The sequence below is a fragment of the Sorex fumeus genome, unplaced genomic scaffold (assembly GCF_029834395.1).
Source record: "Sorex fumeus unplaced genomic scaffold, SorFum_2.1 ptg000063l, whole genome shotgun sequence".
NCBI lineage: Eukaryota > Metazoa > Chordata > Mammalia > Eulipotyphla > Soricidae > Sorex > Sorex fumeus.
Window position 1 is genome coordinate 12,972,841 of NW_026606120.1, and position 576,716 is coordinate 13,549,556.

Below are 576,716 nucleotides of genomic sequence, written 5' to 3' on the forward strand. Positions count from 1 at the left end.
ACATGCTAGGGCAAAAGGCAGCTCAGATAGAGAAGGGAGCTCCAAGTAAAGGGTGCTGGGAGGATCCTCCCAGGATGAGAGATGCATGCTGAAAGTAGACTATAGACCGAACATGATTGCCACTCAATGCCTCTTTTGCAAACCACAACACCCAAAAAGAGAGAGAGAGATCAAAAGAGAATGCCCTGCCATAGAGGCAGGGTAGGATGGGGGATGGGGGGTGGAAGGGATACTGGGAGCATTGGAGGGGGAGAATGGGCACTGGTGGAGGGATGGGTACTCAATCATTGTATAACTGAAACCCAAACACAAAAATTTGTACATCTACAATTGTACCTCATGGTGTTTCACTAATAAAAATTTTTAAAAAATGTGATTACACAAAAATAGTTAAACCTATGGTTGGGATTTTTCTGGACTTGAAGGAGGATTTTATTAATTTTTTTCTACAATTTAAAGAATATTTTTATTGAAATAATATTACATTGCATTGTGTATTATATATGCGTAGGTCAGCATCTATACATAAAACAACATCTGTATGTACTCATAAAAATGAGTACTTTTAAAAATTGATTGAGGTTATCTGATTTACAATATTGTTATTGATGGTTTTCTGTGCACATAATTCCAACACCACACCCATCACCAGTATTCTGACCTCCCTCCCCTGAGTACCCTAACACCCCTTTCTTTCACCCCCTTCTCCCTGACCCAAACTCAACTGTGCGGGTCAGTTCTCCTGTTGTGTTGCTTATGGCCTTTTGCTGCTCCCTTGTTGTGCATATTTAAGACCCACTTACAAGAAAGATCATCCTGTATCTGTTTCTTTCCTTCTGACTGACTTCACTCTGCCATGCTACCATCTAATCCATCCATGTTGTGGCCAGTTGCATGATTTTTCCTTTCTTAGAATTGCATAGTATTCCACTTAGTATATGTCCCACCATCAAAGGAGGATTTTATTTTGTTTATTTAATTTTTGGTTTTGGGGTCATGCCTGGTGATGCTCAGGGCTTACTCCTGGCTCTGCACCCACACCAGATGGGGCTCAGGAGACCATATGGGGTGCCCAGGATTAAACCTGGGTCAGCCACCTGCAAGGCATGTGCTATACCTGCTGTACTATTGTTCCAGCTTCCGAAAGAGGATTTTAAACGCTTCTCCCCGGAGGCTAGGGCCTCTCAGAGACTGTGCTAGGATGCAGGCTGCCCACACAGCCTCGTTGGGTTGGTGCCTCTGATCCTCCAGGCTGTCATCTTAGGAGAGACGCCCAGGTTCTCAGCATCTGTGGTCAGGTCCCTTTAGCTCTTGACTCCTCCAATCCTCATTCAGATCCTCCCACTTCCCCTCCCTTTCCTCTTTGGCCTCCCTCCAGACTTGGCCTCTTCGGTCCTGTTCTCTAGCTCTCCACCCCGCCCCTACCCCCACCCCACTCAGGCTCCAGCCAGAGCCCCAAGGGAGCTCAGGGCTGGGCTTCCTCTCAGGCCTTCCCTCTCATTCTCCAACATAAAGGTTCAGCTTGACTGTGAGAAAAATGGAACTTTACTTAGCCTGGGGTTTTGGACTGGCTGCTTTGTGGCTGTCTGACAGGATGAATCAGAAAATCCCCATGATGAGAAGGCCCCCTTTTAGGGGCTGGGAAGAAACATGTTAACATCTCATGTCTCTGTCTGTCTCTTGGGACCCTGGAATTGTCCCCTCGGTTGGAGTCTGCCCTTCGATAATGATCAGATCGTGCTGTGTTATTATTGAGGAGGTGTTAAGAGTTGTAGGTAGGAGACAGCCCTCCCCACCTTTTCCGCATCCCTTTAGACTCCCAGCACGAGCGAGCAGCTTCAGCAGCGCAGGCCTAGCACTGTCGTCGCATCAAACTGCTAAAAAGCTAGCACATTTTTCCACCTCAAATTTTTGTGGGGGTGGTAAGAGTGGGGGGCGTGGGGATGAGTATAAAAATAACGTTTTCAGAGATTCTGGGTTGCTGGGTGGCGTGTGTATTTTTCCATGGTGCGGGAGGTTGGAAATAGCATTTGCTTTTTATGGGATTCTCAGCAGCAGCTCGAAAAGTTGGCTCCGTGGGCTCCGTCTCTGTGTGTGGGTGAGGCAGGTTGTGCAGGGCTGCGGGGTGCGGAGCGCTGCCTGGCAGCGGGTTTCTGGCACTGTCCCTGTCTGTATTCCTGACGCCCCGCCCCCTGCGCCCTGTCACCCACCGGAACCGCATTCAAGTGTAAAATGTGCTTACCAAGGTCAGGTTCTTGAGATGATTTGCCGATGGCAACGGATGCCAGTTGTAACAGACTGAATCTCAGCGGTTCTCACAAAGTCACATTGGTTCCTGCAGGGGCCGCTTGCAGGGAGAAAGGATGGTCATCTGGGAGAGGGTTTCCTACAGGGCTGTGGGGTGTCAGGCTGGGGGAACCTTGGGAGCCCATGTGAGACAAGCTTCCTCCACCCCACTGTTACTCTTGGTGTGTGTGTGTGTGTGTGTGTGTGTGTGTGTGTGTGTGTGTGTGTGTCTGTGTGTGTGTGTGTGTGGTAATGGACTTTTCCCCCCACCCCACCCACCCCACCCTTTACCCCTGCCAAAAGGATCTTTACAGATGCTTGGCATTTATTTGTTTTAGGTACCTAATTTTCACAAATGGTGGTAGCTTGCTGAGTGCTTCTCAGATTCAATGCAGAAGGAAACTGCAAGGCCACAAACCCTGGGACAAAGGCTTCCACCCCTCTACCCCCCAAATCAGAATCTCTGGGAGTGGGGTGCCTGATCCCGCAGAGAAAGCCAGTGCTTTGAGGGAATTACTGGTAAGATTCTGACCTCCAGAAGAGGTTAAAGAGTCTTTGCAGGAGAGCAGGAAACATGAAGCTCATTTCACTCAGGGAACTGCTTTGGAAACATGATGAGTGTGAGAAGGAGATGTGGACGGATTGAGGTGGGGGGTATGGAGAAAAGGGGATCCAGTTATAAATCAGGTTATGGCCCCCCACAGGTAGGGGGCCCAGAACTTTCTGTGGAGTTTGTGGTTCTTTTTTTTTGGTAGGCTTTCTTCTTGAACTTCAGATTCTATTTGTTTTTGTGCTGGATTTGATTCCTGCTGATGGCTGCTTTGCCGACCCAGAGCTTGGGAGAGCAGGGAGGCTGGCATTTATGTAGATTCAACCTGACATGGAGCAGTATCCTTGGCTTCCCTTTGGACCCTGCTTGACCATGCTTCTCCATGGTTTTCTCTGCAGCCAGGAATTATTATCCTAAGGAAGTCACTGGGAACCATTCTTGCTCCAAAGAAGGAGGAAACCTCAACCAAGAATCATTTCCTTTCTGCTTTCACACCATGCCCTGCTCCTTTTTATGGCCTTCCTTCCTTCTTTTTTCTTTTTAGCTTTTTTTTAAAGCTTTTTTTGGGGTCACACCCAGCTATGCACAGGTGTTACTACTGGCTCTTCACTCAGGAATTACTCCTGGAGTTGCTCAGGGGACCATATGGGATGGTGGGAATCAAACCCGGGTTGGCCACATGCAAGGCAAAGGCCCTACCCACTATGCTATCTCCATCCCCTGTGGCCTTCCTTCTAATGAGCCAGCCATAGTTGGCAGGTAGGAGGGCTGAATAAGTGAGGAATAACTTACAAACACCTGGCACAACCAAATAATTGTGGACGACAGAGTTCTAATTCTGTTCTAGGTGGGTGCAGGCACTGTTTTCCACTTGGAACAGATGATTTTCTAGCAGGCTCATGGCTGTACCGGAGGTAACTGGAAAACATGGTGTTGGGTTGGGGTTGCCAGTTACCACTGTCCCTGCTTTCTCTGCTGAAGATGAGGCTCTGAGGGAGGCAGGACACAAGGGCGGGAAGGACAAGTCCTAAAACTCTCTGCAGCCTGAGCCTGCTCTGACTTCATGGAAGTTTCAAAAATGCTACCTGTTCTGCAGGTTCTGTCCTGTTGTGCTAACATTTTACCTGCACTGCTGTATTCCAAGAATAATGATGCTATTGGCTGGCTTCAGTTTTTGACTTGAGCTGAACTGCCCACGCGCACAGTTAGTTTACCTGGAGGATGTGGGGAGGCAGTGGGGGTGGGGTGGGGCATGGAGTGGAGGTGGGGCTCCTCTTCCGGTGGGCTTAGCTTGGCAGTTGTTGCAGGTGCCCATCTTCATATATTTGTGTCCCCATTGTGTGGTATTGAGTGGTATTGAGATGCCTGAGTCATTTGAGCAAAGTTGTTTCACAGTCCAGGTGGGTGTTTGAAGTGCTTGTTAGTTGCTTTTAAGTGAAAAATAACTCCTTGCTACTGACTTTTGTGACAATGGTCAGTTACCTAGTTTTTGATCTGTATCAGGTTTCATTCCTTTTATAAAAAATGTGGTAAGAATAGACATAGCATGGAGAAGGTGGGATCCTTGTGGCCTATGGGAGGAAGTGGAAAGTGGCACGGCTGCTGTGGAGAAGAGTATTGTTTAATCCTTTGCATGGGTACAGGTCAGAGACTAAATATACCACTTATATGGGTGTGCAGACATTGCTGGGTCATTTCCCAGAGCTACTTTTTTTTCCTCTTGGTTTTTAGGCCACACCTGTCAGTGCTCAGAGTTTGCTCCTGGCTCTGCACTCAGGAATCATTCCTAGTAGGCTGGGAAACGATTTGGATGCTGGGGATCGAGCCCAGATCAGCCACTTACGAAGTAAGCCACCCTACCCGCTGTACTAGCACAGCATGCCCCCCCCCCCGCCCCCACCCTGCAACCTCATAGCTATTTTAATCTTGAAAAGAAAAACTAGAACTCTACTCCTTAAATACTAACTCCCCTGCCTAGCACAATTCTGCTCTTTTGGGGTCTTATTGAACTTGATTTTTCTAGGACCTTTATCCTAGCGTCATTGCATGATTTGTGTTTCTGGCTTAGCATGGTGGCTTTGAGGTTTATCTGTATTGTAGCACATGTCAGGCCTGGCTGGGTAAGGCTGGATAATAAGAGGTCATGTTGTGAATGTGTTGTTATTTGTCTGTTTATGCACACGTGGCTTGCTTCTCCCCTTGTTACTATTGTGAGTAAAGTTATTCTGAAGCTAATGCAAATATCGATTCAAGTTCCTGGTTACAGTTCTTTTGGGTACCCTTATTAGAAATGTAAACACTCCAAATGTATTTTTTGTTTGTTTTGGTGCCACACCTGCTGGTGCTCAGAGCTTACTCTTGACTCTGTGCTCAGGGATCACTCCTGTCAGTGTTCAGGGGAATCATATGGGGTTCCAGGGATAGAAACCTGGTTTGCCTCGTGCAAGATGAGAGCCTTACCCACTGTACTATCTCTCCAGCCCCACAGACACATTTTATAAAAGCTAATGGTGTCTTTAATTAGACACTATTAGGAATCTTAAAGAAGGGGAAGCTGACTCATAAAGATTATCTACTGGAAGCACAAGACTTCCAAATATGAAGTAGTTAAAAAGGAAGTGAAAGAACAGAATTAGAATGATGCTTTATTGTAGGATTGCTAAATATGATTAGAGACCAGCCATTGACTAATACTTGTTTCTTTTGTATGTTTGTTTGGCTTTTTTGGTCACATCTAGCGATTCTCAGGGGTTACTCCTGGCTACCGAGAGTATTTGATATGCCAGACACAGTAACAACAAAGTCTCCAATGGAGACGTTACTGGGCCCGCTCGAGCAAATCGACGATCAACGGGAGGGCCTTTACCTTTACCTTTACTCCTGGTTCTGAACTCTGGAATCACTCCTAGCTGTGTTGGGGGAACATATGGGATGCTGGGGATCAAACCCAGATCAGCCGAGTGCAGGGCAAACACCTTCCCCTTTGTACTATGACTCCAGTCCCTACTACCTGTTTTTGAGCACAGCATCATTCTGTAGAATTCGTGCTTGGCTTGCAAGTGGCTGTTGGGTTGTCAGAGCTGATGATAGGACAAGAATGTGAGGGAAAGGTCACTGTCACTGTCCCTGTCCTCCCGTTGTTCATCGATTTGCTGGAGCAGGCCCAGTAATGGTCTCCATTGTGAGACTTGTTGTTACTGTGTTTGGCATATCCACTACGTCTTGGGTAGCTTGCCAGGTTTTGCCGTGTGGGGGAAAAGGTAAAGGAATTAAAAAAAAAAAAGAAATTTTAGGGGGATAAGTCTTATTTTTCCTGAAAACTGGGGAAAGCACATGAACTGGGACCTTTTCAGAACGCTAATGTGTTCCTTCTCCACAAGGGTTTCACTGGAATGGTTTTGCCACCTGCAGGAAGCAGGGTATTTGTTAGTGGTTTAGTGTCAGGTGTGGTCCAACTCTCCAAAGGGTAGGCTTGCAGACCTGCATTTTTCTTTAGTGCCTGAAACACCGCATCAGATCAAGAAATAAAACAAAGATATGGAGACCTAGCTGACACGGGTTTGATTTCTGGCATCACATTTGGTCCCCCATGCGCTACCAGGCACGATCCCTAAGCGCAGAGTCAGGTGTGCCCCCCCCCCCCCCCAAAAAAATACAAAATATAACATTAGCAACCACATTCAGTGCTCCAGCCCTGTGCCAGGAAGTTTGCAGAGGATTAGGGATGGTGAAGGATGGCGGGACCTGACTTGTGGAGGGCCTCATAGTCTGATGGAGGAGACCTGCAAACAGGTTCTTGATCCCAATCCAGACTCATGTGTGTTCAGCGTGCAGTGACGAGGTTGGGGGACCATATGGGATGCTGGGAATTAAACCTGGGTTAGCCACGTGCAAGGCAAATGCCCCACTGCCTGTACTATTGCTCCAGCCCCAAATTTTGAAAATATTTTAATCCCAATGCTTTACTTTAGTCACATGATACTTATTTATCTCATTGTATAGATGAAGAAATTAAGGACACATCAGAGTTCATGAGGTATATAATAGCACTTACATAGTGCTTACAACATTAGAGGGCTTAGTAGAGAATTGTATGTTGTAACAAATCGAACTATTTAAGGATTCATAAATGTGTAAATTAAAGCAAGTTTGAGTACTATTAGTTGCCTTAACTTCAAGCCTTCTTCAGCAATGTCGTCTCTCTTTAATCTGACTCTATCTTTTGAAAAACTTCAATGGAGAAAACATAATATGACTAAGAATTGTTACTACTCTCCTGTACTATTTTACCAAGTAAAAGTTAAAGTATGTAGTTAGGGTGATAGTATAGCAGATAGGGCACTTTCCTTGTACATGACCAACTTGTGTTCAACCACATGAGAGTTATTGCAGTCTTTTAGGGAACTGTTGGAAAATTCTTTGGACCCATAAGACTAATTCCTTCTCTAGTGCCTTCCCCTACAAACAGCTGTGGAGTTCTTAAGCAGGGAACTGGGTGCTCTGTAATGAGTGTGTCTGGAGACTGGCTTCAGTTCCAACTCAGCATGTCTGGAAGAGCAAGCAGGGACCAAACATTGAGCTGCCGCTTTGTTGTTGGGTGTCCTGCTTCCTTCCCCTGATTATCATCAGACCAGATCACTGCATTCCCATCATACTCAGGGACATGTCCCATAATCCTTGAAGAGAAAGAGCAACTTCTTGTCCATGACTCTTCGCATCAAAGTATTTATACTAAGGGCGACAAAAATGTTTAGCTTCTAATTTGTGTGGTGGTTGTGCTCATTTGACTGGGTCTAAAGCTTCCCCAATGAAACCTAATTTCTGGCTTTGTCTATGATGATATTTCCAGATAAGATTAGCAATTGAGTTTGATAGACTAAGCGGTGAACATTATTCAATCTTTCTAGTGCCAGAAGAGAATAGAAGACTGGAGAGGGAGGAAGGGGCCTGTTTTGCTTTATAACTGAGCTAGCTTGAACTGGGACATGGGTCTTCTGCATTTGGTCTGGGATTTACCCCATCTATATGCTTGGCCTTTGAATATGGGCTAGGATTCTAGCACCAGCTTTTCTGGGTCTAGGACTTCTTCAGTGCAGTTTGTAGAACCTCCCAGATTCCATAATCATGTGAACCAATTCTTCACAACTAATTTCTCTCTCATCTCTTCCTTCTCTCCTCTCCGCTGCCTTTTCTTCTTCTTTCCCCTCTCTTTTCTTTCTTCTCTCTCTCCTCTCCTGTCTTCCCTGCCCTCAACTGAGTTTGTTTCTCTGGAGTACCTAATTAATACAGTTTAAGAATTTATGGGATTTATGGTATTTGGAGGCCAGAATGATAATACAGAAGTTAGGGTTTTTGCCTGTACACAGTGGACCGAGGTTTGATCCCCAGCATCCCATATGGTCCCTGAGCACCACCAGGAGTGATTCCTGAGTACAGGAGCCATGAGTAACCCCTGAGCAGCACCAGGTGTGTCTCCAAAAGAATTGATGGTATTGGCTGATTCATTAATATGATTTTATTTGTGATTTAATAACTTTCTACCATTAAAACAGATAAGTCTTTGTGTATCTAACTTATTTGGCATGAAAGGAATCCTGAAGCCATTAAAATATACTCCAATTTTTGCTTGGGCAGAAGAACTGGTAGCTGTTAAGATTTTCATTTGCTTTCTTTGGTTTTATTGTTTATCAAATCTTCAAGTAGGTATTTTGTACCTCCCCCCCTTCAAAAAAAAAAGGATTTTGTGTCTTATTCCAGATTACATAGATATTTTTTACATAATGTGCATATTAATCCTTACTCTTGATAGTTTACATGTTATCTTTTTTTCCTAAGAAAGTCAGAGAATATTGAAAGTTTTATTGTCTATTGTCAGATGTATGACTTACTTGTAAGCAATAGAAAACATTGAGACATGTGAGACCAGAGAGATATTCCAGTGGCTGGTGTGTTTGCCTTGCACGTGGCCAACCCACATTTGATTCCTGGATCCCCAGATGATTCCAGGACCCCTTCTGGACTTGTCTCTGAGTGAAGAACCAGGGGTAAGCTTTTGAACACTGCTAGGTATGAAGCAAAACAAAACAAAACACAAACCAAAAAACCATATATATATATATATATATATATATATATATATATATATATATAACTAAACCAGAAGTCAAAGTTATATACATATTCTAAGAAGGTAGAGTATATAAAAAAGAAAAAAGAAAAGTCTTTTATTCTTACATCTAAACTGTAGCTGAACCAAACTGCTGCTTCACAGTGTAGGCCTACCTATAAAAATATAAGGACGCCTGAGAGATAGTATAAGCAGGTAAGGCGCTTGCCTTGCATGCAGCTGATAATGGTTTGATCCCTGGCACCACATATGGTCTTCTGAGCACCGCCAGGGGTTACTCCTGAGCACAGATCCAGAAATAGCTCTAGTATACTGCAGGGTATAACCTTCAAACCAAATTCCCGCCCTCCACCCTATATATATATATATATATATATATATATATATATATATATATACGCACACTCTCTCTCATACACACATATATGAATGAGAGGAGTCTGCACTGCACAACGGCCATCATTGTTGGCACCAGTGAGTAAATCTGGAAGGTCTGTCTGGCTCTACGGCTTCCTGAGTGAAAGCCAGCCCTCACAGGGCAGAGCTGGATCTGTGTGACACATGGGGCTTTCATTTCCTGAGAATGAGTAAATGCTGAGGTATTTTCTCAGTTCACAGGCAATAAAACCTTAAATGAAACTAACATGAGTGTCTATTTAGACTAGATGGAGTTTGGATTTCTGAGTCATGGCAAAGTAGCCCCTAAAGAGAGTGTCTGAATGGCATGTCCATCGCCACAGGACTCTGCCTCGCCGCTCACCCAGCCCTGGGTTGCTGACGTCTCTCTGCCTCTCCGACTGAGGTTCAATCTGTTGTGCTTCAGAAACAAAATGATGAATGAGATCATCAACATTAGAGCCTTTACTGCCACTGAGAAGGGAATTGGAAGGCAACATCATTCATTTTTATACATTCATTCATTCATTCATTCATTCATTCAATAATTACTGAGTACTGGTTGATTGAAACAGGCAGTATTCATCCTATAAAAGCCTTTTGCACATTGAATTGTGTATTTGGAGAAGCTGAGTTCAAGACAGTGGCTAGAATTTGCTGGTGGTTTTGGAGTGTGTAAATGGAGTTGCCTGGACCTGACTCAGGACTCTGGGTGCCTGGTGTACCTGTCAACTCATCATGGGTTCAGCCTTCATCTTCTCTCAGCACTCTCTAGATTGTCCTGTCTCAACCACATCTGCTTTATTCTGAGCCTTAGTAATCCGTTTATAGATTTGTTTGTTTTTTTATATAAATGTGGTTTATCTTTAAGAACTTAATTGTAACAAAGAGGCATTTCTGAGGAATAAAAATATGCCATTTTATGAACATATAACTTTGGGGAAAATTGTACTTTTTCTGCCTGAGATTAACTGATGTTCCAAGCAGAGGCCACAGCACAGAGAATTTCCTGTTTACCAGGGAAATTGTGCCCTGAAATCTGTTGGGTTAGCTGATTAGGTTACTTTTTGAGCCAATTAGATGGAATTTTGGAAAATGTCCTAGTAAAACAAAATTTTCCCTTTTTGGCTACCAAAAATAGATGCTGGGTAAGGGGTGTGTTTTAGTTTAGCCCATCCCTGTGTGTTTCGTGCCATCCCAGGGCTAAGCAGGTGACTGGAAGCCTGTAGGAATCAGGAGTTTCCTGATTACACTGAGCTTTCTGCTTGCTGTGTGAAGAGTGGAGTGTGTGGAAATAATCATAAAGTATTTTTTTTTCTTTTCGGATCACACCCGGCGATGAAAAGGGGTTACTCCTGGCTCTGCACTCAGGAATTACCCCTGGCGGTGCTCAGGGGACCATATGGGATGCTGGGAATTGAACCCGGATTGGATGCGTGCAAGGCCAACGCCCTACCCGCTGTGCTATTGCTCCAGCCCATAAAGTATTTTTAAAGACACTGTTTTTATTGGCTCATTAACGCTTTCAAAGTGTTGATACACAACACAAATACAATAACCACAACAATGTTAAGGGCACCGTGATGTGGTAATCTGAGGGTAGGCTGCTGACATTTTTCCCATGTGTATTTATGTGCATATTTGTGATTCTGTGGCCCATATGCTTTCATCCACTAATTCAGGTGATCATGTGGTTTGTGATAACTATAAGTCACAGAAAATTGAGTTCTCTCAAATCTGTATAGCATCAATATTAGCTATACTCTAGTTTATAGACTTTGAGAAACATTTCACAATATCAAGTGAATTATTGCCCATACAGTTTTTTTTGTTGTTGTATTTTTGTGGCGGGGGAGGCGAACCACACCTGCTAGAGGTCAGTGCAGGGTTCTCTGCTTAAGCATTCCTAGCAGTGCTAGAGGGACCATATGTGGTGCTGGGATCCAACCCAGGGTGATGAGGCAACTGCCTTAACCCTGTACTATCTCTCTGCCCCCTCATACATTTTTAAAAAGGAGAGAGGACATTTGGCATAAGTTTTCTTATGCTCAGTTCTGTTACAAAATGTGTAACGGAAATGTTAAACACCTTTAAAAATCATTACTTAAGGTGAAGAAACTGGGACATAAAAGAACCGCACGATTGATTGGCTCTCATGAAGTGTGGAAGGTGGAAATGTTTTGGTTTTGCTTTCTCCACTTGATTTAACAGCACATTGTTTTCAGATTATTACACGGAGGATTTATTTCACAATAAATGAGGCAGTAATAATCTGCCTTCTACTTTGTTGGGAAATCAATAGTCCTGATATAAGTTTTTTTTTATCTGATACTTCTTTATTAGTTCTTTGATAATTTGGGGGTACAGAAGACACGAGAGAGAAACATGGGCCCCTCCAATTGGGGTGTCACTTGGCAGTGGGATGATGACTTTGGCTGTGTAGACTCCTATTGGTCAATTTTAAGTACTGGTGAGAAAATTTTTGAGGGCAGTATGCTTGATTTTGGGGCTTGGGGTCCCATTATAAAAATACTATGACTTAAATTGAAAGCGGACAAATCAGGAACACATAAACTTAAAATTCCTGGTTTAGATTTTGGCAGCAGTTCTGAATTGTTGACAATTGATGAAGTATTGGAGCACAAATTGTCATTACTTGCAAGCCACTGAGAGTATCCTGCCTACATGGCAGAGCCTGGCAAGCTCCCCATGGCGTATTCCATATGCCAAAAACAGTAACAAGTCTCACAATGGAGATGCTACTGGTGCCCGCTTGAGCAAATCGATGAACAACGGGAGGATAATGCTACAGTGCTATTTTTTCAGTAGCCTCTGTAATATTACCTTGATTTCTGCTTTTTGGAAAATCTTTCTGTGAACATATTAATATAGTGGAGGACGAGGTAAAGGGAAAGGAGATATTATATCTGAATTGTTGCTGAGACATTTTTGCCATCTTGACAAATTATAAACCAGTCTCATGTTTGTAAGTGTATTTATGTATTTTTTTAAAGTAGCCATAGTTTGATGATAGTTATTTAATGACTTCTGTTTCCCATTGGCCATCTCTCAACAGATACTAAAATTACTGAAAAAAAATTTATGACTAAAGAGAACTCCTACTCATGTAGAAGCAATACATTCCAAGCAGTTTATATCCAAATGAGTTGGCTTGGCTGGACTAGAATATTATATTAAACTAGCCCTTCATTGCCATGGTAGAGAAAGAAATATGGGAGTACAGTTGTCTGTGGATTCACTTTTAGAGAATTTGTAACTTCAGTATACATTTACTTTCCACTAAGTCAGTCTTGGGTGGGCATTATCTTTGCTCTTGTTTTTTTCATATTGTTTGTGAATCTCCATGTGTCAGTATTGCTTCTTTTATCATTATCATCTTCCTGCTCATCTTCCTTTGAAAGAGCTTTAAATTTTTTTTGTTTGTTTCTTTATTTTTGGTCTACAGCCAGATTGTGTTCAGGGCTTACTCCTGGCTTACAACGGGAGGATAGTGCTACAGTGCTATTTTTTCAGTATCCTCTGTAATATTACCTTGATTTCTGTTTTTTGGAAAATCTTTCTGTGAACATATTAATATAGTGGAGGACGAGGTAAAGGGAAAGGAGATATTATATCTGAATTGTTGCTGAGACATTTTGATACTCAGGGATCACTTCTGGTGGTGCTTGGTGGATCGTATGGGGTGCCCAGTATCAAATCCAGGTTGGCCACATTCAAAGAAAGCACGCTACATGCTGTACTATCTCTACAGTCTCTAAACCTATTTTTTTGGTTTAAATTATATTTTATCTTGTTTTAAGTTTGAGGAAATCATGGTGTATGTGTGTATGTGTGTGTGTGTGTGTGTGTTAATTAAAATTTACCTTGTTTTAAGTTCCAGGAAATCATGTTAATGGTACCATCTGGAGCTCAGTCTGTCCTCTCAGAGATCTCATAGGAGTCAGACTCAGAGGCTTGTGTGGGCTAGAGGCGCCTTTTGGAGCAAGTGCAGTGCTTGCTCGCTCTCCATTGATGCTGAATTATTTTTGAGGTTGGAATGACAGATTTGTCTCCTTTTAACCTTTGGCTATTTAAGTTAAATTCTGCAAAGCAAGTTGAGAAATATACATGGTAAAGGCTAGTTTCTGCCCTTGATGATGGCCAAGGTGACTGTCACTTATCAGACTGGAAGTCACTCAGAAGGACCTATGAGTAATGGCTAAAATAAGAGATAATTGTGACAAATAGTTTCTTCTTAGAAAGTCATAATCACTCAACTGGATTTTATGGTTATCAAAAAGATGAAGTCTGTGATAGCTAAAGCTTTTATTTATCTACTTATTTTTTATTGAATCACCATGAGATAGTTACAAAGCTTTCATGTTTGAGTTCATTCATACAATGATTGAACACCTATCCCTCCACTCGTGCACATTTTCCACCACTTGTGTCCCCAGTAGCCCCACCCTTCCAAGCCCTCCCCTTGACTCTGTGGCAGACAATTTCCCACATACTCTCTCTCTCCTTTTGGGCATTATGGTTTGCAATATAGATACTGAGAGGCTATCATGTTTGGTCCTTTATCTACTTTCAGCACACATCTCCAACCCTGAATGATCTCTCCAACCATCGTTGATTTAGTGATTCCTGCTCAATTACAGCTGCCTTCCCCCCAGCTTAGGAGGCAGGCTTCCAATTATGGAGCAGTATTCTTGACCCTTGTGTCTACTGTCCTTGGGTGTCAGTCTCATTTTTATATTATTTTATATTTCACAAATGAGTGCAGTTATTCTATGTCTGTTCCTCTCTTTCTGACTCATTTCACTTAGCATGGTACTCTCCATGTCCATCCACATATAAGCAAATTTCATGACTTCATCTTTCCTAACAGCTGCATAGTATTCCATTGTGTAGATGTACCAAAGTTTCTTTAACCAGTTGTCTGTTCTCTGGCACTCTGATTGTTTCCAGATTCTAGCTATTGTGAACAGTGCTTCAATGAACAGACAGGTGCAGATGTCATTTCTACTATGGTTTATTTTGCACGCTGGGGATATATTTCTAGAAGTGGGATTGTAGGGTCATATGGAAGCTCAATTTCTAGTGTTTGAAGGAATGCCTGTATTGTTTTCCAAAAAGGCTGGGCCAGTCAGCATTCTGACCAACAGTGAGGGAGCGTCTTTTTCTCCCCGCATCTGTGCCAGCACTGGTTGTTCTTGTTCTTTTTGATGTTTTCTAGTCTCTGTGGTGTGAGATGATATCTCACCCGAGTTCGATTCCTCCTCCCCTCTCAGAGAGCCCTGCAAGTTACCAAGAGTATCTCGCTTGCACGGCAGAGCCTGGCAAGCTTCCCGTGACATATTTGATATGCCAAACACAGTAACAAGTCTCACAATGTCACTGGGCCTGCTCGATAAAATTGATGAATAGGAGAACAGTGCTGCTGCAGCTTTGATTTGCATCTCCCTGATGATTAGCAATGTAGAACATTTTTTCATGTGCTTTTTGGTCTTTTTTTTTTTTAAAGGACACTTTTGTTCATTTCTTGTCCCCATTTTTTGTTGGGGTTGGAGGTTTTTTCTTGTACAATTCTACAGGTGTCTTGTATATCCTGGACATTAATCCCTTATCAGATGGGTATTGGGTAAAGATTCTTTTCCATTCTGTGGGCTCTCTCTGCATTTTATCACTGTTTCTTTTGAGGTGCGGAAGCTTCTTAGTTTAATGTAGTCCCATTTGTTTGTGTTTGTTTCCACTTGCTTGGTCAGTGGTTAAAGCACTTATTAAGAGGAGAGCAAATTTTATCTTTTCTTTAGAACTGAAAAGAACCATAACCATCACCTATAGGTATATATATATGTATATATGTACATATATATTATAAAACCTCAATTACAAGTGAGAAATTAAGGAATTTTCCTCATATATTAGTTAGTGGTGGCATGATTTTGAAGTAAGTACTCCATTCTAAAGTCTGCGCCCTTCTGGACCTCATCTGTACCAGTGGATGAAGGATTATAAGGTTGCTTGGAAATGGTTATTTCATGATTTCCAAGGAAACTCGGATCGCATTTGCTTTACATCATAATTCGATATTAGAATGATTCCCCTCACTGAGTGCAATTCCATTGCATAGAATAATAATAAATGTTTATCTTCTTAGTGAGATTCTAAAAAATAAATGATGTTGTTGATAGAAGAGCCAAGAAACTATCATCATTCTCAATGGATAGAAAAATAAGTTTCATTAAATCTGTTCATCAGTCACTGGAGTCTGCTCAGGAACTAAGACCACTGTAGTAGTTAAATTTTAGTATATTACAAAAATGTCTTTCAGTAGTCAAGCATAATGAAAGGCAGATTGGTTTCGTATGCCCTGGAAGAAATATTATGAGATCTTTGTTTGAACCCAAGGAATTAGATCAATAATTTTTCCAAGAGTAGTTGCTTAAACATCCATACTAGTGAGGTCTCCTTTTGGCATCTGGAGTTTGTAGAAGCTTGAGATGTTTTCTTATGTTCATGCCTGAAATTTTCCCTCACACAAGGGCTTGCCCAGACACACAAATATATGTCAGCTCAGATCAAGTGCCCAACATCCCTGAAAGCTGTGATGAACCTTGAGGTGCTGAAACCTGGAAGTTGATTCCTCTATAGGATTCATCACATATAGTCATTCCTCTACCAAGCACACTCATGAACCTCAGACTGTACTCAAGCCCAAGGCTTCTGCAATTAAATGCATGAGTATGGGCACAGATTCCCTTGTATTGCCCTCTTCCCAAGCCTTTATTTGTGGTATCCCCCAGGGCTGCTTCTAACATTGAGGATACCTTCACATATCCAAACGGCTTATACACTTAAAAATAGAATGGGTTTTATAGCATCAACTGGCTCCTTGACATACTTACCATCATATACTTAGATATGATTCTGGTGGTTTTCTAACTTTCAAGATACTAAATGGCTAGGGATCATTCAGACCCTCTAAGTTCAGCTCTTGAAGCCACTGGGAGGGAGTTAGCCTTGCACGTGGTCAACCCAGGTTCCATCTGCAGCACCACATATGGTTCCCTGAGTCCTGCCATGAGCACAGAGACAGGAGTAAGTCCTGAGCACCACAGGATGTCCCTCCACCCACTTCCCTCCACAGAAAGGCGGGGGGAGGGAGAAGAGTGGAGATACCTGGCATTTATCAACAGGATGTTGACAGACTATAGAACCTGGTAGAACCTGGTAGCTAGGGAATTTGGATTCAAATGAGACATTGATTAGAACGGCTCTAGGTGGGCTTCTGGGCTCTGGTTGCTGTGTTAGTGCTTGTTGCCTTGGTCTGGTTTAAAATTGTCTGCCTCAACTTGAGATTGTTCTGAGGCCTGATCAGGTGGATATCCAAAAAAAAGTGACCCAAGGTCACTTTTTTCCTATAGCTCCACTAGCCTGGGGGAATCTTGAGCTGAAACCATTGACCTTGAAGGAGATCTCCTGCCAGGATATTCTACAATTTTTTGTTTTCTTGTTTTGGAGCCACACCCAGTGGTGCATAGGGGCTACTCCTGGCTTGTTTGGTACTCAAGGATCAGTCTTGGCTGTGCTTGGGGGAACATGCAGGGCTGGGGATTGGACCTTGGCCTCCTGCATGCAAAGGATATGTTCTTGATGTTCTCTTTCTCTTTGTCTCTCTCTGTCTCTGTCTCTCTTTCTCCCCACGCCCCTCCCCACCAAGCCCCAAAACATTCTAGAATTTGTGAGTGGGGAGGGGAGGATGGAGCATATTTGAGAATTTATTAGATAACTAAAGATTGGGGTTTGGAGTAGAGGGGTTTAGGTCTCTAACAGGACACAGATGCTCTGTTCTGTTCTGACACCGTTCCAGAGGATCAGGTGAGGTTATTTCTACTGGATTTGAATATACACTTGCAGAGAGATTCTCATCCTGCCTGTAGGGAATCGAGGCATTCCCTAATGGATTCCCTATGGATTCCACATCCATTCATAATGGCTCGTGTTTCTGTAGTGTTCATGAGCTATTTTCCGTTTTTCTCTTTAGACTGTAAGTTTCTTGCAGACAGGATTCTAAACGTTATCCACCACTCTGGCTTCTGTGTCTGGGTATGCACCTACTGTGGAGTAGGTGATGAAGGTGCTGAGGGCCTTTTGGAGGGACTTGTTTCTTTGTCCCTTTCTTTGGAGGGTCTGAGTTGGGCGCTTTTGAGAGGGAAGGGAGGAGAGGCTTCTTGCATGAGTCACATCTGCCTTGATTTGGTGAGCCAGTGGACATGCGCAGTCACAGATAGTCCACTCTCCGAGACCACCCACGACCCGTGCCCCAGTCCCCTGTTTTTCTGTCCACCCGCTGCTTGTTCCTCTTCCCAGATAAGTACATATAAAATGTGATTATGTTCAGAAGCTGAAGCATTTGAATAAATCAGATGCTTTTGCCCAGCCCTAGAATAAAGACTGTAGTTATTTTAACAACAACAACCACAAAAATCCTGCCTTCTTCAGCTATTTCTGGATGGAGACTGGTAATTAGCATGCCATTTGTAATTCATTGCTGTCTCAGGCTGTTTGTTTCCTTGTTCCAAGCAGAGTCGGTGGGCGAGACGGGGGTTTATTTCCTTTGGAAATGTAATTTTTGGGGGAGACCTCTGAAATGGCATTGTGAGATTAATGGTTTTCCATATATGAAGTTTGCCCAACCTGGTATTTGCGGCTCAATTTATTAGTTTTCCGTGGCTCGGTGGAGAGGAGTCACAGCTTGCCGGGATGGAATTCGGTTTCCAGAAAACTGTTCAGAACAATTTCTTCTAGAAGGATTGAGGGGACCCGAGGAAAGCCTTCTTCAGGACAAGAACAGGTAATCTGGGGGTAGGGTCAAGGAGTTTTACCTATTTGTGAGTTACTCATGGGAAAGGTTTTGCGTTTTCAGTTTATATATTGACGGAGGTGCACAGAGGCCAAGTGCAGATCCTGAACACCTTTCAGGAATTTGTACTTTGGAATGGAAGGTGAGTTTTGTGCAGGGGTTCCCAGGAGAAGGCAATGGGGCAGGGGCCTTCCTGGAGGCTCCTGGAGGGCCCCGCCTCAGCCTTCATGTTCACTCTCCAGCTGCAGAGGGAAAAAGGAAAATATGCAGTGACTGTTTCTGTTTTGGAGTGCTGAGACTTGCTGCTGACTGGAAAACGAGAGCTTGGCTGTGGTCCAAAAGGAAAGCTTTTGGTTCCTTCTTTTTCGAAAGATTTATTGGGGTGCTAGGGGTGGGACAGTCTTTAGTGAAAAGACTAATTCTCTAGATTCCTCCAGCAAAGAGGGGCTTTTGCACCCTGGCTGCTGAGTTCACCACCCTGGAGTTGCCAACAGCGAAGCCTCAGAAGCACAGGCGTGTGGCCTGAGGAGAGGTCCTGCCAGACACCGGCCTTGGACTGACTGGCTGGGGTTTTTACCCTTGTGTCTTCGCGTATCCACTGAGGGGGGAGAGGATTAACTTTGCCCTCTGAGGGCTGGGCTCATGATGAATGAAATAGGGACTTTTTTATGTCTGAACTAAATCTTTCTCAACTAATCCTGCAGCCCTTCACTTCCTGAGAGGCTCTAGAAGAGGAAGGAAAGTAAACACACACACACACACACACACACACACACACACACACGCACGCACTCACACACACAGACACACACACGCACTCACACACACAGACACACACTCACACACCAAACAAACCTCTAAGTGGGAGGCATATGTAGTCATATGTATTGTTGTTGACAAAAGCATATAGATGGATAAATGCAAGGTCCTGAGAGTCCAACAGTGCATGTGGTCTTAATTCCTCCCTAAGATATGGTGAGTAAAGGACAGGCTTAGTTGGTACAGAGCGTGGTGCCAACATTTGGATTCGAGTGTTGTTCCACATGCGAGTTTGTCATCCGAGAAAGTCATTTCTGGAAAGTGTTTAGGCGAAAGGAAACAGCTGGAAGGATTGAGTAAAGTCTGGTTCTGTTCAGGGGTGGATTCAGGGCCTCTCTCCTGGTGGATCATTGGCACAGAGGCTCATTCCAACACCTGTAGGTGGCTTGGAGGCTTCCATGCTCAGCTGTGATCTTGGTTGATGTTGTTCAAGGCACTGGGTAATGGTTATACCAGAGAGGCTGGCATAGAGCAGGTTGTGGGAGGATGCTAGTGGGTGAATGAGCTGGAGAGGGAGAGTGTCTTTCAGATTCCCCCTGAGCAAGGAGACCAACTAGATGTCACTCTTTCTTTATTATCTCAAGGGAGTTTGGACTTTCAGATTTACCTATTTACCAGTTTTAGGCAAATGGATATCCTCTGTCTTAGTTTTAGATGATGGTAGTCAAGGGTAATTTCCTTTTTTTGTGCAATTCTTGGTCATCAAAATGGACTTGGGTGATAGAACCAGGAGAAGGTAAGCTGAGTACTGTGAAGAATGTGATGGCAGTGATACAATGATATAGTGATTTTTATGTTAGGGAAGTAGATTTAGTGATCAGACCTGCCAATGTGACGTCCAAGATTTTGTCATTTGTCTTTTCACTTTGTTTTTTCATCAGACTGAAAAAAAAATCTGATGTTTATATTTACCAGTATTTTCTTTTGTGGCTTCTGGGTTTTGAGTCATAGGAATAAAATTCCTACATGGCAATAGTTTCACATGGCTGTTTGGAAGACCTGGTTTTAGAGGTTCCTATTGGTTTCTGTTTCCTAGATATGGGATACAACTCAAGTAAGAAAGCTCTGAATAACACAGATCGTTTGAACTCTACTTGTTTCTTGTTTCATAATACTTTGCTTTTGTTCTCTCTTCTTGAGTTTATGAATAAGATGCACTTAGTAAGTACATTTTTCCATTTCCCATCATTGGAGAGAGAGTGTAATTGCCACCCAAAGTGGAAAAACTCAGCTGTCTCTCAGTGGGGCCGCTAAGGCTTGTTAGAAGGCTGTGTTTTGCCCTGGGGCCTATGACTCAGCCCTGCAGCACACCCTGGCCTAGTCTGTGGATCATCCTTACAGAGTTAGTTGGCAGTTTTAGGAGGTCAGGGTATGGCTCTTAGTGTTGCTCCTGAAGACCTCAGCTGTATACTAATAAAAGAGCCCATCAAGTGATCTTGGGAACTCATCAGATGGGAGAGAAAAACAAAGCCAATAAGCATCAAATTTCACTCAGGTGTTTCCTAAGTATTCTTTTTCCAATTTTTAAAAATTTTTTTGTGCAGATCAATTATTAGATGTGCCTAACCTTTTCAGAGTATTGCTTTCAGTTTTATTTTTTTCTATGTAAGTTACCCAGGGACTGAAAGAGTGCCAGAGGACACAGTATCCTGTCTCCTATGAACTTGATAGTACCCTTAATAATAATGGTTAAAGCATGTGAAAGACCTTGAAAGAAATAATCTTTGGGGACAGAGCTATAGTGCAGCGGGTGCGGTGTTTGCCTTGCATGAAGCCAAGGGTTCAAACCTGGGTTTGATCCCTGGCATCCCATGTAGTCCCCAGAAGTAAGTCCTGAGTGTAGAGCCAGAAGTAAGCCCTGAGCACTGCGTTATGTGGCCCAAAAACCAAAAAGGTAAAAAGAAAGAACCTTTCAGGACCTGAGTGATAGTACAGCAGGTAGAATACTTGCCTTGCAGATGGTTGGCCAGGTTTGATCTCTGCCACCCCACATAGCCTCCCAAGCCCCACCAGGAGTGAGCCCTGAGTGCAGAGCCAGAAGCTAATGTGTGTAGCCCCAAGACAAGTAAAAACAAAAAAAAGAAATAACCTTTTAAAAATAAATAACAAGGGGGCTGGAGTGATAGCACAGTAGGTAGGGCATTTGCCTTGCACGTGGCCGACCCGGGTTCGATTCCCAGCATCCCATATGGTCCCTTGAGCACAGCCAAGAGTGATTCCTGAGTGCAGAGCCAGGAGTAACCCCTGTGCATTGCCAGGTGTGATCCAAAAAGTAATAAATAAATAAATAACAAATTAGGATGAGTCAGAAAACTGTTTGCTTAGCCCTTGATCACTTAAAATAAGGTATTACCTATGGTGCATTTTTGTGGAGTTAGTGTTTTCTAAGGAAGAGGAATTTTGGGATGACTATGTTTAAGACCAAGAAACACTGGTGGTTCCATGTCCGCTTTTCTGAAAAAAATGATTTGTTTAAGGACTCAGCCTGTTCTTGCAGGAGCTATTATTTGTTTATGGCTGGACATTGTGTTTGTCATCTGCAGTAAAGCTCCCTTTACTACAGTGTGCTTGTCTGCTAGGAGGCAGCTATTTTAATGGTATGCAATTGAAGCAAATATATTCACAAAGCAAAAGAATGTGATTTTTTTAGCGTTTGGCCTAGAATTTCTGCCTTAAGATGGCTGAAGTAAAGTTTGGTGCAAAGTTGAGACATGACTGTTGCATTGTCACTCACACAGGTGTAGATGAGCTAGCCAAAATGTATCTTCTCCTCCTTTTCCTCTTCCATCCTTCCTGTTTTCAACCATGGGTGCCACCGTTCCACAGGAACCACTTTCCTAGCCATTTTCATCACTAAACTTGAAACTGTTGATCGAGTGAGCATTTGATCACTTTTAAGCTGGATATATAATATATATAATTAATATAATAGATCATATTTAATTGTAATATATACAATTAATATAATATATACTATATACTATATAATGGGCTTGAGTGATAGCACAGCAGGTAGGGCGTTTACCTTGCATGTGACCGACCCGGGTTCAATTTCTCCATCCCTCTCAGAGAGCCCGGCAAGCTACCAAGAGTATCCTGCCCGCATAGCAGAGCCTGGCAAGCCCCCTGTGGCGTACTCGATATTCCAAAAACAGTAACAACAAGTCTCACAGTGGAGACATTACTGGTGCCTGCTCCAGCAAATCAATGAACAATGGGAGGATAGTGCTACAGTGGAGCGATAGCACAGCAGGTAGGGTGTCTGCCTTGCACGCAGCCAACATGGCCGACCCGAGTTCGATTCCTCCACCCCTCTCGGAGAGCCCGGCAAGCTACCGAGAGTATTCGATATGCCAGACACAGTAACAACAAAGTCTCCAATGGAGACGTTACTGGGCCCGCTCAAGCAAATCGATGATCAACGGGAGGGCCTTTACATAATATAATATGTAATATAAATCACTGTATCATTGTATCACTATCATCCCATTGTTCATTGATTTTCTAGAGAGGGTGCCAGTAACATCTCCATTCATTCTAGCCCTGAGATTTTAGCAGCCTCCCCTTACTTGTCTTTTCCAACGTATTGGAGGCTCTTTCGGGGTCAAGGGAACGAGACCTGTTATTGTTACTGTTGTTGGCATACGAATATGCCATGGGTAGCCTTCCAGGTTCTGTCGTGATAATATATATAATATAATCACTGTCACTGTCACTGTCCTCCCATTGTTCATCAATTTGCTCGAGCGGGCCCAGTAACGTCTCCATTGGAGACTTTGTTGTTTACTGTGTTTGGCATATCGAATACATCACGGGTAGCTTGCCAGGCTCTGCCGTGCAGGCGAGATACTCTTGGTAGCTTGCCGAGCTCTCAGAGAGGGGCGGAGGAATCGAACTCGGGTCAGCCATGTTGGCTGCGTGCAAGGCAAACACCCAACCTGCTGTGCTATCGCTCTAGCCCTATATAATATAATAATATAATATAATATAATAATAGAGGAAGATAATGGCCACAATGACGATATCTGTAATCCACAGATCTGTGCTGCCCACGTTTGTTGATAGTAGAGCCAAGACGGGACATGTTGGTAGGATGGCGTGGCCAGGTCGAAGGAAAGAGCAGGGTCTTGCTTACTCTAATAACACCCCACCGAAGTCTAAGCCTTTTCATTGCTAGGAAACATTTTACTTTGTTTTTATTACTTTATTTGATTTGCTTACTCAGTTCACCATTTATTTGTTCCTTCATTATTAAAATTAATGTTATCTGCAGTGTAGCGACAGATGTTATTGTAGAAAAGAAAAAAAAATTCTAGGTAGAAAGCACAACCCTTGCCTTAAAAGCTTTTAAAGCTTGGTCTGATCAGGGAGGCCCCCAGAACTGGTGTGGATGACGGGTCAACTCCCCCAGTGGGGCTGGGTGGAGGACAATCTTAGCTGGCTTCCACTCCTTTTCTGTCAGACCTGACCTGAGTTACTCTCCATCGGGCCTGAGGTTTCTGGTCTTTATGTGATGTTTCCATTTGAGTAACATCTTCCAGATGGGTTTTGATCTGAGTTTTGTGTTCTGGTATGTTTGGTTTCTATTATCTAACAGCAGACAGCCTGAGAAATATTGTTGAATACTCAAACTGAAATTTTTTTGCTATTGCGTCTTGAAAAAAAAAGTCCCTGGGAAACAGTGCAGAGACAAACTCTTATTAAGATGATTCAGTGTGTTGGAAAGATGCAGGTTTTAGAAGAGAAATATAAATTCAGGTTCCTGTTTCATCCCCTTGGAATGACTGTGGGCTTTGGCAAGTCATGGAAGACGCTTACACTCAGTCATGTCTGCTCCCTGGTGTGGGAATGGGGTGGCGGGGATAGAATCTACCTGCAGGACTCTTAGAGGGAGGAACAAATGAAAAGCCACTGTTGATATTGATGAAGGCAGAATGACTGACTCACATGACTTTTCCTTTTTGTTTGTTTGTTTCTTTGGGGAGCTGCACTTTACTCAGAGCTTACTCTTGGCTCTGTGCTCAGAGGTCAGTCCTAATGGTGCTCGAGATTAACACAGGATTGGTTGTAGGCCAGGTAAGCACCATAACCCCTGGACTGTCTGTTCAGCCCCATACTTTTACTATTTTATATTTCAAATTCTTGTATCCATGTAGCATTCATCTATCCATTTATTATCATCAGTTAAAGTTTATTAGATGTTTCCTCCATGTCAGGACATGTGATTGGTGGTCACACTACAAACAGGATTCTAAGATATCACACTGCAGGAACCACTCATGGAAGGAATTTCATGTTAGAATGGAGCAACAGCCCCCAGCTCCCGGCTCCTGACACTCTGCCTCCAGTCCCACTTTTCTTGTGAAAGTTCTCACGTGTGCTGGTGGTAGGGCCAGGGGTGGGGTGGCAGAAAGCTCTGATGACCACCAAGCCCCAGCTTTCACTGGACCATCAGGGATGGTCACTGCTGGCACTGCCCAATGGAGGTTACTTTTCCTGTGTACCTTCAGGGATGCAAATCTCACCGAGTGACATTTTTAGTAAGTTCTTAGGGAGATCTCAATGTAACCTTATGAAGGTCTTCAAAAGCTGAACACTTTGGATCCGTGGTGCCTAGGGATGACTTCATGTTTTTCTAGTCATTGTCTTTGGGGAAGGTGGGTAGAGGAGCCTGAATGGACAGGAAGTATTCATGGGTTTTTCAGAAGGAATCCTACATTTTCAGGTGGCTTTGGGCAAATCCTCTGAAGTGAATAGGAAAGCACCATTAAAAGAAAAAGAGTCAGAGATAATATAATTTCCTCTTTCAGTTATATGAATTAGCACAGAATTTCTTTCAGAGTTGTTTTTCATTAAATACAGGTCCTGTCCTGTCCTGTCCTCCCAAACCTGGCTCGGCCAGGCTGACTAGCACAGCGGGTAGGGCGTCTGCCTTGTGTGCGGCCAACCCGGCCAACCCATGTTCAATTCCTTCGCCCCTTTCGAAGTGCCCGGCAAGCTACAGAGAGTATCTCACCTGCACAGAAAAGCCTGGCAAGCTCCCCATGACATATTCGATATGCCAAACACAGTAACAACAAGTCTCATAATGGAGACATTACTGGGCCCGCTCAAGCAAATCAACGAACAATGGGAGGTACTACAATGCTACAGTTATATGAATGAAATGCCTTCAAGAATCATAATTGATGACTGGGAGATAGTTCAGAGGGTTGGAGCACATTTCTCAAATGCAGGGGGTCTCGGTTTAATCTCAGCCACCACATGGTCCCCAAAGCACTGCTGAAAGCACCCCCTGAGCATAGAGCTAGAAGGAGACCCTGGCCCCACTAGGTCTAGTCCCATATCCACTCCCAATATAAGAAATAAAAAATAATCATAACTGAAGTTCCTTTTAAGTCTCATTCTATTATATGTCTTAGCAGATATATTCTGGCTATTTTAGCCAGGAGCTTTAGAAAGATGAATAAAATAATATCAAATTAACACGAGGTCCTACTTGAATGCATTTTTTAAATGAATATTTTATAAATGTCATTTATCCATTTTTCTCTCTTCCCTTGAGTCATTGTACTGACTTCATCAGCAACAGGAGAATTTGGGTCTGCTTTGGATTTAGCTGTGGGACATGATGCATGAAAGGATTTCTGGTGATCAAGTGCCAAAGAGGGCCACGTGCTTCCTAGAATTAGGGACTCCAGAACCATCTGACATGACTTACATATCCCACTATCTGTTCTTGGGCTTCCGAGATTAGATGAGATTGGGTATGTTCAGGATGGTATAGCCATAGATTGCTCTTTGGAAGGAAGAACGTCCTTGGAAGACTTGTGTCCTTGGTTACCCAGAGAGCTGTGTGAGCTGACACCTTGCCAGCTTTTTTGGGTCAGGACACTCTTCTCGCTCTTCCTGTCTGCCCTCCATCCAGGGTCTGGAACCAGTTATCTCTTAGCTGAGACTTTGCCACAGACAGGTTCCATCCCACAGCAAGCCAGCAGCTAGGTGACGGTGGGGGAGCTTATATGCACTGCAAGAGCTGTTCAGCTGGTCTCTAAAACAAGTTTTCTTCCAGCAATAAAAGTGTGCGAATTCAGGTTGTTTCCATTTCCTTAGTGAACCCTATTTCCCCATGCTAAATAGTTGTTTCAAAGGCCCCTTCCCTGAAGGCAGCTCAGATAGAGAAGGGACCACCAAGTAAAGGGTGTTTGGAGGACCCGCTCGGGATGGGAGATGTGTGCCCAAAGTAGACTATAGACCGAACATGATGGCCATTCAATACTTGATTGCAGACCACACCTTAAAGGAGAGAGAGAGTAAAAGTGTATGCACCTTCCGCAGAGGCGTGGTGGCGGGGGGTATGGGGGCTGTGGGAGGGATACTGGGAACATTGGTGGTGGAGAATGGGCATTGGTGGAGGGATGGGTACTCGATCATTGTATGACTAAAACGTAAGCATGAAAGTTTATAAGTCTGTCATAGAAATACTGCACTCATCTGGGGAATATAAAGTAACAGAATGGGAGTCTAACACCCCAGAATAGTTGAGATAAGTACCAGGAGGTTTGTTCCATTGCTTGGAAGCCATCAGCAAATGCTGGGGTAAAAGGCAGCTTAGATAGAGAAGGGAACACCAAGTAAGGAATTTTTGGAGGACTTGCTCAGGATGCGAAATGCGTGCTGAAAGTAGACTAAACACGATGGCCACTCAATACCTCTGTTGCAAACTACAACACCCTAAAGGAGTGAGCAAAAGGGAATGCCCTGCCACAGAGGCAGGATGGGGTAGGGGGGAATGGGGTGGGTGGTGGGAGGGCTATTGGGATCATTGGTGGTGAAGAGTGGGCACTGGTGGAGGGATGGGTACTCAATCATTGTGTAACTGAAATCCAACCACGAAAGTTTGTAAGTCTACAACTGTACTTCATGGTGTTTCACTAATAAAAAAAATTAAAATAAAAAATAAGTCATTGAAGAGAAAAAAAATCAAATAAGAGTTATGGTAGGAGCAAAGATAGTCTTTCATATTATATACAAATTCATAAAAAAAAGAAAGTTTGTAAGTCTGTACCTCACGGTAATTCATTAAAAATAAAAAAAAATAAAAACAAAAACAAAAAAATAAAGGCTCCTTCCTTGACAGCTTTCTCCACAACGAGAACATGAAGTTGGTCTCCTTGGCACTGGTGTGTGTCGCATTTGAGTGAGAACATTCTACATCTGTTGATGTACCGCTTTTTAACTGTTCACAGTTGTTTTATGTATTTATTTGTTTATTTCTACTGTAAATCTTAAGGACTTTTTTTTGGGGGGGAGGGGGTGCACATTTTTGATGCCTTTGTTCCCTTTGCTCCATCAGGCTCACCCAAGTCTGTGTTTCCAACTCAGCCATGTGCCGAGGGCAGGGGGGTGGGGCCTCACAATTCTTCTGCCTTGTGTTTTAATGCTGGAGTTAAGGAGATATCTTCTATTTTGAAGTTTTTCTGTTTTGAAGTCAAAGAGGGAGGGGAGCAAGAGAAAACATTATTCTTTTTCTTTCGTGAAGCTGATGCAACCAGAAATTACCTTTCCACTGATCTCACCTCATCAGCAACAGGAGAATTTGGGTCTGCTTTGGATTTAGTATTTAGTATTTTAGTATTTGTTGCCTGAAAAGTTTCAGTACAAAGTTAGTGCTTGATGCCAGTTTTTACATAGTTTTAGTGTCAGATGAGAAGATATCTTCAAGTCATCCTCATTGGGAATCAAAGGAATCTGAAGGAAAATATCTTTGTGAAATTTATGGTAGCTTGGATGTATTTTCTAGTGGCTTGGGATTTCTTAGTCACTAAATGGTAAACCAGAAGGGAGAATTTAGGAGATAGTTTTCACCAGACTTAAGGGGAATTTTTTTTCTCCTCCCACATCTGACAGTGCTCAGTGCTTTCTCCTGGCTCTGCATTCAGGGATCACTCCTTGTGGGCTTAAACGACCATCAGTGCTGCTAGGGATCAAACCCCATCAGTCATGGGCAAGACAGGTGCCCAACTATAAGTATGACCCGTCAGTGGAATATTTTTTGAATTAGAGACAGCTAAGTGATATGAGTTCTGTTCTGGAAAAATTGTAAAAAATGTCAGGTAACTTATTTTTCATTTATTTCTTGGTGTAGGGGGTTTGGGTCACAGCCAGTGGTGCAAGAGGACTTGCTCTGTGCTCAGGAGTGACCCTGGCGGTGCTCAGAGGACCATATGTGGTGCTAGGGATCGAATCAGGGTTAGCTACATTCAAGGCAAGAGCTTTACCTTTTGTGCTATCTTTCTGGAATTTTCTATTTAATTTCTTTATTATTTGGTTTTCTGGTTCATACTAGAGGTGCTCAGGACTACTCTCAGGGATGAAATGGGATTGGCTTTAGGCAAGACTAGCATTTTAGCCCATGTACTATTCTTTAAACCCTCAAGTAAGTGGTCTCTGAATTAACACTTTTTGTGACTTTTTTTTGATTTTTGAGTCACACCTGGCATTGCACAGGGGTTACTCCTGACTCTGCACTCAGGAATTACTCCTGGCGGTGCTCAGGGGACTGTATGGGATGCTGGGAATCGAATCCGGGTTGGCCGCATGCAAGGCAAATGCCCTACCCGCTGTGTTATTGCTCCAGCCCTGACTTTTTTTTTTTTTTTGGCATGCAGGTTTCAGGGCTCACTCCTGGCTCTGTAGTCAGGGATGCGTTAAGGACCATATAGAATGCTGAAGATTGAACTAGAATCTGTTGCTTGCTACGCAAGCATCTAAATCCCTGTCTCATCTCCCTCTCTCTACAGCCCATGACTTTCACTCTTAAGAGTGAATAAAGAACTTAACTGTCGATAATTGTGATTAAAAAAAAAGACTACAGGGGGCTGGAGCAATAGCACAGCGGGTAGGGCATCTGCCTTGCATGTGGTGTCCCGGGTTCGATTCCCAGCATCCCATATGGTCCCCCGGGCACTGCCAGGAGGAATTCCTGAGTGCATGTGCAACGCCAGGTGTGACCCAAAAAGCAAAAAAAAAAAAAAAATAAAACAAAAAACAAAATTACATTTGTTGACAAGATGTTATCAACTAGAGTTAGTAGTCTAAGCCACATAAGGAATGTAAGAACTGCCTTAGTGATAGCTCAGCATGCAGGTGAGTTCTCCGTGTTGTGGAGGTGAATATAAAATCAGTTGTTGAACTACCTGTTGGTGGATTTTGGCCTCTGTATCGGTACACTTCAGAGATAATGTCGGTTTGATTCTAACTCCTCACAATTAGCAAGTATCATAAGAAAATGATGTTCCGTGCACTTTGATGTTCTAGTGCATGCTCATTATGTTGACCTTCAGTTGTAGTCTGCTGCCTTTACGGGAACATTATTTTGGGCCAGGAAGGTAAGCTCAAAGGGCTGGAGTACATGCTTTACATGTGGAGGCTCAGAGCTCAATGTCCAGTACTCTAGAGTCCCCTGGGAATGAGCACTTAGATGGGAATATTCTCTAAGCACTGGGTTGGGGTGTTCCAAAAAAAAAAGAACTTTGACAAATCTGTCCCCATGTCACTTCATTCAAAAACAGTTTATCAGTTTATTGCTAAAAAAATTCTAACTACCATTGGAGCTTTCAGTGAATCAAATTTCTTTCTTGTGGAGGGTTTGCACTCCATATCGATGATTGCTGATATGGGTGGAGATTGCTGAAGGTTGGGGTTGCTGTAGCAACTTTTACATATAATATATCTAAATATAAGATAATGAAAAAGATGGTAGGGATCAAAGATATAGGACATGGGTTAAGGAGCTTGCATTACACGAGGCTGATCCTGGTTTGATCCCTGTCACTGCACATGGTCTTACCCACTGTAGCACTTCTTCATGGTGGTTCTTACAGTGGCACCTACAAAGCATCTTCATCAGCTGCAGATCGAATCTCAGGAAATCGCTTTCTCTGGGTTGGGGGATGTGATTTGAGTGGTAGAGTACTGGCATGTGCCTGGCATATGTGAAGCCCTGGGCTCAATCTTAGGCAACTGGAGCACCACTAGAAGTGGTCTCTACAACTATAAGGTAAGGGGAAATGAAAAAGGGAACTCCTTTCTCTTTTATCTGTTAGAACCAATTCCTCATCAGTTTAAGTGTGAGCTTGAAATTGGTGGCAGTTCAGTCACAGCTTCATTTTCCACTTCTAATTCTAGTTATTCTGTTCTTTTCATCACTATAATATATATTTTTGGTGGGCAGGGGGTACTTCAACTGGCAATGCTCAGGGGTTACTCCTGGCTCTGCACTCAGAAATAACTCTTGGCAGAGCTCAGGGGACTCTATGGGGTGCCAGGAATCAAACCTGGGTTAGCCCGTGAAAGGCAAGCGCCCCATCTACTCTACTATCTCCTGAGCCCTTCTTTCCATCACTTTAACAGTTCCTTCTTCCATGAAGAGGGTTTGAATAAACTTCTTACAAACTCCTGTTGTCATTGCTGTTATGACCTCTTTCCATGAATCACAGATGTTCCTAAAGGTATCTCAGAGGGAGAATCAGGCGAAAGAGATAGTACTGAAAGTAAGGCACTTGTCTGGCTTGTGTCTGTAATGGCTGTAACCTTGGTTCAAATCCTCCCCAACAACAGATATGGCCCCCTGAGTACAGAGAGAGAGAGTAGTCTTTGAGCTTTGAAGGGTATGTGTCGCTGTTTTCAAGACAAGTGTCTTAACCCCTGTACTGTCTTGCTGGTCCTTCGCATAACTCTTAAGGGCCCTAGGATTCACAAAATGGTAAATGAGCATTGGTTTTAACTTAAAATCTTCAGTTACCTTTGCCACTTATAAGAAAACAAGTTTGTTCTTTGAAGTTTTGAAGCCAGGTATTGACTTTTCTCTGGCTATGAAAGTACTAGACAGCAGTTTATTCCAATAGCAAGCTGTTTTGTCTGCATTAAAGCTATGTTGTTTTGTGTACCACCTACCCCGATGAACTTGGCTGTGTCATCTGCATAATTTGCTGCGATTTCTACCTCAGCACCTGCTGCTTCACCTTGCATTCTGATACTGTGGAGACACTGTCTACCCTTGAATCTTATGGATTGATATCTGTTAGCTTTGAACGTTTCTTTTGTTGCTTCTTCTCTTCTCCAAAACTTCACAGAGCAGAAGAGAGTTTGAAGCTTGTTCTGGTTTAGACTTTGGCTTCAGGGAATGTTGTTGCTGGGTTGATATATTCTTTATAATCTATATAATATGATATGAATGGTATCTTCTGGGATATGAGTTATTCTACAGTGGGTAGGGTGCTGGTCTTGCATACAATTGACCTTGGCTGGATTCCTGAAACCACATATGGTCCTCTGAGCCTGTCAGGTGTGAGATCACTGAGCACAGAGCCAGGAGTAAGTCCTGAGCACTGTTAGGTTGTGACCCCCCAAAAAAAAACAAAGAGAGAGTGTGTGTGTAAGAGAAAGGGAAGGAAGGAAGGAAGGAAGGAAGGAAGGAAGAAAGAAAGAAAGAAAGAAAGAAAGAAAGAAAGAAAGAAAGAAATTAGGAAAGGAATATTCTGGAACTTTCTGAATTTAGATGAGTTTCTTCCCATTTCATTGACTAAATATTTTCAGTCTATGTTTGACCATCAGTTACCATTGTGTTGGGAAGGTGAAATAGGACATATCACAGTGTATTGTCATGGTCTTTCTTATAACTCCAGAGACTATAGTCTTTGGAGAAAGATAATCACATTTTCTCTTATTTTATCTAAACTTCAACTTAGAGAGGTAGACTAAATAAGCTTGGGAGTGGCTGGGGAAGGGTAGATTCTAGGAATCTGTACCTCAGATGGACCACAGAGAGCTTATTTCACCCTATTTCCTTTGACGTCTACTGGAACGTCTAGTAATCCTATAAGGACTTTTGCTTGATGGTCTTCTTGGCTTACAGGGTCTCAGGTCCTGGGCATCCAGTCTGTTAGCCCAAGACAGTCTTGCTGGAGCTGCGCTAGGGACAAAGTGCCCTGTGGACCTGCAGTCAGTAGTGTCGTGTTCCTAGTGTTTAGGGAGAAAGAGACAGACTTTGAGAACTCAATAGCAACTTGAACTCCTGGACCTTAAGGGATGAAAAGCACCCTTTCATATTCCTGGGTCTGTGTGGGTGTTTCTGTCAGAGCTGAAGAAGAATAGGATTCAAAGGACCATCATTAATAAGACCTCCTCTGTCTCAACTCCCTGAATTGTTTATGAGAAGAGCCCTGGGTGGAATGTATTAGAAAAGCCTAGTCTTGGAAAACCAAAGAAAATAAGAGTTAACTGCATTTGTTAGCTCATGGCACAATGCCTGCTAGATATAAATGGAGAAAATTTGGCAAATCTTAGGACCCAGTTGCTATGTAATATATGGATTAAATATTGTTGTGTTAAATGAAAATGGTGTTAAAATATTATTTAATAAGCATCAACTGTATAGCATGAAATCACATTTTCTGGGCTTTTTAAAGATGAAAATAAGTATATTTGTTTTTATATTACATATATTGAAGGGACATATAAGATAATTTTATCTGATTTTGGAAAGCATTATGATTTTTTTGAAGGGTAAGATTTAATGACTTTTACATCTTAAAATTAGTATAAAATTATTATTTTTAATACCCCAGTTATTTGAATTTTTCCCCTTGGGGAGTGACAGGTGAGAAGCAAGATAACCCCAAACTGAAAGGGGTCCAGAGAAGTCATTTATAAAATAAAATCTTAATTTGGAAATTCTGGAAAATCTTAATTTGGAAAAAACCCCATATCATTTTTTGCAGAAAATAGTTTATTTTGTTATATCTTCCAGAAGGCTTAACCACTTAGCTCCTGAGAGACACTGGTTTATTTTGTGAGCTTGTAAAGTGCTTAGCACCTTTTGTTTGCTGAGGCATCCTTTTCACATTGCCCAGCATCGAATATGCCACCCTTCCCTTTTGCTTTTGTTTTGTGTCACACCTGGCAGTTCTCAGGGCTCACCCCCCCTCCCCATGCTCAGAGATCACTACTGGTGGACTCAGGGGACCACATGGGTTTCCAGGGATTGAACGCAGGTCACCTGTGTGCAAGGCAAGCAGCTACCTATTGTACTGCTACTCCCTCCAAATGTATGTGCCCCTTTGATCACACACATGCCTGGCATAGGCAAGAACAGGCCCAGAGATGCATTCCTGGAATTGCTTGCTTCCCACTCCCAGCACCTCTGGTGACCCCAGCACCCTGGCTCTATTGGGCAGACCACCAACTGGACAGTCAGGTCCACTTGTGGCTGGCAGGGTGCCCTTTCTGCCCCCTCTCCACACTAGCTCCCTTGTTTTTTTTTTTTTTTCTTTTTGGGTCACACTCAACGATCACACAGGGGTTACTCCTGGCTCTGCACTCAAGAATTACTACTGGCGGTGCTTGGGGGACCATATGGGATGCTGGGAATCAAACCCAGGTCAGCCGCATGCAAGGCAAACGCCCTACCAGCTGTGCTATCACTCCAGCCCTTTCCTTGTTAACTGAAGTAACTGATCCTTGAATTATGTGCTTTTCCTTTTTCATGCATTCATTCTCATTCTATAATTTTAGTTCACTGCTCATAAACCCACAAAATTGTAGACACCCCGAGTCTTGACCCCAGAAAATGTGAAACCCCAAGTTTTTTTTTATTTGCATTTAAACTAGTTTTTTTTTAATGGTTACTGGAATTTATTTATTTTTATTTTTTTATTATTTTTTTATTAGTGAAACACCATGAGGTACAGTTGTAGATTTACAATTTTTTGTGCTTGGGTTTTGATTATACAATGATCAAATACCCATCCCTCCACCAGTGCCCATTTTTTACCACCATGGATAATATCCCTTCCACCCCCATCGCCCCATCCCACCCTGCCTCTGTGGCAGGGCAATCCCTTTTGTTCTCTCTCTCCTTTTGGGTGTTGTGGTCTGCAAAAGAGGCATTGAGTGGCAAACATGTTCAGTTCATAGTCTACTTTCAACATGCATCTCCCCTCCTGGGAGGATCCTCCAAACACCCTTTATTTGGTGCTCCCTTCTCTATCTGAGCTGCCCTATCCCCTAGAATGCCCGGCTGGCCTCTAAGCTATGGAGTAATCCTCTTGGTGCTGATCTCAGTTATTCTAGGGTATTAATCTCATATTTTGTTACTTTATATCCCCCAGATGAATGCAATCTTTCTATGTCTATCCCTCTCTTTCTGACTCAGTTCGCTTAGCATGATACTTTCTATGTTGTACCACTTGTATGTAAATTTCATGACTTTATCTTTTCTAAGAGCTACATAGTACTCCATTGTGTAGATGTACCAAAGTTTCTTTAACCAGTCATCTGTTCTTGGGCATTCAAGAACTAGTTTTTAATTAATAATTTTTAATTATTTTATGAGTTACTTCACAATATTTGATTACATTTAATATTCAAACACCAATCCCATCACATCACACCTTCCCACCACCAAATTCGGGATGTTCCCATCCCAAGCCCCAATCCCTGTCCCAAAACACAACTGAAAGAATATATTTTGTATTGTCTATTATGAAGAACTGCAGAAACATGCTTACAAAAAAGTGTTCATATAGGAAACAGTGTGAAGATTGTCCTATTTTGGCAGGAGCCATTAAGACATTCTATAGGATATCTAACATGTTGGTAAAGTTTGGGTGATGTGAGCTTTGGTATATATATCTGAAAATGTGTATATATGCATATATATATTTCCCTCTATGATTTGTTGCCTACTGTCTGAATCCCATCAAATATAGTGTGGTAATTATGGAGAATGGGTAGGGAGTGTCTTATGATGTGTTGCAGATGCTTTTGTGGCCACGTGGTCCAGGAATATGTTCACTGATATGTGAGGCTCAGCCCGAGGGTGTAGGGAGCAGCCTTGAATATGGTGGCGGTTGAAACCCCAAATTCTTGTTTTCTCCCTCTCTCTACCTGTAACCTCCCTGCGTGGGTCTAGGTATGTTAGCTACTCCCTTGTAATCTTTTCTTCTGTGGTATTTATTGTTAAGGTGCCTCTTATAATCATAATAACCGCCGTGCAAGGTTGACCCATAACCTTCACTGATGTTAGGGAAAAGTCTGTGGGACTAGCCACAGGAAGTACGAATTCTGGAAAGTGCCTCAGGCGTTCCTGGTGAGTAGAGTCTCTGTGAGTAGGCTGAGAACACCACTCCTGAGCCCTGAGGCTAAAGACTTGCTTACTCTGAGAGGTCACAGATGAGACTGGATAAGCAGAGGAGGGTCTTGACTCAGAATACAAACACTGAATGCAGCTTGGCTTGGCTGGAGAGACAGGCAGATTTGTAGAAGCAGTGAAATGGAGTTTGGGTCTGATACCTTGGTATAGTGGGTGGGAATATGGAACAGATGGTCTCAGAAGAAAGAAATCTCCTGTAAGACAAACGAGGTTGGACCAGGTGTTGGTATCATGCATAGATATGAATCCAGTGCTGGGAGTTGGCAAATACAAGTTGGTCAAAGCCCAGGAAATGTTCAGAATTTTAATAGGACTTGGGGAATGTGTATAATGGACTCCAGGCGTCTGATGGATATTTGGGATAATTGGATATTGCTTATCTGGGCTTATAAATCAGCTGCTTTTTAACTAAGTACCTTTAGGGGCTTTTAGAGCAGCTTCTCAAAGAGGAGAGAATTTATCTGGGCAGGGCCGAAGCTCCAGTGATGAACACAGTAGTTCAATTTACCATAGAAACATTTCTTCTTTTAGTGGAAATACAGTAGCTTGTTGATCGACTTTCCTGAAGAAAAACTAAACCAAGTACAAAGAAGATGACCAGGACTTGAGTAACTGGGTACTGAAAAGAGGTACTTTTGCCCCTTTCTTTTTGAGATATTTACTGGTTGACAAGATGTCAGGTAGATGAAGAAACCAAATAGATCTTTTACCACTATAAATAAGAAAATTGGATTAAGAGACCAGGATCTTGGGGAGAAAGGAAGGATATTGAAATGAGCCTAACAATTTGTACTGTTATTTTCTTCCAAGTATTTGCTGATGTGTTAACAGCTGTGAGGCAAAGCAATGAAGGGAAAGCTATTCTGAAAGGCTGGGAGGCTAAGATTATAGTGTCTGAGTTCTGGGGGAAAATTGATGCTGAAGATTTGCCAAGAAGGAAGATGAGCTCTGGTCAGCACCCAGCACTTTCTGTTTGGGCTGTCCCACCAATAAGAATAAGCTTGGAGTAAAACAGCCTTCACAGAATCCTGGAACTCAGCTTTGAACTACTCCAATAGTGGATTACAGTGATTTACCCTTACTCTGCCTGAAAACACAAATAAACACTTTTTGAAGGATGATGATACCAGCCAGAACCTCAGATTATCTTGTTAGATTTTTTATATGCAGCATTTAGAATTCAATGAAAAATGGATATATGCTTGGAATTAGGGCCAACAGATTAAAGGAAAACAAAGTGTAAAATAAAAAGGTGATGTTAAAATAGCAATAGGGTATTGGAATTTTTAGAGGTTTTAAGAGAACTGTCATTAATATTTTCAAGAAAGTATAAAAGAACTTCCCAAGTAAAATGGAATATATATGTATGTATATAAATATTTCATCAGCATTTCAAATGGAAATACAAATAATGAGACCTATTCTTAATGAAATGAGGAATTAAATAGACACATTTTATTGGAGACTAGACACAGAAGATTAGCGAACTTTGCTATATAGTTGAATGAAAAATATCAAGACTAAAATGTAAATAGAAGAATGTTAAGAAGAGAACCTAAGAATCATATGAGACATTGTTGAAGGGAAATATGAGAGGAGAGAGAGTGAAGCAATATTTGCTACTTCCAGTGATGTGGATTAAGAATTATCCCAAACTGAAAATATTAAATCAGAGATTCAAGATCTACAAAAAAGATAAATACGAAGGGGATGAAAAAAAAACCCCATCTGGTGTATCACTATATCACTGTCATCACAGTCATCCTGTTGTTCATCGATTTGCTCGAGCGGGCACCAGTAACATCTCCATTTGTCCCTGTCACATGCTAGTGTAGCCCAATGGCATATTGGGGGCACTTTCAGGGTCAGGGAAATGAGGACCATCATTGTTATTGTTTTTGGCATATCGAGTACGCCACAGGTAGCTTGGCAGGCCCTGCCATGTGGGTGGGATACTCTCAGTAGCTTGCCGGGCTCTCCAAAAGGGATGGAGGCTTTTGGGGCAGCCTCTAATCATCTTTACAGGTGTTCCCAGTCAGGCATATCTAATGTATAGTAAAATGAAAATACAAAGGGGGTTACAAAATAGAAACAGAGGGAAGGCCAGGATGTGGTTTAGTGGTAGAACATTTACCTCACTTGGGTGTAGCCGCAAGTTCGATCTCTAACATTGAAAAACACTCACACAACTATAGAGGGAAAAACATGTTCTTTAAAACTATCAGTTCTTTGAGAATGATAGCTGACTTTCAAAAAAATAATAGAAATCAGAAGATAATGAAATGACTGATTTTTAAAGTGATGAAAGAAATTGTAAACTTAGAACTTACTCTGTGGTGAAAAATATGCCAAAATTAAGTTAAAGGACATTTTCAGATAATAAAGCAGAAAGAATTTGTCACAAGAAGATCTATGGTCAAAGTAACACCAAAAATTATTTCAGGGAAAATGAAAAACTATTCTAGTTGGAAGCAAGGACCTGCAGGAAGAGTGGAAGAGAATCCAAGTATGTGGATAATTCTACATGAATGTTTTCTATAGAATAACAATAGCAACAATATATTGTGAGTGTATAACATATTTTATTTTGAAATAAAAATATTTGATAGCAGAGCATGAGAGGTGTAAGCAGATTGAATTTACTTTCATGGTAGCTGAACACTGAAGTACTAGTTTTTGTTACTCTCTAATAAGAGTATGTTATGTTTCAGGGATGTGGCTCAGTGATAGAGCAGATGCTGTGCAGAAAACAAAATAAGACAAAAGCAAGAGTGAATGTCATAAAGTCTTAATATCTATTAAAATAATAATAATAATGTATAATAAAAGATGACTGGAGTGATAGCACAGTGGTAGGGCATTTGCCTTGAATGCGGCCGACCCAGCAGAGCCGGGTTCGATTCCTCTGCCCCTTTTGGAGAGCCTGGCAAGCTACCAAGAGTATCTTGCCTGCACGGCAAAGCCTGGCAAGCTACCCGTGAGGTATTTGATATCCCAAACACAGTAACAAGTCTCACAATGGAGATGTTACTGGGTCCGCTCAAGCAAATCAATGAACAATGGGAGGACAATGCTACAGTGCTACAATAAAAGATGAATAACAAAGTATTCGATGAATCCAAAGAAAGCAAGAAGAGAAATACAGAACAGGTGGACAGAACAGAAAACAGAATATGGTAAAATTTCACGCAAAAATATCAAGTAAAATGAAACTGAGCCAGGTATTAATTTGTAAAGATTGTTCATCTAGATATTAAAACAATCATTACTTGATGTTCCTCCAGGGGCTAAAGGAGAGTTGAAAGTAAAATGTTGGAGGAGAATATACTAGTGTAATATACAAACCAAAGTAAAGCTGATGAAACTATACACAAACATCAGATGAAGTGGAATTTAAGACTTGAGGTATTGTTCAGGATAAAGACATAATGATAAATGTTCCATTCTCAAGGATGATACCATACCGTTAATCTAAAATTATTATTGGCTTTTTGGGTTACACCCGGTAATGCTCAGGTCTCCGTACTCAGGAATCACTCCTGGCAGTGCTTGGGGGACCATCTGGGATGCTGGAGATTGAATCTGGGTTGGTCACGTGCAAGGCAAACACCCTACTCACTGCACTATCACTGTGGCCTGAAACTGTTAATCTAGAGAGTGGTTGTGCAACCAAAATGGATAGTCCTTCTATTATCCCCAGATGCACCCTAAGCTTGCAGGGACAGTCAGTAAAGACTTGCACCTCCTTCAGCCTGAAAAGATAATGCACACATTTCTCTTCAGGAAAAGGATTCTGCTGCCTTCTGATGTTGTCATTTCTGTGATACTGGAAGAGTTCAAGCTACAGGTCCACTTGTCGAGAGCATGAATGTATCCTCAGGAAACGAACTGACTCTAGCAGGGCCCTGGATGCAGGGGCTGCTGTCTGCTTTGCTGGTGGACTGCCCATGCAGTTGCCACTGGGCCAGGGAAGTCCTCTTACTTCATACAACCCGGTGTTTCCTCCCCATCACTCACAGACACATCCCCACTGCTCTTTCTACCTAGCCGCCCTGCACTTTGCACGGGGTAGGGCAAGCTGACTCTTCTAGGCTCTGGCTGGCTTTGGGTTCAGCTCTGGAATTACATCTCCTGGGATAGCCTTCTTTTCCCCTTTAGAGCTCTGCTTAGTATGCAGAGAGCAGAGGTATCCTCTGAGCCCAGGACAGGAATAAGTCCTGAGCACTGCTGGGTGTGCTCCCTCTCCCCCAACCCCCAAATGAAAAAATAAATATTCACCACCATCCCTTGCTTTATTACTTTCCCAGTGTGATCAGGTCCGGTCTCACCTGGCTTGGAGATGGAGAATTTGTCTATTGCACAAAAAGATTCAGGCTTTAAAATGATGAAAGTCCAAGAATTCAGAGGGAAAAAATCAATACTTGCAGTAGCGGTTGGTGAAGTCTGGGCCTGCTGAATCTGTAGCCTGTTAGACTATTTCGTGAGTGAGACTATTCTCTGATGAGGCTACTGCTGTCCTTATTCTTCCTAAAGCACTTCATATTGGTTAAATACATGTATTGATTAATTTCCTCTCTGTGATGCCATCTTTTATTTGCATGGACTTTACCGTTTATAGAAGCACAGACTGATCCTTGTCCTGGTCAGCGGTCCTGTGAAATAAGTCCCAGTGTACTGACTGGAAATAGTAGCTGAGATATGCAATGGCTCACCTACTGTCCCACCCTACAGCTGTCCCTTAATCCACATCTGCCCTTATTGCCACCACTTTACAGACCCCATGCAAAGGGCAGGAGTAACCCTGGAGTGTTCTCCTAGTTCTACTGGTTCTAATGATATTTGTTTCCTGGTATCAGTCTAACTTCGGGTAGAACAAGAAAGCTATTACTTTTGAAGCTGGGAAAGCAGGATTTGAACTCTCCCTGTGGATAAGTGAATTTGTAATTCATTTGAGACACATGTAACATTCGTTTTCTATGTTTCTTCCTCATACTATTACTGATTATTATTCTCATTGGTGTTTGGTTTTAGTTTTGCTTTTCATTTATGATCAGCGATACTGTTTTTTTTAAAATTTATGACAGTGATTAAAAAGTCTCCTTTTGAATAAACCTAATTTTCAGCACCACTACTACTTGAATAACAGAAGAATAATAAATATAGAGTTGGTCTGGAGATGGCAAAAGCAGAGCAGACACTAGAGTGACTGAAATTTTAGGAACCTTGAATGATACCTCGAAATGTGTGTGTCAGGTCAGAGACAAAAAACTAGACTGACTTCCAGCTCTAAAACTGGAGAAATTATTCAAGATAATTAACCCACTTAGAAATTATTCTAAGTGGGTTAGTGTTTCAGGTGAAGTTGTTTTACTCAGAATCAGTGTGTTGACATTTTATTATTCCCAACAATAATTTCATAAAATTTCATAAATAAAAATATTTTAAAAATTAACAATACTTTTCATTAATGGAAGAAAGGATTAAAAAAGAAAAAAGAGAACTGAAAAACTATGTTAGGCTGATTCATAAGCCATAATAACATTTTCTTTTTGTCTTGGGAATAATGGTGTCCAGATATTATAGAATCATAGTTTCCTCTTACTCAGCCTGAAATTTCAACTTTCTGATGAGATAATGAATTCTACTGCCTATTCATTAGAAACCAGTCAGTAATTTTTCATTTTCAAGTCTCTTAGCTACATTTCCCATTCTTTCTAACTGCCTGTTCTTTCACATTTGTGTTAATCTATTTGGGTAGAAAATTTTATTTGGCATAATCTGTTATCTTTTTATTTTTCTCACCTCTAGCCTACGAGGGATGATTTCAAATGAAAAGTGTTAAACAGCTTCCTCTAATCTGGGCAAGTGACAGTGGTTTTAAGGTCAGAAAAGGAAAACCATCTAGGGGATGAGTAAAGATGAGATAAATCCAAACTGCCGGTCAACAACACTGAAAACATAAGATTCAAACTACAACCACCAAACTTTAAAATGTGCCTGTCAAAGTGCCAGGTTTGGGTTTGGGGGAGGGAGGGCAGTGGGTGGGTGAGAGGACCTCTGGAAGCTCTGGTGGAGGGAAGTTGACACTGATCGTGGGATTTGTGCTAGAACATTATATGTCAGTAACTTAAAAAACAAATCACAGTTCTTTAATAAACATAAAACCAAAACCAACAAACAGAAATATCATCTGGCTCTGCTGCCTTTTTCCTGGGACCTTAATGGAGTCTCTAGAATGCAGATAGTTTCCTGGGAACAAATGAATTCCTTCCCACACGTGGATCCTACCCTGCTGAACTCTTCCAATACCAGGGAAATTTCCACTTAAGAAAGTGATCTTAGGTGAACGAGATCTGTTTTCTGTGCAGATTTCCTTTCAGAAATCCCTTTTTTTAAGGGAGGTGAAAAATTTGTCCTTAGAAATTGTTCTCACCAGTTAAGTTTGGTAAGGGTTTGAGGAAGAGCACTGCCATTTGGCAAGGTAGCATGGAGGGGTTGCAGGTTGGCCCTGGTGACCTAGGGTGAGAAGTACAGTCATTTTGTGTATTTTATTTTATTATATATATATATATATATTTTGAGGAATCACCATGAAGTACAGTTACAGAGCTACAAACTTTGTGCTTACCTTTCAGTCATACAATGATAAAGTACCCATCTCTTCACCAGTGCCCATTCTCCACCACCAATGTTCCCAGTATCCCTCTTACCACCCCCCCATCCTCAACACCCCCCCCCCCCAAAAAAACCTCCCTGCCCCCCGCCTCTGTGGCAGGCACATTTCCTTTTGCTCTCTCTCCTTTGGGGTGTTGTGGTTTGTTTCTTGACCTCAGGATTTCCTTTTCTGTGTAGTGAAAGCCCTTAGCCGGAAGTGGATGAAACTCAAGTAACTCAGGAATACAATGGCAAACCCTATGGGAAAGGTTCTGGGTTCCTACTTTTACAGGATTCTCCGGGAAAGGAACGATCTCTGTTGGGTTTTATTTATTTTTTTTTTGGTTTTGGGGTCACATCAAGTGTTTTGGGGTTATTCCTGGCTCTGTGTTGTGGGTTGCTTGGAGTGATACTTGGGGTACCATGCAGTGTAGGGATTGAACCCCAGCCTCCTGAGTGCAAAGCATTTGCTATTCAGAACATTTCCAGCCCAAGCCCTCTCTGTTAGTGGACAAGTCATGTCTGTCAGTAGGTGAAATGATTTCTAACAAATTAGCAGGAATGAGTAAATTGGAGGTCGTGAGCACAGAGTATTTTAATGAGTCAAAAGGAACATCATAAAGAAAGCATCATTGGAGCTATTTGATTTTTTAGCCCTTTTCCCTAGCATATTTTTCCTAGCAATCTTTTGTCCCCGGCTCTCCTTTATGTTTATCAAGTCAGTGGTAAAGGGTAGTAGTTAATGTTCTTCCAGAGCATCCTTAGGGTTGAAAGAGATTTAGCTCCTTCTTTCTTATCTGGCACAGCAGACAGGCTGTTCATTCAAGAACAGGTTTATTTTCTACCACATGCACCTCTGAGCCTGTGTACTTAGGAACTGCTTCTCACCGCAGAGATCTGCTCATTATTTTCTCCATTTCTTGCTTCCTCTGGAAAATTATTACTCTGTGATTTCAGATATAGAAGCAGACATTTCCAAAACATGTTTCTAGGCTTATGACCGGGGGATTTTTAGAAACCATAGTTTGTTTGGCTTTTAGTAGCTGCTTAATTATTCTCTTTTGTATTCTATTAATCTCTCTCAAATTCTAAGCAGTTGTTAACAGCTCTAAGTTAGTTTCTTTATTTCTTCTGTTTTCTAGTCTTTTCCATACAATTTTTACAGCTGTCAGATTTGGATAATTTCAATGGTGGCTCTTCTTCCAAAAATAATGTATTAAGAATAAACAGAAAAACTTAAAATCTTCATATGTGAAGAAGGCAGTGAAAGCCAGTATAATTATATTTAGAAATCAAAAAAAAATCTCGCTGTGCTTGTTCTTTTTAGTGAAACACAGACGATATTAATTTACATAGAAAATTGTATCCTAATACAACTCAGCCTTGAGAAAAGATGAAATCATGTAGTTTACTGCAGCTTGGATGGGATGGGGATTATCATACAGAGTGAAGTGAGCCACAAAGTAAAAGACAAACACCAGATGATCTTACTCACTTGTGGAGTATAAAGAAATGAAGCAAGGGATTAGATAGTCCCTACTGGAAACAAACCCCGAGACATGATCAATAAAACTGGGAACTAAGACTAATAAATGGAAAAGTGGAGAAAGGACTAGGGGTTAGGGTAGGGTTAGTGTTTCCTATTATGATGTCTTGTTATCTCATTCCTACTTTGGACAAGCTGGCAGGCTACCGAATGTAGCCTGCCCACACGGCAGAGTCTGGCAAACTCCCTGTGTCGTACCCAATATGCCAAATACCAGTGACAATGATGGGTCTCATTCTCCTAAAGAGCCTTGAATATAATCTCAGGGGTAGGATGAAGGAGACATTGCTGGGGCCTGCTCGAGGCAATCGACGATTAACAGGATGATTTGTGATTTGTGATTTGAGTGTTAGAGAAAAGGGTTTACGCCCTATCTTGGGATTAAAAGGTAAAGGTAAAGGCCCTCCCGTTGATCATCGATTTGCTCAAGCGGGCCCAGTAATGTCTCCATTGGAGACTTTGTTGTTACTGTGTCTGGCATATCGAATACTCTCGGTAGCTTGCCAGGCTCTCAGAGAGGGGCGGAGGAATCGAACTCTGGTCAGCCATGTTGGCCGCTTGTAACGCTTGTAAGGCAAATGCCATACCGCTGTGCTATCGCTCTGACACTGGTGGTCAGCATGGTGTAATAGCACTGCAAATATAAAATAATAATATAATATTGTAAATAAAACTGATGAAATAAAAACCAGTTAAAAAGAAAAAAAAGAAAACATTATCCTATGAAGAAAACTGAGGCTCTGGTGAGATTCTGTCTTGTATTGTTACACATTACCATAATCTGACAATTTCTCTCCATGAAAAAAATGATTCTTCTTGATCTTTTTTCCATAAAGGTCATTTTACTTTCACCTATTTTCGAAGATGACTTTCATTATCTTTTTAAAAAATTTTTTTGAATCTTAATTTAATTTCTTTTTTAAAAAATTTATTTATTTTTTATTAGTGAAACACCAGGAGGTACAGTTATAGACTTACAAATTTTTGTGCTTGGGTTTCAGTTATACAATGATCAAGTACCCATCCCTCCACCAGTGCCCATTTTCCACCACCACGGGTCTCATTATCTTTTAACCTGTTCTCTCTTTTAGTACTTTATACTTTTCAAATTGGTTTATGGAGAATGTCAGTTTGTAAAGATTTCAACTCAGAGTTTTTTTTCTTCACGAACAGTAAAGAAATCAACACTGATTGTTCTGGGTTAGTTTTTCTTGGAAGCTTGGCCAAGGGGAAGGAGTTGGAAATTTTAGGGAAGAGTAGAAAGAAAACTGCTTTTCTTCAGACTTCTCAGAAAAAGCTCCGCTTTTGTTCTTTAGGAAGTGTTCTTCTCAAAACATATCTTAGTACATTTAATTCTTCTGCCTACAAGTTCTTTTTGTGTTTGCTTTCACCAGTGATGTTTCCTTTTTTATCATAAGCTCCTGAAAGTGAGAACTTGTGCTATGTAAATGGTAGGATTAGCATTAGGAGAGGAGTGGTTTTAAAGGAATGATCATTTAATGTGAGGGCTGTATAAGATAGATGATTTGTACATCTTAAGAAGAAGATGGCAAATAAATATGTTTGCACTCTTCCTCCTGTGCCGCCTCCTCAAATCAGGTCATCACTTCTCATGGCTAGAAACAAGAGGGAGCTGCCAAATTTAAGTAGACACGCCCAAGTCTCTCAATCATCAAACTACAGCATCTTTTGCAGATCAAGATTATGACTAAAGTCTATGATGAATAAAAGGTTATATTTAAAAATAAAGACAGAATCAGCATTGCTGATTTCCTTTTACTTTAGGCTTTAATATGACTTACTAATCAAATACCTTGTTTGTTGTAGTGCCTTTGATAAGTTGGCTTCATCACAGTCTTCTTTCCCTCATCGGTGTTGCATGATTTGTGGATGCATTCTAAAGGGTCTGAATTGTATGTCTTTTTTTTTGCGTTGGAGAAATAAAATGGTGAGGTGATTTTACCATTCACTTAAGCTTTCTTGGGATGTTATAATAAAACTTCATAAAATGATCATAATATGTCACATCAACATAAGCTTCTGGTAATGAACATTCTATTATATAATTGTGGCATATTTATACATTGATGGGTATATTAAAATGAATATGTGATTTTTATTTTAGTTGTATGAATGGAGTTCATTCGTGACTGTATAGAAACGAAAAAGGAGGATCTCGTTTCTGAGGAAATGTGAATATTCAGTATTTGGGATCATGTTTCTTGGGAATAATGTCAAACACATAGGGCATAAGCGTTTTCAGTGATTATTTTGAAATACTTTATCAGCTTCTTTATTCCTTGAAGAATAATCATATTGGTATGATTCCTTAGTGAATTGTCAAATAAAGAAGAAAAATTGAATCAAGGTCCTTTAATGAAATAATCTTTTTATTTTATTTTATTTTTGCATTTTGGCTTTTTGGGTCACACCCAGCAATGCTCAGGGGTTACTCCTGGCTCTGCACTCAGGAATTACTCCTGGCACTGCTGGGGGGCCATATGGGATGCCGGGGATTGAACCTGGGTCTGCTGTATGCAACAAATACCCTACCATCTGTACTATCGCTCAGGCCCCTCTTGAGGAAGTTTTGTAAACATCATCAACATTAGTATACCAGATCTATATCTTTTCTGGAGTGTGAGGGGTATTTGTGTCACAGTTGAGTGTGCTTGGGGTTACTGCAAGCTCTGTGTTCTGGGTTCTTTCAGTGGTCCGAGGTTTACAACACGCAATACCTTGACTCAATACTCTCTGACCCAGTACTCCAGATCTTCTAATGGAATCATATGCACAGAGCTCTGTTAACCACATTGAATACAAATGTATGCATTTATAAATAAGGTTCTGGGAGGGTGGTAAATAATTGTTGAGTATCTACAATATGTAAATGACAGTCACAGAAGTGGGGAAGAAGGAGAAAGAGCAGACTTTAGGTTTCAGAGTTGATGTTTGGATTTTGAGGTTATACTGGAACGTTCAATTGGAATACTCTTTCTAGGCCAGGGATGGGAGAGCTTTTTCCTGACAGGGCTATTTGGATATTTTTAACATTATTCACAGGCCATACAATACAGGCAGACAGACTGCAAGCAGCTGATGAAAGGCATTAATCATGTGACCCGTCATGTACAGGGCCAGACCACATGTTTTGTGGACCAATCATTCCCTACCTGTTCTTTGCATGAAAGGATTGTCCTGGAACATATCCAAGGGTCTGAAATGTTTTCTGTGAAGTGAGATTTGAAGTCATGGATCGGGATGTTAGTGGGAGTTAATAGCAGAGCTTTAAGCCAGCAAAGAATGGACCTCAATTTCCTCATCTGTAGAGTGGGCTTCTATAATTTCAGGAGAGTAGATGAGTTACAAGAGAAAATGTGTCAATATGCTTGTTCAACTGAAAAATAGCAAGTTAATTAAGTAACAGAGAAAGTCCCACTATGACAGTTACTTCTTGAACTACTACCATTAAAAAAGAACTCCTTTCCTGTTTCTTCCATTAATATCCTCTCTTAAGTATTTATTTGTTAAAGTTTTATTTGCTAAATAGAAAGTATTTATTTGTAAAAATAAATTCCCAGAGTTGAATTGCTGGATTAAGTGTATATGTGTTTGGAATTTTTAGTAGTTTTTATTAGTATTTTCTCTGAGATTTGTACCAATTTGCATTATTATCAGCAATATAATAGAGTCCTGTTTTTTCTTCACATCTTGCCAGTAGAATATTTATAAAATTTTTTTTTTTTTTTGCTTTTTGGGTCACACCCAGTGATGCTCAGGGATTATTTCTATCTCTGCACTCAGGAACTACTCCTGGCAGTGCTTGGGGAACCATATGAGATGCAGGGGATTGAACTTGGGTCGGCCACATGCAAGGCAAATGCCTTTCCCGCTGTACTATCAGCCTGTTACCAAGTTTTAAAGAAGTTTTTTCACTTCTTAAAATTTAAGTGAAATAGATCATTTGTATTTTTTATTTTGAGTGCATGTCTTTTCATGTGCTTAGAGATATTTGTGTTTTACTTTCATGGACTGTTTAGTCTTTTTCTTGTTGGGTCATCTTTCTCATTAACCTCTAGAAATTATTTAATAGGAGGATTACCTTTTTCTTTTTCTTTTTCAGTTTTTTATTAGTGAATCACCGTGAGGTACAGTTACAGACTTACAAACTTTCATGCTTTCATTTTAGTCACACAATGGCCGAGTACCCATCCTTCCACCAGTCCCCATTTTTCACCACCAGTGGTCCCAGCACCCCCACCCTGTCCCCTCCACCCCACCGCGCCTCTGTGGCAGGGCATTCCCTTTTGCTCTCTTTCTCCTTTTGGGTGTTGTGGTTTGCAGTAGCGGCATTAAGAGGCCATCATGTTCGTTCTATAGTCTACTTTCAGCCCACATCTCCCATCCTGAGTGGGTCCTCCCTTTACTTGGTGGTCCCTTCTCTATCTGAGCTGCCCTTTCCCCAGCATGTGAGGCCGGCTTCTAAGCCGTAGAGTAATAGGAGGATTACCTTTTTCTATCTTGCCCACACAGCAGAGCCTGGCAAGCTCCCCGTGACGTATTCGATATGCCAAACACAGTAACAACAAGGTCTCCAATGGAGACGTTACTGGGCCCACTCAAGCAAATCGATGATCAACGGGAAGGCCTTTACTTTACTTACTTACTTTACCTTTTTCTATGTTTTGATTTTTTTTTTTGTGTTGGACCTTGAGAGCTTGTTTGGAGGTTCTAGCAGCGGAGCACAGCTACTTGTACACCCTCGACCGAAGACCTGTCCGTCTCTATTCGGGGAAGGCCGTCTTCTTCCACCGAGCGCACAGCTTCAGGAGGGACGCACATGGAGCGGTGAGGGAGGAAGGGGACACCCGCCTAGCCAGCCAGATCAGCCGAATCAACCCTGGCGATCAATGGGGTGACAGATGTCGCAGCCAGATCGTGCTCACATCCAATTTTTGTTTGTGTTGGGGCCACACCCAAGAATGCTCAGTGGTTACTTCTGGCTTGTCACTCCAGAATTACTCCAGGCAGTGTACAGGACACCAAATGGGAGGCCGGGATCAAACCTAGGTCAGCTGTGCTCAGAACAAGTGCCCTATCTGCTGAAATATTGCTCTGTCCCCTACTTTTTCTGTGTTTTTTTAAATTTTATTTTTACTGGATTCTGTTTTTCCATACTTTAAGTTTTGTATTTTGTATGTTCATATCTTACCAAATCTTTCCTTTTGTGATTTTTGCATTTAGATTCAGTTAGAATTCTAAAGTCATAATTTTTTCCCCTGTGTGTTCTATTACTTCTACCATTACTTTTAGGGCTTTTTGTTTTTGACATCTAAATCTTTTATCCATTTTGACTTTACACTTTTGTAGTAGCAAGTAGGGTGTTTGCCTTGCACGCAGCTGACATGGCTGACCCGAGTTCAATTCCTCCGTCCCTCTTGGAGAGCCCGGCAAGCTACCGAGAGTATCTCGCCCGCCTGGCAAAGCTTGGCAAGCTACCTGTGACGTATTTGGTATGCAAAACACAGTAACAAGTGTCACAATGGAGACGTTACTGGGCCCACTCGAGCAAATCGATGAATAACAGGAGGACAGTGACAGTGACAGTATGTTATTGACTCAGGGTTCTTTGTCTAGATATTTATGCAATTCTAATATAATTTATTGCCTTTTTTATTTTTACTCACTCATTTCAAGCGCCACCTTTATCATTTGCTCTACAATCATTAGTATTTGTGTCCAGTTTTGAATGCTCTGTTATATTTTCATTGGTCCATTTCTATTGTTTAAGTCATTATTCATTTAATTAACGGGCTAGAGCGATAGCACAGTGGTAGGGCATTTGCCTTGCACGCAGCTGACATGGCTGACCCGAGTTCAATTCCTCCGCCCCTCTCGGAGAGCCTGGCAAGCTACTGAAAGTATTTCGCCCGCACGGCAGAGCCTGGCAAGCTACCCGTGATGTATTCGATATGCCAGACACAGTAACAACAAAGTCTCCAATGGAGACGTTACTGGGCCCGTTCAAGCAAATCGATGAACAACGGGAGGACAGTGACAGTGACATTTAATTAATATATTAATAAAGTCTTAAAATAACATTAATATTTGTATTGATCCCTGGGTCTAATTCTAATGTTAGTAAATGTGGAGGCTTTCCCGCACTAACAAGCAATTCTTAGACACCAGCAGGGAAACTTACAGTAAAAGTGCAGGTATGTCCTCTTCAGATGTACCATTCTCCCAAACCTTATGTTTACTAAGGCAGAAGTTCTCAGAACCTAACCTTTGGGGTTTTCTTAAGGATATTTATTCACTCCACCATTGGCCATTGAACTCAATGTACTTTCTTCTTCTTTCTCTGATGTCTAGTTGTGGCTCTGGAAATTCCAGCTGTCTTATACCATGGTTGATTCTTCTAGTAACTAACCTCCATGTTTTGGTACTTGTAAAAATTATCTTGTAGATAAAACAAAAGACACTTCCACCTTCCATTACCTTAGTGGATTCTATGGGTATTAGGAACCATGAATAAGGTACTATGGACACATTGAATATATGTGGGTTATATATTTTGATTATATGAGTGAGTAAATATATATAGATAGTTTATAAGTGACAATATTACCATATCTCGACTTCAGTTTCTTCCGTTATGTGTTTCTGTTAGTTTTTATTATGTGAGTTTTGTAGTTCTAGTTTGTCTAATTTTAAAAAGGTACACTTTGGGGTTCTGACTAAAGTGCATATTAAAATATTTATGGCATTGAATCTTCTATCCTAAATGATGGTATATTTTTTAACATTTGTTAGGTCTTCTTTTGTGTCTATTTGTTGGAGCGATAGCACAGTGGTAGGGCATTTGCCTTGCGCGCAGCCAGCCCGGCCAAGCTGAGTTCAATTCCTCCGCCCCTCTCAGAGAGCCCGGCAAACTACTGAGAGTATCTTACCTGCACGGCAAAGCCTGGCAAGCTACCCATAACGTATTCAATATGCCAAACACAGTAACAACAGGTCTCACAACGGAGACGTTACTGGGCCCACTCGAGCAAATCAATGAACAATAGGAGTACAGTGCTACAGTGCAGTTGTATTTTAGAGTTTTCTTTATAAAATTTTATTGATGTTTAGTCTTCTAAATGCAATCTTTTCCTATTATTACTGTAATTGGTCTTTGATATTTTTCATCAGATTTTCAAATGATATATTTGGAAGTTATAGTTATACTGGTATTATTGTAAAAGTCATCATTTTATCTCCTTGTTTCCTTTAAAAAATATTCAACTCCTGTATAGAGAATATTTTTTATTGTTGTTTTTTGGGTCACACCCAGTTGTGCTTAGTGCTTACTCTTGTCTCTGCATTCAGGAATCATTCCTGGTAGGGCTTGGAGGGCCATATGCGGTTCTGGGGATTGAACCAAGGTCATCCATGTGCAAGGCAAATGCCCTACCTGCTGTACTATTGCTCTGTCTTCTCTAGAGAATTATCATGAGATCACATTAACTAGTATCTCTAATACAGTGTTAAGTTGCGTTGGTAGGAAATATTCTTGTTTCATTCCTAGCCTCAATCTGGTATTTCTCTGTTAAGCATGACCATTATAATAAACTATAATAATATATCTGTGATACTGAACTATATTTTTGTTTCCTAAATAAACTACCCTGGGTCATATTATACTCTTCCTGATGCTGGAAATACTTTATGATTTTTTCATTAAGTGGTCAAGAAAATAGCTTTTTACTTGGTTGTCAAGCTTTGGTATCACAGGCTATCTTTGCTTCTTTTATGGGTATGGGCGGGGGGTGGGGGTTCTCTCACAATGCTCAGGGGTGCCTGGGACAACTTCTAACAATACTCAGGCCACCAGGTTGGATGGTTCTGCACTTGTGTTCTGTAATGTGATACTGATTGGGCCTAGTAGTTCTAAGGTATTTTGCTTCTTAAAAAAGAAAATTTTTTTTCATTTTTTCCCCCTCTTCTTAAACAGCATAAATAGTATTGGAATTATATGGTGTAATTTACTACTCTAGTGAAACTAATCTAGTACCTTTGGGGTAGCTTTTTGACAATCTCTATTTTTTAATGTGAAAACCAGTCAATGTATATAGATTTGGTATGATGAATTTTGGTCAGTTATATTCGCCTAGAAACTTTTCATTTAATCCATCTGTTTCTATCAAGTTGAATAAAAGTCATGAATTTTTAAGTTGAATTTTTTCTTCTTTTAAATATATTTTCATCTTTTTTGGCTTGCTCTTCAAGTCCGTGTTCTCCCTTGAACATGCATCCTGCTTGCATGTCTCTTTGCTTTCCTTTTTCTACTCTGGAGACACTTGTGTTCTCTTTTGAACACATGCTTTCTCTCTCCTTACATTTTTTTCTAAGGAAGTTTTAATGAAAGCTATCTTGCTTCATAAAAAAGTAAATAAGTATATTTTATCTTTTTTTTTAAAAAAAGAATTGTCTTAGATTCACAGCTAAATTGAATGGACGGTACAGAGATTTCATATCTGCCTTTTGCCCTCATATAGCACAACTTCTTGGTTAACATCCCACACTGGAGTGATGTGTTTGTTAACAACTGTGAGTTTACATTGATACATGATTCTCAAAGCCCATGGTCTGCATTATAAGCTTGCTTTAATTTTTCATATTCTTTGGGCTTTAACAAATGTCTAAGGACTTGTATCCACTTCTACAGGATCATATAGAACTGTTTCACTGTCCTAACGGTTCTTTGTGCTCTGCCTAGTCATCCCTTCTCCCATTCCCCAACACTTTGCCAACTCTGATCTTTTACCATCTCTGTAGCTTCATCTTTTCCTAAAAGTCATAGCATTAGAATCATAGAAAGCAGGTAAGACATTTGCCTTGTATGCGGCCCACACGGCCTATCCGAGTTCAATTCCTCTGCCCCTCTCAGAGAGCCTGGCAAGCTACCGAGAGTATCTCACCTGAACTGCAAATCCCGGCAAGCTACCCGTGAAGTATTCGATATGCCAAACACAGTAACAACAAGTCTCATGATAGAGGCATTACTGGGTCCACTTGAGCAAATTGATGAACAAAGGGAGGTCAGTGCTACAGTGCTAGTCTAATACCATTCATTTAAGTTCCTTCACGCATGTTAGCTCATTTCTTCTTAGCGCTGAAATATCTGCATGTACCGCAATTTTGTTTTTCCTCTTCTAGTCACCCTTTGATAGTCATCTTGGCTGTTTGCATATTAGTAGTGTTGGAAGCTGCTAAAAATCCCCATGTGCAGGTTTTTGTGTGGACACAGTGCCACATCCTCAAGTCCTAGCATTGAATGTGGTGCTACTCAGGGCCTATGGTACCAGGGATCACTGGGCCATTTGGATGACACTTGGTGCTTCTTGCACTATATCTGATGATGCTCTGGCAACCAAGTGGTACTGGGGATTCAGCCAGAATGGATCAGCCACATGCAAGGGATGTACCTTAACTCTAATACTTTTTCTCTCTGACCCCTTCCATTATATCTTTTAATTAGGAAATTTTGATCACTTGATCATTTACTTCTTGTTAATCGTCGATTTGCTTGAGCGGGCACCAGTAACGTCTCCATTTGTCCCTGCCGTGTGCTACTGTAGCCCAATGGCGTCTGTTCACTCTAGGAACATGAAGAGCCTCAAACCGATCGTTCATGATCTTGATGAAGAAGTCTGACCATCTGGTAGGTGGGTAGCCATGCGGTCTTTTGACATCCCGTAGAATCCAGTCGATAACAGCTCTTGTCCAGCGGTCGTCTCTAAATCTCATTACGTGACCAGCCCATCTGATTTTTGATACCTTGGCAAACGAGACAGCGTCCCTGATTCTTGATCGTCGACGGAGGTCAGAACTCCGGATTCTTTTTCTCATTTGAGTGAAGCGTGATATTTCAAGCATAGCTCTTTCAATTCCTCTTTGGGAGTAGGAAATTTTAAAAAATATAAACCAATAAGAAAGATTATTTATATATTGCTTAGGAAATCAGGGACTTCTTGATCAACTGGGCCAGTGGTTCAATGTGAGTAGCCAAATTTGTGGTGCTGCTTGGGCCCTGAATGCTGGAGATGATCCGGGTCACCATACCAGTTCTCAGGGGCTCCAAAATTGTAGCACCAGGGATGCTCAGGGGATCATATGGTCCAGGAAATTGATCTGGGCTTGACTACATGCAAGTTATGTGCCTTTAGCCCTGGACTTGCTCTCTGCATCTCTCTCTCCCATCTTGTACTTGAGGATCATTTGTTATTATCTTGTTAGTGTTTATCTGCGTACAGTTATATATACTTTATATGTTTAGGACTTTTCCTCACATTTGAATGATCTGATTCTTAGTCACTAGGCAACCAGCAGCTTCTCTGCCATCTTTTCCTGCCAAAAGTGTTGCATGTCATATCGTTTTACATGTCCTCATTATATAATTTACACTGGATTTATCATAATTATTTTATTTTTCAAAATCTTAGTTCTATAGTTATAGGAACTAAATTGTGATTTCTTTTGTTTCCCTACTTATTGCTTGGATTCATGGGGTTGAAGGCCCTATATTCCAGTAAATTTAAAATCATTATTCTGTGTTCATTCTACTTGGAAAAGTGCCTGACAGTATGAAGCCCTTAGTTCCTTTTTTGGATACTTTTTGTCTAAATAGTTTCAGGATCTGGAAGGTGTTCACAGCTTATTTGTGGCATTGGTTATTTGCTGTGATGAAATATAAGGCTAGTTTAATGTGTTTACCTCTGATAGGTGACTTGATTTTTTTTTTTCTGTTTGTCCAACTACTTCGAGGAGTTGCTCTCCACTTTACTAGTTCAAATTTATTAAACTCAAATTTGGTTGGATAGTCATGGTTATTGGCTGTTCAGAATTGGTTTCCTTCCTTTGTATATCCTTCCATTATATAGATGTAAACAGCAAAAAAAGTTTGTATTATCTTTAAATATATTTCACTGTATTGTTTTTAATTTTAGGGATTCTGATTATTCATATGTTGAGGCTCATTTATTACTCTTCAAAATTTTTCTTCCTAACCCCCCCGCTCCTAAATCCTTTGTTGTCCTTATTTTCTTTCATGTTCTTGCCTTTATACCCCTTCCTTTGTTTTCTGAGTATTTTATTTCATACTCATATTTTTCTGCAACTTTTCTATCCTCTAGGATTATATATATTTTAATTTTGGAAGCATATACCTTATTTATGGCTTCTAGTTTCCTTTTACTTATACCTTGGGTTCTTAATTTTTGAAGTTGTGTTCCGCTTTCCCCTCCATCTTTTCCTTAGAGGTGATGGTCTCTTTAAGTTTCAAAAATTTGTGGCAGAGTATTTGGTCAAACTCTCATCTGTCTAAAAACAACATTCTAGAATACTGTTTTTAACTCTTTTCCAACCGTGATCTTCCTCTGACCTTGATTCCTTCCTGTGTCCCCGTGTCTTACTGGTTGGCTCCTGCCATGACCCCCTGTTTATGTGATTTTCACTTATCACCTCTTTTATAATATCCTGAGGACCAATCAGGGTGCACATTGTAGTTGAGAAATGCTATTCTAGGGAGCATTCTGTCTCTTGGTGATTTTTGGCTTTTTTCTTCCATTTCTCTATAAATTGACATTTCACTACTTTTTTCAGCAGTGTGCAAGGCAAGTGCCCTACCTGCTGTACCATCTTTCCCTTCTCAGTTCTTATTTTACTACTCATTGTTGAATGAATTTTTCAAGAGCAGCTTTTTGCAAAAGGTATTGAGGTACAGGAAAACTTCCAGGATAATTGTCCAGACTTCACAACCCAGAGCTTCCCTCCATCATAGCTATGATATTTTGGAAGGAATCATTATTTATCTCTTTGGTTCTATCTATATAGGTCTTTGGAGTGTTTGGTCTTGGACTTAGGCCACACTTTGCCTAAATCCCATTGTGAAGCCATTGTTGCAAGTGTAGACAGCGGATGTGTCCTTAAAGATGTGATCTTCAATGATGCTTTAGCTTATGATATTTGAGCTCTTCCAACACTCAGTCCTTTCAGTCTCTTTATTTCTCTTCTTTCTGCCTAGGGACTTTCTGCCCAATCTCAGCTATCTTTGGCAGAACTTAAAGGAATTTTAAAGTCTGTAGATTGTGTTAGACTCCTTGTTTTATAGAAAATGTAGTTTGGCTATTCCATTCATTTTTTTCATTGTATTTTGTGTTTGTGGGATATCCAAGGAGAAGAGGAAAATTATACTGTTTCCATTATGCAGATAAAGATAATCGGTCCTCCCATTGTTCATCGATTTGCTCGAGCGGGCCCAGTAACGTGTCCATCATGAGACTTGTTGTTACTGTGTTTGGCATATCGAATACGTCACGGGTAGCTTGCCAGGCTCTGCCGTGCAGGCGAGATACTCTCGGTAGCTTGCTGGGCTCTCCGAGAGGGGCGGAGGAATCGAAATCGGGTCAGCCATGTTGGCTGCTTGTAAGGCAAACGCCTTACCGCTGTGCTATCGCTCCAGCCCAGATAATGATAATAGTTTCACAAAAGTTTAAATATCTTGATCATTGTTCTCTGCAATTGGCAAGGTGAAGATTCAAACAAGAATTTAAAAGTTTAAGCTCTATCACTATATTGTATTATTTTTCAGCAGTAGAAATACAGTCTTAGCAGAGAATCAAAGAAATCTTAGATTTGTTGGATATTTGTCACCAGTAGATATACCTAAGCATCAAATGATGGGCTAAGAAATTTGTTAGTTTGGATTGTTTTTTCAGCCTCTTCTGGTGGTGCTTGGGATTCACTTCTGGTTCTGCACTCAAGGATCACTCCTGGCAGTGCTCAGAGACCAAATGAGGTACTGGGGATCAAACCTGGGTTAGCCACATGCAAGGCAAGCATCTTACCTGCTATACTATCTCTCTGGTCCCCCAATCTGGATATTTTTTTAAAAATTTGTTCATTTTTATAAAGCAGTTCACAAAATTTGATTACATTCAATGTTCAAACACCAAGCCCACCACCATATTTCAGATGTTTCCATCCTGACTCCCAACCCCTGCCCCAAAGCAGAACCAAAATAATTCATTTTGTATTGTTTGTTATGAATAAATCGCTGAACATGATCCAAAAAAGTTTCCTTAGAGGAAAGTGTGTGAAGATCGTTGTATTTCACCCAGGGGCCATTAAGCCCTTCTGTAAGAGATGACCTTTACTTGTAAGAGATGACTAACATGCCTTTGTGTGTGTGTGTGTGTGTGTCTGTAAAAAATATTTCCTTCTAATTGGTGCAAAAACAAACAAAAAAAACAAAAAAATTTCCTTCTAACATTGGTTGCCTTCTACTTTAAACCCCATCAAATGTTTGTATTAGTGGTATAAGGTATGAGATGATTCGCGGCCAGCAACTGGTCCAGGAACAGGTTCACTCATGGGTGAGGCTTGGCTTGAGCATGTGGAGAGCAACCATGAGGATGGTGGCAGTTGAGTTCTGGAGGTTTTCGGCTGCTGGGGCTGGCTCTATTGGGAGCCGGGTGGGGGGGGTGAGGAGTGGGGGAAAGGTCTTCACCCACACCCTCTCTGGGGTGCCTCAAATGAAGTAGCCTGGCGTGGGGTCTGGTGGCATGGCCATGGCAAGTCATTTTATGCTCTTTTCTGAGAGATTCATAATGAATCTCTGGATCAGGGCCATTGATGAGATTATCTGGTACCAGCCAGAGGAGGCTTGTGGCTATGACTGCCAAGTTGCCGGAAACAGGGGGAGATGAGGAAATGTCACCCATTCCCAGTTCCATTGAACCTGGAATTTTCAGCCTGGACATTTTTTAACCTAACTCACCGATAGACCAAGAACTTCATAATCTGCATTAGCTTCCAGTTTTCTCTCACAATTTCTTCTTCAATTCTTCCCTTTCTTCTGTGACCCAGACAAATGGGTATGGGTAGATTAGTCTCTGGAATCATATCTGTTGTGTTTCCTGCATTTCTCTGAGTGCAGTGGTGTTTCTTCTGCCCCTTCTCCCCCTTCCCCCCTTTTTTGGTTATCCTCCCTCACTTTTCATTTTGAGAGTTAAACTTACTGATAGAACATGTGTCCTTCCTTTGTTTAAGGAGACCTGCAGGCAGACTTCTGGGGAGGTCTTGGATGAGTAAGTGAAATCAGCTTTCTTTTGCTTTTTAAAAAAAAATCCATGTCTCGTTTCATATGTATATAGTGTGGCTTTGCTTCCTGAAACAGATCTAAAAACAGTAACTGCTGCTATTGACTCTGACAGGCTCCCCAGCCCTGAACATTGCGATGCCCTTCTCAAACTCAGCGTTGGTGGATTTGTTTGTGGATGTTGCTGAGAGTGTAAAGGTTGCTCTCACACATATGTTTACTCTTTAAAGATAAGGTTCTGGTGAAAATAGAATTGAACTGTGCCATGTTCTCCTTCTTTGCATTTTTCTGCACAACACAGTCTAGTTACCAGCAATTTTTGGTGTTCTGCAAGAAAAAAGTAATAAGGCTCAATTGCTGATACTTAAGGTCATGTGAGGACCAAATAAAATTGAACATAGGTGTTTAAATACACGTGATGGTCTGTGTGTGTGTGCATGCGTGCACGCACGCACACACGTGTGCTGAACAGATTGGTAAGAGACTTAAGGTAGAGACAAAACAGGGAGATGATGGTGTTTATAAAATGATGCTTTCAGTTGCTAGAGAGTTACAACAGCAGGTAGGGCATATAGCCAACTTGAGTTCGATCCCCAGCACGATATATGAGCCCCCCAAGCCTGGCCAGGAGTGCTCCCTGAGTGTAGAGCCAGGAGTAAGCAGTGAGCACAATCATAATTCCTGTGAACATTAGTGTACACATATCTATTCAAGTTCTTGCTTTCAGTTCTTTAACATTTATGTCTAGAAGTCAAATTGCTGATCTATATGTTAATTCCCTTTTTTTATGTTTTTTTTATAGGAGCCACCATTTTTTTTTTTTTTGCAATAGCATCTGTACTTTAATCATTTCCACCAGCAATGCACAGGGCTTCTGGTTTTCCATGACCTTGCCACTGTCACTGTCACTGTCCTCCCATTGTTCATCGATTTGCTTGAGTGGGCCCAGTAACGTCTCCATTGTGACAATTGTTACTGTGTTTGTCATATCGAAACGCTGTTTCTCTCGGATTGAGAGACAGAAATGCCATTTCTTTTTTTTTTTTTGGGTCACACCCGGCGATGCTCAGGGGTTACTCCTGGCTCATGTACTCAGGAATTGCTCCTGGCGGTGCTCAGGGGACCATATGGGATGCCGGGAATCGAACCTGTGTCGGCCATGTTGGCTGCGTGCAAGGCAAACGCTCTACCCGCTGTGCTATCGGGCGTTCGCCTTACAAGCGGCCAACATGGCCGACCCGAGTTCGATTCCTCCGCCCCTCTCGGAGAGCCCGGCAAGCTACCGAGAGTATTCGATATGCCAGACACAGTAACAACAAAGTCTCCAGTGGAGACGTTACTGGGCCCGCTCGAGCAAATCGACGATCAACGGGAGGGCCTTTACCTTTACCTTTACCTTGTCATATCGAATACGTCACAGGTAGCTTGCCAGGCTTTGCCGTGCAGGCGAGATACTTTCAGTATCTTGCCAGGCTCTCCAAGAGGGGCAGAAGAATCGAACTCGGGTCGGCCATGTTGGCTGCGTGCAAGGCAAATGCCTTACCCGCTGTGCTATCGCTCCAGACCCATGACCTTGCCAACACTTGTTATTTCTATTTTCTTTTCCTTTTTTTCCCTCCTTTTAAAAAAAATGACCTAGTATTTGTAAATTGATATCTTTTTTTGATAAGCAAAATGTGTAACATTTTAATGAAATGGAAAAAATATGTTAAGGTCAAATATATTTGTTAGTACTCAATCTAGGTTCTGTGTTTATCTCTTTTTTTTTTTTTTGAAGACATCAGGCAGTGTTCAAAACTTACTCCTGGATCTATGCTCAGCTGTCATTCTCGGTGGAGCTTGGGGACAATATAGGGTGCAGGGATTGAACCTAGGTCAGCTGTGTACCCTACTTGCTATGCTATCTCTCTGGCCTGGTGAAGTGATATTTTACTTATTCTTTTGTTACTTTATTTTGGGGTCCTACTTAAGAAATTATTTCCAATTACAGTGTTACAAGGTTTTTCCTCTAAGAGTTTCATAGTTTTAGCTCATATGTTTAGGCTTCATCCATTTTGAGCTGCTTTTTGTGTATCGAATAAAGAGTTTAACTTTATTCTTTTTTATGTGGCTGTTTAATTTTCCTTAACCATTTTTTATTGAATAGATCTGGGATAACTGTTCCATCAGTCTGTTTATTTGTTTTTATACCATACCAAAGCCACTATTGTGGCTTTTCAGAAAATTTGGAATTAGGATGTATGAGACTTCTAACTGATTGTTATATTTTTTCAGAGTATATTCATAGATTTTCCTGTCTTTGTAGAAAACATTAAGATTTAAAACAAAATTTATTTTGTTTATGTTCATGCTTTGGGGGTGCAAATTTACTGCATCTTCACCATCTCTGAAGTGCTGAAAATTCTCCACCACTACCCTTGTGTCTAGCCATTCCGTCCTCTCTAGTCCTTCTCACTGGATGACCTCAGTTCTGTTGTGAGAATTTAAAAGATGCTTTTCATAGGCCATTGTACATTCTCTTTTTGTTTCTTGCCTTACATATAAGTAAGATGATCCAGCACTTGTCCTCCTTCTGACTTATTTTACTTAGCATGACAGTCTTCTAGTTCCATCGAAGTTGAAACAAAGGGCAAGATTTCATCTTTTCTTATACCCTAATAGTTTATATATGTATATTTTTATATTTATAAACAGTTTTTATCCACTCACCTATTGTCAGTTGTTTCTAGATCCTCAGTATTGTAAATAGTGCTGAAGTAAACATAGGCACACATATATCTTTTCAAAGTAATGTTATTGTGTTATTTGGGACAGATGCTAAGGAGTGAAATCACTGGGTCATAATGGTGGTTATTGTTTAGAGTCTTTACACTGTTTTCAATAGAGGTTGAACCAGACAACATCCCACAAAGAGTGAGGGTTCCTTTTTCAATGTATCCTTACCAAAACTGGTTGTTTTGGGAATTTTAAACATTAGAAAAACATTTCTATTATAGTTTAGGTGATGGGGTTACAATAGTGTGCAAATTTCTGTTATTGATGTACAAATATATATATATATATATGCCATTCTCACTAGTGTGAGACAATAGCTCAACATCGTTTTGTTTTGCATTTTCATGATAAGCAGTGATGATGAACCCTTTCTCATATAAGTCTGTTGACTAACTCTGTATCTTTTTTGAACAAGTATCTGTTCAGCATTTCTCACTGATTTCTGATGAGACTATTTTTACATTGTTGGGTTCTGTGAGCACTTTATCTATCTTGGATATTAGCCGTGTGTGCATGGTGTACGTATATTTTCATCCCATTTAGTAGAGTTGAAATTTTTATTTTAGCCATTGTTTCTTTCATAGTTTTGAATTTTTAAAATATAGTCCCATTTATTTTTGTTTTCTTTACCAATGAAGTTGAATCATTAAAGACACATCTGAAGTCAGTATTGTGGATGATTTTATGTTTTCATTAATTTTTCTGTGTGTGTGAATTTGAGTTTAACTTAAATATCTTTAAACCATCTTGAATAGATTTTCATATATGTTGTGACATATGGATCTAATTTTATTTTCATCTCTTTTATTTTGCATGTGGTCTTTCCATTTTCCAGCACTATTTGTTGAAAAGATACAGAAGTGATAGTACAATGGTTTAGGGTATTTGCCTTACACATGACCAGCCCAGATTTGATCCTGGTCATTCCATATGGTCCCCCAAGCATTGCCAGCAGTAATTCCTGAGTACAGAACAAAGAGCATTTTTGGGTGTGATCCAAAAAAGGAAAAATTAAAAAAAGGCGTTTCTTCTTTCTCCCTTTAATGTGCTTAGTTTACTTTTCATAAATTAACTGTCCATACATCTAAGGTTATACTTTTGGTCTCTCCATCTATTCCATTGACTGTCTACTTTTATTCCAGTATTATCATACTGTTTTGTATAATAGACCTTTTAACATAATTTAAAGTTGGCAAATACAATGCCTACCTCCTCCCACTCCCTTATTTTTACCCTCAAAATTGCTTTGACTATTTGGGGGATTGGGTGGGTCTGGTGGTCATATACACACATATGCTGCTGCAGCAGTGTTGTTGGGTATTTGTGGCCTAAGTTTGCTATGGAAAGTTATATCTTTAATCACGGTCACGGTCCTCCCATTGTTCACTGATTTGCTGGAGCGGGCCCAGTAACGTCTCCATCATGAGACTTGTTACTGTGTTTGGCATATCGAATAGGTCACGGGTATCTTGCCAGGCTCTGTTGTGGGGGCGAGATACTCTCGGTAGCTTGCCGGGCTCTCGGAGAGGGGCGAAGGAATCAAACTTGGGTCGGCCATGTTGGCCGCTTGTAAGGCAAACGCCCTACCGCTGTGCTATCGCTCCAGCCCCATCTTTAATTAGACAGACCAATGCTATGTCCCACAGTTCACAGTTGCTGCTGACAGTTTCATATGGTTTTAATGTCCACCAACTTGGCAGCCACTGGGGGCTCATGGTCAGGAGCACCAATAGCATTGGTAACACAAAGCCCCATGATATTGATTAGTTAGGGTATTCGTATTTTCTGGCACCTGGCAGTTTGCATTCTCTACCTCCATAGTTCCTGGGAATATACTATAGTTCCACTCTATGTTTGACCAGATCTGGGATTCAGCAAGATGCTCAGTTGTTCAGACTATAAATAAACCTTAGCACTGTGGGCAAAAGTGGTTTAGTCTCCAGTTTTCAAAATTTATGCAGAAAGTTTTCTTTTTTGACTTCAAACAAGCATTTCTCAAAGTGGGCGATGCCACCGCCTGAGGGAAGCTCAAGGAATCCACGGGAGTGGTAGCAACCTTGGATGCAGGGTAGGGAGAGGGAATACTTGGTTGGATTGAAGAAGGTAGGTTTCTTGGGAGGAACTAAGGAATTTTAGAATTTGGAAAGAGGTCAGTTTGCCAAATAAATTTGGGAACTTCAGCTTTAGGCTTTTGATTCTACTGTTTACAACCAGAGTGATGGATCAGGGCAGGCTGGTTTTGCTGGTCTGATGTAGGCAGGTGTCACTCGGCTCATGGCTGCTGTGCCCGAAGCCTGGGATGGTGGGATTTCCTCTTTGTGTTTCCCTGTTGGCAGGCAGTCCTTGCGTGAAAGGTGAGTAGTTTGTACTTCTTGAAATCTTGCCTCTCCAGCTGGAATAGAGAAGGGATTGCTAAAAAAAAGGATTGTTGGAGGAATCGGTCGGGATGGGAGATGTGTGCAGAAAGTGGATAAAGGACCAAACATGATAACCTCTCAGTGTCTATATTGCAAACCATAATGCCCAAAAGTAGAGAGAGAGTATGGGGAATCATGTCTTCCGTGGAGGCAGGGGGAGGGTGGGATGGGGAGGGTATACTGGGGATATTGGTGGTGGGGAATGTGCAGTGGTGGAGGGATGGGTGTTTTATCATTGTGTGATTGTAACCTAAACATGAAAGCTTGTAACTATCTCATGGTGATTCAATAAAATTAAAAATAAAATATATAAGAAATTTAAAAAAAAAAGAAATCTTGCCTCTCACTCAGGTTTTGTAAAGGTGGAATTTCAAGACTGGGGTGCTGCTGTTTGTATCATCTGTCATTTTTTGGGGGGAGGGGTCAGAGTTCCCAGCCTTAACTATCTCTACTGTCCCTGAACCCCCCACCCCCACCCCACTTTGTGCTCAGACCACTTCTCAGTGCTTCTCAGTGGTGATTCCTGTTGTCCGTGGTCTGGTTCTCCAATGAATTTTCTCAGTTGGTGGCACACACAGATTTTGTGTTTGTGGACAGAACTGATGCCTTCTCTGTTTTTGTGTCGTGGGAGTGCTCAGATAGTTCCCATTTTGGTCACCTTGGCTCTCTTCTCCCAACAGTAAGATTTTGATAAGGGATTATAGTGAATTAGTAGGCCACTAGGGTAGTATTGGCATTTTAACAGTATCAAGTCTTCCTAACCATATTAAATTCTCTATGGACATATAATACTATTTTACTCATTGGTTTTTATTTTATTCCTCTCTGCATTTTGGTTGGGGCTCTCAAAAGATGCTCAGGAGGTCTGGGGGCCCCACTGACAAGTCTTGCCCAACTGAGCTTGCAGTTCAATGCAAGGACCCAAGGATGTGATGCTGGGGATATCTGGGCCACCTTGGTGGTTCTGGAGACCTCCAGGGCACACCCAAGTATGCTCAGGAATTTTAGGGGTACATGCAGTAATGCTGGTCTGGGGGGTTTCATGTGGTGCCAGGAATTGAATCTGGACTGGCCATGTGTTATATATGTGCTATAATCATTGTGCTATCTCTGACCCAGTTGTCTGTTTATAATAATAATAATAATAACTATTATTATTATTATTATTTTGGTCTTTGGGCCATACCTGGCAGTTCTCAAAGCTCTACACTCCTGGTGGTCTCAGGGTGCCAGGAATTGAACCCAGGTCAACCACATGCAAGGCAAGTGCCCTACCTACTATACTCTCTCTGGTCCCTTGGATGTTTACATTTTAGTGTGAACAGTTTTCATCTGCTTGGTAAATTTTATTTCTAATTATTTTTATCATTTCACATGCTATTGTAAATGGAGTTTACTACTTCCCACTTCATATCTTCCATTGTTATGCATAGCAACTGATTTTTGCATGCTGATTTTGCATCCTGCAACTTTCCTACATTTATTTTAACTGTTTTGCCCCCTGTTTTTTTGGTGTGTGCAACGTTTAGAATTTTCTATGTATAGGATTATATCATTTGTGAAGAGAGATAATTTTGCTTCTTCCTTTCCAATTTGAATGTCTTTCATTTCTCTTTGTTGATGAACTGCTCTACAAGAACCTCTGATACTATGGGGAAATACAAATGGTGAAAGCAGGCATCCTTGTCTGGTCGGCAATATTAGAGAAAAATCATTCTGTCTGTCAGTGTTGATTATGATGTTAGCAGAGAGTTTGTTTTAATTGGCCTTTATAACATTGCAGTAATTTCCTTCTTTTTCTCCTCTAAGTGTTGTTTGCTGTTTATTTTAAATCATGAACAGGTGTTGAATTTTGTCACATGCTTTTTTTTCTGCATCAATTGAGATGACCTTGTGGTTTTAAAAATTAATTTTGTTAATGAGATGCATTACATTATTTCTATGTGTTAAATTATCCTTGTGTTTAGGAAATGAACCCTGCTTCATTCTTAATGAATGTTCATTCAAATATAATCCTTCTAATATGCTGTTGAATTCATTGAGGATTTTTGTATTAGTGTTTATGCTCTAATTTAATATATATTTGATATATTGATATATTATAAATATTTATATTGATATATATTGAACTCTATTTTTATATTTTAATATTTATTTTATATTTATTTTTAACATGTTGAGCTCTAATATTATTTTGTTATAGTTTCTCTGTCAGGTTTTTGAGTTAGGAAGCATTCCCACCTCTTGGAAAGTACTTGGAAAGTGTTTAAGAAAGTTTGGTGTTCTTTAAACACTTGGTAGGTTTTACCAGTGAAGAGATCTGTTTCTGAAATTTTCTTTCACATTCAAAAATATTTCTAATTCATTGCCATGGGACAGTTCCATTCAGATTTTATATATTTTTAATGATTTGTCTTGGGTAAGTTGTATGTTTATAGAAATTTGTCACTCATTCTAGGTATCAAGTTTGTTGAATAGAATAGTTCACATAACTTTTGTAATATTTTTCATTTCTATAAATTTGGTGGTACTGTTCCTTCTTGCCTTTACTTCAAATTTTGTTTATTTGATTTTTTTGGCTAGTGTAGGTAAATAAATATTTAACAATATTTCAAAGAACAGTTATTTGCTCATTGATTTTGTTTTCCAGGGGAGGGGGGCAGCATACCAGCGATGCTCAGGGTTTACTCCTGGCTCTGCACTCAGGAATTACTCTTGGAGGTCCTGGGGGGACTGTATGGAATATTGGGGATTGAACCCGGATTGGCTTTGTGCAAGGCAAACACCCTACCTGCTGTAATATTGCTCTGAACCCTCTCATTGATTTTTAAATTTTTAAAAAATTATATATTTTATTCTTCTCTAATCTTTAACTATTTCCTTTCTTTTTTCTGCTTTTGGGTTTGTTTTTGTTTACAGTTCCTTAGGGTATAAATTTAGGTTGTTGGTTTGAGATCTTTTTATGTGTTTACAGTTATAAATTTCTGTTAGCACTGCTTTAGTAGATTTTAAGAGTTTTGATATGTCTTAATTTTTTTATTGTGTTAGGTATAAATTTTCTTATGATTTATTCTTTGGCCCTTGATTTTCAAATAATATACTATTTCGGTTCCTCAAGTATGTGAATTTTTTTCACTTTTCATACTGGTATTGAGTTTCTTTTTTAAATTATAATTGGAATAATATTTGTGTGATTTTAGTATTTTAAAATCAATTGACTATTTTCATGGCCTCAAAAGTTTTCTCTTATAAAGAATATTTAATGTGCATAATGAAAAATGCATATTATTTTGTTGAGTGATGGGTTTTGTTTGTCTTCTAGAATATAACTGGTATATAATTAAAAGAAGTCCTTATTTTTCTTAGTATCTTCTTCATAGTCATCATTTAAAGTAAGGATTTTCTCTTCAATCTTGTCAGTTTAGCTTCATATAGTTTTGAGTTTTTAAGTTTATTTTATAAATTTTTATAGTTTTTAAAATTTATTATCTCTTTAATAGTGTTTTTGTTTTGTAATAGGTTTTTTTTTCTTTTTGAGTCACACTTGGCAATGCTCAGGGGCTATTCCTGGCTCTGCACTCAGAAATTACTCATGGCGGTGCTTGGGGGACCATATTGAATGCCAGGGATCGAACCAGGGTTGGTCACATGCAAGGAAAACACCCTTTCCACTGTACTATCGCTCCAGCCTCCTTGTAATAGTTTTTGATAACATTTTATCTGCTATTAGTAGAGTTCATGCCTTCTCTTTTCATTAGTGTTGCCTTGGAATATCTTGTTCCATCCTTTCCTTTTTAACCTATGTATATATCTTTAGATTAAAATTGAGTCTCCTGTAGAAAGAATATAGTTGCATCTCATGGAGAAAAGATTCAAACCCTTCCAATCCATGTCCTTGCACTGGGAAGTTTATTTTTATTTATTTATTTATTTATTTAGTGGATCACACCCAGCGATGCTCAGGGGTTGCTCCTGGCTCTGCGCTCAGGAATTACTCCTGGCAGTGCTTGGGGGACCATATGAGTTGCCGGGGATTGAACCCGGGTTGGCTGCGTGCAAGGCAAACACCCGACCCGCTGTGCTATTGCCCCAGCCCCACACTGGGGAGTTTAATCCATTTAAAACAGGAAAGGATTAGAGCAGGCGGGTAGGGCATTTGCCTTGCATGCAGCTGACCTGGGTTTGATTCCTCCATCCCTCTTGGAGAGCCCGACAGGCTACCGAGAGTATCCCGCCCGCACGGCAGAGCCTGGCAAGCTCCCTGTGGTATATTTGATATGCCAAAAACAGTAACAACAAGTCTCACAGTGGAGAGACATTACTGGTGTCTGCTCAAGCATGAACAACGGGAAGACAGTGCTGCAGTATTATTATAACTTTGGGATATTATATATAATATATTATATATAATTTTGGTTTCAACAAAAACAAACTCAAACCTAAGGGTCAGAGAGATAGCATAGCATGTAGGCTCTTGCCCAGTTCCATTCCAAGCACCACAGATGGTCCTGAGCACTGCCAGGAATGATCCCTAAGCACAGAGCCAGGTGTAAGCCCTAAGAATCAGGTGTAGCCAAACACCCTGCCCTAAAAGAAATCTACAGAATATACATAAAGTAAATGACTAGGGAGGGAATAAAATGCACTGCAAAAACCCCCAACAACATAACAATAACAATTGAGAAAACGAGACACCAAATTGCTATAAGAAAAAGTAAAACAGTAAAGTCAAATAAAGCACTGTCCTAGCATTGTCCTCCCGTTGTTCATTGATTTGCTCGAGTGGGCACCAGTAACATCTCCATTGTGAGACTTGTTACTGTTTTTTGGTATATAGAATACATCACGAGTAGCTTGCCAGGCTCTGCCGTGCAGGCGGGATACTCTCGGTAGCTTGCTGGGCTCTCCGAGAGGGACTGAGGAATCGAACCCGGGTCGGCTGCATGCAAGGCAAATGCCCTACCCGCTGTGCTGTCACTCCAGTTATAATAATGTATTTTAATTCATATCAATTTCACATCAATTACATTGAGTATTCTTTTCTTTTATATCTCCACTCCCCAATTTGTTACATACAAATTACATCCATGTATACCATATACCTATTTTTCTTTTAAGCTTTATAGAAAAGTAAACATGGAGCTACAAAAACAAAATTTCAGTCTTCTTGTGTTTTTATACTTGTGCATGTGTTTGCCTTTATCAGAGACATTCATAATTTTTCGTGTATGGCTTTGAGATAGCAAGTATCTTTTCATTTAACTTCAGTGTTTTCTCTTAGCGTTTATTGTAGAGTGTGTCTACTAATAAATGCCTTAGCTTTAATTTATCTGGAAATGTCTTAAATCTCACCTGATTTTAATAGGCCAGTTTTGCCAAAACCAAGATTCTTAGTTACTAGCCCACTCCCCTCCCCTTCATTCTTATTGTTGCACTCTCTCATGGAGTGCCAGGTTTCTGCTGAGGAATCCAAGATAATCTCATTGAATGCTTGTTGTTTTATATACATTGCTCTTTTCTTTGTGCTTATACAGCTTTCTTTTTGTACTTTAATAAAGTAAAGTAAAGGCCCTCCCGTTGATCATCGATTTGCTCGAGCGGGCCCAGTAACGTCTCCATTGGAGACTTTGTTGTTACTGTGTCTGGCATATCGAATACTCTCTGTAGCTTGCCGGGCTCTCCGAGAGGAGCGGAGGAATCGAACTCGGGTCGGCCATGTTGGCTGCGTGCAAGGCAGACGCCCTACCCACTGTGCTATAATTTTGATTATAATATATCTTGTTGAAGATCTCTTTGTGCCTATCATAATTTAAACTTGATTTCATAAATCAAATTTTCCTCTAATTTGGAAGCATTTGGAGTTACTTGAACTCAAATAATAATTATCCTTTCTTAACTCCTGGGGCTTCCTTCTATAATATATAGATTGATGTACTTATTTGTGTCACTTAGTCTATAAACTCTATTCACTGTCTTTCTTCTCTTTCTCTTTTTTCTTCTTTCCCTCCCTAAATCTCCTGCTCTCTCAGATCCAGTAATTTTAGATGATCTGTCTTTGAGCTTCGATTTGTTGGAGTTGGCTATTAAATCCTTCTAGTAAATTTTTCTATCTTGTATTTACAGCTCCAATTTTCTTTTTCAGTTTCCATTTTATAAAAGGTAAAGGCAAAGGCCCTCCCGTTGTTCATCGATTTGCTCGAGCGGGCCCAGTAACGTCTCCATTGGAGATTTTGTTGTTACTGTGTTTGGCATATCGAATACATCAGGGTGGCTTGCCAGGCTCTGCCGTGCGGGCAAGATCCTCTCGGTAGCTTGCCGGGCTCTCCGAGAGGGGCGGAGGAATCGAACTCGGGTCGGCCATGTTGGCTGCGTGCAGGGCAAACGCCCTACCACTGTGCTATCGCTTCAGCCATTTTATAATTTTTGCATTTTTTGTTGATACATTTTATTGGTGTATTATTTTCCTGATTTCCTTGGTAAATTATTTTCTTGATTTCTTTTAGATCTTTGGTCATATGTAATATATTATGTAAAATTCTTTGTCTAGTATGTCTACTTGTTTCTTCAATAATAATTCTTATTAATTTAGCTTTTTGTTTTGAATGAACCATGATTTCCATTTTTAGTGTGTGTGCCTTGTTTATATGTGTCTGTATGTGTGTTTAATTAAGCATTTGAAAGAAAACACAACTGCTTCTTCCTGTCTTTTCAGAGGTAATGCTTGCTAGGAAGACTGTCATTGAGGTAGGGACATGTGAATGTTTAGTAGAAAAATAGAAAATGTTTAATATGTTGTTGAGTTTCATGAGTCTTCTGGTGAACCTTGTACCCTGAAACCATTTCCAATGTTACTAGTATCCATCTTCATGGAGGCTTTTCTTTGGAAACAACTGTTAACACGCACAAGTTTTCTATTTAACCAGACACCTGAAAGGAAATGAATAGGCGGACATCTTTGTTTCCACCTCACGTTCACATCTTTCTGACATGTTGATAATAAATATAATCGATGAGTAGATTAGAGTTGTCAGATTGTCACATGGTGGCAAAGAGCATTTGGCACAAAATCACAAGGGACCTTCCAGAGGCTGTGGATGCTCCTTCTTTTTGATTTACATTGTAAGGATATTCAAAATTTTTATTTAATGAGACCTTATCTATTCTTTTACTCTAAAGTTGTATAGAAAATTATACACTCAACTTTGCTTAAAACTTAGGAAGATTTGATAATCGCGGAGATTTATTGAGATGCCAGGTTGATCTTTCCATCTGCAGAAGCTGGGTGATTGAGATGCTGTTGAACAGAAGCTTTGATAATCTACTTGCCAGAGAGATTAGAATCCCCTGCTCTTCGTCCTTCCTTAGGAGTTGTTATTAAAAGTAAATTAGAGATTTAAATCTTAAGAGGGAGTTTCTGGCTCTATATATGGAGTAATAAAATTTGTTGGACCTGAATGATGATGGCATTTGTGTTTCCATAATGGTAAAATACTTTCCTATTATAACTTTCTGATACCTCTGGTTTTTATCAATATTTTGCTTCTCTTTTGCAGATGTCATTTTGGTCACTAACAAAGAAACTTTAATAATTCTTTGTTGGTTTTCTAGAAGCAGAGCCTGACACAACAATGTGATGGCAAATGATTTAGAGTACAAAATTTTGAAGAGCAGGGTGACTGATTAGTTTTATAAATATTTTCAAATTAGGTACTTAAAATGGTTTTAATCTATTAAATTTTTAATTGTTATTATAGTCCCAGTAATCTTTTTTGTGACTAATAAAAACTCTCAGTTTTTTTTTGGATTTCTTTGATATGCCTCTTGTAGTTGTTGATGGTTTCCTCTTTTTGTTGTTGTTGTTGTTGTTGTTGATGGTTTCCTTGCCATCCGATATGACAGGATATTTTGAGTTCATCCTGTTCATTTTCTGAATGACTTGTGGAACCAACCATTTCTCACCAACGTCCTGATTTCTTATAATGGAGAATTATATTTTCAGACCATAGTGTGAGTCCTAGGGTTGTTTACTGATACTAGGTTATTTTTTTAAGGACTTTGCATTGGGCAGAACTGGGCATATTAGAAGCAGTGGCTCATGTGAGCTTATCAATATATTCCATTTTAAAATTAGGATTCAGGATTAATGGATTTTTATCTAAAGTTTTCTGTATTATATTTATTTCTTCCTGTCTAGACTAAGAATACTGCTTCTCAAAGGGTGAAATTAGAATAGCTCATGATTGCTCATTTGACTTATCTTCTTTTGCATATGCAACAGAATTAGAAAAATATTGGTGCTTTCGGCATCAATTATGAGCATTGAAAACAGTTTGTTGTAGAGAAAGGAGGATTCTAACCCTGTTGTGTCTGGAGCTTACTGTAATTTAAGTTTAAAATGATGATCTAGGACTCAAGATAGTACATCCGATAAGGACTTGTACTGGGTTCAACCACCAGCACCACATACAGCCCCCCCCTCCCCCACCAGCACTGCCGGGAGTGAGCCCTGATCAGAGAGCTAGAAATAAGCCTTGAGCATCACCGGATGTGGCCTCTAACACAAAATAAAACAAAGAGATGATCTGAACTTTGCAAACTCATTTACTGAAGTCCAACCCCCCAAGGTTATGGTAATAGGAAGCAGGATTTGGGGAATTGATTAGATTTTTGAGAGCAGAGTAACCATCAAGTACCGTCATAAAAGTATTCACTAGAGAATTGACTTGCTCTTTCCACTATGTAAAGCTTGTATTGGTTACATGGTTGTTAGTAAGGAAGCAAGACTCTCAACAAATCCCAAACACTTTATCTGCTAGCACCATGATCTTCAACTTTTTAGTCTTCAGAACTGTGAGGCATATAATCTATGTCTTTTATAGGATAACCAGTTTATGTTTTTTTTTCCTTTGTTTATGGTAACGTGGATGAATAAAGACATGAGAATTATCATGTTTCCAGTCAGAAAAAATACATATTAAAGAGTAATACATTATTAAAGAATCATAGTTCAGGAAGATATTGATAGGCTAGAATTGATATTGATATTGATAGACTGATACACTAAAGGTAATTCAAGACCAAGACTCTGGTGACCAAGAATTTGGACATCATGTTATACAAAAAGCAATTGAAGAGTCCAAGCGTGAGGAAGACCATATAGTTGTATGACAAAGGACTTTAGATCAGTGAAGTAGCATTTCAGTAGAGAAAGGAGTGGAGCATGGGCACTGTTTGAGATAATCAGCCTAGTGGTACTGAGTGTACCAGTGGTACTGAGTGTGGGAGTTCTTCATTTTTGAAAATCATTTCTCACAGTTGGAAATGTTTAGCACTGGAATGGATTTGTTTCTTTGGAAGGGGGTGTCTCCTTTGCTCCAGGGACAGCACTCACAGCACTCACAGCAATACTCAACCCTGTTCATGAAGCCCAGCAATGTTAGGGGCCACTAGGGTCACTCTGGGTGATACTAGGGTGACTATGAAATGGGAATTCTTTTTTTTAATTTTTAAAATTTTTATTGAATCACTGTGAGACAAAGCTTTCATGTTTCAGTCATACAATGACCGATCATCCATCCCTCCATCAGTGTGCATTTTCCACCACCAATGTTTCCAGTATCCCTTCCACCATTCCCACCCCTCACCCTGCCTCTATGGTAGACAGTTTCCCCCATACTATCTCTCTACTTTTGGACATTATGGTTTACAATACAGATACTGAGAGGCTATCACATATGGTCCTTTATCTACGTTCAGCAATATCTCCCATCCTGAATGATCCCTCCAACCATCATTGACTTAGCAATCCCTTCTCTATTCCAGCTGCCTTCTCCCCCACCTCATGAGGCAGGCTTCCAACCATGAAGCAATATTCCTGGACCTTGTCTCTACTGTCTTTGGGTGTCAGTCTCATATTATGTTATTTTATTTTTTAAATTTGGCTGGAGCACAGTGGTAGGGTGTTTGCCTTGCATGCAGCTGGCCTGGCCAAGTCAGGTTCGATTCCTCCGCCCCTTTCGGAGAGCCCAGCAAACTACCGAGAGTATCTTGCCCACATGGCAAAGCCTGGCAAGCTACCCATGGTGTATTCAATATGCCAAACACAGTAACAAGAAGTCTCATGATGGAGACGTTACTGGGCCCACTCGAGCAAATTGATGAACAACGGGAGGACCATGACTGTGACCATGACTGTGATTTTTAAAAATTATTATTATTTATTATTATTATTTTTAATTGAATCACCGTGAGAGGAGTTACAAAGTTTTTGGTTTAAGTCTCAGTCATACAATGATGAAACACCCGTTCCTTCACCAGTGCACATTTTCCACCACCAAAAAGGCCAGAATAACCCCCATTCCACACCCTCCCCCCACCTGTGTGGCAGGCGATTTCCACATCTTTCTCTCTCTACTTTGATTATATTCAATATTTCAGCACCAGTCCCAGCATTGTTATTTGGGACTTTACCCCAACACTCAAATCTGTTGAAAAGGCAACATTAGACAACTTGTTTTGCTGATTATGAATTGCATATGATAACACGTGGCTGCGATAGTGTCTAGGCAATTTTGGAATTCTGAATTTTTAATAATTAAATCTGGACACATTTCTGCCAAAAGCCACTGGGTTCCAAGATTTGTTTCTGAGTCTCTGGGATCATGGCCAGATGATCGATCAGCAGCCAGAGGGCTTGTTCGTGGGCAGCAACTCAGGGTCTCATGGGAGGGGGATGGAGAGAAGGCAGGCTCCGCCCCCGTCTGGAATGGGACTTTTTGTCCCATTACTGTCTATGGGGTGACTATGGAATGGGACTTCTTGTTCACTACTATCTTTACAATTTTTAAGTTAGTGGAAATCATTCATATTTTAAGAGCCAACTCTGTTAAAGCAGAATACTCTACTGTTCCATTGACTATGTAAAAATAGCAAGGGAGTGATTGAATATTTTTGGCAATAAACATAATTATCAACTAACTGGAGGGAATTTCATTACCTGGAAATAACTTCTTATGGGCACCTAGTCAGGAGACATTGCCAGTTGAATTCCATTTTATAATCACATAGATGATGAGTGTTTGTACTGTCTCAGACATATAGCCTCTAAGAGTTTTAATGTATCATGACAACTGTATTAAACTTAACTTGGTGCAACAACTGCAAAAGGATTGGAGTCCTCCGGCCTCTTTTTCTCTCAGACCATACTGTTCTTGACATAGCTTTATATGTTTTAAAGATTTCCTTCCAGCTTATGGGTATTTAGAAATGAATTCTTTTTATTGCTAATTGGTTTTGACCTTTGATGTCAATGCGACCAAGATGTTGTTTTTACTTCTGATGGAGTGAGAGTATGTGTGCTGTAGGTAGGTTGTGGTGTGTCTTGAAGTATTTTTGTTTTTTTAATTAAAAAAATTTTGGGAGGGTGAGAGTTGGGTAACCAGGATCTCAGCCAAACTTGTCTTTCTCATGAGCCAGGCGTTTGTTTTCCACTTAATCATTTTTCTTTTTGGTGAAGAAAAGAATTGCATCTTTGAGCTAGTTTGGAAACAGGTTCATTTTAGGGTTAGAGTAAGGTAAAATATTTTGTAGAGTTTAGAAAAGTGTGATTTCTGATCACAGTAAGGTTGTGATTGTAATGGATATGTTGTAATATAAATACATGTAAAGTGTGTTTATGTGTGTGTGTGTGTGTAAGGGTATATATAACGTTACATTATGCACAGTGAGTTCAGTTCCTAATATTTATCAATGATAACATTGCTCCCAATTTATCATGGGTTTTATCTGCTTAGACTTTGGGTTTCTAAGTATGAAAAATGTCAGTATGATAAAAGATCTCTGCACTTTAAGTCATGAAATTCATTCATACAAAATAACAAAAAAAATTGTGAAAAGAGCATCAGTAAATATAGTGTGAATTTTCTCATTTTCATTCTCAAATGTACAGACCATTTAAATTTATTTGATTTAAAAGGAAATCTCTAGTATCATTCAAAAGTCTGTAAGACTACTGAGAGGCTGGGAATTAGACACCTTCTCATATAAAACCTCTCAGGAGTACAAACTCCATAAAGGTAAATAAAGAATAGATTGGTGTGTACTTTTTTTTTCTTTTTGGGTTACACCTGGCGATGCATAGAGGTTTCTCCTGGCTCATGCACTCAGGAATTACTCCTGGTGGTGCTCAGGGAGCTATATGAGATGCTGGGAATTGAACTCGGGTCAGCTGCATACAAGGCAAATGCCCTTCCCACTATGATTCCAGCCCCTGGTGTGTACTTTTTTTCACTATGCAAGTTAAAGGGGATATGAAACTGTTTATTCCTGGCTGCAGTCAAAGTTTCTGCCATCTTTCTGTTCCACCTGTTTCTCTCCTTTCTCCCCAGTGAATTTAATCTTTTTCTCTGGAGGTGGAGGCAGATGGGTAGGAGATGAATACTATGACCCCATAAAGTTTTTAGCATGGGTTTACCTTTGGTTGCCAAATATTTGGTTATAGAATGAGCTTTGCAGACATTGGTTCGTAGAGGAATGACATGGATATAGCAGCACAGGCTTGAAATTCTGACCACCAGAGCATCTACCTCCAAAGAAACGTATAGCTAGTTAAGATCTTCAGTGGCAACAAGACTTTCTTACCAAGTTCACTCAAAACATGGTTGTGAATGGGAATCCCCCCTTTTAAAGTCAAGTAAGTGTGCCTAGTCAGAAGACATTGCCAGTTGAATTAGTGTTTGTACTGTCTCAAACATATAGCCTCTAAGAGTTTTAGTGTATCATGACAACTGTATTAAAATATCTCAATGCAACAACTGCAAAGGGGTTGGGGTCCTCCAGCCTCTTTACCTCTCAGACCACACTGTTCTTGACATAGTTTTATATGTTTTAAAGATTTCCTTCCAGCTTACAGGTATTTGGAAATGAATTCTTTTTATTGCTGATTGGTTTTGACCTTTGACATCAATGTGACTAAGATGTTGTTTTCACTTCCGATGGAGTGAGAGTATGTACCAACATACCAACTTTCCTGATGATGATGTGTGGGAGTGGGATGAGACTGAACTTTCAAGACCAGGCTTATGCTTCTTATGTTCTTTGTGCTATTGCACTGTACTTCAGGAGAGTAGTTATATGGCTAACTATAGCACACAGATGAGGTTGTCAGCTTTGTCATGGCCTCAAGTCAGATTTATATTGTTTCATCTGCTAGAAAATGAGGCCCTCACCTTACTGGGTTTCTCCGTGTGGGTTCTTTTCATTGGCACCTGTGTGTGTAGTCTCATCGGTTGTCTGCCTGACATCATCAATGCCTTCATCCATGTCAGGTTTTATCACTAGTAAAAACCAGGCTGACAGCTGAGAAGGGCCTGTTACGACAGTGTGATGGGCGAGAAATAATGAGCTGTGCATTTCCCAGTCAGGACCTTTCTTCTAGCATGATGTCAGCTACTCACTGTGTTGCCTGTTGTAGGGCTTTGGCTCCTGGCTGGTGGAAGAAGAGTCATGGCAGCGCTGGGCATGCCTTCTCTGATTTTTGTCAGCAAGGCTTTGGCCTACTCAGCGTAGCTTGACTCTCCTTGAATGGGAAGGAAAGCGTACATTTTCTGGGAATGTTACCCACAGAGGAAGGTGGATGGGCGAGCATGTGTGGGGGGGTACATTGTGAGCAGACATGTAAGAGAGGAGAGACATGTTGTTTCACCATGGACTTTGACATTTCTTTTTTTTGTTGTTTTGTTGTTGGGGCCGCACCTGGTGGTGCTCAGGGCTTACTCCTGACTCTGTGCTCAAGGATCACTCCTGATGGGCTTGGGAGACCATATGGAGTTCTGGAGCTCGAACCTGGGTCAGCTATGTGTAAGGCAAATGCCCTACCCACTGTACTATCACTAAGCCCCAAGGACACTTTCTGTTCAAGTTTTTTGTGTATTGCCCCTCTGTAGGACGGGCAGGCAGAATTTCTAGCCTGATTATCGCCCAGTTTGAACAGGGATTTTTCTTGTGTTTTTTTTTTCCAGCCTGTGAGTTACAGTTGCTCTTTCATACAAACATTTTCATATATTTGTGTTCATTTAGTGTTATAGTGACTTTTTCACTTGAATATCTTCATAGTCTAAATCTACCTGATGTGTAGGGCTCGGGATTCTGCCTCTGTGTGGTGAGAGAGAACAGACACTTAGGAGATCAAAACAGAAATTGAAGTGGCTCTTTAGGAATCTGGACTCTCCAGGTAACTATGAAACTTGTGCTCATATCTAAAATTTGTACCCAGCATACAGCCCAAGTGACCTCCAGAGAGTAATTGGCTTCCTTCAGGTGTACATCCAGATGTTTCCAGCTGGACTTCAGGAGAAAGAGAAACACAGCTTAAAAAAGAAATTGAGTTGAAAATGAAAATGATAGAAATAAAAATCAAAAGCTGCAAGTGGAAGAAATATCTTGGAAGAGCTAACAGTATAAAAACCAATTTACTAGAAATGAAAGAGGGGATGCAACGATGATAAACATCATAAATTATTCTTGAGTGAGAGTATTTATTTGTGTTAAGGGCAGGATGGTTTTTCTAGCTCCCATTATGAAAATTACATGAGCAGTAGGTGAATCACTGGTCTGAACCTGTTGGTTACTTTTATGTCTTCAGAGAAGAGGGTAATTGGAAAACTACTATTTTTTTCCCCTCTTCTTGAGATTTGAGAGTCTGACTCATCTTTGGGGGGAAAAACTAATCATGTTTCCAACCAGTTCTCTATGCTGTAGTTATCAGGTTCATCATAAAAATGCCAACTGGCAGAAAGGCTTGTGAATAGTAACAATAGAGAATGGGGGCGGGGTGAAGACAGACTGCAGGTTGCTTCTTTTAATGAAAGTCTTTAGCACTGCACCAGAGGAAAATGATACAGAAATTAAAATGCAGACTTCTCAAGTGCGCCCATGTGGTTTAATTATTCCAGCACCAAAAAGAGCTTTGTCTAAACAGAACAAAACCTGTTATGCATCATGTCAGAGGAGTCTAGGAGTCAGCTGTGAGGACAGTTTTGCATTTTTAACGATCATGTTGTCTTTGAATTAGTGTTGGCTTATGACCTGGGCTTTAAGGAAGTGTTTTGACAGCTGACAATGATAATTGTAGTTCTCATTTCCATGATAAAATATGTAGTGTCAGGAGAGGTACTATAATAAAAATAAAATAAATATTGGTTGTGGTCTCATATATGCCTTAAGTCTTTATAATTATAATTAGGTCCCATTTTTTTCAATGTGAAACATTTTAATTGCTAAATTAACAACACTAGAGCACTCTTTTAAGGTGGAATCATGATATGCCTTGACACTTTCTTTTTTGCAATGCCAGTTAGTATTAAAATTCTCTAAATAATTTTATGTACTGTGCATGTTCTTTGCTGCCTTGTTGTACCAGACTTTAATCAGTAAGGAGTGAAGATGAGCTTTACTTTGAATTTTAAAAGATCAGCTTCAAATGTACTGAGATCATACAAACATCCTGTTAAAAAGATGTTTTGTATATATTAAACGGAAACATTATACAGTAGTCTCAGAATATTATACTATTTTTGTTTACACACACATTATCTTTTTTTGAGGGTAGGGTGGAAAGTTGTGGCACACGTGGTGATGCTTAGGGGTTATTTCTGGCTCTGTACTCAGGAGTTATTCTTGGTAGTACTCAGGGGATGACATGGAATCCCGAGGATCGAACAGGAGTCAGCTGCATGCAAAGCAAGAACCTTAGTATCTGAACTCTCTCTGGGCCCCACACACAATTATCTGAAGTTTACATGCGAATTTTTAAAACTTGTTTGATCTGGCGATGTAATTATAAGTAGTTAAAAGTTTACTCATATCTGTTTTTTCCCATTCTTTAATATGGTGAATATTATTGCTTTTTTTTTTAGAACTTGAATGAATGATAGCTATTTTTTTTTTTGGTGCAAGGGCTATGCAAATAACAATCTAAAATTCTCAGGGAAGTCAGTTTTCTTTTTCTTGCATATCTGACGATAAGGATGCTTTGGAGAGTCTTACATGCTCAGGTGTCCCTTACTAATCCCTTGTTGAAGAAAGTAAGCAAGCAAGCAGCTTCGCAGGCAGCTAGTATTAAGTGGGTGTTTGCTATTGTGCCGGCCGGATGTCTGAAACATGCCCCGAGCTCTGTGGGAGTGAGTGTGTGTTGCTTATGACAGGGTCTTTGTCCATAAGCAGCTTACACCCCTTGACGTGAACAAGGCACTCACGTGAAGCCTGAGTGAATGGTACAGGGTGTCATGTGCTGCTGTGAGGCTGGCTTGAGTTGTGCATAGAAGGAGAAGCACTGCTCTTGGGTGACGCAGAAAGTGGATAAAGAGGAGCCTAGAAAGGAAAAATGATGGAGAGAGGAAATGGTGGGAACTATCTCAATGTTGTTTTATTTGTTCTTCCTTCTGGAAGAGCAGTCTCATGCGGAGCTGCACATTTTTTTCTTTTTGGGCCACACCCAGCAATGCTCAGGGGTTACTCCTGGCTCTGCACTCAGGAATTACTCCTGGCGATGCTTGGGGGACCATATGAGATGCTGGGAATTGAACCTGGGTCAGCTGCGTGCAAGGCAAATGCCCTACCCGCTGTACTATCGCTCCAGAGCTGCACTCTTGACTACAGTGTCAGTCATTTGATCTTTCCCTCATGGGTTGCTTCTACAAGAGTCACTAATACAGAAAATTCTAAATCTAGGTGCCTTCTTTTTGTAGGTAGACTTTGTATCCCTCACATATCTTTATTAATTCCACCTGGGAATGCAAGGTGACCAGTAAGACTCCAATTTGAACCCAGACTGCTTTTAATTTTGTAATCATGGTTCTGAAAAATGATATTTCTCAGTATTCATATGCTCTATGGAGAGCGGAGAAATTCATTTTGAAGAATCTTCTACACCTTTTGCTCACAAGAAAAAAATTGGCTGCATGTACTTATGAATCCGCTCCCCTGACAGTGTTCCTTTCAGACGAGACCCATCCTGTCAGATAGATGTGGGGAAATGCGAGTGAGTAACTTGATTTAATACTGAGATGGACTTCCGGTAAAATCCCATTAGATTGAAATGTTTTCATTCAGAGAAGTACCTGGTTCGTAGTCACAGAGATTTCCTTACTGAACTTTATTATCATTTTGACTAGAAGGACAAATGGATTATTTGAAATCCAAAGTGAATATGTATTTCTGTAAGTCCTGAACTCACTGAAATTAAGTGCTTATCTCAAAGCCAATGAACATTCTGTAAAAAGACCCTTGAACAGAAAGAAACCTTGAAATGGTTACTTGTCAAGAGAAGAAACTAATTCAGAGAATAGTTTTTTTTTCTCACATTGTCTCTCAAAAGACAATTTGAAGTTACTTATAAATTTCCACATGGAAATCTCAGGCTTGTTGGATATTAAGCTAAAGTTAAACCACTATCACTATCACTACACCCCATTGTTCACTGATTTGCTTGACCAGACACCAGTAATGTCTCCATTTGTCCCTGTCATGTGCTAGTGTAGCCTGATGGTATATAGGGGGCTCTTTCAGTGTCAGGGGAATGAGGACCATCATTGTATCTCTTTTTGGCATATTAAGTACACTACGGGTAGCTTTCCAGGCTCTGCCGTGCAGGCGGGTTACTCTCGGTAGATTGCTGGGCTCTCCGAGAGGGATAAAGGGATGGGTTGAATTTCCCTCTCCACTCCAAGCAGAACCCCGGCAGCTGAAGACCTCCGCAACCCAGCCACAACCATGCTAAGACCACTCTCCACACACTAAGATGGGCCTCATGCATAAAGGAACCGGCAGAGGAACCCTGGGTGTGTGGGACCCGGGGCTAAGATCTCCAAACCTGCTTGGTTCGTGACTGGGCCTCCTCCACCCAGATCCCCCATCTTCCAGTAGCTAGACAGTTACACCCACCAACTGCCATGTAACCCCATCAATAGCCAGGATCCAGAGACTATAAAACCAAGCTCCATTGTGTAGATGTACCAAAGTTTCTTTAACCAGTCATCTGTTCTTGGGCACTCAGGTTTTTTCCAGATTCTGGCTATTGTAAAGAGTGCTGCAATGAACAAACAAGTGCAGATGTCACTTCGACTATACATTTTTGCCTCTCTGGGATATATTTCCAGGAGTGGTATTGCTGGGTCAAATGGAAGCTCAATTTCTAATTTCTTGAGAATGGTCCATACTGTTTTCCAAAAGGGCTGAACCAGTCGGCATTCCCACCAACAGTGAAGGAGTGTCCCTTTCTCGCCACATCCGCACCAGCATCGATTGCTTTTGTTCTTTTGGATGTGGGCCAGTCTCTGAGGGGTGAGATGGTATCTCATTGTGGTTTTGATCTGCATCTCCCTGATGATTAACGATGTAGAGCATTTTCTCATGTGCTTTTTTGCCATTCGAATTTCTTCTTTGAGAAAGTTTCTGTTCATTTCATTGCCCCATTTTTTTTATGGGGTTGGATGTTTTCTTCTTGTGGAGTTCAACCAGTACTTTATATATCCTTGATATCAACCCCTTGTCACATCTACACAATGGAGTACTATGTAGCTGTTAGAAAAGATGAAGTCATGAATTTTACATACAAGTGGTACCACATGGAAAGTATCATGCTAAGCGAAATGAGTCAGAAAGAGAGGGATAGACATAAAAAGATTGCATTCATCTGGGGGACATAAAGTAACAAAATAGGAGATTCATACCCAAGAATAGCCGAGATCAGTACCAGGAGGATTACTTCATGGCTTAGAGGCCAGCCGGGCATTCTAGGGGAAAGGGCAGCTCAGATAGAGAAGGGAGCACCAAATAAAGGGTGTTTGGAGGATCCTCCCAGGAGGGGAGATACATGCTGAAAGTAGACTATGGACTGAACATGATTGCCACTCAATGCCTCTCTTGCAGACCACAACACCCAAAAGGAGAGAGAGAACAAAAGGGAATGCCCTGCCACAGAGGCAGGGTGGGATGGGGGGGATGGGTGTAGGAAGGATACTGGGATCCATGGTGGTGGAAAATGGGCACTGGTGGAGGGATGGGTACTTGATCATTGTGTAATCGAAACCCAAGGACAAAAATTTGTAAATCTACAACTGTACCTCATGGTATTTCACTAATAAAAATTTTTTTAAAAATGAGAAAAAAAAACAAGCTCCCAGAAGCATGTGGCTGCATTTGCAGCCATGCGACCTGTTATTCTCTAGTTCTCACTCTCAGAAAACCCGGCAGGCTACTGAGGGTATCCTGCCTGCATATAAGCCTGACTGGGCTGGAGGGATAGCACAGCAGTAGGGTGTTTGCCTTACAAGCGGCCAACATGGCCGACCCGAGTTCGATTCCTCAACCCCTCTCGGAGAGCCCAGCAAGCTACCCGTATTTCACCTGCATGGCAGAGCCTGGCAAGCTACCCATGAATCAAATCATATTTGATATGCCAAACACAGTAACAACAAGTCTCATGATGGAGACATTACTGGGCAAATCGATGAACAACGGGAGGACCGTGACTGTGGGAACACCTGTAAAGGTGATTAGAGGCTGCCCCTAAAAATCATTAAATACATTTTTTTTTTGCTTTTTTGGGTCACAACCGGAGATGCTCAGGGGTTACTCCTGGCTCTGCACTCAGAAATTACTCCTGGTGGTGCTTGAGGGACCTAATTGGATGCTGGGAATTGAACCCGGGTTGGCCACGTGCAAGGCAAACACCCCACCCACTGTGCTATCACTCCAGTCACTAAATACATGATTTTTGAAGATGAATTTTTTTTTACCTTTTTATTGTATTTTTTCCAAGTACTAACCAGGCCCGACCCTGCTTAGCTTCCGAGATCAGACGAGATCGGGCGCGTTCAGGGTGGTATGGCCGTAGACTGGAGCGATAGCACAGCGGGTAGGGCGTTCGCCTTACAAGCGGCCAACATGGCCGACCCGAGTTCGATTCCTCCGCCCCTCTCGGAGAGCCCGGCAAGCTACCGAGAGTATTTGATATGCCAGACACAGTAACAACAAAGTCTCCAATGGAGACGTTACTGGGCCCGCTCGAGCAAATCGACTATCAACGGGAGGGCCTTACTATTGTATTTTAGAATAGACTCCCTTAGAAGTCTGTAATATAGTTGTTTGCAGTTGAAAATTACCGAGAGTATCTCGCCCGCATGGCAAAGCCTGGCAAGCTACCCGTGACGTATTCGATATGCTAAACACAGTAACAAGTCTCACAATGTTTCTGGGCCCGCTCAAGCAAATCGATGAACAACAGGAGGACAGTGACAGTGACAGTATATTTATGAATTATCAGGCAGAGAAGAATTGAATGGCATCAGACTCAGGCCTTAGAGGAGAAAGGAGGTTGGTGTGTTTAGTGTAGACAGAAAGTCTGGTGTGTCTGATTATAGGGACCCAGGTCAAGGGCAGCTCAAATAGTTTGGAAAGTTCAGGCTCCCTTGGTCACGCTCAGCAATTATAGGTTACACCACAGACATTGAAGAACCACTGTAAGTTTCCATCCCAAAGAGCCCAGCATAGGCTTGCTCTGAAGCCTGTGTTCACCCTTGAACACACATTTCACGTGCTTACTTATTTCCACTCTGGAGAAGCCTGTGATCTCTCTTGAACATGTTCTCCCTCTCTTTCCCCTCTCATCTTTATAAATAAGTTTCAATTAAAAGCTACTTTGTTCCAAAGAGTCTAGTACAGAGTGATGTTCCTCAAATATAGCTGAGGCAGTGCAGGGTGGAGGAAAGAGTGTTGGTTATGTAGGTGACTGGGAGTCCTTAAGGAGCAGAGAGGGTCCAGAAATGACAGTGCCTATTGAATCATTGAGCATAGAAAGGGTAGAAATAGGTTTGGGAGGAATCTTTTGTTTTGACGAGTTAGAATTGGGTTGATGTAGGGGGAGAGGCAGCTCAGGAAATGCTTTCTGTTCCAAAGCTGCAGATTTGAGGTTTACGTAAATGATTTATTGCACAGAGATGGTTGTGAAAATGATTCTCCAGGCTTTTTTTGCACTTGTGGACTAGTGTATCTCTGCAGGCCTGTTCATGACCTGGCTGTCATAATAAAGGTAGCCAGGCAGTGGCTTTCCAGTGGTAATCGAAGAACACTGCTCCTTAAGGTAGCGATTTCAAAAAAATATCAGTCATCACATTCCAGAAATTATTTCTTCTTCTCCTTTTTCTTTCTTCCTTCTTTCTCATTTTCCTCTTCCTCTTCCTTCTCCTCCTTCTCCTCCTCCTCTACCTCCCCTCCTTATTTGAAAAGTGCTGCTAATTGAGGGATTTGGGGGATAGAAACTCATAATAAGTGGTTTCTTTGCACTATCGATGCGTTTCTTTCAGAAATTTTGGGGTGGGAAAAGGACTCGACTGGACATTTAGTTTCATCTCTCCCTTTAACTTTAATGGAAGTTGAGACCAGAAAAGTTGCATTTGTCATTCAAGACCAGGAGGAGAAGGCCAAGGGTGGAAGCTTTGACTTCATGAGTGGAGTCATCTGTGCTAATAATATTTCAGGACTCTCATGGCCCCTTTTGGGAAGGCTTGGTGTAGGGGCTGCATCCAGCAATGCTCAAGGGGCTATTCCTGACTCTGTGAGCAAGAGTGTTTGGGAACATATGTGGTGCCAAAGATCAAACTAGGGTCAGTAGTATGCAAGGCCAGTGCCTTAGCTCCTGTTTTTTTATTTTTATTTTTATTAGTGAGACACCATGAGGTACAGTTGTACAGTTACAAATTTTTGTGCTTGGGTTTCAATTATACAATGATCAAATACCCATCCCTCAAACTCACACATGTTTCCTACTGAAGAGTTTGGATATAGTGGTATGTGTGCATGTATGTGTATGTTTGTGTGTGTGTGTGTATGTGTGTGTAGTGTGTTCCTACCTATGCTTCCAATCTTTCTGAACCTCTTTCTTTGGTAAGGGGAGAGAACTCTCTAGCTTTTCTTGGTTTTTTTTTTTTTCTGGAGGGTGGGAAGGTTGGAGGATACCCAGCAGTGTTCAGAGTTCATGTCTGGCTCTGTCATCAGGACTCACTCCTGGTGGGGACAGGTGGGTCCATCTGGAATGCCAGAATCAAACTAATGTCAGTAGAGGGCAAGGCAAGTACAATCTCTCCAGCCCTGTTTTCCCTCTTTTCACTTGTTATCCGAGTTTGGGCCCTGCTGCACAATTTCTGGGTAGGCATGATCAAGTGGAGCATCTCGAAATAGAATTCTGCCAAGTAGGGGAAGGATACCTTTTCTTGTTTTGGGGGGTGGGGTCTTCAGTCTGATTCTTGTGCCTGGGGGAACCCAAGTGGGCACAGTTCACGAGGCTGATTTTCTAATGGGGAAATTATGTTTAATCATAAGAGAGGTTCTGTTATAGCATTACATGGAAGCCTTCAGCAGAACTCTTAGCCTTTGTGACTCTGATGTTCCCTGTCGGCAAATGAACCATGTACACAGTCATCTAACTCAGGGAAATTCCAGCTTGAGAGTCCATGTAAGGCAACAGTGTGGCATAGGGGAAAGGAAGAACATGTCAGTGATCATCTTGAAATGTTGTCTGAAAAGCCCATCAGAATGACCATGTACCATGTCTTTTGTAAGACAGGATTTTCACTACTTGAAGTTCTGATTATTGGAACCCAAGGTGGAAATACCTGAAGGTTGATGGCAGGAGGTGCAACTGGAAGATAGGGCTGGAGTGGAGTGGAGCATCTCCTGGGCAGTTGTGTGCTGTGGGGTCGTCTTGTACCACCTCAGGAGGCAGAGATATACTTTTTTCTTTTTTCACTTTTGGGTCACACCTGGCAATTACTCCTGGTTCTGCACTCAGGAATTACTCCAGGCAGTGCTCGGGGGACAATATGGGATGCTGGGAATCAAATCTAGGTCGGCTGCCCTACCTGCTATGCTATCGCTCCAGCCCCCAGAAATGTACTTAGAGAGCAAGTGTGGCAGGATGCCAGATATGCCAGGGGACAGACATGGGGCTCAGTTGGGTGGATGGAGACTTCGAGAAGCCACTGATCTTGCTGACGATGTGTCACTTGGTGGTGTGTGAAATGAAACAGATTTTCCTTGGGGGATATTGCATGTTTGGTTCCAGACCATGGCAATAAAGCAGATATGACAATAAAAGTGAGCCTCGTGATTTTTAAAATTTTTCAGTGCATTTAAAAATTATTTTTATGGCCCAGAGAGAAGTACAGATTTTAAGGCACTTGCCTGGCATGCAGCCAACTCTGATTAAGTCCCCTGTACTACATATGGTTCTTGGGCCCCATCAGGAGTGATCCCTGAGCACAGAGCCAGGAGTAAAGCCTGAATACCTCTGAGTATGTCCCCCAAACAAACAAACAAATAAACAACTTAGTAATAGATATAGTCTATTAAGTATCAATAGCACTATGTACAAAAAATAATGTATATTGGGCTGGAGAGATAGTACAGCAGATAAGGCACTTGCCTTACACATGACTGACCAGGTTTTTGATGTGTGTATGTATATATATATGTATGTATGTATGTATATATGTAAATACATACATATACATTAAAATGCTGCATTGCTTTAAAAATGCTATTATTTGAGATTTCAGTGAATTGCAGTCTTTTTTTACAGGTGTTGGTGGGTGATAATGAGGTGGGGGGGGAAACCTTAGTCCATGTTGATGACTGCTGACAGATCAGGGTGCATTTGCTGAATGCTGGAATGACTCCGGTTACCTTCATTCCCTCCCTCCTTCCCTCCTTTCCCTACCTCCTTTCCTTTCCTCCCTTCCTCCTTCCCTCCCTCCCTCCCTCTCTCTCTCTTTTCCTTCCTTCCTTCCTTCCTTCCTTCCTTCCTTCCTTCCTTCCTCTCGCACTCATTGGTGCTCAGGGGTCATTTCTGACTCTGGTCTCAGGAATCATTACCAACAGTGTTGGGGGTGAGCCACATGGAAATCAGAGGTGCTCTCTGTCTCTGGACTAGAAATTTGTAGAATAAGAAAACAATGTGGGGGTATGGTGCCGCCAGCAGGTCAATCTGTACCTGTGAGGCGAGAGTATCAGCAGCCTGATTGCACCTTCAGACTTCCAGATACCCAAAAATTGCTGCTGTGCCTTTGGCCAGACCCCAAAAACTTGGGGGCAAGTTTACCAAGAAAGTAAACAACCAAAAGTTAGGTATGTGGGAGACACATCCACAAACCACCTCTGGCTCAGCTATATAATTGGAGGCAAGGCTTCTCTGGTTCCCAATTGAACTGCTTAATGGCCATGATCCCAGAGACTTAGAGACAAATCTCAGAACCCAGTGGATTTTGACAGAAATGCATCTGGTCTCCTCAGTAGGTTACTGGTGCCAGACCACCCCAGGGGTAAAAGGGTGTTGTCCCTTCGTCTGCTCCCCCTTGGCGATTTGGTGCCACCTGCTCCCCCTTGGAGGCTCGGTGGCTGCCATCCTCCAGAGGTCATTGGACAATCAGGATTAGGTCGGCAGTGATGAGACATGCGGGGTCTCGTGGGATGGGGGTGGAGCTGACACTTTCCTCCCCGCCCCAAGTCGCTGAGATCCCGAGTCGCTGCCCACGAATGGCCTCTCTGACTCCTGATTGAGCTGCTAAACGGTCATGATCCCAGAGACTCAGGAACAAATCTCAGAACCCAGCAGGTTTTGGCAGAAATTCCTCCAGATGTAAGTGTTAAAATTTTGGAATTCCAAAATCGTGTGGCCACTACTGTGGCTGTGTGACATCATATGTTATTTATAACCAGCAATAGAAAACAAATTGTCTACTGTTACCTTTTCAACAGACCTGAGTGTTGGGGTAAAATCCCGAATAATACTGGTGGGTCTGGTGTTGAAATATTGAATGTAATTAAAGTAGAGAGAGAGTAATGTGGAAATCATTTGCCCCACAGGTAGGGGGAGGGTGTGGGATGGGGCATATATTGGGGTTTTTGGTGGTGGAAAATGGGCATTGGTGAAGGTATGGGTGTTTCATTGTGTGACTGAGACTTAAACCCGAAAGCTTTGTAACTACTCTCACGGTGATTCAATAAATAAAATTATAAAAAAGGGGGAAAAAAAGTAAGGTGGAGTTCATGCCGAATTCAGTCAGCCTAATCAATGGCTGAATAAACAGCAATACTCCTACATTAAAAAAAGAAAAGAAAAGAAAAGAAAAGAATGAAGTTTGCACTTCCTTAGACACTTGTAGCTTCATGGACTCTTGCATAAAGGCCCTCCCGTTGATCGTCGATTTGCTCGAGCGGGCCCAGTAACGTCTCCATTGGAGACTTTGTTGTTACTGTGTCTGGCATATCGAATACTCTCGGTAGCTTGCCGGGCTCTCCGAGAGGGGCGGAGGAATCGAACTCGGGTCGGCCATGTTGGCCGCTTGTAAGGCGAACGCCCTACCCGCTGTGCTCTTGCATAGTACAAGGAAATTGGAAAATCAATTTTCCAATTGGAAAACCAATTGGAAAACCAAGCTGGCTATAGTAGCATATTATCCATTGTAGAAAATCTTACAAAACTGAGGCAAAATCTCTCATACCCTGCTTCTACCTTTTTAGTTAAGTTTATGTATTTTGTCAGTTTTTAGGTCCATTTTGTCAGTTCACAATGGGTCCACAGACTCTTTGTTGGGAGTAGATTGCATCTCAAGAGGTTACTTGTGGCCCTTGCCCATTCCAACGAAATCATAAGATGTCCAATAATGCCTTCACAACTTAAGGCTCCACTTTTTGTTTTGTTTCCATTGTTATTTCCTCCATTTTTAGCCTTGGAAACTTTGTAATCTCCAAGTCATCCATGGGGGTTTGAATTTGCTTCTTCCAAGCTCCTGTTCATGCCAATCTGTGATCTCCTTTTATGAACCACTGATGTTCTTACAGGAATGGAGAATGAAGAATCCACTCCTCAAGGGTTGCAAGATCTACAGAGGAATCACTGTGTGACAGCAATAGCATTAGAAAATTTTTGAGGGGTGCTCAGAGGGCCTAAGGGGTCCCTCCTGGTGATTCTTGGCCAATCAGGATGATAGTTCAGTGTAAGGACTTGAGAATGTGGTGCTGTTTAGGACCCCTGCAATGTCAGGATTTACACGGGTCACCCTGGTTGTATTCAGGGGTGATGCTTGGGGAACTGTGTGATAGGGGGAATCAGTCAGGGTCAGCTGCATGCAAGGCATGTGCCTAATCCCTGTACTATTTCTCAGGCCTCCTAAATGTGTTTCTTACATAATAAGACTTGGCAGCTGAAATGACTTTTTGATCCATGAATGAATGTGGAATGGGTGTTGTGTTAATAGGCATAAAAACATTTATCCTGCAGATCTTCTTGAGCTCTTGAGTAACCAGGTACATTGTCAATGAACTGCAATATTTTTGGAAGAAAAAAAATGAAAAACTAGTAGGTGTCAACAATGGGCTCAAAATAGTCACCAGCCCATGTTTTCAAGGCTATTACATAGGCTTTATTGTTCCAGTTACAAAGCACAGGCAGAATGTATTTAGCATAATTGAAATGGCCTGTGAATTTTCCATATGGTAAATGAGCACTGACTTCAACTTTAAGTCATCAACTGTCTTAGCTCCTTTTAAGGGAATCAGCCTGTGCTTTGAAGGTTTGATCCTGGACATTACTTCAGTTATGAAAGTCCTTGATGACATCTTCCAAAATAGAAGATGGTTTCATTTTCATTGAAAATCCACAGCCATCTTCATCCATGATTTCAGCTAGATCCTCAGGATCTTTTGTTGCAGTACCTACTTTAGCACTTGTGGCTTCACTTTGCAATTTGCTCGAGCGGGCCCAGTAACGTCTCCATTGGAGACTTTGTTGTTACTGTGTCTGGCATATTGAATACTCTCGGTAGCTTGCCGGGCTCTCCAAGAGGGACGGAGGAATCGAACTTGGGTCGGCCATGTTGGCTGCGTGCAAGGCAAACGCCCTACCCGCTGTGCTATCGCTCCAGCCATTATGAAAACAGTTTCCATCCTTAAACCTGATAAATTCTTCTTGCTTTGAGCTTTTCTTCTGTAGAGAGTTCGCACCTTGCTCTGGATTAGACTTTGGCTTCAGGGAATGTTGTGGCTGGCTTGATATGTTCCAATCATAAAAACTTTCTCCCTATCAGCCTGAGACAGTTTCACTTTCTTATCATTTGTGTATTCACCGGAGAAGCACTTTTCATTTCCTTTACATTTGTAGCTTGGTTAACTATCTAGAAGACCCAGATGTTAGCTTGTCTTGGCGTTTGACATATCTTCTCTAACTTAACCATCTCTTGCTTCTGATTTAAAGTTAGACCCATGCTACTCCTTTCTCTTGAACACTCGGAGTCCATGGTAGGGTTTTTAGTTGGTCTCATCTCAATATTTTGTGTCTCACAGGGGAGGCCTGAGGAGTGGGTGAGAGATAGGTATAGAGTAGCAAGAGCACATTCAACCTTCATTGATCAAGTTTGCTGTTTTCTAAGAGTTTGTTGTTTTCTATGGCACCCTACAATAATGACACTAGCAACAGAGATTACTGTGCACAGATGACTATAACAGATCTAATAGGAATGACAGAGCTTGAAGTATCATGAAGAATATTATACAGAGGCATGAAGTGATCACATGTGAGTAGATACAATGGCACTAATAGACTTATCTGAAGCAGAGTTGCCACAAACCTTGAATTTGTAGAAAAGAAATCATGCCTGTGAAGTAAAATGAAGTGAAGCACAATAATAAAGTGAGCCATGCCTGTCTGTGACCTATGCTATCTTTGCTTATCCCCTCTTTCTTCTCGCCCGAAGTACTGTGACTCATGGAAGCTGGCTAATGTTCATCCATTTTCCTAAGTGCTGTGTATCTCAGTGGGTAAATCTGTTAACACTTGACACTGATTCCAGGAGAACTTACACATGCAGTTAGAAACTTTGGAGTTTTTCACCTCTGCTAAAAGAGTGTGAGTATCAACTACTCAGGCAGTACCCATTTCATCTTACCTACTTAGGTGGAAGAGAGTATCCCCTTGGTCCTTAGAAATTAAGAAGTGGGATTTCCTCTGTGGGGAAACTGGAGTGGTAGGACAGGCTAGTCTTATCATGGGCTGAGATGAGATTTATTCTCTTGCTCAAAAGTTCTTCAGGGTCAGAGGCAAGGGCCAGGGGTCAGGATTTTCTCTCTTTTATCTCCATTGAATCACTTCAAAAACAACATCCCCTTCACCCTCTTGTCAAGGATTCATGCAGGTGTGTGAAAACTGTTGTCAAACAGGTGATGAGTGTCTGTTACTCCACAGATATGGGCATAGTACAGACATAAGCAGGCTCAGCCTGGGAAGAAATACTGCAGGTGTGATGGCCGGGCAGTCACTGCATTGTTATGAGTTGCGTTTGCATGTTATTAGTTGCTTATCTTATCAAAACAGGACTTTTTTTTAAAATAATGTTTTGTTTGGTTTTAGTTTTGGTCTTTGGGCCATACCCAGTGGTGTTCAACTTAATCTTGGCTCGATGCTCAGAGATCATTCCTTGTGGTACTTGGAGGACAATATACAGTGCCAGGAGTACAACCAGCGTTGGCTGCATGCAAGGCAATCACCTAACCTGCTGTACTATCGCTCTGGTTTTGTGATTTGAAATAGTTGCTATTCCCAGCATTTATTATCATTCATATGCAGAGTGATATGTCTGTAGGATTTGGGGGCATTATCTGTCATCTTACTGAAATGAACCCAACCTGGCGTGTGACTGGACATCATCCCAATGCCACGTATCAAATTATCTTTCCTTGTAGTTATAATCTATTTACTCACATATTTTATAAGTAACACATACATGACATATACAATTGATATCATTTGTATATAAATGTTCCATTTTTTTGTATCACAATGATATCTGCTCTTTGTAACAATTCTTACCAGCTCAGACTCATCATCTCTTAGTAGTTCTCTTTTTCCCACCCTACTGGATATTGTTACTTTCTATTCATATGACATGGGGGTCAATGGAAAAGGAGGAAAATATGATAAACTAAAGTTATTTTTGCTCCAGGAATCTCAGTCAGTGGTTATTGAAAGTTGACTCTTGAGATGAAAAATGGCAAGCCAAGGCTAACTGTGGTGGACAGTGTGGTTTAAGCAGATAGAGCTGAGACCAATCTCTCATAGGCAGGGAACATGCTGGCCAAAGAACAGTGACCACTCATCCTTATTAAGGGCTAGGGTTGTTTTCCTTTGACAGATTATCTCTTTTTTTCTGAGACCGTTTGCTTGGTGGTGAAAGTTTAGGAATGAGTTGCCTTTTAGATCCTAGGGAGCTGATCGAACAGGTGGAAATAGAAAGCGAAAACTGTGTTGGTAGACCTGGTTGCCTGGAGATGGGGTGTTTGGGATGGAACTGCTAAGGAACCTGAGGCTGTCTGATTGTTCAGTAGTGGCGAACATTCTGGTGAGGGCATTGCTGGAGGGATCACTGCAGGCATATGTCTGACTGAGATGCTGTGTGGGCATCCTTGGAAGGCTGGAGCAGGAGGTTTTCGTAGGGAGTTGAAAGATAGGAAGGGATGCAGTGATAGGACCACCAAATGGCACAGATGCTTCTGCTTAGCAGGAAAGTGCTTTATATTTTGGAGAGCTGCTACCATGCTTCCAAGCCTTAGATAATGTGCTCTGGTGACCCCTTAGTAAAGATTGAAAATGCAGGACACATTCTGTGTGTCCTTTCTTTGAGTGTGTTTTCCTCTGATGACAAGTGTCTTATCACACTGAATGGGCTTATGCAGTCAGACAATCTCCTTCTGTGTTTTTGGCCTCTGTTTTTAATAAGGCAACCTTTCAACCTGGCTTTGGGGGTCTGACCACCTGAGAGCAGAGCTCAGACTCAGAATTCTGGGCGTTTCTGGAATGTTTCTGAGCTCTTGACACAAGACTATGTTTCCATTACTTGGAAATAGTGCTTGGACATATTTAATAGTCAGCTAACACGCCAATTGAATTTCTGATTACAAGTGGCCCTCCACAGAGGAAGCTATGCTGATAATCTGTGTTAATAGTGTAGTTTTTCTAAGTTAAATGAGATTTTTTTTTAATCCTGACCATGATCCACTATAGGAGATAAATGTTACCTTGTGACACAGCACACATTTACATACCAGTGTCTGTAGACATACATCCACATATAGAATTTTGTTGAGGCAAAGTACTCTTCTTTGTTTTCCCCTATGAAGATAAAATATGTTCTCTTTTCCTCTCTACTAAAATAAATGCTGGTTATGACCTACTATACGTTAATTCCACACGCAACTAGTGCGTCACAGCCCAGAGTTTGAAAATATGACCTGTAGAAACTTAGAGTCCATTGGTGTGGTGTATGAACTTTACTTAGCTGCTGGTGGGCCCAGGGGAAAGGACAAAGAGTGTACAGGTGCAACTATGTTCTGTGTCACAGACACACTTGGGAGGTATTAAATGCAGTCATTATTGAGCTCCTGTGGACTTGTTTTGGAAAATTGTTTTGCACATAGTCTTTATTTACTCAAGTTGGCTATACTGATGTTTTCTTAGTGATTCCTCTTTTGACAGTGCTTACATCTAATACAAAATACAGTGGACCAGGCCACTTTCCTTAGTCTCTATGTAGGTTAGTACTCAAATGATCACTTTAAGGTAAATTTCATTATTTGAAAAATAAAGATCCAAAAGATTATGCTCTTCCCATTTCATGTTCTGCTAGAGTGACTGAAAGGGACAACTTGTAATGGTTCTTTTCTATGACCTCGGGCTGGTTTGTAGATTGGGGCAGTATTTCCTTCACAGTTTGGGGTCAGCTACATTTTCTCTGAAGGTAGAAAATGCTGCTAAAAGTTTTAAATGTAGCTCACGATTCAGGAAAATCTTATTCACTCTGAGAGAGCTAGTGGTAGAAGTGGAAGTTTCTTCAGAGTGGGCTCTTGTCCACTGGTTTGAGACAGATCTCAAAAATGCTGCTGTGCTCAGCTGATGCTTCATGGGCAGAGGTGTGTACAGAGAAACTGGCACAGGAGGCTGGACCTATGAACCCTGCAGAAACTTAGGACAGTAGTATGTTATAAGACTGGAGCTGCCCCAGAGGCATGAGTTTTCACATCCTACTATTGGATACCAGATGCCACAACTTTGTACCATCTCTGCTGCTTTTGCGGCGGACTCTCATAATCTTCAGTAAGATCACTGGGAGAAGTTATTGGAGCACTTTCCACCAGGGTTAATGAATCCATCCAAATACAGAACCCAAAAAACTGCTCAGTTAGAGAACAAACTTCCCTCCACTCATGCATAGGATTTAAGATTTTGTGAGTTTTTTTGTTTTAATTCATTGTAAGAGTCCTAAAAATAGCAATTTCTATTTCCTCTTTTAAGAGCATCAATTTAGCTCAATTTTATACTCTGTTTTAAGTCTAGCTCCTCTTAGCTTGTGATGTCCAGGCTATAATTCCTCTCTGTGTGGGACAGTGAGCAAAACTAGATGATGTCTGAAAAGTACTTATTTCCAAATTTCACAGTCTTGTTGCAGTGTGAAAAATTAGTATAGTTTACCACACTTCCACATATTCTTGAGTTCACTATTGCCATGTACAGTCAGTCTCTAGGCACACCGTTGGGTGATGTCAAACCCTAACCCATAGAACTTCCAGAACATTTAAAAATATATTCATGACATACTAGGTCTTAGTGGGGTTGACTGGTAGATTGTCATCTGCTAGTGTGTATTGGGGGAAATAAGAAAAAGATGGCAAGAGACGTAAGTGAGACTGAAGCGAGTAGGTAGAGAAGAGATATCCTGAAAAGAGATCAGAAGCAAAGGTGATAGCCATTGTCCTCTGTCCAAGCCAGTGAGCCGGAAAACTAGAGCTGGGAGTGCAGCTCCCCCTCCTGTTCCTCAAACTCCTTCTCTCCTCAGTGTTTATCCCCAGGGTCCTTGCCTATGCCATCGCCCCTGGCACACTTAGCTCTTTCCCCAAAGAGTACATAGAAAATGTCCTCTGGCGGATGATTCAAAGAAGAAAGAAAGAAAGAAAGAAAGAAAGAAAGAAAGAAAGAAAGAAAGAGGAAAAAAGAAGGAAAAGAAAAAAGATGGCAATATTTACCCCTCATCCCCATTAACACACACACACACACACACACACACACACACACAGAGTTATTGAGTCACACCTGAAAAGGCTCAGGGGTAGCCTGAGTTGGGTGCTCTAGGGTAACCTGTGAGTTGGGTGCTCTAGGGTTGCTCTTGGATATGACCAGGGGAAGATGTGGTGCCAAGTATTGAACCCAGGGCTTCCTCATGCAAAGTATGGATTTTAGCACTTCAAGTTATCAACCCCGCAGCTCTCAGCCATATATTTAAATTTTTTATAATTTATTTTTAATATTGAAAAAAGCCATGACTCTTGATACAACCCTTGAATTAAAATTGATTGGAAGACAAAGCTCCAATATTAAAATCAATAGCACTGTAGCACTATCCTCCCGTTGTTCATTAATTTGCTGGAGCGCTGGAGCGTGCCCCAGTAACGTCTCCATTGTGAGACTTGTTACTGTTTTTGGCATATCAAATATGCCATGGGGAGCTTGCCAGGCTCTGCCATGCAGGCGGGATACTCTCGGTAGCTTGCAAGTCTCTCTGAGAGGGATGGAGGAATCAAACCCAGGTTGGCCGTGTGCAAGTCAAATACCTTACCTGCTGTGCTATCGCTTTGGCCCAATACTTAATATTTTAATACTTAAAATTGTAAAATAATATTGTAATATCTTACAATACATGAGATTTTAATACTTAAAATCAATAAGTATTAAAAATCAGTTATTAATCTTTCAATATCAATATGGCAAACCACAATGCCCAAAAGGGGAGAGAGAGAGAGAGAGAGAGAGAGAGAGAGAGAGAGAAAGAAAGAGAAGAAAAGCCCCTGCCATGGAGAGGGTGGGGGACAGGGGGTGATGGTGGGAGGGAACCTGGGACACTGGTGCTGGGAAATGTACACTGGTGGAGGAATGGGAGTATGACTGAAATTCGATCATGAACGGCTTTGTAATCCTCTAAGAAATAAAAAATTTTAAAAATCAATTGTTGTGAAAATTTTTATAACTGATTGTAGAGTTGTTAAATCCTTGTCTAAAAATTTATTAACCTGTTTGTTGCTTGTTGAGCCTTATGTGTTATTGTTTTTGTTTGTTGATTTTAGTTGGCTTCATAGTTACTTTCCCATCTAATTTGGTGTCCTTCTACTGGGATGTCAGCATAGAGGAATTAGAAGGTATTGCTCAGTCCACAGACTTCAGAATCAGTGGTCTGGATGTCATTGAGTTGACATGGTGGTGGCTTTGGGAAATGGACTTACCTTGTGAAAAGAAGCAAGTTAGTTAGTAGCATCCTTTGCAGAACTATAGAAAAATACAAATAAAGTATTTTTGTTTATTTGGTTGCTTGATTTTGGGGCCAATCCCATAATGCTCTGGGTTTACTCCTGCCTCTGCACTCAGGGATCACTCCTGGCAGGGTTAGGGGACCATATGTGATACCAGGGATCAAATCTAGGTTGGCTGCCTACAAGAAAAGTGCCCCACCCACTGTACTATCACTCCACAAATACAAACATTTTGCCCTTAAGACTATTAGAATATAATGGAGGCAAAATAAATGCAAGAAAAATACATAAAACATGAAAAGCATATGACAAATAATTGCTTTATGTTAATTGGAGCAACTGTACAGAATAGTGTATTAGTGTTGGGAAATGGAGGAACTTTGGAAACCTGGAGAGTTCCTGGATTCCTTAGATGAGGCTAAACAATATAAGGCAGATCCTGCTGTTTCTCTTTCATAACCCACCCCCCCCCCGCAACACCTTGCCCTAAAGATAGAGAGGAAGTTGAGTAAAGAGGAGAATTTATAGTCTAGTCCGGTCATTGTTAAATCATGGCTCAGAGGCCACATCCTGGGCAGTGTTTGTCTGTATAAATATAGTTGTTATTGGAACGTATCAAATTCATTCATTCATTCATGTTGTTTGTGGTGGCTGTTTCATCCTACAATGACAGTTGAGGAGTAGACTTGTAAAGCTTTTGCCATCTGGCTTATTGTGGAAGTTTTCTGACCCTATTCAGCTTGCTTCTTCATGTAAATACAGAATAAATACATGTAGATAATAAATATTCACAATTGCATCTCTGACTTGGGTCTCCCAGACTAACACATTTTAGTGGAGCTGGCTGTAAGCATATCTCTGTATTTATTCCCAATTATTTTTATCCCATTAAAGGCACACTTAACAGTTCACACCCCTTTGGCATCTCCTACCACAGCTGTTTAATTGTGTTTGTTGGACCTGTGTGTATGTATGTGTGTGTGTATGTAATTGGTGTCTTGAGCAAAGACAAACATCCTTCGTTTTGACATTAGTTTCTTGTTATAGCACTCTGGATTTTTGTGCCTTGGGAACCTAAAAAGGGACCAAGTCTCAAAATGAACTCGTGACAGTTTTTTTTGTAGGTCTGTGTTTGACATTACCCACATGTATAAATAAATACATGTATATTTTTTTGCTTCACTGCAATGAAAATATCTGTTGCAGACTCTATGTGCAAAGTTTTCTTTGGATTCCTGCACTTACAGGTCTGTGTAAGTTCAGAGCTTTCTTTGTTCATGTGCTGACTAATCAAAGAATTGATTTCCCCCCCCCCCTTCACGTTTTTGAAATCAGAGGGGTTTTTTTATTTGCAAGTATGCTTGTTACACAATTCAGTAGTTTGTAGTTGAGGTTTTTGCTTATTTTTAAATTTTCAAGATATGTTACACTTTTTGAAGGAGATCTGAAATGTACTGAATAAAACAAACTGAAATAGTTTGCGTTTTCTATATAAGCAAAATAGAGATTTCTTAAAAAAGGAAAACCAGTGACTGGCTCTTGAATAACACACTGGCATTTCATGGGGTTTGCAACTAGTTTGTGGTTCAGTATAGCAATAAACATTGCTTTCATTTACTCTGTATAGTTGCAGCCGAAATATGCAGCTATTTTAACTTTTCAGGTTACTCTTAGACTAGGGATGCAAGGTTAGCTAACATGCCTGTTTATAAGAATTGTGGAGCTTTGCAGAATTCTCTAATTGGGCCAGGGAGATGATACAGGGGCCAGCACATACACCCAATCCAGTTTCTAGCCGTGGTACCACATGACTTCCAGGACCCCTCCAGATGTAGTTCAAGTGGTTCCCAGCATCAGAGTCCAAGCAGAACCACATCCTCAGGCCTAGCACTGACCCACTGTCCTGGCTGGCTGAGTATAACTGGGAAAGTGGTCCCCAAGCCTCCTGAACGTTTTTGGGGAGAACCCCTTCCAACAAAAAACTTAATTCCAATTTCTTTTAAAATGACATGCAGGCTGTTTCACTCTTCTTTGATAATAAACCTATATATTTTCTAAATATTTCATGTATTTTACGAGTAGAAACTAGATTTATCCTCATTTAGGCTGGAGTTACTCTTATCTTTCCTAGATAGATCAGTGAGAATCAGTCAATGTTTGGGTGATAATTATATAAAATTTGACTGTTGTTTTGGCAGTATTTGTGTGGGGTGGTACTGGAATTGGCTATACCATTGGTGCTCAGGCTTACTCCTGGTTCTGTGCTCAGGGGTAACTCTGGTAGTAATTAGAGAATCAGAGTCAGCCATATACTAAGCAAGTTCCTTAACCCCTGTACTTTCTCCTGCCCGTCTATTACCTTCTTATCTACATGGACTTGTCTCTGGAGGCAGAGAAAATTAGTAGAGCTAAGAGAGAGAGAGGCTAACAGGAAGGACTTGATTCCTTCAGCCCCACACCCTGTGACTTCCCAAATCTGGCCCTTGTGTCAACTAATGACTGAAAATAGGTTTAAGCTAATGCAGCAGGAATGGCTTCATCTCTCTTTGTGAAGCCAAATGCACTAGCCTTTAGATCCCTGCAATTCATAAATGGTCCAAGTCCAGCAATATTAGCAACTCCTAGGAGTTAGTTCAAAGTGCATACTTTGAGGGCTCCATTCCAGCCTTGCTAAGTATGGACCCATATTTCACCAGACTCTCACTGATTAACTTAAACTTTAGAAAGCAACAGAGTCCTTTTTTTTTCTTTTTGGGTCACACCCGGCGATGCTCAGGAGTTACTCCTGGCTCTTGCACTCAGAAATTACTCCTGGCAGTGCTCAGAGGAACATATGGAATGCTGGGAATTGAACCTGGGTCAGCCCCGTGCAAGGCAAATGCCCTCCCCGCTGTGCTATCTCCCTTGCTATCCCCTATGAAGCAAAAGATTCTTTGTTCAAGATCAGGGCTTCTGAAACTTTTCTACTCAAGACTTCTTTCATCCCAGAAATTTTTACATAACCCCAGGAATATACAATAGGCATTAAATCAAACATTCACTGATAATAAGTCATAAATCTATTTTAAAACTATTTTTTAAGAACCACAACTCCTCACATGCACTCACTTACATGAGACTCCATACAAAGTCATCACCCAGAGTTTGAGGAAATGGAATCTAGAGCAGTGGCCTTCAACCACTGTCTCTCTAGACCCATGCTGGTCCAGAGGTGTAGAAAGGTTGAAAACAACTGCCTACACCTCAGTTGTAACTGCTGGTCCACGGACCAATTCAGGTCCATGGTTGGTGTGTAGGTATGTAAGAGTTGGAGAATGCTGGTATAGATTATTGGCTTCCCCAAATGGCTAGTTGTCAGAAGAATCAATCAATCACCTTTGGAATGGATTAATATGTAGAGTCTGGTCCAGTCTCCTAGTAGGTCTAGGGTGAAGCTGCTGTCCATATAGGTATGGAAAACATCGAGCTTCCGTAGATCACCTTTGGTTGATAAAGGAACCTTTGGGAAGGTAAACCTCCATGGGCTTGGAGGTGACCGTGGGCTGGGAGGTCCACAGCTGCCTTTGTTCCAGCAGACTGGCCTGCTGTGAGCTTCCTTTGCTGAGATTTCTTCTCTGAGTACACATGCCATTTCTTAAGAGCCCATGGAGATTTGAAGGCTATTGGACCAGTATGCCAGCACCGGCTGCATCTTCAGCTGACAAGAACAGAGATTTGCAGGCAGTCTAGCTCCCCAACCTCCATTTCCTCCTCTTCCAGTTCCCATGGAAACAGATTGCAGGAATACTGGGCATGGTGCTATCTTTACCCTGTTTTTGGCGATCTGAGGTCTGTTTCCATGGGAACTAGAAAGGAAAGGGATGGTAGTAGAGTAGCTAGACTGCTTTTAATGTTCAATGGCAGCCTCCGTCTTCATTATAAAATCCTCTTTGCCCAAGTTTACCTCTAGACCAGGGGCCTGTGTTCTGAATAAGGCCGTGACTCATCTATTGGGGGGTGGGGGTGGGGGAGTGGGGGGAGCAGGAGAAAAGGAGAATCTTAAAATATTCTTCAAAATGCCAATCATCTCCTTTTCCTTCAGGAAGCCATTTTTAGGCGTTGGTATAAGTTATTTAAATGTCATCTTTAGCTATTATTTCTTGTATGGTTTTATTGAACATAATAACATGTTTTTATTCAAAGGAAGTGAAGAGATGAATCATTTCAATAGGAGTGATTTCTCTAATGTGGAGAATCCCTATGGTTAGTGGGTGTGCGATAAATATTGACTGGCTTTGTGCGTTTGGGTGGGAATGAGGGCCTAGTGGGAGTGACGGGGGTGGAGGGGCAAATGAATAAGGGCAGGGTGGATGAGTTAGATGGGGAACTTTTGGCTTGTGGTAAGGAAAAAGTGAAACTAACCTGATATTGACCTATTTAAGTAATTATTTGCAGATGAGAACATAAAAATCTAATTTTAACAGGTCCTAGATTTTAACTCTTTGAGTGTCAACCAGAGTGAAGTCTAGTGTGTCACATTGCAGCGCACTGTTTTCCCTCCCTTCTTTTTGCCAACTTGCCTACAGCTTTGGTGTCTGGGCAGATGCCTGCCACCTCCCCCTCTGTTCTCATCACCACACACAGTCTCATTCCTGCACCTCCTCCATGCTCCCCCTTGTTGCTTCAATGGCCTTATTTCAATTTTTGTTGAAATATATTTGGTGTATGCCATCGCATTATTTCAGGTATACAACATAATGATTCAGTATTTATGTATATGGCAAAATAGTCACCACTGGAAGTCTACTTATCACTATGATTTTTTTTAAAAAACACAAGAAAATTTTTCTTTGTAATGATAAGTATGAAAATTTAATCTTACAGTTTTGTTGGCAACCGTAGAAGACGCAATAGAGGACTCTTAGCTTTTGCCAGTATACTGTACATGACATACCTGGGACATTTTGTCCACACCCCCTCCCCCTTCCACACAGGGGGGAGGAAAATACCTCTGGAAAATACCAATCTGTTCTCTCTGTCCATGAATTTGAGTTTTTTGTTTTGCTTTTGTTTTTGTTTTAGATCCCATCTTTAAAGAGGGTCATATGGTATTTGGTTTTCCCTCTCTGTCTTATTTCATTCCACATAATGCCCTCAAGTTCCATCAATGGAGCATATGACAAAATTGCCTTTTTTTTATTTGGCCAAGTAATATTCCATTGTATGCAAATATTTTATCACATATATTATCATTCTCAGTCCAGTCTGTTGGACTGTGAATCCACACTTGTTCCTCTGAACATGGGCTTCCAAGGAGTGAGGGGCTATGTGAGGGTCACAGGGGATATCAGAGCTTTGACTACAAGATTTTGTCACCTGTTTACAATTACTCTTAGTACCGCCCTGATCCTGTTTGTTATTTCCTCCAGCCAACTCACTCAAGTAGGTTACTTCTTGCTCTTTGGCATGAGTGTTGTAAATTTACAGATAGGAATACTATTTTGGTGTCTTTATATATATTAAAAAATCCAACATGAACAAAGTTTCACTGGGATGATTGCATTCTTCCTCCTGGAATATTTGGGGAATGATGTGCTATATTTGGTTGAAAAGCAGCAAGAACTTGTTTTCTGATGAGGAGCCAAATAAAATCCTCATTCTTGCTATTTGATGCACCCAGTTGACTTTGGGAATGTTGGGAAGTGGGGTAATGTTATATGCTGTCGTAAGGTCTCCTCCTGTCTTTCCTTTCTTCCTGCCTGGACCTCCAGCCTGTCCCAGTTTCCTATAGACAGAGGAAGAAGCTTTTCCTGTGAAGAATTGCTCAGGGGCTTCTGCAGGGCAGGGGTTAGAATGAGTCAGTCCCAAGGCTGGAGAGATAAGTACAGCTGGTAGGGCACTTGCCTTGCATGCAGCTGTCTTGGGTTTGATTCCTGGCATCCCATATATTTCCCCAAGCACTACTAGGAATAATTCCTGAGTACAAAGCCAGGAGTAAACCCTGAGCATTGCTGGGTATGGCTCACAAAACCCAGCAAGCAAAAAAAATGTCAATCCCTCTTGTATGTGGGACTTGAAGATACACAGTGATATAGCAACAAAGATCCAAAGCTACATAATGGGGCAGCAGTAGCACTGTATTGTCCCATTGTTCATCGATTTGCTCAGGTGGGCACCAGTAATGTCTCCATTGTGAGACTTATTGTTACTGTTTTTGGTGTATCAAATATGCCACAGGGAGCTTGCCAGGCTCTGCCATGTAGGCGGGATACTCTCAGTAGCTTGCCGGGCTCTCCAAGAGGGACGGAGGAATCGAACCTGGGTCAGCTGTATGCAAGGCAAACACCCTGCCTGCTGTGATATCGCTCCAGTCCACTGGGGTAACTGGTCCACACAATTGAGTTGGTGGGGTGGTGAGAGGAAGGGGGATTGGGTTCTTGGGAGGCAGAGATCAGTACACTGGTGACGGGTGTAGTGTTGGAATTCTATCCATTAGAAACCATTATTAATGGTACTGTAAACCAAAAGATAAAAAGTAAAAAGATGAGTCTGTCTCTACTTGTCAATTCTAGAGGGAAGGGGATAAATGAGGCCTCAATTCTGAGAGGCAGAACAAGAGAAGAACTGAAAGAAGATGCTATTTGAAATGCAGAGAAAGTCTCCTGTCAGGCTGGCAAGGTCTGTGGCATACTGAAATCATGGAAGGCTCCCTTGCAGACACCATAGCTAGCTCTGGCAAGTGATGGGGACGTGAATAGTAATGCAGGTTCTGAATTTGATGCTTAGTTTCCTCAGCTGCCAGAAGCCTGAAGTTTTCTTTGGTGGCATCCCAGGAATTTTCTCATCCACGTCTGCTGATGGACATTGGAGACAGACAACTTCGCTCAGCATCATATGCACGAATGCTGGGTTGAGCACATTATTCTGAATGAGATTGTTTCTATAGCTGCTGATTAGTGCTTCAGAAGCTCAGCAAACCCAGCAAACTTGTAATCACATGTCCTCAGGTGCTGTACAAGATGACTTCAATCACAGTGAGTTCCTGGAGGGGCCGGTTCTAGGACAAAAGGCATATATGCACTGTCCCCTTCTCTCCAGGCTGCTTGACTGGGTCCACAGTACCTGTCTGAGTGCTTTCTGCCATGAATAACACTCGTTTACTTACTGTGTAAGTGCACACGCATAGGCCTTTGTTACCACGGCAGCGGAAATTGGTCTAATGAACTCTTTCTGCTTGGCTGGCAGCCTCCAGAACACAGAGGAATATAGTTGTGTAGTCCCATTAGTTAAATACCAGGCAGCCTTTCCCCTGAATTCTCTGCCCCTCCAACAGCTGCTCCTTAGGACAGATGTACTTTCATGGCCCTGCCTCATGCAGGCTTTCAGGAAGACGTGAAATTCTATCAGTGTTTCCTTAATATATGTAGAGTCAGGCACTGCTCGTCAAATAGCTTGGTGTGCTGCAACCTCTTGCAGATGTAGCATTCATTATTATGTGTAACTGTACCACCGAGAGCTTGTTTGTCACACTGACCCTTCGCTGCTGGTGACATCAGCTCCAGGGGCCAACCTCAGACAGTGCTATTTTGTGTTATATCCTTCAGACATCTGCTGAAATATTCATCTCCTTGGATTTCGGCATTCAGACTTAGTTGTTGCACCAACACTCAAATACTGGACTAAATGATTAGCCCAGTTTCAGTTTTCAGAATTTGGGATGCCTCAAATGACAGCTTTCCCGGTTGAATTCTAAGTCTTTCTGGGGAGGCCGATCTAGCGACCTTTTAGCTCTTCCATGAGACGTTTTCCTAAGGTCATTGTAAAGAATGAGATATTCCAGGATGGTATGGGAAACCATGCACAGTTTGATGATTGCTTGTTGTATTTCTCTAGGCTCCCTTAAATGAGAGAAACAGCACAGTAGTTGAGTGGATGGGATGTTTAAGTTCTTAGAGGATATGGGTTGCATCTGTGTCTGTATGGGCAGACAGTCTGAACCTTCTTTTATCACTGGGGGTCAGCAATTTGTTGTAAGGAGTCTTTCTGCAAGGGCACCGACATCTGAAACAAGTTCCAGAGTTGTGTATATGTGACAATGGCTGCACCTACATAAAATTGAGTGCCTGGCCACTGGCCAGAACCACACAGACCCCTGATTTTGGAAGGTGCCATGGTGAGGTCCTCACTGTACCTCCTCTGTCTGTGCCAGACCACGCGGACTTTTCTTTGGGCGTAGCTAAGGAAAATGTTATCTGAGTGTTTATGACCCCCACTTTTGGCCTGCTATAGAATTCTGAAAATTATAAAGTGCAAGTTGTTGTTTTTCCTAGAGGAATGCATTTTTTGAGAACATTGAGTTGAACAAACAAGACAAAAACAACGTAATGAGAGTTTAGGCATTCCTTGTGTGTTTTGATTAAAGAATTACTGTGGAGCCAGTCTGGAGTTTTGTAATCAGGCAACATTTTAGAAACCTTTGCTCATGCACATGACTGAAATTATGCAAATCCTTTATTTCTGTAGGAAACATCGGCTGTGTTATTATTGATAAATTTTTATTAGCTTTGAGAGTGTTGGTTGTTCTGTTTTAACATCTGTTGTGGAGAGGAGTGCTAGATTTATTGAACTGCTGGGAGAAGATGGTTGTAGTCCTTTCTGTATAGAATTTTGTTCTTGTGGTCTTGTGAAAGTGTGAGAAGTTACGTATAGATACTTGAACAAGCCAGCACTCTTCCAGAGGAATAAAGTAAACATAGAAGAAGGGTCGATGCTTTTTGGGGGGTTTATTTTTGGGAAACCTGGCAGTACTCAGGGGTACTCCTGGCTCTGCATTCAGGAATCATTCCTGGCAAGCTTAGCGGACCATATGGGATTCTGGGGATAGAACCCAGGTCAACTCTGTGCAAGGCAAACAACTTACGCACTGTACTGTCGCTTTGGGCCCAAGGGTGGATACATTTTGGCATCTTGATTTTCTGACAGTGAGGTGTAAAACTTTCATTCAATTTATTTATTAAACTCTTGCTGTTTTTAAAATTTGACATTTCAATACAAAGCATAAAAAGGAATATCTAGAGGCTCTTTTTCCTTTTAAAGGCAAATGTCTTTTTTATCATTTTCTTCTTCTACTGTTCTGCCACATTTTATACCAAATATCTCACCCACACATTTTCTCTAATTTTGTATCCTTTCCTCTGTTTCTGTTATTAATTTTAGTTGACAGAGAATGATTATGAACTTAGATTTGTTTCTATCGAGAATTGTAAAATAAGACAAATCAAGGCACTATGACATAAAATCCCATTTGGTGTCCAATTAGTCGGATAAGAGCTGGAAGTATGTGGGTTAGGGCATTTTCTCGTTGACATCATTGAGTTGTTATCATTGTGTCAGCTGTTATATATTTGACATTTATCAGGGACCAATGTTTTGTAGATGTTTTCTCATTTATGTATGACGCTGAGGTAGGTGCCATCATTACTTCCATGTGACAAATATAGACTCAAGAGGTTATGTAATTACCAAAATCACACAGAGCCTAGAAAAATGTGGCCTCTAGGGAGTCTGACTCAGAGTTTGGCCATTTGTGCTCTGGCCTGTTTGTGTGTAAAGCTCTCCTTTGAGTTTCTTTTATTTTTTTTTCTTAAATGTAGGAGTACTTCTATTTATTCAACCATTGATTAAGTTGATTGAATTGGGGATGAACTCCATATTATTTAAAAAAAATTAAAATTTAATGTCCATAAGCTAGACCGTTACAAAGCTGTTTATAATTGGGTTTCAGTCATACAATGATCTAGCACCTATCCCTCCACCATTGTACATTCCCCACCACCAATGTCCCCTGTTTCCCTACCACTATCCCCCCAAACACCCCAAACCCCCAGCCCCCCTCTGTGGGAGGCACTTTCCTTCTTGTTCTCTCTCTCTCCTTTTTCTTTTGTGCATTATGGTCTGCAAGACAGGCACTAAGAAGTCATGGTATTGTTCAGTATTTTTTTTTCAAAGAAATACATGCACCTCAATGTTTGTTGTGGTATTATTTACAGTAGTAAAGCATTGGGAACAACCAGGTGCCTTTTTTTTTTTTGGTTGGTTGGTTGTTTGGTATTTTTATTGGGACAGTAAGGCTGGAGTAGCTTTTCAATTGGGTGACTGCTTTTGAGGTGTGGATGTGCCTGCCAAGGCTTCCGGAAGTACAGGGAGGTGGGGGAGAGGTAGCCCATCCCGACACCAAGAAAGCCTGGAGATTTCAGTCACAAAACCCACATACCCGATTTTTCAGCAGATGATGACTCAGTGAGATGTGTCCTGCAATGGTGAAATCTGACCAGGGGCATAGTGGCAATTTTAGGACTGTGGGAGCGAGCAGCTGCTGAGGGCTCTGCTTGGGCAGGTCAACCAGGCTGACCTGCCCTCCTCCAATTTACTCTAGTTTGTTCATCCTTGTTCAGGTCCGAGATTAATTGAGGCTTTTGATCTCTTTCAAGATTTATTTATGTGTTTCTGAAACAAGGCTGATAGTAGAGCTTACATAGTGGCACAGGAGTTGGTTCGTGTGGGATGACTGCTAGTGCTTCCAGGAGTATTGGGAAGTGGGGGGACATTTAGATGGTGACAGGACTGATAGCATCTGTGCTTCAGACCCCTAGTAGCAATTCCAGGTGTTGAGTACCTCTTGATCAGCTGCTTCCTTGACATTTTGTACAGCTGAATGGGATGGAGGTAGGAGGTAGGAGAGTGAAAAGAGACATTCTAGCTGAGCTTTATTCATGATTCTGTGCAATTTAACTGGCCTTAATTGGGCATGTATTGTAATTCCTTTGGGCAAACTAAGGATACAAAGATCAGTAAGAAAGTAACTTCCTTTGGTCAGGAAACATCTTCCTAGACTGACCTCTAGGAATATATACCTAAGACTTGACCTTATAAATATAAAGCAAGAGATGTAGTCCAGGGATTCAGGTATATGCCCTGCCTGTGGCTGATCCCAGTCCAATCCCTGGTCACCTGATTATGGCCAGATGAAACCCTAGAGGTCTCCAAGTACTAGTCATGTGATCTCAGAGGCTCTGGAACTCTCCTGGAATGGCCCAGGTAGCCCCTAGAATGATACCATACCCTCAAGTGCTCACATTGAGTCACTAGCCTGGTTGTCCAAACCAAGTGGTTGCTTCTCCTGAAACACATTTGGCCGAGCAGCACTAAGAGTTAAAGTGATCGGGGTTTGTTCAGATTATATGAGAGTACCTTGAATGGCTGTGCACCCAAGGACTTCTCTGACCCGCTGGCAGTTCCTACCCCCTCCTTGCCCTTTGGACATGTGGCATTATGGACATGGCCCAGTTTGAACTTGGGAAAATGAAAATGCTCTCAGTATTCTCTGATACCCACTGGCAACTGTTACAGCTGTGTAGTTGTCCAGTTTTCAGGTATGGGAGACCTTAAGGCTTGGGACTGTCCTTTATGCTACAGTCTTATCTGAAATCATCCCACAATCACCTTCAATGCACTCCCTCTTTTCGCTGAGCTGTACTCTCCTCTACAACCCGAAGAAATGAGAGAAATGGATCCTCATTGCTTCCTCCGCTCCTAACTAGAATGAGGAGAGGTTATAGACCCTCTGCTTCACTGAGGACAGTTACTCAACTTCATCACTGGGGGAGGAATGTCATCCAACTGGGTTGAGTAGAGCCTCAACTACAGAACGAACTGCCAGTCTTTACCAAGTATCGTGGTTGTCAAGGTGGCATTTAAAAATATGTTCTAATATAATTGCCACTTTGCCTGTTGGAACCATGTGTGGGTGTTAGAATGAAGTGTCAATTTCATCCTTGCTTTCTGAAATGGTGACCCGCAGAATCAGAGCCCTTGGAGCAGCTCATGACTCATGATGGCTTTGGGGTTGAAGGTGCCTAGACATGAAGGTTCTGCAGTGCTCAGCTCCACCTCCCCTCGCTGCAGGCAGCCTGTTTTCATGAGCTGGTCTCGAATCTTTGAATTTATGTGCAGTTTTTCTCTTCTTGTTCCCTGATGCACACTCATCCTTTCTGTCAGAGACTGGGGCATGTTCATATGTGAAGAAACCTCCAGGAAATGTTCCTCCCTTTACAGATGAGGGAGGTCTGATGTGCTGAGGAACTGAAGAAATTCCTTGAAGTGAGCCCAGAATTTGGGGTGCCCCGACCAGTGCTCTCTGCACCATTATTACCTGAGGACAAAGGAGTCAGGCTTTCTCCAAAGATCTCAGTTATTTTCTTCTTTTTTGTTTTGTTTTGAGGGCATTGTTGTTGTAAAATTTTGAGAACCATATCATCCTTGCCAAGGTCTAAACTGTCTGTTCCTGAGTTAGCTAATGTGGAGAAGTGTGACCTTCTCTCCCAAGCGACACCTGATTCAAGGTTGGGTCAGAAATAGATCCTCGGGTTTCTTTTCTCCACTTTTTCCTTGTCTCTCTGTATTGCCAGTCTCCACTGCCACCATCACTAAGAACTTAGATGAGCCAGTCAGTAGTGGAGATTCGTTAGTAAGTGTACAGTTCAATGCTTTTATTTTATTATTAAAAACTTTTTGTTTAAACAACAGTGCTTTCGGTTGTAAGGTTAGAGTGAGAGACTCAACAGTGCCTTCGATTGTAAGGTTAGAGTGAGAGAGTGTTCTCCTTGCCAGGGATTTCTCTGGTGGATAGAGCTGTGACAGGCCGCCAGACGTAGACTCCAGCCTCTGCTCCTGGAGTCATGGTGGCTGGAGCTTGTGGCTGCCCAGTCTAGTCATCACCTAGGTAACCGCCGCTCAGCTGGGCAGCAGCGGAAGCTCAAAGGAAAAGTACAGTGTTTCTTGATGCACCATCATGGTGAATGTTCCTGAGTTGTGAAAAACAGTTGTTCCAGGTCTCGGGTGTCTTTCGACCTCTGTGTCCCATGGGTGTTCCTGCTCCTTGTCTCTTTGTCAGGTACAACAGCATTTTCCTGAATGCTGTGAGCTGCTGGAGGCAGTTACATGTTCATTTCCTTGTGAGTCCTAAAAGGACAGTTCATAAGAACAAGTGGTAAAACACACACACACACACACACACACACACACACACACACACACACACACACTTTATTCCACAACTGATTTGGTTAGTTTGGTGGAAGATCGTGTTTTTTTAAAAAATGTCCCTTCTTTTTTTTTTTTTTTCTTTTTGGGTCACACTCAATGATGCACAGGGGTTAACTCCTGGCTTTGCACTCAGGAATTACTCCTGGTGGTGCTCAGGGGACCATATGGGATGCTGGGAATCGAACCCGGGTCAGCCGCGTGCAAGGCAAACACCCTACCCGCTGTGCTATCACTCCATCCCCCAAGAAATGTCCCTTCTTGAGGGGGTGTTTTTCCGTTTGGTGTGTTATTCTATTTCCTTAGTAACTGTTACTCTGTTATGGGAGGGACTTTGTGACATTTTTTCAAGTGCATTATTGAATTAATTTATTTCCTGGTTAGTCCTGCCCATCTTCCCAGTATAAAGAGCACATCTGTGAGTGTGTGTGTGTGTGTGTGTGTGTGTGTGTGTGTGTGTGTGTGTGAGGGTAGTGGTCATGTGTATGCTGTGGAAAGGGCTCTGAGCTCTGTGATACTCTGTGACCTTACCTCCTGGGTAAGTGGCTTCTCTTTTTCTTGCCTCTCTCAGCTTTTTCAGAGTTGAGTCATACTGGTCTCCAGGCCTGCTTTCTACCACTCAGAAGCAGCACATTAAGAGCAAGGACTGGAGTGGTGAGAGACCCAGAAGCTGGTCCTGCCTCTTCTATCCACAGAACTTGGGGAACTCAGTTATTTTACCTCTTCGGGGTGAGAGTTTTCTATGTGATTTGAGGGAATTTAAGGTAGGAACCACTGAAGCCTTGACTGGCCAGGACATTGTGTGATGTGAGTGCTGGAGGAATCATCCTGTCTTGACAAGGTAGGAAGAGGCCTGGGCTTTGGAGCCTTAGAGTGGGACTGTGGGGACTGTCCCTCAGCCAGGAAATGCCTGTTGGGTGTGCTTAGCTGGAGTTTGCAGAGCTCTGCCTTCTGCTTCCTTTCAGAACATGCCTCCATTCACTCAATGAACAAGATTTACCTTGGACCTGCGGGCTGTTGGGCTTTGGTGCTGAGGGAAGGGAGAGGGAGCCAGTGCCTCTGACTGTCCAGTAGGAGACTGCACTGACCCGTCTTGCTCCTCCCCCCAGCCTTCCTCACCACACACACACACACACACACACACACACACACACACACACGTGACCATGACAGGTGCCAGGAAGCGGGGTGTCTGGGCTCTGAATTTAGTTTGGGACACTCAAGGAGGCAACTCTGAGGAGGGTTGTGGGAGCTGAGGCGAGAAGGTCAAGGGCTCAGCACCAGCAGGAACCTGTCACGTGAGAGTGGAAGAAGCCAGCAGTGGCCCAGCTCTGTGCATTCAGCTTTTCTGACTTGTGACTGATTCTTGGTTGGTTGTTAAGCTGAGGAGCCAGCTGTGCTGGGCCTCAACTGATCAGGTTCTGATGCACCTCCACCTCTGTTCCCCAGCCCTTCCGTGAGTCTGACACTTCCTAGCTGAACCCTACTGTCCCCAGCCCTGTTTGAAATGGTTGGGATCTCTCATTGAGCAGAACAGACTCCCAGCTTCTGAGAACCTTTCTCTTGCTTGGATGTTTCTAGAAAGGGGAATGTAGCAGGGTAGTTAGTGATTAGGGGGAGAAAAAGTTTAAGGCAGTTTCAGCTTAATTTTCACATGAAAATGGCACTGAAGGGGACTTTGGGTGTGTGTAGGAATGTGCAAGTCATTGAGACAGCACAATTGGGAAATGCTCAAACATTCAGATACAACATTCTGGAAAAGTCCTCGCTGAGCCCACACCCGAGACCTCCCGCGGAGCTATGGTGCACCCATAGCCATAGCTTCACCTCTCTTTTAGAGGAATAAAATAAGGAACTGGTAAGAGAGATAAAGATAATAAAAAAATTATAAGTTGAATTTTCTTCTATAATCTCCCACCTCTGCCTCAGTCTCTACCATATTTACTTGCAGTGTGAGAAATGGAGTAACTGGCTTTTGCAAAAAAGTAAGGTAACATCCTTCTGTAATGACTTGAAATAACAGACTTCAGTAAAACAACAAAAACCCCACTATACTGTAGTCTGTCTAAGTTCAGAGACAGAAGAGAAATAAAATCTAGCATTTCTGTGTAGTAAACCATCATTGAACAGGGCAAACAAAATCAGAGTTTTAGGGGTAAAAGTGGCCTTTTGAGGGTATTATTCATAACAATTTTTTATTGACAACATATTGTGTTGGAACTCTTTTTTGAGTGTACCATTGAAAATCAACACGTTTATATATGACATTTATAGTGGACTTTCATTTTTTTTTAAATCAGACTGTTTCCAAAAATGTATCGTCATAGTGCATGTGCTTAATTTATCAGTTGGTATGCTTCTTTGAGATGCTGATATTGTATATACAGGTCATTTTAAATAGAATATTTAAATTCAGAGAAAAATGGTTTCTCATGTTTTTAAGAATTTCAAAACCTCCATTTACATAAAGGACTTCAAAAATACATTTAAATATTTATTTATTATTTTGGTCTCAGACTCTGTGGTGCTCAGGGAACCATTTGTGGTATCCAGGAATCAAATTTGGATCAGCCACATGCAAGACAAGTGTCCTACCTGCTGTACTATTTCTCCAGCCCCTAAAATACATTTTATCCTATGCGTAAACTAAGGATTCTGGTCCATTTATGGCTTGATTAAGATAGTTATCTCAGGAATGTGGAGACAATGCAGTTTAATTTCTTGATATAACTAAAGTGCTTCATTACTGCATAAAGTCTGCCATGCAGTTTGTATTTGTACTGTTTCATTATATTTTTACTTACGGTAACAAGAGGGCATCTTCTCTTTTGTTGTTCTCTTAAGTCTCCATTTTGGTGGTTAGAAAGAGGAGTAAAGTTATCATTTTTAAAGCTGTCAACCAATTAAGATGAAGTGATAACAATGGAGAATAACAGTTTCTTTTCTCCAGTAGTGGATTTTTTTTGAGGGGGGACACACCTGGAGATGCTCAGGGCTTACTCTTGGCTCCGTGCTCAGGTATCACACCCCACTGATGCTCTGTAGACCATATGGTTGCTGGGGATTGAACCTAGGTTGGCTATGTGCAAGGCAAGTGCTTCTGTATTATTTCTTCAGCCCCAAGATTCTTGTTCTGTTCTTAAAATTGCATCCTTTGAGCTTCTGTTACTTTTATTATTGCTTCTTTATGATATAATATGAAATGGTATGATATAGTATGAAATACCTGGGGTTTTGTTTTTGTTTTTGTTTTTGTTTTCTTGCTTTTGGGGTCACACCCAGCGATACACAGAGGCTACTCCTAGCTTTGCACTCAGAAATTACTCCTGGCGGTGCTCAGGGGACATATGGGATGCTGGGAATCGAACCTGAGTTGGCTGCATGCAAGGCAAATGCCCTACCCTCTGTACTATCACTCCAGCCCCTGAAATACCTGTTTTAAAATGCTTTTATTATTATGTGATATATGAAGAATTTATAGATTACATTGTGGGTTGGGAGGGCATTCCTAGCTGTGCTTAGGGCTTACTCCTGGCTCTGCTCAGGGATCTGAAAGGGCTCGGGGGACCATATGGGGTGCTGGGGATCAAACTGGGTTAGCTACATGAAAAATACTGCCCTACTTTCCAGTCTCCACAGGTTAAATTTTTTAAATTCACAGGAGCCTTTGTTTACTCTCCAGAAACATTGCTCTGTAAAACTTCTCAATTCAGGTCCTCGGGAATCAATTTGGGAATGTATTTCTTTCTCTTTTTTGTTTGTTTTTGTTTGGGGGGCACACTCAGTGGTGCTCAGGGGTTACTCATGGCTCTGCACTCAGGGATTACTTGTAGTGGTGATCAGGAACACCACATGGGGACCATAGAGGGTGCCAGAGATCCAAAACCTGATTTGGGTCACAAGCAAGGAAAAGCCCTACCCACTGAACACTGCTTTGACCCCGTGGGAATGCATTTCTCCTGGGGCGTCTGTGAGTGACTTGGGGAAGGAAAGACATCTGGACTTTGTGTGACCTTTGTGGCTGGTCATCGAGAGGCTTAGCGCAATAAATTGTCTTCTTCTGGGGTGCAGATTCTCCCCACTGCCCCCTCTCAAAGTCACCCAGAAGAAGTTTCATGGCCCCTTCTCCAGAGCGCCCCCACTGTCCACAGAGGGGTCCCACTTGGAGCACAGCTTTGAGTGACTTCTTTTCCTTTTGGAGGCCTCTCTGGGTTTGCTAGCTGGAATGTTCCTGCAAGTCATCAGGAAACTGATCTCTTTCTTTTTAATTTCAGCAAGGGCTGAGAGGAAGCACAGCGCACCACAAATCAAAGCTCGCTGACACCCCTGGAGTGTCAGAGCCCGGAGGATGTCGGCTGCCAGGAGGCTGAGGAGGCTCTAAGGGTGCAGCGGTCTCAGCGGGACAGGTTCCTCAGATCCGGGATCACCATGGCCTCCTCTCTCTGGCTGGACGGCTGACGTGCCTTCGTGCTCCCAGTGTGCACGCTCCTGGACTGGGCGCTATCCCGGCTACCACCTGCTCGCAGGGACTGGGAGCAGGGCAGGTGGGCATCAGATGCTACCCCAAGCCGGACGGGGCAGTGCAATGGACTCCGAGCAGCTAAGATGGAAGTGACCTGAGGCCTCGCCCAGGCGGTTTCCTCTTGGCAGGACAGCTTAAGCATTGGAGCACAGACTAGTCTGGGGAGCAGTATGCCGGAAGCTGGTTTCCAGGCCACAAATGCTTTCACAGGTGAGAATCTGATGACTTAAATGGAAATTTCGTTTCCGCTCTGCATTGGGAGGTGCTAAAAAGCCAAACACTGCATCAAATAAATGAACATTGGCATTTACAGCACTGTAGAGCCAAGGGACTCCGGTCCCATGATGACTGGGCCTGAGAAAATGCTACTCTCTTTCCCAGCTCTCTCAAGTGGGAGCTTGAGAAAACATGTGACGTATTATCAAGCTGTTTCTGTTGCACGGTGGGTTGTGCCTTAGTATCCTGCAGGCCCCTTTTCTCTAGAGGAAAGGCGTCACGGCAAAGTAAGGTCTGGCAACATGGGTTGTTGTGATTTTCTTTGCAGAACTGGGAAGACTCCGGGGAATCAAGTTATTGGTTAGGAGTGCCCTCCCTCTCTGTCTTGGCTTTTCTCCCCCAGATTTATTTGTTTGAATGTGGTGGCAGGCCACCTAACAGCACTGCTCCTAGGAGTCTTCTCTTAGAAATGTGCCTGTGGAGAAGTTGGGTGTCCCTGAGGTGATGTTGATCTGTCCCCTGGAGGACAGTTTGCACATTTTGAAGGGAACCATTCCAGTCTGGCTGGGGCCCAGAGCTGCAGCCTGAGACACAGGGGCCATTAAATTTGATTCCTGCCTCTATGTCTGATTCCCTTAACAGCATGGGGAGCCTCTTCATCCTTCTGAGCCTTTCTGAATGTTTCTGAGGGAAACATTCTCACTTCAAAAGACATTTAACCCATCAGGTCTACACTCCTGGTCAGAGTCTCTCCAGGAATGACCCCTATCTCTTCCCCCCACACAACTGGGTGTTTCCTTATAAAGAAAAGAAATTAAGGGGGACAGAGAGACAGTACAGCAGGAAATACACTTGCTTTGCACAAAGTTGACTAGGGTTCGACCCCTGGATTTGATCCTTGGATTCAGTCCCCTAAATCCCACCGGGAGTAATTCCTGAGTCAGGAAGAAGCCCTGAGCACTGCCAGGTGTGGCCCAAAAATCAACACGCACACACACACACACACACATACACACACACACACACACACAAGAAAAGAAATTTAAGAAAGAAAAAAAGAAATGTGGTAAAGCAATCTCTAATTTCTAGTGATGATTATATTGTCTGTTCTGGTGAGTCTGATGAACTTGAAGCATTTTGAATAGTGTGGATAGTGGGAAGTGAGCAGGGCAGGTAGGCAGAGGTCTGGAATGTTGTATGTGAGTGACACTGGCTGGGGCGTCCCACAGATGTGGATGGGACCCCATCTTCTCACTGGCTAGAGCTGTCACCACATGGTCCCAGGGCTCCTTTTGAGTCTCTAGGCAATTGTGGGCACGAAGGTGCCTGGGTCAGCTCTCCCGCTGCAGGAAGCTGTTCTGAGGGAACAGGAGACCCTGTGTGGGGAGACACTGGTGCAGAGCCCACTGCTCCATCAGCCTTGGCTGAGTTCCTGTCGAGGCGTTTCAGCAAGGGGCCCAGTGTGGGCAGTCTTGTTGCTCTGTGCTCTGGGACCTCTGAGCAAACTCTGTAGATCTCTTAGCCTCTGCATTAACTGTAGTGGGAAGGGGATATTTTGTGGGTGCTGTACTGGGTAAGTTCTTCCTAGACTGTTCAAATTCTTCCTAGACAGAGTCAGGAATAAGCCCTGAGCACTGCCAGATGTGGCCCCCAAATCACAACATTCATGGACCTTAAAATTGATTCTTCTGGCATTTTTTGAAGTGGGTTCAGAAGAGAACACATGAGGTTGAGCTCTCCAGAATCTTCTTCAGGCGTTCCTCCTGACTGGCCAGATACCCTGCCTTCTGCCCTGACCTCCCTCTCTGGTCATTAAGTACCTCCCTGCAGTGGTGTGGGGTAGTGCCCTTCAAACTCTCATTCCACAGCTGGCCGGGAGAGGCATCAAGGAGGTGCTTGGATAGAGGCTCTTAAGAACAGCTGCGAGAAAAAAATGGGGACCAGAAAAGAGAAGGATGAGAGGAGGGCATAAAGAGAGCGGGGAAGCCTGGTCCTGGTTCCCAATGTAGGGTGGCCAAACCCCAGCTCCCTGGCACCGTTGTCTCGCCACCCCATAGGGTACAAAGCCCCTGCCCGGTCCCCTTCCCTGTCTGAATCCTGCTCTCCTGTCTCATTCATGCTGACCTCTCGAGACGTCACCTTTTTTGAAGCTTTTGACCTTACAGTGTCCAGGGAGACATGGGGACCCCACCTGAATGCGGGTTTGCCATCTCTGACCCCTCTCAAGCCTGGCACCTGGTGTGGCTGACGCTTGGACAGTCTGTTGAGGCTCTGATGCTCTTCTACTCTGAGTAATACAAGTTCTTAGCTTCTGGCTGGAGCATCCTTGAGCAGGAGGAGAGTGCCTGGAGCATCACTGAGGGCCCCAGGGAAGGGCAGCTGTTAGACTGCTAACACCTGCATGTCACAGACTGTACAGGCCCATGCCACCTCTTCACACTGCTCTCATCCACCCTCTTGGTAGCCCCCCTCAGTACAGCTTCTTTTATCTTCATTTAACATAGAGGTTTATCCAGGACTCCATTTTCTTACAAATTTGGTTTCCTTCCAGCTGCATGCACCCACCTGAAGAAGAATCCACAGTTGTATGATTCACTGTCTCAGAGACCTTAGTAGATACTTTACCTAGGTAACTTCAATTTTTGTTTTGTTTTTAAAATTCTCCTTTATTTCAGATTCGGGGCCTTACCCTCTTGTGCTCAGGGGATACTCCTGGCTCTGTGCTCAGGGAACTATATATGGTGGCAGGGATTTGAACCAAGATTGCAGCTACGGGGTCTGTATGCAAGGCAAGAGTCTTACCTCCTGTACCATCTCTCTGACCCCAGCAAAAATGATTTATCCTAGTGTGTCTAGCCTTTGCTCACCCAGGGCTGCCTTCTTATTATCTTGTTTCCCATGGCTAAGCTAAGTGAGGAGTGAGGGATGTAGACTCAAGGAAAGAGCGCTCCCACCTCTCTGTTTGACCCACCTTGGTCACCAGTTCTTGGAGAAATACCGGGCTTGCGTCAGGGCTGGTAAAGTCTGCTGTGAGCACCTAACGGTCCTGGATGTTCACGCCCTGTCTGCTTATCAAGGCAGTCAGTCTGAGCCTGGAATCCACTTATTCTGCATGACATGGGAGATGATCCCAACACCCACTTTTTCAGGGAGCTATGGACTTAGGCTGGAGCAAGGAATCACACTTCACAGGGAAGGAACATCAGTCCTCACCTCTGCACAGCTGTTCTGGTTCCTCACCTTTCCCTTACAGAAGAAAAGAATTGCAGGAGGAAGCAAAATGGTGAAGCAGGATTGTTTTTATTGAACAAAATTTGCTTAGAAAGATGTAAGGGAAGGGAAAGAGAGAAGTGCGTGTTCAAAAGAGAACACAGGCTTGTCCGGAGAGAATGGAGCAAAGACAGCAAAGGTAGGCAAGTGAGGTAGTGTTCTTGGGAACAGAGCAAGGACCTCGGTAGCCTCTGGGGGTCTTCACAGCTCTGAAGTCAGTGTGTGTGCACGTGTAGTGTGTGTGTGTATATGTGTGCAGTGTATGCATGTGTGTGCATTCAAGTGTGTGTGTGTGTGTGTGTGTGTGTGTGTATTTCCTGCTGATGCAGTGGGCAGAATGAAGCTGCCGTGAGTGCCAGCAGTTAGGTCAATCCTGGGGCCTTTCTGCATTTTGCATCTTCTAGCTGTAGGTGTGACCTTAGCTCTAGAAGGAGGTCCTTGGGGGAGCTCTACAGCTGCTGCTTGGACCTCCCCATCAGAGCGTGGGTTTCAGTTGGTCTTTGCATGGTCCCGCCTTGCTCCATCAGGATGTGCATCCTCACAAGATCCCTGTTTTTTTTTGTGGGAGTCCGGGAGGTCTTGAAAGCCATGTTAGGACAGAAAAGTTTGGAAAGCTGATATTGAGGGATATAGAGGTAATACAGGGGGGAAAGGTACTTGGCTTGCATGCAATTGACTCTGGTTCAATCTTGGCATACATATAGTCCCCCGGGCCTGTGAGAGTGAGCCCTGAGTATAGAGCCAGGATTAAACCCTGAGCACCAGGACTGGAGTGATGATAGTACGTTTGCTATTGCTAACGTAGGTAGGGCATTTGCCTTGCACCCAGCCGACCCAGGTTCGATTCCTAGCATTCCATATGGTCCCCCAAGCACTGCCAGGAGTGATTCCTGAGTGAAGAGCCAGGAGTAACCCCTGAGCAACGGTGGGTGTGACCCAAAAAACAAAAAACCAAAAAACAACCAAACAAACTAAAAAACCCAACAAACAAAACTCAAAAAATAAATAAATAAATCCTGCTCGAGCAGGCCCAGTAACGTCTCCATTGGAGATTTTGTTGTTACTGTGTTTGGCATATCGAATACATCACGGGTGGCTTGCCAGGCTCTGCTGTGTGGGCGAGATACTCTCGGTAGCTTGCCAGGCTCTCCGAGAGGGGCGGAGGAATCGAACTCGGGTCGGCCATGTTGGCTGCATGCAAGGCAAACGTCCTACTGCTGTGCTATCGCTCCAGCACCCCCAAACAAGAAAGTTGTGATTAGAGGTAACTGGTGATCTGGAAGAATCCACTCTTGAATCAGAACACTGATGTCGTCCATTTCTGGAGCAGACATAATTGAAGGAACTAGTTTGTATTCTCTTTACATCTTGGGGGGTTCAGAGTAGAGCCTTTCAGCAGTGCTCAGAGGTCCCTGGGGATGTGCCTGGTGACAGGGGACCAGTTGGGCTAGATATTCAATGCTAAGGACCGATAAGGCAGACTTCTTGTAGGCCACTAGGGCTATACCTAGAATTGGAAAGGAACTGTGTGGTGCTAGGAATGGAAACTTAGGCATGTGTCTCTGCTCCCCTGAACTCTCTTCTGGGCCCTTAATTTGCCATTCTTCTGCAGTCTAGTGTTGAATAGTATTTGTCACCATTGGGCTTTTGATTACTTGCAGGACAATGATTCAAGATCCCTAATATATCTAGAAAATTGTGTTTTGGATTTTTGTTTGTTTGTTTTGTAAAGTAAAGGAGATTTAAATATCTGGTGGTCTTATCTTGAGTTGGCTGCCTAGAGATTCCGCTCTTGGAACCCAGGACAGCTACTTGCTAGTGAAGTGCCTTACCTGCTGTACTATCACTCTGCCACATCAGCTCAGCATTTTCATCCTTTCCCTGCTCCTCTGCTCTTTCTTTGTCCACATACTTGGTCAATTACTTAGGCTGAGAGATTAAACAGCTGATCCTTTGCCTCTGCCCAAGCTGGGTAAAAGCCTCAGTATTCGAAGGAAGCACCAGTGCTTGTGTTTGTGTTGTTTGGCTTTAATCTTTTCTTATCCTCAGGCAACTAAAGAAGCTAAGGTTGATTTTCTGGAACTGGACATGCACTGACTTTTGCTGCATTTTTAGGCTCATGGAAAGGAGTCTTGTCTCAGGTGGAGAAGGGATTTAGGCATCCTGGACTTTAAATCTTAGGACACAGCCAAAGTCGTCTCTTCTTAAGAAAGTATATGGGTTGACAGTTTATGTTTCAGTTGTCCTGGTGGTGATGGGGCTGTGGCAGACTCAAGTTTCCTAGTTAAGGAAGGCTCAGGGCTGTAGCCTGGCAGGGAAGCTGTGTTCGCAGTGGGGAAATGACCATGACAAGTGGCGGACCCCTCCCTGAGTCACTGCTGGCCCCTCTGTGGGGTTAAAAACTCTCCCTTATCTTGGCTTCCTGCTTGTATGAAGATATTCCTACGTGGATTTACATTACAAGTTAAATATTCTAATTGTGGTTTTTAAATAATTATATGGGGGGGAGGGCTGGGGCATATACCCAATGGTGCTCAGGAAGTACTCGTGGCTCTGTTGTAAGGGTTACTCCTGTTGTGACTGGGGGTCGAACCTGGGTTGACTCCAAGGGGTTGACCCAACCCCTCTGCTGTCTCTCAGGTCCACTAAATGATGTTTCTTAGAACAATTCTTGTATTATATAGCAATTGGTGTGGTGCTTTTCATTTTCTCAGCATATGTAACTTAGAAGTGATTTTAACCATTTAGGTACTCGTTTATAACCCCAAGTTTTTGGTTTTTTTTTTTAACTAATGCCTACTCATTTTAAGAAAATTTGAAAAGTACAGAACAGTCAAAAGAAGGATGGTAGTTCCTCCTTCACTGTCTCGCCACATTCCCCTGCTTGTATTCCTCTTGGATTCTTTCCATATTTCTCCTTTGCAAATTTATTCTGGCAGAACTGTGTTCCTAATAGAAATTCAATTTTTATAACCTTATCATCCCCTTTTAACATTGCATTATGAGTGTTTTCTGTATAAATATGATGTCAAATGGCTGTGTAATATTCTTTGGTGTGTGTTCTTAAGTTTTAAAGTGTACTCTTACTGTTTGGGATTTCTTTTTCTTATGTGTGTCGGGGGCGGGGGGGGTGCAGTTCTCAGGAAGTGTTCAGGAGCTTGGGGGCCATTCTGGGTGACACTTGGGTTCAGTGTGAGGTTCATTCCAGTCCCTGCAGTGCTGGTGGTGCTTGGGGCTTATAGAGCTACCCTTGGCAATGTTGTTTAATAAGTGTGGTGCCAGCGTAGAACTGGAGTTCCTGAGGCAGGTCCTATGATACCCAGTGCTATCTCCCCAGCCCTCAGTATTCCATCTGTGACAGTTTTTTATCCTTACATATAATGCTAAGATGGGTATCTTCATGTACAAAGTTCTATCTAGTGAGTTACTTCCTCAGGGAAAGATTCTTGGGCCTAAAGGTGTGATTAAGGTTAAACTAACTTTCCAGAGGGGTTCATGGAGCTAATTTACAATTGCCTTCCCATTTGCTGTGGATTGAGCTGCGGTTCAGCTGAGAGAGCAGCCCTGCCGGGCCTGCAGGCTGGTGAGATATTCACGCATGCTTGTGGAGCTCTTGGCAGTCTCTAGGGTCTCCCAGAGTCCCACATGTTTGATGGCAGTTCTACTGTTGCACTCAGATGAATGAAAACTCAGGACTCCGACGTTTCCGAGTTTGTTCTTTCAAGCTGTCATGCAGCCTGGCTTTAGTTCACTGAGGCAGTAAAGATAGATTCCAGCCAGGTAAGAGTCTGGTGAAAACAAACTCCCAATACCTTTGTGCAGAGACCCTGGGCATCCCTCCAGGCTGATCCCTTGAATCTCTACCGACCTGTGCTCGTGATGATAGAACATCCATCAGATGCTGGAAAGCATCCTACCTGGGCTCTCATGTCATCAAGATGCTCCTTTGAGATTCTGCCTCTGCCCCTCACCCTCCTCACCCCCCCCCCTTCAAGGCTCTAAAGATGTTGTACCATGTTCCATATCATTTCAGTCCATGTTAGCAAAAACATTTAAGCTTGAATAAAAAGGTAAGTGAACCAAGTGCCTATGGAACTTACAAGACATTTTCAGGAAAAGTAGAATATTCAGATAGAATTCTTAAATTAAAATGGTTTGGCTTGTAAGGAAGAGGAGTTAGAGGTGATGTTCAATAGTCTTCAGGTAGCTGAAAGAAAGCTGTTTTATGGATGTGGAGAACCTGTTTTTCTTAGCCACTGCTGACCAAGCAGGAAGATCTGTCTTTGTAGGCTTGAGATGCCTATTTTTGCCTCCCTGGCATTCTTCTTTTTGTTCATTTGGGGGCCACACCTGGAGGTACTCAGGGCTTACTCCTGACTGTGCGCTCGGGGTTCAATCCTGGCAAGGCTTAGGGGACCAGATCCAGGTCAAATCTGGGTTGGCTGCATGTAGGGCAAGCACCTTACCTGTGGTACTATCTCCCTGGCCCTTCTCTGGATCCCCCCCCTGAACCCCCCGCCATTGGCAGGAGCACTGGGCGCTGTATGATATGGAAGCAGCTTTAGCTGAGGCTTGAATAGAGCTTCATGCTCACCAGAGCTTCAGGCTGGAGAGATCCCCAGTTACCCTCTTCCTGCCACCCAGACCTTCGGTTTCTCACTCCTGTCTAGAGGTGCCTGTCTTCTGAGCCTGGGTGAGCTTGGCCCCACTTCTGCAAGCTACCTGGAGTCCACTTATTTCAGCTGTTTCCCACTCCAACAGAGAGAAGTGGATTCACAGTCAGATTCTGGGAGAAGATATTTATTTTATTATTTTATTATTTTATTTTGTGCCCACGCCTGGCCAACATGGCCGACCCGAGTTCGATTCCTCTGCCCCTCTCGGAGAGCCTGGCAAGCTACCGAGAGTATTGGATATGCCAGACACAGTAACAACAAAGTCTCCAATGGAGACGTTACTGGGCTCGCTCGAGCAAATCGAGCCCACGCCTGGCAGGGCCCAGGGCTTACTTGTGGCTCTGTGCTCAGGGGTGGTCCCTGACAGAGTTGGGGGACCCCCATTGGATGCCAGAGGTTGACCTGGTCAGCTGCATACAAGACAAGTGCCCTATCTGCTATACTGTTGCTCCAGTTCCTTAAAGAAGACATTTAAATTGGTTTTCTCATAACAGAGCTTTTTAAAGCCTTAGCGTGGACTAGGCAAGTCTAAGGTTTCCAGGGACAGACAGTGGGCAGCATTTCCCCAGTGACAACAATTGGAAGCTTTTTAGAAAGGAAAAGATGAAGGGGTAGTCCACCCACATAGATGCTACGCCCTTTACTCCGCAGCTCTGGGACTCCCATGCCCATGGCTTGTTGGAGGTACATGTAATGAGCTCCCATCACAGGGAAATTGCAGAAGAAGGAAATAAATGGTGTGAGCATTCTGTCTTCTCCCTCTATTTCCCCCCCATCACTAGTTCTGCCACTATTTTTAAAGTACAGTTTAAATCAGACCTTCTCCTGCCCTAAATCTTCCTGGCTTCTTGTTTCCTGAAAAGAGTTTAGACTCCTGAGTCTAATATTCAAGGACCCTGATCTTGTATTCCTTTGTTTTCTTTCTGCACTGAAGTTCTTCCCAAACAGCCACTTCCTCAACATTTTATGCATCTAAAAATGTATTTTGAGGTGATGCTCTTGGGGTGTAGGTCTCACAGAACAGTGCTTGGGCCTGATGGTGCAGTTTTGCTTGAACTCCTTGGTTCAGAGGGCACCAGAGCTACAGCTAGTGGCGTCTGGGAGCTTTGTAGTGGCACAGTAGAACACAGAGCCTTGCGTGTGCTCTATAAACATGAGGCTAGCTCTCTGACCCTTAGACTATCTTGATACTTTTTGCCTTCTCCCACCATCCTCTTCATCTCCAGTGTCTGTCGCAGATCTCTGAAATCTGTTGTGAGGTTCACAAGAGATGTTTAGAAGGTCTTCCTAGTTGCAATGTACTAGATACAGAAATGAGTTATCTTATCTTTGGGTAAAATCTTATATATGCTGGCTTGAGAGATGTTAGGTTACTAGGAAAGCCATCAGAACAAACTGGTGGTGTGCTTGGTTTTTGCATGGTCCTATTTAGCCTAGCAATTGGTTCTCAATTGCAAACCTGACCTTTATTTAATAACATTGTTTCTATGTGTAAATAATGTATAATTTATGCTGTTTTCTAATAAACCCCAGACAGTCGCTCTCCATTTTCTTCTCTGTAAATCAGTCCAGGTCCCTAAGATTTGCCTACAGTGGCAAATTTTATTATCTTCTAGTTCATGAGCAATATGGTAGCCTCATGTCCGAAGGCTGTACTTGTTTATTTTAAATGAGAACAAGAAACAGTTTCAGTGTTACCTGAAATCACGTGTTTGTTTCCAGGTTCCTTATATACCTAAAGCATTAAGCTGGTTATCTGTTCGCCTATTATATATCTCTAAAATACCATTAACATAGAAACAGATGCAATAGTATAGGGATGCAATAGTATGGGGATAAATATTTAAATACTCTGCAACCTGAAAGTTGATTTTGTGTGAGAGAAACTTTCGTTTTCGAGGTCAGCACTACAGGAGCTGAGACACTGGCTTTGCATGTGACACCACATGTAGCCGAACAGCACATATGGTCCCCTAGCACCTCCAGGAGTCACTCCTGAGCACCGAGCCAGAAATAGCCCCAACCACAAATAAAGAAAAAGAAAAGGAAAAGAAACCTTCCTTATCCCAACTCCTCATGTATAAGCAGAGTGCCCCCAAATGCAGCTTGGCACAATGATGGCTATTCAGAGCTGGATCTGACATCATAGACACAAAAGTCAAACTGGCTTGAACGATGGTTCAAGTTAAGAAATTAGCATTGGTTTCAGATGCAATTTGAACCAACCACACTGAACATGGTGTCGTGGACATTTTTCCCTTCCTGCAGACTTTGGGGTTTGTGGATGGCTTCCAGAGCTTTGTAAGGAAGACACGCCTTAGTTCCAGGTGTAGGTTGCTGGGAACGATTGCCACATGCTCTTAGGTGGTACCTAGACTCATTACTCCTTCATATTTGGAGTAAGATGGGAAACCATGCTAAATTCAGGTTTTTACATGTGATAGAAGTCTCAGAAAGTCAGTGTTTTCTTTACCCGATTAGAAGTGTGCTACCATTGATTTCACATACAATATTTTGCAGAATTGACATAAGAAATGATGGTTTCCTCTGTCAGATCCTTTCACCTGTGTGGTTTAGTCAGTTTTTTGCCACCATCTTGAAGGTGTGTAGGTTGCCATAGGTATATCCACAAGGGAACAGTGCCAGCCCAGGGAGGACCTGCTTAAGGTCATGTTGAACAGCAGAATTTGATGTGAAGCCTGAAACATGGACATGTTTACAGAGAACCCAGAACCTTGGAGTCTCTTACTGTGCCCCTGCAGAGTCCTCTGAGCACTTTGGAGACCGAGAAAAATATTTTGAAGACCCCAATTTAGAGAGACGGAGAGAGAGAGGGAGGGAAGGAGGGAGCAAGAAGGGGAGAGACGGAGGGGAGAGAGAAAGAAAGAGAGAAAGAGAGACTTTTAAACTAAACTGGAATATTAAGCTATTAAGCATTTGCCAGGTAGAGTTGAGTGTGTTGGAAAATATAAACTTTTATAAGTCTACCTCCTAAACAGCCAGTTTTCAGGTCACTCTGCTTTTGGAGTGTTCAGAAGTAAGAGCAAAATGAATTGTAAGGACAGTTACACAGCCCTATAGATATATTTAATTCCACAGGTATAATTGCATAGCTGACATGGTGCAGATGGTACATTTTATATTCATTCTATTTACTGCAGTGAAAGCAGCCTGCTTTCTGAAATACTCAAAGGAAATAAAAACAAATTCCCAGTGGCTGTTAAACTTACCCAGAGAGCTCAGATCTGAGCGTGGAACTTGATAGAAGGTGGAGAAGACACAAAGATGTGTGGGGAGGAGAACGTGGTCATTTGTATTAGAACAGAGACCATGTTCTTGCTTGGCCTGGGTGAACCTGGATTGGGCTGCACCCTCAGCCTGAATATGGCCAAATGCTCCTTTCCCACAGGCTGGCTGATACATGAGGAGAAGAGATGGGACTGGTGCACACTGCAGGCTTGTCCACACACCCCAGTGTGGACCCCAATCCACAAAGTAGAGGCCCCAGGACACTGCTTGCAGCCCTGTCTTCTTACCTGGAAGGCAGTGTTAGCTGTTGCTGCTACTTGGGACTCACTTCCTGTGCAGGTTGCTGTGTGGAATATTGCTTCCAGCCTCAGGCTCATGCAGACATAGACTAAATGCATTTCCACCACACTCTGAATACTGGCAAAGGTGTTTGAAGGTCCCAGGGCTGAGCTGATGCTCCAAATAGATTTATACACATGGCTTCTCCACTGACTTGCTCTGAAATCGGCTGTCCTTGGGTGGGGTAGTGGTGAGATCGGACGTCTGGAAGCAGTAAGCTATGTCATTCTGAAAATGGACATACTAGAAGTGGGAGGTAGAACTCTGTGATTTCCTGCACCTTCTTTTGTCTCTGTAAGGTCTGAGTCACATGGGCTCAGGCCCAGGTGTGTGATCTGGTAAGAAGACAAGGAACTGAGAGAAGAGAAAGTGCAGGTGTGAGCAATCAGATCCTGCTGCAACCAGCTCCAGAGCACCAGCCTGACCAGTCATGTAACCAGCATTCTACAGATGTCCCAGCCAGAAAAGGGTTGGCATAGAGGCCCCCTTCTGAGTTCTTGGTTCCCATACCCCATTATTCTACCAGATTCGTCTTTCTAATACTGAGTTCTTTCCTCTCCTCTTCTTCCTCACACCCCCTTCTGACAGCAGCCGCAAATCTGAGGTTCCTGAGCTGTCTTTGGTCTGAGACTCTGAGTCCAATTTTCTGGCTGGTGAGTTGAATAGATCCTGGCTCCAGCTATGACCTGCAGCTTTCCTCTGAGTTCATCTTTGCAGAGATGATCAGGTTTAGGGAACTGAGGAGATAATAGGAGTCTAGTATTAGAAAAGGTCTAAAGCTGTGTTCACAGCACTTTATGTGTAGAAGCAATTGACATATAATAATTTTATACAGGGCTGGAGCGATAGCACAGTGGTAGGGCATTTGCTTTGCATGCGGCTGGCCGGCCAACCCAGGTTTGATTACTCCGCCCCTCTCAGAGATACCGAGAGTATTTCGCTTGCATGGCAAAGCCTGGCAAGCTCCTTGTGGTGTATTTGATATGCCAAACACAGTAACAACAGGTCTCATAATGGAGATGTTACTGGGCCCGCTCAAGCAAATTGTTGAACAACGGGAGGACAGCGCTACAGTGCTGATCTTATACAAGCCTCAAAGTAATGTGGGTTGAGCACGTGCTTTGCATGTTGCTGACCCAGGTTTGATCCCTGGCACCCCATATAGTCCCCCAAGGGATTGCTCCACTAGGAGTAATCCCTGAGTGCAGTGCCAGGAGTAAGCCCTGAACACAGCCTCATATGTCCCTCGAAAACAAAACCAAAAACAATTCTGCCAAGTAAGTGCTAATATTGAAGCCTTCTAGGATAGCAGTGGATGCCAAGGCAAGAAATTCAGTCAAGTTCTCCCCCAGGTAAGATGAGCAGCTGCGGTCTCTGGCGTGTGGACTCAGTGCACATGACTGAGGTTGGTCAAGGCCAAGCTTTGACATCAGCACTTCCCTTCTGCCTGGTCAAGGCCCCTGAGCCAAGCAATACTCTTAGAGAAGTGGCTTCATCCTTGAGAAAGTGCACACTGCAGTTTTACAGAAAGGAAAGCTGTCTCTTGCCAGCACATTTTGGGGGTCATTCAAGAGAAAATCATAGCCTGGATACAAATGCAGATTTCTGCTATGTGAACTTACTGCCTGCCCTCTTTCCCTCCTTCTAGGCTACTAAGGCTGCACAGAGCATGTCTGGCCACTGTGCTGACCTTTCAGACACTTGCAAGTAAGCAAGGGCAGAAGCACTGGAACACTTGTGTTTTCCCATGTGGGTATGATGCTGTGGGCATGAGCCAGTCCACTCGCTCGCTAGCATATTTTTCCATACAAACATTTTTTCTTAGAAAGTCTTTCTTTCTTTCTTTCTTTCTCTCCTTCCTTCTTTCCTTCCTTCTGTCTTCCTTCCTCCTTCCTTCCTTCCTTCCTTCCTTCCTTCCTTCCTTCCTTTCTCTTTCTTTCTCTCTCTCTCTTTCTCCCTTTTTCTCTTTCTCTCTTTCTCTCCCTCCCTCCCTCCTTCCCTCCCTCCCTCCCTCTCTTCCTCTTTCCCTCCCTCCTTCCTTCCTTCCTTCCTTCCTTTCTTTCTTTCTTTCTTTCTTTCTTTCTTTCTTTCTTTCTTTCTTTCTAACCAGAAAAGGAATAATGAGCAAAATCCCTCATGGCAACATAGGCACATCTCTGGAGTAAAGGATGAGCTGTCTTGCTCATGGCCTTGTGGTGCTCCATTCACTACATGAGCAGGTGGCAGTAATTTGCACCTGAAGCTCCATTTCTATGTCAAGGAATCCCTCTCGTGCTCAGCAAGCATCATCCCCGTGTTCTGGGGAGGCAGCAAGGTTGGGTGGGAGAGGGCAGGCTGGGGCTCCTAACATCTGGATTTTGACGGAAATCCTGCTATGGCTTTGTCCCCTGTTCCTGACCAGGCATGACGTGCTTGCCAGGTTGAGAAGACCTGGGGGCAGGAACTTCCCAGTCTGACAAGCCTTAATGTGGAGGCAACTTTCAACATCAGTTTATCCTGATGAGAGGCTCCCGCTGCCCCTCTTCCCCCCACCTGCCTTGAGCCCTCAGTTCACACATCTGGTGCACATGTCTAGAGTGTGGTTTGAGCATGGGGGTAAATGACACTCTAAAACTCACCATGTGACCATCTGTGTGTGGTGCTGGCCCTGTTTTGGGGTCCAGGTGCTGGGACCTATAGGGAAAGTGGTGGGGGGTGGGGGAGAGAATGCCTGGATTTAGGGTTAATTCTGGCTCTGCCCCAGGCTGCTGTGGATTGTGGCAGTGAAGCCCCAAAGCGGGGCTGTGTGCAGTCTCCATCTCTCCTGTTTCTTGGCCCAGTTTACACTCAGTTCTGAGTGACTTTAACCTTTGTTGTTGCTATTGTTGCGGGGGAGAAAGGGAGGGGCAGTTGTTATTTGGTCAAAGCTTTGACCTAGTGGGACGATATTAGGGACAATATTAGGCTGATATTAACATGTTGCCCTAAAATATTAGGCTAACGTAAGGAAAACCAATTGTGGAAATATTGCATGTTTTGTTTGTTTATTTTAACCCCTGAGCAATGCTCAGGGGGCTTGAGGCAGCCCAATGGCCTTTCTCAGCCAAATGGGCCATTGTTTCACCAAAAGAGCTGGAGAACACGCTGCTGCATGGGCTCTGTGGTGCTGGGGTACCCCGAGCCCCTCCCTGGTGCCAAAGACTGCCAGAGTTCCATCCTCTGGGCTGCCACTGCTCTTAGGCCCCCTCTTGTCTCTTTGTGTCTCCTCCCTGGGACCCTTCTGTCTTGGGCTCCCCCTTGGGTCTCCCAGAGCTGCTTCCCTGGAGCTCTGTGTGTGCCCAGGACAGCAGAACCACCCTTCTGTTCCTGTCACTGGCTAGTGCTGTTGTCTTGCTCATTTAAGAAGCTGGTCAGGGGACTAGAGCAGTAGCACAGCAGGTAGGGTGGTTGCCTTGCACGCGGCCAACCCGGGTTCGATTCCCAACATCCCATTAGGTCCCCCGAGCACTGCCAGGAGTAATTCCTGAGTGCAGAGCCAGGAGTAACCCCTGTGCATCGCCGGGTGTGACCCTCCCCCTAAAAAAAGAAGCTGGTCAGTGGGAAAGTGACCTGGGAGATGAGTTCTCAGGGACCTATGCAGTGGTGGGCACAGAGGCACAGATCCAGCCATTCTTCTATGTGGGATCCTGCTCCTTTCCGAGTGTTCCAGTGCCCTGCCGCCAGACTCCCAGGGAAGGGAGACTGCATGTCTGCCTCCCTGGTGCTGATGCAGAGCCAAGAAAAACAAAATTCATGTGGAAACTGCTGTGTGCTTTTTAATGGGTACCCTAAGAGTTGACACTTCTAGGATTTGATTGTTGTTGTTGTTGTTGTTGTTGTGTGTGTGTTTGGGCTCAGGGCTTACTCTTGGCTCTGTGCTCAGGGATCACTCCTAGTGGGGCTCAGGGGACTATATATATTAGGTGCCAGGGATCAAACTTGGGTCACACATGTGCAAGGCAAGAGCCCTACCTGCTGTACTATCTCTCCAGCCAAGAGTTGGCAATTCTAGTCATGAGGTTTAGATAACGAAGAGCCCCTTTTTCCTCTCTTTGTTTTGCAGGGGTGGGGTTCTCAGACATTGCTCAGGAGGTCTGGTGGCCCCACCAGCCAACTAAGCTAGCAGTTCAGTGCAAGGGCTGGAGGAGGTGAAACTGCTTGGGCCCTTGAGTGCTGGGGATATTCTGGGCCACACCCAGCAGCGCTCAGGTGACCATGTGGTATCAGGTTAGGCAAATTCGTGGCCTGTACCCTAACTGCTGTCCCATCTTCCAAGCCCCACCTTCTTGTTAAAGTATTTGCTTCTCCACCAGGCAGCTGCATCCTCACATGCCTGTTTGGTGCATTACTCGTGGTGTCACTTTTCCCATTCAGCAAAGTCCCCATGTGGAAGATCACTTGTGTAGATGGTCAAAGACCTAACTGAAGGAGTCACTTTCCTGGCTCTTGGGGGTGACTGGAAACCTTCTGTGGGCTGTCTTTGCTCTGCACCATCTCTGCAGCTGCTGTGTATAAAAGGTACCTTTTGTGACAGGGAGATAGGGCAACGGTTAGGATGGGTACTTAGTATGCCCCTGACCCAGCTTTAGTCCCTGGCACTGCACAATCTTCCAGGCCTGAGTGGGGCAGGCCCAGGGCCTTCAGTACTGCCAGGGTGGTCCTATTACTCGGGAGTACTGCAGCCTTTGACCCTGTATTGACACAATGGCCTAACTGGTCATTTCTTTTCAGCTAATGCCCCCCAGAACCTATGAACACTGCCTAAGTCTCCCTTTCCCCAAATAAATAAATAAATAAATATCAAAATAATATTATATAAAAAAGGGTGCCTTTCACAGTGCAAGGGGTTTTCTGTGCAGTAAGGACTTTGTGTTTAGGAAGTTAAACCAGAGCCACAATGAATTGGAGCAGGGGCCAAAATTCCCAGATTGGATCAGCACTGGCTCCCCATAGCCTGAATATGTGGCCATGAGGGGACATCCACCTCTGTCTTCAGTTCACTGTCCTTCCCTCACTGGTGGTGGTGTGAGCGTTTACTGAAGGCCTGTCCAAATTTCCGGCAATGGACCTGGCACCAACTCATGGGCATGCCAGTAAATCCTAATGGAAATGCAGCTTATTGGGATTTGAATTTTAGATCTAGCCACAAAGTGATCCCCTCAAGAAGTCTAATGTTCCTGCTGTGCGCTGCCCTGCTTATGGGGTGGCTAAGCACAAGCCCTCTGGGAGACACTTTGGGGGAGGCTTCAAACGTGTTGATGAATGGTAGAAAATTGTCAGTTTGGTTTTTATTCTTAATTCCATGGTGGTCTGGATCTTCAGTTGCACCTCAGTAAATCCCTGGGTGTCAGTGAAGCACCCTTGGCTGCAGTGTCCTTTCATTCACTGTCCAGCTCTTACCTTTCTATCTATGGATTCCTAGGGATTCCCTCACTGTCCAGCTGTCTTACCGAGAGATGGAGGACCCCTCCACGCTGATCTGGCATCTCCCCCAACTTCAGTGTGCTGTGTTACCTGGAGAGATCACACCTGTGCATGTCATAGCTGCAACCTGAAAGAGGAGGGGCACTGCAATGGAGCTCGGCCTGCCAATGAATGGCCAAGGAATGGGGAGGAGAATGGGAATTTCTAGATAGAGAACTGGGGAATGAAAGTGTCAGCGAGTGGGCAGAAAAACCTGGTGAGCAGAGGGAGCTGGAGGTGTTCAGGTAGCATGAGAGTCTGGAGTATGGGGAAATGCCAGGAGTCCTCAAAGTGTTCAAGCCTCTGTTGTGAGAAGAGTTCCTGGGGCATTCCGGAGATAACAGAGCCTGGAGGCCCGGCAGAAGGAAGCCAGCGCCCCAGTGGGAGACTCTGCCTTGCTCTGGGGCATTGTTTTTCATTTCCTTTCCCCTTCCCCATTGAGGGACCCGGGCCAGGCTCTCACTGACTGGTTTTTGTTGGTCTATTTCAAAGGCACACACTCTTCTTTGGAGTATAAAGAACCTGTTCCCTATTGCTCAAAGCCAGAGTAGGACTGAGAGATTTATGAACTCCTGTCAACACTCAAAGAGTCGAGAAAGCGCTGTGTTGGGTAGAACAAGAACAAAAAGAAGTAAAATATGTGCATGGGAAATGAAGCTTTTCCTGGAAAGTGGAATAACCTGTAAATAATAAGCTGCATAAGTTGAACTGATGTGATATTATTTTCTTGCCTTGTTTTCACAGTCTTTGTGTGTTTTCTGTCTGGTGGAGAGTTCAGGCCGTTATGGTGAGAGATGTAGTCTGTGAGATTTTCTGAGCAATTTGATGTTTTGGAAGAAGGAATAGTGTTGAGCGGCAGAGATGGAATAGGGGTTAAGGTGCTTGCTCTGCATATGACTGGGACAAATTTAATCCCCACATATGGTCCCCTAAGGACAGCCAAGAGTGATTTCTGAACATAGAGCAAGCAGTAAGTCCTGAGCACCACCAGGTGTGCCCCCAAATCAAAAGAGAAAAGAAAGAATAAGGATGATCAGGTTCTCATGGATATTCATGTCTTTTTGTGTGTGTGTGACTGAACTATATTTCTTAAACATAAGTCAATTGCCTTATCAAGTTGCCAAAAATATTAGAATCTCAGCCCAGGGAAGAATAATATTTTTTAAAAAAAAATTTGGGGGCCATACTTGGTGGTGCTCAGGGCTTACTCCTGGCTTTGCACTGTTTTCCCGTTGTTCATCGATTTGCTCAAGCGGGTCCAGTAACGTCTCTGTTGTGAGACTTGTTGTTACTGTGTTTGGCATATCGAATATGCCATGGGGAGCTTGCCAGGCTTTGCTGTGTGGGCAAGATACCGTAGCTTGCTGGGCTCTCCGAGAGAGGCTGAGGAATTGAACCGGCTCAGCTGGGCTGGCTGTGCACAAGGCAAACGCCCTACCACTGTGCTATTGTTCCAGCCCTAGCTTTGCACTCAGGGATTATTCTTGACTAGCCTGGGGAACCACACAGGGTGCTAGGGATCAAACTTGGATCGTTTGCGGCAAGGCAAGCACTCTATCCACTGTATTGTTGCTCCAGTTCCCCCAGCAAAGAATCATATATTGAAGAATTAAGTTGTATTATTTTGTATCATTTTATGTTAAACGTTGCAGCTAAAAATGACTGCTATGTAAAACTTTGGTTACGAGGTGGTACTGATGAGTCAAGTGGCCATATTCATCCCAGCCATGTGATTTGTCAAGCTTGAAGATGTGCAGGTACTTTTTGAGATGAACCTGCAGGGAACATAAAATACAAGAGAGGCTCCAAACGAGAGAACCAACTGCCACAGTCAGTGTGACCATTTCCAGGGTGCCACTGGCTTATATTATAGATTCCCCATACTAGTTTGGGGGCATGAGGAAAGCACTTCTTCTAAGCACATCCTAAGCAATGACTTATAAATGAATCACAAATAAGAATTGGCCACATGAAGGGATAAAAGAGAGTCCCAGGAGGAGCAGTTGCCTAGCCAGTGGGAGAGTTTGCCTGGAGGAGGTTGATATAGGGGTTCAGGTTTCGGGGGAGGGGGCAGGTGAGTAGGGCTGACACACAGAGGGAGCCACGGGGAGACGGATGTGAGTGAAGAGGTGACTTAGTGTGGTGGGAGGTTCTCTTGAACTGAAGAGTGGCTGAAAAGGGGGCTTGGGAAGAGGGAATGTCAGGGTCCATGGAGCTAAGCTACCCAGCGGGACTGGTTGTGTGAGCTCCTAAGCCAGGTAATGCAGGATAAAGAGGGATTCTGTGTGGAAGATCTTAGGTTTAGTCTCAGATATATTGGATTTGAGGTGTTTGGGGGAAAATTGTGGTAGCAATGTTGCTTAAATAGAGTGCTGAATATCCAGGGTTAATTGGGCTGGGTGTGGGGTTAAATTAGGGAATAGGCTTCCCCACATGTATCACTGCAGGCGATACAGATACCCATCTACTCTCTCTGCAGCAAACTTTGGGGGCGAGGAGCCCATTTCATAGCCTTGCTGTGTCTGTGAACACACTAACACTACCCTCTGCTGTTTTTCATCTGTCCCATTCCCCTTGACCTTCCCACCTGTGTCTGACACTGGGAGATGCCACCTAAACTGTTCTTGTTGGGGGTGAAGGCAGGTGCTCATTGCGTTCCACAGCCTAACATAAGACTCATAGTGGTGGCTTCATTGGAGGCTGCAGGTATCTGGGAAGAAGGAAGATTCTGAAAGTGGACACTTAAAGCATCCACAAATTTGAGAGGACGGTCAGGGTGACATTCCTCACAGGATGGGGGCAGCGAGGGAGCGCACGTGCTCTCGGCCTTCTTTTCTGGGTCACAGGTTCTCTGTCGCTGCTTCTTCAGAGAGAGAACCAATTCCTCTTTTCCAGAGTACTTTTGTCTAAACGTCTGCCTTCTTCTGTTTAGGGAACTTCTACTTCTGATTCACATGTCCTTAGGGGGTTCATCTCCTTCCCCCATGGAATGGGATGCAGGACACAGAAGCCTTACATCCCATGACGTGTTGCTATGGTTTGCAGAGACACCAATGGAAGCCAAAGTTGTGCCCTGTGTATCATGACTCTTCGGTTCTCTGTGTGACTCGTATATGCACAAGCACACATGTGAGCATGTGCACACACACACACACACACACACACACACAGACACACTCGCCTCCTGAGGAACCCATATTTAAAAAAAAATATTTCATTTTATTGAATCACCGTGAGATCCAGTTACAAGCTTTCATGTTTGAGTTCCAATCATACAATGTTCAACACCCATTCCTCCACCTGTGCATATTCCCTACCACCAGTCTCCCCAGTATACCCACCCCCTTTCCCACCCTCCCCCTGCCTCCATGGCAGATAATTTCCCCCATACTCTCTCTCTCTCTTTTGGTCATTACGGTTTGCAACACAGATACCGAGAGGCCATCACTTTTGGTCCTTTATCTATTTTCAGCACACATCACCTATTCTGACCAATCCTTCCAACCATAATTTTCTTAGTGATCCCTTCTTCATTCCAGCAGCCTTCTCCCCCCTGCTCATGAGGCAGGTTCCAATTATGGAGCAGTCTTCCTGGCCCTTGTGTTTACTGTCCTTGGGTGTCAGTCTCATGGAACCCACATTTTCTTTCCTGCACACAGAGATCTCAGCCCACAAGTTTCTGTTGCTACACATTATCACCTGCTTCTCCCTGTCCCCTCATGCTGCTTCCATCCCATGGCCAGATCCCACTGGCATAGAAGAGATGGTGCCGGCCATTGACCTTGTCTCTGGCAGCTTACAAGACCTGTGCGGGCTTCAGGATTAAAGCCTATTGTTCTCTTCTCTTGCAGTGCTAACTCAGCTTTTTATTTCCCAGTGTTGCTATATAGAAACACCTCAGGTAGGAAATGCAGTGATCAATTGTCTGGAGCCCAAGAAGATGGAGACTTCAGATGCACCTCTGTGGAACCCCGCCATTTAAAGTCTGTGCAGGGGCTGGAGTGAGAGTACAGCAGATATGGTGCTTGCCTTGTAGGTAACTGACCTGGGTTTGATCTCCAGCTTTCCATATGGTTCCCCTGAGCACCACCAGGAGTAATTCCTGAGTCAGGGCCAGGAGTCATGCCAAACAGCAACAACAACAAGCCAGGGTGATTGGGGCCAGAGTGATAGTATAACAGTTGGCCATTTGCCTTGCACTTGACTGGCTTGACTGACCCAGGTTCAATCCCTGGTACCCCTATGGTCCCCTGAGCCTGCCAGAAGTGATCCCTTGAGCACTACTGGGTGTGACCATCCCGCCCCCCGCAAAAAAAAAAAGCACAAAGAGACAAACAAAAAAGACTGCAAATGAAGGTCAGCACAGAGGACTGTCTAGGAGACAGTGTCAGGATGTGGGCTGAGAAGTCATGTATGAACATACTCACGGGGGGCAGCAAGGGGACAGAGAGGGAGGATGAGAAGCTCTGCAGCTGTGCTGAATGAGAGAAGGAGCTAAAGGTGCCTGGAAGGTTAAAGAGGGAACAGGAGCTGGAGAATATATGTTTGATTCAAATAAAGAGCTGGGGGAAATGGGCCTCAGTTCATGGGACGGCCAAGGGCAGAGCCATTGTCGTCATGGAGAGGTGAGGCGACAGTCATGGTGCCAGTTCAAGGGCCCTAGTACCTAGGGAAAGTCCTGCTTCCTTCCTCCTCAGCCCAGAGGAGGAGCTTCAGGGAGGAAGAGTGACCATGGAATGGGAATGAATCCCATATGTAGGCCAGAGAGAGGAAGGATGAGATCTTGACAGAAAGTAGATTCTGGAAAGAACTAAAGACTCTGGAAGTAGAAGTGATATTCCCCAACATCCACAGGAAGTCTGGGCTCTTGCTTTTTTTTTTTTCTCTTTTTGTTCCGGGGGTAGGGGTTAGGCCAAACCTGGCAATGCTCAGGGTTCATTTCTGACTCTATGCTCAGGGATAACTGTTGGCAGTATGCAGGTGACCAAGTGCAGTGCTAGGGATTGATCTGGGGTCAGCTACATGTGAGGCAAGTGCCTTACCTGCTGTGCTCTCTCTCCAGCCTAGGACTCTGGATTATTTTGTTTTGTTTTACAGCTAGGCAGTGGAACTGGAACAGCTGGAATTCAATGTTGAAATCCTGGTCTTATGTATCTTTGGCCAGTCTTGAAAGTGAGCAGCCCAATGCCACCTTTGCAAATTCATTCACATGCTCACATGCTTCCCTTATTTCTAGATCTTTCCTTCCACCACTTCCCCCTGACTCTCCACCTCCATCTCTGTCTCATTGCAAATGACTAAAACACTCAGTGAAAATCTGATGACTAAGCATGCAAAGTCTGGGGCTTCTACGGTCTCTTGCACGCCTGCATGACTTAGGGCAGATAAGAAGTTTCACTGTGCTGACAACACCGCAAGCCGTGTATGGATGTGAAGGGAGAGCTGTGGTTGGGCCAGCCATGCCATTTGGGGCTGCTCTCCTCCCCCATCTCAACTCACAGTTAGGAGGGCAACTCCAGGGTGATTGTATTGTTTACCACATGGGGTTGAGGCCTCTTTTGCAGGCTTGATGCCTGCAGGCCTCTCCAAACCGCACTGGACACTCTTATATGGTCCAGGCCTTACTGTTAGTGCTCAGGCCTAAGAGTGCTGCCACTTGTCCCCAGAGTCAGCCCCAAGTGGTGGTGAGTCCTGAGGGCCAGAGATGAAACCTGGGGCCTCTGGGCATGCAGAGTATGGTGCCACCCCTCTGAGTTATCTCCCTGGTCCTTGGGGTAGATTCTGTTTTAAATAGGTTTTGTGCCAGTTGTCATCACTGGAAATTTAGTGATGTGACACCACAGAATGGAGTTCAGGCAGTGTGTGACCGGGGTGGGGGTAGGGGGTGGAATAATTTGTTTGTTTACTATCTTTTTACCCACTTAAAATGCAGATTCTAGAAATTCACATATGACCTGGATGTAAATCTCACTAAAGTGATGGGAGCTAGATTGTTCAGAGGGATCAATCTTAATTATTTACCTTAACCCTTGGAAGAAAATTCTTTTTACCCACTCCTCAACCCTAATACGCACACATACATGTACACATATGTGAACATGCACACATATACACATATTCTATTGACTTTTTTCGAAGAGACATCTAAAACGTTAATGTACAAGTCAGGGGAAATCTGTTTTAGTTCTTTTTAGAGGATATATAATGTTTTGTTGTAGTTTTGGGGCCACATTCGGTGATGCTCAGGGCTTACTCCTGGCACTGCACTCAGGTTTCACTCCTGGCAGGGCTTGGGGGACTATATGGGGTGAGAGGGATTGAATCCGGGCCAGCCACTTGCAAGGCAAGTGCTTTACCCACTGTCTCTCTGGACCCAACATGGTATGTCATTTTTCCTATGAACAGATAGGGCAGTGGTGTGCTTACACATATGTGGCCCCTGACCCAAGCCCTCCTGGACTCAAATCCTATTTCTTCCACTGTGTTATGTGGGTAGTTTGGGTTATATTGAAGTTCGGTTTGGAATTTTTTGAGAAGTCTCCAGACTGCTTTCTAAAGTGATTGGACCATGTGGCAGTCCCACCATCAGCAATGGAGAGCTTCTCTTCACAACATCTCTGTCAACACTGTTTCTGGTCTTCTGTTTGATTTTTGTTTGGGGGCCACACCCTGAGGTGCTCAGGGCTTGCTCCTGACTCTGCATTCAGGTGTTACTCCTGCTCAGGGGATCATATGGGATGCTGAGAATTGAACCCAGGTCTGCTGCGTGCAAGGCAAACATCCTACCCACTGAGCTATCACTCCAGCCCCCATCTTTGTCTTTTTAAAGAAAGTGTCTATTCAATTCTTTTCATTTTTTTCATGGGGTTGTTTGTTCTTTGGTTGTTGGGCTTTGAGAGGACTTGGTATGTTTTGGTTGTTAGCTTTTTGATGCATTGTATGCAGGTATTTCTCCCCCATTGTAGGGTGCATTTCATTTTAGACCTCATTTCATTTGCAATGCATAAGCTTTTGAATTTGGTATAGTCCCATTTGTTTATTTTTGCTTTTGTTTTGTGTCTCATCATTGAAGACTCCTGTGAGGTCAAGATCTTAGAGAGTCCTATGTGTTAAACTCATTGTATTTTACAGAAACAGGTTTGATAACAAGAATTTAAATCCATCTTGAATTAACCTTTGAGTATTGTTTGAGAAAGAGCTCTAACTAATTTTCTGCCTGGGACTATTCGGTTATCCCAGCACCATTTACTGGAGGATCTCGTTGCTCCACTTCATGCACCTAACCCCGTTCTCTTAAGTGAACTGTCCCTGCATGTGAGGGTTTACCTAGGTGATCTCAATTATTTCCCATTGATATGAGAGTCTGTCTCAGTTCCAGTAGCATGCTATTTTGTTTACTATATCTCTATACAATGCTTTCCGTCTATTTTTCCTCAAAATTGCTTTAAGTCCTCAGGGCATGTTAAGGTTCCATCACGATCATGATCATCCTGTTGTTCGTGGATTGCCTCGAGCAGGCACCAGTACCGTCTCCTTCTTCCTAGCTCTGAGATTTTAAAAGAGCCATATTCAATGCTCTTTCAGGGTTAGGAGAATGAGATCTATCATTGTTACTGGTATTTGGCATATTGAGTATGACACGGGAAGTTTGCCAGACTCTGCCATGTGGGCAGGATGCTTTTGGTAGCCTGCCAGGTTCTCCAAAGGAAAAATAAGATAATAAGATGTCGCACGGCCACAAATGTGATCGCACGCTTCCGAGAGCTGGGTTTTATAGTCTCTGCATCTTGGCCGTTGATGGGACCAACCTGGCGCTGGCGGCAGCTGGTGGGTGTGATGCCTACCTACTGGAAGATGGGGATCTGGGTGGAGAAGGCCCAGTTCCAATCCGAGCAGGCTTGGAGATCTCAGCCCCAGGACCCGCATGCCTGGGTTCCTCTGCCAGTTCTTTCATGCATGAGGCTTGTCCGGACGTATGGACAGTGGTCTCAGCATGGCTGTGGCTGGTTCTGGAGGTCTTCGGCTGCTGGGGCTCTGCTCGGTGGGGGTGGGGGGGGAGGGAAACTCAACGCTCCTCCCTCCAAGGGACCTCGATGAGGACAGCCAGGTGCGGGGACAGGAGACTCTGAAGGTTCCATATGAATACTATTTTATTTTTTGTTATTGTCTATTTTTAGTTTTTGTGCCACACGTGGTGGTGCTCAGGGATTTCTCCTGCCTCTGTGCTTCAGGGATCACTCCTGACAATGTTCAGGAGACCAGATGTGGTGCTGGGGAGAGAACCTGATTTGGCTACACACAGAGCAAGTGCCTTACCTGCTGCTCTATCTCTCCATATGAAGTTTAAAAGTATTTTTTCTGTGTCCTTAAAGACTACCATGGGAATTTTGATGGGGATTGCATCACATCCTTTAATTACTTAGGTAAGATGATCATTTTAATCACGTTGATTCTTCCAATCCATGAAATAGGAATGTGTTTCCAATTCTGTGTGTTCTATTGTATTTCTTTCAGTAGTGAATTATGATTTTCACTAGATAAATCTTTCACCTGCTTTGTTAGATTGTTACTTTGTACTCGAGTAAGGATATGATCATAAATGCTTTTTAAAGTTGTTCATAATTCTTCTACATCACTCTTTTTTATTGAATTACTGTGAGATACAGTTACAAAGCTTTCATGTTTGAGTTTCAGTCATACAATGATCGAACACCCATCCCTCCACCAGTGCACATTTTCCACCACCAATGTCCCCAGTATCCCTATCTCCCCTCCCCCTGCCTCTATGGCAATTTCCACCATACTCTCTACTTTGGGGCATTATCTACATCACTCTTGAATATAATCTAAGAATGCAGCTAGATTTTTGTGAAATGATTTTTGGAGCCTGCTACTTCACTGCCTAGGTATGTAGTTTTCAGGGGTTTGGGGATGGAGTATTTAGGGTTTTCTGTGAACAGTATCATTTTACCTGCAATCATATATGCTTTTTCTTTTTTTTTTTGCTTTTTGGGTCACACTCGGTGATACACAGGGGTTACTCCTGGCTCATGCACTCAGGAATTACTCTTGGCGGTGCTCAGGGGACCAAATGGAATGCTAGGAATCTAACCTGGGTTGGCCGTGTGCAAGGCAAATGCCCTACCCGCTGTGCTATTGCTCCAGCCCCTAATCATATGTGCTTTTATAAGTTTATCAGAACTGAAAGCATGTCTGTAGGAACAAATCTTTCTTCTCTACTGTAGTCTCTAAAAATACTTTGAGCAGAGGGAAGATGGCTCTAAAATGATGGAGGGATGGATATGGTTTATTTATAGGTGTACAATGTGTTATGACTGATTTATTCATTTCTTACATTTATTGAGTGCTTGCTGTGTACCAGGCATTATAGATAATGGAGAAACAAAAAGAGACAGGCCCTCTGCAGTAAAGGAATTTACTCACAGGCCTAGAAGTCAAATTAGAAAGAAGCAAATAAACATGTCACATCATTTTATATAGTAATCAAGTATTCTACAAAATTATGTGGGAGCCAGGTTTGGGAGTGCATGCTTTGCCTGCACAAAGACCCAAGATCTATCTCTGGCCCTGAGTGGTCTCTAAGCATCACTGGGCTGGGCTATTCTATTGAACTGTCTAGTCCAATTGGTTGAGTATAGTTTGAAGGTGCCCCCTAAATACTGCTTAGGACCAGCTCACTCTTTCCACTCTGAAGTTGGAAATAAAGTGGGGAAAGGATATGAAGAGAGTGACAGCGAATGACTCTTACTGTGAGGATGTTCAGGGCAGTTTTTCTAAGATAAAGGGAGAAAGAGAACATGTGAAGATGTAGGAAAAGCATTCTGGGCTGAGGGCCCAGCAAACACAGAGGCCTTGGGATGAGAATAGTGTTATTTAAGAAACAGCAAGATGGTTGCCCCCAGGGGTGCAATGGGCAGATGGCTGGTCACTGTGCGTTTGTTTGACATTGTTTTGATTTTTCACCATTCTCTCCAAAAGGAGGGAGAAACTGTGGAAGTATCAGTAAACTTTAGCTAGCACTGTTTGCTATATATTTAGTACATTTAAATTATGTCTTCTTTTGAGTCACTGCTTTAAAAAATATTGTTCCTCTCACAAATACCGAGTCCACTCAGTTATACATTCAAGGTCAGTTCTTGGACTTCAGTTGCTGTATTTTCTGACGCCGTTGAAACACATTGATCCCGAGAAAAACAGCTTCAGGTGGTGGCTAAGCAAGTGCTCAGGGTTAGTCACTGACAAATAGGAAACTGTCGGGCAGATCTAGGGCTGCATGATGAATTCCCCAGGTGCGGGGAGAGCCTTTGCTGCTTTCCAGCAGAGCTTACCAGCTTTGCTCCTCAGAAGCAGGCTACGGTCAGGTGGGGACCAGACATGTGGAGAATGGGAGTTGCTGTCAGCCCTTTCTGCCTTTTCCCAAACCAGCTCAGGTCCATGAACACTGAAGCCATTTCTCATTCTGCAGTTTTTCAGGATACCATCCTTTTGACAGGTGACAGCAACATGCTGGAATTTCTCTTAGGCTTACAGACTTCACAAACGTTGTTTCCAGGGGTAGTTCTTCTTTATCCGGGACAACTGCATAATGCAATAGCAGTGGGAACCAGCCCCAGTGGCACGGGGCCAAATCAGTTTTTAATCTTGCCATATTTTGTCTCTTCTCACTTAAAATGAGAACATCTGATGCACTTTTCATGATATTTTCAGCATTAAATACCGCCTTTTAAAAAGATAGGAACCAAAAATATCTATTATGCTTCTCTTCCAGCTCTTCCCTTGTGGCTTTTGATTCTTGATTCCTCTTACTTATAACCACACGAGTTTCCTTGTTTGTGCCCAGAATTCAGTTACAGCCCGTGGCTCTTTCTTCAGAATGAAAGCTGCTTCTCTGGTTGCAGAACCCTGCTACCACGACCTGAATTTACACTTTCAATGTAAATATCCCATTTTCAGAAATTCGTTGCTTGGCAATTGTAGACATCCAATAGCTAAATATTTAGTTATGAGAATTTAATCTCTGATAAGTCAAGCAATTTTTATAATTTAGAAACATTTCCAAAGTACATTTTTATTGCAAGATTTTTTTTAATCAAAAGTATATGTGTGAATAATATGAAGGTTCTTAGATTTTCTTTTAGTGAAAACCATTATAGATTTTGAGACTTCAAATCAAGGTGTACTTTTGTGAGCAAGTTATTTCTTTTTTTTAAATTGAATTACTGCGAGATACAGTTACAAAACTTTCATGTTTGAGTTTCAGTCCTACAATGATCAAACACCCATCCTCCACCAGTGCACATTTTCCACCGCCAATGTCCACAGTATCCCCCCTCCTCATCCCAACCCTCACCCTGCCTCTATGGCAGACAATTTCCCTCATACCTTCTCTATACTTTTGGGCATTATGGTGATCAAGGTATTTCTAAAATAAATATTTTGAACACTTTGCAGATATTTTTATAGCTTCTTGGTCAATGCTAATTATTGACAGTAATTAAACATTTCTTGAATGAATGATTGAAGCAGCACCAAATATTTGTGATGTCGGGATACCTTGACAATAATTTGAATTCCTAAAAAAAATTGATGCATGAATAACCATGTAAGAATTGCATTTTACTGCATAATTGTTCCAGACTTTCTGCTTTTTAATTTTTTTTCAAAAGTACAGTGTACCCTATATTCCTTGCTTGCAGCACTATTCACAATAACAAAAATCTGATAACAGCCCAGTGTCCAGAATAGATGACTGGTTAAAGAAACTATGGTCCACATACACTATGGAATATTACTTGGCCACAAAAAAGAGAAAGCCATGACATTTTCTGCTACATTGAGGGACTTGGAGAATATCATGCTGAGTGAAATTAGAGGGAGAGAACCACACAGAATAATCTCTCATGTTTCTCAAAGGAAAATAGTGGTGGAATAATGAATACACAAAAACAGTGGAAACAGAGACAATGAGAACTTGTATTTGGTAGGAAACATGCCACTTGAGGGGCCTACAGGATAAGATGGGGGTGTGTATATGCGGGGGCGTTGGGGAGTTGGGGAGCAACATCTGTGGTAGAGGGAAGTGTTCAACTGGGAGGAGAAGGTAGTGCTAAAAGGTGTTAAAGTTTTATTTACAAACCTCTATAATCCACAGTACTGTAAACCACAGTGCAAAAGCTTATTAAAGAATTTAAAAAGTCCCTCTCGAGGAAGCAGACTCTTGTGGGTGGGAGGCAAATGGGGTAGGGGTGGCACTGAGGGAGGGAATTGGTCTCTCGTGAAGGGATTGGGGTTGAGACATTCTATGCCTGAAACCCAGTCATGAACAACTTGTAATTTCTCAGTGACTAAAAAAGAAGTGGTATGCAGCCACTTTTGAAAAATTGCAATGATATTGCTTCAAAACCAGGATTTGCTAATTATATGCTGGCTGTGATTATTCAGAATAATGTGGAACTTTTTAATTGTTGTGTTTTAAGTCTGTGTTATGAACTTAGGAGGTGTCAGAAAACATCTGTATCAAATTTTAGAGACTAGAGACTAGAAAGAAATGCTTGGCCATTGAAAGCTGGGATCAAAATTTAGAAAGATTGGGGTTGGGGAGATAGCACAGGTATACGCTTCTTGCCTTGCATGCGGATGACCTTGGTTTGATCCCTGGCACTGTATATGGTCCCCCAACGCACCACCAGGACTGACCCCAGAACACAGAGCCAGAAGTAAACCCTGAGCACAGTCAGATGTGGCTCATCACCCCCTCCCCCAATTTTGAAAGTTGTCAGTATTAAAATATGAATAAATCCTAAAATAAAACACATGGTTAAATAATAATATTAATGCCTCATCCTCAATGCAATGCCATGCAGCTATTATAAAGGATATTTGAGAAGAATGTTTCATGTTCTACAGAAATGCTTGTAATTTATTTCAAGTAAAAAAAATTATAAAACATTGAAGGTGATTATTCTTTTTGGTACTTGAAGAACAAAGACAATCAGGCAGAAATGCAGCAAGACACTACTGGTGACTGCCTCAGAAAAGTAGCACTAGATGGTGATTTTTACTTCCTTGTACTTATTTATATCTTCACAATGTTCTTGGGGAGGGGGTCCATGTCTGGTGGTGCTTGGGGTGCTATTCCTGCCTCTGTGTCTAGTAATGACCCTTGGAGGTACTTCTAGGGACTCTATATGGGCCTGGGAATTCAAACCAGTTGAGCAGAATGTAAGGCAAGAGTCAATTCCTTACTATCTCTCTCTGTTTCCCAAATGTTCTTTTGTAGAATAAAAATGTTTTAAGTAGATAGTAGGCCAGTAATAATTTACTACTTTTGTGGAGCCTCCCCCCAAATCAATTGTTGATATACAAAAATGACTAGAACTCATTTTTGTTCAGTAATGGTATTGAAAGAGAACACCACCCATGGTCTGTGGATGGAGGCTGAAAGTTGGGCCTTTGACTCAGAGACCTGATAGTGAGGTGAGTTACGCCATGATGTAATATATAGCGTTTGGAGAGTGATTTAACACTCTGGCCTCTTGATGAAATTGGAATTAAAATGATCTTTACGATCTTCCTTCCGATAGGGGGAGTTCAAACTATTTGCTGACTCTATACACCTGCCGAGCTGGAAGGATAGAATAGCGGTGGGATGTTTGCCTTGCATGTGGCCAGCCTGGCCGAGCCAGGTTCTATTCCTCTGCCCCTCTTGAAGAGCCCGCCAAGCCCGCATGGCAAAGCCTGGCAAGCTATCCGTGACGTATTTGATATGCCAAACACAGTAACAATGAGTCTCACAATGGAGACATTACTGGGCCCGCTCGAGCAAATCGAAGAACAACGGGAGGACAGTGACAGTGATACTAGCCCTAGTACAGTTAGGGTGTTGTTTGCTTAAAGAGGTAGAGCTCCTGGTAAGCTGGGGTGCTGAGTGATTTATTTTTTCTGAAAAGGGAGCAGTGTGTCAACTAAGTTTGGAAACCTCTGATGTGAAAGAACACAATTCAGATTAGTAATGATTTATATTTTTTTAATTAGCGCTGTAGCACTGTCATCCTGTGTTCATCAATTTGCTCAAGCGGGCACCAATAACATCTCCATTTGTTCCTGTCGCATGCTAGTGTAGCCCAATGGCATCTGCTCGCTCTAGGAATATGAAGTGAGACTTGTTATTACTGTTTTTGGCATATCGAATACGCCACAGGGAGTTTGCCAGGCTTTGCTGTGCAGGTGAGATATTCTCAGTATCTCTGCCATGTGGGTGGGATACTCGTGGTAGCTTGCCAGGCTCTCCAAGAGGGACAGAGGAGTCAAACCTGGGTTGGCCTCGTGCAAGGCAAACGCTCTACCTGCTGTGCTATTGCTCCAGCCCATTTTAATTTTAATTTTTTTTTTTTTGCTTTTTGGGTCACACCCAGCGATGCACAGGGGTTACTCCTGGCTCTACGCTCAGGAATTACCCCTGGCGGTGCTCAGGGGACCATATGGGATGCTGGGAATCGAACCTGGGTTGGCCGCATGTAAGGCAAACGCCCTACCTGCTGTGCTATTGCTCCAGCCCCTCATTTTAATTTTTTAATTAAAAAAATTTAATTAAAGAACTGTGATTTACAACTTCATTGATAGTTGAGTTTTAGGCTTATAATATTTCAACACCAATCGCACCGCCAGTGTCAACTTTCCTCCACCAGTGTTTGGTCTTGATATATTTTACTTCTAAAGAAAGGTGTGGGAATTCAAGGTGTTCTAGGAGTGGAAGGACAATGATTGGGTGCAAGAAAGTGAGAGAGTCTGAGGGCTCCCAGCAAACCACTCAGGTGTGGAGGGAGGAGTCTCTGTGGACATGAGCAAGCAGGGGAGCTGAGTGGAGACTGCAGAGAGAGATAGTTGATCTTGGTTATTTTGTTTATCCCTGTAAAGGAGAAATTTCTGCTATTCTCCTTTTCATACACTGCATTGGTGCTCCAGGCTACCAAGAGTTTGGGTTTCCACACACCAAGCAGATCTGCCAGGTCAGCTGGATTGCCTGCAGCATAATCCAGTTTGGACATGGTGTACCGGGAGTAAATGGGAGATCCCATAGATCTCAGGGCTCATAACCACAAGTCCATCTTCCCTCTCAAGGTCAACCCCAAGTCTAAGTTGTCCCTTATGCTTTTGACTAATTGGCCCTAACTTGGAGATTTCCATGACCCCTCTTCTAGTTTCATTAAGTAGCTAATTCTAGAAATCAATGTGCTTAACTAGTTTACCAGTTGGTTTTACAGGCATAACTCAGGAATAGTCAGATGGAAGGTCCCCACAGAGCAGAATTTTTAGCAAGGGGTGCAAAGCTTCATTCTCTTTTGGGTGTCTTCCAGCACCCCCACATGTTTGCCAATCAGGAAGCTCTCAGAATTATGCCCTTTGGGGGTTTTATGGAGGCTTCATTGTAGATGCGTGAGTGATAAAATTATCGGCCTTTGATATCATCTCCAGCTCTTTTCCTCTCCTCAGAGGTGGGGTTGGAGTGGGGGTGCTGGGTGTAAACTGAATGTTCCCTTTGCAAGCAGCCGCTGTCCTTAGGGACTTTCTGGAAATTGCCTTGTAAATATATGGTCAAAAGGGGCTTGTTATGAATAATGAAAGATACCTTTATGCCTCTTATCACCCAGGGAATTCCAAGTGTTTTAGAACTCTGGAAAGGAGATGAAGACCAAATACTCATTCCTTATGATAAATGACACAATCACATCCCCAGCATTAAATGTTGGCCTCGGAAATAGCTTTTACTTATCCAAGTGTAGTTTACTAAAATGCAAATGACATAAAATGCTGCTGTTTCCAAGTGTCTTGGACATGTCTGATGAGTAGTTTTCCACCATGAAGTCGACTCTACTCTACTGTTTATTGTGTTCTTACTGCTGCATCCACACTGTTGCTGGTACCTCCTCAAGCGGGTATACAGATGTGCACAGGATTGGCCTGAGTGAGTTCCTGGGTCTAGGTGTATGGAGCACAGTGTTTCATGGTCCAGCCCAGGCTCTGTGCTTTATAACACAGCATGAAATTGTGTTCATATTCTTACCACCTTCCACCAGGCAGGGTCTCCTAACTCTGCGCTCCCTCTGGAACAGCCATTGATTTGTCACAAATGGGACCAATGGAGACATAATTCTCAGAATACAAAGACCCCTCATTCTTTGCATGGGGACTTCTACAAAGCCAGATTTTTCTTCCCCAATAGCACTTTTTAAATTTTAAATGTAGATTTTTAATAGAATAATTATACAAATTCAGGATCTATTTTCATATTCAGTCCAGTTGTCCCTGATGTTTCAGACATGCATGCAAAGAATACAAAACACAACTATAATGCTGATGATCCCCAAATGAGAGTGGTTCCATTTAATGATTTTTTTCTATCTTATGGGTACACGTACTCTGTCCTGAGGTGGGATGGCTATACCCTTTTAGCCCCATGAGTAGAAATGGCCACTCTGTATTCCACGTGCAACGCAGGATTCAATAAACGACATGCACTGGGCTACACATTATTACTTAGGTTTTGTGTAAGATGATTTTACTTACCTGAAGGTCAGTGGAAGTATTAAATCGACTCCATGATGTTAAATGGGTTCGGTGGTTTTAATGCACTTTAGATTTAAAATGGATTTATTGGGGGAATAACCCCACTGTAAATTGAGGAAGGTCTTATAGGTAGTGAAAAAGAATGTATTGAGAGAAACCTAATAGTGACAGCTGCTTGGGAAGCAGAGCTGACTTTGCTGCCGCTTCTCTTCTGAGGCTGGTCCTGCCATTTCCTGATGGAGTTATTACCCTTAGGGAAATGGTACTGACAGCTTAGCCATAGTTTCAGGTTTGTGTTTTGATAAGCATGATGAGACCACTGATGATACTCATAACAAGTATATTATTGTTAGCAGTCAGCTCATTATGCATGTACCATGGATCAGACACTATTCTAAGTATATAACATCTCTGTATCTGTAATATCCTATGTATTATTTTGTGTGGTCTTCACAACAATGCAAAGAAGTAGCTGTTGAACGTATTTTATATGTGGAAAAAAACCTGAGGCTTAAGGAGACCGTCTCTCCACTGTGAGAGATGGTTTCTCCTTAAGCCCTTTTCTTTAGTATGAGTAAAGGTTCGTGAAACAGATCTTATTGATAACAGAGTTAGAATTTTTCCCAAACCTATTTCCGTAAGAAGTCTGTACATTTTTAAAGTACCATGTTCATGCTAGACAAGAGGCTCTAAACTAAGTCCACCATCACCTTTTTAAGGACAACAGTTTTATCTCAGCCACAAATCACATGCACACCCCCCATACATACACATACAAACACACATACATACACACACCATAATGGCAATTCTGTGGGCACAAAAGTTATTTTGAATGAGAAAATTTTAAATATATGGGCACACACGTGAGACTTTTTTGCCTTTTGCCAGTGTGAGCTTCATAACTGTTGAGAATTTCTGGAACACAGATGCACTGATCCTCAATGGTTTGGAAGCTGTGGAATGATTATGGGAACTTGCACAAGCCTTTGGACCCTTTGCTGTGGGTCCTTTACTTTCCTCTTCAGCAGGTGGTTCATTCCACTGTGAGAGACAGTTTCTCCTTAAGCCCTTTTCTTTAGTATGAGTAAAGGTTCATGATTTTTCTTACTATTCAACATTTAGAACATTGATTTCTTCTCTCTTTATGGCAGATAAAGTCACCTCTAGTGTTACCGTGAATTTCACCCTGTGCTCTAATAGAGCACCTGGCCATCTGCCTTTCATCAGACTGGTGTGCCAGGAGCTTCCAGACAGATCCACCCTGGAGTTTTACTAACTAGTCCTCCTGACTGATGACACCTGGCAAATTTCCAACCCTCAGCTGACCTCTGTGATTTCCTACTGACAAGGATCATGCATCTCAATCAGAAGAGTTCCACTGAATCCTTGGGTCTAGTTTTTGCAAGTCCCATGGCTTCCTGAAGTGACAGTGACCCTTGAACAAGAGACTGCGGCCCTATATTTATGAAAAAGTGCCCTGAGAAATGTCATCCAAGCATTTCCTTTGTTTATAGAGAAGTTGGAGAGACTGGCATGGTGCAGGATGGAGACAGGATGTTACCGTGAGGAGGGCACCTTGTTCTTTACGTCCAGTCCATTCCATGTTGTACCTGAGGGTTTTGCCTCCTGAGAAACTTGCCTCCTCGTTATGCTGCACTGCTCCAGCATTTCCAGACATGCTTAGTCACTCTTCTTTGCCAAGGGAAACTGGAGTGAGCGAGCCTGAAGGTCCCAGAGCAATGGCAATGGAGCTTGATGGCGTGGAGGTTAGAGCCAGCTCCTGGCACAGTTTCCCATGGTGTTAGACCTGCTCACTCCTGGTAGCATCTGGTTCTAGATTTCTCCAAAGTCTCCAGCATAGTGTCCACACTGGCCCCAGACAAGAGGACACTGAGGGGGATGGTGAGGGGCTTCCACAGGCTTCCAGGTGAGGCCTGTGTCATCAAAAGACAGACTGACCATGAGGTGAATTGTAATTGTCAGAGTGTTAAGGATTAGGTGATGTGGCAATTGGAGGTAGATTTGAGTTCTTAACCTTTGGAGCCCAGACACTGATTCAGCAATAAAGTGAAATGACTGTTTATTAATGGCAATTTAAAGCCAAACTGTTGGCCTCTGTTCTTTCAGATGTCTCATAAATTTCATATGGTCTGACATACCGTGCAACAGTATAATAAAGAAGGCACATGCTGGTATGAATTTTAAGATTTTCTTCTGATTGTTTTTTTCTTTGAAGAATGTTTCAAATAATCTGAGATAAATAAGAGAAAGAAAGGAGAATTTGGACTTTTCTTACATTTGTTCTACATACACTTATTATTCCGTGTCACTGCTTGAAGTCACCAGCTTAATTTAGGGTGTTTTATTTGTAAGCCAATAAGGATGTCATCCCATAAATGTCATCTAATTTCATTCTCATAAGAGACACACAAAATATAGAAAAGCACATTTCCTCTGTGCTTCATCACAATGGATTTATTGAGGGTCTTTTGAGTATCTTGAGTGATTGTTATACAGTATTTATAGAATACCTACACACAATGCATAAATACTGGGATTGAATGAGAAGATGAGAGATAATCTGTGTCTTTCTAGCCAAATTATTACAGTTGAGAGGATAGTTGATGCGATTTCTATATTTTTAATTTTATGGAGATATATTTAATGACTTAGCATGCAGTCTATCTTGGAGAATGTCCCATTTGCATGGTAAAAGAATGTGTACACAACTTTTTGTAGATAAAGGGCCCTGCATATATGTACTAGACCTATCTCCTTTCAGAGAAATATTTCCTTTTTAAGATTTTGCCTAATTGATCTGTCCAGCAATTACAGAGGAGTTTAAACTTCCTACTATTACTGTGTTGCTGCCACTATCTTCCTACACGTCTATGAGCAGTTGTTTTACATATTTTGGTGGTCAAATGATAGGTGCATGTATTTTAGGAGTGTGAATTCTTCCTGATTGTATTGATCATTATGAAATGACCATCCCTGTCCTGTGTAGATTTTTTAAACTTGAAGTTTATGTTCCCTGATATAATTATGGCCCTCCCAGCATTGTAAAGGGAATTTGGGGTGTGTAGGATTGTTTTCCATCCTTGTCTATCAGCTTATGTTTGTCATGTCTGTTCACATGTGTCTCTTATAGGAGCATAAAGCTGGGCACAGTTTTCTGATCTACCACTTTGTGTCTATTTTTAAAACTTCTCCAATGGAGACGTTACTGGGCCTGCTCGAGCAAATCGACGAACAACGGGAGGGCCTTTACCTTTACCTTTACCTTTTTTATTCTATAAAGTAGTTCACAATACAGGGTGTTTGCCCTGCATGCAACTGACCCGGGTTCGATTCCTCTGCTGCGCTCGGAGAGCCCGGCAAGCTACCGAGAGTATCTTGTCCACACGGAAAAGCCTGGCAAGCAACCTGTGACGTATTCGATATGCCAAAAACAGTAACAGCAAGTCTCACAATTTGTTGTGAGACATTACTGGTGCCCACTCGAGCAAATTGATGAACAACGGGAGAACAGTGCTACAGTTCACAATATTTGATTACATTTAATATTCAAACACCAATCGCACCACCATTACACCTTCCCACCACCATATTTCAGATTTTCCATCCCGAACCCCAATCCCTGCCCCAAAGTAGAACTGAAATAATATATTTTGTATTGTTTGTTATGGAAAACCGCTGAAAATGCTACAAAAAAAGTATCCTTAGAGGAAAGAGTGTGAAGATTGTTGTATTTCACTAGGGGCCCTTAAGTCCTTCTATAAAAGATTACTAACATGTTGTTAAAGATTGAGCCTGTGTGCTTTTTTATGTGTGTGTGTATATATATATATATATATAAAATATCTATATATTATACATATATATGTATATAAGGCGGAGTCTCCTGCCCCCGTGCCTGGCTGTCCTCCCCAGGGCCTCTTGGAGGGGAGTGGGTTGAGTTTCCCTCCCCGCCCCGACCAGGGCTCTGGCAGCTGAAGACCTCCAGAACCAGCCACCACCATGCTGAGACCACTCTCCACTTGCATGAAGGTACTGGCAGAGGAACAAAGGCATGCAGGTCCCTGGGCTGAGATCTCTAAGCCTGCTTGGATCGGGGCTGAGCATCCCACCCAGATCCTCCAAATTCCAGTAGGCAGCGGTCACACCCACCAACTGGCCCCCTGGTGCCGTGTAATCCCATCAATGGCCAAGACCCAGAGACTATAAAACCCAGCTCCCAGAAGCAAATGTGGCCGCACGACACCTTATTATCTCATTCTTACTTTGGACAAAATGGCAGGCTACTGAATGTAACCTGCCCACACGGCAGAGTCTGGCAAACTCCCCGTGGTGTACCCAATATGCCAAATACCAGTAACAATGATGGGTCTCATTCTCCTAACCCTGGAAGAGCTTTTAATATGGCACTTTTTAAAAAAATCTCAGGGTTAGGACGAAGGAGACGTTACTGTGGCCTGCTCGAGGCAATCGATGAACAACAGGATGGTCGTGATCGTCGTGATATATGTATACATATATATGTATATATTGAAAAGATAGTCACAAGGATTAGAAAGGATCTGGCACAGTGGGTAGGGTCTTTGCCTTGCACGCAGCCGACCCGGGTTCGATTCCTCTCTCCCTCTTGAAGAGCCTGGCAAGCTACCAAGAGTATACTGCCTGCACAGCAGAGCCTGGCAAGCTCCCCGTGGTGTATTTGATATGTCAAAAACAGTAACAACAAGTCTCACAATGGAGACGTTACTGGTACCCACTCGACCAAATCGATGAACAACAGAAGGACAGTGCTACAGTGCAGTGTTACCCATATACCTGTTAAAAAATATTTTCCTCTAAGATTGGTTGCCTCCTACTTTGAACCCCATCAAATGTGGTGTGGTACTCTTGGAGTATGGGTAAGGTGTGTTATATGAAGTATTGCACCCCGAATATGGCCATGCGGTCCAGGAACAGGTTCACTTGTGGGTGAAGCTTGGCCCGAGCATGTAGAGAGCTGCCCACTTTGAATCTCTGGATTGGTGCATTCAGGTCATTGGTGTTAAGGAAGTTATTGAAATTAAGGAATTTATTGCCATAATGATGGCAACGAACTTTTTGTGGAAGTTATATGTGTTTGTAAACTTTTCTTGTCTTTTAAAGAAATTTCTTTAATGCTTCTTATAAAGTTGCATGTCTATGAAACTTTGTATTATTCTTCAAATTTGAATGACAATCTAACATAGAGTATTCTTGGTGAGGTATCCATTTCATTGAGATTTGTGTTTTTCTTTTTACCCTACTCTTCTTCTGGTCCATTGATTCTCATTGGTAGAGCTGCTGTGAATCTTAAGGGAGTTACTTTGTATGGAACGCTTTTCTTTGATCTTGGTGCTCTCAATAGTCTTTCTTTACTTTTGGCTTTTGTCACTCTGATTACATATGTCCTGAAGTAGTTCTATTTGGATCTATTTTCTCGGGGGCCTTTTGGGCCTCTTGAATCTGGGTGCATGTACTTTTCAATTCTGGGAAATTCTTGTCTATGGTTTCTTTGATTAGTGGTTCTTCACTGAATTCACCTTCCTGTTCTTCAGGGACTCTGGTGATTGTTTTATTATTCCTCAAGCTCATCCCATAGTTCTCTGGCATGCTTTGTTCCCCCCAGATTTTCCCCCATCTTCTGTTGTTTTTTATAGGTTTCATACATCTTATCTTATAGCTTAGCATCCTCCCTGCCACCTCAGTTGTTGTTACTCTGGGGCTTAGGCCTTCTATTGAGTTTCATATTTCACCTTCCAGTTCTGTAGGTGAAATATCATTATCACAGTCATCACTGTCATCCCATTGTTCTTCGATTAACTCAAGCGGGTGCCAGTAATGCCTCCATTCATCCCAGCCCTGAGGTTTTAGCCTCCTCTCCTTACTCGTCTTTCCCTATGTATTGGAGGCTCTTTGAGGGTGAGGGGAATGAGACTCCTTATTATTACTGTGTTTGGCATATCGAATACATCACGGGTAGCTTGCCAAGCTCTGCCGTGCGGGCGAGATACTCTCGGTAGCTTGCCGGGCTCTCCGAGAGGGGCGGAGGAATCGAACTCGGGTCGGCCATGTTGGCTGCGTGCAAGGCAAACGCCCTACCGCTGTGCTATCGCTCCAGCCCGGATATTATATATATAAATATTATAATATATATTTATCAAATATGGTGTGGTAATTATGGAAAATGGGTAAGGAGTGTCTTATGATGTATTGCGTGACTGCAAAAGCAGCCGCGCTGTCCAGGAATATGTTCACTTATATGTGAGGCTCAGCCCTAGCATATGGAAAGTGGCCTGGAGCGTGATGGCAGTTGGGTAGTGGAGGTTGGCTGCCAGGGCTGGGTCCCTTGGGGAGGGGAGGGCTCTCACCTGCCCCACTCTGGGGCGTCCCAAGTGAAGACAGTCTGGCATGGAGTCAAGTGACATGATTATGGGGGCCTCATTTTATATTCCCATCTGGGAGGAGCAGCCGTTTTGTTCTGGAGGATGGCCGATGAGGACATTATCTGGTGCCGGGTGTGGCTTATGGGTGTGGCCCCTGAGTCACTGTAGACTGGGGGAAGCAGACAATCTCTGCTGGGTCCCCTTGAGTCCTGATCCAAGGTCACAAAATTCCACATTACCTGGGTTCTGTGAGAACCCAGGAACACAGGTCCCACGGAACCCAGGTGAAATATATTGAGTTTTATGTTTCTCTCTTCAGTTCTGTCACTTTTGATTGTGGTCTTCTCATTTCTACTTTCATACTTTCTTGTACTTTAATGACTGCAGGCACCATCATTTCTTAGTACTCATTAAGCACCCTCCTCATGGTGCCTCTCTAGCCATTATCTGAGAGGTTACAGAGTGGGTTGGTGCTGATAGAGCCTTCTATGCGATTATCTTCACTCGTTGAGATTGGTGGGTTTATCCAGACTTCTCCATTGTGTCTGCTGTGCTCTGAGGTTGAGTTCTTGTAGTTCGTTCCTGGGGGAGCTGAGGGATTGTGTCCAGTGTTGCTCCTTTCCTTCCATCATGGTCCTCACTCAGTGGCAGGAGCTATAAGTGAGTGAAGTGTGAGATATGATGAGTATAACTTTTGCCTGATTACAAGGACTATATAAGCGACACTGAGGCTCGGAGTAGAAGCAGCAACAAGTGAGGGAAACTAATCCTCTTCCAGTTTCAAAAAGGCTCCAGGGATATCTGCCAGAAGGTTAGCCTCACCTGGGAATGGACAAGCAGGTCTGAGCTTTGAATGTGGGCCTTGACAGATGGCAGGGGTTGAGCATGGAGACTAAAAAATACTAAGAAATACTTAGTATTTTAGAAAAATACTAAGCTAGATAGCACAGTGGTAGGGTGTTTGCCTTGTGCGCAGATGGTCCACCTGAGCTGGGTTCGATTCCTCCGCCCCTCTCAGAGAGCCGGCAAGCTACTGAGAGTATCTCGCCCGCACAGCAAAGCCTGGCAAGCTCCCCGTGACGTATTCGATATGCCAAACACAGTAACAACAAATCTCACGATGGAAACGTTACAGGGCCCGCTAAAGCAACTCAATGAACACCGGGAGGACAGTGGACAGTGGATGTGCATAGCAAACAAGTGGTCATGGGACCAGAGAGGAAGTAGAGTAGATATGGTTCTTGCCTTCACGCAACTGACCGGGGTTTAATCCCAGGTACCACAGACATTCTAGGGGTCATCCCTGAGAACAGAGCCAGGAGTAAGCCCTGAGCACTTCAGGTTGTCCCCCCACCTCCCAAAAAAAATAAAAAGTGGTCAGTAAAACATATATAGTGCTGATAGTGAGTTTCTACTTCTTCTGTTTTGAGTTTGTCTAGATTTTCTAAATTCTACATTGTGAATATGAACTGCTATTCTGAAGCAATAAAAATAACCTTTAAAATTGTACAATGGGCCAAGGAGATAAAACTCAGCATGCACTGTTACCCAAGTACAAGCTCCAGCAACACCTGGCACCCCTCCTACCCCCAATACCACCTAGTATAGCTCTGGAGACTCCTGAGCATGCCTGGTATCACCCTGGTTGTACCAGGCACAGCAGGATCTTGAGTATCTCTGTGCTCTCGGGCCCAAGCATTGGCCTGGTTCGCTGGCTATAGCAGGAGTGAGTCCCTGGGACCTTGAGCACTGCTTGAGAGCCCTCCGCCTCCAACCCCATCTCGCACCACCAAATCATTTACAGTTAGAAAAGGATTATTACATTTGTGTGTGTGTGTGAATGCATTGAGAGTAATAGGATATTCTACCTCTGTACCTCATCCTTTCCTAACTCCTCACACCTATTTGCCTGTGATGAGCCCTAGCATGCCAGCTTCAGGCATCTCTTTAGTGCATGGAATAAGTATATACTTCCTTCCACTAGGGAGGTAACAGGCCGCTTTCATAATGCAGAGCAGAAGTGCCCCTTGGGTAGGGTGTGATTGGCTACAGCCCAGACAGGGAAGGCCATCACCTCTGCTCCCGCCATGAAGGGGGAGGCACGTGGGAACCCCCTGGGATTCTGTGTAAAATGTTTAATTGCCCATTAGGGGATCCGTCTTTGACTATAGATGATTCTACACCATACCATTTGTGGTTACACTGCCTATTGGATTATTAAATAACCTTTCCTCTTATTTATTGCTAATATACATAGGAAGACTTTAAGTTACTGCTAGATCAGACGTTGATCTGATAAATCTTGTGTAGTACTTATGTTCTCAAAACTCTCTACAATCTGTATTTCATCAATGCTAGAACACGTGCAAGTTTTGCATTACATATTGCACCATGGGCATTCCCTAGATTAATTCTAATGATCCATTTCATTCATGTGTTAGCAACCATATACAAGAATAGGAAGCATTAATGGCCAGAAGAAAAGGGACAATTTTCTTTTACAGAAGAATTCCCATTAGTATATGCAGAAGAAACAAGGAAAATTACCATAATTGCTATAGGTAAGATCTGTGAACTGGTGCTAAAATTAGCTAGTCAAAGTTAAGGAGTAACAGGATACTTGCTTAATCTCAAAGTGTCTCCCCCAAGATAAATATTAGTTAGCTACTATATTATTAGTTAAATGTTAACTTATTAAGGTTGAAAATATCTGCAAAGATAAAAATAGTGACTATACTGAAGAAAATAGAGGTGCTTCCCAGCTTTGTGCTTCTGTGTGAGTGTGGGGGGATATTCTTATGGTGCTCAGGGAACTGAACACATTGCCAGGGATCAAGCATGCTGGCCTCCATCATGTAGGGCATGCCTTCTAGTCCACTGAGATCTCTCTCTCTCTCTCTCTCTCTCTCTCTCTCTCTCTCTCTCTCTCTCTCTCTCCCCCCACCCATATTGAATTTGGGGGTGGGGGCACACCTAGCAGAGCTCATGGCTTACTTGTGCCTCTTTGCCTTATGGATTGCTCCTGGTGGGTTTAGGGGGACCATTTGGGGTGTGGGGTTTAAATACAGGTCACCTTATGCAAGGCAGTTTCCTTACCTGCTGTACTATCTCTCCAGGCCAAATTCTTTAAAAACTTTTTTCTTATTGAATCACTGTGAGATAGTGATTTACACCTTACAAAGCTGTTCATGATTAGGTTTCAGTCATACAGTGTTCCAATACTCATCCTTCCACCAGTGTACATTTCCCAATACCTGTGTCCCCAGTTTCCCTCCCATCACCCCCACCCCACCTCCGGTCGGCCAAGATGGATGGTGCTTTTCTTTTTTTTTCTTTTTTTCTTTTTTTGGGGGTCACACCCAGTGATACACAGGGGTTACTCCTGACTCTGCACTCAGGAATTACTCCTGGCAGTGCTCAGGGAACCACATGGGATGCTGGGGATTGAACCCAGGTTGGCCGTGTGCAGGGCAAATGCCCTACCTGCTGTATCACCCCAGCCCTGGAAGGTGCTTTTCTTCTCTCCTTCCCTCTCTCCCTCCCTCCCTCTCCCCTCACTCTTCGTTCGGGCATTATGCTTGTAATACCGATACTGAAACGCCATCAGGAACATTCCTCTACTACTTTCAACACTCAGCTCTTGTCCAGCATGATCATTCCCAACTATCATTGTCATACTAGTCTCTTCTCTATCCTACCTACCATCTGCTCCTCATTCAAGCCAAATTCTTTTTTTTTTTTTTCCTCTCTCTCTCTCTCTTTGGTTCATACCTGACGATGCACTCAGGAATTACTCCTGGTGGTGCTCGGGGGGCCATACAGGATGCTGGGAATCGAACCTGGGTCAGCCGTGTGCAAGGCAAACGCCCTACCCGCTGTGCTATCGCTCGAGCCCCTCATCCAAGCCAAATTCTTACGTAAGCAATTGATTAGTGTAGCTCCCTAACTGTCAGCTTTGCAACATCACCTTTGTTCCTTCACTGTCACTTTTCCATGCACATCTGCCATGCTGGCCCCAGTGCCCTGCTTTCTCTTCTGTGGGCTTGCTGTGTCCTGTTGGCTCAGCCTCTGCTCACTTATTTCTTACCCTTCAAATATCTCACCATTCTTCTCTCTTTGAGAAAATCCTATTCACCTTCGGATTTAAGCAAATAAGAATTCCTAAGTAAACTTTTTCTGACTGTAACGATTCTTTGTTCCTCTAATATAGCACTTGCCATATTGTTTCTGTTTGATTTGAATTCATTGATTCATTAATCAATTTATTCATCTGTTCATCTCAATATTGATAGTCTATTATGAGCTGTAAACTTGAGCAACTAGAGAGGCAAAGAATATGCAGAGTTCCTAATTTTATGTTCTTCCATATTATAAAAGTAATTAACCAAATATGGACGTGAGACCATTTATTTACATGTTTCTATCTCTAGGTTAAGAGTTCTTTGAGGAATAGGATTCTGTTATTCCTCATTTTTACAGCCATGTAGATGCTCAGATACATAGATGAGCTGAGCACTTCATAAACTGATTTTCAGATGATCATACAGTTGGTCTCAACAATGCCTTGTAAAAAATATTATCTATGAAGTGAGTTCATCAAACAAATACCATTACTGTTTGCTTGCCTATCTTGATGTCTTGTAAGTGCTGCTTCCTTCTTCTGACACAAGGTAATGTATGTTATGGGACTGGATGCAGGAACTCAGAACTACTTGGAGGAAAGGCTCCTCTTCGTCTTTTTATTACATCACTAGCCTAGGTCCAGCTTAGTTCACAAGACCCAATTCCCCCCTCCTCTGCCCCCCACCACCACCGCTGCAAGTGAGGCTGGAGTTAACTTGTATGTGCATTTGTATTTTCTGCTGCAAAGGAAGCTCCACTTCCTAAAGGACCTAGAAATAAAGTCCGGAATTTCCTACCAGACGTTTCAGATCTGAGCAGAAAATGAGAATTGTTCACCACTCATTGAAAGGCAATGGATTGACTCTTGGTAAATTCCAACTATTTATAATAGTTAGATCAACATAAATGAATCCTTCTGTGGGAGTTTAAATCACCTTTTATTTTTTTTTGAATCATCATGAGATACATAGTTACAAAACTGTTCATGGTTGGGTTTCAGTTCATCCAACACCCATCCCTCCACCCGTGTACATTTCCTGCCATCAATATCTCCAGTTTCCCTCCTGCCAACCTCCTGCCCCTCCAGCCTACCTCTGTGGCAGGTACCCCTCTTCTTCCTCCTCCTCCTCTCCCTCCTCCTCCTCTCTCCTCCTCTCCCTCCTCCTCCTCCTCCTTTTCTTCTTCCTCTCTCTCTCTCTCTCTCTCCCTCTCTTTCCCCTCCCCTTTTGGGCATTATGGTTTGCAATACAGGTACTGAGAGATTATCATGTTTGTTCCTTTACCTACTTTCAGCCCACAGTTTTTATCCAGAGTGATAATTTCCAACTATCATTTTCATCATGGTATCTTCTCCTCAACTGCTTGAGTTCTCCCCTAGCACTTGGGGCAGGCTTCCAACCATGGACCAGTCCTTTTGTCCCTTGTTTCTACTATCCTTGGGAATTAGTCTCACACTATGCTTTTTTATATCCCACAAATGAGTGAAGTCATTCTGTCTGTCCTTCTTTTTACTCAGCATGATACTCTCCATATTCATCATTTATAAATGAATTCATGACTTCATTTTTCCTGATAGCTGTGTACTATTCCATTGTGTAGGCATACCATAATTTCTTTAACCAGTTGTCTATTGTCAGGCACTTGGGTAGTTTCCAGATTCTGGCTATGGTGAATAGTGCTGCAATGAACATAGAAGTGCAGATGGTGTTTCTGCTGTGTGTCATTGGATCCCCAGGGTATATTCCCAGAGTAGGGCTTTTGCCTTGCACGCAGCCAACATGGCCAACCCGAGTTCGATTCCTCCGCCCCTCTCGGAGAGCCCGACAAGCTACTGAGAGTATCTCGCCCACATGGCAGAGCCTGGCAAGCTCACCGTGACGTATTAGATATGCCAAACACAGTAACAACAAAGTCTCTAGTGGAGACGTTACTGGGCCCGCACAAGCAAATCGATGATCAACGGGAGGGCCTTTAAGGGCTGGAGCGATAGCACAGCGGTAGGGTGTTTGCCTTGCACATAGCCAACATGGCCGACCCGAGTTCTATTCCTCCGCCCACATGGCAGAGCCTGGCAAGCTCCCCGTGATGTATTCGATATGCCAAACAGAGTAACAACAAAAGTCTCCAATGGAGACGTTACTGGGCCCGCTCAAGCAAATCGATGATCAATGGGAGGGCCTTTACCTACCTTTACCTTTACCATGGTATTGCTGGATCAAATGGGAGCTCAATTTCTAAGGTGTTTTTTTTTTTTTTTGAGGAATGCCCATATTTTCCAAAAAGGCTGGACCAGTCAGCATTTCCACCAATATTGAATAAGAGTCCCTTTCTCCCCACATCTGTACCAGCACTGGTTGTTCTGGGTTGGTTTATTTTTTTTTGGGGGGGGGGGTGCGGGGAATGCCAGTCTCTGCATCAGTTTCTGAATTCTTTGTAAACAGAGTAGTTTCTCTTTAGCAGTCATTATAGTGGTCATGGTGTCAGGGGTCTCATTTCCTGCAGTACTGGGATCATGTGTCACATGTAGCAGTGCTGGGTTGTGCTTTGATATGGGGCAGTGCTGGAGATTGAACTCACAGTCTCCTGCAGGCAAAGTAGATTTTCTGTCAGCAGGCAAAGTAGATTTTCTGTCACCAGGCCACTTCCTTGGTCCTTTTAGCATGGTATTTCATAGGATCATCTGAGGTCTTTGGTCTATGATTAGGGACCTGTGGAAATTTCCTAAGAACAATATATTTTACAGAAAAAAAATCATGGTGGGATGTAATTTGGTAAAAGGGAGAGTGCCTCTAATTGAGTGCAGAAATTACATCCTTAGAAAGCATGGAATTATATTCAATCATTCTTTTAGTCAACAAAATTTACCAGATGGCCAGTGTTCACAGAGGTTTCTATGTAATAATCTGCATGACTTAGAAAGTTTTCCCAAGAAATTTCATATCTTCTTTCTATGAAAGGCGCATGAAGTGATTGGGGAGTGCACTAGTTATCTTTTTTAAGTCTTAGCATTTCTATCCAAGTCCATGGTCTCCTTGTTTGTGGTTATTAAAAAGATGATATTTATTCTGGTGCTACTCTGGATGTCCTTTCTCAAACCATAGATTAGTTTTATAATCAGCTGCTTGGTTCAACAGATCCTTATTGGAGGTCTGTATTGTGCCTACTTTTGTGCCAAGCGTGAAAGTACAAAAATGAATTGAAGTGAAGTGCCTGCCCTTAGAAAGAGGCTGGTAGGCTTTGGCGCTAAGAAGACTTGAAAAATTGTTGTCTATCATTATTCAGATACTGGTTCATCTTCGTAGGATGCTGTTATTCATGAGTATTTCATTGGATTGAATTGGGGCAGTGAATATACAGTACCTAAGTTTAGTTCCTTCTTTTTTGTTGTTGTTTTTTGTTTTTGGGAAACACCTGGTGATGCTCAGAGTTTGCTTCTAACTCTGCACGACTCGACCTGGTGGTGCTTTGGGATCATATGGGATGTGGGAGATCAAACCTGATTGGCTACATGCAAGACAAGCACCCTACCTGTTGTATTATCACTCCAGTCCCCTAGTTCAGTTCCTTTTTTAGTTAATATCACTATTGCTATTGCCATTTAAAGGCCAGTGGGATAGACTCAGGTCCTGGAGATATTTCAGTGCTGAGCAGTGAAATTTAGATTTTAGAGACAAATATTATTTAAGGTTTATAATTAAATGATTATCTGATAAATTATTTAAAACTTCACCATCAACACAGTTTGCCACTTTTGTCTGTTTATTTGGCGGGGGGGGGGGGGGGGGCACACCCGGCAGTGCTCAGGAATTGCTGCTGACTTTGTGCTCAGGATCGCGCCTAGCAGGGCTAGGGAGCACTATGCAGTCCCAAGGATTGAGCCTGGGTTGAGCATGTGCCCCACAGTCTGCATTACTTACTTTTTTGCATTTCTGTGTTTGCTGTAGTTCTGCAAGAAATACATTCAACTCAAACATCTCATTTTCTTCTCAGGCCAAGGACTATGAACCTGAAAATTTGCTTTCAGGTGCCCACCTGCACTGTCTTCCACTTTAGGTGTTGGAGTGCTCAGGGCAGTAAGGAGACCAGGTGACCTTTAGCCTTTTAGCCACTTAACTAAGGGTGTCTTCATTATTCACCATAAAAAAAAACTCCCTGATACTTTATATTCCACAAATGAATGCAGCCATTCTATGTCTGCCCCTCTCTCGCTGACTCATTTCACTTAGCCTGATACTCTCCGTGTTGATCCACCGCAAAACCCAAAAGGAGAAAGAGAGTAAAAGGGAATGTGCATGCCACTAAGGCAGGGTGGGGAATGGGGTAGGGATGTTGGGAGGGATGCTGGGAACATTGGTGGTAGAGAATGGGCACTGGTGGAGGAGGAATGGGTACTTGATTATTGTATGAAATGTAATCATGAAAGTTTGTAAGTCTGTAACTGTATCTCACGGTGAATCATTAAAAACTATTAACAACAACAACAACAACAACAAAACAGCTCCCTGAATACCAGGCTCATCTTACAACTAAGAGAAGTACAGAGGTTCTTTGGGGGGGATCCACCTTGGTTTCTATATCCCCCATGACCCTGGATAATTGGAAGATGACTTTTGACTCAAGCCAGAAATGAGATGCTTGCATTGAAGTCTCTTTATGTGCAACAACTTAGGGTCCTTGTGCCCGGATGAGTGGATTTGCTCCTCAACTAAGAGTTATTCACATTTCCGAAATACACATGATCTCTTATGAACTGAAAAACCATTGTATTTGCATTTGTTCAGTTGGGGAATCACTGTCCTCCCGTTGTTCATCCATTTGCTCGAGCGTGCCCAATAACGTCTCCATTGTGACAATTGTTACTGTGTTTGGCACATTGAATTTGTCATGGGTAGCTTGCCAGGCTTTCCCGCACTGGCGAGATACTCTCGGTAGCTTGCTGGGCTCTTTGAGAGGGGCGGAGGAATTGAACTCAGGTCGGCCATGTTGGCCGCTTACAAGGCAAATGCCCATTCCACTGTGGGGAGAGGCTTTGGTATTGAGTCCTTCCATTGTTTGCTTAGCAACTTCCAGCTCAGTGTCTGACCAGGGCTTCTTCAAAGCCATGGGGACTGGATGGGGCTGGGATGAAGGCTTTGCTTCTCCATGACAGTGGATGCTGGTGAGTAGAAGGAGAAGGATTAGGAGCAGGAAGGCCTGCAGAAGACAGTCACCACCTAAGTCAAGCATACCAGTCCAGTAAGACCTGACAAGGAGTTTGTTACAGAGGTTGTAGGGGTAGGGGTCATGTTTGGTTTGTTTGGGAGCCACACTCAGTGGTGCTCAGGGCTTACTCCTACTTCAGCACAGAGGTGGTGCTCTGTGCAGAGGGTGGTGCTCAGGAGATCCTCTGGAATGCCAAGGATGGTACCTGTTTGGCTTGTACAAAGGAAAGCATACTTTCCACTGTACAACTTGTCTGACCCTGCCGAAGTGATTTAATATTCACTTGATCACTTGACATCCGGTTACTCATCAATTTGCTCGAGCAGGAGCCAGTAAGGTCTTCATTTGTCCCTGTCACGTGCTAGCGTAGCTCAATGGCATCTGCTCGCTCCAGGAACACGAAAAGCCTCAAACTGTTTGTTCAGGGTATTGACGAAGAAGTCTGACCAGCTCATAGGTGGGCGGTCATGTGATCTTTTGATATCCAGTGGAATCTAGTCGATAACGGCTCTAGTCCAGCAGTCATCTCCAAATCACATTATGTGTCCAGCCCATCTGATTTTCGATGCTATGCTCCAGGCCACTTTCCCGACCACTCAGGCCGAGCCTCATGCATGAGTGAAGCCTCACAGAACCAGGTAATGGGGAACCTTGTGACCTTGGACTCCAGACTCAATGGGACCCGGAAACAAAGATCCTCTGCCTGCTTCCACTAATCCAGTGACCCAGGGATCACACCCAGAAGACTCACCCTGCCAGAGCCAGATAAATACCTCATCGGCCGACCTCCACTACCTCTACTACCCGGCTGCTGCCACACTCCAGGCTGCTTTCTGGACTGCGCAGCAGCAAAGCAGCCATGCGACACATCATAAGACATTTAATACCCATTTTTCATTATTTCTGCACCATATTTGATGGGGTTCAAATATGGTTTGAACCATGGGAACACCTGCAAGGGTGATTATAGGCCACTCTAAAAGCCTATATTCCTCTTGGAGAGTCCGGCAAGCTACCGAGAGTATCCTGCCCGCACGGCAGAGCCTGGCAAGCTATCCATGGCATATTCGATATGCCAAAAACAGCAAGTGCAAGTTTTAATATTAAGTAAGCTTAATATTAATAAGTCTTCAATCATTTTTCATATTGAATTTCCATATTTATGTGTTCAGGTATGAAAACTAAAGCCTAGAATGTTTAAAGTCACCCAGTTGGTTACCTTTTAACAAAGCTTATTTGGGAGAGTCCTGTGCTCTGGGTATGAGTCCGGGCTTCCCCAATGAAACCTGGATCATCCTCCTCCTCAGTTTACCCGTGGGAAAGTGGAGCCAGTTGTACCAGTAACCTTCTGGCGGGGGGGGGGGGGGCGCGATTGTGGTGAAACTTCAGCAGGAGAATGCACACAAAACTCTTTGCCCCTTGTAAATGTGAGCGATCATGATGACCATGTTCACCAGCCCGAATGTGGGCAGCTTTGGCCTCTTTGATACACCTTTTTTCTCAAGTGGTGCCAATGAGGTCATCCCAGCACCATTGTAGTTTGAGATTTTGGTTTTGTTTCCAGTTTTCTTTCCAGCAACAACAGTAACTTTCTCTTTGGTGGTTTGTGGTTCCTCTTCACTCCCAAGTCCATTATCTTATTTGATTCATGAGGTCAGCGGGCTCATTATCACACCCAGCTGCAGCGATAAATAATGAAAACAGACCTCATCAAAGAACTGTGGTGTTAATTATAGAGCAGCTTAGGGGAAGTCTGTGCCTACTTCACATGTCTCTATTCCTGAGTATAATGCTGGCACCTTGAAACATTTGTGTGTTGATCTAATGAAATAGGAATTCATTAACTCAACTTTCACTCTAGATTCAACAAAATCTTATTTTCTATTTCCAAACTATGTTTTAACCACAGTAAAAAACAAAACAAAACTTTGCTGATGCTATTGGTGAGAATATATGAGTGATACAGGATCTCTTACTAATACTATGTAATAATAATAAAGTGAAGAAAACAAATTTGTTCTATTAGAATGTATCATGATAATCATAGCACACATTTAACCTGGTGTTCTATATGCTACTCATTATTCTTTGTGCTATTTTGGTTACTTGAGTTAATTCTCATAGCAACCTTATAAGACTGATACTATTTCTGTCTCCTTTTTATCACTGAAGAACCTGAAGCACAGATAGGTTAAGAAAACTGTCCAAAGTTGAACAGGTAGTATGAACCACAGTCCAGGTGCTTCAGACACTATATCCATTATGCTATACTGCCTCTGAAATCAATTGCTGTGATAGGAAAATGAGAGCAGATCAATCTAAGTCAGGAGAAATTTGTCATTTCAAATCCATAGATCACAACTCAGTGTGGTAGGTATAGGTCAGGGAAAGATCTGAGAATTAGAAAGAAGCATTTTAAGAAACATAAACTTTACAAAAGTAAGGTGTTAAGGAAATTCATTTTTTCCATATTTTGATGTGATAATTTTTTTTATTCAAAAGCTGTTTTTTTCTTTGCTTTTTGGGTCACACCTGGAGACACACAGGGGTTACTCCTGGCTCATGCACTCAGGAATTACTCCTGGCGGTACTCAGGGGACCATATGAGATGCTGGGAATCAAACCTGGATCGGCTACATGCAAGGCAAACACCCTATCCGCTGTGCTATCGTTCCAGTCCCTCTAAAACTTTTAATGATATGGTGGCTTAATATATTTCAAACTACCTGAATCTTGTGCCCCCATTACAGTGATCTGGAGATATCAGGACTCCTTTTTGCTCAATTGTATTGTGGGTGAGTTTCCATTCATCTCCTATCTTTACTATAGATACAGCATGCCGAATCATGACATGGTCTATGATAACGTTTAATGCTCATCCACTGAAGAATTCTGTGGTTTCCCAGTTCTTTGGTTCACTCTCTGTTTCTAAGTATTGATAGTTCTGAAGGATTGACCTCTCCAGGTTCAAGAGTCCTTTATCTGTCCTGAGTCCAGTTGGTTACTAGAGAGCCTCATAGGTAATTCTCTCTACAAAGTTTCTTCCCCAGTAATCTGTTTCCCACCTCTCAGCCCAGCCCTCCGGTGAGATTGGTGTGTGTTTGGGGATGGGGGGTGGGGAGCGGGTGGCAGGGGAGATCACTTATGGTGCTGGGAGCAGGGTTCTTTGTGTTCCCGCTCATCTGTGCACTGGGTCTGCGCCAGACAGCCATTCTTGCCTGAACACTGGTTGTCGGGGGCCCTTCCACTGCAGTCTTTGTTGGAAGCTTCTCTTGGTTCTAGGGACTTACAAGTCTCTGCTCCTGCTTGACTTCCCATCAGATGCACAGGTTCATGCCATGGGACCTGATCTCTCAGCCTTCTTCCAGGCTTTCTTACCCGAAGGTTCCTGACACCTCTCATTGGCGATGCCAAAGATTTATCTCGTGGGTTCTGAGTCTTTATTATTTTTATATATTCCACTATAAACATTTGTTGCTATATACAGTTATATACAAACTATATATATATATACACATATACAATTTTATATACAAACTGTATATATACAGTTTTATATACATATCAAATCTAATATGGTCAGCTTTTCAATTATCTGTATTTTTGTACATTGCATATTGAAATACTGAGACAAATATCAGTTAGTGAACAAACATGTTGAGCTGTGGTTTGTTGGCACTGCCTGGTAACTGATAGTTTTGTTTCAAAACCATTTATTCATGGGGGAGACATTGTGCCTGTGTGTGTGTGAGAGAGAGAGAGAGAGAGAGAGAGAGAGAGAGAGAGAGACAGAGACAGAGACAGAGACAGAGAGACCGAGGAGGAGAGAGAGATGGAGCTACCAATTTGCCTATTCAGGAAGCAAACCTTTTTATCCTTAGTCTTTTTACAGTTTGGATTTTAAAACTATAAAATAGAAAATTTGTTCAGTAACAGCATGGATTACTGAATAGAGTGGTGGCTTGATTGTGACATAAAAAAAATGTCTTTGTATACTTTTGTCACCATCAAAAGAAAACTTGCAGTAATGCTTTACTTGAAATGCATTTTATTAGTTTTATAAAAGTCATTATATAAATAAAGCCACGATTTTTTATTTAGGGCTATAGTTATAGAATCATTAGGCATCTAAAGGAGTACTTTAAAAAATTTTTTATTGTACTTGGCTACATTTTATTGAGAGGAATCCTATGTTATACTGATTTCCCCAGAAGCTTTGAGATGAAAATGTCTCCAGCCACACATAATTCAGATTAGAAGATGTAAGATTGATGTTCAATCTTAGTAGCATCTTACAACATATTCTACAGTATAACTAATGATCCAAATAGAAAAGCACTTGCATCAGGTTTAAAATTTCGGTTAGTCCCAAATTGAGTTTCATGTCTAACGCTATATTTCTGGAAGCTCTTTAAGTTTATATACATTATATCATCTTATTATTTGAAACACCCCTTAAGGTATATTCTGGTATCTGTATTATATAAGAATGCAAAACTGTGATCTAGATTTTAGCAACTAGTTTAAGATAGCACAAAATAAGACTTAGATGTTGCACTAGGGTTTGATCCCAGGCATTCTGATTCCAATCCCACCATATTTAAGCTTCTTCCTTCTTGTGCACAAAATTTTTCTGCTTTGAAGTGAGGATTGGATTACATGATGGGTCTCTTCCAGCCTCGCATTCTGTGTTCTCGGCTGGTAGAAGACTGGACATGTAGTTCTGAGTACATGTTCACACAAGCCCCCTGTTCACATGCGTCAGCTGGATAGTCCTGTTGAAAGGCTGGCAAAATCATGAATCCTAGTGCTGTGAACGAGGACAAAATCCCTGTTCACTGTGCATTGGAGGATCCATCAGAGGAGAGACAACTATTTGTCCCTTGTTAATTGTCTGCCACACTTGGTGATTGATAATGGGAAAAATGACACCTACGATATTGAGAAAAAATTTCAAGACAGAGAAGGAGGTGGTGCTCTTGTGACTCAGCCTAACAAGGCATAGAATGTTTTTTTTTATGCAGTAAAGAACACAGACCCTCATTGAAAATAATGTTCATGAAAGCTCTTGGAGCTCTGATTCCTTTTCTTTTTGGGAGCTCAAATCTATTGTCAAAATTTGGAGTCAGTGAGAAGTTTTCTTGCTTATCTCATGGACCCAGGTCAGCCCTGATTCATTCCCAAGCTTAACAAAGGGTAATGGAAAGGTGGAACCTAGACACCACAGGAAATATGAGTGAGGCTCTTAGGCCCTGCTGGGTAGACAGCAGTCATAGTGCTGCCTGGCAGACATGTCAGTCAGCTGAATGTGCCCCTTCTGAGCAGTCTGTGCAGGTGCAGACGTTACATGGAGATGCTCCTCTTAGTCTTCCTCCACATTATACAAAGAAAATCATAACAGGGTCACTGAGAACCAGAGGGTTCAGGAAATATCTTTCTGCATTTAGTACCAGGACCTACTTTTAATTAATTAATTTATTTATTTTTAAAATGTATTATATGGATGGAATCAAAGAGTGATTCCTGATGATATGTTGCCAACTGGGACAGTAGTTCAATGCTAGGAACTGCGGATGCACTTTTCCTTGAACCCTGTTATACTGGTGTACCCCTAGAGCTACCCTGTTGATGTTTGGGGACCCCATGGCTACAGCCAGCCATGCTTGATATAGGCCATGGGGTACCAGGCCTGGGTTGCTAGGCATGCACTCTTATGAATGAACTATCTCCCTGACCTCAAACTTACTTTTTAAAGTCTCATAGCTATACAGGATAGAAAATTCATGTCGTCTTCAAGGCCTCTTGTACCCCAGTACAAGAAAGGGAATATTTGTAGGGCTGTTTTTAGACTTTTTCATCTCATGACACTCATTTTCAGATCATTCCTGTTGTGGCTTCAGGCATGGAAGTGGTGTTTAATTTAGGAAGCCAGTCTATGCTTTATCTTATTTCACCTTCCCCTGCTGCAGCTCTGTCACCAGGGGGGTCACTTGATGAGCCCTTTCTTCTGCTCTTCCAACTCCCTCCTAGACATCGTTATCCAAGGGGCCCAATGCCCAGAACAGGGGAGAGTTGGGTGGGAAGATTCATCTCCTGATTCTTCCTCAGCTGACCATGTGCTCTGTGAAGACTTCTGATCCACAGGCTTTTCAGCTAAGCTGCTATGCAAATAGATCCCACTAAAGGAATTGGTGTAGGGGCTAGAAAGATAGTCCAGTGGAAAGGGTATTTGCCTTGCATGTGACCAACCTGGGTTCCATCCCTGGCACTCCATATAATTCCCAAGTACCAGAAGGGGTGATCCCTGAGCTCAGAGCCAGGATTCAGACCTGAGTACTGCTGGGTATTACCTAAAAGAAAACTAAAAGGCGGGGGTGGGGGGGGTAGTAAATTGGCTCATCTGTTATAGTTGTTCACTGAATGCTAGATCATTGAATAGATAAAAGCCTGCAGAAAAAAGTGTAAAAGTTAAAAGACATCTGCTTTTTAGTGAGAAAAAAGGTTGGAAGGGTGATTGCTTTAACTCAGAGTACTCTGAGAAGAAGTCCAAGACTAGGAAAGCTATGGTATGTCCATGACTGTCCAGAACCAGTCCACTCATGCCCCGTGGTGAGTGATGTCCATTTGGGAAAGTCAAACGTCCCACTCAATCCAGGCCTTCATCTAACACAGTTGTTCTTGAAAGTCTTTTTCTGGGTGTCAATCACTTGGGAGAAAGCTCTGGCCTCTGGGAAAGGAGACACAGCATCTGGCATTGGCTCCTCTCATCTCTGCCTCTGCATGTTCACCGGCTTTCTTCTGAAAGCCTATACCCACCATTCTTGTTTGTGTTGGTGCTGTCAGAGTAGTGGTTCTGCCAGGAACCATGGTTGCTGGGAGAGCTGAAGGAGAATCACCGAGTGGTGCTCAGAGCAGACCTGGACTGGGGATAGTGGGAACAGGGAGCCAGACTACGCCAGACCTGCAACCTAAGGTGTGTGGTGTGACACCTGCCCCAGACTCCCCCAAACACATTAACATCTTGAGACATCTGTGACCTAGGGTTTAGGCATTAAAGAAAGCATTCTATTCCCAATAAGTGCCTGCCCCGAGTATGCCAGAGTATACTTCTGGTGCTCTTTGTAGACCAAATTCATACCTGCCTATCTTTGGAGCAACTGTTTCTTATATATTTTAATTCCTTTTTGATTCCTATTTGTGCTCAAGTATTACTGAACTATGAAAACTTTTTCCAAGATGCATATTTTTCATCTACTCATCTATCATTCCTTTATTATTATCAAAGGCCACTTCAGTGGTCCATCCCCTGGGGTTCTGCTCATGAAAAGTGAGCAGAGAAGAACCACAGTTAGAAAAAGGGTCCAGGAAGACCTTGCTAATAGTCCACTTGCAAACAAGACAATGAATGCCACTGAAAATGTTTATTAAAAGCATTTACAAAATCTTTTAATAAAGACAAAAAAGGGAAAATGATGCTTGCTGGTTTGTCTCTGGAAAAACATCTGTTTTTCTCGTCTCCTATCCTCACAGGTCACAAAACAGAAGAGTATGTTGTTAGGTACAATGCCTAGAGGTAACAGATCCAAATGCTCTGTTAATTGGCTTGTGCAGGTCTATGGGCTGTAGGGCTGGCAGCTCAATCTTGGCAACATCATCTATACTCACCAGAAGCTTGAAGATGTATTTAGGCTCCGGAGTTAACAATGGCCATCTGGGCAGTTAAGCAACCCCCCAGTGTTAATCCTACCAGTTTTAACTAGGGAGGCATAATGTAACCTACTATTGAGCATTGACAAGCATCTAATGTTGGGAAGTCTTTATCTCATTAATATTGGTGTGATCATGGTGATTCACCACATGTATAGAACTCTGAAAAGGCTTGGCCTTCAGGGGAAGAGGGCTACGATTTTATAAATAGGCAAGGTCCTATTTATTACCTTTCCCACTGAGCTGCGACTTCACAGACTCCCTGAGATCAGGAGGGCTGAATTGATAAAAACTCATTCTCATTTGTCTGCATTCTCATGGCTTGATTTTCATGTCTCTGCAGAAATCCTGAGGAGTTGTAGAAAGTCCTTCCCAAGTGTCCTTTGTTCCACGGGAAACATGTGACCTTAGAAGTTTATCACTTGTGTTTAATTTTCTCTCATAAAAAATAGAGATATTTAAATCACGGTTAATTGACTCCTTACATGAACAGGCAGAGGAGGTGAATAGATTAGCTTGTATGATTTACACAGCTTGAATGAACAAAGTCAAATGGACTCTTTGGATTCAGTGGGAAACTAGTGGAGTGGAGCATGTGCTTCTTTTTTGTCTTTTAATATGACTGGTTTTCTCTTTAGCTTGCATGTCTGTTTAGATAGATAGTCAGTGGTGAATGCATAGATCTCTGGTGCAAGTGAAAGAAACAGAACTGAATTCCAAAAAGTGCAAGATGTAATTCCCTCCCCATCCAGAATTTTATACTTCATTTAAAGTTGATGCAATTACTAATCATCTACAGTGCTAAACACTGGAGATGCAAAGATGCTGATCTGTCCAGGACTTGAAAGGTCTTGCCAGTAGGTGAGACAGCCAGACATATATTGGCAGCAACTTCACAGGCACTGTACTTGGGGATGCTCAGGTTGCCATGGGAATGTAGAGCAGCAATATTAATTTGGGATGGAAAAGGAGAGGTTGAGGAAGGCTTTGCAGTCGTTGCATTTAAAAACAATTGCTGAAGTCAGTAGGCATTTGTCAGATAAGATCAGCACAGGTCATTCTAGGTAGAAGAAACTGAGCATCAAAACACAGTGAGGGGACACCAGGATGTGCTGGAGGATATTAGTATGTTGTGGTGTGTCGACTTCCAGGGTGCTGTATTGCACAGTTGGAAAATGAGATTGGAAATATGGCCAGGACTGTGGTAGAAGAAAGGGACTTAGATGTAGCTATATTAGCTCATTAGCTATAAGAGCTATATTTTTAGAGAAATGGGAATTTAAGTACAAGAATGAGATGATTTTATGACTTCGAAATAATTACTTGCTAAAAAAACCTTCAGTGAAAAATTATTTGAATAAAAAGAATTTTTTTTATGCCAAGACATTATTCTTAATGTTGACCACAGAATTAATGTTGTCAAGGATATGGAGCCAGGGAGGAGGTTAAGGGAAAGAAGTGGCCTAGAACTCTGATAAATGACAGAAGGCCAATGACAGAGGATCTTTGGTGTGGTGGAGGTTTGCTAATGTTGTACACCAAAATCATCAACATTGATACTATTATAGAATGTTATCACAATAAATTTTTTTATTTTTATAAAATTGTTCACAATAGTTCATTACAAATAATGTTCAGACACCAATTCCACCACCATGCACCTTCCCACCACCATAAGAAGAAAGTGTGTTAAGATTGTTGTATTTCATCCTGGAGCCATCTAAGCCCTTATATAAGAGATTAAAAGCATGTATATTAAAACCAAACAAATGTGTGCTACTTTTGATATACATCAGTGGGCTAGAGTGTATGAGGATGTGCATTTTGTGGCCACACGCTCCAGGATGTTCTGTGTTGTTCTCTTCTGGGAGTTTTATTTCATAGTCTCTGGGTCTTGGCCATTGATGAGATTATATGGCGCAGAGGGGGGGAGGCAATTTGTGGGTGTGACTACCAAGCTACTGGAAAACTAGGGAGCTGGGGGAAGGAGGAGGTGTAGTCCCATTCTGAGTGGGCTTGGAGATCTCAGTCATGAGTCCCGCATACCTGGGTTTTTCTGCAGGTTCACAGCGGTAGGGCATTCGCCTTACAAGCGGCCAACATGGCCGACCCGAGTTCGATTCCTCCGCCCCTCTCGGAGAGCCCGGCAAGCTACCGAGAGTATACGATATGCCAGACACAGTAACAACAAAGTCTCCAATGGAGACGTTACTGGGCCCGCTCGAGCAAATCGACGATCAACGGGAGGGCCCCTTAGCTGAAGCTTATCCAAGCTGGTGGAGAGCAGACTTGAGCATGACTGAGGTTGGGTTCTGAGGGTTTTCGGCTGCTGGGAACAATAAAAATAGTTTAAGTGAGATATTTCAGCCAATGATGGAACACATAGCAATGGGGTTGCCGTAGGCTATACCATAGAGTTTTTATTTTAATGTGTTATATCATCTAGGTTTGTGTAATTGTACTCTTTGAGGGTTGCAGAACAGAATTACCCAATGGCCTAATGACTTATTTGTCTGAATGTACCCCCATGGTTAAGTGATACATGGCTATTTGTATGAACTATAAAAAAAATTTCAGGCAAACTATTAGTTTGAGACTAATAAGTTAATTGTAATGACTTTTTGAGGACCATAAACAAAAAAAAACAATTAACTATATGATTTTCTCAAAGGTGCTAAGGATGATAGAAAATAAAATAAAGGTAGGAATGTAGATTTGGATGGTTAAAGTGGGTGGGGAGAGCTACATTTAAAAATTCATAGGTGGACAACCCTTCCATATCTGTATTGCAAACCACAATGGGCTTGTTTCTTTCCTTGGTGCCAGAACAGGGCACTTTGTGAATGATGTATGGAACAGATGAATGGCTTTAGAGGAAAAGATCCCTGAGGCCAGTGTTTGCAATACTATAGGAAATACTACTCCTTTGGTCCCTTTATGAGCTCCAGGTTATTCTGTGAAATACCTGAATATCCCTCACGTGGACCCATAGTGCATATGTCTCAGATACACAGGCGAAGGACATGTGTGAGTGGATAACTTGGAGTCTTATTGAGTTTTATGACTTACACTATTTCTTATTCAGTGAAGCAAAGTGGAGAGAGGGTTATGCAAGATTTCTCTTGATGAATGAAGTAGTATTAAAGTCTCCATACTATTTAGTTACAATTACTTTCAACAGCTCCTCAGTCTTACTTTCCCCCTCATAGGTATGGATCGTGTTTATGAAAAAAGAACCCCAGGAACCCTTCCTGTGTGCCTTCTGTATTTTGATCAGTGTGCTGGTTACATGAGTGTTTTCTTTCCTTTGTGTAAATCCATTGACCTTTATATTCTCTCTCCCTCCCTCCCTGCTTGTCTCCCTTCCTTCCTCCTTCCCTCCCTCCCTCCCCCACTCTCTCACATACACATTCACACACAGAGTTCTAAAACAAAACATTTTTTTCAACGTCATCATTCCTTAGTCTTTTAATGCTGTAGGTCTCAGTGCAAGCAAATACCACTTCCTATCCAGTGACCTACAAAGGCCTCACACAACTCGCGTGACCTCTGTCAGGCTTCTTCTCCCTACACTCACCCTTGAGGCAAGTACTTGTTCATGCAGCTCCTGCTGCACCTGCTTCAGCCCCACACACTCTTCCTCCATGCTTTGTACCTCACAGAGTGAAATGAAATGTAACTGAAATGGTGTTTATCCTTCTGGGGTTGGAACTATTTGGATGATGGAAATTAGGTATTTTACTAGTGCTTTTAGAATTACAATTGGGTTGGATTTAGAACTGTACAAACTTAGGGTTATCACAGAATTTTCACAGCTATTTTTTCCCTTAAAATAGATGGTGGGAAACTTCCTCATGCCTCTGACTTCTTCTCAGGCTAGCTGAGTAATGAGAACAGCATCAACTGGGTTAGCAGGGAAAAAAAAATCAAGTTCACAAGAACTTTACTACAATGATTTTCCAAGTTCCACTTTCAGATAGGGAGAAAGGGGTCTTATTATTAAACCAAGGTGTAAGGTAATGGGGGTCCAGGGATGCCTAGAAGAGAGGGGGAGGAGGACTTCACATGACAAAGGAGGATTCCCTCTTGATTCTTAAAGGAAACTTGTTTCTCATGTAGTAAGGACAAGCTTGCTGATAAGACTTACACCCACTTGATCCTCAGCTATATTCTACTAGGTCATTAGAGGGAGTAGTGGCCACTTCTTCCTGGAGGGGTAGGGAAACCGTCTAGGAAAAATATTGGCATTCTCCTTGACTTTCAGAATCTTCATTGTTTCCAGCTCAGAATAATCTAGATGCCAGAACAGGCCATCTTGAAGAGATGAATCTTCAGCTCTGATTTCTGATCTCTGATTTGAAGAGAATCTTCAGCTCTGATTTCTGATCTGAGCATATTTAGAGGCTAAGTATTGTTTCCTGATAGGAAAATCATATACAAAGCTTGTAAGAAACTTATAAATTACTGTTGAGTCAGACTAAAGTAGTAGTCACAGCTTGTCTTGGTTAGCATTTTTTCAAACTTTTTGTTTTAAAGTGCAGCAAATAGTTTTTATTTAAGAATTTCCCTTGGAGAGATGTAAGAGGGGAGAAAAAGAGAGATCTGTGTTTGAGAAAGAACACAGGCTTCTCAGGAGTTGAAAAAGCCCCCAAATCTTTTCCCATGTCTATTGCATATATTGATAAACCATTTTTGTTCCTCAAATTGTTTTCAGGTGATGCTTACTTGTTTACTTTCAGGAATATTCTAATAAGCTAGTAAGCTACAGGATTTGTACAAGGTTTTTACAAGATTTATGTAAGATTTTTTTATTTTATAGACAAGAAAATGCAGAAACAAATTTATTTATTAGTCTTAAACACAAAAATGTTATACTGCTGCTTGCCAAGTCAAATTCTAGGGATTTTGATGACTTTTTAAATGCCTGATATGGAGCTTTAAAATTTTTATTGTTGGGCCAGAGTGATAGTACAGTGCATAGGGGATTTTCCTTGCATGCAGCTGACCCAGGTTCGATTCCCGGCATCCCATATGGTTCCCCAAGTACTGCCAGGAGTAACTCCTGAATGCAGAGCAGGAGTAGCCCCTGCGCATCAAAAAAGGAAACAAACAAAAAAGAAGAAAAGAAACTATTAAAATTTTGTTGTTGTTTTTGTTTTAGGACCACACCTGGTGGTTCTGAGGGCTTACTCCTGGTTGTATGATGAGGGGTCACTCCTAGCCGTTTTTAGGGGACTGTATGTGATGCTGGGAATCAAACCAAGTCAGTGGCATGCTAGACAAGTGACTTGCCCCTGGTACCCTGTCTCCAGCCTCCTCTACCTGATTGTATTTTGATGAAATCTGAGGTCCTTTTTACTGTTCTAAAAGGTGAATGTAACTTTGTCATTTAAGAGCGTGGTTTTTACTGCAGTACTTAGACGATTTCAGACACATTAAAATAATCTTTCCATAATATACTATGCACTCTAAGTCAGAATGACTCAAGTTTTAAAATTTTATTAATATCTTAGATGGTTGTCTATTCTATGTTAATCTTATTGGATTGGGCAAATACCCTTTAATCATGTCCTATTTGTCTTTCTAGAGGACAACTGTGGTTTCAGCAGCACCACTTAGGATAGGACTTTTATTAAATGCTTGTGGAGTAACTTAATTCATTACACAGAATATAAACTTCAAATTAAATTCCTCTTTGTTCCAAATTTATGAGCAGGAAAGTCAGCCTTGTCTTTGGGTGAGGGCAGAGTATCATTCATTAGTGATGCAGTGTTGGTCTCTCGGCCTGCTGTGTCGATTGCCTTGTGCTATTCCATGACCCACGCACAGCTTCTGCAGCCTCTCCTCTTCGGTTTCTGAAGAGACCAGTGTTGATCATATGCAAGAGATTAAGTCCCTTACAGGTTACTCAAAATGTACTCATGACATTGAACAGTTTTATAGAAGAATGCGCATATATCAGCCTTCTGCTATTCACACACTGTTAGAAGCTGGCATTTGAGAAGAATAGCTTTGAGGATTAACTTTTCATTTCTGAAGATGCTTAAAGCTTTATCTTTGTAATTTGCTAAATCACTACTTTCTGGATGCTGTCATTCTTCACTGCCTTTGCAGAAACTACTCAAAATTCCTCCCTCTGTGAAGACCAAACTGGGATGAAATAACAAGAAGGGCGAGACTTTTTTCTCTTTTGATAAAATTGGCCTCTAAGCTGGCCTCAACAATGTTGTACAATGCCCTTTAGTGGAAAGAGTAACAGAGCCTCTTAAGTTTTAGAAGCAGGAAAAGAAGCTGTTCTGATTAATGGGAAAGTGATCGCTGTGGTCCAGCAAAGGTGCCACCATACGGCTGCTTGCTTCATCTCTGCCTTGTCTTGTTTGCCTGGAGTTTAACCTAATGATAGCTACTAGAGCTCTTTTCAGTCTCACTGTTGGTCTTTCTCCTTTCTAACGATGTGTTTACTGGTCCATAGTCTTTATCTTTTATCATTGCTTTTCAGTTTTGAATCTCATTTTCATGACAGGTAATCTTGTACCTTTCAATAAAGAAGGCAGGGTATACATCGATCAATGAAAACATTGTTATCTCTATACTGAGAAATGTAAAACTTGTATTGGCTATGCTGAAAAGTGGTTCTACTAATTTTAGAATCTATTAATTCTTCACTTATAGTTTACTCTCAGCAAAGCTTAATCCTTGTTTTTCACATAGTAAGATCATTTGAAAGGCTCTGTGACTGAGAGCAAGTTCTGGATTTTAATGTCAGAAATGCTGGAGCCATAATCACTCTCCATTTTCAGGTTTGTGAATGATAGAAGTGTGAACTGAATGAGTCGATGTTGCTATGAATTTTAACAGAAATAGCTAACGTAGACTACTTTGCCAATTCACAAAAAAAAAGCTTCTTTTACAGCTGTGATGTAATACTGTATATAGGGCTTTATTTTGTTACTGAGATCATATCTGTGAAAACTAAGGTTTTAAAAAGAGTGCAGAAAAAATTGAGAATAACTTTTTTTACCTTTCCCCTCAGCTTTATTGAAATATAATTGACACATAAAATCGTTTAAGTGTTAAGTCTACAACGTGTTGATTTGATAGATTTGCATATTGCAAAATGACGACCATTGTAGTTTCCTTACACTTGTATTATGTCATTTAATTACTTTTTTAAAAGACAGGGCATTTAAGATATATTCTTAGCGAACTTCAAGTACTTTCTGTTGCCCTTTCTTAAGATATTGTCTCTATCAAGTAGATCAACTTGGGTCTCTGTGATGCAGAAATTAAGATTAAACATTTATCTCTGAATCCTACCCAAGTTTAGGTTTACAATATTTAAATTGTTAAACTACTTATCCTTAAAATGTTTTTGAATAAAAAAAATTTTAGATTTAGATTTACAGAGAAAACTAGGATATTCTGTTTCTTTACTGGTTTCAGAGCTTTGAAAATTTCTTGTTTTATTCAAAGATAACAAAATGTTAGGAAATTATCTTACCCATAATAATTCTCTTTTTTTCTGCCATATTATAAGGAATATTTAACCTCATGTTGACATTACCTTGTACCTAATTAGATTGAGATTTAGGACAAACAGGTTTTTCCTACCAATGAAATAGAAATCTTGGGTTCTATGGCACATTGCAGGGAATTTGTTCTCTGACATTGAGTAAGTTAGGAATTCCTTAGAGATGGTTTCTTCTTTTTTACATGAAAGGTTGGACTTCTATGACTCTAGGACCCTCTTAACATTAGAATTTCATGTACATATGAAAATTCAGTCACTGAATTTGATCAGAAGCTTTGTGGAGAAGTGCAATGAAGGAAATCAAAACTAAAGAAGACCATATAGTAGAAGAAAAGCTTTTATTACTAAGAATATGTAGTGATTGTTCAATTGCTTGCTGAACTAGAATATTTTACATAAGAGATCAAATAGAGCACTCTGGCAGAAAAGAAGTGCCAGTTTCTTCATTTAAAATATTCTGACTTTGGTGTTGGACTATTGAATATCTGTAACAAATCATCATAAACAACTTTGTAAATCACAGTATTTATATAAAGTGTATGGAGAAAATAAAATTAAAAAACAAATAAATAATAAATTTTTAAAATATCCTTACTTGACCTGGAGTGATAGTGCAGTAGGCAGAGTGTTTGCCCTGCATAACCCAAGTTCAATCCCCAGCACCTTGTATGGTGCCCTGAGCCTGCCAGGATACTAGCAGTAATCTCTGAACATAGAGTTAGGAGTCAACTCTGAGTATTGCCAGGAGTGGCCCCACAAAAAAATAAATAAATAAAAATTAGATATCCTGATTTTCTTTAAAAGGAGCAGGAATGTTGATTTTGTAACCTGCCACTTTACTATACAAACTTACTGTTTCTAGGAGTCTTTTTGTAGAGTCTTTAGGATTTTCTAAGTGTAGTATCATATTGTCCACAAATAGTGATATCTTGACCTCTTCCTTTCTTATCTGTGTGCCTGTGATATCTTTCTCTTGCCTAACTGTTATTGCCAAAACTTCCAGTATTATATTGAATAGGAGTGGCGAGAATGGGCAACCTTGTCTTGGCCCCAATCTTAGAGGGAAGGTTTTCGGTTTCTCCCCATTGAGAATGATGCTTGCCATGGGCTTCTGGTAGATGGCTTTGACTACACTGAGGAAATTTCCTTCAATGCCGATTTTGCTGAGAGTTTTCATCATAAACTTGTGCTGAATTTTGTGAAATGCTTTCTCTGCGACTATTGATATGATCATATAGTTTTTATCTTTTCTTGTATTGATATGATGGGTTGATTGACTTGTGAATGTTAAACTATACTTGCATCCCCGGGATGAATCCTAACTGGTCATGGAGTATGATCTTTTTGATGAATCGTTGTATTCTGCTTGCTAGGATTTCATTGAGGATCTTTGCGTCTGTGTTCATCAGGGATATAGGCCTATAATTCTCTTTCTTTGTGGTATCTCTCTCTGCTTTTGATATCAGGGTGATATTTGTTTGATACAAACTGTAAGTGTTTCTGATTCTTCGGTTTCCTGGAAAATCTTAGAGGATTGGGAGTAGATCCTCTTTAAAGATTTGGAAGAATTCACTAATAATCCGTCTGGGCCAGGACTTTTGTTTTGGGCGACTTTTTATTACATTTCAATTTTCTTGATCATGATAGTTCTGTTCAGGTATTCCAGGTCTCTTGGTTCAGCCTCGGGAGGCTATAGGAATCCAGAAATGTATGCATTTTCTCAAGATTTTCTTGTTTTATGGCATAAAGATTCTCAAAGTAATCTCTGAGGATCCTTTGAATTTCTGTCATTTCTGTTGTGATGTCCCCCTTTTTGTTTCTGATTCTGTTTATTAGGGTTTCTCTCTCCCTTTCTTTGTGAGTCTTGCTAAAGGTTTATCAATCTTGTTTATTTTCTCAAAGAACCAGCATTCATATGACCCCACAATACCACTTCTGGGAATATATCCTGAGGGTGAAAAAAAAAGCACAGTAGGAATGACTTCTGCACTTGTATGTTCATTGCAACACTGTTCACAATAGCCAGAATTTGGAACTAACCTGAGTGCCCAAGAACAGACGACTGATTAAAGAAACTTTGATATAGCTACACAATGGTAAAGGTAAAGGTAAAGGCCCTCCCGTTGATCGTCGATTTGCTCTAGCGGGCCCAGTAACGTCTCCATTGGAGACTTTGTTGTTACTGTGTCTGGCATATCGAATACTCTCGGTAGCTTGCCGGGCACTCCGAGAGGGGCGGAGGAATCAAACTCGGGTCGGCCATGTTGGCTGCTTGTAAGGCGAACGCCCTACCCGCTGTGCTATCACTCCAGCCCTACACAATGGAATACTATGCAAATGTTAGGAAAGATAAAGTCATGAAACTTGCTTAGAAGTGGATGGACATGGAAGGTATCATGCTAAGTGAAATGAGTCAGAAAGAGAGGGATATACATAGAATGACTGCACCCATTTGTTGAATTTAAAATAGCATAATATGAGATGACACCCAAGGATAGCAGACATAAAAGCCAGGAATATTGCTCCACAGTTGGAAGCCTACCTCATGTGCTGGGGGAGAAGGCAGCTGGAATAGAGAAGGAATCACTAAGTCAATGATGGTTGGAGGGATCATTTGGAATGGGAGATATGTGCTGAAAGTAGATAAAGGACCAGACGTGATAGCTTCTCAGTATCTCTATTGCAAACCATAAATGCCCAAAAGTAGAGAGAGAATATGGGGGAAATTGTCTGCCATAAAGGCAGGGGAGGGTCGGGATGGGGAGAGGGATACTTGGGACATTGGTGGTGGAAAATGTACACTGGTGGAGGGATGGGTGTTCCATCATTGTATGAACTAAACTCAAACATGAAATCTTGTAACTGTATCTCATGGTGATTCAATAAAAAACACAGTAGAAATGGAAAACAAAAGAACTCAAATTCCTGAAAAAAGAGTAGGAATGACTTAATATTATAAATAATATTGGTAAATCAATAACTTCTGTGGGAAAAACTGTTGAGTTGTTCATTCTAGAATCCATTCTAATATACATCTAAAATCTTATGAAATTGTCACCAAGATGTTCCCAAAATTTTATTATTTTTTGACTCCTTTATTTATGTATGGTTTAGAATTAATGGAAAAGTCCACAAACACTGCGCAGAATTTAATAACAAAACATTTCAAAATTCAGTCTTCTCTGATTGATTTTTATTTTACTAAAGAATTTTTCTGGGGCTGGAGAGATAGCACAGTGGGTAGGGCATTTGCTTTGCACGCGGCCGACCTGGGTTCGATTCCCAGCATCCCATATGGTCCCCTGAGCACCACCAGGAGTAACTCCTGAGTGCAGAGCCAGGAGTAACCTCTATGCATCACCAAAAAGGAAAAAAAAAAAAGAACTTTTCTGACCCTTATGTGTCAACATATAATTTAGGGATCATGCCCATCATCCCAAATTTTCTGAAATATCATTAATAGTATAGAACTGTAATAAAAGAACTGTAACTCTATCAAGATACCTACACAGTTTAGGAGATTTGGGGTAAAGGTTTTTGTTTTAAGTAAATTAACACATCCCAATGACTGTACACTCCAATAAGGTACTGTTGGATCTAGAAAGGGCTTCATATAAGTGAACTATCTACTTACCCATCAGTGGTTTTCCATCCTGGCTGTCAGTTAGAATTCAGATAGCAAGGAAGCTCCATTGCTTACATTACACCTCAAGCCAGTGAGAGAAGACATTAGGGCTTGTGATACCCAGTTGATTTCAGTCTGCACCCAAGATTAGAGCCTCTCATCCAGGGTTTGATATTTGTTTGGTATATCACCATAACCTACGTATTGTAGAACTACCCATTAATGTCTGAGTGTACTTGACTTTTGTATAGTGGAGGTAACTTTGCAGGATGAGTTAGGATCAAATTAGAAGCTTGCTTCTATCTATACCAGTTAGATTAATGTGAACAGATATTTTACTATGATCTGAAATTTCATCCCAGCTTTAGCATTAATCTTTAACACATACTAAATTATAATAATTTTCAGGTATTTTCTCTATCACATCAAGAAGTTATTAGACGCAACATTTCAGTGCACTTATTTGGATTTAAGTGATCACGTGATAGAGAGACCTTTTAAAAGCTTGACAGACAGCTAATGACTCTCCCTTGAGAAGATGTCAATATTATGAATTGAAATTCAATTGGGTTGATGTTGATATTTCTATGATCTACATAATAACTTTTAGTAGAACAAGCCTTGTTAATATATCCCGGATAATTTAAGCCTACTTAAGGAAAATATTTTGAATTATTGTTGGATTTGGTTCACTAAAATTTTGTTGAGCTGACACTTTGCATCAGTGTTCATTGGGGATATATAGTCTATAGTTTTCTGTTTAGAAATATTTTTGCTTGTAGTATTTATGTTGGCTTCATAGAAGCTGTTAGGAAGTATTTCTATTTGATGTTTTGGAAGAGCTTGAAGAGTATAGGTGGTAAGTTTTCTTTGAAGATTTCATAAACTTCACTAGAGAACCCATATCTGCTTAGGAGGTTTAAGGACTCCTTTGGCAATTCTTGGTCAACCAAAGATGTGGTGTTGGTGTATTCTGTGATGCTGGGGACTACCTAGAACATACCTATGGAGCCCAGGGGCCTCAAGGGTTGCATCTGTGTTGCTCAGGGACGAGTATGTACCAGAGATTGTATCTGGGTCAGCTACATGTACCTTAACCACTGTACTATATCTCTCCAGTCCCTGAGATTTTATTCTTGGAGAGATTTTTAGTTGCTATTTCTATTTCCTTACTTGTTATCAGTCTACCCAGTTTTCTGTTTTTTATTTTTCCTGACTCAGTCTTGGAAAGTTGTACATTTCTAACAATTTGTCAATTTTTTCTATGTTCTCCAGCTTAGTGGTGTCTGCTGTAATTTCTCTTTTATCTCTTATCTAATGGGAGAGGGGTCCTTTCTCTTTCTTTGTATTTGTGTCTCTAGCTAAAGGATTATCAATTGTTTGTGTGTGTGTGTGTGTGTGTGTGTGTGTTTAATTTTGAAATATCAGATCCTGCCTTAATTTACCCTTTGCATTGCTTTCTTGATTCTTATATCATTGCTTTCTTGCTCTGATTTTTAATATTTCCATACTTCTATTACTTTGGGATTTTCTATTCTTTTCCTACTTTCTCAAACTTTGAGATTAGGATTTTATTTATTTAAAGGGTTTTTTTTCCCTGTTTCCTGATGTAAACCTGCATTGATAAGAACTCTTTATACTGCTTTTGCTGTGTCCCATATATCTGATATTTTGTGTCTTTGTTCTTGTTCATATTTTATTTATTCTTTGATTTCTTCTTTGGCCTAATAGTTCCTTAACAGTAATAAGCTGTTAAGTTTCTAAATCTTGGAGCTTTCCCTAACACTCTTATGATTATTTCTACTTTCAGCCCAAGAAATAGTTTAACAGGATGAACACATGTGTTTCATATAGGAGACCCATTATTTTGATTCCTGATACCACCTGGTTTCCTGAACACTGCCAGGAGTATCATCTGAGCACAGAACTAGGAGTAGCCCCTGAATACCACAGGATGTCACCCCAGAAACCAAGAAGAAATCCTACCTTCTTGACCTTGTGCTCTATACTGAAAATACACTTGATATGATTTCTACTTTTGTGACTTTATGGACATTCCAATTGTGTTCTGCACATGGTCTGTCTTGGAGAATATTTTGTGTGCATTGGAAAAGAATGTGTATTTGGCATTTTAGAGGTGAAAGGTCAAGTATGCGTCTATAAATCCCTGTTCTTCCAATTTCTCACTTAAGACTCCTCTTTTCTTTTCATTTTTTTTAAAAGACTTTAAGACAGTGATCAGATTTATTTATTTATTTATTTACTTATTTTGCTTTTTGGGTCACACCCGGCAATGCACAGGGGTTACTCCTGGCTCTACATTCAGGAATTACCCCTGGCGGCACTCAGGGGACCATGTGGGATGCTGGGAATCAAACCCGGGTCGGCCGCATGCAAGGCAACCACCCTACCTGCTGTGCTGTTACTCCAACCCCAAGACTCTTGTTTTCTTATTGATGTTCTATCTGGTTGATTTGTCCAGTGATAAGAGTGATGAAGTCTCCCCTATTACAATATAGCCATCAGTGTATCTCCTCTAGTCAGGTCTGTTAGCAATTGCTGTATAAACTTTGCTTCCCCTCCATTCTTCCTTGTCATTTCCTTTCTCTTTAATTATTCAAACTGATAACAAATATTTTGTTTGCAAGTGTCCTTAAAATGTTGTAAAAGGAAGTTCTACTTCAAGTACTAATTCACAGATTCCTCAGGTTTCTTACAGGGATGTGACTTTGAACTACATCTTATTGTTACCCTCATGTTCCTTGGCTTCCTGCTAAGCTTCTTAGAGCAGAGAGTGTGCTTTCTTTTTTTATGGCTTATAATATAAAGTTGGTTTTACCCCTGACTGGTATTAAACCAGCCATTTTTTTTTATTTAAATTTTCAAATTTTATTTTTTTTCATGTTTTTATAATTTTATTTATTGAATCACTATGAGAGCAGTTACAAAGCTTTCGGGTCTAAGTATCGGTCATACAATGAAACACCCATACCTTCACCAGTGCCCATTCTCCACCACCACAAACCCCAGTATACCCCCATCCCACTCCCTCCCCCTACCTGTGGGGCAGATGATTTCCACATTACTCTCTCTCCACTTTGACCACATTCAATATTTTGACACCAGACCCACCATTATTATTTGAGATTTACCCCAACACTCAGATCTGCTGAACAGGCAACAGTAGACAATTTGTGTGTTCTATTGCTGGTTATGAATAACATATGATGTCGTGTAGCTGCAGTAGGCCCATGTGATTTTGAAATTCCGAAATTTTAACACTTAAATCTGGGGGGATTTCTGCCAAAAGCTGCTGGGCTTCTAGATTTGTTTCTGAGTCTCTGGGATCGTGGCCGTTAAGCAGTTTGATCAGGAGCCAAAGAGGCTGTTCTTGGGCAATGACTTGGGGTCTCGTTGAGGTGGGGAGGACAGGCCTGGCTCCACCCCCGTCCCACGAGGCCCTGCATGTCTCGTCACTGGGGGCCCAAACCTGACTGTCCAGTGGCCTCTGAAGGATAGTGGCCACTGGGCCACCGGGGGGAACAGGCCAAGGCACGAAACCTATTCCCACCTGGGTTGGCCCAGCACTGGTAACCTACTGCAGGGACCGGACGCATTTCTGCCAAAAGCCACTGGGTTTCGAGATTTGTTTCTGAGTGTCTGGGATCATGGCCATTAAGCAGTTCAATCAGGAACCAGAGAGGCCTTGCCTCCAATTATATAGCTGAGCTGGAGGTCGTTTGTGGGTGTGTTTCCCACATACCTAACTTTTGGCCATTTACTTTCTTGGTAAACTTTTCCCCAAATTTTTGGGGTCTGGCCAAAGACACAGCAGCAATTTTGGCGCCATTAGGCTGCTGATGCACTCACCTCACAGGTACAGATTGACCTGCTGGCGGCACCATACCCCCAATTTTCAAATTTTCATGGTCCTCCCGTTGTTCATCGATTTGCTCGAGCGGGCCCAGTAACGTCTCCATCATGAGACTTGTTGTTACTGTGTTTGGCATATCGAGTACATCACAGGTAGCTTGCCAGGCTCTGCTGTGCGGGCGAGATACTCTCAGTAGCGGGCTCTCTGAGAGGGGCAGAGGAATCGAACTCGGGTCAGCCATGTTGGCTGCGTGCAAGGCAAATGCCCTATCGCTGTGCTAATTAATTGGTGTTTACAATTAATTGATCACAGCCAGATTTCAAATTTTAAACCATAATTTTTCTTAGGTGTGAGACGTATGAGCACCAACTCTGTTAGATATTTAACCCAGAGTTTCACAATACCCAGTGACACATTGGAGATGTATGCATATCCTTTTGTTAAGCCAGAACTCCTAAGTCCTACTGGAGTCTCTGCTATTACTGCGGGCCCCATTCTTGTGTGTGGAAAATAGCACAGGATCGTTTCATGAAGAATAAGAGCCCTACAGCTATGACTCTCTCTGAGCAAGTTGTGGAAATAGAACACCCTTGTTACTCATTCTTGAGATTAGTGATGTGTTGGTAAAACATGTCCTGGAGTGCCCCTTTGATGCTGTTCTGTGGATTTCAGAGTTCTTAAAAAGCAGACTCTTCTCTGAGTTTCTGGGGTCTCAAATAGACTGAGTTACCAAATTAGCAACGCAGAAGTTGGAACAAAATGTGAAGAGCATCATCATTGCCTTACCTGCTTCATGCTTTATACTTTTTTTCAGAGTGCAAATTCACCTGCACCAGCGGTAAATGCTTGTATCTTGGTTCACTGGTCTGTAACCAACAGAATGACTGTGGGGACAACAGTGATGAAGAAAACTGTCTCCTGGTGACTGAACATCCACCTCCGGGCATCTTCAACTGTAAGTGCCTCCTTCTTTTTATATGTTTAGCAGGAAAGGGAAGAGAAGGAAAGGGAAATGGAAGGTTATTATTTTGATTAAGAAAAAAGATTTGATGGCCTGGAGAGGTAGTGCAGGGGTTGAAGTGGCTGCCGTGCATGCAGTTGACCCCGTATTAATCTCAGGCGCCTCATTTGTTCTCCCCAGGCTTGCCCAGGGTCACTCCTGAACAAGGAGCCAGGAATAATCCAAAAGAAAAAAGATTTGCATTTTTAGAAAGGCAATGTTTTTCTTCCTTTAGGAAAAAAAGATGTTTATAAGTGATAAATCCATTTTATTTTCAGAACTGTGTTTTGGAATTGATAAATAGAACTTTACTGATTATCTTGTACATGCTAAATAGATTCTGAGAAATAGTCACTGAGTATTCTTCATACTAGCCTTATGGAATTTTTAAAGTAATTTGAAGTAATTCAGGAAGGTGTGGGGACTAAACCCCAGAGTCTTTTACCTGCAAAGCATCCCCAGTCTTAAGTTAAAAAAAAATTAAAAAATCTTAAGTAACCAAGTAAATATACATAGAGAGTCCATAAATGATCATGTAATTTAAATATGAAAATTAAAAATATATATGAGACTCTTAGAAAATGTTCTGCTCGTGTGTTCTTCTGTTTGATACTGTTGTAAAACAGCTTTAGTATTTATTTTCATAAGTACCCGACTGAGGTTTTGAACATTTCTTGAACTTGATAAAGGTGAAATCAGAAACTGAAATTCATTTGATCTTTAATCTCATGGTTTTTATGAAGAGAAAGGAGAAAGAAGACAGCTATAAACTTTGCTAAGTTCTCTTAGGAAATGGCTTTTGTTTGTTGTTTCCTTGAAGTAGGTTGAGGTGAGGACTTTTCTTTGCAGCATGTCCTGGAGGAATGTTTGCAGAACTAATCCTCTTTATGGATGTTTCTTACTGAGGTCCTTTCCGGAAACATTCAATTTCTCTCCCTAATTTTGCTGACATTATTTTGAGAAATAACATTTGTCTTAATTTACAGATTATGCAATTATACATGGAAACCAGTCTATTCTATATTATACTGATATTATTCTGTGAAATACAAGATTTTGGGGTGGAAAGTTGTGCTAATCTAGCAGTGTAAAGGGCTTATGTCAGACCCTGCACTCTGGGATCACTCTGAGAAGTATCTCAGAGACTATATGTAGTTCCAAATTCGAACCTCTGTTGGCTGTACCTTGTTCCCTGTGCTATCTCTCTGGCCCATGAAACAGGAGATTTCTTTAAAAACAATTATTTTACCTATTCCTACTGTATTTTTTATACTGGAGACAAGCTCTGAAAATTATTGTGCCTAGATAATTTTAAGCCTACTCTTTTTGCTTCCTAAATTCAAGACCCTAGCAGTGCAAACATTTTCTTCAATTTTTCCTGTCATATGTTTCCATCTTCTTATACTAAGTGTTCTTAGGGTTCCATCTCTATTTGAGAAGAAAATTGCAGACTAGGTATATGTGCTTTCTTGGTATGTGCTTCCTCTGTGCTGCCTCTGGTGCTATTTTGTGCCATAGTCCTTGCAGTTGTCAAGGCTGTAATTTGTCAGGGCTGTTTGCCTGGTTGCAGGGAGGGGCTTTGGTTGGAGGCTAAAGTGAGTGGTGCATTGGGCTGCCAACATGACCTCTGGAGTGGGCTTCTGCCCCTGCCACTTCACTTATCCAGTAGTCTGGTTGGGAAGCTCAATGTCTCATCCTGAGACTGGGTGAGGTCGGGTTACATGTGTAAGTCCATGTGAAGCACTCAGGAAAGTGTCTGAATCTTTTTTATTATTATTATTTTGGTGGAGGGTATATATCCTAAGCAATGCTCAGGATGCTTGGATCCACTCTTGATAATGCTTATTCCACTGAGCTGGACAGTTCTATGCTTGGCCTGGTGATTCAGTGCTGCTCACACCAGCACTGTTGGGGCCATCAGCACCACCTCCTGTGGTGCTTGTGGTGATTGGGGGGTGGAGGGGAAGGGGAGGGCGTTAGAGCTTAAACTCAGGGCCTGGTGCATGCAGCCCAGACCTGTGGCCTATCTGCCTAATCCCTAAATAGAATATTGCCAGGATATTCATCACTTTTGAGCTAGGTTGGCTTAGGAGAAGAGCAGTGTAAAGGCAAATTCAGTGTGTCTTGTGGACTTGAATAAGAGGAAGTGCATGCATGATAAATTGTGAATAGAATACTATGACTTGATTGAATTTTAGAGTTCTTTGCAAAAAACAGGCAGATAAAATTTTGATTGTCTGCCCTGGGTACTTCATAAGCTATTTCTGAGGTATCTTTTTTGTTGGGGATTGACCTCTCCCAGGAGGGGGTGGAGGGAGGCGGTCACACCTGATGAAGCTCAGTAAGCCATGTGGTGCTGGGGATAAAACCTGGGTCATGCACATGGTGCCTTAATCACTGTACCCTCTCCTGACTTCTCCTCCTCTGTATTGTGAAGCTACTTTTCCTTTACTTCAAGCTTCTTTTACTGTTGTCGTTTTATTATGCTCAACTATCTTTCCTTCCTTTCTTTCATGCTCCCCTCTCATGTCAGTATTGTTTTATTTCTTAGTTCATAAACCTATTTGCATTTATCTTTTTCATTTATTTCATAAATATTTAAACACTTTTATGTTTTTAGAATCCAAGTGAAACAGCTGTGGATATAATTGGCCAATATTACCCATACAGATATAAGAGTTTGGCGTAGCAAGATCCAAACTATTGGTTCCAATTTTCAGGCATAAGTGGATCTCGTGTCCCTAAAATTAAGACAGATCATTTACAATAAGCTTTCTTTCAAGAAGAGTGGATAATCAGAAGACAGAATGACAAAGATCAGGGCCATTATGACTTCAGTTATCTTGGGTTCAAGGTACAGTTTAAGGAAGTGACTTAACTGCTGTAAGTTTTCATTTCCTTGTTTTTAATAGGGAATAATTTAAGTTCTATAAGGAGATCACAAATATTTAATGAAAAAGCTAACATCCTTGAGAAATATCTCTTTTATTTTTCCTATTGTCACCCTCTCTCAATGTGTGGTCATTTGCTGAGGACTGACCATCACAACAGTGTCTCACCAGTCTTTGATGCAAGAGCTATGCTTTATAAAGCAAGAGTTTTCAGATGTCCATTGATGAGTTTGTCTTCAGACACTCCAAATGTTTCTCATCAGCTTTGACCCCAGTAACAGCTAAAGGTAGCTTGTTCTGTCCTAGCCAGCTCTCTATACTACTTTCTCCTGGTTCTCATCAGTACTAGAAAGAGATGAATGAGCTAGTCACATCAGGACACTCTGATTCTTTTGTAGTTGGTCCATTCGTTGTGGTCTAGAGCTTTAGAGAAAGGTTGTAACTTCTTGCTCTTTGTTAGTGTTAAGAAGTTGACTGTGTCTTCAATAAATATATAGTCTCTTTCTGTACCTTGTTAGACAGAAATATAGAGTAAACAGGGTTTTTTTTTTCTTTACAGCTGTATAAAAAGACTTAGAGGTTCCCACTTGTGATGTTAACAAATCAATCAATGCATTTCCTATAGCAAATGGATAAAATGCCCCTTCATGCAGTGCTGACTGCTGACAAGGCTTCCTTTCCTCTCCATCATGAGAACTTTAAGGGTCCAGGAATTCTGATCTATAAAATGTTGTATCCCAAGACCAGAGAGATGGTACAGGGCTGAAGGTGCTCATCTTATTTTTAACCAACCCAGTTGGGCTTTTAGCATCAGATACAGTCCCTCAAGCACCACCAGAAATCATCCCTTAAGAAACCAAGCATGGCCCAAACACACACACACACACACACACACACACACACACACACACACACGCATACCTTTAAAATGTTGCATTCAGATATGCTTTCTTCTTGTTCCAATTTAAGACAAGATTGGTTTACTTGATTTGCTTTGCTTCCACCTGTAGGCATGGTTCAATGTTACACTATTTGTGCTTAGGGTAAAGTTTGATGGACTCTCAAATGAGATAGAATAAGATTGTTATTATGTTGTTAGCTAGGGACATCTACCATGGATTACATGTTTTAGTCATCTGTCTCCCCCTGCCACAGCGGCAGGGTGGGACGGGGGTGGGGTGGGGATGGGGGGTGGGAGGGATGCTAGGACCCGTGGTGGGGGAGGATGGGCACTGGTGGAGGGATGGGTACTTGATCATTGTATAACTGAAACCCAAGCACAAAAATTTATAAGTCTATAAGTGTACTTCATGGTGTTTCACTAATAAAAAAAAGATAAAAAAATATTTGATAAACAAATGCAGTAAAAATAAAATGAAGAAGTGAAAAAAAAATTGCTAAATTTTAGCATGATGAAAATGTTAGAAAGAACATGTTTAACCTGTGAAGTTAGAGGTGCTTTTGTGAGCAGAAGCCCTTGCAGTAGCTGTAAGCAACTTTTCACTTAAAAATCCATGATAATGGGCATTGGTGGAGGGATGGGTATTTCATCATTGTATAATTGAAACCCAAGCACAAAAATTTGTAAGTCTACAACTGTACCTCATGGTGTCTCACTAATAAAAATTAAAAAAATAAAAAAATTAATAAAACAATTCATGATAGTCAGGTTTCACAAGGATTGAACAATTATTTTTTTAACCATTTCAAGAATGTATTAACTTTTTCAAGAATTTATTGTTATTTCATCAAAATCATCACAGTTTTCCAATTGTATAAATGTGTTTTGTTCTGTTTAAATCAGTAGCTTAAGTATTGCTCCCAGATGGATTATTATGTCCCTAGAAATTTCTTGTTCATAGATTCCTCTGCCCCGTACACTTGTACTTTTGGGTGAAAGGATCTGGATTGTTTATTGTAGATTTTGACACTCTGCATTTTGCTGGGTGCTTTTCTTTGCACCCAGCAAATGTGTGTTTGTGTTCCTTATAATTCTTGTCGGTTGAGAGTTATGTCTAGAGGTTTGGAGATTCAGGTTTGAATTTGATGTCTGTGAAGCAATTTCATTGGTGCTATGTTGTTTTAGGAGGAATAGACTCTGTGCTTGGGTGCTGTAAAAACAGGTTTAACCCAATTCTCTCCTAGTTTTTCCTCCATTTATTAGTGTTAGTGAGTATACTTCGATAAAGAGAAATTCCCCATCAGCAGTGTAGTTATCATGAAGTAGCTGTCATATAGAATCAGTCTTCTTAGTAATGGGAAAGTCACCCTTCAGACATAAGCAATGACATTTTCTTATCACTATGAACAAATGAATTGCAACGCATCTGTTGTATACATAGAATGTCTACATGGAAATCCCCTGTGCTGCCCTTGAGTTACCTCCACCAGTTCTCCTTCGGTGTGTAATCACAAAATGAAAAAGGAGGTTGTGCTCTCTCTCTCCATGTGCATTCGGTGGTTAGGTCATTTTCCCACCCCAGATGGCACTGGATGAGAGGAGGATAGAACGGGGAGTCAGGCTGGTTGTGATCAGCTGCCCTTTATTCCATTCACCCCATGAGCCTGTTCCAGTCTCACTAGGCTCCCCATTCCATACTAGCCACTCCCTGCACCTTCTTGCAGCCTTCACCTCAAAGCATTCAGGGAAGCAGCTACACCCAGGTCCAGTAGCACAATTAACATATGAAAGCTCTTCCTTCAGAGCTCCTGTAGCCAGGAGAACCTCTCAAGGGTGAAATGCCACTTCGGGGTGTGTTTCTCCTTTCCTTAGTCCATTAGTCATTTAAACATTCATCTTAATTCTACTTCTTAATATTAGTCATTTTGTATGGACACAGTAAGAGATACATTAAGCTTGTAGGGTGGCTCTCTTGGGGACATCTCACTATAGATCCCAGACTACAGGGCTCAGGCCAGATTTGTCTTTCCTAACCCTAGTAAAGTAAAAGTAAAGGCCCTCCCGTTGATTATCAATTTGCTCGAGCGGGCCCAGTAACGTCTCCATTGGAGACTTTGTTGTTATTGTGTCTGGCATATCGAATACTCTCGGTAGCTTGCCGGGCTCTCCGAGAGGGGCGGAGGAATCGAACTCGGGTCGGCCATGTTGGCTGCATGCAAGGCAGACGCCCTACCCGCTGTGCTATCGTTCCTAACCCTAGCAGGGTCCTAATCCAGTTGTCATGACAGAATTTGTCCATGACCATGCTCTTAACTTATAGTTAAGTACTATGGTGCTTGACCTGGCCCATTTTGATGCCAGGGTAGCTCACAGTGATAATGGGCACACATGCCCTGGGCCCATCCAGTCCTTTATCGGGACCCTGCTTTTGGGGTACTAGGAACTAAAGGCAACTGAGGCTTAAGTGGAGAAAACAGATGCCCAGGAATGAATATTATTTGGAGTCAATTAACTCCCAAATTACAAAAGCATAACATTAACTGTCTTCCTGTGACTATAGAAAAAGGACATTGCTCTGAAGTAAATGATGCAAAAGAATATGAGAAGGAGAAAAGCAATATTTCACTTACAAATATAAAATCAAATATTTCTGAGGAATTTGACTTTACAAGTCACAGGCACTTCTTAGGGGGAAATGGTGACTAACTGGGAAGCAGAGCACAGAGAAGTTAAAGATGAGTACCGAGGAAATGGGAGTGCTTCAGGAGCATTGTGATGGTATTACTTAGTAAACCTAAGATCCCCATTGCCTGGACAGGTAAAACTCCAGGAGTGCAGGGCCTGATCTCACCTGCCAATGCCAGGGAGTGTCGTGGATGTATTTATCAATCAGCCCTCTCCATCGCTTCTCCTGGTTGCTCCTTCCTTTCTCATTCATGCCCTTTCGACATCATCCTACCCCCAAGGCTTTATCTCTATCTCTCCAACTTCCTAGCATGCTTTTGTACAGCCCCATGCTTATGTGTCCTCTGCAGAGCTCCATATCCAGCCACAGCTGCACTCTATGCCCCAGCCTTCCAGAGAGACCTTCAGACCCTGCTAGTATGGCATCAGAGCTGGGGTGACTGCACCCTGCAAAACTCCTAGCCAGACCCTTCCCTGGACACTTGTCCAGTCTTGTTCTGCTCACCTTAGTCCTCCATTCCTTCCTTCCTGATCACTTTTCCTCCTGAGGGCGAGTTCCTCTCCTACTTTAAAAGATTAAATCACAAAACCAGCCTGTTCCTTCTTACTCACCCCCCCCCCCCCACACACACACACACTCTCTCTCTCTCTCTTCTTTCCTTTGTTTGGTCAGAGGTGAGGGGCCTAGAAGAGGTGCTCAGAATGCCCAGGGTCACCCCATATAATTCATGGCCAACTGAGCCAGCAACTCAATGCAAGGACCCAGGGGGTTTGGTGCTGTTCAGGCTCGGTGATGCTGGAGCCACCCTGGCCGCCCTGGGGCACTTGGAGGCCACACACAGTGGTGCATGGAGGCTTCCAGAGGGATCCATATAGTAATGCTTAAGGACCATGTGGTGCTGGGAGTTGAACACCTCTCAGCCTCTCCTAGCTGCTTTTGGTGCATCACTTATTCACTGCCAAATCCAATGGACATTTACCCTCCATTTCTTTTGTTACTTTCTCTGCAGCTGGGAAAGCTGACTGGCCCTTTTTTTGAGATTCTCTGTTCCCTAATTTGTGGGATCTGCAGTTACTGTTGTCCTTAATCTCGACCTGCAGTTTCTTCTTTTTGGCTGCCCTCAGTGTCAGTCTAGGCTCACAGTTTTCACTCCTCCCCCTCCTTACCTGGGTTATTCCCAACATCCCATGCCACACAAACTATACCCGTCCTCTTTTTCCATTCTTGATTGAGATTCTGTGATTTACAATATTGTTCATGATGACTTCTCATGCACATAATTCCAATACCACACTCATCATCAGTATACCCACTTCCCTCCCCCAAGGACCCCAAAGCCCTTGCCTTTCAGCCCCTCCCCCACCAATTTAATTATGTGGATCAGTCCTCCATTGTGTTGCCTTTGGCCCTTTTTATTGCTACCTTGCTGTATATCTTCAGTCTCACTATGAGCGAGATCACTCTGTATCTTTCTAATTGACTTACTTCAGCCTGAAATCCTCTAGTTCCCTCCATGTTGCTGATAATAGCTTTATTTTGTCTTCCACATCCATATTCTTATCTCTAATCAGACCACTGTCTATCCAGCAGCTTGTAAGCTCTTTTCCAAACCTCTCAAGTTCTGGGCACCCGATGCTGACCCAATTATTTCTTTGTCCACCCTTAAACTGGTTCCTCTTTTGATAGGTTCTGTTTTAATGTTCTGGCCCTTTGTCAGTTACATTAAGTTGACCACTCTTCCTGCCTACCTCCCTATAGATAGAAATAATTTCCCTACTAGGAATTCTATTGAAATTTGTGCGCTCTTAGTTTATTGCCTGTTTTCCTTAATCACTGCCTGTATCCAAGTATAATTCCCACTAGATATTAAACTCTTTGAAGTCAGGGATTATGCTTACATCTTTGTAAGCCCCGATACTTCAAACATGGCATAAACTGTGTGTGTGGAAACTTGAAGGGTTCATTGAATTAAAAACCATGTCTTCTTGCTCTGTAACTTCCTAGCTTCTCCTGAGTCTTACCTGTACTGTGTATGTAAAGTTTTCTTTATTTACCCCAGTGCATTCATTACACAAGGAATACAGTGCAGGGCATACAAAGTAGTATATGATATAGTGCATGGCATCTGTAGCATATAGTTCATGAAATGCATAGTATAGAGTACATGGCATAAATAGCAAATGGTATATTCATACATTTTGGAATATCTTTTCAGGCAGTTACTCAGGGGCCAAATGCAGTATCCTGGGTATAACTCAGGGTACCTGCATGCAAAACATATACTCCAGCCCTTCTTCTAGCCCTATAGATATTTTCTGGGTGAATAGATGACTGTGATTATTTTAGATAGTTGCCCGATGATGAGAGAGGGCGCAAATGTAGCTTGGTGGGATTTCGTGAGCAGAGGAGCCCTGTCTGCTTTTACTCTCCCACATCACCTTCTGTGATCCCGAAAGCCCTCGAGTACTAATTTTTCCCCCTGCATCTGTGCAAACATTGTGGCTTCTTTAGACTCCTTCCACAGTGCCGATTGTCGGACCATCCAAATCTTAAATCCTCAGTGGATTGGACTTGATATTGCTGAGTGCAGTGAAGGTGGGGCGCATTTCCAGAGTGTTGTGTTCTTCCAGAGCAGGGTGGAGTGCTGTGATGCTCTGAAACGACCCCTACATCTGATTCTGACGGACAATGTCAGTAGTATGTTCTGCATGAAGTAAGCTATTCTGCAAAATAGTATGTAGGGTTTTTTTTTTCTTTCCCAAATCTGGCAGTACTCAGGGCTTACTCCTGGCTCTGTGCTCAAGAGATCATTCTGGCAGGATTTAGTGAGAGGTGGGGACCCTATGGGGTACCAGGGATCAATCCGGGGTCAACTGCTTCCAAGGTCAGCGCCTTACACGATCTCTTTGAGCTTCCTCCCTGCTTCCAGCTGGAAAAATGGGGAAAAAAGTTGACAGCAAAAAACAATTATTGACTGGCAGGAAAATGATCCAAGATGGTATTGAGAACAAGGTGAGGAGGGCGATATGCATCTCCCAGGCTGAGCCCGCTCAGGTTGTGGGTTGTCACTGGCAACAAGCTTGCACCTGGGTGTTTTGTGGGGTGAGCCGGGGAGAGGGCTGGATGGGGGGGGAGCACCCTCTTTCTTTGTTGCTAAAGAGGACTGCCCCGCCCCCACCCGCCCCTTTGCTTTGCTGCCTTTGTTTCTCTAATAGGTTTTTCTGATCAATTAAAATCTTGTAGGGTCTTGAAAGGCAGCTCTGCCTTTTCAAATAAACAAAAGGCAGAGAACAAATGGGAGGGAAAGTTTCAATAAACCTTCAGCATCATTTCCTCCTGCTGTGACACTAAATTTACTCAGATAAAAACAACCTCTTAGATTTACATTTTGATTCTGTTACTGCTTTCATGTGTGCGGGGCTGTCCCACTTCAGATGAAATTTATCCACTTCTTTAAATATTTAGTAGTCTAGCGTGGATGTTAATGAAAGTCTGGCAGTGCTATTTTGAGAATTGCAACAATGATAGTAATTTTCAGTGTCAAATTCCTGCTTTGCAAAGGGAGAGAGGGATGGGAGGAGGTGGAGGGAAAAAATGGTTTCAGTTCTAATAGAGTTTGCCATCCGCTGGGCCGTGCCAGACAGATGGGTCATGAATACTGTCTAGACGCTTTCTGCCTGAGTGAAGCCCTGGTCTCTAAGGACACGCAATGAGACGCCGGCTAAAGTAACTGGGGAAAGTCAGGGCAAGCTCTCCTGTAATCAGATAGAAATCAATGCCAATCTTGCTTCCTGGGGGAGACTGAGGGGTGAGTGGGGGGGTTGGATGCAGAGAGGGGGGTGTTAAGAGAAAACACCCTCTGTTACTGATCAATTTTAGTGCAAACTTGGCTAATATTAGGCATTACGCGATTGATTTATGCGCATTCTGTACTCAGCCACAGAATGCAGAATGATTTCATTCAGACACGGTCCTTGCAGAGGCAGAAAAGAGCCGAAAAGGAGAATGTCTTCTTGTGTCATTATAACAAGAACACAGACACATTGGATGAACTGGATTAATTGTGTGTATTGATGAGCTGCAAACAGCTCCCTTGACTGCTGGTCCAGACTGTTCATTTTCCAGGGTTTAGCTCTTAATTAGGAAGGGTTTTAGAGACTTACCTGGCTTGTTTTCCTGTCTGATGAATCCTCGAGAACTTTGCAAACCTGTTTCTCATCTCAAGTAGCCATGCTAATGGTATTGTGGGAAGAGGGAAGAATCTCCCAGGGGCCAGCCTGGCTGTGCTCCAGTGTACAACTCCTTTGTGATGGTCATTTCACATCCATGAGGATGGGCTGACATTAGTGTGGGTTTCTACTTAAGACACCTCACAGAAGAAGGGTGTTGGTAGTGAGGAAGTGGCATCAGGATGAAATCAGGGGGTGTAGGCAAGGGGATCACCAACAGAGGGATTCACTGGGCTCTGCTGGAGGGATTTCTCTGTGAGCTGGTTCTTCGTTGGTCACAACTGCTTTCAAAAAATTATTCAGAAATTTTTCTGTAGTTTACAGTCAAGGTTGTGAGGGATTACATGTGATCATTGCCAAAAATAAAAATAAATATGAAAGTGAAAAAATAGTTATCATAAAATTGGCATTCAACTGCGATGTGATTTTCCCAGTCATGAAAAGATGGGGTAACCCACATAAGGATGGGGCCTCCAAATTTACCAACAAGGCTGAAAGTTCTTTTAATTTGGTCTTCGTAGACACACAAGCATAGTCTTGGAATTTGAAATCAAGGACAACAGCAACTAAATTTAGCAATAATCCTTCCCCTCACCACTTCTTCATACAGTCTTATTGTGCTCTAAGGTCTAAGAACAGAAGGAAAAGTGTTAAGGGCCTTGCTTCTTCTTTTCCCAGAAGAAAACAAAACCATAAACAACAGGAAAATCAAAATTCTTTTTTAACAAAACAACTCCTTCAATGATTCAATTCCTCTAGTGGAAAGAGAAAACTACAGCACCAAGCTGTGAATGTGTCTGCTGGTTCCAGAATGTCTTTTCTTGAGGATGGGACTGAAGCTGGGCAGTAGCCTCTGAGAAAGGCATCTTCACTCATTGAAATCCTTGCTTGCTGCCTCTACCAAGCTTAGGACCTAAACCTCTCCCCAACCCACGGGACCCTGAGAAGAATTTGTGGCAACAAGGCCCAGTACCAACTTACACCTCTGGGCTCTGATATCTGAATAGCAAACCACAACACTATTGTTGTGGTTCGCTATTGGCGGATATTGGCAGAACCCCAATATCTCTGGGTACTGTTCACTTCTTATTAGAGGAACAAAACCTGCATCTGCCCATTGCAAAGACTGGAGATTTTGTGGAATGGTTCATGGGTTTGTATAGGTGCCCTGGTTAGGACACTGTAGTTTTGTTCCTCTTCTTCGAGAAGGACCCTCAGTTGGTACACCTTGCTGCAAAAGAGGTTGCCCAGGCTGGTGTGGTGGAGGTGGGGGAGGGGCTTCTCTTCAGGCAAAGTATCCTTATCATCGTCTCTTTCATTCTTAGTGGGGATTCTGGATTGCTTTTATTCGTTTGATTCTAAAATCAGGAGCAAAAGAAACTGGAACTGAAGCTCTGACGCCTTTAGATTTGAGAGGGGGGGGGTAAGAATTGTTCCTTTAAGAATCTGCATTGGGGGTGCATACATGGGTTGGCAGCATCTCCAGACAGTCAGGATCTGAAGCAAGTGTGAATTCAGCTGTTGGAGAGTGCAGGGAGGTCACTGAGTCACACAAGGACAGTCGCTTACTGCAATGACTTGATTCTGGTCTGTATCATCTTCTATGATGACACAATTTTCCACAGATGGGCAGCCAAGGGGATGTACCTTCTAGACCGATCTGCACCATCCCTCTTCCTGTTATATGTGTTTAGACGAAAGGAATGGTGGTGAATGGCACCTCTTCCATGGATAGAGAACTGGCATGAAACCAAATATTTAGATAGCAGTTTGACCTTCAAATCTGAAAAGAGCCTTCTCCCTTTCTCAACTGACCTCCCAGTTCATCTAACTAGCCCTCCCTCAAGACTGTCCTGAGCCAGTCATTACTGTCTCCTCAGGTTCCTTATTATCATGTTGGGATATTTTCATTCATCCTCAGTGAGAGGAACTTATGGCCAGTGCTATTAGCTTCTCTCAGAAGACAAGATTGGGGCTGGAGCAATAGCATAGCGGGTAGGGCGTTTGCCTTGCATGCAGCCAGCCTAGGTTCAATTCCCAGCATCCCATATGGTCCCCCGAGCAACACTAGGATAATTCCTGAATGCATGAACCAGGAGTAACCCCTGTGCATCGCTGGGTGTGACCCAAAAAGCAAACAAAACAAAACAAACAAACAAAACCCCCCAAGATCTCAGGCCGGAGTGGAGGCTGTTGGAAAATAACGTATGGGCAGGAGGCTAGAGCTTCTTGGAGGGGGATTACATATATGAGCTTAGAGACTTCTGAGAACTGATATCCTAAATTAGAGTAACAAGTTTTTTGGGGGGCATAGTTTATGGGGGGTAATTTTTTGCTATGTCTGAGTATGTAAGAGACAAGCAAAGAACTGGGTGATAAGGTGCAGGTGTATAAGTGAAATAGGACATGAAATGGGTACAGGGTATATGGAGGTGAATGTGAGGTAGGTGCAGGTATACAGCATTGGTGGGTAATGAGGTGGTAATACAGGTGCACTAAGAATTGGGGTGTCTGCAGTTATACATAAGATACTGGGGGCGACTGCAGGTATGCAAGGAGATAGGGGTGGTATGGATGTTGTGTTTAGATTGGATGAGGTGGGTCCAGCATGTATAAGATGTGGTCTCAATATTCTAGCTGTTTCCATCTGGTAACAAACAGTGCCTTCAAGAAGAACTGTCGAAATTTAGAACAGAGGAGTCCGGTGTGTGTGTGTGTGTGTGTGTGTGTGTGTGTGTGTGTGTGTGTGTGTGTGACAAGGAGCAAGGAGAATTTCTCTGACCTTGGGTGCTCAGCACAGGGCTCTTCAGGATGCAGGCAGAGCAGCCTGGCTGGGTGGGGCAGGAGTGCGGGCGGGTGGTGAGGCAGGAATGAGTGAACAGACAAGTCATGTGGCAATTGTCATGAGAAGCCAACTTGCTCGGAGATAAGGATTGATTGTAAGAAACATTACAAGAACGGTAAGGGGTGTGTGGGATCAGATTCTAAAAAGTCAGTATGTCAGGCCAGACTTTTTATTCTCTAGCCTGAAGTGAGTCACTGAAGCTTAGAGAGGGGGGAGGGGAGTGGAGGAGGAAAGAGAGAGAGAGAGAGAGAGAGAGAGAGAGAGAGAGAGAGAGAGAGAGAGAGAGAATAATGTAAAACTATTATAGCTGTGAAGGGCTTGGAGATCACCTAACTCAGACCAAGAACTGAAACCCGGAGAGCATAGGTTGTCTTTTTCCTGATTGCAAAACTGGCCATCAGTAGAGTCTGTTGTATGAATTCTTCTGATCTCATAGGCCAGTTCTTTGTCCCCTGTCTAATGTCCTCACATGAACCTGTCAGACTGCCCAGCAAGAGGGAGTTTCAGAGCTTAAGGTGTCTGTGCCTGTAGGTAGACGGCCTTTAGGTGAGTTAGGTGTGTGGTTCAGAAGAACAACGCCTCAGCCAGGCCCATGGCAGTCTCTTACACACTCACCACCAACCGTGCCCTTTCAACAGGTTTGGCTGTGATACTGGTTAAGGTGGTAAGAAAACAAGTTTTGGGGAATCCATGTGAGAGCTGTGCAGGGCTGAGTAGATCAGTTGTCAGAGTGTGCCCTGCTGTGGGGGTGCTCCCAAGTGGGCCCAGTAGTCCTGCCTGCTACTGGGCCTCTCACTACTGTAACCTCAGGGCCCAGGGCACCCCGGGCAGTCCCCAGAGGTTCTCTGTGCTGTGAAGGAAAGAAGGAAGGAAGCTCAAAAGGAAATAGAAAGAGGATGGGTCAGAAAGAAGAAGGTCCAAAGGAAAGGAAAGGAGGGAGAAAGGAGGCCGAGAGGGAAAGAGAAAGATTATGGGGATATTTTTCAGGCAGAGGAATGTCTCAGAGTGGAAATGCTTCTCAACCAGGGCCCAGATGGTCTCCCATAGGTTCCCAAGAAGGCCACAGGTGAAGGCCACAGAAATAGGGGCCACCACACCATACTGGAGGCCCACAGAGGGATATGAGAAGCAAATAAAACTGAGATGTGAATGGAGGAATTGAACAAGGTCTGAGAAACTGCCCTGGTGAAAGAAGGGTCCAGCGAGCATGACTCTGAGGGGGACAGACTCCAGTCAAAAAAGGGGAGAAAGGCAGGAGCATAACACTGACGCCAGAGTGGAGAGTCACTGAGCAAAGAAGAGGATGGAAGGATTCCAGTATGGACCAGAGTTTCTCAGTAATGGGAAGTTAGGGTCCTCTGCCACAAGTCAGGTTGGGACTGGCAAGTTGGAATAAACATGATTGTCACAATGGTGGAAGGGAATGAACATTCTGGTGGAGGGTAAGGGATTGGAACGTTATATGCAAGAAACCCTACTAATGACAGTATGGTAAATCAGGTGCCTAAAATGAAAAAATTTTTCAAAAAAGAAAAAAAATGAATGTAGGAAGGCTCTACAATCAAGTTAACATCTTGGTTGCAACGTGCTTTTAAATTTCAGTTTTACTGTGGTGCGATTAGATAATAAAATTGTATAGTGTTTAAAGTGTACATTTTGATGCTTTGATATATATATATATGGTGAGAAGCTCCCCTATTAGTTAATTAATAAAGGTAAAAAGGTAAAGGCCCTCCGCTGATCGTCGATTTGCTCGAGGGGGCCCAGTAACGTCTCCATTGGAGACTTTGTTGTTACTGTGTCTGGCATATCGAATACTCTCGGTAGCTTGCCGGGCTCTCCGAGAGGGGCGGAGGAATCGAACTCGGGTCGGCCATGTTGGCCGCTTGTAAGGCGAACGCCCTACCCGCTGTGCTATAAGTCTTCTTGTTATATGTGAGAACATTTCTGTTCTATTCTCTTAGCAAATTTCCTTATATAAAGCGGTGTTACCAACTGTATTGACTGTTGTTTTGCTGGAGTCTTAGATCTTATGCATCTCCTAACTGAAAGCGTGTCCCCTTCTATGAGTGTCTTCCTGTTCCTCTCCCAGCACAGAGCCCTGGCAAATATTCTGTTTCTTTGCACTTATGAGTTTGACTTAAAAAAATTTAGAGTCTCTATACTAGTGATACTCTACAATGTATTTCTTTGACTTATTTCAATTAGAATAACACCTCCAAGGTACATTGATATCATTGCAAAGGGAAAGATTTGCTTCTTTTGTCTTGTGTTTTCTTTGTGGCCACATCCAGTAGTACTCAGGACTTAGTGCTGGCTCTGAGCTCAGGGATCACCACTGGCAGGACCTGGGGATTAAATCCAGGTTGGGTGCATGTGAGGTAAGTGCCTTACTTCCTGTACTATCTTCTGGTCCAGGATATACTTCTTTTTCTATGCTTAGATTATTCAGTATAATTGAATAATACTCCATTATAGATATATACCACATTCTCTTTATTTAATTTTTCATTAATGTACTTTCTGGTGGTTATTTCCATATATTTATAATTGAGAACAATACTGCAAATGCATTTGGATTTACAAATAATACTGTTTTTATTTCCTTTATATATATAGATATGTTGCTAGGATTGCTGGATCATGTGGTAGTTTTATTCTTCATTTTTTGAGGAACTGTCATACTGTTTTGACAATGTAAACATCAATTTAAATTCCTAGCAATGGTGAGCAGGGTTTCCCTTTTTTCACACTCTTGGCAAAACTATCGTATCTTGCCTGCTTCATCATCTTTCTTTTTTTTTTTAACTAATTTTTATTAAAAACACTGTGATTTACAAAGTTGTTCATTATGCAGTTATTTTAAGCATTTAGTGTTCCAGCACCATCAGTGTAACCTTTCCTCCACAAATGTTCCCAGTTTCCCTCCCAATCCCAAGCTGCCCCCTTTGGCTCATAAAAAATTTACTTTATATTGTTTATTCCAACAAAACGTTAAGAAGTGGCAAATAGAATAATCCTAAAATAAATCAGTAAGGGCCAATTAATGATTACTATATAATTTTGACCTATGTAAATAGGAATATTAAAATCATTAAATACAATATAAAATGCCTATTCTCATTTACATATAAATGTTTTCAACTCTGGGGTCTAAAGTACAATACATTAAATTTTATTTATACTTGGATCTTGTTATAGTAATAATCATGTCTCACCTGTCATTAATGTCTCAGAGTGGAAAGTGTTTTTTTAAAATAAAACAAAATAAAAATAAAAAATAACACTTTTAAAGCAATTTTGTGTTAATATATTTTGGAGTTTACATGGAATAGATAAGGCATATATACGTAAATTTTCTCTTTGCACTTTATATAAACACTGGTTTTCAAAGTTTATCATGATGATTTTTATAGGCATTCAATATTACAAATCAATCCACCACCATATACCTTCCCTCTACCATTGTCTATGATTTTCCCAATCACCCCTTATGTCTGTCCCAATAGCAGTCCCTTAATAAATTTATTTTATATTGCTTGTTATCAATGATTTGCTAACAAAATGATCCAAAAATGTTTCATTAAAAGAAACTTAATGAAAATTGTTGTATCTCACCAAGAAACTATTAAATTCTTATAAGAGATACTAAGATGTTACAGGTTAAGCCCTCTGTGTCCAAGTTTTGTTAATCAAGATTGGTTGCCTTCTATGTTACATCTAATCCAATATGTCATGCTACTACTGATTTATCAGTATTGTAGAGTTTGAGATATTGCTCCAGGAAGTCTGGAATTTTTAACAGAGTGATACAGCTGGAGTTAAATTTTTAACTGGGTGTGTGCATGAATATCAGGGTTTCCAGAAGTACAAGGAGGTAAGGGGAGGTAGCCCATCCTGACTCTGTGAAAGCTGGAGATTTCATTCACAAAACCTACATACCTAAATTTTCCAGTAGATTAATTTCTGGGTGAGGCTCATCCTGAGGAAGTGGAGTCGGGATGCATAGTGGGGAGCACGGTGGCAATTGTAGAGTGTGGGAGCAATTGGCTTCTTGGGCTCTGTTTGGATGGGCACTGGACTGATTCCCCCTACCTCACCCCCAGATCCTGGGGGCCCTGGATGACTCAGCCATCTGCTGGTATCTGGGAGAATTTTATGCATCTTGTTGTTCTCTTTTGGGATTTATTTATGAGTCTCTGGATCATGACCAGTAAAAATCTTGGTCATCTTTCGAACAGGAGTGAAATCATTTGGTTGTTTTGTTCTACATTTTAATTACTTACCGTCTTTTCATGTACCTGATTTTTTTCCTTCAAGAAAAATTCCAGTTCAATTACTTTGCCATTTTTTATGACAGATTTTCCCCCTAACTAATAATAGAGTGGTATTCTATTTTGTTGGTATATTTTTTAATCAATAGATAAAAATAGTTTAAAGATAAAGTGTTTATCTTTACAGTGTAGTGTAGAAGCCTCTTTCTGTTTGATATAGCGCTTCTTTTTTTGTTTTTTCTTTTATTACCTTTGCTTTCAGTGTAACATTCAAAAAGTCTAGCAAAATGAATGTCAGGGAGCTTACCTCCTATTTTTTCTTTTAGGAATTTTATGGTTTTGGTTCATAAATTAAATATTGTTCCATTTTTAATCAACATGCAATGTGCAATGGAAGAAAGTGGTCTAGTTTGATTCATTTGCATGTAACTGTCCTGTTTTCTAAATTTCATTTATTGAAGGGGCACTCTTTTTCCTTTGTTTATTGCTGGTGTCTTTGTCATGTTAATTGACTATTTATGTGCATGTCTCTTCTGGACTGTCTATGTCCATGTATTTTTAGGCAAATAATGTTTTGGTTACTGTAGCTTTGTAATATCATTTGAGATAAGGAAATATCATACCCCAAACTTTGTTCTTTCTCAAGATTGCTCTGTCTATTCAGAGCCTTTTGGGGTTCCATGGGCTGGAGCGATAGCACAGCGGGTAGGGCGTTCGCCTTACAAGCGGCCAACATGGCCGACCCGAGTTCGATTCCTCCGCCCCTCTCGGAGAGCCCGGCAAGCTACCGAGAGTATTCAATATGCCAGACACAGTAACAACAAAGTCTCCAATGGAGACGTTACTGGGCCCGCTCGAGCAAATCGACGATCAACGGGAGGGCCTTTACCTTTACCTTTACCTTACTGTGGAAAATGTCATTGGAATGTTGATAAGAATTGTGTTGACTCTGTAGGTTGCTGTGTGTAAGATGGAAATTTTAACAGTATTTCTAATTCATGAGCACAGAATAGCTTCTATTTTGTGTGGATCTTATTCACTAAGTATCATATTCAGTGGACAGGTCTTCTACCTCCTCTGTTAAATTTATTTCTGTATGCTTTTTTCTTTTTGATTCAGGTAAAAGTGGTATTTTTCCTAATAGCTCTTTATAACAGTTGATTGCTAGATCTAGAAATGCAGCTGATTTTTGTATCTGCTGTACTACTGGAATTGTTTCTTTTTTTAATTTTTTTAATTTTAATGTAGGAGTATTACTATTTATTCAGTGTCGCACTCCACCGACTTATCTGCAAAAGTGTTATCCACCACTCAATGGGTGGAAAACAGTTATTTTAATGCAAGAAAATGCATTAGGTGGCCATACCATTATTTTTGCGCAAGGAAAATGATATGTGCATACAGCTGATCAGCTAATTCAATGAAAGGAAATACATGAGATAGTCATACAAGATCCAGTTCAGGGAATCTGTGTTTGTATGTAATCTGTATCTTTGTCTTCAGAATCATTGGTGGACAGAAAGCTCACTTCTCTGATGGAGAAAATGTCCTTCTCTTCTTCTCTTGAACAGCATCATCCTCTGGATAATGACTTTCCAGCACATGCCATCTTGCCCTCATTCTTGGTAACTTCCACAGCCAAATTGGGAGTCAAGTTCAATGTAGGCTTCTTTCTTCCCCCTTCTGCCCCAGAGGGGGCTCCTTCTCTCCAGCCAGGGCTGTGGGATGCTCATCTCAATGTTGATAGTGACAGTGAACTTTACTCAGCAGTTTCCCAGACTCATTTAGTTTCTGTTCTATTCACTTCAGCTCTTGTCTCTAGTTATCTTGGGGAGGAACTCATGTGTCTGTATCTCCTTTATCTTCAAATTTCATCATTCAAAGATTTAACAAAAACTTTATCTCTTCAAAGTGGCACAGACACAGGGTCCTTGAGGCTATCAGAGGCTGTTCACAGAGCAGAGCAGCCCAAAGGGTTGGACATATGACTGGGGTGCAGGCAGCTATAGCTGCTAAAGCCATGGAGCAGGCATCGTAACACAGCAGTCACAGCAACAGAGTCAGTTTTATGTTTTTGATATCACATTTATGTCTGTTTTGCCAGAGCATCCATTGACAAATTATGACTGTATTTTTTTATACTTTTTTATTGAATCACTGTGAGATAGACCCTTACAAAGCTGTTCACAATTAGATTTCAGTCATACAGTATTCGAACACCCATCCCTCCACCAGCGTACATTTCTAAGCACCAGTGTCCCTCCCATCACCCCCAACCCTCCACCCTCTGCCTGCCTCTAAAAGTGCTGCTCTCTCTCTCTCTCTCTCTCTCTCTCTCTCTCTCTCTCTCTCTCTCTCTCCTTTTGGGCATTGTGATTTGCAGTATTGATACTGAAAGGTTGTCGAGAATATCATTTACCTACTTTTAACACTCAGATCTTGTCCAGTGTGATCATGTTCTGCTATTACTGTCATACTGCTCTCTTCTCTATCTTATTATGATTGTATTTTTTTAATTGAATCACAGTAAGATACACAGTTACAAAGTTGTTCATGATTGGGTTTCAGTCTTTCCCTCCCTCCTTCTCTCTTTCTCCCTCTCTCTCTCTCTCTCTCCCTCTCCCCGCCTCTCTCTTTCCTTTTGGGCATTATGGTTTGCAATGCAGATACTGAAAGATAATCATGTATATCTCTTTAGCTACTTTCAACACTCATTCCTTGTCCAAAGAGATCATTTCTAATTATTATTGTCATACTGGTTCCTTCTCTATCATAACTGCCCTTCGTCCCCACCCCCCTACCCCCTGACTTGTGGCAAGCTTCCAACCATTGACCAGTCCTTCTGATCCCTGGTTTTCTAGCCTTGAATATTAGTCTCATACTATTTTTTTTAATATCCCACAAATAAATGCAGTCATTCTATCTCTGTTTCTCTCCTTCTAACTCATTTCATTCAGCATGATGCTCTCCATGTCCATCAGTTTATAAGCAAATTTCATGAATTCTGGCTATTGTAAATTGTACTGCCATGAACATAGAAGTGCAGATGGCACTTCTGCTGTGTGTTTTTGGGCCCACAGGGTATATTTCCAGAAGTGGTATTGCTGGGTCAAATGGAAGTTCAATTTCTAGTGTTTTGAAGAATGTCCATATTGTTTTCCAAAGAGGCTGGACTAGTCAACAATACCACCAACAATGAAGTCCCTTTCTCACCACATCCATGCCAGCACTGATTGTTCTTGTTCTTTTGGATGTGTGTCAGTCTCTGTGATATAATATAATATCTCATAGTTGTTTTGGTTTGCATATCTCTGATTAATAGTGTAGAGTATTTTTTCATTTGCCTTTTGGCCATTTGAAGGTTTTTTTGATAAATTTTTGTTCATTTTCTGATGGTGTTGGATGTTTTGTTTTGTTTTTGAAATGTTCTACCAGTGCTTTATATATCTTTGATATTAACCCCTTATCAGATTGATATTGGATAAATAATTTTTTCTGTTCCATGGGATGTCTTTGTATCTTAGTCACTGTTTTTTTTTTGTTTGTTTGTTTTTTTGGGTCATACCCAACGGTGCTCAGGGGTTACTCCTGGCTCTGCACTCAGGAATTACCCCTGGCGGTGCTCAGGGGACCATATGGGATGCTGGGAATCGAACCCTGGTTGGCTGCATGCAAGGCAAACGCCCTACCGGCTGTGCTATTGCTCCAGCCCCAAGGTCACTGTTTCTTTTGAGGTGCAGAATCTTCTTAGATTAATGTAGCCCCATTTGTTTATCTTTGCTTCCACTTTCTTGGTCCACTTGCTTTGAAGATGTATTTAGTTTCATTTTCTCCATGTACCTTGTGCATTCAGGTCTGATGCTGAGGTCTTAAATCCATTTTGATCGACTTTTGTGGATAGTGTTGAGCAGAAGTCTGAGTTCATTTTATTTTACATGTAACTGCCCAGTTATGCCCCTTGTTGAAGAGGCATTCCTTGCTACACTTCATATTTCTTGCTCCTTTATCAAAGATTAAATGATCATATATTTTGGGATCTGTATCAGGATATTTCACTGATCTGTATCACTCTATTTCACTGATCTGTCATTCTGTCTTTATTCCAATACCATGCTGTTTTAATTACTACCACTTTATAGTGCAGTTTGAAGTTGGAAAAGGTGATGCCTCCCATCTTCTCCACCTCCCTCCCCAACCCCAGGATTGCTTTAGCTATTCATGGGGATTTGTTTCATATGAATTTCAGGAGTGTTTGATAAATTTCTTTGAAAAATGTTATTGAGATATCACTGGGAGGTCCCAGGTAGGGTAGGTGCTGTCTCCTCGCCTCCTCCAGATGGAATCCTGGCGACCATGACAAGCATGGCTCCGGTATGTGGGTACCAGGACTATTCTTCTGAACCACATGGCGACACTGGGCCAGGCTGTTCCACCTTGGTTCCCAGTCAGCCCCTGATCCTGGAAGTCACGCCCACACCCCACCCCCAGCGCCATCTTACAGCACACAGCAGTGAAGAAAATTGGCTGGCAAGCTCCACAACTCCTGGATAATTCTCTGGGCTCCATACTGAGTGATATCACCGAGAGGTCCCAGATGGGGTAGATGCTATCTTCCCGCCTCCTCCAGATGGAATCCTGGTGACCCTGAGCTTCTACAAGCATGACTCTGGTATGCAGGTACAAGGACTATTCGACCGGAAAGCGCAGCTGCTTACGCGGCCCTGTGACATTTCCTGATATGCAAAGTGATCAATGGAAAGTAAATGATCCAGTGTTTGTCCCTGAAAGACAGGTTTGAATGGTGGTGGGAAAATCTGAGCAAAATATAATGCCCAACTGAAATGCATCTGGACTGTACATTTAACTACAGTGCTGTCCCACGCTGGGAGGGGAATGGTGTTTGTCCCTCCGCCTGTTCCCTCTTGCGGCGGCAGCATGGTGGCGTCCATCATGAACAGCCAGGTATGAGACTGCATTGACTAGGCACGTGGGGCCTCGTGGAATGGGGGGTGGAACCAGCCCTGCTCCCCGCCATGACAATGCCCTGGGTTGCCACCCACAAACACCTCCTCCGGCTCCTGAATGACCATGATCCCAGAGGCACACAATCTCAGAACCCAGGGACTTTTGGCAGTAATCCTTCTAGGCTTATTACTAAAATATCAGAAATCAGAAAATATCAGAAATCCAAATCTGCATGGCCACTGTTGCAGGACATCATATGATCTTCATAATCAGCAATAGAAAACAAATTATCTAATGATGTCTTTTTGGCAGGTCTGAATGTTGGGGAAAATTCCAAATAATAATGTTGGGTTTTTTGTTGTAATATTAAATGTGATCAATGGAGAGAAAGAGAGAGTAAAGTAGAAATCTGCCACACAGGCAGGGGCGTGGAGGGAGGGGGGTATACTGGGGTTCTTGGTGGTGGAAAATGTGCACTGGTGAAGGACAGGTGTTTGATCATTATATGACCGACAGAGACTTAAACTGAAAAGTTCTCGCGCTGATTCAATAAATAAAACTTAAATAAATAAAACTTAAAAGAAAAGAAAAGAAAAGAAAAATGTTATCAATATACTTATAGGGCTTGCATTGAATCTGTATAATACTACTGGGAGTACTATTATACTGGGGATCATTGTATGACCAACAGAGACTTAAACTGAAAGGTTCTCATGGTGATTCAATAAATAAAACTTAAAAAAAAAAAAGAAAAGAAAACTTTAAAAAAGGAAAAGAAAAATGTTATCAATATACTTATAGGGCCTGCATTGAATCTGTATAATACTACTGGAAATATTGCCATTTTAACGATATTAATCCTCCCAATCCATGAGCAGGGAGTGTGTTTTCCATTTCCTCATGTCCTTTTTTCTCTCTTTCTTTCTTTCTTTTGGCTTTTTGGGTCACACCTGTAATTCTCAGGGGCTACTTCTGGCTCTGCACTCAGGAATCACTCCTGGAGGTACTCAGGGGACCATATGGGATGCCGGAAATCGAACCCGGGTCAGTCACATGCAAGGCAAATGTCCTACCCACTGTACTATCACTCTGCCCCTCCTTTTTTTCTTGAAGTAGTATTTTTTAATTTTCTTTGTATACGTCCTTCATTATTTAAACTGATTCCAAGGTACTAGATTTTCTGAGGCACAATTGTGAATGAAAAAAAATTTTTTTTTCTCCTTCTTTTCTTTCATTATTTGAGTATAGGAAAGCCATGAACTTTGGGGTATCGATTTTGTAAACTGCCACTTTACTATACAAATCTGTTTTTTTCTTTTTTGGTAGTCTTTAGGATTTTCTAAGTATAGTTTCACATCATCTGCAAACAGTGAAAACTTGACTTCTTCCTTTCCTATCTGGATTCCCTTACTATATTTTTCTTCCCTAACTGCTGTAGCGAGTATTTCCATACTATATTGAATAAAAGTGGCAAGGATGGGGGCAATCTTGTCTTGTGCCTGATCTTAGACGGAAGCCTTTTTAGATTTTCCCCATTGAGAATAATGCTTACTGTGGGCTTGTGGTAGGTGGCTTTGACTATAATGAGGAAAGTTACTTTAACTCCCATTTTGTTGAGAGTTTTTATCATGAATGGGTACTAGAGCTTGTCAAATGCTTTCTCTACATCTATTGATATGATAATATGGTTTTATCTTTTCTTTTTTATTATTGATATGGTGTATTATATAGATTGACTTGCAAATGTTAAACCATCTTTGCATCCCCAAGATGAATCCTAATTGGTCATAGTGTATGATCTTTGTGATGACTTGTTGTATTATATTTTCCAGAATGTGTTGAGGATCTTTACATCTGTGTTCATCAGGGATATTGACCTGTAATTCTCTTTTTTGTTGTGTCTCTGTCTGCTTTTGGTATCAGGGTGATATTTGCCTCGTAGAAACTATTTGGGAGTGTTTCTGTTTCTTCAATTTCCTGGAAAAGTTTGAAAAGAATTGGCAGTGGGTTCAAACCTTTAACCTCTTTTAAGGTTTGAAAGAATTCACTAGTGAATCCATCTGAGTCTGGGTTTTTGTTTTGGGGAAGATCTTTGGTTATTATTCAAATTTCCTTGATAGTGATAGATCTTCAGACATTCCAAATCTTCTTCATTCAGCCTTGGGTGGTTATATGAATCCAGGAATTTATCCATTTCTTCTAGGCTCACTTGTTTGTGGCATAAAAACTCTCAAAGTAACCTCTGATGATCCTAAGAATTTCTGTGGTGTCTGTTGTGATGCCCTTTTCATTTCTGATTCAGTTTATTAGGGTTCTCTCTCTCTCTCTCTCTCTCTCTTTCTTTCATTGTGAGTCTTGCTACTGGTTTATTGATCTTGTTTATTTTTTCAAAGAACAAGCTCTTGGTTTCATTGATCTTTTGGATTGTTTTTTTTAGATTCCAACTAATTAATTTCTGCTCTAAGTTTTATTATTTCCTTCTTCCTTTCTGGTCTGGGCTCCTTTTGTTGGTATGACCATGATATTTAACAATTTCTTAACTTTTAGCTTTCATACCAAAGCAATATTATTATCCTTACTGCTATTGGAGCATCATCAAAATCAGCATTTAGATATATTTTCCCCTTAGCAGTGAGACCTATGTCTCTATGTTTTCCTAATTAGTATACATTTTTAAACTATTGAATCACCATGCGATACAGTTACAAAGCTTTCATATTTGAGTTTCAGTCATACGGTGACTGAGCACTCATCCCTCCACCAGTGTACATTTTCCACCACCGATGTCCCCAGTATCCCTCCCCATCCCCCCCCCGAACCACCCCTCCCCCTGCCTCTTTGGGAAACAATTTCCCTCTTATTCTCTCTCTACTTTTTGATATTATAGTTTGCAATATAGATAAAAGGGGACTATCATGTTTAGTCCTTTATCTACTTTCAGCACATATCTCCCATCCCAAGTGATCCCTCCAACCATCACTGACTTAGTGATCCCTTCTCTATTCCAACTGCCTTCTTCCCCAGCTCATGAAGTAGGCTTCCAACCATGGAGAAATCTTCCTGGCCCTTGTCTCTGTTGTCCTTGAGTGTTAGTCTCAGATTATGTTATTTTATATCCCACAGATGAGTGCAGTCATTCTGCATCTGTCCCTCTCTTTAGGACTCATTTCACTTAGCATGATACTCTTCATGTCCATCCACTTATAGGCAATTTTCATGATTTTCATCTTTCCTAATTTTGTTTCCATTTGAAACAGTCCCTTGGGAAACTTTTCATCTCTTAATTTCTGAAGGACAGCTTTGCCATGCAGAGTATTCTTGGCTAGCAATTCTCTTTTTCTGCAGCACTTTGAATATATTATGCCACTTCCTTATGGCCTGCAAAGTTTGTGCTGAATAATATGCTGATAGTGTTTTGTGGGGTCCCTTGTATGCAGCAAGTTGGTTTTATTTTTTCCTTCTGTTTAAAAAGTTTTTCTTTAACTTTGGAGAGTGTAGATATAATATATATCATATGGATCTCTTTGAAAAGTTTTTGTTTTGTTTTTGGGCCACATCTGGCTTATTTTTTAGGGCTCTGAGCTCAGGGATCACTCCCAGTGGGTTCAGGGAATGATATTGATGCCAGGGATATAACCTGCATTGGCATCATGCAAGGCAAGTACCCTCTTACCCTCTGTGCTATCTCTCTGCCCCGGATTCATCTTGTTTGACTTTAAGGGCATCTCAGATTTGGATGACTGTTACTTTGCACATTTTTAGTCATTAATCTTATGTAAAGATGTCTGCCTTTCTCTCTCTTCTCCTTCTCCCTCCTGGGACTCCTCTAATTTGAATATTGGTACTCTTGATGGTGTTCAGTAAGATCCTTAAGCAACTTTATTCTTTATTTTAATTCTGTTATTTTTTTCTTTTGTAATTTTGAGTAGCTGAATTACCTGTCTTTGAATTGCTGATTCTTTCTCCTACTTGATCTCTTTTATTGAAATTTCCAGTGGAGTTATTATGTTGAGCTGAGTGATTTGTTTGGTACTTTCTTATACATTTTGTCTCAGATGAAATTCTTATTTACAAAATATGAAATTAGCATGGGTTTCTAACAAATTCTCATTTTTTTGATTTTATGGCTCCGTTTCCCTCCCTTCTCTTCTCCTCTCCTCTCCAAGGTTTAAGAGTGTTCACGTTTACTGCACCTCCACCACTCCCTGCCATCATTGTCATTTCCAGTCCATCTCATTTCTCCTTCCCAATTTTCCCTACTTAGTAACCTCAGTTTAGTTTTGTTTGATACAAATAAAAAAGGTTTGCTTACATTATTCATTGTCTATTTCCCTTCTTTGCTTCTTTATATATCATGTATGAGTGAGATGAGCTTGCATTTGTCCTCCTTCTGATTTATTTTGCTGACTATGAAACCTAGTCCCATCCAAGTTGTAGCACAAGGCAATATTTCACCTTTTCTTAAGCTGAGTAATATTCCATTATTTATAGATAGCATGGCTATTGGGTTGTTTACAGAACTTGGTTATTGTAAAGAACACTGAAATGAACATAGGTGTGAGTTTTTCACATTTATGTTTTTGTGCTCTTGTGATAGAAACCAAGGAGTAGAACTTCTGAGTGATAGAGTAATTCTGTTTCATCCATTCTCAGATAAACTCTTCATCTCCATTTCATTAAGCTAGTTTCTTATTTCTTTTATTATTTATTTTCGAACATATTCTTCCATTCTCCCATTTGAGTCTCAGTTTCTGTGCCTAAGCCATCCACCTCTCATAGTCATGATGGAGTGATCCTGTATAAGAAACAAAACTTACTCATTAGCCTGACCAACCTCTTGTTTGTCTCTGAAACCTCTGTGATTGTTCAAGCTGTGTTCTTTGTTACTGACTCTTACTGGCTGAGGAAGTGCCAAGCCTGTATCAATCTATTTTCTCATTTGTCCAAAGTGGAGATACTGCTCAGTTTCTCAGATTTCTTGAAAGTGGATTTCTTGTGAAATTAATTTTTATATAGCTATTGATCTGGTGTGTTAGTCAGAAGAGACAAAGGAGCCTCTTCTTTTGCTGTCTTGGTCTAGATGACCTAGACTTTGAAACTTTTGTGAGTTTTCTTCGTCCATGAGCTTCTCTCTTAATGACCCTGAGCTTGGGTTGGGAAGGTTGCTCAGAGGGCTGGAGTACATGTGTTGCCTGCTGAAGCCCTGAGTTTGGTTCCTGGCACTGTTGGAAATAATATTCAAGCACCAAACTGGGAGTAACACCTTGAATACCATCAGGTGTGGCTCCCAAGGAAAAGTAAACAAAAATCACAGAGTTATGTAATTACTACATAATATGCTTTTTTTTTCTTTTGGGGTCACACCTGGCAATGCACAGGGTTTACTCCTGGATTTGTACTCAGGAATTACTCTTGGCAGTGCTCAGGGGACCATACGGGATGCTAGGAATCGAACCTGGGTCAGTGAGTGCTAGGCGAACACCCTACCCGCTGTGCTATCGTTCCAGTCCCACTTCATAACATGCTTTGCCTGATTCATTTTAGTTCTCCCAATAATCTGTCACGGTCATAACTCACAGTACCCTTCCTTAGTTTGAGATGCTAGAAAAAGGCTCATCAACTGACTTGTAAACAACAGAAATATCTTTGATATTCTGGAGGCTGACACAGGGGTGCCAACATGATTAAGTTCTCGTGAGATCTCTGAAAGATTTTGGACTACTAACTTCTAGTCATATGTGAAGAGAAGAGAGCTTCTTTCATAAGAGAACTAATCCTATTCATAAGAACACCATGTCATAACTTAATCACCTCCCAGAAACCCTCTATTCTGTCACCATCATTTTGAGGGATAGAATTTCAACACTTGGATTGGGTTGAGGGGTGGAGGGTGTACACACCTTTGCGCCTGTAACACTTTCCTTAGAGTTAAGACAGGCAGCAGGGCAGGAGTGGATTGGTTTCAGCCTGTGAGGAGGAGTGCAGAATTATTCCAGGGCAGGTCAGAGGCAGAGGAATCCTGGGGGTAGTGAGGTATAGCTATTCATCAAGTAGAAATGCTCAATAGGAATGAACGGGACAGAAATGGACTGTTTTACAGACTCTTATCATAAAGGGGTACATGAATTTGCATGTGACTGCATGAATAAGCTAATTCCTCATGTTTCTTGTGTAATTTTGTGAATATAACATTTGAATAACAGTGGGAATTATATTTGAGGAAAGATACAAGACCCAGTTGTTTTCCCCTTTGAAAACAGATGATGATGGGATGATAGGCCAGTTCTGTGCTCAGAGATCACTCCTAGTGAGGCCTAGGGGACCACATGGGGTACCAGAGATGGAACCCCAGTTGGTTCTGTGCAAGGCAAGAGCCCTACCTGCTGAACTAGTCCTCCATCTGTGGTTTAGCTTTGTTACTGGTGTGTTTATGGTCTATGTGACTGTGAGTGCATTTTATGACAATCCATAGTTCTGCAGATTGTTGTAGAGCTAAAGTAAAAAAACTGTCGCATTTAAAATGGGTTAATGGGCATGATTTTTATTTTTTGGAGGCCCAGGCTTGAAACTTATTTTTATCATCATTGAAGATGCGTGTTTTCATCCTCTATGTCGCAAGAATGAATTCAAATCATGAATCAACATCTCTGCTACTCTCTGCAGTGACCTGGGTTTTTTAGCACCTTGAGCCTTGGTTTTCTCGGTCTGCTGATGAGGATGGCAGGTTTGATTTCTAGGGTCCCCCGTGGCATAAGTTTAAAACAGAAAGAAAGAAAATAATAATAATAATAATAATAATAATATCTGAATCCATGACTCTACTTCTGGATGTCATTAACTTAAAAGGGCTATATATTGGACACAACATTTATCCAAGAGAGGTGTTTCTTTGTAAATGACTAATTATTTTCAAGTTTTGGAAAGAAGCAGAAAATTCCTACTGCTAAAATTAGAACCTTCCCCTGTGTGATGGACCCATGGGTTCATTACCAAAGTGTCAGGTGCTCCATCTGCCTTTCCCACTGCTACCCCTTCTCATTACCTTTCCACCCGGTCCCCAATATTGCTGTGTAATCTGTTCACTGGGGACAGTAATGATGCAATGTGTGAATCCAGAGTCTGGCACCTAGTAGCACCTTGATAGAAATAGAAAGCTGTGATCACAGCATTAAAATATGCTAACAAGCTGCAGGAGCTAATGGGCACCGCTTTTGCACTGCAGATGTTCATTCCGGCGCGGCTGCTGAATGCAGGGTCGGAATAGGAGGGTGTGCTGCTCAGATCCCCGGGCTTGGTTGATGGGTGGTTTCATTATTGCAGTGTTGTTCTCTGGAAGGAGTTTCTTGTCTCCTTTATAAGGGGTGCTGCCTTTTGGGGGCCACACTGAGAGGACTCCCTTTTAGTCTGACTACTAGAGAGAGTGAGCCAGAGAGAAGACTTCATTTGGAGGAAAAGTGTGAGAGATGAGGCTGAACTGCAGGTGTAGGATTAAGATAAATTAGAGTTCATCTGGTTTGTTGTTGGTGTTTATCTGGATGGAGTTTCTAAGCTCCAGAAAGAAGTTCTAAATGTGTTCTGTATATGCCTAAACGAAAGAAGTTCTAAATATGTTCTGTATATGTCTAAAAGAATGCCTGCTAATTCCATTGAAAGGTATAATTTCACTTCAAGTCTCTTCATTTTTGAATTTCTGCCTTCAGTTTGGTTCTACCTTTGCTTCTTGGAGCATAGTAACAAATGACTTCCTTCTCTCCATAATTTTAGTTCTTATGAATACTAAGGCATATCTTCTTCCTGCCCCTCATGTGATTACTCTCACTTTGCAGATGTCAGTTTGACAAAAAAAAAAAAGTATGCTCAGAATAAATGGACAAGACAACTTGATGTGATCAGCTGCTCAGGGCCAATGGTTTTTGTCTGACCAGCAGGCTGCCTGTCTCTATAGGAAGCAGGGCAGGAGGATATGACTGACCCACACTGGGAGTTCACTTAATCCCTGCCACGGGCATGGGTGGGGCAGGCAGGTTGCTGAAGGCCAAGGCACTCAGGGCTCAGTCAGCATGCAGTGGACTTCATCTAGAAGGTCCTGGTGGGCAGAGAGGCTCTATGTTCCTATGATGAATGCCATTTGAGAGACTTGTTATCAGATGCCTCAGATGTTCTGTGTTGCCTGGGAGATCTGAGCTCTCAGAGAAGGGCATGATAACTTTTCTGTTCATCTATGCAGCACTTATCCAATTTGCAGAAAAGCTTTGCCACATCCCCTGAAGCACAGGTTCCCAAATTTATTTGCTGCCTATTCAGAAAAAAAGAAAAAAGAAAACAAATTACTCAGCAACTTCCTCACCTCCCAGGTACCACAGAAATCTACCTTTTACAAGCACACAGAAAATGGCCTCCCCCCCCCCCCCCCCCCCCCCGCCAATTGCACCTGAGGTTGCTACTGCCCCTCTGGATCACTTCTGCACCTCTTTTTTTAAAAAAATTATTTTTATTAGTGAAACACCATGAGGTACAGTTGTAGACTTACAAATTTTTGTGCTTGGGTTTCAATTATACAATGATCAAGTACCCATCCCTCCACCAGTGCCCATTTTCCACCACCACGGATCCCAGAATCCCTCCCACTCCCCATCTCCCTCGTCCCACCCTGCCTCTGTGGCAGGGCATTCCCTCTTGTTCTCTCTCTCCTTTTGGGTGCTGTGGTTTGCAAAAGAGGCATTGAGTGGCAATTATTCGGTCTATAGTCTACTTTCAGCATGCATCTTCCATCCTGGGAGGATCCTCCCAACACCCTTTATTTGGTGCTCCCTTCTCTATCTGAGCTGCCTTTTCCCCTAGCATGTGTGGCTGGCCTCCAAGCCATTGAATAAACCTCCTGGTACTTATCTTGGCTATTCTTGGGCGTTAGTCTCCTATTTTGTTAGTTTATGTTCTTCTGAACCTCTTAAATGGCAATGTGACCCCTTTGGGAAACATGACCTTAATGTAAGAACAAGACCTGGAACCTAGTAGGTGTTCAATGAGGAGTTGGTGAGTGGACAAACAAAACATCTAGGTGACAGTCAGTGTACTAGGCAGTAGAATATATGTTAAGGCTCGGTGGTCATGATTTACAAAGTAAGCACACTGCTCCCTGGGATTGTCTGGGTGCATATGAGCTGGAGGCCCAAGAAGGGTGACACAGCCAGAAAGGTGCCCAGAGCAGCTCTGCAGAGGACCAAGGGTTCCAAAGCATATCCCAGCATCCTACAGCCCCATGTTTCCAGGCTCAGCAGGCAGATTAGCATCCCTATTCAGCATCCCTGAGACAGGGAATCTGGAGTTCCCTCCCGGCTTTTCAAGGGCCCACTCCAAACTTGGAAACCTGGCAAAATGGATGCTTCCCTAAGATAGGAGAAGAAATGGCAAAACGGCAAGGAACATGTGGGATTCAGTGTCAGCAGAACATGTCAGGAGCAAGTCATGGCTGCTGTGGGCTATTGGTGCCCTGCTAGGGGGCGGGATCCCTGGGCAGCCTGTGGTGGGAAGAGCTGCGAGTCTTGCAGTGGCAGGAAATGGGAAAATCTCAGGCTGGGAAATCTCAGATGCTTTTCTGTGTCACCCCAGAACCTGGGCTCTGAGGCATGGCTCCTCCCTATTGCCTGTGTCTTCACTCTCCATGCAGGGCTCAGACTTGGGTTTTTTGGTATGCTCATGTTTAGAGCAAAAATAAATAAATAAATAAATAAACAAACAATCAGGCACAGACGTGGATTGTGTCTGGCCATGCTTTCTCCCATTGCTGCCGCTCCTAGAGGAGCTGCTGAGAACTGGGTGGCCCAAGGACACATCAGCTGCGTCCAGGGCTGCACCAGGCCCCATGCAAATGTGAACCTCAGGATAAGCTGATGGAGACTAGAACCTGCTCTGTGGTGGCCAGTGGGAGTCCCTGCTCTGCAGTCAGGCAGAGGTGGTGAGATTCCCCGGTTGCTATATTGATAAAACAAAGGACCTTTTTGATGTCTTGGCCCTTCCAGGACCATGCCACACCCTTCCCCTGGGCCTTCTCCAGCTTCCTTCAATGTCCTCCACACCTGAAGCTTTGCCCTGTTTTTAGAACCAACCTATCTGCACTCACCAGGATCCTCTTCCTAAGGCAGCAGCGTCTCCTTCTCACTTGGGAGGGGAGAAGGCACCCCATCAACTGAAGGACAGAGCATAGGCGAAATGCCAAAGGACCTATGACTCAGGAAGGACTCTCAACTGTGTGAGTGATGCTTTTCAGGCAAACTGCCTCTTCATTCCAGGAGCACATTCTTCTGGAATATTCCTCTTTAGGATAGTATTTGCAGGTAATACTCCCCACCTGTGGCTAATATCTCTAATATATGGTGGTGGAAAGTGCATAAACTTATGTGGAAACACATAAACTTTACTTTGTAGTAAGCAGATAGTCATAGAGTCTAATGAAAACCCTCACCACCCCTTCTCCAGATTTTTCTGAATACATTGCAGCAGTAATTTTGGCAGGATATTTGGCTCAACCACATTTTTTTTTTCCTGCTTCCTACCTTCCCACACAGAAGTTAAACTTTGGAACACATGTACACTCCCTCATCTTTCTGCCTCTTTCCTTCCTCCACCCCCACCATCTGATTCCTGACTCCCTCCTTCACTTCTCTTCCTTTGTTCCTCTTTTCTCCCCCCAACTCCCCCCCCCCTCTTTTAACTGGTAAGATATCTGCTGCTTGTTCTTTGGACGCCAAAGGAAATGCAGAACAAAGATTTCAGCAGTGGTGTTGGTGTGCAGGGAATAAAGGGTGGATGTGGGGGCAGACAGATTTCCGGAGGATGCACAGCCCTATCTAGGTAGTTACCTCATTATCAGCCAAAGGAAGTTCCCGCTGGAAGGCAGCTGCACCCGGCCTGCACGTGTGGGTTGTGCCCTTTGTCTCTGGGGGTCTTTTCAGACACTGGAAGCAGCTGCCACAGGGTTGAACAAGCACCGAGAAATGAGCGGTGTCTGCAGTGAACATGGCCACACGCAGATGTGTGTGTGCACGCATGCACTCGAGTCTCTGTGTGTGTGTGTGTGCATATGTCTGTATATATGCACATACATGCTCACATCCATTATTTTTGTTTTTGTTTATTTAAAAATAGTCTGAGGCCAGGGATGTCATTCATTGGGGGAGAGAACGTGCTTCACTCTCATGAGGCCCTCAGTCTGATTCTCCAGCCCCAAAAAGAAATAAATAAAATTAAAAAGTAAAAATCTGTTCTTCTGAACTGTAGGTTTGAATGACTGCTTAGAATTCTAAGATGGCTTTTTTTCAGTGACAGAATCTTCTTATAACATCTAGCAACCATCCCTGTCTGACTGTAACTCTACATCATTTTGATCAGAAGTTCTGCCTTGAATAATATTTTGGGGAAATACTTTACCAGATGGCAATGAGAGGGTTGTTTTTACCCTCCTTTCTCAAGGACATGACACTACTAACCACATATAAAACATCCGGTCATTATCCTTGCCCTCAGAAAGAACTGGAGATGAAATTACGTACTTCTTGCACTAAGAAATATCATCAATGAAGAGACTTTTTATGATGTTATGAGCTTCCTAGAGTAGTAATAGGAGCACATCAAAGAAATCAGTGCTGGGGGCTGGAGCGGTTGCACAGCAGGTAGGGTATTTGCCTTGCATGTGGCCAACCTGGGTTTGATTCCCAGCATCCCATATGGTCCCCTGAGCACTGCCAGGAGTAATTCCTGAATGCAGAGCCAGGAGTAACCCCTGTGCATCACCGGGTGTGACCCAAAAAAGCTTAAAAAAAAATCATTGCTGAGAATTTCATGAGGACCTCTCCCTGTTCCTTACTCCCTCTCAGTCTTTCTCTCCCCTTCCCTTTTCTGTTTCTCTCTCTCTCTCTCTCTCTCTCTCTCTCTCTCCCTCCCTCTCTCTCTCCCTCTCTCTCTTCTTCCTTTCCTTTTCCCTCTTTTTCAACATCCTCCGCCTCCTCTATGGCATGGATCTGCTTAGAAATTCTGTCTCAACAAATCCTGTGAACTCAAATCTTGCACATTAGTAAACTACATTTTTTTTCTAGCTGGTCTAAGAAAGTGTTGGACATGGTAAGGTCAGGAAAAGGGAAGAAAAAGAAGCTTTCGAAAACAAGGCAAAGGAAAAGAGACTTTGAAAGAGGAATATTGTTAGACTCAGTTCTCAGAAAGGTAATGTCAGAAAAACATCAGCAAGGAGGTAGAGGACTGAAGTGAGGGAAGTGTGGACCACAGCCTTTATTGGGGTTTCTTACAGAAAGGCAAGGTAGGACAAAATGTACTGGGTAGTCTGAATGAATTTCAGGATCTTTGGGATTTAGGGGCTTGTGGCCTGGTGCGTGGTCCTGGGATGGTTACGGCAGAGGAGTGGATTATCCCATAGGCAAGCCCTGGGCAGGATAGCAGCCCTGTTTGTTGCTATTGGAAGCTAGGATCCCTTGCTACCTCAAAGTAGGGTCCCATACTACCTTAATTGGTTAGCCCTGAAAAAGGCCAGACTCTGCAGTGAAAATTGTCTTTTCAGCAAGCCAAAATATAGTAAACAGAAAATATAAAATATAAAATTATATAGAACATACTGTTATGTATAGAGAAAAAGCACTTAAGTATAGTATCAGACAAGCCAAAGCTTTAAGAATATGAGTTGGAATGTATTCATTTGGGACAAAGTAAATATGGATGTTAACACAGAGAGATTTATTTATCATCATTCAACAAAATACTTTTTCTTGCATTGGTACTGGGCATTTATTAATAGAGGAATAGAAAAACCGAAACTGTAATTCATTCAAGGATGTTTCCTGAGTTAAGAATCACTCTCAGATCCTCAAAATGGAATCACTAGTCTTGTGAAGGGTCTGGAGCATAGCACAGTGGTAGGGCATTTGCCCTGCAAGCCTCCAGCCTGGCCAAGCTGGATTCAATTCCTCTGCCCCTCTAGGAGAGCCCGGCAAGCTACCAAGAGTATTTCACCAGCACAGCAAAGCCTGGCAAGCTACCCATGATGTATTAGATATGCCAAACACAATAACAAGTCTCACAATGGAGACATTACTGGGCCTGCTTGAGCAAATCAATGAACAACAGGAGGACAGTGACAGTGACGTCTCTTTATATGTCACATATGAGGGATAGATCTATGCACACCTATGTAAACTTCATCAGTTGAACTAAGTGTAGGGCCTGAAAGAGAGACTTAGGAAATGCTTACTCAGATGAAGAGCCTGGCTAAAATGTGTAGTCCTGGGGCTGAAGCTATAGTACTGATGGTAGGTCGTTCACCTTGCACACAGCCAACCTGGTTTTGATCCTTAGCATCTTATATAGTCCCATAAGTACTGCCAGGAGTAATTCCTGCGTGCAGATCCAGGAGTAACCACTGAGCATCAATGGGTGTGGTCCAAAATAAAAACAAAACAAAATGTGTAGTCTTATACCTGATGCGAGTTTTCATAGTTCTCCTGGAGCCTAAACACTGAGAAAAGGGTTTTCTTCTCTTTATTTAAATAACATCTTTATAAGACCATATGTGTTAATTCCCAATTGGTGCTATAACAAATTTTCAGGAAATTCTAAAACATGAATTTAGTGCCAGAGAGACAATGGGTAAGTCACTTGCCTTGCATGAGTTGACCAAGGTTCTATTACTGGCACCATATATGGTCCCCTGCCCACTTCCAGGAGTGATTGATCCTGGAGAACAGACCTAGAAATAAGCCTGAGCACTGGCTGTGGGAAAGAAATAAATAAGGAAAGAAAGGAAGGAAGGAAGGAAGGAAGAAAGAAAGAAAGAAAGAAAGAAAGAAAGAAAGAAAGAAAGAGAGAAAGAGAGAAAGAGAGAGAGAGAGAGAAAGAGAGAGAGGGAGAGAGGGAGGGAGGGAGGGAAGGAAGGAAGGAAGGAAGGAAGGAAGGGAGAAAGAAAGAAAGAAAGAAAGAAAGAAAGAAAGAAAGAAAGAAAGAAAGAAAGAAATGCTGATTTATATCACTATGTAGCTTCATGTCATCATCAAGTACAGAACTAGGGAAAAGCATATATTCCATAGACATTTGAAGTATATTTGCTGTTTAGGGCCAGAAAGATAGTACAGAGGGTAGGGCGATTGCTTTGCTTACAGCTGACCTTGGTTTACTTTCTGGCACAGTATATGGTCCTCTGAGTCCCACCAGGCTCTGAATACAGATCTAGGAGTAAGCCACAGTCAGGTGTGGCCCAAAAACCAAACAAAACAAGTAACATAGTCACAGTGAAGTGAATCTCGATCCAAAGTTTTCTGAGTCCTTATCTAGGTGTATTATCATTTTGCTACACAATTTCTCAATGTCCCTTTTGGGGAGGAATACCAAACAGAGGCCTTTCTCAGAGAGGCAATACCTAGAGGGATGATGATATCCTTAAATGTATTAGTTAACATTATTATTCTAAATTTATAGTTTAGAGGAGTCCATTAAATTGTACCCTTATCATGTGACCAATGCTATATACGTCCTGGGTTGTCTCTCTTTTTTAATTGAATCACAGTGTGATACACAGTTATAAAGTTGTTCAGCAATGGATTTCAGTCATATAATGTTCTACACTGTCCTGGGCTTTTTAATTTGTATTTTATAACAAATCTGATAAAGATGAATCTGTCTTTCTGGTTAAGGAGATGCTGCTTTTGAAAGTGAAGAAAAAGGGGGACAGTTAATGATGAGGACAGCTAATGTAGAAAACTTATGGCACCTGATTTTTCATCATTGACCATTTTTTAAAGGTGGAGATAATCACTACTATATGTATGCTTTATTTATTACATTACATATGTATGTATGTATTAAAATTGCATACACATACTGTTATAATTTTTAATGTAAACACAAAGGCATTAATTTTAACAAGGAGTGAGAGAAAAAGAAAATTTTCCTGTTATTTCTCCTATAGTGAATGAGTCACCCTACTAGGGTTTCTTCCTCTCACAGCAGATAATTCTACTCTAGAAGCTTGCCTCAGTGTGACCTAGAGAACCTTTATTCAACCTCTGTTGGTGGCATCAACCTGTTAATCTATCAGAGTGGGTGACTCATTCGTAACAGGTAATAAGTGATTAAGCTGTGTCATATTGGAACAGTCTGACTTGTTTTCTTTGCAAGTCCTATGTGAGTAGGAAGCTGATTTTTCTTGTCCCCCCGGATGTCACAGTGCCTGCCCACCAGAGGCAGTCTGTGGGCAGCTGTCAAGCAAGTGCATATTTTCATGAATACCAGACAACAAAAGCCAAGCTAGGAGCCCAAGGAGAGGAAACCTTGAAGAATATTTTAAACATGTTTTAATATCTGAAAAAAATTTTATTTTAGGCACCATTTTTAACCATACCGTTCATAATAGGATTTCAAACCAAAAAATGTCCCATCATCACATCCTTCATCAGAGACACACTCCTCTTTCTGAGTAACAACAGGCAAAGTGAGACAGTCTAAATAAAGGCAGTGAACTTGGGGGAGTCAACACTAATGTAACTGAAAAGGAGGGGGTGATTCCTGTAGGAAAGGAAATGGACTGAAAAAGGAACTTGGAGTCAATGTTCAGTTCATTAATATTGTTGAATGTCATTCTGTGGAAACGATAGGAAGTTTTTCAATAGTGGGTGACATCGTATGCCACAATAGCAGCAACTACAGCAACTGAACAAGTAATGCTTGTGGAATTCTTTGCTTTGTGGAATTCTTTTTTTTAATTTCTAAATTTTATTTTCATAAGGTTGTGCACATTAATTGATTACATTCAATATTTCAACATCAATCCCACCACCATTACACCTTCCAACCACCATTACACCTTTCTATCACCATTATTTTGAATTTTCCCACCATTGTTCAATCCTGCCTGCCACAGGCAGATGCTAAATAATTTCTTTTCTGTGGCTTATTATGAATATCACGAGAGGTCACGTGGCTGCTTTTGCAGCCACTGTGCTCCTGGAATTCCAAATATATAAATGATTGGGGTCCAGAAACATCTCTGTAGGGAGCTAATCCTTTTTTTTTTTTTGAGATTCATTTGTGAGTCTCTGGATCAAGGCCAGCCACATTAAATATGGCCCAGAGGCAGTTTGTGGGTGTGACAACCAGAGGTGTGGTCAGGGAGACAAGGGAAAGGAGGAATGGAGTCTGGTGCCCTGTGTTTAGACTCTGGTACTGCATACCTGGGTTTTTCTTCTGAAAGTTTGTGGCCGCCGGGGGTTCATCTGGAGTGGGCAGATAGGGGAGGGACACTGGCTCTGTCTGAGGAGCCCCAGTGAAATTGGCTCAGCATGGGGTCCAGAGAGTTCTGAGGCGAGCTGCTGTCCTTCAGGATTCACTGCTGCACCCCCACCTTGTGGAATTCTTTACACAGATTATCACCTGTGCAGGTTTCCCTTGATAATCTTCACTTATTTCAGAGGTCTAGAATGGACTGCTATTAACTTATCTGGAAAAAATTGGGCATTCCTAGTTCTGAAAAATAACCCAAGGAATCCTTCCAAATAGGCATGTTCTACTTTTGGAAGGTCTAGAGGAAACACCGGGAGAAATCTACACTGGAAATAAAGCATGCCATTGGCAGATTTGGTCTGAATAGAATAGTGTCATTAAGACCCAGAACCAAGGACCTAAGAAGGGACCAAAGCAAAATACTCTGAAAAATTAAATACAGACAGGATGACCAGTGGATTGCAGATCTGTAGGACTCTGCAAGGTGAGAAGTTAGGGGAAGCTTTCAGTATTGAACGAATGAAGATAGGTACTCCAGACCAGAGAAGAAAGGAGGGGAATGCTTATCAGGACCAGATGCCTAGTTTGATGTAAGATAAGCTGAATTTTAGATAGGACACTTAGACACTCCATGTCTATAAGTAGTTAGATCTTGGAACAGAGTTTGATGGTTGTATAAAAGAAATCTGGGAAGTGCATAATTTGGATTAGTCTTCTTCATTTAACCAATGCAGGAAATTTCTCGGCTGAAGCCTTGAAAAGCTCTGAGAGGGGGAAGTATGCTACTGCAGTAGGCAAACTGCTCCAGAAGACAAGGAAGGCATAGCTGGATGTCTCTAAGAGATGGAGGCAGGGCCAGCAAGTCCTAGACTACAAACACAAAGCCCCATCTAGGAGATGTTCCGTGGTGACGGCATCATAGGTATCCAGTCTCCTGATGAACAGTTAGCTGCCTAGACTCAACTAGTGTAATAGAACTCTCATGAGGCAGTGTTATGGGAGACCCCAAACTGGGTAAGGGGTACCTTGGGAGCCTTTCCTGGACCCTTTCCTGGACCTTTATGGCATAGCTGACAGTCACTTTCATAGCCAGCAACTGAGAATGACTTTAAGGATAGTGGAATGTTTTGCCTACTTGCTGCTCTAGTGACTCACAATGGTAAGAATCTGTAAAGCAATTGGTGATTCTCCGAAGATACCTCATGGAGTTTCAGGAATCAGGGGTAATGCTGAATTCTACCCAGGGAAGAGCTAACACAAGAATACTGACTTCCTTCTGGACGTGAACCCAAGGAACGGTTCTCGGGTCCTCTCCTCTCCCCTCGGTCTTCTGCTCTTCCTCTTTCATGTCTTTGAAAATCTACCCATTGTTGGAGCCAATTTTCCTCTCTTTTGCATCCCTACACTACTGAAGAGCACCACCAAGGATCTGAGAGATGAGAGTCATTGACAACATGAACTGATGAAGAAAAAAACAATGAACGTTTTTAATCTTGCTTGTTAATGCTGTAGCCTTGTTGTTTCTATATTCAAACAGACTTAAAACTTCTTAACATGTCCTCATCTTCCAAATTGTCTTTACTTATTTTTTGAGATTGTGATTTGAGCTGTGTACATTATGCAGAGGATCTGATTTACATCAAATAGTATCCTTTCACCTGCACAATTCTGGATATTTCTTTTGAATTTCAAGTGAACCGGAAGTCACATTTCACTCACCCCACGATGCTCTAGTATGTTTCTGATGCTTCAGGAAAGATGCACTTGCATGCAGCTCACTGTATTTCAAACCGGTTTGGTTCCCATCCACCCCCCATTTTAGGGAAAATATAACCACTGAGAAATGTGTTCTGTGGAGTAAGAGAAAAGAACCCAGGATTCAAAGAAGTATATCTGTTTCTTAACTTGTTCTCCAGTATAATTTCTGCATTTATGGATAGTACTTCTCAGCCTTTCATGAAAATTCTGCCTCTTCTATGTGGTAAAAAAAAAAAAGAGGCTATTTTAAGTTAAAAAAGACAGGCTTTAATCTAGTCCAAGAAAGTGGGGGAAATAGACTTCTTTTCTTGCTTTCAGCCCCATTTCTCTACCTAATGTTAAATATGGCTATTTCTCCCAATTTAGAGGGTTTTCTTTGTAGAATATGAATGAGCTATTTACTGGGTAACAAAAAGACAAGCCTTTCAAGTACAAATGGAGCTTTGGAGATCTCTCAATTTGAAAGACTAATCTCTGCATAAACACAACTGTTTCTCCATATTGCTGGGAACACTCCATCTAGCTGTTTGGCCACATTTTCTATTATGGTTTTTATAAAATGAAACTATGGCTAATAGTTCAGCAGAGAAGTATTTGGGCACTGCAGCAATAGGAATGTGTTTACATTGCCTTAATCTCTGTTTATAAGCAGAGACTAACAATCTTCTATAGAAATTGCTCGAATCTGATCATTAAAATTAGACATTTCTTCTTTTCATTCCCCTCCATTTTTCTCTGCTCTTATCAATCAGTGATCTCATTTTGGTATTTTGGTTTTCCTTGTTAAATATACGGTAATACCTGTTGCCCTTTGGATTCAGAATCCCGTATGATGTCTTCCTTTTTCTCATGTAAATGAATGATATACCGCAAGAGTGGGTGCCATAAAGGACAAATGAAGAGCCCCTTCCCTGTGTCTCTAACTCCTTCTTCTCAGAAAGCACACACCTGCTGCCACTGCATTCAGAAACACCTTTGGTGTCTGACAGAGCCTGACTTGTCTGGAGTTCCACATCCCTGAAGATGAGGATTGTGAAACCAGCCTCCCTTTACTCCCCACCCCCACAGTTTTAGGACAAAACTGGATGAGTGAATTCATGGCTTGATAGACTGGAGAGAAAAATGAGGCTCTGTGCTCCATATTCATGTACATCTGCCCCTCGTGGTGACATGCTAATTGGTTGGCCTGGGCACAAGACTAAGGAAGCACAGGTTTCCTGTTGCTCACACAGTGCATCTTGTCTGCTGTGACAGGAGAAAAAGCAAGTGAGGTGAACGGGCTGAAAAAAAAACATGGTTCAATCCAGGATGACAGCCCCTTGAATACCAGGTCAAATGGTTGTCTTCTGTAGGAAACCCCCTCTTAAAAATATATATATATAGCTATAAATAAGTATATTGCTATTTTGTCATGTAAATTTGGTCATATTAAACCTGGATCAATGTCTGTTTTCAGAAATCTTTGATATATTTTCTGTTTAATTCCTATGAATTAGTTGAATAGTGCCCAAGTTTTGCTTCTGGTTAAAGTCAACTTGCATGTATAAAGTCATCAAGAGGAGACCTGATCTTCATTTACATACTTCATTTTTTAAAAAATTCATTCTAAAATTCCAATGAAACTGTTCAAATTCTGTTAGCATGTTGAGTCAGAAATGAATAAATCATTTAACCTTTTATAACTTCTTAGAGAATCATTCAATTAGCCAACAAGTCTTGGGACTAATACACAGTCATGAATGTTTTCAGCTATCAATGAATAACGGGTGAAAATTGGAAATGGTAGGTATTTGGAACATTTGATTTTAAAATATTACTCATTCATCATTTGATATATTCCACAATGTTGTCCTAGTTCAAGAGGGCAATAATTTATGCATTCATGCTCTCATTGGCTTACAGTACCTAAAAACTACGTTATATTTAACCCCTGTTAGTGAAAAAATTGGAAAAAAAATAAATGGTGTTTCCTTGTTAGGAATGTAACTTGTTAAAGAGTAGTTATGAGAAGGATACTACATCTGTTTAGATGCTTTTTTCTCCATTGAAAGTGATTTCTCTGGGCTGGAGGGATAGTACAATGGATAAGAATCTTGCTTTGTATGCCTGGGTTTGACTCCCAGAAACTCATTTGGTCTCCTGAGCACACCAGGAAATATCCTTGAGGACTGATCCCTGAGCACCACTGAGTGTGGCTCAAAATTTTTTAAAAGTGATTTTTATTTCTAAAGCAATGCTGTTTTGGACATGTGTGTCAAGTGTAATGCTTCCAGTTAAAGAGATCTAGAATCTCAAGTTCTTCATGTTCTCAGCCCCCTTTGTTTCTTTCTTCTGTACCACCTGTCACAAATTAACATGCTGAATCATTTATCTGTCTTGCTAACTGGCTCTCTCCTCCTAGTTATTCCTCCAGAAAGGGAGAGGTTACTACCTCTTTAGGTCAGAGTTTAGGTTACTCTTAATAGTTAAAACACTGTGTGGAAGGACACTTTACATAGGTTGAACAAAATGGTAAACCAATCTTTAAAGCATTCTCAGTGTGGTTCTCCCCAAATACCACCAGAATGACCCCTGAGCACAAAGCTAGGTGTAGCCCCTAAGCACTTCTAGTGTGGCCCCCAAGCCTCAACATAAAATAAAATGATGTCCAGTACATAGTTTTTGTAGAATAATGCATATTCTTAATAATCTTTTAAAAATGAAAAATTTGACGAAATTAATTGTTACTGTAACAATCACACTAACAGGGAGAAGAAGAAAAACACGTGGTCAACTCAATAGATGTAGAAGAGGCATTTGAAAAAATCCAACATCCTTTCTTGGCTAAAATAATAATAATAATAATAATAATAATAATAATAATAATAAACTAGGTTGGAGAGATGTAAAGCAAGTAGGATGCTTACATGCAGCTGATTAGGATTCGATCACCTGTACTTTATGATGGTCCCCGAATCCACCAGGAGTGATCCTTGAGTGCAGAGTCAGGAGTACGCTCTGAGCATAGACAGTGTGGCCCCCTAAAAAATAAATTAAACAAACCAAAAAAACAAGAATAGAAGGGAACTAATTCAATAAGATTAAGGGCAATTATGAAAAAGGCACAGATAATACTTTAGTTACTGGTGAAAGACTGAAAGTTTTCCTAGCAAGAAAAGGAAAAAACTAAGAATGGCTGCTTTCAGCATCTTTATTTACTGAAAATTCTATCCAAAGCAATTAGATAAGAAAAAAATATGATTCCTAGATTGCAAAAAATTATCCCTATCTTAGAAGACATGAGCCTGAATATTAAAAAAAAAATCCCTAAGACACCAAAGAAAGCTGCTAGAATAATCTTTTAAATATTGTAACAAATTTTCCAATGTACTTTAATCTTGTATTGTTTTATAAAAAATAATAAGGTGAAATAATTTAAAAGCCAACATGATTTTTTAAAAAGAAAATTACTGCAACTGATTGATAAACAGGTTCAGCCAGATTACAGGGAAGAATAAAGCAATTGTGTTTCTCTACATGTGACTGAGCAATATGAAATAGAAATCAACAAAGTGATTCCATTTAAAATAGCGTCTAAGACTGAATAAAGAAATTATGGTACATATACACAATATCATATTCTTCGACTTTAAGAAAATATGATATGCAATTTTCTGCTGCATGGATTGATCTAGAGAGTATGATGCTGAGTGAAGATAATTAGTCAGTAGAATAACAGAGACAGAATGATCTCTCTCATGTGCAAATATAAAGAAGCATAGTAGGGGAATAACAAATGCCTAAAGGCAACAGAAACTGAGAACTGGTCTTTAGCAGGAAGCTTACCACAGAGAAAGGTGAGGGTGACATTGGGGCAGTGGTGGAGGGAGGTGGACACACTGGTGGAGGGCGTGGTGCTAGAATATTTTTTCATGAAATGCTACTATTCACGGTTTTGTAAGCCATACTGTCTAAAATCAAATTTAAAATAAAATAGCAACTAAAAGGGAAAAAAGCTTAGAAATATATTAAGCCAAGCAAGATGGTCTTGCACACAAACTGCAAGTTCAGAGACCTTGGTAAATAAATGGAAAGAACATGTGTACATGGGTAGGACTGTTACTAGAATTTGGGGACTCACTTCTTGATGAGTGCCAGGCCAGTAGACATAACCAAACTTAGTTAAGTAGAAAATAATGTTATTCTTTGTGACAAGTAGCAGAAATAGGGAAACTTGTATTTCAAAGTACTGCCTTTCTTATCCTTGTGCTTGGCTAACATTATTAGGAACTTTAGTAAAGTGAGCAGACAAAGGCAGACTGCTGATGGATGAGAAACAGTTTTGATTACTCCTTGATTGCCTGTATGCACCTGTATCAAGTCATAAATGTACTGAGATATACATCACATCTTTAGAAAGTGACAGGGAATTCCTCCTTGAGGTGAATGATTCGATTTGCAGGCTCTAATAAGGTGGAGATTACTTGCTGATCACTTGAAGCTAGTGCTCTGTCTCTGGTCAGTGTTTTCAGATTAGCTGCTGAGGTCAGGTTGGCACCCCAATCAAAATTTAAAATCAGTTTTAATTGGGTTCATGAAAATGAAGAAAAGTGACAAGATTCAAAAATTCTTGATTGACATCTATCTGGTTTGAGTATATCCATTACTATGAAGTATGGCTAGTTTCCTTCTTGTTAACTCCTCAAATCTCTCAAGGGCCCTTAGACACAGTTCTGCTTAACGGAAAACTCAATGTTGCTAAGGTACTAATTCTATGAAAACAAATATACAAATTCAATTTAATCCTTATCAAAATCGCAACAGCCTCCCCCCTCCCACCCCTGGAAATTCAATAACTGACCCTTAAAATTAGTCAAGAAGATAATTTTGAAAAAGAATAAAGATAGATGACTTATATCTCCAAATTTCAAAACAATGAAAAGAAATAGTAATCAAAACAGCATGCTAATGACATAAGAAAAACATATGAACCAATGGAATAGAAATGAGAGTTCAGAAATACACAGGAGAGGGTGGGGGAGAAAAAGGAAGAAAAAGAAAACTGATTTTAATTTTTGATATGGCTGTCAAGTCCATTTAAGGGGAAAAATCTAAGTCTTTTCAAGAAATGATGCTGGAAAAACTATTACTATATGTCAAACAATAAAGTTGAACCCCTATCTCACAACATAAAAATTAATTCAAAACTGATCTGTAGTTTAACTAAGTCTTAGAAGAAAATATTGGGGGAAATCTTCACGACCTTGAATTTAACAGTGGATTCTAAGATAAGATACTAATACCATAAACAGCAAATAAAATAATATATAAATTGGTCTTCAATAAGATCAAAAGCTTCTGTATTCAAAGCATAAAGAAAGTGAAAATTATACTCCAATGGAGGAAATGTTTGAAAAATCATATATCTGCTAAAGGAAGAATATGTGAACTCTAAAAGCTTAACAAAAAAGACAACTCAATTCAAAGATTGGCAAAAGACTTGAGCAGACATTTCTCCAAAGAGGATATTCAGCTAGCCAGATAGCACATGGAAAGATTCTCAGCATACTTAGTCAATAGGGAAACATACACCAAAGCCACATTGAGATGTTATTTTAACACCTGACTTGGTGGAAGGGCTATAATTGGAGACTTACAAGCTTTAGGAAGGATGTGGAGAAATTGAATCCGTTTGCATTCTTAATAATGTAAAGTAGTACAGTTGCTGTGGAAAGAGTGTGATAGTTCCTCAAAAGCCAAATGTAGAATTGCCATATGACCAAGCAACTGTATACCTCCTAGGTAAATACCACAAATAATTGAAGAGGGAACTCAAATTCATTCTTACACACCAGTGTTCACTGTAGTATTATTTGGTAGTCAGAACGTAAAAAAAAAAATCAAACTACATAACAACTGATAAATGAATACATAAAATGTATATCACATGGAATTTTACTCAGCCACAGAAGGAATAAAATTCAGACACAAACCAAAGTGTGGGTGCATCTTGAACTATATGATTGAAATAAGCCTGGCTTTAGAAAACATTTACTGCAGAGCTTCATTTATTTGTGATATCTAATAAGCCAATTCATAGACACAGAGAGTTATTAGAGGTGACCAGGAATGAGAGGTGGGAGAGATTGAGAGTTACAGCTTGAAGGTTACAGTCTCTTTTTCAGTGATGGAAAAGACTTGTATATTCAGAATAGTAATGATTGCTGGATGGTGTGACTATAACTAACACCACTGAATGGTATACTTAAAATGGGAAAAATTTCTTATATATAATTCCTCCATAGAAATTAGGGGAAAAAAGAATTATTGGAACGGAATACAATTCCGTGGGAGAACAATTCAGTGGGAGACCCCTTTAAGCTGACTATATATCATGGGAAAATATTTAGTAGCCCCTTGACACCCAGAGGAATGTGCTTGAAAACATTTAAAAATTTCCAAACACAAGGCCGCAGATATGTTTGTAGAATTCCCTTACTTTCTCTAGAACCCTATTTTCATAAGGAAATAAGTATTTTTTGTGTATTTTTATTGCCTCGCTCTTGAGTTTAAGGGTCTTGTTTTAGGAAGAAAACATTTTCAGCATCTTGCAGTTGTGTTTAAGGGTTTAATTGTGTTTAAGAAAACAGACTTCACAGGTGCCATTTCTTGAGCTGGTTTCCTCATCAGTCCGGTGTTTGTCCACGGTCCTCACAATGTGTTAGTCCCAAGTTTCATGAGACCTTTATGAAGCCACTCTGCATTCTGCCTGGTGCATATGAACTCTAGAGTACATGTTCATGAACATGCAGGTTACTCTCCAGTAGTTGAAAACCTGGTCTTAAACCCATCAACGCTTATGGTTGTTCAGTACCATGTTGTTTAAAAAAGACTCTTTGAGATTAGGATTGCATTCTTAGGAGTGATGTTTTATCTATGGTAATGGTACTGACATTGCTGTCACTTGGTCTCTCGTCCTGTATGTAGAATGTTGGGAGTCTGGGATGTTAGGAGATTGTTTCGGACTTCACCAAATTGATGCCTCATTGCATAGCTGCACATAGCACACTTGCCATTGCTTTTCCCTGCCCTCAACTTCTACCTTTCCGGTGTCCACCCAGACAACCAGAGACCACGCCAGTGGCCCTAGAGGAATTACAATCATCTACCCTTTCCTCTTGTTACTGACTACATCTATATTAATGTCTCTTTGCCAAGATTGTTTTTGTCAAAATAAGTTTATCTGCAGGCAGTGTGTGGCAGTGCCATTACGATCAGTGAAATCAGACTACATCTTTTTTGAAAAGTTCTTTAGATATCATTTAAATGGCATAAGTATGTCACAATTTCAGTCCGTCTCTAAGAAACTTTTCTTTTTCTTTTGTTTTTAATTGAATCACCATTAATTACAAAGTTACAAAGGTATTTTTGATTGAGTTTCAGGTGTATATCGTTCCAACACCAGTCCCTTCAACAGTGTCCCCTACCATCCACTAATGTCTCCATTTTCCCTCCCACCCCCCAGGCTGCCTCTGATTGGTTTGTTCTAATGGGACTTCATGCCAACCTGTTAGGAGCAAAATCCATCTCAAGTGGAGGCCATTTGTAGTAACCTTAGAGTGGCACATCATAAGCAGTAATCTGTGTGAATCAGACTTGTAATTCTGATTTGGCTCAGACTGTATGGAAACAATTATAGTGGACACTGATGCAGGTTCTCTGTTGTAGTAGCCTCTCATTATTTATTGGCCATAGAGGAGCAGCAAATGAAGCAGTGGTGAGAAGCACCTGGCCCCAGTTTCCCTTGTGATAAGTTACATCATCACCAATAGGATTGAAGCACTTTTCGTCTTTCAGTGGGGAGAAAAGGTATCAGTGGCTTCATAACCTTTGGTTGCATCTTCTGTCTCTGTCTTGAGATGCAGAACACTTCGGTATTCTTAGAGCTTGCATTTCGCACAAGCTTGTAGGTTATGCTGATGCAGCCACAACCTGAAAAGGAATGAACTTTGAGAAGCACTCACCCAAGTATGTGCCAGTAAGTACCACTGTGAAGCCACCAAAAGAAGAGGAAGTCAGGCCAGAGCAATAGTATAGCAGGTAAATTTTTTGTCTTGCACATCACTCACCTAGGTTCAGTCTCTGGCACCGCATATGGTCCCCTGAGCCCCTCCAGGAATGCTCTCTGAACATCGAGCCAGGAGTAAGCACTGAGCATTTGCTGGGTATGCCCCTGACCCCCCAAAAGAAGAGGACGTCATGAGGAAAGAGACTCTAATCATGAAAGAATTGATTTCTGACCTATTAGCGAAACAGGAATATTGGTTTTAGACAAAAGGACTTGAATAGATTTCTCTCAACTACTGAAACCAGAGTAACCCACTGACAAGCCAATAGACTGAGGACAAGAAAGTCATGATGAGTATAGTCCAGCACCACCATCAAAGTTAGTCTGTCTGTAGCGATGCTTTCTCCCCACACTCCACACCCTCAAGAATGATCTCTGACAGCCCCAAAGTCAAATCTCATCCCTCTGGGATGCACTGAAGTCACTGAAGCAAGGGAATTGACAGCAATGGCCTTCCTGTTTTCATTCCTGCACTTGGAGGACCTGGACAGCAAGCCAGGCTCACTTAAGTTTCAATTTCAGAGAAAAGGCTTGAGATTTGTGGAACTTTCCAGTGGAGCAGTCTTAGCTCTGGGCTGTGAAACCCATTAGGATGTGAACAAAAGAACAACTCTGAGGAGACCTGCAGGTTTGAGCCCTGAGAAGGCTCTGAGCCAAGTCTGGGGGATATGTTTGGGCTTCAGTTGGGCTAAGGAGAAAGCCACCTGTCAGGTACCTCCTTCCTATTCATTCTCCTGCCCTTTCTTCTTCCCTTAATTCTTCCTTATCTGACCTTCATGATGGCCACAAGGTCATGGAGAGAGCGTTTAAAGTCAAGCACAATGAAATGATTTTATTTATGAATCATGTAGATCCCTGGTTAATTCACTTCAGAATTTTTATCTCGTGAATAATTTTGCTCCCCAAATGTACTGCATATTTGTTCTCAAGATGAAAAAGACAGGTTTCATAGTTGTAGTGGGCACCTGTAAGCAATGCCTCCCTTTCCTTTGGTGATATGCAGAAAAGACATCCTGGGCAGGTAATTATCTGTATCTTTTGCAAACTTTCAAAGACCCTGTTAATTTTTAATTTAATAATCATCCCAGAATGCCATTATTATTCTGTGAACGGAATCTCTAGAAGTCAACATTAATTAAGCTTCTGCAGTGAAATGAAAATACTTTGTGGGAATATAGTGAGCGCCCTACCCTGTTCTCCAGCACACCAATTGGGTTTAGCTCTTGAAAATGATTTCATTCTCAGATAAGAAGCAAATCTAATTACAGCCAAACAATTGTGTGCCAGGTGAATTGTTTTTTACTTCAAAATGGACACATTAAAATGTGCTTTCTTCTCGACCAAACCACAGTCCTAAACAGCAGCAGGAATGAAGAACACGCACGCTGCCTTCCTACTTCCTGCCAGGCCTTAATTCTCTAGTTGTTGGCATTTTGTCCACAGTCAGGTGTTTCTAAATGAATACAATATCCCAGCCAGTCCAAATCAAACAAGTTGGTAAGTGTTGAATTCCTGAAGTCCAGCTGGGTATGCCTGGCGCCAAGTTTCCTGGTGGCAGCTATGGACAAGTTAGGGCTGACCCAGAGAAGTAGAACACCAGAGCATTCAGAATTCCCCTTGAATCCAGTAATTGGCAAGAGTATGGGTTCTGTTTGGTCTGGGCTAAGGTAGTTTATGGAATAGATACAAATGCCACAGTCAGTCTCCTGGGAACAGTCTGGGACGTGGGTCTGCTGGGGCTCCTTCACGTTGCCAGAAAGCCCCCAAGTAAGGCTTACACCAATGAAGCTCTGACTTGACTCCAAAGGAAAAAGCAGCAGCTAGGCGGATTCCAGGACGCGAACACTGGTCTGCTGTTTTCAGTTGTGTGTTTCACATTATTCCTTAACTAGACCCTTTTCATTTAAGCTAGGTGGCTCTTCCCCTTCCCACCATTAGGAATGCCAAGTCAGCAGTAGCGGTTTTGTTTTTTATTAACTAATAGAGTGTGTTGTGTGGCCAATGTCCCAGTTGCCTTTATTTCTCATGGTATTTGTGGACTCTATTTCCCTGCTTAAAATACATACGAGCTTATGAAAGGCCAACAGGCCTTGCTCCTTATCCTCAGAACTCAGCTGAAAATAATGAATGCATATGAAATTTTAATTATGTATGGATAAAAAATTGAAACTTAAATCTGTTTTTACAAGAATGTGTGAATTTGACCTCACTGTGGACCAAGAGACTGAAGACCAATAATAAATACTTAAATCATTTTGGTAAATTTTTTTTTGCACTAAAGAATAAAAGAAGGAATGCCACAAGAAAGAAACCCAGATTGTGTCCTGATTTTCCCCAAGAGAACTTGTTTTATGACTCATTCTGTCTCGAGCATGACAGTGATGGCCTTAGATTTCCTTTCCTCTGTCTGCGTGAAGGTGAAGCCCTCACTGTCTTAGCATCAGGCACTGACAGGCTCCACTGTCAGAAGAAACTGGATAGTCTGCCTGCCTGCCTGCCTGTCTCCCTCCCTCCCTACCTTCCTTTCTTCCTTCTTTCCTTCCTTCCTCTTACTTTTTCTCTCTCTTTCTCCCTCCCTTCCTTCCTTCCTTCCTTCCTTCCTTCCTTCCTTCCTTCCTTCCTTCCTTCTTTCCTTCCTTCCTTCCTCTCTCTCTCTCCCTTTCTTTCTTTCTTTCTTTCTTTCTTTCTTTCTTTCCTTCCTTCTCTCTCTCCCCTTTTGTGGAAAGGTATTTGGGGCCATATCTGACAGTACTCAGAGCTTACTCCTGCTTCTGTACTCAGGAATCACTTCTCATGGTGCTTGGGAGGACTTTATGAAGTACCAATTTTCAAAACGAGGTCAGCCTCATGAAAGAAAAGAGACTGAACCCCTGAATTATCTCTTGAACACCATAGAACTCCAACTTTAAGAGTCAGCAAAAGCATTCTTGAGGTAATTATGTTTAAATTGGGCATGAATGATCTGTCATATTTGCCAGCCCAGGGACCACTATCACAGACAAGGGAGCATGGAGCATGAGAAGGCTTAGGAAAAATTAGTATTGGAAGAGAGAGAGAGTGACAGAGGCAATGCCAGGTGGGAAAGTTGTGACTGCACTTTGAGAAGCCCAGGAAAGTGAGGAGGAGGTCTCTTGAGCTGTAGAGGGGAGTGTCTGAATGGAGTTTCATGCTCCAGAGAAGAAGTTGGGAACTGTGACAGAAAACGGTTGGAGGGAGTCCTTTCGGGAGATAGGTGCCTCTCTTTTCCTCCAAGTGTCCCTTCTGTCCCCTACTTCCTGTGAGGTAAAAAGAAGCTTTGTGGTAGAGTTTGTCCTGTTCTATAAGGCCCATTCTGTCACCTTCTTCAAACATAGATTCCTGTTAGTCACCTGGCAAAAAAATCAGCATACTTTCAGAATAATTAGACAAGAGACTGCTTACAAATACATAGATCTTAATCACTGGTATTGCCCTCCCCGTGCCCCCCCCCCGTGTACACACACACACACACACACACACACACACACACACACACACACTCAACCCTTCAAAGGCAAAGTAGAAAATTGAATGCAGGCTGCACAAAGGAAAACCAGAGATGGAGGGGGGTGCTGGCTGTGGGGTCTGGGGTTTGTGGTGATGGTGAGGCAGTGCCCTTCCCACACCAGTCAATTCGCACCACGTGGGAATCATCCTGTGAGTCCATTGATGGCTCCCGGAGGTGACTGGTGACAGGTCACCCCGGGAGTTGCTCCACATCTGCCAGGCTTGCTGGCTAGCTGGAGGTGATGAAGTGCTTGCCACAGACTCCCATGGGGAGCTGTGATAATTAGCCTGGGCCCAGGCTGCTGGTATCGACCCTGGCTCCCAGTGGAAGGGTCCATCTGCGCCCCACAAGCTCTGAGAGATGAGTTGCAACATCCAGGGTCTCGGTGGAATGGTGAGTTGGGCTCCAGAACCCCATGAGTAAATATGCAGCTTAATGAGATGGGGAGTCAGTTATGGAAAGGGGGGATGGAGAGAAAATGGAGTGGAAAGGATAAAATCTCTTGACTAGGAAAAAGATATTGGAAATCAGAGCTAGTGAGTAAGAATTGAAGGGAAGATGGTTTTTTTCTGCCCTATGGAGGAGGACCTCTGGGCATTAAAGTGTTTTTACAGTAAATAATTGGAACACTGGGAAATCGAAGGAAGGAAGAATTGGATTGTAGTTTGGAGGTGCATGTTTCAGAGATATGGTTCAGAAATTTGTCTCTTTGCCAAAGGCCACCCCACCACCCCCCAATCTAAAGACTTTGAAGGGTTTTGTTAAACAATTCAAAAACAATTGCAACTGTTATTTCTAATTCAGGTAAATAAAATGACCTGTTCCTCAAGTTAATAAATGTGCTTCTGCTTTTCAAGCCACTAAATGGAAATTTATTATCAACCCTAAAGGAGTTCTAGGAACTTTCCAATGGTTCCATTTTTAGTTTCTTTTCCAATAAGACCCAGGATAGTTAGAATTACTATAAACAATGGGTTATTTTATGACTAAAATGGTTTCCACAGTTGAACTTCTCTCTTTCTCATATACACATATGATCCTGTTTATATACATATATATATACATACATATATATGTGTGTATATATTATATGTGTATATATATATATTTCTTTTTGGGTCACACCCAGTGATGCACAGGGGTTACTCCTGGCTCATGCACTCAGGAATTACTCCTGGTGATGCTTGGGGGGCCATATGAAATGCTGGGAATCGAACCCGGGTCAACCGTGTGCAAGGAAAATGCCCTACCTGCTATGCTATCGCACCAGCCCCTACATATATATTTTTAAATCACAGCAATGATAAATGGTTTTGAAGTACTATATTAAGCCTCCTTGGCCATCTTCTAAAATAGTTATAGGTGCATCTATGAAAATAGAATGCTCACATATTAGAGAGCTGACTGATAAAGTGGGTTGACTAAGAGACCAGGCAATAAGCAGGCCTAGCGAAAGGCAAGTGTGTGAAATTTTTCTTAAAAGAATAAGGAGGGAGAGAGATTGTTGAAAAGAAAGGCCATTGTTTATTAGTTTTATGATAATGATAAAGGGAGTTGGGCTGGTATCTAGAAGTTGTCGCCTAATATGGGACCCTGTATGGAGACTCCAGGTGTGAATGTCATTTACACTTTCATTAAATAGGTGTTAAGCATCTTCTGTGTGCCAGGATCTGTGGATAAAGCCTGCCTCATGGAGCTTACATTCTGGATAGAGAAAGATGCAGTAAGCAATATATTAATTTCATGCTGTAGTAGATGGTGTTGAGTGCTTCCAGTTATTGGAAATAATGGAGACAACTTATTATTGAAGAAAGTAAAGCAGAGAATGAAGATCAGAATGTCAGAGGATTCTAATATTTAATAGTTGCTTGTGAAGACCTTTCTGAGTATGGGATCTCATTTGTTTGAGGACCTGGAAGAGAGAGAGCAGTACAATATTTCACCACATAATCATTGCTGTGATAGAATTGTTACTCTTCTTTTATTTTTTTGTTTGGGGGCCACATCTGGAAGTGCTCAGGGCTTACTCCTGGCTCTTTGCTCAGGGATCATTCCTGACCATGCTCAGGGGACTATATGGGATACTCGGGATCAAACTCCAGTTGGCTGTATGCAAGGCAAGTGTCCTGCCTGTCGTACTACCGGTTTGGCTCCGTCATCCTGTTTTTAAAGAACTCATGAAATAAAAAAAAAAAAAGCAGGACCTGTGGTGGTGGAGGATGGGCGCTGATCATTGTATAACTGAAACCCAAGCACAAAAATTTGTAAGTCTATATCTGTACCTCGTGATGTTTCACTAATAAAAAAATAAATAAAAATAAATTTAAAAAATACCAAAGAATAAATAAAATGGAGGTTAAATATGAAAAAAAAATCACAACATAACATCCCACTTTTCTGCAAAAAAAAGAGAAAAGTTATAAAATCAGCAACAATTATGTAGTGGAATGCAGTAAGTCCAACAGCTCTAGAGGAAAAGACTGTCCAGGGCAAAGACCTTGGAATAGGACCTACTGGTGTAGCTGAAGGAAGGAGTCCTATCATGGATGAGTAAAGAGAAGATAATGTTGGGCTCTGCAGGTCCCTGAAAGAAGGAATTTTACCACAAGAAGGTTTTGAACTGAGAAGTGACAGAATATGACCTGTTTCAAAAGACTTGTCTGGATGCTCTATGAAGTAAAAATAGACTGTCTGAGGGCAAGAGTAGGGGCTGAGAGGTAGAAGCAATACAAGTAAAAGACCATGACAGTGGTGGAACATATGGAGTGACACCCACGAATGGGATCAGAAGGAGGGGGGTTCTACTTTGAATGTTTAATCACTAGGATTTGTTGATGGTCATCTGTGGCTGTGAGAATTGGGCTGTTGGGCAATGAGTACAGTGTTGTGCAGTGTACAGCTGTTGTACAGTGAGTAGAACGCTTGCATGTGGCTTGCATGTGGCCAACCCAGGTTTGATCTCTGACTCCCTGTATAACCCCCTGAGTCTGCCAGAAGTGATTCTTGAACATTGATCCTGGAGTAATCCACAAGCATCACCAGACATGACCCAAAAACCAAAAAGAGAGAGAGACTAGAAGCTTCTATGATGACCACAGAGCCTGTAGCCATGACTGGACGCAGTCAGCATTGGCTGAGACATGGGCAGTCTGTTTTCCAAAAGGCTAAGTTTGTGACATCAGATGGACAATATACTGTGGCTCAGATGGACCACTGGACAGAGCGCTATGTGCATCTAGCTTTGAGTGCCTGAGAGAAGCAGAGGAAAGAAGCAGAACGAGCAGAACAATGGTGCTATGGCTCCAGAACAGAGCTGGCCAACTATCACACATGGCTCTGATGTTAGCAAGATTTCTTTTGATATAGCATCCAGAGTTTATTTTTAAGTTGCTCAGAATTTTTATCCAGAATACTTTTATTTTCTTCCATAAACTTTCGGTTTGGTCTATATCTCTCTAGTACTGATCTCCAGTTGAAGGCTGGAAAAGTATTCCCCAAAGTCCTACACACCTCCATCCAGTTAATTTCCTTCCACCCACAGTTGAAGGAGAACAGGAGAAATGTCCTTCTCAAACAAAGATGCCCTTTTATTAAAGATGTCCTTTTTGCAGCTCTACTAATGATTTAGCTTCATTCATATTAATGGCTATTCTGTGCCATCAGCCCTTGTTCTCAGGATAGAATAAATCCCAAAAATGCCAGAGACAAGCCATCCAGATACCTAAGGAGACAGGCACAAAGTGCTCTGAGCTACCAGCGATTTTATTCTGAATGTTTAGCCCCCACATCAAAGCACTTTCCCTTTTATTATATCAGTAGCTTTTCTGCTGCAGGAAATGATCAGGTTGATGAAGACTGGTACAAGAGAGGCAAGGTGGCATCCCCAGAAGTTGACCTGCCAATCCCTCTTAGGGACTGGTTCCTTCCTTGGAGACAGTTCAGGAAAGAAGGCATTTGGCTGGGAGAGGGGATGTGCAGAGCTTCCTGGCTTGAAGCAAGCTTTCAGCAGTTTAGAGCTTGTTGGGATGAGAGTCAGGCTTCAGTGAATCTCCTTTCTGTTTCTTTCCCCTTCTGTGCTGAGGAGGGCTTCAGCTAGAAGGGAAGAGCTGGAAATGACTGTTTGGAGAAGACTCACCAAGGTTGAGAGTTCGTTCCTTACTCCTGGATCTGTGCTTAGTGATCACTCCTGGTGGGACTCAGGGGACTCTATGGAGTGCTGGGGGTGCAATCTGGGTCGACCTCATACAAGCGAGCACCCTACCTGCTGTACTAGTTCTTTCAGGGTCTGAGTCTGGAGCAAGAGAGGAGAGAGATGAGGGAAGAGTAGTGCATACTCAGGACCTGTGCTGGGACCCTCACATTTTGGAAACGCCCAAAGATTTTGCGGCAGGGGTGCTGGTTTCTGACTTATGCCTCTTTTAACCATCAATGCCCACTTGTCCTTATTTCAGCAGAAGGTTCTCAGTACTCTGGGCTTCGAGATTCAGCCTCTAACCACACCCAGGGCCAGAGTTACAGAGTCTCTCCTCGCCTCTCAGGCTTTGAGCTTTGTATACTAGAATCTTCTTATTCTGAGTTCCATGTTTCCTGCTGAAACATTGATAACACTGCAAACAGCAACATTGATAAAATACCTATCCTGTGTCTGCCCAGGGGAGGATCATTTTATTTTCTTCTTAAATTTTTTATTGAATCATCCTGAGATTTCAGTTTCAAAAGTTGTTCATGATTGGGTCTCAGTCATACAATGTTCCAACACGTGTTCCTTCACCAGTGGAATTTTCCCACCACCAGTGTCCCCAGTTTCCCTCCTGTCACCCCTTCTACCCAGCCAACCTTTCTAACAGGCACTTACCTTCTCTCTCTCCGTCTCTCTCTCTCTCTCTCTCTCTCTCTCTCTCTCTCTCTCTCTCTCTCCCCCCCCCCCCACCTTTGGGGCATTATGGTTTGCAGTGCAGATACTGAAACATTATCATGTTTGTCCTTTTACCTCCTTTCAGCACTCACTTCTTGTCCAGGGTGATCATTTCCAACTATCATTGTCATCATGGTCCACAGTTAGAAGCTTACCAGGGGGAAGTTAGGGTAGAGAAGGGACCACTATGTCAGGAGATTTTAAATCATCACCAAATCAGGTGGTGCTAAGCTGCTGAGTTGGGAAGGTATTTGGATCTGGAAACACTGAAGTGGGAAGTAGGCCCAGGATGGAGCGAGTCCATTGCTGGTGGGCAAAGACCGTGCATGCACCATGCTCTGGGCTCGTGTTTGTCAGCTCTTCTCCATACATGACCCACTTTCTACCTGTTTCCTGCCTATGCCCCCCACCTACTGCTTGGACCCCACACTCCTCATGTTGTAGCCCCTTTAATTTTTATTTATTTATTTTGCAATTTTTATACATTTTATTTTCATAAAGTAGTTCACAATAGTTTATTACAGATATATATTCAAACATCCACCCCACCAGTAAGCATCTTCCCACCACAATAAGAGGGAAATGTGTGAAGGTTGTTTTATTTCATTCTGGGGTCATTTAAGCCCATATATAAAAGAATACAAGCTCGAGTGGGCCCAGTAACATTGTGAGACTTGGTACTGTGTTTGGCATATCAAATATGTCATGGGTAGCTTGCCAGGCTTTGCCATGGGGGCGAGATACTCTCAGTAGCTTGCCGGGCTCTCTGAGAGGGGCGGAGGAATCGAACCCAGGTCGGCTATGTTGGCTGCGTGCAAGTCTAACACCCTACCGGCTGTGCTATCACTCCAGCCCATATAAGAGAATACAAGCAAGTATGTTAAAACCAAACAAATGTGTGCTATTTAGGTACATCAAGTGGGCTAGAGTATGAGATTGTGCAGCTGCGAATGTGGCCGTGTGCTCCCGGAAATACTGCATCACTCTCTTCTGGGAGCGTTATTTTATAGTCTCTGGATCTTGGCTGTTGATGAGATAACATGGCACGGGGGCCGGGGTGGGGGGCGGCAGTTTGTGTGGGTGACTGCCAAGCTACTGGAAAACTGGGGAGCTGGGTGGAGGAGGCCCAGTCCCAATTCGAGCAGGCTTGGAGATCTCAGCCCTGGGTTCCGCATACCTTGGTTCCTCTGTCAGTTCCTTCATGGGTGAGGCTCGTCTGAATGTGTGGAGAGTGGCCTTGAACATGGCTGTGGCTGGGTTCTGGAGGCTTTCGGCTGCCGGGATTCTGCTTGGGGCAGGGAGGGAAACTTAACCTGCCCCACTCTGAGATGCCCCGGTGAGGACATCCTGACATGGGGGCAGGAGATTCTGCATCGCTTTCTCCTGGGAGCTTTATTTTATAGTCTCTGGATCTTGGCCGTTCATGAGATTACATGGTGCCAGGCGGGGCCGGGGGGTGGGGGGAGCAGTTTGTGGGTGTGACTGCCAAACTACTTGGAAACTGGAGATCTGGGTGGAGGAGGCCCAGTTGTGATCCAAGCAGGCTTGGAGATCTCAACCATGGGTCCCACATACCTGGGTTCCTCTGCCGGTTCCTTCATGATTTTTATTTCGGGACCCTGGGTTGTCTTCTGGGGCAGAGGGAGATGTAGCTGCACTAGGAGAGACATGAGTGAGTGAAGCTTTTGCTCAATGCCAGGCTCAGGAAATTAGAGCGCTGGCCCCACCCCCAGAGAGGAGGTTGTAAGAGTTCAGGCTCCCTCAGCAGTACCCACACTCTTCCCTCTCCTCTCCAGTCTCTGTCTTATACCCCAGAACGAGCTGCCTGGGTGATGTGTCACCAAGTCTAGGCCCCTACCTAGCCCTCCAGGGAAACCTGACTTAAGGGCCTGGACCAGTCCCCTCTGACCAGGCCTGCAGCTCATCCCCTCAGGCAGAAGCCCTGAACTCTCAGCAAGAGGAATATTCAGAAAAAGCTCCAAAGGTACCAGACTAATGAAAATGGGTCCCCCTTTTTATCTTGTGAAATTTTGTCCTGAATACCTGCTCTCACCTCAAACACAGGTCAAAGGTTCCGCATATATGTCATGGGCCCCGATCTTCTGGAACAGGACCTGGAGTGTCTATACTTCCTCACCTCTGAACTCAGCCAGACATTTCTAGGCAGAAATCAGGTTTGGTCTGAGCAAGAAGCATTCTTGCCTGACAGCAATCGTAGGGTGGCCAGAAGGAGAGTGATTTACTGATGGCTTTGTCCTGGCCACCCCTTCCACAATAGGGGCTCTTAACTGGGAGATGCTGGCTTCCGTGGGTGTCTGCAGAGGACAGAAGGTTAGAGCAGGCAAACATGTATTTTTGAAGACATTTAAGAAAATAGGGTTTCTTGTATGTGAGGGTTTTCTGTTTTGTTTTGTTTTGATTTTTTTGTTTCTGTTTTGGGCCCACACCAATCACATGTATTTTTGAAGTCATTTAAGGAAATAAAGGGTGTATTTGTTTTGTTTTGTTTGGTCAGTTTTGGGGTCACACTTGGGTTAATCCTGACTCTGTGCTCTTGGATCGGTCCTGACCATGCTCAGGGGACCACATGGGGTGTCAGGGCTCGAACCAGGTCGCAAGACATGCACCCTACCCACTGTATTTTCCCTCCCCTCCAGCCCCAAGAAAACATGTTTTAGACTATAATTTCTGTTAGTTTTAGAATATAGCCGACATACTATCTCAAGACAATGAGCATTCTCAAGAAGTGTTTTCTCTCCTAATTACCAGGATTAAAATGATATAACTTTTTTATCCCTTAGGAGAAAGGTAATTTTTTTAAAAGAAAAATAAAAGTAAAACACAATTTCTTTGATTTCTTTTCAAATCAGTGTCAGGGAATCTGATATTGGTCAGGAAGTTTTAGTGGTTTTAAACCTTGATGCCTTTAAACTATTCTTGGTAATTACACAAAGATGCTTGAGCTCAGCCTTAGCTGCAGACATATTATCAGACATGTCTTAACACTTCTGGTAGAGGGTTATCCTAAAAAATTGGAATATAATCTCTACTTCAGCAGCTCGTCTGAGGATTTTGATAAGACACATTATCTGACAAGTGTAATCTATGATACTGCCAACTACATATTTGGGGAAATATTCAATGACACATATTCAGCCAATTTTTACTGAACACCTTCCATTAGCTAAATATTGGGACAAAGATGACAAGATAAACCCTGTCTGAAGGGAGCTGATAGCCTGGTGTCATGAGATGAGATAGAGAGACACCTGCCAGGCACATGTCTCCTTTCAGAGCTTGAGTCTGCATGGAGAGTCGAGAAGACTTTCTGTGGGAGGTGACAGAAGGTAGGGACCAAGTGATAGGACAGTGGATAAGATGTTTGCCTTGCACATGGCCTACCTGGGTTTAATTTCTGGCATTCCATATGGCTCCCCAGCATCACCAGGACTAATTCTTGAGTGCAGAGCCAGGAGTTACTCCTGAGCATCACCAGGTATAACCCACCTCATAAAAGAAAACTAAAGAGAATGGCAGGCCATTTGACCTGGCAGCCAGGCATTGCTAACTCTTAAATGGACAAAACTTGATCTCTTAGAAGAGCTTCCCAGACGCCAGGCCCTGGACCTGTTTCCCCCAGTATGGACTCACTCCTCCCTCATCTGCAGTGGCCCTGAGTTTGCTCTCTGCTTGTCTTTTGTTTTGTTTTGTGTTTTGTTTGGGGGCCACACCTAGCAGTGCTCAGAGCTTCCTCTTGGCAGTGTGCTCAAGGATCACTCTTAGCGAGCTTGGGGAACCATATGGGATGCTGGGGATCAAATCAGGGTGGACTGCATGCGAAACAAGCCCCACTCCCCGCTGAACTATTGCTCTGGACCCTCTGCTTGTCTTCTGACCCCCAACACCTGCTGTCTCAGCCTTCCCAGACATGGACAGACACTCAGACTGAGTACCAAGAGAGGCTGTTGATGCTTCTCTTTTCTTACCTGACCTTCGGGCAGGACATGCGTTCTCTTGCTGTGAGACATGTGCCATGGTGGGAGGTGGTGTAGTTGCACAGGAAAAAATGGAGATCTGGGAGTCAGAGGTCTGAGTTTGCATCTTGGCCCAGCACCCCAGTGAGGAAAACTAGGACAAATGCATGAGACCCTTCATGGATCCCCATCTCGGGGGGTATGTATGGCTTCAAATGATAATACTTGCTGCTCCCATCTTGGTGTTGGCCTGGTCCAGTGTATGGCCCCCAAATCACATGTACCTTGCTGAATTCTCATGAGGGATGTGTGTAAGTGCTTCCTTTGTAGTCATTTGATGAATGCTAATAGGTCACTACTGTCACTGTCACTGTCCTCCCATTGTTCATCGATTTGCTTGAGCGAGCCCAGTAACATTATAAGACTTGTTAATGTGTTTGGCATATCGAATACGTCACGGGTAGCTTGCCAGGCTTTGCTTTGCAGGTGAGATACTCTCAGTAGCTTGCTGGGCTCTTCGAGAGGGACGAAGGAATCAAACTCGGGTCGGCCATGTTGGCTGTGTGCAAGGCAAATGCCCTACCCACTCTGCCAGGGGCTCTGCTTGGGCAGACACCAGACTATCCCACCTCCCTCCGATTTACACTGGTCTGTTAAGCCATGTGCAGGTCTGAGAATAACTGCGGCTTTTGATCTCTTTGGAGATTTATTTATGGGTCTCTGAAGTAAGGCCAATGAGCTTGTATAGCTGAGCCAGAGGTAGTTTGTGGTCATGACTCTCACATACCTAAATTTTGGCAGTTTAATTTCTTGGTAAACTTGGCTCCAAGTTTTGGGGTCTGGCCAAAGGGCACAGGAAAATTTTGGGGTATCATGAAGGCAACATCAGGCTGCTGATGCACTCGCCCTGCAGGTATAGGTTGACCTGTTCACGGCACCATACTCCCTTGTAGGTGATTTTCCTGTGCAAATGATTTTGCTATGGCATTTCTTTTAGGTTTTTTATGTTTCCTTTATAACTTTTCCCTAGCCAAAGTAGAACAGTTTCTTTTTTGCCAACAATCACTACTGCAGGGGCTTTGCTAATTGTGAAAACAAATAGCAAATTATGATTTAAAACCATCTGGAAAGGTTACGGATGGAATTTGTCACAAACATAGAGAACACATAAATCATCCGGGAGAAAGAATCTCGTGATATATAACCAGGAGCAACCAAAACTCATTCTACCAAGGCGAAAGAAGAATGACAAAGAGATTGTGAAAGAGAAAATGCTCCGGAAAACAGAGCAGCAACTCTGTTCCTAAGGAGTGGGAGCAGGGAAAGAGACATCATGGTTATTTCATCATTCCATTAAAAACATGTATGAAACTAAGATACACAAAGCAAAATGCACATATCAAAATCTCACGATATTTTTTAAATATATTGGACATAGGATGCTCAGTGCTGCTGAATTGTCCCCTTTAAAATGTTTGATTTTATACATTTTAGTATAGCAATTTCACATAAAAACAAAACACCCCAAACAGCTGTCACTCAGAGCTTGAACTGCAGTTTTGTTGCACATGGAGTGAATTGCTGAAGCCTGGTGTTTTTCCATTTCCCCCTGACCCACAGGTTAGGTACTCCCCCTCCGTCCTGTGCACTCCCTCATTCCCCTGCTTCTCACCCCTGCTCATGTGTTGTCTGGGAAAGCGCCATTTCTAGTGGGTGGCTAGGAAGCTATGAAGGCTTCCATTTGCATTTCTTAGATGACTGTGACCTTTTCATGCTTCATCAATCATCTGAATTCTGGTCATTCTCTTTTTTCATGGACGTCGTTTTTGCGAGCAAGAACCATCACTTCTTTTCCATCCCCCAGCCACCATCCAGGCAAGAAAACCCGGCTCTATCAGCTCTCAGTGGTGGCCTGGGGTCCCTTCCAGCTAGGTCCCTGTCTTTCCCTCTAGTAGAATGCCTGCAGGTGGGCAACTGAGTTGCAGAAATTCTCAGGTCCCGGTGCAAGCAGAAAGAAGCACAAAGCCATGTGCGTGGGTTCAGGGCTTCAGAGCTTCATGGCAGTGCCCCCTGGCAAGATCAAGGGAGAATGCCCCACATGGGTACAGGGGTGAGCCTGCCTGGTGTAGAGAGGGATGCCACAACCTTCATTATAAGGTGGAAATTTTCTTTTCTTATTGCTGGTATTTCTGTGTTTCTTCTACTGCTGTTTCTGTTGCTGGGGGTGGAAGGGGAAGCATTGCCAAGTGCACCCAGGGAATCGAGCCCAGTGCATGGGGTCCCCAGGGCAAAGCATGAACTTCAGCTCTTTGAGCAATTTCCCCTCCTTATTGTTGGGGTGTTTAATGCCCGGTATTAGTTTGTTCATTTCTTCTTTAATTGATCTGATAAGTAGCCGTGAGTTCCTGCTATATTTTCACCATATGCTAAAACACCAGATAGAGAGGCCAGAATGATAGTATAGACAATAGGGCATTTGCCTTGCACGAGGCCAACCTGGGTTCAATCTCCAGCATCCCATATGGTTCCCCAAGCACAGCCAGGAGTAATTCCTGAGTGCAGAGCCAGGAGTAACCCCTGAGCATTGCTGGGTGTGACCCAGAAAGAAAGAAAAAAAACACCAGATAGAGCCCCTGTGTCATAGAGACAAGAATTAAACAGTAACAAGAGAAAGGCAATGTCAGGGCAATCACAGATCCCCTAGAGGAGGAGAAAGAGAGTGAGGCAGCTAGCAGAGGGAAAGGTCTTTAAAATTGTGACATCTAAACCCATGGGAGGAGTTCCACAGTGGCCTCTGGAGCCATGCAGGCTCAGGAGCAAGTTGGAGGCCGGGGGTGGGAGTCTGAAGCTAAACCGGCTTAGGAGCTCAGTGAGAAGTGAAAGCTCAGAGGTCTGAGGCCTGCTGAGGGCCTCATGGTCCTTGGTGAGACATTTGAATTTGATTTGAGTGAGAGGAAGGGCAGTGTAGAGCATTGGTCAGGGACTGAGTGGGGTTCCTTTTTTATTGAGGTGGCATAGCTTCCAGGAGTGTTGGAGTTCTCATCTGACAGTCACAGAGCTATTGCACCAGTCCTGCCACCCAAGTTTTAAGAACTTTGTCCATGGTCCTATGCACCCCCAACACACACAGGGGGTGGGGGAAATGAAGGGAGAGAGGGAGAGAGAGAAATTCCAGGTTCTGTTGATCCTGTCTCAGGGTTGGTTTGGGGACTATCTAATCTCTGTCTTTGTTCTTTAGACTCCAGGATAAACCCTGGCTACCTGGGAAAATACCCCTCTCTCCTCACTCTTTGAGCCCAGCCCTCCCTCCATGCTCAGTGCACCCTATACCCCTAGACCATCAGGGATGTGAGGACACAACCTCCACTTTGTCCCCCTGGTTGCTTCCCCATCTGTCCCCTGGTCTTGCCTATTTCAGTTTGCATGCTCCAGTTTGTGTGTTGGTGACCCTTGCCCTCTGCCCCCTGCTCTGGTGGTGAGAGCATTTCCAGGGCAGAACGGGGGTGGGACCCAGACTCCTGAAAGACATAAACACCTCCGTTAGTGCCCACCTGAACCCTCCATATCCTCCTGCCTCCAAGTGAGGACAAGAAAGTCAGAGGCCCTAAGTATTGTATTGTAGAGCCTAACATTGGGTATTCCTGCTCCCTGCCACCCTCCAGTGCTCTCGGCTGCCTTTCCCAGGTGCCCAGGTATGGGCTGCCTGCACTACACTGCTCAGCTGTCTATGGCTCATTGTTCATGGGGGCTTCCTGAGGCCTTTTGGTGTGTGAATTCTCCAGAGAACCTGCATGGTGTTTTTCACTCAGCATTTTCAGCGGAACCAGAATGGTCTAGTTCCCTGACCTCAGAGGGATGTTCTTGATCTGATGTCCTATGTCTCTGATCTGATGTCCTATGTCTCTAACTCTGCCCAGGTGCCCAGCACTCATCCTTGCTTACCCTCCATAGCAGATACACAGAGCAGAAATACTTGTTCGAATTCATAAGTCAGTGTGTTTCCGTTTCCAGAGCTCCAGGGCAGGATTGTCAGCTCCTCGTTCCTTACACAAATAGCCACATTCCTTATACAAATAGGCGTGTAATTGTGTCAGGGCAACCACCCTTTCTTCTCCTTTGACTGTATTGATGTGATTCATGGAGATAACATGGTTTACAATAGCATTAGTGTTTATGCTTTTGACTTGCAAAATCACTGCACACATCCCCACCACCAAAGAGCCAAAGACCCTGCACCTCTCTGGAGTCTTTCAGAACCAATGACCTCTTCAAAGTGTGGATCAGAGTCATATCTCTGCATTGGAAGACCCTTGGAGAGTCAAAGATACACAAGGGTAGGACACCTGCCTATTGTTCCATCTGGCTTGTCTCCCCAGCACCACCTAGGGTTCCCCAAGCACTGCCAAAGGTCACTTTTGAGCACAGAACCAGAAATCCCCCTGAATTTCTCCAGGTATTACCCCCAAAATAAAGAAATAAAAGGCCCTTGGCTCTGTCTGCTTCTCTTAATATGAGTGACTTCTAAGAATCTGGACAGGAAGAGGAAGGGAGGGGACTATGTGCCATGCATGGCGGAAAAATCACTGAAAGTAAATACAAGTTACACATATGTCATTTTATTCTGTAAATAACTCATGATATAAGGGGGGGGGGAAGCCAGATCTCCACTTATGAGACAAGTGGCCAAGTGATATGAATGGTTCTTCTACACCCCCATGATGCTCAGTATGAAAATTGCAACTAGCATGTTAGAAATCAGGAAACTTCTGTCTTAGATATGTTGTTTATCTCTACTGCCAAGACCAGTAACTCACTGATAGGGGATAGGTGTTAATGTGGCCAAAATGACTTACTGGTGCCTGGTGACCATATTCTCTTCACTTCTGTTTATAACTCTGCTAACATGTATTATGAAATGATTACAAATAAATTTCCTTGACATCAGATATTTTCCACTTCCTGGATCCCTTTGTGAGTTTTGCATTCCAAAATATTACAGTCCAAGTTTTTTTAAAAAAACGTATGCATGGGTGTGTTCCATCTCTGAATATTATAGTGATGATCAGTACCTTTCTCTGTGTATATTACGCCTCACTGAAATGCTTTTAAATTATAGGACCAAGCCTTCTTAAGCCTTACTTCATCTTTTGATTTATAGAAATTATCTCCCTGTGGGAGTCTCAGATCAGCTGAGAATCTGCCTCACGCTTCTACCACCTTTCCCCTTCCCTCCTACACACACACACACACACACACACACACACACACACACACACACACACTTGACTCCTCTCCTCCTGCTGACTCTGGATATCTTTCTCCTGGAACAGAGGTGCAGGGAATAGAGGGGAATCCTTAAATGGACTGCCTGGTTTCTCACTACCTTCTTGACTCATGGCCAATACTTCTGAAGGCTGTTTTATGTATTCAAACAAATGAAAAACTATTTTCTGCAAATCCATCTATGTTTGGAATAAATACACGCTGTATGTGAAGGCCAGGCCCAGCTTCTGGGTTTTCTTTTCTCTTCCTGCAGTCTTTTTTCCACAAAGTGTTTTACTTCTGTGTAAAGCACCATGAGGTTTCCTTTTGCATTTCTGTTAAACCACAGAGTCAACTTTTAGGACTGGGAAGAAAATAAGCAAGAACGTGCAAAGGAAGCATTAATATTAAAAGTAACATATTCAATAGCAAATAGCATTTTCTGCTTTTCTGCACTATATGTATGCCCTGATGGTTTCTGGCTTTGGGTTCTCTGTGAGGACAGTCGGGTCTTCTTCTTTGGGAAGGGCTTTGAGGGCTTTGCAGATATTCTCCAATATTTGAATAACATTCCTTCATTGGGTGGTAAAACACTCTGCCTGACTTGGAACAGGAGCTTATTCTCCCCCTCCCCCATTTTAAGCCTGAAAGTTCATGGTTTTCTGTGCACTGCCCCAGGAAATCCCAGTGCCTGGCTCAGAAAAGAACAGTTTCTTGACGTTGTCTACCCCTGGGCTTTACTATGTCAGAGAATCACAGCACCGGGATGAGGCCAAGGGAAGCAGAGGTAAAAGCCAAAGTTATGCCTGCCTGTCTCGACCCTCAGGGCTGTTAGAAAGAAGGATGCTTGCACATTGGATCCCGCTTCCTGCCTCTCTTCCTCCCGCCCCTGCACGGGTCTCCCTAAGCCATCCTCTCTTCCTGGGAAGGTGCTGGCAGAGTCCCCGGTGCTGGCCAGACACAGCAGCTGCTGTCTGCCCTCCCCAGGTGCAGAGCCCTCTGCAGCGGTTACCAGGAGGCCCTCCCTGCAGCAGGGAGGAACAGCTGACTGCAAACATTACCCACAACAAAAGGAGCTGAAGGGAGGCTGAGAGAAGAGGTGGGATGAGGATTATTCATCACACTGCCATGTGCGTTGTGGCTTACAAAAAAATGGCAAAGGAAGGGACTGATTACATCCTGGTTTTTATTTCTTTGGTTTCAATTGTGGCCTTTTGACTTCTCTGACTTAAAAGCATATATTTGCTGAAGGGAGAAATAAACTCTTCATCCAACTTTTGTTTCCAGGGAGTTCAATTACAAAAAAAAAAAAAAAAACAGAAAAAGCTTAATATGACTTATTCCCAGTCCATTAAAAAATCTTTAGTGACTGAAGCTTTAGTGACTTTTTTCCTGATGAGTTCCCAATGCAGTGGACCCATGCAAATAAAATCTGTCTTTCAGGACTTCTGTCAATTCTATGTCTGCATTTAGGAAACAAGCACAATCTCTTTTCTTTTATAATACAGTAAGTCATCTAATAGAGGTACTCCTGGTTATTTCATTCACTATGGTTTTGTTATAATGTTGATGAGAGGAAAAAACAATCCTGAACCAAACGTGGTTATTGTAGGACTTGCTTTTGTAGTCACAGTTTCCAAGAGCCTTTGTACATCCTCAAGGGAATCTTAATGTCCATATGGACAATAGGCATTATGTAAGTGACATTTATTGTGGGAAATTGAAAAATTATGAACCTTTAGGAGTGTTTCCTCACTGCCTTCCAGGGTACATACAGCTTCATTATTAAATGAATGTTAAAGAAGTTTTTAAAATGACCCTTTGTGGTCTCGTGTCTTCTTTTTGTAAACGTTACTCCTCAATGCCACCTTTTCTTATGGTTAACAATAGTGCAAATGAATGCATTAAGTTTCAGTTTCAGCAACAGATGAATCCTATTTAATTAGCCTCCAGTGCTCCCAGTCAACCTGTTTGGGGGTTAGGATAATTTCTAAGGTCTTACTTGGATTGAGGAGAGATTTCCAATCACAGATTTTCACAGTGAATAAATCATTGTCTGAGAAAAATGACTTCTGAATATAAATTACAGGACTATTCAGAAAGGTTACTACAGTGAGTTTCTCAGGAAAGACAGAAAATTCCATTCTATGTCCACTAATATAGAATTTCATCATAGAAGTGAAATCTAAAATCATTTGGTCTGATGACTTGTTTATAAATTGGGCGGCAACTTCAATTACTCCCCCCCCCATAAAAAAGGATATACAGATAGGGAAAGGAAGGAATGGAATTAAGAAAGAAACCCTCGATAAAGAAACTTTGGTACATTTACACAATGGAGTACTATGTAGCTGTTAGAAAAGATGAAGTCATGAAATTTACATACAGTTGGTACTACATGGAAAGTATCATGTTAAGCAAAATGAGTCAGAAAGAGAGGGATAGACATAAAAAGATTGCATTCATCTGGGGAACATAAAGTAACAAAATAGGAGACTAACACCCAAGAGTGGCCGAGATTAGTACCAGGAATTTTGCTCCATGGCTTGGAGGCCAGCCACACATGCTAGGAGGAAAGTATTAAGTATTGTTAAAGCTTCCCCTAGCTATGACTCAGAATTGGGTCAATAAACTTTAGAGAGATGGTTGAGGTACTAGTATAAATCCTAGAACAGGAAGAGACCTTTAAAGCTAAAAGGTCCAGCTCCCTGTATTTAGGTAAGCAAACTATTAATTTCCTACCGAAATCACAGTTTACAGCAACAGGGATCATGCACCCCACCTATATCATATAGCAAAGTCATAAACCGTATTATTTTACAAAATTAAGTGAGCTCGTAGATCTCCCTGTGTCTTCTAAGACTGCTTTTGCTCTTTCTTTCTTGATCAGCATCTGTGGATTTTTCTTTACTGATTCTCTCTCCTCTCTCCCCCACCTTAAAGGTCCTTCTTTTCATTCCACAACAAACCCCAGGATCTCTTGGCTCTCCTGCCGCCCCTTTGGTCTCCCCTTCTTGCCCTGGAGGAGACTTGGCTGTGTCTGAGGGACAGGAAGAGTTATGGTACAGAGGACAGACACCAGCTGTTATTCCTCACTTCCAGTGAAAATGCAGGAGGAAATGAGCACCAGCGGCAGCTTTGAAGATTGAGGTTTGGCAATAAGCAAATGAATCCTGTAGTCCTGAAGACTGTCAGGAACTAGAGTAGATTGTTAAGAAAGACTGTGAAATCTGTTCCCCTGGAAATACACACACACACACACACACACACACACACACACACACACACACACCCTAAAACAAGGCAGCTTTGATGCTCAGAGTGATTTTAGTAAGGTTTTGCTTCAAGTCAGGTGGGACACTCGATAATCAACATCCCATTCTCCCTCATGATTCTATTAAAAGATTTTCAGGGTATGTCTCTGCAGTCAGCAGCACAGCCTAATGCATAACAAGTCTTTTGTTGGAGATATTAATACCATCTTTTCATCTGACCTAAATCTTTCCTGTGGAAGTTATGCCAAGTTCCCAGTGGGTATAAAGAGTCAAAGAGATCAGAATACAACCTTTAACGTGTCCTGTTAAACGTAAGGGTATTTTCAGTTAGGAAAACTCAAGAATTTGCCCTGAACTAGGTTGCATCTTCCACTGGCCTCAAAGGCAAGCACAGAAATGTGACTCTTGGCTTTAGTAGTAGGTCAGAGTCTCTTTAGTTGAGGTTAATAAAGGGATTGAGAAGTGGGAGGATAGGGGTGTGATTTCCAGGTTTGTGGCAATTACCACCAAACCACCGCATTAATGTAAGCCAAAATTAAAACCACATAGTATAAAATGTCATGCTCACATTATTTTGCTCCAGCAAATCTGGGCAGTTAGACTTACATTTGGCACCTAAATGGACCTGAAGATGCATAAGCTAGTAGTACAAGAATTAGAATTTCCTCATTAATAATCTTTTAATATTATATTTTTATTAATTTAACAAAAAATAAGCAATGGCATGCATTCAAGAAGTGCAGTAAGATGAATCAATGCATTTTGAAGCTAGAATACTCAATTAATGATTTCCATTTGGCCTATTGTTTGACTCATAACAAGCATTTTCCAGTCTAAATAAAATTTAGAGAGCCTAGCTCTTGGGAATTTAGCTTCATTTTATGATCTACTTAAAACAGGTTTCTCATAGCATTTTGAAATGAATGGCTACTATACATTTTCAAACTTTCTTAATTATTATCACTTTTCAAAACGGTTTACTCAGCCCTGTAATAAGGAGACAAAGGTGGCTTTTGTGCCCTAATACCAGATCAGAATACATTCTGGGATCCTTAATTTTTTTTCCATGTTACAAAAGTTCCCACTTTTTGAGAAAGAAGGATGACTTTTAAAGATGACATTTAAAGACAAAGGTTCTTTTGGGCCTGAGGAATAGTACAATGGGTAGGGTGCTTGCTGTGCACAGGGCCAATGTGGGTTCAATCCCTGATAGCCTAAATCCACAGAGTATAATTCCTGATTTACCTGCCAGGAGTAACCCCTGAGCACCATCCTCCCTCCCCCCCGCGTGCATGCACACACACACACACGCGCGCACACACACACACACACACACACACACACACACATAACTAAATACAGATAAAGCTACTGTGAGAAGAAATATTTTGGCAACTGGGGGTATGGGCAGGCAAAGTCCTTTCAGCTGTCAGCATGGGAGGAAGCCCAGGTGAAGACAATGTCTTAAATGACATTGAAGAAATCCTGATCACACACCATCCCCAGTTGTTTCAGTCCCAGCCTTCCTGCCAACATTATTCTTGGAGCAAGCAGCCAAGTCTCTACTCTGCTAACAATAAGAGACATCACAAACATCCCTTTCTGTTCATACCCTCTCCAATTCCCACGTGCAATGAATTACCAGACCAACTCATAGGGAATCTTCTTTTCCCACATGGAAACACATCTCTAGTGTAGTTTTGTTGTCCAAGAACCTGCTGAGAAGCACCGCCATCTTTTACGGGGTTCCAGATGTTCCTTCCTGGGGCTCATCACATAAACAGTGCCCTTAAAATAGCATTGGTAGAAGACTTTGCCTTAGCATCCTGCTTTCTGACTCCTTCTTGGAATAATTCCCATGGGAAGAGGGCATAATTTCCAATTATTTGGTAAGAAGATATGAGATTGGTGAAAGTTTTACTGTCTCCTGTAGGTGGTCCTTCATGAGCCTTTAGGAAGTTTAACATTGATTTTATAGTCCGACAAAAGAAGTCCTGTCTTTTAATGAAATTAAAGCTGATGTCAGATGCCTCTTCCAGTAACAATAAGGGAAATTTAAATTAATGAACTCTTCTTCTGCAAGATGATATGCGTATTACAGCATAAAATGTGTATTGTGACAGGAATGCAGAGACAGGTCATCAGGGGAACAAGATAGGAGACCTGCTGCATGTTGGCAGCAGGAGGCCAGTCAATGGTGAGGCTCTAAAGCGGGTCATCAAAAAGAGTTGATGCAGCAAAGTTAGAACTGTGTTTAAGCAGGTGAAGAAACCCTTGCCAGTCTACTGCATTTCCAACTATTTCCACTATTCAGACTTGCAGCTTGAAGTGGCCTCCACACTCTCTCTGCTCCCAACGCCTCAGCCCTTTCTCCTTGACAGCATGAAATAAGGGGAAACCTGAGCACGTACAGATTTACAGGCTCTGGGACAAGAGGTTGCAGGGTGTCTCTGTGTGGCTCAGACCTGCTAGCTTGATTTTAGCTGCACCCCCACCACCAACAACAAAAAACACCCCCCTTTCCCGTCTTCAGTCTTAAACAGGTATGATGGTTAAGTATTAATATTAATGAGCATAATAATGATAATAAAACTGGCAGCAGCATCAAATAAATGTGGTCTCCTGCAGTAGAAATATTTACCCGATGTGTCCTGCCAGTTAGAGAGATTTTGGCATTAAACCTAGACATTACCTCATCCTCCTGGGCAGACAGCCGATTTCGATGCTAAGCAAGTCTGCAGAAGTGAAGAGCTGAATACCTACCTGCCTGATTAACTGTATAGCCCCAGCCTCTGGTTGCAAGTGATTTCCTTGAGTGTGTCTGTCTGGGGTCTTTCCTTTAATGCCATTCTTTCTTTCTTTTCTTTCTTTCCCCAGCCATCTATATGGTTGTCATTGTCTATTTTCAAACTGTGCTGATTTGTTTATCTTGAAGGGCACATTGTAGAAAGGTCTGCGAGCGAGCCAGGTGGGTGGGCATGAATACACAGAGAGTTCTGAAAGGTCAGAGTCTGGAGGAGGAGAACCGAAGGGAGTAAGGGAGTGCGTGTGTTTATATGTCTGTGTATGCAGACACCCCTATGATCCTGGGCACACAGCTACCTCTCTTTGCAAGAATCAGGGACAGGTGAAAGAAACAAGGTTTTTCTTTTGTTTAAAAATCTCATCAACACAGGGGAATTTTACAATGAGGAAATCTTGGAGATTATTTTTTACAAAAGGAATAGTCTTTTAGCCAAGGATGTGACTCAGTGTTGAAGTGCATACCTCTAGCATGTCAAGCCCCTGTGCTCAATCCCCAGACTGTGGGGGATGAGGAAGGGGCAGTTTGGAGGAGAGGATCACCAAATAGTTCATTCAAAAAACACAGAACTAAATAAGGTTTTGAGACTTAGTGCTGAATCACTGTATCACTGTCATCCAGTTGTTCATCAATTTATTCGAGCAGGTGCCAATAATGTCTCCATTTGTCCCAGCCCTGAGATTTTAGCAGCCTCTCCTTACTTGTCTTTCCCAATGCTGCTGTATTGGAGGCTCTTTCAGGGTCAGGGGAATGAGACCCATTATTGTCACTGTTTTTGGCATATCAAATATGCCACGGTGAGCTTGCCAGGCTCTGCCTGTGGGTGGGATACTCTCGGTGGCTTGCTGGGCTCTCTGATATATATATTTTCCCTCTATGGGCTGGAGCGATAGCACAGCGGGTAAGGCATTTGCCTTGCTCACAGCCAACATGGCTGACCAGAACTCTGTTCCTCCGCCCCTCTCAGAGAGCCCGGCAAGCTACCCGACATATTCGATGTGCCAAACACAGTAACAACAAGTCTCACGATGGAGACGTTACTGGGCCCGCTCAAGCAAATCGATGAACAACAGGGTGACAGTGACAGATGATTTGTTACCTACTATTCAGTAGTAGTGCTGAATAAGTTTTACAAACTTAGTGAAAGTGAACTTATATAAATATGATATCAGCACATTTTTCATTCTTTGTGCATCCCTCTAGGGGAGAGAATTTATGGAGATAAAGAGAGAGCAGCCTTTTGCTGGTGATGGAACAAGCCAGTTCTGTAGATAATGCTCAGCCACTGTGGATTTACTACTCAGCATTCATAGGTTTGACACCAAAAAGAAATGGTCCCTAGGGAGGATTGCTTGCGCTAAAAGGCTTTCACACAGCTTCATGCTGAAATTTGACTTTTCCCCAGAATCATGAGAAAGTCCAGGGTTGTATGGTCATTCAAGAAGGAACCCTATATCCAGAAACCAAAGTTTCTTCTCTTCAAGCAACTCCCTATGGACTCTGTGAGAGAATGGATTCTCTGTGGTCTTAAAGAACTGTATGCCCAGGCAGTTCTTGTAGGTCAATGGATGGAGTAAATGTCTGCTATAATGGAATTTGGAGGAGGAAATGACTGGAAATGAAGGGTGACAGAGAATGGAGTTTGTCACAATGAACATGAGCTGCTAAAATGATTGCATGGAATTTTAAATTTTTACTGTGCATGATTTCTGTCTCTTGTGGTGTATCTGTGGCCTCAGTTCACTCATGAGATGTGCTAAAATTGTCTAAAATTTATATACCTGGAAGTAGACATTGATAGTAAGGGTATTTACATATTTGTTTTACTTGTTTTTACTCCATGATTTTTACCCCTTCATTAATAGAAGATGCCCCTAAATACTCATATAAATAGCATCATTGAAAAATGAAGCACTTTGTATTCTAGCAATATTTCTACTCTGTGCAGCCTTTGAAAATCCTTTTCTACAGATAGTTGGCAGTCTGCCACTGTTTCCAACAGGCAACATGTTTCTCCACCACCACGTAGCAGAACAAATGGTGAAATGTATGAGATTTCCTCTCCCAAGTAAAAATACCTTAAAGACTCTAAATGGGAATTGAGACTATTTTTAATCTTCTGCATTTTTCTACTTTAAATATCAGATAAGACAAACAGAGATGAAAGGGAAAGAGAAAAAATGATCAAAAGGGGGCTTCCTTGTTAAGCGGAGACCTAGGAATTCAGTTGAAAGCAGTTCAGTATAATGGAAGAATTTCAAGTGGGAAATACAAGCATAGGTGAGCTTGTGATATCATGATAAGCAGAGCATATGTGCATATCGAGTGCGATCCATTCTGATGAATCTCATTTTGTTTTATTCCAGAAGGGCGTTGTAGAGTACACATTAGGTAAAGGTGAAACAGGAAAGACAACTGAACAACTTCATGTTAAAAAGTGAAATATAACATATGAGCAGTCCAGTGGCTGAGCATTTGCTATGCTTTTAGGAGACCTGAATTCAATCACTGGTACCACTTGGTTCCTCAAAGCACCACCAGGAGTGACATCCCAAAGTATAGAACCTGGAGCAACCTCTGAATACCACCACATGTGACCCCCACCCCCACCCTCCAAAATACAGAGAACAAGGGGCAGAGAGATAGTACATACAAGGCACTTACCTTGCATGCAACCAACCCAAGATCAATCTCCAACATCCCATTTGGTTTCTCCAAGCTCTTCAAGAGTAACCCCTGAGTGCAGAGCTAGGAGTGAGCCCTGAGTACTGCTAGGTGTGGCCCAAAGATCGATCAAACAAACCAGAAAAACAAATATAAAACCAACAGTAAATGTGAAACAGACTTTGTCTTCAAAAAAAAAAAAAAACCAGTGTACGTGTTATGATTGCCCTGGCCATTGTTTTATAACCCCAGAAAGTTGCCACTTCCCACAGAGATGGTACTGTTGTTTGTGACAGGTTCTGATGTGGAAGTAGCTACATATTCCACATATTTTGCAAAATGCTATGAGAGGTGACCCATCCCACCAAAGGACTGGAAAAGCTAAGGTAGGGTGGGTATTAGAGAGTCACTTGAAGTTGGGGGAACCAAGTCAGCTTTGGATTCTTTTCTGCTGATGAGTTGGACAAGTCACGTACTCCCTGTTTTACAGAATCATAGTCATAACCCTAGGGATTGTTATAATCCCTTTGGGGCCTAAAATAAAGGGATTAGAAACTGTGGGGACTCAAGAGATAGTGACTGCTTGTGAATAAAGAAACATCATCGAATCTCTTAATTCTCTTAGGTGATAGGAGTTAGTCATCCATAAAATAAATCTTCTTATGGGTGACTTTTCGGATGAATCCCACTAGGAACAAAACTAAGCAAATGAAATTTGCACTATGTTCTTTGATACCACAGAATATTCTAAATATATGGTTTGAGTGTTTCTCACTTTGTACAGCATTGTGGGATCATAAAGCTGGCCACGTGCATTGGAACCATGCAAAGGACCTTAATAAACCATAGGGGAAATTATTATATTATTTCCTGACTTATAAATATTTTTGTCAACATTAAAACTTTTATGATCAATTATAAATACATGTGGAAATGAAAATAATAGTAAAACTAACATTTATGTGATATGACATACTTTTAAATGTTAGAGCAGCCGAGAGAATTTAAACGTTTTATTTTTATTAATCCAGAATAGTTTGAATAGTGTTTATTAGTTGTCTTATCACAGAGTTTGATAGTCCTACAAAAAATGCTCACTGTGACATGAGTGTCTTTTCTGAGCTCTGTTGAACTTCATTGTCCTCTCTCAGTTTGGGTCATCTTCCAACATTTCATCCCTTGTGCATTCAATGTTGTGAAATGTCTCTGAATATTCCTTTAATGGACATTTTTCAAGAAGCATTATTTATTCCCTCTGGAGCAGTTTTATCCTGTTCAGCAGGACTATTTTCCTCCTTTCTGTTGATAGACTCATGAATTCTTTGTCTCTGGGTGCACATCAAGAGTATCAGACAGCACCAGGATCCCTGTGTATATATGTGCAGTCATGTGTACACACGCACATGCACACACACACACACACACACAGGCACACACAGGCACATAAATGCACACACACCTCACAATTAGATCTAGAACTCTTTTTTGTTTTGTTTTGTTTTTGTCAAAGGTATTTCTTTTCATTTAGGGGTGTTTGTTTGTTTGTTTGTTTGTTTTTGACCCTTACAGTTCCTCTTACTGTATATTAAATTGCACTTCCAACATTATCACATGTTCTTTGTTTTCATCTTTGATCAGTTCCTCCTTCTGATTGCCCATCAGTATAATAGCCTATTTGCTACCTGTATGTGAATAACAGCTCTGTGATAAACAATCACCAGCAGATATTGGAAGAAGTGACAGTGATTGGTCATTGATGTTGCCACTCACCTGTTATTGACACAATCATCTGTGGACTGAAAAGTACTCTTTGTACTTGATGCGATTATTCACAGTTAATATATTCATAACTAATGTTTTAAGAATAGTGTTTAGGGAATGATCAGGAGCCACTGGACTCATTTGTGATTTTCTAGGTAATTTTTTTTTCTTGCTGGAGCTCCCTAATAGCGGAACTGTGAGAATTACCTCAGTGTTTGTGGGTGGCACTGGGGTTTCAAGTCATGGTATTGCTCTTGCCAAGCAAGTGCTTTCAATCACTAAGTCAGAGAGATGCCTCCAGGCTGAACCTCATTTCCGGGGCAACTTGGGTGGGTGAGCTCAGCACCAGCCCCAATAGAGCCCTGGAAGTCGAAACCTCCAGAACCCAATCACCACCATGATCATGGCCAATTTCCGCAGACTCGGAATGAGCCTCATCCATGAGAATGAATCTTCTGAAAAACTCAGGTGTGCGACTATTGTGACTGAAATCTCCAGGCTCTTACAGATTTGGGAATGGGTAACCCTCCCCATTTCCCTGTCTTCCAGGAGTCTGGTGACCACGCCCACAAATTGCCTTTGGTTCCATATAAGCTCATCAATGGCCATGATCCATGATCACAAATAAATCTCAGAAGAGAGTCACAAGCTGCAGAGATGCCTTTGGGCCCCAAAGTAATCTCCAGTTGTATCACTCTATTTAAAATTTTAGAATTCCTGGAGCATGGGGCTGTGAGATTTCATCTTCTGCTCTATTGATGTACCAAGAGTAGAACACTACATTTGATGGGTTGTAAGGTAGAAAGCAATTGATCTTGATAAAAAATAAATAGATAAATATTAGTACACAAGGTTCAACATATAACAACATGTTAGTAATCTCTTATACAAGGGCTTAATGATGCCAGGGTGAGATACAACAATTTTCACACATTTTCCTCTAAGGGGACATTTTTAAATCATTTTAATGGATTATTCAAAACAAGCAATACAAAATAAATTACTTAGGACTGGCTTTTGGGACAGGCTTGGGTGGTGGTGGGAAAATTTTAAATAATGGCGATTATCACTGGAGTGATAGCACAGCAGGTAGGGCATTTGCCTTGCACGTGGCCAACCCGGGTTCAATTCCCAGCATCCCATATCATATGGTCCCCTGAGCACCGCCAGGACTAATTCCTGAGTGCAGAGCCAGGAGTAACCCCTGTGCATCACCGGGTGTGACCCAAAAAGCCCAAAAGACACACACACACACACACACACACACACACAGAGAAAAAAGCAACCTCTCTGGCCTTCCAAGGACAGAGGAAAAACCTAAATAATGGCGATGGGAAGGTGTAATGATGGTTGGATTGGTGTCAGAATATTGGATGTAATAAATTATTGCGAACAACTTTATAAAATAAAATTAGGGGGAAATAAAATAAAGAACACTCTAAAATAATGAACGACTGTGGAAAATAAAGTAACAGAATGGGAGACTAACACACAAGAGTAGTGGAAATAAGGACCAGGAGGTCTGCTCCATGGCTTGGAAACCGGCCTCATATGCTGGGGGGAAAAGGCAGCTCAGATAGAGAAGGGACCAACAAGTAAAGGGTGTTTGAAACTCGGGTTGAAAGATGTGTGCCGAAAGTAGACTATAGACCGAATGCGATGGCCACTCAATCCCTCTATTGCAAACCACAACACCCAAAAGGAGAGAGAATAAAAGGGAATGCCCTGCCACTGAGGTGGGGTGGGGTGGTAGGGGACGGGGTGGTGGTGGTGGGAGGGATACTGGGAACATTTGTGGGGGAGAATGGGCACTGGTGGAGGGATGGGTAAGTGATCATTGTATGACTGTAATGCAAACACGAAAGTTTGTAAGTTTGTAACTGTACCCCACGGTTATTCACTAATAAAAAATTGTTTTAAATATTAAATAAAATAATCAATGAGAATCAATGGGCTTAAAATAAACATGTATAGAACACTTCACACACCCCCAGCAGAATTTACTTTTCATTCTCAAGTGCATAGAGTATGGGTGGTAATCCCCCTAAAAAAACTCATTCCCAAGGTCAGTACAGTGTCCTGGGCAAAACAGTGTCAGTCTTAGAATATAAAGTGAGAGCAAAAATGCACTCAGGAAAGAACAGAATAGATTATAAGACAAGCAAAAATGAGGCCATGAAAGAAAAGAATAAAAACAGTTTAGGTCTTCTAGGTTTAGAGAGCAACATAGCAAAAATAGAGTTGAAAATTGTCATGATTTTATACTTTAAAGATGCCAGTTGATTGGCTGTGTGAAATATCCCAGTCTCTGCTCTTAACGTACCCATTGAATTTTGATGTGCTTATTAACTGTTCTTAAGTATTTGTTAACTTAAATAATAACACACCTAGGAACCAGGGCAGGGGGCTGATACTATTTTGAATAAACAGCCTGTGCACTCACCCATGGCTGCCCAGGTGACACTAAAAAAAAAAAATCACTAAATCATCTCCTGACACTTCTCACCAACAGTGACATACTGATCACCTCAGCATGTGCGGCAGGACCTGGGGTTGAGCTCCTGAGTGATTTAAGTCATTGAGCCACCTTCTGACCCAAGAATGCTCTTATTTAACTAGAGTTTGGTAACTGGATTGTTCTAATATCATAAGTATATAAAACAAGGACAGTCTGTGTACAGTTTGAACTAGGACAGAATGGGCAATGTGTTTTAATAAGAACTGACACCCATGATTTCCACTTAACATTTCATTAATAATCTTCAGAGACTTTCTGAATGTCACTTGACTTCTCTGGGGCTCAGTTTTTTCATCTGCAAAAGGTTGGCTGACCTTTACAAAGTCTCTTCCAACTCTAAAACTAATTGATTGTATGATGTGGGGCCCCTTTGGGAAGAGTTCCAAAGAAAGTTGCAAGGAAGATTAAAAGGCTGAAAAATCAGACATCTTTGAAAAGTCTTAAACAACAGGTTTGGCTTAACATGTAATCACTGGTCTTAGCACCTTGTGAGGTTCATAGTCAGATACTTGCTATGAGGTATCCATCTCTACCTGAGAGTAGGAGCAGAGACCTAGCCCCAAAGGATGAGGGAGACACAGACTAAAGTGAATATAAAATTGATTCTTATAATAAGAGGAAAACTTATTAGAGAAAACAAAAGAGATAAAAAGAGCTATAGTGCTGAAATGTTTTATTTTCATTTAGCAATGGCGGGGGGTGGGACGGGAGGGAAATGCAATAAAATTCAAGTCTCCTAATAGAAGCAAACACTTGATTAGGGCAATAGAAATAACTTCTGGGACCAAGGTTCTTTGAGCAAGGATTGGTTCACTCATGGGAATGGTCGGATTCATCTTTACAAGCAAGATCTGTGTGGGGGTCTGCGTGTAGTCTAGGGAAGGGAGGAAAGTGAGTAAGCTCAGAAGTCCTCTTCAGAACTTTTAATCCTGTTTCTGAAAAAGAGAAAGTAAAATATTTTCAAAATAATATCGGGTATAAATTCACAAGATGGGCATGTTCTTAGAAAAATCGAGGGAAAAGTATTCATATGTCAATGAAGCCTATGACCTCCTGGTGGAGAAAATGTGCCTAGAGGGCTGACTTGGAAGTTTGGGGATGAACCAAAGAATTATTCTTCTCACTCGTCCATTTAAAGGCTTATATCACTGGTATATCTGTCATAAGAACCTCCATCAGTATTTCTTTTTATGACATCCTGGGTTATGAATTATTGACTCTTGGAAGAAAAATTATAATCCCTGAATATAGAACAAAACCTTACTTTTGTTTGCTTCATTTAATGCTTCCAATCAGACTATAATAGGAACCCCACCCCCACTCCTCAAGAAATCTGTTTTTACATCATTAGTATTGGGGAAAGATCCTCTAAGGATGGCAAAGATGTAAAACATCTGGAGTGTCCATTATTATAATCATTTCTGTGTTTAGTTGAGGGCATTTTGAGTACAGAAATTACATTTGCAATATGCATACTTGTACTACTTATCACCAAAGTTCTTTGGGATTTTCTTTTAGTTAGTGAGATTTGTTGGAAGGCAAATTATAATTTTTTCCTTTTATTTATTTATTTTATTGAATCACCATGAGATAGTTACAAGCTTTCATGTTTGGGTTACAATCACACAATGATCAAACACCCATCCCTCCACCAGTGCACATTCCCCACCACCAATATCCCCAGTATAACCCCCCTTTCCCACCCTCCCTCTGCCTCCATGGGCAGACATGATTCCCCATAAGCTCTCTCTACTTTTGGCCATTATGGTTTGCAATACAGACCCTGAGAGGCTATCATGTTTGGTCCTTTATCTACTTTCTGCACACATCTCCCATCCCAACTGATTCCTCCAGCCATCATTTTCTTAGTGATCCCTTCTCTATTCCAGCTGCGTTCTCCCCTTTGCTCATGAGGCAGGCTTCATCTCACACCACAGAGACTGGCACACATTCAAAAGAACAAAAGCAACCAGTGCTGGAGTGGATATGGGGGAAAAAGGGACACTCACTGTTGGTGGGAATGCCCTCTAGTCCAGCCTTTCTGGAAAACAATATGACAGTCCTGCAAAAACTAGAAATTGAGCTTCCATAGGACCCCACAATACCACTTCTGGGAATATATCCTGAGGATGCAAAAAAGCACAGTAAAAATGACATCTATACCTATATGTTCATTGCAGCACTGTTCACAATAGCCAAAATCTGGAAACAACCCAAGTGCCCTAGAACAGATGACTGGTTAAAGAAACTTTGGTACAGCTACACAATGGAATACTATGGAGCTGTCAGGAGAGATGAAGTCATGAACTTTGCTTATAAATGGATAGACATGGAGAATATCATGCTAAGTGAAATGAGTCAAGAAGAGAGGGACAGACATAGAAGAACTGCACTCATTTGTGAAGTATAAAACAACATAACATGAGGCTGATACCTAAGAATAAAGGATAGTAGATACACAGGACAGATAGCTTGCTCCATAGCTGGAAGTCTGCCTCAATGTTTTTGTTTTTGTTTTTTCTAATTTTTATTAGTGAAACACCATGAGGTACAGTTGTAGACTTACAAATTTTTGTGCTTGGTTTTTAGTTATACAATGATCGAATAACCATCCCTCCACCAGTGCCCATTCTCCACCACCACAAATCCCAGTATTCTTCCCATCCCCACATCCCCCCCATTCCACCCTACCTCTGTAGCAGGGCATTTCCTTTTGTTATCTCTCTTCTTTTGAATGCTGTGGTTTGCAAAAGAGACATTGAGTGGCAATCATGTTTGGTCTATAATCATGTTCACACATCTCCCATCCTGGGAGGAACCTCTCAACACCCTTTATTTGGTGCTCCCTTCTCTATCTGAGCTGCCTTTTCCCCTAGCGTGTGCGGTTGGCCTCAAAGCCATGGAGTAATCCTCCTGGTACTTATCTCTGCTATTTTTGAGTGTTAGTCTCCTATTTTGTTACTTTATGTTCCCCAGATGAATGCAGTCTTTCTATGTCTGTCCCTCTCTTTCTGACTCATTTCACTTAGCATGATACTTTCCATCTAGAATCTGGTAAAAACCTGAGTGCCCGAGAACAGATGATTGGTTAAAGAAACTTTGGTACATCTACACAATGGGATGGAGCGATAGCACAGCGGGCAGGGCGTTCGCCTTACAAGCGGCCAACATGGCCGACCCGAGTTCGATTCCTCCGCCCCTCTCGGAGAGCCTGGCAAGCTACTGAGAGTATTCAATATGCCAGACACAGTAACAACAAAGTCTCCAATGGAGACGTTACTGGGCCCGCTCGAGCAAATCGACGATCAACGGGAGGGCCTTTACTTTACTTACTTTACACAATGGAGTGCTATGCAGCTGTTAAAAAAGATGAAGTCATGAAATGTTTTGTTTTTTATAATATAATTTTTATAATATAATTTATAATATAATTATAATATAATTTCCCTTCTGTTTCTTGTGATGACTGTCTCTTGCATTGGACTCCAGAATAGATATATATAGATATATATAGTCTAATAAGGAAATGTGAATAGATTTTAGCTTAACTATTTTTAATCCCTGCACTTATGTGTGTGTGTTTGTGTATGTGATGTAAATGACAAAGAGTCACAATATGTGGCTGAACATTTTAGATTTCTGTGTAGTCAATGGTCACTCATCGATGGGCTTTTTTCCTATGAACAGCTTGATAAATATTTGAAACAGGGACGTCTTGTGTAGAGTTTGTAAGGTACTTAACCATTAGCTTCTGAAAAGGAAAACAGTGGGTGTTCACAATTTTGACATAGGTTTCCTTTCAAATGCTGATAATGATATCCCTAATAGATTTGTTGCCTTAATATTTCACATGCTAGATTTATACTTCCTCAGATTCATTGACTAATTTGTGTGGTACATTGTTCCTTTATTAAATTGCCTCGATTAAGTCTTCCATGAATAGCCTTTAAAAAACTAAAGACTGCAACATTTAACTTGAGAACATATTGAAGATTGAGTTTTTTGAGTATGCTGCCTCCTCCCACTTGTAGTTAACCATAACTGCACTCAACTTTCATTTTAAATTTTTATCTCTTGGGGTCGGAGAGATAGTACAGCAGACAGGGCACTTGCCTTGCACCCTGCCAACCTGGGTTTGATCCCCAGCATCCCATATGGTCCCCCAAACACCACCACGAGTTATTCCTGAGTGTGAACCAGAAATAATCCCTGAGCATAGCCAGGTGTGGCCCCAAAACCAAAGAAGAAATTCACATCTGTTTTTTTTTTTGGGCGGAGGAGCATGGGCAGGTTGGTTTGAAGAGTGAAGATGGCAATTAGGTTCAAATATCTTCCTGGGTCTTATTAGTCTCAGTCCCTTGTTTTTGGATGGATTGTTTTAGAGTGTCAATTTTTGCCTTAAGACCAATTTGATAATAATGGTCACTAGAAAGTGAAATTCTTTGGCTTATTTTATGCATCACTCTAGACAAAGTAACTCTTTCATCTCTCTATCCCATTTATACTTTAGGGATTGTATTCTGAATGGTCAGTCGTGAGTGCAAATGATCCCAGTTGACTCCAGATATGTTCTCAGAGACAGCTCCTTTAATAAAGGACCCAAACTGTCCAGGGGGACAGCTGAACACCAGAACAGAATCTTGCACATATTACAAGCTTGATAAATATTCCTGGTTGGAGTAACAAGTCATCCCAGTCTGCCCTCTGCTACGTTTGGTTGCTCTGTTTTTATTTTCTGGAGAGCCTTTAACTCTGGCTACAGAGTAGTTCTGAGGGCAGTGCTGTGCCCTGTTTCTGCTCTGGGGTTATAGTCTGGCTAGTAGCATGTTCTGGAATCAGACTTGTCTAATGCTTTAGAAAGTGTTTAGACAGCAGCAGAGTCACATTTTCCACATTAGCACTGTGAGCTCAACACAAGATTTTATGTGGGTGGGTAATTTTTTTTTCCTCCAAGAACAATTTTTTACTGTATTTAAATAGTTAAGGAGTAAGTAAACATATACTTCGTTTCCTTCCTTTCATTAGGGAAAATGCAATTTTCAGGAGTTTCCAATATTCCTTGAGGTTCAGTAGGAGAGAGAGAGAGAGAGAGAGAGAAAGAGAGAGAGAGAAAGAGAGAGAGAGCACCAAGGTAGGGTAGGGGTAGGGGGATATTGTTTGGGAGTGCATCATCACAGGTTTCCAGCATCTTCCTTGCTCATCAGTTCATGGCGCCTCAGTTTTCTGTGAGTTTCACATGCTTTTGTTGAGTTTTCTTGTCACGTAAGAAATGTCAGGGCTCTAAGCCTTAGAGATATGTTGGGCTTTGGAGCCTGTTATAAATTATTTATAGAACACCTGTCAGACTAAAGTAAAAGGTGGAGCCTAACATGAAGCACATTAACCTAGCCTGTTAAGTTTGCAACATTGATAGCCTTTGGATGTCTTGTTCATGAAGACTTTGATTTAAAGTCAGAACCTGCAAAAATTGCAGACAGACAGATTGGAAATTCTTGGCAGAAAGTGAGAAAGGCTGTTTCAGCTGTAAGTCTCATAGCATATCATTATGCTACGAGGCAACTGGGGTGAAGGAAAAAGCATGATTCAGTGTCAGATGCTTATGTCTGTTACCTGAACTCAGTTTGAGATTCTACCACTCTCTATGGGAAGGTAGAAATATTGAAAATTAGCATTGTATCTTATTTGTTGTTGTAAACTGTGTATGAATTTTTTCCATGCTGAGAACACAGTTCTACACTAAAAATTCATTATCCTGAAGTCTTAGGTTGCAACCTGACCTCCATGGCTGACTGTGTAACTTGAAAGAGCTTAGTTATCTTATCAGTTTTCTTATCTGTTGTACATTGAGATTAAAAACCCATTTCTTAGAATTGCTATTGGAGTTAAATGAATGCAAATAAATGATCTAGCAGAGTGTCTCATGGATAAGACTCAGCAAATAATAATTTCATTCCCCCTCTTTCTTTATATAAAGTTCTAAGTTAAATAACCCATTCTTGTATAGTTAAACAGAAATAGCTCTATCAGGTGTGCCTTGCTGACAGATGAACTCAGATTCTGGGGCCAAAAATAGAGACTGACCAAGCAACAATCTGGCCATGTTATTCCTAACTGGGATGAAACTTAGTACACAGAGTCTTAAGACTCTTTTAGATTCAGTGTTTGTTTCTATGTATGCATTTATTTGAAGAAACTGTGGATCCACTTAGTATCTAAATTCTACCTTGTGCAGCTGCATCTTTGAGCTCCTTCAAGAATCAGATATAAGGACCAGACAGTGCAGTGGGTAAGGTGCTTGTCTTGCATGTGACTGACCCAGATTTGATCTCTGGTATTCCATATGGTCCCTCAAGAACTGCCAGGAGTAATTCTGAGTGCAGAACCAGTAGTAGCCCCTGAGCATCACTGGGTGCCAGGGCGGGGGATGGGGGGAATGAGGGGAGAGGGGAGGGGGGAAGGTAAACAAAACAACACCAACCAAAAGCTAAGAATAAATAAATAAGCAGAACCAGATTTAATTAATCTAGAAAAGTCTCAAGGTGTAACCCAAGTCTGCTTTGCTGCCAAACACTCTCTCTGTGTCTCCAGTGAGTAGGGGAGAACGAGGATTAGTGTCTCTGTCAAATCCATCCTTATGTCCTTTTTTTAAAGCAACGTGATGAAATGACTTGCAGGTAGCAGCCTAACATTGCTCTTTGCTGTATAACTAAAGGATGTATTAGGAAAAGGCCCCACCATCTGTGAACCCTTCTTTCTTCCTCTGTCAACATTGTGAGTTAAGCACTGAAAATGTTTTAGTGTGTGAGTAACTTTTTCTTCAAGAAAATCTTTGTTATACTTAGATAGGAATTTAGTGAATTATACAAATGCTCAAGGACCAATGTTTTTAGAGAACGAACGTTGCTGGTGAAACAATGTGGAAATCTGCCATTGTCAAGACAGCTCAGTGACTACCGGCCTTATGCAGATCATTGGCAATGTTCTTCTAGCTCATGAGCGTTTGCTCTGTAATTATACCTGCTTTAAATAAACAAAGATCTGGGGTGAGCTGCCTGTGGGTGTAAGGGAAGGAATGATGAGTAGTTCTGATTTTACCTTCTATAAAGTTTCCAAATATCAAAGAACTGGAGATAGCAAGGTTCTGATGCTGGAACATTTCAGTTTGAATATAACAGTATAACAGTAAAAGCTGACTTTGTCCTACAAGCCTTGTTATAGGACGGTCGTCCTTACAAAAAAAAAAAACTGAAAGCACATAGAATGAAAGATAAATAAAATGGACAGAAAAATCAAGTTGTTGATCAGACCTGTAGGCAACCATCAGACAAGCATAGATGCCTATATTGCTAATGTGCAGCGACCATAGATGAACCCCTCAAGTTTTACCAACTGCTTGAAGTAATGTTTAATTCCCATCGTTTGGTAGTGTTTCCTCTTTGTCTTATCTTTTTGGAAGCATAAAAATAAATCAACAACACAAGATTGGGAGGAGTAACAATATTTCTAACTCACATTTAGATTATTGTTGGCTAACATATTTATTTATGCTTTATGGATGGATATATTTTTGTAGTCATGTCAGGGATTGTACTTGGCAGTGTGGGTCAGTGATAGGGATTGAACCCAGGGCTTTAAGACGTTTACTCGACCTCTGAATCACATCCCTCAGAAAGCTAAAAAATTATGTCTAAAAGTCTCCATATGTGAAAAAAAGAGAAGTGGGGTCTATGGACCTACATTAAGATTTATTTACATCTCTTCCTTCTTCTCTGCCCCTTAAAGGTAGAAAAATTGAGGGTGTTGCAAATATATGTTACCCTAACAAACTATTCATAGATTATAGTCTATCTTTATAATTACCCATAGCTCCTAAATCATGGACTGTATAAAAATGAAAGATCACTTTTAATGATGTTCTGAAGATTTCACTTTGTATAGAAAAAGTTCTAGACTTCTGTAGAAACATATTCTCATATTGTTTTCTGTTATCACCTTGAATCATAAGCAGCAGGAAACATAATGCTGATGTAATAGAAAGCAGCCCTCCTTTCTATGAGGCTGTCATGGGTGCAGAAACTTGAGGATGTGCACAAGGGGTTGTCTGTGCAATAAAGCGAGATTCTTCCCCGACACGTGCTTTCAGAGTTGGTTGCCTTACAGCTTTCTGAGCTCCACTTGTTCCCACAAACCAGTGGAGCAGCACTTCAACTTGATGCTGCTTTTAATTCAGTGATCAGAGTCTTGAGGTATCAATGTATTTCAGTGCTAAGAATGTTTGAGAGTCTGGGATAAGGTATGTCAAATTAGTTGGTTATGTAAGTGGTGTAAAATGAGTGATTTTTATTTGGCAACTTGCTTGGAGAAAAGAACACTTGGTGATGCTTTCTGAATGGAAGCTGACTGGCATCACTTTAGGTACAGAGATTAGGAAATGCACCTTGTATGAGACTCACCTGTGTTCAGTCTCTACCACCACATAGTCTCCTGAGCATCACTGGGGATAGCCCTGAAGATTCCCGAATACTGTTGGGTAGACTTGGGGCCCCCCAGCACTGCAAGACCTGAACAAAACCACATCCTTGGGCCTTCTCGTTGAATCTGGTTGTTTGAGAATCACTGGGAATGTACCTTGGGGATCTTAGTAGCACCTGGGGGATCCCCACAAGCCCTCCAAAAATTTAAGTTAAAAAATATGGCTTCTTACAAGCAACAATTCATCATAAATCTGTGAAGAATTAAGGAACATCATAATTCCCTTTGTGCTTGTCTTCCAAACTCCACCTGGTTCAAGCAAACATGCATCACCTTTCATGTGCCTCCTCTGAGCTTACCCATTTCCCCTCTCTTGGGTTCGTAGTTAGAATTTTTTTCCTTTTCTTTATAGATTTCCACATAAGTAAGTGTTCCTACACACTTACATTTGTTTTTTAAAACTTTATTTGATGAATTATAATAGGTATATTTTTATGGTTGGTTTTCTCTTTACATGTTTCTAACCTCCATTCATATTGTGGGCTATGTATTATTCTGTAGTAAAAATATTCTATGAGGTGAATGTTATGGACTGTTAAATTGCTTTAAATATTTTTGTTACTTCCCCCAAGGGATCAAAAAGACTACTTCAAAAAATGTTTTTGCACTCTTATGTTCATTGCAGCATTATTGACAGTAGCTGAGACATGAAAACAAGCCAAGTGTTTAAGAACAAATGAGAGGATAAACTGTGACATATGTCCACAGTGGAATACTACTGAGTTGTACAATTTGCCGCAATATGGATGAACCTAAGAAGATAGCATGCTGAGTGAAGTCAGTCAGAAGGATGGGGACAAATAAAGAAAGAAGGTGGGATATAAAGAAACATAGTAAGGGTGAAAAACGGCCAATGGTAACAGACCCTGAGAATCAGTCTGTAGAACTGAGTTTTCCAAGAAGGTGTGGTAGGGGCTGAGGAAAACCTTAAGTCATTGGTGGTGGGTATGATCTTGGAGCTTTTTATGCCTGAAACTCTGTTATCACCAATATTGAAAATCAGGGTGCCTGAAAAAAAAATTGGAAAGAAGACTTTAAAAATAATTTGTTCCTGGGGCTGGAGCAATAGCACAGCAGGTAGGGCGTTTGCCTTGCACGCAGCCAACATGGCCGACACAGGTTCGATTCCCAGCATCCCATATGGTCCCCCGAGCACCGCCAGGAGTGATTCCTGAGTGCATGAGCCAGGAGTAACCCCTGAGTATCGCCGGGTGTGACCCAAAAAGTAAAAAAAAAATAGTTTGTTCCTGCAAACTGAATCAGCGTGGAATATTTTTGTTCAGATCTTTTGGTGATATTACCAGGTCATTGGGTACATGCATCTTCAATTTTTCTAGAAGGCCAAATTGATTTCCAAAGTAGTTGAGGCCATTTATAATCACATCATCAGGTATCTAAGTTTCTCAGTGTTGACCTCCTTTTCCCATTATCACTTGATATTGTCTGACTCTAATTTTTATCAAGTTTTGTGCATAATGTATCACTGGAGCTCTAATTTATACCTACTTGAAAGTTTATAGTCTAGTCAAAGTTCTCTTCTATGAATTGTCTTTTCAAGTTTAGTTTTTGCCCATGAGGTGGGGGTCTGGGTTTTTTGTATCTAGATATGTATATGGAGCTGGAACAATAGAACAATGGGTACCACTCTTGCCTTGCTAACCTGGGTTTACTCCCCAGCACCTTATATTGCCCCCAGTGCACTGCCAGAAGTGATCTCTAAGCACAGAGCCATGGGTAAGCCTGGTGTGGCTCAGAGGGGGGGAAAAACAGCTGTGAATGGCCTGAGGATCTACTGCACTTACAAGCTAACAATTTAGTCTGCCAATTCTATGGATGCTGACAAAACATGAGACTCCTCCCTGGCATCCAGACAGCTTAAGTACTCACAGAATAACAAGCAGCATGCGTCTAAGAATACTGAGTTGATTCTTCATGCCACAAGGCCCAGTGGGTACAGATGGGCCCACATGGATGCCTGTATATGCAGTGGGTTGAATTAGAGAAGATAAGCCCTTAGCTTAGGGAATCCAGACTTTTTTTTCTAATTTTAGGTATTGTGGTTTACAAAACTGTTTATTTCTTTTTTTCCCTTTTCTCTCTTTTTTCTTTCTTTCGTTTCTTAAAAAAATAATTTGGGTGGTCTTCAGGGATTACTCTTGACACTGTGCTCAGGGATCACTCCTGGCAGGCCCTGGGGAACCATAAGAGGTGCCAGGAATCAAGCTCAGGTTGACCACGTGCAAAATAAGCACTCTATCCATGTACTATCCTTTTGGCTCCTACAAAACTCTTAAATGCATGGTTTCATGTATATAGCATTCCAGCACCACACTGTCCACCAGTGTGTCTGTATCCCTCTCCCATTGTCCCAGTTTCCCCTTCCCTATCTTTTTATAATGCCCTCTCCCCAATCCTTCCCTTTGGAAAGTTTCCTACTAAAGACCCATTTAGCAGCAAATTATATGACCTCATCTTTTCTTAAAGCCTAGTAGTATTCCATTGTGCATATGTGCCACAGTTATTATTATTTTTTTTTATCCAATCATCTCTTCTTGGACACTTGGAAATCCAGGTCAGTTATAATGAGCTGTATTTGAGTCCTTGGTCTGGTGGAGATATTATCTGTATTATAATGAAGTAAACAAACTTGCCCTTTACCCCAGAGAGAGTCTATCTTAAAAGACTGTTTACAGACCTCTTTTAAAAAGATGACCAAAAAACTCAGGGCTCTGAAGTTTTCTGAGATTTCCAAATATGTAGATAGGTAGGTCTTTCAGCAATTCTAGAAATTTGTGAAACTTTACCTCTTCAAATGTCATCTCAGCCTTGCTCTTGTTCTTCGTTCTTTGTGATTAGCTGTATGGTTGTTCTTCTCATACTGTCCTCTCTGCTTATCTCTTTGGTATTTCCCATGTCTTTACATTTCTGTGCTACATTCTGGATCATCCCTACCAGTCAGTTATTCATTCTTAATTGTCTCATTATTAAAGTCATCTAATAGGTTTGCATTCATTATGTATTTTTTATTTTTAAAGTTTTATTTGGTTCTTTTTTAAATTGGATTATTCACATGTAAAATTTGTCTTGGTCCTCATACAAAGTTTAAAGTCTTTTTCCATTTTTCTTATTTGTTTGTTTTTGGGTCACACTCAGTGATGCTCAGGGTTAACTTCTGGCTCTGGACTCAGGTATTACTCCTGGCTGTGCTCAGGGAACCACATGGATGCCAGAGATTGAACCTAGTTTGACTATGTGCAAGGCAAGAATCCCACTGCTATATGTCTGGCTCCTCTTGTTTTTCAATGTCTCAGTTTTGCTTAATTTTATCTTCTGTGTCTGATATTTTCCATATCTAAAGTCTGTGTATACACATTCAGCTTTCTATGCTTATGCTGGTTCTCACTCCTGGTACTTTGTTTTGTGACACATATACCTATTATTATTATATAGGTACTTAGATAAGAGTTTATATTTCTGAGAACTATGCTTGTAGGTATTCCTAAGTCCTGAATAAGCTGGGCTGGAGAGATAATACAGAGAATGAAGTCCTTGCCTTGCAAATGGCAACCCAGGTTTGATCCCTGGCATCACATATGGTCCTCTGAGTCCTACCAGAAGTAACTCCTGAGTGCAGAGCCAGGAAAAAGCCCTGATCCCAGCCATGGGGGCCCAAAAACAAAATATTAATTAATCAGTTAATTTAAAATAAGAGAGACCACTTTCATTTTAACCCACTAGATACCTTGAAGTACTTACTCTCTACTTTTGATCATTTTCTATTTTTGGCATGAGTGTTTTTAACTTACCCAGAAAGTATAATTGTAGGTTATACACCTACCCTAAGGGCAGGTGTAGGGTTATAAATTGTCATGGGAGATTGTTTTCCAATCTTCTCAAGATTAGTAATTTTCCTCAAAGGCCAGTGTGAGAAGATAGGCCCAGGGGGTGGGTTTATTTCTGGCTTCCCATTACAAGGAGAATACAATTCTTCAGAAACTAGCTTTATTCAGCATCAGTGTTTAGTACTGGCCTCCTACAGTGAAAATGCCCTGGGTAGTGTTTCCTGTTTCCTGTGCTACAAGAGCCATTTAACTGGGAATTCAGATTCACTTAGCCTTGGCAAGACCTTTGGAGGTGAAAGTCTTCAGTGTTTATTCACTAAGTACCACCTTTTATGTACTATTTGGCTTCCAGGTACTGTTTTCTTTGTTACTTCTACTTAAAAGATTATGTGTTAGAGTTATTTTCCAGAACTTTAGTTCTTTTCACCAGTGGCCAGCTCTGCTGAACCTCATTTACTGTATTGTCAGAAGTAGAATAAATATTTGAGCCAATGTACCATATTCTCTTTGCTGTAATGGGGGTCTTGTCTGGTTTTGGTGTTCTCTTCATTTGTTTCACTTCCTCCAGGGCAACTTAGCCTCTTCCCCCAAAGACTTAACATTCCAAAAGTTGGAACTTATAAGTTCTACCATATCTCACATTATGTCTCATGAATGCCCTGAAAGGACTGTGATTTGCTAGTTCATGTAGTTTTCATCTTTGTCAGCTCCAAATTGTTCTAAGGATTTTTTAACCTAGCACTATTGTGCAAAATATACTGCTACCTGTAAAAGCCTGAAGTTTCAAATATACTTGGAATGTACTAGATAAAGTGATGTGCATGGAGCTCCAGGCTTTAACTTAGGTAAAGAATACAAATGAAATAGAGGATAGAGGGACTGGAGCAACAGTACAATAGTAGGTCACTTGCCTTGCATGTGGTCAACCCGCATTTGATCCCTGGCACCCCATATAGTCTCCAGAGCCCTCCAGGAGTGATCCCTGAGCTCAGATCCAAGAGTAAGCCCTGAGCACTGTCAAGTATGCCCCCCACACACACCAAAGAAAGAAATAAAGGAAAAAGAGGGTATAAAGTGTGTGTTTCTTTGAAAACAAAGGAATAGCTCTTATTTTGTTTTGTTTTGGGTCACACCTAATGCTGCTCAGAGCTTAGCTCCGGGGGTTCATTTGGAGTGTAGGATATAGAACCCAGGTCAACCACATGCAAGACTAGTGCCCTACCTACAGTACTATTGCTGTAGTCCCAAGGAACAGTTCTTAACAACAAGAATCTTATAAAGTCCCTGTAATTTACCAGTTATTTTGAAAATACACATACTGGGGCTTGCACCATGTAGCAAAGTTACTAGAAATTCCTCAGTGGAATTCATGAGGATGAGTATAACTTTATTAACTGTTTGATTGAAGGCATCGTTCCATGTCTGCTAAATACTATCTTCCAGTATCAGCAGAAAGTGTCTCAAGTGGCATTTTCTAGTGAGGAAGAACATGAACCTACAATCATAATGGTGCAAAAAATAATCATCACCTAAACTAAACTCTAGACTGAGTTCCCCTAAACTATACTTCAAGTATCTTCAGGATTCTGTTTGATGACATCTTACTGTGTGTTTCTTTATAAAGGAAACTTCGTATTCAAGCAAAGCAGACATATGATGTTCACTCCAGCTGCCCAAGAATGTTTAATGGGAAGCACTTAGAGTCAGCTCTTCTGTAGGACCCATGGCTCAGAGTTGCTCAGAGAGAGCAACTCCAACATACACTCATGTGGAGCTTTACATAAGATAAGGAGATTGGAAAAACTAGAGGGGATATTGCTAATAGAGAAAGTACACCCCAACCTCAGCCACCTCCTGGTCCTACCACTGGTTTTTCTCTACTAAGCATCATTTACATGGACCTGTTGAATCTACTGTTATTTTGTTTTGTTTTGTTTGTTTTGTTTTGGGTCACACCCAGTGATGTTTTGGAGTAGCTCCTGGCTCTGTACTCAAGAATTACTCCTGGCACCCAAAGACAGTAGACACAAGGGCCAGGAAGATTGCTCCATGGTTTGAAGCCTGCCTCATGAGCAGCGGGGGAAGGCAGCTGGAATAATGAAGGGATCACTAAGAGAATGATGGTTGGAAGGATCGGTTGGGATGGGAGATGTATGCTGAAAGTAGAGAAAGGACCAAAAGTGATGGCCTCTCAGTATCTGTGTTGCAAACCATAATTCCCAAAAGTAGAGAGAGAATATGTGGTAAATTGTCTGCCATGGAGGCAGGGGGAGGGTGGGAAAAGGGGGTATACTGGAGAGATTGGTGGTGGGGAATGTGCAATGGTGGAGGGATGGGTGTTTGAACATTGTATTATTGTAACACAAACATGAAAGCTTATAACTGTATCTCACAGTGATTCAATAAAATAAAAATTTTTTAAATAAAAAGAAGAAGAAGAATTACTCCTGTCTGTACTTGAGGGGAGATCGGAGCATATAAGATGAAGGTGATTGAATCCTGGTCTGCCATGTGCAAGGCAAATACCCTACCTACTGTACTATCTCTCTGGCCCCCAAAGTGTAATTGAATCCAATTTTTTTTTCTTTTGGACCATAATTGTCAGTTCTCAGGGATTACTCCTGACTGTACTCAGGCATCTTGACAATGTGCTCAAGCAATCATATGGGATACTGGGAATGGAACTTAGGTCAGCCACGTGCAAAATAAATACCTTACCCACTGTACTGTCTCTCTGGCCCCTGGATGTCTAAAGTCAGAATCCTATTCAACTTTGGCATGAGAGTCTCCATACCTATTTAACCATGGAATCCTTTCCCCCCTTCTTAAAAAAGGTGATGGTGGGGGGAGGGGACCATTAGCCACTTGTAGCGTGTGCATGCTCCATGAAACTCTATTTGGTAGAGGACATTATTTTGAGGCTTTAGTTTTCAATCTCTCAGACTTTCCAATATTACAGATTATGAAGGCACTTATACTTGGAGCTTCCTGAGACATGCACAGGACAGGAAGCTCCACTGAGAGAGGAAACTGAATTGAGTGTCAGTGACATGCCCTACCCTGCCTTGGAATTCCACAAAAACTCTCACTCAGCATGGTGACTTCAGCATGTACCTCCAGTGACTTACACTTGATGTTCCATTGGCTGATGTGTACTACCAGTGGCTCAAACTTGGATGTAGATCCTGAACACCGTGTCACCAGAAATTATTATTTTCAAATTTTCCTATTACAGTTAGTTTGGTGCTGTCTCACTGTTGGATTATAGTTCCAACAATTTTAGACTTAACATTGGGCTGTCCTTTCCCCTCCTGCAGAGAACTTAGGTTAATTGAATTATACCCACTCTAGTGCTCCTGGGGGCACACCCAATTCCACTGGGTGACTCCCAATACTCCATGTTTATCTTTAACTTCCCCTTTGTTTTCTGTTCCCCCTACCTGTTAGTCACAAATATCTCCAAATCAGACTTGGTAACTTGTAAAGTCAAATCTTCTGATGGCTCTGTATTTTGTATATGTAAGTGAAATATTGCTATTCTTTTTCCTTTATGTCCTTTGCATATTTTTATTTTAGAGTAATGTTCTTTTTCAGGGCTGGAGTGATAGCACAGCAGGTCGGTGCCTTGCACGCGGCCAACCTGGGTTCGATTCCCAGCATCCCATATCATCCCCTGAGCACTGCCAGGAGTAATTCCTGAGTTGCATGAGCGAGGAGTAATCCCTGTGCATTACCGGGTATGACCCAAAAAGCAAAAAAAAAAAAAATCGAGTAATATTCTTTTTATATAGACACAGGAAGACAGTTAATGCTATGTTTTTGTAACATAGGAGTTAGTTGACTCTGGATAATATTTACTCCTGGGCATTCATCATATTTACTTGACTTAAGCCTCAGTTGCCCTTAGATTGACCTTAATTCCTTACATATCAAAAGGTGAGTTCCAGTGAGGGACTTGGATCAATCCAGAGCAAGCTGTAAGCTACCCTGGCTTTTCTACCTTCCCAAGCTACCCTAACATGGTACAGCCTTTAGGTTTTATACCATTATGTTTACACCATTATAAGTATAAGTTTAGATCATGGTCATGAAGAAAAGTCTGACATGACCCCCAAAGAATTAACTGAATAAGGACACTGTTGGGGTTAGGGAAAAACTAACCTGGTCTGAGGACTATAGTCTGGGAAATATAGTAAGATGTCCCCAAGAAAAGCCACCCTTACTTAGCATGAATTCAAAGAGACCATTTAAAGCTTAATCTAGGGTATAGACAAAAGTCTATGTCTCTGTGTTTATACAACATGACTAGAAATATTATTAAGAAGTAAATTTAATATGATTGTTAAATGGATTACCTATAAAGGAAAGGAAAAAGCAATATGTCCCTCAATGTAATTCTACCACTTGGACAGATCTCCTAGAAGGAATCTAAAGTACTGAAGCCTCTAGATGGAGTTCCATCCTTGGGTGGATCTCCTAAGCAGAATTTCCCCTGAAGGAGGGGCTTTATATCTGTACACTGTTTATGTTAATGTTCAAACACACCTACATGTAATTGCTCCACCCAAACCCTTCATGAATTCTCTATAATAATCCTGATTGTTTTGAATAAACTGCCACAAGTTACCAACCTGTGGTCCCATTCCTTTGTCCTTCAGCCAGGGGGAAGGTCATTGGCCCCCAAATGCACCAAGGGACTCTAGTCACCACAGAATGGGTGACTCAGACATTTCACCAAGTGAAGCACTATTAATAAGGTTGTCCGATGGCAAAAAATTACACACCAGAATATATCCCAGAGAGGCAAAAATGTATAGTCGAAGTGACATCTGCACTTGTTTGTTCATTGCAGCACTCTTTACAATAGCCAGAAACTGGAAGAAACCTGAATGCCCAAGAACAGATGACTGGTTAAAGAAACTTTGGTACATCTACACAATGGAGTACTATGTAGCTCTTAGAAAAGATGAAGTCATGAAATTTACATACAAGTGGTACAATATGGAAAGTATCATGCTAAGCGAAATGAGTCAGAAAGAGAGGGATAGACATAGAAAGATTGCATTCATCTGGGGGATATAAAGTAACAAAGTATGAGATTAATACCCAAGAATAGCTGAGATCAGCACCAGGAGGATTACTCCATAACTTAGAGGCCAGCCGGGTATCCTAGAGGAAAGGGCAGTTCAGATAGAGAAGGGAGCACCAAATAAAGGATGTTTGGAGGATCCTCCCAGGAGGGGAGATGCATGTCGAAAGTAGACTATGGACTGAACATGTTTGCCACTCAATGCCTCTTTTGCAGACCACAACACCCAAAAGGAGAGAGAGAACACAGGGGATTGCCCTGCCACAGAGACAGGGGGGATGGGGGGATGGGGGTGGGAGGGATATTATCCATGGTGGTGGAAAATGGGCACTGGTGGAGGGATGGGTATCTGATCATTGTATAATTGAAACCAAAGCACAAAAAATTGTAAATCTACAACTTTAAAAAAAATAAAATATAATAAAGGGAAAAAAAATTACACACCAGTGTTAATGTTTTAAGGCAAACTTGGGATTACTATTCTCCATTTTTGATGTCCTCCAAGTCTCTCTTGCACAACTTCACCTGCTTTGAATGGATCAGCATTCTGCTTGCAGACATGGACCCATTTCCCTGAGTTTGGCCGCCTTAGATGCCAGAGTATCTGCTTTCTGAAGCAAAGCCTGTGTTTTCTGAACCACCTAAAGCAGATTGTTCTGTACCTAACTATAAATGGGATTTTTGTTTGTTTGGTTTGGGGACCACACCCAGCAGTGCCCTATACTCAGGAATGACTCCTAGTGGGGCTCAGGGGACCATACATAGTGCCAGGAATGGAACTCAAGTTGACCATGTGCAAGGCAAGCACCCTGTTCACTGTTCTATCTCTCCAGCTCCTAACTATGAATATTTACTTGGACGTTTGGTTGAAAAGATTAATTAACTTTTTGCGAAGCACACTTATATGATCCGTTTATAATTAGTTTATAATTCATGGTGCATGTAAGAATTGAAATGCTGTGGGACATATTCTCTGATCATGAAGATCTTTTGACTTTTGCTTCTCCTCAAGTCTCCTTTACCCTCTCTGATTTAACTGGGGCATTTTCCTGACTTTTCATTTTTAGGCAATAAAAAGTACCTTGGTAAAAGTCACAAATGAGTAAGTAAAAATTCTAGTTCCAAGATTAGTCCTGGGAGTCCATGAAGCAACATGTGGCTGTTCTTGGCCCACCTCAACTTCTTCCTCTGCTCCTCTAGCTTTTTATCCAGGAGTTAGCAAACAGGGGAACAGGAAAGTCCTGTCTATCTAGTAAGGCCAGCAGATGGTATTTTCAGTATTTAGATTTCCATATATCTGTAGCTGACATTTTGGGAGAGTACTTTTATGGACTGTGAAGCAAATTCTGAGATGCTCCCTAATATTTATGCCCACTGGTATACACACCCTAGATCAGAGATCTTCAACCTTTTTTTTGAAAAAAAAAATTTTTTATTAGTGAAACACCATGAGGTACAGTTGTAGACTTACAAATTTTTGTGCTTGGGTTTCAATTATACAATGACCGGGTACCCATCCCTCCACCAGTGCCCATTTTTCACCACCACTATCCCAGTATCCCTTCCACTCCCCCCCATATTCAACCTTTTTACATCTACAAAACAGCACCTGTCCTGCATATCAGTCAGCAGACTGGCAGTTATAACCGAGGCAGCTGGCCAGGGGTTTTCAGCCTTTCCACACCTGCAGACCAGCACTAATCTGTGGATCAGTGGGTGAAGACCACAGCCCTAGACAACCCTCATCTCAAGGGGAATGGGACCTGTGATGTAATGGGATAATTACTCCATAATGAGGTTACCTTACATGACCAGGGTGAAGGGATTTGACAAACATCATTAAGGCCTCCCATAAGTTAGTAAAAAGGAAGGTTATCCCAGACAATCTCCTCTAATTAGATGAGTTTTCTTTAGAGAGACAGGGAAGCAAGCTTGGAATTGTTAGAGTGGCCATTGAAGGAAATGGAGTCCTCAGGCCACAGAAGCTAGAGGGGCTGCATTCTGCCATGAGCACTGATAACTGTGGAAGAGGATCCTCAGCTCCAGAAGAGGACACAGTCATATGAGACCTGAGCAGGGAACCCAGCCCTACCTTGCTAGATTTCTCACCTTCAGAATTGGGAGCAAATCAGAAAGTGTTGCTTTTTCCACAGTTTTTGTTTGTTTGTTTGTTTGGTTGGTTGGTTGGTTGGTTGGTTGGTTGATTGGTTGGTTGGTCACACCCATTGATGCACAGGTGTTGTTTCTAGTTCTACACTCAGGAATCACTGCTGGCAGTGCTCAGAGGACCATATAGGGTACTGGGGATCAAACACAGGTTCAGCAGGCCTCACAGATCAGTGAGTAGTGTGTCTCATGATCTTTTGATGGGAGTTAGGCCAGTGAACCTCCATGATTTGTTTGAATCATATTGGATGGCCCTGTGAACTCTCTCTGCAGCTGCCAGAAAGAAGAGGGATGCACCATCCACTCTACACCCTGGCTAGTGAAATGCAAAAGACAGACTCTGTCATTGCAGCAAAAGCATCTCTTCAGGGGCTGGAGCAATAGCACAGCAGGTAGGGCGTCTGCCTTGCACGTGGCCGACCCGGGTTCGATTCCCAGGATCCCATATGGTCCCCTGAGCACTGCCAGGAGTGATTCCTGAGTGCAGAGCCAGGAGTAACCCCTGTGCATCGCCGGGTATGACCCAAAAAGCAAAAAAAAAAAAAAAAGCATCTCTTCATAGAATTTTCTCCATCTTGGTGGAAATGGAGATTATGTTAAGCACAGTTCCGGGGCTGAGATCTCCAAGCCTACTCGGATTGGAGTCAAGCATCCTCCACCCAGATCCTCCAAATTCCAGTAGGCGGGGGTCACACCCACCACCTGGCCCCCTGGCGCCGTGTAATCCCATCAGCGGCCAAGACTCAGAGACTATAAAAACCTGATCCTGGAACCGCGCGGCCGCATTTGCGGCCGCGTGACATTTTATTATAGCATCTCATTCCTACTTTGACAAACTGACAGGCTCCCGAATGTAACCTGCCCACACGGCAGAGTCTGGCAAACTCCCTTTGTCGTACCCAATATGCCAAATACCAGTAACAATGATGGGTCTCATTCTCCTAAAGAGCCTTGAATATAATCTCAGAGCTAGGATGAAGGAGACATTACTGGGGCCTGCTCGAGGCAATCGACGAATAACAGGATGATCTGTGATCTGTGATCTGTTAAGCACAGTGAGTAAGAACAGCAAAAATAAATAAATACCAGATGGTCTCACTGATCTGTAATTTATAGAATAACAGGACAAAGGAATACAAAATATCAAAGACAGCCGGATGCCTAGCTTACCCTAGACTCTAAATGGGAAGGACAGGGAGTGAAAGAAATTGAGGAGGAAAGAAGAGGTGTGGAGGAGGTAACAGAGATAGGGCTTAGGCACCTTGGGCGCATCTGTGGTATAGAGACGAGGTATATGTGTATAGATCTAAACTAGAGATCCAGCAACACTATAAGCAGGAGACCCAAACTACAGCAACCAAACTGAAGAGTGTACCTGTCAAGGGTGGGAAGGAGCCTAGGAACACTGGTGAGGGGAATTTGACGTTGTTGGTGGGATCCATCCTGGAACATTAAATGCCTGAAACTATTATACGAAACTTTGTAAATCATGGTGCCTTAATAACAAGTAATTTTTGAAGGAATTTTCTCTAGTGTTGGAGCACCTAAATTAGTCTAGATCAGATCTTCTTTCCTCTGTCTCTTGGGTTTGGGAGTGTACCTCGAAGCACCAAAGAAAGATCTTAAGCATTCCTATGACCCTTCTGTACTTCAATTTGGGTAAATATTGAAGGGATTAACTCAGTGTTTCTAACATTTTCTCCCAGTGTTTCCCTCTTCTGAGCTTTTTCCTTCTTGTACTTCCTCTGTCCTACAAGTTGCCCCCCTTGTCTGGTGGGTTAGACCTCCTTGCAATATCCTGGGTATCCATCTCATTCCCAGGTTCTAACTGGTCCCGATTGCTTTCTTGTATGATGTCCTTTGGAAATGCATGCTTTATCTGTCCCCTTGCTTTGATATGTTTATTACCTCTTGATGCTTCATTAAAAAAAAAAACTTCCCATTAATTTCATTATCTCTAACATCTGTTTCAGTCTTTTTCTAAAGAAAAATATACAAATTCTTTGTTTCAGAAGTAAATCAAGCCGTGTTTTTAGTCTGGGATTTTCAGGGAAAGGAAATTCAGCAGAAAATGTTGCTTCTATTGTGTGGCAACAGTTTGAGAAAGGCTCAACCATCCTAGACATTTCACTGTTACTAGGAAAATCCCCATGGCTGGTAGACTCTGCTCTGTGACAAGAAAGAATTATGTAGCAGAGCTGGGGCACATGAAAAGCCCATTTGTTTCTCTAGGCCTAGAGGAAAATAGACACTGGAGCAGAGGACCTGGATTAAACGTGAAGCTAATTAGGTGAGTTTATCAGAATAGCCATCCTGCAGTGGGTTTTTATGGAGTGCTGGTTCTGGAGCAGTTCCAGGTTGCAACATGGCTTTCAGTGTGGTACCTGATAAGGTAAACTAACTAGAGAAACATTAGAATTCAGAAAACCTTTCTTTGGCTTACCACCACCACCCCACATGCCACACCTGGTCAACAAAATCAGGCACTATGACTAGTGGCAGGAGCCACCCCCTACCCCAAACAGACGCCAGCACTGAACTGACCAGAAATGAAAAGAGATTACTGAAAAATAATACTAATGCCAACACAATTATAAAAAGAAAGTTACTGAGGACTCAGTGTAAGAAACTGCTCCAAAATCTCAGTGGTTTCCAGCACAACCTATTTATACTTAATTGTTCACCATTCTCCCCAAACCCCCTCCACACAGGGATGACCTGTCATCATCCCAACACCTGCTCATGGTGGCAACAGCCCTGGCAATCAGGCCAAGTGGGATGAATTGCATGGGCGACAGTACCCACCAGAGTTAGGCCAGGTGGAATGAATTGTGTGGGTCAGAGCCCCCAGACTTGATATTGCCTGAGCCCCCATCTTCTCCAGGTTGGACTCAGTCCCTGTTTTTATGCTCAGATTCTGAAGCTTAAAATGTGACTTGATCTCCTTCATCTTAAAGAGAATTAAAGTGCCAATTAATTTGGCTGGTGTCACTATCCATCTCGCCCCAGTTCTAAATTAAGGTTGCCCTAGTTAAAGCTGCTTATCCTCACTCTGCCTGAGTGTTGGAGGCACTTAATGACAATCCCTGCTCTTGGTGTGTGAGACTGTGTGTACCTTTGCACAAGTATACGTTCACAAAGAAGCACAGACACGCTTTTGTTGAGGCACACACAAGTGCGCCCCTCACAGACAGGCATGGAACACTTATATTGCATGACTCCGGGAACTCAAGTTGATTCATTTTGAAAACTGTTTCATGATGGGAAGATTGAACTCATGTTGGCAGACATGTGCTGTGAGTCTTATTATTTTTGAGCGGGGCTTCCCAGTAGTTACCTGGGGAGGGCCAAGAGCCACTCCTAGCTAGCAATACTTGGCCAGAAAGGCTGGAGGACCTACTGTTAGGCCTAAAGATTCAGGGCTGCTTGATCCCAGCAGTGCTGGGAGCCACCCCAGAAGTCCTTGGGAGGTGGGTACGTGGTGTTAGGAAAGCAGACTCAGGACCTTATCCTTGCAAGGCATCCACCTCTGAACCTTGAATACTAATCTGAGAGTAAAAATAAGTTACTCCCAGGTACTAACTTATTTTTATAACTGTCAACTAATGATTCAGTATCCAAGAGTTTTAGCAGTGCCATCTACAAAAAAGAGATCAACTTTGGGTTTTGCTACAAGACTGAGGAGCATAGTTTGACATCTGGCATAGGGAAATGTTCTGCAAGCCTTAGTTCCATGTGCCCTCTGGATCAGCTAGTCACATGATACAGCTATTATTTTAATTTATTTTTATGAATTTTTGCCATACTCAGTGGTACACAGGGGCTTCTTCCTGTTCTATATATCATGGTCACACCTGGTGATCCTCAGAGTACTATGAGGTGCTAGGGATTGAATCTAAGCCTTCTGCACGAAAAGTCTGTTCTCAACCCATCGAGCTCTGTCCCACATGATACATTTAAGCATTCTCAAATCTGCCCAGTGATGCACAGAGCCTGGCAATCGTGACAGTCATTTAGTGTCCACTTTAAAAACAAACAAAATCATTTTTTTTTCTTAACTTGATTGAACAGCAATTTTTAACACCATTGTTGGAACAGTCTTGATGTCTGACAGGATTGATCCACCCACAAGTAGTGCTAAAGGTAACCTCAGGTAAGGGTCACAGCACTATTAGAGATAATCTCAGGTAAGGGTCACAGAACTATTAGAGATTACCTCAGGTAAAGGTCACTAGAAGATCACCAATTATCTTCAGAAAAAAAAAACATGGGAAAGTAGAACTATAAATACTGGTTTAAACTCATGAATCACAGAGCTGATGACAAGCATAACTGATGACCAGTAGAGCCAGTGCCCATCATAAGATCTGTCTGAACCCAACACAGCACCTGTAATACCGGGTGTGGTGGACTGGTTACAGCTATGATACCTGAGCCATCAGAGGAGATCAGGAAATCTTAGTATAGGGTAGACCAGAAGTCCAGTTGAACTAGAACCAGGTCCTTGGAGAATAGTGCCTGCAAGTAAAAACTGTGTAGATCTGTTTTACCAAATGATGTAAAATACTGTTGTGACCACTCTGAAGGAGAGTGACAAAAAGAAGGAGCTTCTATCCTTCCTTCCTTTCTTGCTATGCCACAGAGATGTTTAAGGGCATCAGTGTGACAGGAAGGCAGAACCCAAGTGGCCACTGGGACTTGGCAAAAACTCAAACTTTGAGTGACTTTAAGAAGGCCTGAAAGTCCGGTTTCAGCAGGAGACCTAAATTCCAGGAAATTTCTATTAATGTGTTTTAATTTGTCTTTAGAATACCATTTGGTACTCTAAAATATTTAGGGAGTGTTTGTTGGGTACATTCTCCAAACACCCACAAACAAGTTTATTCTGCACTTCCACTCCTCCTTGAGAGGGGTCAGCCTTGCTCCTAGCCCTGACCACTGCAATCTCTTGTGACATGCGCAGCACCTCCAGGAGCATAGGGCCATCTCTCCGTACCCCTATGACTGTAACCAGTGAGGGACAGCCAGGACCCTAGGCCAAGATTAGAATGCTTACAGTGCTTTTATGATTCCTGCCCAACCTCAGAGTGCTGTTTCTTTACAGAGTCACTTGCCTGCTTCTATATATGTGTATATTTTCTCTGTGCCTGCAAATTCTAGCAGCTTTTTCCATTTCAGAACACTTTTAAAGTATTAAACATGCTTGAAATTTTATTAGTTGACTCTATTTTGACTTGGGAGTATTTTTTTTTATTTGATAGGGGGAGAGAGCTAATTTCCTATGGGATTTTTTATGGTACTATTATAAGCAAACACTCCCATCGGAAATGTATGAAATATATTCTCTGTGTGTGTTCATTTCCCTTCCTAATTTAGATGAATGGCTCCTCCGGAGCTTTCAGAAATTCAGTAGGAGCCTATTAGGCCCCTTCTAGTCAATGGGCCTGTAGTGACTCCTTGATCTGCTCGTGGCAGGAAGAGCATCCCCAGATAACCTGGAGCAGATCTTAAGGGTTTTAGTAATATTGAAAAACATGTCATATGCCCTGAAAAGTTCTATATATGTTAGAAGAGAAAAACACAAATGCTCCTGTGCAAGGGGAATTGAAGTTAGCTGCAATATTAAAGAAGGTATGGAAGCAAAGCATTTTTTTTTTAATTTCACATTTTCTCTCTGTTCCCAGATCATTTGCACTTGAACCTTACTTTAAAAATAATGGGCAATTTGTGTCTGTTGGAGTAGCCAAAAATAAATAAATAAATGATAATAATAATGGGAAATAAAATCTTTTTTCAAAGTTGTGTTGAACATTAACCACCATTTCCCTGTCTCTCTCTCTCTCTGTCTCTTTCTCTGTCTTTGTCTCTCTGTCTGTCTCTCTCTCAGCTTCTTCCCCCTAGTTATTCCTTGATATATGTGGAGAAAGAAAAGCTACAGCAGATAGTGCTAAGGGGTGATACTCAGCTCAGCAATGATCTGCTGAAGGCAGTGCTATGGGTGGGGATATGCAGTGCAGGGATTATACCCAGAGTCTCATTCATGCTGCATCCCTTTGAACCATAGCTCAGCCCCTCTAGTTATTTTTTTTTATCCCCACCTGGCGTCCTAACCTTTCCTGAGTGGTCTCTTGATCTCTTTCTTGTTTAATTACCAACTGTCTCATTTTCAAGTTGAAGATGATCTGGGTGGGATTTACAATGCAAGTTGGTTTGTGTTGGTTGCATAATGCTGGGTTGCATAATTGTGCTGCACAAATTAGGTTTGTGTTGCAGATTGAAAAGTATCTGTCATTTACAGTAGGCCTTCACAAAAAGAAGCAAGTCTGAAGGTAATGCTGATTAGAGTTAGATCCAGCATAGAAAACTATGACCTTCCTAATCTGAGACGGGTTCCTTTATTAAGACACTAAGTTTGATGGTGCTGACCTTACTCAGCTCCATGAAGAAAGCTCTGGGACAGAGAAGCCAAATAAGTGAAGGGTGCTCAGAAAGTGCCACTTCTACAGACATTTCATATCAACCTATACAAATCAGCCTCAGAAAGCAATGTCTGGGAAGATGTCTTTATTACTAACAAGGTTATGATTTTTCACACCAGTTTGTGATTAACTATGGCTTACCTAGTGCTTTTAACATGTAAGCAATCTCCAAAATGAGGAATGGGTTTGTATGAGCTTCCTAAAGTGCTGCCTTGGAAGATTGGTCTATACACAGAACTAGGCCACATACAGAGGGAGACTGTGCTTTGAGAAAATCTCAACTTTTACCCCACCCAACCCAAAAACCTATTTCCAAAACCTATTTCCAGACTGACCAGCTGTGTGCTTCTCTCCAGTTGCAGTCTTTCTCCCATTGATCTTTTCTGGTTTCTGACCTTATTCCAAGCCCTGCTGTCTACCTTCAGGGAATCTATGCTGATGTGATTACCCATTCTCATGGCTGCAGTAAAAGACTCAGAAGGCACAGAGGAAGGAGAAAGTCAGTTACAGCAGTCCCTAGGAGGGAAGTTAGCCAGTCCTGCATGGTTCAGTCTCATGAATCACAAGGACAGAACCAATGACCTGTCTAAACCCGGCAGAGCATCTGTAACCTTTACAGGATTCAGGTCTGAAGCAAGAGCACCAGCCCCTGCTTCTCCTACACCTTTGTCCGCCCCTCCTCAATGGGTACTGTCACCTTGTTTTATCCTTCGGCTTTGCCTTCTACAAGCACCTCTGTCCCTTCTCTAGTTCAAGTGGCACGCTAAGGTTAATCCCAACCTACCCCATTCCTAGTGACCAGCTGTCTTCCTTTCTACCCAAAGATAACCTCTACACTGGCCCCTACTCATAGTCTGAATGCTGCCCTGACTTTTACTGAGATTTCCTGCAGTCACCTGGTAGCAGCTGCCTAAGATGTTTGTGTTCTGCATCCCATGTCGAAAAGCACATCTGCAAAGACACAGACTAATAACAGAAAATGCCTCTGAGCCAACTTACACAGCCCAGGCACTGAGTTGAATCATCTTTGCACATATTACCCAATTTAATACTTAGAGTCACACTCTGAGTGAAACTTTTTTAAGGTACTATTATTGCCTTAAAAACTCTCTGGTTGAAGGAGTCAACAACATAACTCACTAAAGACTGCACAGGCAGTTTATTCTATATTTAAAAGACTAGTTGCCTGAAAGTGACTTTGGTAGTGAATGTACAGTGAAGATTGAGTCATCCATTGGTCACCCAGCTGGCTGTGGTTTAACAACTTCCTCACCTTTAAGATACTTTAGTTCCCTGGGGGCCAAGAAATGCGGATTCTGATTTTGAGATTGGGATAAAGCCTGAGGTTCTGCCTTCCTAGTGATGCTCTGGCAACTGGTTTATGGGCCATACTTTGAACTGCAGAGGTTTAGTCCTTGGCCATAGTTTTCACTTTACATACTCTGCATTATAAAAGGGTAAAAGAGACATGAAAGTCAACTGAGGTCAGAGTGATCTGTAATTGAGGTCTCATTGGCTACTTGAAACTCTGAATTGGAAAATACAGATATTAATGATGTGTAGGAGCATATCAAAGAGGGCACTGTCTGGTTCTGGCCCTGAGCGGACCAGGGCTTGCACCCATCTCCTGCCTCATTGGTACCCTGCAGCTGCAGATGCCCATGGTGAAGTAGTGGTGGCCTTTCAGGTAAAACTAGCAGCTGGAAGAGACCTCAGGGTGCTCTCCGATTTATTTCTCCCACATTTCAAATAGAAACATGCCTCAGAAAGGCTTCCCAAGAATGGACTTTGACGATACAAATGATTGGTGATTAACGCATTCTACCTGAGAAGCCGACTTCTTTTATAAGGAAGTCGTGCTCATGTGGCAGATGAGAAAAAGCATATCTATTGAGTCTTTGGCAGCCTCAAAAGCTGGCCCTCGCTGTGCAGATCTTTGAGAAAGCACTGTAGGGAGCCAGGCTGCTGTGGAGTTCAGAGCACAAGGCACAAGTAAATAATACATGCATGTATGATGGAATCTATCAAGTTGCCTTGTGAAGTATGTTTTTTCATATTTGGAGTGAACTTGTCAAAAAACAGGAATTGAATTGCTACTTCTTCCCTTATTTAAAAAAAAAACACTGAGTAAGAAAAACTAACCTTCAGATCAATAGAGCCTTTATCTAAGTATTGACAGGACAGTTGAATATGCATGTATATGGAGCACAGCTTGCTGGTGTGATTAGCTTGTACTTCATCCACATTTGTGGTCCACACACATTGCATCCTACTGCATTGTATTGTCATTGTTCTTTAGAGACAGATTGTGGGTTGGTCCATCTGAACACAAAAGGGATTTCAATTTGAATCATTGTCATTAACAATGTTGTAAATCTTAGTACTTTAAACAATTTTTTAAAAGTATTATATTTTTTTCAAAAGGTAGCAAGAAGAAGGAAGAAGGTTTTACTCTCAAAAGAAAAATAGACTCACACACTATCTGCCACCTCTTTATGGGTCCCCAGGACTGAGAATGGCCCTTCCAAGCTCTCTTGAACCCAGGGCATACTCCCAAGGACCCAGAAAGTTGATACTGACCTCTTTCATCACCCAGAAATATTAAACATTGAACTGCATGACTCTCCTAAGTGCTCAAATACTGTTAGAGTAATAGATGAGAAAGAGTACTGCTTACAGAAGAAAAATAATACTTGGGTCTAAAAATATATTACCCATAAACATTTTTCTAGTGAATTCCAGACCCATTTCATGAACGATTTTAAAGTAGATTAGGAAATAAACAGATAAGAAAGAGCATGATTCTCGCACTCTTTGACATTTTTGAACAAAGAATCTTTCTAGTATAATTCCCAAAATACCAGGTCAAATGAAAGTTCTGGCAGTATCTACAGTATGAGCAAATTGACCCAAGAATCATCATTACATGAAGCTGTAGAGAGAGGCAGGCAGCCAAGACTATACCAACTTGTGTAGTTTAAGGAACTCTGAGCTCTGTGCTCTCTGCCATCAAGCATCATTCCTGCGGCACAAAAACACAAAACAGGGTGTGTTATAGGTGGGGATTCTGTAGAGTTCCTAGTGAAGACTCTGAGACAATGTTAAGTCCTGCCCTTCAGAAGCTTATTGTTGCCTTGGGAAGAAAAAACCAGCTCATCAGATACATTAGCTAGAGCTGGGTGTTTGGATAATGATACAGAACTCCCAGATTGAGAGCATGTGGGGAGTAGGTGACCCCAGCAATAGCTCTTCATTGTGAAGGAAATTCATCGAAGAAGCTTCCATGCTGGGAGTTTGGATTTCCAGTAGTTAAGCTACTTCTAGAGTAGTTTACACAGTATTTCTCACTTACTTATTAACCCATTGCCACTATAGTTCTAGCTCATCTTTGTATCCCCAGGTTCCATACAAGAAAAAAATGGTGACTGTTTTATTTGTTAGTTTATTTGGTTTGGAGGTAACACCTAGTGGTGCTCAGGGGTTACTCCTGGCTCTGTGCTCAAGGGTCAATCTTGGGAGGACTTGGAGAATCATATGTGGTAACAAAACTATGTCAGCCGCAGGCAAGGCTGACCCACCCACTGTATTATCACTCCAGTCTCACAAATAACATTTTTTTAATTTTATTTTTATTACATTTAATATTTGAACACCAATCCCACCCCCATCACAACTTCCCACCACCATATTTCCAGCCTGAACCCCAAACCCTGCCCCCCAAGAAGAACTGAAATAATTTATTTTGTATTGCTTGTTATGAATAATCTTCTGAAAATGAGACAAAAAAGGTTTCTAAGAGGAAAGTGTGTGAAGATTGTTGTATTTCACCCAGGGGCCATTAAGCCCGTCTATAAGAGATTAGTAACATATTATTAAAGGTTGAGCCTTGTGTGCATATATATATATATATATATATATATATACATATATATGTATATACATAGAGAGAGAGAGAGAGAGAGAGAGAGAGAGAGAGAGAGAGAGCGAGAGAGCGCACAATGGTAGGATGTTTGCCTTGCACACGGCCAGCCCGGCCAACCCAAGTTTGATTCCTCTGCCCCTCTTGGAGAGCCCGGCAAGCTACCAAGAGTATCTCGTCCACAAGGCAAAGCCTGGCAAGCTCCCTTTGATGTATTTGATATGCCAAAAACAGTAACAACAAGTCTCAAAATTTGTTGGAGACATTACTGGTGCCCGCTCCAGCAAATCGATGGATTGGTGGCCTTCCCAATCAAAGGTGGTATGCTACTCTTGGTGTATTGGTGGTATAAAGTATGAGATGTTGTGTGGCCACAAATGTGACCACAGGGTCCAGGTATAGATTCAATCATGGATAAGGCTCTCCACATGAGTGGAGGGCAGCCATAAGCATGATGGCAGTTGATTTCTGGAGGTTTTCGGCTGCTGGGGCTGGATCCGTTGGGCAGGGAAGGGCCTCACCTGCCCCCCTTTAGGTTACCACAAATGAAACAACCTGGCTCCTTGCTCCTGGCAGCATGGTTATGGCATATCATTCTGTGCTCTCTTCCAAGGGATTTATCCACAAATAACAATTTTTAAGATTTAGTACCCACCTTTGAGCTCTGAAACAACCCAATCCTGAAGAGAGTAAAAAGTTTGAGAAGGGACAGAAGGAACAGAAGAACCCTTGTAAAGTCAGAGTCTGGCCTTCTATTTAATGTCTCTTTAATATAAACTGTGCTATCGCTCAGTTTATATTAAAACTCAGCAATAGCACAGCAGTAGGGTGTTTGCCTTGCGCACGGTCCTGAACATGGCCGGCCTGGCTGACCCAGGTTCAACTCCTCTGTCCTTCTGGGAGAGCCTGGCAAGCTACCAAGAGTATCTTGCCCGCACAGCAAAGCCTGGCAAGCTACCCGTGATGTATTCAATATGCCAAATACAGTAACAACAAGTCTCACAATGGAGACGTTATTGGGCCCGCTCAAGCATATCAATGAACAATGAGAGGACAGTGCTACAGTGCTAATATAAACTGTAAGTACTAAGGAAGAGCTGTGAGGATCCTGCCTGTGGAATGAGTCTGATGACTTGTCACTCTTTATAGAAGTATAGTAGAGAAAAGCGATGTAGAGGGACGGAAAAAGTGACTTTGGCTGTCTGTCACTTGAATGGAGAGAAGGCACAATATCTAGTTAACAAAGACCTGCTCTTCCTGCTAGAACCTTGGCATGCCTTTGGGAAGGTTAGGGAATGTTTTGTTTCCTCTCACCCTTGGTTGTAATCTGAAAATACAGCAAGAGCTGCATTTCTCTCTTTAGAGCAGCTTGAAGTTATTTTGGCAACAGAGTGAGGGGAGAAGGGGTCCTTGGAGGTGAGATGTGGTCATATGCAGAAGCTGACATGGAGGAGGAAGAGTGAGTGATCAGAGGTCTCTTATAGTGGGATTGCCTGGAGGGCCTTTCCTGTTTGGATTGCATCAGTGATGTTAACACTGACTCATCCTTCCTTCCTTCTCACTTATTTAATTTAATTATTTATGCCATATTTAGTTTTATCCTTATATTTGAATTTTATAGTCATTTATTGGAGAAAGAATCATGTAATATCCAAAAATTTGCTTCTTCCCCTCCCTCCTTCCCTCCCTCCCCTCCTTCTTCCTTCCTTCCTTCCTTCCTTCCTTCCTTCCTTCCTTCCTTCCTTCCTTCCTTTCTTCCTTCCTTCCGTCCTGGCGTCTGGTAGCCTTCCATTTAGGTGCCTGGTAACCTGTGTTCTGATTGGTGTTGCTTGGAGAGTAGAGAACAAGGACCATGTATAGTGCTTGGATACTGAGGAAGGTGTGAATAGGCAGAGTCTGGGTGAGGCAGTATCATATCCTAAGGGCAAAATACCTGGAGATTGTTGAAATCTTGGAACACATACTAACTTTGCACCAAATTTGTGCCATGGAAGGGCTTGTTCTATTTCATTCAAATTTCAAAGAGTGAAAGGGGTGTTGTCAAGGCAGCAGATTTTTAGATTCTAAAAGATTCCTTCTCCTAAAATTACTATAAAATTCAAACTTAAGAATAAAACTAAGGGACTGGAGCAATAGCACAGCAGGTAGGGCGTTTGCCTTGCACGCAGCCAACCCAGGTTCGATTCCCAGCATCCCATATGGTCCCCTGAACACCGCCAGGAGTAACTCCTGAGTGCAGAGCCAGGAGTAACCCCTGTGCATTGCCGGGTGTGGCCCAAAAAGAAAAAAAAAAAGAATAAAACTAATACGGCATAAATAATTATAAAACAGACTTGCAAGTTAATATCATTTGGTGACCTGAGTTTATTTCAAATGGGTCAGGTTACTACTCCATGGTTCTGTAGTTGAGTAAAAGAAATTTGTCACTATTCAAATCCTTGTTTCTGATATTCCTTAAAGAAGTATGCAGGTGTGGGTTGGGGGGTGGAGGGTTGTAGTAGATGGATGGCATTGAGTAAGGGCCTTTGTTTAAGGAAATAAACAATCTAAGCAATCAGATGACCTCAGTAACCAGTCAAATTTCACCCCTAACCTTTTGGGGTTTATTGCCTTGTTTGTGGTTTTAGAAACATGGAGCAGAATCAGCCATCATCAGACTTGGCAGAACAGAAGCATGTTCATCAGTGTAATGATTTTAATTGCAGTGGTGCTTATAAAATAATTCAGATTCCTTGCCCAGGGGCAGAAGCCCTGTTTGGTTTTTTTTTTTTGTTTTGTTTTGTGTCATGCCATAACTTGGCTCTGGGTCAGGCTGGTCCTCCAGATTCCAGGGTCAGGAGTCAGATGCTTCCACCCTGGAGAGTATGGTAGAAACTAGGAACTCAGAGACTCCTGTCACATATGCAGACTAGCAGTAGAACCAAGCCTGTGTTTTTTCTCATTTTTTGGTTCATAACAGGTATTAATTCATCCAGTGTTTTCTTTAATCTGTCATTTTGTTCTGAACACCTACTGCATGTCAAGGGTAAGGGACAATAAGCCAGAAAACAAAACAAACTGTCCCACTCTGTCATAGAACCCATTGTTTTAATACCAGTTTACATTTTCTTTTTACTTGAAGTCTAAGGATTCAAGAGGCATAAACTTGCATATATTTATATACATAGGGAAGTGTTTATCTTATTCCCAACTGACTTTCATATTGATAGTCTATTTGACATCTAATTCAATATGTTCTTGCTTCCAAAATATAGCCAAACATTTGACTATTTAACTTTTATAGTTAAAGATAAAAAAAAACAGCATTACTGGTCTGTCTTATATTAGCAACATTTTTCAAAAATGAACTTTTTGCTAAGAGTAGGGTTTTAGTATTCTCACTGTAAAAATGGAAATAGTAATTATGTGATAAACGTATTAGCTAATAGTTCATGGTAATTATATTAAATCATCATCTGTAGTATACCTTAAACTCACATAATAATTGGAAAAATAAATAAAATGTAAAATAAGAGAAAAGAAAATTGAAATTGATAGATGCTGGGATTGTTGAGTATCTTTTAGAGACTTATAAGGCAGAATTAAAGATTTATATTTAGTTCATGAACACAATTTTTCAAACATTTGCACACAACCTAGAATATTTTCCACTTTGTCTATCTAGAGTTTGGCTTTAACCATCTGGGTTTAATTTAAATATTTGAATGACTTAAACATTTGAATTATTTACTTATTCTTTTAATTTGTTTATGAATAATACCAGAGCTGCTCATTACATTTGCTGCTTTGGAAGTGATTGTTTTCCAATGCTTGCCAGAAAGTAACATTCGTATATGTGACTATAGAAAGATTTTTTAAAAATAATAATTATATGTGTGTGGGGGATGTCTATAGTTGGAAGAATTAATGGATGAGTGAATAGAAAACTTTTTTGAATTGAGTTTAATAACTCACCTCAACAAGTTAATAATGTTCACTTTGGGGTGTTAACAAGGTTTATAAGTTTCTATCCTGAACATAATGTGTCTTTCACGAAACTATAAATGTCTGAGGAATCTAGTATAATTCTCTTAACTTGACAAAAGACAAAATGGAATGATGCTGTGAAAACTATATGAAGTGCACTAATTTAAAATGCAATTTTAAAGTACATTTGATTTGAATGGGCAATGAAGCTGCTGCCTTCCTGTTTCTATTTATACTATCATCCCTGGAATTACTGAAGGTATGTCTCTAGGCTCTCTAAGCTGCCTTTCTCCTTGTGCTTCCTGTGGATTGTTAAAAGCAGTCATTTCATTTTCATTTTTGTCCCTGAAACTCCTGGTGGTTTTATACCTACTACCTTCTTCAGGTTTTACAGACTATTATTTCGAGGCCATTCTTATCTGCACTTTACCTCTCTTATTCTTTAATGTAGCCCTACAGGAATAGATCAAGACTTTTAAAATTAAAGGGTAATTAACTCACTATGCAGTCAGGGTACATTTGGTATTTGAGCTTCTTGGTGATACTCCACATGTGTCAAATTTTATTTGACAGAAAGCTGGTTAATTTTTAATGGGACTTGTAGTTAAATCTCCCTATAAATAGAACACTCCCCATCCCAGTATTTATAAAGAAGAATGTTTCCATTTTTAACCAAAATAAATGCTTATATTTCTTTTCAGTTTGGAGAAACATACATTAGAACAGGAGGGCTTCAAGAAAGAGGTCCAATATATTTTCTTTCTCTCTGAACAATTGGGGAAGTATTCTGGTGGCTTTTTTACATGATTTAGTCTGGGGTCTGTCTCTAGCTTTACCCAGGATCAAGAGGAAACAAGGCAGATGAGGCATTGCCTGATGAAGCCCTTTGGGAATTTTAATTCTGAGCATCTGATCTCAGTGGAGAGCTGTGAAGACTACTGGGTTCTCATTCCTTTTAGTTAACTATAAGCTGACTCTTTCAAAGAGGGGAAAGAGAGACAGACATAAAGCACAAGATGAGGGCATAAGGCAATGTGTCTCCACTAGGACACTCTGAAAGACTCCTCCAAATATCCATTGCCTTGACCAAAGAACATGTCACTGACTGTACAATCTGGTTTGTAGCCACAGCTGTAATAGGCCAGTCAGCATTTGAGTATTTTATATTTGATCCCTTGCACCAACTCAGGCCACTTCTGTTCTACTCTTATAGTCAGTTCTGTTTCGCTTCATTTTCTAGAATAAATATTAATAGGAACACACTATGTTTGATATTTACCATGTGGTAGTATAGAAGGATCTGTACCCTTTGTCACAAGGATAATGTTCCATAATGAATACAACTGTAACATCATTTACTCATTTATCAGTTGATAGACATTCAAGTTGTTTGCCATTTGAATTCTTATGAATTATGCTCCTAAAAATCTATATACATTCTCCATATTTTTGTCAAAATATATTATGCAGATATATATATTATGCAGATAGTTTAAGCCTGTGCCTAATTTTTGATTCCTTTTTTGTGTGTTTGAAAGAGCAGTTTTACATTTTTACAAATTTATCTTTTGTGCTCTGCTTACAAAATCTTTGGTAGCCTAATGTTACAAAGATTTCTCTTGTGCTTTTTTAATAAGTGCCATAGTTTTCACTTTTCATTGGCATGTTTTCTTTTTCTTATAGTAGGATGGTAGCTTTCATAAGTTCATTTTAGTAGTGAAAATCTGTTGGGAAACCACCTTCATGCCTTTCCAACGGTATTAATTCTGAGTATAGCTAGCGTTCGACCATGAGAGTGGGGATGCTGACTGAGTATAGTGATCTACACTGCAGAGCAGGTGGGTGCTTGTTGGAAGACTAGCTAAAGAGCAACTTTTGTAGAGTATGTTTATTAGTCACTAAATTTAATTCAGTTTCATTTTTGTTTTATTTGTATACAGAGTTATTCAAGGAAGGAACTTGACCTTGGCCAACAGGAAAAGTAGATCCAAGACCTTTTTAACATTGTTTCCTTCAATATAGAACGCTTTGTCTGTGTGTTGCAAATAGACAGATATGATCATATCAGCCCCCTTTTCACTTCTTCAGTCTAAACTTTCCCCCCTATTCCCTGCCTATTTCAGTATCCATCAACTGTTGTGATGTTTGTATTTTCTTCTTTCCTGAATAAGAATAACAAACGAGTTAAGTACCATGATTGATTCATTTTTGTGGGAGAAAATAAACTAAGTCAGAAATGTATGGAACTCACATGAGGATTGATAGTTGTATATTTGCACAGTTGTATTCCAGATTAAGTACATGCCATAAGTAAAGAATATGCTCTGCAAATATTATTCTTATTTCCAATTGAAAAGACCCAGTGCATTAAAAAAAAAAAAAAGAACTGTCACAGTAAAAAGGAACAGGTGTCTCGCTGGCAGACAGATGTCCTGATCTGAAGCCAGGTGTCTGCCCTGGGCAGCTCACTGTGGGCTCCTGGCCCTTGAAAAGCACTGTTCAGCCCACTAGGACAGTTGTGGAGGCCTTGACATTCCTGGGATTGTGGGCAGACTGAATGGGAAGCACCAACATGCAGAAGCTACAAGGAAATGAGGAATACATTCTACTGAAAATTACCTAGTAAGTTGCCTTTTAGGTGACAGAGGGTGAAGGTTTTGTTTTGTTTTGTTTTGTTTAAGTGCCAATCCTTCTGATCAATTTGCATTTGTTAAAAATCAAGAAAACAAAAAACCTAAAAATAAATAAATAAAACCTGTAAGAGATATGGGCCAAAGAAACAAGAACTCTATAACTCATTGTTTAGTCTCTAAGGCTAAATAGATTTGCATCTGAAATTAGAGGGACATTAAACAAATTCAATGTGTGTTAAATAAACACTAATGTTTGCAGATGTCTGTATTTCTTAAGGGCAGGGGTAAGGGAAACAGGAAGAACCAGAACTTGTATTTTATCATTTGGAGTGGGGTGTTAGAAAATTCATTCCAAATGTGTCATATGTAGAAAGTCCTTCCCCCCACTTTATATCCATTCATAATCAACTGGATTTCTAAAAGGTATTCAGTCCCGGCTGGGATCTGGAAATGTGTTTGTGCTCTGGGTTGTTAAATATATTTACAACCTTTCCAGAAATTTCAGTGGGGCTTCTACAGTGGATGTTTAATAGTCTGCTTTGCTACCTAAAATTAAAGAAAAGTGTCTATTCATTGTAATTGGTAGCAGCATTTAATCTCTTCCAAGTTTAATGAGCACTAGGAAAGATAATCAGAAGGAAACATGATTGTTATTTACCAAATGTCAGGAGAAGGATCGGGGGTGAAATACGCAGGTCATTGGTGTGCTGAGAGCTGTTTTTAAGATAAAGACTCTCTGAGTGTCTCAGTAGCATTTCTTCCCATTTATTCATTGTTTTTGGGGATGCTAGGACAATTGGTCACTCTGGATCTGTCAAGTATGTTGACAAAGTGGAGCCAATGTCTTTCACCTGTCCCATGAGTACAACCAACTGTTTGTGAGAGTGTAGTGGAACTTGAATGCTTTAGGCTCAAAATCTTCACATTTCATTCTCTGTGACAAGGGCAGGTAACAGAGACCCACCCCTGACCTCCAAACCCATCTGACCCAACAAGACATTCCCACAAGATTTAAGTTGGGACTGCTGTTTTAGAAAATTTTAGGGAGAGCATAACAAAATTCAAAATGTGCATTCTACTTAGTTATTTAGACTAGTACATCGATTTGCTTGAGCGGGCCCTATAACGTCTCCATTGGAGACTTTTGTTGTTACTGTGTTTGGCATATTGAATACATCACGGGTAGCTTGCCAGGCTCTGCCGTGCTGGCGAGATACTCTCGGTAACTTGCTGGGCTCTTCGAGAGGGGCAGAGGAATCGAACTCGGGTCGGTCATGTTGGCTGCGTGCAAGGCAAACGCCCTACCGCTGTGCTATCGCTCCAGCCCCTCCAGGATGCTTATAACCAGTTAAAAATGGTGTTTTCAGTTGTTTATTGTCATAGTAATATTTGAATTCACAATAACCAATGCCGATGATGGTAATTTGATTTTAGTAACAACAGGGGAATTTATTCTAGGAGATGTACTCAAGGACAAAAAAATCTCATCTAAGGGCTCAGCACTCTAGATCTCTGCTAGGAAATCTGCCCAAGGGCAGAATTCCATCTAAGGGTGCATTGCTTTCTCCTTTTCTTAACTAGTAATCCATTAAGCAGTTATCCTAAATTTACTTCTTAATAATATTTCTTGTCATTTTGTATGGGCACAGTAAAAGATATATTAAGCTTAAAAGGTGGCTCTTCCTGGGAACATCTCGCTATATATCCCAGACTCGCTATTTGTCTCAGTCCAGGTTAGTCTTTCTTAATCTCAGCAGGGTCCTTATACAGCCTCTTCCTTTTTGGGGTCATGTCAGTTTGTTCCATGACTGTGCTGTTAGCTTATTAAACTTCTTATAGTGCTTAGCCTTTTGATGCCAGGGTATCTTACAGTTGCCCTGTGTCCATCCAAGACCCTCATCGAGATTCTCCTTTGGGGAGTGTTAGGAAGTAAGGGCAACTGAGGCTTAATTCAAGTAATTATGACAGATGCTCAGGAGTAAATATTATTTGGAGTCAATTAACTGCCATGTTATAAAAGCATAGCATTAACTATCTTCCTTTGTCTATACAGAAAGGACAGGACATTGCTCTAAAATAAACTATGCAAAGGACATAAAGGAAAGAGGTAAACAATATTTCACATACATATATAAAATCCGGAGCCCTCAGAGGAACCTGACTTTAAAAGTTACAGGGTCTGATTTAGGGATATATGCGCTCAACAGATAGGGGAAGAAGAGCAAAAAGGAGAGGTTAAAGATAAACACAGAAGATTAGGAGTGCCTAATGGAATTGGGTGTGTGTCCAGAGCACTGTGGTTGGAGTAACTCAATAAACCTAAGCTCCCTGCAGGGGGAGAAAGAACAAACCAAAGTTACTTCTTTAAATGCTTAGAATTATAATCCAATAGCAGTGGACATGAGAAGAACCAATTGGAGTGGAACTGAGAAATAGGCTTGCACGCACGCACACACACACACACACACACACACACACACACACACTGAGTGTTGCTTGTGGAACTGAGTCTTATGTTCATAAAGTAGTTCTGCCACTGATGTCTGATATTGCTGAGCCTGCTATGACACCATGCTGCTTTTCAAATTGGGGGGTGGGGGAAGCGGAGAGAAAGAGAGAGAAAGAGAGAGAGAGAGGACTGGGAAATTTAGTGAAAATGTGATCATTGCCCTAGGCACTGCTCTGCCTCAGGGCTTTTTTCCTGAAGTGTCATTTCCCAATTAGTGTACTGCAGGAGGCCAGGGACATTTTTAGGGTGCCATGGAGTCACAACTGTTGATTTTGTTAATAGGGTAAACAAACCTTCTTGGACACCATACATAGCAGAAGCTGTGCTTCCCCTCTCACCTCCCAAGCAGGGAAAGTATTTGAGGCTGGAAGGAACTGAGCCCTGAGCTTAATACAGTTACAGACCAAGAAAGGAAATTCTGTACAAAGAAGTGTTTTCAGAAGACAGAAAATTGTGAAATCAGCCCAGCAGGCAAGCTAGAGATTGGTTTGCCTTGAGTGGCTTCTGGAAATAATTGATTGTTGATGGTGGAAGCTTGCATGATAGATTGTGAAAGTAAACTCTGAGTGTAGTTCAAAAACAATCTTCTGGAAACATATTGTTTCCCCTCAGGTAGATGAGAAGAGAAGAAGGGCAGTTGGAGCTTATAGGTTGAGCTAACTAGGAACTTATTAGCATTCAAGCTAAAGTCTGAAGACATCAGAAAATTTCCAGGATAAAAAAAGATAAGTCATCTTTATCATAGTGAATTTCTTTTGACCCACAGTGGCTTTAGTTCAATCAAGTTTTAGATGTTACCTAAAACAAAGTATCCTACTCCAGAATCCGTGGAACACTTCAGCATGTTAGAAGTAATGGTTAGTGATGTTTTGTGGAGCTTTTCCTTATAAGCTTCTTTGTATTTTCTGAGTCTTCTATAATCAATATTTCTTCCTGTTGTGCTAGAAGGCATGATTAAAGTATGAATTAATCTTAGAGAGCAAACATCATTGAATTGTCAACCTTGAAGCCAAATGGTTTCTGTATTCCCTTTGATAGAGGCATCCCCTTCTCTTAGATTCATGTCATTCAAAAGATAACACTCAAAACTTTCCTGGTGAGGTAAGGCCGGGCAGCTTCTCCTTTATGGGTGTGTCATCCTGAAATTTATTAATGTTAGTTAAGATTACAGTGGTCCCAGGTGTTGGCCTTTATACTTCTGGTGCTTAGGAGAACTGTCTCCCTTTGTTAATCTCTTTTATGTTACTGACTTGATTTTAATTAAATCATCATTTGACATAAAAAAAAAAAGAGTTATGTAGCATATCATCATTACTCGAATAGCATACATTCTGAGCATATGGTTCTTTATGCCTTAATATTGGAATGGCAGGTTCTCATCTTCTTTAAAAACTAGAACTATCTAAAAAATAACTTCTACACAAGCTATTTAAAAATAAGGCTTTGTCTTAAACTTGTTGGAAAATCCATCAACATCTAACCATGTGGATCCATTTTATAAGGCACCTGATAAATGTTACATGGCATAAGATAAGTGGGTTGCTTCTATTATGCCACGTCCAGGTGGGGGATATCTTAACTACTTCATGAGTCCTAAAGCAACTTCTTGAATTTCCAAAGCCGGAATTTCCAAAGCAAATAGCGACTTCATTGAGTTTCACTTACTTCATACACTGATTCTACTGTGCCTGTGACAAAGACACAATCACACCAGGGGACAGGGAGTGCCTGGCTGGGATGGCACTGTGATGTTTCAGAAAAAACTGTATAAAGATGAGAAATATTTGCATCTAAGCACAGAGGGAGGTACCAGGCAAGCATCTAATTTGCTCAGCTCCCTGCTGGCAGTTTTTAACGCCCTGTTGATTTTATTAAACATTCTTAATAAGAAGTTGGAATTTTGTTTGGGCTAAAACCATAATGAAAACAGCTGTCTTCACTTCTCGAAAGCAGTGAAAGTCACATGATGGAGGAATAGTAGTAGGAAGAGCTGATCCAGGTTCCAGTCTGAAGTGCATCTTCTGGAAGGAAGGTCCTGGGGAAATGTCTGTTCAGCGGCTAAAGGGTCACGGACATTGTATGTAAGATTCAAAGAACATCAAATGGTTCTGTTTAATTCATTTTACTTGCAGAGACACTTAAATTGAACAAATACTGATTGTACTTTAACATATCTAAAGAAAGGAGATTGGATCAGAGTATTTTGAGCTACAAGTATGCAACATAGAAAAGATGTGAGCTGAGATTCAGTATTTAGCATTCTGTTAGATTAGAGGAAAGGAGCAGGAAGAAGAAAGAAAAAAGTGAAAATAGCTCTGGACCATGGTTATTGACAACAGTGTTCTGGGAGCTGGCTTGTTTTAGCAGTTTCTAGCTTTAAAAAAAAATCATTCTTGGTTATCTGGTTTGTGTTTTGTTATTGTTTGTTTACTTTTCTGGAGAAGTTAGCAGCATAATTGAGAAAGCAGTTTTGTGTCAAGCAACACTTGGTTCAAATTCAAGTGCTGCGACTGAATTTTTTAATTTAAATTTGTTTATTATTGAGAGTCTGTAGTTTACAATACTGTGGATAATGGTTTTTCATGCACATGGAAAGTGTTCACACATCATCAGTGTTCTCCCTCCCTCCCAAACATCCCAAGGCCCTCTTTTCCAGTCCCCACTCCCAGCCCAGTTGTATGGATCAGTTCTTCCCTTATGATGATGCCTTTGGCCCTTTGCTGCTCCCTTGCTATGTGTCTTTAAGTCCCAATTATGTAATGTGTAAGAGACCATTTTGTATCTATCTCTTTCTTTCTGACTGACTTCACTCAGCATGATATCCTCTACTACCACCTATGTTACTACAAATTGCATGATTTTGTACTTTATTGGAGATGCATAGTATTCCACATACACACGTGTGTGTGTGTGTGTGTGTGTGTGTGTGTGTGTGTGTGTGTGTACCACAACTTCTTGATCCATTTATTCATAGTTGGGCATTTGGGGTTGTTTCTGTATCTTGGCTATTGTACTAAAAACAGCAACGAACATAGGTGCCCAATTTCAGAACAGGAGGAATGTGGACCAAGTTTCTTAAATGTTCTTAACTGCATTTATTCCATAAAATATCTACACAAAGCTTACTGTTGGACTTAAAAGCATATTTCTATACATAGAATGTGAAAACTAACACAAAAAGTTCCCACAAAATGTTATAACATTTCTACAAAAATATTAAGACTGCAGAAGCTAATACCAGAAATAAGGCACTTGCCTTGTACATATCCATCTCTGGTTCAATCTTCAGCACCACATATGGTCTCCCAGATCCTGTCAGAGTGATCCCTGAGTGCAGAGCCAAGAGTAAGCCCTGAGTACAACCAGATAAAGCTCCAAACTCCCCTCCTGGGAGAAAAAAATGGTGGCTCACGAGGATAGAATTATATGTCAAACACTTTAAAGTAATAGGAAAATAACTTTAATAGCAGAATTTTTTAATGAGTAATAGGGGGGAAGGGTTTTTTTTTTTTTTCTTGTTGGGTTGTTTGGGATTGTTTGGGCCAGAGTGGTACTTGCCTTATATGTGATCAACCCAGGTTTTATCTCCAGCACTCCATATGCCTGCTGGGAGTGATTTCTGAGGGCAAGTCCAGGAATTAGCCCTGAGCACTGTGGGGTGTCCTTCCTCTCCAAAGAATAATTTTTTTAATAGCTTAAGAGAAAAATCTCATGTTATCAGTGTTATGCAAATTGTGACAGATGAAAGCAAAATCTTAGAACCTGTATGGCCCTACTAAGACATTTAATATTGAGACTTGCAAAGGACTTGGAATAAACCAAAGCTCTTGTATATAGAAAGGAACTGGATACAGTGGTTTGAAATGTCATGACGATGAGAAAGGAAATGTCCCTGATAACCATGATACAGAAGGTGACAGCTGTGTTTGGGTGCTTGTAAAGATTGAGTAACTGCTGAGCAATATTCAGTAATCCAATACCATAAGGATTCATATCACCATTTGGTTCTGAAAAATTGAAAAACCAAAAGCTGGCCACTATCTAAATCAGTCACAAAAGAATTAAGGTCATCTGCCCAGGTCTACAGGGACCTAGGGAATTTTATGGAGTGCTAGACCATGAGCCCATTGAATGTCAACTCTAGAGCCTGGCTTCTAGAGCCCAGCCTCAGTTCCTCCTTTGTGTCCAGCCAGTGCGCAGCCCCAACATGGCATAACCTATTCTCTGCCTCCATTTGGCCTTCTCTTAGGTACACAGATGCTGTCACCCTTGACAAAGACCTTCTGGGTATATCCCTGCTCACCGACCCACCCAACCATAAACACCCGCCCTGCAACAGGGTAAACGCAGACAATAAACATTCTAATCCAGGGACCTAATCTCAGGATTATAAGGTAGTGGAGAGTTCTCAGCACTTATCTTCCGGAAAGTTTCTATGTGTCTCTGAATGACACCACTAACACCACCACCACCACCATCCTAAAACTCATAGCAGAACCCAGTCTTTTACTTCACACCCAGCAGTAATAATCAAAATAGTATTTCTCATAAAACGCATTCCCCATTGTCAGATGAAGTGACAGTGAGATTCCCTCTCACTGCTGAAGCAACCCCAGACCTTCCCTTCAGGGTTAACTAGGCATTCCTATTGGGTCCCTTCCACCAAGATTCCAATCCACGTTTCATCCGTGCACAAACCCCTTTGGGTCACACTTGAATCAGAACTGAGTATTACCCTGGGAAGTGAGTCCTGGGAAGTGACTAAAACCTTGGCTGTCACAGAGCATAGATGGAGCTAAAAGTCAGAAGGTGACCTGAGTTTTCTGGTTGACAGGGAGTCGAGAAGAAAGATGGGGAGGTTAAAAACAGTAGAAATTCTCTGGAATAGGGAAAAATGTTCAATGAGAGGACAGAGCAGGCTCACAGAACACCAAACAAAAGATAAAAACCCACTCAGCCGAGGGGAAACGTGAGGTTGAGGGAAATCCCATTTGAAAGGACTGCCCCTGCACTACAACTGGGTCTGTGAAGTGGATGGACGAAGACAATGAGGCACACAGAGAAGGGAGCCCTGGCCTCTGGCAGTCAGCAGTGAGCCAGCGCTCAGACCTCTTCATTTGTCCACAACCATACTCCATGCTGTCTCTTGGACCCCAGACGGTTCATGCTACTCCCCCAGCCCCACAGCATTCCTCTCCCTCATCTCTCTGTGCTCTTTGAGCACTTTAGTGTGTGCTTTTGATTGGTGTCATCTTTCTTAACTGGGTGCTGACTGTCAGTATGACTTCTAGGTGACTTCTGATCTCTTTTCTTCCTTTCTTGTTTTATTTTATGTTTCTACTGTCATCATAACTTTGCTGAACCATTTTTTTAAAACAGCACCTACTTACCCATCAAGGTTCACTGTAAGGCCTAATTTTAGATGAAATCAGTCTTCAAGAAGGTATAGGGAAGATGACAACCTAAAATCAAGAGCTTGACTCTTCGTTGGCTTTCCTAATGGCTAATGTATATGCAGTTATTTATTATTTGCTTTGGGATTGCCTCTGTATATTTTGTTTGTTTGTTTCTTTTACCAGACTTTCTCTTTCTCCTGCTAAAAGGAAATTTGAGTGTCTGGGTCAAAGCGATAGTACAGTAGGTAAGACATGTAGCCAACCCAGCTTCAACCCCCAGCATCCCATATGGTCCACTGAGACCCATCAAGAGTGATCCCTGTGCTTAGAGCCAAGAGTCAGCCCTGAGTGTGGACCCCCAAAACTACAAGAAAAAATTTGAGTATTCATTATGCAAAAATAGGGAACCTAGAGTCCAGTTGAAAATTATCTGGAGTGTCAGAGCCATAGTACAGCAGGTAAGTAATTTGCCTTGCATATGGCCTACCCATATTTGTTCCCTAATATCCCATATGGCCCCCTGAGCCCTGCCAAGAGTCATCTCTGAGCTCAGGACTAGGATTAAGCCCTGGTCACTTCTGGCTGTGGTCACCCCACCCACAAAAAGAAACTAATATTTTGTTTATTTACTTTCTCATGTTATTTGATATGTTTACTTTGTCTTTCCACACCCACCATGTTCGTGGGCTTCACACCCAGCAGTAGTAACTTCCAGATTCTGTGCTCAGGTGTGACACTTGGCAGTGCTTCATATGTGGTGCTAACGATTTGAACTAGGGTCACCCATGTGCAAAGACCAGCCACCTATGGGGTCAGCTGCATGCAAAGTTGACCTCCTGGTTTATTTGTTTTCTTTAGATGTGGCTTAGTTAAGAATTTATCCACCCTGATATAAAGTAACAAAATATGAGATTAATACCCAAGAATAGCTGCGATCAGCACCAGGAGGATTACTCCATAGCTTAGTGGCCAGTCGGGCATTCTAGAGGAAAGGGCAGCTCAGATAGAGAAGGGAACACCAAATAAAGGGTGTTTGGAGGACCCTCCCAGAAGGGGAGATGCATGTTGAAAGTGGACTATGGACTGAACATGTTTGCCACTCAATGCCTCTTTTGCAGACCACAACACCCAAAAGGAGAGAGAGAACACAGGGGATTGCCCTGCCACAGAGGCAGGGGGGGAGGGGGGGATGGGGGGATATTATCCATGGTGGTGGAAAATGGGCACTGGTGGAGGGATAGGTATCTGATCATTGTATAATCAAACCCAAGCACAAAAAATTGTAAATCTACAACTGTACCTCATGGTGTTTCACTAATAAAAAAAAATTAAAAAAAAAAAAAGAATTTACACACCCTAGGCTAGGGAGATAGTATAAGGGTTAAGGCACTTAATGTTGCTTGCAGTGAGCTCTCCAGTTTGATCCTCAGTGCTATATAGGCTCCTTTAAGCTCCTTCAGGGACAATTCCTAAGCACAGAGCCAGAAACACAAGAACAGTCCCTAGGCATTGCCAGGTGGGGCCTAAAATAACATAATGAAAAAGCTAAAAAGAACCTACACATCTAACTAACATTTCTAAGGAAGGACCTGAAATGATAATAATTCTGTTCTTATATATATTTAGTAAATGTGATATTCTACTTGAATCTAAATATATATGAACCTGGGATCCTGTTTAGATCATTTCTGCATGGGAAATAGATGGGAATAATTAAAGACTCAGCATCGCTTAGCAACATCAATATTTTTGTCTACAAATAAAGTTCTCCTATTTGGTGCATGTTGAAAATATTTGTAAGCCAATGTGTCTGTGACCTTGTGTACACATTTATCTAAAAAACAAGGATCGGTTTTGGTTGTTGCTGGGTTTACAGTACTTAATTTGGGTGTCTAGACACTGGTTATGGTGACAGAAAAATGTCTGAAGATGTAAGATGAGATTTTTTAAAAAAAAAACAGTATTCTTAAAATATGTCTGCAGACTGCCTTTTAACTTGAAAATAAAGTACAGAGTTAGCAAAATCTTAAATTTAGAGGAGTTAGTTCCTCTAAAATAATTGTTTACTTAATTTGAACATCAGTTTTTCCTTTTCAAAAGTAGAGACATTATGTTCCTTGAACTGGGCTGACGTGGAGCGATTTCCCATTAAGAGCTGTGAAACTTATTTTTTTTAAATTGAGGCAACAGTAGTTTATACCAGAATATGTTTTAGGAATCCTTTGTCTCACCTCTTAAAATTTAAGCTGTCAGGGGCTAGAGCAATAGCACAGTGGGTAGGGCATTTGCCTTGCACGCGGCTGACCCGGGTTCAATTCCCAGCATCCCATATGGTCCCCCAAGCACTGCCAGGAATCATTCCTGAGTGCGGAGCCAGGAGTAACCCCTGAGCATCACTGGGTGTGACCCAAAAAGAAAAAAAATTAAGCTGTCAACTATACCTACCCCAATAGTTCCAGAAACCCCTCCCCTGCAATCGTTGGTACCCCTACTTTGTGTCCTTCCCATTCTGGCAGCCTCTACTCTGTTGTCCAAATTTAAGAGTTAGTTTAGGGTTGATTTTTCCTAGAATTTAATTCTTCTTTAGCTTTCTGTTATCATTTTCTAGATCTGAATTTGTTAATGGTTCTCCATTTCTATGGTCATATCTAACTGAGAAGGGTAGTTTGTAGATGCCAAATTTTCACGTGAATGTCCAGACACCAAAGGTTCAGGCTCCACAGATACTTTCAAGTTAATTTTATTTACTTAATTTTTGGCTACAATGAAATTATTGATGTCATTTTTTTATGACATCTTATTATCTCATTCCTACTTTGGACAAACTTGCAGGCTATCGAATGTAGCCTGCCCACAGGGCAGAGTCTGGCAAACTCCCCGTGGCGTACCAAATATGCCAAATACCAGTAACAATGATGGGTCTCATTCTCCTAAAGAGCCGTGAATATAATCTCAGGGCTAGGATGAAGGAGACGTTACTGGGGCCTGCTCGAGGCAATCGACGATTAACAGGATGATGAAATGAAAAAAAATGAAATTATTACCTTTATTTTTATTATTATTTTTAGGAAAACTTATTCAGAAAAATTGTTGGAAGAATTTAAAACTTGATACCATGATCATTAAAGACATTTAAATAATCTCCACTTATCAACATGGAAAGTATCACGGTCACGGTCCTCCCGTTATTCATCGATTTGCTCGAGCGCGCCCAGTAATGTTGTGAGACTTGTTACTGTGTTTGGCATATCGAATACGTCATGGGGAGCTTGCCAGACTTTGCAGATGAGATACTCTTGGTAGCTTGCCAGGCTCTCTGAGAGGGGCGGAGGAATCGAAGTTGGGTCAGCCATGTTGGCTGCATGTAAGGCAAAAGCCCTACCCACTGTGCTATCGCTCCAGCCTCATGGAAAGTATCATGTTCAGTGAAATGAGTCAGAAAGAGAGGGACCGACGTAGAAAACTTGCACTCATTTGTGGAATATAAAGTAACAGAATGGGAGACTAATTCCCAAGATTATTAAAGATTAAGTACTGGGAGGATTACTCCACTGCTTAGAAACTGAACTCACATACTGGGGGAAAAGGCAGCTCAGTTAGAGAAGGAATCACCAAGTAAATGGTGCTAGAAGGATTCACTTGGGATGGGAGACGTACCCTGAAAGCAGAATGTAGGCTGAACATGATGGCCACTTAATACCTCTATTGCAAACCACAACTCCCAAAAAGGAGAGAGAGAGAGAGAGAGAGAGAGAGAGAGAGAGAGAGAGAGAGAGAGAGAGAGAGAGAGAGAGCAAAAGGGAATGCCTGGCCACAGAGGTGGGGTGGGGAGAGGGGACGGGGTGGGGATGGTGGGAGGGATGCTGGGACCATTGGTGGTATGAAATGGGCACTGCTGAAGGAATGGATACTCGACCATTGTATGACTGAAATGCAAGCATGGAAGTTTTTAAGTCTGTATTTGTATCTTATGGTGATTCACTAATTTAAAAAAAAAAAGGGCAGGCTTGGTGGGAGGCAGTGAGAGAAGGGGGACAATGGTGGAGGGGAGATCACATTGTGGGACTGATGGAGGAACATCAAAAGCCTGTAACAACTGTATAATGAACAACTTTGTGAACCACAGTGTTTAAAGTATTTTACTAAAAGGGGGGGGGGGGGAGAAATTATGCCTACATTGGCCAAAAACTAGTGCAATAAGTATTTTTCAATAAAATGTTAAAAATTTTAAATAAATAAATAATCTCCACTTGTGCACATTTTCTAAAGGTAATCAGTAATTTTTGTAAATGTTCTACCCTCAAGGATGAGAAGCATAACTCTCATTCCTTAGGTGAAGACTTTGCACCAAACTCCTAACTATGAGTTGGCCTAATTTGACTGTTTCCCAAAATGTATAGTGTAAAAGTGAAGAGATAGTAACTCTATAGAGAAGAAACCTGGCAAAAACTCAGAGCCTTATTTTCAAAGTTAACATACCAGGTAATGAGTTGGCTAACAATATTCTTGATGCAAGATAACAAAAATGCCACTTTGCTTTTGCAATCTTTACTCCCAAATGCATGATCTTAATCTAGCCCTAGGGTGGTATGGATTAGACCAATTCCAATTAAGGGGACTTCTGTAAATTCGATGACCAATCGTCCTCAAAACTTCCAAGGTCATACAAAATAAGAAAAGTCTGAAAAAACTCACCACCAAGATGACCCTAAGGAAACAAGTTGATTAAATGTGATATGGTGACTTGAATGGATTTCTGGTACCAAAAGAGGATACAATGGGGGGGAGGGGAGAACACAAAAAACTATAAAACAAACTATGATCTTTAATGAATTTTTGCAATTCTAGTTCATAAAAGGAAACAATGACATACAAAAGTCATAATACTTGAATATTACCATTCTGAATTAATTCGGGATATAAAATTTTATTTATAACTATAATAAAATAGCCACAGCTTTCTTTTTATTTATTTATTTATTAGTGAAACACCATGAGGTACAGTTATAGACTTACAAATTTGTGTGTTTGGGTTTCAGTTATACAATGATCAAGTACCCATCCGTCCACCAGCGCCCATCCTCCACCACCACGGGTCCCAGCATCCCTCCCACCCCCCATCCCCTCATCCCACCCTGCCTCTGTAGCAGGGCATTCCCTTTTGTTCTCTCTCTCCTTCTGGGTCCTGTGGTTTGCAAGAGAGGCATTGAGTGGCAGTTGTGTTTGGTCTATAGTCTACTTTCAGCATGCTTCTCCCATCCTGGGAGGGTCCTCCCAACACCCTTTATTTGGTGCTCCCTTCTCTATCTGAGCTTCCTTTTCCTCTAGCACGTGTAGCCACAGCTTCTTTACTACCCCTTTCTCATTTCTATCTTAGGAAATTATTTAGTAGATTTTTTCTGACAAAACATATTGAGGTGCTCTTCCCTCTGGAATGCAATGTTGGATAAATTGTTTATTTTAAGAATTCTATTTTTATATGAGGTGGGCTAAAAGACAGAAAACTGTATTAAAATTTTCTTGTGCAGCTTTACAGAGTACATAGTAGTTTTTACCTTAGGATACAAAGAAACATAGATCAGGTGGGGTCTGAGATGAAAAATTATGTGGCCCTCCTAATAAGTTAGCCAGGTATGTCTCAAGAAACTTACTATAATTAGACAGAATTACAGATTGAAAAAAGTTTATAGAATGTATAATTATTTTATGGATGGAGTAAAAATTTGGCTTAGATTATTACTTGGAACTTTCTTAGGGGTTATATTATTTTGTAAGGGGTTATATTATTTTGTTATATTATTTTGTAAGGTATGTAACTTTTTGTGTGTAAATTATTCTCTTTCATTCTGTTTTAATAGCTTTGTCAGTGTCTTCCTTGTGGTTTTATTATTACAGAGAGAATGCAAGTCTTTGTTCAGCACTAGATTTACTATCCATCTAGCATGAGGCAAATGATAGTTTTGGAATGCATTCCTGCCCTATCTAGTCATACACAGAGATCTGTAATTTGCATGCTCATAAATTGGATAAATAAGGCCTGTCTTCTTTAGCACTGTTGTATATTGTTTTGCAGAATTCATCATGTCTGGAATTTGATTTAAATCAAACTTATTTATTGTCATTTTGAATTTATGAGACTATTTCTTGTTGTTCCCAGATGATCACTGAGCAATTTTAGTGAACTTACCTCTTTGTGATAAGTCATCATCATTTCTATCTGTTATTCGGAGACCACAGGAATTCATTGAAATAAGTACATTTGAGTTGACCAAAGTTAGAAAAGTCTAAGTTTTGCTTTCAAGGATTATACAATCCAGTAACCACATGAGGAGGCAGAGCAATATTGCAGTGCCTAGGACTCTTGCTTGTACACAGTCCACCTAAGTTCGATCCACAGCATCCTGTATGGTCCCCCAAGCACTGCCAGAAGTGCTTTCCAAGTGAGTACAAATCCAAGAGTCACCTCTGAGCGTTGCTGATTGTGACCAAAAAACTTAAAAATTGCATATATGTGAATATATGTAATAAACACATAATTCCCTGCAATATATTTATTTTGTTAATTATATGAAACATGTAGGGGAAGAGGGGAAGGTGAAAGTGGATATTTGCCTCTTTCTCAACCCAGGTTACATTCTTTTTTTTTTTTTTTGCTTTTTGGGGCACACCCGGCGATGCTCAGGGGTTACTCCTGGCTCATGCACTCAGGAATTACTCCTGGCGGTGCTCGGGGGACCATATGGGATGCTGGGAATCGAACCTGGGTCGGCCGTGTTGGCTGCGTGCAAGGCAAACGCTCTACCCACTGTGCTATCGCTCCAGCCCCTACATTTTCTTTTTTAAAAGGTCATTTTATGAGTCTAGCTAAAATGTTCACGAATACAAAGAAGAGAGAAGCAACTTTTGTCTTAGGCAAAAAGGAATACTTCAGGGATACTGGGTAGTTTTTAAGTGTCCATGTTTTAAGTGTAAGGAGGTTTCCAGAGGTAAGGAGTAGCACATTTAAGAATAAAAGAAGTTCAAGGGCTCAAGAGATAGTACAGCAGATAGGGTATTTGTCTTACATGCAGCCAACCTAGGTTTGGTCCCTGGCACTGCATATGGTACCCCACAGTAATCCGAAAGAGTGATCCCTGAGCATAGAGTCAAGAGTAAGCCCTGAGCTCTGTCAGGTGTAGCCCCAAAACCAAAAACCAAAACAAAAACAAACAAAATAAATAAAGCAAGTTCAGCTGGAAAAAAATGGAATTATAGCCAGTAAGGAAAGACATACCAGTTATAAAAGTTGGGCTGAATTTAGGAAATTGTTGAAATATGCCAGGATCACTTGAAAGAAGTAGTTTGTCAGGTTTGCCCTCTGTAAAGTTACTCTTTCCCCACCTCTAACAGGTTCTATAAAATAGAGGCATTATTAATATACTATGATGGAAATCATAGAAAATCCAGATAGTCCATCAAACTTAAGAAAATAAAGCAAATACTAGACTTCACCTATAAAGTTTGCCTTTAAATGATCCTAATTTACACTTGACCTTCCCAAAAACTAGTACTCAAAAGGAGTTTCCTGTGTAATGTTTCCCAAAGTGATCAGTACCAAATTCCCCCAGCCCCTCAGGTCAACGGTGCTATAAGAAACTGGGAAAGGGTGGGGACATCAATACAATTGGAGGAAGGAGCCTCTGTTTGCTTAAAGAAAACTATCTCAATGTAGAGCAGTTTGTCTGAAAAGGAGGAGAGGCCTTAGGCTAAATATGTTTGGGAACCTCTGTTTTTATTTTTTTTTTATTATTTTTATTAGTGAGATGTCATGAGGTACAGTTGTAGACTTACAAATTTTTGTGCTTGGATTTCAATTATACAATGATCAAGTACCCATCCCTCCACCAGTGCCCATTTCCCACTACCACGGATCCCTGTATCTCTCCCACCCTCCATGCCCCCCATCCCACCCTGCCTCTATGGCAGGGCATACCTCTGTTTTAAGACTAAGTTTAGGACAGTAAGGAGACCAGATGCTAAGAAATTATTATGAGGTCTGAGCTTATAGTACAAAGAGTAGGGTGCTTGCCTTGTATGTGGCTCACCCACATTCAATCCCTTATATTCCGTATCCCCCCCCCCCCCCCCCAGTACTTCCAGGAGTAATTCCTGAGTGCAAAGCCAGGAGTAATCCTCAGAATCCACAGGTATGACCCCCAAGAAGAAAAAAATAGAAATTATTAAGTTTGACACTTGGCATCTGGCCTGTAGTCATTCATAAATTTTAGCATCATTTTTTTCATCATCCTTATCATTGTAATCATCATCATAATCCCCCTAATCATTATTATCTTCATTGAAGCACTGAAGCATGCAGAGACCCAAAATCTAGGGTATGCAAAATCATGATAGTCAACCTCATCATTCATATATTGTATTTGAATTCAAACAATTTAAAATAAAACCAAATATAAGCATATTGTCAAGGCTAAGAAAATTTCACTGATAGGATCTATATTGAAATCCACTGAATAGTTTTGCAAACTATGATTAATACTTTAAAAGGTGTCGAAGAAGGGTGCTCTGGGAAACTATTGATACCACTTTTGTCAGTATCAATTTTGTTTTGTTACTAAACAACTACTGCCAACTTTATCTTCATGTCACAAAATTTGTGTATTTATTCAAGGTGGTTGAACTCTTAGCTATGTACAAAAGTAGACCAGGGAGAATGATGTATAAGACCAGTCATGGGCTGCATTCACACACTCTTTCCAATAGGTATCAGTCTGGCAGAAGGAAGCCAGGACTTCATAATGAGGTTTGTTGTTATTGTTGTTTTTGCTTTATTTAAACACCATGCTTTATAAAGTTACCCAACACCAATCCCACCACCTGAGTGACCTTCCTCCACATTCCCAGTTACCCAACCACCCCCCAAGCCTGCTCCTTTAGCAGGCACACAATAGTTTGTTTCATTTTGCTTGTTACAAAGAAAACAGCTAAAGGAATATAAAAAGTACTTCAGTAGAAGAAAATGTGTGAAAATTGTTACATCTCAATGGGGTTTTTAAATCTATGTCTAAGGATTTACTAAGATGTTTGTTGCTCGTTGAGCCTTCTGTGTTATTTTGTTTGTTGAGTTTAGTAGTGAGTTACATAGTGAGTTCTAAAGAGCAGAAAGACATTCTTGAGAAACTACCCAGGAGATGCATCGGGGCACATAGAGGTCCCTTGTTCTAGTCCTTCTCTCTTCATCCTCACTGGGCTTCTCTCCTGAGCAGGGACTTTAGTTAAATAACTTCTCTTTTCCTGCCTCCACTTCATGCCTGCTAAGCAGAAGGCTCACCTCCTCCCTGCATCTTAGCTAATTGATAAACTGGTGGAAGAAACTGTAGGCTCTAAAGCAGGATCCTGCTGAGCACAGTCTTGGCAGGGGGCAGAGACACTGGGGAAGACCAGACGGAGGAAGTAACAGATGATCACTCAGTGCACCCTCAGGATACCCTGATGGTGATTAATTGGTGCTGTGCTTTTTGAGACTGAAGGGCTTGTGCCCACATCAGAGACTGGTATTTGGGGACTGCCTGGGTGAGGGGAGCAGGCCCTGGCAGGTGTGGAAGATGGAAAGGTTTCCTCCTGAAGAGAACCCCAAGAGGTGGGGAGAAGAGATGGTGAAAACCAGCTGGTGCAGTGCAGTGAGAAACACTTCACACCCCTGCTTCCAGGGCTGCCTGAGGCCACCGGAAGTTTTGGGAGTTGCTAGCACAGTGATTGTTGGGTGGGACTAATCCTGTAGTTGGAGCCGGAGGGAGAGGAGAGCAGCAATTGAGAAGCTTGCTGGGAAATGAGCAGTGTGCCTCCTGTCATCTCCTGCTAAGCACTGCTGTTCCCTGCATCTGGCTGTGGGTTACAAGGGCTCTACAGCCCTTGCTGGAGTCATGTTCCCCAGGGTGCTTCGTCTCTCTGGCCAGGTCTAGAGCTCTGGTTTTAAACTGCTGATGACCAGTGCCTCTCTGCAGGTGTCAAAAGGTTGAAAACTGCTGGCCTGGAGCACCTGAACTATGAAGGAGGTAGCCTTTTACTGATACTACCTGCAAACCTTAAAAAGCATCTTCGCTGTGCCTGCCTATGATTGGGGAACTGTGGCTTAACCGCACACAGAACTCGCCAAGATCACTCTCCTCCCAGCTCAGGCCTGTGAGAGATCTGGGCAGAGCCTGTAGATCGGGATGAGTGATAACCTGAAGGGTTGAGGGAACCATAGTGTGGACCAGCCTGGAGATTTGTAAACTGCACCCCTGGAGCTCTGACACTAGCACCCTTTGGGAGGACTGAAATCATGGCAGCTCAATTGCAACAACTCCTCTATCAGCTGCTTCAGCATCTACCTTGCATTGGCACTAGACCTCCACTCATCTAAACCAGCCATTTCCCACTTTCGTACATCTGCAGGCCGGCAGTGATCCTATGAGCTGGCAGTTGAAAATCACTGGTCTAAAGTAGTTAACAGGACAATCAGCAAATAAAGCAATCAACCCCACAGTATCCTGGGGAAATACTCTGAGATCATCTTCTCTAGCCTATAATCCAGATATGAGGCTCACATAGTAAACTCAGACCACTGTTCATCTCAACTCACAGAAGTTAACGTACAATTGTAAAATAGTTATTTGCCATACATGATGAAGCAAAACAAAAACCTGGAAAAGTTGAACTGTCATGAAATCTGGTGGCTTGTCTAAATAATTTTTTTGTTGTTGTTTGGGGGCTTCACAGGATGATGTTCAGGGCTTACTCCTGACTCTAGACTCAGGAGTCATTCCTGGTAGTGCTCGAGGAGGCCATATGGTAAAACTGAGTCAGTCATGTGCAAGGCAAGAACCCTGTCCACTGTTATAAGTTTGTCAAATTAAGAAAAACAATGCCTAGACAAAATGAGGTTTATTTTAAAGATAGTGGGCCAGAGTGATAGTACAGCAGGTAAGGTGTTTGCCTTTCATGCAGCTGACTGGCGTTTGATCTCCGGTAATCCCTGTCATTCCCTGAGCCCACCAGGAGTGATCCCTGAGTGGAGAGTGAGGAGTAAGCCCTGAGCATTGCTGGGTATACTCCCCATATAAAAAAGAAAAAGAGAGAAAATATTTTTAAAATCTTCAAAGAGAAATAAAGAATTTGAAAATGAAATAGCCAAGCTAAAGAACATGATAGAAGTTTTTAATATCAAAGAAAAAGAAACTTGAGGGGCCCAAGAGATAGTACAGTACATAAGGCACGTCTTGCACTCAGCCAGTCTAAGTTCAGTCCCTTGCATCTTAGATGGTCAATCCAAACATCGCCAAGAAATTGAGCCAGGAACAATCCCTAAGCACCGTGGGTGTGGCCAAAAAATAAGGAGAAGGAAGAGGAGGAGAAGAAAAAGAAGAAACAATTAGATAGTGAGTTGGAAAGTATGAAAAGTTGGAAAGTGGAATACACAGAAACACAACAGTGAATGGAAAAGAAAATAGTGAAGTGAGAAGAAAATAGTGTCTAGGAGTCCCACTGAACACAAGAGGAACAGCATACACATTTTGGGGTTTCTGAAGAGAGAACAAAAAGGGTAGAAGCCACTTTTGAATAAGTGATAGTCAAGATCCCCCAAATTTTGAGAAGGAAATAAATATAAAAATACAAAGAACTCAGAGCCCAAACAAAATAAATCCAAACTACACACCCTTACGACATGTTATAAATAACTTGTTAAAAATTAACAATAGAAACCAAATATACAGGCGTCTAGAGAAAATACATTTTCACATACCAGTGAACCCCAGTAGGATTATTCATAGACTTTTTAGCAGAAACTATACAGAAAAAAAAGGAGTTGAAAGATCTTTCCAGAGTTCTGAAAGAAAAGGATTTTCATCCAAGAATATGTGTCAGATTATCATTTAGAGTCTTAGGAAAGAAGAATTTTACAGATAACAAAAATGAAAGTAATTCATCACTACCAATTCAGCATTGCAAGGAATATAAAAGGACCTCTTATAAAATGAAAAGCAGTCTCGCTTACATGTAGTAAGAAATCAAAATTATGCAACTAAAGGTGGGACGCAATAAAAATGTGACTCACTGCAGTGAGTGTAAGATTGGGTCCAACCACAGACTATAATATAAAACCTTTTCTCAAAGCCCCAGTTGGATGTTGAAATCTGAGAACAAGGAATTCCCAATCCAATACTTTGGTCTGATAGTGTATTAGTATACTGGGTATTTTTTGGCTCTTATTGTTGTTATTACTAGCAGGAAAAAAAAAGTGGAACACCTTTATTCCTATTTTGCTTTCATTTTTTTCTTTCTAAATTTATATTATCTAAAACAGTGATTTTTCACTCTTCTTATATACTCAGTACCTTACCCGCACGGCAAAGCCTGGCAAGCTACCCGTGATGTATTCTTTATGCCAAACACAGTAACAACAAGTCTCACAATGGAGACGTTACTGGGCCCACTTGAGCAAATCGATAAACAACTGGACGACAGTGCTACATTGGTGACAGTGCTACAGTGCTTATATACTCACAGACTAGCAGTTGACAATCATTATCAGTAACCAGCGATAACTTTTTCACCAACCTGCAATCGAAAACTACTGCTTTACAAGAAACCAGGGAATTGTTTTCAGGGAATTGAAGCCATGAAAGCTGAGTGCCCCTTTATTTTGTGTCTGTTGGCCTGAGCCAGCTACCACTTCCCAAAAATTACAGATGAAACTGCTGAAGAAAGGTATATATCTTAGGTTACCAAAATCCCATCTGGCTGCTGACTTTTTCTCTGTGCACCTGAGCAGATATTTGGAAATGATGGGCAACTTCGAACAGACTCCAAACCCAGAAGAATTCAGGCTTCTTTGAGGCTGTAATTCTTGGCATGGCTTTACTAGAAATCCCTATCTTATCTCCAGATTCTCCATGCCAATAGGTAGAAGGGGAGCTAACACCTCTTGCAAGAATCCCCCAAAGGTATGGCTTCTTCAATATTTTCCACTAGCACCCCCTTTTTGCCCCCAAAATGCAAACTGGGCGAGTGAGGCCAAAAACATGTTGCATTCATTAGATGTTCGATTTTGAATTGATTTTTTGTCATTAGCATAGTCAGAAAACTTTTACTGCTGTATAATTTTTCATGACACCCACGTTCAGTTGCAAGACTGCATGTGGGGTGGAGACACACTGTTTATAAAACGAGGAACTTGTATGTCAGATAACCCAGTAGGAATTTGAGTGAGTCATTTAAAAAAAAAACTTTACATCACTCAAGTGACGAGACTTTGAAAACAAAAATTATTCTTTTTATCTGTGGTTTTGTTTGTTTGTGGAACACACCTCTCGGTACTCAGGGCCAACTTTTGTCATTCTTGGCAGTGCTCAAGGGTTATGTGGGAACATGAATTGAACCTGGGTCTCATGTATGCACTCCAGCTCTTTGCATTATCTCCAAGCTCACATCCATGATTATTTTACTTTTATTTGTAAGTAAAAAAGGCATCATGACTTACAAAGTTTTCATAGTTGAGTGTAAGACATACTGTGTTCAGCACCAGTCCCACCACCAGTGTCTTCTCCCTTCCTCCAGGTTCCCATGGTCCCTCCCACTCCACACTACCCCCTATCCCTTACTTGCCACCTTGGTAGGTACCTTTTTAAGTTTGGTTGTTGAAGTTTGTGTCTCTTGTTTTCAGTCTTGTTGACTCTGTGGTTTGGGGATTTAGCTGTACAGCTTCTGTACACCACCCATGTACCCAGATTCCCTCGACCCTTACTCCCTGTTCCTTCCCATCTCTTCTCCTCACGTCAATTTCTTTCCTTCTCTGCCCTTTTCCTCCCTGTGCTCAGAACCAAAGGTGATCTCAGAATCACCACTTTCACCACCATGATTTTTAATTTGATCATTTTCCACATGTTGACTGCGTGCAAGGCAAACGCCCTACCTGCTGTGGGCTGGAGCGATAGCACAGCGGGTAGGGCGTTCGCCTTACAAGCGGCCAACATGGCCGACCCGAGTTCGATTGCTCTGCCCCTCTCGGAGAGCCCGGCAAGCTACCGAGAGTATTCGATATGCCAGACACAGTAACAACAAAGTCTCCAATGGAGACGTTACTGGGCCCGCTCGAGCAAATCGATGATCAACGGGAGGGCCTTTACCTTTACCATTTTCCACATGACAATAAAAGAGTTTATTTTCTTCTCTTGTGAAAGCGTTTTACTGAGATAAAATCTCCTTCAACCTTTGATGTTGAGAGTAGTTAGAACATTTTGTTTTTAACATCAGTGTTGAGAATGCAGTAGCCATGGTGGTGTAGTTGATAAAAATGGGAAATAGAATGCCAATATGTGGTATAGAATGCTCATGGAAGTGTGTTCAAGAGAACTGTGTCATTGTCCGTGTCTATGTCTCTCTCCACAGAAACACCTCAAGTTTGTGTGGAATAAGGAAAACACTGAACTTCGTCCTGAGTTGTCCTCCTGAAGCCTGTGTAGTCATAAGAAAGAGTCCTAAGAACTCTGTTTCCAATTTTCTTTCTTGTGAAATAGCTGACAATGGTGTTATGGCCTTAGGAGTATGTAGAACTTTCCAGTTTCTAGATTTTATTGTCCCAGGAAATACCTTGAGTAGGTATTAAGGATATCTAAGTAGATTTTAGAAAACAATAGCTCTTTTTCAGATTTTGTATTTCATTTCTTTCTTTCTCTTTTTTTCTTTTAATAAAATAAAATAGGTTTTATTGAACAGAACATACTTAGAAAGATGTAAAGGAGGAAGAAGGAAAGGAATATATGTTTATGTATTCAAGAGAAACACAGGCTTGAAGACCAAGCAAAGGTACTTAAAGACAAGCAAGAGGGACACGTGTTTTAGGGATAACATATGCTTGAAGAACAAACCAAGGTTCTGTATTTTATTTTTTGTGAAACAAGATAGACTTTATTGAAACCTATGTAGAAAAATGGTAGGGGAGAGAGAGGGAGAAGTGTGTGTTCAGGAGAGAACAAAGACCTCTCCAGAGTGGAAATAAGCAAACAAAGAAATATTGAGACAAGCAAGTGAGATACATGTTCAAGGAAGAACTCAGGCATGAAGCACAAGGGCAGGAAAAGCAAATACAAGTCCTGTACTTTAAGAGCTAAAGGATTTTAAGACTTTTGAGAAATGGTCAGGTGAAAAAAAAATTAGGGACATTTCCTATGGTTCTTGGACCTGGTGGTCTTGGGACCAGGTAGTGCCAGGTAGCCATATCTTCAGCTCCAGACAGCTAAGATTATTTGCAGGAACAATATGTAAATAATTATTTTTGCCTGTCCCTTTTCAAGATGAGCCCCTACTACTATATCTCATTGTCCTCTACCTTTTCTTAGGGCATTGTGTCATTATTTTTCTCCAAGTTATATAATTTCAATGATAAATAGAGACATGGTTTAACACTCCTTAAGATTTTTGCACTTGTAATTAAATTTTTGAGCACCATTTTTTCTATTGGAGTAAATGAGATAATTAAGAGATTTCTCAAGAAAGAGAAGTATATGAGAAAATAAATGGTTTCTGCCATGTGATTAAACACTGCAGCTGAGATACTTGATGAGCAGAGAAGTCATTTATTGGAAGTGTACTTCATCATCATGAGTGGGTATCCTGATTATAGTTCAAGAAACATGTTCTGAGAAATTGTGAGCATGATGACACCCATTCACAAACACACATTCAAACTTACCTTGATTTGATATAGGAGTAGTTCTGCTATTTCCGGGACTTTGTGGGCTATCAAGCTTTGAAATATACATTTATTTACTGACATCACAAGAAGGATTATGAATCATGAATCTGAAATTAGTTTCTAAAGAGATGAAAGTAAAATTTTCCTGATTGGTAAATCCTCCTGTGGTTATAAATAATTATTATTTTATTTAGACGTGAGAAAACTTTAGAAACAAAGATATATAACCAGGATTAATAGAAAGGGAGGAAAAGGGTAGAAAGTCTAAAATCTCCTATAAGAATTGTATAGCTCCTGCATTTACTCACCCATCTTATGCACTGTAGCACTGTCCTCCTGTTGTTCATCAGTTTGCTCGAGCAGGCACCAGTAACATCTCCATTGTGAGACTTGTTACTATTTTTGGCATATCGAATATGCCACAGGGAACTTGTCAGGCTTTGCTGTGCGGGCGGGATACTCTTGGTAGTTTGCCAGGCTCTCCGAGAGGAATGGAGGAATAAAACCTGGGTCAGCTGCGTGCAAGGCAAACGCTCTACCCACTGTGCTATTGCTCCACCATCTTATATCAGATGATATCCTCCTCCACACCCAGAATTGCAAAGCAATCGAAATCTTTGCAATTAAATAAATTTGGGCACCCAAAACATGGCTTTATTAATTTCTGAGATGTGTGCTCTTAGACAAGTTAAAATCACTAAGCTCCTTTTCTTCATCTTAAAAAAAGTGATACTCATATCCACTATAAAGGTAGATGTCAATTGACTAGTAAATGACAGTGCACATGGTAAGGGACTAATTGTGAACATTATAGCATCATCCGTGGGTCCCAGGTTGACCATCTTGAGACCTTGTAACTCTCAGTTCACTCTGCTGACTCAAATCAGTGAAATCTGAACCTGTCCTATTTCCCTGCTATCTTAACGAGGTCATTTCCTTTTTAAAGTAATTTTCAATGAATTTCCATTTAAAATGCTCAGTAAAAACCTATTGATGGGGAATTAGTGGAGGAGGCCGACTGGGAAGGTTGCTCAAAAGGCTGGAGTGATTGCTTTGCCTGATGGAACCCCAGTTCAGTTGTTAACATCACATGTTTCCCTGAGTACTGAGCCTCAGAGTCCCACCAGGGGTTGCCCCTAACCAAATTTAAAACCTATTGATAGAACATTGATAAACTTGGGAGACATGAATTCTGAGTTAGTCCGAATGTTCTGCTCCCACCCCAGGAATCTCTGTGCTTCCCAGGCTGTGCCCTCATATGTGATCTGAAATATGGAAGTGGCATGCTAACTTCTGGAAACATTCAGCTGCCAAGTTTCCTCTGATGCAGACTTAAAATAGATCAGGCTGAGAAAGGAAGGTAGAACTTGAACCAACTGTTACCCTCTATCTTGAGAGTGTTTTTGCTTGATTAACTAGTAGAGTTCTTTGTTGGGAGAGGAAAAAACTCAACTTTTCCCCACCCCATTTACAACTTCTAATTATTTGTACACCAACCTGGTGAATACGTGAATATACCTGAGGGCTGACTGTATATTTTCACTCTGTCTTTTTCAGAAAAATATCATTTTATTTGGGGGAACAACTGGCATTTTTGTTTCAGTGATAATCTATTTTTAGTAACAGGTTTATTCACACCTACTAAGTAATCTTTAAACTAAATTCCATAGAGCAGTTTTTAGGGTAGCACTGCATGGTAGCACTGTTCTCCCATGTTCATCGATTTGCTTAAGCAGTCACCAGTAACCTCTCCATTGTGAGATTTCTTGTTACTTTTTTTGGCATATTGAATATGCCACAGGGAGCTTGCCAGGCTTTGTGGTGCGGGTGGGATACTCTCTGTAGCTTGCCGGGCTCTCTGAGAGGGGTGGAAGAATCGAACCCAAGTCGGCTGCGTGCAAGGCCAACACCCTACTGCAGTTTTTAGGGTAATCATAGATATTTTCTAGGCCCCCTGCTCATGCTTGAGACTCCTAGTAGGAAGAGAGGGAGTGGGTTCTGGATGATTGGACCATAGCCCAACTTAAAGACTCATTGGTAAGTGAAAATTGAGTGTCTTGATTACTCAAATCTGTTCATTAAAAAGAAAGCTACAGCTGTATTGAATATTTGTTCTTTTCTCTCCTTTCACATCCCTCCATTCAATAAGCAAATAAACAAAAGTGATGACATTGTGTTTCATATAGCAAACAGAACATTTCTCAGTTGAGGAGAGAAAATGATGTACTCATTCATTGTAGGATTTTCTCCATGTACCTTACTTTCATGTGTGTGTGGCGGGGGCTGGGGGTATTTTAGTATTTTATACTAATATAACTTCTGGGACTGAGCTCCTTGTGGAGTGGTATTTTATTACTTCATTGTCATTTCTGTGAGGGTCACATCTTCATGATGCTTCAAGAGCCATATCCTGCTGAGGGTTGAACCTAAGGGCCCCTCCAAGATTTGTGCACCAAGACTCAAGTCACATCCCTGACCCCCTGGGTCACTTTTGGAACGGACCCTAAAGGATTTTAGTTTGTTATAAGGAAAAATTTAATCATTGTCAATAAGTTGAGGCTCTGAAGAAAAAATAATTAATGATAGTCTAAGACATATTTGTTTAAAAGGCTTAGAAGCTGTACTCTGACATGTCAATCATCATCTCATTCAGCATGTGTGAGTTATGGACTTCCTCTTGTACAGGCACTGTGTCCTTGTGGTGACACGTAAATATGCCTTTACTGCTCCCACGCTGGGGAGTATGGCATCTGGTGGAAAGAAACAGGTGTCCTTATGGGACATTCAACAGCCACATCCGTTTGGTGGGAATTTATATACGGAAGGGTGTCAGGCAATGAGCAAGGTGACAAGGTCGTTTGGGGCTGTTTTCTTTCCTGTCCCTTCAAAGTCAGTAATAGAATAATTCAACATCAGTTCTTTTCTGATTTCAATAGAATAGTGTGCCTATTATGCTTATTATGTTGGAAATAAGCACAGATGTCTTGATCCAGTGTAAATTTCAGAAGTAGTATTACATTATGGTTTTATGACATTGTCATCATTGTTGATGTTGAAGTTACATGTTTTACAGTAATGTTAACATTCATGCTGTAGGTGTACAGTGTTACTCTACCACCTACACCAAGTCCTGAGTTCTCTCTCTCCCTTTCCCCATCTCTGTGATCTCAGGTCTGTTGGCAGTATCTAAAGTTATATTTCCATTGACTATTATCTCTTCTCTAGTTATTTTTCTTTATATTCCTCGTACGAGTATATATCTTTGGGCTGGAGCGATAGTACAGCAGTAGGGCGTTTGCCTTGCATGCAGCCAACAGGGCCGACCGGAGTTCGATTCCTCTGCCCCTCTCGGAGAGCCCAGCAAGCTACCGAGAGTATCTCGCCCGCACGGCAGGGCCTGGCAAGGGCCTGGCAAGCTCCCCGTGATGTAGTCGATATGCCAGACATAGTAACAACAAAGTCTCCAATGGAGACGTTACTGGGCCCGCTCGAGCAAATTGATGATCAACGGGAGGGCCTTTACTTACTTACTTACTTCAGATTTAATTCCCTTAACATGACACCTTCTGGTTTATCCATGTTTAGAAATTGCAAATTTCTTATTTCTTCTTAGATCAATACTATTGCATGGTGTATATATACCACCATTTCTTTATGATTTTATACTATCCTAGACACATGCATGTTTCCCATCCTTCAAAAAGTAGAGTGGATAAATTAGAGAGAGGAAGAGAGATATAGACAGACAGAGGTTGGTTTGGTTTATAAATATTTGTTCAAAGAAGTATTCAGGGTTTAAGGAAAATGGAAAATAATGTAGAATTATTGAACAGACGATATGTGCGGAGTGAGCACTATGCTGGGAATTTAGTCAATTCACTCTCTCTCTGAAAAGTATTCTTCCCCATTGAACTTCTAGGAATACTAAAGCCAAAATGATGGTTGACAACTTAGCCCAAAGCTAAGGCAGAATTCAAGCCCAGGTCTGATTCATACTCTAAAAGAGAAGGAATGCTGCAAATGCCTCTGAGTTGTCTCTGTTTAAGATTGACTTACATTTTCCTCATATTCCATTGTTTTAGTCATCCATCATTAGCCAGCCTGATTGTTGTAGCTATGATATGTCCTTTTGTGGATATAATGAGCCATCATGGATACTGCTGAGACTTGGAGAAAACATGTATTATGGCTTGAACTTTCTGAATTAAGTAAACTAAAAGCAGAAATAGGACCTTTTAACCTGTGGGGTATATTGGACTAGGAGCTAATTTTACTCAGCATTTTTTTAAAAAACTTCTATATATATTTTTGTTTTGTTTTGTTTTTGCTTTTTTGGGTCACACCCGGCAATGCTCAGGGGTTACTCCTGGCTCTGCACTCAGGAATCACTCCTGGAGGTGCTCGGGACCATATGGGATGCTGGGAATCGAACCCAGGTTGGTCACATGCAAGGCAAACGCCCTACCTGCTGTGCTGTCACTCCAGCTCCTTTACTCAGCATTTTACCTGAAAACTGGTACAGTGAACTTGGAAGTCCCTCTAATGCCTATCTGCAGAAACATTGTTGCATTTGGTTGTAGCAACCCTCAGAAAATTATATTTTTGCAAAACACTAAATTGCCTAAATGAAAATTAAAAATATAAAACTGTAGTTTTTATTTTTAAAATTGTAACTTTTAAAGGCATATTTTCTCAATATTGAACTTCTCCAAAGATTTGAGACTACACTAGCTCCAAACCAATAGTTTTCTTTTTTCTCCTTTTACTCCTTCTCTTTGAATGCAAATGACTTTCCTCTTTGTTCTTCTTAATTGTAATAATTGCTATGTTTGTAGAATAAAATTTATTTCTATTTTTTTCAATAACATCTTTTTTCCATTTCTTTTGACCATTACAAAGATGTTCGTGGTTAGGTTTCAGTCATACAATGATCCAACACCAATCCCTTCACCAGTGTACATTTCCCAACACACCAATGTCCCCATTTCTCTCACACCATCCCCTCTCACCGCTTCCCACTCCACACCTCTGAGCCTGCCTCTGTGGCAGACACTCTTCTTCTTTCTCTCTCTCCTTCTGTGTATTATGGTTTGTAATATAGGTACTAAGAGGTTATCATATTTCTTCTGGGTGTTCAGTATTTTTATCAGAAAGGTAAGACTGGAATAGCTATTTTTTTTAACTGCGTGGCAGCTTGGGGTGTGGACAAGACTGCCAAAGCTCCCAAAAGTACAGGGAGGTGGGGGTATATAGCCCGTCCCAACCCAGAGAAAACCTGGAGATTTCAGTCACAAAACCCACATATCCAAATTTTCAGCAGATTATGTCTCAGTGAGGTTCATCCTGAGTCAGTGGAGTCCCCTCAGGGGACTGATGCCGATCTTGGATTGTGGGAGCAAGCGGCTGTTAGAGTCTCTGCTTTGGGGGCCGGGGAGGGGTGGCTCCAAGCTAACCCACCTCCTCCAATTTAGCCCATTCTGTTCAGCCTTATGAGGGTATTGCGAGATTAATTGTGACTGTTGATCCCTTTTGAGATTTATTTGTGGGACTCTGAAGCAAGGCCAGTAGAAGAGCGTACATGGTGGTTCTAGAGTTGGTTCATGGGCGTGACTGCCAGTACTTCTGGGAGTAAAGGGAAGTGGGGGGATGTAACCCATCTCAACCTGGAGAAAGCCTGGAGATTTCAATCACAAAACCCACATGTCTAATTTTCAACAGGTTAACATCTCTATGAGGTCCATACTGAGATAATGGAGTCTGGCAGGGGCATGGCAGCAATTTTGGATTATGGGAGCAAGCAGCTGCCAGGGGTTCTGATTGGGTAGGTACCAGGCTGACCTTTCCCCCTCCAATTTACCCTGATCTATTCAGCCCTGTTCAGGTGCTCAGGTGTGAAATTAATTGCAGTTTTTTTTTATCTCTTTCAAAATTTATTTATGGTTCTCTGGAGCAAGACTGATAAATGAGCTTGTATAGCTGAACTGGAGGTGGTTTGTGGGCATGGGATGTGTTCCCTCCTCCTTGTCTTCAAAACCGTCACCTTGTCCTGCTCATCCCAGAACCTTCTTTCCTAGGTCATTGCCTTCTTACGGCCACCTTGTCTTCTTACAGACATAGGGGCTCAGAATAGAAATATTATCTCAGTAGTAGAGCTGAGAAATCCAGGGAATCATTGCACGCTCATTTACATAGGAAAAAAATGCTTATCAGTTTTAGGATAAGTCAATTATAATTGAATTTAGGGAACCAATCTAATTCATAACTTAGATTCTGCATATATTAAATGAAATGTAGTATCTTTTGCAGAAGAAATAATTCTAAGAAATATTATTTTAAAATCTGCTGTAATGATTAGCATTACTTTGAGCTTATTTCCCTTTTGATGTTAACTGATAATTGTACCAACAATTTGGGTGAATTGCATTAAGTGGAAGAATAAGGTACAATTTTTGTTTACTTGTTTTCTTTGCTATTAAAGAATGAAGCAAGACAGCTAATTTCCATTAGAGTTATGCTAAAGTGTTTCGGAGGTGAGGAGCTTGTATTTTATTTTTGCATTTTTCCCAAAAAAAGTCATTAGATTTTTGAGAAAATTACTTCATCTAAATTTTTAAGGCTTTTTTTCCCCCCAACTGAATCACTGTGAGACAGACTATTAGACCGCTGTTTGTTATTGGATTTCAGTCATGCAATGTTCCGACACCCATCCCTCCACCAGTGTATATTTCCCAACACCAATGCCCTCTGTTTCCCTACCACCACCACCCTAACCCCCTTCCCCTGCCTGCCTCTATGGCAGGCACCTTTCTCTTCCTCTCCCTCCTCCTCCCTCTCCCTCCCTTCCCCCACCCCCACCCCCACCCCACATTATGGTTTACAATACAGGTGCTAAGTTTTTGTATTTGTTCAGGGCATTCAGTATTTTTATTAGGAAGGTACAGCTGTAATAGTTTTTGTTTGTTTGTTTGTTTGTTTTTAACTTAGTGGCAGCTTTGTGGTGTGGACCTGACTGCCAGAGCTTCCAGAGGTAGAGGGAGATGGGGGGAGGAAGCCTATCCTGACTTCGAAAAAGCCTGGAGATTTCAGTCACAAACTCCACATACCAAATTTTCAGCAGATAATATCTCAGTGAGGTCTGTCCCAAGATGGTAGAGTCAGACGGGGGGAGGGGGGAGGGTCATGGCATTGATTTGGATTGTGGAAGCAAGCAGCTGCTGGAGGCTCTGTTTGGGCGAGTACCAGGCAAACCCTCCCTGCTCCAATTCATCCTAGTCTGTTCAGCCTTGCTTGGGTCTGAGATTAACTGCAGCTTTTGATCCCTTTTGAGATTTATTTATGGAACTCTGGAGCAAGACCAATAAATGAGCTTCTGTGTTTGAGCCAGAGGTGGTTTGTGGGCATGACCCCCATATACCTATCTTTTGACAATGTAATTTCTCTGAAAATTTGTTCCTGAGTTGCTAGAGTCCAGCCAGAAGCATAGTGGCGATTTGGGGGTGTCACATAGCCTGAAGGCACCATCAGGCTCCTGATGTCCTCACCCCCCATGCCCAGGTTGACCTGCTGGTGGCGCTGCGCCTTCTCGACCCTGGTGGCCAAGGCAGCTGTGGCCCCAGCATGGATCAGAGCAGAGGCCAGGGCTCCTGTTTGTGGCACCAGTGCTCTGGGTGGGCTGTAGTCTGGGTAAGCTGCCAGTCTGGCAGAACCTGACCAGGGGGCACACCCTCCTCCATCCTCAGTCTCCAGACAGTTGGTGCTCAGGAAGATTTTCCTCCATAATATACTGAGGGCAGCACTGGCAGCTCACGCTGACCTGGGAAAGATATGGTGGCGGGGATGCCCTGCCGGCAGTGAGTGTCGTGAGCTGGCCTCACATGGTGGGAACCTGGGTGTCCCCTCAACTCCAGGACCTGTGCTCTGCGGTAGTGTCAAGTTGGATCCAAAGAGCTCTATTCATTTACACCAAACTGCTGCCTGGCAGCCAGCTGTCACTGCGCCATGAACTGCAGTAGCTCTGTCAGCTTTGGAGCCCGCCCGGGTGCCACCACCGTCTTCACGAGTCCCACTCTGGATGGTGCTCCACCGTGGGGACCAGTTTGGTTCCACTTAAAGCCTCTCTTTTTGAGAAAAAATATTTAAAGGGCACTTACAGTCATTCATGCGGAAATTTTATAACCCCATCAGCACCACTCTTCAGAGCGCCAGGAGTTGCTGCCACTCTGTCAGCTCTTGTACCTGCTGCCCCACTGCTGCCTTCATCTAACTGAAGGAAAAATAGAAAAGAGATAGATGTAATTTTAATGCTTGTCATTAAATGGACTCTCATTAATACCTTGTCTTATGCAATAAGGAATTATAGACATGTTAACTGTCCAGGAGAGACTGGGCATTAGGAGGTGGGAAGTCTCTCTCTCTCTCTCTCTCTCTCTCTCTCTCTCTCTCTCTCTCTGTGTGTGTGTGTGTGTGTGAGAGAGAGAGAGAGAGCTTTGCAGTCCTCTGGGTTTTCTGAAGACATCAGACTCAGATCATAGTGACCTTGTCCTGCAGCTTGTTGCCTAGACTACTGCCGTCATCAGAGCCCGGCAAAGGCTGTAGTGAGAATGGACAGTTTCCCAGTACCAATGCTGTGCCAGGCACCTTCCAGTCTATGGGTGATGAGGACAGGCAGGAGAAGCTTGCCAATAGGGAGCAGCATAGCCCTGGCCAGAAAACTCCTTAATTGGGCACTTAATGAGTAGAGAAACGACAGGAACCATCACATCTCTTGATGCATGGAAAGAGCACGCTCCTGACTTTTCACTTGGAGAGGTAAACAGGAAGCCCTTGACTGGCCACGTGTCTGAGGTCCCTCGCAGCATCCTGTGATGAGAATCTGCAGATGGATCCAGCAGGCCCCTCACCTGAATGCTGTCTCATGCATGCAGATGACCCAGTGACTGTAGGGTACCATCATAAGCTGCCTTTCTGGAAAGTCAAGTTAATAAGCATGACTACAGAAAATAGTCAAAAGCCAAAAGCCAAAAGCCACTGAATGTGTGCAATTTTCTCTAAAATATTCTCTAAAAATCCCTGGGCCGACATGGATCCTATAACAAAACAGTGATGCTCATTCTGCCTGATGATTCGGAAGCTGTGCCTCTCCCAGGACCATGAGTGTCTCTGCTAGCCAGTGAAATTGAGACCTGGATTCATTTTCACCAGAGTCAGAAAAGAACACTTTCTCTTAAAACTGTTTGGGGCTGCTCAGAGTGGGACGTGTCGTTGTTGCCCAGAATTCTGCATAGAGTGCCTCTCCCTAAACCACCCTTTACTCATCAGTCACTGCTCACGTGAGTGGAGCATATGCAGAATCCATTCTTTAGAACAAGCCAACATTTTAACTATTTGGGGAGATATTGAAATAGATTTATTTAGGGATTTCTTCATGGGAACCAGATCCACCCTTGGTGTTGTCATTGTGTGGGTGCTGAAGATGAGCTGTGAAAGCTCAGTTCCCCCAGTGGGTGATCGGAAGGCACGGTTACAGTACTTGCAGAGCTGAAGCCTGATAGCACTCTCGGCTAGGAACAGAAGGAAATTCTGAAAGCCCTTCAGCCTTCTTAAATTCCTTTTTTTGTATTTGCCTGAAAAGATAGAAGGATTCATCTGTCCTTGTCAAGAGACCTAAATCTTTTGTTGTATTTCAGTGCCCACCAAATAGGAAACCCCCAAAGGAAAGCAAAGAAGGGAACGAGCAGTGGGAGCCCAGTGGAACTGTCTTTAGTTTCTCAGCTAATGTTTCCCAGTGCCCAATGTTCTCTATCATTTTTAGTTAAATGACAGCCCCTGAATTCTGGTAACTAGATCTACTAAAATTCTCAAAGTACATTTAGACCCTCAGACCATAGAGAATTTTCTTTTTGGCTACAATTGGCAGTGTTGAGGGTTTTCTCCTGACTGTGCTTGGGGCTTACTCCTTGCAGGATTGGGGGACCTTATGGGAATGCTGGGGATCAAAATTGGGTCAGCTGCATGCAAAGCAAGTGCCCTACCCACTATGCTATCTCTCCAGCCCCTTTGTTTTTTAATTTCTTGGTGGCATTTTTTAAAATATTACTTTATGATTTAACTTGGGGGGGGGTGATGGCAATCTTAATTTACGTAAGTTTCATATTTCTCTGAATTTCAGCCACCATGATTTAAAGCAGATGTGAATGTAAACACAAACAAGATTCGTAATGGAAAAGTAAACTCTTGGGCATGATGTTCCATGCCTGCACTGACTGGGAAAAAAATTTTATTACTTTGGGAAATGAGACCAATATTTCAGCAGTTGTATAACGGGCCCCCAAAAAGGCATCACCAGCCTTGGAGATCTGAGGCTTAGCTACTCTGCAGTCACAGGACCTAGGAGAGTCTCCAAAGGGGGCTTGTTTGAAATTGGTTGGCAGACTGCTGGGGAATACGTAGAAATGCCAAAGGCAAACCATTGCTCATCTGAGACGGATCTTTTCAGTGCGGTAGGTAGAAATGAGGGCAACAAGATTAATATTCTGCTGATTGTAATGGGGGGAGGGGGGAGGGGAGAGATCTTTGAAAAGAAATCTAAGAGAAAACATCAGAAATAGAGATGTTCTTATTCACAAAAGATAATGTATGAACTCATGGCTTACTGATCATGATTGTACAGGAAAGAGGAAAGGTGACAGAGCAGGGGGACTTTTGTGTATACTCTGGAGTATCACATACATCCTCCCTCACAAATAAGTGGAGCCTTAATTAGGAAAACTACTAGTTGCATTGTCAGCTGCAAATTGACTTGCTGTGGGTTAATTCTAATAGATTCTGGTTCCATGCGGTTTACCTCTTAAGATAAGACAATCAGGTTACCTGACAATGGACTCTTTTCATTTTGGGTTCATTTTAATCAGATGACTGAAGCACTAATTATATAGCACAGTTTATCCTGAACTTTTCACTGGCTCCTGAGTCACATACAGACTTTTCTGTTGCTGTCTCTAAAAGTGAGTTAAAACTTTATTCTATTTGTGTTTGTGATTTTTGCAGCACATTTGACGGTGCTTGGCAGGCACGCCTAACTTGGTGTTTGGGGTTCACTCCTGGAAGTACTCAGGGAATTGGGACTCTACAAGCAAAGCATGCACTCAGCCCATTGCAACACTCCCTCCACTTCCTATTTGATATTTAACGTTAAATAGCAACTTTAATTTTTAACTTTAAGTGCATAGTTTCCACACCAAATGAGACTGGAATGGGAATAGGAGAGGGAAGTTGATGCTTTCATGTATCATATACATTTAGTTAGGGAGAATTATTTTCTAATAAGCAGTATTTCTTAACCTTTCAGCCTATGATGCAGGCCTGTGGCCCTCTTCTTAGAAATATACCAAGTGTAGCTGTGGGTCTTGCATAACCTTAAAACCCAACTGTGAATTTTATATTAAAGGTCTCACCTGCAACACAAGAAGTGCCTTTAAAAAAAAATAAATGCATCATCTTTCTGATGAATTGTTACCTTATTATTTTATTTTCTAATTTTCATACTGTTTATATTTATGGGAACCACTTGAAAACTTCCTCCAAACTAGATTGACACTGCTTATTTTGGGAGATAAGAATGATCTCCTGGTCCCACCTTAGAACCTACAGGCTGGTATATCATCATCACCATCATCATTGTCCTCCTCCCAATAGCATCTCTGAATATGGGTCAGTGTCAGAAAATTAACTGACAGGGATATCCCAGAAAGAAAAAACACATACACTTATTAGTCTTCAAAGTAAGACATCGTAGTCCCCTTTCACAGAAGAGAGACATAAAAATTATGGATATGTATTGCAGACCAGTAAAGCTGCCGAATAAGATGCTAATTGCTGGACTATTAACTAGCTGTAATCTATTTAGCTTAGAGCAACTTCACTTTTTTGATAGGATGAAAAGCAAGCTGAAACTCAATCCAGATGCTAAATACAAGTGATCACTAAAGCATTAAATGACTCACTAAATTTATCAATAAATATTATATAACCTGTAAAAATATAGTTACCAGTTTAAAATATGTTGTATTCCAAAGGGAGAGAGAGAGAGAGAGAGAGAGAGAGAGAGAGAGAGAGAGAGAGAGAAACCTCTTGGCCCTGGGTTCCTCGCTGCTCCAGGGAGCCAGCCCAGTGCTGGGACCAGCCAGGAATATCCTGCCACAGCTCCTTTGCTTGCCCCCTGCAACCTCTGCTTCCTCCTAGACCTCAATAGTCACTGCCAGCCCTGTCTCCTTTTTTGTTGGAACATTTTCAAGAGAGGTAAATCTGACTTCAGCTAGACTCTAGAGGTTTCAGGATTTCAGGATTGGGTCAGGGGTTATGTCTCAGTATAGTTCCCCAACACCTCCTAGTGGCATGATAGATGAAGGTGCAAGGTAAATGTTGGCTGCTGTTGCTAAGGATGGACTTGCAGCAATTTAAATGACAGTAAGATTGCCTCAGGACTGGAGCAAAAGTAAGTAGGGAAGGCTCTGGCCTTGCATGTGGCCAAGTAGGTTTGATACCCAGCACCACAGGGTCCCCTGAGCACCGCCAAGAGTGATATCTGAGCCAAGGCCAGGAGTTAGCCCTGAGCACTGCCAAAAAAAACCCACAACACTTCAGTAGCTGAAAGGACTCTTCTAGAACCCAGTGTTGATGAATGCAACTGCTAACAGAGGTACAAAGTGACATGAATTTCGTCGTGAATTCTCCTGGGATTGACGACCAATCACTTTGTCACCCGATTGACTGAGTCATGGATCTCTCCAGGAAAGGACTCTGGATCTCATGATAGGCACTAAGGATTTCCTGTTTATAAAACAATTTTTTTAATTCTTGGAAATATAGCTTTCTTTTTTAAGAAAGACTGATATGAAAAACTTCAGGAAAGTGAAAAACAGCATCACTTAATTATTACAAATTCACCTTTATTTTTATTTTTTTTTTTTTTACTAACAGCTCATAAATCTTCTTCTGAAATTGGGTAATTACAGTGTTGCCAATTGGCTGATACCTGGATTTGTGCCTTGTATAATACATTTCTGCTGGTTTGTTTTTCTTGTGCTGCAGTTTTTACAGAGGCTTGCCTCTCATTTTCTGTCTCCCGAGTAAACTGTCTGGAGACAGTCTAGCATATTTTAAACAGCTGAGCTGCTTGCGTGCTGCTTTCTCTGGATAGACTCTCCTAAATTCTTTGGCGCCTTCTCTCTGAGAACATGAAAAAGGGACTCAGGCAGTTATAAAAAGAAACTAGAGATCATCCAGCTATAAAATTGCATCTTAGCATTAGCTTCTGTTTTGTCTACCATTCATTTTCTATTCATCCTTTTCTAAAGTTTGTCCAATAATTTGAACCTGGTAATTTTAGTTCTGTGGTTTCTATTGGCTCCCTCTTCTTACTCATGGTTAAAAATGTAAGTTACAAACCTGTCTTGATGGGTTTGTAGGCAGGGGTTGAGGACTCAGCACTCCTGGCATCTGAAAACTCTAAGCTCGACAGCTGGGTTTACCAGGGCTGTGCACATAAGTATGTGTACTGTGTGCACATGTATGCATGAAAACAGTATATGTGTGTCCACTGTGTGCACATTAACATATGGGAACACATAACTTCGTGTCCACTGTGTACACATGTATGCATGGAATATGTGTATTATGTGCCCACTTGTGTACAGGAGCATGTGTCTATGTATGTACTATGTGCACATGTACAAATGGTAACATGTGTTTGTGTCCACTGTGTGCACATGTATGCACAGAGCATGTGTATTTGTGCCCACTGGTGTATAGAAGTATTGTCTAAGTGTTCTTTGTGTGCACATGTACATAGGGGATCATGTCTATGTGTACACATGTATGAATGGAAGTGTCTGTGTGCACATGTACTAATGCAAGTCTATGTGTCCACTGTATGCACTTGTATAAACGGAGCATGTATATATGTGCCCACTTGTGTACAGGAGCATGTGTCTGTGCGTTCACTGTATGCACATGTATACATGGGAGCACATGTGTGAGTTCACCGTGTTCACATGTATGCATGGAGCATGTGTATACGTGCCAACTGTGTGTATCGGAGTATGTGTCTATGTGCCCACTGTGTGCACATGTATGCATGGCAACGTGTATGCAGAATATGTGTATGTGTATGCACAAAAATGCCTGGGAGCATTATATGTGTGACTGTTGTATGTATATGTATGCATGGGAGCATATGTATATACATGTATATATATACATGTCTATTTGTATGTGTATGTGTTTGATGGGTATTAGAAGAATAGCATGACAGTTTAGAGCTTTTTACAAAAGGAAATGCATGTTCATTGCCTATTCCACACTGACATGAGCATAACATCTGAGATCTGGAGTCACTGGTACTTGTGGCCAGGTATCTTTATCCAAGTAACATTATCCTGCTCACCATCTTCCTCTGTAAAAGCAGTCATTTTGATTCCTGCAGAGTACAAGGGGTGGCGTGAGGGTAGGAGATAGGGAGAGCAGTTCGTGTAGTGCCATGTGAAGAAGCACTCAGTAGCTGTCATTTCCTTTTCCTCTGGGCTCCTACAGGACAAGAGTGCCCCAGGGAAGTGAAGAGGGACGAGTAGGGTCCACACTCGTTCTGTGCTGGGCCCCATACTGAGCCCAGAGTGTGTATCCTGAGCAGTCTAATGGTAGTGGATCCATCAACCAAAGAATTCCAGCTCAACCTCCCTCTGAATGAATTAACTGCACCGGAATGTTCAGTTTCTGAGCAAATGCAATTTTCTCACTAGTGGCCATCTGAAGGCCAAGTGGTCATGCTTAGCTGAGCTACAGAATGACTAACACTCTTAGGCAATAGTATGCAACTCTTCGACTGTGTTCACTCGTTCCTGTGAGTGGGTGTGATGAGTTTTGACCACACAGGGGTTTCAACAGCATGGCAGACAGCAGGGACTACCTGCATCACATGGCCCCACCAGCCCTGCCACTGTGCTCCATCCCTTCCACCTGACCTCACGTCATTACAGCATCCATCTAAAGCACACCTTGATGACTTAACTCCTTTCACTCTGATCCATCTTTCAGATTGTTTCATCTAAACTTTAAGACTAAGACAGCTCTCCTTTTAGGACAGCTTGTTCCTATCACAAAACTACTTGCCTTTGTAGTATTATCATTTAAATCATGGAAATATACTGAAGAAATATAGAAATATCATCTACTATTTCGGAGTTTTACTTTGGAGTATTTTTTTCTGAAATGAAACAGGAATCAGTTTGCAGATCTGACAAATATACATTGCAGATGGTAGAGGGGTGGAGACTGGCTGGATGGCTGACAGAGTTCAAAATACCCAGTTCTTGGGGCAGACTGTGCGGGGTAGGAGAGGGAACCTGGGAATGTTGGTGAAGGGAAATTGAGACTGTGATGGAACATGGTATGTCAAAAACCCAACTATGAATAACTTTGTAACTCATGGTGCTTTAATAAAATAAAATTGTTGGGGGTGTGGGGGACAAGCAGCCGATGGAGATGAAAGTGCAGAAAAATGTTAAGGTGTTGTATGTGGTTGTATTGTGGAAAGGGGCTTTGTCGAGAGAGAAACTGGATCTGAATCCTGGGAAGTGGCCCAACCTTAGGAAAAATAAGCCTATCCTCATGCTGTTATGAGGCTAAAGAAAAGGATACTTACAAACAATTGTTCACAGATCTTTAAAAGTTCAGTATATGAGAGAACTAGATATTAATATGTTAGTGTGTGTTTGTATTTATGTATATATATGTAGTATTGAAGTCCAACATATCTAGTAGAAAAACATTAAAATTCAAAAAAGAAAATCCCCATCTCATTGGGGCAGGGCAGGAGCTGGCCTCCTGGTCTTGTGTATGGTGGGTACCCTTTGATACTGAGGGTTTTGGGAAGAGCATGGCCCATCCAGAACTATTCAGTTGCTTAGAATCTAGTTTACTCTAAAAAGAGTAGGTTTAGAATTTAAATACATTGCAAAGATATTAAGTTTTTATTAGTGTTACAAAAGAAAGAGGGAAAAAAGAAAATAGTTTGACACCTAAGATATTTAGGGGCTTATATTATTACCATGACTTTCTACTGAGAAACTAGATTTCAAGAGAGAATGCTATTTTGTCAAAGATACATGAATAAAGGCTGGATGACTTAGTGTGGCTTTCCTCATTAATTCACTTTACAAGTGATGTGTCAAGGTCTACGTGAGTGACTGTATCATCTGTGCTAGCACAAAAGTCCTAAGTAGGCCACACCTGAAGTCGGAAAGCCCATCCGCTACCCCCTGGAGTTGGCATTGGCAGCACAGTGTTAACCTTATTTCCTGCCTTTAGCTTCCTTTGGGAATTCCTTTCAGTTGCACCTTTCTACTGGGCTGAAGAAAAGTACAACTCAGAGTGAAGTGCATTGAACTTATAACCCTTTTTGTCATTCTCTGAAAACAGGTCCTTGACACCTGTTTCTTCCTCTTCCCCTAGTCCTATTGTCTTTTCCATGATGGGACCACTCTGCCTACCAATGGTGGGTCGAGTAGCTGACAAGGCTCCTAGCTTCCTCTCATCTTCCCTCCATTATGTTTCTCTCCTTTATTTCTTACAGAGCCTATTTGTCATGGAGCTTGCTTGATCTGATGCCCAAACCAATCCACCTCCCACCACACTCTTCAGCACCTTCTCATAGTCCACTGGGGCCAAGTTTTGTCTGCCTTCTTGCAGTGTCTCCTTGGCATAACTCCTTGGCACGTCATTCTGCTTACAGTTGCCCTAGACAGAAAATGTACATGAAATCCTGTCCATTTTATCTGACTAGTTCTTCCTTTATCTCAGTCTCCAACTAGTGGCCACTTCTTTCAGGAAGCCTGTGGTATCTATATTCTAGTCCTATGTTATAATCCTTACCGATTGCTTTGCAACTGTCGGGGTATGTTCTCTCCTTCCTCCAGCAACTGCAGACTTCCCTGAGAACAGAAACTTATCCATCTTGTTCTCATCGGTTTTTAGCACCATTCTTGGGATTCAGAAGGCATTCATAAATGAGTTGATCACTAGAGAGGGGCACTCTCTTCATTCTCCTTGTTCCTGTTGGACCAACAGTTTTATATCTCTGCCTCTTTTAATTCTATAACTGAGGTTAATTTAAGATTAGGTAATGGGGGAAGAAAAATGAAGAACTGGTCTGAGGGTATTACTGCAGCGGGTGCCTTAATCTCTGTCTCCTGTTTCATTGTCTGACCAGGATAAATCATAATTGTTTGCCCGGATCCCTCCGAGCTTTTCCTTCCAAATGAAGTGATTAACTTCTTCTCTACGCTTCCTCTTGTTCAGGCTTCAGGCTTTGTGCTGTGCCTGGCGGCTCTCAAACTGTCCTGCCCACGTGGGCACTTAGATTATTCTTATCCCTTGGTTCTCCTGCCTGGTGAAATATTAGATAACAAGAACAGAGCTTATCTTGCACACGTCTGAGCTGACAAATACGGCATCCTTTCAGCAAAAGGTAAATGCAGACGAAGCCCCTTCCCTGGCTAGAATATGAATGAGCCTCCTGCTTGTCTGGCTCTGTTGCTGGTGGTCAAATGCACTCAGCATGATTTCCATAGCGCCCAGACAGCCCGAGTTCCTAATATCCACCTGTCTAGTCAATACATCAGCTTCATTGGAGAGAGAGCAGGAGTTTGTCACGGGGCCTCATTTCTAATGCATCAGGAACAAATCATTTACCAGCTCTCTTTATTCAGGCATAAATGCTATAAGCTGAATTAATTTATTATCTCCCATAGTAAATAACAGTGCCTCATGGGTTTTGCGTTTTAAAAGGGTCCTTTCTAAAGCCTTTAAGATGGAGGTGGGAGAGGAGCGAAGCTGATTGTGCCTCACCGTGGAATTAGCTGCTTACTCCAGGTGAAGGGTGCTCACAAACACACTCAGGAACAAGAAGGGTCATTTTCATGATTAGTAATTTTGGCAACATAACTTCTGCCCCAGATTTGATTAAGCCTCTGTACAGACTTCCTCTTCCAGGAGATTATCTTTCAAAAGCACATTTGCTTTCCCTCCCCCTCTGAAGCCCATTAGGAAAATTAAAACATTTCATTTTCGTGATGAATTTTACTGATGCAGACAACTGTTACCCCAGATTCTCTCCAAATGTAAGCACAATTGCTACATCAACCAAAATATGTTAGTTAACATAGACTGGTGCTATGTGGAGATTGTAGACTCCTGGTAACACATTCAGAATAGGAGTCTAGGGTTAGAAGGAAAATATTTCAGTGTTGAGCCAAAGAGGGAGACAAATTAAATAAGAGGATTAACAGCTAATATCTCTAGACTCACTTCCTCCTAAACAAACTTGCCCACCAAAATCTGGAGTTTTCCCTGTTTTCTTCCTTTAAAGCCCCTGATCAAAAATATGTTGTGATGCATAAGCTGTTACCTGAATGGCCAAATGAAAGTTAAATGTGTGGCAAATGCCTTGAAGCTAAAATTAGTGTCATCTCAGATTTGAAAAAGCATATTTAGTACAGAATAGAAACTGAGAAGGAGTCTAGTCACAGCATTTTATCTTTCTCCTTCTAGCCAAGTGAGTTAGATTATGGTAGCAATTATTCTGTTATAAAAGAAGGCAGAACCCTGAAACACACACACACACACACACACACAGCTTCTCTCTCTCCCACCTCTCCTCTCTCCCTCACCTATTCTCTCTGGTTTTTCCTTCTTCCCTAACCAGATATAAAGGAGCATCTCATTTCTTATGGATTTGTTTGACTTCAACTACTATTAAAGAAAAAGGATCACTTTAGGTCAGGCAAAACAGACAATGCAAAGTAAAAGAGAGAAACTAACATCTGCTGAGGATAATTAATTTTCAAACAGAATAAAGTGAAAGTGCTATTTCATTTCATTTGGATGGTCTAAAATCTCAAGGTTTTAACTAGGAAGTTTGTAGTATGACTTCACTGAGGAAAGGTTGACCTTCTCAAAATGTCAGTTGCACATTGTTCATTTTTCTGCAGGCATTGGAAGCCAGAGCAGGGAGTTTGCGGGATTTATCTGCCAGGGTTTAAATAGATAGATGCTTTTTATATGTTTCAGAGATGACAGAATGAAATACGTGGAACAGACATGGTCTCATGAAAATATCTTAAATTGTATGAGAGTCACGACTTAAGATCTTGCTAGTAGTTTTAACTGAGACACACCTCCCCAAGCATTCACTGTCACTGTCACTGTCCTCCCATTGTTCATCGATTTGCTCGAGCGGGCCCAGTAACGTCTCCATTTTGAGACTTGTTACTGTGCTTGGCATATTGAATACATCACGGAGAGCTTGCCAGGCTTTGCCATGTGGGTGAGATACTCTCGGTAGCTTGCTGGACTCTCTGAGAGGGGCGGAGGAATCGAACTCGGGTTGGCCATGTTGGCTGCGTGCAAGGCAAACGCCTTACCTGCTGTGCTATTCCTCCAGCCCACCCCAAAGCATTATTTATTATTTTTATTTTTTATAGCACAGCGGGTAGGGCATCTGCCTTGCACGCAGCCAACATGGCCGACCCGAGTTCGATTCCTCCTTCCCTCTGGGAGAGCCCGGCAAGCTACCGAAAGTATTCAATATGCCAGACACAGTAACAACAAAGTCTCCAATGGAGATGTTACTGGGCCCGCTCGAGCAAATCGATGATCAACGGGAGGGCCTTTACTTTACTTTACTTTACTTTATTATTTACCTTCTCTTATCCCTAAAAGGCCTCATGGCCTTAGTTTCCTGTGATTTTAATGCTGGTTTTGAAATGATATTAACAGATATAAAGGGGATGTTAATTCCCTCAATCAAAGTAACGTGTAGCAGAGGAAATTTGGGAGAGGGTAGAACATGATCATTCTTTGGATATATTGATTCTGTATTTTTTAAAAATGTTGTCATCAACATGGTTCTGTTTTGTTGTAAAAAATGATAAATGCTGGGCTGAATAGAAACCGAGGAAACTTGGAGCCAGAGAGAGAGAAATAGTACAGCATCAGCAAGGTGCTTGCTTTCATGTGCTTAACCAGGGTTCAATTCCCAGCATCCCATATAGTCTCTTGAGCACTGCCAGGAGTGATTCCTAAAATAGAGCCAGGAGTAACTCCTGAGCATCCCTGGGTATGACCCTCCCAAAAAAGAAAGAAAGAAATCAAGAAAGCTTAAAATGCAGAATGGTTCACATACTCAGCACAGTCAGATTTCTCTTCTTTTCTCTGGGCAATATTTTTTAGTGTTCAGGGCTTACTCCTAGCTCTACATTCAGGAATCATTCCTGGCAGAGTTCTGGGGACCAGATGGGTACTGGGGATCAAACTCAGGTCATTAGCATGCAAGGGAAGTTTCCTACCCATTGTATTCTTGCTGCAGCCAACTATCTGTAGAATTATTGAAAAAAATTAGACCTTCATGTGAAATTAGCAGAAATGAGAGATGCTTAGAGAGAAACAATTGATTTAATGACGATATTAATTTTAAATAATGGACTACAAAAAAATAAATCAATCAAGAAAAGTTCACCAGAAGAAAGCTTTAGTTTGGAAACCAGAAAAGGGCTGACTTAGCCAGCAGAGCTGTCCCTGAGGCTCAGTGTCCAGACAGATTTTCTCTATGTTTTTAGTGAAACCAGGGTATATATAACAAGAATATGAAGTTTTTACAGAGAAATTTCAGAAAATGTTTTCCATCATGCTGCTTTTTTTAAAGATATGTTATACTTTCTTGATCTGTATTTATTTACAACTCAAGGAGACACTCGTACGCATGTGCTCTCACTAATACACAACACACTAATCATCAAGGATCTTACCTTCAGACCAGTCACTCTTCAAAGAATATGGATGTTTGGAAAATAAGAGCAGGGCAGGATCAATCTTTCTGCGGTAGGGTGCTTGCCTGGCACACAATAAACACAGGTTCGATCCTCAGCACTTCACGTAGTCCCCAAGTACCACCAGGAGTGCTCCCTGAGTACAGAACCCGGAGTAAGTTCTGAGCACCTCCAAGTGTGGCGAAAAATAAAAAAAAATTTTAAAAATGTAGTCAGAGCTCGATAGCTGAGCACCTGCTTTGCATCAAAGAGAGGTAGGGTTTGACCCTCCAGTTCTCCAGGGTTTTCTGTGCACCGCCAGGAGACCCCTGAGCATAGCAGTGAGAACAAAATGACAAATGTAGGCTCCAAACAAAAATTAGAGTGTAATTTTATATGTGTGTTTGTGTACCTTTAACATTAAGGGCATCTACTCAGAAGAGACCAAAGGGGGGGGGGCATTCCCATTATTATGTGGAATGACAAATCTCAGGCAGGAAAGACCCAGAGAAATTTGTTTGTTTAGGAAGCTGGCAGTATCAAAGCATTATGTATATATTCATTTTTTTTCTTGAAGACTTTTACCTTGCAATTCTTGAATACACTGTTTCCCTTGGTCGGTGGTTCGCAAACTCTAACATGCATTAAAATCTCCTGGAAGGGAGCCAGAGGGATAGTATGAGGACACAGTATTTGCCTTTCATGCAGCCAAAGTGGAGTCAATCCTAAGCATCTCATATGATTCCCAAAGTCCCACTAGGAGTGATCCCTGGGCAAAAAACAACAAAAAAAAAAAAACAAAAAAACAAAATAAAACAGGATTAATCCCTGAGCACTGCCTAGTGTGGTCAGAAAAGCAAAATAAAATAAAATCTTCTGGAGGAAGGGAGTTAGAGAGGTAGTACAGGGTAAGGCACTTGCTGTTTGATCTCCGGCACCATTTATAGTCCCACCAAGTACCAGCAGGAAAGATCTCTTGAGCACAGAACTAGGATGGAGTAAGATCTGAGCACTGCCAGCTCAGCTCAGCAACATCAGCAACTCTCCTGGAGAACTCCATAAAACCCAAATTCCTGGCCCCATACCCAATATTTCTGATTCAGCAAATCTGAGGTGGGCTTGAAAATACACATTTCTAACAAGTTACCGCATAATTCTGTGCTTCCAGCCAAGAACTACACTTTGACAACTGCTCCCATGTGCATTACACTCCAGAATTCTGACAGGTGATCTTCCTCCCCACTGATTCTCCAAATAGTTATTTAGTGCTCGGCAGGTTCTCGACACTGTGCTGATTCGGGGAATACGAGAAACTCCCTATGGTGGCATTTACTGAGAATGTTCCAAAACAACCACAAAGGACAATATCCATCTTCAGCCGGTCTGTGGGGGTTAATTGAAGACCTCCTAATTCTGTTTTAAATTGTTTAAAATGAAATAGTCCAGGGCTGGAGCAATAGTACAGTAGATAGAGTTAGGAGCACCACCAGGTGTAATTCCTAAGTGCAGGCCCAGGAGTAAGTCCTGAGCACCAGTGACGGGAAGCAGCCCACCACCTCCAAATATTAAAAATACAATGAAATTGCTCACACCATAAGGGGTTAATTACTTTCATATTTCATTATGAGACCTCTTTCCCAGCTCCAGTGGACATGTGGTCTTCTTCCACTGTAACGTCCCTCTTGTAGAACTGACCTTCGAACAGGATTCTGGGACTCATACCTAGGCCAGATTTTCTTTTCTACAACATTTAAGGATTCTTATTCATCATTTTGTCTTTATTGATCATGTTTCTCTTTACTCAGATCAAATCTTATGTTTATTTCTTTAGCTTTGCAGTGCCTAAGATAAGGGACTGCTCAACTTTAAAAACCTGAGTCTCAAAGTAAAATGACCATACTACTAGCTGACCTTGGAATACTTGTTGATCATGTCATATCGATGACTGTCTCTTAAGTGCTTTGTTTTAGATTCATGAACACATTGCCTCTGGGAGTTATAAAACTTTCTCATAGGCATTCCATTCTTTCCTGAGTCCCTCCAGAGGAACTGAGACCGTTGACATGAAAAGTCCAATTATCACAGAAGTCATTTTCCTTTCCCTCCATCCTAAAGAAATTTGAAGAAACCATATGAAAATATTGTGAAAAGATAGACTCATTCCTGAACGAGGTTGAAACCTTGGTGACATTTATACTGGAAATGCTGTCACTGTGATCGGGGACACGCCAGCACCTCCTCTCACATGCACAGACTTCCTTTTGCTTCCCTTGTGAATAATTTTATTTTGAACTTATCTGCACTAAATGAACTAAGTGAAATTGTTTGTTCTAACCCAGGATCCTACACCTAAAATAATTTTTGAAAGCTTAAAAACAAGTATTTTTATTAACTTGTTCACTTTCTGAATATGTGTGGATTTCTAGTCTTTCAATATGAAAATTAAATTAACAAATGGACTTTCAATAAGGAACACATTTTTAAACATATCATCAAAAAATACATCCATAAAAAATTTTTTTAATTTCCTCCCTTGTCTTGGAATTATATTAGAAGAGCTATAATATATCCTGGTTGTTTCCTTACCATGTAAAGGAGTAAAAGACACCTTTTCACTTCATAGTTTCTTTTGCAAAAAAAAAAAATCTTTTGTTTTTCTGGAAGCAGCTTCAATTTCAGACATTTTTTAAAAATCCTATTGCTTCTGTGTTTGTAGGCAGTCAACACAATCTCCTCACAATGAATGTGTGATCCCCACTGGTTCCTTGGAACAATGCTGACCCTGTTTTAGAGGGAAAGCTTCCCTAGACCCAGAGTCCAGCAACATCGATTTTATGTTTAATGACACTTCATTCAGCTGTTTGTAAACTCTCGAAGCTCAGCCAAATCATCCATCACTCCTGTCATCTTTCTTCTTTTATTGTCAGTTCCTGCCTCCAGCATCCTTTATTTATATTTATTTATTTTTCTGGGTATTTTACTATGTTGATTGAGGTACCAGGATTTACAGTGTTGTAAATTATACAGTCCATGCATCCATCATTCCAACACTGCCCTTGTCACCACAGTGTGCATTTCCCTATTAGGATCCATGGCCCCCTCCCAGCCAGCCTACTCCATGCAAATTCGGTTCTATGGACAAAAATATCCATTTTCGATTACTCTGGCCTTGGTATTTCCTTATTATGTTTCTTTGTATTTCCACATATGAGAGTTTTTTTTTAATTTCTTGTGGAGCTGGTAATATCTCCACAAACTCCTGAAATTCCACAAAATTATGAATCAATAATTTGACAAAAAATTTTCAAAAGCTGCATCTTTCTCTTTTTACAGGTATAAGTTTTAAAAAATAATAGTATGGGGGTTGGAGCAATAGCACAGCGGGTAGGGCATTTGCCTTGCACACGGCAGAGCTAGGAATAACCCCTGTGCATCGTCGGGTGTGACCCAAAAAGCAATAATAATAATAATATGAATATGAATAATTCTATTCTAATACATTTTCAATATACAATTTAGTAAGAATGAGGAGAGGAGAATTAGAAACTTTCAAGGGAAAATTTGAATAGGTCTTTAAAAGTCTAAAACTGTGTTTTATCCTAAATAGGGAATCCTGAATTTATGTTATAAAATATTATAATGCTTAAGTATCTGCATTGATAACTGAAAGATTGCATAAAAATTGTATAGAAATGTAAAAAAGTCACCTGAATACACATGTCGCACTCAAAATACATGAAACGTTAATTTATTATTGAAAAAGTATAAACCCCCTAGCGAGTTAGGAGTACATAGGCACATCCTTTAATCTGTTTAAAATAGTCTGTGGTATGAGAAGGCAAGGAAAGATGGCTTTGATACTTCACTGCTTACATTTTTGTCCAGACACTCCCAACCCATTCTCCTTAATTGCCACACCATATTTTATGGGGTTCAGACAGTAGGCAACAAATCATAGAGGGAAATATATATGGGCTGGAGCGATAGCACAGTGGTAGGGCATTTGCCTTGCATGCAGCCAGCCCGGCCAAACCAGTTTCGATTCCTCCGCCCCTCTGGGAGAGCCCAGCAAGCTACCAAGAGTATCTCACCCGCAGGGCAAAGCCTGGCAAGCTACCCATGACATATTCAATATGCCAAACACAGTAACAAGTTTCATGATGGAGACGTTACTGGGCCCGCTCAAGAAAATCGATGAATAACGGGAGGACCATGACCAATATATATAGAGTTCGGCAAGCTACCGAGAGTATTCTGCCCGCCTGGCAGAGCCTGGAAGCTACCCGTGGAATATTCCATATGCCAAAATCAATAACAATAACGGGTCTCATTCACCTGACCCTGAAAGAGCCTCCAATATGGCAGCGTTGGGAAAGACTAGTAAGGAGAGGCTGCTAAAATCTCAGTGCCAGGATGAATGGAGATATTACTGGCACCCACTCGAGTAAATCGATGAACAATGGGATGAAAGTGATATAGTGATATAGTGGTTTCATGAGAAGTGGAAAAGAAGCTAGTGGAGTGATTGGAAAGATAGTACAATGGGTAGGGCACTTGCCTTGCTCACAGCTGACCCTGGTAAGATCCCAGACACTACATATGGTCCTCTGAGCACTGCCTCTGTGATTCCTGGTGCAGAGATAGGAGTAAGTCCTGAGCCAGGTATATATCCCTGGCACAGAGATAGGATTAATTCCTGAGCCAGGTGTAGCCAAACCCCCTTCAGTCCCCCAAAAAGAAAGGAAGAAATTTGGGTCCCTGTGACACAGTTGTTTTGTTTATTTTGTTGTTGTTTGCAAGTCCATGGAGAAGATCCAAAATGTTTACAAGAACTACATTTCTAATTTTTCCCCTTTTTAAAATCCACATCCTGTGGTGCTCAGGACTTACTCCTGTCTCTGTGCTCAGGGGTCACTCCTGGTGATGCTTGGGGTTCCATCTGTGCTGTTGAGGATCAAACCCGGGTTGGCTGCTTGCAAGACAAATACTCTACCAGCTAGTTGCACTACGCTCCAGCTCCCATTTCTGATTTTCTAATCAGAGATTCGCCTGCTGTTCCCATTGAATTTTCTGACAGCCTAGATGGTTTTACTGTATTTTCTTGACATGAAATACAGCCTGGCCCCCTCATAACACCTTAGAAGTCAAGCAGTCAAGGGAAGTGTAGTGGGAAGAGGTTGTCTCTGACTCTAGACCCAGTTCTATTACCTGGACTCCTGCAGCTGCTTCTAACTTGACCTTGATCTGGCTTTGCCCTAGCAAGTTTGCTACATAACCCCAACCTGATTTAGCTGGCAGTATTGATCAGACTTCACTGAACTGAAAAGAAACAAAAAGATGAACGGGAGAGAGCACCAAGGGAGCAGAGGAGGTATAGGAGGAAAAGAAGCATACCTTGAGACATAAGAAAGCCCAGGTAGGGGCTGGAACGATAGCACAGTGGGTAGGGTGTTTGCCTTGCACACAGCTGACCCGGCTTCTATTTCCAGCATCCCATATGGTCCCCTGAGCACCACCAGGAAGTAATTCTTGATTGCAGAGCCAGGAGTAGTCCTGTGCATCACTGGGTGTGACCCAAAAAGAAAAAAAAAAGCCCAAGTAAAGTGAAAGGGGGGAAGATATAGCAAAGTTATGGTGGAGGGGATTGAAGAAACAAAGGAGTGAAAGACAAAGGAGGCATTCCTTACTACCTGGGCAACCATAATTTTTCAAGGTTAATAAAGTAATGCAGATTAATAAAGGTCCAAGACTGGAAACATCACTAAGGTGGATCTACAACTTCGTTGATATCCTGAATTGTTATCCTACACTGAATATCCACTTATGTCCGGGTTTAACGACTCTTCCCAAAAGGTTATCTCTGCCACCAATACCCCCTCAAGCCCCACAGACCTCCCTGATCTCTTTTCCTCTTATGATGTGTCATCTGGAACCTCTACAGATGGCATATGGAGTCCTGGCTGACATTGCTCTGACTAGATTCAAGATTGTTCTCACTAATTCTTTCCGTAGCCCCCAGAGCTTCAAACACTTTGGAAGTTCAGGAAAAAAAATTGCTGATCAATTGCACTGGACACTGAGTTTCTTTCTGTGATTTTTAAATGTCTAAAGCTTCTTACATTTTAAAGTATTTTTAGGGCCATAAAATTAGTATCGGGGTTAAGACACTTGTCTTTCTTGCAGCCGACCCCTGGTTCAATTCCCCAGCACCACATATGGAGCCCTAAGCACTTCCAAGAGGGGACTTGAGCACAGAGCCAAGAGTGAGCCTTGAGCATCACCGTGTGTGTGGTTCGACCAACATACCCCCATCGCAAATATATAAATTATTTTTAAATGACAATTTGTTGTTTTTAATCCAGGGGTCTCGTTATTACCAAATAAAAAGAAGAAACAGGACAGTAACTGCTGGCACCCTTGAGACTCATACTTGTCCTCATAATGGGCTTTCAAGACTTTTCTCTATGAGTAAAAAAGTAGCAGAAGGTCTCAATCCATCAGACATACCTGCCTGTTAGCTGCCTTTGATGATGTAGCTATAGTATCACCTTTATTTTCTTTGACTATGCTAATATCCACAAGAATACAGAACTCCAATATTTTACTCTTTATTTTCTACCATGGAACTTAATATCTTCTCTATTATAAATTTAAAATAATATATAAATGAAATCTGAGGATTTCCTTGAAACTTTCCAAGGTAATTTGTCTAAGCACTTTTAATGTAGAAACTGGTTTGATGTGAGAGATTTTGAGTTTCACGTTATTTAATAATGTAATTATTTACATCTAATAATGTAATTATTAAATAATGCAATAATAATTCTAATCACTGAATAATTGGAACAGGAGTGAAGAAGGTAAGCCTCACTTATTGCTTCTTCTTGAAATCAGCTGCAGTACAAAAGAACGTATTCCAAAAGAGTACTTCTATTTGTTTACATATGTAGATAGAGAAAGAGTAGGCAGAATTAAAGAGAAAGAAAGGTGGAGAGGAAGGTAAGAAGAGTGATAATCCATTCTAGGACAGATTTTTTTCAATGCTGAGAATCTGAACCAATACCTCACACATGCAAGAAAACTTCAAACCATGAACAGAGATTCTTGGAGCTAAAGAGATAGGCACATATGCAAGATAAATGTTCTACCAATGAGTTTTTTTTTTTTAGTTGCCCCTGCATTTTGTGGGATAACTAAGACTACTTCACCTAATTAAAGGACATAAATATTTATTTCTATGCTTTTTTTCTGGGCTAGAGCGATAGCACAGCGGTAGGGCGTTTGCCTTGCATGCAGCCAACATGGCCGACCCAAGTTCGATTCCTCCGCCCCTCTTGGAGAGCCCGGCAAGCTACCGAGAGTATCTCGCCCGCACGGCAGAGCCTGGCAAGCTCCCCATGACGTATTCGATATGCCAAACACAGTAACAACAAAGTCTCCAGTGGAGATGTTACTGGGCCCGCTCGAGCAAATCAACAAACAACGGGAGGGCCTTTACCTTTACCTTTATGCTTTTTTTCTAATAATTTCATAGTTTTAATTCTCACATTTAGGATTTACAAATGTTCTTTACATGTGGTTATTCACTTGTCCTGTCATCATTTGTTGAAAGGACACTACTCACTTATTGGTCAGGGCACTTTTGTCGAGAATGAACTGACTGTAAATGTGAGGATTTATTTCTGGATTTTCAATTCTGTTGTTTGGTATCACTTAACTTATGGCAGTATCACATTGTTAAAAGTAAAAGTAAAGTAAAGGCCCTCCTGTTGATCATCGATTTGCTTGAGCGGGCCCAGTAACATCTCCATTGGAGACTTTGTTGTTACTGTGTTTGGCATATCGAATACTCTCGGTAGCTTGCCGGGCTCTCCGAGAGGGGCGGAGGAATTGAACTCGAATCAGCCATGCTGGCTGCGTGCAAGGCAAACGCCCTACCGCTGGCACAGCACATTGTATGTTCGAAACTCAAACATAAGAGCTTGTAACTATATCTCACGGTGATTCAAAAAAGATAATAATAATAAAATAAAATAGACTTGTAAGTCACTTATCTGGAATCTGATCAAGTTTCTTTATTTGCTTGACGACATGTTTGAACAACATGATTTTAACACCAAAGAGTATGAGTGGCTAAATTGTCACCAGTCTTAGCCAAGATCTGTCCTCTAAAAGCATTAAGATAATAAATAGCTTTGAATGTTTTTCTGTGAAGGTACCTTTCAGGGGAAAAAACTGAAGAGTCATTTGCAGGATTACCATTGTTGGCCCTTGAAGTTGTTTTAAAATTCATCTGTATTTGTATCACCAAGCTTAAGTGCATTTCTGCCAGAAACTCTGAATATTCCTATTATTGCTGTTCTATTTTCCTGTTGTCTAATGCTTTGCTAACTTGGCTGTTTATTGTTGAGAATAAAAGACTTGATTAAGGTCACTTTTATCAAAACAAGACCACATCTCTCCTTCAGCCTTTTGAGTGAATGACTGCTCTCCTCTCTCTGTTTTGGCTTCTGTTTTATGGTGGCAAGATGTCCCCATAAAGCCCAGTTGATCTTCATTATCTCTGATTGATCAGGGACTTCATATATGCACTGAAATTCTTTATTTCCATGTGGAGATTTGACATATGCAGGAAGATCTCTCATTTTCTTTTTCACTCATTTATTACTCAGGGCTTACTCCTGGCTCTGTGCTCAGGGATCACTTCTGATAGGTTCAGGGGATCACATATAGCGCCAGGGATCGAACCCAGGTCAGTTGCATGTAAGACAAGCACCTTACTCACTGTATTTTCGCTCAAGCCCCCAGATTCCTCATTTCAAGGAAACAAATAAAATCCATCTATCAGTGGGTTTAAAAATCACTTCAAATTTCAGTACTTTTCAATTCACAAATAAGACAGTAAGCTAAACAGTTCGTTGCTTGAGCAAAATCAATGAACAATCAGAGGACATTGCTACAGTGCTGTGCAACATTGTAGAAACAACTGCTTCATCATTCAGTGCTCAAGAAAAGGAGAGAGATAAAAGACAACAATCTTAATTCACCAGAATTTAGTTTGAGTTAAAATAAAATTAAGTTACTTGAATGTACACTTGTGAAGGTTGCTTCCACCAATGTCCTTTTTGAGGTGGAAGATTGGCCATTAAGAATAGAATGAAAAAAAAAAAGAATAGAATGAAACGTGGGGATGGAGCAATAATATAGTAGGGAGGGCGCTTGTCTTACATGCAGCCGACCAGGGTTGCATCTCTGGCATCCCATCCTCCAAGCACCACCAGGAGTAATTCATGAGTGTGGACCTAGAAATAAGCTCTAAGCATCCTCGGATGTGGCCCCCAAACAAACCAAAAAAGGATCAAATTAAATAGAATTAAATTAAATAGAATCATCTCTGTTTATGTCCTGCCCTTCAAAAAGCTTTGGTTTGAATTTAGAAAAACAAATCATTCCTTTACTTTTTTTTTTTCAATTTAGGGGACCACAACCAGAAGTGCTCAGGGCTTGTTCAAGGTTCTGTCCGTTGGGTTATTCCTGGTGGTGTTTGAGAGACAATATAGAGTGCCAGGGATCAAACTGGGGTCAGTGGTGTGCAAAGCAAGCTATTAAACCCCCCGTAGTGCCTCTACCCCTCCCTTTTTTTCCTTTCCTCCCCCTCCCCCACCAACCCCTTCTTGAATCTATTAAATGCAGCTTTGAAAGAGAACCTTTTCAAAATAGGATTTGACTAAGGAATCACCCTTGAACCTTTTACATTTTAGAGTTGGTCTGGCAGTATGGTTCGATGTAGCTGTGGAGTCAGACTTTCTGATTCAAGTTCTGACACTGCCATCACTTACTAGCTATGTGATACTGGCAAGCCAAATAACCTCTCTGTGCCTCAGTTTGCTCACCTGTGAGATTGGGATAATAGTTTGTACCCATCTCATATGACAGACCTAAGGACTAAATGGCCTAATGAAATGAAGTAAGTGCATTGGAATACTGTTTTGCATATAGTAAGTACCATGTACATATTGGATATTATTATCAGCATTTCTATTATGATCATCATTATCTGGATCAAGCATCTCTCCTGTTTCTGCAGGACATCCTTTCTTTCCTTCCTTCCTCACTCCCTTCCTCCTTCCACAGGTCTTTTTGTTTTTTCTTTTTGAGTCACACCCAGGATGCTCAGGAATTACTCCTGGCGGTTCTGAAGGGACCATATGGGATGCTGGGGATCAAACCTACGTCAGCTCTTTGCAAGGCAAATGCCCTACCCACTGTACTATCATTCCGGCCCCTGTGGGTCTTTGCTAAACTTCACTCAGTGCTTCACTGAGTCTCAGTACTTCACTATCTTTGCTTGGGCATGAACAATAAATGTCATAGGCAGAGACAATTCTGGGCTTTCCTGGTTCCCCCTCAGAATGACCGGAATGTCGTAAGTGTTCAGTGTTGACCTAATATCATGACTGCCTGGAGGACTGGCCTCCAGTTTTCAAAGGTGGCCAAAACCAGAGAGCACTGATTCCTGTCTTTAAAAGTATTACATACACTAGACTAGTTTTTAAGTGGCCCACATGAGAACAGAGCTCTGATGTGACTGTGGATGAACTTAGATTTTGACCTGTGATTTTCTTGTATTTGATCGAGCATATGCATTTGATACATTTCTTATATTTGAGCGAGCATATCGAGTTATTGTAATTAACCCCTTAGATTGTGCTATGACTTCATCTCAACCTTTGAAGAAATTAATGCTTTCTTAGGAATGAACATAAAGGCCTTGGAACTATCTGGATATGGCCTGGAATTTGTAAGGAGGATTCTAGGAACGATGGTGCGGCCTTACATCCACATTCACATCATCCCCCAAATGCCTGTGATTGCAAAGGGACCACTGCCTTAGATTCTTCAAATATAATTACCACAGCACTGTTCAGTAGTTTAGCAACGCACATAAAAAATGAGTACCACGTATGTGTGCCATATACTATAAATGTACAGAAATGCACAATGTTTACTTGGAGCATAGTGCTAATTAGAGCTTCCATCTCTCAAGGGAAAGTTAAAGTTTTTATGGGATTCAGAGCCGGGAACTATAACAACAGTATCTAGGACCTGAGTCATAAACATCTCGAGTCTCTTTTATGCAGTCTATTCAGAAATAGGATGGCTTGTGAAGGTAATTCAGGCTCACAGCTTTGAGATAAAATTGACAAATGTAACATAACATATATAAAAGCAAAAGGATTTTTCTAATGATATTAAATATTTTATTTTATTATTTTTTTAATTTTATTTATTTATTTGCTTTTTGGGTCACACTCTGCAATACACAAGGGTTACTCCTGGCTTTGCACTCAGGAATTACTCCTGGTGGTGCTCAGGGGACCAAATGGAATGCTGGTAATCAAACCCTGGTCAGCGGCGTGCAAAGCAAATGCCCTATCCACTTTGCTATCACTCCAGCCCCAACATTGAATATTTTAAATATCAAAGTATACAGCATGCTTTTACTAGAATATGTTTTTCACCTAAAATAGGAAGGAGCTAGAGTAGGTCATTATAGACTGACTGGGGAACAGCAGGGCTGCTCATACGTGTGGTGTCAGGGGTCAGACTTGTGATATCGGACAAAGGTGGGAATCAAACCCAGGTCTTCACACATTCCATGCTAACACTCTACCACTGAGCACATCCCAGGCCTTCTTCCTCTTAATGACATGTCACTTTTATGAAGGCAATCTGAATAAGCCTTGTTGGTAGGGAAAACAGTTTGGGGAGAGGGGTACTAGAAGTTTCCTGACAGAATATGCGCAACACGAGTGCACAACAAAATTGTTTCTGGAATTTTACCATGACAAAACTCTCCTTTCATGTAGTCTGGCTTTCTCTGAGAATAAGGAGACTATGGCAGGTTCATAGAGGTATGTTTATAATTCCATCTTTAAGAAGAATCTGTTTATGGCACTTAAATTTTTCAAGGAGACATAATCAGCATTTTTTCATTTCCCTTTTAAATTTTATTTCTATTAATTTATAATATTATAAAAAGTTTTAGGGCAGAGCTTAATACCTCTGTATGTGAGTGAATAAGATTTACCTCACTTACTATCATCTCACCACCAAAAATATACCTGTTCTCATATCTCTCACCCACCTGTGCTATCATAGCCATCATAGTATTTTCTTTCTATCTTTTTGGGGTTTTGTTTATTTATTTTGGAGCTATTCCCAGCAGTACTCAGGGCTTACTACTGTCTCCGAGCTCAGAGATCACTCCTGGCAGGGTTCAGGGGTACCTTATGAGGTGCTGTGGATCAAACCTTGATTGGCTGCATACAAACCAATCACCCTATCTTCTGTGCTATTACTCTGTCTCCAACCATCATAGTCTATCAAATTTAGGAGTTGATTTTTTTTGGGCGGTTGTTATTTCATTTGCTTTTGTTATTTATATGCCACATGAGTGGAACCATATAATAATTGTTTTTCACTTCCTTTATAACACTTAGCATAATCATCTCAAATTCTACTCATTTTGTCCCAGAAATCATGGTTTTATCTTTTTTAGCAGCAAAATAGCATTCCACTGAGTATATCTCATAGCTTCTTTTTTTTGGGCGGGGAGATCACATCTGGCGATGCACAAGGGGTTACTACTCCTGGCTCTGCACTCAGGAGTTACTCCTGGTGGTGCTCAGGGGGCCATATGGGATGCTGGGAATCGAACCAGGGTCGGCTGTGTGCAAGGCAAATGCCCTACTGGTGTACTATCTCTCCAGCCCCATCTCATAGCTTCTTTATCCAGTCTTCTGTTAATGGACATTTAGGTAGCTTCCATGTTTTGGCTATTGTCAATGATGTTGCTATGAACATGTATCAAATTTGTGTTTTCATATCCTATAACATCTCATTGTGGTTTTGATTCACAATTCTCTAATAATAAGTGATGTTAAAAATTTATATATATGTGTATGTATATATATATATATATATATATATATATATAGTTTTGTTTGTTTGGGGGACACACCCAGTGGTGCTCAGAGGTTACTCCTGGCTCTCTGTACTGAGGAAGCACTCCTTGCAATGCTCAGGGGACCTTATGAGGTGCTGGGGATTGAACCTGGATCAGCCGTGTGCAAGACAAGCACCTTATCTGCTCTACTATCTCTCTGGCCCTAATGTCAAATATTTTTTGATGTTCCTGAGGGCTGTCTGTGTGCTGTTAAGGGGCTTCCCAAGTGGTGCTAAGGGTGCCCGAGAACCAATCCCAGTGATCCTCAGCTAGCATGGCTGGTAGTTCAATGCTAAGACCTGAATTTTGTTGCTGTTGTTCAGGCCCTTGATGCCCGAGACTACCAGGACCACTATGGCAGTGTTTAGGGGCTTTCAGGACTATATTTGGCAATGATACGGGGACTTGATGATGTCAGATATTGAACTTGGGTTGTATTCATGCCAGGCATACGCCTAACTCTGTGCTCTCTCTCCAGCTTCTACGTATTAGGGTTGTTTTGTTTGTTTGGGGTTTTTTTTTGGAGGGAGGTTGGGGGATTGGTTTTTGTTTGGGAGAAATGGCTATTCATTCTTTTAGACTTTTTTTCTAATTGGGCTATTTGCTTTTTGTTGTTGTTGAGGTGTATGAATCATTTATTATTTTGAGTATCAATCTCTTGTCAAATGTATGATGTACAGATATCTTCTTCCTGTATACCTATTTCCTTATGCCTTTTGTGTAGTTTCTTTTGCTGTGTAAAAGCTCTTTAATTTGATGTACTTCGGTTTTCTTTTTTCTTGCTTTTGTTTCCCCTACCATTGGAGTCAGGTTTTCATAGATGTCTCTTGTGTTGAGGTACTGAAATACATCATTACTTTTGTTTTGGTGTGTGCATGCATGTGTTTGGGGACTATACTCAGCAGTGCTAAAGGCATACTCTTGGCTCTGCACTCAGGGATCACTCCTGGCAGGGCTTGGGGGACCACATGGTGTGCCAGGGATTGAACACAGATCTGCTTCATGCAAGGCAAGTACTGTCTCTCCAGCCCCTCATTAAGTTTTTCAAATGTGTTTTCTGGATTATAATTTAATATATAAAACTTTAATAAATTTTGGGTTATTTTCGTGCATGGTGTTATTTATCTACTTTTTTCCCCCATAAGGCTGTCCAGTTTTCAAAATACCATTTATTGGGCAGAAGGATAGTAAAGAGATTAAGGTACTTGCCTTGCACACAGCTGATCCAAGTTTATATGGTCTCCTGAGCACTGTCAGGCATGATTCCTGAGCAAAGAGCCAGGAGTAAGTCTTGAGCACACTACGTATGTTCCCTAAACCCCAAGCAAACATAAGTTCCACCATTTGTTGAAGAGGTTTTTCTTTCTCCAATATGTGGACTTGTTTTCTTTGTCTGGATTAGATTCCATATGTGCATGGATTTATTCCAGTCTCTTGAGGCCCTTGATCTGTGTGCCTGTTTTTGTTCAGCACCAGAGTGTTTCAATTATTATTGCTTTGTAATGTAGCTTGGAGTAAGGGACAAAATTAGAATTTTTTCCTAATGTGGGATCCAGAAGTCTGGAGGGATTTCTATAGATGTGAAGGATGTCAAATAGTCTAAAAATTATATTCCAACCCCAGAGCCACCATTCTGTGATGACAGTCAGTTCCTCCTGTTTTTCTGGGAATGTAACTGGGTCAGATAGGAAGACAGTGGGAAACACCTGCCCAGTGCTCCTTAGCCCAGGAGGGAGCATGATGACTTTATGTACAAATTTACATATGAATGACATTTTTTTAAATCACTGTTGAGAATCACATTGGCAATAATAATAATAATAATGAGGAAGAAGAAGAAGAAGAGGAGGAGGAGGAGATTCTCTTCTTTCTTTCTCTGCATGATATGTGCTAGACAGATATTCTCTGAGCCCAAGGTTTGCTCATTTCATCCAAATATGTAGTTTAGATTATACCAATATTTCAGGAAGTATTTTGATGTGCAGATGAATCACCTGGGGATTCTGTTCAAATGCAGGATCTGGGTCAGCAAAAAGAGGGGCAGAGCCTAAGGTCCTGTTTTTCTTTTTTCTTTTCTTTTTCCATTTTTTTGGGCTATAATAGTGGTACTCAGGGCTCACTCATGGCCCTGGATTAAGGAATTACTCCTGGGGGGCTCAGAAGAACATATGGGATGCCACGAATTGAACTCCAGTTGGCTATGTGCAAGGCAAACGCCTGGCGCACTGTATTATTTCTCCAGCCCCAGGCCCTCCAGCCCAGGTCCTGTTTTTCTAACCAGTTTCCATTGGTGCTGCTGCTGCCTCTTGAACCAGGCTTTGAGTAGCAATAAGCGATATTTTATTTCATTTTTCCAGTCACCCAATGATTTCCTCATTTTGCAGATGAGGAAACAGCTATAGCTCAGCTATCTTACCAAGATGACAGAACTGAAACCCAAACATGGGTTTAACTGACTTCTGAACTTAGGCACTATAAAAACCACTTGGGGTCAAAGGGCAAGGCATTTACTTTGCTTGCAGTTAACTCAGGTTCAATTCCCAATATCCCATATGGTTTCCCAAACTTTCCTGTAATAATTCCTGAATGGAGAGCCAGGAGTAACCCCTGAGCATGACCTGGTGTGGCCCAAAAACAATACCTCACACTCCCCCCCAAAAAAACCCCACACCTCTTGGGACCAAAATGATAGTATAGTGAATAGGGTGCTTACCTTGCACAGAGTTGACCCTAGTTCAATCCCCAGCAACCCGTATAGTCCCCCAAACCCAGCAGGAGTAATCCCTGAGTGCAGAGCCAGGAGTAAGCCCTGAGTACCATTGGGTGTGGTCCCAAACACAAAATAATTAAAAAATCACCTCTTATTTTCTTCTGAGGCTTACAGTTTTCAAGATATGTAATCCACATTACAAAAATCTATCCTGCTGTAAATATAAAATATTCTGTTATTTTTCCTCATTAGAGAAAAAGTTTTACAATAGCATAATGTAAAGGATAAATGCTAATGTCTTCTAATGCATAGAATATTATTGCATTTTGTTGGAAATATTGTTGGAATATTGTTCCAATGTTATTGGAACTCTTTAATTTAGAGTAATTCATATGATAAGACATTAATATGAATTATGTCCTAGAATAAAATTTTTTATAGTTGCTAATATTTCTGCTGAATCATAGGATATGAAGCACTATGGTTGGAACATATGCAAAACATTTCTGTTTCCACATAAAATTCTTTGCTGTAAAAATTGAAGCAATAAGAATACTGTAGTAAGTTCTTCCATGCTATAGAGTAAAGTCACAAATACCAAACTATTCCTGGCTTGAGTCTACAGGATCGTAAAGTCTGTGTTCTTTGAAAACCCTCATTCATGACTTTAAGCATAGCAAACTTACCTAAACACACAGTTTTATTTTCTAAGGGTCAAATGGCAGGACTTAATTTTTATACGGAAATTTTTATCTGAGAGCAGAATTTTACAGCACAGTCATAAACCTCAGAGAGTGGGAATTTGTAATGACTCCTACCCCTTCGCTGAGTAGAATGAAGGGGAGGTGGGCAGGAGATCGAATCCTATTACCCAGGGCTTCAGCTCCTACCTCGTCTCTAAGAAACTGTTTAATCCAAATAAAATATTCCCCCTCTCTGGCCTCAGCTCCCTTCCCTATAAAGGGGAAATACGAAAACATACCTCAGGGGATTGGTATGAAGGGGGGAAGTACTTAAAAGTGCTTCAGAACATAGCAGTAGATCTTTATAAATGTTTTTCAACATTCCTTATCTACAAAGTGACCTTTATAAAGGTATTCCGAACTCCCCAAAGGATCTTTATCAGTGAAAAATTTCTCCTGTGAGTTGAGGGGCATGAACATGTTGGGAAGAGACACTAAGGTCTGAGGGCGTCACCATGTTGATTCCACTGGAGGGTTGGATCAGGCTAGAGAGGAACCCAGGTCTTATGTGACAGAGAACAGTTCTAGAAAAGCAGAGTGGCATGCCCCTTTACCACCCAAAGACGACAACAACGATGAGGATGATGATGGTGAAGCTAAGAAGCTGTGAGTAAGCATCCCCTGAGCTAAACTCTCTGCCCTGTCGTTGCTTCTTTTGGCTTTTCTGGCCACTGACGCTCCCATTTGCCTCAGCCTGTCATATTCAGATCTTGGCTAGCAGCCATTCTTCGAGCGTGTTCAGTTCCTTAAATAAACAGCGAACTCCAGATGGAATCTAAGATGAGACAGGCCTGCAGTTACTGCTCATCTGTTGGATTACGCTGAAGGTCCGGTATATTTCATCCGAAGGACTGTAACCACTTGGTAAATATTTGTTAGACGAACTCATGCAATGAAGACCTTGATGGAGAAAGCTTTGAAGATGTGGGTAGAGTGAACTTAGAAAGGCAGAGACTCTGCAGGACCTTAAGTTCTCAGCAGCCTTCTGGGGGGAAAACACATGTCTTTTAGGCATCCCTTGTCCACACCATTTCCAAAGTCTCAGCTCTACATGGGGACTGCTCAGACCACGTTGAACTGTTTGATTAACGACGTACTGAAGCATGTTCTAAAATTGGCCATCCCTTCAGAGTACTCCCTTTTGAAGATACATAATTACAGACACAAGGGAGGAGAGTTCTTGAATGCAAATGTTTTTTACACTTTCCTCCTTGTGTTTTTGCTCGTCAGACTTGTCTCTTCCCACGCCCTTCTGGTGTGTGTGCTGCCATTTTCTCTGAAAGAAGGGAAGTGAAAGGCTGGCACCCTCAGTTCAAAAGCCCCAAAGCCAACTAGTGTGAGATGTTTATCAGAGGGTGCACCTCCATGTTACCCTCAGACCTCTCTCTTTCTTGGTATGGCCTCCTCAATCCAGCTAATCTTTCAAAGAGAGCAAAGGGAGTAAGCATTTGTTTGTGATGGTGTTTCTGCTACCATCCAGGGAGCACTGAGGAGTGGGTAGACCCTGCTGCTATCCCCACAGGATGAGAACACATGTCTGACCTGGAGCGAGGGGGTGGGGGTGGGGGCTCTGATGGGCATGCCCTCCACCAGGAGGACAGTGCAAAGAGCACGTCCCCATGAATGTATCACAGCCAGTGTGTACCTGTGAGATGTCAGCAATGTTTTTGTTTGGGGGGTTATAACCAACAGTGCTCAGGGCTAACTCCTGGCACTTCACTCAGGGATTATTCCTGGTAGGCTTGGGGGACCCTATGAAGTTCTGGGGATTGAACCCTAGTTGACCGTGTGGAAGGCAAGTGCCCTGCCCACTCACTGTATGATCTCTCTGGCCCCATCAATATTTTGAAAACAAACCAGCATCTATAAAGTCGAAGGCTTATAAAATGATTTGTTTAGAATTTTGGTTTTGGGGTAATATCTGCAGTGCTGAGGGGCTACTCCAAGCTCTGTATTCAGGAGTATTCAAGTATATATTCAAGGGACCCTATGGTGCTGGGCTCAAACCCAGGCTTCCTACATGCAAAGCATTGAGATCTTTCTCTGCTCACATATGATGATTTTTTATTTTTATTTTTTATTAAATTTTCAGAAAGTTGTTAACAATAATTGATTACATTCACTATTCCAACACCAATCCCACCACCATTATACCTTCCCAACACATTTCAAATTACTCCACCTTGATTCCCCAAAGCCTGGCCCCAAAGCAGAACATAATAATATATTTTGTATTGCTTTTTATGAATAATCCACTAAAGATGATCCAAACAAGTTTCCTTATAGGAAAGTGTGTAAAGATTGTTGTATCATCCAAGAGCCATTAAGCCCTTGTTTAGAATATTAGCCATTAAGACGCCGCAATGTGGCTTGCACCCCAGGAATTCTAAGATTTTAAATAGGGTGATACAGCTAGAATTATATTTTTAACTGGATGGTGATTTGGGGGTCAGGAGACATCTCTGTGGTGTGTTGCTCTCTTCTTCTGAGGTTTATATGTGAGTCTCTGAGTTATCGCCATTAATGAGCTTAAATGGCACCAAAGGCAGTTCCCACGTGGGTGTGACTGCCAGGCCACTGGAAACGCAGGGAGATGGGGAGAGAGAGGTTACTCATTCCCTATTCCCTGTGAGCCTGGAGATTTCAGTTACAAGTCCCACATACCTGGGTTTTTCAGCAGATTCAGTCATAGACGAGGCTCATCTGAGCCTGTGGAAATGGGCTGTGAGCATGGCAGCAATTGAGTTCTGGAGGTTTGGGGCTGGCAGGGCTCTTTTGGGGCAGGTGGAGGGACTCACCCATCCCCCTCCACTCCTAGTTACCCTGGATGAGACAAACTAGCATGCAGACCAGTGGCATCTCTGTGGCATGTTCGTATGATGATTTTTTAAAAATTTAGAATCATCTGTTTGAGTGAAAGCAGGTGAGCAGAATGAACAGGGACTTAAATTAAGATGGACTCTCAGGCCCCAGAGTGATAAAGAAGCCATCTAAGCTAAATAAATGCATTAAAGCAGAATGGAATACTCTGCAGCCATATAAAAGAAAATAGGGAATAGCTGAGGGAATAGCTCAAGTGGTAGAGCACATGCCCAGCATGCAACAAGGCTCTGGGTTGGATCCTTGGCACTCTTTGTTCTAATACTGTTGGATGCAGCCCCTATAAGAAAAACATGGCGGGGGTGGGGAGGTACGTGAAATATGTATCTTGAATAACATTAAATCCCAAAGTGGACTGTTTGCTACCATCTCAAAATGCAACTCTATTTGACAGAACAGATTTTCAGGTTCCATAATGATGACTAAAATCCCTAATTTTCAAAGGCAGTTTTGCATAAGACTCATATGTGATCTTCTGTGTTCCTCTTCCAAGCCTCAGTGCTGGAGATATCCATTCCCCTCCCCACCCTGACTAAAAGGAGCACAAGTACCACCCCCAGATGGCAAGGACCCTAGAGCTCCCGGCAGGAAGAGTAGGAGATCAGCCCGGACTGGCTGGAAGTCCCCACTGCTTGCTCTCTCTCTCTGCTTGGTGCTCTGCCCAGCCAGCATGGCCCAAGCCTCCCCTTTTATGTGCAGTCTTGGCACTTAGGAAAGAAATGGGGAAAGGATAACAAAAGAGGCGCCAGGATTATAGTACAGGAGATAAGGTGCTTGCCTTGAACACAGCCAGCCCAGGCATGACAAAAGGTCCCCAGGAGAAATCCCTGAGCACAGAGCCAGAAGTAAGCCCTGAGTACCACCAAGTGTGGCACCCAAACCAAAAAAAAAAAAAAGGAGAGAAAAATAAGTCTCACACAAGTAAGGGAAGTTATGTTTTAAATATTGCAATTACTGAAGAAAAGTCAGGCAGTCTTGATTGGCACATGCAAATGTACACAACTGTCAATTTTTCCTGCTGAAATTCCTATTCCATTTCACCACATGAAATCTCGGGGGCCGCTGGGGGGGGGGGATTTTGGTGATTCTTTTGTTCCTTCCTCTTCCCACTCTTAATAATTAGAACACTAGGCAGTGGGACCCTGACCAAAGTTCAGGACCTGGTAGTGACATCAAGCCTAGACACTGCGCTGGACCCAAGGTGACGCACAGAACAACAGCAGGGACTGTCTGCTGATGTCACTGTCCCCGTTTCTAAGGCTGGTCGTCACCAACGGAGTTTTGTTTTGCTTTGACAACTCCTCCTACAGCCAAAACTATTGTTATGGCCCACATGTCATCGCTGTTTACCGGCAATAAGTGAAAACAAAGGCTCTTCTGGGCACCAGAGCCGGCCTGTGGCTGGCGTTCTTTGCAACCCATCATGGCACAGTGCCCCTTTCTCTGTGGCCACGCGGTGATTTTTGTCTGCAAAGTGCCGTGACAGACACGCAGCCTGCTCCCCGTCTCCTCGCACAGCCCTAGGGCACCCGAATCCTGGCGATGTTTTACGCACGTAGGAAACAAACTGTTTAGACCTCGGGGGAGAGAGAGATGTGCGCGTGTATCCAGAGAGAGGGGGGAAAGCGCCCTCCAGAGAGACTTCTCTGCTTTAACGCTTGAATCGCCTTTTCTCATGACCTGGGAGTTGCTTTGCTCCTTTTCTTCCCCAGCCTTCCAAAAAAAAAAAAAAAACTGCCTAGAGAGACGGAAAGAAACCCCCCCCCACACACACCCACCCCTTGCTGGACCCGATTCTGGAGTCTCGGGTCCTGCCTGGGTGCTACCTCCCCGCAGGGAGGATTAATGAGAGAGGAGGAGCGGAGAGCAGGAGGGAGGCAGGCGGGAGGGGAAGGGGAAGAGCTGGGGGCGGGGAGGGAGAACCGCGGCTGCCAAGTGGGACTAGCTCCTGCTGATTTTCGCCACTTGCCGGTGCAGTTTAGCTCGGAGTGATGGGAGCGTCGCCTCTCGGCTGGAGGCGCGTCCTCTAGCCCCGGCCTGCAGGACGCGGCGGGAGCTGCAGCCCCGACGTGCCCTCGGACCCTCCCGCCGGCCCGCGCGCGCGCTCGCGGGTGCTGTGTCTGGGGTAAGCGCCTTCCCCCCTGCCTGCCGCCCTGAGAGCGGGGCGAAAGACGGAGACGTGCAGATCCCCCACCCCCGCCCGCCCCCTCCTGTGTCTTGTCTGGTCTGTTAGTTGCCTGTGAAAAGCTGACGGACCCTCCTCGAAGCAACCGGTCCGTCTGGCTGCCTCCACCGTGAGCCCAGCGTGTCCCGCGTGGGGCCACGCAGGAGACACGCAGATGAACCGCGCATCTGTGATGCTGCGGCGGGCGCGGGCTGCGGGGCGGCCGGCGGGGTGCTCGGGGGTCCGCGGCGACTCTCCGCTTATTAACTGCGCGGTGACACCAGCGGCTTCCTGTGGCTGAGCCGCTGCAGTCTGCGGATGGCAGCTGATAATTGGGAGCCACAGTCTGCGGTCAGAGCCACAGCGCTGAGTCTAGCACCTATGCTGGGTCCTGCTGACACCGTGGAGACAGACAGAAACACACACACACACACACACACACACACACACACAGAAATATACGCGTGCACACATACACACACACAGAGACACATACAGAGACAAACATACACGTGCACACATACACACAGAGACAGAAACATATGCATGCACACATACACACACACTCACACAAAGAGAGACAGACACAGAGAGACAGACACACATAGAAACATGCACGTGCACACATATACACACCCACACACACAGAGACAGACACACAGAGACAGAAACATATGCGTGCACACACACACACTCTCACAGAGAGACACACACACAGAGGGACAAACACACACTCACAGACTCATACTCACTCCTCAGCAGCTGCCCGCAGACATAGTCTGAGGGTGGGGGGAGCTTCATGCTTTGAGCCCCCTTCATGGTGGAAGGTGGGGGAGGCTGCCTCAGGTTGGACACCCCCTTGAGAGGACTTAATTATGTCCAGGGACCACCTGGACAATAGCACACTGCAGGATTCCCTGTTTAAAGATTATTCTTGAAACAAGGTACAGTGTCCAGTGCCAGCCACCCATGCCAGCTCTCTCTGGGCTTTACTCACTGGTGGTTCTTGGTGGTCAAATCGAGGACAGAGTTGAGAGAGGAAAACCTCTTTTTCGGGTTTTCTCAGAAGTTTGTGTCTGCCTCAGAGGGCCCTGTAGGCTCTGAAAATACATCAGGGCGGAACTCTTTAGGAAAATAGATTTTAGACATTTCAGCTTCTTGCCTGTTCTCTGCCTATTCCTTTGGGGGATGTTGTGGATAATGTTGTGGATAAATGTGCAGGTTTGTTGCTTTGGGTTTGATTTTTTTTTAATGTTGTATTAGTGAAGTGAAAATCTTCCAACCCTCTCCATGGCCTCTGGAAATTCTTTTACTCAGACTAAGATTCATGGCTACTTTTGATTTTTTTCCACCCCTGAATGATCAAAAACAGAATGTTAAAGAAAAGGTGTGTTTCTTGGGATATTGAGGCTATCTGGGCATTCCTTAGATCACCACTACAATTCCTACAAGATGTGAGGAAAGAGTTGTGGCTCTGAGAGGGCAGCAGAAAGCGTGTGTGTGTGTGTGTGTGTGTGTGTGTGTGTGTGTGTGTGTGTGTGTATGAGAGAGAGAGAGAGAGAGAGAGAGAGAGAGAGAGACTCAGAAAATACTGCTCTAAACTGCTAAACTGTGAATCAGTTCCTTGTGCAGCTTTATTTTTTTTTTCTGATACAGTTTCCTAAATTAATAACATGGGGGTGGGGGGAAGAGGGTGGATTTTAAATGAATCCTATAGAGAGAATTATGGTTTTTATGTATGCATTTTTTCCATTTATAGTCTGGCAGAGGGATTGACTTTTAAAAGGTTTATAATTGCTCTTATTCCTCTGCTGTATTTTCAGAAAATCCTGTCAATCATCTCTGATGGGAACATATTTAGCTGCATTTCTTTCTGCAGAGATCATGAAATGCTAGGTTTTGAAAAGGCCCAGTGCAGGGTTGAATTGGGCGAATGCTTGGATCTTGACAGATGAAGGAGATGCCACTTTAGTGGATGGACTCCCAGTGTTTGTCTTCTAGGGATCCCGTAGGCCAACTCATTGTCACTGGCTGTGCCCTGCCTGCCAGGGCTGTGGCGAGCACCTGGCATTGCCTTGAATCAGCACATGTGCCCGGCCCACACCTTGCCCTGGAAGGGACTGTGTCATTCACTGCTCACTGCCGCTCTCCTCCCGCACTTCAGAGATCTCGTCTCCTTATACTGCCACAAAGAATCTTATCTCGAGTCAATAGAAGATTGAACTTGGGGACGCCAGGAAGCTCTTTGAACTTGAGGATGCCAGGAAGCTCTTTGGCCAGCACCCCTTCTCACTGCCCTGGCATAGTAAATGTTGACTATAATTGTTAGATAATATGAGAGCTCTGAGCAAAAACCTCAGAGCTGGGTTGTTTGCTAGAGGCTGTTCCATGTAGAGAGGTCAATGAATCCCCGCCCTTGAGACTTGATCATTTTATAGAGAAGGACACTGTATTGGGCGCATATGGCCTGCTAGGAAGGCCACCATAGAAGAGGCTGTGGTCCCAGGGCTTAACCCAAGGAGAAATAAGACCAGAAAATGAACACAACAAGCGAGGTTCAGAGGTCTGAAAAGGAGCCCCAATTCCCAAGGGTAACGAGCTGAGCATCCAGGGGATCTATAGCGCTTCTGAAGGAAGATGAAGTGGGCAGGCGGTATGCCAAATCTAGCACACCTGGGTATTTCTGTGGAAGGGCTCTTTTTCCTGCTGTCACTTAGGCTAGAGTAGTCAGTTCACCCCCAAAAGAAAATTCAAAGTATAAATATAATCATCACAATGAAAGCTTGCTGCTGTGCCTTCTTGTGAACTTCAAGCTGTGAAGTTATTCTTGTGACACAGACTGAATTCCCCCCTTAACCATGCTGCTTACTGAGTGTAACTCTTCATTCAACCATTAATGTTTCCCAGAGTATTTGTATATTAACAGTTCACAAACTTTTGAGGCTAATATAAATTGTTCTAGATTCTAGCTCTTGCTCTCTTCCTGTCTTTTGGTCCCCACTGCCCCCCCCACCCACCACCACCACCACCAATCTGGTCTAGTCTCAATAGGATTGGGAAAGAATTGACCAGCCTTTAACGAACACTTAGCACTTTAAAAGTGTCACAAAGCCATAAACAAAAAGTGCTTTTATTTTATTTTAATTGTTTATTATATATTTTAATATAATGTGAATGATATATTATATAATATAACAAATATATAAATGATATATATTTATATGCTATTTATATTATTTTTTTTAATTTAATTTTATTTATTTGGGTGGGAGGGCATACCTGGCAATGCTCTGCACTCAAGAATCACTCCTGGTCGTGCATGGGGGACCATATGAGATGCAGGAATTGAACCTGAGTTAGTTGCTTGCAAACCAAGTACTTTCACCACTGTACTGTACTGTTTCTCCAGCCCCATGGTAATGCTGTCATCTTTCCCACACCCATCTGTGCCCAGGAGGACAAGGACAGAAATGCAAACCCAAGTTCACTGTGTCTACATAGGAGGAATAGAGGAAAGCTCCCTAGTAGGGGGACTCTGCAAGCTTCTAAGATAGCTCTGCATAGTCGCAATATTCCAGTTGCTTCTAGCATAGGGGAGTATGAGGTGGAGATGCTGCCACTGGAGATGATGGCAGAGAAACCTTCTGAGGACTGTGCATGAATTTGTAGACAACATTCCCTGTGACATCAGGATGCATAGACGGAGCTTTTCCCAATGCTGCCAAAGTGTTTGCAAGGCCTGGTGTCAGGAGGAGCCCAGGAGAGGCCGAGACTTTAACAGATACACCCTCACTGGAAAGCCTGCAGGGCCGTGGATTATACACAGCTGGAACTGAAAACTAATTCAGCGTTCAGAAATGAAGATTTCTGTGAAGGCTGATATATTAATGGAGGAAAGACCAAATGGGAGACAGTGTTAAGCATCCCGCAATAGAAATGAGTGTTATATTAGGAACCTAAGGTGGGAACCACACTTCCCCAGAGTTTTTTTCGATAAAAATAGTACAGACACTCATGCCTCTCGTATGAGTCAGATCAGCTTTTCATTGAACCAGAGAATAGACCAACAGGCCACACACTTTCTGCACTTTCTGTAATTCTCCACTGTGCTGCGTAGAATTTCTTGGAGATGTTTCCATAAAAAATAGATACTGTCATCTCTGTCATCACTCTCTGTTTCACAGTGATAAACCAAGGTGTTGTGATGCCTTCCTGTAAATTTTAGACTCAATGTATTATAAAAAAAAAATTTTGGTGTCAGCATTATAATGACTCATCCATGAGACTGTCATGAAATATCGCCCCTCACAAAAGGAGTGGGTATCTGAAAATTGGAATTTGGCCTAAAATTCTTTCCTTGGGCATCTGCTTTGTGGGTATTATGTACTATTGCAATCAGGAGAAATGGCCTTGTGGATTTTGTTGAGAATACTGGGCACATGAAATTTTGGAGACCCTGAAACATCCTGGTATTTCCCCAAACTCTATTAGTACACCAGGATTTTTTTTGTTCGTTTTCTCAGGGCTATAAAGATGGTACAGAGGGCAGGGCACTTGCCTTGCACACAGCCAACCAAGTTCAATCCCTGGCATCCCATTGGGTCCCCCATTCCTCCAGAAGTGATACCTGAGCACAGAGCCAGAAGTAAGTCCTGAGCACTGCTAGGTGTGGTCTGAAAATCAAAAACAAAAAAATAATAAAAAAATAAAATCTGTTTTCTCTCTTCCAGAACTCATTCTCAGTCTTCTCTTCCCATATCTTCCTCCAAATCAAAACTGCTGACATTTTCCCTTTCAGTGTTCCCCAAGATACCATTGTGCATCCCTTCTCCTCTATCCTATGAAAACAGGCATCTTGTAAGGCCATATGTGGGTAGCCAGAGTAAAGTGGAAGTGTTCACAAAGGCCCAGGGCAGTGCCATGTCTTAACTAGCACCTGCCTCACTCAGACACAGACCACCACTCCTGTGCACAAGAGTTGGGGCCCCAATAATTGTCAAGAAACAGTTGTGCACTGTGTGCTTGTGTCTGTCGGGTGAATATCCCTCTTCTCATTCTTGACTCTTCTGTCAAGAATTCTTTGGGATCACAAGGCCTCACAGTATCTTCGAATGACCACAGCCCTATGCTCTTGCCCTCTTGAGCCTGGGGCCTTATGTATTTGGAGCAAGTGAAGAGAAACCCTAATGATGGCAAGGCAGGAAGATGCATGTGTGTGTTTGTGTGAGTGTCTGTCTGTCTGTCTGTGTAGGAAGGGGCAGGACAGGAGCTTTGAAAGGATGATAGTGATGGCAGGTGGCGAGACCCTCTACCTGGGCTTTAGGGAGGTGTCCTATTGCTCAGAGTCAGTGTGCTGGTGATCAGGCATGACCAAGTCTTGAAGCTGGACACCTGAAAGCTCAGGTGTCTTGAATCTCTTAAAATGGCAGTTAGGCATGAAAACAAAGGCTTTGTGCAAAGGGGAATGCTGCTGACTTGTCTTATGACGATGCTTTCTTGAGAGGTATAAAATCAAGCCAGTGGCAACAGAGCCCATCTGAGGTCTGAGTAAACACTTTGGGGATCCTTTCTGCCTCTGAGCAATGACCAGGAGTTGGGGAGTATATTGGAGAAGGTTTGGGAAGAACAAAGATGGCTGTTGTGTGAAAAGAGAGTTTGGGGGAGGGTAACCCTGGGTTATGACCTCCCACCCAGGCCGCGGGTAGCTGCTCTCTGCCTGTGCCATGTTGTTATGTTTGGTCCTCAGGAGGCATTTCTTCTTCTTCTTATTCTTTTTTTTTAATTAGTGAAACACCATAAGGTACAGTTGTAGACTTACAAACTTTCGTGCTTGGGTTTCAGTTATACAATGATCAAGTACCCATCCCTCCACCACCAGTGCCCATTCTCCACCACCAATGAACCCAGTGGGCCTCCCACTCCACACCCCATCCCTCCCACCCCACCCCTCCTCTGTGGCAGGGCATTCCCTTTTGCCTCTCTCTTTAGGGTGTTGTGGTTTGCAATAGAGGTATAGAGTGGCCATCATGTTCGGTCTATAGTCTACTTGCAGCATGCATCTTGCATCCCGGGCGAGTCCTCCAAACACCCTTTACTAGGTGTTCCCTTCTCTATCTGAGCTACCTTTTCCCCAGCATGTGATGCCGGCATCAGGAGGCATTTCTAAAGACAATTTTCTCTTGCAAGTGAAGGACGTGTATGTGAGAGGACACAAACCTGCCATGTGAGCTTAGAGGTGCAATCTTAACAGGAAGGGTTAATTGGGAGCAGAGGACTCTGGGGTCTGGAAGGCATCTGGCTGGTCCCCAGAACCTTCTCTCTCTGTTTACTGTTGTTCCCCCACTGAGAAGCTCTGTCCCACTTTTGGAAGAGGATCCATAGTTCACAGGAGAAAGAGAACTTCCTGCTTCCCAGTGGTCAGCATGGAAGGAAACGGCATGTCTCCTTGGGCTGGTGGCAAGCTGAGCACCGAGGCCTGCTGTGCCACTTGGCTGGCTTCATGCTGGCACTGGGCCTGGACTTCCTGGGGCTTCATAGAGCATCACAGACGACCCTGACACTCCTCCAGGGCCACCTGATGGCTGCCCCACATGCTGTTGCTCTGGCATCTGGTTGGGGTTGAGTTGCCAGGATAGCTTTCTTTGGGATCTGAGTGGTCTGTTCAGGAAGCTGCCTCTATTTCTGGGGTCTCTATACATTAGCCACTCAGGTTCCCATTGGCCTTCTGCCCTCAGCTTCAGCTTTAGCTTAGGCTGCTCATCTCAATGAGTGGGCCCTGGGGAACATTTCCTTTCCCCAGCTGTGTTCTCAGCCCTCTTCGGGTGAGTTCCATGCTCCTCAGGAGTCCAGGGCCCTGGGGCCCCGTATGCCATAGATATGGGCTTGCTTCTTAACCCTTTTCCACTGGCAACCCCTTTTCACCTGAGACATTTTTAAGTGACCCCAGGCCTATAGGTATATAAAATACAAACCAAGCATTTACTTGTAATAAATCAGAAAGAGGAGCCAGAGAGGTAATACAGGGGCTAAGGCACTTGCCCATACCCATTGGACCCTGGTTCAAATCCAAGTACCAAACATGGTCCCCCTGAGCCCTATCCAGAGTGATTCCTGAGAGCAGAAACCAGGAGTAAGCCCTGAGCATCACCGGGTGTGGCACCCAAGTCAAAATGGAAAAGAAAAATTATAAATGAGTTGTACAGCAATTTGGTTTAAGTTATGCAGCCCCATATGGAACTGGACCCACAATTTTGGAAATGAGGCTCAGACATATACCTCTAGGACTGTTCTTGCACATGAAGCCCCAGGAATTGGCCTAGAGCTGCACCTTCAAACCTGGTCTCAGTGTCCAGGCTGTTGGAGTTTGTACTAAGTAGCCTGGTATCAGTCAGTCTAGACCCACTAAATAGTCAATGTTCTCGAGAGTTCCCCAGTGGCCAGTGAGGCCTTGCTCCTTCATATGCTTCCACAAAGCAGCATGTGACAAGAGCTTGAAGGCGAAGTCAAGGAGAGCGAAGCCGTCTTCTGTTCCAGCTGATATTCAAGAGTTGTGGCAAGTGGCTCTGCTTGCCAGAATAAGCCTTGAGCACCATCAGGTTTGGCCCCAAAACCAAAAAAGAAAAGAAAAATCATAAATGAGTTGTAGAACAATTTTACGCAGTTGTGCAGTTATGCAGCCCCGTGTGGGACTGACCCACAGTTTAGGAAATGAGGCCCAGATGCACCCAAGAAATGGTGAAGAGTATGAAGTGCCGAGGTGCACTTTAGTGAGACTTAGGAGACCATGTTTGGGCTGGGATTTGAACCAGGGTCCAATGGGTATGGGCAAGTGCCTTAACCCTGAATTACCTCTCCAGCCCCTCTCTGTAGTTTATTACCAGTAAATATTTGGTTTGGTGCTATCTCCCCAGCCCCTTTGATTTGTATTTTAAATACCTATAGATCTGGGCTGGAGCAGTAGCACAGTGGGTAGGGCTTTTGTCTTGCAAGCAGCCAACATGGCTGACCCGAGTTCTATTCCCCCACCCCTCTCAGAGAACCCAGCAAGCTACTGAGAGTACCGTGACATATTCGATATGCCAAACACAGTAACAATTGTCATAATGGAGACGTTACTGGGCCCACTTGAGCAAATTGATGAACAACAGGAGGACAGTGACAGTGATGTATTTTATACATATGTGTCACATATGTTCACATATAATGGTTAGTTATTTAAAATGTAAAGGTAAAGGCCCTCCCGTTGATCGTCGATTTGCTCGAGCGGGCCCAGTAACGTCTCCATTGGAGACTTTGTTGTTACTGTGTCTGGCATATCCAATACTCTCGGTAGCTTGCCGGGCTCTCCGAGAGGGGCGGAGGAATCGAACTCGGGTCGGCCATGTTGGCCGCTTGTAAGGCGAACGCCCTACCCGCTGTGCTATTGCAAAATGTGCAGTTTTGATTTCAAGTGTGCTAAATCACAGGACATATGTCTACTCACACGAAGTGCGTGGGGGTGATTCTGAACTTTTAAGAATCTAGACTATCCTGAGACTAAGACACTATGAGCTTCTGGTCTAAGCAGACCAGATGCATGGAGCTCAGCTAGACATGTGATCACAAGGATACTGGGCAGGTCTGGGATCCTTTGTTCTTGGCATATAGCTGCTGGAACACAGCCTCTAATCAGGTGATTTCCTTTAACAGAAAAATGATGAAAATTTTCTCTTAAAAAATTATTTTAGGGGGACTGAGTGATAGTACAGCAGGTAAGGCACTTTCCTTGTAAGTTTTTGACCAGTTCAATCTCCAGCATCCAAAATCATTCCCAAGCATTGCCAGAAGTGATTCCTGAGTGCAGAGCCAGGAGTAACCCTGGAGCAATGCTTGGAGTGTCCTCCCCGAACAAAGTTATTTTAAGGACCACAGAGATACTTCAATGAATTGGAGCAAAGGTTTTACATGCTGGAATCCTGATTTCTGTCCCCAGCACCACATGATTCCAAAACAATGCCAGGAGCAACCTCTGAGCACAGAGCTAAAGGTAGCCCCTGAGCATCAATGCTACAGGCCATACCCCACCCTCCCCTTCAACCTCCATATATTCTTGGAGTTGAGGTATGGCTCAGAGGTTGAATATGTACTTGCAATATATGAGGCCCTACTCAATCCCTGGCCCCACAAATAAAACCAAACAACAATAAAAAATCATTCTACACTATTTCACAACCTAGAACTTCTTGCTTGTAATGAACATTGTCATGTGGTTATTAGACCAAAAGATTTGTGCCTCTAAGACAATATAAAAATATAAAATGATCTCTTTGCTGAGTCAGACTATAAGGAATGACATCCATAGGTAATAGGTCTCTAAGCATAAAAATTCTAATTATGAAAGGTAACAGAAAAGAAAGATAGTATTTAGTAGCATAAAAATTTTTATCTGCTTGGAGCCAGAAGTGCAAGGGTTAAGATACTTGACTCAAATATGACCAATCCCACTGTAGTCCTTGGCATAGCATATGGTCCTCTAAGCATCACCAGGAGTGATCCCTGAGTACGGAACCAGGAGTAACTCCTGAGCACTTCCGGGTATTGCCTAAGACTCTTACCCCATATTATGTCTTCTAGGACCTGGGAGATGGTGCAACAGTTAAGACACATGCCTAGCATTCTCCTCACATGCCTAGCATTCTCCTAACATGGATTCAGTCATTGGTGCCTCATAGCTTCTTGAGAGTCACTGGAGGCCCCCAGAACTGCTGGGGTGGTCTTGGTGGTCCCCAGAAACACAGAGCAAGAGAAGGATTGCATTCTTGGGCCCTTGCATTGAGCCACCAGTGTGGTTGGCCAACTCTCACTGGAAGTAACACCCAGACTCCCTCCCCACACAGCACTTGGGAGATTGCCCACCCACCAAATTAATCTTCTATGGAGAAACACTCAACAAAGTTTAAATAATTAGCATATCGGGAGAAAATATTTGCAGTACATGTAACAGACACATACTTGTATTCATATAAAGACTATTTACAAGTAAATGAGAAAACAACAAACTTGTTTGAATAAATTTTATTTGCAAATTAAAATCAACTTACCAAATCATAGGAAAATATCTGAAATTAGTAGTACTCAGGAAATAAAAATTAAAACAGAATACCTATTTGTGTCCATCATTTTGGTAGAGATGAAAGAAGAGTGTCTGCTAACTAAGGTTTAGATTGGGTTTTCTTTCTCTCCTTGGAAAGAGCCTTTTCCTAACGCATATTCTCAGTAGCCTTCAGCATTTAAACGAGTATGTCCTTGACCCAGAAATTTCCATTTTTGGCACTCTTTCCTATAGGGACACTTATGAATGTGGGTCAACATGTACAGTCACACACATACACATATGCATATGAAACTTTTTATTATAACTCAGAAAAGAAGACCAATATCTAATATCTATCATGTGGAGGACGTAAATTCCAATAAAGCCATAATCTAGGATAGATAACTATCATAAAGAATGGTTTATGTATATACATCTATATTCTTGTTTAAAAATGTTTGATGTACTACATGAAATAAAAGAGCAATGTGTTTGTACAAAGAACCCATTCATTAAGAAGAAAAAACTTATTCAATAGGCAAATGCACTGATACCCATGAGGAACGAACCGGTGCCCTCTTTCCCAAGGCATTCTGAGATTAGAAGTGAGAGGGGGTCAGGCTGTGCCATAAGCCTCAAAAGGGAAATTTTTGCCTTGGACACTATTTCCTTCTGTATTGCTCACATTTTCAAGAAGTCTTCATTACTTCCTCTATGCAAAACCAAAACACTTCCGTCACCCACCTCTAATGGCCAACTCTGTGTGCTGTGATTCTGAATTAGGTCCATGGCTCTGAAATCGTGTGCAAGGCATGTGTTAATGGCATTTAGAAAATCCTTCGTTGCAACAGTGTGAAAAACCCAGTGGTGATCTACTGCTCCTGAAATATGGTGCCTGCACTGAGTTGGAAACAATGGAGATGTGTTCCCTAAATATTTCCCGGAGACCAAGCCTCTGGATAGAAGTGTAGCGTGATGATGTTTTTTAATCTGCATATTTTCCTTTTGCTGTACTATGTGGTTCTTGTGCAGATGTGCTTTCTAAACTTATCCATAAGTACGGGTTTAACTTCCTAGAGAAATTTACACTGGGAAATGCAGAGAGAGTTTCTTTCTTTTTTAAATTGAATCATCATGAAATACACAGTTACAATGTTGTTCATGATTAGGTTTCAGTCATACAATGTTCTAACACCCATCCCTTCACCAGTGTACATTTCCCACCACCAATGTCCCCACCCAGTTTACCTCCAGCCCCCTTCCCCCATACAGGCCCTTGCCTCTCTCTCTCTTTCTCTCTCTCTCTCTCTCTCTCTCTCTCTCTCTCTCTCTTTCACTCTCTCTCTGTCTCTCTCTCTGTCTCTCTGTCTCTCTCTCTCTCTTGTTCTGAGCATTGTGGTTTGCAATGCAGGTACTGAAAGTTTATCATGTAATCCCTTTACCTCCTTTCAACATTCAGTTCTTGTCCAGAGTGATCATTTCCAATTATCACTGTTATAGTGGTCCCTTCTCTATCCTAACTGCCCTCCCACCACCACCACTTGTGCTAAGGTTCCAATCATGGACCAGGCCTCCCAGTCCTTGGGCAATAGTTTCATACTATGTTTTTTGTATCCCACAAATGAGTGTAGTCATTCTATGTCTGCCCTTCTTCTGACTCATTTCACTCTGCATAATACTCTCCATGTCCATCTATTTATGAGCAAATTTCATGGCTTTATTTTTTCCTGGTGATTGCAGAATATTCCATTGTGTACATGTGCCATAGTTTCTTTACCCAGTTGTCTATTAAGCAGAGAGTTTCTTAATTTCCCTGAAGGTAGCATGTGGAGGATGTAATATGATTGGAGTATAGGGGATGGAGAACATTGAGATGTTCAGCACCCCAAAGATGACCAGACTCAATGGTCTAACTGCCCAGTGGAAAGGTTTAGTGAGCAGACACCAGCCCCTGGTGTGCATGCTGAGCTGGACTTGGAGTTGCACAAGAGAAATAAGATCAGTGGCAGTACAGCCCCTCCCCTTCATAGAACCAATGGAACCTTCTTGTTGTCAAACTGCAGAGGCATGATCTGAGCACCAGGGGAGGGCAAAGCCCAGAGGTTTTCTGGAAAGTGCCTCATGCATGGGACGCTTCCTTCAAACATCCATTCTTCAAATAGTGTTAAAATGTCGAAGCCAGTCTGGGGAGTAGTTGGGGTTAAGGCATGCAGTCAACCCAGGTTTGATACCTAGTACTGCATACTGTTCTTCAAGTACTTCCAGGTGTGATTCCTGAACACAGAGCCTGATCACCTCCCAGTGTGACCCCCCCCCCAAAAAAAATAAAGGAAAAATGCCTAGGTCTGGTAGTAGCTTGAGACAATATACATGCAGGGAAGTAATTTCTCTCTCAGGAGGTCTCTATGAGGTCTGGCTCTGTAAGAGGCCTTCAGGATCTAGATTGGTAATGAGAAGAGCATCTCAGTAAATGGGTGGCTGGAGAAATGGGTGATGGTGCAGAGGGACATGTGGCTCACCGACTTCCGTCTTCCATTGCAGCGGAACTGGAGTTTGCCCAGATCATCATCATCGTCGTGGTGGTCACGGTGATGGTCGTGGTCATTGTCTGCCTGCTGAATCACTACAAAGTCTCAACCCGATCCTTCATCAACCGCCCGAGCCAGAGCAGGAGGCAGGAGGACGGGCTGCAGCCGGTGAGTGTGGGTCGAGGCCCCTAGGGTCCTGCAGGAACCTGGACTTCAAGCTCCAAATGTATGGTGGGAACCCACAAGAGCCATGAACTGCGTCAGCCTCTCCTGTGACTCAGAGGGGCTGATAACTCTTTGGATGGCTAATATCCATCATAAATCCTCACAAACTTAAATCCCACGCAGTGCCCAATCTGAAACATTGCCCAGTCCACCAGTGCACACCTTCCAGAAAGGACACCACTGCCTAGCAGGTGCTGGCACACCATCAGCTTTAGCTGTCTTTTTTTTTTCTTTTGGAGGGGAGGTGTTCCAAACGTGGAGTCCTGCACATGTGAAGCATCTTCTCTCCCGCTGAGCCATATCCCTACTGCCTTTGTCTTTCTTGCTTCTGAACATCCCCCATGCAATCTCCCAGAGGAGCTCTCTCCTGTCTGGTTCTGTCACTAACATTCCACTGGTGAGACCACCAGGATGGGATGGAGAGACCTGTGAGGCATGCCTACAGCCTTTAGTTGCTGTGAGCTCAGCAACTTGAGGGTCTGGGTGAGCTGGATCATTGGCTAGTGGACTCCCACAGCCCACTCTCCTCTGCTGCAGGGAACTGATTTGTTTGCTAGAGAGGCTCACAGTACAAGCCATAATGAGGCTCTTTAGGTGTAATTGGGAGTGGGGAGTGTTATGGGGGGAGAGTAACATCCGATTGTGCTCAGGGCTTACTCCTGATTCTTGCTTGGATGTCACATGTATGGTGAACAGGGGACCATGTGTCATACTGGGTATTCGACTAGAGTTAGCCATGTGCAAAACTAGTGCCTTAAACTCTGTGCTTTCTCCCTAGACCAAAGTTTGATGGGTTTTGATTGTTTGTTTGTATTGTATATATTTTTTTTCAATCGGGGGTTTGTTTGGTTTGGTTTTGTTTTTGGACCATGCCCAGAGATGCTCAGAGCTTTACTGTATTCAGCTTTGTATTCAGGAATCACCTCTGGTGGGCTCAAGGGACCATATGGGGTGCCAGGGATTGAAGCCGGGTCTGCTGTGTGCAAGGCAAAGACCCAACCTGCTATAATATTGCTCTGGTCCCAGGTTGTATTCTTTTTTTTTTTTTTTTTAGTGAAACACCATGAGGTACAGTTATAGACTTACAAATTTTTGTGCTTGGGTTTCAGTTATACAACGATCAAGTACCCATCCCTCCACCAGTGCCCATCCTCCACCACCACGGGTCCCATCATCCCTCCCACCCCCCATCTCCCCCATCCCACCCTGCCTCTGTTGCAGGGCATTCCCTTTTGTTCTCTCTCTCCTTTTGGATCCTGTGGTTTGCAAGAGAGGCATTGAGTGGCATCATGTTTGGTCTATAGTCTACTTTCAGCATGCTTCTCCCACCTTGGGAGGATCCTCCCAACACCCTTTATTTGGTGCTCACTTCTCTATCTGAGCTTCCTTTCCCCCTAGCACGTGTGGCTGGCCTCCAAGTCATGGAGCAAAATTCCTGGTACTAATTCCTGGGTGTCAGTCTCCCATTTTGTTGCTTTATGTTCCCCAGATGAATGCAATCTTTCTGTGTCTATCCTGTTCTTTCTGACTCATTTCGCTTAATATGATACTTACCAGTGTATTCTTTTTTAAAGAAAGTTTCCTCCTGTCCCTTGCCCTGAATCACCCTTCCCCAGGAAAGGGGATTCCATGGAACTACTCTACTATTTGTATATGGAAGGCCAGACCCACTGGAACTTCTAGTTCCCTGCTGGTTTGACCATCATTGATCGTTCTGGTAGCATTCTGTGAAAAACTTGGCACTGACGAGTTTAGGCTGTTACACATTCTGGGCTTCAGCCAATAGCATAAGAGGCAGAAGCCCATGTGATGATCCATCCTTGAACACAAAATTCATGGAATTCTCTTGGACTTAGAGAAGGAAGAGAAAAATCTTGTCACCTTAACAGCCTAAGAACCACAAATGATTTGGCCACCAGTGCTTTGCCCTTGTTGAATGACAGTGAATATTAACCCCCTAGTCTTGGAGGAACTGGGTAAAAATTATCCTGCTCAGCATCAATAACAAGAAGTTCCAAATGCCTGCATAAATTGACCCAGTGGCCCAAATTGAACTTTCTGCTCCAAGCCCCAAATTGCTGTGAGTTCTTGCTAATAGGGAACTCAGGCTGCTTCCCCAGAACCTGTCCTGGACCCTCCCTGCCCAAATATTCCCTTTAGATTTCTCTCAAGGATCATCTTTCTTTCCCCCGATTCACCATGCCTTCTTCTACATCTACTCTGTCCACACTCCATTGTTGCCTTAGCACCAGTGAGTCCTGCAAGGGCTGGGAGCACAGTCATGCACTTCCCAACAAATTAGCACAGTTGGGAAATTAGAAGAGAGAAGGCAGAGAGATAGAGCAGTGGTTAAGGCAGCTGCCTTGCATGCTGCTGATCCAGGTTCAATTCCTAGCACAGCCTAGGGTACCCTGAGTACCACTGGGAGTGACCCCTAAGTAAAGAGCCAGGAATAAGCCCTGAGCAACACCTGGGTTGAAAGAACAAAAAAATAAATGTGTCCTTCAAACTGAAAAATGGAAGAAAGGTAAAACCCATCAGGGATGTCCTTGAGTAGGTCTTCTTCCATTTGAAAGCTGGCCCATGAAGAGCCCTTCAGTTGGGAGCAGCTGCTTGACCACTGGGTGCTGGGGTCTCTCTTTCTTGAAATTGAGAAGGCACTGGAGTGACTTCAGAGATTGTTTCAGTGTGGCTTGTGAGGACAGGTAGGGAGCATATCTGCTGAGATCCTTGCCACTCGCAGTGTGTAAGCTGGTGAGTGACACTTGAAGTTTCTCCCAAGAGTCTGAGCCCCATCCTGTGGGCTGTGGAGGCTGCACAGACGAAGTAGATTGAATCTGGACTTAATCTCTGTGCTGCTCTTCCTTTGCTTTCCTTGGAGTGGCCTAGTCTGGGCCCAGTCTGGGTCTGGGATATTTTGCTTCGAAAAACAGGGACTTCCCCTCTTCCATGAACTAGAAATGTATGTTCCACACCGGTGAGCCACAGGCCATCTGGGCTATTTACCCACAGATCCAAGATGCTTTTTTTCACATGACTAGCAACAAATTTGGGGCCCAGATTTTAGATCTACTTCTAACAAGGCTAGTTGGTCTGTTTGTGGTCCCACAGGAGAAGGGAGGAGGTGAGGAAGAAACCTAACTTCTCAGAGCCAACACAAGACCCAGATACCCTGTGGTACCCCCCCACGTATCCCTTGCATTGTGACCCCACACCCGCCAAGTGCTATTTCTCCCCAGGAGTGTCCTTTCTACCAGGCTTCCTACTGCCTCATGACCCATTTTCTTCCCCTATCTCCTTTTAAGAAATCCTGTTCCCTGATACAGGGATGGGTGTTGGAACATTGTATGACAGAAACCAGGAACAGCTTTGTAACTGTGTATCACACAGTAATTCAATTTTTTAAAATCCAGTTTCCTTTATACAGTACTGCAAAAGTATTCATACCATACTCCCATGCTTCATACAATACTTGAAAATCTGCAATGCTGTATTCTGTACTCAGCCTGACTGATCGATTTGCACTGAAAGTTCCCAACTAGAGACAATTTTGCCTTCTGGGATCAGGGCTGGGGTGGGGGTGGGGGGCGGGCATTTGTCTGTGTTTGGAGGTATTTCTATTGGCTGTTATAGCTCAGGGAGAGGTGCTATTGAATGCAGAATATTCTAACCATCCTGCAATGCACAAGTCAGCCCCAAGGCCAAGAGTGAGGTGATGCTAAAGGTCAGTAGTAAATAGGCAAAAGGGAAAAACTCCAGGTCTCAGGAGATACTAATGGCCCTGCCCCCAGAGATGCTTCTTCCTCCTGCTCTGAGGAGGATGCTTGCTAGCAGCACAGGAAACATGGTGGGGCACACAGGAATGGGACTCTGTCTGGGAAACAGTCACCTCCTCCCCCCACCATGAGACTTCCCAGAGGGTCTCAAGAATGGTCAACCCTGAGGCCTGCCCTCTCTGCCCCTTGCCAACTTCACCTTGGTGACCCATGTCTCATGGTTCTAAACCTCACATTGCTGGGTACCCTTTATTTCTGAGGGTTTTAGGGCTGATTTGTTATCACTGTCATCCTGTTGATCATCGATTTCCTTGAGCAGGGACCAGTAATGTCTCCTCCGTCCTGGCCCTGAGATTTTAGAAAGTGCCACATTCGAGGCTCTTTCAGGATCAGGAGAATGAGACCCATCATTGTTACTGGTTTTTGGCATATTGAATACACCACGGGGAGTATAGAGCAATGTAAAGTTCTCCATGAATTGTTAGAAAAGGTGGATTTGAGTTTAATTGGCGTGCAGAGGATGGATTATCAATCTCTGGGTGACCTTGTTTAACCCTTTGGTTATATACAATGTTATATATTTCTTCACAGACATCATAGTGAAGATAAAAAAACATGAAATAACTTACAACTCCCCCTCAACATTGATCAGTTTGAGAATATATATTTGATTGTAATTGCTTTCAGTGAGCCTGGCAAGCTACCCGTGACGTATATAATATGCCAAACACAGTAACAAGTGTCACAATGGAGATGTTACTGGACCCGCTCGAGCAAATCGATGAACAACGGGAGGACCGTGACCATGACCGTAGTTATATAAAATCCAAACCCTTATGTTGCCAATTTTAGAAAGCTCCTGTTCATGGTTAAAAAAGTTAGAGAGGCTGGAGCAATATTACATACACTAAGCAGGGTGTTTGCCTTGCATACAGCTGGCCTGGATTCAATCCCCAGAATCCCATATGGTCCCCTGGGGACCAAGAGTGATCCCTGAGTGCAAAGCCAGGAGTAAACCCTAAGCGCCTCTGAGTGTGACCTAAAACAACAATAAAGTTAGAGAAATGGAAAAAAGTTGTATTTTCTTTTCTAAATAGAGACTGAACATGGGAACATTCTAATTTGGTTGAGGGGACATCATTATGCAGCGTAAGCTTTTCATACTGGTGTGTTGTCCCATCAACCAAGAGGTGACAGCAAACTGAAGCTAACAGCAGGAATTTGGAGGGACAATATCATGGATAGGGTTTGCCTTGCTGGCGGTCAACCTGGCTTCAATCTCCATCACCCCATATGGTCCTCTGAGCATGGACAGGAGTGAGCCCAAGCAAAGAGTGAGGAGTAAACCCTGAGCATAGCCAGGTATGATCAAAAAAAAAAAAAAAGAAACACACAGAAATTTAAATAATGTAATCTAGGATCTTATGGACTTGGGTGAGAATATATGCAGTGTATGTAGAGCCCTGGTCTTAATCCCAGTACCGCAAAGTCCCCCACTACCACAGGACCCCAAGCACCAAGTTGGGAGTCTCCCCTCAGCACTGCCAGGTATGGCCCCGAACTACATACTCTTGCCCCCCAAATTACCAAGAATATTTAGAGCTCTGATATCCATGGTCCTCAGAGAGAGTCTTCTAGAAAATGGCTAGTTGAACCAGTCACCCCTTTGGCCTGAGCACCAAGCTCACCCTGATTCTGGTAGGTCTGATGTGTCCAATGAGTAGCCCCTTCCACATTTAAGGTGTTATTGTCACTCCCAACTGCACCAATGGTACCCTCCCTTCCCTGGTCTCCTGCCTTCAGATCTGATAGTGTATATGGGAGTGCAAACTTCCTGTGCCATCTAGCCCCTGGCCAAGAGAGCCATGGATGAGGTCCCTGGAGGACAGAGGACCTGAACGGGAGCAGTGGACAAGATCTCTGGGGGCAGGAGTACTGGGTGAGGTTCCTAGACAGGTAACACTGTACAAGATTCCTGGACAGAGAGAAGTAGATAGGGTTCCTGGACAGAAGCAGTTGACAGTGTCCCTGGACAGGGAGCAGTGCACAGGATCTCTGGATTCAGGGCAGCACGGCTCAGCACAGCTGCATTGCCACTGAGACACAATTCCAGAGGAGCTGGTGGGGACAGGGACTGTCACTGTCTCTGAATTTGGGCAGCATATCTGGGTTAAAATGCAAGAAAATAATAGCAACCCAGGCCTACTTCAAGAAAAGTAGATACTTAATTGATGGCAAGGCACAGTGAGGGGTTCTGTGAAATAAATCCCCTATGTGTTCTTTGTAAGTGTTGTTCTAAGCGTTTGTTAGAGTTGGGTTGATGTGATTCCAGAGCTCTACGATTTCTTATTTTTATCTCACACTGCCAAGGAACAGAAAAACAATCAAGGGACATAAATATTCTATGCTCAGCCCTGAGAGATGTTTCCCCAAGTTGTGAAAATATGAGTACATCTGGACTACCCTGAAGTTGGGGAATAATGGAGGCCATAGTGGCTGGCCTCAGCAGGGACCAGGGACATTTTATTAGATTTTAATGGTAAGAAACTGGGTCTTCAGCCATTTGGATCTATAAAAACAGCAATTTTAGTGTTAACAATAACAAAAGATTACCTGGGCCTTGCCTCCTGCCAGCTGTTGTAGGGACTGAGTCAACTATAAAGACATCTGGGTCTCCCCACAGAGCCAGAGCTGGCCAGAGCAGCACAGCTGCCCTGGGGAGGGACAAAAGGCCAGAGCAAGAGGGTCATGGTGTTTTCCCCAGCTCCAGGGAAGGAGGGTGAAGACTGCAGTTGGGCAGGTATCACTTCACTGCCCCCCAGAGTGTCACTTCACTGTCATATGAGTCCTCCCTGCAGACCTTCCAGACTCACCCCAGGATATAGCCAGTCTGTGTCGGGAACTTGCCAGTGGACTGTTTGGACAAAACTTGATGGAATTTGCACAGCAGAAGGGGGATTGTATTATAATTGAAATTTGCTTTTTTTGAAATTATGGTGCCAAGTTGGTCTTTTTTTTTCCTTTTTGGGTCACATCTGGCAATGCACAGGGGTTACTCCTGGCTCATGCACTCGGGAATTACTCCTGGTGGTGTTTGGGGGACCGTATGGGATGCTGGGAATTGAATCCAGGTCGGCCGCATGCAAGGCAAATGCCCTATTTGCTGTGCTACTGCTCCAGCCCCCCAAGTTGTTTTTTTCCCCCGCCCCACCTCCTGGCCTGGCCACCTCCTCCTGCAGCTGGAAACACCCCCTACTCACCCATGGTCACCTCTTGGAATAATCCTACACTCATCATTTGTCCATTGTCCAGTCTTTGTGGAACTCTCAAGGGTAGGGTATGCCATTGTTTGCTTTACATCTTGGTTCTTTGTTTTATTTTTTAAAGAAAATAGTCTTCTGCATTTCTGAATCTAACAAAAATATGGTTAGATAGGTTCCTGGTTTCAAAAAAACTCCAGCATGGAAGTCTTTGTGAAGGGACAGACCATTCCTACAAGATGAATTGGGACCAGAGCCATAATATAGCAAGGAGGGTGCTTGCTTTGCACGCAGCAAACTTGGGTTCCACCCCTGGTACTCCATAGCATCTCCTGATCCCCTCCAGGAATGACCCCTGAATGTAGACCCAGAAGTAAGCTCTGAGCATCTCTAGGTGTGGCCCCCAATTGGGGTGGGATGGGAATGGGAGATGAATTCACCTGAGTGGGTCTGAACCCTCCTTTGCCACTGGTGCTCATTTATCTCCTTGAGTAGCAGCTCTGCTGCTAGTGTGTGGTCCAGAGGGTAAAGGGAACTGTGGGTTCTTCCCTGTGGGCCTTGGGAGGGCCTGAGAGGAGGTGGCTGTAGCCCAGGCTCCTGAGAAACAGCTCACAGACCCGCGGATCCAGGCTCCGCACATGCTCTATCTGAGGCCCGGGCTCCAGTGAAGGGTGCAGGGATCAGAGGCCTCATACAACTTCTTCCCACTGGGACTGTCATGGAAATGCCCCAGTGCTGCGTATCTGCTATTCTCATTTCTGCCCATTCAGCCCTCATTTAGGAAAGTCCTTCAAAAAATAAAGATATGGACTGTTTTCAGTGAGGTACAAAGGAGTGAACTAAAAGGCTGAATGATACGGTTATAGTTGGCATGTTTCAGACCTTCCAAACTTGAGAAACGCCAGCTTCCGACTTCCTTTAGTACCCCACTGCACCTAACCGCAGTGGGCATAGTTCCCTGTGGGAAAGTCAGATTCTCACTGCACTATACATTTGTTTTCAACTTTGCCCAGTGACGAGGGTCCATTATTTCATAAGCTGATAAAACTTCATTTCTAAGTATCAGGGGAACTCAGATGAGCAGAACAGCACCTCCTGGGAACCCCATGCACGAGTTTCCTGCCAGCAGGATTCTTGTTCCTTTATCTGGTGAAATGAAGGTTTTTGCTTAGTCCAACAACCAGGCCCATCATTCAAAAGCAATGCCCTTGGGTATATCTAATTGAAGCATTATATGTTGATTCTGGGATGTAACTGGGATGTAACCCCTTCAAGTAAGAAACTAGAGGCCAAGTTACTGAGTGAAAATCGCATTAAGGTAGGACCAAAGTGATAGCCCAGTGGACCGTGTGCGTGCTTTGCCTGCTGGAGGCTTGGACTTGAGAGCGGGCACTGCATGATGCCCTGAGCACTGATGCTTAAACTACTTAAACTACTATGCAGGGGCTGGGCTTAGCTCTTGCACAGCAGAGTCTCCTCTAAGCCAACGTAGACCTTGTGCATAGACAAACTTTATTTTAAAGCAATGTGAGTAGACTGGGTAGGGCATTTGCTTTGCATGTGGCTGATCTGGGTATCAGCAGCCCATATGGCACCCCCCACTTCTAGACATGCTAGGATTGATCCTTGAAGGCCTGTCAGGAGTAAGCCCAGAACACAGCTGGGTGTGGCACAAAAACAAGAGAGAGAGTGAGAGAGCAAGGGAGAGAGAGAGAGAGGGAGAGAGAGAGAGAAAATAAGAGAGAGAGAGAGAGAGAGAGAGAGAGAGAGAGAGAGAGAGAGAGAGAGAGGATAAAGCAGTGTATGTTGTTCAAAGTGTCCTTCTGATGCTGCCAGTGCTCAGAACATTTTCAAAATTACCTTCAGGGACTGGAAAGAGTTCAGTAGGCAAGGCATTTGCTTTGAATGCAGTGGATCTGTGTTCAATCCCCAAGTCCTGCCAGGAGTAGTCCCCAAGCACCACCAGGTATGGCCCCAAAACAGACAAGCAGGGGGGATAAAAAACAACCAAAAATAAAATCACCTTCACAGTTTGCAGGTCATTTTCAGGGAAATTTCAAGGGAAACTGGGGGGAAAAAAAACAATGATAACAAATCTTTTTTCCCCCTATTTATTCTCTAGGATGGATTTAATTTTTGGTACCAGCCAAAATCCACTTAGAGTTAAATCTTATTAATGATGTGGATGATGAAGCTAAATGATACAATTTTGGTGCAAAGCCAAGTGTGACTCAATTAGTAAGACTGATGTTGTCCAAATTGCAAACTGATGCTGTAGTAAAGGTCAGGAAGGGCTCACCCCATCGCTTTCCCAGGAAAGGGAACAGGGGTGGACAAAGGGAATCTGGTCTGTGTTTTTGAAACTTTGACAGCAAGACCATATTCACGCATTACTTTACCAATGTGAAAAACATCCTCTGCTCAAATTCACTAATGCTGAAGACTATTCCAGGAATGCTGTGAGCGTCTGTAGATTTCCACGGTAACTTATTTGTATAATGGAAAAATCTCAAAGCAGATTTTTTGATTAAAATTCATGAAAAATTTTTTCAACAGAGTTTGAATCCTTTAAATATATAAGCCATGAATGCTGTAATAATAAGGTTTGCTCGGGGGGGGGGGGGTTGTTATTATTTTTATTTAGTCCTTGAAAGTTAATGTGGCTTATTCTGGGGGAAAAACTTTTCTAGATTGGGGGCCAGAGCGATAGCACAACAGGTACGGTGTTTACCTTGCACGCGGCTGACCCGGGTTCGATTCCCAGCATCCTATAGAGTTCCCCAGGCACCACCAGGAGTAATTCCTCAGTGAAGAGCCAGAGTAACTCCTGTGTATCGCCGGGTGTGACCCAAAAAACGCACACACACAAAAAAAAACCTTTTCTAGATTGTTCTATTTGGAGTGAAGCTTGTTGGGAAAACTCCTGGAAAGCCTTCAAACGATGTAAGGAAGGTGTACTGGAATCTGACTCTGTATTAATCCCCAACCAGCTCTGTCACCTTAAAACATTTGGCCCAGGGCCTTGACTTCCCTTTATACGTTAAGGGAGCTAGTTGCATCCACATGGGCTGTTTTCCAGTTGCCTGTTGCCCTGAGCTTTGTCACTCCCCAGTGATTAATCCAGAAGTCTGACTGCTCACTGCCCAACAGAGCCACCCTTGTAACTCCCTCTCTGCACATACCTCAGGACCTGTGGACTTCCCTTGATCTATTGTATTATAATGGAAATAAAAAGTATTCCGTTCCTCCCTTCCCTGCAGACCTTCCTGGTTGATTTACCCTTTTCTTAAGGGATCTGCCCTAGATTGAATAGAGTTGGGAGTGAAATATTGAATCTTGCAATGAGAAGTCTGGTGATAGATTCCCAAGGAGAAATAAAGGGGGAGTCGCTGGATGGTTGACACTACGGCATCGCCTCTCTGTGTAGGCTGTTACTGCCATCTAGGGTGCAAAAGACAGAAATACTGAAGCGTTTGCAGGGTGGGGAGGCTACTGGAGAAAAAAGGAATTTCTCAGAATGTTGATGACTATCCAAGAGATTTGTCTTGAAATTTTCATCCTGAAAGAGAGAGGGAAACAGATTTTTCAAATATTTCACAACACATTTGCTAGGAGGAACTCTGGAGAGAGATGCCAAAATACTTAGCAATGACCCTGACTTAGCACAAATTACATCCTCTTTAGGTCACAGTTTCTTTCCTTTAAGGGGAGTGAGCACATCTGGTGGTGTTGAGGAGCTACTCCTGGCTTTGTGCTCAGACATCACTCTTGGCAGTTCTTGGAGAACCCTATGTGGCACTTGGGATCAAATCGGGTCAGACTGCCTGAAAGACAAGTGCCTTTACCCCTGAGCTAAGCTCTCCACCCTGGACTTCAGTTTCATGCACCAAATATGAGTGGAAATTGACTTAGGTCAGAAGTCTTCAGGTTGCTATTTTGTGGTTGTTGTGTTGTTCTTGCAGTTATTTCTGGGCCAGAGCTAGCAATGCTGGAAGTTACTGCTACTGATTTAGGGCTTGGAGTTATTCAGCAGCAGTTCTTAGAATGAAACCCAGGCTTCCCACATGCCAAGCATGAACTCTGGCCCTTTTAGTCATCTCCTCTGTCCTTCATATTGTCTTTGACCATGAACTGCAATAAAAATAGTTTGCATCACAATCCACAGCATGCACTGTCAAACATTTTATTTCCTCCCTTATTTTGCAGAATAAGGGAAGGAGTTTCTCCTATCCATACCTCTCTGCGTACTTTTCAAGCCAGTTGAGTGATAAGAAAAAACAAATTTTAAAAAACTTTAGTTGCATGTATACAGAGAATTTACGTAGAAATAAATATTGATTTAAAGACCAGTGAGGGGAAATATATATATGTATATATATATATATATGTATATATATATATATATATGAACTAAGAAAGGAATGGCCTAAGCTCCCTGGTTCAAGGAGGGACGAAGGGAACTCACAGTATGAGGCATGGAGGACTCATAAAATAATGCCAGATGCTCTTTAATCAGATATTTACCCTACTATTTAATAACTTTCTACAATAGAAAGATTATTTCTGGTTGCAGCTGTAATTTAGAATAATACCCCTAATTTCCACTCTTCCTGGCAGTTACAGTAGTAGTGAAAGATTCCTGAGAGATCAACATCTCATTTGACCGCTGCTCAAAATAATCTACTTGACAAAGTGATATATCTTGAAAACATCTGTTTTAAACATTTTGGGGAGGCCCAAGGGAAAATTATCTGCTTACAGATGATGTGCTTTTATATGTAGAAAAAACCCTCAAAATTCCACTGAGAAGCAAACAAGAGACTGTTAGAACTAATAAAACAAGGTCCAGCAAATTGTAGGATATAAATGTAAAATCAACCTGAAAATTCCATTTAACTTACTTCTTTTTTTTTTACCTGAGTTAAAGTTAATTGTAGGAGTGTTTGCTTTAGGAGTACAATGTTCCCAGTTTTACTCTTTGAAGAATGAACAGTCTGAAGGCCAGAGAGATAGTACGGAGGCTAGAGCACTTAATTTGCATGCTGCTAATTCAGGTTCAGTTCCCAGTACTCCATATGATCCCCCAAACCCTCCAGGAGTGATCCCTGAATGCAGAGCTAAAAGTAATCCCTGAGCACTGCCAGGTGTGGCCCAAACTTTTTTTATTAGAAAAAAGAATTTACAGTCTGAGAAGGAAACTAAGAAAACAATTCAATTCATAATAACATCACAATAAATAAAATTTATCCAGAAGACGAAAAACTTGTACACTGGAAACTATACAATGATGCTGTGTAATTCTTTCAAATTTAAGTAGAACTAATGAATAGGAAGTCATCTTGTGTTCATACTTGAAGACTTTATATTATTAAAATATCAACACTACTACCAAAAGCCATATACAACAACAGGGTAACCTCTATGAAAATCCCATTTATGTATTTTTCAGAAATAGGAAAGTTTATATTAAAATTCATATGCTGTACCATTGTAAGGAATCCACAGTAGTCAAAAGCATACTGAAAAAGAATAACTAGCGCAATAGTACAGCAGGTAAAGTATTTCCCTTGCATGTGGCCAACCCAGGTTTGGTCCCCAAGGTCCCATATGGTCCCCCAAGCACCATCAGGAGTAATTTCTGAGCAGAGGTAACACTGAGCCAGGAGTAACTCCTAAGCATTTCTGGGTGTAGCCCCCAAATCAAATAAATGAAATTGAAAAATATTTTTTAAAAAAGAATTCTGAAAAAAATAATAACAGAGCCAAAGTTTTCATTTCCTGGTTTCAGCATTTACTATAAAGCAACATAATAATGTGGTGTTCACACAAAGACAGACATATAGGCCAGTGGAATAGAACAGAGAGCCCAGAAATGAATCCCCCTAGAGTTCAGTGATTGGCCCACATGCCCAAGCCACTCAAGAGGAAAAGATCACTTCTTGAAAGTGATGCTGAGAAAACAGCCACTTGCAAAATAACAACATTGAACCCTTTAATTATGTCACATATGAAAAAATAAAATTAGAAGAGAGTTTCCAAAGAAAGCAACTATATATACACGCTAAAATTGTCAAAGAAAAAATGAAGGGGAGGCTTCATTAGTTTGGATTTAATAGTAATTTCTTTGATGGTGGTATAGCACCAAAGGCACAAGTAACAAATGACAACAAAAAAATAGAAAAATTGAACATTAATTTTTTAACGTATTTATCAAAAGATGCCAGCAATCCCTGAGAGCTCAGAGCCAAGCCCTGAGCAGCACCAAGTGTGGCCCAAAAACAAAGAAACAAAAAAAACCATCAAGAGAATAAAAACATGCACAGTGGAAGATATTTACAAATCATATATATAATAGGGATTAATTTCCAGAGTAGATAAGGTTTCCATAACGTGCAGTCCAGATAGTAAACAACCAAATTTTAAATTGGGCAAAGGATTTGAATAGACACATCTATAGATATACAAATGGTTGAAATGCACTGAGAAGAAGTTGGTATCACTAATTGTAATGGTTAATTTTTTGTCTCCATTTGACTTGCCTATTAAGGTACCCAGATTGCTGATAAAACAGAATTTCTGGAGATTCTGTTAGACTAATTCCAGAAGAAATTAGTTTTTGACATGATAGATTAAGTAAAGAAAACATTCTCTTGCCAGCGTGGGAGTTTATTTTCTAAAAACCCAAATAACACAGACCCTATTGCTTCTTTCCTCTGGAGAATTCTGACTTAATATAGTAATCGTTAGGGAAATGCAAATTCAAACCATAATGAGATACCATGCCACACACATTGGCTATTATTGAAGGAAAACAAAACAGAAAATGGCAAGTGTGGTGAAGTTACACAGAAGTTGAAACTTGTGCATTGCTGCTGGGAATGTAAAATGGTAAAGCCAGTAGCTCAGCTCCTCCACAAATGATCCGTGAAATTTCCATATGAGCCAACAATTCCATTTCTGAGTATATGCTCCAAAGAACTAGAAGTTGAGACCGAAAGAGTTGGCAGTGTATACCCCTGTTCATAGGCTCATTATTCATAGTAGCCAAAAGGCAGAAACAATCATGCCACCCATTAAGAGATGATTGAATAAAGAAATGTGGTACGACTGACTATCAGTTGGCCTTAAAACATACTGAAATGCTGCCACATGCCTCAGCAGGAATGAACCTCAAAGGCCAAAATCTTGAGTAGAATACAGACATATCACAATGTGTGTCCACAGGATGACAAATACTGACTCCATTTATATGAGATACCTGGTATAGTCAGATTTACAGGGGCAGAGAGTAGGATGCTTACCAGCAGCAGAGAGGAGGGGGGAATCAGGGAGTTTCTTAGCTATGACATTTCCGTTTGGGAAAATGAAAAATTTCTTTAATGAATTGTTGTGACAGTTGCATGACACATAAGGTTAATACCATTAATGCCATAGAACTGAACACTTGTACAAATAATTACAATTTTTAAAATTGTTATACAGGACTGGAGCTATTGTACAGTGGGTAGGGTGTTTACCTTGCACATGGTCAACCTGGGTTTGATCCCCAGCGTCCCATATGGTTCCACAAACAACTGCCAGAAGTAGTAATTTCTGAGTATGGAGCCAGGAGTAGCCCCAGAGCATTGTCAGATACGAACCATCCCCCCCCCCAAAAAAAATTGTTATGTATAATTTAACATGGGCTGGAGCAATAGCACACGGGTAGGGCGTTTGCCTTGCATGCAGCCAATATGGCCCACCTGAATTCGATTCCTCCGCCCCTCTTGGAGAGCCCGGTAAGCTACCAAGAGTATCTCGCCCGCACAGCAAAGTCTGTCAAGCTCCTCGTGACGTATTCGATATGCCAAACACAGTAACAATTCTCACAATGTTACTGGGCCCACTCGAGCAAATCAATGAACAACGGGAGGACAGTGACAGTGATATTTTAACATGATTTTTTAAAAGCAGACAAGGCAATTTTGGTTTCACACCCACCTCCAAAAATATTGCAATGGTTAGAACTTAATGGAAAAAAAAATTAGTCATTATGTTCGAAGTTTCAAAAATTAGACATCGTAACCATTGGCATCATAAGGATAGTCATTTGAAGCTCCAGTGATTTGTTTTTGTTTGAGGGTCACACCCCAGGAGAGTTCAGGGTTTACTCCTAGCTCTGTGCTGTGGGATTACTCCTGGTGAGCTCAGGGGACCATATGGTATACAAGGGGTCAAGCCCAAGTTGCCCAGGTATAAGGCAAGCTCCCTATCCACTGACCCTCTAGTGATTTTTTAAAAAATCTTTAATGACAATGTTTTTGTGTCAAGAAAATTCAATTTATGGGAATATCTTTGGTCAAAATGGTTCTCCACTGACCCCCCAGAAGAGAAAACTGTGAAGCAAATTTTCATCATGTTTGACTTTAGGCCTGCAAGATTTGGAGTTGTCCTGTGTTCCTTTGTCTAAAGATTCACTGTTGACAGTGGTCCTGGTCTAGCCCCTTGATCAGGAACCAGCCCATCCATAGGGCGGGGGGCTAAGAGATCAGTAGATCTGTGTCTTGGTGGGTTCCAGGAGGCTGGAGGACCCGACTGTGATTCCAAGTACTTGCATCAGAGGCAACCTCTGAACATGTGATAGTGCATGTGTATGTCTGTGATTGTATTGTCTGTGGATCTAGATGGAGGACATTGTGTCAGGGGGAAAGCTGTCCCCCTCAGTTTGTCTTGGTAATCCACACTCTGTTCCCAATCTTATAGATTCTGAAGGAAAATCTCAACTTCTTGAGAGATGGTCATCGATCAGCCTGGCTGTGAGGCCATTAGCAGGAGAGGAGGACGAAATTCATTATTTGTTCACAATAAAGATTTGACTTTAAGGAGAAAAAAATCCAAAATAAAGTAGAAACTCGGGTTGGAGCAATAGCACAGCGGGTAGGGTGTTTGCCTTGCACGCGGCCGACCTGACCGACCCAGGTTCGATTCCTCTGCCCCTCTCGGAGAGCCTGGCAAGCTACCGAGAGTATCTTGCCCGCATGGCAAAGCCTGGCAAGCTAGCCGTGACATATTCGATATGCCAAATATAGTAACAAGTGTCACAATGGAAACATTACTGGGCCCGCTCGAGTAAATCAATGAATAACGGAAGAACAGTGACAGTGAAAGCAGTATTCATCACAACAGGAAATGCTATCAAGTTGGGTTTTTTCACCTCTCTACCATGACATGACAGCAGGAAGATCTGGGCCTTGTGTGGCAAACCAAAGTTCTGCTGGTGTTTGACACTCTCTTCAATCTCAGCAGACAGCTCATGGCCTCACTGAGGGTGGAGTTTAAAAGCAGAGCAAAATCACTGTTAAACTGTATCACTGTATCACTATCATCCCGTTGTTAATCGATTTGCTCAAGTGGGCACCAGTAATGTCTCCATTGTGAGATTTGTTGTTACTGTTTTGGGCATATTGAATATGTCATGGGGAGCTTGCCAGGCTTTGCTGTGCAATCAGAATTCTCTCAATAGCTTGCCAGGCTCTCCGAATGTACAGTGTGGTTGTAGTCGAGCCTCCTGATTGAAAACCAGGGGTCCATGATTCCGCCAAGGGCTTTCCCAGTTCAGAGTTGACTTGTCTTGACAGATTCATGCTGTGTCATCCATCCAGTTAATATTCAGTTTTCATTAGACAATTGATGTTACCTGTCATGCAGGGAGAATGTTAGAAAGTGAGAAGCATGCATGCAAGGCAGTGCACACGGAGGGGCCACCTCTCAGACCCCCCATTCCTTCCCAAGTTTAGATGACCTTCTTACAATCATCTTGGAGTGATATGTGGTCCTACTCAGTTTTAATGTAACTTGAATCAGTGGTACTAATTAGAGATATAAAGGAGTGACTTGAGAATAATATGTTTCTTAAGAAAGCCTGCATTCTCTGCCATTCGGGTTGTTTCCAGATTCTGGCTATTATGAACAGTGCTGCAATAAACAGAAATGCAGATGGTATTTCTGCTGTGTGTTTTTGGGTCCCCAGGATATATTCCCAGAAGTGGTATTTCTGGGTCAAATGGGAGCTCAGTTTCTAGTTTTTTTGAGGAATATCCATTCCTCAAAAAGTCTGGACTACTAGACATTCCCACCAACAATGTTTAAGTGTAAGGAGAAGGACAGATATAGAATTACTGCACTCATGTGTGGGATATAAAAAAAATAATATGAGGCTAATATCCAAGACAGATAGAACAGGGGCAGGAGGACTGATCAATGGTTGGAAGCTTGGCACAAGTTTGTGTGTGGTGGTGGGGCGGGGGCGGGGGTGAAGGGGCAAAGAACAGCTAGAATAGAGAAGGGACCAGTATGACAATATTTAGAAATGATCACTGGAGGCCAGAGTGATAGTACAGCAGGTAGGGCATTTTCCTTGCGTGTGGCCAACCTGGGTTCAATCCCCGGCATCCCATATGGTTCCCCTCTGAATCACCAGGAGTGATTCCTGAGTGCAGAGCCTGGAGTAAACCCCTGAGCACCGCTGGGTCAAAAAAAAAAAAAGAGAAATGATCATTCTGGACAAGAACTGAGTGTTGACTTGGAGGCCAGCCACATGTGCTAGGGGAAAAGGAAGCTCAGATAGAGAGGGGAGCACCAAATAAAGGGTGTTGGGACGATCCTCCCAGGATGGGAGAAGCATGCTGAAAGTAGACTTTGGACCAAACATGATTGCCACTCAATGCCTCTCTCTCAAACCACAGAACCCAAAAGGAGAGAGAGAGAACAAAAGGGAATGCCCTGCCACAGAGGCAGGGTGGGATGGGGGGAAGGGGGGTGGGAGGGATGCTGGGACCCGTGGTGGTGGAGGATGGGCACTGGTGGAGGGATGGGTATTTGATCATTGTATAACTGAAACCCAAGCACAAAAATTTGTAAGTCTATAGCTGTACCTCATGGTGTTTCACTAATAAAAAAATTTTTTAAATAAAAACTAACATTAAATAAAATCAGACTAAATGTACTCACTTAAAAAAATAGAACTGAGTGTTGAAAGTAGGTAAAGGAATATATATGATAAACTTTTAGTATCTGTTTTGTGAACCATAATACACAAAAGGAGAGAAAGACAGAGAGAGAGAGAGAGAGAGAGAGAGAGAGAGAGAGAGAGAGAGAGAGAGAGGGAGGTTAGACAGCTACTTCCTCATATTCAACTTGGGTCAGTTACCTGTTGCAATGTCAATGATGCCATGGCCCATTCAGAATCTTATGGCCAAGACCTTAAACCCAAAGTTCCCCTAAATTCTGCTGGCTTCATTTATTATCTTCCTGCTAGTCCTGTGTTCACGCCAGAGTTGGTTGAATGCATAGGCCCAGCTCAACATCCCATGAGCAGCTCACTGTTCATCACTGATAAGGAAATGAACTGGAATGACACCTACCAAAGAGCCAAGATAACTGACCTTTGTGTCTAGACTGAGGGTACTTGTGGGTGACACTCTGGGAGGCTACTGATCACACAAAATCATGTGAATTTTTAATGATTAAGTTAAGTTAATCCCTGGGAATCAAAAAAGTGTGAGGAAGGTGAGAGCAAAGTGATAGTACAGTGTCTAGTTAGGTAGGGTGCTTGCTTTGCATGCAGTTGGCCCAAATTTAATCCATAACACCATATATGATCTCCGGAGTGATCCCTGAGCCGGGTGTACCCCCAACCTCCCTCAGAAAAAGGCATACCCATTCCCCTAGCATGTTAGTTCCCCACTTTTCTTGATTATAGTTGCAGGCCTTTGGTTAAACACCCAACCAACACATGCAATTCTTTGTTAACAAATTTAAGCTATTGAAAAATGGCCTTTCATGATACCTACTGGCTACTCGTCGCCTTGTTAGTCAGACAAAACTTTTTTTTTCCCCTTATTTTATTTTATTTTTTTTAAAGTTGTAGATTTACAATTTTTTGTGCTTTGGTTTCAATCATACAATGATCAGATACCCATCCCTCCACCAGTGCCCATTTTCCACCACCATGGATAATATCCCTCCCACCCCCATCCCCCCATCCCCCCTGTCTCTGTGGCAGGGCAATCCCCTGTGTTCTCTCTCTCCGTTTGGGTGAAGACAAAACTTTTTTCTGATTGTTTTTATTTTGGGGCCATACCCAGTGATGCTCAGGAGTTACTCCTGGCCCTGCACTCAGGAATTATTCCTGACAGAGTTCAGGGGGCCATATGGGATGTTGGGGATCAAATCCAGGTTGGCTGCAAGCAAGGCAAGCACCCTACTTGCTGTGGTAGCTCTCCAGCCCCCAATCCAGACATTTTTTAAAGAAAGTGTTAAGCAACTAGATGACAGATACTGGAGGAGAAACACCCCCAGAAGATGCTGGTAAAACATTCAAGCTTTGGAACCTTAGTTTTCAAGTTGGATGCCAATCAGTGGACCTAGGCACATTTGGGGTAGACTTGGGGGGAAGAATTATCCACATAAGACCTTAAGTCTCCTTAACTCTACCCATAGCGTGGCATGACTCAATGTAGTTTGTGGACCATCTTGAGTTATGAAAACTGAAAGATATTTGTCTTCAGATCTCTCTAATTTCAGTTTGCTTCACATGTCTTATAGCCAGGTCTTACCTTTCTAGCTCTTTCTCTAATCCAACTCTCCACAGTCCCCATTGTGATATTAAGTGTAAAAAGGTAACCCTTCTTTTGTTTTCTGTCTTAAAGTAGGTTTGCTCTCAGAGAGGGAAGGATAATTTGGGATGCTGCTTTATGAATCTAAAGATTTCCTTGTGATTTTTTTTTCTTTCCTGCTGCCCCACACATCCCACCAGGAAGGACGCCTGTGGCCATCAGACAGTTCTGGGCCTGGACCAGGTGCTTCAGAGGTAAGTGGTGGACAGAGGTGGAGGTGCATGTGGCAGAAGGTGTTTGCTGACCCCATGTGTATATGGGAGGGAGGAGAGAATTAAACAATTGCAACAAAATTTGGAATGGTTCAGTGTATTAAACGGAGACTAAGAGAATATTAAATTAAAACCCATGCCTCTGATTTAGGCTTAAAAGGTAAGGAAAGGGTTTCCTAATAATTTCCTATGAATTATTTGTGCTAAAGACCCAGAAAGCAAAGACGCTGAGAATCACTCATTTTTTAAATAAATTTTATTTATTTATTTATTTTTAGGTCACACCTGGTGATGCACAGGGGTTATTCCTGGCTCACACACTCAGGAATTACTCCTGGTGGTGCTCGGGGGACCATATGGGATGCTGGGAATTGAACCTGGGTTGGCAGCGTGCAAGGCAAATGCCCTACCCTCTGTGCTATTGCTCCAGCTCCCAGAATCACTCATCTTTACATGATCTCATAATATGCTAATAAATGTGAGAGAAGTAAATGGATAGAGATACACATGTTTTATAATATGTTTGTGTGTATAACGTATTGTTCATCTCGGAAAAAATGGATTGTAAAATAGATGAGAGAGTTATGTAAGACATACAGTACCTGAATACATTTCTTTTTGTTTGGTTGGTTCTGGTTTGGGGACCACATCTGGAGGTCCTCAAGGGTTACTCCTGGCTCTGTACTCAGGAATTACTCCTGGCTGGCCTGGATGGAACCTTGGTAGGACACGTGCAAAGCAAGCACCCTACCAGTGCTGCATTCATTTTGGAAACAAACCATAATCGTGTTTTCTTTTGGGCATATTTTTATCATCTCCTAAAAATAAAACTCCAGAAAACGTTTATCCAGAAAGAATAACTAGAGAAGGGACTGAAGCTATAGCACAAAGAGTAGGGCATTTGGCCGACCTGGGTTTGATTCCCAGTGTCCCATATGGTCCACTGAGCACCAACAGGAGTAATTCCTGAATGCAGAGCCAGGAGTAACCCCTGTGCATCGCTGGGTGTGACCCAAAAAGCAGAAAAAAAAAATAGAGAAGTCTAGACATGAAAAAGACTAAACAGTCACTGAGACCATATATTTTTGTTTGTTTGCTTGCTTGCTTGCTTTTATTTTGGGGCCAGCGATGTTCAGAGTTTAATCTTGATTTTGTGCTCAGGGATTACTCCTAGTGGAGCTTGGGACGTGTGGGATGCGGAGGGTGGAATCTGGGTCTGCTACATGCAAGACAAGCACCCTCCTCGCGGTACTATTGCTCTGACCCCTATTTAGACCCTTTTGCGGGGGGTGTTTTGTTCTTTGAGGGGAACACACCTGGGATGCTCACTCCTGTCTGCACTCAAGAATCATTTCTAGTGAGGTTCGGGGACCATGTGGGATGCCGGGGTTTGAAACCTTGTTGTCCACGTGCAAGGCAAACACCCTACCCGCTGCACTCTCTCTCCGGGCCCCCTGAACAGTTTATTTATTCAGTAAGTAACTGATCGAGCAACGTTCTCCTTTTCCCTGCAGATCATGTACGCCCCTCGATCCCGGGACAGATTCACTGCCCCGTCCTTTATCCAGAGGGACCGCTTCAGCCGCTTCCAGCCCACCTACCCCTATGTGCAGCACGAGATTGACCTGCCCCCCACCATCTCGCTGTCCGACGGGGAGGAGCCGCCTCCGTACCAGGGGCCCTGCACCCTCCAGCTGCGGGACCCTGAACAGCAGATGGAACTCAACCGAGAATCTGTGAGGGCCCCGCCCAACCGAACCATATTCGACAGCGATTTGATCGACATTTCTGTGTACCACGGGGGCCCGTGCCCGCCGAGCAGCAATTCGGGCATCAGCGCCAGCACCTGCAGCAGTAACGGGAGGATGGAGGGGCCGCCCCCTACGTACAGCGAGGTGATGGGGCACTACCCCGGCTCCTCCTTCTTCCATCACCAGCACAGCCACGCCCCCCGCGGCAGCAGACTGCCCTTCCAGCCCGACGGCTCCGGGAGCACCGTGGTGACCCTCCAGGGCAAGGACCGGAAGCCTGGGAACCTCGTCTGAGTCCCGCTCCTGGCGTGCACTTGGGCTGAGACGAGAAAGCACGGCCAAGGGCGCCCCTCCGCACCGTGTTGCTCAGTTTTACCAAGTAAAACCAAATGTGCAAATGTGGTCTTTGTTTCTGATTCCTTTCAGGGGAATTGCATGCAGTCTAAAGTGAAATCCTACAAACTTCAATCGGGTCTGACCGCAAACAGTGTTTCTTTGGGAACAGGCGTTGGGAAGGGGGGAGGGGTGGGGGGTAGGGAGGAGAGGGGAGGATTTTGGCAAAGGGTGGGCGTGGGTACAACAGAGAAAGGGATGCTTTAAGATATCATGAAACAAAACCCCAAGAGGTATTTGATTTATTTAATTATGAAAGGAGACTTTGTAGAGAAAGCGGCCAGGATGGCCTGTTTTATAATTAACTGAATAAAGAAGGAAGCATTATTATATATTATCATGGGGAAGAATTGGCCAGTTTGCTTTTTCTCCCAAGGTGTGGAACTTTTATTTTGTTTTAAAAATATGATTCAAAAATTCCTGTTTTGTGTGCCAAGGTATCAAGTGGAGAAGTTAGATGAATGCAAGGAGTTACTTTGTGTTGTGATGTGTTTTTCAAAGTTGCACTACTAAATGTTTAAAATATGTATGAGGGAACTGTTTTATGTGAAGTTCTGTATGTTGTCTTTTCACCTGTGGATTCTTATTAGGCCCAAGGAATACTCTGGAGTATTCCCCATACGCACGCAAGAAAAAGATAATGTAGGGCTATAGCATAGCATATGCCAACTTAACAGAAATCAAGAAAGTCACTTTGGTTGCAAGGATTTGTAGCAAATAGCAGTGCCTCGCCGAAGCATTCTGAGACTTTGGGGTAAAGGTAGGAAATACTAAACTCCAGCATTTCTGATGTATTGAGTTTTTCTGCTAGCCTTGGGCTGCGTATTTTATCAACATGCACCTCCGTCTCCAGCATCCTGCAGCACTGCCTTCAGCCCCCACAGTACAGCTTCTTAAGTAATTTAGGTGTTGTGTTTTTTTTTATTTTATATTCATTGTAGCATGAAGCATACACTCAGATACATACATTATTTTATGCAATAAATTGTTTGAAATGCAAGGTGGTTACTTGGAATACTGTTGAACTATGTGACTTCTCAGCATAGCTCCTTGTGTCTCCCCCTCCCACCGTGGTCAGTTTGGTCCTGGAGACCACTCTGTCTTTGAGGGTCCCAGCCACTCCCCTCCTGCCCATGGATGAGCAACTAGGAGCGGCTCTTCCTGTTGGGGAAACCCCAGGAGCTGAGTGAGGAACACTGTGTTGCTGGCATAATAAAAGCCATCACACTTCACCAGTGCCAGCGCCTCATTCCTGGAGGAATGCAGTGCCCAAACCCACCTAAATTTGTGGAGGTTGCTCTAAGCCTTGGCCATTGGCCAGAAGCAGACCAGTGCCAAGCTCTGCAGAGTGAGAAGTGACTTTAAGAGCACAGGACAAAAAAAAAAAAAAAGCACAACCCAGAGTTCAAATGTAACTAAGAAATTCCTATAGGGTTAGTTTTACTACTCCTGATATTTACAAACACGTGTTCTTATGGACAATAAATAAGTTTCTTCTGTGGACACAGCATCTGTTTATGTAGCAGCAGCTGGCAAGTCGGGCCAGCCAGTGCTCCCCAGAGCAGGACCTCTTGGAGTCTGCTCTGTGCTGAGGTCTTTGATGGTCTTGATTCAGTGAGTAGAACAATGCAGTGACATGGAGCATTGTGCTGAGCACAAGGGTGAGGGCTCCTGCAGTCTCCATGAGGTGATGGTGCCATGGACTGGAAACTGGAGGGATAGTTCTAGACCACAGCCTAGGCCCTGGCCCTCTGCTCTTTCCTCCAACTTTTTCTTGGTCATAGGGTCTTCTTTTCTGCTCTTCTTTGGAGGAGTGGGATTTCCATTCGATTCATCTGTTTCACATACTGGCATTAGCGCTAGGTCAGCTGCAATGGTCACTCATGCTGCAAACCATGTGGAGGTGAGTGTACTGAGGTGTGGAGAGGGTGGGTGGTGGAACCTTGACTTGGGAGCTGAGGTTGCCTTCCTGCTGTGTCAGTAGCCTCCTGATGCCTGGCTGATGCCTGGTTGTCCAGCTGGTGCTACAAAACACCTGGGGGTCTCCCCCTGCAGCGTGGAACCGAGATCTGCCTTGTGGGATGCAATCAGGAAGCACTTGTCCCAACTGGGTACTTGGGTGGATTATGAGTCAGGTCACCGCTCTGAAGCCGTGTGAGCTTAGAGGATGACGTCATCCTCCCAGTCTCGTCTGCAATTTGCCTCACGTGGTGGGCCCAACCCAGCTCAAGCTCAAAATAGTTTTAACAATTCTTACTTTTCTACTTGCCCTCAGATAAGAAACGGGTACATGCCTTCATCCCTGTCCACCTTAAACATTTTTTTTGAAGTACTTAAATGTTTTGCATGTCCACAGTATTGGCAAAACAACATTTCAAATCACTTTCAAAGGCCCTGCAAGAGAAAGGTTCCTCCTACTCCGCTATGCCACAGAAGTGCCCTTGGAGTTCATTTTTTAAATATTCATTCACATCAAGGTGTGACTGAGGCTGGACCTCTGTAATGATTTTATTTGAGAGCCAAGGTTGTAAGTTGAATCAATTTTCCTGCTATACAAAGGGAAAGGTGACTCAGAGTGGCAGCTTTTGGGGAAGTTGTGGCTGACCTGTCTGTGTTCTGTCGCCACCTGCTGACAGGGTGTAGAAGGAGGGTGGGAGTGAAGATGTGCAGACTCTTGGAGGCCTGTAGTCCAGAAACCATGTGCTGCCGATGGAGCCTGGGGGTCCAACTGAGAAAACTGGATTAAAGCAATCAGTGACAGGTTTATTGTTTCAGCAGTGTTGCATTGAAGAGCGATTCCACTGTCTCAAATAGGTCTGGGTTGATGGAGCCCGAAGGCTATTGGAGTCTAATTTCGAGGAACATGGTCTTCTTCACGTCACCTATTTGCTTTCCCAGAAGTCATCTATTTGCTTTTCTAATACTCTTCAGATACGGAAGCAGTCGAAGTCAAATGAGTTTGCTAAACACATCATTCTAATAACTGGTCTATTCTTCACATGCTGCCAAATTGGGTTCAAATAACTGACAAAGCACACATTCTGCCCATTCTCACCACTTGAACACGTGGCGTACCAGCCACAAACATTCCAAGGTACCAGAGAACATAGCAGAAGTCAAAACCTCCAACACCAGCATAGGAAGGCGGCACCCAATGAGCACTTCGGAGCTGCTACTAATCTTCCTTTCCTCTTCAGCACTTTTCTTTCCTCTTTAGAAGCATGAGAAGGGCTCAAAAGCACTTTTAGAAAACGTCTCTGTTTCGGACGAAACCAGATTCCTGTTTTCCTGCCAGGCCAGTAGTTGCATCGAGTTTCTTGTATCCAGTTGTTTTTCTCCCTGGGGTCCAGAACTTTAGCCTGGAGCACCCTTCAGAGCCATCTTCTAGGTGCATGGGGTTCATACCTGCAATCAGGCCTCCCTGCTCCTCACTATCCCCCAAACCCCCAGGCCTGCAGCTAAAGCTTTGTGAGTCCCTGGCACCCAGCTTGTGAGCCAGAATCTGGGGGTGGGAGGTGGTCTCAGGTCTTTGTTTGTTGCTTCAGGTTTGCTTCCTAGAGTGCCATCATCAGCTCCAGGTTAACTGGTATTCTGTTCACTATCTCAAAATCCCCAGAAGTCAACAGTGTCTGAAAGGGGGAAAACAGAAGAACCTGGGAAGGATCCCAGACCTTGGTATTAATTTGGGTAGTATGCATGACAAACACTAGAAATAGGCCAGCACCTGGCATGCGACTTTGTGTGGTGACATACTCGTGCCGCCTGTGGCCACCTCAGCCCATGTCCCCAGCTCTCTCTGGGAAGCAGGAATGCCTTCTGCTCTCCCGGGTAACCACACCATGGTGGATTCAGATGTAAACCGAGCCGGTAGTTGGTGCAAGGAAGCCCAGGTCTACACACTGAGGTCACAGATTCAGAAATGAGTTTTGCCCCAAGTCACAGAGAAAACTCACCAGCTCCATGACTCTCACTCACAGTTCCCTCTGGGCCTTGCCACCTGTTCCCGCGACAATGAGAAGCAGGACTGAGTGTGGCCTGCTGGGGGAGCACCGCCAGGGTTAGGAAGAAGGGTTTCTGCCTCCATTTCCATAATATTAGTTCCCGGGGATCATTGAGATGCCAGGGTTGGTCCTGTGCTGCTGCTGCTGCTGAGTTTCACCTCGCTGATTCAGGAAGCTGATGTCCGTGTGTAGGAAGACCCTGCTTAGTACGCCTTGTCCTCCCCCTTCCTCCTCTCTCCTTGCGCCGTGTGTTTGTGTGCTGTGGTAGGGGGTTAGCTCTAGACAAAGATGACTACACTCTAGCCATGCTTAGCACTTCAATCTCAATTTTATTTCCAAGCATGCCAATCATTTTTCAGCAACAAGGCATCTAGCTCCTGTCTGGAGAGCCCAGATCCAGGAAGGTGCCTCTCCCTACCGCTGAGTCCCATGCCCCACCTTGGTTGTGCCTCACTTACAATGGTGCTTTTTCAGTTGTCTGTCTTTTCCTATGTTTTTATTTGTAAGGTGCTGTATATAACTTGAATATATTATGCACATATCCTACCCAATGGGTAGAACGACAAATTGTTAATACTGTAATATAATGTATAGATACCAATTTTAACAGAAATGGCATAGAATTTGTGAATGCCTATGTGCTTTGTCCTCTTTTGTAAGGAAATTTGCAAATGGATGCATACAGATAAGAGTCTATGTAGTTTATTTTCCTATTAAATATCAATATTATAACACAAGGGAAAGAAGTCTGAACAAGCCACAGTTTATGACCAGCGTATGTATAGCAATTGAGAGTTGCATTTTTGCTGTGAAAACTTTTTAAAAAAAATTATTGAAAGAATCCCACAGCTTTTTGGTTGCCACTAGATGATTCTTAATTTAATAACCGCATAATTAATGCTTGGTTGAAACAGTGTTGGTTAGTCAGGGGAAAAAAGGATTAATTTTTCAACTTGCTTTTTATGAAAAGACATTATCTCATATGGTAGGAATGAAAACATCAGACCACCAGTGAAAAGTGCACATTTTGTTAAAATTCCAAAAATTATGTCAGATGAAGTCAATTGGCCTGCAGCAGAGACCTTAGTTCCGTACAGAGGCATTTATGACCATCTGTGCCCCCAAGTCTCTCTGTGCCTTTTTCTTTACAATTGAAAGCTGTGGTGTCGATGAACTAGCCGTAGAGTTTATAGGGAAAGAATAAATACCTCAGGAAAAACAAATCCACTTCAGACCCCATTCTTAGGAAAAACGTTTTGTTCTGGGATATCATTCGAAGATAATTGGCTGTCAGTCATCCGAGTGAAGAATCTTAGATCCATTCCTGTTGGTCTCGGAGGGTGACCTTGACACAGGAAGAGAACTAGGTTTTGCCATTAGGATTCATTTTTGGTTGCACGTTACGTCACACCTCTCTTTACGCAGCATCTTCCAGCTCCGTTTTTCCCATGTCTGATTGTGACCTCTGCACTTCGCTTCTAATATTCTAATATTAGAAAGAAAAAGCCGTTCATATGTTCACTAAAATCACTGTTTGTGAATGTGGGCATTCTCGCTAGGGTTATCGTCCATACAGGCATTTGGTGACATCTTGTCCATCTGATCTGTATTTCCAGTTTATTGTCACCAAAGGATTTAAATTTGAATAAATTCCACGGTTTATTTTAATTTGCTGTGTGGTGTATTTTCTGATAGAATCATACCCCTATCCTCCGGAAAATAAATTACCGATTATCCTTAAACTGAAAACGCCTCCACAATGCAACTTTTAATGCTGAATGGACTAAGAGCTAGCCCTCCTTTTTTGAAAGGGCCGTGAAGAGAATTTTCTCGTGTTCTCTATCCCAGCTGCCCGCAGAATCTGCCTGCCTATGTGTTGTAGGGGCTTCCTTGCAATTCAGCATTAAGAACTGAGGTTCATTATTGTTAGAAACAACCACCAAGGTCTATCTTTTGGGAGAACTGTTGGGCGTGATGTCATCAGAGAATGTTCTAGACTCAGAGGTACTAAAATTTGTTACCACACCTTTGCTTCCTTTCTACAGAACTAATTGAGGCTTACATTAGTTATTGATACTGGTTCATTTGAATGCGCTTGTTGGTATTTTGCTATTTTTTTTTCATTTCATGCTTTCAAAAAATGACATTTTCTATTTGTGTATTTGTCTAGTTTAAGGCTTTTAAAAATATTTACAATACTAGTCACAGCATTTAGTTTATTTAAGTTTTATTATAAAGCAGTCTACTGAAAAAGTACAACTGTATTTGAACTTTTTAATAGTTGTTCATGTGAGCTACAATTATCACAAGTCATTAAAGTCTTTTTAAACAGCCATTTGTGCTTACTTTTTAATGTAATTCCCAATTACAGGAAAAGATTTTCAACTGTTGTGTATCTGCCTCTTTTAACTGAGCAATGGTGATGTAGTTCTTAGACCTAAGGTCTGTCATTGCAATACTTTAAAGGAAAGATGTTGCTCTAAGTGCTGTTTGTTAGTTATGAAATCAGCTTTTTCTGCTTGTTCTTAATGCTGTGGTCAAACCATAGCACAAAAATCATTAAAAATAATCAATGGCATAGATGTGTCCTTTGTTGTTATTTTCCTAAAACAATGTTTGTAGGAAAAAGTGCATGTTTAAAACACTTGTCAATGAAACACAGCTCATGGTTCTTAACTTTCCCCCTGTTTTTCATCTCTGACTCTTCAAAAAGCGTTATATTCTGCTCTAAACATCTGCTCAGATCAGACCACTGAATTCCTTTCTCAGTTCTTGGTTCTTTATGAAGAACTTTCAGTGCTCATCATCAGATCTTATCATGTACAGGAGAAGCATCTAACCTGAAGCCGCTGGAGTTGTCTTCATTTCTGAATGGTTGTAACCAAAACACTAAGACTCAGTCCACACATGAACAAGACTCAGTAATATTACCCAGATGTCCACAAGGGACAGTTAGCTTCAGAGGTCCTTGGCACTGCAGATTTTTCTCCGACTCCAGGGCACCTCTTTATTGGTTACATTTAGAATGCAAGGCCAAGTTTGTTTCTTGCTACACATAATTGTTTTCCTGCAGTACAGTCTACCTTGCCCACAACTCCTTCCACCAGGGCTTCAACTTAGTACAGCAAAAAGTGTATTGGTGGGGGTGGGGCTAGGAAGAGTGTTGCCCCTTCCCACCTGCATTCCCATAGAGTCGATATCCAGCAGAGACAGATGACTTCTTTGAGCAAAACTACACACCTAGCAGGGAAAGGAAAGGACACAGGCAGAAACAACTCAGCAAGTTTTAGCCTATGGGGTCTATCAGAGACAGTGCCTTGTCGCAGAACAAAGGAAACGGGACACTGAAGGATTTTGCTTTTTTGGACACCCCAGGTACTGCAGAATTGCTCACATCATGTGTGAGGTGCACAGTTCTATGGTTCAGAGTTTCAGACGTCAACTTTTGTCCTTTGGTGAAACATAATAGTTCTTTGTCAGGGATACACTGAACTTGGTGCTCAAGTTTGTTACAAATGCCACCTTCTGATGGCTTCAGATGTGCCAATATTGGCTCCAAGTAAAAGGAAAATTCCATCTGACTGGTTGGTTCCAAGTATGTCACAACCAAGCTCAGACTTTGTGACCTTAACTTGAGCCTCTACATTGGGCAATGGGAATAACTCACTTTATACCATGGGGGCAATGGCAAAAAGTCAAATACATTTTTAAGCAGCAAACTTCTGTATTAAGGTATGAAGAGTTAACACATGAAAATACTTGCTCTCAACTAAGGATTTAAGTGTTTGGAAATAGTTGCTTTCTGTTTTGCCAAGGTCAACCCAGATGGTAACAAGATACCAGCACTGAATGGGAACATGATAAAGCATGGGAAAAGGATGTTTGTTTCTGTAACCATAAATGAGGTTGCAAGGTAGCTGTTCCCTCCCCTTCCTATCACTCTAAGAAAAAAGACACAAAATAAGGGGAAAATATGGAGTAAAAATTCTTTCTCTTGAAGGAAAGTACCAGCAGAAGGAGCTAAGGATTATTATTAAATTGGGATTTAGATGGAAAAAACAAAAAGCATTTTAAAATGTGCTGGAATATGAACTTGATTTGAATACATGGAATGAGATGAAAAAGACTATACTGGAAGATCTAGCTCACTTGTGGCTCTATTTCTATCTAAATTTCCTCTAAACCTAGGGTTTATGAGAGCTCTCCAGGGAGCCAAAAATGCTTCCAAAATAATTCTTTTAATAGTCTTGGCTTCTCAACAAAAGTCACACTAGAGATTGATGACAAGAGCATTTGATATTTTCAACTTCTTGTTGTTCCTTATTTCTGAACCAAAAGATGTAAGTCATGACACATCATATCCTACATTCATTTGTTTCAGAAGTAAAAACTGTTGATGTTGTTGGGGCACCATGGTGACAGAGTTCTGTAATTCCACTGCCAGACAGAACAGAAGGGCAGCAGGAGTTGGTACTTGAGGACTTCTCAGACCTTCCTCGGGCAGTCTTGACATGGCAACCACTGTCACCTCTCTTCTTAGAGATGCAAAGCAACAGCCACAAAGAACCCACCAGATTACCACTACCCCAAGAGAATACGGACTTATATTCAATACGTTAGTCAAAATATACTTATTATTACAGAATCTCAAATGCATACAAAATAAAAAGCTCAGTATATTTGTGTATAGAGAGAATGCACTGTTTGTTTAAAATTTCCATTTTGGGGTGGGTGGTGGGTGGGGGAATGGATATAGCAATGATTGAACTGAGAGGCTCCTACAGATGAAGCATGCACTTTATAATATCCCTGACTACCCTTATTTAAGGAGTGACGCACCTAAGTAGTGTGGGAGAAAACATTGCCAATATTTCTTGTGTCACAGGCTTAGAGTAATCTTTATGGAATTATCCAATTACACAAAAGGAGGCTGCCTTCCAATGTTTCAGAGTAAAAATCATTTTATCAAAATATTATGAAGTCTAGGCTTTAATATTAAAAATCATATATGAACCATCCATCTCAATAGCAAATGTTCTGTCTCACTCATGCTAAGAAACTGGTCGTGTGACACTGCCAGAGAGATAGGGTGGTTTACTGCATGGATAATCAGGCTCATTCGCAAACTTGGCTTTTTCTTTCTCACTTCAAAGAATTTTGTAACTCTCTTGGTTTTAACTGCGTTACAATTCAAAGCAGAACAGAGTGAAGCAAAGGTTCTTTGTGACCCTCACATACCAAAAGAATGAGATGGGAACATCGTTCAGCTATGGCTTCTGCTCTCATAGGCCATCTTTAAAGGAGGCAACATGGGGCCAGAAAATTAGTACAGCGGGTGGAGCGCATGCCTTGCACATTCAATGGAGGTTTGATCCCTGGCATTTTTTAGGTCCCCTGCACCCCTCCAGGAGTGACCTCTGAATCATCATCAAAACAAAGAACAAGTGAATGGTGTGCTCCCCCTGAAAGCACTGGAAATCAAGTTGCAGTCTTTCAACTAGATCATTCTCATCAAAATAGCCAGATACTTGCCACAAGATAATTATGATCTATTTTTATTTGTGACTCTCAAGAACACACAGGGAAGAATACAGCTTGATTTTTAAGTCCTAATCCTGAAGAAGACAATTAAAAAAAATCTTGTTTTGACTAGTTAAAGTGAACCAACTTGACATAGAGGTCACAGAGAAAAAACTCTCACAGAGGAAAGATTTTCTATCCAATTGGTCTGATGCAACAGTTTTAAAATATAAATTATAAGCTCAAAGTTCAGGACAAAGAGATTTCAAGAAGCAGGTCAGGTCAAAGTTCCTGGTCAAGATAAATTCTCAAAAAGAGAGGTTCCTCAAGTTTCAAAAGGAAAACCGAACTCTTAAATCTACTATACACTAGTATATAATAAGCAAAATATTTTGAAATCCCAGTAGTATTAATTTGGGACAACATAGTATCAGATGGGAGAAAACCAAGTTCATATTTGCAGAAAAAAATAAGTACATCTCTAGATCTTATAATTTTGAAGGAATCGTGTTATTAAAAAATTTTTTTTTAGTCACCATAAAGTGACTGTTATTCATGATTTTCAGGCACATGTTTTAACACTGCTCCCTTCACCAGTGTCTACTTCCCTCCAACAATCCTGTTACCCTCACTGCCTCTGACCACGCCAGTCTGCTTCGATGAGGTGCTCTCTCTCTCTCTCTCTCTCTCTCTCTCTCTCTCTCTCTCTCTATATATATATATATATATATATATATATGTAGCACTGTCGTCCTGTTGTTCATCCATCTGCTCGAGTAGGCACTAGTTAACGTCTCCATTGTGAGACTTGTTACTGTTTTTGGCACATTGAAAATGCCATGGGAAGCTTGCCAGGCTCTGCCGTGCAGGCGGGATATTCTCCGTAGCTTGCTGGGCTGTCTGAGAGGGATGGAGGAATCGAACCCGGGTCGGCCACGTGCAAGGCAAATGCCCTACCCGCTGTGCAATCACTCCAGCCATATATATATATATAATATAACATGTATTATATATTATACATATATATACTTGCACCGTTTTGCAGTACTATTGCTAATAGGGTTCCCACCCACCCACACTTTATTACGTTATTTAAACCGTGGTTTATAAAGTTGTTCATGGTGATTTGTTGTTACAGGCATTCAATATTCCACACCAATTTCACCACCACTGCCACCTCCCCTCCACCACCATCTCCAATTTTCCCAACCAGCCCTCAAGGCTGCACTTCTAACAGGCCCACAATAATGTATATCATATTGGTTGTTACCACTGGCTAATGGAAAGATTGTTGGGACAATTTTCTCACCATGGGGACATTGTCTGGGGTTTACTAAGCTGTTGTTGCATGTTAACCTTCTGTGTTAATATTTTTATTAGTTGAGATTGGTTTCTACATCCCATCCAATCTGGTGTGCTACTACTGGGATGTTACTATTTTAAGTTTGAAGATTTTGCCCAGAAAAATCCAAATATTTAACTAAGCAGTCCACCGGAGGCAAAGTGGCAAATTTGGGGTGTGGGAATACCTGGTGTGTGTGGGGGGAGATTGCCTCAGAGTTCTCAGCTAGGAATAAGTATCTGGAAAATTTTTGTAGCTAATACGTCTCTTTTGCAATTCAGCCCTTGAGTCTCTGGAACAAGGCCAGTAGATGAACATACACGGTGGCAGGGTGTGACATGGGTGTGCCTGCTGGGTCTTCCACAGGGAGGTGGGGGAGGCCACCCATCCACACTCGAGAGGGATGGGTTTCATAAATTTTGATCTGGGTGGTTAAATTCCAAGATAGTAAAGACACTTCTCTAATTTTTGGGGGGTGATATCCAGTGTTGCTTCAGCATAGTCCTCACTCTGAGCTTAGCAGAGATCCCTGATTGTAGCTGGAGACCAAGTGTGGCGCAATCAGTCTCTGCAAGGTAAGTCTCTTAACCCTTGCACTATCTCTCCAGACCCTACGCTTTGCTATTTGAATGCTGTTGCGCATTATGGCATCTACGCCACTATGGTTTAATACATTTAAAACTGTAAAACAAATAAAGTCTATTAAGTAGTAAGTTTCTAATCTAAAAAATACTTCAAACTAATTTTAGTAACACTTGTTCTATTTTAGACTTGAGAGTTAATTATGAAAATCTGAAATAAGGTGCCAATTTTAGTTATCTATAGCCAACTGAATATTAACATTACCAGTTTTCCAAAAGAATCTTTCAATAATTCAGAAATGTGTATATCACTAACACTTTATAAAATATTGTTTCATATTAATACTTTCAAATATAAATTAAATTTATAAAATGTTTCAAAAAGCATTAGAAAAGATGCCCTTTCAGTGCCACTTCTTGGTAAATTAAACTTCTGTCCATTTCACTACTGCCACTAGTGGTCTTGTTTACCATGTGTGAATTAAAGATGACCTTGACTCAGTAAGAACATAGGAAAAAGATACATGACTCTAATGTAAAGCTTTCTTCTTTTCCTTAAAACATCCATTGTGCCCAAACTACTAAGACCTTTAATTCATGGGATTATTTTTTCCAAGTTTGCTTAAAATAGACAGCAAATAGTTCTATTTAAACTTGAACAAAAGACTATAGTGGAGTAGCTTTCATTTGTAAAAAGATGGAGGATTATGCTAACAACAAATTACTTATTTGGAGGTCTAATTTTATTATTTTCACCACTGGGAAACGTACTCCCCTCTCTATGTTCTTTTTCTTCTTTACTGAAATCTGTAAACAGTATCCTGTTATATGCAAAAAAAAAAAAAGAAAATATTAGACTTTTCTTTCATTTTCACCAGGGGCCATACCTGGTGAGGCTCAAGGTTCACTTCTAGTTCCTAGTTCTGCACTCACAATCACTCCTGGCAGTGCTCAGGGGGCCATATGGGATGCCAGGGATCAAAACTTGGTCAGTTGTGTACAAAACAAGTACCATACCTGCTGTACTTTCACTCCAGCCAGATGGGGTTGGACTAGTTATTTTTGAATACACGGAAAGTATTTTAATGGAATCTAATTTTCATTTGAGTTGTTAATTTGAACAAATATTCTTTTCATTTTATATAAGCTGAATCTGAGTCACAGCCTGGTTTATACAAAGCCTTCACATCCTACTTAAATAAGGATGAAGTGAGGTGATTGAGTAGGGCACTTGCCTTACACATAGCCAACAGGAGTTTGATCCCTGGCATCCCACTTAGTCCCTCGATCACCACCAAAAATAGAGTGATTTCTGAGTGCAGAGCAAGGAGTAACCACATTGCCAAGTGTGGCCCCCAAATAAAACAAAATATACAGACAAGCACTTTAGATAAAAGGCTGCTCTAGTAATAGGCAAGTTAATTAAAAGTATGAAGTTTACTTTAATTGAAGTATGGTTTATTAGACATAGCAAACTATGTATATTTATGGTCTTGGTAACAAATTTGAAACACTTATTACACTGTTAGCTGCTATTCCAAACTCAACATATTATACGGCCCCCCTTTTAAAGCTATTTGTAGTTAGCAATGTGGTACATTTGACAGGTGTCATTCCTGATGCCAACTAATAACAGAATCTCTCACAACTTAAGAGATTCCCCCCCCACCCCCCCAGAGAATTTAAAGTCTTCATCAGTGTCTCACTTTCTATAACTGGCTTAAAAACAACAAAATTTGAGACTCAACGATAACAACTCAAATGAACTATCTAAAAGGTAGATTACTTAAGAAAAGCAAATTTAAGCCTCAGGATTATTAGTGACCCACTGGCAAATACACCCTGTGCCATGTAAAAAAAAAAAAAATAAAAGGCAATTTTATTGAAGAGTTTCCAAAAAAGATTTCTAAGCACAGATATAGTCTCCGTGGCAAAATAGTAATAATAAGCCCCAAGAAATAAGTATCATAACATTTTAATTCTTCAAAGCTGCAAATGACTTCATCAGATAAATCATGTTGTGCTTTGATTTAAAGTGTGCCATCAGTTGTGAACTAGTTGCCTCACTTGCAAAAGAAAACTCATCTCATCCATCAGCAGACCAGCAGCTCTCTTGCTCTCACTATTCTACTGTCACTCAAAAAGATTCCAGTTAAAAAAGTATTCCAATGTAATGATTACGTATCATTATATCACTGTCCTCCCATTGTTCATTGATTTGCTCGAGTGGGCCCAGTAACACTATGAGACTAGTTACTGTGTTTGGCATATCGAATACATCACGGGTAGCTTGCCAGGCTTTGCCGTGCTGGCAAGATACTCTCGGTAGCTACCCGGGCTCTCGGGAGGGGGGGGGGAGGAGGACTTGAACTCCGGTCGGCCATGTTGGCTGAGTGCAAGGCAAATGCTCTACCCGCTGTGCTATCGCTCCAGCCCTATCATTACATATAATAAGTGTAAACATTTTTTCCTTTAGATATTATCTAAGTTTGGATGTACTGTGAATTTAATACAAAAATCCTGCCAAACTGTCACGATCTCTGCAGGACTTTTTGCGGGAGGCTCTTTCGACATCCTCTAGCCTTATGACTAGTTCAAGCTAGAGGCTACTCAATGGTTAGAATTGAGTTAAAATAGTTAGAGCAAATAGATATACAACCTAAAACACCTGTGTGATCCTAGCAACTTTCATACATGACAATGGCTGAATTTTATTCCAAGTAGATAATCTAATGATAGATTTTCTATTTTAATATTTTAAATAAAATGCTCTGGGCAAGGATATTTCAATATGTGTTTGTGGGGGGGGGCAAGTAGCAGGAACAATTTTTAAATTGACTTGATACTAAAATCAATAGTAAGTCTGAAAGAAAGAAGCTGGGAAGAGGCTGCCTCAAGGAGCTGATCCCATGCATCTCCAGCCCAATGTTATTTTCCATCCTCCAACTCTGTACCTGATTGAGAACTACAAATTTAAAATACTACTTAACAATGTCTGATTTCTAACAACGAACTTAAGGTTTTCACTTTTCCCTGAAATATTAGCAGAAGAAGATACAAACAATTCACAGTACAGTTTTATGTCCCAGGAGAAACACTGGCAATATATATTTGCTTTTAAAAAATATGATTATGACAAACCAGATAAAAATCCAGCCAATTTCCTCATTTACATATAACCAATACATCTTATTTACATGACTCAATTTTTATTCAACATTCTTCATAAAAACTCTGTATTTTTTATTGGCATATAACCATTAGGTATTGTTTTGTATCATTTTAGTCACAGGTAGGCAGTTTTTATAAAAGTTTGTCTCCGCACTGTGAACAGAATACAGTTAAACCTCAACAAGTAAGACAAAGAGACATTAGACAAAGTCTAGTGTTAACAACCTGCCTAATAAGGCTGCGTGGGTTATTCAAGGAATCCACTGGCTAGTGTGCATAATTCTAGCTATAACAAAACATAATGCAACAAGTATGATTTTGAAGAACCTGAAAAAGAGTGTCAGTGTATAAGACACTGAATACTGCTTAATGTTACTACTGACAGGAATTTATTATACTGGGTTTTCTTTATCGTCAAGAAACACTGATTTTATTTTTCCCCTAGTAATATTTAATTTTTAAAAGGTATCAGTTCCATAACTCTCAAAGAACTGGTATATTTAGGTAACTAACCAAAAAGATAATCAGGAACATATATCTTTGTCCATAGTCTCCAAAGGGATAAAATGCAGGAATTTCCTACAACCTGTTATATAAGGCACCCTATTCCACTTTTTTCTTTAAAGAAACTTTTCCTTTGGTTTCGTGTAATTTTTCAGTGAGTCTATCCTTAGTTTCTTCCATTTTCTCTGTGAGAAGCTCCTTCGTCACCTCCATCTTGTCTTGGAGATATCCTTTAACAGGAGGAGGTGTTGACATGTAACCATGCTTCCGCAAGTACTTCACAGTGAAGGAAGTTCCTCCCAGAGTCACCGTATAGCGGGCAGGTGTTGCAATCTGAAGGAAAAGGCAAAAAGATCAATACCTGGTTGAGAAAAAAACAACTTTCAATCAAAGCTCTTCAACTATCACCATACAATATAAATTAATTACTTCACCAGGTTAAGCAGTCACTTTTCTTAAGGTTTTCTCTCCAAACGAGGACCATATTCTCTGCAAGCTTTTTCTGAGTATCTGTCACTTAAGATACTAGCCCAGATTAGAAAGAGATGACAGTGGCAGACTCAGGTTTGTGATGGTGCACTGGTAGCCAAGGTAGATGTAAAAAGAGCACTCATGAGCACATTCAGTTCAAATCCACAAATGTTGTAGCTAGTATGAAACCAGTATGAGATTACTTGAAATGCTGAGATATAGGCATGGTCAAATATTCTTTACAATGTCTGGCTTAGTTTCACATTCCATTCTCTTTCCTGATTTTCCCTTATACTGCCTCTTTTCACCATCCATCCTTGGGAATTGTATCCCAATCAGGAGGTTCAATGAGGGAAAACAGTGATAAACGATGCACATGTTGCAGATATGGCAATTTGACCAGCACTGTAGCACTGTTCTCCTGTTGTTCACTGATTTGCTCAAGCGGACACCAGTAACGTCTCCATTGTGAGACTTGTTACTGTTTTTGGCATATCGAATATGCCACGGGGAGCTTTCCAGGCTCTGCTGTGCGGGCAGGAGACTCTCGGTAGCTTGCTGGGCTCTCCAAGAGGGACGGAGGAATCGAACCCAGGTCAGCTGCATGCAAGGCAAGTGCCCTACCCGCTGTGCTATCGCTCCAGCCCAATTTAACCAGAGAAGGTCAAAAACCAAGAAACAGAGGAACTGGTCAAAAAGAATCATAAAAGCAAAAAGATTCTGTCTCATATTCTTTTGTTTTAAAATTCGCAGTTGTAACAGATTTGAGAGTTGTCGATGGGCCTGTCTAACTTCCTACTTCATTTCTGTCTAAACTTACTCTTAACCAAGGAGCTTGCCTCATCAAAGGGAGTTGGAGGTTCCTAACATACATAGTTCTGGTGAGAACTATGAGCCAGTATTTCCCACCTGGAAGGTAATACCACTTTCCTGATTCCTTCCACATCATAGACACCCCCTCCTCTGGGCCTCCCTGCTGACTCCTCTTCAAGTCATTTACCTCTGACCTGGTGGGTCAGCATTTGGGCAATCCCTGAAACCATTCTTTGGTCCACCCCGCTCACTCCCCTAGCAGTTTCGTTCAGTCATGTCTTCTCTTCCATCAATATGTTGTTTCTTACACTTCACATTCAGACTGAGAAGCTTTCAGCTTAAATAACCACTTATTCATTCCTAAGACCTGTCTAGAAGGAGCTAAGATGTCCATCTGTTTCAAACTGACCTCCTGTTTGTAAACAGTTCCTCTCAAGGTTGTCTGCATTCAGAAAATGGCAACTTCATTCTTCAGTTGCTCAAGCCAACAGTCTGTAAAGAGCTTCCATTCCTCCTTTTTCCCTTAAATGATTTACTTTCAATACATTTCAAAATTCCATCAGCAACCCCATCAACACATATCCAGTACCCAAGCCACTCTTTATCACTATGGTCCTCACAGCTATTATCACTCAGAACACTAGTTAGTCTCTAGCCAGGTCTCTAAACTTCTACCCATGCCCTAAAACACATCTCCATTCACAATAAAGCACACCGGTCATTTTGGTTAAATTAAGATAGATGTTCAAAAACTATCACTTAGTCACTTTCTACTCTGCACTTAAGTCAAGACACGCCCCTTGGAATGCTCATCTCCCCAACAGCTTTCTGATGAAAACCCACACCTTCTTACCTCGCCAGTCCTCTAAAGCTGCAAAGGTTGTGTGTCTGTGTCTGTGTGTGTGTGTGTGTGTAAGGGTGTACGTGTGAGAGTGTGTATGTGTGTGAACCCAATCCACAATGAAGACAAATTAAATACTAAATGTGTTTTCTTATTATTATTTTTACTTTACCTTCATTTTCTCTCCAACTGCCTCCGACTACTGGAATAAATACAAACTCCACAAGAGCAGCCTCTTTGTGGTTTTATTTAATCACAGTATTCCCAGTTACCAGAATGACGGATGGCACACAGCAGGGGCACCACAAATTTTTGTCAACTAAAAAATTGGTGCATATCAAGGACAGCACATGGAGGTTAATAATTATATCCTAGCTAGGCCACAAGGTCATATTCACAGGTTATTTTGTTTTCATCTTTGCTACACCTCACTTGGGAACTTTGCCTTATTGAAGCAATAAATCTCAATTTGTTGCTCTGAAACTGTGCATTACAGAAAATACTCAGGGCAATCCCCTCCACATTTTCCACTGCACAGATGGGCAGGGAGCAAGAAGAACATTGCGGATGCTAATCTATTTTCATGTTTCAGTTCCAACTCAACAGTGCATATTCATAAACTGATCACTGCCTACAAAACACCATACCAGCATGATGAAAACACAGAGATGAAGACATGATTCTGAATTCCTAGGTGCCCATAAGCAAATAAAAAAAAAATAAAAAAACTTTCAATGAGTCAAAGGTACTGTGATATAAATTATAGTAGCTACACATAAATAACGGGAACATGGGTTAAGGAATAATTATAATTAGAGAAATTACTTAAATCATTATTTTGATTAAAATCAAATAACTCACAATAACTAGAAATGGTAACCTATTCATTAGTAAATTTTAATGTTAAAAAAGTCACTTAAGTAGCTGTCAGAAAGGATGAAGTCATGAAATTTACATATAAGTGGTACTACATGGAAAGTATCATGCTAAGCAAAATGAGATACAGAGGGATAGATATAGAAAGATTGCATTTATCTGGGGAACATAAAGTAACAAAATAGGAGACTAACACCCAAGAATAGCCGAGGTAAGTACCAGGAGGTTTACTCCATGGCTTGGAGGCCAGCTTCACACTCTAGGGGTAAAGGCAGCCCAGATGTAGAAGGGAGCACCACATGGGGGGTGTTGGAAGGATCCCCCCAGGATGGGAGAAGCATGCTGAGACTAGACTCTAGACTGAACATGTTGCCACTCGATGCCTCTTTTGCAGGTCTCAGTACCCAAAAGGAGAGAGAGAACAAAAGGAAGTGCCATGCCACAGAGGCAGGGTGGGATGGGGGAATAAGGGGGGTGGGAGGGGTACTGGGATCAGTGGTGGTGGAAAATGGGCACTGGTGGAGGGATGGGTACTCGATCATTGTACAACGGAAACCCAAGCACAAAAATTTGTTAAGTCTACAACTGTACCTCATGGTGTTTCACTAAAAAAAAAAAAAAAAAGTCACTTAAGTAAGCTTAAGCCCACTAGTCAAAATTAAAATAAAAGATGAAATTACCCCTAATATTTCAGAGAAAACTAATGAGAATAACAAAATGAACATAATTTGGGAGCAGAATTGACAGTACAGTGGGTGCATACATTTGCCTTGCTTGTGGACAACCTGGGTTCAATTCTGGCACCTCATCTAGTTTCCCAAGCCTTCCAGGAGTGATTCTTTACCACAAAGCCAGGACTAAGCTCTGAGCATTGCTGGGTATGGTCCAACCCCCCCCAAAACTAATGCTATTTTGGGGTGCTACTATGCATTCATTATTCTGAATATTTTTATATACTAGAAATAAAATAAAACATCTAGCTTCCAAATGCTTTCTATTTTCTTTCTTGGAATGACAGTCAATTGAGAATAATATGATTAAAATCACTAAACTACACAATTTATAATGAGTCATTTTCTCAAAAATAACGATCCAAAGGTAAAGGCCCATTTTCCACCACCACTGATCCCAGTACCCCTCCCACCCCCCTTATTCTCCCATCCCACCCTGCCTCTGTGGCATGGCACTCCCTTTATCTATATAAAAGCAAAATGATCTGAGTCCAGAAGACAGTTACAAAGATAGAAGCTTCAAAATAAAATCTCTATTTTCCAAATATTTGAGGATTTATCACACGAAACAATTTGAATCAAACTGAACCTGAATCATGTGCAAGGGAAGTATCTTACCTGCTATACTATCTCCCCAACCCTAAAAAGAGGACTTTACTGAAGAAATTCAGAAGTGTAACATTTGTCCAATCACATCTATTTTCAAGGTACTCTTTCTAAATCATTTTATTTGCACTAAAAGAAGTGCTAACATGGTATTTTCTGGGGAACAGAGTAGATCACATATTATGAATGCAGAGCAAACTCTAAATTGCACCTACCTTAAACAAAGCATATGCAGTTAGTGCATTTCCACTCTGGGAATTTTTTAGAATGTTCACCACATTGTCAGGTAACCCAAGAAGTTCAAGGAAAGGAACAACATTCATTCCTCTAAGGAAGAAACAGAAAACAAAATTTAAATATATACACACAAATTATCTTGGGATAAATATTTTTAAAAGATTATCTGAAAACACCAAAACGAAAACTATTAAAAAGTCAGTTCTGTACTGACAACCACAGACATTTCACTCTTGGACAACATACGCAAATAAACATCTTGGACAACCCTAATTAGCATATTAATGAAAGAGCATTTAACACAATAATTAAGAGAAAACAACGTAAGTGCAAAGGATCAGAATAATTTACCTAATTTTAAAACTGCTCCACAAGAGCCTAATCCCTCAGATCATTCCAATTCATATATCAAGACCTAAGATTTTTAATTCTAAAATTATATGTTATGTCCAGATAGTACAGTGGCATTTGCCTTGCATGCAGCTGACCCAGGTTCAATCTCTGGCATCACTCAAGCACCACCAGAAATAATTCCTGAGTACAGGTAAAGGTAAAGGTAAAGGCCCTCCCGTTGATCGTCGATTTGCTCGAACGGGCCCAGTAACGTCTCCATTGGAGACTTTGTTGTTACTGTGTCTGGCATATCGAATACTCTCGGTAGCTTGCCGGGCTCTCCGAGAGGGGTGGAGGAATTGAACTCGGGTCGGCCATGTCGGCCGCTTGTAAGGCGAACGCCCTACCGCTGTGCTATCGCTCAGAGCCAGGAGTAACACCTGAGCATCACTGGGTGTGGACCCTAAACCAATAAATAAATACACATTTAACTATAGGTGATGAGAACATCACCTACTATATCATTATGAAAGTAATAAATTAGTGGAGGGAAGGTTGTTGGAACACTGTATGACTGAAATCCAATCATGAACAGCTTTGTGATGCTCTGAAAAAAATTTTTTTTAATTTAAAAAAAAGTAATAAATTATTCTACATGTTTGGAGAAAACCTCAATTATCTAATAGCCAATATAAAAGGCAGCTGAAAATTATAATTTTAATTCTTTTTAATTATTAAAAATGTATACTCATAATTATACTATTAAAAATAATTTTATTAACTGGAAAAAGCTGTCTCTCCCTGATTTCACTACAATATTCAGAATTCAGTCACTACTCTCAGTAGTTATGGCTGATCAATGTCAAGGAAAAGTACCCATTAATGAAAACAAAAGGAAACGATAACTAAAAGACTCTTTAGAAAGGATAAACTAATACAAGAAATAACTACGCAGCCAATTTGGCTTTTCCTATCTGTACCTTTCTTTTTAAAATCTCTTTTTCAGAGAACAAAAAAAAATACTACTAACGAGTTAGGATTAATGAAGGTCTGATTCAAATAATAATACCCACTTTGTATCACTTTTTACTCTCAGGTAGTTTCCAAAAGCTGATCAAAAGCTATGTTTCAGACACTGCCAACTTTATAGGGTCTTTTTTTTTTTTTTTGCTTTTTGAGTCACACCAGCAATGCTCTGGGGTTACTCTGCACTCAGGAATTACTCCTGGCGGTGTTTGAGGGACCAGGTGGGATGCCATGGATAGAACTAAGGTCAAAAGCCCTACCCACTATACTGTACTATAGCTCTGGACCCTTTATGGGGGTTTTTCAACTAATGCGGAAACATACAAGGGCAAAAACACACTCAGAATTTGGAGATTTCCTTGAAATAAAAAGTTTTGAAAACTTGAAATCATTAATCATTAGTTTACCAAACATAGAATGGCAATTCATTCTGTGGTGTCTAGAAAGGCAACTATGCTAGTTGTCAGGGTGACAAAAACAAACACTGACAACAAATGTCATCCGTGTTACAAACAAATGTCATCCATGTTACAAACATCCATGTTACAAACTATTTCTCCTTTCTTTTTTTTTCTTCAAGTTTTTAAAATATTTATTTTTTTGACCCCTCCTCCTCTTTCTTTTAATAGTAAGTAGACAACAAGAATAACAATTTATTCTAGCTATAACTAAATAAAGTCAGTCTCTTGTCAGTTGAAGTAAAAACCGGCATTTATTATAATCAACTCTAATTTTACAAAAAAAATCATCTAGTACAATATACACTGCTTTTAGAAAAGAACTTAAAAATTTTTTATTTTCTAATAATCTTTGATAAGATCTTCACTTAGAACAAATCAACATCAATTTCAGAAGTACTGGGGATTTAATAAAAATATTCAGAGGGACAGTTTTTTGAAGAAACACAAACCACATACTATAAAGCAACTACCAGATATTAAGTAAAACAAAGCTGAATCACCAGAGATGGTAAGAAATAAGCTATGAATCTGACAACCAAATTCTCAAGCCAAAAGTCAAGTTGTGATGGATAAAGGATATAATTTTATACTTTTTTTCGAGGATATGGTTTTAAAGTATACAGTTGTACACCATGTTTACACAGAAACAATAAAAGACAGGAGCAGGATAAAATTAAGAAAGGCACGTTCTACAGAGGATGTGGCAGAAAGCTGCCATAGCAATCTCAGGTGCCAGACAGTACTGAGAATATCTCAAGTATAATTAATAACACTAGGTTATTTGGGGTTCTGCTTTTTTTAGTTATATAACTTTCACTAGAGAAAAAAATTATGAAACAACAAAACAAACTCACTCTAACAGCCCATTTGATAGTCTCCTATTCACTTAATAATAATGTAGATTTCTTCAAGGTCAGGAGATTGAATCCTTAAAAGGGATACTTAAGGAGAACAGAATAAGCAAATATTACCCATGTCATCGCCAGCAATATTCAATCAGAAAAACCTTTAAAGGCTCATAAGAGAAAATCTCACATGAATCAGTAGAAGTAATGGCCCAAATAATTTTGCGGCACAAGGGGACCAAAAGATGATTCCATCAATGGCTTGAACTTGCCTGGCTTACACCAGGCCTCCAAGTGCAAGTCCAGGTGTAGTCCTCACACACACCTTTTTGATCCTGACAGTTCTAGTGTTAAAAATCCCAAGGACAGAAGGGCAGGAAAATGGTTCAATAGTTTAAGAAATGCCCCAGGCAAGTCTTGCATTTAATCTCTGGTTGTTGGTATGGGCCAAGGTGATCCCACTGCCAAAGGTCTGGGTTCCCATTGAGAAAACGTAAAAAGAAAAGAGTAATATAAAAGGTACATGACTTCATGCTAATAAAAATCTAAGGGCAGCTTGGAGACCTTCCATGAGTAATATACATACGAGAAAATTTTTATTAATAAGACAAATGATAATTTCATTAGATATCCATGCAAAGACCTTATGGACAGAACATCTCATGGAACCTAGTGATAAACAATAAACAGTGAGGTAACTAAAAAACAGGAACATAACAGAAAACAGAACAGCATTCATTAAATGAGGCAAAAAGTTTTTAAAAATCCTTTTAGAATTTTTGCAAAAAACCATTAATTCTGTGTTTCCCAAGAACAAATACATGCCATCTCACTTTATTGTATTTCAATTCAGTATAATAACCTTTTCCCTAGAAGCCAGATTTATATGCAAAATGAATACATTTTATTATACCTTAATATCAAGCTATTCATACAACCAAATAGTGATAATTAGTGGGCTTCTAGGAAGTATAAAATAATTCTATCATCAAGGGAGTTTATTAAGAACCTCAAAGTGGTTTGTATCATTGCCCTAAGGACAAGGAACTCACTGAGCTCATCTTCCTCAGGTCACTAAAGACCACAAAGCACTTTGAAAGGAAGAGGCACAGGCATCACTGGGCTCTGCTAGTGGCAGAAACAGTCTGTAAATCACTAGGAAGCTGTGTCTATGTTCAGTCATGCTCTGAAAGCTGTATTTTATAATTCATGCTATATTTTTATAGTGTTTCAACTACGCCCACCAAGTTAACTTCTTACAAAGTTTATCTTGTGATACGTATCTAACATGAACTTGATCCTCTTAAATTTTTAAGTATATGACAAATTGACAAATTACTTCCTGACCAGAACAAAAGACCCGTGACACTTATCAGATGTAGTAACTGTGAAAGCAGAAACCTGCAATCTTTTATAGCTTTTATAGCTACAATAGGTATGGAAAAACACTGGGACAGGTGTTTTTCAATTTCCTACCCAAATCACATATTCGGCAAAAAATCTCTTCACATTCACGAACATTCAAAGTGTAGAAATCATGGTTCTGCCAAACTTCTGAAATCTAGTACTTCTGTACTATGCTAAATGCAAGTAAGAGATGAGCTGTGATTAAAAACATGGGACTTTGAAAGAACACAAACCTAACAGGATTTTAGTCTAGCCTCTGCTGAATTTTGGGAGGGAAAGCTAAGTTATTTTCATTTATTCTTACCTAATCTATTTTCTCATTAACAATGTGGAAACAACTTCACCACCTGCTTCATATAGTTGCTGTGAGGATAAAACAGTAAGATAACATAAAAAATGTCTGCTGTACATGATAATTAAACACTAGCTATTACTACAATGTGAAAACTAGCTACGAAAAGCAGCCCTCTTTGGAGTGACTTCCAGGTTATGAAAAATTAAACCATTTACATCTTAATGCAATGAAATAGCTATTTAAGGCTTTAATAAACATCTGATAAGAATGAGAAAGGAACTCAAGCAAAAACTTACTTTATGGCTGCATAATAAAATGTTCCAAACCAAACTCCAGAGGTTATTAGATGCACAGGAATCAAAACTTTTCCATATTGTCTAAATGTCCTCTTAAATCGTTGATAAAGACTAATAGACGTGTCTTGTAAAGGATCAAGTTCTTCCTTTTTGTCCGGAGTTTCTGAGGATGTGGATTTGGACGATATAACCCTCTGGGATAAAATATCTTGCTTCCACTCCTTCTGCTGAAGGACCCCTGGCTGGGGTGCATGACTGAATGTCTTCCTTTCCTTTCCAGCAAACTGGGCAGTAGATACATGCAACCATTGTTTTTGAGAGCCTGCAATCAAAACTACTCTACATTCAGTATTATGTGAAATTATCGCTCCTTTTAAGTTTTGACAATGTCCAAAAAGACCAACTTTAAGTGGTTCCAGGCATGTCCTATGTGCAAGTCGGAATACAGTCCTTGGTACATTCCATTGCATTTTGAAGAATAATGATTGATGGATTTCAGCTTCTACAGAGACTAGATTGAAAAAAAAAAATAGATTATACCTAGGTCTCCATTTCAAGCTACTCTATTAAAATATAAATCCTTAAACTTAAGCGGTAAGAGGAAAAACCATGCTATCAGAACCACAGAAATTAATCTTAAGAAATATATACATATATATTTATAATATACTATAATTTTTAAATGCTATAAATATAAAATAGACATAATGGAAGAAAATATTTTAAGCTATTTTATTACTATAAAAGAAATATACATAGAGCTCATAAAGAAGAAACTCATTATAATGAAAAAATCATAAGGCTTATAATCAAAAGATCTGTACGTAATGTTTTGGGAACAACTCATCCCCTGTTAGACTCCAAGCTCAAGTCCAATAATAAAATGAGGATTATGTCACAAGGTTGTTAGAGGAATTGTGTGAAATTTCACAGTGAAATAATAGACTGGTGATCAGTGGCCTCAACAACAAGAAAAGATTCTACAGGGCAGTCATACAGGATGGGTCTGAAACTTGAAAAATCAATACTGGGGCAGGAACAATATTACAGAGGGTGCGATGTTTGCCTTGCATACAGGAGACCTGAACTCAAATTCCTGACACCCTATATGGTCCCCCAAACCCCATCAGTAGTGATCCCTTGTAAGATAACATTAGTTTATTCTTTCAGCCTTGCCACAGGGAGTTTAGGTTTCCTGGGTTACTCCCACCACAGTGCTCCCATTCCTGTGTGTTTACTTGTAACTTCTTTCTTTGTGCTCTGTTAACCTGAAAATATTGTTTTTTCTCTTCTCCTTAAGTTCTCTGCATAGTTAATTCAGAGCAATGTCCTTTTTGTATAGACAAAGGAAGACAGTCAATGTTATGCTTTTGTAACTTGGGAGTTAAATGACTCCAAATGATATTCACCCCTGGGCATCTGTTCTGTTCTCTCTCTCTCTCGCTCGCTCTCTCGCTCGCTCTCTCTTTCTCTCTCTCTCTTGACTTAAGACTCAGTTGCCCTTACTTCCTAGCACCCCAAAAGCAGAGTCTTACAAGGGACTGGCCAAAGAGCCTAATACTTAATTATAAGTTAAGAGCATGGTCATAGACAAATTCTGTCATGATTCCAAAATTAACAGCTAGATTAGGGCCCTGCTAGGGTTAGGAAAGATTAATCTGGCCTGAGCACTGCAGTCTGAGATCATTATAGCAAGATATCCCCAAGAGAGTCACTCTACAAGCTCAAAGAATCTCTGTGTCCATACAAAATAACTAATATTAAGAAGTAGAATTAAGAAGTTAATTAAGATGTCAAGTTGTTGGACTAAGGAGAGGAGAAACACCCCTAGGTGGTATTTCAGCCCTCCAGCCTAATCAGTGATCAAGAAGGGCTTCTGATATGTTGATTGTGCTACCAGGTGAGGTGTGGGGTTTACCCACAATGCGGGGATTTGGAGAGAGATGGGAGAGAGACCAGGGCAGCAAGACGGAGCACAGAGAGACTAGCAAGGGGGACAGAGGGAGAAGTATGTAGGGGAAGTATGCAGGAGCAAGCACGTGGAGAGACGAGACACCACTGCGAGAGGGAGCGCAGAGAGATGAGCGGGAGAAACAGGAGGAGACGGGAATGAGGGGCAGTGTGAGACTGGAATGGGGTGCTTAGTGTGACTGTAACAGGTGCATGGGGAGAATGGAATAAATGGCAACTGATCACCAACTAGCCTGGTGGCCCTCATTTCCTCCTTCGTCTGCCCATGGCTTCGGCCACCCTGGGTGGGCAAGTGGCCCGAATCCACCGAACACAGGAGGCGAGAGAGAGCCCCACAGGAATCTCCCTAGCTGCCAGGAGATTACACAATCCCTGAACACCGAGCCAGGAGTAAACACTGAATGCCACTGAGGAGGCCTCATGCCACGCCCACACCAAAAATAAAGAAAAAAAGAAAAAAAAAGTCAATATGAAATTTTAACTAATCAAGGTAATAAAACAAAGTCTCTTCGAGATCAAGGTCTAGGTATGAGGAAGCAGTAATAGACATATGTAACAGTCCTGATACAGCAGAGTAATTAGCAGAAAAGAATCACGAATCACGAATCAGGACCATCCTGTTATTCGTCGATTGCCTCGAGCAGGCCCCCGTAACGTCTCCTTCATCCTGGCCCTGAGATTTTTAAGAAAGTGCTATATTCAAGGCTCTTTAGGAGAATGAGACCCATCATTGTTACTGGTATTTGGCATATTGGGTACACCATGGGGAGTTTGCCAGACTCTGCCATGTGGGCAGGTTACATTCGGTAGCCTGCCAGTTTGTCCAAAGTAGGAATGAGAGAATAAGATGACATAATAAGATGTCGCGCGGTCGAGAATGCGGCCGCGTGGTTCCGGGAGCTGGTTTTAAAAAAGGCAGGAAAGAAATAAGGTATCAAACAAGGGCTAGAAAGATAGTACAGCAGGTAGGATGCTGATCTTGCATATGCATGTGGCAGACCTGAATTCAATCCCTGGCAATACATAAGGTCCTCCAAACACTGCTAGGCTAATCCCTGAGTGCAAAGCCAGGAGTAAATTCATTTGATGCCTTCAATATAATTTCTGTTATATAATCCATCTCCTCCAATATAGTTTCCTATGGGGTTTTCTAATATGAGAACTGAGCTAAATAAACAAGTTGTGGTAATGATGGAGCAGTAGCTAAATTCTTAATTTTCAGAAAAGGTTAAATTATGCTCTAGCGTATTCCTAAGGGATTCCATTCACCCACTGATTTCCAGAGCAGTCCTAAATGACAAATGTTACCATTTTTACAGAAAATCGGTAATTTTTCCAAAGTACCACATGATGGGGCTGGAGAGACAGTATAATGGCTAGGACACTTGCCTTGTAGGCAGATGACCTGTATTCAATCTTGCCTTATTCGGCTCCCTGAGCCACACCAGGAATGAACCCTGAGCAGAGCCAGGAACAAGCAAATCCTTAATACTGCATGGTAGAGCCTCCAAACAAAGAGAAGAGCAAAAAGAGAACATATTTACAGAAAATGCTTATATCTTTTCTGAGGAACTGCGTTTCAAGAACATATTTTTGATCTTGAAGTAATCTAACATTGCTCCACAACTGAATACTGAATACCTGAAATTCTATTTTTTCATTCTCTGCATCTAGTTCTGTTTCTAATTTCTACTCTCTTACTCTCTCTGGTTTCTAGCTCCAGAGTCTTGCCTCACCTTTGCTATTTTTTCTCCCTCCAAATCTAACAGCCCTCACTGACTTCACTGTTGGGTTTTGTTTTGTTTTGGGGCCAACCCTGTAATGCTCAGGGACCACTTCTAGTGGGCTCAGGGGACGACATGGGGTGCCAGGGATTGAACCTGGGTCAAATACATACAAGGCAAACCCAGACCTGCTGTACTAACTCTCCAGTAAAGATCCTACACTCAGGAAATACCACTGGGTGTGGCCTAACCACCACCCCCCACCATAAAAACCCCCAAACCCAGGAAATTGAAGGAGAAAAGTAAAAAAGTGAACTACAAGATAAACAGAACTCATCTCAAACAGAAGTCAAGTGAAAAAATAATTCTAAAAAGTAAATAAACCTCGAGCTGAAAGATGTGATTTGTTGGAAGAGTCCCTTCCCAGCATGGGTGAGGCCATGAGTTTGATTCGGAGCATCACCCCACACTGTGAACTGTATCCATCCACGTCAAATGATAGATCTCAGGCACCACAATCAAATGTGCACTCAGCTTGTAGTGCCCAGGGAAATGCAACCAAGTGTGTAAGCACTACAACCAAGGGTTTGAGCTCCCAATAGAATGCAAGGATAACAGCAATAATGTAGGGATAAGGTAAAGGTAAAGGCCCTCCCGTTGTTCATCGATTTGCTCGAGCGGGCCCAGTAACATCTCCATTGGAGACTTTGTTGTTACTGTGTCTGGCATATCGAATACGTCACGGGGAGCTTGCCAGGCTCTGCCGTGCGGGCGAGATACTCTCGGTAGCTTGCCGGGCTCTCCGAGAGGGGTGGAGGAATCGAACTTGGGTCGGCCATGTTGGCTGCATGCAAGGCAAACGCCCTACCGCTGTGCTAAGGGAAGAGTAAAGATTATGATGATGACTGAAGAATGAAAGTATATACTTCATTGCCACCCAAAGATGAGACTCCCAAGGGAAACCACTGGATATAGATAAGTTCATTTTTATTACAATCCAAGTATGTAAAGCACCGAGAACCTGGAAAAAACCCAAAAGTACACCAAGTGCCAAATGCATCTCCAGGGACATAATCTATCATGAATGAGGGTCATGCTACAAGGGACACAGAAAAAGCAGGTGGTCAAGAGTAAGGAATGCCCCTGGTCAATTAGAAAAGGGTTTCTTTTGGGTTTAGGAAGTTTGATCCTTTTGGGAAAAAGAACGTTGCTTTGTCTAAGCATTTCTCTCTCTCTCTCTCTCTGGCACATTTGTGCGTGCAAACACATGCACGCACACACACAGCTTGCTAAATTTAGCTGATCTGCCACAATGATGAAAAAAATCTTTCCTCTGACCACCGGAAAAAAGATTATGATTATGATAATAACAGTAACAGCGATGTCAAAGAGACAGGTGCTTGCCTTGAATGCAGTTGACTTGGATTTCATCCCTGGGACTCCTTACTGGCAGCCAACTTCAGTTTGCACTAAGTCAGGAGTAAGCCCTGAGCACCACTGCTTGTGGCCCAAGCCTCTCCCTCAAATAATAAAAATAAAGCAAATTCACCTTAAAGAATGTATGGGACAATATTAAGAGGAACAATATTTGCATAATAGGACTTAGAAGAGTGTGGATCAGGAAAATTTTGGAAAGTGTTGACTGGAAAAATCTACATTCTGGGAAAGGGTAAAAGATATCCATGTAAAAGTGACTATAGACTAAACATGATTGACACCCATTGCCTCTTTTGCAAACCACAACACCCAATGAGAGAGAACAAAAGGGAATGCCCTGCCACAGAGGCAGGGTGGGATGGGAGGGATAGGGGGTGGGAGGGATACTGGGATTCGTGGTGGTGGGAAAATTTGATCATTGTATAACTGAAACCCAAGCACAAAAATGAGTAAGTCTGCAACTGTACCTCATGATGTCTCACTATTAAAAAAAAAAAAGATATCCATGTACAGGAAACCAGGGGCTTCAAATAAGAGAAAACTAAAAATATGCACACCAAGGTATCCTAAAAGAGGACACTAAGAGCAAGAAAAGAGCCGATGTGATGATACAGTGAGTAGAGTGCTTGTCTTGCACGTGGCTGACCCAGGTCCTATCCCTAGCATCACATATGGTCCTCCAAGCTCACCAGAAGTGACCTGAGTGCAGAGCCAGGGGTAAGCCCTGAATACCACTGTGTGGGGCAGAAAAACAAACCAAACTAAATTAATATAAGAGAAAAGCAGCTTGTCACATACAAGAGAAACTCTTAAAGCTATAAGCAGAATTCAACAGAAACTCTAGAGACCAATAGAAAATGGCATGGCACACTGAAAATGCCGAAAGAAAAAAATTCCAACCAAGAACTCTTCACAAGGATAGATTAAAACCAGTAATTAAGTAATTAGGAATTTCCTGGTTAAGCAAAAGCTAAAAGAGTTTACTGCTACTAATACAGCCTTACAAGAGATGTTAAAATCTTCTTTAAACTGAAAGTAACTGGTGTTAACAAGAAAACATAGAAAAGGGGGGGGGGGAACCTCACTATAAATAGTAATTAAAGGATGTAACTAGTAGATTAATCAAATAAAGCATGAAGATTAAAAAAACAAAAGTAGGATTCCACCCACACATTTTCCACATAAAAGGGTCCAGCTCCACAACTGATCCTGAAAAGAACACAATATGATACCACTAAAAATATGACACCAGTTTTTGTTTACCTGGGGAGACCCAGGTAAACAAAAACTCCAAGGCCTTTTTGGAATGGGGGCAGGCAGATTCCTTCTTCTGCCTGAAGGCTCAGCAGCTCCCAGCCACACCAACACCCAGACACCCTTTGCCATAGAAATGGCCCAGCGCCACTACTGAACCTCACCCCACGATCCAGCCATCCAGCCACCAAATCGTTCCAGCCCCACACCTCCTGGAGTGCGTGAACATACAGTACTGTCAGCCCAGTTGGACCACAGCAAATCTGATAAGAAAACTGCGTAGAAGACCACCAAACTCAATGAGCAACAATGGCAACACAGAAGGCTCAACTAGCACCAATTCCCGTTGTTCGTCGATTTGCTCGAGCGGGCCCAGTAACGTCTCCATTGGAGACTTTGTTGTTACTGTGTTTGGCATATCGAATACGTCACGGGGAGCTTGCCAGGCTCTGCCGTGCGGGCGAGATACTCTCGGTAGCTTGCCGGGCTCTCCGAGAGGGGCAGAGGAATCGAACTCGGGTCGGCCATGTTGGCTGTGTGAAAGGCAAACGCCCGACCGCTGTGCTATCGCTCCAGCCCCAGCACCAACTAGCCCAGTAAATTCTAAGATTAATGATGTTAGTAACACCAATGGGAAATACAACAATTATCACAAATTGACTTTTATTGGTCTACTTTTTGACAATTTCATTTGCCTTTGAGTTAACAAGCAACATGAAGTAAACTTGTTTTGACTGCTAAGGGGGGAGGCTGGGGTGGTGAGTAGAAAACAGAACACTGTTGAAGGGAAGGTCACACTGGTGGTGGGATTGGTGTTGAACATTGAGTACCTAAAACAACTATATTTTGAATAATTTGGTATACCACAGTGTTATTAAAAGAAAAAAATAGGGTCATGTAGAGAATACAGCTGTCAGGGTGCTTGCCTTGAAAATACCCAACCCAGATTCGACCCCTGACACCACAAACAGGCCCCAAAGCCCATCCAGGAATGACTCCTGAACTGAGATCCAGGAGTAAGCCCTGCATGCAGCTAGGTGTACCTCCCTTCCCCAATCCCACAAAAGTAGTAAAAGAATTAAAAAAAAAAAATCCACTAGAAAGATGTGAAAAGAAACACAAAATTAAATACTGGGATTAGGAGCCAATATGATTTACTATTTAAATAAAACTGGAGTGGAGGGTGTGAGAGATTCAATTTCCTCAACTTCCTAAGATCTACCTGTACATCTCCCATTTCAATTTGAAGATCCCTTTCCTTCCCAACCAAAGCCCCATTTTAATATCATATAACCTGTTGGGCAAGAGCGATAATACAATTGGGTAGGGCACTTGCCTGGCAGGAGGCCAACACATATTCCCTGGCTTCACATTTGGTCCCCTAAGCCCCTCAGGAGAAATTCCTGAGTGCAGAGCCAGGAATAAAGCCCTAACTAAGCACTGTCCGGTGTGGGGCCCAAACTAAAACATATCTATAAACATCCTGTAGATTAAAAAATCATCTTGCATTACAACTATCTGTAAGCTAACACTCTGGCCTTGATTTTTCAATTTTACCTTTGCAGCTAGAGGAAAGTAAGTGTTTCTTTAAAGTAGATAAAAAAAAAAATCTTATGCAAGTCACTTATGCAGATATTAGCAAGGAATCTGAAGACCTGAGAAATGTGGAGTTCTTTTTCTTACCCTACTTTATCCTGCATAATTAGAAGCAAAAAAGCTACCCTTATTATAGTTAATTTGATACAAAACATATTACAGCAAATATATAATCATCCAGAAAGCTGTCTTTTAGCCAATATTTTGCACATGTCTATTGCCACATCACACATGGAGTATCACTATTTACCAATTGTGAAGCAGTCACTAGCTCTTTTCAATATAATATTAGGGATTTAGGAACCTCATCCTCAACTCAAAAAACACCCATAAGATAATCCTCTAAAAAAAGAAAAATCTACATTAGTGTTACAGAGATACAGTACTAATAGGAAAATTATATCTTTATATTTATCTATATTTAAGAACTTTGATTAAAAATCTACAAGATTTTTTTCCTAATAGAGAGTCCAGAGAGATAGTATTGACAATAAGGCGCCTGACTTGCACAAGGCTGACCCCGTTTGAACCCTGGCACCAAATGGTCTCCCAAGCCTAACAGGAGCAAACACTGAGCACAGAGTCAGATGCTCCCTCTCTCCCTCGCCCAACCTATATCAGATGATCTTTTTTTATTTTCCTAAAAAGACAGGCAGGTGTCTATTAAGGAACTGACCCATGTAATTGTGGAAACTAGCCACTCCAAAATATGTAGGACAAATATGAAGGCTGGGAAACTCAAGGCAGAAACTGATGCAAGACTGTTGAAGACTTTCTGTCTGCTTGGAGATACTTCAATTCAAAATATAGATCTTCAATTGTCGGATGAAGCCCACCCACATCACTGGTACCCTTTATTTAAAATCAATCAATTGACTGTAAATATAATCACGTCATTAAAATACCATCGTGGGAACACTCTAAATATTTAATAACTCTATATACCCTAGTCAACTTGGCTGTCAGACTAACCGGCACACATAATAAACAAGACTTCTTAAATCTACTGTCCTATAAGAAAAGCCTTTTAACTCCAAGTTCAGAAAAGGTAAAATTTCAGTAGGAACACTAAGGTGAATGGTCTAAAGAAAGTCACTTCCTCCTCCAAAGTTGATGAAAACGATTTTTCCATCAACAAACCCTTCCTCACTAACCTCCAAGAACACCACCACGTCCTAAAACTTTGTATGTACTGTTCAAAAAAAAAAAACCAACTGTGTCAAAATTATGATTTTCCATCTTCTACAGAAATCAGACATTAAAAAACAATTATACCCGAGAGCTGTAAAAGCGTGGGTTGTTGGACAAGAAAAGGATTAGACAAGGGGATGCATCCGGATGTGCTGTACTCTGAACAGAAAATTCCAGAGCCCTGGCTTCATCTTTTCTCGGTGACAAAAGCAATTTGACCAGAAGAGTGGGTGGCTGGGGGCCAAATAATAATAATAATAATAATAATCTTATGTGTGTGTGTGTGTGTGTGTATATATTAACAAGTCTCACAATGGAGACACTACTGGGACCGCTGGAGCAAATCGATGAACAAGGGGAGGACAGTGCTACACTGCCACAGTATAGATAGATAGATAGATAGCAGACTATATATATATATATATATATATATATATATATATATACACACACTATACATATACATAGAGAGAGAGAGATTCACAAACGGGCCGAAACACACCCTTTCGAAAAGAAACATGAGGTTGATTCAAAAGCACCCGAGACACTAAATCCGTGGACAAAACCTCGTGGAGTGGACCCTACAACTAGGCAGCACTGCGATTCCGCCCGATCCCCACCGCACAGAAGCGCGGGTCGCCAGCGGGGTCTTTGGAGGCTTCGAGGACCACCCGGGCGCCCACCTGGGCCTTCTCGGCGCGACTGGCAGTAACGGGCAAGGGGCGCGGACTGCGGCCCTCTGGAGCTCCCCAGGCCCGGGGTTCTGCACGGCGGGGGGGGGGGGGGGGGGGGGGCGTCCCGGCGGAGGAAACGGGAGGGGAGGGGGAACCGCCGAGATTTGCGACCTCCCGCAGCCCGACCGTCCGGGCCACCCGAGACGGCCAGTCCAGCCGCGGGAAGGGCAGAATCCCCACTCTGACAGGTTGCGAGCGGCCTCCGCGGAGCCGGGCGAAAAGCAGGGGCTTCCTTCCCGCACGCCGCGACGGGGCGCTGTCACCCCCGACAGGGCCCCTTCCCCCACCCCCAGCAAAGCCCCGAGACGACTCCTCTTGGGGCGCCAGGTCGGGGAGGAGCAAAGGGCGCAGGGTTACAATGCAAAAAGAAAAAAAAAGGTTGAAAAAAATAGTCCCCGAGGACGACGCGCTCCAGGGGCGAAGAGCAGGGGGGGTGACCTCTTTCCGCCTCGGGGTTGCAGACGGGCCAGCTGTGGTGGGCCCCCAAACCGCAGGCGGACCCCGGCGGCAGCGCCGAGTGAGAATCAGAGAGAGCGCGGCGAGGTTCGCGCCCGGGGTGGGTGGCCCGGCCGGGGCTGGCTGAAGGTGCCCTCTGCACCCTCCGCGGCCCCTTCCAGGTCCTGGGCCCAAGGCTACCTCTTCGCACGCTGGCACGACGCCGCCGCCGCCGCCGCTTCCCGCCGCACAGACCAGACGACAGGCTCTTCAGATGCCACGCACCGTCACCCCGCGCAGTGACCTGGCCCGAGGGTGGGTGGCTCCGGGTGCCGGAATTCGCGGGGTGCAGGCGGAAGCTCGTCCCCCCACCCCCACCCCCTCCGCCCCACCACCCTCGGGACAGGCCAGCCGCGCCCACTAACAACGTGCTCACGACCTCTGCGGCCCGCTCGGCGCGCGCTCCTCCGGCACGCCGTCGCCGGCGCCGCGCGCTGCCCCACGGGACTTGTAGTTTCTCCGGCACGCCGCCGCCGCCGGCGTCGCGCGCTGCACCACGGGACTCGTAGTTCGAGCGCCAAAATCGCGCGGCGGCTTCGCGCTCTCCCCGAGAGTGCGGCGTGTGGGCGTGAGAGAGAGCGTCTTGCGCACGCCCCGGAAGTGGCGTCACAAGGCTCTCGCGTGAGCGGGCGCGCCGCTTCCGCATACAGAATCGTGGAGAGTTGTATGGGTGAGTGTGGCGGCTGGGGACTCCGGCCCTTTCTTTTCTCCTTTGTCTCGGGCCGCTCTTCTGGCGCCGCCGGGGCTGGCAGGAGGATTCCGGCTCGAGTCATGGGGTCGCCTCGCCCGGGACCTGTTCCGGCGCCGGGGTCTTTCCTTGTGTTTTCCTCGGCCTGGAGCGGAGCGGGCCGTTGTGTGGGCGGTGAGGAGAAAGCGCAGTTGTTTTCGGACCCCGCGGGGCCGGGGGGAGGGGGGTTGGGGGAGGGCTCGGAGGAGCCAGAGAGGCCGCGTCAGGCCCCCTCTCCCTGGCCGGGCCGGGCCGCGCGGAGACGGGGCTGCTGCGGGCGGGCGGGCGGGCGGACGAGCGCGGGGGAGGACCGGGCAGCGGGTGTCGCATACGAAGACGCGTCTGCCGAGTCTTGAGCGGAGGAGGCTCGGGAACCCCTGACCCGGAGGTCTGCCCGGAGGTAGGCCGCGCCCGGACCGCAGTGTGAACTTGGGTGGGGGGCTGGGGGGGGAGACTCCCCTCTCTGCTGCGCTTCTCACCCGTCCGTCTTCCCCCCCCCCCCCCCCCCCCCCCAGTCCCGCGTCTGACTGGCGGCGCGGCGCGGGGTCGAGCGCCTCGGTCTGAGCCTCAGCCAGTGGGGTCGTCTTCTGAGAAACTGCAGCTGGCGCCCCCCCCCCCCCCGACTTCTGTGCGTGCGCGCGGAAGCCCGATGCAAACACTTGAGGCTCCTTGGCACGCGCGCCGCGGAGGCGAGGACTCCCTCCCCACCCCTCCCCCACCCCCGCCTTTGGGCTCGAGTCGGCCTCCCTTGGGCCTCCCGCCCCCCCCCCCCCCCCCCCCCCCGCACACCCGGCGACGCTCAGGGCCGGCTCCTGGCCACTGCAACTCGGGCATCGCTTCCGGCGGTGCTCCCGCAGACCTGCGGCGTGCCGGGATCGAAATGCGGCGGCCGCGTGCGAGGTGGTGCTGTCCGCGCCGCGTCGCGCCGCGGCTCCGCCCCGGGACCCCGCGTTTTCCTCGGCAGTTTTCCTGGGACGCCGGCGGCGAACGGCCCTCCCCGCTGCTCTGCAGCCTTAGGAGCGACGTGTCGTTCTAGCCCGGAGTCGGTTGTTCTAGCCCGTTTTTTGTTTCGTGTCTGTCGTTGGACTAGAGTTGCCGGTCAAGATCACATTCATTCATTCTCGTTTCCAAACTTCCTGGGGGGGTGGGGGTGGGGCGAAAGTGACTGCTTCCGTCACTGCTAAAGGAATCCGTCATTATTTGTTTCTTGGGATTCAAAACCGATTTCTGTCTATTCCCTTATCAGAAAATCTATGGTGGGGTGTGACTGTGATGTGACTGATTTTTCTGGATAACCGTTTTAAGTAGTTTTTCTGAAAAATTCCCGTTTTTGAGTGTTTTTTTTTCTGTTATGGAGTTCGGATTTTTTTTTTATCAGGAATTAGTATTTTATTATCATTTGGATAGTAAAAGACAAATCCGTCTCTTTGTGGGGGGGAGTGAGAGGGCTGGTTTTGGGGGTAACCCGGAGATGCTCAGGGCTTACACCTAGCCCTGTGCTCAGGGATCACTCCTGGTGTTTGGGTGTGTGTGGGACTGTTAGGGTGCCAGGGATTGAGCCCAAAGTTCACCACGCGCAAGGCAAGCGTCCTGCCGGCTGTACTACTGTCGCCTGCCTCAATGAAAGCTAACTTTCTTGAAGTTCTTGGTGGTTTACAATGACTTATTTTTATCCCCTCTCATAATGTAGCTCTTTCTGCTTCTTTACGTGAAAAATACCTTTTTGGTAATTTTCACAATTTTCAGTTCCGAATTTGAGAAATTCATTGAGCTTTGAACTTTTGCTCTCCCTTCACCACTTTATTTGAATAATAACCTGATGGGGGACCTTAAGTGATTGTACCGTGACCGTTTGATCTCCATGCTGCTCTAGTTGAGTTCTGTCCCGGGTACCCCAAGACCCACCAGGAGTGATTCCTGAGCCCAGAGCCAGGAGTAATTCCTGAGCACCACCAGGCATGGCCCCCTAGATAAAATAAAAAAGAAACAGCTTGCTGTTCTAATGGTGATATATATATATATTTTTTTTTTTTAAACTAAGCTTCTTAGAAACTGATTCACACTGTACTCAATCAGCTCTTCTATAGTTGGAGTTAGGAGATTGGGTGAACCAATAATGTGTCACCACTTCTTATTTCTGTCCTTTGGATAGTTCATATTCCCAAGGATGTTTGAGACTTAATGGTCATTAAGATGCAGACTGGAGGGCAGGGCAGGGAGAAAAAAAGAAAAGGGATGTGTAGACTGGATCTTAAAACTTCCTGTCCGTTGTTTCTAAGCTCCTCACTTTGCTACCTAATTTTGACATCCATTATAAAAATGAGACTTTAAGAAGTCAGCTGTGGATGGATATTCCGACTATACCTGTTTTGGATACCCTTTTGATTTCATTCAGTGTCCACTAGACTGAAATAACTTACAAGTTCACATATTGAGTAGTTTTGTCAAATATTTCAGTAAACATGTATGTTTTAATTTGCTCCAGAAGTACAAGCTTAAAAAACCTGTGCTTCATTCTTGATTAATCATAACTGAATAGAAATAGGCTCTCTAACCCTTTTGGGCATTAATGCAACTTCCCAAGACTTGACACTACATTGAACCTTTGAACATCATTAAACCGTGGCACCACCAAAATTTCAGCTACACAAAACTCGTGATATCATTGAGAGAGATCCTAGTGCAGTCTGTTCAGTTGAAACTGCTCTACTTAAAGTGTATCTGATTTCTTCCAGGTGGCTGATCTTAGGATCTTTTAACATGTTTAGAATCTTGCTACCCTACCATGCTTGTACATGTTTTTTATAGTGCCTTGAACACAATTTGGAAAGCAAGACCCTGAAGTCAGGGTCACAATTTAAATGAAGCTGATACATTTGTGCTCCCCTTTCCCCCACCCCATACTTCTTTACTTTTTACTTTTAATAACAGTAGTCACACTTTTCTGGATACGATTGTAGCTGTGGGCTGTGGTTGTGTATTGGTGGGAAAGCGCTTGCTTTACTTGCATGAGATCTGAGTTCCATTTCCAGCACCACATACATACATAATCAAACTCTTATGTGAGATGTACCAATTAATGTTACTTTAAAGACTGTCTCTATAATGAGATTTCTTTTTTTTTAAAAAAAAAAACTTGATCATTGAAATTTCATGGCTTCCCTTGGGTTCAAATTGTTTTTAAAGTCTTAGCATTAGAGCGTACAAGTAATATCAAATCTTTGCCATTCCAGAATTAGTTCATGAAGTTCTGCCATCTGTTAAAATAATCAAAATGGAAAATGCTACAATCGAAGAGGAACGTGATAGCATCCCCCTTGAAGAGGCCGAAGCATTGTTAGATTCAGAAGCAGAGCCTTCAGTGTGTATTAATGAAAACACAGTAAGCGGTACCATGCAAAACACTACTGTGCATGTGGCCACATCAAGAAAAAGGAAAATGGATTCTGAAGGTGACCTTGTACAGTTAAGTTCTAGCTGTGGGGAAGACATTCAATCCAAGAAAAAAAAACTAGAACCTGAAGTTATCCCAAAGGAAAAAGGTTCTGGTGACGATGAAGGTATTTTGAGGAAAAGAAAATGGGAATCTGATGATTTTCCAGAAGAGAAACCTACTGGAGATGGAACTCAGAAAAAGAGAAAAAGAGAAGTTGAGGATATTCCTGAGAAGCAAAAAGTACGTTGAACATATTTACAGTGGGTTCTATTTAACTGAAATGGAACAACTGTGAAATAATAACTGGTTTTCACCTAATCTTAAGAATGTCCTATTGGGGGGGGGGGGCGCTGAAGAGATAGTACATTGTGGGTAAGGTTCATGGAGTACATGGAGTGGGGTTCACCCACCCCGAACACAGGAATAAGCCAAGGTGTGTGGCACAAAAGCGAAAGTCACCTTAAGCTAGTGTAGGTTTTTAACTATTTCTTACGTGGTTTGGTTTATTTAGATGGAACTTTGCCTGTTTAGTGTGGGAGAACCTATATTCTGTTAAGAGCCATTTGGAAATGTATAGTTTCATTTGCAGGCCATACAGTACAGGCAGATAGAACGTAGACAGCCAACAAGAAACAGAAACAGACCACATGATTTTCACTTGGCTATTTAGGAGATTTAGGAGTGGGTCAGATGTTCCCTACCCCTTGTGCTAGTGAGATAATTTTTTAAAAAAATTTTTTTTCCAAACTGACTATACATCTGAAAGCTATCTCTTAGTCTTGGTGTTTTGTTCTTGTTTTTAAGACATATAAGGTCTAGATGATTTACACTTTACATTATCCCATTTATTTATTTTTTTTCAGCTGAGGTAGCCAAGATTATCACTTAATAAGCTTCTAGGGCTGGAGAAATAGCACATTAGGTAAGGCATTAGCCTTCCATGTAGCTGACCCATGTTCAATCCCAGCACCCTGTATGGTCCCCTGAGCCCCTCCAGAGTTAACCCTGAGTACTGAGCATGTGGTCCCAAAACAAAGCAACAGACTTCAAAATCATGTCTTTTTACCTTTATTTGTATTATTCCTTAAGCTATATTGTTTTCAGCAACTTTACTGGGGCAGTTTTATACAGATAAACCAAGTGAATATGGAACCTGATACTTAGCAGGGGTAGTTTAGAGCAGCTCATTTTCATCTGGGAATACTATGCTGTGAATTAACCTGAAACAGTCTAAGTTTGGAGGAAAGGAGTTCTCCAGTGAACAAGTAAAATTCTACAAGGCTGCTGTTTGTCATGAATGGAAAAGAATCCAACTTACGGGGAAGAGCTTGATTTATAAATAAGTTTACTAGCAACAGTACTCTTTCCACATGAAAATATTAATATAAAGTTGTTAAAAGATGAGGCATTTGAATTGAACACGGAAGTGAGTTTTGAAGCACTTTTACCTATCGGGGTTTTTTTTTTTTGAGATACACATATACACGCATGTGCGCACGTGCACACCTAGAGAGTAGAGAGATGGGTAGGGCAGTTGTCTTGCATACAGCTGACCCAGGTTCAATACCTGGCACCACAAAATGGTCCTCTGAGCACTGCGAGGTATACAGCCCCAAAACCTAAAATGATTTTTTTTTTCTTTTTGGAGTGTAAGGACTGCACCTGACAGTGCTCAGGGTGTTCTCACTGCTCAGGGTTCACTCCTGGCCGTGCTAAGGACCATATTGAATGCTGGGGATTGGCTCAACCATATGTATGTAAAGCAAGTGCCCTACCTACTGTACTCTCTCCAGCCCCTAACTTAGAATTCTGAAAGAGTACTAGTTTTCTGTAAGACATTGGCACTGGAGACTGAGGACATTGGAGGAGAGAAATGGACAGTGGTGAAGGAATTGGTAGAACATTGTATGTCTGGAACCAAATCCTGAATAACTTTGTAATCCACTAAGTGAACTGAGTATGTTTTTTAAAGGAAAGATCAATATGAAAATTGTAAGCATAGAGATTTAAAAAGGGGGAGGGGCTAATTATAAAATATTGGATTTTTGTGGTTAATGCCATTACTTTAATGAAGTCTACCAATTTGGATAGTGTTTTATTCTCCTGTAGATTGCATGCTCTTTTAGGTTTATTTTTGCCATGTTCTGATCCTTAATTTTGTTCCAACCTCCAGAATGTGGAAGTAGGTCACAGCTCAGCAGTTGCTACCCACTACAATGAACTGCCAGAAGTTGGTTTGGAGAAGCGTAGTGAAAGTCGTATTTTTTATATGAGAAACTTTAACAACTGGATAAAAAGTGCCCTCATTGGTATGTTGCCTCTTTTCAATTGTAGTTTGTAATTTTAAGTTTTAGCTTGTCTTATTCCTCTTCCCCTCCACCAATAGTTGTTAAACATATACCAAGCTCCTGTGTCTTTAATTACCAATTTTTGATCTTAACATAAGTGGAGCCAAAACTAAAACTGGGCCTGTGAGATAAATTCTTTTATTACTTTTAGTTGACTACATAGGAAAATGGGTGTTTCATTCATACTGAGTTATTCAGGCTTTCAGAATACTATTTTATACTTATATTTAGGTTACAAAGTATTGTTTTGGCTATTTTATGCTAATAATGTAAATGACATTGGAGTAAATGTTTGGTTCTATCAAGTCAAGAAAACGGTGCTCTTGGGCTTTTTAAAGTCCCCTGGTGTAATCATGTGTTGGTTGTATGTGGAACTTGTTTTTTTATATGGTATATAGGGAGAGCTAAAACATACTTTGAGGATTGACAAAGACATTTAACTTTCTGAAATAGCATTTTTATGTGGAATCTCATCTTTGAAATTAAATGGAAGTCAGTGCAGGAACTATGATTCAGTATATTGTTTTGTATATCTAATACTCATACATGAGTTAGACTGTTTAATATATAGTTTTTTTCACAATGAGGTTATTTCTTCTCCAGTTTCCCTTCTGTGCTCCCGCTCCTCCTTACCTTCCCCTTTATCTCCTGTGAATTTTTTCTTATATATTGGAAATAGCAAAGTTCTAGTTGGTTAATTTTTATTGGTTTTGAGGGCTGGTTACTTATTTGTAAAGATTAATTCATTTAAACAATATAATTTAACATTTTAACTATTTCTATCTTTAGTCTTTAATATTTGTTTTAAAAACAATTTATTTGATTTCACTAGTTTTCAGGGTAATTTGAGTGGCAGTCCCTTCCTCTAAACCCCCACCTTTTTTTAAAAAAAACTGGAATAATTTGACTAAACCCCCACTTTTTTTTTTAAACTGGAATAATTTGACATTGTTTTTAGACACTATTTAAAAGGTAATCTTAGAACCCTAGTCCTAATCCTAATCTTCCTTTTCTGATTCTCATCAGTGATACACATAATTTACCCTTGGGTTTTTGTTTGGTGTGTTGGGGGTTGTTTGGTTGTTTTGATATCTGGGATTATATGTAAGATCTCAAATATTCTATTTGTTTTATGAAGTGCCATCTATTTCATGTATTAATTCAATCACTTTTAAGTTCAGCTGCATTTTCTGCATTGTATTTTTATCATTTGGAAAGCAGGAAGTTTTTCAAAAGACTTGTCAGACTTTTTTTTTTTTTTTGCTTCTTGGGTCACATCCAACAGTGCTCAGGGGTTACTTCTGGCTCTGCACTCCTGGCGGTGCTGGGGAGACCATATGGGAGGCCGGCGATGAACTCGGGTCGGCCGTGTGCAAGGCAAACGCCCTACCCGCTGTACTATCGCTCCAACCCCAAGACTTGTCAGACTTACTAAAAAGTTCTCTCAGCATATTCATGGTGTTCTTTCCGTCAGCTGTCTCAGCAACTCTTTCAACAAGGGTTTTGCTCTCCATACCTGTTGGTTTTTCCTGATGTAATCCTTGTCATCTGTGCCAAGTTCCTTCCTGGCTTTTCCCTGATTATTCTCACATCCAATTTGGGATCATTCATTTTATCTTAATAAATAGCTGAGTACTATTCTTATATGTGATACAGATGTCCTTTTTCCTTCCTTTCCTTTTGTCTATCATTGCAGTGCTTACCCATGTTGTATGTTTTAGTTGTGGTCCCATGCATTAAAGTGGCCACAGTGTACACACTTTGTTGTGGCTGATTATCATACGACAGCGCTCCTTCCTGGATCACACTCAGATACATGGGGTGGTGCCAGGGATTAAACTGTACAACTCATGCATGCTGTACCACTCACCTTCCTCAGAGCCCCATCATCATGATCTTTCCTCTGATAACTCTATATATGAAAATAACTTTTAAATTGTTTACACTGGATATGATTTTTATGCTCTCAAGAGTCACAGGGGGGAAGTTAAATATGGAACACTGGTGCTACTATTGAAGTTTAAATGCCTATTGAAAGTCGAAAATGCTTATGCAGAATTTCTTTAACAGTCAAAATAGAACATACACGAAATAGAAAGTTTTATAGTCAGCCCACCCTGCCCTGGGGGACCCAGTCCTGCAACCAACCTCTGCTCCCCAACCATGCTCAGGCCACTTTCCGGACCGTGAGGCCATGAAACATCATAAGACACTTCTTACTCATTTTCCATAATTACCATGTTTGATGGAGTTCAGACAGTAGGCAACAAATTATACACACACACACACACACACACCCTTCTCGGAGAGCCTGGCAAGCCACCAAGAGTATCATGGGCAGAGCCTGGCAAGCTCCCTGTGGCATATTCAATGTCCCAAAACCAGTAACAGGTCTCATTCATCTGACCTTGAAACAGCCTCCAGTCGTTGGGAAAGATGAGTAAGGAGAGGCTGCTAAAATCTCAGGGCTGGGACAAATAGAGATGTTACTGGTGCCCGCTCGAGTAAATCGATGAACAATGGGACAGCAGTGATACCCTGATAGTCAGAAAGGAAGCGTAGAATTAGTGTTTAGCATTGTATCTGGTTTTGGAATTGCTGAGTCTTTTAAGGTATTGGTATTTCTTTAACATATGTTTGAATCATTTGATTATTGACCCATATCAATAGGAGTAAGAATCTACTAACAGTAGTTAGGAATCTACTTATTATTTGTTAATCATTAATGTTATTTTATAAGTTGAGAGAAAAGATTGCATTTTTACTAGAGTAAAAATTCTGCTAGTAGGGGCTGGAGAGATAGGACAGCTCAGGGTGCTTGCCTTACATGCATATGATCTGGGTTGGATTCTTGTCACCCCAGATGGTCCCCTGCACCTGGGTAAGAGTAATCCTTGAGCACAGAGCCTGGAATAACCCTGAACACCGCTGAGTGTGGCTCCAAAACAAACACAAAAATACACCAGTAGTAAAACTGAAAGTAATACTTATGATTAGTTCTTATATGTTGGTGTTAAGTTTCATTTGATTAGATATATAATAAGTCAACATTTATAGTTTGGAAAGAGGAAACAATAATAAAAAAATTAATTTTTATTTATTTATATTTTTGCTTTTAGGGGCACACCCAGCAATGCTCAGGGGTTACTCCTGGCTCTGCACTCAGGAATTCCTCCTGGTGGTGCTTGGGGGACCATATGGGGTGCTAGGGATCAAACCCAGGTCGTCTGGTGCAAGGCAAACGCCCTACCCACTGTACTATCACTCTGGCCCCAATGATAATTTTTTTTATCTCGTCATGAACAAATATTTAGTTTTCCAGTTTAGATTTCAAAATACATGCTTTTTAAAACCAGTCAGATTCTGAAACAAGCCTTCAGAAATCTGTCTTAAGGGCCAGAGAGATAGTAGAGCAGGGGGTTAGGTGCTTGCCTTGTATGCGACTGGGGGGTTCAGTACTGGGCACCCCATGCAGAAGAAAGCCCTGAGCACAGCTGAATGTGTGCTCCACTCATTCAATTTGTCAAATATGTCGGTACTTTCTCAAAGACTAGAGACATACTCTGTCACTGTCACCCCGTTGTTCATCGATTTGCTGGAGTGGGCCCAGTAATGTCTCCATTGTGACACTTACTACTGTGTTTGGCATATCAGATACATCACAGGTATCTTGCCAGGCTTTTCTCTGCGGGCGAGATACTCTTCCGTAGCTTGCTGGGCTCTTGGAGAGGGGCAGAGGAATCGAACCTGGGTTGGCTGAGTCGGCTGTGTGCAAGGCAAACACACTACCTGCTGTGCTATCGCTCCAGCCTAGAGACATACTCTTAATGCTAATAAAAGAGGATCAAGTTATATAATTCCTAGTCATATTTTGAAACATTCACAAAGCATTGTTAATTACATAATATATGAGAGTTTGTATTATTTTCATTTTATATGTTCATAAGAAATATGTTACTGGGAGTAGCGGAAAATGATTAAAAGGAGTAATGGAAGATGGTAATGATTAAGAATAGAAAAGAAATAATTTACTAAGACTTTCTCTTTTTTTTTTTTTAAGGGGAATTTCTAGAAAAGGTGCGACAGAAAAAAAAACGTGATATTACTGTTTTGGACCTGGGATGTGGTAAAGGTGGAGATTTGCTCAAGTGGAAAAAGGGAAGAATTAGCAAGCTAGTTTGTGCTGGTAAGATAAATAATGGCACATGGGGAAAGTGATACATATTCATTCAGGTAAAGGAGACAAATATGGATCTTATAATTTACATACTAGTCTACAACAGAAAACAGTTGGTTTTGTAACTGGTTTGAAATTTTAATGATAATGTTATATAGTTGGTAAGCCTGAATAACTCCTTCCTCTTAAAGGAGTTATTCAGATAGTCTATTGGACTATCCAAATCATGCCTAAAACATCTAGAGGACCCGAGAGATTTCTCAGCAAACTGAGAGCACAGGGAGACCTGGGTTTGCTTCCCAGGCACTGCATGGGCCCCTGAGCACTGCCACATGTGGCCAGAAGAATTTTTAAAACACAGACTTGAAAAAGACCTCCACTGGCCCAGAATAGGATAATTTCATTATCCAAAGAACAGGGTTATGGTGGATTGACACACAAAAGATAGGAGGAAATCTTAGTAATCATCTTTGATAGTTGACAGGAAATGTAAACATTCTGAAATTCTGAACTCAGAAAACATTCTCAAACTCAAGGTGTGGGTTATTGAGTTTATTTTCTACTCGTTTTGAAGAGTAATCAGATGGATAAAAAAGGGAAATTCCTCCTTGTTAAAAAATTATCATAAAAAATGCAAAGGGAATGATGGGGGGATCATTATTTCCACCTTTAATGAAATAATTGATATAATTATCATTAAAATGTCAAACCTGGGGCTGGAGCTATAGCACAGCGGGTAGAGCGTTTGCCTTGCATGCGACCGACCCAGATTCGATCCCCAGCATCCCATATGGTCCCCTGAGCACCACCAGGAGTAATTCCTAAGTGCAGAGCCAGAAGTAACCCCTGTGCATCGCCTGGTGTGACCCAAAAAGGAAAAAAAAATGTGAAACCTGCAGCCAGAGTGATGATATTCTGGTAAGGCGGAACCTTGTAATGCGGCTGACCTGGGTTCACTCCCCTGAGCACTACTACCAGGTATGGCCTGACCCCCTTTGCCCCCCCAAACAAAAGGTAGTCAAAACTGAACTGTTCGGCAAGTGTTGGTGAGGTGTCAACTGAATTAATCAAGCACCTTGAACAAAATAGTCTTAGCACAGGAGCAGTATGCTGTGTAATGGTGCATGTGTGTCACTACCTGTATTGTAGAACCTAAGTTGTCACTTCATAAATTCCTGGGCTATATAACCATTGTACACTGACAACTGGCCGAGAATCCCAGAAGCTTTTGTATGTAGTTTGATTTATTTATTATAGAAATTAAAAATGAGAATTGGAACTTTTAAAACTGGCCTTAAAAAAAAAAAAACACTAAATTTTCCCCTTTGATGAGGATCCCAAGCTAGAGATCGGAGACCATGGAGCTGTCAGGGTCTCCTCGGCAAGTGCAGTGGCACTAGTTTTGGACCAGAAGCCTGCACTTACCGGCAAATACTTGAAGTCACTGAGCTATCTTCCTTGCTGCCAGAAAAATTCTTTGGATTCTGTAATAATAGGAGAAAACTGATTCTCAAGTCTGTGCTTTTAGTATGTTTTATTTTGGTTTTTCTTTGGGCATTTAACATCTTAATCTGAAGGGATATTTTATAGCTAGGTATCCGGGGATAATATTCTTCAGTGCCCAATCAAAATTCAGTGGATAGTATTTTCTTAAGATTACTGAGAGTATGGAATCTGCAGCCATCGTGATAAGCTTTTTTTACGCCATTAATATTTAAATGCACTGATCTGTCCTGACCTTTGAACAGACCTTTGCTAGGCCAGATTTTGTAAATAAATGTATGGGGAGATACCTAGCCTTGGATTTTTTAGAATTGTAATTTTCTGCTGGAAAGCTTAAATTTTTCATTGGCAACAGATACTATCCATTGCTTTCCAGAAATTCCTTTTGTTCATTTTCAAAATATTCACCACATTACCAAATCTGAGTAACCAGTTTGTGTTTCTTTTATCAGAAAGTCGCCTGTGTACCTCATAATAGAAAAGAGTCACACCAGTCTTATTCCTTGCATTAACCATTGAACCTGATTATGCAGCAGAAATATTTTCCTTCCTGTTTTATTACACAAAATAGTAAAACCACAATCAAAAAGTATATGTAATAAAATATTTATTTTTTATATGACTATATGTCATTCTTAAATGATATGGCTCTGTTTTCATTGTAGTGGTGAAGAATATATGAGTATTATCAGTACCATGATCCTAATGTTTTTCCATCAGATGTGCAAATCTCATTGTAGGGGAAAAGTTATTTAAGATCTTTGAAAATTAACCTTGGTGTTGCCAAATAGGATGTAAAGTTAAGTTTTATAATTCAGATTAGAGTCTAAACTGTATTATTTACTGGTCATAAGCATTTAAAAATTGTATAAGAACTTTTCTTTGATTACTACCTATTGATGAGAAAGCTTTTAATGCTTTTTGAAAAGTGATAGAGCATTTGCATTGACTTTATTGTATTTTGAAAGAACCTTTTTGTTTGTTCTAAGGATATATTTCATGCCAGAAATTTTTAAGTCAGTGTAATTCATGTCAGTTAATGTCAATGACTGGGTCATTTTTTTGCATTTACATTTTGTTTCTGTAGGTCTTTTGACAATTACTAATACCTGTCCCCTTTCTAGATATTGCTGATGTCTCCATTAAACAGTGTCAACAGAGGTATGGTGAAATGAAGACTCGTAGTCGTGATAATGAATACATGTTCAGTACAGAATTTATAACTGCTGATTGTTCAAAGGTACATATTTTTGGTAAAATTTTCTCAATTTTTATATTTTTGAGTAAGTGATATAAAATTAGCTAATTAAAAATGTGTTAAGACATAAAATCATACAGCACACATTTTAGTTTTCAACTAGGAAATCTCTTATAATCAGTTTCCTAAAATTGGGAATTCCTTGGTTTTTAGCAATTTGATAGAGTTTTTACTCCTTTTTTGGTTTATTTTCCAGTATTTTGACACTGGAATTGAACTCCCAGTATGTCAGTATGTTCTGTGTGCTTTACAATTCATTAGTTTTTTCTCATCATATCAGAATCTCTTGTTTCCCACCTTCCACCTCATCCTGAATCTCTTTCACAACTATGAAGTTTAAGAACTATAGAGGCACTTGTTTGGTGAAAGTGTCACCATATGTTCTTTTTCAGAATTCTTCTGAAATACTACTAGCTATTATTATTCCAGACCTTTTTTTTTTTTTTTTTTTTTGCTTCTTGTGTCAACCCGGTGATATTTGGGGTTATTCCTGGCTCTGCACTTAGGAATCACTCCTGGTGGTGCTTGGGGAATCACATGAGATGCTGGGAATTGATCTGGGTTGGCTGTGTGCAAGGCAAACACCCTATCTGCTCATTTCAGACATCTTTAATTCTACATATTTTAATTCTACATAGAAACTATGCAATTTTGAAAGTGAGAAGGGAAAGTTTTGATAGGATAGTGCTAGAAAGTTAGGAACCTTTAAAGACAATGATTCTTTAAATAAAAACTGAAATTTAAAAAAAGAATTTGTTGTTTTGGTTTTGGGGCTACACCCGGCAGTGCTCAGGGGTTTCTCCTGACTCCACATCAGGAATCTCTCCTGCCGGGCTCAAGGGAACCATCTGGGATTCCTGGGATCAAACCCGGGTTGGCTACATGCAAGACAAGCACCTTACCCACTGTACTATCATTCTGGCCCCATGTTTTAAATTTATTTCTGGAGTTGGGAGTTATAATTGCTACATTGCACAATCATGCTTGTGTCACAAACTAGCTGCTACACTCGGTGATAGGGGGTAGTGCTGGGTAGTGAATGATGAGTTCTAGGCGTGCCAGGCAGACAGTTGCCCTGAAAGCTACATCCTTGGGCCTTCAACACCATGGCCTTATAGCCAAGGTTGTTACACAAAATTTATTGTAGCTTTGAAGTACTCTAGCCTTTCAAGTTTATAGTAAGGTCAACTCCTTTAAATCTATTTGATATTTTTAAAACCCAATACTTGTAAAGGATTGGAGATACCGTATAGCTGGTAGGGTGCTTGCCTTACATGTGGCCAACTCTGGTTCAGTCGGGGCACACATGTGGTCTCCTGAGTACCTTCAGGTGTGATCTTTGAGCACAGAACTAGGAATAAGCTCTTGAGCACTGCCGGAATGACCCCAAAACAAAATTAATATGAAAATAGAAATGAAACTTAAATAAAATGTTATTATATTACATACATACATGCTGATAATGCATGAGAGGACAGGGTTATGGGAAGACACGTCTAATTTTAGGACATTATTTCTAGAATTGAAGTCATTGAAAAATTGCACTCTGCTGTTATCTTCAAAACCTTAACTCATTGTTTCAGAAACTTTTGATGGATGACTTTCGTGACCCAGAAATGTCCTTTGACATCTGCAGTTGTCAGTTTGCCTTTCATTACTCATTTGAATCATATGAACAGGCTGACCTGATGCTCAGAAATGCTTGTGAAAGACTTAATCCTGGAGGTTATTTTATTGGTACTACTCCCAATAGCTTTGAACTGATGTAAGTATTTTCAATAAGTAGTTGTTTAAGACTTAGTATTAAACTTAATTTAAATTAGCTATTGTTTCCCAGAAATAGAATTTATATAAAACATGTAATGCTGCTCTTTACAAAGGCTGAGTACTTTGATAATGTACTTGAGCAGGTACTCAAATTCAGAAGACAGGTTTACAGGTAAATGTGTTAAACAGCAAAACCAAGGAATAGACAATCCCCAATGGAGACACACCTTGAGATTTTGCCAGCAAATGACACACTGAGGCCACAAGGACTTAAGTGGGGAGAAGGAACCTCGGGACTTGGTGCAGGGTTATTGATGTGGATGGTGCTGGGTGGAATAGTAGCTTTTTTAAAGTATGAGACTATAATACAGAAATGTGTAAACCAAGACCTTAGTAAAAATAACTGGGGTAGGAATGGGGGAGTATGTTAGTGAAACTGGTATTAGATTGAGCCAGAGTTTATATTGCTGAATAAATTGCAAATCAGATATTGAGGCAGTGGTTTAACCAGCATTTATCACATTCTTCCATTCTATTACTGTTACTTCCATTGTAATTTTCTAATTTTATCAGTGATGTTGTTAATGATCTCCTGGTATATGGCCCCTTAGAAGTAATTCAGATAAAATTATTTAAAAGTTCATTGAGAATGTCTCAAAAATTACACTTGTAATATTTTTAATGTGTGGTTTGATCAGATTAAGTTTGAGCTAATAACAGTTTTCATTTTTTCTTTTGGTTGGAAATAATCCTTAAGAAAACGTCTTGAAGCTTCAGAAACAGAGTCATTTGGAAATGAAATCTATACTGTGAAATTTCAAAAGAAAGGAGATTATCCTTTATTTGGCTGCAAATATGACTTCCACTTACATGGCGTTGTTGATGTTCCTGAGTTCCTGGTCTATTTTCCATTGTTAATTGAGTAAGAATATCTTTAAGCTGTTAACTGTTGTCTGTTTTACCTTATGAAAGAAAAGGAGTATTTTGAAAATTTCCAGTGATTTCTTATCTTAATTGGGATTTATCCAACTGTATGGTCAGAGAGAGGAGGAGGGACGTTTTTAGTACATTGTATTTGGGGGCTTAGTTAACAAAGTTAGTAGCTTATCTTTCAGTATAACCAAAAAGATAAGAGTAAAATGAATTTTTTTTTTTTTTTAATTTATTTATTGAATCACTGTGGGAAAGGTTACAAAGCTTTCAGGTTTATGTCTCAGTCATGCAAATATCAAACACATTTCCCTTTACCAATACTTATTTTTTCCCATGAAGAACCCCAATAAAACCCCACCCCCCACCCCTCCCCGTCCCTGTGAGGCAGATGAATTCTAGTTAACACTCTATCCGCTTTGATTAGATTGTTTCAATAAAAGATTCGCCACTATTATTTAGAGTTTACCCCCCCCCCCCCAACTCAGACATGCTGAAAAAGCATTGTGAAGTGATTTGCTTTCTACAGCTGGGTTCAAGAATTAAATGTTGGTTTTGGATTTCTGCTATTTTACCTATTGACCCTGGAAGTATTTCTACTGAAAGTCAGATAGTTAAGAAATTGGTTTCTGTGTTCTGGAGTCGTGGCCGTGCTGGAGAGCCGCTCGTGGGGGGCAACTGGTGGCCTCGGTAGGGCGTGAAGGGCGGAGCGAAACGCCCCCCTTCCCATGAGGTTTTAGTCGCCCCCACACTCCCGGCTCATACCTGCTGTCCACAAGGCTCCCATGTGGCCGCCATCTTTCTTTCCAGAGAGGAGAGGGCGAATGGGGCAACACCCTTTCCCCTCCGGCAGACTTGATGGGCTGGATCAACGCATAGTCCATTCACTTTTCTGCTCCAAGCTGCTGGGTTCTGCATTAAGTCCTTGTGCTTCTGGGGCCATGGCCGTGCTGGAGAGCCGCTCGCGGGGGGCGACTGGTGACCTCGGTAGGGCGTGAAGGACGGACCGGAACGCCCCCCGACCCATGAGGTTTTAGTCGCCCCCACTCCCCCGGCTCATACCTGCTGTCCACAAGGCTCCCATGTGGCCGCCATCTTTCTTTCCAGAGAGGAGAGGGCGAATGGGGCAACACCCTTTCCCCTCCGGCAGACTTGATGGCCTGGATCAATGCATAGTCCGTTCACTTTTCTGCTCCAAGCTGCTGGGTTCTGCATTAAGTCCTTGTGCTTCTGGGGCCGTGGCTGTGCTGGAGAGCCGCTCGTGGGGGGCAACTGGTGACCTCGGTAGGGCGTGAAGGACGGACCAGAACGCCCCCCTTCCCATGAGGTTTTAGTCGCCCCCACACCCCCGGCTCATACCCGCTGTCCACAAGGCTCCCATGTGGCCGCCATCTTTCTTTCCAGAGGGAGGAGGGCGGAAGGGAGCAACACCCTTTCCCCTCTGGGCAGAAATGATTGCCTGGATTAACGCATAGTCCTTTCACTTTTCTGCTCCAAGCTGCTGGGTTCTGCATTAAGCCCTTGTGCTTCTGGGGCTGTGGCCGTGCTGGAGAGCCGCTCGTGGGGGGCAACTGGTGACCTCGGTAGGGCGTGAAGGACGGACCGGAACGCCCCCCTTCCCATGAGGTTTTAGTCGCCCCCACACCCCCGGCTCATACCTGCTGTCCACAAGGCTCCCATGTGGCCGCCATCTTTCTTTCCAGAGAGGAGAGGGCGAATGGGGCAACACCCTTTCCCCTCCGGCAGACTTGATGGCCTGGGTCAATGCATAGTCCGTTCACTTTTCTGCTCCAAGCTGCTGGGTTCTGCATTAAGTCCTTGTGCTTCTGGGGCCGTGGCTGTGCTGGAGAGCCGCTCGTGGGGGGTGACTGGTGACCTCGGTAGGGCGTGAAGGACGGACCGGAACGCCCCCCTTCCCATGAGGTTTTAGTCGCCCCCACACCCCCGGCTCATACCTGCTGTCCACAAGGCTCCCATGTGGCCGCCATCTTTCTTTCCAGAGGGAGGAGGGCGGAAGGGAGCAACACCCTTTCCCCTCTGGGCAGAAATGATTGCCTGGATTAACGCATAGTCCTTTCACTTTTCTGCTCCAAGCTGCTGGGTTCTGCATTAAGCCCTTGTGCTTCTGGGGCTGTGGCCGTGCTGGAGAGCCGCTCGTGGGGGGCAACTGGTGACCTCGGTAGGGCGTGAAGGACGGACCGGAACGCCCCCCTTCCCATGAGGTTTTAGTCGCCCCCACACCCCCGGCTCATACCTGCTGTCCACAAGGCTCCCATGCGGCCGCCATCCTTCTCTCCAGAGAAGAGAGGGCGAATGGGGCAACACCCTTTCCCCTCCGGCAGACTTGATGGCCTGGATTAACGCATAGTGAATTTTTTTTTTAAATGCCAGGCTACCATGAAGTTTTTTCTACTTAAATTGTCAACTAATGTGTAAACTCAAGAGACAGTACTTCATTAGTTTTATTTGTTTTTGCTTTTGAACCACGCGTGGCAATGCTTAGGGATTACTCCTGGCTCTGCACTCAAGAATCACTCCTGGCAGGCCCACTGGATGATATTGGGTGCCTGGGGTCACACCAAGGTTGGCCCACATTGCAAGGCAAGCACCCTATCTGCTGTACTATTTTCTACCCTGGTTTCATTAGTTTTAAAAAGTAGGTTTTAAATATTAAAGCGTGTATTCAGCAATTGAAATAGAAACTAAAAAATGCTAGGCGGACTCTCTTTTTGGTGTTGGGGGGTTATTATTGGTATAGGCATTATTATTTTCTCATTTTACTCAGAACTTGAAAAGATAGTTAGCTTTTGTATGACAAACCTATTCAAATTGGTCACAAAGAGCCTGAGTGAGTTCTTTTAGTTCTATGGTAAATGTAAGAATTTTTGCCTTTTCCTTTTTTTTTCTTTTTTTTGTTTTGTTTTGTTTTGTTTTGAAGCCTCACCCAACAAAGTACACTGTACACTTTTGGCTCCCTATAAAGACTTATTAAGATTTATGATAGAAAATTAAGTGCCTGGAATAGAAGATAATTTATGAATATCTTCTAAGAAGGATTTGTTGAAATGTGGGAAGCCCAGCCTTTTACATAGAAATTCTGGCCCACAAATATTTTATTTCACCTTGTTCCTTTCTTTGTTACCTCAGAAGACTTCCCTGATACTCTCTCGAAGGTGGGTGGGGTGGGATATCCGTTAGTTCTCTCCTCATTACTGTTCTCTGAAATCATGCCCGGGTTTCCTCATGTTTACACCTAACGTAGTAACTGGCAGACCAAGTAGATGGGAAATGGGGTTTGGGGAATAAAAACCATCAGAGGGAGCCCTAACGTTACTGGAAATTAAATGTATTTACTACCTATAAAGAAGTAAATAATGAGTAGCAGGGGCTGGAGAGATAGGACAGTGGGTAAGGTGCTTGCCTTGCGTGTTGCTCACTTGGCTCAATCTCTGGGATCCCATAAGTGGTTTCACCAAGTACCACAGGAGTGATCCCTGAGCGCAGCCAGGAGTAAACCCTGTTCACCCCCAGATGTGGTTCAGAAACAAAAAGAGTGAGTAGGATTTGACGAAGACAGGAAGGAGGGATAATCAGGAATAAAGGACAGTCTGGCCCTAGAGTGGGAAAGAATTAAACGAAGGGAAACTACTGGGACTTTGGCATAGAAAAAATTAAGTGAATAAAGATGAGGCCCCTTTGCTAATGACTGCTGAGGAGGCCTGTGAAAGTCATAGGACTTATTTCCGAAGAGGTCTGGAGAGCCAGTGCAGGTTGTAAAGAAGGCTATCACAGCCAGGTTTGCATGCTTGAAATACATATTGGCTGCACTCAGAAAATTCCTTGAGAGAGTAAGACTGTAAACAAAATGAGTGCTATCACTGAAAAGAGAGAATGGTCAAGAACCCAATGAATTGAAGTGTTGGACAAAAGGCAGACAAAAGTAAGGAAGTTGGCATGAAAAAACTTAAGGTTTGGGGCATGAATCCACTAAATGGGTTTACTGAAATCGCAAGAATTACTAAAGGCAGATCAAACCTCCATTGTTGGACCTCAGTTAAGGGACATTAGAGAATGTCCGTGACATCCTGATGATTTCTAGTAATCAGTGGGATAAGTCATTGACAAAAGGAAAAACTTGAGATGGGATTAGATGCTGGCATACTATTTAAATTTACCCTGGAGAATAAAAATTGGTAAAGCTCCAAGCATCCCCCAAAGTAGGACAAAAATAGTCTATCTTCTCAAATAATGAAACAAATGCAGAAGATCGGCACATAGCACTCCCAGCAATGCTCAGGGTTTACTCCTGGCTCTGAGCTCAGTGATAACTTTTTGTGGTGCTTAGGGGCTTCATCCCTGAAAAAGATTATTTTGAGAAGGACATTGACTGTTGTTTTCATTGCCATTAAGGATCAGGTTAGATGGAAATCAGTAGAAGTGCTTTTCATAGTTCTTCTTCCCCATCTTAGAGCTTTTCATGATAACTTACTGTATTCACAGATCATATCTGTAGCCTGTGGAGACTGATTACATGTTCCCTTACATATATAGCTATTGGTATATTGCTCCTTATTCATTTGCACCATTCTACTGAGTTTACAAAGGAGATAACTATTTTTTAGTGAATCCCAGAAGATGTCATTGTTGTATGACTGTAAATTGTTGGGGAATGAGAATGATTTTGGAAGCCTTTTTATTAAGTAATCTTTTTCTTGAGACAGAATGGCAAAGAAGTATAATATGAAAGTAGTCTATAAGAAGACGTTTCTGGAATTCTATAAAGAAAAGATTAAGAACAACGAAAACAAAATGCTTTTGAAACGCATGCAGGCCCTGGAGGTAAGTATTTTTAAAAAGTTTAAACATTCCAGTTTGTGGTTACCCTGTTTAGCTGTTTTCTGAAATTTTTTTCAAAGCCATATAGACTCTGTGTTTATGTAAATTACATGGACTGTTTATCAGTACTCTAGAATCTTAAGTATCTAGGACAGAACTTAGTACAAAAGCTTTCGGTGGTGGATACCAAGTAAAATACTTGATGGAGCGGTTAGTGTGGTCATCAAATTCTATTTTCTCAATCACGCTACTTTAAAATGGGGTTTCTCACTCAGGGCTATAGACCTTTCCAGCTACTAGGGTGGGTGGGCCATGGTCAGTAATGTCCTCAATCCTATCCACTGGGTACTAGGAGTTCCCCAGCTCTTAACTGTGACAACCAAAAATATCTCTAGATACCTACTCGGGTGCTGATCTATCTCCAGCTATGAACCACTTCTTTACAATCTAACCACTGTGGTTATAGTAATAATTTAGAACCATCTTGACCAACATCCAGACCAAGTTCATGACATGTAATTTTGTTCCTTAATTGTCGAGCCTTAAGACTTTCAGAATATATTGATGCTGGAAATGGCTTAAGTCTAGACTTCTCTCTCCTCCCTGTAGTGCAACGTTCAAGGTAGTTTATATAAGGTACAGTTCAGTATGTAGCTATTGAATAGTTTTCCTTATGCTCTTTTTTTTATTGGACTGATCTTAAAGTCACTGAACATTTTCTTAGTCACTTGTAGACTTTGTTAATCAGAACATTAAATTATGTATTCTGTTGAGAGTATTTCTAAAGTATTAAAGCATTATCACTATCTTCATAATCATCCCAGCAGCCACTTTTTTTTGGGGGGTCGTGCTGGAGACCAAACCCAGCGCCTCCTGTATGAAAAAGGAATGCACTCTACCACCAACCTTTCATTTTTTTTTTTTTATTTATTTATTGAATCACTGTGGGAAAGGTTACAAAGCTTTCAGGTTTATGTCTCAGTCATGCAAATATCAAACACATTTCCCTTTACCAATACTTATTTTTTACCATGAAGAACCCCAATAAAACCCCACCCCCACCCCTCCCTGTCCCTGTGAGGCAGATGAATTCTAGTTAACACTATCTGCTTTGATTAGATTCATTGTTTCAATAAAAGATTCACCACTATTATTTAGAGTTTACCCCCCCCCAAAATCAGACATGCTGAAAAAGCATTGTGAAGTGATTTGCTTTCTACAGCTGGGTTCAAGAATTAAATGTTGGTTTTGGATTTCTGCTATTTTACCTATTGACCCTGGAAGTATTTCTACTGAAAGTCAGATAGTTAAGAAATTGGTTTCTGTGTTCTGGAGTCGTGGCCGTGCTGGAGAGCCACTCGTGGGGGCAACTGGTGGCCTCGGTAGGGCGTGAAGGGCGAACCGAAACGCCCCCCTTCCCATGAGGTTTTAGTTGCCCCCACACTCCCGGCTCATACCTGCTGTCCACAAGGCTCACATGTGGCCGCCATCTTTCTTTCCAGAGAGGAGAGGGCGAATGGGGCAACACCCTTTCCCCTCCGGCAGACTTGATGGCCTGGATCAACGCATAGTCCGTTCACTTTTCTGCTCCAAGCTGCTGGGTTCTGCATTAAGTCCTTGAACCTTCCATATTTTAAAATGGTAATCTGAGACATGGAGGATAAGTTACATTTTCAAAGTTATGTGGTTTTTTTTTCTTTTTTATAAATTTATTTATTGAATCACTGTGAGAGCAGCTGCAAAGCTTTCAGGTTTAAGTCTCTGTCATACAATGATGAAACACTCGTCCCTTGACCAGTGCCCATTTTCTACCACCAAAAACCCCAATATGCCCTCCTTCCCACACCCTCTCCCCTACCTGTGGGGCAGATGATTTTCACATTACTCTCTCTCTACTTTGATTACATTTGATATTTTGACACCAGACACACCATTATTATTTGGGATTTTACCCCAGCACTCAGATCTGCCGAAAAGGCAACTGTAGACAATTTGTTTTCTATTGCTGATTATGAATAACATGATGTCGTGCAGCCGCAGTAGTGGCCGCACCATTTTGGAATTCTGAAATTAAATCTGGAGGGATTTCTGCCAAAACCTTCTGGGTTCCGAGATTTGTTCCTGAGTCTCTGGGATAATGACCGTTACACGGCTTGCTCAGGAGCCAGAGAGGCTGTTTGGGCTGTGACTTGGGGTCTCGTTGGGGTGGGAAGGAAAGGGCTGGCTCCACCGCATCCCGTGAGGCCCCTGCATGTCTCATCCCTGCAGGCTCAAACTTGACTGTCCAGTGGCCTGTGGGGGATGGCGGCCACTGAGGGGGAGCAGGCAGAGAGACAACCTTTTATCCTCTACTGCAGGGTCCAGACATATTTCTGCCAAAAGCCGCTGGGTTCTAAGATTTGTTTCTGAGTCTGGGATCATGGCCATTAAAGCAGCTTGATCAGGAGCCAGAGAGACCGTCTGTGGGTGGCGACTCAAGGTGTCTTTGGGCAGGGAAGAAATGACCTGCTCCACCCCCATCTTTTGAGGCCCTGTGTCTTGTCACTGCGGGCCCAGACCTGACTCTCCAGTGGCCTCTGGAGGATCGCGGCCAACGAGCCGCCAAGGGGAATAGGCCAAGGCACGCACGAAACCTATTCCCGCCTGGGGTGGCCTGGTGCTGGTAACCTACTGCAGGGGCTGGATGCATTTCTGCCAAAAGCCGCTGGGTTCCGAGGTTTGTTTCTGAGTCTCTTGGATCATGGCCGTTAAATAGCTTGATCAGGCCTGAGAGGCCATTTGTGGGCAGCCACTCAGGGTCTCATTGGGGTGGGGAAGAAAGGGCCATCTCCACCCTCATCCTATGAGGCCTCGCATGTCTTGTCACTGTGGGCCCGAACCTGACTGTCCAATGGCCTCTGGAATATGGCAGCCACCGAGCTGCCAAGGGGGAGCAGGCAGAGGGACAACACCCTTTATCCCCTGGGGAGGCCCTGCACTGGTAATGTACGGTGGGGACCGGACACATTTCTGCCAAAAGCCACTGAGTTCTGAGATTTGTTTCTGAGCCTCTGGGATCATGGCTGTTAAGCAGTTTGATCAGGAACTAGAGAGGCCTTGCCTCCAATTATATAGCTGAGCCGGAGGTGGTTTGTGGGTGTGTCTCCCACATACCTAACTTTTGGCCGTTTACTTTCTTGGTAAACTTTGCCCCAAGTTTTTGGGTTTGGCCAAAGGCACTGCAGCAATTCTGGGGTATCCGGAAGTCTGAAGGCACCATCAGGCTGCTGATGCACTTGCCTCACAGGCACAGATTGACCTGCTGGTGGCACCATACCACAATCAAACTTAAGTGGTTATTAAGTTTCAAATTTTCTTCAGTCTTTGGGGGGTTTTTTGGTTTTTGTTTTCAGACTTTTTGTAGATGGTATTCAAGCAGTCTGTTGGATCCATACAACCAATTTTGATTGAATATTTAACTGATGAATTTTCTTTTGAAGCAAGTGGTCACTTAAATTTGTTATTTGGTTTTTATTATGTATTTGAATAGAACGTTTGTTTTTGCTTCTGTATGAGGAGAGGCTTATGTTTTATTTCAAGGGAAAGAATAAAACTAGGGAAAGCATACATAAATCATTGCACATATGTATGCCTTTAGTACATCATCCTTGGTGTTGTTCTGTGTGTCCAATTATTATAGTTATTTATATTTTCACTTAGTATGTAGGTGGTGAATTCCTTTTTGTAATCTATTTCTGCACTCAGGAATTGCTCCTGGTGGTGCTCAGGGGACCCTATGGGATGCTGAAAATCGAACCCAGGTTTGCTGTACACAAAGCAAGTGCCTAGTCCACTATGTCTCCAACCTCTGGACAGTGACTTTAAATTATTCGCTACTGTATACAGGGAATTCAGTTCCACAGGGAGCTGGAGCAATAGCACAGTGGGTAGGGCATTTGCGTTGCGTGCGGCCAACCCAGGTTCAATTCCTCCCTCTTTCTCGGAGAGCCTGGCAAGCTACCAAGAGTATCCCACCCGCACAGCAGAGTCTGGCAAGCTCCCCATGGCGTGTTCAATATGCCAAAAACAATAACAAGTCTCACAATGGAGATGTTACTGGTGCTTGCTCGAGCAAATCAATGAACAATGGGAGGACAGTGTTACAGTGCTAATCTATTTAAAAATATATGTAGATAGTGTGATAATGGTCTCTTTCCAGGCTTCCATTGGTTCATTGAGTTGATAAACATAGTATAAATAATTGAGTAGAACATGCTCAAATAAAGAGTTTTGTTTGTTTTTTGATATTACCTCCCTTCAGCTTTGTATTGTAATAGGGAAAAACTTTGTACTCAGGAAGATGCAAATACTTCTTGCTAAGTGGTCTTTGGTGTGGTTAAATAATGATGAGTGCAGGCTGTGCTGTCGGTACTGCCCCTATTTTTGGCCATACCTGGTTGAGCTTGGGAGTTACATCTCTCTAGCCTAGAGAGTCATTCCCTCTGGTGGTAGAGGGACCACATGGTGTTGACTATTAAACCCAGACTTGTCACATGTAAAGCATACACTCAGCCCATTGCAGAAGTGATGACCAAAGTTCTCTTTCATATTGACTATACTTTGAGGATTTCCTCCATACGTTTTCTTTTTTGCATATTTCTTAATTTGTATAGATTCCTGTGCCATTGCATAGGAATATTTGTCTTGATTTCTACCAGTAATTTAGTATGCTTACATTTCTGTCTTTCCCATCCTTCCTTCCCTTTATTGTTGAGAGGACAGGTTCCCACACATGTGTGGCTATAGTGCTTGCTGGAGGCTACATATCTGGCTGCAGTGCTCACACACTGATTCATGTTCTTGACCTTGGACTGAGACTTGTGGTTGCATTGCCTGCATCTGTGCTGGGAGTTGTGATGTTCACACACATTCTGGTTAACATGCTCACTGTGGTGCTTGCACACAGTCTTGCCAGAGTGACGTTACTCAGCACTTGCCAGGGTTCATGCATCCCAACTGTGATATCCACATGTGGCTGTGGCACACCAGAGACCACATACTTGTTACAGCACTGGGGGTCTCAGGCAGCAGTCGCACATGAGTGGGTGACCCTGGGTAGAAATGAGAGTTGGGCCTCAGGCCTCGAGCCTGTGCTGCCAGTGCTCTTTTCACTGAAGTTGCTCTGAATTCAATGCATATAATGTCTTTCAAAATTTCTCTCAATTTTCTAGGCATTTTCTGCAAATGAAAATTCAAAACAGATCTCTGAGAAGGTAGATGACTATCGACATGCAACAGACTACATGAAGAATGGTCAAGTAAGGTTACCTCTGGTAAGTTTTCATTTGTATGTTTAATTAGAAAGGGAGTGGGGAAGCATATATTACGTGGAAACTTGGGATATTATTTCACTGTCTTATGGTGCTGAGGGTTACCAAGTTCCATATCACATATACATTAGTGTGTTTCCCCTAATTTAAGACTTTTATGACATAGAAGAAAACGTCTTTCAGTGAGCAGTGTGGACTGCTATATTTGAAACAGAGGGATGGAGGAAACTTTATAGTCTTCATTTGAAAGTTTCTTGTATTTTAACCAGGAGCTATTGACTTTACAAGTGCCCCATAAATATATTGAGGTGATCATAAAGTTATATGGGGAGAAAATCACTTTTTTTGTTTTTGGGGGGGGTGAATGGGGGATGGTCCACACCTGGCAGTGCTTAAGGGTCACTCCTAGCAGAGTTGATAGGAACTTTTGTGTTGTCAGGGATAGAACCAGGGTCAGCTACATGCAGGGCAAGTGCCTTCGTCTCTGTACCATCTCTCTAACTCCTTATTCTTACTTTCATGTGAAAGTTCATACTTTCAGTATAACTATAACAAAATCACATTGGTATGGAAATGCAATTTTATCATCAATAAAAATGACACACATTTACTTTCCACATTCTGGCAGTTTAGAATGTTTATACGTATCAGTTTTCCAAAATTAAATCAAACGCTAGCATTGCCAAAATTTTACTGTATTAGTAAATAGCGTATCTATGTCAGAATTTTTTTTTTATTACTTGGTGTAGTAGTTATTTCTTTAGTATGATTATAATTCTATGACTCCTTTGTAAAGCCCAATAATCTTTCACTTGCCTACAGATCTATTTAATGTTTTAAGACAGGACTTTTAATTTTTATTTTCTTATTCCAAGTTACACAAATGCCCTCTGTTCTAATTCCCCCTTTGAGAAAGTGTGAGAGATGAGGGTGGAAATGTTGAGAATTGACCCTTATGGGTTAATCTTGTGTAAAAGGCTGATTTCTTTCATGTTCTGGTCCCAAAATAGCAGTAAATAATATTTTAGGGAAGTTAGGATTATATGGGGACATGCTCTTTCATATTCAATGTAAAATTTTCTGTTTTTCTTTTTTTTAATTAGGGAACATTAAGTAACTCAGAATGGGAAGCTACAAGTGAGTATATCATCATTATAGATTTACTGATATTTCCAGTGATTTTTTTCAGTGATCATTAAAATTGAAAATTTGTGAATTTTTCTGACATCCTGAAACTGTATGTCTGTGTACTTAAATTTTCACAAAGATCCTGTGTCTGCTCCCATTTTGCATAGCTGCTTAGTTCCAGTAAATAGTGTGTGAAGGGCATTGTTTAAAGTTTGTATTAAAATTTTTTCATTGCTTGCTACTACATGGCCACCTTCAATAGGTTTCCGTACTTCAGACTTCTACTGGAAATTTTCTTATGAACTTTTTATTTATGTTACTGTTATACACAGAATACTCTCAAAGGGCATTGAGAGGAGCTGGAGTGGGTAGGGCGTTACTACATTGTTGTGCATTTACTTGGAGGGGCACAGCAGGTAGGACGTTACTACATTGTAGTGCATTTATATGACCTATTCTACTTCATTCCAGGTTAAAAAAGAATCAAATAATACAGTTTGGGTGTGCTTTTTGTTTGTTTTGTTTTTAGTTTTCTCAGCTCAGACTGTTTCATACATAGAAGAAATTTTGCGTTAACTTAAAGGTATGGGATCTGATATTTCCTTAAAATGAGATGAAGTAATTGAGAAACTCGAGTATAGTGGAATTTTTTCTTTTAAAAAGCTGTTTGACAAGTAAGAGTCCCCAGATTACAAACAGGAGTGGTTTTATTTACACTGAGGATATATGAAACCAAACCCTTAACCTGCATTTATTTTCTTTCTAGGTATTTACTTGGTTTTTGCGTTTGAGAAGCAGCAGTGAGCACATGTTCAATATCATCAGAACAGCTATTTCATTTTTTCCAGATTTAAATGATTCATCTGAAGTAGACTTGACAACTTTTCTGTTGGTGTTAATTATTGTAAATCTACAGGATGCTGCCGGGAAACCCTAGTGTATAAATTCAACATTTGCTGTGAGAGATGAACTTTGGTGTGTGGTAGAGAGTTGGGACCTTCATTGTTAGAAGTCTTCTTTTTTTTTTTTTAAAGTATTGTAAAAGGATCCATTTGCCGCTACTTTTCTTATTAGCTCATAAAATTTATAACGTGAAAGCTGCTGAACTCTCTGCAGTGCTCTGATTTGTTCAATTTTTTTTGTAGTCAAATTTATTGCCGTAGTAGAATTGATGAAGTATAGCGGTCTTCAGATGTGTTTACCCATTTTATAGTGTTTGTTACAGTGTTTTTCAAGGTTAAATGGACTGTATTCTGTGTAATTTGGTGCAGTCATATTTTAGCATGTGTATTGCTAAAATTTGAAACTAAAGTGTGGATGTCATAAGTTATTTGCCTTGTTTCTAGTCAATTTTTAATATTTCATTACAAATAACTCCTTTTATTTGCTAACATGATGCAGTTCTGGAACTGGATAAAAGACTTAGATGCAAACATGGAATTGTTTTAAATGATGACCGTTTTTTAAAGGAATTTTTTATTGTAGTTATTAATAATTGTAATTAACAAAAATGTATAGTTGCCCTTCTTCATTCAACAGAAATGCCATAGTTGTTTTGCTCAGTATTTAGTGAGAAACCCTGTAAATTCATTACATACATTCATTTGATTCATGGAACAGCTTGGGAGGGTCTGACTGTACAGGAAACTGACAGATAAACTACAGATTACTTCTCTCAAGTGTTAGAAGTAAGTTCCTGGTACTACATGCTATTAGATCTGTTGCTCTTGATCTTTTTATTGCCTTCAACCAAAATGTATCCATATCTGTACCTCTTGATCCAAACACAACCCAAAAGTAGTTTGAGCAATTGGAGCCAGCATCTCAACACCACTTAGAATTTGTATTTACCTTGGGGCTGGAGCAATAGCACAGCGGGTAGGGTGTTTGCCTTGCATGTGGCCGGCCCGGGTTCAATTCCTAGCATCCCATATGGTCCCCTGAGCATCGCCAGGAATAATTCCTGAGTGCAGAGCCTGGAGTAACCCCTGTGCATCGCCGGATGTGACCCAAAAAGCAAAAAAAAAAAAAAAAAAAAAAAAGAAAATTGTATTTACCATTTCAGAACTGTAAAGAATTGTTAGCCTTGACTTGTCAACTCTTCAAACAAGACACCAGGACACCTGGGTAAACTGTTGTCTTTCTTTTACGTCACCATGTATTATGTGTGCCAGTCTTTAGATGTAGTGAAAAAGGCAGAGCAGTTATTGCATATTCTTTCAAAATTGGTTTCATTATTTAATGCATGGTTTAAAAAGACTTCCTATAACTAATGTACTGTTCAAAAATTACAGTCTATTTATATTATTGTTCATAGTGTTAGAGTTACAAATGTTAAGAGAACACTGGTTGCCTAATTTCTATTCCTTTGCTACAGTTAGGCTAGTAAACAGTTCACGAGAAGTATTTTTGATTTTGTAGTAGTTTGACATAGGAATTTGGGGAAATAATTGACAGGTTTGAATTTCACATTTTAGTACAAGTACTCTGTTAATGACTAGACCTTTACCTGAATCAAATTTAGTCAATGATTGGTGGTGGTGGTGGTAGTAGTAGTAGTAGGGATGTGTGTGTGTGTGTGTGTGTGTGTGTGTGTGTGTGTGTGTGTGTTGGAGATGCGGGCGATGAGGGGGCCAGGGAGACACCTCTCTATGCAGCAGATTCAAGAGTTGAAAGTACAGGTATGAAAGAGTAGCTAAGAAGGGAGCCTAGAGAGTGAAAAAAAGGAATTGTTTCTCTAATCAGAACTGATAAGCAAGGCAGAGGCAACTCATTTTGTTTTAACTTTCTGTTGGCATATACATAGACACACACACACGTATATACACGTATGTATAAGCAATTCAGTGGGGTTTTTTTCCCCCCCAGAAATGGAAAATAATGTGTAAAGTCAAATCCAGTTAATCAAAACATTTCCAGCATCCAGAAAATGCCTTTCTGCTCCCTTCTAGTTACTACCTCCCTCTGGTAACCACTATGCTGGCTTCTAAGCATTTATTATTTTTGTTTATTTTTTGCACATTAATATTAATGGAATCGAACAATATGTATTCGGTATGTCTTTTGCCCATCATTATGTTTGTGAGATTTTTTTTATGCATGTATATGTACAAGGTTCTTAATGGCTGTATAGTATTCCGTTATGTAAATATACCACATTTGCCCAATGGATGTTTGCTTCATTTCCTCTTTGGGAACTTCTATTTATAGTCATGCTTCAAGTGTTCTGTATGCAGACAGGTTGGTACACATTTCTGCGTAAGAGTGGCATCAAAGTGTCCCTATGCTAATGTGTTTGACCTTACTGGTTAATGACTGTTTCTAAAATTTCTAATTGCCCCATGTTTCTGCCAACACTCAGTCATATCAGTCTTTTCAGTTTATTCTTGCTGCCATGTCATGGTATTATTGTAACTTTGTTTTACTTGTTACATGCCTCTTTTTGCTTTTGTTCTCTTGTGAAATATCCACATTCTCCCCATTTCTCTGCGAAGTAGACTTTTTTATTTGCTGTTTTTTGAAAAAATTACTCTGTACACAAGTCCTTTTGTTGATTGTATTGTGTTATAGGAATATATTTGATTAAAAAAACCTCTTGTTGGAGTCAAGATGGCCAAGAAGAAACAGTACTGTGGTACCTCTTGGGGTACCAGGACAAAGACCACACAAAACTATGCAGCACAGAAGCCTGCGGGGAAAATTACTCAAAACCCACTAAGAAAACACTAAGAAAGTTCCTGGAATTGTAGATAAACACTATAAGGAGATTTTCAAATGATCGCAAACACTTGGCTCTGGGTTATAGAACTGAAAACTCCATTTAGGTGGGGCAAGGTTGAGGTGGATTGGTATGATATTAAGTCATTGGTGGATCATTTGGGACACTTTACTGGGATGAGGTGAGGTGGGTATATCAAAACTGTAAGCATTAGCACAGTTGCAAACATGACCCAAACTACAAAGATTTGTAATTTAAATGAATTTTCCATTCAGGTGAATAGGAGGGCCCTTGAGGCTGGTAGAGGGACACTTATGGTGGTGGGTGCCTGGAACACTGTTCACCTGAAACTTTATTAGCAATATTTAAATCCTGGTTCCCAAATAAACAGAAGAAAAGAGGTAGGGAGAGGAGTTGACCACACATTTTGCCAAGAGGGTATATGGGTGCCCAGTAGGAAAATTATTCATTTTTATTATTAGGGAAATGCAAAACCGCAAGAATATAGTTCACACCGGTGAGAATGGCATATATCAAGAATAGAAAACGTTGGTGGGGATGTCAAAAGGATGTCTCAGTATGCAGTATCTGATTCAGCATCTACGGACAAGTCTCATTTCTCAAAGGAACTGAGCTTCCACATGATCCAGCAATCCATGGCATCTACCCCCAAACACAAACTTCCGAAAGATACATGTCAACTTATATTCATTGCAGCACTGAATCCAGTAGCCAAAATGTGAAAACAAAATATCCAACAACTGGCAGAAGTTGTGACATATAGGCAGAATGGAATGCCATGCAGCTGTGAGAAAAGGTAAGATCCTCAGCTGACTGCCGCAATGTGAATGGAAACGGTGTCCTGTTAAGTGAAATAAGTTCAAGGGAGGACAAATACTGGATGCGCTCATCTGTGACATAGTGAAAAAACAGTGAAAACTGCCTCTGTTTTATGAACAGTGATGTGCTTGACCTTGGATTACAAAGCTCAGACGGTCAAGCAATGGGAGAAAGTAGACGGAGGTGATGAAGAAATACCAACAGTGGGAGAGTGTCTTGGTCAGTTTGGTGGTGGGGAAGTACGGTCATGGTCATGGTCCTCCCGTTGTTCATCGATTTGCTCGAGCGGGCCCAGTAACATTGTGAGACTTGTTACTGTGTTTGGCATATCGAATACATCACAGGTCGCTTGCCAGGCTCTGCCATGCGGGCGAGATACTCTCGGTAGCTTGCCGGGCTCTCTAAGAGGGGCGGAGGAATCGAACTCGGGTCGGCCATGTTGGCCGCTTGTAAGGCAAACGCCCTACCACTGTGCTATCGCTCTAGCCCTAGAGGGGAAGTACAGTAACTATATCAAATCCGTAAACAATATGCTACCTAAACTATGTCGTCAACAAAAAACTCAAACTCGGAAAAAAGTAAGCTTGTGTGTGGGCTTTATGGTGCTGGGGATTACCTGGGTCACCCTGGCACTTTAGGGGGACATTGAGTACTGTACCAGTGAAGCGTGAGGGAATGTGGCATGGGAAATCAAGGTGGGCGTGGAAGACCTGCACCTTAACTTCCTTTGGTGACAAAGTATTCTGGTCCCCAAAGCCTCAAAATGGTGGAAGTGACTCCAAAAAGAAATAGGAAATGAATTGCAAAGACATTAGGAATGGTGTCGGCAATCATGGTTGGCATAAAAACACTTGTTTTGTTTCTCACCTTTAATCTGCAACTTACAGAACAACTATAGATGAAGGTGTCCCTCAGCTTTTGCTGGGCCATGGAAGCAATCGCTTGTCTGTGTGTAAGGATGAGTGATGGAGATGAAAGCCTAAGAGAAGCAGAGATGACTGGTCTGCGACTCCACAGGCATCGGGATAAGAGATGGAGGTGGCATTGAGACATCCCCTTTCAGTCCAAGTGAATTCCAAGGTGGTAGAAGTGAGACTTTTCAGAGCAGGCAGGAGCCAGCAAGAAGGGCACCAGAGGAGTGTGTGACCCAACCCCCCTTAACCCCAGTCCCCAAGAACCAGGGTGTATCAGCAATGCTGACTCAGATCTGGGACTCCCAGGAGGAAAGGCAGCAGTGGTTTGGCATATGCAAACCAAGCCTCAACCTCTCCATCTACTATAGTAGGTAAAACCCTTCACATTTTTTATTGTCTGCTGACAACAGCAGTGGCTGTAATTGGCATTTTGAATGGCGATTTCTGAATACTGAATTCTGCAGTATTGCAGCAGCAATGTTGGGCAGTGATTTAAAAACAAAAAAAAAAATACCAACAAAACCCCATAAAACCTAAGCTATAGCACCATCTACTGACAGAAGGCATCTAATTATTAAACTAGAACATAAGCAAACAAGTGACCAAATGGCGTAAGATATGCCAGATGTCCATAAACAACTTGGGACCTTAAGATAACATGACTTCACAAAGAGAGAATGGCCATTACCCAGAAAACAAAGACATGGAAAGCTAAAATAGTTATGATAGAAACTCAGAGGTACTAGGAAATTAAAAGGGCAAATTCAGTGATAGAATTAATCATTAGAAATACTTTCCTATGGGATATATTATAAAAGGAATTCTGTGGTTGGGGAACTAGATCAGCATTCAGGAGCATGCTTCTTTACAGAAAAACCTGAATTCAGTGGTACCACATGTTTCCCCCTGCAGAGGGTATGTTGAAACTGTAATTAAAATTCTCCCCAAAAGAAATTGTCTGCCATAGAGACAGAGGGAGGGCTGGAAAGGGAGGGTATACTGGGGACATTGGTGGAGTATGTGCACTGGTGGAGGGATGGGTGTTTAATCATTTTATGATTGAAATTCAAACGAAAGTTTTGTAACTATCTCACGGTGAGGGAGCCACAGCGATAGTACAGCGGGTAGGGCATTTGCCTTGCATGCGGCTGACCCGGGTTCAATTCCTGGCATCCCATGTGGTTCCCCAAGCACCGCCAGGAGTAATTTCTGAATGCAAAGCCAGGAGTAACCCCTGAGCATAGCTGGGTGTGACCCACAAAGCAAAAAATATATATATATTTTACAGTGATTCAATTAAAAAAAATTTAAATTCTCCCCAAGAACAAAACCCTTGATCTAGACAGGTTCACTGGTGAGTTTTATCAGACCTTCAAAGAAGATTCATATTCCTTTAAGTTCTAAAATATCAAAGATACTGCTAATTCCACAGTTTTTCTGAAGCCAGCATTACACAAATATCCAAAGCATTGAAATACTACTAACAAGAGAAGTGTTCAGATGAATAGTGTTGATAAACATGGATGCATTGAACATGGATGCAAAAATCCTCAACAAAATCTCAGCAAGCCAACTTGGGGTCAGGCTGCCAGGGTCTAAACCCCACTTCTTTGCAGCATTGGGCCCTGAGTTTGCTATGTAACCACTCTCTGAACCACTCTATGTAACCACCCACTTTCGGGACTTCAAAGATTAAGAAAGTAACTCAGGCACTGTAGCCACAATAGGAACTGAGTGCTCCCTCAGACCAGTATAAACAACAAGCATTGCATTCCATATGTCCGCTCAGTGTCTCTTTTTTCTTTTTGGGTCACATCCAACGATGCACAGGGGTTACTCCTGGCTCTACACTCAGGAATTACTCCTGGCGGTGTTCAGGGGACCATGTGGGATGCTGGGAATTGAACCCAGGTTGGCCGCATGCAAGGCAAATGCTCTACCCGCTGTGCTATTGCTCCAGCCCCTGCTCAGTGACTTTTAACAGACTCCACCTTAATCACGTTATGATAAGCTAAGGTCATCTGCAGAGCTCTCTCTGAACTGGAATATAAGGAGAAAATAGGGAACCCTTGCGTCTTCATGACTTGCCAGCCATTCCCTTTGTGTACTATTCTCCACATAATGATTCTCTTGGTCTTCCAAGACTATGGTCTCACTTGCATATGTTAGCAAGATGGGTTTAATTAGACATAAATCCCACACCCCATCTCTGGATAGAAAAGCTTCCCTATATACTTTAGCCCCATATACTTTAGCCCCGCGTTGCCTCGAAATCACTGTGTTATGTTATAAAGAAGGATATTTTTTGAGGCTGAAGATAAGTGATTTAGGCATCAGAGAAATAGAAGTTCCAGAAATCATTCCCCAAATCAGAATACTAGGTCAAGAAAGTGTCTTCTTGCCATTTTGCTTCAGTAATGAGAGCATCTTTATGATTTTAGGCATGGCATGACAGACGTGGTTCTTGTGCAGGAATCAAAGTTGGGCTAATCAAAAGTGTACGTCAAGGTGCGAGATGACAACTTTCCAAGCTCTGAGATTTCTTGAGGAAACTCCAAAGTTTCCTGAGATTAGATGTCTGTGTATTCATGACTGGCATCTAGGAAAGAAGGGCTGAGGAGAGTTCAGAGCAGCTGAGCAAACAACATTGTCACAGAACATTGGACGACGAGAAAGGAAGCAAAGTTTAAAAGAACAAGTTAGAAAACCATCTGAACACACTTTAGGAGGATATCCCACAGACTGAAAAGGCTGGGCTGTGCTTCTATGGAGCTCGCTCTCTGTGATAACCCACATCGAACATTTTCTTCTGTTTGTCCTCGGAGCAGGGCCAGGTCATGCTCTACATCTCTGGGCCACTAGGTGGTACCTGAGACCTGTTTTGGGCAAACAGCAAGAAGAGGAGGGGACAGATTCCCATTCTGGGAGGTGGAGGCAGTGATTGAGAGCCGAGTTGCAACACTGCATAAAAGCAAAGGAGCAAGGCTGAGGGTCAATCCGCCTTTTCCTGGGTGTGGAGGAACCCAGGTCCCAGGGTAATGGCATTTAGCTCCAGACAGACATGGCAGTCTGTGGATGCCAGGTGCCCGGGCTGAAGCAGCGTGCAGAGTGAGGGGCTGCGGGCTGCTGTGTAAGAGAAGAGGCGTGAAGCAGAGCACAGGTAAAGAGTGACACTTTTTTACTTGACATTGCCTTGAAGGGAATACAAAGATCATGCCTAATGATCTTTGGGAAGTGAGCTAGTCGTCTACTGGATGTTTAAATAGCAAGATAGAGGGCTTACTGTAATAAGAGTTGATCAATGTTCTGAGAGACTAGACATAAATAGCAAATGTTTACAATCCAATAAGTCCTTTATTTTCTCGTGAGAAGAATGGGAGCAGAAATTCTCTCCAGATGTGCTCTGAGTTTGGAGAGAAGAGGGATTTTTGGAATTAAAGTATTGGGAGAGAAACAGGACCATGGCAGAGTGAAGTATCTGGCTCTGAAACTTAGTAAATGGAAGCTCTTGTTTCTTTGTGTTGTGTGTAAGTGGGACATACAGAACTATTCGTTGGATTTGTGGAATTTCAGAAGCCGGAAATTGGGGGAAATATTTACGGAGGGGAAAATATCTTTCTGTGGGCCTCAGTTTTAACATGGATATACAACTTCAATCTGCACATTCAGTAGCGTCGCTTCCCCCCCATAGTAGACAATTTTTATTCTAAAATACCTCATAATCGATCATCAATTTATAACTGAGAGATCTGTAGTTAGAAGTATAACAGGAGTATCATACTGGTAGAGCTCAAAGTTGCGGAGTATCTGTGTTGGAGGGCAGGGTATCAGTGGGATTGTCCAAAAACCGTGCAAGATAAGAAACACTAATTCAGGAACACTTTCAGTTCCTCTGAGATTTGCAAGCTTGGCAAAATGACAAGATTATTTTTACTTGAAAGTAACCAGGGTGAGAAGGAATCTTTGCTTGGGGGATCACTTTTTATGTGATTATGCCAACTTCAATTACAGTCTCAGTTATAGCTGGAGAGACTGAATCCTGGCAGATTTTCCAAGAGCGAGGACCCATGTTATAAATGCAATGTCTGTCTCCCTGATAAGAACAGATTTCTGTAATAGCCTTCAGAAGTCTGAACCCACTTGAAGGAAATGCAGGAGACTCGAGCAGGAGTTTAAAGGCATTTTCTAGCTTGTGAGGCTGGGACACTTATGACAGAAAACTTATGGGCGCCAATAATAGCATAAAATAAAGTTGTTCAGGACACAGCAAGATGGCCAGTCACTCCATTAAGACGTATGTGAGAGAACAAGCACCCCAGAGAAGGAGGCCAGAGAGGCTTGAATACTCAAAACTGCCTATTAGACTGCATGTGGAGGTTCACACAGTTTTGGAGAGATTAGGTGACAGAATGAAATGGAGTACAACCTCACACTGATGCACCAAGGCTGTTCACTGTGCTTAGGCCCTGCTTGCATTTTTCTTTGTTGGATTGTTTAGCTCTTCAGATCATGAATTAAAAACCTGTTTTACAGTCCATCGGCTGCCAGGATGAATTCCTCATTTAACCTGCGTTTCTTGGATCTCAACCCAAACATGACAGAGGGCAACCTCTCCGGAGCCAGTGTGAAGAACAAGACTTCTCCGTGTGAGGACATGGGCATCGCTGTGGAGGTATTTCTGACTCTGGGTCTCATCAGCCTCTTGGAGAACATCTTGGTCATCGGTGCCATCGTGAAGAACAAGAATTTGCACTCTCCCATGTATTTCTTCGTGTGCAGTCTAGCCGTAGCGGACATGCTGGTGAGCATGTCCAACGCCTGGGAGACCATCACCATATACTTAATCAATAATAAGCATGTGGTGATAGCGGACGCCTTTGTGCGCCACATAGACAACGTCTTCGACTCTATGATCTGCATTTCCGTGGTGGCGTCCATGTGCAGCTTGCTGGCCATTGCAGTGGATCGCTACGTCACCATTTTCTACGCCCTGCGCTACCACCACATTATGACAGTGAAGCGCTCAGGGCTGGTGATCGCGTGCATCTGGACCTTCTGCACAGGCTGTGGCATTGTCTTCATTCTTTACTATGACTCCACCTATGTCGTCATTTGCCTCATCTCCATGTTCTTCACCATGCTGTTCCTCATGGTATCTCTGTATATACACATGTTTCTGCTGGCACGGGCTCACGTCAAGCGGATCGCCGCTCTGCCCGGGTGCAGTTCTGTGCAGCAAAGGACCAGCATGAAAGGCGCGGTCACCCTCACCATGCTGCTGGGTGTGTTCATTGTGTGCTGGGCTCCCTTCTTCCTGCATCTCATTCTGATGATTTCCTGTCCTCAGAACATCTACTGCTCTTGCTTTATGTCTCACTTCAACATGTACCTCATACTCATCATGTGTAATTCTGTGATCGACCCTCTAATATATGCCTTCCGCAGCCAAGAGATGCGGAAGACTTTCAAAGAGATCATTTGTTGCCATGGCTTCAGGGTACCTTGTAGGTTCCCTAGGAGGTATTAAACCCAAACTACTTCTCTTTGCAACTGTTTTGTTGCCTTTGTTTACCTGATGACAGTGAGGGAGAGCCAAGAGATCAACAAGAAAAGTGACCACTAAAACTAGGTGTTCTCCCACCCATTTTTCCACTTCAAGACTGTGCTCGAACAAAGCTGCCTCCCCTTCCCATTTTACCCCAACTTGGTGGAAAGCTGTTGGGCCAAACAATCACTTTTGGAAATACTTTCTGAGGATTTCTTGCTGTGCTGTTTTCCTTCTAGTTATCCCCCTATTCTCACCCACTTCTGGGGGTCCCACTCATCCTGCATCTACTACATGTGTGTTCAGTCTGGGTGCAGGTTTGAGCATGATCAAAACCTGACTGCAACCCAAAGAAAAACTGTGAATTTATTATGTCTGATGTTTTCCTCACCCTGGAAGCAGTTTCATAGCTAAGATGCTTCTGGACATTATGCATACTTCTCAGGGTGTGGATAAGAGTGGTTACATTCTTTCCATTTGCAAACTGCTGTTCATTTGCTATGGGATGTTTTAAGTTCTTCTTTTTTATTTTATTTTATTATTTTTGGGAGGGGTCATATCCGGTGATGCTCAGGGGTTACTCCTGGTTCTGCACTCAGGAATTACTCCTGGTTGGGATCAAACCCGGGTTGGCCACGTGCAAGGCAAACACCCTACCCACTGTGCTATCGTTCCAGCCCCACACTATTCTTTTTTAAAAGCTTTGGCACTAACCTTGCCTCAGTGCTATGAAAGGCTCTGCACTTTTTTTTAAATCTTGTTTTGAGTCAGTCCAGGGTTTCTGAATGAGTGCAGTCAAGTTCAAGGTCTCAAACGCCTCCTGTGCTAAATACAGGACATACCTATAGTCAAGCTTTCTTTGACTTTCTGAGACTAGGTCTGCCTTGGAATCAGAGCCTCACATCCCAATCGAACTTTGGCAAGCACCCATCTCTAACGCAGGGACTCCCCTTCTCCAATCTAGAATGCCAAATATCTCCATCATGAATGGGCTATCTGGCCATGACCATTTCATTTCAGGTTTGCCTCTCCTGTGTCAATTTCAAAGAACCATCATGATAACTAAGTGGAAAAATGTAACAACACCTTAAAAGCACCCACACCAGTGGAGGTTTCTCTTTAAAAAGAGTAGCCAATGTGCTTGCAGAGAGTGGTCTAGAAGCCAAGCGGTCAGCCGGTCAGCCAGCCAGTTTGTTTGACCCCAGCCCCATTTTCAACCAGTATTCTGATCTGAAGGACTTGTTACTTGCTCCTGTTTTGCATTGGAATATTTTTGGTGGTATTAATATCTTGTACTTTGCTATTGGCAATTCACATCTAAACATTTCCCAATGAAGGGGAAGAGATAAAAATTGTACAACAGGAGATATAAAAATTGCACACTCAGGGTTGTATCAGTAAGAACTATCCAAACCTACAAAGCAGAGAGACGCACATGATATTCTCTGATTCTGGAAAACAGCAAATTAGCAGGTTGTGAACTGCTGAGGTCTGAAGCAGCAGTTAGCCGTTTAGTTGCTTCCTGATCCTTGTAGCTGGATGTGCATGGGTGAATTCATGAATGGAAGCAACAGTCCCCATGTAAGGATGGTGGGAAACCACAGTCTATGTTTACATGGGATGTCTTGGGAACCTGAGTCTATAAAAATACCTGTTTCGCAGTCCTGCTTATCTTGCTTGCTTCTGTGGCCCTTTTGCCTACCGTTGTTGGTGATACAGCAGAGCAGTCATATATCTGTTATTGTTTGATGCACAACAGTGTGCTTAATTGACTGTCTTACAACCCTAAGCATTAAATGAGGTCCCTGGGTGCTGATACTCTGTATATCTGCCGAAGCTGGCATTGGCCTTCATGCTTGATATGGGTTCCTTCTGGGAATTCACTTCCCATTCAGTAAACTTTGGGCACTTCATGACTTCAGACAAGCTTTGACTTATTTTCTAAGGATGTTTAAGGAAATGCTCTACTTTCAAAATATTTCTTTACAAGTATTTCAGAAATAACCCAAGCATTCTGCTGTGTCTTCATTTGGAAAGACTATGTGCATATAGTGATTCAGGAAACACCTGTAAATAAGCCCAAGCCCTGGAATACCAACACAAAGTCCCCAAACAAAAAATTACATAAAACTCTCAAGTATTGTATATTGTTGTGCATTGACTCTTTGTGCTTCTATGGGAACTTTATTTTGGTGTAGAAATGTGTTTTCATCTTCAAAGAAATAATAAAATGGATGTACCAGACCCCCTTCTCTGATCTGGTTATTTGACTGCAATATTAAGAGTCTTCTCAGTCTTTCTGACTATGTATCAGCAGATACTGCTGCAATTTGTCTGCAAAAAGGGAAGACACGTTCCTTGGTGATTTGAGACTAAGTTTTCTTAATAGTATTTACTCCTGCAAGGTGGTCTTTTCTCAAGTCAAAATGATTTAACTCCTAAAATAAAACATAATTTCACACTTAAAATTATATAGTATCTTTCAGCAAACAAGTAATTGGAGAATATATATCACCTATTAGTATTTATTCAGTATGGGGACTAGAAATTCATATGTGGATGATGTTTTTCACAGTTTAGCTTCTGCTTATGTTTCCTGTGTGCTCCTGTCCCGTGAGACCTTGTTGTTCCTCTGTGGAACACTGTCCTCTGTCACCTCCAGGCCTTGGCCACCTTCTAGGTACCTTGTGTTTCTTCCCTCCTCTTCTCATGACTGATTGTTGCAAGTAACTAAAGGAACCAGGTTCTGAGTATAAAGTCATGAACATATCACGAATGATATTCACAGTCGTGCCTTTGTTTTGTGATTCTAACTTAGAATAGGTTGCATATATTAAATATTTGATAGAATAGATAGATTTTTTTCTGGTCAAGCTGACAAGCTGATTTAGATAAGTTCCTGATGTATTCTGTTGTTTTGAGTTTGGAGGTCATACTTGTCAGTACCCAGGGCTTACTCCTGACTCTGTGCTCAGGGTCACTTCTGACAGTACTCAGGGGACCATATGTAGTGTTGCATTTCAAACCGGGGTCAGATGTGTACAAGGCAAATCCTTACCCACTGTACCATCTCTCTGACCCCTGCTACTGATGTTTTAATTAAAAAAGACAGTTCTAAATTTAGATTTTTTTTCGAGTTACAACAGTTAAGACTTGCAGTTTTTTTTGTTTGCCAAGTCGGTATCTAGCATAGCCATCAAAATACATCTCACAAATACCTAGTGTAGGAGATAACTCATGTGAAATGTGCCTGTCTCTCCACCTTGGCAACACATGGAAGTGACCCTGGTGGCTCTGGAGCACTAAGCCTGAACACTACAGGTTTATGTGCCCAGTTGAATAAAGAGGAGGGGAGAGAGGCAGTACAAAAGGTAAGGGGATTACCTTGCTCATGGCCAACTGGATTTGATCCTCAGCACCCCCCGTATGGTCCTCCAAACACTGCCAGGAGTGATCCGTGAGCACACAGCCAAGAGTAAGCCCTGAGCACCACAGGTGTGGTCCCAAAACAAACAAGGTCCAGGGTGATAGTACAAAGGGTAAGGCACTTGCCTTGCACTTGGCCCACCTGAGTTTAATCCCTGGCACCCTATATGGTCCCCCAAGCCCACCCAGAGTGATTCCTGCACACAGAGCCAGGAGTAAGCCCAGAATACTGTTGTGTGTGAACCCAAAACAAAACAGACCAAAATAAGCAAGAAGCAAAAAAAAATGCTCTACTATAATGAGTCTCATGCAACATAATCCAACCAATCCACTGACTGCAGTTCTCAACCTTGGAGTAGTGTCTGAGGAATGGAGTGCTATGGAAACGTAGAAGCCTCATCTGCAATAACCCCTTACCTCATGTGCTAGGGCAAGAGCAGATTGTACCGAGCAAGGTGCCCTTCTTGAACTTACACATCCACACATATACACATGCGCATGTAAGTGCACATGCACGTACAAACTCCTGCTATCAGGAGGATTTATAAGGAAATTGAGATGTAGAAATGCCAAAGAAGTGTGAGTGGATGGGAGCAGCAGGAAAGCTGTAGGGACTGGTGGATGTTACGTATGTATGAGTTGTATGAATGCATTTCTGCTTCATTTATTTCTGCTTTCCCCTGACTCCCATCATCACTACCTAAAACTCACTGCTTCCCACAGTAACAAGAAACTTTTTTGTTTTTGTTTTTTTTGAGGGGGGGTCACACCCAGCGATGCACAGAGGTTACTCCTTGCTCTGCACTCAGGAATTACTCCTGGTGGTGCTCAGGGGACCACGTGGGATGCTGGGAATCAAACCCAGGTTGGCTGCATGCAAGGTAAATCTCTCCAGCCCCTAACATTAAAGAACCTTTGATGTATTGCTAGGAACAATTCGGTCTAATAATAGAGCTCCACATTTTAGTTCAACTCAAGTCCTTTGTACTTATTAATACCACTATGTATCTCAATACTAAGTTAAATGGCATTTTCCCTTCAAGAAAAGTGAAGATACAGTAAAGTGCATATAAAACTCATATTCCAGAAGACAACAGTTAAATATAAAATCTCTAGTCGGTGCAAATGAGCTACACGTAACACCAACTATAGTAATAACTAAAAAAAATCCATGTGGGGTTATGGAGATATAAGCCAGTAAGATAATTAGTGGTATATAAATATAAAACCTCCTCCAAAAGACTTTTCTCTCTTATTTTTGCTAGTGCTCAGGGCTTTATCCTAGCTTAAGAATCACTCCTGGTAGGCTCAGGGACCATATGGGGTGCTGGAGTCAGCCACATTACTATTGCTTCAGCCCCTTTTCTTCATTTTTATCTTTTATTTCTTATTTTATCTTTAAAATTTTTATTGTATTTCTAATTTTATTATCTTACAAAATTTTTGGTCATTTTTATCTGATACTTTTCCCACTGAAGCTGAAGGGTTCTGTCAAAGCCAGTTGCTGTAGTTGTGTGTGTGTGTGTGTGGGGGGGGGGTTCTGTTTTCCATGCAGTTAGACACAGCCACATGTCCTGTATGACCGGTGAACTATGGACCGTTACCTAAAAATGTATTTCTTTCAACCACCTTCTCCTCAGATATCAGATGATGAGGATCTTGGGAAGTAAGAGGTTCCCTGCCCTTTGATAGAGTGTGGGTGGAAGGTTCTCAAGAAACTGCACGAAGCAGAGAACCCTAAAAACTGTCCCTCAACTCAGCCCTGAATTGTGGCGTGAGGTGGTGTGAGTCTTTATTGTTGTTCAGTAACCAAGATTCAGGTATTGGTTTATCACATTAGTTAAGTCGCACACGTGTGTGCGTGCGCGCACATACACACATTGCAACAAAATATTATAACTATGCACTGTGTATCTGGATTGCAGGATAAGGAATAATCTCACTATAACTTGGAATGATACTTTTTAATATATTTTTCAAATTTACTGTAAAATATTTGTTTTAGTTTTTTATAAGAGAAACACTTGTGCTATAGAGATAGTACAAGGGTTAAGGTGCTTGCTTTGCATGCAGCAAACCAGTACTAGAACACTGGTACTAAACACCACCAGGTGTGACATCCGCCACCAAAGAAAAACAGGTATTATTTTACACTATTAAATTTGTGTATTTTTTAATTCAAATTTCCCTCTTGGAGCCAGAGCAATGGTCCAGTGAGTAGAGGTGCTAGATTTGATTGAGGTAGACCTGGGTTCCATCCCCAATACCTCATCTGGTCCTCCAAGCCCTCTCAGGAGTGATCCCTGAGCACCATCAAGTGTGGCCCAAACAAAACAAAACAAAATTTCTCCCTCACTTCACTGTCTTTAAATGGTCTCAGTTATTTGATTTTCAATTCAAGGGAATTTTAAATGTCTTGTCTTTACCTGCATTCTCTCCCTGCAGGAAACAGATCCTTGATTTGAGCTGAGTGCAGCCAGGCTCTTCTATCTTGCACACATGGCACCCTCCCCACCTTACACTCATGTGCAGGCAGGGGGAGTCCCTGGGTGAATGTGTAGGGCAGGTTTAAGCAAGCCCCTCAGTAGGGGTTGAGAAAGGAGGAGATGATAAATTCCTGGGGTCACCTTCTCAGGTTGGGGACTCTGGTACCAGTAGGTCAAAAGAAGTGAATCAGTCTCAACAGCTTCTTCCTGCAGTGATAACCCAGCAGTCTGCAAGCAGGGTCAGGTGTTCCTTTTGTGGGAAACCAAGGGACATGATGTGAAACCAACGTGCCCTGGCAGTGTCTGTCTCGAAGAGGAGGAGACTGGAGATGTCACAAACCCATATCTGAACCTGGCCTGAACCAGCCGCAGAACCACTACTGGAGGCATGGTCTGAATAGCAGGCAGGTCTGGGAATCCTAAAGTTCAGAGCCCCCATTCCCCCACCATCCTCCAGCAGTGCTCCGGGTCTCCAAGTGAGCCCAAGCTGCCTTCCAGATGTGTGTGGCATGAAAAGGCTGGTACTTTCCACAAGAGAGGAAAGTGTCATTTTCTGCTTATTACAGGCAGTTTAAAAACACAGGTCAAAAACAGAAAAGGACAATGCCAGGATGTGGAGTGTATCCCTTCCTGCATGTTAGCAACACCTTGTGGCAGGGTTAGAGTCCCCATGAAAAAATACAAACGCCTTCATTGGGAAGCTAAGTCAGAAATGACCAAGAATCTGTTGGGGGGAAAGAAAAACTTAAGACCAAACAGAATGAGAATGTAAAGTATGGGCAACTGTTCTAATATTTTTTATTTATTTATTTATTTTTATTGAATCACTATGAGAGAGACACTTACAAAGCTGTTCATGATTAGATTTTAGTCCCAGAGTATTCCAACACCCATCTTTCCATCAGTGTATATTTCCCAGCACCAGTGTCCCCAGGTTCCCTCCCATCACTCCACCCCCTACCCTCCAGCCTGCCTCTATGGAAAGTGCTTTTCTTTTCTCTCTCTTTCTCTCTCCTTTTGGACATTGTGGTTTGCAACATTGATAATGAATGGTTATCAAGAATATCCTTTTACCAGCTATAATTGTTATACTGGTCTCGTCTCTACCTTATCTACCTCAACCTCACACACATTTGTGATTGACTCCAACCACTGACCAATCCTCCTAGCCCCTGTTTTCCCTGGCCATGAATGTTACTCTTCTAATATATATATTTGTATATACCACAAAATACATAGCAGAATCACCATCTGCACTCCTATGTTCATTGCAGCACTACAATAGCCAGAATATGAAAACAGTCTGAGTGCCCAAGAACAGATGAACGGATAAAGAAACTGGCACATCTACACAATGGAATACTATGCAGCTGTGAGGAAAAATGAAGTCATGAAATTTGCCTATAAATGGATGGACATGGAGAGTATCATGCTGAGCGAAATGAGTCAGGAGAGGGATATATATATATATATATATAGAATGACATCATTCATTCATTTGTGGTATCTAGTATTTTTCTTGCTTAGTTTGCTACTAGTAAAGATGCAAAAGTATGAAAATCTTAGCCTCTCTTAAATAATCCCCTTAAGGATGTGTGGGGATTATTTAGGCTTCAGGCCCAAACCCTGGATAGCTCCACTTTAGCAAGAGTTCTAAACCCTCCAGGAGAAAGCAACCAGTCCAGGAAATTAATTTATTAGCCCCTAGTTTATTAATGAAGCTACTGAAACAAACAAAAGAAAAAGAAGGGAAAATATGGGTTACTTTAAATTGCAAGTGGCTAGAAAATGTCTTTTGACTTTAAGAAAATTTGGGGGGAAATGTGGAAAATGACTGTGATCAGCCTTTTCAGTCTACACTGTTACTCTGCTGAATACACAGTATTAAAATCACTTTATTTCACATCAGGTTTGTAACTAGGTCTCTAAATGACCTAGTCTTGATTTTAAATAGAGCTAAGTCTCATCCACCAGTGTGAAATCTATGCTTATTACATGGAAATCTATGTGATTCTGAGAAATTGGTGTTTTGTTTTGATTTTGGTTTTGGACCACACTTTGCAATGTTCAGGGATTACTTCTAGCTTTGCACTCAGAAATTACTACTGGAGGTGCTTGGGGGAGGGTCACAGGGTTGGGGGTGGGGAAATCATTGAACCCAGGTCAACAACATGCAAGACAAATGCCCTATCTGCTGTACTACTGCTCCAGCCCCTAGTTCTGGAGAATTGTTAATCTGGGATAAGATCTGTTATAGTGGTGAGGAGTATCCTTAACAACCCTGGGGATAACTATCTCTGAGAAAAACTTGAGGGAAAATACTTTCTAAAGCAAGACCCTGATTTTCAAAATCTTTAATGAGACCCACTGTTGTTATGTGTCCTAAATCCATACCCTTGATATGAAAATCCACTCAGTCCTTATGATTGGGACAATGATCCCTACATAAAGAAAAAAAAATGGATTCACTAGAAGATCTTGTTTAGATGAGAATTTCAGCAAACTTTCCTATAGCCGGTGAACTCAGCAGGGAGCGCAGTGGGAATCAGTCCTGAATTGGGAAATTGACTTGAGCTGGTTGTACACAGGCAAGGGACCCACCTTGCCACGGTCCCACTTGTATGGAGGTTGGGGAAGGCCAGATTGATGAGGATGAGGATGAGCAGGAGAACTTTGAAACCACTGACTGGGATCTTCAGGACAGTTCAACCTCAATCAGCAGCAATGTTAGCCTGGATCTGTGGTCCTGATGGTTTAGAGAGATAGTACAGTGGGGAAGGCATTTGCACAAAGCCAACACTGGCTCAATCTCTGGCACCCCATATGGTCTCCTGAGCCTTCCAGGAGTAATCCTAAGCTAAGTGTGCCTCTCCACCCACCACTCCCCCCCACCAAAACTCACTTCTGTTTTAGAAAAAAAGAAAAACAACAAAAAACTTAACACTTATCCTATGAGAATAAACCCTGAGATTTTGCCTACAGGATCATGTCTGCCAGTCATAGAGTGGCAGAGGATGAGGAGGGACCCAGGGACAGAGGTATATTGGCATGATGGTGGTAAAATTGTATGCCTATTAGTAGTGATACTACCATAAATCAAGACACATCAACAATAACAATAACAGTTATAAATTATATTACATATAATTATGTAGTATAATAATGATAAGAATTCCAAATACTCTCTCCACCCATTTAAATTATTTCAGCTTTTTGCAATCAGGGTGCCACAGTCAGGGACATGATAAGAATCCAGGTGATAGTCATTCGTTTCTCAACAGGGAAGGGCTATACGGCTCGATGTCAGTCCTTTCAGGAGACAAAAAGCTCTAAGGTAAAAATTCCATAAAGAAGAAGGTTAAGGCATGAGTCTAGGGAGCTAACCAGTAGAACAGGGGCCCCACAGGAAGAAAACTTGGAAGGGAGCCAAAGATTGGTTGAGAAAAGTTATCTGGAAGACTCCTAGTGAATCTAGTATGATGGGTTGGTGGGAAGAAGTTGCAGGAGGAACTTGCCTTGTTTCCCAGGGAGCTGGCTCAGAGTATCTCACAGAGAAACTAGGAATAAAGGCAATCTTTGGGGCATCACACAGAGAAATCAGAGAAACCAAGAAGAAATGCAACCTTCATCCCAGGGCTGAGTCCTGGGTGGCAAACTTGGAGACGACAACATATTGAAACAGCTTGTTCACACGATAACCTTTTCTGTAAATGTGGGTCAGAAAGATAGCAGTGTTTATTCAATAATGGTGGTATTAAGGGCATTTGGAAGGAACATGGAGATTTGTTTGCCAGATATGGCTTGCCTTGTCACAGTCCTTTGGAGTTTGATTGAGACCAGAAGGAGACAAGGAGGGGAGCAGTAGTTTTTGATGAGCATGAAGGTGAAGTCTGTGCCGGCCTGTGGGCTCTTAGGGTCTAAAGAGATAGGAGCTGGTCCTGGAAGCAGATGGAGATGGTGGAGGTTCCCTGGTGGACAAGGGAACCCAGATACATCTCTGCAATCACTCTGCAGACACGCGAGGAAGATAAGCTGTAGGAAGAGCAGGGAGCAGGAGTAGATGTGGGTATCTGCTTGGGCCTGGCAAGTTACTCAAAATTGCAGGGAAAGCATCAGGGACAGTGGCAGCAACCAAATATCTGAGTGAGTAGGGGTGTCAGTCATGCTCATGCCAGCTAGAGAGATAGAACTCTCATTATTGTTATCATAACTGTTATTATTGCTGCGATATTCCTTGACATTCATGGAGAGTTAACGTAGAAGTCCTTTGCAGGGAGGAAGTGGCAAAACCTTTTGTCACTCCAGGATATATGAACCAGGTTGGGCCTGCGAGATGAATGAACTGATCAAATGCTTTTCAGACACTAGCATTTCCTCCACACTCTCTGTGGGGGTGTGAAAAGAAGGCTTTCTGTGCTCTAACATATCTCTCCCCAGTTTCCCTTGTAAGGTTAAGGCATCAAACCGAGACCTCTACATCACAGCCTGGACCTGCCTAACAGCAGAAAACTATTAAAAAAAGTCACTGTAAAATGTTGTTCGAGAAGCTGCCTTGCCAATCTCGAGGCCTGAGTGTCTCCACTGGAATGTTCCCCTCTTTGATGAGAAAAATAAACTGGTGTTGGTGCCTCACTCCTGCTTCTATGTTCTTCCTGCATTGAAGGGCAAGAGTCCTCCATCTTGGGGATTTTACCCCTAACAAAACCTCCTTGATGCTTCCTTCGGATGCTATTTTGGGAGAGAACAGTGTGGGAATAAGGCCAGATTGAATGATAGACCTACAGAGTTTAATACTAAAATCACCACCATCTTCCCCCTGCCAGATAAAAGTGGTTCTGTGATATGCTTTACACACATACATACTGAATCCATATCATGTACACATACTTGGTCACCGAGATAACCGAAACATTAATTTTGAAAAAATTTTCTAGTTAGCTAACATTTATTTACAAGAGTCTGAAAGTTTGCTGCTTACATGTTTTAGGGGCACAGTGTTATCACATCAAAATCACCACTAAAATGTCAATATTCCTCTCCTCCACCCCACACCTTTATAGAGTGTTAGGAATACAATGTTCCAGAACCAGTCCCACCATCAGTGTAAACCTCCCTCCACCAGTGTCCCCAGGATCCTTCCCCTAATCCCTCCACTTAATCATCCTCCCTGACAGACACATTTTTTGTATTGGTGGCTGTACTTTTGATCTCACGTTTTCAGTGTTGCTGACCCTGTGGTTTGAATATACAGCAATTCCTCTTCTGGGTATCTACCCCCAGGACACAAAAAAATTCATGCAAATGGACATATGTACACCATTATTCCCTGCAGCACACAGGACAATAGCAAAGAGATGGGATCAACCAAGGGACCCTGTAAGCCCTCTCCACCCTGCTTGGTTCCCTGGTTTTGTTTCTTTATGTTACATTCATGAGTGACATAATTTGCTACTTGTCTTTCTCCTTCTGATTATTTCACTTAGTATCACACCTTCTAATTCTATCCATGTTGTAGCAAAAGAAAAGATTTCCTCTTTTCTAGTGGCTCTGAAATATTCCATTATATTTGTATATATACACATATATACCATGATATATATCATGAAATGTAATTTTGGAAATCACTATATATAAACATATATATTATTTTATCTACTCATCTGTCATAGAGTTGTTTCTATGTCTTAGCTATTATAAATAGCACAGTGATTGAGAGAGGTGTGCATATAGCTTTTCAAATTAGTGTTTTGTGTTCTTTAGTTAAATAATTAGGAATGGAGTTACTTGACCAGTTGGAAGCAGGCTGACTGGAGACAGGGAAAGCCTCACCTCCATCCCTTCCCCCACCCCAACCAAGGCAATAAATTTTGGGGACGTAATAAAACCAACAGCCCTAATGCTGCTAAAAACCCACCTTATGGATACAGGAATTAAGGCAGGATAAGACCTTAACCTGGTGCCAGCACAGACTGAAACAAGGCTGCACCCACTCTGAGAGAAGATCCAGCAAGAAACAAAAGCCAGGAAAGGAGTTTCAGAGAAAACCAACAACTACTCCCAACTCTACCCCTTGGCAACCACCATTGGAATTCTTACCTAGGTAGAAAAGCCCCCCTCCCCCCCGGGGCAGCTTGGGAGAAACCCTATAAAAGCCAACACTAACAAAGGAAACGTGCATATGCTTCCCGAGTCCATGTGCTGTCTGTTCCATGTGTTGTGGTCCAAGCATCTGCATCTTCCCTCTTGAGACGTGCACTTTCATACTTTAATGCTGGGATGTGTATAAGGCTTCCTCTCCACTCTTGGAATGCTCAATCTCTATTGAGCAGAGTAATCTCTCTCTCTCTCTCTCTCTCTCTCTCTCTCTGTGTCTTTCTCTGTCTCTCTGTCTCTGCCTCTGTATCTCTCTCTCTGTCTCTGTCTCTGTCTTATTCTCTCCTTCTCCCTAACCTTCTTCCCCAAAACTTCCAAATATATCATGTTTTTACTTCACTGCAGAAATTCACTGTCTTCTCCTGCGTTCTTTTCTGTGAGGGAAAGGCGAGAAGCTAAAAGGTCTGGTCAGATCTAAGACTTAACTTTTCCTCCCTCTAGTGAGCCAGGCACCCTGCAGACTCCCACAGACCTACTTTCCTGCAGTTGTTCCAGGTGGCTGAGGTGGATAGAGAGAATTCCCTTCTCCAGAATTCCCTTCTCCAGGCTGCCGCCTCTCTCCTCCCAACTTCACTTAAGTCACCTGAGGAGTCCACCAGCATCAAGATGGTATTTTCCCCCATTATTTCCAGAAATCTACATATTATTTTCTATAGAAGCTGGACTAATTTACATTCCCCAAACAGGGAGCTGAGTGTTCCTGTTTCCCTACATCTTTGCCAGCATTTATTGTTTGCTTGTTTGCAGCTTTTCTGCTGTAGGCCATTCTCACAGAGGTGAGGGGTTATGTCATGGTCTTTTGATTTGTATTTCTCTAATGATAAGTAATAAGGAGCATTTGGTCATCTATCTGCATGTCTTCCTTGGTGAAGTATCTGTGCCACTCTTAGCTATTTTTTGATGGGGTTGTTTCATTATTGTTCTTCAGTTTTATAAATTATGTATTTTGGCTACTAACCCTTTGTCAGATGTATTGTGAGCAAATATAAAATTTATTTCTTTTTGGGGGGTTGCGTGTGTCACACCCAGATGTGCTCAGGGATTTTTCCTGATGTGCTCAGAGATCACTCCTGGCAGGTTTGTGGGACCATAAGTGGTGCCAGGGATCAAACCCAGATCAGTCATGTGCAAAGCAAAACCCTACCTGCTGTAGTATTGCTCTGGCCCTAAATACATTTCTTACACATATTTATTCTTTATCCACAAGTTTCTGTTAGAACTTCAGAATTTTTTAAGTGTGAACGGTGTCTTTAGTTATGTTAATGAAGTAACTTCTGATAAGTACTTGAAGTTGGGGGGCGGGGGGAGGAGAGATAATGCTGGTTGCCAGGGAAACCAATATGAATAAAGGGTGGAACTTTCAGTCCTACTTTAAGACCAGAGAGTCCTGCTTCCTTTTTGGAGGGGAGAGGGACTGGAGTTTAAATTAAATTGACAATGGCCAATGAACTAATCAGTCATAACCACATAATGTAGTCTCTGTTACAACCGAAGGGGAGAACGTGAGAGAGAGAACACAGAGCTAAGGCATTTACCTTGCACTCTGCCAGCCCTGACACCCTCAGGTACTGCATAAACTGTTGAGCTGAACTGAGTTAAACTGTTAAATACCACAGGATTCTGAGAATTGCTTTTGGTGCAGGGGTGGGGGGCAGGGGTTGCTGGGTGTCGGGGTGGAGGGGTGGTCTCCAGACACTTACTGCTAGAAAATGAGATGCAGGATTCTAAGACAGCAGTGAATAGACAAATTTTCTCTACTAAGAGCTTGCAATTAGATGCGAACTTTAGTTGAAAAAAAAATTTTTTTTGCTTATTTGAGTGGCATGAAGTATACCTGCGAATGACTGGGTTCATTAGACAGTTAATGAATTATTCAATTCAAACAGTGAAAAAATTATATATAAAATGCCAGCAGAATATAGGAGGGTTGAGACAACTTGGTAGAGAAGAAACAAGGAAAAAAATAGTTTGCATTCCGGGGAAGTGGGAACCTCTCTTTTATTGTGCAGGAGAGAGAGGACTATCTAAAGGACATTGACTTGGCTAACTATGAGCATGATTTAGAACCAGGTTTCTGTCTTGGAACCACTCTTTTCAAAGGCTCAGGGATATAATCAGTGGCTAAAAGTATCTGTCTTACAAGTGTGAGATCTTGCATTCATCCCATAAGCACCGAGCACAGAACAGCAGCTCTGCTATCTGGAACTCTCTGAAAAAGTGATTTCTGGCATATAGGCAGGTACATGTGAGCACCACAGCAAAGATGTGTGAGCATGGCAGCCAGAAGTACCATTTCCAGAAAGCAGGTATAAGATCACTGCAGTGACTCCAGGCAGCACTACAAACAGATTGTGAGTGAAAGATGTATGATAGTGACCCTTGGAGAGCATGTGTGCACTTACCACAATTACAGTGTGACACAGTGACAAAGGAAAGAGGAGGGAAAGGGGGAAAACAAGCTCTTAGGTTCCAGTTCCTGTATGGAATTCTATGGTCTGCTCAGTTCTGGCATTTCTTCAGAACAACGCTTTCATCTAAACTAAGGATGAGCAGAGAGTTACATTTTTTTTTTTGCAATCTTTAACTCATCAATGCAGGCACTTACGCGGTACCTATAAAAACCAATATTTCCTTTATTAGGATAAAACACTTTGAACGTTCATAGGCTTATTCAAATATTTTCCTATTTATTTTTTTTAATTCTCTTTAAGCTTTCTAAATTTTACATCTTTGGGTTCCAGGGGAGGGGGGTATTATAGGATGTCCTAGGACTTCTTATAAGACCTCTCTCATTCATTTTTCCTTAAACAAATTTAGACTTTATTCTGTTCTTAGAACTTTAAGTTCCAGGAAAATTTATCTCACATGTACCAAAAAGTTCCCAAATACCCTCATAGACCACCATGAGAAAACACCAACTTTGGTAAAGATTCTAAAACCAGAATTAAAAACTCTGTGGTTTTAAAACTAACATGAGGTTTCCCCAAGTAATTAAAGACTTGATGAAACTGACAGAAAGTACATAATGTTATGACATAACATTATATCATAATATATAAGAGATATGTACTTATCTTTCCTGTTCTATTATATTGACATTAATACAATTGTTTCCATTTTGTCTTCACAGTAGTCAAAAAATCATATAACATCAAGTTATTTCCCCTATTTAGACCTCATCAGTTACCAACCTAACTCTGATAGGTAAATACCAGTAGAGGACAGATGTTAAAGCAGAGTCTATAATGTTGGAGAAATGCAGATTTTAAAATAAATTCTTAAAATCCAGACTAGTTTTCCATTTACCAAAAATTCATACAGCACATTAGTGTTTATGCCATCTGGGGGCTACAATAAAATGGAAATGGGAGACACAGACACCACACACACACACACACACACACACACACACACACACACACACGGTCTCTTAGCCAAAATTTTCAAACCTTTTATTCAGGTTTGTTTGTTTGTATTTTGTTTGGTTTGGGGGCCACACCTGGATGTGCTCAGGGCTGACTCCTGGCTCTGCATAAAAGTGGGGCTCTTGGGACCTTATGAGGTGCCGAGGAGTAAACCTAAATTGGCCATGTGCAAGACAAGCACCCCACCAGCTGTACTATTGCCCTGTACTTTTTCTTTTTCCAGGAATATATGGGCCATAAGCATTTTGTTCCCTATGCTTTATAAATAATGCCTTGACTTTGCTCTTCAGGGAGGGGCTCTCCGGGTTTAGCAGAGGAGCAGAAGATACAGTTCAGAGAGCAGAACAGAACCAGTATGGCCTGAAATGAGAAGCAGAGCTGAGGTGTTGGAGCAAGAGCTTAACTTTAAGCCACGTCAGGACACTGTACTAAAAGATCCCGGCAGCTACTCGTCACCCTAAGGGATGGAATCCACCTGCTCTCCAAAGGCTCCAAACCCCAAATCATTCTGTAATTTCCCTTCTTAGTCTATAGGGTTTTTGTTTGTTTCTTGTTTGGGAAAGCAGATCAGGCAGTGCTCAGGAGTCACACCTGGCTCTGCATTCAGAAATCACTTCTGGCAGTGCTCGAGGGACCATATTTGTTCCAAACTTATGCCAGGATTTGAACTGGGGCTTACTCTGTGAAAAGCAAGTGCCTTAATTGTTGTGATTACCTAACACACCATAAAACTTAATCCTTATGATTAAGATCCTTATTTTTGTTTGTGGTTTTGAGCTTAGAGGATAAACGGCTTAAAAATGTAGGTGCTCTCAGATGGAGCAGGTGTGCCAGCTCTGCCCGCTATAGATGAAACCCAGGTGGCCATGAGCTTCCAGAAGAAAAACCCAGGTATGCGGGTTCAGGGACTAAGACTCCAGGCTATATGGTGGCAGCGGAGATGGGTCATCCTGTAGGCCAATATTGGTTTGCCCTTCCTCCCTGGCCGCTGGGAGCTTGTGTTTGTTGATTGCCTCCCCAACCTGCCAATTATCTTTGTCTCCTGATCAGACTCTGACTTGCAAATAATGTCTTTCTCTTCTCCTTAATGTCCTTTGCATGGTTAGTTATTTTAGAGCAATTACTTTTTGTATGGATACAGGAAGACAGCTAAAAAGACAAGCCTGTGGCTTGGGAATTGATTGACTCCAGATGATATTACCTCCTGGACATTTGCTCTCTCATCTTAAGCCTCAGTTGCCCTTACTTCCTAGATCCCCAAAAGCAGGGTCCCGACAAGGGACTGGATGGACCCAGGGCAATCGGTGAGTTAGTTACCCTGGCATCAAAATGGGCCTGGCCAAAGTGTCATAATGTTTAACTATAATTTAAGAACTTGGTCATGGACAAATTCCATCATGATTTAAAAGTAATAACTAGATTTGGACCCTGCTGGGATTAGGAATGATTGATCCAGCCTGAGCACTGTAGTCTGAGTCTGTGGTGAGATGTCCCCAGGAGAATCACCCTACAAGACTAAAAGTGTTTATTACTATGTCCATACAGAATGCTAAATTTTAGGAAGTAGAATTAAAGATGTTAATCAAGTCGCTGGTCTAAGGAGAGGAGAAACACTCATTAAGGGCTGTATTGCCCTTGTGGGCTGCAGGTGGTCGGGAAGACTGGAAAAACATTTTGATTGTGCTTCCCGTGGGGAGGCATGGTGAGAGAGAATAAAAAGAAGCAGCTGCGGGGAGAGAGGGAGATGGTGACAGAGGGACAAGGGGAGAAGGGAGAAGTAGAGACAGGGGTAGATTGACTGAGAGAGTTCGAGGAAGATTGAGGAAGAGACAGAGACAGAGACAGAGAGAAGAAGAGACACAGAGTTATAGGAGAAGGTTGCGAGTTAGAGAGAAGGCTGAGAGGAAGAGCGGCTGAGGAGATTGGGGAGGAGTCACAGAGAGCGTTGTAGAGTGAGTTAGAGAGTGAGCTGGGGGAGGTGAAAGATTGAATAAACAGCAATTAATCAGCAACCAGCTTGGCCCTCGTTCTTCCTTCCTCCATCCAAGGCAACAGCCGTGTCGGGTGGGGAAGTGGCTCGAGAGCACCAAATGCAAGCACCCAGAGAGCCTGAGAACATCCGTTAATGTGTAATCGCCAAGCGAAGGAGTTTACAACGCCTCGGAGAGGGGTTTTCATAGTCCAAGAGTGGGGATTTTCACACAGTCCCTTACTGTCTTCCCGCCCACTTGGGGTCCTGGCTGTCAATCCCGTGAACTGCCTCCGGTGCCATCTCAGTGCATCAACCCAGCGCAGCAACCCAGAGACTCACAAATGAATCTCAAAATGAATTAGCTCCCTACAGAGATGTCTCTGGACCCAAACCATTTAAAATTTTAGAAATCCAGGCACACGGCCACTTTTGTGGCCCTGCAACCTCTCTGATATTCATAATAAGCAGTAGAAAATAAATTATCTAGCATCTGCCCCTGGCAGGTAGGCAGGCTTGAATGGTGGTGGGAAAATTTGAAATAATGGTGGTGGGATGGTATAATGGTGGTGGGATTGGTGTTGAAATATTGAATATAATCAATTAATGTGAACAACTTTATGAAAATAAATTTTTTTAAATGTAGATGATTTTAATGTCCATACCCTGTGGAAATGTGGACTTTGACTTCATTCTTTGAACAACAGAAAAGACAAATCTAGATACCAAAACACATAAAGCTATGAGACAAACTTTCCCAAACCTGAAAATTACATCAGACTTTCCTTATTAGTATAGCAGTTAGAAGGTTCACCTAACACAAAGTTCTAAATACAGAGTCAAGATTGCAAAGGGCTGGAGCACATGCTTTGCACATGGAAGGTCTGTGTTTGTTCCTTAGCACCACATGGTCCCCAAAGCACTGCTAGGAGTGACCCCCATACACTGAGTTGGGAAGTTATTCCTGACCACTACTGGATAGGGCCCAAAATTCAGTAGGAAAAAAAAAACCCTCCAAAATACTAAGCACCAAACAGAGCTAAATGCAAATACAGGGAAATTCACACTACAGGGTTGGCCAGTGCACAATGGGTAGCCCCAGGACCAGAAGAGCAACTTGGTTACTGAGCATTGCATCCAAACCATACTGGGAAAATGAAAATTAGCAGGCCAAAGGAGAAAAATGAGAAAAGAGACAGACGTGCATACAGACAAACTGAGAGAAGAACCCAGTTGTCTTGGAGAAACCTGGAAGAATTTCACTGGCCTAAGGTCAGGCTGTAGAACCAATCCTCGGAGCCAAAGAAATCTCAAGGTGCAGTTCACTCAGGGTGGAGTTCTGTGCTCTCCAGCAGCTAAAGGTGGTTCCCTGGGCTCTTCCCTGGGCTCAGGAAATTGTCAGTGGGAAAATTCCCCAGCTGGTGGACTCTTGTTCTGCAGTATGGAAAAGAATTATGCAGCCGAGCTGGACTTATAAAACACCAGTTTTATTTCTCCAAGTCAAGGAGTTCATGACTGAACAGGAGCACATAAAACCACCATTTCCTCATATGGTGCTGTGCAGGATTCTCAAAAGTGGCCAGTCATCATCTGACTTTGATCATTTCTTAGCTCAAAGTCTTTCCAAGCAGTGACTTCAGTTTGCTGCCTGCTCCTTTGGGATGAACTGGGGAGACTAAGATTCAAAAGTCCTCATTGAGTTTCCCATGCTGAGTGGGGGAAAGAAGTGACCATGGTTTTAAAGGAACTCTTCCTTCTTACCCTGTAGTTGAGGTAGTGACAGCAAAAGCTGAGCTTCCTGCTAAAACAATTATTAGCACTGACTCTCAGTAAATAACTGGGGAAACAAAAAATATTTAGTTTTTTGCAGGGGTATACCTGGCTATGCTCAAGGGTTACTCCTGGCTCTGCACTCAGGAATTATTCCTGGAGGTGCTCAGCAGACCAAATGGGATGCCAGGGATCAAACCCCAGACAGCCACATGTTAGGCAAGTTGTTTTATCCCTCTAGGTCCAAGGACAAAACGTATTAGAAGTTACATTATCATCAAACAGCTACAAGCAAATCAACACTCAAACATAGAGGTGAGACCAGCAGGGAAGGTGAATTCTACCATGGCAAGTCAGTGCACGAAGGTGAGAAGTACTGGATGGGTCTCCTAAGTGGTTTTTCTCTGAGCTAGGACAGGAAAGGTACTAGTGAGAGGAAACTGCATTTTTTTTAATTTATTTTTTTTAATAGTGAGACATCATGAGGTACAGTTGCAGACTTACACATTTTTGTGCTTGGGTTTCAATTATACAATGATCAAACACCCATCCCTCCACCAGTGTGCATTTCCCACCACCACGGATCCCAGTATCCCTCCCACCCCCCAGCCCCCATCCCACCCTGCCTCTGTGGCAGGGCATTTCCCTCTCTCTCCTTTTGAGTGCTGTGGTTTGCAAAAGAGGCAATGGGTGGCAATCATGTTTGGTCGATAGTCTACTTTCAGCATGCTTCTCCCATCCTGGGCGGATCCTCCCAACACCCTTTGTTTGGTGTTCCCTTCTCTTTCTGAGCTCCCTTTTTCCCTAACATGTGTGGTTGTCCTCCGGGTCATTGAGTAAAATTCCTGGTACTAATCTCTGCCATTCTTGGGTGTTAGAGGAAACTGCATTTTAGTGAACGTGTATTTTCAGCGAATAACACAGCCATGGCCTACTAGAAAGGAAAAAGATGGTAGATAAAAGAAGCATGTACAGTTAGTTTCAGGTTAAAGTTCTTTCTGAGCTTGAAGGGCAGGAAAAGAGAGAATGTGGAAGCAGATTTAGTATTCACAACCATAGCTGCTCTTTAGAACCATCCCAGGAGCAAAATAAAACTCAGAGACAAACAAAATAATGTCTGGACTCTACCCCCGTGACTCTCTCTGTTTGGTTTGAGTCGACCCTAGGCATTGGTATTTGTTTTGTTTTTGGCTTTATTTAGTCTGTCCAGTATTTTAATTATTAATGGACTTTATTTTTAGAAGAGCTTTAGATTTATATCAAACTTTCATGTAAAACGCAAAAAGTTTCCATGTGCCTGCACCACCTCACCTCCACTCCTGACTATTAGCACCCTATACCATGTGGGAAAGGAAAAAGGTTTTTTTCTCTGTCCTCCCTGAGGGCCATGCAAATTAAACGGACAATATTAACAAGGGGGGTAAAACACATAATTCGTGTGTGTAGTGCGCATACTCATGGGAGATTTTATCAATGAATAACTCAAGTGTTTAGAATTGATTTTATGGGGCCAGAGCAATACTACTGTGAGTAGGTGAGTAGGGCATTGCATGCGCCTGATCTGGGATCGATTCCTTGCATCCCATATGGTCCCCTGAGCACTGTCAGGAGTAATTTCTGAGTGCAGAGTAGCCAGGAGTACCCCTGAGCATCACTGGGTATGACCCAAAATAGTGTCAAAAAAATTGATCTCATGAACCATCTGAACAAAGAAAGAGCAATTGGGGGGGGGGCAGAAATGAACAAAGAAAGGGAGTGGGTTTCTAGAATCTCTAAGTTGTGGAATGTGAAATACATAATGAAAGCTAACGGAAGATAAAGTTCATTTTAGTAAGATTTGTGGTTCAGAGTCAATCTCTTCAGTCTCTGGTTATTCTCTTTTTAAATTTTTTAAAATTTTATTTTATTTTTATAAAATTCTTCACAATAGTTTATTACATTCAATATCCCAACATCAATCCCATCACCATTACACTTTTCCACCACCATAATTTCAAATTTTCCCAACCACCAACCAATAGTTGGCCCTAAATAATTTATTTAGTATTGCTTGTTATAAATAATTCACGAAAAATGATCAAAAATGTTTGCTTAGAACAAAGTGTGTGAAGATTGTTTTATCTCACCCTGGAGATATTATAAAAGTGATTAGTAACATGGTGTGACAACAGGTTGAATCTTGTGTACTAGTATTTTTTTAATCAAGATTGATTGCCTTCTACCTTACATCCCATCCAATGTGGTGTGCTACTCCTGATATATCAGTGGTGTAGAGTATGAGATGTCACTTCAAGAATTCTAAAATTTTAAATAGATTGATATAAATTTTTAACTGGATGGTGATTTTGAGATCCAGAGGTATCTCTGTAGCTTGTTGCTCTCTTCCAAGATTTATTTGTGAGTCTCTGGATTATGGCTGGCAATGAGCTTATACGGCACCAGAGGCAGTTCATGGACGTGAGCACTGGTTATTTTGTTCTTGGGAAGGAGGAGGGAAACCTTTCCCAGTATGATATTTATTCCCTATCCTTGAGCAGAGAGAGGGATAGAGAGCGTTTTCAGTGTCTATTTTTCAGTGACAATTAGGCTGAAAATAATCTTTATGTCACCTTGATTTACATTTGGTGGAAAATATTCTAATCCATCTCCTTCATGATTCATGAATTTTCATTAATGCCTCATTATCATTAAAAGTGCATAGTTGAAAGTAGGCTTCACTCTTGGTTTTGGACATTCTATAGATTTTTGACAAGGATATAATATTTGTATACACATTATTGTATTTTACTATAATTTCATTACTTTAAAAATCTTCTGTGTTCTGATTATTCCCTCCTTTTCAGCTCCTGGAAACTAGCATTTCTTTTTATATTTTTAGTTTTACCTTTCCCAGAGTGATATATAGTTGGAATTAAAAAGTATGTAGCTTTCAGACTGGCTTCTTTGATGTGGCAAAAAACACGAACAAACACTGTCCTCCCGTTGTTCATGATTTGCTCGAGCAGGCCCAGCAACGTCTCCATCATGAGACTTGTTGTTACTGTGTTTGGCATATTGAATACGTCACAGGTAGCTTGCCAGGCTTTGCCACGTGGGCGAGATACTCTCGGTAGCTTGTCGGGCTCTCTGAGAGGGGCGGAGGAATCAAACCTGGTTCTGCTGGGCTGGCTGTGTGCAAGGTAAACACCCTACCACTGTGCTATCACTCCATCTAAAGTTCATCCTTGTATTTCCGTGGTTTGGTAGTGGAATTTTTTTTCTTTTTCCTTTCTTTGATTTCTTTCTTTCGTCTTCTTTTTTTTTTGGGGGGGGGGGCTTGAGTGGAACCACTCAAACAGTGCTCAAAGATCCTGAGGCATGCCTAGCAAAACTTGACTGACCTGGGAGATGCTAGGTTGATACCTGAACTCTTTTTTTTTTTTACTTTATTTATTTATTTATTTATTTATTTTTACAGTTGTAGATTTACAATTTTTTTTGTGCTTGGGTTTCAATTATACAATGATCAGATACCCATCCCTCCACCAGTGCCCATTTTTCACCACCATGGATAATATCCCTCCCACCCCCATCCCCCCATCCCCCCCTGCCTCTGTGGCAGGGCAATCCCCTGTGTTCTCTCTCTCCATTTGGGTGTTGTGGTCTGCAAAAGAGGCATTGAGTGGCAAACATGTTCAGTCCATAGTCTACTTTCGACATGCATCTCCCCTCCTGGGAGGATCCTCCAAACATCCTTTATTTGGTGCTCCCTTCTCTATCTGAACTGCCCTTTCCTCTAGGATACCCGGCTGGCCTCTAAGTTATGGAGTAATCCTCCTGGTGCTGATCTCAGCTATTCTTGGGTATTAATCTCATACTTTGTTACTTTATATCCCCCAGATGAATGCAATCTTTCTATGTCTATCCCTCTCTTTCTGACTCATTTCGCTTAGCATGATACTTTCCATATTGTACCACTTGTATGTAAATTTCATGACTTCATCTTTTCTAAGAGCTACATAGTACTCCATTGTGTAGATGTACCAAAGTTTCTTTAACCAGTCATCTGTTCTTGGGCATTCAGGTTTCTTCCAGTTTCTGGCTATTGTAAAGAGTGCTGCAATGAACAAACAAGTGCAGATGTCACTTCGACTATACATTTTTGCCCCTCTGGGATATATTCCCGGGAGTGGTATTGCTGGGTCAAATGGGAGCTCAATTTCTAATTTTTTGAGAATCGTCCATACTGTTGTCCAGAAGGGCTGAACCAGTGGACATTCCCACCAACAGTGAAGGAGTGTCCCTTTCTCGCCACATCCGCGCCAGCATTGGTTGCTTTTGTTCTTTTGAATGTGGGCCAGTCTCTGAGGTGTGAGATGGTATCTCATTGTGGTTTTGATCTGCATCTCTCTGATGATTAATGATGTAGAGCATTTTCTCATGTGCTTTTTCGCCATTCGGATTTCTTCTTTGAGAAAGTTTCTGTTCATTTCATTGCCCCATTTTTGGATGGGGTTGGATGTTTTCTTCTTGTGGAGTTTAACCAGTATTTTGTATATCCTGGATATCAACCCCTTGTCAGATGTGTATTCGGCGAATATCCTTTCCCATTCTGTAGACTGTCTTTGTATTTTGGTCACTGTTTCTTTGGAGGCAGAAGCTTCTTAGTTTAAGATAGTCCCATTTATCTATCTCTGTTTTCACTTCCTCGGCCAGTGGCATGGCATCTTTGAAGATACCATTAGCTTCAATGTCATGGAGGGTTTTGCCCACTTTATCTTCAATGTACCTTATGGTTTCTGGTCTGATGCTGAGGTCTTTAATCCATTTTTATCTTACTTTTGTACATGGTGTTAGGCAGAGTTCTGAGCCTATTTTTTGCATGTAGCCGTCCAGTGATGCCAACACAATTTATTAAAGAGGCTTTCCTTACTCCACTTCACATTACTTGCACCTTTATCAAAGATTAGATGAGCATATGATTGAGGGGAGATGTCAGTGTATTCAACCCTGTTCCATTGGTCTGCAGGATACCTGAACTCTTTTAATAATAGAATAATTCTATACTGTTTGAATATACTACAATTGATTGATTCACTTACTGAGGGAAATCTTAGTGTTTCCAAGTTTTGGCAATTCCGAACAAGCTCCTTTAAACAACCGTGTACAAGTTTTTGTGTGGACATAAGATTTCAACTCATTTGGGTAATAACAAGAAGCATGGTTGCTGGATCATATAGTAAGAGCATGCTGAGCTTTGTAAGTGTATGTAAGTTTTGTAAGCCAGTGACCAAACTGCCTTCCAAAGAGTCTGTACCATTTAACATTCCCATCATCAGTGAAGAAGAGTGATTTTTGTTGCACATCGTAACTGTTATTTGATTTTAGCTTTGGTATTTTCAAGATAATGTGCAGGAAGATTTGAGATCCACTGAATGCGGCAGGAATTAGGAGTAAATCACTCAGAGAGAGCAGTAAATTACAGCCAGCGACCAAACGGGTCTAATAAGGCTATAAGAGCAGGATCTGAGCGGCTGCAGTAACTTTGGAAAATTATCTGTTGAGACTTGTAACAGGATGTGCCAACCAAATAATAAATAAATAAACAAACCTGTCAAGTCGTTTGGCAAAAAAAAAAAAAAAAACCCTACATAAACTCTGTGTGAATGGCCTGGGGCTCTACCTTTTTGGCATTAGACTGGCTGGGTCCACATATGACGTTAACTAGCTGGTACTTCTTATACTTCGAGTGCCAGTCTAATTTCTTGGTCTGTATTTCACAATATAATGATGGGAGGGGGGAGAAAGAAAAGAAAAGAAAAAGAAGCCATTCTCTCTCTCTCTCTCTCTCTCTCTCTCTCTCTCTCTCTCTCTCTCTTAATTTTTATTAGTGAAACACCATGAAGTACAGTTGTAGACATACAAATTTTGGTGTTTGGGTTTCAGTTATGCAATGATTGAGTACCCATCCCTCCACCAGTGCCTGTTCTCCACCTCCAATGCTCCCAGTATCCCTCCCACCCCCTCATCCCCCCCATCCCAACCCACGCCTGTGGCAGGGCATTCCCTTTTGTTTTCTCTCTCCTTTTGGGTGCTGTGGTTTGCATTGAGTGGCAATCATGTTCGGTTTATAGTCTACTTTCAGCATGCATCTTCCATCCTTGGAGGATCCTCCCAACGCCCTTTATTTGGTGCTCCCTTCTCTACCTGAGCTGCCTTTTCCCCCAGCATGTGCAAAGCCATGCTCTCTTGGGAATGGAATCATTTTTTTTTTTGAGTTGGAACAGATGTGGATCTATCTTGAGAGTTTAAATCATTGAGAGTTACTGGAATATTTTTTTTTGGAGTGGATAAGAAGGAAGTTTCAGTGATTGAACCCTGATCTCCCTCATGCAAAGCAGGCACATAGGCCCTGTGAGCTATTAGCCTAGTTTCTTGGAGTTTATTTGCCCTGGATCCTTATACTTTTGGAAAGCTATAACAAAATTTATCTTTTTCTTTTTTCCTTGTCTTTGGGACACACCACTGTAGCGCTGTCCTCCTGTTGTTTATCAATTTGCTTGAGTGGGCACCAGTAACATCTCCATTGTGAGACTTGTTACTGTTTTTGGCATATCCAATACACCATGGGGAGCTTGCCAGGCTCTGCTGTGCGGGCGGGATTCTCTCAGTAGCTTGCTGGGCTCTTTGAGAGGGACAGAGGAATCGAACCCGGGTTGGCCACGTGCAAGGCCCTACTGGTTGTGCTATCGCTCCACCACTGTATTTAGGGCTTATTCCTGGTTCTGAGTTTAGGGAACACTCCTTGTAGACCATATGTAATATCAAGTGTTAAACCTGGGTGGACTGCATGCTTACCTGCTGTACTAACTCCCCAACATGGAAATTTAATGATTTACTGATTCGTTACTGGGCCCGCTCGAGCAAATCGACGATCAACGGGAGGGCCTTTACCTTTACCTTACTTTTACTGATTGTTATATACACACATTGTTAAATATTCTTGTTTGGTTGGTTTTGGGCCATACCTGGCTATGTTTGAGGCTTACTTCTGACTCTGTGTTCAGGGATCACTCCTGGTGGAGCTCAGAGAGCCATATGGGGTGGTGGGGATTGGACCCAGACTGGGGATGTGCAGGGCAAGCCTATTTGTCCTTTTCATGTATCTGGTACAGGTCCATATTTGATAACATTGATATAACAATAAATGGTAATTGTATGGAGTGAAGATCACATTAATTACTATTGTGTTAGACATTCCTCAATATATCCACATATCAGATCATCATATTCTAAGCCTTAAACTTTCACAATGTTATATGTAAGTTACTTCTCAAGCTGGAAGAGAAATGCAAATTAAAATATGAAGCAAATTAATTTTTCCAATCTAAGTCATTCACATTCAAGAATAATGAGAAAAACCTGACAATGATCAAGTTGAAGCTTCAATTATTAGATCGGTATGTTGGGGATAAAAATGACACAAGATACAGGTGTCTTCCTAATAATAGCTGTGATTTCTTGACTATTGTTGCATATGTCTAGTTAATTGCTAAATCTTGATACACATAAGAGATGGTGTCAATAGTGACCTATGCTGTATATATAAGTGAAGTAAAAATCAAAATGAATAAATATAAACACAAGGACATTATCACTCAAAAGTTTTAAGAAACAAAGTATGAAATGTAAATGATTGTGCTAGTGTGGTCCAAAACCAAATTTTTTTTTTAAAAAGAGACAAACAATATGACACAACTATTCCCCCCAACCTTTTAATTTAGTCACCTTATTAACATCCCTGTACCGCAGTCTTCAGGTTCCCCTCTTCTCCCTTCCCCACCACTTAACAAATTCAGTCCTAAAGGCAGACTCTCTAAGTATGTTATCATGGACTATTTTTTTATTCCCTTGAGTATGTTATCATGGACTATTGTTTATTCCCTTGTATTTGTCTTTGAATCCCACATATGTGTGAGATAATTTCACACACTGTTTTTCATAATAAATGAAAGCATTTTGTTATTGTTTCGTTTTAGGGCCACATCTGGTAGTGTTTAATGTTTACTCCTGGCTCTGTGCTCAAAGATCTCTCTTGGTAGTGCTCAGAGAACTATATGAGGTGCTGGGAATCTCATTGTGGTTGGCCACATGTAAGGCGCGAGCTTTACCTCTTGTATTTACTCTGACCCAAGAAAGGAAAGTTTGAATGCAGGCTGTCTATCTGGGGCCAATCTCAAGTCTATCTCTTCCCTGACTCTATTTGGGAAGGTAGGATTGTGGGCTGAAATTGGACTGACTAAACAGAAAGGGGTATCAGGAGTCTGAAGGACATCTTTATGTTTGTTCATGGGACACATTTGTGGTTTTAGGAATTTTAGTGTGTGAACCCAGGAAGATTTTCAGCTTGGGAAACCAAGGTTTCCAGACTATCTTTTGGCTTCTTCTCTGTGTATGTATGGGTTAGGAGGGTTCCATCTAGTCATTTTTTGGGGTGCAGAGTGTACGTCACATCTGGCAGAGCTCAAAGCTTACTCAACCTGACTTTGTGCTCAGGGATCACTCCTAACAATGCTCAGGGGACCCTGAGCTGTGCTGGTGACTAAAAAAAAGTCAGCTGTAAATTAGGCAAGAGCCTTACCCTCTGTATTATCGCTCCATTCGGTCATTATCTACAAAAAGAACATTTGAAAAGTATTTATTGTTTCCAGAAAGAGAGAGCCATCTTTTGCACAAACTGATTCTACCCTGCTATACAGATTGAGTCTCACTTCTTTTCATTTACTTTTTGGTCTCACGGCGTGTGGGGCAATACTGGTTGCTTTCTACTAAGCAAAAGTCTTGTGTAGGAATGTGATATGTTCAGAGTTTTGTTTTAAATATTCATTGAACGCTTTGTATTTTGCATCAGTCGTCATAATAATATCTGGGACAGCATCTTTTAGGATGCAAGGCTGATAACAAAAGAGAATTTATGGGTAGGAATGTTAAGCTCAACATGCAAATACTTTTAATGATTTTACTATCAAATATTATTTTACAATTATTCATTGAAATATGACTTCTAGAGTAAATATGAATTCTTTCAGGATCCAGGAAATCAGGTTTCCTGATAAATTAAACTCACAATCCTAGTGAGATATCTGTTGAAGTCCCATTAAATTTGTTGCCTAATCATTTAATATGGGTTTCTGTTCAGTAGATTTATGTATAGCAAAAAGTATTGGCCACAGGACACAACTGCCTTGTTTGACCAAAATGTAATTTAGGATAATTGTGTAAATCATTATTGTTTTAGTCAACAAATCCCAGGTTAATTTGTTGTTATTGTTTTAGCTACCATGACTAGTGCAGTTTCCAAGCAAATATCCCTTGGGCAAGAGAAAGGTTTCTAATCATGTGTGTGTGGGCAGCAGCAGGCTATTAAGGCAATAGCACCAGTCTAGATTAGTGTTCTAGGGGAGGAACAGGGAAGTGGCTTACAGTTCCTGCCTGACAAAGATTATGGACATAAATTCAAATCCTTGGTGTCTTACATGCCTGGGGCACAATGATGGTGACTTTGCTGTACACACGAAGTATTTGCCATAAGATAGACTCCCTAGTTTGGTCAAAATATAGCCTAAGGTAATTTTGTTAACTAGTCAGTGAATTGATTTCTAGCTGTACCACATTTGTGTAAACACCACAAAAAGGAATGTAACCCAGCGAATCACACCTAAATGCAACTAAAAAAATATGTGATTCCCACAGTCAGGAAGTGTAACCCCTGATGTCTCTCTGTGTGCACACCACAGTGGCTTTAGGTGAGCACCATAACCATGACTTGTATGCTTCAAAAGTATGGCCTTTAGCAAGCATTTGTGCAAACATAGCAGCTAACGGAGTGCAAACCTGCTGAGCACTGTGGTCAAGTATGTGAGCTCCAAAATCTGATGTGGGACCCCTAGTGCATACTATACTGTTGGTTTTTATTTATTTATTTATTCATTTTTCTTTTCTTTTTTAATTTATTTATTTATTGAATCACTGTGGGAAAAGTTACAAAGCCTTCAGGTTTAAGTCTCGGTCATGCAATCATCAAACACATTTCCCTTCACCAGTACTTATTTTTCACCAAGAAAAACCCCAATATACCCCCCCAACCCTCCCAATGCCTGTGAGGCAGATGAATTCTAGTTAACACTCTATCTACTTTGATTAGATTCATTGTTTCGACAAAAGATGCACTATTATTATTTAGAGTTTACACCCCCAAATCGGACGTGTTGAAAAGACATTGTGAAATAATTTGTTTCTACAGCTGGTTACAAGAATCAAATAGCAGTCGCGCGATTTTGGACTTCTAATATTTTACTTATTAAGCCTGGAAGTATTTCTGCCAAGAGTCAGAAATTATGAGATTGGTTTCTGTAGCTCTAGAGCCATGGTCATGTCGTGGGGGGAAACTCGTGACCTCGGTAGGGCGTGAAGGATGAGCCAGGAACACCTCCCTTCCCATGAGGTTTCAGTTGCCCCATCATGACCAGCTCATACCTGGCTTTCCAAAAAGTTCCGAGGCGGCCGCCATCTTGCTGTCCAGAGAGAAAAAGGCAGAAGGGAGCAACACCCTTTCCCCTCTTGGCAGGCATGGTGGTGTGGATTAACGCATAGTTCATTCACTTTACTGCCGAAAGCTGCTGGGTTCTGCATTAAGTCCTTGTGCTTCTGGAGCCATGGCCGTGCCAGAGAGCCGCTATACTGTTGGTTTTTTAATTTAATTGCTGTTGTTGTTGTTTTGGGCTACACCAAGTGATATCCAGGGGTTACTCCTGACTCTTCACTCAAGAATTACTCTTGTTGGTGCTTTGTGGACCAAGTGGGATTGAAGCTGGGTCAGCCGTGTGCAAGGCAAACACCCTACCCTCTGTACTATAACTCTGGCCCTTGTAGATTTTTTTGTTTTAAGTGCAAGCACCACATCCAGATGTGTGTAACCTCTGATCACTACAAAAGCAACATCAACAGGTATAGGAAAAGAGGGAAATGGAGAAAGCAGTAAGACAATCATTTTTGTAAAGCAAATAAGCAATTAGATCTAAGTCTTCCTGAACTTTAGCTTAAGGGAAGAACTTAACATAGTTTGTTATCTAGTATTTATTTTACGTATCTGAAGAAGAGTTTTAATGAGTTAGTCCAATATCAAGTATCATTGAGATGGTAGGTAGGTATTTCATTATTTCAAAAATAATTTGAAATCTTAATAAAATTAAGACACCTATGTACCAACTATCAAGGCAACTGTAGGTCCAAAAGTGAGTACCATTTCACAGACAGAGATATATCCTGTTAAATAAGAAAAAGAACCAAGTGTGTTGTTGAAAGTTAGGGATATCCTTTGGGGAATTTCAGCTAGGTCTCAGATTAGTCAGGATTCAGCAGAAGGTAGTGCCCAATTTAAATAACTTAATCTACAGGTTTGTATGGAAGCTATTCCTGGGACTGGAGAGTAGGGCCTTTGCCTTGTGTGCAGCCAACCCAGGTTTGATCCCTGGCAACTCTTATGGTCCCCTGAGCCCACCAGGAATGATCCCTAAGTACAGAACCAGGAGTAAACCCTGAGCTCAGAGGCAAGACTAAGCCCTGGAACCACTAGGTATGGCTCAACCTGCCCCTGCCCCCCCAAAAGAAGGTATTCTATGGAGATATATTTGATAATTTTCATTTAAGCTTTTACCAAATATTATGGATCTATAAGTTGAATTTATGGAAGATGTCTTTCTAAACAAGAAGTTAAGAAATAAAAAGAAGAGAAGGTGCCATTGAGTAAACAGGTAAGTTTAATTTATTTGTTTGTCAATAGCTGGTTCTTATCAGATATCCTTATACTTTCACATATATTATTGGAATGTAGCACAGAGGTTACTTTCAGGATCCAGGAGATCAGGTTTCATGGTAAACTAAATTCTCAGTCCTAGTGAGATAGCTGTTGAAGTCACATTAAATAAAAAAAAGTCAAAGGGTGACAAATTCTTCACTCACTGAATAATATAATCTGATGGGATACAATTAGAAAACTTTACATCGTAAGTTCTGTATAAATTGGACATCCTTGAGACATCCAGTTAGCTATTGGTATTGCCATAGTCTCTGTGATCAATTACTGAATTAGGCTTTGGATGCCATATTTAGCACTCAAGTCAGAATTCCTGTACAGCCTGACCAATTCTTATGAAGGTTACTTTTTCTAAGTCTGAAAGGGCCGTAGGGATTTGAGGCCAAAAATAAATATGGTTATAGGGGCAACTAAAAGGTTGTTGTATATTTTGGCAAAGCTAATTTTAACACATGACAAACTCTAAAGATGACATGAAATATGACTTTGTACTTTAGGTCAGAAGTACTACAAGAAACATGATTTAGCTCTTCAGGTAATTCACAAAGAAGCATACAAAAGTAGAAAGCTAGAGAGAACATCAAAATTGAAGGTAAAGGGTGTCCCATCACTTCTCTTGGTGATCTAATTTCTTCTAGGAAAGCATTTTTATAGGTCACCAGAGGTCACAGAAATATGTTGTGAAGTCATTGGATAGGTAGATGTGTAGGAATCTAGACTGGACACATCCAGACTGGATGTGTAGGAATGTTTTGATATTTTTTGATGGCTAAGACTGTGTTTTCTATGAGTATTTGGGATTTGGTATATTTATTTTACCTGAGAGATGAATCCAGGGCTTGATTTCATTAAACTTCACAGAAAAGTGTGTTGTCAGGAGCACCTCACAGGGGCTTTTCCAGCTCAGGTGAAGCTGGTCCTCTGGATAGTATTTTCCCCAATATTGAAATAATTAGCTGTTCCCAGTTCTAATGTGGAGGGGAACCACATCTGTAGAAAAGCAGCACACTGTTAGGAGAAAATTTACAAATAATTGTTAATGCTCCACCTAAGGATTCTATATATTTAACATCAAATATAGCACTGCACTGTAGCACTGTCCTGTTGTTCATTGATTTGCTCGAGTGGGCACTAGTAACGTCTCACAACAAATTGTTAGACTTGTTACTGTTTTTGGCATATTGAGTACATCACGGGGAGCTTGCCAGGCTTTGCTGGGCGGGCAAGATACTCTTGGTAGCTTGCCAGGCTCTCTGAGAGGGGCGGAGGAATTGAACCAAGGTTGGCAATGCATACAAGGCAAATGCCTTACCCTTTGTGCTATCGCTCCAGCCCAACATCAAGTGTGAGTTTCAGAAAAGCATGGGCAAGTGGGATGCGTTTGGTGGCCGAGAACCGTTTCCTGGCCGGCTCATGGCAATGAATGGAAGAAGGAAGAAGGACAGGGGAATGAGGAACCAGAGGAACAACACCCCGGGCTGGTTGGTAATCAGTTTGTTTCTCTCTCTTCCCCAACGTAGTTCAATCTACACCCTTACAGCATAATAATTTCTCTTCTTTCCCCATCATAATTTCTTCTCTCACCTTACAGCACAGTAATTTCTCCTCCTTTCTCCCTCCTTACATTATAGTTCTATAGAAATCATGAAGGGTGGGGTACACATAGATGGGGTTGAACATCGTCATAACAACAAACAAATGTCAAGCCACTACTTCTAGGAGATTAACTCAAGAACAAAATTTCATCTGAGAATTCAGCACTCTAGATTACTAGGAGATCTGCTCAAGGGCAGGATCCCATCTAGGGAGTATTGCTTTCTCCTTTTCTCAGCTAGTAATCCATTTTACTTCTTACTAATATCTCTAGTCATTTTGTATTAACACAGTAAGAGAGATATTAAGCTTAAAGATCTTCCTAGGGACATCTAGATCTTCCTAGGGACATCTCGCTATATATTCCAGACCACAGTCCTCAGGCCAGGTTAGTTTTTCCTAACCCCAGCAGGGTCCTTATTCAGTTACTTCTTTTTAGGTCATGACGAAGTTTTTTCCATGATCATGCTATTAATTTTTTATATTTACGGTGGTTAGCTTGTGCCCTTTCGATGCCAGTGTAGCTTACAACTTGTCCTGAGTTCATTCTTGTCCCTTGCTGGAACTCACCTATTAAAGGTGTTAGTAAGTAAAGGCAACTGAGGCTTAAGTCAGGTAAATATGAATGACAGATGTCCAGGCGTAAATATTATTTTGGAGTCAATTAACTCCCATGTTACAAATGTATAGCATCAACTATCTTTTTGTGTCCATACAAAAAAAGGACATGGCTAAATCATGCAAATGACATAATGGAAAGAGAAAAGCAATATAGTATTATTAGTGCCTGATGGAATTGGGTGTGTCTCAGGAGCACTGTTGTAGGAGTAACTCAACAAACCTAAGCTCCCTGCAGAAGGAGTAAGGATAAAACAATGTTACACAACATTCGAGGTCTGTAACAATATTTTCAGTTGATAAACTATAGCCAAATTCAGGCTCCAAAGAGATTTCAAATGGATTCAGGTGCTGAAGAGATAGTAAAAGCTGGTAGGGTGCTTGCCTAGCAACCTGGGTTTGATCCCTGACATCCCATATGGTCCTTCTAGCTCCACTGGGAATGATCCCTGAGTGTAGAGATGACCCTTGAGCGTTGCTGGAATGTGAAAAAAATATCAAAGGGACTCACTAGAACCCTGCTTCTCAGGATTCTCTCTTAATTCCAAGCAAGGCAACTGCCAGTGCTCAGCACTAACTCCTGGATTTGTGCTCAGAGATCACTCCTGGTGGTGTTCAGGGGACCAAACGTGGTACCAGAGATAGAACCAAGGTCAACCACATTCAAGGCAAGTGCCCTACCCACAGTATATATATCTGGCCTCCCAACTATCTTTACATCCCGGAGAATGGCAGTATAAAGCTCAAGTTCTGTAAAACTTTTACATTGAACATCCTTCCTTGGGGTGACAATTTATGATTGGTACAAGTTAGATCTTCCCTTTTATCTTTCAATCTTAGCTTCTCCTTTCCCTGCCCAGGGGCAGTCTTGTTAGGTCTGAATTTCCTTTTCAGCCCTCGGCCCAGTCCCCTTCCTGAGCTTTTCTTTTTATCCATTCTGGCCACCTCTGACTTTCAATTGTGTGGATGACCCCTTAACATAAATAATTGCCAATATGTTTGTAACCAATGTTGCTGCTTCTTAAATTTTTACTTATTTTCTGCCATTCCTCCTATATCTTTTTATGACTATTGAGTATTTTTTTTTCTCTTTGGGTCATACCTGGCAATGCACAGACAGGAGTTACTCCTAGATCTCCACTCAGGAATTACCCCTGGCACTTCTCAGGGGACCATATAGGATGCTGGGAATCGTCCGCATTCAAGGCAAATGCCCTACTGACTGTGCTATTGTTTCAGCCCCACTGTTGAGTATTTTTAAAAGAATACCACCGTTTCCATTTATCTGCTTACTTCTTAAGCTCTTTGCTTTTTTTTTTTCTTTTTAGCTTTTGGGATATTTCAGGTTGTGCTCAGGGTTTATGCATGGCTTTGCATTCAGGGATCACTCCTGGTGGTATTTGGGGGACCATATGGGTGTCAACGATCCAACTCAGGCTCACTACATGCCAGGCAAGTAAGTGCCCTAAACTCTGTAATATTGCTCAGGTCCTTTGACTACAATTTTAAATATTATCCATCCTCTGTTGTAGCTTCCCTATAGTTTTAAGAAATTATTTTAGGAATTCTTACAGTTCTGATCTATATTTGACAAATTCTCTAAATTTTATTCTATTTAAAAATTTATTTTATTTTATTTTATTTTTTTATTAGTGAAACACCATGAGGTACAGTTACAGACTTACAAATTTGTGTGCTTGGGTTTCAGTTATACAATGATCAAGTACCCATCCCTCCACCAGCGCCCAGCGTCCACCACCACGGGTCCCGGCATCCCTCCAACCCCCATCCCCCACAACCCACCCTGCTTCTGTGGCAGGGCATTCCCTTTGTTCTCTCTTTCTCCTTTTGGGTTCTGTGGTTTGCAAGAGAGGCATTGATTGGCAATCATGTTTGGCCTATAGTCTACTTTCAGCATGCTTCTCCCACCCTGGGAGGATCCTCCCAACACCCTTTATTTAGTGCTCTCTTCTCTATCTTCCTTTTCCCCTAGCACTGGTGGCTGGTCTCCAAGTCATGGACAAAATTCCTGGTACTAATCTCGGCCACTTGAAAATGTTTTTTTTTTTTAAAAAAACTTTATTTATTTATTTGCTTTTTGGGTCACACCCGGCGATGCCCATGGGTTACTCCTGGCTCATACACTCAGGAATGACTACTGGCGGTGCTTGGGGGACCATATGGGATGCTGGGAATCGAACCTGTGTCGGCCATGTTGGCTGCGTGCAAGGCAAATGCCCTACCCACTGTGCTATCGCTCCAGCCCTCAAAAATGTTTTTTAACTTTCTTCTTTGTAAATATTATTTTCACTGGTTATGAGCAGACTTTTGTTTCAGAACTAATAAGGTACTGTTTAATTGTCTTCTGGCTTTCCTTGTTTCTGGTGGTAAATATATGATTATCTGAACCATTGCCCCTTTTCTGCTTAGTATGTTTTGGTATTATAGCTTTTTAAAATTTTTTTCTTTTCTTCTTTATTTTTAATAGGTAGGTAGGATATTCCCAGACATTGTTTTCTTCATATTTCTTGTTTGTTTGTGTTGAACTTCTTGGTATTATTTTGGTGGGGGTGGGGGCACACCTGGTCTTGCTTGGGGACTACTCCTGACTCAGTACTTGGAGATTACTTTCTGTGGTGTTAGGGGGAACTATTCAAGTGCCTAGAATTGAATCCATGATCTCAGGCGTCCATGACCGCTACCACTGCACCATATTTCTAGCCCTGCAAGGAACTTACTGTATCTGTAAATTGATAATTAATGCCTTTCTCTTACTTTGCAAGGGTTTTTGCCCATTATTCAAAAATCGTTCTCTCTCTCTCTCTCTCTCTCTCTCTCTCTCTCTCTCTCTCTCTCTCTCTCTCCCCTCTTTCACTCTCTCTTTCTCTTTCTCTCATTTTCTGGCAGGCTGGGCCTCTGATTATTATATAATGGATTTATGGAATTCTAGTCATTTTGCAGAGTTATACTTTAGCTGTTGCTTTCTTTTTACAGATTTTTTTTTACAGATTTGACATTACTATAGACAAAATTTCAAGTTCACTGACTCCTTTGTATTTGTCAATCTGTTACTGAGCCTTTCAAGAGAATTTTTAATTTTAGAAGCTATGTTTTTTATTTCTGAGTTTCAATGATTATTTCAGGTCTGTTTCTCTGGTTTATTTTTGATCTTTTTATTATTTATACATTTTTCCTCTACCTTAGTAAGCATTATTTAATTAAATTAATTTATTTATGTTTAATTTAACAGGTCTCATTCCCCTGACCCTGAAAGAGCCTCCAGTACAGCAGTGTTGAGAAAGATGAGTAAGGAGAGGCTGCTAAAATCTCAGGGCTGGGACGAATGGAAACATTACTGGCACCCGCTCGAGGAAATTGATGAACAACGGGAGGACAGTGATACAGTGATACAATGATGTTTAATTTGGGGGGATCTCACCTGGCGATTCTCAGGGGTCACTTCTGGTTCTGAATTCAGGAATTACTCCTGGTGGTGCTCAGAGGACCTCCTTCATCAAGGATTGATTAACTTCATACTTTATTTTAGAAATTGCAAATATTATATTGTAGAGTGTCTGAATTCTATTATATTCCATTAAAGAATTCTGCTATTTATTTCATATGCAATAAACTGCAAACTGCAATTCCCTTATCAGTTGTCAGCAATTTTATTTATTTATTTATTTTTAATTTTTATTAGTGAGACACCATGAGGTACAGTTGTAGACTTACAAATTTTTGTGCTTGGGTTTCAATTATACAATGATCAAATACCCATCTCTCCACCAGTGCCCATTTCCCACCACCACGGATCCCAGTATCCCTCCCATCCCCCAACCCCCCCCCCCCCCCATCCCAACCTGCCTCTGTGGCAGGGCATTCCCCTCTGTTCTCTCTCTCCTTTTGGGTGTTGTGGTTTGCAAAAGAGCCATTGAGTGGCAATCATGTTTGGTCTATAGTCTACTTTCAGCATGCATTTCCCATCCTGGGAGGGTCCTCCCAACACCCTTTATTTGGTGCTTCCTTCTCTATCTGAGCGACCTTTTCCCCTAGTATGTGTGGCTGGCCTCTAAGCCATGGAGTAAAATTCCTGGTACTAATCTCGGCCATTCTTGGGTGTTAGTCTCCTATTTTGTTACTTTATGTTCCCCAGATGAATGCAATCTTTCTATTTTATTTATTTTTATTGAATCACTTTAAGATACACAGTTACAGAGTTCATGATGGGGTTTCAGTCATACAATGTTCCAACACCCATCCTTCCACCAGTGTACATTTCCCACCAGCAATGTCCCCAGATTCCATCCGGCTACCCCCTCCCCAACTCTGTCTCCATGGCAGACACTTATTTTCTTTTTCTCTTACTTTCGCTCTTTCCTTTGGGGCATTATAAGGTACTGAAAGATTATCATGTTTGTTCCTCTACCTACTTTCAGCTCTCAATTCTTATCCAGAGTGATTCTTTTGAATTATTGTCATAGTGGTCACGGTCATGGTCACGGTCCTCCCGTTGTTCATCGATTTGCTCGAGCGGGCCCAGTAACGTCTCCATCTTGAGACTTGTTGTTACTGGGTTTGGCATATCAAATACGTCACGGGTAGCTTGCCAGGATCTGCCGTGCGGGCGAGATACTCTCGGTAGCGAACTTTCTCAATACCAACTGCCTTCTCCCCCCAGCACTTGAGACAGGCTTCCAACCATGGACCAGTCCTCTTGGTCCTTGTGCACTCACAAAATAAAATGTGGACGCCCCAATGCCATATGTGCGTTCAGTGGCCATGAGCCTTTTCCCCACCCGACCTGCTGCCACCGCCAACAGATGCATGAAAGAGGGAACAGGGCCTCCAGGCTAGTAGGTGATCAGTTGCAGTTTATTCCTAATTCCTATCTTGTCTCCCTCTGCCTCCTTCCAGTCTCACCCACTCCTGTATTCCTCCTGTACCCCATGCTAGTCTCCCTGTGTCCAGTCTCTTTATTTAGACCCCAATCGCCAAGCATTGGGCATTGGGGGTAGCAATTACACCTAGGTGTGGTTATATGATCAACAAATGTAAAGTCCTTCCCTCAGGGGAAGCTTCTTCTAGGACAAAATCTCATTTAGCAAGGAAACCCGTCTAAGGATGAAATACCATCTAGGGATGTGTTTCTCCTTTCCTTAGTCCAATAACTATTTGAAAATTCATCTTAATTCTGCTTTTTTTTTTTTTTACTTTTTGGGTCATACCTGGCGATGCACAGGGGTTACTCCTGGCTCTGCACTCAGAAATCACTCCTGGCGGTGCTCAGGGGACCATATGGGATGATGGGAATCGTACCCAGGTCGGCCGTGTGCAAGACAGACGCTCTACCTGCTGTGCTATCGCTCCAGACCCTTAATTCTACTTCTTAATAATATTAGTCATTTTATAAGGAGACAGTAAGAGGTACTTTAAGCTTATAGGGTGGTTCTCCTGGGGACATCTTGCAATAGATCCCAGACTATAGTTCTCAGGTCAGATAGTCCTTCCTAACCCTAGCAGGGTCCTTGTCCAGTTGTTTCTTTTCGGATCATGACAGAATTTGTCCATGAGCATGCTCTTAACTTATAGTTAAGTATTATAAGTTAACCTAATACTTAACTTTAAGTTAAGTATTGGCCTGTCCCGTTTTGGTACCAACGTAGTTTACAGCTTGCCCTGAACCCATCCAGTCTCTTCCTCAGGATCTTGCTTTTGGGGTGCTAGGAACTAAGGGCAACTGAGGCTTTAGTCGAGTAAATATTATTCGGAGTCAATTAACTCCCAAATTACAAAAGAATAGTATTAACTGTCTTTCTGTTTCTATACAAAAAGGACATTGCTCTGAAGTAAAGTAGGCAAAGTACATAAGGGAAGGAGAAAAGGCAGTATTTCAGTTACAAATACAAGATTCAGAGTCCTTAGAAGAATCTGACATTACAAGTTACAGGGTCTGATTTGGGGATAAAGGTGATTCACAAGTAGGGGAAGCAGAGCACAGAGAAGAGGTTAAAGATAAATACAGAGGAATTGGGAGTGCCTCAGGAGGATTGTGATGGATGTAACCTGATCAACCTAAACTCCTCGCACTCCTCGCAGCAAGGGAGAAAGAACAAACCAATGTCAAACCTAAAATGTTTAGAGCTATATTCCAACAGAGATACATTCCTTGTTTCTAATGTCCTTGGGTATTAGTCTCATCACTGTATCATTGTCATCCTGTTGTTCATCAGTTTTCTCGAGCAGCACCAGTAATGTCTCCTTCGTCCTAGCCCTGAGATTTTAGAAAGTGCCACATTCTAGGCTCTTTCAGGGTCAGGAGAATGAGACCCATCATTGTTACTGGTTTTTGGCATATTGAATATGCCACGGGGAGTTTGCGAGACTCTGCCATGTGGGCAGAATACTTTTGGTAGCCTGCTGGGTTCTCCAGAGTAAGAAGTAGATAATAAGATGTTGTGCAGTCACATTTGCTTCCAGGAGCTGGGCTTTATAGTCTCTGAGTCTTGGCCATTGATGAGATTACATGGCGCCAGGGGCATACTGGAAGATGGGGGATCTGAGTGGAGGAGGCCCAGTCCCAATCCGAGCAGGCTTGGAGATCTACACCCCGGGTCCTGCGCACCTGGGTTCCTCTGCCGGTTCCTTCATGTGTGAGGCTCGTTCAAACATGTGGAGAGTGGTCTTAAGCATGGCTGTGGCTGGAACCAGAGGTCTTCAGCTTCTGGGGCTCTACTTAGGGTGGGGAAGGAAACTCACATTACTTTATGTCCCCCAGATGAATGCAGTCTTTTTATGTCTATCTCTCTCTTTCTGACTCATTTCACTTAGCATGATACTTTCCATGTTGTACCACTTGTATGTAAACTTCATGACTTCGTCTTTTCTAACAGCTACATAGTACTCCATTGTGTAGATGTGCCAGAGTTTCTTCAACCAGTCATCTGTTCTCGGGCACTCAGGTTTTTTCCAGATTCTGGCTATTGTAAAGAGTGCTGCAATAAACAGACAATTGCAGATGTCACTTCGGCTATACTTTTTTGCCTCTCTGGGTTATATTCCCAGGAATGGTATTGCTGGGTCAAATGGGAGCTCAATTTCTAATATTTTGAGAATCGTCCATACTGTTTTCCAAAAGGGCTGAACCAGTCGGCATTCCCACCAGCAGTGGAGGAGGGTCCCTTTCTCGCCACATCCGCGCCAGCATCGGTTGCTTTTGTTCTTTTGGATGTGGGCCAGTCTCTGAGGTATAAGATGGTATCTCATTGTAACACATACACATTCTACGTAAGGATTTACTATGTATGAAAGAGAACCAAAAACACCTTGCATAATATTTGACATTTCAATCCAACCCATATCCTTGATGAGAGTGTTTCAGGATGAACTGTCCGGGAAGGAGGATCTTATGGAGTCAGTGCAGTTTTGCGATCCACTATTTCACAACAAAATGCAGAAGAATGGTGGGGTGAGGGTGCAGTTCAAGGCTCAAAGTGGAACTCAAAGGCCCTGATTTCTAGATCTCAAAATAAGAAGCTGGACCATACTTGCAGTAACATTTTAGTTCTACCATTAGCTTAAGGATACCAAGAGTTTCTTTACTGCCTGTTACGTTAATTCTAATGAATATTGGAATATATGTCGATTAAGTTTCCATATTCACATCCCTCTAATAAGCTTTTAAATAAGGGATTTTGGAATACTCTTCTGTAATAAGAATTACATAAGAATCATCCAAGTTTTTCAGAAAATAATTCTCGTATCATCCTTATTTCCTTGCCTCTTTGTACAGGGAGGTGCATACTTGGCAGTGCTTAGGTTTGTGCTCAGGGATACTCCTGTTAGGTCTGGGGAAGCATATGGGATGCCAAGGATCGAACCTGGGTTGGCTATGTGCAAGGCAAGAGCCCTCCCCTGTGTGCTATCTTTCTGGTCCCCCATTGCCTATTTAAAAAAAATACCTTATTGTATCACTGTGAGATATACCCTTACAAAGCTATTCATGATTTGATTTCAGTCATCCAGTATTCCAATGTCCATCCCTCCACCATTGTACATTTCCCAGCACCAGTGTCCCCAGGTTCCCTCCCATCACCTCCCAACCCTCCACCTATGACATGAACATTTTTTCTCTATCATCTATCTATCTATCTATCTATCTATCTATCTATCTATCTTTTCTCGCTCTCTTTCTCTCTCCTTCTCTCTCTCCTTCTCTCTCTCCTTCCATTGCCTATTTATGAGGAATGAAACTTGAGAATTAATTCAATCAATTTATTATTTACCATAACCAGTTCTCTGACTAAATTTTCCCTTTGCTTTGGGGTGGCATTTTATTCAATATTATGGTTTTTTTATACCCCACCAAAAAAAGTGCAGTCATTCCATGCCTGTCCTTCTCCTTCGGACTCTTACACATAACGTTTTAGGGCTTTCGCCTTTCTGGTTTACTCCTAATGGCTCCTTCCTTTACTTCCAATTACAATCTGTGATTGCTCTGTTTCCTCAGCTTAGAAAGATGAGAGAATACAGCACCTAAGGTGCAGGCCTTGCACACAGCTGACCCAGGTTCGATCCGCAGCACACTATCATGATCCTCAGGCCTATTAGGAATGATCCCTGAGCATAGAGCCAGGAGTAAACTCTGAGCAGGTGTAGACCCTCTCACCTCAACTTCCCCCAAAAGATGGGACTTTCTATAACGAGTTCTGATCATCACCTGAAGAAGATAGTTCTTTCTTAATCTAAACCAAAGAAATGAGCACTCCCCCATGTTAGTCCCTCCCTCCAAAAAAAAGCTCTCCTAAATCTGTTCACTTTACATAAGCTTGGGTATTTAAAAATTGTCATGAATTTATAATTATCTCCTAGGGAATTATTTTTAGAAGTCTGCTTCAGCATTCCTAAAGCAAAACTCAGACTTTGTTTTAAGATTTATAGAAGGTCCTCTGTAGTTAATTTGACCAAAACCAATTGATAGCTTAACCTCTCAGTTTTCTAACTGAAATGTTATAAATATTAGCAACAAATGCTGATACTACCATTGAACTCTTTAATGGCCTAATGTATTCTATTTTATACTGTCCTTCCAATGTGTTATTTCATCCTTCACCAATCACTGTAGAGGCACAAAGAACATTTTTAGAGAGGTGGAGTCATTATCTCAATTTTACAGGTAGAAAAAAAATAAGGTTTTTAAAGAGTTTGAATTATTTTGCAAGCTCTTCCAAATGTGAATTGAGCCTTTTCTGACTCTGAAATTTTGAACTTTTAAGCACAAATGAACGTGCCTGTTAGGACTATTTTTAGGAGTAAAAAGTAGTGAAAACCATGGCAACATCATCTGTAAATATAGGGTGGTAGTGTAGATGTATCATAGAAATACTCAGAGTGATGTAAATGGTTTTCAAGAAAGTACTCAGAATTCTGAGAATTGAACTTTTTCTTCACTATGGTTATTCATCATGCCTAGACCAAAAATTTCAGATTTCAATTTCTGCTAATTATGATGATTTTAGAGCTGGGATCTGGACTATTTTGTTTGTTTGGGAGATACACACAACTGTGTTCAGGACTCATTTCTGGCTCTGCGTGAAGGAGTCACTGGTAGCGGGGCTTAGGGGATTCTATAGGGTACTGGGGATCAAATAGGTGTTGGCTATGTGCAAAGCAAGGTCTATCTCTTTAGCCTTGGGGGTTGGACTTTTAAAAGAGAAATAATTCTGAAATTTTGGTGTTAGAGACTAAGAGATAGGAAATGGTAGGCAAAGAAGTGGATCTTTGTTGTGAGAAGATCAGAAGAGGGAGCATCAGCTTACACAACAGCATTTTAATGCTGTAATCAGATACTCTAGTGCCTTACACTTTTCTGATACTGGAGTAATAAACATTACAATAAAACCTAACCTTTATAAACATTTATCATGCTCCTAGCACTGTCTTATTTATTTTCATAGAACTTTTTAAAGGTAGGATTGTCTGGATATGTCTCATTGACATCAAGTATCTGATCCAGGATTTTAGATAAACATTCAGCACGGCGGTTGAATACTTAGCAGTGCTCAGGACTTAATCCTGGTACTGCATCAGAGATCACTCCTGATGGGGATCAGGGCACACTTTAGGGTGCCAGAGATCAAACCCAGTCAGGTATGTGCAAGGCAAACACCTTACTTTGTGTACTACGTATGTGCTGTACTGGCCTCTGGAAGATTAGGAACTGAATTTAGCCTTAAAGAATGACACATATTGTACATATGAGACCATACAGAATATATAAAAACTATCATGAAATATAAGTGATTTTTTCTTCTTTGTATTTATTTTGAATGTAATATTTATGGAAACCATGCATCTCATAGAATTCGCTAAAGGTAATGCTTTTAATATATATCAAATTATATTGATGAAAATGATTTTACGTACATAGAATATAATTAAAAATATATATTTTGTCAAACAACACTTTTTTTTTGGCTTTTTGGGTCACTCTTGGCGATGCACAGGGGTTGCTCCTGGCTCTGCACTCAGGGATTACTCCTGGCGGTAGCTCAGGGGACCATATGGGATGCTGGGAATCGAACCCGGGTTGGCCGCATGCAAGGCAAACGCCCTACCCGCTGTGCTATCACCCCAGCCCCCCCCATTTTTACTTTATAAATATTGCCATAGTGAATGTAATCATGTTAATCTTCACTGGAAGTTTGCAAAGATATGAAAAAATCTGTTACCTGCTCCTCAAATATCATGAAAAGTGGCAGGTAAAGATCCCCCTTAAACTCAGCCAGAAATCCACTATTTATCTCATGAAACTTGGCATCAGTTAAATACCAAAGGATGGGGCTGGAGCGATAGCACAGCGGGTAGGGCATTTGCCTTGCAAGCGGCCGACCCGGGTTCGATCCCTGGCATCCCATTTGGTCCCCCAAGCACCGCTAGGATTAATTCCTGAGTGCAGAGCCAGGAATGACCTATGAGTATCACTGGGTGTGACCCAAAAAGGCAAAAAAAAAAAGGAATAAATAAATAAAATAAATAAATACCAAAGGATTACTGGTCGATTCAAGCGCCTACATTTTGAAGTTGTGTGGACAGAAGTCCATGATGGTCTTGGCCAAACAGGGAGAGGGAGGTTGGAGCTTCAGGCACAGCTATCAGCAAAGCAGAGAAACCATAGCAGCATGAACTGCAGGACAAACACGAAAAGTCAGTGATTTGGAACAAGTAAGTCTCTAGAATTTCAGTGAGCTCTCTTGTAAAAGAGAAAAGAATCCATGTGGTCACCAAGACTGAATATTCTGCCCAAAGTTTCACATGGTAGGTGGAATCCCTCCTTTCTGAGACTACAGAGCTAAGTCACTTCCAAGACTTTGGAGGCACACTAGTCTCCAGAATTCTGTGGGCCTCTTTCATGTGGAAGAGAAGTTTCACACAGCTGCCTGGCTGTAGCTGTTGCTGCAGACACTAAATTCAAGCAGTTGTAGCAAGCAGACACACTGCCACAGAGGCAGGAGGTGGGAGGGGGTGGGGGTGGACGGAGGGGTACTGGGAACATTGGTGGTGAAAAATGCACACTGTGGAGGGATGGGTGTCCGATTATTGTATGACTGAAACTCAGTCATGAAAGCTTTGTAAGTGTATCTCACAGTGATTCAAAATTAAAAGTAAAGCATAGCAGGCACAGTATGCCAAGTTAAAGTCCTCCACATGGAAATCTGAAAAGTCTATCTCCAGCGTAAGCCACCAATGGTAGCACATACCTACAGCTAAGCATTAAAGGAGGGAACAGGCAGTGTAGATGAGTTTAGAAAGAGAATGTGTTGTGGTCACAAGTGGAGAGTAGACAGCATGGTACTATTTTTTGTTTTGTTTTGTTTCACTTGATCACTTGATCACTTGACATCCTGCTTGAGCGGGCATCAGTAACGGCTACGTTCGTCTCTGTCACATGCTTGTGTAGCCCAATGGTGTCTGCTTGCTCCAGGAACACGAAGAGCCTCAAACCGTTTGTTCAGGGTCTTGACAAAGAAGTCTGACCATCTCATAGGTGGGCGACCACGCGATCTTTTGACATCCTGTGGAATCCAGTCGGTAATGGCTCTAGTCCAGCGGTCATCTCCAAATCTCATTATGTGACCAGCCCATCTGATTTTCGACGCCTTGGCAAATGAGATAGTGTCCCTGATTCTTGATCGTTGATGGAGGTCAGAACTCCGAATTCTTTCTCTCACTTGAGTGAAGCGTGATACTCCAAGCATAACTCTTTTAATTCCTCTTTTTTTTAAAAATTTTTATTAGTGAAACGCCATGAGGTACAGTTGTAGACTTACAAATTTATGTGCTTGGGTTTCAGTTATACCATGATCGAGTACCCATCCCTCCACCAGTGCCCATTCTCTACCACCACTAATCCCAGTATCCCTCCCACCCCCCATCCCTCCACCCACCCTGCATCTGTGTCTGGATTCCTCTTTGGGAGACCCTAATAGCGTTCTCATCCTGTTTTCGTAGGGCCCAGGTCTCTGAGGCATATGTTAATGCAGGAAGAACAGTGGAATCAAAGAGATTGCCTGGAGCCGGAGGTTCTTTGTCCTCTGAGATATTTCTTTAATGCTCCTGAAGGAGTTCCAACCGCTCTCTTCCTCCTGTGCAACTCAGGTGCTAGGTCTTTCATCATGTTGGATTCTCGACCAAGGTACACATAACTGTTGCATTCGGAGATGGTCGTTCCGTTGAGAGCGAATGGAATGCCAGGAATGAGTTCATTTCTCATAAATATTGTCTTCATGAGATTCAGCTGCAGTCCAACCTTTCCACACTCACGGTCAAAGTCAGCCAGCATTTGTGCCGCTTGGCTAATGTTTGGTGTTATTAGAACGATGTCATCAGTGAAGCAGAAGTGGTGTAGTTGCTGGCAGTCTATCTTCACTCCCATTCCTTCCCATTCCAGTCGTCACATGACATTCTCAAGAGTGGCACTGAAGTTTTGGTGAAATGGTATTACCCTGCCAATACCATTTGTTTATGTTTTTGTTTTGGGGACACACCTGGCGATTATCAGCATGACTCCTGGCTCTGCACTCAAGAATGTCTCCTGGCAGAGGCCAGAACCATAGCACAGTGGATAAAGCATTTGCCTTGCACGCAGCTCACCTGAGCTTGATCCTGGGCATCCCATATGGTCCCCTGAGTACTTCCAGGAGTATTTCCTTAGTGCAGAGCATTGCTGGGTATCCTCTAACCCCCTCTCCCCCCCCTGCCAAATTACTCCTAGCAGTGCTAGTGGGACCTTACGGGATGCTGGGGATCCAACCACAATCGACCAAGGCAAATGCCCTACAAGCTGTTCTATACCCAGTCTGATTCTCCCAACCCAGGAAGTCCTGGCACCTGCTACTGAAAAAATAAAGCAAATGCAAAAAATTCCAAGTTAGTGACATGTGTGAGAAACTACCAGTCATAGCAATATATAATAGGGAGCCTAACAGTCACTGAACTTAAAACAACTATTACAGAGAAAAATCAATTACATACATAAAATAACACTAACATAATACAGAGTGTCAAAGAAATGAAAAAAAAATGAAGATACAGGAGTTCTTCACCAAACAGATAAACAGGATATAAAAGGCAGTGAATGAAATAAAAATTTTATAGAAAGCATAACAGCATAAACTTCACAGAGAAAGAATAATTGAAATTAAGAATAAAATTCTAGTATTTTATTTTTTAAATAAAATAATATCTAGTATTTTATTTTTTAAATAAAATATTTTAATACTGAATAAAAATATTTAAAAAAACACTTCACTGAAAGAGAAAACAAAGATAAAGCACGTAAGGAAAAGAGAGATAAGGGAACAGAAATCCTATTAAAATAAATTGTAGTAAAAAACTTCCTAAACCCAAGGAAGGAAATCAGAAGGTATAGAAGTTCAGGAAACTTGAAAAAACAACCAAATTTCTTTTTTCCCTTTTTTCTTTTTGGGTCACACCTGGCAATGCTCAGGAGTTATTCCTGGCTCTGGACTCAGGAATTATTCCTGGCAGTGCTCAGGGGACCATATGGAATGCTGGGGATTTAACCCATGTCAGCCATGTGCAAGGCAAACACCCTACCCGCTATACTGTCGCTCTAGTCGAACAACCAAATTTCTAAATGAAAAAATGAACCACACTTAGGTACCTGTTTGTTAAAGGCTTCTAGGAAAAAATAGGATAACCCAACCAGCCTATCGTCAAATTTCTCTAGAGAAACTCTATAGACTAAAGGGGAATGGAATGATGTATTTACAGACACAAAGGATAAAAACTTCCAATCAAGAATTGTCCTTCAGGAACCAGAACCATAGTAGGGCATTTGCCTTGTATACAGCCAATCTGGGTTCTATTCCATCCTATATGATCTTCTGAGTGTGCCAGGAGTGATCCCTAAGCATAGAGCCAGGAGTAAGACCTGAGCATCCCTGGGGTGGCCCCAAAACCACCACAAACAACAATAAGCTACAATGATAGAGTTATTCAAATATGATAAAGAAATAAAGGTTTTCCCAGATTAAAGAAATGCTAAGAGAGTTTAGCACCACCAGTCCGGAAATACAAGAGCTGTTGAAAGAGGGACGGGAGTGATAATACAGTGGGGTAGGGCACTTGCCTTGTACATGGCCAACCTAGGTTTGATCCGTGGCATCCCATATGATTCCCTGAGCACCTCCAGAGAAAATTCCTTGATGCAGACTCAGGAGTAATCCCTGATGGTCTTTAGGTGTGGTCAGAACTGTTGAAAGGATTCTTTTCTAGAAAAAGAAAGAAAGAAACCCAAAAAAACCTTGAGCATGGTAATAATCAGAAACACAAACAAATTAAAATTAGACAAGAACAAAACATCACATGGGAGGAACAATAGAATAGAATCTATTTATTTTTAAGACAATGAGTCAACACCAGCTCTAAAAAGACTATGTCATATATAGAAGCAGAGAGACAATTTTCATGGTAACCACAAAATAAAAATCTCAACAGACAAAAGCAAAACTGAGGAAATTAAGGGAATTACCAGGAAAAACCATACAAATGAAAAGATATATAAAAAATCATAAAAAAAGAAACACAAGAAATATAAAGCAGCTCCCTCAAGACCCAGAACTAATTAACCTTCACATAAATAACTACCCTGCTTATAATTTAAATTTTTAATTTAATTTTCTCTTTAGTTTTTTATTGAATATCCTTGAGATTGACCATTACAAAGCTGTTTATGATTGGGGTTCAGTCATACAATGACCCAACACCCCTTTCTCCACCAGTGTACAATTTGAACCACTAATGTCCCCTGCCTCCCAATACCTTCTCACCACCCCTCAACACGCCCCATACCCCAGGCTGCCTCTATGGCGGGCACCTTTTTTCTTTCTCTCTCATTTTCTACATTATAGTTTGCAAGACAGATACTAAGAGGTTATCATGTTTGTTTAGGGTGTTCAGTATTTTCATCTGGAAGGTATAGGTGGAGTAGCTTTTTTTAACTGGGTGACAGTTTTGGGGTGGTGTGTGTGTGTGTGTGTGTGTGTGTGTGTGTGTGTGTGTGTGTGTGACTGTTAGGGCTTCTGCAATTACAGGGTCCCATCCCGACCCTGTAAAAGCCTGGAGATTTCAGTCACAAAACCCACATATCCAAATTTTCAGCAGATTGTAGCTCAGTGAGGTCTGTCCCGAGACAGTGTCAGTGATTTTGGATTATGGAAGCAAGGGGCTGCTGGGGATCTGCTTGGTTGGGCACCAGGCTGACTTGCATCCCACCAATGTATCCCCATCTGTTCAGCCTTGTGCGGGTCTGAGATTGACTGCAGCTTTTGATCTATTTGAGATTTATTTATTGGTCTCTGAAGCAAGGTCAGTAGAAGAGCTTATATGGTGGTGCTGGATTTGGTTCATGGGGGTGACTGTCAGTGCTTCCGGGAGTATAGTAATGTGAGGGGAGATAGCCCATCTGAACTCCAAGAAGGCCTGGAGATTTCAGTCACAAGACCCGCATATCTGAATTTTCAACAGGTTATTATTTCAGTGAGGTCCGTTCTAAGACAGTGCAGTGCCCAGCCTGGGGCACGGTGGTGATTTTGCTTTGTGGAAGCAAGCAGCTGTAAGGGCTCTGCTTGGGCAGACACCAGGCTGACCCTTCCCCCGCCAACTTACCCTCATCTGTTCAGCCTTTCGCAGGTCTGAGATTAACCATGACTTTTGGTCTCTTTCGAGCTTTATTTGTGGCTTCTGAAGCAAGACCAATAAATGAGCTTGTATAGCTGAACTGGAGGTGGTTTGTGAGCATGGCTTCCACATACCTAACTTTCGGTCATTTAATTTCTCAGGAAACTTGGTCCCAAGTTGGTGGGGTCCAGTCAGAGACACAGCAGCAATTTGGAGGTATCAGAAAGCCTGAAGGCACCACCAGACTGCTGATGCACTCGCCCAGTGGATACAGGTTGACCTGCTGGCGGTACCACACCCTCTCATTTTTTTAGACTGTGCTTCAGACAATCCCAGACAGCATATATAATTTCCATGCAAAAGACCTACTAGGGGATCAGAGAGAGAGAGAAAGAGAGAGAGAGAGAGAGAGAGAGAGAGAGAGAGTTTGAGGATAATGGCACTAGATTTGTACTCAGCCAACCCCAGTTTGATCCCTGCATCTTATAGGTTCCAGGAGCACTGCAAGGAGTAAGCCCTAAGCACCTCTGGGTGTGATTCCAAAAAAAAATGAAACAATAACAACAGAAAAGGAGTCCTATGTGATCTTTCATGGGCACTATGAGTAGAACTGAACTAGGACCAGGCACAGACAGAAAGATGAAGATGGGAGAAACATACCACATTCTCCCTAGGCTTTCACCAAGAATATGAAGGCTGACCACAAAATCTGTCAAGATGGGTAGTTATTATTTGCAATGTGGCATATATATATATATGATAGAAAGAATGCTGATGAAGGAATGAATGAGGAAAACACGGGTGTGAGAGGAAGATTGATTCATTAAATTCTCAATGTCTCAATGGGATGAAGAACATATGAGTGTATTTTACAAATAATGCTTTAATATGTCTGTTTTGCTTGAAATACTCCAGAATATTTGCACAAATGATTTTATTTTATACATGTTTTCTTGTAACTATAGGCACACAATAACTAAAGTTATAAAGCACTAGCATTTGTTAAGGTTTCAAATTCAATTTTATTGCATTCAGAATATTTTCATGAAGAGGGGAATAAGCAATGTTTTCCATGAATGAATGTAATTAAACTAACTTAGTAGATTTGCTCTTAGATTCAGTTAAGATCATTTTAGCCAATGGGAATGAAATAAGAATTACCCACTAGAGACACTTATTTTTCAAAGTCTATTTCAATTTGATGTGACGTTGTCATCATACCTTTTTTTATACATCTTTAACCATGGTTTTTTTCTTTTGCAGCATGTTTATTATAGTTATTTGCTTTAATTATATATACATTTTATGTGATTATATTTTAATAATTCTAATTGAAAAATAATTTTATTTATGATAATTAACACATATTAGTAAGTAAGTAAGTAAAGGCCCTCCCGTTGTTCATCGATTTGCTCGAGCGGGCCCAGTAACGTCTCCATTGGAGACTTTGTTGTTACTGTGTCTGGCATATCAAATACGTCACGGGGTGCTTGCCAGGCTCTGCCGTGTGGGCGAGATACTCTTGGTAGCTTGCCGGGCTCTCTGAGAGGGGCGGAGGAATCGAACTTGGGTCGGCCATGTTGGCTGCATGCAAGGCAGACGCCCTACCGCTGTGCTATCGCTCTAGCCCTATGATAATTATTATTTTAATGGGTTGGAGCTATAGCACAGTGGGTAGGGCGTTTGTCTTGCACATGGCCGAGCCAGGTTCAATTCCTCTGCCCCTCTTAGAGAGCCTGGCAAGCCTCTGAGAGTGTTCTGCCCGCACGACAGAGCCTGGCAAGCTCCCCGTGGCATATTCTATATGCCAAAAGCAGTAACAACAAGTCTCACAATGGAGATGTTACTGGTGCCCACTCGAGCTAATCAATAAACAATGTGAGTACAGTGCTACATTATTTTAATGTCTGCCAAATTTCGCACATGATTAATCTAATGTACCATTTCTATTGACTGGACCGTATTTTCCCATTTCTTTGCATATCTTGTAAACTTTTGTTCAGAATTGGACACTTTCGATAAAACATTGGAGTGCTTCTGGGTAATGGAACCAATGCCTCCTTCCAGGGCTTGTTATTCTTTTTTTCATTCATTTGTTAGTTTGTTTGGGGACTGGCTGGATTGTTTTAGTGATATTTACCGCCCCCCCACCATTTTATTCTTTGGTCTTGCATGGCTCATGTTTTTCTTAGGAATGATACCGTAGATATACCTACCTTCATCTTACTGAGACAAGATTTTTGACAAGACTTTGTTTGGTGTATTTTTTCCAGAACTAAGGATCTGCCGTGCATCAACAATTGTTGATGTATTGTTTATTGTTTTCAAAAATTTTCAGGTATTCATTCCTCTAAAGGATATTCTAATCAAATGTGGGTTTCACATAAGGGATAATTCCTGAGATAAATGACTGTGACTTGTTCTGACCCTAGGCATGTTCCCCATTTATCTCTAATTTCTCTCAGACAACTGCCTGTTAATGCTGCTTTGTATTATCTCCATGGATCTATCACATGCCTCCCACTTGCCTCTTACCAGCCACCTCAGATGTCCTTGAGAATACTTGGACCTTTCTATGCTTTGTTGACAGTGAAGTTAGTTACTTCAAGAAGAGACTAAAAGCTATTTGTTTTATCTGTCTTCTCCTTTTAAATAAGCTACTAAAACCAGGGTTCTCAAGGTTAGGTGGGAGCAAAGGTGTTTTTCTCAGAGTATATCCCCCACTTTAGGAGCCAAGAGTTTAGTGAAAGGACAAATGGAAGCTTTGGGTATTCTGTTTACTGTTTCTGGCATGGAAGGAGAGAAAGAAAATGGTCTTTCTGATACGTGCAGTTATTTGTTTGAAAGAGGACTCTTAGGCCCGATGACATCCTGATTCTCATGGATGAGTTTGGTAAGTGTTGAAAATGCTCAAAAAATATTACCCCAAGGTACACAAAATCGGTCTGTTCAAGTCTCAGTCTAGCATGAGATAATGTAGAGTTAGAATAATTGAGACCCTCAAGGCTAAGGAGAAACTCTTGCCTTTCCTCTAAACTCTTTCACTGTTATTACCTAAATGAAAGAAGATGTTTCAGTTCCTGTAAAAGAATGAAAATTCAGGGATGGAGAATCATACATGCTCAGCTGAGCTTTTAAAATGTCTTCTCTATTAGAGAAGCTCATCTTGACTTTCAGAGTAAACATGAAGTCCACTTTCCCTCTAATAGTCTCCCAGACCTCTTACCTCATTCTTTAGAATTTAAACTCTGCTTTCTCTAGTGGAAAACAGGACCTGCAAATTCACTGTAACTCTTCTGTGTGCACATTATTAAACTGAATCCCCCCCACCCCACTTCCCAGTAATCTGTCTAATGTTATTTTGATCAGACAACTAGCCTAAAAGAACCCAAAAGTGTGGGGAATTTTCCCCTACACCTAATAGTATATTCATTTTCCATAGCTGCATAAAGAATCTCCCAAACATAACAACTTGAAATCGCATGCATTTATTATCTCAAAGTTTCTAGGGCTCATAACTGGGCATGGCTTCACGGATTCCTCTGCTCAGAATCTCACAAGGCTGAAATCAAAGTGCGGAGTGGATTGAATTCTTCTCTGTCTGCTTCGAGACTTAATACTGCTCAAATTAAAAAGTTATTTTTATTTCTTCTACTAAAGAGACTTTATTTTTGTAATTTTTTAAATTAAGATACCATGACCTACAAAGTTATTCATGATTGAGTTTCAGGCATTCAGTGTTCCAACACAATTCCACCATGAGTGTCAATTCACCCTCCCCCCATTAGCCCTCCCAGGTTCCCTCCTATGCCCCAGCCTGCCACCTTGGCAGTCATATTTTTTTTAAGTTTGGTTATTGTGATTTAAATCTCCTGCTTTCAGTGCTATTCGCTCTGTGATGCTTCCAGAAACTGTCACTAGCATTTAGAGCTGAGAGTTTTATTCCTCTCTCATAGCCTTTACTCCTCCCAACACCCCCAAACTAGAGGTTGCTCATAGCTTCTGGAGAATATCTATTGGTCTTCATCACACGATGGACAGAGGCAGGAGGAGTTTAAAATTACTATTAAATTTGTTGATCCCGTACTCCAGCATTCACTGTCAAACTGGGCAATTGTTGAAGGTAGGCAAAACAGATCATCCCAACGTTCTCAGATCCTACTCTCCTCAAGCCTCACCCTGGCATGAGATTATTTAGGGTTAAGAGCAGCGGAGATCCTGGAGATAAGGGAGAAGCTCTCTCAGGAAGCAGTCTAACAAGTCTGTGTATAGGGTGGTGTTTTTGATACTGTAATATAGTCAGGAGTGTGATACCACATCATAGTTGCTGTTTTGTATGGATTAGGAGCAAGTCATAGTGCTGCACATGCTCAGATGCAGGAGTGACACAAAGATGTAAAATAGCAGGATGCCAAGATCAGAGTTCATCTTTGAACATCAATTTATTTATCTTAAAAATATATATATAGTTCTGATACCTTCTCTTAGGTCTATTGTGAGATTAATGGATGAAAACTAATACCTGATTTATAACAACTGTTTAATAATAGTTAAGTGCTGTGATCATTGTTATTGTGTTACTGATCTCCCCAAAGCCTAGAAAACATCAACTCTCTTCATTTATTAATTTGCTCATCTTTATGATAAATCTTAATCCGAAAATATTGGGGACGCTCCAATCTCTGGAGGAGACAAACATTCAAACACTCAGACCATAACAATGGGGAAATCAGAGTTAGAAGAACAGAAAACTTTCCTTTTCTTTATTTTTTTTCAGTTAGAGAGGGCTCAGAAGAGTACTCTGATATTTAGAGAGGACATCAAATCAGTTACACACTTCGTCCTTTACAAACCTCATCTAACATCTTCAGCTGTCTGATCCAAGGCTAGATAATCCACTGTCAAAAACATCCTATGGCGTCAGCATACCAAAGACAGTATGTTTTATTAGAATCCCAGTTTCATCACTGAAAAATATGCCGCATACCACTCATTTATTTTCGTTTGTTTGTTTGTTTGTTTGTTTTGGTGCCACACATTGTGGCGCTCAGGGATTACTCCTAGCTCCTAGCTTTGTGATCACTCTTGGTGGGGTCAAGGAACTATACAGGGGCACTGAGGATAGAACCTGGGTCTGTCTCATGCAAAGCAAATGCCCTATCCACTGTACTATCCCTCTGGCCCCACATTATTCTTTTAATGGCAGAAATAACATTAAAATCAAGATAAAGCATAAGATTTCTTTTTTTTTTTAATGTAGGAATACTGCTATCTATTCAGTCACTGATTAAGCTGATTGAATTGTGCATGAACTCCACAAGTTTTCTTAAGCTTAAGATAAAACTTAGCATGAAGATACCAGCAGAGGAACAAAAGCATGCGGGTCCCGGGGCTGAGATCTCCAAGCCTGCTTGGATCAGGGCTGAGCATCTTCCACCCAGATCCTCCATCTTCCAGTAGGCATGGGTCACATCCACCAACTGCCCCCTCCCCTTCCGCCCCCCCGCCCCCCCGCCCCCGCGCCGTGTAATCCCATCAACGGCCAAGACCCAGAGACTATAAAACCCAGCTCCTTACTATCTTATTCTTACTTTGGACAACCTGGCAGGCTACCGAATGTGACCTGCCCACACGGCAGAGTCTGGCAAACTCCCCGTGGCGTACTCAATATGCCAAATACTAGTAACAATGATGGGTCTCACTCTCCTAATCCTGAAAGAGTCTTGAATATGGCACTTTTGAAAATCTCAGGATTAGGGCAAAGTAGACGTTACTGGTGCCTGCTTAAGGCAATCGACTAACAACAGGATGATCGTGATCATGATCGTGAAGATAAAACTTAAGAAATCTAAATTGGTTGATTTAGATTTTATGGAAAAGAAACTAGATAGGGCATATATTTATTTACATAGTTTGTATTTTAATTGGGTTGGAGCAATAGCACAGCGGGTAGGGCATTTGACTTGCACACGGCCGACCTGGCTGACCCAGGTTTGATTCCTCCATCCCTCTTAGAGAGCCCAGCAAGCTACAGAGAGTATCTCTCCCACACGGCAAAGCCTGGCAAGCTCCTGGTGGCGATTTGATATGCCAAACACAGTAACAAGAATCACAATAGAGAGGTTACTGGGCCCGCTTGAGCAAATCAATGAACAATGGGAGGACAGTGACAGTGAGATTATTTTGATTAATTCAGGATAAAGTCCATTAAAGCAATAGAGACTACTTGGTGAGACGGAAGGAGACCAAAATAAGGATTTCTACTAACAAGGAACAAAAAGACAATGTGGTTATTTACTCTGTCACAAGGGCCATCTGGAACTTTGCCTGCACTTGTCCTTCATTTAACTTAAAGCTTTCTTCTCAGTTTCTTGACTTCCTGTCCCTCCCCACACCTATTAACAGCCCCATCACCAGACCTTCAGCTGGTGCTGATCGGACATCTCCTCTCAGAATCTCAGGGAGAGCTTTACTGAGGGTGCAGCAGGGCCTCTGCCAGAAAACAGTCACTGGTCACTCTCCAGAGATCTGGCTACCTGGCCTAGCACAAATGAGAATCTTCTCTCTGTCCTCTCTGAGTATCTTTAAATTGCTCTCCGACTTCTCAAGCTTTATCTTAAACTATTTAAATAGATGACTTTACAAAGAATCGATTTGAGGGCTGGAGAGATAGCACAGGGGGTAGGGTGTTTGCCTTGCACGCGGCTGACCATGGTTCAATTCCCAGCATCCCTTATGGTCCCCCAAGCACCACTAGGAATAATTCCTGAGTGCATGAGCCAGGAGTAACCCCTGTGCAATGCCAGGTGTGATAAAAAAATTAATTTATTTGAGTCCCATTGGGGATAGCATGGCTTTCAACATCTAGCATGGTTCCTGAGGCTGATGGTAGGTCAAAATTTTTCAGTGGCTAAATCTGTCTCATAGATTCACCTGTGGAAGGAAGTAAGATGTTTTTCAAAGGATCTCAAGTTTGGATCTATAATAATAGCATTATTTTCTGAAGTGGTGTTTTGGTCTTATTTCCCCCCATAGTACAAAAGCATCGTGAACACACACACACACACACACACACACACACACACACACACACTACCCAAACACACACTACTGACTGCACAAAATGCATACTGGGTTTAAGGCTTATTTTCATTTTTTTCTCCTACATCTGGAACATATACAAAGATAGAGTACAGTTTCTTCAAAGTAGTTACAACTATAGGTTTCGTCTAGTGTTTATTCCCACATGAAATCAAATGGATTAGATTTTAACTTTTTTCATTTGATATTCATGTTTCTAAAGCCTAGGGAGTTTTTACTAAGGAAGGCTTTTCAAGGTCTGGGGATACTGAGCAAGCAAAAATGAGCTGTGAAGTTCTTTTAATTATTGGAAACTCGAGTTGGATATTTGATATTCTTAATTTATTCCCTGCCTACTTCTAAAAAGATTTGAGATGATCTAAAATAAAGCAGAGAGGAGGCTGGAGATAGGAAAGGAAAATGAGAGAATGAGAATTTTATAAGGAAAAATGTTAGCGACTAATTCAACTCCAGCAATTAGTTGGCATCTTTGGCTTCTAAACATCATATAAATTTTTTTTACTGAACATCTGCCCTGGTGCTCTGGCCAGTTTCTAGAAACTCTTTATAATGAACTCTAGCCTGGAAAAGACACCCCAGGGAAAGGCTCACTAATGTCTAGAAGAACAAGTTTTTTAATGTTAATTCAAAATTCTCAAATTTATATCGCTAAATTTACTTTTTTATGCTCTCTTTTTTAGTACAGGTGAATCTGTCATAGTGGTTTGACTTGTTTTTTTTTTTTACTTTACAATGTTTTATAAGCAATAAACAGACATTCTGTAAAAACCAGTAACATACATCTCTTTTCAGCAATTTCCATTTACAATAATTCCAATTAATGATGGATTTACTGTGGCATGATCTCATATAAATCAAAGATCTGTAGATTATTTTATTTTCTACTCATGGAACTCGTACTTTCAATAAGACAGAACCTGGCTATTGCAGATGCTAGTTAGTGGAAGAATCCTTACACCAACTAGAAAAGGAAAGGATGGGGTTGGAGCGATAGCCCAGTGGGTAGGGTGTTTGCCTTACACACGGCCAACATGAGTTCGATTCCCAGCATCCCAAAGAGTTCCCGGAGCACCGCCAGAAGTAATTCCTGAGGGCATGAGCCAGGAGTAATCCTGTGCATCACCCGATGAGACGCAAAAAAGAAAAAATAAAGGAAAGGACAATCAGCATTAGTATTTATCACTTTGCCCCTCTTTCTATCTTGATAATATTATCCATATGGCTCCAAAACTCAGGAACACTGGTTCTAGGTGTGCCTGCTACAGATGATCATCTTTTTGAATGCCACCCTGAGCTCTGGGCTCCGGAAGGCATAAATGAAGGGATCAACGACAGCATTGCACATGATTAACATGCCATTCACCTGGAAGAGGGACATGTAGCAGGCACAGTAAGGATTATTTGGGCAGAAAGTCATTAGGAGAATATGAAGGACAAAAGGGGCCCAACAGAAAATGAAGACGCCCAGCAGGATGGTGAGTGTGATGGCTCCTTTCATATTGGTGCCCGGGAGAGTGGAGATCTTCCTGGCGTGGGAACGAGCCAGCAAGAACATGTGCACATAGAGACACAGGATGAAGACCAGCATCAGAGGGAACAGTGACGTGAAAGTGATCACTGTGGGGACGTGATGGGAGAAGACCACCATGACGATGCCGGTGCCCGTGCAGCCTGCCCAGATGATGCTCAGGATGATGAAGGCGCGGCGCGTGGTCACAATATTGTGGTACTGCAGAGCGTGGAAGATGGTGATGTACCGGTCAGCAGCGATCACGGACAGGCTGCAGATGGAGCCGAGCAGGGAGAGGATGAACAGGGAGTCAATGATGTCATCGGCGGTGGTTTCGAAACTGCCACGCGGCTTGAGATAACCCATGTTTCTGACCATGATCAGGATATTTTCCAAGATCTTATACAGGCTGCCCAGCATATCGGAAATGGACAAACTGCAAATGAAGAAGTACATAGGGGACTGGAGATTCTTATTCTTGATCACGGCCAGAAGGACGAGCAGATTCTCCAAAACCCCAATGATGGAGATTGTGAAAAAAATCTCTTCTGGCAAAACCACAGGAGGACAGTCTGAATTGTTCCTGACCGTGTCATTGATATTTTCATAGAGATTGATGATGTGCTTCATTTCTCCAACTGTGGTTCAGACTGAAGCAGTACTTGGATGTGACAGAAAATTTACTTGATAGTTTAGAATGCTCTCTATCTTTTCTTTTCCCTTTTATGATACTTGCTGGATATCTGAAGTCAAAAAGAAATACACAGCCACCTAAAAAAAAAGTGAAAGTAACAATAGTTGTATGAAAGATTACAAAATAAAAACAAGTTATGGTACCTTTAAGGAAACTCTTATGTAAATGAAAATAGGCATTTTACTATATTGTATTAAATGGTTTTAATTTCCTTATTTATATGGGTTAAAATCAGATAGCAATCAAATTGTTTTTCACTGATTTATTTTCTAATCATTCTATTTGCTACTTCTTTAAGGTTTGTTGGAGCAAGCAACATGAAGTAAATTTGTTATGTGCCTAAGGGTGTTGGAAGGGAAACTGGGGACAATTGTGGAGGGAAGGTCACACTGATGGTATTGGAACACTCTATGCCTGAAACAACTGTATTATGAACAATTTTGTAAATCACGGTGTTTTAATTTTTTTCTTTTGGGTCACACCCGGCGATGCTCAGGGGTTACTCCTGGCTCATGCACTCAGGAATTGCTCCTGGCGGTGCTCAGGGGACCATATGGGATGCTGGGAATCAAACCTGTGTGGGTCATGTTGGCTGCGTGCAAGGAAAATGCCCTACCTGCTGTGCTATCGCTCCAGCCCCAATAAAAATAATTTTAAAAATAGAGATTACCACTTATTTCTTCCCCCTCCAAAAAATTTCCACTTCACTGACAAAATATAAAAATAATTTAAATACAACAATTCATTACATTTTACTATCTTCCTGAAAAACATCCTTAGTGAAATTTTGAGCTTAGTGATTACATAATGTCTCTCCTTTGTCCTTCCGTTTCCTTCCCATCCTCATAAACACATTTGCTCAACACCCAAAAGTTCATGGCTTTCTTATATACAAATAACGAAAGAGAAGAAAGAGGCATTAAAAAAAATCCTGTTCACAATAATACCTCAGAAAATCAAGTACCTCGAAATCAGCTTAACCAAAGAGGTGAAGGACCTATACAAGGAAAATTTCAAAACACTACTTCAAGAAATAAAAGAGGACACTAGGAAATGGAGACACATCCCCTTCTCATGGATAGGGAGGATTAACATTATCAAAATGGCAATACTGCCCAAAGCACTATACAAATTCAATGCGGTCTCTATCGGGATACCCATGACATTTTTCAAAGAAATAGACAAAACACTCCTGAAATTCATATGGAACAATAAACCCCCATGAATAGCTAAAACAATCCTTGGGTAAAAGAAGATGGGTGGCATCAACCTCCCCAACTTCGAACTGTTCTACAAGCAGTAGTAATTAAGAGAGCCTGGTACTGGGCTAGAAACAGACCTACAGACCAATGGAACAGAGTTGAATATCCTGTCACAGACCCCCAAATATATGGCCACTTAATCTTTGACAAAGGAGCAAGAAATGTGAAGTGGAACAAGGAAAGCCTCTTCAACAAGTGGTGCTGGGAAAACTGGATAGCTACCTGCAAAAAAATGAACGCTGACCTCTGTCTAATGCCAGGCACAAAAGTCAAATCAAAGTGAATTAAAGACCTCAATATCAGACATGAATCCATAAGGTACATAGAGGAAAATGTAGGCAGAACTCTCCATGACATTGAAGCTAAAAACATCTTTAAGGATGAAACAGCACTGACCATGCAAGTTGAAGCAAACATAAACAAATGGGACTACATCAAACTAAGAAGCTTCTGCACTTCAAAAGAAATAGTGACCAAAATAAGTAAAGAGCCCACAAAATGGGAAAGAATATTTACCCAATACCCATCTGATAAGGGATTAATATCCAGGATATACAAGACAGTAGTAGAATTCTACAAGAAAAAAAACCTCCAACACCATCAAAAAATGGGGAGAAGAAATGAACAGAAGTTTCCTCAAAAAAAGAAATACAAATGGCCAACAGGGACATGAAAAAATGCTCCACATGGCTAGCTATCAGGGAGATGCAAATCAAAACAACAATGAGATAACATCTCACACCACAGACTGGCACACATTCAAAAGGACAAAAGCGACCAGTGCTGGCGTGGATGTGGGGAAAAAGGGACACTTTTTCATTGTTGGTGGGACTGCCCACTAGTCCAGCCTTTCTGGAAAACAATATGGACAGTCCTTCAAAAACTAGAAATTGAGCTTCCATATGACCCTGCAATACCACTTCTGGAAGTACATCCCGAGGATGCAAAAAAGCACAGTAGAAATGATATCTGTACCTATATGTTCATTGCAGCACTGTTCACAATAGCCAAAATCTGGAAACAACCCAAGTGCCCTAGAACAGATGACTGGTTAAAGAAACTTTGGTACATCTACACAATGGAATACTATGTAGCTGTCAGGAGAGATGAAGTCACGAACTTTGCTTATAAATGGATAGACATGGAGAGTATCATGCTAAGTGAAAAGAGTCAGAAAGAGAGGGACAGACATAGAAGGACTGCACTGATTTGTGGAGTATAAAACAACGTAACATGAGGCTGACACCTAAGGATAGTAGATACACAGGACAGATAGATTGATCCATAGCTGGAAGCCTGCCTCATGAGCAAAGGGGAGAAGGCAGTTGGAGTAGAGAAGGGATCGCTAAGAAAAAGATGGCTGGAGGAATGGGTCAGGATGGGAGATGTGTGTAGAAAGTGGATAAAGGACCAAACATGATGACCTCTCAGTGTCTGTATTGCAAACCATAATGCCCCCAAATAGAGAGAGATTATGGGGAATCATGTCTGCCATGGAGGCAGGGGGAGGTTGGGAAAGGGGGGTATACCGAGGATATTGGTGGTGGGGAATGTGTTCGGGTGGAGGGATGGGTGTTTGGTCATTGTGTGATTGTAACCCAAATATGAAAGCTTGTAACTATCTCACGGTGATTCAATAAAATTTTTTAAAAAAATAAACGCATTTGCCTGTGAGATAGATGAAAATGAGAAAAAGTGAAGGAATTGAAAGCAAGTGCAGAAATAAGAAAGCACATCACAAGCTATCTTTGGCTTGGAGTCAGCAGCTGGTTTCAGTGGATGTAGGAACTGTTGAGGTTTTCTTGCACTCACTGCTCATCTTCCTGAGTCACTGCCTGACTTCTGTTTGTCTCTCTCCAATTCAACTCTGCTGCTGCTCTCCTTTCTACCCTTTTGCATGTCTTAATTTGTTTACTTCAAGTGATCTGATTCTACAAAAGTTTTTACCCATTTGCAGAGCATGCAATTTGTTGGGCAATGTCTATTTCTCAAACCCTAACTGCTTTTCTATTTTAATATTCCATGGAAACTTGCCTCTGGCTAAACATAAGGGGTCAGCACCCCAGCCTCCACTTACTTCCTCATCTCTTCCACTCTGGTTTCTATGATATTAACAGTCTGATTTTGTATCCTAGGATATAGAAGTTATATATAATTTGTGAACACTGTATATTCAAACTTGTTTTCTTTCAATTTGGCAAATCCAATAACTATTATTGCTGTTCAAATACTCGTAAGAAACAACCCCACTTTAACACTTTTTCAATGTAAAAAGCAAAGTTAAATATAATCCATTATATTTTACAATATAAGGGTGGTTGAGATGGCAGGGGGGAAGCTATAATAATATAGAATCCCCCCCCAATTTAGTGGTAACAAGAAAAAAATAATCCCTTTGTGGAAAAAATTCTTAGCACCATATCTAATGAGTTCAGGTACTTCCAAGGCCCTTTCTGTAATTCAATGCCCTGGTTTTTATAAATATTAATAGGGATATAATGTAAAGTAAACAAATCAGTGGGCTTTGAATTGGAAGTCCTCTGTACTTAAGCCGATTGTAAGAGAACAAAAGTACAGTGGTATAGAATTGCTTCTCTGACTTTAATATCAATACTAGCATTATTCCAAATTGTAGTGTACCCCACCAACCACAAAGGGTTGACTTTGGGCTGTCTGTCAATAATGCACTGTAGCACTGTAGCACTGTTCTCCTGTTGTTCATCAATGTGCTTGAGCGGGCCCAGTAATGCCTCCATTGTGAGACTTGTTGTTACTGTGTTCGGCATATTGAATATGTCACGGGGAGCTTGCCAGGCTTGGCCATGCGGGCGAGATACTCTTGGTAGCTTTCCAGGCTCTCTGAGAGGGGCGGAGGAATTGAACCTGGCTTGGCTGGGCCAGCTGCGTGCAAGGCAAATGCCCTACTGCTGTGCTATCGCTCTGCAAAAATAGTAATTCCAGAAAGCCATATGAAAATAAATTCAATAATAAATCAAGTGGTAGCTTTCACAATTCATTCTACAACAATCCATAATATTGGTGTCTAAAGAGTTCTAATTCAGTGCCAATAGTAAGTAGACTTGCAAAATGGAAGGCACCAGGTGTTAGGGTAGGAGGTCAAAGAAATAGTTCACTAAGTGGATGGAAGATTATAATGTAAAGTTATTTACTATAAACCTGGAAGCTTTTTAATGTGCTCAATTATTTTTTGAAGTCTTTCACATTATCTGTCCAAGCCAAACATCTATTCTACACAAGTCAAACATCTGGAAGTGAAGATATGAATTTGCTAGGGCTGAGATTCTCTGACTGTGAGATTATAAAAACCAAATCAAAATAGGTTAGTAGACACTCTCAAAACTACAGACGTTCTTCCAGTAGCTACCAATGTTGAGTGGTACTGGGTGATGGGCAGGAAGTAAGATTGGAGAGCTCAAACACGGAAACCAGGTCAACCTACAATCTCCATCTTCTACCCTGCCCACTTCCATTCTCTACCTTCTGTTTATTTTTATAAACCTTCTGTTTATTAAGCTTTCATTCTGCAGAAAGTCTAAAAAAACTCTTCCTCTTTTACAGAGTAGCTTCCAGCATTTGGAGGACCTTATCCAGAGCTGAAACCATAATAATAAGCAAAATATCGAAAAGATGCTTCAGAGGAAATATCTGAGCAGTGACCTCTCCCTGAACCTCCAACAACCTTAGACAGACAATCCCTGAATTGAATCTGCAATTGGCCCATTCAGAGTAAAGTCTACCATTTTTGGCTACTTTTAATTTCAGTTAAACCTATTTGTCCCAGCATATTAGCTTTTTTTTTTAAAAAAAAAAAGATTTATTATTGTTCCTTTTATTTTTTTCTCAATTTTTTGTCTCTTCTAGTGCATCTTTAGCTTATTTAACTGTTTTCCTTAGGCTTTATTTTGCTTGATTCTTCCTATTCATCTTGAATTCAAGGCCAAAACATAAATTGGAACATAAATTGGCTATAAGGACAGTTTGTCCAAGCAGATACTCCCCTTATTGTCTCTCTCAGTCAATTACTAAGCAGAATAGGACTGATGTGCTTGTGAGCACTGAATAAGAATCAGGAAACTAAAACTAGAAAAGACAAAACATCATGACATTTGCAGGATCTGGCCCAGTGGAATACTAAAGTAACACAAAGGCAGCTAACAGAATTCAGGGTAAATAAGCAGACCCAAACCTGATAGTGAAACACCTACCAGGTGTTTCATTGGAAAAACTTCAAAAGCTTGCTGAGTCTATATTGAAGAGACTGATGAGAAGGACACTCTGATGTCCTGCTGGCAGGAATGTTGTTGTTGTTGCTATAATCCCAGTAGAAAGCAATTTGACACCACCGAAACCATCAATACACGGGCACATTTACTTCACAATTCCATTTCTGTGAACTGCACTTATTCTACTTATTTAAGCACATGAGGAAATATACTGCCCACGATTTAAAGTCGAGCTGGAGTGATAGCACATCGGTAGGGCATTTGCCTTGCACGCAGCCGGCTGGCCGAGTTTGATTCCTCCGCCCCTCTCGGAGAGCCCAGCAAGCTACCCAAGAGTATCTCGCTCAGACGGCAAAGCCTGGCAAGCTCCCCGTGACATATTTGATATGCCAACACAGTAACAACAAGTCTCATGATGGAGATGTTACTGGGCCTGCTCAAGCAAATCGATGAACAACGGGAGGACAGTGCAGACAGTGACTTAAAAGTCATTTTCCAAAAAAAGTGGGAAAAGTAGAGCTTTATAAAGAAAACTGTTTTATAAAGAAAACAGTTTTATAAAGAAAGCTGTCTCAAGGATGCAAATCTCTCAGTATTTGTTTTGAAAAGAACCTTACTTCTGATGCTTTTTTTCACTGTAGAATTTGAAAAAAAAAAAGTGGACTGATATTTATTTGGTGTAAAGAATACAAATTAGCTCATTTTAATTTTGTTTCTTTGTGGGCCACATTCAACAGTGCTCGGGGATCACTTCTGGTTGGGGTTGAAGGAACATATGTGGTGCCAGGGATTGAACCCAGGTCAGGAGCATGCAAGGCAAGCAATATCTCTCTGGCCCTCATTTTAGATTTTTAAATGAATAGCTAATCCTATTTTATTTTTTTGTTCTCCAAATAGTGCTTTTATGTCAAAAGCTTTATGCAGTCATCACATCTCCTACTGTGCCTACTATTACATCATTTGTGTCATTCTTAGTATTTTTTGTTTATTTTGGGGGGGCTTAATATAAATGTGATGTTTAATTGATCAGGGAAATCTCAATTAAAATTACTACTACATATTTGAGACTTTAGATTTTATACTAAATAGATATTAGATCATATCTAATTAATAACTAAATAGATATTAATTTTCTCAAATTTTATCATGTGATGCAAATAAAGACATGGAAATTCTGGGTCTATAAGAATAGTTCATTATTCTAAATAGATTCTAGAAAAATGGTGTACTTTTCTAAGAAAGGAGCTGGGAATACAGTTGAGGATACTTATCAGTGGGATTGCCTAGAAGATATGAAATTTGACCCTAAAAACCTGATCCTAAAACGATATTTGATCTCTGGAGGAGTTTATTTATTTATTGTATGTGTGTATGGAGGGTGGTGGTGTAGTATCAGGGATCAAGCCATGGCTACCTGCGTGCTGGTTTTTGCTCTACTTCTGAGCCACATCTCCAAGCAGGAGTTCATGTATTGAATGATGATCTATTTTGTATGTCTCTTTTGCATGCTTACATAAGACCTACTGCATTGCACTGCACTGTCCTCCCGTTGTTCATCAAATTGCTCAAACGAGCCCAGTAATGTCTCCATTGTGAGACTTGTTACTGTGTTTGGCATATTGAATACGTGGCGGGTAGCTACCAAGAGTATCTCGCCCCCATGGCAAAGCCTGGTAAGTTACATAAGATGTATGCTTACAACTCTTTTTTTCTCTAATATTCTTTTGCACTATTCTTAGAAGGGGGGAATAGTGATGTGTATATACATATTTGGTGTATGCATATATTTGTGTATTTATTAAGATCAAGCTAAGGTTTGATCATATTCTATCATATTCTATTTAGGATATCCTAAAAATATATCATATTCTATTTAGGATATCCTAAAAATATATCCTATTCTATTTAGGATATCCTAAAAATACAGAAGCTTTTGTGAAAGTTCATATTTGTTTTGGTTTAAGAGAGATACTCATTGCGATCAACAAAACACATCCAAGAAATAAATATCTTTAGTTTTCTCATATTCAGTTTCTATATATGTAAATGAATAGTGATTACACCATGGTCTGATTCACATGTAAAACTATACATAAATTTTCTGGTCTTGAGCTGGAGTTGTAGCGTAGGCTGTTATGGCAGGGTGCTTGCCTTACACATGGCTAACCTGGGGTTGATTCCCAGCACCCCCTGGCCCCCAGAGTACTGCCACAAGTTATCCTGAGCTCAGAGCTAGAAGGAAGCCTTGAACACTGCTGATTATAGCCCCCAAACAAACATAAAATTCATAAAACTTCATTTTAAAAACAATTTGCATTTAGATTCCTTTAAATCTGTTTTCTGCAGTACCACTGTATCACTGTCATCCTGTTGATAATCTATTTACTTGAGTGGGCACCAGTAATGTCTCTATTCATCCCAGCCCTGAGATTTCAGCAGCCTCTCCTTACTCATCTTTCCCAACGATTGGAGGCTCTTTCAGTGTCAGGGGAATGAGACCTGTTATAGTCACTGGTTTTGGCATATTGAATACGCCACGGGGAGCTTGCCAGGCTCCACCTGTGCGGGCAGGGTACTCTCAGTAGCTTGCCAGGCTCTCTGAGAGGCACATATATATAAATATTTATATATATATATCGATATATATCTATATATATCGATATATATATTTCTGTCTATGATTTGTTGCCTACTGTCTGAACTCCATCAAACATGGTGTGGTAATTATGGAAAATGGGTAGGAAGTGTCTTATAAAGTGTCTGAAAGTGGCCTGGAGTTTGGCAGTGGTTGGGTAGTGGAGGTCGGCTGCTGGGGCTGTGTCCCTTGGGGCAGGGAGGGCTCTCACCCGCCCCTTTCTGGGGCGCCCTGAGTGAAAACAGCCTGGCGCTGAGTCCAGTGGCATGGCTATGGGGGCTTCATTTTATACTCCCGTCTGGGAAGAGGAACCATGGGAGGAGGAACCGTGGGTATTTTTTAATATTCCTTGTAAGAACTGAAATTCCAAGCAGCCCAGGTTTCTTACTATCTTTAAGAAGCAGAGTGCATCTTTGCCTTCTACACATTTTCTGTGATCTTCCATCTGAATTGCCTAAATTCACCTTTTTCTACTCTTGTTTAGGGCAAAAGTCAGGATCAACAGTCTCATCCCTCATTCCTCCAGTGTGACCCTCATCCCTCCAGTCCAGGTGACCTTCTTGTCCTCATATCCCGCCGAGTATTTTGTGCTTGTCTTGCTTTTACATATGGCAAACGCTGCTCAAATTTTGTTTCTGTGAAAGGTCAATTTCAAGTATTTATGTTTTGTCTCCCAAGCAGCCAGACAATGCCCGGTAGGGTTGGTTAACTTCACACCTGTCTTCTTTATAAACACTTCAATAACTCTGAGGTACCTAGTAACTATTTGATGTATAAGAATGTATGCAAGTATCATGTTAAGTGAAGTGAGTCAGAAAGAGAGGGATAGACATAGAAAGATTGCATTCATCTGGGGAACATAAAGTAACAAAATAGGAGACTAACACCAAAGAGTGGCCGAGATTAGTACCAGGAGGTTTGCTTCATGGCTTGGAGGCCAGCCACACATGGTAGGGGAAAAGGGAGCTCAGATAGAGAAGGGAGCACCAAATAAAGGGTGCTGGGAGGATCCTCCCAGGATGGGAGAAGTATGCTGAAAGTAGACTATAGACCAAACAGGATTGCCACTCAATGCCTCTTTTGCAAACCACAACACCCAAAAGGAGAGAGAGAACAAAAGGGAATGCCCTGCCACAGAGGCAGGGTGGGATGGGGAGGATGGGGGGGTGGGAGGGATATTGGGACCCATGATGGTGGAAAATGGGCACTGGTGGAGGGATGGGTATTTTATCATTGTATAATTGAAACCCAAGCACAAAATTTGTAAGTTTACAACTGTACCTCATGGTGTTTAACTAATAAAAATTTAAAAATAAAAATAAAAAATTTTAAAAAAGAATGTATGCAAAAAACAGTGCTTTCATGTGTGTGTGTGTGTGTGTGTGTGTGTGTGTGTGTGTGTGTGTGTGTGTCTGAGCTTAAATGCCTTCATGGATGGTTATAGTTTAAACTTCATGGAAAATAGTGATTTTGATAGAGATAAAAATTTGTTTTAATTTTAAAAATTCTGTAGTAATGTCAACAAAATGATCAACTTCAACTCTCCTCCTTAAAAGTGTAAACACTGGGTCTTCTAAAGTCCTAGAAAATAATTTTATTAGCAAGACAACTATGGAGCCAAAGGTCTCCTGGATGGTAAAATTTAAAAAAATTGAGACCTTTGGTACAAGAAAGAAATTCTTAATTAGAAGGAAAAAGGAAAATCAACAGAGGATGACCCTTGTTGATAGAAAAGAATTGAAATAAAATACCTTATTTTTGAAGGTTGGAAAGAGAAAAACTCTCCAGTCTCATAGAATGTTTATTCTCTGGAAGAAAAGGAGATGAGGAGACAATCTACCTCTAGGAGGGGTGAAGGGCTGAAAGTCAAATCCACTTTTGACTCTTTTCCAGATTAGTTACATGAAGCCCACATTAAATTTATGAGGTATTTGGAATAAATATCATGGTATTGTTCTGATGGAAAAAAATAGGACTACATATCATGCTTAAAAGTTATCAACCCAATGTTATTGATTACAGAAAATGAGAATGTTTACTACTTTCATACATTTTAGGGAGTGGGAGTGAGAGTAAACCAGTGCCTTGCTTGTGACCAACCAGGGTTGGATCCCCAGCACTCCCTATGATCCCCTGAGCACTTTTAGGAGTGAGCACATTCTGAGCACAGAGCCCTGAGCCCTGCAGGATACAGCCCAATTTTGGGGGGGGGGGTCACACCCGGCGATGCACAGGGGTTACTCCTGGTTCTGAACTCAGGAATTACCCCTAGCGGTGCTCAAGGGACCATATGGAATGCTGGGAATTGAACCCAGGTCAGCCACATGCAAAGCAAACGCCCTACCCACTGTGTTATTGCTCCAGCCCCCAGCCCAAAATTTTTTTAAAAGGACATTTCATTTTAGAAGAGTTTTTATTTATGGAAGAAAAATATAGAACACTCCCATATACTTTATACTTGGTTTTCCATATTTACATTTTATATTAGTACCATACACTTATCACAATTATTGATCAAACACTTTCATTTTTATTATCTTAAATACATATGTATTCATATCTTCTTAGTTTGCCTAATGTCCTTTTTCTGTGTCGAATGTCATGCAGGATTCCACATAATATTCACTGTTGTACCATTTAGCAGGTTTCCTCCTGACAGTTTCTCAGAGTCATTCTTTCTGATGATCCTGGCCATTTTTGTTTGATAGTTTTGGGGGGGTTCTGTTGGCTTGGGACACACCCAGCACTACCCAGGGCTAACTCCTGGTTTGTGCTCACAGATTACTCCTGGAAGGCTCAGAGGACAATATGGGGTGTTAAGAATTGAACCCGGGTCAGCTATGTGCAAGACAAATGCCCTACCTGAATTACTGCTCTGGTCCTGTGACGTCAACAGTTTTAAGGCACAGTTGTCAGGTGTTCTAGAAAGGTATTGTATTGGTCATTGTCTTATTAGACTGTGGTTATGGATTTGGAAGGAGGAAGATCAGAAGAGGTAAAAATCTGATCTCAGACCAAAAGTACTATAGGTAGAGTGTTTGCCTTGCATGCAGTTGTTTCATCCTGCCTGAGTTTCATCCTTAATGGTCTCATGAGTCCAAGAGAAGTGATTTGGAGCACAGATCCTGAAATAACACTTGAGCACCACTAGGTGTGACCCCTCCCAAACAAACAAACAATAATTAACCCCCCAAAAATCACAACCCATTCATATCAGGGGGCATACTTTCAATGTGATGTATCACCGCTGACATTGCATTCAGTCTTTTTAAATTTTTCTTGAATAAAAACATTTATAACTCTAAAGAGTGATTATTTGCATGACTGTGCTATTAATAATAAAAATTGGTTCAACTGAATCCGTCCAGTACTTTACTTTGAATTCTTTCTAGACTAAATTCTTCAAGTAGAAACACTCTTGTTATTTTCACCTAAGTCATGGTAAGGGTAGAAGTGCATGTCTGTGTGAACATGCATCTGTAAATTTAGTCCCAGGTTCACAAATTCTATACCGGTTTATAGAGCCCCGAACTCAAGTTCAATTGTGTGTGGCTAGAATTAGGCAGGAATGATGATATTATCGTATCTTATGGGAGAAAATGAAGTTACCCCAAAGATGGTTTTTGACCACACACACACGTCAGGAGGTTCACTCCACACAAAGTTTATCTCCCTGACCACCCTTGACCTTCTGACCTATTTCATTGTCCCTCTCTTTGAAGCACTGCTACTCCTCTGGTAAGCACTTTCTCCAAGACCTCTTCAGCACATACGTCCACATTAACAATTCTAGTCAGTTACTGGAGGGCTGGAGCAATAGCACAGTGGGTAGGGCAGTTTGCCTTGCACGTAGCCAACCTGGGTTTGATTCCTCCGTCCCTCTCTGAGAGCCCAGCATACTACCAAGACTATCCTGCCCTCATGGCAGAGCCTGACAAGCTCCCTGTGGCGTATTTGATATGCCAAAAACAGTAACAAGAAGTCTCACAATGGAGACATTACTGGTGCCCACCCGAGCAAATCGATGAACAACGGGAAGACAGTGATACAGGACAGTGCTACAGCCAGTCACTGGAGCAGTTTCAGAAATGCTTGTTGGAGGGCTGGGATATTCTTGATATCACAAATCATCAGCTTCACAGAAAGGAAGAAAGAAAGAGAGAGAAATAAAGAAAAATAAAGAAGGAAGAAAGGAGGGAATGAAGGAAGGAGGAAGGAAGGAAGGAAGGAAGGAAGGAAGGAAGGAAGGAAGGAAGGAAGGAAGAAGGGAGAGAGGGAGGGAGGGTGGGGAAAAGAAAGAAAGAAAGAAAGAAAGAAAGAAAGAAAGAAAGAAAGAAAGAAAGAGGGAGAGAGAGAGGGAGGGAGGGAGGAAGGGAGGGAGGGAGGAAGGAAGGAAGGAAGGAAGGAAGGAAGGAAGGAAGGAAGGAAGGAAGGGAGAGAAAGAAAGAAAGAAATGAAGGAAGGAAGGAAGGAAGAAAGGAAGAAAGAAAGAAAGAAAGAAAGAGAAAGAAAGAAAGAAAGAAAGGAAAGAAATGTTTGCTGATTACTGTGTTTGATCTTTTTAAAAAACTTTTTTTTTTAAATCTCTACTGCCTAGATATTTTGTTTTCTCATCTGGTCCAGTCCTTGTCTATCTTGGCTTGTTAACAGCACAGTGCTTGGGGTTTTGTTATGAAGTTTTGACGACTCACTTTCCTTTTTTTTTTAATTTAAAAAAATTTTTTATTAGTGAAACACCATGAGGTACAGTTGTAGACTTACAGATTTTTGTGCTTGGGTTTTAATTATACAATGATCAAGTACCCATCCCTCCACCAGTGCCCATTTTCCACCACCACTGATCCCAGTATCCCTCCCACCCCCCACCCCCATCCCCCCTGCCTCTGTGGCAGGGCATTCCCTTTTGTTCTCTCTCTCCTTTTGGCTTCTGAACTCACTTTTCTTTTTGTACTGTAAGTGCTAGCTCAACAGTGAGCATGTAAAACACTAGATCCACTCCTCAATTCTCCCCCCTCCCTGCCAATTCTCTGTGACTTCACTGGCATGACTCATAACTTTAAGGCCTGAAAGCCATAAACGTTTTCTTTTTACAAAATTTTCTGATGGCTATTGCTGTCAAGTATCTTGCCATCCTACAAAGATGCATAGTGTGAGCATTAGTCACAGCACATTAGTCACAGTTTAGAAAGGGGCAGTATTTGTAGGAAGTTCCCCTGGCCCCAGGTGTGTCCCAGTCCTTTCTAGCCTCTATTAATAGGCCAAGAGCAACACAAAACACATAATGCATATTTGGAGTGGATCACTAACATGAAGACCATTCTATAAATTTAATACCAAGGCTGTTCATAGACAGAAACAAAGTATAAGCTTCTTAAGATGGTATGTATAGTCTTTCCACACCAAAGTTCACCTGGATTAAATCAATAAAGTATCTGTCTGCAAGTACATCCTTTCACTGAGAACCTATGCATTTGGTAAGATTTCCATGTGGCAATCCTTCTCTGACTTCTTCATCACCTTTTCATGCTCTGTGCAACAAACTTTCCTAAATTCTTTTCCTCCCCTGAAGGCATAAAGAAGAGCTTTCCATCAATATCCTAAGATGTTTGTTCTTACTTCCCTTATTATTTCATTTACCTTAAGACATACAGCTTTCCGGTATATGGTATCAAAGAAATAATTCATGTGACAATAAAATAGAAAGGAATTTTGTACAGTCACATTTTATAGTAATAAAGGAATTGCTTGCCTTTATAGAGCTGAAGAATAAAAAAAGAAAAGAAAACATACAACTTCGGGGACCCAAGAGATAGTACTAGGGTTAAGACACATGCTTTGCATACAGTTGACCTTGCATGACTCTGCAAGGTCCCTGAGATGACTGACTGTGGCCCTGCAAATACCTGCATACTGCTGAGTGGACCTGGGTAATTCCTGGAACTGCAGGGCCCAAGTAGCATCTTCTGATCCTTGCATTGAGCTATTGGCTGAGAATCACCAAGGGGCTCCTGCTCCCCCTGGGTGCCCTCCTCCCCCTCTCCCCACACAAAAAAATCTTTCCATCTTTCCAGACATTTTTCCATCATAGATGAATTCTGAGTTTTGTTGAGTAAGATCTGTCCCTGCTACTCATCATTCCAGTCCCTACCCAGGAAACTTGTCCACTGTCCATACGTACAATGATGAAAGATGAACGGGGCTTACACAGGGCAGAAAAAACTCATTAAACATTAACCATTAAGTTCTCAGATGGATGACATACTCATGAGATAAATAATAGCATGACTTTTAACATTTACACGGAACCACCTTAAGTTGCTCTGAGACGATGCAAGGAAATTACTACTGCAATGCAATTTCAGTCGTAGGAGATCCATTTAAAAATGAAGCTATTTTATAGCTGGTGATCCCACTGGGCTGGAGCGATAGCACAGCGGTAGGGCATTTGCCTTGCACACAGCCAACATGACCGACCCGAGTTCGATTCCTCTGCCCCTTTCGGAGAGACCGGCAAGCTACCGAGAGTATCTCGCCGGCACGGCAGAGCCTGGCAAGCTACCCGTGATGTATTTGATATGCCAAACACAGTAACAACAAATGGAGACGTTACTGGGCCCGCTCGAGCAATTTGATCCCACTGTGCATCAGAAAATCTCTTCTCTTTTTCTAACATGGCCTGAGGCTCTCAAAAGACAGAATCGGGGTCTCCTTCCCTATAATTCTGCAGTCCTCTAGTGTCTGTGTTTTCATCTTGGGGTTAGTGTGGGGATCCTTGACCACTGGAGATCACAGAGCTAATTGTGAGTTGGCAGAGCCTGACTCCAAAGTCTGCTGTATACATCTGAGCAGTACAGGAGTAAGTAAAGCGTATAATCATCCTGTCTCTATTTGTGCACTGACTGAAGCACTCCTCTTTCTTGTTGGCCTCAAGGTTGCACCTTCTCTCATCTCTTTACTATTTCTCTCCCTTTTGGACTTTGTGCATGTGTGTTTATAAACCTGTGTATTTGCACATATGAGTGTGTATTGTTTGTAGTTGGGAAGTGAAGGAAGATTGGTGGGAGGGTTAGCCACGAAATCTAGGGAAAGATAATTCTGAATCACAGCCAATTTTAGAAAGACTGGGTCCGCCATGTTGGATAAAGCTTATCCTCCCAGGCAGCGCCCAGCAAGCGAGCAGCGCCCATGTCTGTCCAAGTGATAATCACTTTGAAGGTGCAATACGGTGTGTGTTTTTAACTTTCATTTCTCCTACGTCCTGTACTGCTTCCAAGGAAGTCAAGTGTGTCACTCTGGAGCCACAAATAACACACAAGCACATATCGATGGCAAATTGCTGAGACTCTCTGCCAGAGATGTAGGACGTCAACCACATGCCAGCCAGCATCCTAATCTCTATGACAGCAAAACTATTGTGCTCATAAACATTAATCAGGTAAAAGTGTACTCTCATGAAGCAGTAAAAAAAAACACATGATTTTGTTTTCTCAACCTAATTCTTTTAGGAACTGGTCTGCCCTAGTCCTTGAACTAAGTTTGACAATAATGAAAATACCAATAAATAAATAAATAAATAAATAAAAATAGAAAAAACAATGCATTTATTAACTGGGGAGGTTAAATAAGTGAATAAGAGACTTCTGTTATTGCATATGACTTAATCAGAAAATTTCTCTCAAGGTGAATGAAAGACCATAGTTAAAAGAAGAACTGCTAGGAGAAATTCTGAATATAATCTTTTCTTATATTTGTTCCAAATTGCTCTATTTATGATCCTGAAGCAGTTGAGAACCTGAAGAATTAGTTGGAAATGTACTCACCCTTAATTCTGAAGCAGGAATTCTCTAGCTGAGATGACCAAGAAGAAATGAGGGTTAAAAGAAAAGGAAGTAAATGGACCTTGGTTTGGAAAGGGCCGGAACACATGCATCACTGGAGACAGTTAGCTTGTTGTCATGACCTTGAATAAATGTCATGTGAAATTAACTGCATAATTCTGGTAATGTGAAGTTATAAAATTGGAGAGAAATAGACAAAGCATTATTCCTATGAACTCATCTGGACCGGGACATCTTCAAATTTCCCCACTGCAGCCTCTTTTCACCTGAGTTATTTTCCCATTACCCCATGTATATTGGTATATTAAGTTGATATACACATCAAAAATTTAGTGATAATAAATCATAAATTTATTTTTTAAATGTTAAGCATTTTCATCACCTCTCCCCTCCACATTCATTTATGTGACCACATAAAGTAATGGTGAACCTAGGATCTAGGCCCAAGTGATAGTACAGTGGGGATTATCAGGGCATTTGCTCTGCACTTGACCAACTCAGATTTGATCCCTGGCACCACATATGGTCCCCAGAACTCTGCCAGGAACAATCCCTGAGCACAAATCCAAACCCTGAACCAACTGCTGGATGTAGCCAGGCCTCCTGCCCCCTCCCCCAATTAAAAAAGAATCTAAAGAATCTAAGATCTAGACAAAGTTGCTTACAATGTTTATGACAAACTGTGGAATTGCGAACTTGCTCTTTTTATACATCATTTTAGAGTTTCATCTAGCTTTAGAATTAAGGAATCAAATAAACAGGTTTTAAGGAAATGGTTTTGTTTTAAAATTTCAAATAGACTCCTCTAGACATTTTGCAAATGTCTGGTTCATATGATTTCACTGAAAAGGGAATCACTCCATTATCCTGATTGCACAAGACTAAACAATGAGGCAGGGAGATGTGTGTGCTAGGGCCCCTATGGAGCAGAGGACGAGTGAAGAAGAAAACTCATGTTCTGTCAATTCTCTGTCAGAGAACTTCCCAGAAGCTACCACTTATGTTCTATCACTCAAGTCAAAATGGTTTCATTTGAAGGGATAATATTGTTTCTCTGTGTGCCAATGCCTTCAGGAAAGGGCTTCTGTCGGTGTCAAGCATAATCAGAATGTGTAATGTGGCACGAGGCCAGGGTTAGAGAAAGATCTTGGGACTGAATCCAAACCAGTGGCCATTTCCGAAAATATGAGCTCCAGCCCCATGGTGACAGAGGCTTCCTGTGGGTGGTCTGGACAGGGCCGAGAACAGAGGTCTGAGTTCTGGTGAGAAGACACTTTGACAGCCTTCCTTCTGGCCAGTTCCAGAGACAAAGCTACTGTTGGACTCGGGATTTTGTGTGTGAGTGGTTCTGAACGCCAAAACATGCTTGTTGGTCAGAATCTATGCATCATGTATGTAGGACACACATGTCAAAAGTGGCGAGTTGGGGGCCAGAGAGATACAGTGGATAGACTGCTTGCCTTCATGTGGCTGACCCAGATTCAATCTCTGGTACCCACTATGGTCCCCTAGCGCTTTTAGGAATGATTCTGAGAACAGAACTAGAAGTAAGCCTTAAGCACCTCTGGGTGTGGCCCAAAAAACAACAACAGCTCCAAAAGATGGGGAGTTAGAAGGGAACTCTAAGGAAAAGTATGCATTTGTCCATACTTATGGTACTTCTACCACTATCTATATGTAGGAGGATTTTCCACACATCAAGAAATGATCTCACATCAGTTCTGTATCCATCAATTTAATTTGGCTCCGAAACAATCTGAACAATCTGAAAGATGCCACTGGAACATCCACAAACAATATAAACAATAATTATTCACGTAATATCTCCAATGTGATTGTCAGTCTCTTTGGCACAATCTCAAGTGTCTTACTTAAATGCTGATATTTAGTTTTTAGAATAAATAGAGGAAGTAGTTTTATTGTGATTTACTTATTTTTTCTGGTATGCAATCACTTTTCATACTTTCTCTCCCTCCCTTCACACCCTTCTCATCAGGCAACCTTAGTTCTACTTATCTAAGCCCAGTGGCTTGCATTTTTGCTTTGTCTATTCATTGATTTTTATGTTCTTATATTACACACAACATAATGAAGTAATCCAAATTCAAAAAATATTTTCTTTGTCATAATTGACTTAAATTTCCTCCATTTTGTGGTAAAAGTAAACTTTCATATTCGTTTGAAATAGCTATTATCATACTCCATTGCATAAAAGTAATACATCATTAGAGGGGTCCACACCTGGCAGTGCTCAGAGCTTACTCTTGGCTCAGAGCTCAGGGATCACTCTTAGCAGGAGCATGGGGGATCATATAGAGTGCTGGGGATTGAACTTGGGTCGGCTGCTTATAAGGCAGACATGCTACCCTCTGTATTATCGCTCTGATAATATATGATGATTATTATCATCACTTTTATGGGAAATAAGCACATTTTATTTGGAGGATTTTTAAGGTGTGGAGAGGGAGAGAGTGAGAGAGAGTAAGTACTCAAGGAGAACACGGGCTTCTCCAAGGGTGGAGAGAGCCTCTACACACATACCAGCATTAGACAGGAAAGCATGAAAGAGCACATCTCAAGAGACAAGATGTGGGTGACACATGTGCTCAGCCACCACATGTGCTTGGCTGTGTGGGTGCAAGCAGCACATGGGCTCAGGTAGCGTATGCGCCCCAATACATCATTTTTAACCAACCATCCACTGACAGGCACTTCAGGTGCTTCCATATTTTAGTTATTGTTAATAATGTTGCAACAAACATTGGGGTGGATATAACTTGATGTGTAACCACTTATGTATTCTTTGGATTGATACACAAAAGTAAGATTGCTGGATTATGAGGTAGCTCTTTCTTTAACTGCTGAAGAAGATTCCATAGATATTCCAAACATGGTTGTACTAATTCACATTCCGACAAAATGAGTGTTCCCTTTCCTGTACTCTCTCCAATATTTTTTGTTACTGTTATCCTTGATGGAAGTCATTTTCACGGGTTATTGGTGATATCTTATTGTGGTCTCAGTTTGCACTTCCTTCATGATAAGAAAATAACGAGAAACATTTCATAGAGCTCCCTATCCATTTTATGTCCTCTTGGAAAATGTCTATTCAACCTTCTGCTAATTTTTGGTTGGGCTCATTGATTATTAGTACTTGATGTACCTTGGATATTAGCCTTCTGTCTATTGTATTTACACCTATTTGTGCAATTTCCTTTTCTCATTTAGTTTGCTATCTTTTTCTGTGGTTTATATTTTCTTTTACCTTGCAAAAGCTTCTCAATTTAATATAACACCAATTATTAATTTTTACTTTTATTTTTCTTGCTATTGGGAATGAATTCCCCCAAATTTCTCCAATGTTAATGCAATAAAAATTTTGCACCAATGTTATTGACTGCATTCTTTCTAGTTTTGGGTCTTACCTCTAGCTATTTAGTACATTTAAAAACTTTTTTTTTGGTATATGGTTTTAGAAAGTGGTATGGCTTCATTTTCTAATATAACTGACCTGTTTTCCTAGCACTGTCACTAAGGAGAATTTTTTTCCTCTCCCCTTAGATTCTTTTTATAAACTAAATATCAATAAATGTATAGATTTAATTCTGGACTTTCCATTTTGGTCCACTTATTCATGCGTCTGTTTTTATTCTGGCACCATAGTTTTAATTACTGTTGCTTTCTAGTGCAATTTTAAGTCAGGTAACATAATACCTCCAACTTTCTTTTTCTTCCTTAGGATTTTTTTTTTAAATAATTTTTTTTATTTTAACTTTTTTTGGGCTGGAGCGATAGCACAGCGGGTAGGGCGTTCGCCTTACAATTTTTTTTATTTTAACTTTTTTTGGGCTGGAGCGATAGCACAGCGGGTAGGGCGTTCGCCTTACAAGCGGCCAACATGGCCGACCTGAGTTCGATTCCTCCGCCCCTCTCGGAGAGCCTGGCAAGCTACCAAGAGAATTGGATATGCCAGACACAGTAACAACAAAGTCTCCAATGGAGACGTTACTGGGCCCGCTCGAGCAAAATCGACGATCAACGGGAGGGCCTCGAGCAACTTTTTTTGGGGGGTCGCACCCGGCGATGCACAGGGGTTACTCCTGGCTCATGCACTCAGGAATTACTCCTGGCAGTGCTCAGGGGACCATATGGGATGCTGGGAGTTGAACCCGGGTCGGCCGCATGCAAGGCAAACCCCCTACCCACTGTGCTATTGCTCTAGCCCCTCTTCCTTAGAATTGTTACAATTACTCAAGATCATTATGATTCCACTCAGGGACTTTTATGGTTAGGGTTTTTTAATTTCCTTTAAAAGTCACTGGAATCTGATTGAGATTGCATTACATCTCTTTATCACTTTTGATAGAATGGACACTTTGTGTTATTTTTTGCATCCATGCATATAGAATATTTTAATGTGATATTCTGTATCTTTTAACACTGGCATTTGTTCTCATTACCTCTCCATTGTTAAATATGTTCTTTCGTATTTGATTTTTGGGGGGATGCAACAATAATTGTGATTGCTTTCTAAATCTCTTCTTTGTTGCTTGTATTGCTACTAAATCATGGGGGTAAAGGGGTTACTAATATATTTTGGGAAATAATAAGACTTAGGGAGAGATTGCCTCGGTCTGAAGTAGCCAAGACGCATGAAGACCACCTCCCTTTGCCTTACAAATCCTGAGTTCTTTGGAAAAAATAAATCCTATGAGACAGAGGGGAAATTTTATTGAAGTGAGGCAGGATGAGAAGATAGCGTGTTGGGGGGTGGGGGGAGCGGGGCAGGCAGGGGAGGGGTGTGTGGATGACCAGGGGTAGAAATATGCGGAGCCCTCATGTTTAAGTGTTGCTTTTGCTCAGAAATATGAAGTGATGCTGTTTTAGTCTGCTCTCACATTTGGGTAGTTTCACCAATATCTAAGCTACTTGCTGAATTGGGAACATAAATAATGACATAAGTATATGACAAAGTGGATTCAGAGTTTTGCCATCCAGAATGATAAAGCATCAGTGAGAGACACAAACTTTGCTTTCACTCATTAAATGAAAGAAGCAGAGTCCAGAGTGATAGTACAGGGGGTAGGGTGTTTATCTTGCATGCGGCTTACTGGGGGGTCAATCCCCAATACCTCATATGGTGCCTCAAGCCTGCCAGAACCAGGGGTAAGTCCTGAGCACCACAGGGTGTGCCCCTTCCCCCAAAATGAAAAAAGCAAATTCCTTCTGTTTACACTTCCTGTTCGACCCTGCTTCCAATTCAAGAAATTTATTGAACTCCATTTGTAAAACACCTTTACCTGCTCAAATAGTCCTGCAATCATGATTGGCTCAGCATTAGTACTCAGTGAAAGATTCTTATCCATTCCTGAATGTCTCTCTCTCTCTCTTTTTTCTTTTTTTCTTTTTGCTTTTTGTGTCACACTTGGTGATGCACAGGGGTTACTCCTGGCTCTGCAGTCAGGAATTACCCCTAGCAGTGATCTGGGAATCAAACCCAGGTCGACTGCATGCAAGGCAAATGCCCTACCCGCTGTGCTATTGTTCTAGACATTCCTGAATGTCTTTATGAATTGATTTCATTAGCAATTTCACGTACATTAGTTTCTTTGACCTTCACAACCACCTTATATGATACTGAAGGCAAAGATTTATTCAACTGTTCCTTACTCATATGCCCCCCTTGCCTCGTTCCCTGCAGGTGCTGAGAGGCAGATTTAAGTCTCTGACACAGAAGAGTAGAATATCTGGTTGGGAAGAGGGGTCATAAAGGAAGCAGCTTGTCACAAGCAGAGGTTAAGTATCTGCAGGAAGAAGCTGCAGGAAGAAGCAAAATCTCTGTCCTTTCTCCCCCATTTCTGATCTCTTGATGAGGCTGATGAGTTTCATTTATCCCAAAGTCAGATGACAAAGTTGTTTCTGTTAATGCTGTTCCCAGAATCCAGACCTAGCTGGGAGTGAAAAGGGGTGATTTGGAGGAGCTTGGGGAAGATTTTATGCACAGACACATGCAACTGTGTGTGTTTGTGCAGGAGCTGGCTTGGAGGAGTTTGCAAAGGTCAACACATGTTGATCACCTGGTGTCTTCAGCCAGTGGCCTTCTAGTGCTGCCCTCAGTCTAGTCAGTGTACAAAACATTGACTCAAGATGAATTCTGTGCTCCTACGTTCCTGTTCCCACGCAATGCCACTGAACAGCACTAATGGGTCTGCGCTTCGCTTTCATCCCAGGAATAAGGATGCTTCTGTAAGACTATTCTTATAGCCCAACTTCACATGCAGGGCAAGAGTGCTCTGGAGTAGGGGAGAGGGTATTGATGGTATGGGACTTTATTTCATGCTTAAATTACGTAACCCTCCAGAGTGCTTCTTTGCAAATTGCCAAAAATGCTTCACTTCGCCCTCCCTGTCTTAGAACTTCATTATCACTGATCAGAGAGCACAATCTCTCTGGGCGATTTAAATGAAACAGTTACTAAAGTTCTCCAAATTCAGAGCATTAGGATCTGTCAGTAAAGTGTCTGGTTTGAGTTCAGGCATGCACTCATTTACTTTTTGATTTTGGAGATTTCCCTGTAGAAAACAAAAAAATGAGGCATTAACTTTGGTCTTGGAACAGTTCCTTATAAATAGAGTCAGTCACTCTTCCATCTAATGAAAACTCCTCATGAGCTCCAGATTCAAAACTGAAAGGGCACCTAAGTCCATTCCTTAGAAATGCGACCAAAGGAAACAAAGCAAGTCTGGGGGATGGCATGTTTCTTTCAGTGACATCTTTATTTTATTTTATGTTTTGGCTTGGGGGTCACACCCACCTGTGCTTAGGGACCACTCCTGCCTTTGTACTCAGGTAACACTGCTGGCAGGGCTCAGGGGACCATAAAGGGTGCCAGGGAATGAATCTGGACTGATTGCATGCAAGGCAAACACCTTCTCCACTGTTCTACAGATCTGCCCCCTCAATAACATCTTATAAAGTCAAGTAATTGCTTTGGGGGCATAACACACATTTCAGTGGAGGCTCGGTTTCTTTTGTCTTTTCTCTGCCATACAAGCTAAATTATTCAGGCTGACATTTTATGACAGTGCTGGATGTTTGTTTCCTTTCCCTAATGACTGCAGAGATTTCATAGTCGGTATTCCTCTTGCTTCTTGACCTTCACGTTCTGAGCAACTTCCCTTGGCATCTCACCTTTGCTTCGGTTTATCTGTTGAGCCCAACAACACAAATTGTTCACAAGCTTCTCCAAGAAGACCTTTTACACACCCAGCCCAGGGCTCCCAGAATGGACAAACTACCTGGGTAGAACAGAATCAAAGCTTGCAAACTCAGTTTGCCTGCCAGTCACTCCACATTTGTTAAGAACTTCCTCTTTGCCTGATAATGTCTGAGATGAGAGCAACTTCGCAATGCATAAAACAAATTCATCACCCTACGATAGCTTACATTTCAGGGTCAGTTTCTTTAGTCCATTTTTTACCTCCCCTTCCTTCCCTTTCCTAACACCATTGCACAGGGGTCTCTCGCATAGTGATATTCTTTTTGCTGACTTTTGATCTTTTTACACCAACGGATCTATATTCACTGGCAGTAGAAAATCACTGTTTTATATTCTATGTCTTGCAGCTCGAATCCTTGGTTCCCCTTTCCTTTACCATCATGGTGTCACAGAAAAATGGAAAATTTCTTCAAACAATTCAGAATCCTCTGTCCAAGGGAAATTTTCATCTCTTTCCCTGACTTTGGAGCTGTGGCTGTGAAGGTGTGTTTTGCAGATTGGCAGCCTAGAAGCCAGCAGGGAGGAATGCAGGAAAATTTGCCAGGTAAGGGATTCAGAAGGGGGCGGGGGCATCAGCCCTCTGTCCTAACAGGCCCTCCAGTTGATCCTGATGCCCGAAGGCTGGCACAGTGACAGAGCTACTTCGCCCTCGCCTGTTTCAACCTTCTCACCCTCTAGGTCTGAGTGTGTGTGTGTGTGTGTGTGTGTGTGTGTGTGTGTGTGTGGAGAGAGAGAGAGAGAGAGAGAGAGAGAGAGAGAGAGAGAGAGAGAGAGAGAATGTTAAGGTAAACAAAGTGTTTCCTCCAAGACAAGAAATTTTCTCTTGGTAAGTTCAAGGACTACATTTCAAAGATGTATAACTTCTGACTTTCAGGAATGCATTGTTCATGTACCTAGAAAATTGTTCTAGGGAAGGTATCAAGTTGTATGTAGTTAGATTTTCCTGAATATAAATGATAGAAGAGATTTTAAGTGTCAATATTCATAATATGCCAAGAATTATGTATTTTTGCAGTTACTTAAGCATTAGGTTAAAAGTACTGGCATACTATGGAGAATGTTCATAGAGATGTTAAATTTTCAAAATCCTGTTAGTGAACACTAGAGCAAAAATGTTGGAAGACTATTTGTTTTTATTTATCTGTGGGCTAACATCAATGTGAACACCAGTCGGTGGCCCAGCAATAGAAAATCACTGGATAATATAAGAACTATTATTATTATTATTATTATTATTATTATTATTATTATTATTAATTCACTGTGAGTTACAGTAACAAAACTTTCATGTTTGAGCTTTACTCATACAGCCATCAAATACCCTTACCTTCACCAGTGCACATTTTCCACTACCAAAATCCCCAGTATCCCCCCCCCCCCAAACCTCATTCCACAACTCCCCTGCCTGTGTGACAGACAATTTGCACAATACTCTCTTTCTCTACTTTAGTTGTCTTCGATATTTCAAGACCGGTCCTGCCACTACTCATACCTACCGAAAAGGCAATGCTAGAGAATGTGTTTTGTATTGCTTGTTATGGATACAATATAATGTTGAGCGGCGTGAGAGTGGTTGTGCGCTCTAGGAATTCTAAAATTGTAATAGTTAGAGTTTGAAGAGATCACTGCAGCAAGCTGCTCGGGTCCGAGATTCGTTTGTGTGTCTCTGGATCATGACTGTGTGGGAGCTTAAGTAGATGGTGGCTGGATGTGGCATCATCTCAGAGTCCCATCGGGGTGAGGGAGGTGGGGGGGAGGGCGAAGAAGAAGGGCCTGCTCCTTCTTGGTCCCATGAGGCCTGGTATTTGCCGCAACCGCCACCCATACCTGAAGCTAGTTGCTGACTTCTAGAAAGTGGTGGCTGCTGGGGCTCCAAGAGTTTTCATATTATTATTATTATTATGATTATTGCTTTGGAAATAGAAGGGTTTATTGGAAAGTAAAAGGGAAAAGAAGAGAAACTCCCTAACCACGAAGGAACTTAGTATAGGACTAAATTCAGGCACTCTGCTTTTTAAAAAAATAACCTCTAGATACGGTTGCCTTGTTTTGTTTTTGAGTTACAGGGAGTGTAGTTGGGCCACACCTGGCAGTGCTCAGGGACCACTCCTGATGGAGCTCAGGGGACCATAGAGGATGCTAGGGATCAAACCCAGGTAGATCAGCTGCGAGTAAGACAATTGCCTTACCCGCTGATTAGCTCTCCCATCCCTAATATATTTTTTCTTGCGTCTTCAACCCCCTAGGGTTGAAGACTGCCACAAACTGCCACATTTGCCCTATCCCCATGGCCCTGAGTTTGTGATGCTCTGAATAGACCACACTGGCTCACCTGTTCATGTATGCCTTGTTGCTGAGCATGAAACATCTTCTTCTCAAGCTGTGTGGTATCTCCCGCCCTTTTGGCTCCTCTGTAAGCTCCAGGTCCACACCCTTCCTTCCAGAGAATAGAATGATCTGTGGCTCATTCTGCTGGGTAACATAAGCATTGCACTTACCTTTATGGATGGGGACAATTGTCCTGACATTGTTTCATCTACTAGGTCCTGAGCTCCTGTGGTTACACGTGATTTCATTTTAATTATCTAACTAATTTGCATTTGGAAGAAAATACATTTAAGAACTTTATGGATGATAGAAAGATAAATATTGAATAGACTGTGAATAGAATGAAATATTGAAAAAACTGTGAATAGAATGAAAAATTACAGAAACTCCAAATTAAGATAAGATTAAAAATGAGGCCAAATCATTTAAACCAATCAGTAAATGTAAGAAAACCAAAAAAAAAGAGAGAGAGGATGATAAATTAAAGTGAGTTGCATATTTGAAATAAGAAAGAAGTCAAATGCTTAGTGGGGCCATTTTACTCCTTAGATGCATCCTGGCAATCATGGAGACAGGAAATTTGGGTTGAAAAATAAAACCTATATGCACATTGCATGAAGCCCATCAATGGGTAATGTTACCAAACAGTTCAAAGTGAAATGCTGGCAAAATGCATGGATTTTCATGTAAATTAAAAAAAGCTTCAATGATGGTGATGGACTAGAGCTATAGTACAGTGGTCAGCTTTGCCAGCACCCAACTGGGTTTGATCACCAACACTGCATATAGTCCCCCAAGCAATGCCAAGAGTGATCCCTGAGCACAGAGCCAAGAGTCAGCCCTGTGCATTGCTGGGTGTGATCCAAAAAAGAAAGAAAATAAAGAAAGTGATTATGATCATGTTGGCATAAAACAATGAAGAATCGGTGAAAGTAAGAAGAGGGCTGAGAAGGACATTGTCATCCAGTGGAAATGGGAGCAATGAAGAGAGGGCAATGCTTAGAATTTATATATAAAAAGTAAAATCTAAAGATGGCAGCCACATGGGAGCCTTGTGGAGAGCCAGGTATGAGCCGGGGGTGTTGGGGTGACTAAAACCTCATGGGAAGGGGGGCGTTCCGGCCCGTCCTTCATACCCTACCGAGGTCACCAATTGCCCCCCACGAGCGGTCTCAGGCACGGCCATGACTCCAGAGCACAGAAACCAATCTCTTAATTATCTGACTTTCAGTAGAAATACTTCCAGGGTTAATAAGTAAAATAGCAGAAATCCAAAACCAAGATACATTTAATTCTTGAACCCAGCTGTAGAAAGCAAATCATTTCACAATGCTATCTCAGCATGGCTGATTTGGGGGGTGGGTAAACTCTAAATAATAATGGTGCATCTTTTATCGAAACAATGAATCTAGTCAAAGTAGATAGAGTGTTAGCTAGAATTCATCTGCCTCACAGGCATTGGGAGGGGTGGGGGGTGGGGATTTATTGGGGTTCTTCGTGGTGAAAAATAAGTATTGGTAAAGGGAAATGTGTTTGATATTTGCATGACCGAGACCTAAAGCTTTGTAACTTTTCCCACAGTGATTCAATAAAATAAATAAATTATAAAAAAGTAAAATCTATGTTAAATATATATAGAAAGGCTATTAAGATTGCAACAAAAACTTAAAAATTGTAGAAATGTTATGAAAGACTCATCTTTTTAGACTTCAAATAGCTCTATGAAGCAAAAACCTAGGAATTGATTAATATAAATTTGACACCCTACAGTTTTGCTTTTGAGAAAGTCATTAACTATCCTAGTGGTTATATAATGACCAGGAAAAAAGATTGAGGCCCAAAATGATGCCTAACTGAGATTCCTACAGAAAGCACCCACCTCCCAACCAAATAAACAGGTTGTGTTGGAACTGACTTACAACACCAGAAGAACAACTCTAACACTGCTCAAAAAACAAAAATCAAAGTAAGTTCCCACCAACCCTATGAATATAGCAAACCAGGAGCAAATAAATGTTTTGTTTATAATAAAATGTTAATCTCATTCTCTGAGAATTTCACTTATTGCTAGCAACTCTCAACAATGAATAAAATAAAATCTTGACCTAAATTAGATTTAAAAAGCAGAGATGAAACAGGTTGAGAAATATTTGAATTTTTATGGTAAAAAATTATATTTAGAATTAGCCACTTAGACTGTTCAGATAGTCCCAATTTTGTTGGCAACACCAAAGGCGTCATAGTCAGGAGCCAGCCGAACATACCTTCTCTCCATCAGGTTCATAAGGGTGCTGACCTTGGCTACATCAATGTCATCGGGCTTCTTCTCTGCCAGTATTATCAGGTCTTGTTGACCTTGACATCCACTATGAACACAAGTGTGTTATCTTCTGTCTCCTTAATGGCTGACTCTCAATGATCAGAGGGAACTTGATGATGGCACAGTGGTCAAGCTTGTTTCTCCTCGGGAACATTTATGCTGTCTTCTCAGCCTCAGCACTTTGGGTCTTCAGAAGGTGAATGACCTGTGGATCTTCTATTTGTGTCTGTGGATGCCTCCCAGCGGTGCTTTCTTGGCCTTCAAAACTTTAACTCTTGGGGCTGGAGCAATAGTACAGTGGGTAGGGCATTTGCCTTGCATGCGGCTGACCTGGGTTCAATCCCCGGCATCCCATATGGTCCCCTGAACACCTCCAGGAGTAACCCCTGAGCATCACTAGGTGTGACGCAAAATAGGCAAAAAACAAATAAACAAACAACAACAACAAAAAAACCTTTAACTCTGACTTTATCTTTGGGAGGACCAGAAGTTTCCTTCTTGAATTTCGGCACTATCTTCACAAAAATATTTTAATATTGGTGGGAGTATAATAATGATGTTTGGAGCTTTTACAAATGGCACACAATTTGTAATATCTTAATTTAGTTAACTTGGGGTAGACAATACATTTCAAAGGGAAAATCCTTTAAATGTGTGGAAAACATGTAAAAGGGGTAAAAATATGCAAAGTCTCAAATCCTTTTCTTAGAACAGATAACAACAAAGATTGGAAGAGGTGATCAGGGTTGACTCCATTTCTCCACATAGGAAAAAAACAAACCTCTGGGGCCAGAGAGATAGTAGCTGATAAGTGATCACTGAGCATAGTAGGTAAGGAGTGATCCCTGAGCACAGAACCAGGCAGGAGTAAGCCATGAATAGAGCTGGGTGTGCTCCCCCCAAAAAAAGAAAAGAAAGAAAAAGAATGCTTTGCACTTTGTTCTGAGCTACTTAAAAACTGAATCTTAGTAAAACATGTTCATTTTGGTTATGTTCATATTTAATTCTGAGGATAGCTAATCAATGAAATATTGAATTATTAGAAAGTATAAAGATAGTCTAGTAGTTTCATGTATCTGTATATATGTGTATAAGTATATATACGTATATATTTATATACATATATGAATGTGGTTGATTGCGAAATATCAGCAAGTTTACCAGATGCAAATTAAGATTTATGTGTTAATTTTACTGCTTATGCACTGAAGCCAGTACTTTGGCAAAAAGCCAGACATTTTCATGTCACAGGAGATAGCAGTTTTAATTTATCACCTAATCCCACCCACCTCTACTCTGAGCTTTTCAAAACTTCAATCCATCAAGCAGTTGTTGCTTTGCATGAGTGAAATTCTCTAGATGAAATCCTTGGAATTAATAGCAGACTAACTTTGAAGTAACTGGTTTCCTTCTTGTCAAAACCTCCACAGACCCTCTAAATCGTTGCAGATAATAGAACATAATTTGACTTTGCAATGAACCTAACTTGATGTATATAGAGTTAGGATCATTTGGAACTTATTTGTTTTGGAAACTATTCTTTGGAAGCATTTACTTTCTGTGGGTCTGATCTTTGTTCTTGATTTCACAAGCAGGACTCCTGCTGACTTGGAGCGGAGAGGCGGCTGGGGCTGCCCACTGAACAGAGCGTGGGTTGCTGAGCACTTTCCTAAGGCATCAAATGCTTTTATCCTCACTTACTTGGGACAACCTGCTTGGTGTTTTCATTAAACAATGTCTTTCCTCCAATCTGTGGACTCTGCGATAAAGATATAGAATGTTCGTCTTGGCAGGAACAATACTTATCTATATATGTGCATCTCTGAGTCTCACAGTTATGAAATTGTCAATGAAGTGAGTTTTTGTTAGTAGAAGTTAGTAGAAGTTTTTGAAGTTAGTTTGTTAGTTTTTGTTTTTGTTAGTAGAAGAAATGAGTGAGTGTGGACATTCTATAAACTTCAAATATTAATTGAAAACAAAGATAGTTATTTTTTAGTTTTTTGGGGTTTTTTGTTTGTTTGTTTGTTTTGCTTTTTGGGTCACACCTGGCAATGCACAGGGGTTACTCCTGGCTCTGCACTCAGGAATTACTCCTGGTGGTGCTCGGGGGACCCTATGGGATACTGGGAATCAAATCCAGGTCAGCTGCGTGCAAGGCAAATGCCCTACCCGCTGTGGGGTGGGTAACAATCACAATAATTGCCAATTCTTTTAATAAATGGGAAAGTTCTGAGGGTCTGAATATCAGGAATAAAAAAGTGCTTCAGAAGTTGTAGATATGAGCAATCTCCATGTTAAAAGCTTGAAAACAATGTTAAAAGTCATTAATTTTTAAGAAATTCAATAAGAATCAATTATTAACCAGGCATTGTGCTTGCTGACAGTCTAGTACATATATCAGTTCTCTAGTGTTTTATTGAATATATAATTTTTCCAACATACAAAAAGAATGATTAGAGTATATAAATATTTGATAAAACAAAGCAAAGACCAAGGGATAAAATTACCAGTCTTCACGCCCAGTGATATTACTGCATGACATAAATAGGCACATTCATTATTTTCTGTTCAGAACATTTAATTTACTCACCTTCTCTCCTATAAGATAATGGACAAAGAGTTCTTTAATGCACAGCCTGCATGCTTATGAGGTGGCATGGTAGGGCAGTATAGTTGGTAAGCAAGCAAACCACAAAAGTAAAGTTTTGGGGTCTAAAATAATGCTTAGTGGTTTAAAGCACATTTGTGCAATTTGGTGTGTATGCAACCTGAAACAGTACTTAGTTCTCTAAGCGTCAATTTCCTCACCTATCACATAGAGATAAGATTAATACTATTGATCTCCTTGGAAAGCTGTGCAGACTACACGAAACAGACTTTTGCAGAAAGTGCATAGAATAATACCCAGTACAGACAGAGGCTGACTCTTTCCGTCTGGGCAAGAGCAATACAGGAGGCACAAAGGAGACTTTTGTGCAATAGAGACCTTTAGTAGCTAATTGAAAATTTTAAAAGGAAAATTTTAAATTGAGAATTAAATTTACAAACTATAGACTATTAAAACAGAATAAAACCTCTGGATATGTTCAAGTTGTATCATTCTATTTATAACATTCTCAGAACCTAAAATAACAAGGCCAATATTATACAGCCAGGTGGGAACAGAAGTAAAATCATTATTAGGGTATCTGAACTTTGGCTATTCTCTGTCTTGCCAAGTCTATGGCTCCCCATTCCTATAGTGATGTAGACATAGAACCACAATATCAGGTGCATTGCTGTTACAAACTAGTCTTCAATATGAAAGGTTGGGTGATGTGGTTTGAAAGCTTTTTGGTTGCTGTTGACTAATTTCTGATGGTAGAACTGGGGAAGGAAAAAGCATGAGGATATGAGCTTCTAGTTACATAACTATAACAAATTACTTATAAGGCAACCAAACTTTAGATGGAATTTTAGGAAGCATTGCCAGAGTTAAGTTGTCAGAATCATTGATGATTCTGCCTTTTTCTTTTTCTTTCTTCCTTCCTTTCTTTCTTTCTTTCACCATTCATCCTAGCAATAAGTTAATATTCTGTTCTTAATGTGAATTGCTCTAACAACTATGTCATAAATGCCTAGAGGTTGGGTATTGCAATTATTAGATTGGGTAGGTACCATAACAGAGATGAAAGTTACAAGATTATGCAATCTCCTGCAACATTTGGGAAGTAGAATTCCACAAAAGGTAAACTGAGTATCAGTTAGCTACTGGTGCAAGACAAACCAGCCACAAATGAAGTGTCTTAGAACAATTAGCAAATATTACTGCGTAGTACCCCCGATTTTTTTCCACCCCTTGTGTTGCTCAGCACTTACTTCTAAGTCTTTGGTTAGGGATCACTTGACCGACCATATGTGGTGCCAAGAATCTAACCCAGGTTCACAGTATGCAAAGCAAGTTCTCTGCCTACTATATTATCTCTTCAGCACTATACTCCTGATCTTGGCAGAATCTTTTATGAGTCTGCAGTCAATTACAGGTCAAATATATTATAGACTAAGCATTCTTATTTGTTGGGACTTAGTTGACTAGTGCCTGGTCTGGAATAGCTTTGGCTAGTGTAATTATCTGTCTTGTCTACTTTGGGTTTTACGTTTCATCAGTCTGACTCAGGCTTCTTTCCATGGCAGTGCTGGTGATCTGGTATGGAGTAAAAATACAAATTCATAAGAACCTCTTTAGATCTAAACTTGAAACTGGCACTCATCACTTCTTCCATATTTTTGTTACCAAGCCAAATCTGATGACTATCCAGATTCAGTGAGTGGGGGAATAGTCTCCCCTTTCTGATGAGACAAATTTCAATCTTATATTGAAAAAGACAGAGAAGAAGTTTCCCTATTTTTACAAGAATCTATCCTAGCTTATGTAGTGACATAGATGTTAGGTCACTAGTTTTCTACTTAGTGATTTTATCACCTCAGACCAGTTGACTCTAATTAAATCTATTTTATAGGTGATGCTAATTTTCTTTTCATGGGTTCTATATATTGAATAGACGATGGATTTCTCTATATTAGATTGTATTATGGACTAAATTATTTCCCCAAATTCAAGTTTTAACACCCTAATCTCCAGTGTGATTTTATTTGGAGATAGAGCCTTTAGGAAGGCAATACAGGTTAATGAGTTCATTAGGAGGGAGCCATGAGTCGATAAGAATTATAATAGGAAGAAGAGACATACGCTGTGTCTTTCTTCCCCTTCACATGGAGGAAAGTCCATATGTGGATTCAGTGAGAAATAGTCTATAAGCCAGGAAGAGACAGTCACCAAAAACCAACCATGGTGATATCTTGATCAGCTACTTAGAAAAATTAATTTCTTCTGTTGAAGCTACTCAATAAATAGTAATTTGCTATGGAAACCTGGAGCATAATGACATATAATGGCTATAAATCATTAAAATGCAATGTATTCTATATTTCATTGGTAACTTTAAAGTACAATTAGATTTTAGCATGTTATTATATCTTGAGATCATTATTATAAACAGTATTATCATTGCATCAAAAGCACAATACATACAGTTATTCAGCAAAATAACTCACAAAAATTTAGTGTTAACCCGAAAGGAGAGAGAGAACAAAAGGGAATGCCCTGCCACAGAGGCAGGGTGGGATGGGGAGGCTGGGGGGTGTGAGGGATACTGGGATCCGTGGTGGTGGAAAATGGGCACAGGTGGAGGGATGGGTACTTAATCATTGTATAATTGAAACCCAAGCACAAAAATTTGTAAGTCTACAACTGTACCTCATGGTTTGTCACTAATAAAAATTTAAAAAAAATTAGTCTAAAGTGTTTCTAGACCATAACTAATAGTTTACATACTCAACACTACATATATTTAGATTTAATAATATCATTTATATTGAATAGTATTTAAACTCAGTGTGAAACAAATAGTAGCTATTGTTAAATGAAAAATGAATAAATATATAGCAAGATAAAAGGGAAAGCATATTTTTCTAATTTTTAGGACCACCAACATTGTGTTTTCTGCAAAAGTAGGAAGAATTCTAACCAATTTTATTTTGCAGCTTTCCCCAGTGCTCCAAGAGGCTTACAGGACTCATGTATAAGCAAATTTCTCTTGCTCTTTCCTGATTTTCACTGGTCTCTCTCTCTGTAATATTCCCTAAACTCTATCCGCAGCATCTTGGAAATATTTAGGTAGACTATCTCATCCCTGTTCCAGCTTGACCTAATTTCTACTTATTCATTGTCTCTCCTTAAAAGAAGACCACTTGGAGAAAATTGGAACTTGCATTGTACTTTTTCTGGGTTTGAGGAGAACTGGGTGGCATGCTGCCATCACCAGAGCAGAGAAGGTTTTTTTCTATGACCTTCTTCCAGGGTTCAATCCTTCTCTGACAAGCTCTCTTTAGCACCAGCAATTTTAATTGACATTCACAATAAAACAAAGCCTGTGGCGTCATGCTTCACTGTTATCTGGAAGTATAACATTTTGGGGGGTTCTGGTGTATCAGTCTTAGCCTTGGAGGCAAAAATAATGAACTTGAGGAAATTGGAAAGATACAGCCTAGTGCCCAGTGGGAGTGAGTGGTCTGGCATTAAAAGGGCACGAATGTATCATGACTGGAAAAAGGGGATTACTGATAAGAATGAGTAAGGGCTGGTTTCCAAGTGAGTATTGTAGCTGGAACCACAGCCCCAGTCACTTGCAGGGGTCCCAAGTGTCAGAGACTTAGTCTTGATTGATGAAGAGAAGCCAAGGCCACAGCAACTGCAAGACAGAATTTGGGTTTGGACTTGAAACCACTCCAGAGATAGCTGCTAATGTATCCTGCTGTTATATAGGAATGTGGAACCTACCTAGCTGACTGTGTACTAGTTTTATATCCTTTTCTAGAACCCATTCCAGGCCATTCTAATTGAGTTTGTTTATATCTCTTAGTAGATCAAACAAGGCAGTATTCCAGTGCAGGAGTATAATCCTCCAGCACCATTCCATCTGAGGGTTAAGTTCAATATTGTGTCTAAACAACTTACATTTGTGCTTTGGCATTCAGCTAAGTGCACTGCTCTGTATGCCTTCCTTCATTTGGTTCTCATTATAGCCCTGTGAAGTAGTTATTATTGATATATTTGTTGTACAGATAAGAAAGTCATGGTTTTAAAAGGTTCAATAACCTCAAAGTCACACAGCAGGCAAGTCATAGAAATGAAGCTTAAATTTAGACTTGTCTCATTCCAAAAACACAATTCTCTATCCATCTCTTTATGTGACCTTTTCCAAAGTGTAAAGTATTGTGCCAAGGCTCCCTTAAGTTTGGAGACACAATAACTCTTATTTTCTTTTTCTTTTTTGCTTTTTGGGTCATACCTGGCGATGCACAGGGGATACTCCTGGCTCTACACTCAGGAATTACTCCTGGCAGTGCTCGGGGATGATATAGGATGCTGGGAATTGAACCCATTGGGCACATTCAAGGCAAACACACTACCCGCTGTGCTATCACTCCAGCCCCACAACTCTTATTTTCACCTTTACTTTACCTGCAGGCTCTTGCAGGTAGGAGATTCAAGTTCTTATCAAATGCCTGGATGTCTCCTGGTCCCTAATCTGAATGAAGCTTGCCAGAGTAAAATAGCAATAGCCTCATGTTTATCAAATGTTCTTTTCCTGTTGCCAAGGAAACTTTTCTGCCTTTAGCCTACTGAAAAATCATTACAACACATTAATCTTCTTTCTGACATGTCTTTCTCCCTGGTGAGCCGTCCTTGATTCCTTAACAGTGATGATTCGATCCCACAGATTAAAACACCTTTGCTTCCCTTTCGCATTTGACTTTACATCTGGTTGATCAATAAAACTGCCTCCTTATCTGGTGATTTATGTCTCCTAGGTAAGTACTTTATTCTTGTCAGATATTTAGATTCTTCACTACTAAAGTAACTGTCCCCTTTTTTTTTCTGTTTTCATATTAAGAAAATCTTTTCCTCTTCTTTCTTCCTTTCATTTTGTTGTTGTGGTGGTGGTTGTTGTCTTGGGGCCACACCTGGTAATGCTCAGGACTAACTCCTGTCTTTGCACTCAGTCATCATTCTTGATGGGCTCAGCGGACCATGAGAGATGCCAGGGATTGAACCCAGGTTGGCCCAGTGCAAGGCAAATGCACTACTCACTGTATTATCTGCTCTAGCCCCAATATTAAGGAGATCTTTTCCTAGGCATTACAGTCTACTTCTTGCATTTGAAATTTTATGCCTTTTTTCTTAGTAGCACTTTAGATTCCAGAAACTCTGACCATGTCACAGCCGCCTACTGTTGACCAGATTGGGCTTCAAACATCTAGCTTCACAGATGTGTTATGGTGATACAGAATAATACCTGTGTGCCTCAATTTCTCTATTTGTATATAGAAAGAAAAAACACAAGAGAAATAGAATACGTGGCAATTAAATATAGTGCTTTCATCTATTCTATTTAAGAGATGTTACTCTCTGAGTTCAGTGATTTGAATTTTTCTCCTGAAGGCTATTCTTATGACAAGTCTCAAACACATTTCCTCAGAAGCTTAAGACCATATTCTATGGTACATATGAAATGTAACTTAAATAAAGGTGACTTTGAAGAAAGCAAGCCGGCATAATAGAGATCACTGGTTGAACAAGGATATAAAAAGAATAGTATCTATGATTTGCTGGGAAATTAAGTCAAGTAATATTGACAAATTACTAAGTTAAGAGTCTATATGCACAACTTGTATTCTGGAGACTGTAAAGTTTGCTTGGGACAGAATGGAAATAGTGACATTCCCAGAATCAAATATCACCTTGCCCTAGCATGGAAGACAGGACTTTTGGCCCAGTGGGCGCCAGGAAGCTACCAGTTTGCATTCCATACTTCCTCACATTGACCCCCCACCTACAGATAACAAGGATCAGACCAAATGCACCGGTTCCACTAGTCTCTGTTCCCTTTTTCCCACTGAAGAAGCACTGTAGCAGCACTGTCCTCCCATTGTTTGTCAATTTGCTCAAGCGGGCACCAGTAATGTTTCCATTGTGAGACTTGTTGTTACTGTTTTTGGCACATCAAATACGCCACAGGGAGCTTGCCAGGCTCTACAGTGTGGGCATACTCTCGATAGCTTGCCGGGCTTTCCGAGAGGGATGGAGGAATCAAACCCGAGTTGGCTGCATGCAAGGAAAAAGCCCTACCCGCTGTGCTATCGTTCCAGCCCAAGACAACTTAAAAATCCCGCTTACTTTCTCTCAGCGTGAAGCTCTACCCTAGCCTCATCCAGGGGTTGTAGAATTCTGTCCTGGAATGCACCCCAATAAACTTCTCCTATTTCCTTCACTTCTAGTCTCTGTCTCTCGATCTGTACTAGCTGAGGTCAGCGATCTACAAAAACAATATTAAATCCTGCACAAGGTGAAAGCGGTATAGCAGCACTGCACATATAAAACTATAATATTGAATTTGTTGTTAAAACAAAAGTTTAAAAATCATTAAAAGTAAGTACGTTAAATTGAGGGGGGGAGGAAATACATCAGTATTATAATACAAGATCCATATTGTGCTAATAAAGGATTTGGGGGAAGGGCAGGTCAGTGAAGGGTAGGACTGCTTGAAAGACTTAGAGAAAGATTGGGAAAGACGTGGACTTTAAAGGGGAAAGGTAGAGGTGCAGATCAATGAAAGGTATGGTCAAAATTTTGGAAAGATTATAACCAAAGAGCTCTTCAGAATAGGGGCTTCATACTGGTCACTTGAAGTCTCAGTTACGGTCTTGAAAAGCTTTCAAGGGCTTCAGGAAGCACAGGAAGTTGGTTGCAAAACTCTGTGTGTGTGTCTGTGTGTGTGTTGGGGCAGGGGAGGTTGGGTGTGTATTCCTGGGACAGGAGTCACAGCTTTCTTCATGTTTTTGGTGATGTGTGACTAAAAACTGTTAAGAAACACTATTCAAAATTTTTGGGAAAATGTTTATATTGTATAGTAATGCAAATCTTCCACTCTAGAGTTAGCATGGTATAGGACTGACTCCTGAAGTCCTTGTTTTCAGAGGTGGTGCATTTCATCAATATCTTTGATAATTTGACTATGAAATGCAGGTACTTCCTCTGGTACAGTCAGTAAATTGGTAAGGTCTCATTTAGTTGGGTTTAGTTAATAAACAACCAACAATTCTTTGGGTTAATGCTGCAAGAGAATAGTCAATTTCGTAGATTTTCCTAAGGAACCAGCTACAATTTTTTTGTTTCTCTTTGGTATATTTTCTTATTTCTTTCCATTGGATTAGTATTATTCAAAGTGTTGCATATAATTCACATTAGTTCAGCAACCTCCTACCTAGTTTCCCATCTCGAGTCTTCTAATTGACTTTGGCCACATTGCCCTGGTGATGAATTCAGCTCCACATTTTAGTCATTTGTTGAATCCCCTGCTGGCACTGCTCCCAAACCATCTGGGTGATGTTGCCCTGTTGATCATACATCCAGAAGTTCTCCTTGAGGCAAAAGCTTTAAAACATTGCTCCAGAGGCAAAGGACAGTGCCAAAGGAGTGCTGGTCCCCCCATCATTTGTGATAATTGCTCCTCAACTATGAGAAGTTCAGCCTGGCTCAGATATGTTCCTCTTGCTAGGTATCTGATTCTTTGCTGGGGGGTTATGTTAGTGGAGTTATCTGCTAACCTTTTGTCTTGCCCAATGCAGTGCTTCCAGGGCTCATAACTCCCCAGAAATACTAACAATTCCTTGTGCCTGTGTTCAACCTTTCCTTTGTGTTGCGCTTTCGCTGTAATGTTTCCCAATTTATCAGCATCCCTCAATTCTCTGGCACTTGCTCTCCCCTTGGTCTGATCTGTGGAATTGGGATTAAAGGTTGTTGATTGTTGTCTGGTGATCTCTCTGCAACCCATTCCTTGTCATGGCCAGCTAAGGAACATCTGTGGGCCCCAAACACAGCAGGCCCACCCAGGGACTTCTGTCACTGAAAGAAGGTGACTGAGTTTAGACATCTCAAAGACCTTGTGAATGAGACATTAATAACTTCACTCTGCCTCTACGTGAGAATGTGGTATTTAGTTAACAGTGTCCCTGATAGGGGAAGTATACCAAGTGCATTGTTATTTCTCCCTCTTATCAGAGAGAATCTTGCAGACTACTATATTCTTGTCTGGTAGTCTTTATCTTTGAGTATTTTGAATATTTCCTTACAATCCTTACCTATAGTTTCTGCCAAGAAGCTAGATAGGAGTAATTTACAATTTCACTGCTTTTCCTTCCATTTCCATGGCTGTTTCTATTTGGCTTGAGCTCTTGATCATTTCACTAATGTGTGCCTTTAACAGCCATGTATTCTCTTAGTTTCATGGAATTGTATACTCAGTATTTCACGCAGATTTGGGGAAATTTTCTGCAAAATTTTTCTTGAAATAGGCTCTCTGTTCTCTTTGTCTTTTCATTATCCTATGTTGCCTCTCTTAATGGAGTCAGATAATTTTTACAGTATTTCTTCATTTTCTTTATATCCTATTTATCTTTCTGCTTCTGCCTGAATCATTTCATTTAAACATTGTTATCTGTGAACTCATTGGTTCATTTCTCCAATTAATTTGATGTTTTCATAGTTTGCTTCAGTAGTTTTGATCTCATTAATTGTTCTTTTCATTTTGAGACATATTTTCTTATTTATAATTTTAATTTCTACCTCCTCTTCACTGATTTTATTTATAAACTCATTGATTTATTTTGGGCTGGAGTGATAGCACAGCAATAGGGCATTTGCCTTGCATGCGGCCGACCTGGTCAACCCGAGTTCAATTCGTCTGCCCCTCTCGAAGAGCCCGGCAAACTACCGAGAGCATATCTTGCCTGCAGGGCAGAGCCTGATAACTTACCCATGATGTATTCAGTAAGCCAAACACAGTACAACAAATCTCACAATGGATACGTTACTGGGCCCACTTGAGCAAATCGATGAACAATGGGAGGACAGTTATTTATTTTTCCTATCTTTGATTAACTTTTCTAAGTTCTCATATCACTTTGACTTGCCTTTTGTTCTCTCCTACTTTTATTGAGGTACCATGACGTATAATACTGTTAATGATAGTTTCATGCACATTGTCCTAACACCATGCTCAACACCAGAGTTCCTGTTTCCTTCCACCAATGTCCCAAAGTTCCCCCCATTCTATTTCTCCACACTAGCCCCCAAAGTAAGCTCAAATCTGTGTGAAATAGGTGTTCCCCATGGGTGATTTATGTGAGGCAGAGAGGAGAGAGATGGTCAATTTCTCCCCATCCACCTCTACTATCCTGCTACTCTGCTCCAACTGGGAATACAGGACTGATAATGTCTAGGATGAGCCCCTGTATGCCAGCCCCATGAGGTGGCCATCAATTCACACCTGATGTCTGCTTGGTCTTCTTGGCATGGAAGTTGATCTCCACCACCCAAATTCTCAGGGAGCCACAAACTCAGGTTGGGGTGAGGAATTGATCTTTGCAGAAAAGTAAATTCAGTCCTAGGCCATACCCAGGTTTACTGGGTTGTTGTCTTGCCTCACAGAAAGGGATTTTGGGAGTAGACAAGCAGTGAAGTAAAACAGATTTTATTTGGAGGGTTTTAGGAAGGGGAAAGAGGGAGAGAAAGTGAGACAGAGAAAGTAACACACTCAAGAGAGAACACAGGCTTCTCCGAAGGGAGAGAGAGTCCTTACACACATCCCGGCATTAAATATGAACATGAAAGTACACATCTCAAGAGAGCAGATGTGGGTGCCACATGCGCTTGGACGCCACATGTGCTCAGCCACATGGGCACAAGGTTGATATTGCACATCTTGATTGCTCCTCAAATTTGGTTTTCTTACATTAAAATGAGAAGAATAAAGAAAATCCTTTCAACTGTCAAAAGACAGCCCCACATTTGCCTACATGAGTGGTGTTTTCACCTCATCAAAAGGTAAGACAGGTGTGTAGGAGCACACACTATTTGTCTGAAGTTTTCTTATTTGCCCATAGCTCCTGCCTCACTTGGGGTACAGAATTATGGTGAAAGTTT

At 41.8% G+C, this 576,716-nt stretch overlaps 5 protein-coding genes across 6 annotated transcripts; 3 read left to right on the top strand and 2 right to left on the bottom strand.

Annotated features, from left to right (window-relative positions):
- Window positions 1-17,960: 17,960 nt before the first annotated feature.
- Window positions 17,961-404,344, top strand: LDLRAD4 (low density lipoprotein receptor class A domain containing 4). Its single transcript, XM_056127851.1, has 6 exons — window positions 17,961-18,219; window positions 113,552-114,009; window positions 186,915-187,055; window positions 381,971-382,125; window positions 402,015-402,068; window positions 403,601-404,344. The coding sequence occupies exons 2-6, from the start codon at window positions 113,970-113,972 to the stop codon at window positions 404,129-404,131; spliced, it is 921 nt and encodes a 306-aa protein (XP_055983826.1). The 5' UTR covers window positions 17,961-18,219; window positions 113,552-113,969; the 3' UTR covers window positions 404,132-404,344.
- Window positions 404,345-417,343: 12,999 nt separating this feature from the next.
- Window positions 417,344-439,464, bottom strand: FAM210A (family with sequence similarity 210 member A). Of its 2 annotated transcripts, none has more exons than XM_056127838.1 (4): window positions 439,369-439,464; window positions 428,588-429,098; window positions 423,903-424,014; window positions 417,344-419,682 (listed from the first exon to the last, which is right to left on the bottom strand). In XM_056127838.1, the coding sequence occupies exons 2-4, from the start codon at window positions 429,055-429,057 to the stop codon at window positions 419,449-419,451; spliced, it is 816 nt and encodes a 271-aa protein (XP_055983813.1). In that variant the 5' UTR covers window positions 429,058-429,098; window positions 439,369-439,464; the 3' UTR covers window positions 417,344-419,448. The 2 variants fall into 2 exon arrangements, with proteins under 2 accessions (XP_055983813.1, XP_055983814.1); XM_056127839.1 differs by lacking the exon at window positions 439,369-439,464 and adding an exon at window positions 439,131-439,278.
- Window positions 439,465-439,589: 125 nt separating this feature from the next.
- Window positions 439,590-469,577, top strand: RNMT (RNA guanine-7 methyltransferase). Its single transcript, XM_056127108.1, has 11 exons — window positions 439,590-439,659; window positions 442,950-443,392; window positions 445,326-445,461; window positions 449,561-449,686; window positions 452,305-452,420; window positions 454,022-454,203; window positions 454,963-455,127; window positions 459,857-459,974; window positions 465,182-465,283; window positions 466,384-466,417; window positions 467,175-469,577. Exons 1-11 carry the CDS (start codon window positions 439,656-439,658, stop codon window positions 467,210-467,212), a joined length of 1,464 nt encoding a protein of 487 aa, XP_055983083.1. The 5' UTR covers window positions 439,590-439,655; the 3' UTR covers window positions 467,213-469,577.
- Window positions 469,578-474,901: 5,324 nt separating this feature from the next.
- On the top strand, window positions 474,902-477,407 carry MC5R (melanocortin 5 receptor). Its single transcript, XM_056127948.1, has 2 exons — window positions 474,902-475,040; window positions 476,414-477,407. Exon 2 carries the CDS (start codon window positions 476,430-476,432, stop codon window positions 477,405-477,407), a length of 978 nt encoding a protein of 325 aa, XP_055983923.1. The 5' UTR covers window positions 474,902-475,040; window positions 476,414-476,429.
- Window positions 477,408-535,266: 57,859 nt separating this feature from the next.
- MC2R (melanocortin 2 receptor) lies at window positions 535,267-536,160 on the bottom strand. Its single transcript, XM_056128101.1, has one exon. The coding sequence runs from the start codon at window positions 536,158-536,160 to the stop codon at window positions 535,267-535,269; it is 894 nt and encodes a 297-aa protein (XP_055984076.1).
- Between the last annotated feature and the right edge of the window lie 40,556 nt (window positions 536,161-576,716).

Excerpts from the sequence above, each read along its gene's own strand:
- LDLRAD4 (XM_056127851.1), top strand. The coding sequence starts at position 113,970 with ATGCCGGAAGCTGGTTTCCAGGCCACAAATGCTTTCACAG. Across the intron at positions 382,126-402,014 it reads AGGAGGACGGGCTGCAGCCG|GAAGGACGCCTGTGGCCATC; the intron begins GTGAGTGTGGGT and ends ACATCCCACCAG. Across the intron at positions 402,069-403,600 it reads CTGGACCAGGTGCTTCAGAG|ATCATGTACGCCCCTCGATC; the intron begins GTAAGTGGTGGA and ends TTTTCCCTGCAG.
- FAM210A (XM_056127838.1), bottom strand. The coding sequence starts at position 429,057 with ATGCAATGGAATGTACCAAGGACTGTATTCCGACTTGCACATAGGACA. Across the intron at positions 424,015-428,587 it reads TTTTATTATGCAGCCATAAA|AGGAATGAATGTTGTTCCTT; the intron begins GTAAGTTTTTGC and ends TTTCTTCCTTAG. Across the intron at positions 419,683-423,902 it reads CTGCATATGCTTTGTTTAAG|ATTGCAACACCTGCCCGCTA; the intron begins GTAGGTGCAATT and ends CTTTTCCTTCAG.
- MC2R (XM_056128101.1), bottom strand. The coding sequence starts at position 536,160 with ATGAAGCACATCATCAATCTCTATGAAAATATCAATGACACGGTCAGG.
- RNMT (XM_056127108.1), top strand. Across the intron at positions 443,393-445,325 it reads ATATTCCTGAGAAGCAAAAA|AATGTGGAAGTAGGTCACAG; the intron begins GTACGTTGAACA and ends TCCAACCTCCAG. Across the intron at positions 466,418-467,174 it reads CTCAGAATGGGAAGCTACAA|GTATTTACTTGGTTTTTGCG; the intron begins GTGAGTATATCA and ends TTTTCTTTCTAG.
- MC5R (XM_056127948.1), top strand. The coding sequence starts at position 476,430 with ATGAATTCCTCATTTAACCTGCGTTTCTTGGATCTCAACCCAAACATG.